Raw genomic sequence first — 481,868 nt, forward strand, 5'->3', positions numbered from 1 at the left:
CTGTGTTGTGATAATTTCTACTATTATGGTAAAGTGATTCAGTCATATTTATATATATACACATGCATGTAAGGCCCTGGTGACTCAGACGGAAAAGAGTCTGCCTACAGTGCAGGAGACCTGGGTTAGATCCCTGGGTCAGGAAGAGCCCTGGGAGAAGGAAATGGCAACCCACTCCAGTATTCTTGCCTGGAAAATTCCATGGACAGAGGAGAATGGCAGGCTACAGTTCATGGGGTAGCAAAGAGTCGGACATGACTGAGCGACTAAGATGATATGCCTATATACTTTTCCATTATGGTTTATCACGTAAATCATATGTATTTTACTGTGCTATACAGTAGGACCTTGTTGTTTATTCATTCTATATATAATAGTTTGTATCTGGCAATACCAAACTCCCACTCCATTCCTTCCCCACCCCACCTACCCTTGGCAAGCACAAGTCTGTTTTCTATGTCTGTGAGTCAGTTTCTGTTTCATAGATACATTCATTTGTGTTGTATTTTAGATTCTATTAATAAATATAAGTTATATCATATAGTATTTGCTTTTTTCTTTCTGATTGACTTCACTTAACACGATAATCTCTAGGTCCATCCATGTTGCTATAAATGGCATGATTTCATTCCTTTTATGGTTCAGCAATAGTCCATTATATATATGTATTTAGTTTTTATGCTGCCAAATTGCTTCAGTCATCTCTGACTCTTCACAACCAAAGGGCTATAGCCCACAAGGCTCCTCTGTCCATGGGATTCTTCAGGCAAGAATACTAGAGTGGGTTGCCATGCCCTCCTCCAGAGGATCTTCCTGACCCAGGGCAGGGATCGAACCCTTCTCTTACATCTCCTTCATTGGCAGGCAGGGTTTTTTTTACCACTTGCCCCACATGGGAAGCCCCATATAGTTGTCATGTGATCCTACAATCCTATTCCTGGTCATATATATGTAACTGTAAATTCAAGTACCTGCTTCTATGTCCTTGATAGATTTGTAGCAATGGGACACTTGGAAATGTCCGGAGACATCTGCAGTTGTCACAGCTAGGATCAGGGGTGCTACTGGGAACTAGTGGGTAGAAGCCAGGGATGCTGCTAAACACCCAACAGACACAGGACTGTCCCTTACAACAAAGGATTATGGGGCCCCATAGCTCTGAGGGTGAGAAATCCTGGTTAATGCTAATTTATATACGTTTTGATAATTTTTTTGAGAAGGTAGAATTCCCTACTAGAATCCTGCTGAAACAGGACCATGATAAACCTTGTATAACACAATGTGCCAAATTCTCTTCTAAGAGCTTTACATGTATTAATTCACTTAATCCTCACAAAACCTTTCTCTGTTGTCATTAACTCTGGGTTTTTTTGGCTAAGGAAACATAGACACAAGAAGCCATGTATTGCTATAGACTAAATTGTGTTCCCCCCAAATTAATTTATATGTTCTCTCCTATGGAAATTATGAACTTTTAAGAAAAGAAAGACATCTCTCTCTCCCCGACTCTGTGTGTGTGTGTGTGTGTGTGTGTGTGTGTGTGTGTCTCCTCCTACCCTGGCACTCCTATATGCACTGAGAAAAGACCATGTGAGGACACAGCATCTGTAGTCATCTGCAACCCAAGGAAAGCCCTCACCAGACACTGATGCTGATGTCTTAGAGTTTTCAACCTCCAGAACTGTAGAAATACATTTCTGAGATTCTGAAAAAATACATTCCTGTTGTTTAAGCTCCCCAATCTATGGTATTTCGTTAAGGCAGCCTGAGCTAAGACACCTGCCCAACTTTAAAACACGAGGGAATGAAAAGCAGGATGAAAATCCAGGCAGACTGGTTCCAGAATCTGTGTTTTTATCACTAGCTTATATTATCCCAGTGGGCTTTCCTGGTGGCTCAGGCAAAGAGTCCACCTGCCAATGCTGGAGAGGTGGGTTCAATCCCTGGGTCGGGAAGATTCCCTGGAGAAGGAAATGGCAACTACAGTATTCTTGCCAGGAAAATTCTATGGACAGAGGAGCCTGGCAGGCTATGGACCATGGGGTTGCAAGGAGTCGGACATGAATTAGTGACTAACACTTTTCACTTTATACTATCCTAATAGAATACCTTATTTGAACATATTTTTCTCCAAAATTGCTTTTCTAAAGTTTGTTCACACATTTCTGTTTTCAATTCTGTGAAGCCATATGCATACTTCTTGATTTATAACTGTGTTTTAGAGCGGTATATTCTGTGGTATATTGGCCAAGCCATTTCATTGTGTTCTATACCGTTTTATTATGTCCTGCATCATTTTATTGTGCCCTAACATACTGCTGTCATATCTGACCTAAATTCAAACACTCAAAAGAGGTACAAACTATTATGTATAAAATAAACCCAAAGACATATTGTACAACACAAGGAATATAGCCAATATTTTATAGTAACTGTAACTGGCGTATATAACCTTTAAAAATTGTGAATCACTATATCATACACCTGTAACATATAATATGGTATATCAACCATACTTCAATAAAAGTGAAGAAAAAGTAAATTCAAAAGTTCATATGCTGAAAAGAAAATTTATGTTTGCTTAAAAAGAGTAGGTGCTTATGACAAAATCTTTGGCTTAAAAACAGTAATATATTAAAGTGGTACATTTTTCATAAATGCTAAAATAATACTGAAGCAGGTTATTATTAATACTAGCTTTATCAGTGTTTTAAAATTTGGTTTGTTGTTTAGTCACAACCCCATGGACTGTAGCTCAACAGGCTCCTCTCTTCATGGAATTTCCCAGGCAAGAATACTGGAATGGGTTGCCATTTCTTTCTTCAGGGGATCTTCCCGACCCAAGGATTGAACACTTGTCTCCTGCGTTGCCAGGCAAATTCTTAACCACTGAGCCACAGGGCAGCCCAAAATTTGATTTTGTTGTTGTTCAGTCACTCAGTCGTGTCCGACTCTTTGCCACCCATGAAGTGATGGGACCGTATACCATGATCTTCATTTTTTGAATGCCAAGTTGTAAGCCAGCAGCACACCAGTTTTCCCTGTCCTTCACCGTCTCCTGGAGTTTGCTCATCCTCATGTCCATTGAGTTAGTGATGCCATCCAACCATCTCATCCTCTGTCATTGCCCTCTCCTCCTGCCTTCAATGTTTCCCAGCATCCAGTGAGTCAGGTCTTCGCATCAGGTGGCCAAAGTATTGGAGCTTCAGCTTTACCATCAGTCCTTCCAATGAATATTCAGGACTGATTTCCTTTAGGATTTTTTGGTTTGATCTCCTTGCAGTCCAAGAGACTCTCAAGAGTCTTCTCCAGCACCACAGTTCAAAAGCATCAATGCTTTGGCGTTCAGCCTTCTCTACGGTCCAACTTTTTCGCTCTCCTCTTTCACCTTCATCAAGAGGCTCTTTAGTTCCTCTTTGCTTTCTGCCGTAAGGGTGGTGTCATTTACATATCTGAGATTATTGATATTTCTCCCGGCAATCTTGATTCCAGCTTATACTTCATCCAGCCCGACATTTCACATGATGTACTCTGTGACAAAATACAGCCTTGATGTACTTCTTTCCCGATTTGGAACCAGTCTGTTGTTCCACGTCCAGTTCTAACTGTTGCTTCCTGACCTGCATATAGGTTTCTCAGGAGGCGGGTAAGGAGGTCTGGTATCTCATCTCTTTAAGAATTTTCCACAGTTTGTTGTGATCCACACAAACTGGTGTGGATTTAGCATAGTCAATGAAGCAGATTTTTTTTTTTTTTTTTTTGATTCTCTTGCTTTTTCTGTGATCCAGTGGATGTTGGCAATTTGATCTCTGGCTTCTCTGCCTTTTCAAAGTCCAGCTTGTACATCCGGAAGTTCTGGGGTAAATAATATGGTAAAACATGTTAAGCCCTTCTTCCCAAGTAAAAGTATAATTATGTCTCAATACTTGAAGTTCCTGGAAAACCTAGTTATATCCTTAATAAATCAGGTTTAATAAATAGATAATGGTGCATGATGTAGAGTTATGTTTGTTTGTTCTGGTATCTTTTAAACACTAGTGAACCAGCTGGCAATACATTTGGCAGCAAATGTCAGAAAACCTGAGCACAGTAGCTTTAAAAGATGGCGGTAATTGTCTCACAGTGAGAACCCCGGGGTAGGAAGCAGGGCTAGTACAATGGTTGGTGGTGCTATCAGGAGCCAGACTCTCTCCTTTCTGGCCTTGACATCTTCATCTTAAAATCTCATTCTCACTCCCTCTCCCCCATGGTCCCAGGATTGCTGCTGTTTTGCATGACTCATATGCACATTCTTGGGGAAAAGTGAGGGGGTGTAGGGGAAGGATTTTTTTTTTCCTTAAGGAGACTTGGACTTTTACTTGGGAAGGGCCACCCTTCCCACTGTCTTTAGTCTATTACTCGTTGGCTAGAATTTTGTCATACAGCCTCCTCTAAAGCAAAGGGAAAGGGAGATGAAGTTTGCCTTTCCAACTTTTACAGTAGAGGAATAAAAAAGGAAAAGTCATTGGGAACAGGTGTTGGATGAATCAACCTATATCATCTGCTACAATTCATGTTAGCAAGTAACTTAACAATTGTTTATACTTGGGGAGTTGTTGCTACATGTGAAACCATGCCCTCCATCCTCAGAAGCTGGTGACTAACAGAAATTCTTGAGCTTGTCTTATGAAACAATAAATAAGGGAACAACTTGTTAAAATCCCTCTGCTTATAACCTGCCCTTACTGGTTAAGCTTGCTTTCAGTTCAGTTCAGTTGCTCAGTTATGTCCGACACTTTGTGAACCCATGGACTGCAGCACACCAGGCTTCCCTGTTCATCACCAACTCCCAGAACTTACTCAAACTCATGTCCATCAAGTCGGTGATACCATCCAACCATCTCGTCCTCTGTCGTCCCCTTCTCCTCCTGCCTTCAATCTTTCCCATCATCAGGGTCTTTTCCAATGAGTCAGTTCTTTGCATCAGGTGGCCAAAGTAAAGCTCGCTTTAGTTGTTTTTTTTTTTTTTCTTCCTTAATTGCCTACCTCCAAGCTTCACATAGGCCTAGGTAATCTATCACAAGAGTCATAAACCACCTTTTATAGATAACACCTCTGACCTATGGCTTGCTAGTAACTGGAGCATAAGTTGTTTTTTAGGGAATTAGAGTCAGCTCTTGTCCAGTTCAAGCCAGCTAAGACTGGTTGGGACCACTGATTTTATAACTGGGCCTGGGACTTTTCCTGGTGGCCCAGTGGCTAAGGGCTCTGCGCTCCCAATGCAGGGAGCCTGGGTTCAATCCCTGGTCAGGGAGCTAGATTCCACACGCTGCAACTGAAAAAAACAAAACTGGGCCTGTATAGGTGTCCATGAATGACTTTTTTTTGATGTCAGAGAGTCAAAAACGCCACCTTTGGATCATGCTAAGCACCTCTATTTTTGACCAAGAATGTCACAAGAAGCACGATACACCTGTACAGAACACCGATTACCTCACTCTTTCCCTACCTCCAATCACCTTTCTCTACTCCTGAGACCACTCTACTCATTTATCCCGTAAATGTCTCAGGTCCCGTGCCTTCAGGAAGGCAGATCTGAGACTTGTTCTCCCATTTTCTCACTTGGCTGCCTCATCAATAAACTTTCTCTGCTGCAAACCCTTGGGATCTCAGGGTTTGGCTTGCTATGCATCAGGCAAATCAGCCTGGTTTTGTAGCACATGCACTTTCTTTTCACAGACTCCTAGAATTGGAAAGGATCTTAGAGCTCATTTTCTCTCTGAAATGACAGCTTTGTGTTTGTATTTTTTAATATGCTGACTTGGAAAGCAAAAAACTCTAATGAGCCTGGGTACATGTTCCTTATGACATGAATTTGGATAGTTCTCGAATAAAATTATATGTCTCAAAAATATAACTCTATAAAAATCATGTCATCCAGGCTATAATACCACTTTTAGATATTTTTCCTGACTAATTTTATGCAGAGATTATAGAGTCATTTGTCTTTATATTTTGAAACTTTGAACTGAAATAGTGCATGAAATCTTTCACAGATAAAATTAATTGCTTCTACAATTGTCCTGAGAAATGTAAGCTGTTTAGAAAGATACAAACCTAAAGCTCTTATCTAACTATCTTATTGCTGCTTTCACTGCCTCAAGGTCTACAAAACATTCAGCTTCTCTACTAAAGAACGTGGTCATTCAATAGAATACTGCCTGATAAGACCATATTGTCAACAAAAGCTTAATTAAAGAACTAGATGTTGGGCAAAAGAATTAAAAAGGTACTTCACAAAAGCAGATATACAAATAGACAGTCAGCATATGAAAATATGCCTAATATTCCCCATCAGAAGTGTAAGTTAAAATTGCCATGAAATGAGAATAGCTCCAGTTTAAAAGACTGATAACACCAAGTCTTGGTGAAGATGCAGAGGCTCTGGAATTCTTCTTTGCTGGTGGGAATAAAAAATGAAACAGCCATTTTGGAAAATAAAAGGCAGTATCATAAAAAGTTAAATATGCATCTACCCTATGATCCATCAATTCTATTCCTGGGTATTTGCCCAAGAAAAATGAAAGCATTTGCCCACAAAAAAGTCAATGTATCTTTAAAGGCACTTTTCATACTTAAAACACTAACCCCAAAGTGGAAACAAACCAAATGTCCATCAATAGAAGAATAACATTCTATTCATAGAATGGAATGAATAGAATAGCAGTTTAAAAAAATAAAAGGAAAAAGTGATACATGGTGCAACATGAATGAGTCTCAAAACATTTTGTTGAGCAAAAGCTTCCAGGCATAAAAGAGTATTTAACTGTATGATTCTGTTTCTACAAAGTTCAACAAAGAGCAGAACTAAACTATAGTGATGAAAATCAGAAGAATGGTAGGCTTTCAGAGGGGCTATTGACTGGAAAAGGCACAAGAAATCTTTCAGGGATGAAAGAAAAGTTCTATAAATTGACTTGGGTAATGGCTATATGAGTTTATACACTTGTCAAAATTCTTAGACTGTACACTTAAGAGCTATACATTTTAATCTATATAAAATAAACCTGCATTTAAAAACAGAAATGGATATTATTATTTAAGATCATAACCAACACCTTTTTACATTTGCTACTAAGTGGAAAATACAAGAAAATTCACTTATGGTTGTTCCATTTGTCTTATTGTCCAACTCTTCAAGAAAGCACTCAAATCAAAATAATTGTGTTTCTCATCTTGTTCTGGTCCCCTGTGGAGGTAATTTGAGAAAGCTCCTTGGAGTTCATTAGAAGGGTTACATTTTCAAGAAGTTTATCAAAATACAGAAGAAATAAGTAAAGGAAGAAGTGACTTTTTAAAAGAGCAGACATTTTATTCATTCCAACTCTCTTCTAGTATGTTTTTCAGAGTTTTAAATGTACAAAATCTTGCAGCTTCCCCCAATTATAAGATGGAGATTTTAGGGTAGCCTGAAATTCTTCACTGAACTCTAAATTGAACACACTAACACTGAATTTTTATAACAGGCTTAAATCTTCTTAACGATAAAGATATGGATGTGTATCTTTTCCAGATCTTGGGCTTAAAATAGCCCTCAACAGCCCTGAGGCTGGTAGTGTTGAGTTTCTGTCTGACTGATGGTCCAGAATTGGAGTTTTATGAGTGCACACAGATACCTCCTAAAGCTTAGGAGTGCTGAAGTCCCTCCAACTCCTCCACAGCCCTGCCATTTGGTCCTTAAGGCAGATGCAAAGTCAAGGAGCTACTCTTCAAGCCCCTTACGAAGTCCTCACTTGCAGCCTTCAAACCCATCATCTAACCATGTGAATACAGCAGGTCCTCCCAGCTTAGGTCAGACCAAACCTCTGCAAGCTCTGCCTACATAGACCAGGTGGAAGGGGCCAAGTGCTCCTCATAAGACCTCCCTCGACTCCAGCCGTGGTGGTCCGGTGGGAGCTCCAGCACTGTGTGTGCACCCCTCCCTGCCTGGAAAACTCAGGGCCTAGGTACCACCCTATGCTTTGAGACCACCCTGCCCTTGAAGAAACCCAGGCTTTCCAACTTACCTCCCATTCTCTTAACTCTAATCCCAAGTAGTCCTTTACATTCCCTTTTATTCCTTCATCTCCCACTCCTGGGGCTTCCCTGGTAGCTCAGACAGTAAAGAATCCTCCTGCAATTCAGGAGATCTGGGTTCAATCCCTGGGCCAGGAAGACTCCCTGGAGAAAGGAATGCCAACCCACTCTTTGGCCTGGAGAATTCCACGTACAGAGGAGCTTGGCTGGCTCCAGTCCATGGGGTCCCAAAGAGTCAGGCACAACTGAGCAATTAAACACACACACAGTCCAACTCCTCCTCAATTTCTGAAACTCTTCCTCTGTGATCTCTGATATTCACACTAACAAAACATCCTCTGTCTTGGAACTTCCCTGGTGGTCCAGTGGCTAAGACTCCAAGCTCCCAATGCATTGGGCTTGGGTTCCAAATCCCTCAGTTCAGTTGCTGAGTCATGTCCGACTCTTTGCAACCCCATGGACTGCAGCATGCAAGGCCTCCTTGTCCATCACCAACTCCCGGAGTTTACCCAAACTCATGTGCATTGAGTCGGTGTTGCCATCCAACCATCTCATCCTCTGTCATCCCCTTCTCCCTGCCCTCAATCTTTCTCAGCATCAGGGTCTTTTCCAATGAGTCAGCTCTTTGCATCAGGTGGCCAAAGTATTGGAGTCTCAGCTTCAACATCAGTCCTTCCAGTGAATATTCAGGACTGATTTCCTTTAGGATGGATTGGTTGGGTCTCCTTGCAGTCCAAGGGACTCTCAAGGGTCTTCTCCAACACCACAGTTCAAAAGCCTCAATTCTTTGGCACTCAGCTTTCTTTGTAGTCCGACTGTCACATCCAAACATGATTACTGGAAAAACCATAGCCTTGACTAGACAGACCTTTGTTGGCAAAGTAATGTCTCTGCTTTTTAATATGCTGTCTAGGTTGGTCATAACTTTCCTTCCAAGGAGTAAGCATCCATCCCTTGTCGGGGAACTAGATCTCACATGCCACAACTAAGAGTTTGCATGCCACAACTAAAGAGCCCACAACCCAAGATGAAGACTGACGATCCTGCGTGCCCTAAGACCCAGTACAACCGAAAAAAAAATAAATAAAATAAAACTAAATTTATTTTTAAAAGCTTCCTCCATCTTCATCCTTTTCCAGAAGTCCACTTCACTTTCTTATTCTCTCTCAAGCCTGCTTCTCCCCCTAGAACACTGCTTCCTCTCAATCCTTCTGCTCGCTAATATGGATGGGTTTGGTGATATGTGGGATGTCTTCATTTCTCTCTATTGCTGCTTCCCTCCCTAAAACCACCCAGCTTTGATGCTTATGTCATTAGACTCCATCTCTCACTAATGGCCTCATAATCACTCCCCTTTGTTGGATGAAGACTAGCTCCTGGCTCTCTGTGTATCTCCTCATCACTACTCTTTGGGTCATTCTTGCTGACTTCAACATTCACATGAATGATGCTACGAATACCTTGGTTTCTCAACACCTGACTTCTTCTCCTCCAATGATCGTGGGCTCTCCACCCCCACCTTGGACACTCACTCTAGTGGCCACACCCAAGAGCAAAACTCCTTAAAAGAAAAGTTTACACTGGGCTTCCCTGGTGGCTCAGCGGTAAAGAATCTGACTGCCAGTGCAAGAGACATGGGTTTGATCCCTGGTCTGGGAAGATCCCACATGCTGTGGAACAACTAAGCCAGTGCACCACAACTATTGAGCCTTTGCTCTAGAGCCTGGGATCCAAAACTACTGAGCCCACGTGCCACAACTACTGAAGCCTGAACACCCTAGAGCTTGAAATAAGAGACAATACGGCAATGAGAGACCCATGTACCTCAACTAGACAGTAGCCCCCATCGCCAAAACTAGAGAAAGCCTGAGCAGCAATGAAGACCCAGCCCAACCATAAATAAATAAATAATTCTTTTTTTTTTAAAAGAGAAGCTTATACTGCCTGGTTCCAACTTATCTCCTTCCATTCCCTATTAACTGAGTCTAATAAGTGTTTCCTCACATCACTCCATTGAAACTGCTCTTGCCAAGTTCCCCAGTGAACTTTAAATTGCAAATTTTTTGTTTCAGTATCTTATTAAAATAGCATACTTAATCACTGTTCATCAAAACTATGTGAACTTTGTCTTGTCTGCCACCACCCTACCCTGCCAAAATAGGCAGCATAACATAGTAGTGATGTCAATACCCTTGTTCACGGTGACCAACAGAAATAGTTCAAAGTCAAGTTTGCTATTAAAAACACCTTGGAGAAATTCTTAATTAAAAGTGTCAAGCAGAGTTCATTTATCTGCAAATAGTAAATGCTGGTGTGCCACTCATCTGAAAATACTACAATGTTGGTTGGTTGGCTTTCCTTTATACATAGCATAACCTGTCGTTTATAAGTACCCACTTTTATAAGTAAAATCAGCATTCTTCATCCCATTTGATATTCTTTTTCAGCTTCACAGGGAAGCCAATAAAACTGTCAACGACAATCAATTCTTCAATCCTTATCCTGCTTCTTGGTCTATCAGCAGCATCTGTCATTACTGTCTTCCTGGACATCCTTCCTAGGTTAGCATCCTCTGCTCTTCTCCCCTCTCTGACCTCTAGGGCTCAGTCCTTAACTTTCTCTGCTTTCACCGCACTGTGTTGCAATCCTGTCCCACAGCCTTAAATACCATTTATATGCTTGGCGACAGTGAACATGTCCAGTCCAGGCCTCTCCCCTATATTCCAGACCCACAGACCCAGCAGATGAATTAAGATCTCCATTCAGTTGCCCCACAGGCAGTTCAGATTTAATGGATGCAAGATGGAGTTCTTCATCTTCCCTGAAACCTACCCCTCTGGAGGATTTCCAGCTGCATTTACAGGAAATTCATCCATCCAGTTACTCAGACCCCAAACCCCGGAGTTGATCTTGTTCTTTTTTTTCCTGCTGAACCCCACACTCAACTCAGGAGCAAACCCTCTCACCCCCTCCACTGACCTCTCATCAGAGTTACTGCCACAGACTCCAAATTGATTTTGTTTCTGCCCTTGGCCCCTTCAGCTTGTGCTCTTGTTAAAATGTCCATCCACGCAGAGCATTCCTCTGCTGAAAACTTCCAGTGGCTTCCAGATGTCCCAGCCGAGCTCAGCCATCTGCCAGCCCACCGGTTGAATGAGGCCACTGAGTGAAGCTCGAAGAGAGTTGCCCAATGAAACACTGAATCCTGAGAAGTTATAAGTCGTGATTTTAGGCTACGATGTTTTGGGTAGTTTGTAATGCCACCATTTAATGCACTATACATTTTACTTATTTTGTTTATTGATATTCTCATCCACTAAATGTAATCTCCATAAGACAGGGGTTTTTTCCTCCTTTGTTTAGGGTTGCACACCTGGTGCCGAGAACAATATCTGACATAATATGTTTTATTTATCTATCTATTTTTTTTCAATCTATGTTTGATTTACTTGGTAGCACGGGGTCTTAGCTGTGGGCTCAGGGCTTCTGTCTAGCTGCAGTGTGTGGGCACAGTAGTTACAGTGTGCCAGCTTAATTGCCCTGTGTCGCTTGGGATTTTAGTTCCCCGACAGGGATCAAACCCTTGTTCCCTGCAAGGAAGGCAGATTCTTAACCACTGAACCACCAGGGAAACCTCCTGTCTGTCTATCTGTCTATCTACCTCTACCAGTGGGATGAATGAATACACAGAACAAACAAATGAAAAGATGTCAGGAGAATTATATAAGGATTTTAGTTGACATGCATGACTTAGTCCTCAGGTCCACCTTTACTAATCCCCTTTTTTTACATCAAGGTCATTATTGCAATGGAATATCAGATTTGAGATGCTTGAGGCTCACCAGCTGAATCATGTTGCATTGTCTTTAGGCTACCCCGTGCCAGAGTCCAGCCTTCTATTATGGCCCCTCCTGTATATGGAAGTCTTCCCAGGTAGCTCAGTGGTAAAGAATCTGCCTGCCAATGTAGGAGCCAGAGGAGACTCGGGTTCAATCCCTGGGTTGGGAAGATCCCCTGGATGAGGAAATGGCAGCCCACTCCAGTATTCTTGCCTGGAGAATTCCATGAACAGAGGAGCCTTGCTGACTACAGTCCATGGGGTCGCAGAGTCTGACAAGACTGAGCATGCATGCACTATATATGGAAATAAAGCTTTCATCTTGTGTGCTATTACCAAATGACCCCAGTGTTACCACTGTTTATCAAACTTGACAGTATTTATATACTTGAAAATATTTTTAATATAACCTCCCCTCCCCACCAGATGACCCTGAGCTGGGATCTAATGTTTAACTGGTTCACTTCTCCTTACAATTCTCTTATTTTCTCAACTCATAATTATTAATATTTTATTCTTTACTTAATATGAAAAAAGAAAATATTTCAGAAGCAGACTTACCAAGATTTGTGGCAAACACTTAACACTTCTCCATTCCATTCCACAGTATAGTCTTTCTTTTAAACTGGGACTCACTACAACTGATTTTTTTTCCATTTATTTTTATTAATTGGAGGCTAATTACTTTACAATATTGAAGTGGTTTTTGTCATACATTGACATGAATCAGCCATGGATTTACATGTGTTCCCATTATACAGAGTGAAGTAAGCCAGAAAGATAAAGTACAACTGATTTTTTAAATTGAAGTATAGTTGATGTACAATATTATAAAAGTTACGGGTGTATAATATAGTGAATCACAATTTTTTAAAGTTATGCTCTATTATAGTCATTATAAAATATTGGCCATATTCCCTGTGTTGTACAATATATTTGCTGTTGTTTGGTCACTAAATCGTGTCTGACTCTTGACTCCATGGACTGTAGCCCACCAGTCTCCTCTGTCCATGGGATTTCCCAGGCAAGAACACTGGAGTGGGCTGACATTTCCTTCTCCAGGGGATCTTCTCAATCCAGGGATCAAACCCACGTCTCCTGAATTGGCAGGCAGATTCTTTACCACTGAGCCACCAGGGAAGCCCTATGTCTGATATATCTTTGTAGCTTATCTTCAACCTGATAGTTTATACTTCCACAATAGTCTTTTATGTTCTACCAAAACCTTTGTTTCCTGGTTTTACTCTTCATCGTAACCACAAGAACTTTTTCTTGCTGTTTCTCACATTTCCCCCATATATCAAATATATAGCAATATTTAGTAGACTTTATTTTGCTTTTTCTTTGTTGACATTATATTGTTTGGTCTTCTCTAATAATCTCTTATCCTTCTTTAATAAAATATCTTACTCTCTGGAGAACTGTTTACAAATGTTTGAAGTGTCATTGTGCAAACACATACACAGTCCATTTTCTTTCGTGCATCTGTCATGATCCATTTTCAAACTGAACCTCTAACAGGAAGTATTTTCTATTTCCTCCAAATATACCAATTACTTAATTTTCTCTTTCAGCTCTTATGACTCCTTGTTTAAGAAGAATATCTTCTGTTATGGGTGTGTAGTCATTGTTAGAACAATCAGAGTCCTATTTAGAGAGGAAGATGTTTATATAATGCCAGACTATGGCTCTTAAGAATCACTATTTATGAACTTAAACAATGTCTACAGATTCTTTGGGTCATTGCAACCTCTTCTGGTCTTATTGTTGTTGTTCAGTCACTCAGTCGTGTCTGACTCTTTGCAGCTCCATGGACTGCCGCATGCCAGGCTTCCCTGTCCTTCACCATCACCTGGAGCTTGCTCAAACTCACGTCCATTGAGTCGGTGATGCAATCCAACCATCTCATCATCTGTTGCCCCCTTCTCCTCCTGCCTTCTATTTTTCCCAGCATCAAGGTCTTTTCCAATGAATCTTCTGGTCCAAGTAGCCTCAAAAGCAAAATTTCTTGGTATGGCTTTTATTTTATTTTTTGCCACACTGCATAGTATGTGGAACTTCCTCAGTCAGGGATTGAACCCATGCTCCCTGCAGTGAAAACATGGAGTCTCAACCCACTGGTCCACCAGGGAAGTCTGTTATAGCTTTTAAAGAAGGTCAAGATTCCTGCCAGTGAAAGGATTTTTCCTTCAGATGCACAGTGACTGTTTCATTATCAATTGCAATAGAGCTAAATGAAATTCTTGGTGTTATACCATAATACCCTAGAAGCCTGACAACTAGAAAGTCTGCCATTTTGATGGGAAACAAAACATCCAAATCTCAACACTTAACATTTATAGGTTTATTCTGGATATGAGATGATATTAAGGAATTGGTAACAGTGATGGGGGGATAATGGCATGATACTTATGCTGACTATCGATCTGCTTATTCTCAGATATGTCCTCTAAATTTGCCCTTCTCTGATCTACATCTCAGAGGACTCACCTCCCAGCTTTCCTTGCTGTTTCAACCTGCTAAGGCTGCTGACAAAATTCTATAGACTAAACTGGCTTTAGCAACTGAAATTTATTCTCTCACAGCTCAGGAGACCAGAGGTCCAAGATCAAGCTGTCAGCAGTTGGTTCTTTCTGAAGTCTCTAACAATATGTTCTATGCTTATCTCCTGACTTCTGGTCAGTGTCAGCAATCCTTCACCTTCCTTGGTTTCTAGGCATATTACTCCAATCTGTGTCTTGGTCTTTTTCTGTATATCTCTTCTATGTCTCTGTATTCAGATCGCTCCTTTTTAAAAAAGACACCAGTCACCAGAATTAGGACCCACCCAAATCTAGTGTGACTTCATCTTGACTTGAGTGCATCTGTGAAAATCCCTATTTTCTAACAAGGCCACCTTCACACATACTAGGGTTTAGGACTTGAATGCTTCATTCAACCTCCCACAGCCACATCACTAGGTGTCCGTGGCCCTAAGGTCTAGGAAAACACTTCCCCAGCTCCTGGATTGGGAGTAGCTTTCTGCTCAAGCTCATCTCTAAGCTGCTTCACCAAATCCTACTTCTCTGTATTGCAAAAGATGTGTAATATTTATGTACATATATGTACCCAGTATATATACATAATACAAAAGTATTTACAGATGGGATTTTATTTAAAATATTCCAGCAAAAAAAAAGGGGGGGTGGCGGAAATCCTAGTGTAAACTGTGGACTTTGTTTGATTCAGTTCCAGTCCAGTCGCTCAGTCGTGTCTGACTTTTTGCAACCCCATGGACTGCAGTACGCCAGGCCTTCCTATCCATCACCAACTCCTGCAGCTTACTCAAACTCATGTCCATTGCAACAGTGATGCCATCCAACCATCTCATCCTCTATCATCCCCTTCTCTTTCCTTCATCACCTTCAATCTTTCCCAGCATCAGGGTCTTTTCCAATGACTCAGTTCTTCACGTCAGGTGGCCAAAGTATTGGAATTTCAGCTTTACCATCAGTTATTCAATGAATATTCAGGACTGCTTTCCTTTTGGATGGACTGGTTGGATCCCTTGCAGTCCAAGGGACTCTCAAGAGTCTTCTCCAACACCTCAGTTTAAAAGCATCAATTCTTTGGTGCTCAGCTTTCTTTATAGTCCAACTCTCACATTCATACATGACTACTGGAAAAACCATAGCCTTGACTAGACAGACCTTTGTTGGCAAAGTAACATTTCTGCTTTTTAATATGCTGTCTAGGTTGGTCATAACTTTTCTTCCAAGGAGCAAGCATCTTTTAATTTCATGGCTGCAGTCACCATCTGCAGTGATTTTGGAGCCCAAAAAAATAAAATCTCTCACTGTTTCCATTGTTTCCACATCTATTTGCCATGAAGTGATGGGCCTGGATGCCATGATCTTCGTTTTCTGAATGTTGAGTTTTAAGGCAACTTTTTCACTCTCCTCTTTCACTTTCATCAAGAGGCTCTTTAGTTCTTATTCGCTTTCTGCCACAAGGGTGGTGTCATCTGCATATCTGACGTTGTTGATATCTCTCCTGGCAATCTTGATTCCAGCTTGTGCTTCATCCAGTCCAGCATGTCTCATGATGTACTCTGCATATAAGTGAAATAAGCAGGATGTATATTTACAGCCTTGACATACTCCTTTCCCGATTTGGAACCAGTCTGTTGTTCCATGTCGGGTTCTAACTGTTTCTTCTTGACCTGCATACAGGTTTCTCAGGAAACAGGTAAGGTGGCCTGGTATTCTCATCTCTTTAAGAATTTTCCACAGTTTGTTGTGATCCACACAGTCAAAGGTATGATATGTTAATGTAGATTCAAGAATTGTAAGAAAAGTCTCACTCTGTTGGGGGGATGTGGACAATGCAGGAGGCTATGTATATGTGGAAACAGGGAATATATGGAAAATCTCTGTATTTTCTTCTCACTTTTACTATGAATCTAAAGCTGCTCTAAAAAAAAATGAATATTGAAAAAAAAAATGAATATTGAGAATGCCCTGGTGGTCCAGTGATTAGGACTCCACCCATTCACAGCTAAGGGCCCTGATCAGCGAACTAAGATCCTACAAGTCTCAAGGCCAAAAACAAAAAGAAGAAAGGAAAGAATTGAGTATTCAAAACAAAACAAGGGGGATGTTAGATAAAGGTGAAAGAATATTGGGAAAATGCTGACAGTGCTGATATGGGTGTTTCTTTTACTGTTCTCACTTACTTATATGTACATTTGAGATTTTCCACAACAACAACAAAAAATCTCTAAAAATAGTGTGATAAAATGGTGATTTATCCCCTATAGGATTTTTATACTTAGTTTTATGAAAATACCTTATGTATCACTCCTTTCTTATTTCACTAATAAAATATCTATTGTCTGTAGAACTCAGCTGAAGAAAATTCAGCAGGAACACCAGTTGGTCTTACCATTCAGTATTTCAATAGAAAAGACAAAGTACTCAAAATCTAAATTTCTGAGAGAAAATTCTGTGACCACATCGAAGCAATAAAGTTTATCTAGCTCCACCTTTTTTTCCATTCAGTATCAGTGAATTTTAACCATCAAGGAATATCCTTGATTTCTTCAATTATTAAAAAGTGAAGTGTGAAAAAAAAAAAAGTGAAGTGTGGTCAGCTGCCATTGAAAGGATACAGACCCTTTTGCTTTTTCTTCCAGTAGAGGGCTGCTACTGAATGAAAAAAGCAAAAGCTTTACTCTGCAAGGATTTAAATCAGAAGTTGAAGAAGAATCTAGATTCTTTGGGTATCCTAATGCTAACATATTAGTCTTCTTCTGAACTTACACTGCTCAAAATAGCTTTTGTTTCTGAGACCACATAATATCAAGTTTAATTATTTCATAATTCTTGAACCACAAGCAGATGCACTATTGGAACTTGCAGAGAATTTTTTGTTGTCAAGGATGGTCATGGTCTTCCTAGAAACCTAGCTTTACATTTTCCTTGTCATAGAGTATATTTTCAAAATTAAAAATTCTCAGAAAGAGAAACAAACCAAGCCTACCCTATTATTAACCATAACCTAAGCTTTTAAAAATTGTTTTTTTGTGCTTCTGATGTTGTATGACATCAGAGTATTTTAAAATTTGGAAGTATACACATCATAAATAACATGATGCAAAATATACTGGAAGACCTGGGAAAAGAGCATTTTCCTTTTCTTTAGTTTACAAAATTAGACATAAAAGATACTAAAATGCTTTCATTGTTTTTTTCCTGAGCATCAAAGTTGTTTTTTCTTTCAAACTGAAATTTCTCCTCTTTTCACATGACAGAGTTTAGTCTTTTTTTAATGGCAGAATGTAGTAAATCTCTTAGTTGAAATAGTTTGCTGTTCTAAGTCTTGCACCTCACTAAATGAATCTTATCTCCCTGGCTTCCAGCTCCACAGGTCCCCACAGCTTTTCAAGGTCATGAGACCATGAGTTGGCAGCTTCACGCTAAGTGGGCATGGAACCCACCAGAACTCACCTTCTTCACATTGTCTAGATCTCTCCTATCTCCGGGCTTCCCAGGTGGTACCAGTGGTAAAGAACCCACCTGCCAATGCAGATGTAAGAGACACTGATTCAGTAAGATCCCCTAGCAGATGGCATGCAACCCACTCCAGCATTCTTGCCTAGAGAATCTCATGGAAAGAGGAGGATGGTGGGCTATGATCCATACGGTTGCAAACAGTCGGACACAACTGAAGTAACTTAGCATGCATGCAGGCTCCCATCTCCAATCTGCATATCAGAAAGCATAATTTTGGGTCAGGTTTAACTCAGATGACCATTATATCTACTACTGTGGGTAGGAATCCCTTAGAAGAAATGGAGTAGACATCACGGTCAATAAAAGAGTCCAAAATGCAGTACTTGGATGCAGTCTCAAAAATGACAGAAGGATCTCTGTTCATTTCCAAGGCAAACCATTCAATATCACGGTAATCCAAGCCTATGCCTCAACCAGTAACACTGAAAAAGCTGGAGTTGAATGGTTCTATGAAGACCTATAAGACCTTTTAGAACTAACACCCAAAAAAGATGTCCTTTTCATTATAGAGGACTGCAATGCAAAAGTAGGAAGTCAAGAAACACCTGGAGTAACAGGCAAATTTGGCCGTGGAGTATGGAATGAAGCAGTGCAAAGACTAATAGAGTTTTGCCAAGAGAACGCACTGGTCATAGCAAACACCCTCTTTCAACAACACAAGAGAAGATTCTACACATGGACATCATCAGATGGTCAACACCGAAATCAGATTGATTATATTCTTTGTAGCCAAAGATGGAGATGCTCTATACAGTCAGCAAAAATAAGACCAGGAGCTGACTGTGGCTCAGATCATGAACTCCTTAATGCCAAATTCAGACTTAAATTGAAGAAAGTAGGGGAAACCACTAGACCATTCAGGTATGACCTAAATCAAATCCCTTATGACTATACAATGGAAGTGAGAAATAGATTTAAGTGACTAGATATGATAGACAGACTGCCTGATGAACTATGGACAGAGGTTGGTGACATTGTACAGGAGACAAGGATCAAGACCATCCCCATGGAAAAGAAATGCAAAAAGGCAAAATGGCTGTCTGAGGAGGCCTTACAAATAGCTGTGAAAGAAGAGAAGTGAAAAGCAAAGGAGAAAAGGAAAGATATTCCCATTTGAATGCAGAGTTCCAAAGAATAGCCAGGAGAGGTAAGAAAGCCTTCCTCAGCGATCAATGCAAAGAAATAGAGGAAAACAACAGAATGGGAAAGACTAAAGATCTCTTTAAGAAAATCAGAGATACCAAGGGAACATTTCAAGCAAAGATGGGCTCAATAAGGAACAGAAATGGTATGGACCTAACAGAAGCAAAAGATATTAAGAAAAGGTGGCAAGAATCCACAGAAGAACTATACAAAAAAGATCTTCACGACCCAGATAACCATGTTGGTGTGATCACTCATCTAGAGCCAGACATCCTGGAATGTGAAGTCAAGTGGGCCTTAGAAAGCATCACTATGAACAGAGCTACTGGAGGTGATAGAATTCCAGTTGAGCTATTTCAAATCCTGAAAGATGATGCTGTGAAAGTGCTGCACTCAATATGCCAGCAAATTTGGAAAACTCAGCAGTGGCCACAGGACTGGAAAAGGTCCATTTTCATTCCAATCCCTAAGAAAGGCAATCCCAAAGAATGCTAAAACTACTGCATAATTACACTGATCTCACACGCTAGTAAAGTAATACTCAAAATTTTCCAAGCCAGGCTTCAGCAATACATGAACCGTGAACTTCCAGATGTTCAAGCTGGTTTTAGAAAAGGCAGAGGAACCAGAGATCAAATTGCCAATATCCATTGGATCATCAAAAAAGCAACAGGGTTCCAGAAAAGCATCTATTTCTGCTTTATTGACTATGCCAAAGCCTTCGACTGTGTGGATCACAATTAACTATGGAAAATTCTGAAAGAGATGAGAATACCAGACCACCTGACCTGCCTCTTGAGAAACCGATATGCAGGTCAAGAAACAACAGTTAGAACTGGACATGGAACAATAGATTGGTTCAAAATAGGAAAAGGAGAACATCAAGGCTGTATATTGTCACCCTGCTTATTTAACTTATATGCAAGGTAGATCATGAGAAATGCTGGGCTGGAAGAAGCACAAGTTGGAATCAAGATTGCTGAGAGAAATATCAATAACCTCAGATGTGCAGATGACACCACCCTTATGGCAGAAAGTGAAGAGGAACTAAAAATCCTCTTGATGAAAGTGAAAGAGGAGAGTGAAAAAGTTGGCTTAAAGCTCAACATTCAGAAAACTAAGATCATGGCATCTGGTCCCATCACTTCATGGGAAATAGATAGGGAAAACTGTGGAAACAGTGTCAGATTTTATTTTTGGGGGCTCCAAAATCACTGCAGATGGTGATTGCAGCCATGAAATTGAAAGACACTTGCTCCTTGGAAGGAAAGTTATGACCAACCTAGACAGCATATTAAAAAGCAGAGACATTACTTTGCCAACAAAGATCCGACTAGTCAAGGCTATGGTTTTTCCAGTGGTCATGTATGGATGTGAGAGTTGGACTCTGAAGAAAGCTGAGCACCAAAAAATTGATGTTTTTAAACTATGGTGTTGGAGAAGACTCTTGAAAGTCCCTTGGACTGCAAGGAGATCCAACCAGTCCATCCTAAAGGAAATCAGTCCTGAATATTCATTGGAAGGACTGATGGTGAAGCTGAAACTCCAATACTTTCCCACCTCATGCGAAGAGTTGACTCATTGGAAAAGATCCTGAAGCTGTGAGGGATTGGGGGCAGGAGGAGAATGGGATGACAGAGGATGAGATGGCTGGATGGCATCACCAACTCGATGGACATGAGTTTGAGTAAAGTCCGGGAGTTGGTGATGGACAGGGAGTCCCGGCGTACTGCGATTCATGGGGTCGCTAAGAGTTGGACAAGACTGAGCAAGTGAACTGAACTGAACTTTGATGATTGATAGTCATTATTTAAAAGTTAATACTTTTTAGATAAATCCACACACCTATAGACACCTTATCTTTGACAAAGGAGGCAAGAATATACAATGGAGAAAAGACAATCTCTTTAACAAGTGGTGCTGGGAAAACTGGTCAACCACCTATAGAAGAATGAAACTAGAAAACTTATTAAAACCATACACAAAAATAAACACAAAATGGATTAAAGATCTAAATTTAAGACAATAACCTATAAAACTCCTAGAGGAAAATATAGGCAAAACACTCTCTGACATAAATCACAGCAGGATCCTCTATGATCCACTTCCCAAAGTAATGGAAATAAAAGCAAAAATAAACAAATGGGACCTAATTAAACTTAAAAACTTTTGCACAATGAAGGAAGCTATAAGCAAGGTGAAAAGACAGCCTTCTGAATGGGAGAAAATAATAGCAAACGAAGCAACTTGGCAAAAAATTAATCTCAAAAGTATACAAGCAGCTCATGCAGCTCAATACTAGAAAAATAAACGACCCAATCAAAAAATGGGCCAAAGAACTAAATGGATATTTCTCCAAAGAAGACATAATATGGCTAACAAACATATGAAAAGATGGTCAACATCACTCATTATCAGAGAAATGCAAATCAAAACCACAATTAGGCACCACCTCACGCTGGTCAGAAAGGCTGCTATCCAAAAGTCTACAAGCAATAAATGCTGGAGAGGGTGTGGAGAAAAGGGAACCCTCTTACACTGTTGGTGGGAATGCAAACTAGTACAGCCACTATGGAGAACAGTGAGGAGATTCCTTAAAAAACTCGAAATAGGACTGCCATATGACCCAGCAATCCCACTTCTGGGCATACACTCTGAGGAAACCAGAAAAGAGACACATGTACCCCAATGTTCATTGCAGCACTGTTTACAATAGCTAGGACATGGGAACAACCTAGATCTCCACTGGCAGACAAATGTATAAGAAAGTTATGGTACATATACATGATGGAATATTACTCGGCCATTAAAAAGAACACATTTGAATAAGTTCTAATGAGGTAGATGAAACTGGAGCCTGTTATACAGAGTGAAGTAAGTTAGAAAGAAAAACACCAGTACAGTATATTAACCCATATATATGGAATTTAGAAAGATGGTAATGATGACCCTATATACAAGACAGCAGAAGAAACACAGATATAAAGGACAGTCTTTTGGACTCTGTGGGAGAAGGAGAGGGTGGGATGATTTGAGAGAATATCAATGAAACATGTATATTACCATATGTAAAATAGATCACCAGTACAAGTCTGATGCATGAAACAGGGCACTCGAAGTCAGTGCACTTGGACAACCCTGAGGGAGAGGATAGGGAGGGAGGTGGGAGGAGGGTTCAGGATGGGAGACACATGTACACCCATGGCTGATTCATGTCAATGTATGGCAAAAACCACTACAGTATTGAAAAGGAGCTAGCCTTCAATTAAAATAAATAAATACAAATTTTTTTTAAAAAGTTAATACTTTTTGATTACTTCTTTGTGCCAGTTCAGTACAGTTCAGTTGCTCAGTCATGTCCAACTCTTTGCGACCCCATGGACTGCAGTACACCAGGCCTCCCTGTCCATCACCAATTCCTGGAGCCTACTCAAACTCATGCCCATCATGTCAGTGATGCCATCCAACCATCTCATCCTCTGTCATCCCCTTCTCCTCCCACCTTCAATCTTTCCCAGCATCAGGGTCTTTTCCAGTGAGTCAGCTCTTCGCTTCAGGTGGCCAAAGTACTGGAGTTTCAGCTTCACCATCAGTCCTTCCAATGAATATTCAGGACTGATTTCCTTTAGGATGGACTGGTTGGATCTTCTTGCAGTCCAAGGGACTCTCAAGAGTCTTCTCCAATACCTCAGTTCAAAAGCATCAATTCTTCAGCACTCAGCTTTCTTTATAGTCCAACTCTCACATCTATACATGACTACTAGAAAAACCATAGCTTCGACTAGATGGACCTTTGTTGGCAAAGTAATGTCTCTGCTTTTTGATATGCTGTCTAGGTTGGCCATAGCTTTTCTTCCAAGGAGCAAGCCTCTTTTAATTTCATGGCTGCAGTCACCATCAGCAGTGATGTTGGAGCCCAAAAAATAAAGTCCATCACTGTTTCCATTGTTTCCCCATCTATTTCCCATGAAGTGATGGGACCAGATGCCACGATCTTTGTTTTCTGAATGCCGAGTTTTAAGGCAACTTTTTCACTCTCCTCTTTCACTTTCATCCAGAGGCTCTTTAGTTCTTCTTCATTTTCTGCCATAAAGGTGGTGTCATCTGCATATCTGAGGTTATTGATATTTCTCCCAGCAAACTTGATTGCAACTCGTGCTTCATCCAGATCAGCATTTCTCATGAGGTACTCTGCATATAAGTGAGATAAGCAGGGTGACAATATACAGCCTTGACGTTCTCCTTTCCCGATTTGGAACCAGTCTGTTGTTCCCTGTTCAACAGTTCTAACTGTTGCTTCTTGACCTGCATATAGGTTTCTCAAGAGGCAGGTCAGGAGGTCTGGTATTCCCATCTCTTTCAGAATTTTCCACAGTTTGTTGTGATCCACACAGTCAAAGGCTTTGGCGTAGTCAATAAAACAGAAGTAGATGTTTCTCTGGAACTCTCTTGCTTTTTCGATGATCCAGTGGATGTTGGCAATTTGACCTCTGGTTCTTCTGCCTTTTCTAAATCCAGCTTGAACATCTGGGAGTTCACGGTTCACGTACTGTTGAAGCCTGGCTTGGAGAATTTTGAGCATTACTTTGCTAGTGTGTGAGATGAGTGCAATTGTGCAGTAGTTTGAACATTACTTGGCATTGCCTTTCTTTGGGATTAGAATGAAAACTGACCTTTTCCACTCCTGTGGCCACTGCTGAATTTTCCAAATTTGCTGACATACTGAGTGCAGCACTTTCAGAGCATCATCTTTTAGGATTTGTAGTAGCTCAACTGGAATTCCATCACCTCCAGTAGCTTTGTTCATAGTGATGCTTCCTAAGGCCCACTTGACTTTGCATTCCAGGATGTCTGGCTCTAGTTGAGTTATCACGCCATCGTGATTATCTGAGTCGTGAAGATCTTTTTATATAGTTCTTCTGTATATTCTTGCTACCTCTTCTTAATATCTTTTGCTTCTGTTAGGTCCATACCATTTCTGGAAAAACCAAAGCTTTGATTAGATGGACCTTTATTGGCAATTTTGTGCCAGTAACTTATTTGTATTTAATTCTCTTAAGAAGTTACCCAAAAATCGACATTGATATAAATGAAGTATAACCTTTAAAAATTGTGAATCACTATATTGTATACCTGCAGCATATAATATTATATACCTACAATGTATAATTTGTATACCAACTATAATTTTTTAAAAGAATAAACATAGATCATCTCTTTTCCCCATAATTAGATTGAGACTCAGAGAAGTTAAGTAACTTGCAGAAGGTTACACAGCTAGGACTTGCTAGAACCAGGACTCAGCTCTCCCAAGCAGTGCTTATAACCATAGGGCCACATCTCCAGTCCAAGATTTCTGATGATTTTCCCAACTGGCGCAGTGTACCTTGAATGTGCCCAGCACTTGGCTCTGCTTCTAAGCTAAGGATTTAGTGCTGTTTTTTAACTGATCTACAATTACTGTTTCATCAAGTTGGGAAAAGCCCTGAATCCTAATTGTTAGTAATCACATCAAGTGTTCTATTTTAACTAGACCTCTCTTTTGTTTCAAGTGGGTAAAATTTAAAAATTAATGGTACTCTTTAAAATTGCAGGAGTTGATGTATAATCATTTTATAAATTCTAAACTTTGTACCATACTATTTAAATTCCATTCTCATCAGTCAGATCATGTTTAATTACTAAGAGAGTTTTTTTACCCAGATGGTCTATAATATTACTGATTAGAAAAAAAAAAATAGGAAAAACTTTCTCTTATTTATGAATGACAAAGCTACATGAAGAAAGTTTGTCCATACTGTCCAACTAGGTGGCCACTGGCCACATGTGGCTACTGACCATTTGAAATGTGACTGACTTGAATTGGTAAGTGTAAAATACAAAGTCAATTCTGAAAACTCAGGATACAAAAAAAGATGTAAAATATCCCATTAGCAATTTTTATATCAAATACAAGTTAAAATGATAAAGATTTGCACATATTAGGCCAAGTAAAATACCTTATTAAGGTTAATTTAACTTGTTTCTTTTTACTTTCTTCAATGTGGTGGCTAGAAAATCTGAAATTACATCTGTGGCTTTGCATTTATCTGTTGGACTGTGCAGGGTTAAGTGATCACTCAGTGATTAAAAGTAAGTATCAACGCCAGTGGAATCAAGCAGCTCATAGCAGGTATAGGCATCAGTGAAAAATATCTTTTTTTCAGTGAGAAGGTTAAATAGTGATGTGATGACAACCGTACCGTTTTCTCAAAGTTCTGCCCTGTTGGATTACCACTATGTTCATAAGAACCACAGGAAGGACTTCCCTGGTGGTCCAGTGACTAAGATCCCAAACTCCCAAAGAAGGGGATCCAAGTTTGATTCCTGCTCAGGAAACTAGATCCCACATGCCGTGACTAAGACACAACACAGACAAATAAGTAAATAAATATTTAAGATAAATAAAAGATCCTTACTCTTAAAACAAACAAACAGGAAAGTCATTTCCCACTTAGCGGAGAGTCTGAGACTGATTTTTCTCTACTCAGAAATGTGAACCTGGGCTGACCTGTCAAAGACCAAAAAAAAAAAAAAAAGTACCAACATTTTTAGTGTGGGTTGCAAAGCAGATGATGTGGTTCCGAGCAGTGGTCACTCGTGCAGATCCTCCACCTCTGCACTGGTTCGATGGTTTACAGCGCAGCAGTGCAGAGCCAAAGGGCACCCACGAGTTCATTATATAATTCTTGGTAGCGTGAGGTCAAGCGCATATCTGCTCTGGGGGCCAGGCGGCAGGCTCTGCTCAGGCCGACCACGGCCATCACAGTGATGTTTTGACAGAGAGTGTGCTAGAGGTTGTTTGTTTGGAAAAAGACCGACCAACTCTTTTTTTTCCCCTCGTCCTCCTTCCTCTCTCTCTCTTTTTCCCTTTGAAACACTCTGGCATAATACTGAATGACTTTGTTTTTAAGCTGCCTTAGCCTTGCTTTGTGAAGAAAAAGCCTGAGAATTCTCTCCCTGTAGGACACAAGTGTTATTTTTGGAGCAGAGATTCTTAGCCTGATCTCTGTCTAAACCAATTTCTGTTCTTTGTGAGGTCGTGGTCTGGGGCAACTCAGAGTCATCTCCGTGGAGGGAAGCTTCCTGGTTTCATGAGGCAGCCTGGGCCGAGGTGTCCAGGGGCCATGCCTGGAACATCCCTGCTTGGGGTCTCCACACACAACTGTTTCACCCTCAGGTCCCCCTCATTAGGCCTGTGCCCTTGGGAGGGTCTGGGCGCCACCTGCCATGAAGTGGGCGACTTCCCTGCTGATGTCATTTCATGGGATGTTCTGGGTCAAGGTGACCCTCCCCTTTTAACAGGGTAGCGTAGGTCACAGACTCCTCAGAACTAAGACAGCCATGTCTTGAGGATCTCCACAGACACTTGAGGGTGCCACCGGCCATGGGAGAGCCACAGTCCCCCCTGAGAGTCATGACCTGGGCCTCTGGGAACAATGTCCTGTGACTCGCAGCTCAGAGCATCCCCTTCTGTAACCCGCTCTGTGGCAGGCTGCTAGACCCGGGGAAGGAAAACCTCTCCAGCTTCTCACAGCTCCTCTTCCTGACCTGTCATTCCTAGGAGTTTACAGAGCTTGCACCAGCTGGGAAATGTAAAATCAGACACAGTTGAAAACACTGCTGTCAACAGCAAACAGAGCATCACCTTAGAATGAGTCTTTTCCTTTGGTGATTGGTCACTGTGGATGCAGGAAGCAGGTGTGAGGAGCATGGCCTGGGGATGAACAGGTAGACCCTGCAGGTGTTCCAGGTTGCTGGGTGATCCCTGATGCGCCCGTCCCTGGCCAGCTATACATAGCCAGCAAAGCTTCTTACCAGAGAAACCTCTTTCCTCACCCTCCACCAGTCCCACCCGTCACCCCAAAGACTTGCTGTAAATCCCCTGGAAGTTACTGTGTCTCCGATCGAAGAGCCGTCAGCTGGCCCCGGGCCTGACCGCTTTCCCACCGCCGCTGCTCTCCACCCTTCCTTGTCTGTGCCAGGGGAGCACAATCAGTGCTCAGCCATGGTCGACATGGGGGGCCTGGACAATCTGATCGCCAACACAGCCTACCTGCAGGCTCGAAAGTCCTCGGACGCTGACAGCAAGGAGCTGCAGCGCCGGCGCCGGAGCCTGATGCTGCCCGGGCCGCAGAGCTGTGAGCAGCTCCGCCAGGCCCTGGCCACCGACTTCCACAGCCTGTGCGAGCAGCAGCCTATCGGCCGCCGCCTCTTCCGGGACTTCCTGGCCACGGTGCCTGCGTACCAGGAGGCCAGGGGTTTTCTGGAGGAGGTGCAGAGCTGGGAGTTGGCCGAAGAGGGTCCCGCCAAGGGCAGCGCGCTGCAGGGGCTGGTGACCACTTGTGCTTCCGCCCCTGTCCATGGGCACCCACACCCCTTCTTCAGCCCAGCTCTGATCACCAAGTGCCAAGCGGCCACCACCGAGGACGATCGAGCATCCCTGGTGGAGCTGGCCAAGGCCGAGGTCATGGCCTTCCTGCAGGACCAGCCCTTCCGGGAGTTCCTGGCCAGCCCCTTCTATGACAAGTTTCTGCAGTGGAAAGTCTTCGAGATGCAGCCGGTGTCAGACAAGTACTTCGAAGAGTTCCGGGTGCTGGGGAAAGGTGGTTTCGGGGAGGTAAGTGTCTGCGAGGAGCCAGGTTGAAAGACGAGGTAGACGGCATAAATAGAGTTCTGTTTGTCTTCTTTTTGTCTTCTTCTTTTTAATCTCAAGGGAACTTAGAACTAATTTCAGTGCCACATGTGGAGAAAGCATTCCTAGCTTGCTCTCACCTCTTCTTTCTGGTCGCTGCATGAAATACAGTGAGAATGCCATAGGAAAAACAAACAAGATGTGGAACTGGCCAGGAATCGTGATCGTGGGGTTTCCAGGAGGCAGGAACGCTCTGAAATGCCCCTTTGGTGAATGATATCAAGATATCAATACAATGGGAGAGTTTCCTTCCCCTTTACTTGTGCTCACGGAGATAATTTGAGAAAAACTTCAGGTATCTAAGAAAACTATCATCTTGAATTAGAGCCTATAAATCTGTTTTGCACCACTGCTGTGTTCAGCTTTCTTTTTTTAAGAAGAAAAAAAAATTCTTTGAGATTAGATTTGCATAAGATTAGCCATTAACCATTTTCAGGTGTACAATTTAATAGCATTTAATACATTACAATGTTATGCAACCATCATATCTAGTTCCATTGTCAATACTCCTGTGTCCATTAACAGTTACTTCCCCACCCCAACCCCCAAGCTCCTGGCAGCCACTGGGCTACTTTCTGCCTCTATGGACTTGCCTATTCTGATGTTTCATATAGATGGAGTCATATGATATGTGAGCTTTTGTTTCTGGATTCTTTCACTGAAAAGTATACTTTTGCTGAGTAGTGCTTTGGAGGATCTTTTCACCTTGTAGCGCGGATCAATACTGCACTCCTTTTTCAGGTTGAGTAACAGTCCATTGTATGGGAATACTACATTTCATGTAGCCATTCATCTATTGATGGACAGTTGGGTTGTTTCTGCCTTTTGGCTATCGTGAATAGCGCTGCTGTAAATATTTATGCATAAGTATTTGTTTGAATACCTGCTTTCATTTCTGTTTCATATGTGCTGAGGAGTGGAGTTGCTGGGTCTTAGGGCAATTTTATGTTTAACTTTTTGGGAAATCACCAATCTCTTCATGTTTTAAGTTCCCGCCAGCAATGCATGAGGGCTTCCCTGGTGGCTCAATGGTAAAGAATCCATCTACCAATGCAGGAGACATGGGTTTGATCCCTGTGTTGGGAGGATCCCTTGGAGAAGGAAGTGGCACTCCAGTATTCTTGCCTGGAAAATCCCATGGACAGAAGAATCTGGTGAGCTACAGTCCATGGTGTCCCAAAGAGTCCCGCACAACTTAGCAACTAAACAACAAGCAATGCATCAATGTTTCAATTTCTCCACATTCTGGCCAATACTTGTTATTTCTTTTTTTTTTTAATGGCCCATTTTGTATGTGTCACATGATACCTCACTGTGGTCCAAGCTCTTTCTCCAAGAACCCTCTGACTCACAGCTTTTCTTTTCTCAGAAGCCTTGCCACCTTGATTGGTTTCTGCCCCTCCATCCTCTGGATCCACCACTCCCTTCCTCTCTCCACTGCAGTCTATTTCTACCTCTTCTCCTTTTCCTTCTCTCCTTAAGGTATGTGCTGTCCAGGTGAAAAACACTGGTAAGATGTATGCCTGTAAGAAACTGGACAAGAAGCGACTGAAGAAGAAAAATGGCGAGAAAATGGCTCTCTTGGAAAAGGAAATCTTGGAGAGGGTCAGCAGCCCATTCATTGTCTCTCTGGCATATGCCTTTGAGAGCAAGTCCCATCTCTGCCTGGTGATGAGCCTGATGAATGGTGGAGACCTCAAGTTCCACATCTACAGCGTGGGTGAACCGGGCCTGGACATGAGCAGGGTGGTCTTCTACTCGGCCCAGATGACCTGTGGTGTGCTCCACCTCCACTCCCTCGGCATCGTCTATCGGGACATGAAGCCTGAGAACGTGCTTCTGGACGACCTCGGCAACTGCAGACTGTCTGACCTGGGGCTGGCCGTGCAGATCCAGGATGGTAAACCCATCACCCAGAGGGTGAGTGAGCCTCCACTGGCCCAAAGGTGGGGCACAGGGTTAGAAAGGAAGGGAGAAGGCTGTTCTTTCCCAGGGCAGACAGAGCCTCGAACTTAATGCTTCTGATTTTCTTGTTCCTAAAGCCCTTGTGCTGTCATTTGCCTTAAGTGGAGTGGTGTAAGAGGATTAGCTTAACTGGCTCTTTGAGGTCTACTTTGCTCTCCTCTCATTGGAAGCAGAGGGCAGCCTTCTTTGTGAATTGGAGGTGGTCTGTGCCTTCACTATAGATGGCAAGAGCTGAATCCATGGCCAGGAACTAGGTATGTCCCGCCCATAACCACCTTCCTGGTGCCATGTTCCTGAGTCAATAGAGCCTTGATTTCTGCTTCGGGAAAATTTTAGGGGCTGGACGCTAAAATTCCAGGACTCTAGAAGGTAAAATTTAACAGAATAATAAATAGAAAAACCCCCAACACTTAGCAAATTAAATATCTCCTTTCCTGTTGAGTGCATAATGGAGAAATGTTTTACATTGGACAAAGGTGAAATTTTAAATGAAAAGATATATACAGGTCAACAAAGGTTTATTTTGATCAGTTTGGTCCAAAGAGACTCACAGAGAATTCTTTGATTAAAAGGGGGATTATAATAATTAATCAATTATGTTAAGTGATCAATACAAAAATCTCTCAAATTCTGACAGGTCTTTACCATTGAGTTTCTGTGCACAAAGATGGGAGAAGTCCCAGGAAGATAAAGGCTCAAGTCAGGTTCCTAAATATACACTTAAAACTGTTTTTGCACAGTTTCTAGCTTGTAAGGCAGAGAGGACAATCAGGCAAGGAAGTGAGAAAAATCATGGCAAGTTTGAGAAACTGCAGGTGATTTTATGTGGCTATAACGGGAGGAATGTTGACAACACGTGTAGGGCTCAGATCACACAAAGGCATTGAAATTCTTTTCTTGTGAGGGACGAGAAGCTATTGAACGAATCTTTAAAAAGGAATGACATGATCAGATTTGCATTTTTTTAAACACCAATTTGATGGTAGATGGGAAGCAGAGGAGCTAGTTAGGAAGCATATGCAGTGGCGCAGGAAGAAATGATGGCGCCTATGTAAGACACTAGGATTGATGAAGTGGGAGGTAAACCAGAGCTGTTGGAAAGAGACTTGTTGGGATTTCAGGACCAGCTGGGTATGAGGGTGAGGAAGGTCCCTAGCTCCAGTGACTAGAAGGAGGAGAACAGTTAGGGGAAAACTGGAAAGTTTCATTGCGAGTGTAGTGTATATAAGGCTCTTATATGACAGGCAGGTGCTATGATGAAAGGTCTGAGTTAGACATTGGAATTTGGAGTAATCATGGCTTGGGAAGCAGCAGACACCACTGGGTTGTTTGAGAAACAGTGGAGGAAGAGGACCAAGGAACAGCAACATGTAGGGGGTGTAAAGTAAAGTAAATCCTTTACACTTGCCCCACCGTGAATGCATGTTTATCACTGCACAAAAAATCAGAACTGTATTACTTCAGTATATTATTTTGAATTTGTATTGCTGATTATGCAGACAGGAAGTGTTCCTTCTGAGCGTCCTATGTGCATGCATCATGCTGACTGGTGGTACCATCTCCACTTTGCTGAAGAATGAGGAGACACATAGCTCTGTCTCTTATAAATCCCTTCTCAGTCTTCCTCCAGCTCTGTTCATGGGCCAAGAGAATATTTAAGGACAGTTCCTCCTGCATCCAGCTCTCTGACTCTTTTGGAAACTGCAGGAAGCTTTTAGCACCTCCTCAGTATTGTCCACTATAATGAAGGCAGTTGGTGGAGTTTAAGGTTTCCCAGGTGGTGCTAGTGGTAAAGAACCTGCCTTCCAGTGCAGGAGACATAAGCGATGTGGGTTCAACCCTGGGTCAGGAAGATCCCCTGGAGGAGGGCATGGAAACTCCAGTCTTCTTGCCAGGAGAATCCCATGGACAGAGGAGCCTGGCAGGTTATGATCCATAGGGTTGCACAGAATCAGACACAACTGAAGCAACTTAGCATGAGTGCACACAATGCCTAGAGGCCTCTCACCCTTTTGCCTTTTCTGAGTCCCTCTTTGTCCCAAGAGACCAGACTTCTGGGTTTAGACCTCTTGCCCCATCCAAGAAAGTTTATGCTCTGGTCCTTAGACCTGCCTCTGAAGCCCAGGGGGATTTTCAGGAAGGATGGAGGAAACAATAAAAGGGGGTAAGAGAGAAGGTTTAGAAAGCCACAGAAAGAAAGAAAGAAGAAAAGCGTTCCTCTTTCACTGTTTACCCCTCTATGTAGCCAAGTGAAGCCCCTCAGTATCCTACTTACTGCAGCTGCAGCTCCGACACAATAACTGGGCCCCCAAGGGGATTTTAAATCATTGTACTCACAACCCATTTCACAGAGGAAATAAAAAGGAACATATTTTATACAGCTTCTGTAACTAATTAATGTTTTGATGTCAAGAGACCATATAAAGAATTACTGGGTCTTCCCTGGTGGTACAGTAGCTAAGACTCTGCACTCCCAATGCAGGGGGCCCAGGTTTGATCCCTAGTCAGGGAACAAGATCCCACATGTCACAGCTGAAGATCCTGCATGCCACAATGAAGATCAATGATCCCACATGCCCCAACTAGAACCTGGTGCAGCCAAATAAAAACAAAATTTTTAAGTACAGATCTCACCATATTTCCAGAGTATGATCAGCTGAATGAAGGTAGAAGTGTAAAGAAAAGTCCTGCTAAATTTTTTGCATAAATGTAAGGAAACGCACAGGAATATTTCGACACCAATTGGATCCTATCAAAGGAAAGCATGTATCATTTTGCCTTACAGGGAAATTGCATTTGTGAGATAATTCTATAATGTGGATTAAAAAGACTTTGAACAACAGTTGTGCAGAGCTGAAGGAGCAAACTCAAATGGCGAAGCAGGCAGCGTAAGAAGTAAAGAAAGTGCCGTGGACCCCAGAACAGAGTGTGCACTTCCGTCTAAGGAGGGAAGCCACTCCTCAGGTCCAGTGGCCACACTGTGAGAACAGAGATCCGAAGCTCCTGACTCTTTTTTCTTTAATATTTATTCATTCGTTTATTTATTCTTGGCTGCACTGGGTCTTCCTGGCTGCACACAGGCTTTCTCCAGTTGCAGCGAGGGGGGCCATCTCTAGTTGCAGCGCTCAGGCTTCTCATCGCTTTGCCTTTTCTTGTAGTGAAGCAGGGGCTCTAGGCTCACAGGCTTCAGTAGTCACGGAGCACAGGTTTAGCTGCCTTGCAGCATGTGGGATCCTAGTTCCCAGGCCAGGAATCGAACCTGTGTCCCCTACATTAGCAGGTGAGTTCTCATGCACTGGGTCACCAGAGAAGTCCCCTGACTTTTTAAAAGAGAAACTGACACCTGTGAATTTTTGAGAAGTGTCTTGCTTTTAAAATGAGGACAATTCATTAAAAAAGAATGCATTTGAATCAGTTCTAATGAGGTGGCTACAACTGGAGCCTATTATACAGAGTGAAGTAAGTCAGAAATAAAAACACCAATACAGTATACTAACGCATATATATGGAATTTAGAAAGATGGTAACAATGACGCTATATGCGAGACAGCAAAAGAGACACAGATGTAAAGAACAGTCTTTTGGACTCTGTGGGAGAAGGCGAGGGTGGGATGATTTGAGAGAATAGCATTGAAACACATATTATCATATGTGAAACAGATAGCCAGGCCAGGTTTGATGCATGAGACAGGGTGCTCAGGGCTGGTGCACTGGGATGACCCTGAGGGATGGGATGGGGAGGGAGGTGGGAGAGGGGTTCAGGAACGGGACACATGTATACCCATGGCTGATTCATGTCAATGTATGGCAAAAACCACTACAATATTATCAGTAATTAGCCTCCAATTAAAATTAATTAATTAAAAAATAATAAATAAAATAAATAAAATTTATTTAAAAATAAATAAATAAATAAAATAAAAAATAAAATAAAATTAATTCAAAATGAGCCCAAACCATAAACTAACAACAATAACAAAATCCTGGTGAGATTCATCACACTAGCTGCATCTGTATTCATGGAGTTTGTTATCACATCCATGTTTGACAGTCTCTGAATATAAAGTTCAATACTTATGCTCTGAAGGCCACTATAACTTAAAGGCAAGAAAAGAATGTGATATGCACCTAGTATTGAAGATTTTTTTCAACAAGAAAATGGCATGACCAGAGTGATTCTTGTTTTTTAAAAGTTTTATTGAAGCATATTTGATTTACAATGTTGTGTTAATTTCTGCTTTATAGCAAAGATGTGTATGCGTGTGTGTGTGTGTGTGTATTCTTTTTCATATCCATTTCCAGTGTGGTTTATTACAAGATCCTGAGTATAGTTCCCTGTGCTATAGTTTATCCATCCTATATGTACTAATTTGCATCTGGTAATCACAAATTCTCAGTCCTTCTTTCCCCCACCTCACCCCCTTGGCAAACACAAGTCTATTCTCCATGACTGTGAGTCTGTTTCTGCTTTGTAGAAACATTCATTTATGTCATATTTTGAATTCCAAACATAAGTGATATCAAATGCTACAGTATCTATCTTTCTCTTTCTGACTTTTTTCACTTAACATGGTCATCTCTGGGTCCATTCATGTTGCTGGAGGTGGCCTTGTTTCATTCTTCTTTATGGCTGAGTAATATTCCATTGTGTACTTATACCACATCTTGTTTATCCATTCATCTGTCAGCGGGCATTTATGTTTCTTCCATGTCTTGGCTGTTGTGACTAGTGCTGCTGTGAACATAGGGGCATGTATCTTTTCAACGTATAGTTTTGTCTGGGTACACAGAGTGATTCTTTAAGAGGATGATTAACAGTATATATGATGGATTGCAGAAGGAGTCTGGGGTTGAGAAGAAGGGGGGAGCTGTAAGGAGTTACTGTAATAATTCCCACATGAGGTAATGAGATTGAAATATGGCCCTGGGCTCTGAACAGCCTTACTTCCAGAGCTCAGCTCTCTGGCTTCACCTAAGTTCCATCAAGACCCACATCTGTGTTTACTTCCCTTAAACCATGACTGTCCTCGGTGGAAGAGGCGGGGTTGTTGGGGAAATGGAGCCATTTCTAGAAGGTGATGCCCTTTGTCCAGTGGGTCCCCTTGGCTGCGGGTAGTTGGACGATGATTCAAGAAGGAAAGGTGAGGGTAGTTCTGCCCGAGTACGAGAAGGACTGAGGCAGAGACACAATGAGAGGCAAGGATGCTAAGGAGCACTGGCCTGGAATGCAGAAGCCCTGGCTTCCTGTTCCAGACCTATCCCTGACTCACAGAGTCAGCCAGTTCAGGCAGGCCCCAAGACATCCTTCATCTATAAGATTTCATAAATCTATGAGATAGTCTTTGGATTATTTATAGGAAAAGACTCATAAACTCAGAAGATGAACATATGGCCTACATTTTACTATGATTTACTGGGCTATCAATCAGGATTCTTAAGGAACAAAATGAAGTTACTAAGAAAATGAAGTTAATGGTTTTCATAACTGAGAAGCCTAGAAGTCTGGCCTGATCCAGGCCAAAGACTCTCAGAATCTGTCCCAGAGAGTTAATGAGCAGTGTCGCTGAAAGCTCTCCCTCTGTGTCCCAGCTCTGCCCTCCTCGGGATTGGCCTCACTCTCACTCTCCTATGTGGGGGCTCCTATGTGGAGGCCACCGGCAGCACCACGCATATCCTCGCAACCAAACAATCTCGTGGAAAGGGAACAGTTCTTTACAAAAGGTCCTTCAAATTCCCAGGGAAGACTCTCAGTGGACAGCTCAAGTTACATGCCCAATCATATTCAAGTCCACCGAACAGGACTAGGTCTCTGTTCTCAGGAGCCAGGGAGAAGTTCTGTCCTATATAAATATCGGGGACAGAGGAAAGTGTTCTCCAATAGAAAACAAGGGTGGAGGGACTTCCCTGGTGGCCCATTGGTTAAGACTCTTCGCTTCCAATGCAGGCACCTTGAGTTTGATCCCTGGTTGGGGAATGGAGATCCCACATGTTGGACAACAAGGCCAAAGGAAAACAAGAAAATAGGGATGGAAGAGAATTCAGATAGACAGAAACAGTGGATGCCCCTAATAACTGCTTGATGGTTTGACAACTTTCTGACCTCTTAATTAAGTGATGACGGCATCTAGATAGAGCCTTTACAAAAAGATGTTACAAGCTAGGGACTATTATTAGCTCCATTTTACAGATGGAGAAATTGAGACTCAGGTTAAGTTACCCATCCAAAGTCACATGTGAGATGAACCCAGGTATGCCAGATTCAAGAGCACTTACAGTTTTGACTCCACCTTGTCAAATTCACGCACAGGGCAGAATGTTCCCTCTGGTTTATATTACTGTAAAAGACCTTCCACTGAATAAAACTCAGAATGAGTGTGTGTGATGATGCATAACTTCCTGAGTCTGGTCTGACACGTACACCAATCTCAGTTCTAGTTGAACCTCTGTTGGAGTTAAGACTTTGGAAAAGGAGCCCAACATTTTACAGGGAATCATGTGACTAATATTTCAGAGTCAGCCTCCCACACCCCAACACAATATCATTAACTGTGGTCCCAGCCACAGTCAGTATTCACCTATAATAAATGTGATGAGCACTCCAGCCTGTTTTCAGCTGACATTCACATGCACACATTAAAACGAACTCTTGGCAGTTTTAGAGATACTAGGTAAATATAATAAGAAAATCAGGCAGTGGGGCTCGTGCTAGGACTTTTCAAGTGCAGTGTTCTATGTGGAGAACAGTGACCTTCAGATTTTAAGGAACATGAGTCAATCCTTAAAACTTGTTATTTTGTCAGGAATTAGAATGAAATTAGCACAGTGACCCAAAAGCTCATGACATGTTTGGTTACTTTGCCCTACCTCTGATCAGTTCTTCACACTCAGAAGGATGATGGGTGACAGAGTTCCAGCATTATATTTATTTTCTGAATATTTATTTATTTAGCTGCATTGGGTCTTAGTTGATGCATGTGGGATCTTACTGAGTCATGTGTGATCTTTTGTTCAGGCGCATGGACTCTCTAGTTGTGGCATGCAAGCTCAGTAGTTGTGGGGCATGGGCTTAGTTGCTCTGTGGCACATGGGATCTTAGTTCCCCTATCAGGGATTAAACCTGTGTCCCCTGCATTGCAAACTGGATTCATAACCACTGGACCACCAGGGAAGTCCCAGCCATCATATTTATTTTGAAGCTCTTATTGTGTTGAATAAAATGCTAGGGACACACTAAACAAGTGATTTTTAAAAGATCTCTGAGTGTGTTCATCAGAAGTTGACAACTACATATATCACAGCCCTTATGACCCTGTTTGAAGTATTTTTCTCTTTGAGAATTTACTTCTGAGAACCTCATGGGACAGGCATTCTGGTTACTTTATTGTCACATGTTGGTCTCCACCAAAACACCCTCAAAAAAATAAAATATAAAATAAGGCAAAGAGCCATGAGCAAAAAGAGACATGAGTTCTTGCCCTCATGGAGCTTACAGTCTAGTGAAGGAGACAGAACTTCATTTTACCCAATGAATGTAACAATTCAATGATGACAAGCGCTGTGAAGATGGGGCTCTTCAAGGATTTGTTAACATGTGAGACTCTGGGGCTTCCCAGGCAGCTCAGTGGTAAAGAACCTGCCTACAATGCAGGAGCCGCAGGAAACACAGTTTCGATCTCTGGGTTGGAAAGATTCTCTGGAGGAGGGCATGGCAACCCACTCCAGTATTCTTGCCTCGAGAATCCCATGGACAGAGGAGCCTGGCAGGCTATAGTACATAGGGTCACAAAGAGTCAGACCCGACTGAAGTGAGCCCACTTGCATGTGAGATTCTCAGCATCAGTCACAGGGGAAATACAACTTCCTGACATCAGAAAAAAGATAGAAATTCACTCCGCAAAGCAGTTTGAGTGGTGTCTTGGTAGGAGTCACTAGAAACTGACTCAGAATTCCAGATTTCCATGTGGAGGATTTATTTATTTATTCTCAAATTTTTATTATTTATTTATAGCAATGCTGGGTCTTCGTTGCTGTGAGCAGGCTACTCTCTAGTAGTGGTGTGTGGTCTTCTCATGGTGGTTTCTCCTGTTGCAGAGTACAGGCTCCAGGGCGCAGACTCAGTAGTTGTGGCCCACAGGCTTATTGCTCTGAGGCATGTGGAAGCATCCTAGGGCAGGAATCGAACCCGGATCCCCTGCATTGGCAGGCGGATTCTCAATCACTGGACCACTAGGGAAGTCCCTGGAAAGCCTTTGAAAGTGTTTAACCAAAGCAGGCAAAGAGTTTAGAATTCCGTTTTGGAACAAAATCACTCCATCTGAAGTGAAAGCAGATCAGAGGGGATTCATGTGGATTGTGGTTGTTTGCAATCCCAGTGAAAGATGATGGCAGCTCAACCCACGTGTGTGTGGAAGGGGGTGGAGGGGGGTGTGAGGGGTAGTCAGAGTACAGTGTTTGATCTGGAAAGAGATTCCAGAATGACCCAGCTTCAGTAATGGTTTGGATGTGAGCTAAGGGAGAGAGGGGGTCAAGGGTGATTTACTAGGTGAGGTCATGTTACAGGTACTGACTTGGCCCCAGTACAGACAAATGCCTGTCTTCATGAAGACCGGGGGAAGACACCATCAAGCCACAGGGCGGTGAGAGTACAGCGGGCAAGCTGTCCAAGTTGTGTGCTCAGGAAGGTCACCAGCCCCAGCATGGGGTCGGGAAGGGCTTCCAGGAGGAAATGACAACCAAGGGCAGACTTGCAAGGCAAACAGAAGTGAGCCAGGTGAACTGAAAGGCAAGTGGGCTTAGCACAGGGCTCAGCATAGGGTGGTGGTCTGCAACAGAGAGCAGTTTGGGCCCCCAGGGCATTTTGAAAATGTCTGGAGACCTTGTTTGTCATGATGGGGGAACTGTCACTGGCTTCTAGTGGGTAGGGTCCAGGGAGGCTGTGAACATCTTACAATGCGCAGGACATCCCCTCCCCTTCCCTGCCCAAAGAGCATCCTCCATGTCCATAGTGCTTCAGTGGACAGCCCTGATCAGAGGCCGTGAGGGGTGACAACAAGTGCAACTGGAAAATGGGCGTATGTCAGGCCCTAGAGGGCTGGAGGAGTTGGACAAGGCCATTCGAACCCAATACCAAGGGTACTGGGGAGCCATTGAAGGTTTCCATGCAGGGAAGTAACAAATCAGCCTTGGAAAGAATAGTCAGGAAGAGGGAGTTGAAGGTAAAGAATAGGGGAATGCAGTGTTCATAGTAGTACTATTTACAATAGCCAGGACACGGAAATACCTATCAATAGTCGGTTTAAGAAGTGATGTGTGTATACACACAGACACACACAAACACACACACACACACATATGTATGTATATATACACACATACATTAGAATATTACTTCTCCATACAAAAGAATGAAATCCTGCTTATATGGGGAAAGTAAAAAATAATATGGGCTTCCCCGATATCTCAGACAGTAAAGAATCTGCCTGCAATGTGGGAGACCTGGGTTTGCTCCCTGGGTTGGGAAGATACCCTGGAGAAGGGAATGGCAACCCACTCCAGTAGTCTTGCCTGGAGAATCCCATGGACAGAGGAGACTGGCAGGCTGCAGTTCATGGGATCACAAAGAGTGAGATACAGAGAATAAACTTGTAGTTACCAAAGAAGAGATGAAAGAGAATTTGCCAGTCTGCATGGCTTGGTGTATGGAGCACAGGTTGGGCCTGGGTCTTCCCTGGGGACCGGGCAGGCTGGCACATTGTCTGAGTTGTGGCTGGGAGGAGAAGGAAGAGCCATGAGGTCTACAGCCTGCAGCAGGAGGGGACTGCCTTGTGAGATGATGCAGTCCAGAGAACAACCAGTTGCTGCATCTTCTAATTTAAGGTAGACACAGGTTGGAGGTTCAGAGCATCCTTTCAGATCAAATGTGGTCCATAGGATCAACGAGATGGAAGGACAGTGAGTTTGTCAATCTGGTTCTGCCATTTACTGTGGCTGCTGATTATAGAAGCACAGGCTGACCCCACACCTGGGGCACCTGGCCGTGGGGACAGTGAGGACTGACAGCCAGCCAAGCCAGGCAGACTGCCTTCTAATTGGCCCAGACTTGCTACTTAGGCTGGTCTCAGCCCTGCACTTAACCCCAGGCAAGTCATGCTTCTTCTCTGAGCCTGGTTAATACTGCTCGCCTCTTAGGCTTGATGAGAAGATTAAGGCAGATAAATGCCTAGCAGAGATAAGCCACTTGGCAGGCACTCAAAAAATGATTGCTATGATTATTCTACAAGAAGCCCAGCACTGAACCCTCTGTCGTGATCCCCACTGTTGCAGTTTCCGCCTCACCGGAAAGGCACTGTAGCTGCTCCAGGGACCTTGGCTGCTGTGCTTTTTCTCTGAGGGATGTAAAGAGCCAGCAGGACTCCGAGGCTGCAGCAGGGCAGGCTATGGGTGAGGGCACAGCTCGCCTGGAAGCTGAGCCCAGCAGGCACACACCATCATATTGCTTCCTCACAGCCACCTGGAGCTTTGTTTGTGATTTTATTCTGAGCCTTTTAGAGGCATCATGGAAAACAGGCATCAGCCTGCCACTGGACAGATTCACAGAACAGGAACCCACCCAGGGACACACTCCAGTGGAAGAACTACTGCTATTGATCTCTGGTGATGTATCAGGCTCATCTTTCAATCTGATGGAGTCTTAGAGGCTTCTGGGTTTTTTTGTGTAGCTGCCCTGCCTACAGGACCAGCTTTGGCTTGGTTGTGGCTAACACCTCTTGAGGGCGTGACATGTGCCAGACTTTGAAAAAGCACTCAGTGTGTCTTATGGTTTTAATCTTCATCACGATCCTATGAGATTAGAGCTGTGAAGGCTGAGTAACTGGCCTAGGGGTGACCAGCTAATAATGAGTGGAGCTGGGATGTGCACGGCAGCTGACTGACGCCAGACTGTATAGGTGCAGGATTCGTTCTTGCAGGGACCCCTTTTCTGGATCCCCTCCTCCCAGGGCTGTCAGCAAGGCCCCTCTGGCGCGGCTCCCGCCCCGGCCCAGGAAGTGGCTGGCAGAAGGCAGCAAGGCAGGCGGAGAGGAACAAAAGTTAGGCCGGCGGCGATCTGGAGGCTGCAGCCGGGGGCGCTGAGCACACAGGGCGGGGCCTCGGAGCAAAGTCCCCTGGGGTCCCGGGCCGCATTCCTCCGAGGTCTGCAAAGGCCACTGCTTAAAGGCGCAGAGGAGCAGCTGGGAACGAGAACAAAGCGGCCGGGCCCCCCTCGGAGGAAGGAAGGAGCGAGCCCCAGGAAACAGCTGATAGCGCTAAGCTCAGCTTGTTTTTTTTCCTCTGCTCAACAGTTCTCCTGCCACGGCAAACAAAAGATGTACATTCTGATTCCCTCTTCTGTTTGGATTGTGCTGTCGAGTGGATCTGGTCTGTGATAAACTGGGGGGAAGAGGCATCCGCGGGCGTTTTCTTGCTCCGCTGGCCAGTTTGCTGGGCCATCGCGAGACGCGGAGATAGCTGCTTTGAGCGCCTCTCTGTCCCGCCCGGCTCAGTAAATCCAGCCCGGCCCGGCCACACCCGGGGCCCCGCGATACAGGCATTTCTTTTCATGATGGAATTGCAGATTGCCAACTTTGCAGGTTCACTGGGAACTGGCAGTGACCTTGACCTTGAAGGACCTGCACGTACACACGCCACGCATGCTCGGGGGACACACTTTTTTTTATGGACGTGTAAAACTATTAAGAGAAGAACTATGCCCTCTCAGCCCCTCTGAAAGTCCACTCCCTGTTCTCATCACCGCGGCTGAGGCCACAGTTCACTCCTGCCCAGAGTCACCCTTGGACTACTCAAGTGTGCAAATTCTGCCCAGCCTGGACCCGGTCACTTAGCTCCCGGGGGCCCAGGGGTGAGAGTGACAACAGCTGCAGGGTCAGGGGAAGCCAGCATCCAACAGCAAGAGCAAGGCAGGCAGGAGGTGTCCACACAGGTCCCCACCAGCTGGCTGGGCTCCTGGTCCTAGCCTGGGGTGTCCACCTTCCTCCAAGTCTGGATCCCTGCAGGTGACAGGTGGCCCTGATGGGACTAAGCAACCCACATGTGATGACAATGGCAGATGCACCTCCTGCTGCCTGCTTGCAGGTGGGTGGGGATTTGAACCTCCATCTGACTTCCCTGGTGGCTCAGTGGTAAGGAATCTCCCTGCCAATACAGGAGAAATGGGTTTAACCCCTGGGTGGAAAAGACCCCCTGGAGAAGGAAATGGCAACCCACTCCAGTATTCTTGCCTGGGAAATCCCAAGGACAGAAGAGCCTGATGGGCTACAGTCCATGGGGTCGCAAAAGAGTAGGACACAACTTAGCAACTCAGGAACAACAACTGGCTTCCTAAATGCCATGAGGCCTGATGCTTGACATCCTGAATGCTGGGCATACTTTGTTTTGCCTGACCAGGTGTTGACAGAGTGAACCCATCCAAGGGCACTATAAAACCAAAGCAAAACAAAACAAAATGAATCAAAAAAAGAAGTTAAACTATACACAAAAACCTCCACTGAGTTCTGTTGCTGCTGACACTTGGGTGATCCCTACAGCCCTCGGGATGGCAGTTCTGGTCACACGGACTGAAAAAGATTGTTTTGCTGCCATAGAGACTGATGTGCGGGGGCCCTTTGTAACTGCAGGAGTTAAACTGAGCTGCGAGAGGTCAGCGTGGCTGGACCCTGCCCCGTGCTGTTTGGCCCGATCTCTCCTCCCACCCCGTTCTGAGGAGGCAGTTCACATGCAGAAGACAAATGGCATAAAGGGCAGGCAATTAATTTTTTCAGCTGGAGGCTGTGATGGAATTTGGGTGCTTAGACTCTGGCGTGCACTGCTAATTCCATTCTTCTCCTCTGTGAAATACCTCCACTCTGCAAGGAGGTGGTGCCCTTCAAAATTCCATTACTGATATTTTCTGCCTTTGGGGCCAAGAGATAAATTCATTGTTGTTCAGTCACTAAGTCATGTCCGAGTCTTTGTGACCCCATGGACTGCAGCACACCAGGCTTCCCTGTCCTTCACTATCTCCTGGAGTTTGCTCAAACTCATGTCCATTGAGTCAGTGATGATATTTTCTGTCTTTAGGGTCAAGAGGTAAATTTAGTGCTGAAAATTATTTGGAATGAGTCTGAAGTTATCCTGTATACTATTAATGCTTCAAAACACCAAGAGGCTATAGTGCCAGCTGGCTGATTCTTCCCTTATTTCCTGGAGAGGGAGCAACGTGGTCCCAGCATGGTTCAAGGTCTGGTTCCCACCACCTAGCAGCCGCTGGTGTGGAACAGCCCAGCCAACCTGGTGAGCAGAGATGCAGGCAAGGAACAGAGAACTTGCTGGGAAAAGGGGAAGAGACGTAGCTTAAGCAAGAACGGACCACAGTGAAGACTTAGATGGCAGATGGGGAGAGGGAAGGAGGATATTCTAGAGGGAGAAAAAGAAATCCTGAAGGGAACTTGGAAGAGTAAGAAAAAGTTACCTCAGCCATTTCCACAGAGGCAATGTAATGTAGCAGTTCATAATGCAAGCCTGTGTGTAAATCTTGGGTGGGTGAACTTGGGCATAATTTAACCTCTGTGGTTTAGTTTTCCAACCTGCAAAATGGGTGATAAAGTAGTCTCTATCTCATAGGGTTATCATGAAGAGTAAGTAAGAAATTCACAGAAAGCATTGAAGAAAATATTTAGCATGGAATAAACGCTCAATACCTACTTCCTATTATTATTAATATTTCTGATTTTTCTCCCAGCATGTGTCTCACAATCCTTTGTTCAGGACTGGCATATGCTCTCCACTACCCTAAAGCTTCTACCAATCAACTGATGTTTATCCAGTGTCCTGATTAGTGATTTTAATCCTTCAAGTCACTTGCCTCTGAAATCTGCTCTTTGGAAGCTTGCCACACACAGAGCAAGCTCACAATAAATTCTCACAAGTAGAATTTGCCCATCAACCCCATCTGAAATGAAGTAGCATGTGGTTTATAGTCTTTTTTTATGCCTCTCCCACCCCAGCTCAAGAGATTGAACACAGAGGAGCCTGACCCAGGAACTCATACCCCAACTCAGAGCTGTAGAGGATGAAATACTACATACAGGGAGACCTTTAGCGGCTTTCCATCTCAGCACCCGTAATGAGGGCAAGCAGAATGACACCTCTCTTGTGGAGTATTAGAGGATCTCCCTCTGGAGACACTGAACAGCCTAACAAAAAAGGTCTACAGCTGGGATCCCTGCTGACGTGGCTCGGCATAATCGCCCTACACTGAAATCCATCAGTTCACAGCTTTTGTCAGCTTTTTAATGTCACACTGTTAAGCATAAACAAAGATCGTTTGTCACTTGAAAAAAATCCTCCAAAATGAAAGACAGTGCCAAAACAAACAGAAGAAAGAAACTCGTAGCAAACAGGAACAATTCAGGGAGTGAAAAAGAACATTTTTAAAAACCTACAATTTTTATCTTTGAGATTTAAGGGAAGATATTGCATCCATGAAACAAGGACAGATGCTGTAGAACAAAGGACATTCAGAGAAGAAAAAGGACATTTGGAAATAAAATATGTGTAAATATGTCTGCAGAATAGCATGGATAAATCTCAAAAAACATTCTGTTTCAAAAAAAGAGAAGTCAAACACAAGGGAGAATCTATCTTACAATTCCATCTATATGAAATGCAAGACTAATTGATGGTGACAGAAATCAGGAAGTGGTTGCCTGGGAAGCAGGGAGGAGAATGAACCAGAAGGGACACAAAGGAACTTTCTAGGTGGACGGAAATGTTCTTTATCTGGTTTGGGTTCTATTTACATGGATGTAGTCAACTATCAAAATTTACTGAACCAACAGTATAAGATCCATGCACATTATTCTGTGTTAATTATGTTAATGAAAACATATTTGCAGAAATGATAAGTCCGGTAGAAGTTTCTAGATCTAGCAATCAACTTACAGGAAACACAAAGAACAGAGGAACATGTTAAATGACATCACAGGAATGCAGTTAGCGAAGTCAGACTGTGGGAAACTCTACAGTTTAACCAATTTCTTTTTCTAATAAAAACTTGCAAGGGGGGTGAGGAGAGAGAAAAAATTACACTGTCACAGAGATTTAAGAGACATATAATCAATCACACTGTGTGAACCTTGTTTGAATCTAAATTTAAACAAACTATTTAGTGGACAAGTTTACTGAACAATAGGGAAAGTGTAACATGTCCAGATATTTGATAATATTCAAGATTTATTGCTATTTTTTAAGTGAGATAATGGTGTTTGTAGTGCTTTGGGTTTGTTTGCTTGTTTTTTTTTTAAAGGACCTTATCTGCTAAAGATTCATAGTGAAATACTTCAAGTAATGTCTGAGTTAGTGGAGTGGAGGGCAATGAGAGTGAGTAAGGACAAAGGAAACAAGATTGATCATGTGTTGATAATTGTTAAAGCTGGGAGTAGAGTACACTGGCTTTATTATTCTAGTGTTTTTTCTTTTGTGTGTGTTTGAAACTTCCCGTTAATAAAGTACTTTAAAAAAAAAAATAGAAGAGTTAGAAGGAAAACTGAGGAAGTCTCCCAGATTAAAAGAAGAAGGAAACAAAAAGACAAAGAGATGGAAAATAGAAGCAAAAGATAAGAAACACAAAGAATAAGTTCAGATTTAAAAAGAGAGAGAGCGCAGGAGAGAGAGAAGAAAGAAAATGAAAGGAAGAAAATGATCAAAGAAATAATTTGAGCAAACTTCCTGATACTGACAGCCATTAGTTTCTAGACTGAGAGGCCAGCCAGTAGCCAACACTCTGGATGAAAAGTACCCCATGCCAAAGCCCATCATAGAGAAATTTCATGAAGCTGGTGTACTGGTTCACAAACCCCACACGCTCTCTGACAGTCTTCACTGATGCCTCCTTTTCTCTCTCTCTGGGCAGTACCCTGTTGGCACCACTTGTAGGCCAAGTTGCGCCTCCACTTTTAGAACTGGATGAAACATCATACCGTGGTATGATGCGGGACCTGGTTTTCAGGGTGACTGCTAAGGGTCTGGATAACATATCTGGAAATATAGACAAGCCAGCTTCAGTGTAACTTTTTCTTTCATGCTTTAACAATTCTGTTTTTTTTATATTTAGTCATGATACAATTTCAAAATACAATTAAACAGTTACATGTCAGAGAATTCAAAATAACATTTTCATATTGAAATATAGTTGAAATTTCCCCCATGGTCCAGTAATTAAGAATCCTCCTGCCAATGCAGGGTACATGGGTTTGACCCCTGATATGGGAACTAAGATCCCACATGCCACAGAGCAGCTAAGCCCATGTGCAGAAACTACTGAGTCCCTGGGCTGCAACTAGAGTGTAGCCTCTGAGCATCACAGCTAGAGAAAGTCCACACACAGCAATGAAGACCTAGCAGAGCTTAAACTTAAATAAAATTTCTTTAAAAAATGAAATATAGTTGATGTACAACATTGTGTAACTTGTAGGTGTACAATATAATGATTTTCAATTTTTAAAGGTTATACTCCATTTATGGGCTTCCCTGATGGCAGAGATGGTAAAGAATCTACCTGCAGTGAAGTAGATCACGGTTTGATCCTGGGGTCAGGAAGATCCCCTGGAGTAGGAGACAGCAACCTACTCCAGTATTCTTGCCTGGAGAATCCCATGAACAGAGGAACCTAGTGGGATACAGTCCATAGGGTTGCAAAGAGTTGGACAAGACTAAGCAACTAACACACACACATACTTCATTTATAGTTATTACAAAATATTGGCTAAAATTCCCAGTGTTGTACAATACATCCTTGTAGCTTATTTTATATTTAATAGTTTGTACCTCTTAATCTCCTATCCCTATATTGCCCCCTGCCACTGGTAACCACTATTTTGTTCTTATATCTGTAAGTCTGCTTTTTTGTGGTTGCTATTGTTATAGCTACTGATTTGTTGTGTTTTTTTAGATGCCACGTATAAGTTATAGCATACAGGGTAACTATTGACTAATGGCAATGGGAGATAAGAGGGAGCTGGGCAGACAGATGCCCCTCTCCTGTGGTTCCTCCTTGTGACCCTTTTGGAAGAGTCTCATGTACCCATTAAACTAGCAGCCAATGTGGTAACATCTGACATCACATTCTCCTGCCCCTCTTTCCTTTTTTCCCTGTGCATTCTTTTTTTTCTACATAGTTTTATTTATTTTTGGCTGTGCTGGCTCTTCGTTGCTGTGGGGGCTTTGCTATTGTTGTGGTGAGTGGGCTACTCTTCATTGCAGTGGTTGGGCTTCTCTTGTGGTAACTTCTTTCATGGAGTGTGGGTTCTAGGACACAAGCTCAGTCGTTGTGGCACATGGCTTTAGTTGTTCCCTGGCATGTGGAATCTTCCCAGATCAGGGACTGAACCTGTGTTTCCTGCATTGGCAGGCAGATTCTTTACCACTGAGTCACCAGGGAAGCCCTCCCTGTACATTCTATTATGAAAACTTTCAAACATACAGAGAAGTTGAAAGAATTCACAATGAGCACTTGTATACCCATTACCTAGATTTTACCACAGACATTTTAAACAGCTTTCAGTTCGATCCTGGCCTGGGTTCGATCTCTGGGTTGGGAAGATCCCCTGGAGAGGGAAATGGCAACCCACTCCAGTACTCTTGTCTGGAAAATTCCGTGGACTGAGGAGCCTGGTAGGCTACAGTCCATGGGGTCGCCAAGAGTCGGACACAACTGAGCGACTTCACTTTCACTTTCACTTTAAACAGCTTTCAGTTCAGTTCAGTCACTCAGTCGTGTCTGACTGTTTGTGACCCCATGGACTGTAGCACGCCAGGCTTCCCTGTCCTTCACCAACTCCTGGAGCTTACTCAAACTCATGTCCATCAAGTCAGTGATGCTATCCAACCATATCATCCTCTGTCGTCCCCTTCTCCTCCTGCCCTCAATCTTTCCCAGCATCAGGGTCTTTTCTAATGAGTCAGTTCTTCGCATCAGGTGGCCAGAGTATTGGAGTTTCAGCTTCAGCATCAGTCCTTCCAATGAATATTCAGGACTGATTTCCTTTAGGATGGACTGGTTGGATCTCCTTGCAGTCCAAGGGACTCTCAAGAGTCTTCTCCAACACCACAGTTCAAAAGCATCAATTCTTCGGTGCTCAGCTTTCTTTATAAACAGCTTTATTGAGATATAATTTATTTTTTTAAATATTCATTTGGCTGCATTGGCTCTTAGTTGCAACATTCAGGATCTTCCGTTGTGGCACGTAGGCTCAGTAGTTGCGGCTCGTGGGCTTACTTGCTCTGTGGCATGTGCAGTCTTAGTTCCCTGACCAGGGATCAAACCCATGTCCCTGGCAGGTTCTTAACCACTGGACCAGTAGGGAAGTCCTGAGATATAATTTAAATACCATAAAATTGACCCGCATAAGGTGTACAATCCAGTGGTTTCTAGTATATTCACAGATATGTGAACATTATCACAGATTTAGAATATTCTCTTCACCCCTAAAAGAAACCACCTATCAATTAACAGTCACTCTCATTCCCCTTCTCCCAACCTTGCATGCATGCTTTCCTGACCAGTTGCTCAGTCATGTCTGACTTCTTGCAACCTTATGGACTGTAGCCTGCCAGGTTCCTCTGTCCATGGGATTCTCCAGGCAAGAATACTGGAGTGGGTTGCTACGCCCTCCTTCTTCCTGACCCAGAGATCCAGTCCTCATCTCCTGTGTCTCCAGCCTTGCAGGCAGATTCTTTGCCCGCTGAGCCACCTGGGAAACCCTCTCCCAGTCTTAAACAACCACTATTCTACTTTCTGGATCTATGGAATCACCTATTTTAGACACTGCGTATCAATGGAGTCATACAGTAAGTGGTCTTTGGTGACTTGTTTCTTTCATTTAGCATAAAGTTTTTAAGGTTTATCCATGTTGTAACATTTATCCATACTTTATTCTTTTTTATATAGTATTTCATTGTCTATTATTAACATTTTATATGTGCTTTATCACCTGTCCATACATCTATCCTTTCCTCTATGGATCCATGAATCCATCTTATATCTTTTATGTATTTCCCTTTTTTAAAGTCTTTCCACAACTCTCATTGCCTTTGCCTTGCACACTTTTCAGTACAACTCATATCACATTATCACATGGCCACCCTGGGAGCAATAGAGGCTGGGAGATGGAGTACTTAGCCTTCTGGCTCTACATAGAGGGACAAAGAGAAAAGGGAGCCTGGGAATGGATTTTTGTTACCTTGGCAGACAGCGTTTTTCAGTCTCATCCACATCTCCCCCTCCAGATTCCCCTCCCACCATTGCATCTCACAGATCTTATATTCTAGAAATCCGAAATTCCTTAAAGTTCCCTGGGCACCCCACATTTTTCTGGACTCCAACTCTTGCACTCATTCTTTACCCTGACAACCTTCTCTGTGTGACAGGTTCTCTTTCCTCATAATTCAACTCAGCTGTCACTCTTCAGTGAAATATCCCCAACACACAAACACACACACACACCCTCTGGCCTCCCTTTGTTTTCCACTCCCGTTTTGGCATTTACTCTCTTTTATTGAATTAACCTTTTGATCTGTCTCCACCAACCTGTAAATCCTCAAAGGCAGGGGCCAGGCCTTGTATATCTTGGTATCCCTAGAAATCACTGCAGGGTTGGCTCCACAAATATTTGTTGGATATTGAATGGAAAACGTCTGGTTACCATTGTTACTGTTGTTTACCTACCAAACATGTTTTAGGGCCTGCAAGAAAGGAGACTTGGGAGTAAATACCTGGTTTGATACAAAGATGAGTAAGACTGTATCCTGGGCCTCAGAGGACCTCCAGCACCCTTTTGTTCTGGGCAGATGTAACACTAGACAAGATGCCAGGACAACAGATGTAAACTGGGACTATCCCAGGCAAACCGGAACATAAGGTCACCCAAATTACATGTCCACTTCTATGACAACAGCAGTGTCATGCTGACTCATGACCAGCCTGTCAGACCGGTCACTTTCAGAATTTTCTTCCACGGGCCAATTACTCCGAATTAGTGCTTGGGTTATTTGTGTTTTTCATTGTTATTATCCAGGTAAAAAAAATCACCCATGAAATTTAATATTCCTAAGGTAGTACATACATCATGCATATAGAAGAAACATACACTTGGGCTTACCTGGTGGCCCAGTGGTTAAGAATCCGCCTTGCAAAAAAAAAAAAAAAGAATCACCCTTGCAGTGCAGGATACATGGGTTAGATACCTGGTCTGGGAAGATCCCACATGCCACAGAGCACCTAAGCCTGTGTGCCACAATGAGTGAGCCCACAGCCGCATGAGCTCCGCACACCATGGAGCTCACATTGACTGCATGTGTGTGTGTGTGTGTGTGTGTGTGTGTGTGTGTGTGTATATATATATATATATATATATATACTTACGCAACCAGACAGAAAAAAAAAATCACCCAATGAACAACAAAAACGTTTTTCAACTTTTTCTGATGTACTGAATTCACATTTACAAACAGTATGCAAAACCCATTGCATATATACACTTCTTGGTATTAACATGTGACTCTGGTCTGTTGTCTTTATTGAAAGGCATTGGGTGTTTCCAGCCTGTGGCATAATGGCTATAAACATCTTTATGTAGATTTCTTTCCCTTTCTTCTGAGTCAATTGTTTGAGCCACTTGCTCCAAGTGACCTGGTTCCGGAACAAGAACTGTAGATAAATCTCATTTTCCTATTGCTCTGTGTCTAACCGCTCTCCTGAAAATCTGAGTCAAATCTCAGGGCACATCTGTTTCTCACAGCTCTGTCAATAATTGATGTTTTCATGTTTTCTGTATTAATAGGTGCTTATTCTCATTTAGGATGTGGTTTGCATTTTTAAGTGCTGCAAAGGTTATACATTATACTTTAATCAAAAGCAGCTTAGGTTTTTGTGAAAACACATTCTAATGTAAATATATACATCATAATTACAAGATATGTTGCAGGTATTCATTAAGTACTTGTTGAATGAATGAATGAAATTATGCTCAGTTACAAAGAGACAGATGCTGTGTGATTCCACTTATATGAGGTACCTAGAATGGTCAAATTTATAGAGACAGAAAGTAGAATGGCAGTTGCCAGGGCTTGGGGTGTGGGGGCAATGGGGAGTTGTTTAATGGGTACAGAGTTTCAGCTGTTAAAGATGAAAAGAGTTTAGGAGATTCATTGCACAATGTGAATGTACTTACTGGTTGAACTGAACATTTAAAATGGTAAGATGGTAAATTGTGTGTTATGTGTAATATATATATGTGTGTGCCTGTGTATGTATGCCTTTGTGTGGGCTCAGCTGCTCAGAAATGTCCAACTCTTTGCAATCCCATAGACTGTAGCCTGCCAGGCTCCTCTGTCCATGGGATTTCTGAGACAAAAATACTGGGATGGGTTGCCTTTTCCCTCTCCAGGCGATTTTTCTGACCCAGGGATCAAACCTGCATCTCCTGCATTGGCAGGCAGATTTTTTTACCACTGAGTCACCTGAGAAGCCTGTTAAAAAAAAAAATATATATATATATATAAACCCAATGATAATTTGATATATATTGTCAGTAGCAGTGTGCCTATAATATATAGTCATTCATGTTAAATGAAGTTTCATGTGTGAAATTTTCTGGGTTAAAATATTTGTATTGGGGCGCGGGGCTGGGAACGTAAAAATAAAAAAGAAAAAAGAAATATTTGTATTAATTTTTCAGTGCAGAGACAAACAGGTGAAGATGGCTGATAATAATATCATCACATGCCAAATAGACTAAAAAACTCATAGACTAGATACTATTATGTGAGCATACAATATTATCATTAAAGAGCTCTACATTTTAAAAGGTCATGCATCTAATTTTCTATTATCTTTGAATGAAAAGCAGAAGCAGAATTTAGGGGCTCTTAGCAACAGCCATGTGAATTTTTCATCTTAAGGATGAAGTGAGGAGACTAAAAGAGTCTAGGTTTGATTTTGATCTCTTAATTTTCCCACTTCAAGAGTCACCATATATCTCTCCTTAATAATACACTGCAGCCAAGTCCTCTTCATGTCTCATTGGCTAAAATGGATTGCGTGGCTTGCCCAGAGGCTATTGAGAAAGTAGGGGAATAGAACAGGTTAGACACATGGCCACTCCAAGTAAATTAGGGTTCCCTCAATAAGGAAAGAGAAGGAGAATGGGCATTGGGAAGGCATCAGCCGTGTCTGTTACACTCATATTAGTGTTTTTGTTTTGTTTTTTGCTTGGGGCATTACAGGCTGGAACCAACGGTTATATGGCTCCTGAAATCCTAATGGAAAAAGCAAGTTATTCCTATCCTGTGGATTGGTTTGCAATGGGATGCAGTATTTATGAAATGGTTGCTGGACGAACACCATTCAGAGATTACAAGGAAAAAGTCAGTAAAGAGGATTTAAAGCAAAGGACACTGAAAGAGGAAGTCAGATTCCAACACAGTAACTTCACAGAGGAAGCAAAAGATATTTGCAGACTCTTCTTGGCTAAGACACCAGAGCAACGCTTAGGAAGCAGGTAACTATCATATAAAGACATGATTAGTGATGTCAGCTTTGCCACAGGGATTTGGAGAATACTTTGGATTGATGCTAAGGCCTTGGTATTACATAATAGTAGTATTTTCTTATTATTATTTGCATATTGTGTGGTTAAGTATTTTCAACACTTTCAAATACTATGAACACTTGATGTCCAATAGTCTCCAAAATACATTTTAAAGTGAAAAGGTGAAGTGCAAAGCAGCATAAATTAAAAAGAAGAAAAAGAATACATAATTCAAATAGTTGCATAGAATATTTCAAGCAGAGTATACAAGGAATATATAGGATTGATTGAATTTATTTTTATTTTATCTTTTGGCCGCACTGTGTGTCATCAGTTCAGTTCAGTCACTCAGTCGTGTCTGACTCTTTGCGACCCCATGGACTACAGCACACCAGGCTTCCCTGTCCATCACCAACTCCCGGAGCTTGCTTAAACTCATGTCCATCGAGTTGGTGATGCCATCCAACCATCTCCTCTGTCATCCCCTTCTCCTTCTGCCTTCAATCTTTCCCAGCATCAGGGTCTTTCCCAATGAGTCAGTTCTTTGCATCAGGTGGCCAAAGTATTGGAGTTTCAGTTTCATCATCAGTCCTTCCAATGAATATTTATGACTGATTTCTTTTAGGATGGACTGGTTGGAACTCCTTGCAGTCCAAGGGACTCTCAAGAGTCTTCTCCAACACTACAATTCAAAAGCATCAGTTCTTTGGCACTCAGTTTTCTTTATGGTCTAACTCTCACATCCATACATGACTACTGGAAAAACCATGGCTTGGACCTTTGTCAGCAAAGGAATGTCTCTGCTTTTTAATATGCTGTCTAGGTTGGTCATAGCTTTTCTTCCAAGGAATAAGCGTCTTTGAATTTCATGGCTGCAGTCACCATCTGCAGTGATTTTGGAGTCCAAGAAAATAAAGTCTTTCACTGTTTCCATTGTTTCCCCATCTATTTGCTGTGAAGTGATGGACCGGATGCCATTATCTTCCTTTTTTGAACACTGAGTTTTAAGCTAGCTTTTTCACTCTCCTCTTTCACTTTCATTAAGAGGCTGTTTAGTTCCTCTTCACTTTCTGCCATAAAGGTGTTGTCATCTGTGTATCTGAGGTTACTGATATTTCTCCGTGCAATCTTGATTTCAGCTTGTCCAGGATTTCTCATGATGCACTCTGCATATAAGTTAAATAAGCAGGGTGACAATATACAGCCTTGACTTACTCCTTTCCCAATTTGGAACCAGTCTCTTGTTCCACATCCGGTACTAACTGTTGCTTCTTGACCTGCATACAGATTTCTCAGGAGGCAAGTAAGGTGGTCTGGTATTCCCATCTCTTTCAGAATTTTCTACAGTTTGTTGTGATCCACACAGTCAAAGGCTTTGGTGCAATCAATAAAGCAGAAGTAGATGTTTTCCTGGAATTCTCTTGCTTTTTCTATGATCCAACAGATGTTGGCAATTTGATCTCTGGTTCCTCTGCCTTGTCTAAATCCAGCTTGAACATCTGGAAGTTCATGGTTCACGTACTCTTGAAGACTGGCTTGGAGAATTTTTAGCATTACTTTACTAGTGTGTGAGATGAGTGCAATTGTGCGGTAGTTTGAGCATTCTTTGGCATTGCTCTTTGGGATTGAAATGAAAACTGACCTTTTCCAGTCCTATGGCTGCTGCTGAGTTTTCCAAATTTGCTGGCATATTGAGTGCAGCGCTTTCACAGCATCATATTTTAGGATTTGAAATAGCTCAACTGGAATTCCATCACCTCCACTAGCTTTGTTCATAGTGATGCTTCCTAAGGCCCACTTGACTTCACATTCCAGGATGTCTGGCTCTAGGTGAGTGATCACATCACCATGGTTATCTGGGTCGTGAAGATCTTTTTTGTATAGTTCTTCTGTGTATTCTTGCCAACTCTTCTAAATATCTTCTGCTTCTGTTAGGTCCATACCATTTCTGTCCTTTATTGTGCCCATCTTTTGCATGAAATGTTCCCTTGCTATCTCTGATTTTCTTAAAGAGATCTCTAGTCTTTACCATTCTATTGTTTTCCTCTATTTCTTAGCGTTGGTCACCGAGGAAGACTTTCTTATCTCTCCTTGCTATTTTTTGGAACTCTGTATTCAAATGGATGTATCTTTCCTTTTCTCCTTTGCCTTTAGCTTCTCTTCTTTTCTCAGATATTTATAAAGCCTCCTCAGACAACCATTTTGCCTTTTTGTATTTCTTTTCCATGGGGATGGTCTTGATCACTGCCTCCTGTATAATGTCATGAACCTTCATCCATAGTTCTTCAGGCACTCTATCAGATTTAATCCTTTGAATCTATTTGTCACTTCCACTGTATAATCGTTAGGGATTTGATTTAGGTCATACCTGAATGGTCTAGTGGTTTTCCCTACTTCCTTCAATTTAAGTCTGAATTTGGCAATAAATAGTTCATAATCTGTGCCACTGTCAGCTCCCAGTCTTGTTTTTGCTGACTGTATAGAGCTTCTCCATCTTTGGCTGCAAAGAATATAATCTATCTGATTTCAGTGTTGACCATCTGGTGATGTCCATGTGTAGAGTTTTCTCTTGTGTTGTTGGAAGAGGGTGTTTGCTATGAGCAGTGAGTTCTCTTGGCAAAACTCTGTTAGCCTTTGCCCTGCTTCATTTCGTATTCCAAGGCCAAACTTGCCTGTTACTCCAGGTATCTCTTGACTTCCTACTTTTGAATTCCAGTCCCCTATGATGAAATGATATCTTTTTTGGGTGTTAGTTCTAGAAGATCTTGTAGGTCTTCACAGAACCGTTCAACTTCAGCTTCTTCAGCATTACTGGTCGGGGCATAGACTTGGATTACTGTGATACTGAATGGTTTGCCTTGAAAACAGACAGAGATCATTCTGTCATTTTTGAGACTGCACACAAGTACTGCATTTTGGGCTCTTTTGTTGACTATAAGGGCTACTCCATTTCTTCTAAGGGCTTCTTGCCCACAGTAGGTCATCTGAATTAAATTCACCTATCCTGGTCCATTTTAGTTCACTGATTCCTAAAATGTTGATGTTCACTCTTGCCATCTCCTGTTTGACCACTTCTAATTTACCCTGATTCATGAAACTAACATTCCAGCTTCCTATGCAATATTGCTCTTTGCAGCATTGAACTTTACTTCTATCACCAGTCACATCCACAACTGAGTGTTGTTTTCACTTTGGCTCCATCTCTTCCTTCTTTCTGGAGTTATTTCTCCACTCTTCTTCAGTAGCATATTGGGCACGCACCAACCTGGGGAGTTCATCTTTTCAGTGTCCTATCTTTTTGCCTTTTCATACTGTTCCTGCGATTCTCAAGGCAAGCATACTGAAGTGGTTTGCCATTGCCTTCTCCATGTGTCATATGGGATCTTAGTTCCTCAGCCGGGGCTCAAACCCATGCCCTCTGCAATGGAGGCACGGAGTCTTAACCACTGGATAGCCAGGGAAGTCCCAGGATTGATTGACTTTAAAAAGAGAGAAATTGAGAGAGCTGGTGACTGGGATACAAAATAACAATTTTCATTAGGTAAACTTATTAATTCTTGAATTTTAAGCTATGTGAACAAATTATCTACTCAAAAATGAGTAAAAGTAAAACTTAAAAGCCATCAGTACAGACAGCCATAGTTCTGGGAAATTCTGCCCCTTTTAAACATCTCTGTAAAATATCATCAATCAGTCAATAGACATTTAATAAGTACATATGATGTTTCCAGGTATGTTAAGTACAGTTGAAATTAATTTCGAGAAAAGTCAAGTTTTATTGCTTACAATGGAATAATAAGATCAAAATATTTTAGAAGAAAAAAATTAGAAAAGCTTACCTATGATAGCACCCTTGGCAGCAAGTAATTGTGTTTTGTAGGGGGAAAACCAAGATTTTTCAAGTCACAGAGATAGACTTACATCTCAGCTCTGCTACATATTGGTCATTTTACCCCCAGCAATTGAATTATTTTCTCTGAGTCTCAATATCCTAACATATAAAATGAGATTTTTGCGGGTATGATGGTTAATTTTATGTCTCAACTTGACTAGGCCACAGTCCTCGGATATTTGATCAAACATTATTCTAGATGTTTCTGTACAGGTATTTTTAGGTGAGATTAACATATATACACATGAGTAAAGCAGGTTATTCTTCATTATGTGAATGGGCCTCTTGGTAGCTGTTTGAAGGCCTTAATAGAAAAGAACTGGTTTCCCTGGGAGAAGAGGGAATTTGCCAGCAAACCATCTTTGAACTTGAACTGTACCTCTTCCCTGGGTCTCCAGCCACACAGCCTACCTTGCAGAATGAGAACTTGCCAAACCTCCACAGTCACCGGAGCCAGTTTTTTAAAATAACACCCCCTCCTCTTTATAATATACATATTGCTAGGAGAGAAAAGAACTTTTCTTCTACCCTCCTTAGGTTTAGGAATGGAGGCCTGAAAATTAAAATGCCAAAAGATGATTAACAAGAGAAAAGACAGGTTTTTATTTACATTCATACACGGAGTTCACAGAAAATTGTGGCTAGGAAGCAGTTAGAATTTCAGGCTTACTCACCATCCTAATAGGGAAGGTGGATGGGGAGAAGGTCACTTACCAGAAAACAATTGACTTCTTTGAAATGGTGGGGGAAGGGCGCTTATGGGAGAGCAGTTGACTTTTAGGAAAGATAAATGGCCCTTAGGAGACTAGATGGGAGATATGATATCTTTGTGACAATGTCTATTTAGGTGTGGTGCTGACTTCTCTCAGTGGTGATAAGAGTCAATCTTTCCTGATTTCAAAACTCTGAAACTCTTGGGAAGAGGATTTATGAGTTAGGTATTTTTCCAAGGCTCTGCTTATTTTAAAGGCAGACAAGGGGACTTCAAAACCTGCATCTGCTGACTCTCAAATACCTGCAGTGCAGCTCAGTTGTGTCCAATGCTTTTGACCCCGTGGTCTATACAGTCCATGGAATTCTCCAGGCCAGAATATTGAAGTGGGAACCTGGGTTGGGTAGCCTTCCCAATCCCAGGGATCGAACTCAGGTCTCCCGCATTGCAGGCAGATTCTTTACCAGCTGAGCCACAGGAAAGCGCAAGAATACTGGAGTGGGTAGCCTATCACTTCTCCAACAGATCTTCCCAACACAAGAATTGAACTGGGGTCTCCTGCATTACAGTCAGATTCTTTACCAACTGAGTTATCAGGGAAGCCCAGTTTTTATGTCACTGATGTACATTCCAGACCCCTTCAACATCCTTTTGGTTCTGTTTTTCTAAAGAATGCTAACTCACTCAGTGGGATATTTTGAGGCTTAGATATAATGTATACAAGGTTAGATTCTTTACCATCTGAGCCAACAGGGAGGTTAGATATAATGTATGTTAGGAATTATTCAATAAGTGATAGCAATTATTAAGTAGTCCTAAGAGTGATATCAGATAATGTTTTAACTCACCTATGAGCTTATGTGTCTTAAATTACTTAGATTGAATTTTCAAAATCTAAAAACATATAACAAATAGAAAATTACAACCATAAAGTAGTATGACTGATTTTTAACATTACCAAAACTTGTGGGGCGAAATTAAAATCCTCTGAGTAGTTGTCATGGAGGCTCTGGAACAAGGCTGCCTTAGCTCATAATGCTTTTGTATGGAGGCAGGCTTTTGATTTTTGACCTGATTCTTTAAAATAGTGAAACAAAATGTATTTATAATGACTTTCAAAACATTTCAAAGATAACCAAACTAACAAAGGAGTATTTTGAAATGAGATTAAACCCTACATTGATGTGAACTAAAATGTGGAAGTGATTTTCTTGTGTAGATTTCAACATGGTTGTATTAATGTGGTCAGAACAGGCCATGTTGTGATAACAGGCAAATCCCAAAGTCTCAACAGCTTTAAAGTATTATTTCTCATTCACACGAAGTCCTTTATATGTCCAGTGGTTCTCCAGCTTATTTCCTTCCAGAGCAGTGACTCAAAGCTCCAGGCTACTTCCAACTTTCAGCTCCATTGGAACTTGTGGTTTTCGGTTGCTATGGCAACACGAGTGCATGTAGAAAACCTGGGAGCTTTGTCCTGCCTCACAAGTCAGTTCAGACACACTTCTGTTAGCCAGAAAGAATCCTTGGGCCCTAAGAGCCAGGAGGCTGTCTCACATTGCCTTCTATCTGCCCAGGAAGGAGGAGAGGAGAACTGAATATGGTGACCACTGATCATCTCTACCATCTTGGATCTCATGAGGAGGGTGGGGAGGTGGGGTGGAGAGAGGATGTGTCAACAGTGGCCAAGGCAGCGGAAGAAGTGAACAGTCTCTTTAGATCACTTCCCTGAAGGGAACACAACCCACTTGTGTTTGAATAAAAATCTATCTCAATACTTTATAAGCACACTTTGAGTCTATAAAATGAAACATTGACCAACCTTTTTAGGAAAACGCCACCTTACAGCACCATATCATGGCCTGAAGCTGCTCTGTCAAGCGAAATCTTTTTAAAAAGCAGTTGTGACTGTTTTGAATAAAAACTGTTTACAACATTAGAGAGAAGGCATATAAAAACCAGCTGTTCAGTGAAAGAGAAAACCTTCCAACATTTTCGTTTCAACTCTTTGTATTTTTTAAACATTCATTCAGATGAAATAACATTTGATTAATGTCGTGGGCATCCTCCAAAGGCAGCAAATGCCTAGACAGAGTATTACACAGTGGAGAGGTCAAGTGCCCCCCTCCCTGTTGCATTCACGAGCATTTGAAAGAAATTAAAAACCCTGCTCTTTTAGACATCACTCAAGGGAATCTCCTCTTTTGCCTTTATGTGGGGTCTGTGAGTTAACTTTGCAGAGAGGCCAAAAACTTTTTTGATCATCTCACAGGGACTCCAGGTAGGGTCAACTATGGTGTTTTCCAATAAAATAAAAAGTGAAGACTTAAGTACTTTGCGGGATTTATTCTGATCAGACAGTGCAGACAAGGACAAATAACCATGTTAAGTCTCTGACTTAAGCGCTTCTCCAAGACACAATTTCGGGCCAATTCAGGTTCTTGGCAGACCAGACCGCACAGTGCAGTCCTTGTGTATGGGCAGCTGGTATCTTTTCTTCATTGACTGTTACCAAAAAATCCATTGTAATCTGTGTGGGGTTTGGTAACACAAGAGCCCCTGTCAGTGCTCTGAAATGTGTTTAATAAGAGGGAGAAGTCTCCCTGGAGCTGCTGTTCTGGCTATTAGAAAAGGTGTTGCTTTCTTCAATAGCCTCTTCTATTGGTCCAAGGGCACAGCATGATGATGCCTCAAAAGAACCCTGAACAGGGACTTCCCTAGTGGCCCAGGGGTTAAGAGTCCCACTCCCACTGCAGAGGGCCTGGGTTCAATCCCTGGGCAGGGAGCCTGGAGCTCCCATGAGACAACTAAAGATCCCATGTGCCGCAACTAAGACCCGGCGTAACCAAATAAATAAAACTTAAAAAATAAAATAAATTTTATAAAAGAGACCTAAAGAAAGCTGCCAGGGAAATGTTTAAGAGGCAACTGACCTTCACACTATTTCTAATTATACAACTGAGGCTAAACATCACTCGTGTCAAAGAATCAAGTGATCAGCCCCATGGTGGCCTTGATACAGAGGGAAAGGAGCAGAAGTTGGAGCACCTAGTCTTGTGTTGTTAGCATCAACAACCAGAGGCATTTATTGGAAAGGGGCAAAAGGCATGGGCCCTGCGCTCTAGGGGCATCTGGTGGAAGATGTTGAGGAACATGAGGAAAACCTCAATGTGGCCCATCATTTCCTTGTCTATCTGTGACTAGTTGCAAAAAAGGCAGCAGTTGGTCATTCTTAATGGACAAGCTAAGGACATCTGGGCCTAGTTGAGATGTTAGTTGAGAACTGTGCATTTTGGGGGACTTCCCTGATAGTTCAGTGGCTAAGAATTTGCCTTCCAATGCAGGGGACACAGGTTTGATCCCTGGTCAGGGAATTAAGATCTCACAACCAAGCCAGAGCACTCTAGAGCCTGTGCACTGCAACAAAGATTGCCTGTGCCACAAGCAACTAAGAACCAATACAACAAAAGTAACTAAATAAATAAATATATTTTTTAAAAAAGAGACAATCATGCATTTTTTAAAGTTCATTCTATTGATATATAGTTGATTTACAGCATGGTGTTAATTTCTGCTATATAGCAAAGTGATTCAGTTACACATATATAAATATATTCCTTTTCATATTCTTTCCCATGAAGGTTTATTACAAGATACTGAATATCGTTCCCTATGTTATCCAATAGGACCATGTTGTTTATCCATTCTATATATAACAGCTTTCATCTGCTAATCCCAAACTCCCCATCCACCCCCCACCCCTTGCAACCACAAGTCTGCTGTCTAGATTTGTGAGTTTCTTTCTGTTTCCTGCATAAGAAAACTGTACATCTTGATGTGAAGACTGGCTGGGCAAGTTCCCCATGGTTACTGAGCCCCTGGGCGCTCTCCTTTATCCAAGTTAAATCTGCTCAGAGTGACTTTAAAGGCTCTTGACCCCTGGTACAGTGCGTTCATACCTGCCAGCAGCCATCAAGGTGATCCAAGCTCCTTTCTCATGGCACCTGGTCCCATCCTAACTCCTCTGTTGTCTTCAAGGCACACAGACCTGAGGTTCATTTCTGATATACTTGAATAGAATTTTATCTCTAGTCTTGTTCTGACACATTTAAAATCTATCCGATACCAACCCCCATTCCTTGAATATACTTCGATAAAACTGACTGAACAACAACAAAAGAAAGAGAAAAAAATCATTTGAACCTGATACCGCAAAACAGCTCCCCCCCCCTTTTTTAAACATTTCTTGAAAACTTGGACTTAAGGAGAATCAAGAGGGCACTTCCCTGATGGTCCCTTCTCACTCACAATGCATAGGGCCCAGGTTCAATCCCTGGTTGCGGAACTAGATCTCACATACCATGACTAAAAAAATATATCCCATATGCCGCAAATAAATACCTTTCTTTAAAAAGAAAAAAAAAAAAAAAGAACCAAGAGAAGTGTATGGTAGACCACCCTTGACATAGTCCCCAAAGATCTCCACCTCTTGAGTAACCCCTTCCCTTAAGGATGGGCTGAGCTGACTGACTTGCTTCTAACATATAGAAGAGGGTAGAAGTAATGAGATGTCATTTCCAAGATTAGTTAATAAAAAGAAGAGGCTCACATGGTGAGGCGGGTACTTTCCAGTAACCATGTCAGTGAGCTTGGAAGCAGATTACCCCTATCACTGACCCACTAGTCAAACCTTCAGATGAGAGCGCAGCCCTGACCAATAGCTTTACTGTGATGTCACTGGAGACCTTGAGCCAGAAGTGCCCAGTTTATCCAAGCCTAGATACCTGCCCCACAGAAACTGTGAGATAATAGCAAATGTTTGTTGTTTTAAGTCACTGAATGTTGGGGCTATCTGTTACACAGCAAAAGATAAATAATAGAAAAAGTTACACAACTAGAAACACACTTTCCCCCCTAATTCTAAGGCAAATACCAGAATAATTTCTAGCATTGGGAAGAAGGGCTTGAAAACAAATAATGATAGTCTTGAGTACCAAATGTATGCTCATTTATGCTACTAAAAATTGCTAATGGGTTATTTTTAAGTCTTTAAAGATTATTGTGGCAGTTGGGGCAGGTAGGTGGGGTTCTTTGAAATTGTGTCATATCAACAGTAAGGAGATATGACTGCTATCTTTTAAAATGTAAGTGGTGATCAGGTGAGGAAAGACATGCTTAACTTCTCTGTGACCTGAAGAACAAAGCAAGAGGATGTGACTGGAGGTTGCAGGCAAGCAGGTTCTGGCCCCACTGAATTTTGCTGGTGTTTCTGTGAAACACCATGAACAAAAGCCATTCCAACTGCTTGACTCTAAAAATTCCATCTAAAGTGAAAGTGGTCTACAAACAATGAAAATGCTACTGTATGCATGTGGTAGAATTGTGGGGTGATTTTTAAAGATGTTATTTTTCTAAATTATTCTTTTTATATCATCTTTGCAATGAGAATGAAATGCAATTCTAGGAAAAGAATAACCACATGCTTTGTGTTGCTAGAAGAGCTCCTCTTTGGGTTTGTTACTATGTCTCAAGCTGACCATCTCCTTTCTTCACAGAGAAAAGTCTGATGATCCCAGGAAACACCATTTCTTCAAAACCATCAATTTTCCTCGCCTGGAAGCTGGCCTAGTTGAACCTCCATTTGTGCCAGACCCATCAGTGGTTTATGCCAAAGACATCAATGAAATTGATGATTTCTCTGAGGTTCGAGGAGTTGAATTTGATGATAAAGATAAGCAGTTCTTTCAAAGATTTGCAACAGGTGCTGTCCCCATAGCTTGGCAGGAAGAGATTATAGAAACAGGACTGTTTGCAGAATTGAATGACCCCAATAGGCCCGCAGGTTGTGGGGAGGGTTCATCCAGGTCTGGTGTATGTTTGTTATTATAAGTTGTTCTCTCTACCAGACCAGCAGCAGGAGTCTCAGCTGACAGAATCCTCGAATGTTCCTAATACATGAAAATCTGTTCGTGGAGGACTGATCAATCAGGAGGGGCACCTCAACTACAAAACAGTTCAAAAAACAAACGAACTCACCACTAGGACATATTTTCTCTCCTTCCTTCCCTCCTTTCCTCCCTTCTTCTTTTCCTGTCTACCTTACTTCTTTATTCTTTCTTTCTTCCTTCACAAAGTACTGTCTCAGTTTTCACTGAGTGCTGGGAAAAGGAGCCCTCAGATTTGTTTTGAAAAAGTAAAAGCCTGAGCCTTCGCCATCATGCCCTTGAAAATGACGTCAAGTCCTAGGAACAGAGAATGGAGCTTTGGGGTATGCTCAGAAAAATAAGCATTTGCAATTCTTAGTAAATAATCATTTTAGTTTTTCTTTGTTTATATCTTTTCTTCCTTTCATCTTTCAGTATTTCTTCTGTTTCTGTGCTTATGAAAAGGATTTTAAACCTGAAAATAAATATTTCTGATTTCCTTCTCCCCTGTTTAAAAAAAATAAAAGGAGTGTATTGTAATATTTTGGAACTATTTCAGATCACAAAATAATTTTTAATTTACAGAATGTCTCTTTTTCATATTTTTGAAATATTCTACCATTATAATGTTGAAGCATGTTAAATATAGATACACATGATGTCTGTGGATTAACGTATTCTGTAAATTGAGTTCTTTAAGTAGTATTCTACAAATTGCTTACTTGCATACTTCCATATGCCATTGCTTCCCAAATTTTGCTGAACTTTGGAATCACCCAGAAGTCTTTTAAAATACTAATGTGTAACTCCCACTGCCAGATTTTATTCGATCTGGGGTACAACCTGGGCATCTAGATTTTCATAAGCTCTCTGGGTAATACCAGTGTGCAACAAACTTTGGGATCTACGGCCATGTAGATTTAAATGTTATTATATATGGATCCTTGTTTGGGTCACTCAAAACCCCAATCTGACATTTTGATAGCAATCTTCCAAATACTAAAAAAAAAAAAATGCCTAACTTTGGCAATTGCACTTAAATGAAGTGAATATAATCTATATTCATCTTGTAGATTTTCTTGTCCAGGCACACTTTAGTTCTTCACACATATCTTGGGAAGTAGATCTCTTGACTGTTTCAAGACCTAAAGGAGAAACATGGGCCTTGAAACTAATTTGAACAAATGGTGGCCTTCAATTCAAGAGGGTGCCCAGCCAACACTCTATAAGAGAATTGTACTTAATCGCTCAGTCGTGTCTGATTCTCTGAGGTCCTGTGGACTATAGCCTGCCAGGTTTCTCTGTCCATGGAATTTTCCAGGCAAGAACACTGGAACAGGTTGCCATTTCCTTCTTTAGGGGATCTTCCTGACACAGGGATTGCGTCTCTTGTGTCTCCACCTGCATTGGCAGGTGGGTTCTTTACCAGTAGCACACCAATTAGCACTTCTCAAAAGCACAGCCAGGATTTCCCTGGTGGTCCAGTGACTAAGACACCATGATCCCAATGCCCAGGTTCGATTCCTGGTCAGGGAACTGATCCCACATGCTGCAACTAAGATTCCAATTGAGACCTGGCATAGCCAAATAACTAAATAAAACAACAACAACAAAAATTTTTTTTAAAAAGCACAGCCAAAAAATAAAATAAAACAAAATAAAATAAAAAGCACAGCCAAAGTAAGAATTTTAAGGCTGAGTTATATATATACACACACACATATAAGTATATTTATTTGACACAAATATATCTGGAGTGATTGTGTGTGTGTGTGTGTGTGTGTGTGTGTGTGTGTGTGTGTGCATAAGGCAATCTCCTTTGTCCCAAAGGTGAGAAACTTAGCTGAACTTATTTTAAAAGTTTTGTCCCTTGAGTAAGGGAGTCAAAAATTACAAAAACACTGGCAAAAATTCTTTTGGTTAATTGGAATCCACCTAACAGTAATCCTCAACTATAAGACTCAACTACAAAGTCAATCATATCAAGAACCAGGAGGGAGAAACCCCCTGGGAATTGAGTCCTGGTTAGAACACCTGCCATTCGACCTCCTGCTCATCCTCTATCCTCACTGAGCCCCCTGAAGCTCCAAACCCTACCCTGGAGACACCACAGAGTCACCCAAGCGAAATACAGGTGTGTCCACCAGATTCTTCTTCCTAAAGCAAGAAAGTAGATTACTTTGATTAATTTGATAAAATTTCTGTTTAACAAAAAACTAATCAACAGTTAACAGAAACCTAATTAACCACAGCATTCCAAGAGTAGAGATCTCAAGATTTAGCTTTATAAGCATTAAACACTTTTTTAAAGTGATGTCTACTTGCATTCATTTTTTTCATGTGAATGCCTACTTGTTTCGATTAACTTTAAAAGCAAATCTGTTTCACTTTTAAGAAGTAACTCAGGAAAATAATTGAGTAAGAATTTGCCTGCCAATACAGGAGACTCAAAAGAAGCGGGTTTGAGCCCTGGGTTGGGAAGATCCCCTGGCACCCCACTCCAGCATTCTTGTCTGGAAAATTTCATGGGCAGAGGAGCTTGGTGGGTTATAGTCCATGGGACCACAAAGAGTCGGATGCAACTGGGCACAGCAGTACATTCAGTCACCAGGTAAGTATGTGTTGAGCTCTAATTAATCTGAGCCCTATACTAGGTAGTGCTGGGGACACAGTAGAGAAATAAGACCACCATCTAAGAAAGGCCATGTGGTGTCATGTAGAATGCAGATTTCTGTGGGTATATTACTCACATTTTCAAAGAGGAAACTGATACTCATAAATGTTTTGTAGCTTTTCCAAGGTCACACAGCTCTGCAGGGTTATTGAGAAGACATGAAGTAGACATAATAGAAATAATTTATAGGAAGCACATAGCCTGTGTTGTTGTTGTTCAGTCACCCAGTTGTGTCTGACTTTTTGTGACCCCATGGACTGTAGCACGCCAGGCCTCTCTGTCCCTCACCATCTCCCAAAGTCTGCCCTAGTTCATGTCCATTAAAATGGTGATGCCATCCAGCCATCTCATTCTAATAAATTGAAGATCATGGTCAAGAAGTAGCAGCAGGTCAAATGACTCTAGGCTGAGGAACAAACTATCAAGAACCCACATCTTCATTAAAAGTTACAGAGGAGAAAAAAAAAAGAAAAAGAAGAAGAAGGAAAAAAAGTTACAGAGGAGGGAAGAGAGGCAAGAGAGCTGGTTCCTGGGGAGTGGTTGAGAAGGTAGTTCTTTACACACAACAGAAGAAAGATCTAATTGCAATAAGTGGAGACATGGAAGCCCATATTAGGCCTTCTGCCTATCATTTGCCAGGTGGGGATTCAGCTGGGCCAAGTCAGAGTGAAGGAGGCTGGCTCGTCTTTCCAAGGACAGGGCAGGAGAAGGAGAGACCTCATTTCAGAGATTAAATGTTGGAGAGAAATAAGCAAAGGCTATGCATTCTGCTCAGGTTGTGGGTGGGATTCAAAACCTAGGTAAGATGGGACTTTCCTGGTGTTCCAGTGGCTAAGATTCCATGCTTCCAGCTCCCAATGCAGGGGACCCAGGTTCAATCCTTGGTCTGGAAACTAGATCCCACATTCCACAATTAAGAGTTCCCATGCCACAACTAAAGATCAAAAATCCCAAGTGCTGCAACTAAGACCTGGCACAGCCAAATAAATAAATAAGTATTTAAAACAAAGTTAGATACATGTAACCAGATGTTTCATCAAAAGAAAGAAGTGATTTTTTTTTTTAAAAAGGGTAGTACTTGCCTATTCTTAAAAAAGTTACAATGACCTCATGTTTTTAGAGAAAAATTTTATAAACAAAATGAAACATCAGGGGAAACAAAAGCATATATGAATGAAACATTCAGGGAAAGAAGAACCAAGAAGTCATTTTTATTCTTCTAGTTTGTCAGGGATTGTTTGAAATGTTTGCTTCTTAAAGGAGATTAGGACTTGAAGGACTTGGAAGTGCCTTGCAAAGCAGAAGGTATGGATGATGTTTTCACAGAAAACAGTGATGAATGCTTGATCTTAGGTGTTATTTTTCTTTTCTTTTCTTTTTCTTTTTGGCCACACTGCACGTCATGCCAGATCTTAGTTCCTCAACCAGGGATTGAACCTATGCCCCCTGCAGTGGAAGTGCAAAGTCTTAACCACTGTACCACCAGGGAGGTTTCTGATTTTGGAATTGTAAGCCACAAAGTGTTTAAAAGTATTCTCAGAACTTCCCTGGTGGTTCAGTGAGTAAAATTCTGGCTCCTATGTAGGGGACTCCTGCTCAGGGAGCTAGATCCCTGCACACGGCAACTGTAAAATCCACATTTTTGATCTTTAGTTGTGGCATGTGAACTCTTAATTGTGGCATAAAGATCCTATATGCCACAACTAAGACCCAGCACAGTCATAAATAAATACATAAATATGTAATACATTTTTTTAAAAAGTATTCTCAGTTACTTTGAATATCAAATTTAAGATGTTTCTCATTTAGGTGACCAGGCATGAATGTGAAATAACTGAATAATTTAAGCTTTGCTTCTTGGGAATTGCTCATTTGAAATCATAGAGGAAATTCCCTGGCAGTCCAGCAGTTAGAATTCAGCACTTTCACTGCACACAGCAGTGGCTTTGGTTCAATTCCTGGTTGGGTAACTAAGATCCCACAGGCCATTGTGGTGCAGCAAAAAAACAAAAAAAAGGCAGAAAGAAAAAAGAAATCATAGAGAATTCTACATCAATTTTTAAAGATCATTATTATTATATTGTGTTTATCATTGGGGCAGTTTAATATATATTAAATTTTAGACAGTAAAACATGATGAAAATAATGAAAAATATATAATCCTTGATTCTTAAATGATTGTTCTTGGCAGTTACAAACCTTAAGGAGAAAAAAAAATCATAAAAGGAAAAAAATAGATACAAGATTTTGGGGGGTGGCAGAGGGGAGCCTGGAAGACTTACCATATTAGCCATTTTGATTATCAAAAAGTAAAAAGACTGAATTTTCTTGGATCACCTGGGAAAAATAATTGCAGTTGTATAGGCTTCTTTCTTTCAATAAATATTCTTACAACAATGTGCCAGGCCCCATTTCAGTTTGAGGAAATATTCTGGGGTTTGTCCCTTTAAAATTTTCAGATTGGAGAGTGCCTTCGTTCACTTTGTATTTCACTAAAACTTTATATCTCTCTGGGGAAAGATGAATTTTGTTTTCCTCATTTTTTCCTAAGTTTTCTGCACTGAACATTTAAACTTAAACTTGAACATTAGAACTTAAACTTAAAAGTTCCTTTTAAAAATCAAGAAAAAGTATACATTTTAAAGCAAAACATAATTGAACCTGGGTGTGAGCCCAGGCTGACTCGGGCAATAACCAACCCCCAAGGACCTCCTTTTGCAAAGGAGAAAAGGAAAGATATACCCATTTGAATGCAAAGTTCCAAAGAATAGCAAGAAGAGATAAGAAAGCCTTCCTCAGTGATCAGTGCAAAGAAATAGAGGAAAATAATAGAATGGGAAAGACTAGAGATCTCGTCAAGGAAATTAGAGATACCAAGGGAACATTTCATGCAAAGATGGGCTCAATAAAGGACAGAAACGGTATAGACCTATCAGAAGCAGAAGATATTAAGAAGAGGTAGCAAGAACACAGAAAAACTGTACAAAAAAGATTTTCATGACCCAGATAATCACAATGGCATGATCACTCACCTAGAGCCAGACATCCTGGAATGTGAAGTCAAGTGGGCCTTAGGAAGCATCACTATGAACAAAGCTAATGCAGGTGATGGAATTCCAGTTGAGCTATTTCAAATCCTGAAAGATGATACTGTGAAAGTGCTGCACTCAATATGCCAGCAAATTTGGAAAACTCAGCAGTGGCCACAGGTCTGGAAAAGGTCAGTTTTCATTTCAATCCCAAAGAAAGGCAATGCCAAAGAATGCTCAGACTACCACACAGTTGCACTTATCTCACACGCTAATAAAGTAATGCTCAAAATTCTCCAAGCCAGGCTTCAGCAATACGTGAACCATGAACTTCCAGATGTTCAAGCTGGTTTTAGGAAAGGCAAAGGAACCAGAGATCAAATTGCCAACATCTGTTGGATCATCGAAAAAGCAAGAGAGCTCCAGAAAAACATCTATTTCTGCTTTATTGACTATGCCAAAGCCTTTGACTATGTGGATCACAGTAAACTGTGGAAAATTCTTTAGGAGATGGGAATACCAGATCACCTGGCCTGCCTCTTGAGAAATCTGTATGCAGGTCAGGAAGCAACAATTAGAACTGGACATGGGACAACAGACTGGTTCCAAATAGGGAAAGGAGAACATCAATGCTGTATATTGTCACCCTGCTTATTTATCTTATATGCAGAGTATATCATGAGAAATGCTGGACTGGATGAAGCACAAGCTGGAATCAAGATTGCCGGGAGAAATATCAATAACCTCATATATGCAGATGACACCACCCTTATGGCAGAAAGTGAAGAAGAACTTAAGAGCCTCTCGATGAAAGTGAAAGAGGAGAGTGAAAAAGTTGGCTTAAAGCTCAATATTCAGAAAACTAAGTTCATGGCATCCAGTCCCATAACTTCATGGCAAATAGATGGGGAAACAGTGGCTGACTTTATTTTTGGGGGCTCAAAGTCACTGCAGATGGTGACAGCAGCCATGAAATTAAAAGATGCTTACTCCTTGGAAGGAAAGTTATGACCAACCTAGACAGCAAATTAAAAAGCAGAGATACTACTTTGTCAACAAAGGTCTATCTAGTCAAGGCTGTGGTTTTTCCAGTAGTCATGTATGGATGTGAGAGTTGGACTATTAAAGAAAGCTGAGCGCCAAAGAATTGATGCTTTTGACCTGTGTTGTTGGAGAAGACTCTTTGAGAGTCCCTTGGACTGCAAGGAGATCCAATCAGTCCATCCTAAAGGAGATCAGTCCTGAGTGTTCATTGAAAGGACTGATGCTGAAGCTGAAACTCCAATACTTTGGCCCCACCTGATGCGAAGAGCTGACTCATTTGAAAAGACCCTGATGCTGGGAAAGATTGAGGGCAGGAGGAGAATGGGACAACAGAGGATGAGATGGTTGGATGGCATCACCAACTCAGTGGACATGAGTTTAGGTAAACTCCGGGAGTTGGTGATGGACCGGGAGGCCTGGCGTGCTGCAGTCCATTGATTCTCAAAGAGTCGCACACGACTGAGAATCTGAACTGAACCTCCTTGGGGGCTTCCCCGATGGCTCAGTAGGTAAAGAATCTGCCTGCAACATAGGAGACACAGGATGTGCAGGTTCGATCCCTGGGTGGGGAAAACCCCCTGGAGAAGAAAAATGGCAACCCACTCCAATATTCTTGCCTGGAGAATCCCATGGACAGAGGAACCTGGCAGGCTACAGTCCAAAGGCTCACAAAGAGTCGGACACAGCTAACCGACTTAAGCATCCAAGGACCTCCTTCCCCACCAAAAGGCATAAATTAGCCTGGGTACCAGGATTAAGTCCAGGACTCCTGGTCTGAGCCTGGAGGGTCTTCCTCAACAGAGCCAGAAGTTAGTGCCTAAGGTTGGGCCAGATTATTGGTTCCACAATCCAGACCATGAACTGCTGCTGGTTGGTGGCAAAATTTTGACAGAACCTCAAAGAAAAAAAAAGGAGAACGTAGCAAGTTTTTCAAGCACTATGCTCTTCAAAATATCTTCTTTTATCAAGTAGCTAAAATGTCTTCTTTTATGAAGTAGTTGATATTTGACAGAAGTAAAAAATGCAGACCAGTGACCACCCCTCAAATATTTTTTGGAAATTTTACTGACACTTGAGATTTCAAAATCTGGAACCCCACTGGACTGGATGACCTTGAAGGGCATTCCAACTACAGGGAAACTATACTTCAGTGCAAAATGATGCATTGTCTAGAGGAAGATCTACAAACTTTTTCTGTAAAAGACGTGATAGTAAATATTTTAGGTTTTGTGGATGAGAACTACTTAACTCTGCCTTGTGGTGGCAAACCAGCCACAGACAAGGGGAAGGAGTGAATATGTCTGCGTGCCAATAAAGCTTTATTTACAAAAACAGGTGGTGGAACTGGATTCAACCCACAAGCTATGGTTTACTGATTGTAGTCATAAATGTCTTATTAATCTGACTAGATTATCTGATTCTAAGAGAGTTATTTTACAATTCTATAAATTATAAATAGCTAACTGTGATGTAAATTAATTCTTGATTATCTATGTTCAAATGACCCTTTCCCACTGAGTTAGTTAGGGCTATGATAACAAAGTACCATAAACTGGGTGGCTTACATGAGGGAAATTTATCTCAGTTCTGAAATCTAGAAGTCTTAGACCAAGGTGTCATTGGGGTTGGTTTCTTTGGAGGCCTCTGTCCTTGCTTGACTTGTAAATGGCCACCTTCTCCTTCTGGCTCAGGGTCTGTGTCCTAATTTCCTCTCCTTATAAGGACAACAGTCATATTGGATTAAGGCACCCTGATGACCTCATTTTAACTTGATTATCTTTTTAAAGACCTTATCTCCAAATACAGTCACAGTTCAAGGTACCTCACGTTTAGGACTTTAACATTTGGGGAGATACAATTCAGCTTATAACACCCCTGAAGCCAATTTTATGTCTATTTGCTCATTCATTTCAACATTTCTTTACCCCATATAAATCAGTGGGTTTTATTACTTCTCTGAACTGGTTTGTAAGGCCAGTTTCCTTCTTAAAGAGTTAAAGTCTAACATGTGTTCATTTTTATTTCTGTTACATCAGTCATGATTTTAACATCCCCCCTCTATTTTTTGAGGATTATCCATTAACACAATGCAGAACGTCACAATGCTATCAAGGAACCTGGGGCATATTTTGAAAATTCCACTTCCATAAGCAAAAATTCTCAACAAGAGCCCTCTCTCTTTTTGTTCTCTTATGAAACACACAGCAGAGAGCAGAGCCCCTAGACAGAGGGCTGGTGCGAGCGGTGGTGAGCCCAGAAAGCTGCTAGCATTTCCCAGGGAGACTGGTTGAGGTGCAGAGGGCCAGCCGACTATTCTATAGTTTTAAGCCTATTCTCTTCATCCTGGGTCTCCCATCTGCATGGCCAGCTGTCAGGCACATTCCTGCCGTGCCCGCTGTTCCTGCATGCAGTAGGGGAAGCTTTCAGGAAAGAGGAGTGGGGAGGAGAAAGCCAGGGGCCACAAGAATCAAAGACAGCTTCACAAGTTCACCTGCTCTTAGGGTGGGGCGCTGAGCCTGAGGCCACAGTGCAAACTTGCATTCCAGAGGCACACCCAGAGGAGGGCCGCATTTCAGAGTCCCTGGACTAAAGATTCCCCTCCGAAGTTTGCCAGTTCAAATGCAGGATGTCCTGTTACATTTGAACTTTAGTAAACAATTAATTAGTGTTTTTGCTAGTATAAGTATATCCCAAGTGTTGTGTGGGACGTACTTATACTAAAAAGTCTCAAATAAATAAATTTTTTAAGAAAGTCTCTTGTCCACAAGTGTACAGAATTGATTGAAGATAGTCATTGGCCAGGACTAAAGAAAACGCAGGAAAACTCCCAACACAGCCCCTGACACATAGGGCTCCACCTGGGTTGTTCAAACTTGTGGCTTCTCTCCTCCTACGCAGCTGCTGTGAATTTTTTTGTTTTTTGACAAGCCCACGTGTGTGCTCTTATCTCTAACTATCTCTAACTCTATCTCTAACTCACCTAAAGAGTTGGCCAGGCAGCATTGCGAGCATCGCCAATAATAACAACACAACAAAAACTCCTATGTGTTGAGCACCTGCAATGTGCCAGGCACCACACTTAGCACTTTTTGTGTATTTTTCCTAGTGCTCACAATCGCTCAGTGAAGCTGGTATTATCTGCATTGTATTGAGGAAGCAGGAAAGTTCCAGAATTTAACAGACTTATCCAAGTACACAGTAAGTGCTGAGTAAACCCAGGTCTACCTGATGGCTCTTGTCTATGTGGTCACTGGTTTCCCAGGCAGGAACTGCCTCTGTTCTACTCCCTGAAACATCTCCCATGGGGCTCAGAGCAGAATCACTGGACCAAGCCCAAGGAGGAAATAATTTTTTTAAAAGATGTATTTTATTGGTTCTAAATGGACTAAGAAGTTGGGGCGGGGGGAGAACTAGGAGTGAGGTGAGTGAGGCAGCTGGAGCACAGTATTTCGAACATTTGAACAGCACTCTCTCTCAGGATCACGCCAGTAAGTGAAGCCTGGAAACCTGCACAAAACCAAAACGAGTGCCTCCGTCACAAAATGGAAGAGAGTACCTCAGTCAATTCCATACCTCAGATCTTTCCTTCTGCTGGCCCTAACTCTGGGCCTGTGGCCTAGTCAGCTCAGGTGCAGAAACATAGAAAAAATGCTTTTGAAACATTTGTTTATTTCTTTGCATCTTCAAAAACAATCATTTACATTTATTCATACAACAAATTCTAGTTTAGGACTTACCATGTGCTAGGCCTTTTGTAGGAGACAGGAATACCACCTAGGATAGACCATACTTGTCCTGAATTTGGCTGGATATCTCCATTAAGCAATATCAATCAATAATTTTTCCTCCTCCTCTTGCCACCCTTTAATGGATGTCAAGGACCCAGAGGCACAATGCCCGGGAGGTAGGTAGTTAAGAACAGAAATTCACTTTCCCCTCTTCCTTTCCTCTTTAAAATATTTCTTGCAAGGACTTCCCTGGTGGTCCAGTGATTACAAACCCATGCTTCCACCACAGGTGGTGTGGGTTCAATTTCTAAGACGCCACAGGCTGCAGTGCATGGCCAAAAAATAAAATCTTTTTTTAAATCAACAAATTAAAAAATCTCTCCCAGGTTTATGCTTTAAAATCCTTGTTCTTACAAAGCTGTGAAATTAAGACTTGTAAACTCCTCATTACACCTCCCCTAAAGTGGAAAGTTACAGGCAGACCAAAAGACAGATCCAGATCAGATCTTGGTGAATGTTGTTTTAACAAATGCCAGCGGAATGAAGGGGCAAAGCCTGCCCTGGCACATGTCATAACTGGTAACAAGGCAGACAATGGTGAGACCACAGCTCAACCAAACAAACATGCGGATGCCCTTGTCTGCGCCTCACTTCCCAGGGAGCGGGGTGCCCTCCGGCCCTCGCCTCTGCTTGGCTGTGTTCTGGGCCAGGCTCATAAAAACAGCACAGCAGATACCACAGGGCAGAACTTGGCCCAGACATGTGGGGTTTTCATGACTGTGATTACTTTACGACTTTATCGGCCACATTTGCTGTCACGCTTGAGTGTTTAATCAATTCTAAGTCACTTAAGATTCACATGCAGTTTGTAGACTCGCTGGCCACCTTGCCGCTCCCTCCTGCAGAGCACTTTGGGGCATTTTGTCACTCACTGTGCCCTACCTTGTTGTGTGTAGGGTTGCAGAAAGGAAGAGAAATAAATCCGTTCATTTGATTTGGGAACAAGTATTTAAGAAGAGGGCCAAAACCATTCACTGGATTCTGAATTCTCTGTGACATGCTGACATACTCTATCTGCTCACATCTCCCACCCCGCTTTCTTTGATGAAAAGATAGCTCAGCTCATTCACCTCAGATGTTACATTAAGTTGGAATTTTCTCTTTTTTCAAGATCTATTTATTATGTATTTAGTTATTTATTTTTGGCTACGCTTGGGTTTTCAATGCTGTGAGTGGGCTTTCTCTAGTTGTGGCAAGAGGGGGGCTCTTCTTTGTTGCGGTCCACGGGTTTCTGATTGCAGTGGCTTCTCTTGTTGTGAAGCACTGGCTATAGGGTGCCCAGGCTTCAGTAGTTGTCACTTGCAGGCTCTAGAGCGTGAGCTCAGTAGTTGTGGCACACCAGCTTAGTTGCTACTCAGCATGTGGGATCTTAATTCCTGGACTAGGGATTGAACCCATGTCTCCTGCATTGGCCAGGCAGATTCTTAACCACTGGACCACCAGAGAAGCCCAAGTTAGTGACCATCTTGCCAGTGACTGTAAGTCACTATAAAGATGACTATAAGCCAGCATCCCTTCATGTAAGGAAGAAGGAGGGACAATGGGAAAGACTAAAAGCAAAATGCAGGACTTCCCTGCTGGTCCAGTGGTTAAGAACCCACTGGGGACAGTGGTTTGATCCATGGTTAGGGAACTAAGATCCCACCTTCTGTGGGGCAGCTAAAAACCCATGAGCCACAACTAGAGAAAGCCCAGCGCAGCAATGAAGACCCAGTACAGCCGAAAAAGCAAAATGCAATTCCAAATCAAAGTTTACTTCTAATCATACCCCTGCCTGCCCCGAATACTAAATCAGGGAGATTGTGAGTGCATGGAAGATTTCCATTGCAAAATATTCCAGAGAGAAATTGTTTGACTCTGTTTTGGAAGACATGGACTATTAAAATGTTGTGTCATGAGGCCGTGTCTGCACTGGCCCGGCAGCATGCTCACCTCTTCCCATCTCTAAGGTCTGGGTGACCTCACTTCTGTAGCTTGGATTAGATCACAGTGGGTGTGTCTGCATCACGAAAATTGGCAAATCCTACAAAGCGGATTTGTTTTTTTCTGAAGAGTGAGTTTTTAAACATTTACCAGCTCTTCACTGACTTGTCCCTGGCACATACCATGTCTAGTTAAGGTGTGACTCTGCCCGGGACCCCATAAGTTCCACCCCAAACTTTGCTTCTATCTGCAAGGGGTGGGGCAAGGCTGTAGGGGAGAAATCAGCTAGAGTCACAAGCCACTGCCCAGGGCAGATACTCACCAGGAGCTGAGAAATGGCAAGGAAAACTGGAGGTGGAGCTTTGAATATCTGAAAGATGACACTAAGAGAATGTGAAAGAAAGGAAATCACCAAAACCAAAAAGGAAAGGAAGGCAGGGAGAGGAAAATGGGCCAAGTGGTCTGTAAGTTCGCTACAAAAATTCTACAAAATGTCCTGAGGTGTCCCATGGAATCATCACTCCACATGGAGGACTCACTAAAAATGTGATGAAGCTAATGTGGGCATAAGGTTTGACAGATGTTACTTCATGTTAATGGGATCTGCCACCTCTTACATACACACTTCCATGAGTGAGTGAGCGAAGTCGCTCAGTCATGTGCAACTCTTTGCGACCCCTTGGACTGAAGCCTCCTAGGCTCCTCATCCACGGAATTTTCCAGGCAAGAGTACTGGAGTGGGTTGCCATTTCCTTTTCCAGAGGATCTTCCCGACCCAAGGATCAAACCCAGGTCTCCCACACTGTAGGTCAATGCTCTATCAACTGAGCCACCAGGGAAATCACACACTTCCATACACATGTTTAAAGCAAACATGATTCATTCATCTACAAAAATATAAAACACACAGAGTTAAAAGCATCCCGAACAGGTTCCCAATAAAGACATCCTTCTGCTAGGCATTCTGGTCCTTCAGGCACAAATCACCACCGCAAGCATTGGCCACACACCTAAGCCATAGACCCCAAAACCACAATTTTGAGCAGCTGAGCTGTCATTGAGAAAATATTAGAACTCCCTCCTGCCTATTAAGTTCCCCCTTCTGAAACATTTGAGATTGAAGGATCAGGTATTAGGGTATGTGGTAGGCTGATCAATAGCCCCCAAACATAGTCAGGTCCTAATTCCTGGTAAATGTTAACCTTATATGGCAAAAGGATCTTTGCAGGTTAATTAAGAATTAATTTAATTTAAGGTTAATTAAATTAAATTAATATTAATTTAAGAATCTCAAACGACTTCTCTGGTGGTTTAGCAGTTAAGACTTACAATGCAGGGGACTTGGGTTCAATTCCTGGTTGGGGAAGTAAGATTCCATATGCTGAGGAGCAGCTAAGACCACACATCACAACTAGAGAGTCCCTGTGCCACAGCAGAAACTTTTGCATGACGCAATGAAGATTCCACATGTCACAGCTAAGACTTGATGCAGCCAAATAAATAAATGTGTGTGTTTTCTTTTTTTTTTAAAGACTATTGAATCTGCCTGTGGCTATTGGGTTCCATTCCAGAGCTACAGTAGTTTCAGCACCACGTGAATGACTGACTGAGGGCTTTCAGTTTCAGATCTTGGAGACAAAGTGAAAGAAAAACAAAAAAATCTTGGGAAACGGAGATTATCCTTAATTAATAATCACATCCCTCCTTCTAAGATGGATGCAGAAGGAGTCAGTCAGTCAGAGGAGAAGACTGTGGGATACACAGAAGCAGATGCTGTTGGTACAGTTAACCCATGTTAAGACAGAGGAAGGGGCCATAAGCCAAGGAATACATGAAGCCACCAGAAATTGAAGAAAGCAAGGAAATGGACTCTCCTTGGATTCTCAAGAAGCAACCAGCCCAACCAACACAGTGACTTTTAGCCCAGTGAAACAGATTTTGGATTTTTGGCCTCCAGAGCTGTAAATGAATAAATTTGTGTTAAGTCACCAAGTTTGTGATAATTTGTTATAGCAGACATAGGAAACTAATACAAGGTCAGACATATTTTTTTCTGGTCTTGGAATTAGAGAATTTTTGAGGCTTTAGGAGAATTAGGAAAATACAATGGTCAATTATTCTTCAAAGAAACAACTACGAATTGTATCAATTAGCAAACCATGTGCCCTTTTCTCCAATCCTGACCTGGACCTGGCCCCAGGGGAGGGCAGAGTTGGTTTTGTTTTGTTTTGTTTTGTATTTAGGCTTTTTGGAGGAAGGACAGGAGAGGAAAAGAAAGGCAGCCTACCCAACAGCCATTTTTCCTCCTTCCTTGCACACAGATGCCAAATATTGCTCAGGGAAGCTGCATGCCTTTACCTAGAAGATGAATCTTAATTGGTCTAAGCCCAGCACCCCTTTTACCAATAATTGGTCTAGGAATGGTCATGTGATCTCTTCCTGGCCAATGAGAAGTAAGCAGATGCCTCTTGAGATTTTTTTTTTTTTTGGACAGATTTTTTGGTCCTTGTTCCAAATAAAAAGAACCACAGGAGAAAGAAACCCTTTTGTCCTCTTCTTTTCTTTTAATATTTAAGTGATGAGGAGACAAGGGTGCTTTGCCCTGAGGTGGCCATCTTGATACCATAGGGTAGGAACTTGAGGATAAGAGCTAACACATGAAGGGGCAGAGTGGCAAGATGGAAAGGCCTGGATTTTTTGGGGGGTGGGGGGTGGGGGCTGTGTTCCAGGCCCTTGGCACTAAGAGCACAGGGTCCAGACTTCTGGACCACCAGAGAATTCCCAGGGCCTGGGTTCTAGATGATACTACTGAGCTGTCAAACCTACCACCCTCAGACTTTTGAAGAATAGACCCACCCCTTAAGGTTTAGATTTGCACTGATAGTCAAGATTCTGATTACTTGCTGCCAAACATACTTAAAGAATAAAAGAAAGAAGGAAAGAAGGAGGAAGAACAGCCAGAGGGATACAGAGCATGCCTTTACAGAAGTGAGTTGTCAGAAAACAAATGCACAGAAACAGAGAACAGAGGAGTGGCAGGAGGTGGGGAGGAGGGCGAAATGGGTAAATGAGATCCACTGGACGGTGACAGATGGACACAAAATTTTTGGTGGTGAGCTCACTGTAGGCTATCCAGAAGTAGAAATATAATGTTGTACACATGAAACTTGTATAATGTGACAAACCAATGTAACATCAATAAAAATTAAATCCAAAAATTCACCATTAACTGTTCAGTTTGATGACGAAGTTTGTATCAGATATATAATTGTGTAACCACCACCACAATAAATACATTGAACTTGTGAATCACCCTTAAAGAAAAATTGGACTGTCTGTTCTATAGCTGCTGCCAGAACTTCCAAAGTGAGTCCTCAAAGTGGGCTGAAGGACACCCTGTGGGGGCCTGAGGCACCCAACACACCTTTGGCTGTAGAACTACATCTGCTCACTCTTTGCTCACCACAGATGCCTTTCCAAACCCTGGCACTAATTATCCAAGTGCAGACAAAGTGCTACCAGCACCAAAACCACGAGAAAAGCTTGCAACAGAAAAATCAGAGTCACCGCAGGAAAAGTTCTCAACTTTTATAGTTTCTTATCCTACTTCAGAATTTACTGTTTTGGATTTGGATTATATATGCTCAGAGGCACTTTTTTTTTTTTTTTTTTAATCACACCTTGTAGCTTATGGGGATTCTCTGACCAGGGATCGAACCTGGGACCCAGCATGAAAGTGCCAAGTCCTAACCACTGGATTGTCAGGGGATTTCCCAGGGGTGCAATATTTCTGATGCTCAGAATCTCAAGCAGTGGAATCACTGAGGGGTTCATTGCACTGAACCTTGAATCCTGAGTCTGTTACTCGCTAGTCATATGACCTTGGGTTTTTTTAAATTTTTTGCCTTTTTTCCCCGTCTCTAAAATAGGGTATTGATGCTAATACTAGCACCCACCTCTTAGAGTTGTTGTGAGGCTTAGATGAGTGCATATATACATAGTGTTCGGACAGTGCCTGGCACAGAACAGATACTGTATGTTTACAAGCTGTTGCTGTTATTAATATTATTGTAATATTATTGTTACAAGCTCTAACTATTTCAATATGGCCCTGGCTCTGTGCCCCCTGGTCACAGAGAGGTGACTTGAGCCAAGGACCATCCTACAGAGGCCACTCCAGTTTCTATGACTGGCAGCAGTGGGACTCCAGTTCTCATTGCTGAGAGCCTGTGTGCTGCTCTTGCTGTGACTCCGGTTAGATTAGGCCTGAGACCCTAGGGACCCTTTCCCTCAGTCTGCCCGCCTTCCCCCACCCCCACCCCTATGAGATCCACCTTCACTTGGTAGCCCTGAGTTTCTGTACTTGTACCAGAAGCTAGTCTTTACTGGGATGTTTGAGGGTAAAACACCTGGCCTAGGTCTGTGGAGAACCGCTCCTGATATGGTTAAAAATGCCATGCTCTGGACCACTATGAATTTTGAGCTAATGTCTTTGTTATTTGTCTTGTGTGCTGTGTGTGTGCTCAGTCACTCAGTCATGTTCGACTCTTTTCAACGCCATGCACTGTAGGCCTCCAGGCTCTTCTGTCCTTGGAATTTTCCAGGCAAGAGTACTGGAGCAGGTTGTCATTTCCTACTCCAAGGGATCTTCCCTGACCCTGGATTGGCAGGCAGATTCTTTACTGTGCCACCTGGGAAGCCCATTATTTGTCCTGTAGTTGGAGTGAAACGAACAGTAATTCCTCTTCTAAGATGAGAGTCTTGAAAATTTTTTCCAGTGATGTTTTTCTTTCCTATTAAAAAGTAATATGGGACTTCCCCAGCAGTCCTGTGGTTAAGACTCCACCTTCCCATGCAGGTAGTGTGGGTTCCATTCCTAGTCAAGGAACTAAGATCACACATGCCTCTTGGCTAAAACACCAAGACATAAAACAGAAGCAATATTGTCAGTAAAGACTTTAAAAAACTAAAAGTAAACAAAACTTGTTTTTAAAAAAATAATACAAGATGAAGCAAGACTGGTCATAGATTAATAATTACTGAAATTCAGTGATGGGTAGATGGTGAAGAGGATGGTTATCATAACTTTTTCTTTTTCTTTTAGTTCTACCACTTTATTGCTACCAACCCATCTCCCTCCACCCTCGTGCACACATACTCAGTCATGTAACCCCATGGACTGCAGCCCGCCAGGCTCCTCTGTCCATGGACTTTTCCAGGCAAGAATACTGGAGTGGGTTGCCATTTCCTTCTCCAATAACTTTTTCTACTTTTTGTTTATGTTTTAATTTTTCCAAAACAAAAAGTCCAGAAAAAATCACAACATATTCATTGGATAAAATTAGTTTTAAAAAAAACTAAATATAAAAAAGAAACATTATCTTAAGCTAACCATTGACTGGTTACGTATTTGGTGGATCTGGTAGACTATTTGGTGGGGAGATATATATTGGTTTTTAACTACTCTGGGGTCTTAGTATCTATGTTGAGAATGTGTCTTTCATTAAACAATGTATTATAAGCTCTCCTCATGTGGAAACATTCCTTGTTAATCATGATAACAACTGCATTTCATTTTATATGGTGTATGTACCATAATTTAACCAATCCTCTGTTTTGAGTATCAATATTTTTTCAGTTCCTTATTAGAAATAATCCTGTAATGAACATCCTTGTAGCTATCTTGCAACATCCTCAATTATTACTTATTCTTGTTCTAGGATAAACCTCGAGAAATGGGATTTAGGGGTATAATTTTGGGACTTTGGATAAGTATTGCCAGGTTGACCTCTGGAAATGTTATACCAGGTAGCACTCCCATGAACTGTGGGCCATCATCTTCTGATAAGATAATAGGAAACTATTCAACCTGATTGTTGCTAGGTTGCCTTGTATCAGTAACAGGTACTATTGTGTGTATGCCTCAGAATTTCCACTAGGAAAATGCAAAGAATGTAAATTGTAAATCAAGACCTTTAAGGTCAGTTCAGACCTTATCTGATCCAACTCCTGAATTTTACAGATGAGAAAATTTAGCCCTAAGGTCAGATAGCTAATTGAAAACTTTCTGGAATTTCTGTAACATCTGCTGAGCACTTTACTCCACGCTTTTCATGAATTCATTATTTGATCCCTCCTCGTTTTACATTTAAGTTAAGAAGACACTTGTCACAGTCACAGTAATCTAAAAACTAAACATAGATCAAACTAAAAATTATATACAGGAGGATTGGGGAAAGATGTATGCATGTGGTTTAAAGGAGCAAATAAGCAAGAGGACAAAATCTTTATCCCTTAGACAGATGTTTAATCAGAAAAAAATCATTTATAAATGATTTAGCAATATGGATATACTCAAAAAGCAGCTAGATGAAAATAGGAATAGAGGGAGAAATGGACCACAAAGCTATGTTTTTTACAAGTGACCTTGAAGAACCATTTGACTTTTAAAAATTGTGGACATGTACCACTTTAATAAAAACAAAAAATGAAGTGACAAAGAAGGAAAAAAAAAGGCACTAGGAGGTGAAATAACTAGACAAAAGACACACAGCAAATACACTCAAGATTCCAGGTTTAAATCCAGGCAAATAACACCCCCAAACTCAATTTAACCATAGATTATCAGTACATCCCCTATTTTTAATCCTGGAAGTGAAACTGAATCAATTAACTCCTTTCAGGGGATTTCCCTGGTGGTCCAGTGGCTGCGACTCTGTGCTCCAAATGAAGGGGACTGGGTTCCATCAATGGTCAGAAAGCTAGATCCCTCCTGCTGCAACTAAGACCCAGCACAACCAAATAAGCAAATGCATATTTTAAAAGTAATAATAATAATTCCTTTCAGGCCAGACTGGTCCCCACCCAGTATTCCAGGAGCACAGGTGTGACTGGAATCTTGCGGCTTTTATTCCATACCTGCACCTCTACCCACCCACCCCCACCCCACCCCCATGCTCCTGTCACTGCTCATTTCCCGTTAATGGAAGGATTTTTATGGAACTTCGTGTTTCTTAAACTTCTGATTGTTGATAGGAGCTACTATTCTTAAAGCAAACCTTCTCCTGGAATAGCCTGAGAGAACAATGTGGGTGATTTCCCCCTCCTTAATCTATATAGAGCTGGACGTCCAAACTTTCAGCTCTTCAACAGTACTGGAAATGATGACAGATACTGAGCAATTGTACCTTGTGAATGGTTACTAATTGACAGCTCTTCCTGGGGTCTTCCTGTCAAAAAGAAAAGTCCTGGCTGCTCCTGGACTATTATTTGCTGAAAACAATGAAAGAGCTCACAATAGCAGAGGAAAAAGTTACTGGACCTGGAAATCAAGTAACCCGCAAACAACCCCCAGGTTACTCTGGAGCAAACCGAGGCAGAAATTTAAAGGCTCTTTCCTTCTTGTGTCTTCCAAGGTGGCGAAACATAATGAATTACGTCACCTGGGCAGGGGCAGCCAGGATTCAGTTGTAAGAGAGGCGACAGAGTTATGTCCACAGCGCTCACAGAGAGGGAAGTCAGGGGCGAGAGACCGGATCATAATAAAAGTCCTTCGTTTCAACTTTTTCCTCTTTTCCAAACCTAACCTACACTTAGAATTCTGAAGGAGAACCTAGTCATTAAAGAACAAGACAGCCACCAGCAGATTACAATCTTATAATAATTTTTTTTTTTTTTGCCAAGAAAGGAGCACCCCACCTTATGAATCATCCAACGACTATTCTTTGTCTGGCTTCTTCTCAGCTTGTTTTCTGAGCTTTGTCAATTGCCAATTTTTTTTTTTCTTTTTTTCTAATTGAGAAAAAAATTTTCTAATTTTTTTCTAATTGGCACCTCACTGGTGCCAAAGGCGGAACAGTGGTAAAGAATCCACCTGCCAATGCAGGAGATGCAAGAGACACAGGTTCGATCCCTGGGTCAGGAAGACCCCCTGGAGAAGGAAATAACAACCCACTGCAGTGTTCTTGCCTGGGAATCCCACGGACAGAAGAACCTGACGGGTTATAGTCCATGGAGTCAGAAAGAGTTGGACATGACTGAGCATCTGAGCTCACGCACACACACACACACACAGGTGCCAAAGCCTGCCAGGAGCACAACCCAGGTAAGATATGTCTTTAATCATCTGTAGCAGTAAAGAGCCATGGTTTACAGGTTCTGTGATTTCTGGGACTGTGAGTTGGAGGACAGAGAGCCTGGACACCTTTCCCTTTCTTTAAGGCATCAGCAGAGTCAGCTCTGGACTCTGCACAGCTCATGGAGCAGTTGCCAATTCATCCACTCTGGCTGAAGCTCAGAAGGCAATTTAGAAAGGAAGGTTAGGGGGATTTCCCTGGTAGTCCAGTGGCTGAGACTCAGAGCTCACAAGCAGGGGCCCGAGTTCGATCCCTGGTCTAGGAACTAAGATCCCACATGCCACAACGAAAAATCCCATGCCACAGTGAAGGCCCAGCACACCAAAATAAATAAATAAATAAAAGTTAAAAAATAAAAAAGGTTAGAGAGTAGCCTGGGCAAGCAAACTAAATTATCTTTACCTATCCATGTGTGCTTGTAGGCTGTGCTGGCAAACCTTGATGGATATTAGTTAAACATCTTTATTTCTGTTGATGTGCACAGTGCTGTCTTCAGCATTGCATGTTACCGGGAATTGTGCCTGTTAATCGTGCTCAGATGAGACCCAAGATACTCCAACTCTGCATCATTCTCAGATTCTTCTGTCTCCACTCTCTTCTCTGCTTCACCATCATCACAGAGCTTCATTCATTCTTACCTGTTTCCCCTCTCCTTGATGGTTTCATTAGTATTTCCCAAATTTCTTGACCCCAAATTTCTCTGCCATTTGTCAGCTACAAACTGGCACTTACCATCTACTTCTACAAGGATTAAGTCATTGCTGCTATAGGCGCTGATTTTCAACACCTCCTGAAAGGAGTTCAGGGTGGAGAGCAGAAATGAGGCACTCTGTGCTCAGGGCAGGGTGGGGGTGGGGAGGACGACTGGCAGAACAGGTCTTCAGAGAGATATTTTCAGGAAGCGATTTTATGAGCCCAATTCTTGTATCTCCTCAAATCTAGAAAAGCACTGAAATCCTTCATGGTGGACTGCTCCTTATGACTTGCAGAAACCTTCATGACACTAGCAGAAAGCTTCATGAGACTAGCAGAAAAATATATATGTGCTTGATTGCATGTATTTCCCCTTCACCAAAATCATCTATATACTGACCTTCGCCTCTATCTCTTTGGAGCAGTTTCTCAGAGCTATCTGAGGTGCTGTCTCCTGGGCTGCAGTCCTCATTTTGCCCCCAAATAAATCTTAACTCACAATTCTCATGTTGTGCATTTTTTTAAGGTCAACACATTATTATACCTTTCGAAACTCTCAAAACTTTGAACAAGTAAATAAACTTTCGGAAATGCCTCTCAGAAATACTGGTGATGTTCATCTGTATTCTTTGTGTTGTATTGAATTCAAAATTGGTAATGAGTTTACCAATTGGTAATGACTTTAAGAAGTGTAGAGATTCTAGGCTGGATTTGAAAAAGATAAAGTAAATAATCAGTCCCTTCCTGTAAATGGTCACTGTTATTGATAAATTAACCAGACTGAAGATAGCGGAGGGACATGGATAAGCACGTGGACTCTAGGATCAGACCTGCCTGGGTTCAAATTCCACCTTGCCCTAGCTATGTAACCTTGGTCAGATTACCTAAGATCTCCCCATTTTACCCTGTAAAATGGAGGTGAGCAAAGTAGCATATCTTACAGGATTGTTGTGATTATTAACAATATTTTTATAATTATTAATCTAATAGTAAGAAATCACATAAAGTACTAATAAAAATATCTGACTCATAGTAAGCACAGAAGAAGTGTTAGCTATCAACAATTTGAGAGGATCACAAAATGCCAGGGAGCATGTGGATGATTTTGCTAATAATGTCAATCCTTTGTTCATAGAGTTTTCATAGAATATGAGCTCAACTTTGCCCTCTGAAATGTGCTGCCAACAGATACTAGACATCCTGGAGTTTGTGTTAATTCCATGCTTGGGACTTCCCTGGTGGTCCAGTGGCTAAGACTATGTGATCCCAATTCAGGGGTCCCGGGTTTGATTCCTGGTCAGGGAACTAGATCCTCCATGCTAAGGAGGATCTAAGAGTTCCCATACTGTAACTAAAGATCCTGAGCACTACGACTAAGACCCAAGGCAGTAAGATACTTAAATGAATAAAAATAAAATATATATATTTTAAATACAATGCTTATTAACAATAGATTCTAACTACCAACATCTGGCCTACAGATGGGGAGATCTTAGGTAACCTGACCAAGGTCATATATATATATATATACGCTATATATATATTTACTCCAGGCTTCACTGTATGTGCTAACTATCTTTCAGGAAATTTCCTTTAGCACCCCATGCTCCAGGCTTGGGAGTGGTCTCCATAGGGTAAAAGGTGAGGTCATGATTTCTGTTTTGACCCACAGACATGAGCCAAGTTTAAAATTTTCCCTGGAGTACACATGTGCATGCACACACATGAACACAGGTGTGTGCATACACAGTCTTACATTTGTGTGATTCTGAATAATTTGTAAGGAACTTTCAAATATACTCTCCTTCAATCCTTGGAATAACACTTTGAAATAAGCAGGGCAGTTATTCTTTTTTCTTTTAGCTTTTCATTTTACGTTGGATTGTTGTTGATTAACAAGGCACCTCTTCTTACCTTCATCCCCGTATGTGTAGTATTTAACACTTAGGGTAGTTCAGCAACTTAATCACCCACCGTTTCCCTGTGATTCTACAAATTGTTATGCCTCCTAGACTGATCTGTGCTCTCTCTTCTGCTTGACATATCCTTCATCTTCTTCAAGGGTCAGCTCAAAAGTCACATCCTCTGTGACAAGGCTTCCCATGTACCTGCTTCCTCCCCTGAGCTCCCAGAGGAAACTTCCATTACAACACAGCTAGAGATGGGAGAGGCTGGGGAGGTGTGTGCCTTGGGCTCCAGAAGGGAAATGCCCAGGCTTGACTCTCTAGTCCTCCTGTTGTTACTGGGTGACCTTGGGCAAGTCTCAGCCAGACCCGGGCTCTGTGTCTTCTTGAATAAAATGAGGATAATACTTCTACCGTTTGTCATCTTCATGTGTCAGGCTCTCTACCAATCAGCTCACATAGCCTTTCCCAAAGCCCTAAAAGAAGGGATTATTTTGCTGTTTTAGAGATCTCTCAGCCTTGGACAAGTTGTGACTCTGGTCTATTTGATTTCATTCCTTTCTAATAGATTATCCTCCACCTTTTACACAGGAATGATTCTTTCGTGATCCCGCTGCTCTAGTTTTTGAGAAGGTAGAAGAGGTGAGAATGTCAACAGCTTTGTGACTCAGCAGTTGGGTTGCTCTCCTTTTTCTGCTGTATCACACAGTCCTAATAGTCCTTCACCAGAGCAGTCCAACAAGTGTGGCCTCAGAGGGGTCCTTGAAATACGTCACAAAGAATGTTTGCATCAACTAGTGCCTGACCTCAGTAAATAGCAACCCATAATCTTTCTAAGTATATGCAGAAAACCAACAAACACACTTTTCAAATTGTGAAAAACAACAGATATACCTAAAAATGGGCAAAACATAGAATGCAAGCCTAAAAAATTATTATAAAGTAAAAATCCATAGAACTACCTCCCAGGTCAAGAAATAGCTTATCACCATAAATAAGCTATAAGGATATATTATCCAACAGGAAGAATATAGCCAAAGTTTTATAACAACTAAAGTGAAATGTAACCTTTAAAAATTGTGAATCACTATGTTGTATACCTGAAACATAAAGATTGTATATCAACTATACCTCAATAAAAAAAAGCATTAATAGCTCATCACGAGCACCCAGAAGCCCCTTCATGCTCCCTCCCAACCTCCCTCTGTTCTAGCAGAGGTCACTGCTATCTTGACTTTAATGAAAATCACTTATTACTTTTCTTAGTAATGTATTACCCAATAGGCATTCCTAAACACTACAGTTACATCTGGCTTATTATTTAATTTGGTATAAATGGGGTCATATGAGGTGTATTCTTCTGGATCAGACTTCTTTCACCTGGCATTATATGTTTGAGAGCCATCCATATTCTGTGTACATAGAATGTGCTCTTTTTTGTTGCTGTATAGTATTCTATTGCATGAATATACCACAGTTTATTTATCTACTCTACTGTGGATAGGTATGGGGATTCTTCCACTTTGGGGCTATTAGTGAAGAACAGTGTGAAGACTCCTAGAATATTGAGTCCTGTGGTCTTCTTCACTTATCCATAGAAGTTTTATATCTCTCTCTTATCCAGAAATTATATTTTCTTCCCAACACAAATCACCCCACTCCCACCACATTATCTCTTGTTTAGCTTGAAAATGTCAAAGCATTATAGTATAAGCTGAGAACCAAAACCTATTGAAGAAATAAGAGGTCAAAAACTTCCCAAGGCCTCCCTTCCTCCCCACTTCAGATTTGACTTCTGATAACAACAGCAGCAACAAGAAATACTTGAAAGCATGAGAAGAATTTTTATTCATTTCCTTCAGGTCTTGGGCTCTTGGGTGGTGGGGGCAGAGGGGATGGAAATAAGAAAGTGCTGAGCTTGTTCCTACTGCCAGTGAGACTGAGCCCAGTTTCATAAAAACCTCAAGCGAGGTTGGGGTTTAGGGAGGATCCACAAGGAAAGGGGAAAGGGCTGGGCTGCTTCTTCCTTGCAAGGCCTGATCCACAGCCAATTTTCAGACAGTCTGGAGGCGAAAGACAGTGAGGCCAGCAGTAAAGAGGCTCATTCTAGCCTCGAGCCAAGCAGGAAGCTGGCCAGGCTGACTAGGCGACCAGTTCACTCTATCAACTTGGTTCTAAGAAGGTGGGCCTGGGTGAACTGGAGGGACTGTCTCCTCTCCTGATAATGCCAGTTGGTGCCACAGTGGAGATGGTGTGTCTGACCAAATGGGCTTCTCACTGGGGAAATGAACCATAGAGGCTTCAAGTAGTTGATGAATGACAAGGCTGTAGTTGAGTAAGACTCCCCTACAGGGTCTGAACCAGCTGGCGAATCTCCCTCCTCAACTCAGTGTTTCCTGGGTCATCCACCAGAGAAACCATCCAGCTGCTGTCACTTATCTTGCATTTTCATTGTTTTGATTCTTTGGACAGTGCGCTGCTGGCAGAAACATAACTGCTATCATCTTTCTGCAAGGCTCTTTGGGAACAGGATCAGAAGCCTGGAAAACAAGCTTTCCCTTTGACCCTGCAATTCTACTTCTAGAAAGTGGTGTCAACTGCAAATTGGCACTTGCCATCTACCTCTACAAGGATTAGGTCGTGTGCTGCTATAGCTGTTGATTTTCAACATACCCTGAAAGGAGTTTAGGATGGAGAGCAGAAATGAGGCACTCTGTACTGATGTAGGGGTGGGGACTGGCAAAACAGGTCTTCAGATAGTTAGTTATTTTCAGGAGCTGATTTTATGAGCCCAATTCTTATATCTCTTCACATCTAGAAGAACACTAAAATCCTTCCTGGTGATGACTGCTCCTTGTGACTAGCAGAAACCTCCTGCAAAAAGCATGTGCTTGATTGCATGCACTCCATCTTCGCCAAATCACCTATATCTTGACCTTCCCCTGCTTCTTTGGAGCAGTTTCTAAGGTATCTGAGGTGCTATATCCTGGGCTGCAGTCCCCATTTTGCCTCAATAAAACTTAACTCACAACATTCACATTGTGCATTTTTTAAAGTCAAAAGAAGCCATCCTAAAGGAATAATCAGAAACAGACACAAGAATATTCATCACAATATTGTTTATAATATGGAAAAACTGGAGTCAACTCAGACAATAAGGAACCAGTTAAATAAATCTACGGACATCATTATAGGAATGTTATTAAAGAATGTTTAATAGCATGGAAAAGGAAAGGAAAGTGAAGTCGCTCAGTCATCTCCAACTCTTTGCGACTCCATGGACTGTACCATACCAGGCTCCTCCGTCCATGGGATTTTCCAGGCAAGGGTACTGGAGTAGGTTGCCATTTCCTTCTCTAGAGGATCTTCCCAACCCAGGGATCGAACCCGGGTATCCCACATTGCAGGCAGACGCTTTACCATCTGAGCCATCAGGGAAGCCTCAATTAATAGCATGGAGTGATGTTAATTCATATTATAACATGATGGCTATCAGTATCATCCCAAAGGGAGAAAAAGACTGAAAGGATATATATATCTTCATAGAAACATTTTTATGGGTTCATATGTAATTACATAATCAGTATATAATATATATAATATTTTAAAATCTTTAATTTTTATTGAAAATGTAATACATGCTTCTCCAATACATGTGGTGTCAGAGAAGACTCTTAAGAGTCCCTTGAACTGCAAGGAGATCAAACCTAAAGGAAATCAATCCTGAATATTCGTTGGAAGGACTGATGCTGAAACTCCAATACTTTGGCTACCTGATGCGAAGAGCCAACTCATTAGAAAAGACCCTGATGCTGGCAAAGATTGAAGGCAGGAAGAGAAGGGGACGACAGAGGACAAGATGGTTAGATGGCATCACTGACTCGATGAACATGAGTTTGAGCAAGCTCCAGAAGATGGTGAAGGACAGGGAAGCCTGGCGTACTGCAATCCATGGGATTGCAGAGAGTTGGACACAACTGAGCAACTCAACAACAAACAATACATGTTCACTGAAAAAAATTCAAAGATTTTTATTCACGGCCACTCATTGGAGGTTACCACTGTCAACAATTTGGTCAGACCTGTTTAAATTTTCAAGTGCTTTACAATTTACAAAGCAAACATCTCTTAATTTTTACAATAACTCCCATGGTATATAGCATTTTTATTTTTTCCTGATTTTGGTGGGGGTGGGGGGTGGGTCATGGTGCTGCACTGTGGGATTTTAGTTCCTGGACTAGGGATTGAAACCAGGCCCCCTCATTGGAAGCATGGGGTTGTAACCACTGGACCACTAACTTTTTTTCTTTTTTAAATCATTTATTTATTTATTTGGCTGCACTAGGTCTTAGTTTTAGCATGTGGGATCTAGTTCCCTGACCAGGAATTGAACTCAAGCCCCCTGCATTGGGAGTGCAGAGTCTTAGCCACTGGACTACCAGGGAAGTCCCTGGACCACTAACTTATGTATGAAATATGGATGTAACTACAGTGCACACATGTGTGCCCAGTCATATCTGACTCTTTGTGACCCCATGGAATGTAGCCCACCAGGCTCCTCTGTACATGGGATTCTCCAGGCAAGAATTCTGGAATGGGTTGCCATGCCCTCCTCCAGGGGATCTTCCCAACCCAGGGATCAAACCCGCATCTCCTGTGTCTCTAGCATTGACAGGCAAGTTCTCCACAGTTCATTTAGGGAAGTCCCATATGTTCCTGATATTTAGAGCTAAAGAAACAGACTCAAAATGATTAAATCTGGAACACCAGCACTGTTTTCTGGAATACAAAATGGACACCAGCATGAAGAGTTCTATCCTTGGTTAGTCCTAGACTTCTTTGTATTATCAGTTCTTGGGCCCTTGGGAGATTAGATTTGGAAGAGGTGCTGGCCTTCAGTCCCCTACTGAACCCCCAGTTAAGGAGCCTCCCTTTCCTTCATTTGGAGAGGTGGCTCCCAGTCACTTCTATCACACGCCCAGGGACAGAGTGAAGGACAACCTCCTTCACTTCGTGGAGCTAAAACCTACCCCCTGCAACTTGATTTCCTTGGCCAAGTCCTATGGCAAGTCCTGGCAAACCCAGCAAGTTATTTGCCCAGAGGGTTGGAGGTAGCCTTCTGGAAGAAAATGCAGTCATGGTGAAGGAAGAAGTTGCTAGACCAAAGGTTGGACCAAGGGTCAAGTTTGCAAGGCCCAGCTTCTAGACCCTAAACAGAAAATGAGTCAAGTGAATTGGGGGAGGGGGGAGGCTGAAGAAATTTCCTAAGTAAACAAACAAACAAACAAAAAATGCAGAAGTTGCCTGAGAGTTACGGCAAGCATGCTGGTATTGGACTGCATCCAACATCTAACCTTGCATAGACATTCTGGAATGACTCAGAAATTCACTTGCTTTCCCACATAAGAGCACTCCAGATATTTGCATCCACCATTCCCCCTGTCATGACTCACCTTAGTCTTCTCTTCTACTTACCCTGCAAGGATCAGATGTCCTTTCCCATAAAGTTACTATTTCTGGATAGGTGATGTATTGACTCTTGTCCTTGTTAATTTGATTTTAATTAACCATGTAAATTAGTCACTGAAAGCAAAGTCTGTCATACAATTTGTCCATTGTGGGTAGGGCCCAAGGGAGTTCAACTGAATTAATAAGGAATGGGAGGTTCCTGGGTATTTGTTGTACTATTCTTTATATTTCTGTGTTGTATTAAATAGGTCATTAAAATGGTCTCAAGCCTATATCTTGAATATACAGATGCTCTTCATGTTTATATTCAAGATATAGGCTAATAAAAAAAGATGCTAATAACAATACTATTAAAGTTATGAAACAGGAACTTCCCTGATGGCTCAGTGGTAAAGAATTAATCTGCCGATGTGGGAGACATGGGTTTAACCACTGGTCCAGGAAGATCCCACATGTTACAGAGCCGCTAAGCCCGTGCACCACGACTATAGAGCCTGTGCTCCAGAGCCTGGAAACCACAACTACTGAGCCCTGAAGCCTCAGCAACTGAAGCCTGAGCCCATGCTCCACAACAAGAGAAGCCACTGCAGTGAGAAGCCCATGCACCACAACTAGAAAGCGGCCCCTGCTCACGGCAACTAGAGAAAAGCCCGTGCAGCAATGAAGACCCAATACAGCAAATACATAATTTAAATAAAGGGCTAATATTGAAAAAATATAAAGTTATGAAACATATATTTCAAATAATTTGTTTGTTCACTCATTCAGTCCTGAAAGATAATGAGCCGGCCATGCACAGATGTAGGAAAGAGCATTCCAAGAGAGCAGAAACAGCAAAGTCAAAGGCTCCAAGTGCAGTTAAACTTGGGAGTTCATGAGAAAGCAAGAGACCACTGAAGCTGGAGTGTGGTAAGGTGAGAAGAAGAGAGGTAAGAGATAAAGTCATCAGAGTGGGCAACTGAGTATAAGTCAAGGGAGAGGTGCAGGCTGGAAATATAAATTTGGAAATGAGCAGCAAATAGATGGTACTTAAAGCCTTGATACTGTGTGTGAATATCAATTGAGTGTGGCTAGTGCTCTGGGAGATAATAACTTTGAGAGATTTGGAATGATGAGATGAGGCTAAAGAGGACTGGCCAGAAAAGTGGAAGAAGAATCAAGAGTGGAGTCTATACAGATGTTAAATGAAGAAGTGCTGCAACAAGGTGCAAGAGATCCTGTGTGTCCAACGCTGCTGAAAAGTTGAGTAAGATTGAGGACCAATAAATACCCAGTGGATTTGGGGGCATAAAGGCCCTGGGGACATTGACAAGAGCTCTTTCTATGGAGTAGAGGAGATGAACGTGTGGCTGGAGTAGATGCAGGGGAGAAGGAGAAGTGAAGACAGGAAGTGTAGACAACTCAAGAAGTGTTGCTGTTAAGGGGAGTAAAGAAACGGGGCAGTAGCTGGGGTTCAGAATGTTTCTTTAAGGTGGGAGTGTTCTTGTATATTGAGGAGAATGATCTAGAAAAGGGAAAAGCTGGTGATGATGCATAGACCCAAGAGTGAAAATGTGAGTCCCCCAGTCGTGTCTGACTCTTTACAATGTTATGGACTAGAGCTCACCAGGTCCTCTGTTCATGGAATTCTCCAGACAAGAATACTGGTGTGGGTTGCCATTCCCTTCTCCAGGGTATCTTCCCAACCCAGGGATCAAACCCAGGTATCCTGCATTGCAGACAGATTCTTTACTGTCTGAGCCACCAGGGAAGCCCATACCAAAGAGTAATGGTGCTTATAGCTACTAAAATACATGTGCAAGAATGTTTGTAACCACTTTGCTCCTAGTAGCCAGAAACAGGAAATAATCCAAATATTTGAAAGTAGTTTCCTGGTTATTAATTATTGTGCACCAAACAATTCCCAAACTTAGAGGCTTAAAATAGCAATATGTCTGTATTATTATGTCTTATGGTTCTGTGGGTCAGGATATCAGACAAGGAACAACAGAGACAGCTCATCTTTGCTCTATGATCTCTGGAGCCTCAGTGGGATGATTTGAACATGTGGGGACTGGCAAGGAAACTCTCTTTTTCTCTTTTGGCTGCCCTGGGTCTTCATTGCCTCCTGGGCTTCTCTAGTCCTGTTGTGTAGGCTTAGTTGTCCCAAGGCATGTGGGATCTTAATTCAATCCCAACCAGGGATTGAACCTGCATCCCCTGCATTGGAAGGTGGATTCTTAACCACTGGACCACCAGGAAGTCCCAGAAACTCTCTCTTTCTACTCTCAGCCACTTTACATGGGCTTTCATGAAGAATAGTGCCTTTAGAATAGTCAGTCTTCTTATATGGTGGTTCTGGGCTCCAAGAGAAAGGAAGCAGGAACTGCCAAACCTCTTAAAAGCTAGGCCTGAAACCAGCTTAATAAGCTCACCTCCACCATACTCTTGGTCAAAGCAGTCACAGACCAGCCCAGTTCAAGGGGACATAGACCCCTCCTTCTTTCAATGGGAGGAATGTCAAGGAATTTGCAGCAATCTTAAATCTGCCACAACCAGTAAAATAGGTAAATAAATTGTTGTGCACTCATAAAATGGAATATTGCACAGCAATAAAAAGATGAATTCCTGCTCCTGCAGTTAACCTCACAGGCATAAAGTTAAATGAAGTGGTCAGGCACAAAAGGTTACATTCTGTCATATTCCATTTATATGAGGTCTTATTTGCATGATCAATTTAGGGTGATAGAGGTTAGAATGGTGGATACCCTTGAGTGGGTACTTACTTGGATGAAATGTATGGGGGAGGCTTCAGGAGTGATAGACATATTCTTTATCTTGACATGAATGGTAATCAGAGAGGTATATACATATATAAAAATGCATCGAGCAGTACACTTAAGATTGGTGCTTTTTGCTATATTTTAAAATATACTGGGAACTTTCCTGGGTGGTCCAGTGGTTAAGAATCTGCCTGTCAATACAGGGGACACAGATTTGCTCCCTGGTCTGGAAATTGAGATTCCACATGCCACAGAGCAACTAAGCCCATGTGCCACAACTACTGAAGCCTGCATACCCAGGAGCCTGTGCTCCACAAGAGAAGCTACCACAATGAGAAGCCCGCACACCACAACTAGAGAGTAGCCCCCACTCACCACAGCTAGAGAAAGACTGTGTGCAGCCAAAAATAATAAATAAATAAATGATTTTTTTAAAGTATACTTGCATTTTTTTAAAATCTAAAGCAAACCAAAATGATGCAAGAAAGAGAAAATAGTTACTGGAAGTTTGTGTGAAAGGTAAGAGGGGACGGGATGCATGCATAGGCTGGCTGGGGTGTGGTTGTACAAGTGCATGGAGCAGAAATGCACACACATGTATGTGTGCATATATATATATATACACGTATTCTTTTTCAAATTCTTTTCCCTTATAGGTTATTACAAATATTGAGTGTCGTTCCCTTGCCATCCAGTAGGTCCTTGTTGGTTATCTGTTTTACATATTTTTGGTTGTTGTTTTAGTTGCTAAGTCGTGTCTGACTTTTTCGACCCCATGGACTATAGCTCACTTGGCTCCCCTGTCCAGGCAAGAATACTAGCTGCTGCTGCTGCTAAGTCGCTTCAGTTGTGTCCGACTCTGTGCGACCCCACAGATGGCAGCCCACCAGGCTCCTCTGTCCCTGGGATACTCCAGGCAAGAACACTGGAGTGCAAAAAAAAAAAAAAAAGAACACTGGAGTGGGTTGCCATTTCCTTCTCCAATGCATGCATGCTAAGTCGCTTCAGTTGTGGGTTGCTATTTCCTTCTCCAGGGGATCTTCCGACCCAGGGATCAAAACTGAGTCTCTTGCATTGACAGGTGGATTCTTTACCACTAAGCCACCAGGGAAGCATATATATTTATATTTTATGTATAGTGTATATGTTAACCCCAACCTAATTTATCCATCTCCCCTCAAATATTCTTTCAAATTTTTAAATGAATTAAACATAAATAAAACTTGGATCTTACAGCTCTTTGGACTGCTGCTGTTTTCTCACTGGAAACAGGTAGCCTGTCAGACACTGATACAGGGGAAAGGCAGCAGCTGTGCAGGGCTGAAGAGAAGAAAAATTGGGAAAGAGTAGTATAGAATGGAAATGTAAGAGGGTTTTCTAGTAGCAGTAAATGCTCTATTAAAGTATTTGGTCATTTAATTTTAAGAGAGGTACTTTGCTTCTGTGTGTCCACACTCAATGACTGCAGGAAATGAAGTAGACTTCACCCCAGTATGGTTTTGCTAGGAAAGTACAGTGGAAGAAGGCAGGGACAAGGGAGCTGAGGGTGTATACAAGGAAGTACAAGCCAGAGGATGAGGGTCCCTGGGTGAGGAGGAAAGTGGGGGGTGGAAAATTATTAGAATTTTGGTATGAGAGAAAAGGAGCTGAAAATAAAGCAAATGAGAAGAGGAGGAACATTGAAATGGCACTTAAAGAGGAGGCAGAGCTATTGGTAACACAAGATGGGGCTATTGTTGTGTATTGGTCAGACTAGCTGCTGTAACAAATAGTCCTAAATCTTAGTGGCTTGGCACACAAAGTTTGCTTCTTGCTCACACCATAGTCACATGCTTCTGGAGGAGGTGGGGGTGAAAGTTGATTCCCTAAAGTCATCTGGAGTCCTAGGCTCTTTCCATAGCAGCTCAGATTCTAGGCCCACACTTTTCAGTACTGAGCACCTGAAATGTATGTTGTGCAACAAAGAAACTGAATTAAAATCAAGGGTTTTTTTTTTTTTTATCAAATATTTTTATGGGAACTTAACATTTGAATTGATTTGTGCTAAAAGTGTAAGTTACCATTTTTGAAAGACTTAATATGAAAAAACAATGCAAAGTATCTCTAATAATTTTTATAGTGATCACATGTTGAAATGATAACGTTTTTGACATATTGGGTTAAATAAAATATATTATTAAAATCAGGGGCTTCCGTGGTGGTCTAGTGGTTAAGAATCCACCTGTCAATGCAGGGGACACAGGTTTGATCCCTGAGCCAGGAAGATCCCAAACACTGTGGGGCAGCTAAGACTGTGAACCACAACTACTGAACCCACATACCTGGAGTCCGTGCTCCCCAACAAGAAAAGCCACTGCAATGAGAAGCCCGCACACCACATTGGAGAAAGCCATGAGTCACAATGAAGACCTAGCACAGACACAAATAAATTAATTAATTTTAAAAAATTAGCTTCCCCCGTTCCTTTGTGTGTGTGTGTGTGTGTGTGTATGTATGTGTATATGTTTTAAAGCAACCACAAGAAAATTTAAAATCACATGTGATCTTTCTACTGGACAGTGCTGTTCAAGGGCCTTGGACACTCTCCACATGGCTGTAGATAATAGAGCAAGCAGAGGCCAGTTTCCATATTCCTTCACGCAGAACTCAGTCATGATGCCACATCTGACTACAGATGAGTAGGGGAAATGTCATCTGCCCAGGAAGGAGAGGAAACAGATTTGGGGAGTACAGCTGACCTCTGGCATAGGTAGGGTGAAAGAACAAAATCACTGAAGAGAGGAGGCTGAGGTGCTGGCAGACAGGGATTGGCAAAGTTGTGCATATGAGTTTTTAAATTACCATGAATTAGGAAAAAGTGACAGAGAATCTTCAAGACTCCCAGGATCCACAGTTGATTCAACAAGAAGGAATATTTAGTAAATAGAGTCTGAGAATAGGATTCAGTTTGTGACCATAAACAAGTTATTTAATCACTCTTTTTTTTTAGATATTTATTTTTATCTACTTATTTATTTGATAGTGCCAGGTCTTAGTTGCCATATGTGGGATCTAGTTCCCTGACCTATGGTCGAATCTGGGCCCCCTGCACTGGGAGTGTGGAGTCTTAGCCACTGGACCAACAGGGAAGTCCATATTTAACCGCTCTGAGGTTTCCTTATTTTAAAATAGGGATAATAATAATAATACTTATCTAAATGGGGTTGTTGTATTAAATGCTAAAATACCTGTAAAGTGTTTAGCATGTAGAAATGACTATACATAAGACAATCTACTAATGTAGCACTAAAAGCATGCTGATTTTCCTCTGTTTCTATCTTCTTCCTTTGTGTATTTGCTTTCCTCCTTGTGCACCTTCATCTGGACTTGCTCGGGGACAGATTTAAAGCAATTCATTAATCCTACCCTTGTTCTGGGACATGATTCACTAGCAAAAATCACCAGTTCCATGAATGTTCATGTTGTCATTCAGAACAAAGGATTGACTTTTACCTGATGGGAAATTGATTTAGTGGTAGACTATAACTGGAGAAAGGAGCACACATTTCTTTTATAAATAAAGGTCTCATTTTCAAAAGGAAAAAGCTTTGTGTGGGAAGAGGGAGGTTCTGAGAGGAGGGTGTGGCTCTTAATCCTTTCCTGATCACAGTTGATGAAATTGCACAAAGACTTTTTTCCCATTGCTTAATAAGGCCTTGTATATAAACGGCACAATGAGGAGACGCGTTCAGCAGTCTTTCCAGTGTTTCATTTGTTTCACACCATTTCCAGAGCAGGCCCAGAGAATCAATGGCTTCCATTAACATTGTCTATAATAAATAATCTAAGCAGAACTTTCCAGGCATAAGAATTAAGTTTGTGTTGTATATACTGTTTACTTTCCAGAGGGGACATCCCACAGGTCACTCTTCAAATCTCACACCAGAAAGTAAGGAGCTCTTTAGACAGTCCTCAAAGGGGTCCCCAACCTTTTTTGGCACCAGGGACCGATTTTGTGGAAGATAATGTTTCCATGGACAGGAAGCGAGGATGGTTTCAGGATGAATCAAACACATTACAGATGGTAAAGTGTCTGCCTGCAATGCGGGAGACCTGGGTTCAATCGCTGGGTCGTAAAGGAAATGGCAACCCACTCCAGTACTCTTGCCTGGAAAATTCTGTGGATGGAGGAGACTGGTAGGCTACAGTCCATGGGGTCGCAAAGAGTTGGACATGACTGAGTGACTTCACTTTCTTTCTTTCTCTTTATTTATATTATTATTATATCAGTGGAGGTTGGGGACCCATGAATGTGACCATGCAGGGAACAGCTACTGGTCCAGATTAAGGCTAGGAAAAGAGGTATTCTTTTCCAATAAATCACTATTCTTTGTTCCCTACAACTAGAGGAGAGCAGCAAAACCCAGCCTATCAGAAAGTTTCAACCTGTGCATAATTGAAAAAAAAGTCTCTCATACATTACTTGTTCTAGGAGAAGAGGATTCTGAACATTTGTGATGGTTTTGTGAGTTTCCATTCACCAAGTCTGGCATTCTGAGGCACTCAGTGGGTGGGTCTGCTGGGTCCGCCCTTCTCCTCTAACCGCTCTGTACCAGGAAGTCACAGGCAAGTCCTGATTTTACAAATCAGTACTGAATCCAAAACTTCCAGGCATTTCCAGAACCCGAAGCATTTCTAACTTATTTTTTCACACGTTTTATTTACATGGGGCTTTTCAGTACCTTCCTGTAAGTTCTCATCAGAGCCCTGTAAGGATGAGGGCTCTTGTCCTTACTTGTTAGTTAAGGGACTTGAATCTTGGAGAGGTTCCATCTTCCCTAAGGTCACATGGTGATAAGAGGGGAGCAGAGGCTGAGTCAAAGTGGCCCTCTGAAGAAAAGTCCTGTCCTCTTGCACAATGCCCACAGTCTCTTGTGATTAAAAACTAAACCAAACCAAAATGAAATTAAGTACTGCTTACTCATGTAGCTAATTTTATCACTGTGACCAGTGATTCAAAGTCCATGGTGCACTTTTTCTCAACGAGGTAGCAGCCACAACCAGCAGTGGCTCTTGCATACTCCAAGATATTCTGTGTCTGAAGTCTTTTATTTAAATTTAAGTACAGTTGATTTACAATGTTGTGTGAGTCTCAGGTATACAGCAAAGTGATTCATATATGTATATATATATGTGTATATATATATACACACACACATATTTATCCTTTTTTAGATTTTTTTCCATTATAGCTTGTTATAAGATACTGAATATAGTTTCTTGTACTATACAATAGTTCCTTATTGTTTATCTATTTTATATACAGTAGTGTGTATCTGTTAATCTCAAACTCCTAATTTATCCCTCCTACCGTCCTTTCCCCTTCAGTAACCATAAGTTTGTTTCCTATGTCTGTGAGTCTATTTCTGTTTTGTAAATAAGTTCATTTGTATCATTTTTTTAGATTCCACAAATAAGTGGTATCACGTGATATTTGTCTTTCTCTGTCCAGGGTACTTCACTTTAGTATGATAATCTCTAGGTCCATCCATGTTGCTCGAAATGGCATAATTTCATTCTTTTTTATGGTTGAGTAATATTCCATTATACATATAATTATATAAATTATAATGTATGTATGTGTGTATTATGATGTATGTATGTATAATGTATGTATAGTATATGTATATGTAATATACATTATATATATATATCTATCTCCATTCATCTGTCAATGGATGTCTAGCTTCTTTCCATGTTTTGACTATTTGTGTACAGTGCTGCTGGGAACACTGGAGTACACATAGCTTTTCGAGTTTTCATCTTTTCCGGATATATTCCCAGCAATGGGATTGCTGAATCATATGGTAACTATTTTTAGTTTTTGAAGGAGTGTTCGTACTTTTCTCCATAGTGGCTGCTCCAATTTACATTCCCACCAACAGTATAGGAACATTCCGTTTTCTCCATCGGTGTCTGAAATCGTAGGCACTGCAGAATCCTGCATAAAACTGTCTGCCCTCTCACAGCTGGTGCTCACAGCCTTCCCAAGACACAGCTTCTTACTGTCAACTACTTCCCAGATTTCAAAGCCTCATTCCAACCCTATCTCTTTCGGTGAAACTTCTCTGGCCTCCACAGCTACAAAGGATTCCTCTCTCTTATGAATCTCAGTTGTTGATAGTTTGATAGCTAATATTTATTGCCCCATCTTTTTACCTCATCAATAAATATTTGTTAATGGAATGAGTATTCCCAGATGGATGGTATATCACTGGAGGTGTGTGTGTAGTTCTTTATTTCACCAGAATAATGTGTCTGTTTGAAGGGGGGATGTGATTGATCTGATTTTCCCTGTGGTGTTCACAGTCTACATTCCAGAGATAAACCCATCACCCCTGACTCAAGCAAGTGGTGGTGGAAACAGTTTGGCCATTTTGGTATATCTGATAAGTGATAGTGATTCTTGGTTCTATCAAAGTGATTCTTTCTGAGAACATTCTTTGGGTTGTTATTTAGAAGAACAAATCAGATCCATCTTATTCACAGTGATGCACTGTGAACCTCTCTGAGGAAAATGGAGACCTATGTCTGTGTTCTGGCCCTCTATCACATTTTTTCCCTTTCTGACCTTTCTATTGACTTACTGAGTCCAGTGATTTGGGTCTCTTTGCTTCTGTTTTTCCATCTGAAGGATTCTACTAGGATCAATAATTTTATTAGGGATTGTATTAGAAACAATTTAAACATCAAAAAGAGGAATACAATAGTTGATTGAAACATATCAAATCTCAGAGAATCCAGAAGCCCATAATGACATGGTAAATCCAGGGAATCACTCATTTGTCACATTTGAACCAACTCTTTGCTTTGGAAGTACATAACAAAGAAGAATCAAGTGTTTGTCCCATCTTTCTAGTAGCAACTTTACTGCAGAAACCAAACGACTCCATTGAGAAGGGGAAGCTCTACTTTACAGAAGAGTCACTTTATAGGTCCAACTGAACTGATTTTTCAGGCAAGGATTATCAGCTATTGTTAAAACCTCCATGTATGGGACTTTCCTGGTGGTTCAACGGCTAAGATTTCGAACTCCCAGTGCAGGGGGCCCAGGTTCAATCCCTGGTGAGGAAACGAGATCCCACATGTGGTAACTAAGACCTGGCACAGCGAAATAAATAAATAAAAATAAATATTAAAAATATTTTTTTTAAGTTTTCATTGTTTAAAAAAAATCTCTATGGATGGATGCTAGTGGTTATTCATGTGGTATCAAAGTGGTAACATTTGGGTTATTTTCTGGTCACAAGAGATAAAAACATAACTGGTAATGGAGGGATCAGACTGCTCCCACCTTAACCTCATGTTCCTCTGTCCCATTAGATGACTGATGGTGAGCTAATTCACTGTATGTGTCTTTTGATGTGGTACAATACAAAATAGACAACATCAGGTGTATTGTGCTCTAGTCAAAAATATTTAACTCAAATCTAACCACATGTTTTTGTTATTGTTGTTGTTTAGTCATTAGGTCATGTCCGACTCTTTTTCGACCCTGTGGACTGTAGACCACCAGGTTCCTCTGTCCATGGGGTTCTCCAGGCAAGAATACTGGAGTGGGTTGCCATTTTCTTCTCCAGGGGATCTTTCTAATCATGGATAGAACCTGAGTCTCCTGCATTGGTAAGTGGATTCTTTACCACTGAGCCACCCAGGAAGCCCAACCAAATGCTTATATATCTAACTTATTTACTAAAATATGGGGGCTACAGGGAGAAGCTAAACATCAATATGGGGGAAAAGCAAATTGTAAAGATAACACATTCTTTGGGACAGCTGGCCCAGGCTCTTTAACAAATCAGTGTAATAAGAAAAAGGGACCATGGCTGATTCATGTGAATGTATGGCAAAAATCACTACAATATTGTAAAGTAATTAGCCTCCAACTAATAAAAATAAATGGAAAAAGAAAAGAAAAAGGGACTCTTTCTAGGTTAAAAGAGAGTTTAAAAACATAACACTTAATATGGAACAGGTCACTCTGGATTGGTTCCTAGTTTGTACAAACCAGCTATAAAGGACATTTTAGGCCAAATGAAGAAATTCAAATATTTTAAAATTTTTATTTATTTATTTCTATTGACTTTGCTGGCTCTTTGTCACTACTTGCAGGCTTTCTTTCTCTAGTTGCCATGAATGGGGAGCTACACTCCTCTAGTGTGATTCTTGGACTTCTCATTGTGGTGGCTTCTCTTTTTGCATAGCATGGTCTTTAAGCGCTCAGGCTTCAGTAGTAGCAGCACACAGGCTTAGTTACCCTGTCACATGTGGCATCTTTCCAGACCAGGGATCGAACTTGTGTCCCCTACATTGGCAGGCAGACTCTTAACGTTGCTGGACCACCAGAGGAGTTCTAAATATGTTTTAAGTATTGGGTAATATTAAGAAATCATCATTAATATTTTTAGATGTGAAATGTCATTTTGGCTATATAGGAAGATGTTCTTATTCTTTAGAAATTCATGCTGAAGCATTTAAGGCGGTATCAGGAGTTTAAAACAGCAAATATATATTTCTCACTCACACTACATCACTATTCCAGGTGGGTGGCCAATCCTTTATCGCCTTCAGTCTGATATGCAGGCTGAAGGAGCAGCCCTATCTAGGACTTTGCTGGTCTTTTTGTCAAAGCAAAAGATGAAGGAACCACACTCTGACGTGTAAAAGGTAGGCTTCACTTGCACTCATGCTTTATTGGCTAAAGTATTAGTTTCATGGCCAAGTCTAGCATCAATGGGATAAGGAGTTATAATTCTCCCACAGGGTGGGGGCAGTAGAATTACTTAGAAATCAGTGACAAAAGGGAACAAAGCACCTCAGCCTGAGTCATAACAAAATAGTTTCTCAGGGACCAAACTATAATGTTAAATCCAGATGTCAGAAAGCAAAAAAGGCTGAAAATAAATGAACTTAGCCTTCAACTCTAGAAACTAGAAATTTTAAAATAAACCAAAGACGATAGAAGGAAGGAATTAATAAAGATAAAGTAGATAGTATGAAATAGAACACCCAAAATAATAGCTTCAACCTCTAAGTTCTGATAAGATCAAAACATAGAAAGCCTTTGGCAAGTATGTTCCAGAAAAGAAAGAAAGCAAAAAGACTCAATAACATTCATTATGAATAAAAACAGGATGCAGAGGGTTTTTTTGTTTTTTAATTTTTAATGCTACATACAGCTTCATTCCAGTGACTTCAAAAATCTGGACCAGGTGGAATGACTTTCTAGAAAAATATAAATTAACAAACTTGACTAAATAAAGAGAAATCCTGAAATCACCAATAATAACATAAGAAAAAGTGAAAGGTCTGCCTTCAAAACAGAAAACAAGGGACTTCTATGGTGGTCCAGTGGCAAAGATTCCACCTTCCTTATGCAGGGGTCCAGGTACAATCCTTGATCAGGGAACTAGATCTCACATGCCACATCTAAAGATTCCACATGCTACACTGCAATGAAGATCCAGCACAGCTAAACAAATGAATATTTTTTAAAAAGAAAAAGTAAACAAGTCCACATGGCCCATAAGGTTGAAAACTATCACGACTTCAAGGAAATAAACCCTATGTAATAGGAAACGTTCCTCCTCATATGTGTGGTGTGCTCAATCATGTCTGACTCTTTGGGACCCCATGAACTGTAACCTGCCAGGCTCCTTTGTCCTTGGAATTTCCCAGGCAAGAATACTGAAATGGGGTGCCGTTTCTTTCTCCAGGGGATCTTCCCAACCCAGGGATCAAACCAGTGTCTCCTGAAACTTCTGCACTGGTAGGTGGATTCTTTACCACTAGGCCAACCTGCGAAGCTCATGGTCCATGGGTTAGTGAAAGGTGAAAAGCTTTCCAATAGCTGATTTTCACTTTTCAGTAAAAGGTACTGTAGAATCAATTTCTGGTCAATGAAAGAAGGGGAAAAAGAGGTATGTGCTTTGGGGGAAGGTTTTCTACTCCAATAAACAGAGTCGGATTTGTGAGAAAACCCTGCTCCCCAATCCCTTCTTGGGGATGTGTCCCTTTGGAGCAGCTACAGCCACTGTGTGACTCCAAGGGAACACTCAGCTGACCCACTGAGAAGGAGATGGGAAGAATTTGGATTCTCTATGATACTGTTGAGCACTGAACCAGCTCTGAGCCTTCCTTCATGAGAAAAATATACTCTTGTCATATAAACACTTTTATTTATTTGTTTATTGGAATGGCAGCTGAGAACACCCTAACTAAAATATATGAGCTCTGTCAAACTTTTACACAGCTCCCAGATAATATCAGTGGTTTCAGAACCCAGAAATAGTTCAAGAGGTTTGAAACTAATTTTGCATAGTCTTGCATAATCTTGTAAGTACAACCAAATACTTTCATATACCATTTCTGGAGGGAAATTTGTCTTTTAATCCTATGCAGCAGTTGGTCTATTGAACTGTTTCAATGATGAAACAGACACAGAAATCCTTTTCATTTTTATTGTTGTTGAGGTAGAGTTGATTTATAATGTGTTAATTTCTGCTATACAACAAAGTGATTCAGTTATACATATAAATGTATACATTCTTTTTCATATTCTTTTACATTATGGTTTATCACAAGATACTGAATATAGTTCGTTGTGCTATACAGCAGGATGTTGTTTGCCTGAACTGTGGTGTTGGAGAAGACTCTTGAGAGTCCCGTGGACTGCAAGGAGATCCAACCAGTCCATCCTAAAGGAGATCAGTCCTGGGTGTTTATTGGTAGGACTGATGTTGAAGCTGAGACTCCAATACTTTGGCTACCTGATGACTCATTTGAAAAGACCCTGATGCTGGGAAAGATTGAGGGCAGGAGGAGAAGGGGACGACGGAGGATGAGATGGTTGGATGGCATCACCAACTCAATGGATGTGGATTTGGGTGAACCCCGGGAGTTGGTGATGGACAGGGAGGCCTGGCATGCTGCAGTTCATGGGGTCGCAAAGAGTCGGACATGACTGAGCGACTGAACTGAACTGAACCCCAAATTCCTAGGCCATCCCTCTCCCGTCCCCCACACCCCCACCACTTGGCAACCGCAAGTCTGTTCTCTGTATCTGTGAGTCTACAGAAACCACTGTTTTTTTTTTTTTTTTGCCATATGGTAATGCAGTATTTATTCTGTCCTTTAGTAACTACTATTTGATAACATTTATAATATTAATAAAACTTCATATAAAAGAAGTTCAACCTACTTTTTTTATTTTAAACATTTCAATACTGGATATTAATCAGAAAGATAGTCTAAATTAGTATGGTCAAAACCTTTATGTCAAAAATTTATAACAAATGTTTGGTATTAGTCCACAAAGAATTAAGTTTTTGGTGTAAAGTTATTTGGCTTCAAGAAAGAACATTTGGTTTACTTCACCAAAAGGAATATCTCTCAGTGCTGGGATGGCCTCTTCTTGGTCTTTCTTGCGCTGTTGATTTTTGGCATAGTTATCTGTGATATTATGAATGGAGTCGAGTGGAGAGGTACTCATCATGTTTATTCCAAATAAGAGGACGTAACTGATGACTACGGTAATGAGGAGATACACAGGCAGAGCAACGGCCCAATACTTTTGAGGTCAATAAGTTAAGCCTAAGGAGTTTAGCCAAGATTCAGGAATAAAAGCCCACACAAGATACAGTATGAAACCAAATTGGGAGCTTAAGAAAAGAACAAAGCCATAAATTGCTCTTTCTGGCAATGGCGACGGTGAATTTTCCACCATTTCCCCCCTGGCTTTACATATTCTTGGGTCCTCCAAGAGCCGACTACCCCTGCAGCACGTTCGGCCACCTCAGGGCGGAGGCCTCGGCGCACGCGGACCAGGGGATCCGCAGGAGGGGGAGAGAGTGAAACCACTGTCTTTAAGAAAGACGCTCCAAACAAATTCTCATCTGCAAAACTGAATCACATTTCATTTTTTCCTGCCAAGATACCTTAGAGAAAACACAGGGTATACTGAATCTTTTTCCCTCCTCTTTTACCTAGTGAGGTGATTATGGAAATTGTTATGACTATGATTCTTAATTCTTAAGCCTTTGATCTCTTGTAAAGACTAAAATGGGATTTATGACCAGATGGCTGTTATTGAAATGGAGCAGGAGCCTTGCCCCACCCCACCCCCATGTCCCCAGCCTGCCTTTTGTCTGTGGGAAAATGTTAGCCAATGAATAAGTTTAGGAAGTGAGAAAATACAAAAACAAAAGAAAACAGTCAAAGGAGACCAAATAATAATAATGTAGTCATTAAGCATAGTCAAGGACCTTTAGTTCCTTCTGAAGGACAATAGATAATATTCTGAGCCATATCCTGTGAGCTGTCTTATAGATACTGAAAGGTGGAAGAAGCTAATTACACGATGACCAGACTGTAGCCATGACATAAGCTACCACAATTGGAAGAACTGGCCTCAAAGAAATGCAAACAAACTGACCCTGGAACTGAAGATTAACTGTAACTAAAACAACCAAAATGACACTGGTCAGACCATAGATGACCAATTCCAGGATGACTGTCTTTAAAGACTCTGTCTTTAAATGTTCTTGCCCACTGACTGTCAGGGGAGGGGAGTCAGTCTTTGGACAGGTGTGGTCTGTCCCCCACCCTACCTCCTACTTGTTGCCAGCATCCAAAATAAAGCAAACTTTCCTTTCCACCAACCTGGACTCGTTATTGCCTTTTAAGCGGGGAAGCACCCAGAAAACACTTTTGGTAATATTATAATTGGTTCAGATTTTATTGAAACGTTTGCACTGTTTGTTGTCTATATCACACTGATAGTTAAGCTTCCTCCTGCTTATGTTGTGAGGTGTTAGGTGATCATCCAATTTTTGGTTGGTTGTTTTTTTTTTTTTTCCTAGCCCTTCTTGTTTGTGTTCCTGTCAGCTGATGTAATTCAACACTAGCAAGTTAATGAGCTGTTTTCAGTGCGATTCAGGGCATTCAAAAAATGAAAGAGCTCTGGGACTTCCCTGGTTGTCTAGGGGTTAAGACTGCACTTCCACTGCAGGGAGCACAGGTTCAATCCCTGGTCAGGGAAATAATTTTTTTTTTTTTTTAATTAAAGCTAAGTGAAATATATGTCCCCAATTAAAAAACAAACAAACACTCTTACACCTGTGTTAGGTGAATGATTCCGTGCCAAGGAAAGGTGAAATGTATGCAGATAACTCAAGTGTAGGAGTTTAGGAGTCAAGGTCAGACAAATCTAGTTACTGGAGGGAACAGAGGGCAATTACAGAGGGCAATAACCTCCCTGTGAAACTGGGAGGGAAATGCAGTTATCAGGAACTCAGGAACAGAGCAAGGGTTAGTCAGGAACAAGCAGATGGGCATATCTTGGTTACTAGAAATCCAGAAACCAAGGTCAAGGCAGTTGCAGGAAACAGCAAGACCAATCTATTCTGAGCTAATGAATTTCCAACAAGAGCTTGAGAGTCGGAAGCTTCCCACCCATAGCATCATCCCTAGAGTGAGACGCAACCCTGAGCCTGGAGGAGGGAGGTGGGAAGAATCAGGAGTCAAGGAAGAGTTCTAAGACAAGTTCATTATATTAAACAAGTAAACTGTTCCCTCAGAACCTCAGCTGCAGTCTGAAAAGGCTGACAAACTACTTCTCTAAGAAGAGGACCTATTTACTTCCAGGATCTAAAGGGAGCTGACTCTGGGAAAAAAAAAAAAAAACTATGAAGACAATGTCTTGTGTTCAGTATGTGTAAACCCTCCTCCAACCCCCAAGTTAAGCACAGTCAAGGATCTGTAGTTCTTTCTCAAGGGCAATAGATAATATTCTGAGCCATATCCTATGAGCTGTCTTATAGATACTGAAATCCAGAAAACAAAACACATTCAGAAATCAAAACACATTCACTTCAGAAGCCTGGCCCATCCAAGAAGTCGAAAGTGCCCACGCGCTATCACCTAACTAAACCCCTCTTAGTAAGCACTTGGCCTTAACCTCCAAAGTAACTGAGAATCAGTTACTATTTGTTCATCTGGAGAACATAAAAATAAGTTAATCTCTGCTGGGATTAGCGTGAGTGAATCCATCCCTCAAGACCACAGATGACAAGTGTGTGTGTCAGCTCAGAAACTATGCTCTTGAAGGGGGATGTCCTGCAGAAGAACAACATGGGGCCAAGGTGGGTACGGAAGCTTGGATCTAGTTTCCTCCTGGTCCGTGCACATTTGTCTTAGAACTAAGATTCTATCTTTCTAGTGTTCTGTCATTTTATCTCTCAGCAACACCCACAGGACTTCCCCTAATAAATGTGTGTGTGTGTGAGTGTGTGTGTGTGTGAGTGTGTGTGTGTGTGTTTGGTTGTGCTGGGTCTTCGTTGCTGTGTGCAGGTTTTCTCTAGTTGTAATGTATGGGCTTCTTGTTGCAGTGGCTTCTCTTGTGGAGCACAGGCTCAGTAGTGGTGGCCCATGGGCCTAGTTGCTCCACAGCAGGTGGAATCTTCCCAGGCCAGGGATCGATCGCACGTCCCCCACTTTGGCAGACAGATTCTTAAGCACTGGACCACCAGGGAAGTCCCCACTAAAATATTCACTGGAGACACGGAGTCAAATCTTGGTGAGAATCAAAGGCCACCTTATTTTCTACTAGTTGGATCAGCAGGACTGCTGTTGATGTTCTCTGCTTTTCCAATTTGACTTCTCATTTTCATTTCCTCTCCCACCTTCCAAGTTTACTTTAGGTGCACCTGCTCTCAAACAAGGGTATGGAATAAATCCCAGAGTTTACACTAGGAGGATCAGAGCATCCTGTTAAACACTGAAACATGTCTTCCCCCTGGGAATGAAAATATAAATGAATCCTCAGGCACCACTGATACAGTGAGCTGAGACAGCGAGAGAGAGTGAGCTGTGCTTAACACCAGCCCATGGCCTTCCTCTTTTCATGATATCCTAGACACGTATCAGTTTCATTTGGTTATTTCACAGAGTCCTATAAACAGGGCCAGTATAGTCAGAGCAGGGTTGAAAGCATTTCAGTTGCACTTGTTTCTCATTTTCTGCATGTGTTTTCCCAAAGGCTGCTTTCTCAAAGGGAGGCTGGGGAGAGGATTTTTCTGTTTTCTCTCTTGCTGCTTCCTACAATAGTCAATGAGAACATCAGAAATATACGAACAATTTTTAGTTTTGTCCCTTCCCATTTTGCTTAGGAACTCACAAGCTAGAGAAATTGTTTTCTGATCTAACTCCACCTGGACTTGGGTGGTATTTGGGAACCTAAGTCAACCACTATAGGTTGTATCAACCCCTTCTCTCAAGTAGGTAAGGGGTGTTGCCACCCAAGAAGTGGAATGTGCTTATTTTTCCTTGGCCACTCAGAAAAGCAAAACTTTGTTTTAAATGTCACTATCAAATCACAATATCATCATAAATCTTACATATAGAGGTGGATCACTTATATATCTTGACAATCATATAGCCCAAGGGTTCTTGACCCCGGCTTGGAGGAGTCTATTAACCCTCAAAGTGTGAATATACAGGTGGAAGTTGTGCCTGGTAGGCTATGTAGACAATGAGATGGCTATTTCTCTTTCTTTCCTAGAAATCTGAAAATGTAAGGAACAAGCCCCCCAAATATGGAGGCTCTTGGGAGACCAGTTTTCTTAGACTCATAATTCTGCCTCCAGTTTGAGCTCCAATCCTTGGTGCTTTCTTTTAAAAGGGCCCTAGCGATGGAGTCAAGAAGAATGATGTCCAGACCTCACATATAGGGAGCCCTGAAGAAATGTTAAATGAATCAACGAACACAAGAATGACTCTAGGTTGAAATGTTAGTTGTTGTTTTGGGTTCTTTGCTGCTGTTGCTGTTTCCTGGGTGTTTTTTTTTTTTTTTTTTTTTTAAACCATACTGCGCAGCATCTGGGATCGCACTTCACCAACCAGGTAGTGAACCAGGCGCCACCTGCAGTGGAAGTGCAGACCCTGAACCACTGAATTTCCAGGAAATTCCCTGAAATGTCAGTTTTCTAAGGCATTTAATTAAATAGAAGTCTGCAGAATTTATCTCCCCATCCCTCTTCCTAACACTATTCCAAATTTCTGAACAATGCAATTGAGAGGGGTTGAGAGGTCAAGAATGGACCCTCCTGGGTTTCATCCAATCAGCATACTACATCTCTCTCCCTGGCCTTCACAGTTGGTTTAGGACAAACACAGTACCCAAGTCAGGGTGGTGCTGGGAGGTCAAGAAGACTACATTTATGAGTTTTATTTAAGTTTTGAGGATGCCTTTGAGGGTTCTCTCTTTTCTGCTGAGTTTATACCTGGAAATATGTAGGCCCAGAAGCTTCTGGAAACTAATCCTAAGGTAATAGAACCAATGAATGGAAAGCGAGGATTTACTGATTTTATTTGAGCCCTCGGTCAAACTTCTCAAAGTTGGACTTTACACTAAGTTCATCTGTACATTTTCCTTATTGTTTAAGTCACTTTGAACTTGCTTTCTGTTTCTTTCTGTGGAAAGATCATTAGCTGATATAAGCTTATGTGATTTGCAGGAAGTTGAAACACAATACGCATTTATGGGGATTTCCTAACTCCCAAACTGTCATTTAACCAAAAGACCATTCTCCTCATAATATCCCCAATAAGGCAGAATTATATACTTGTACACAATGCATGAGACATAATGAATTTGTGTAAAAGTAATTACCTATGGTAGCTATGGTCCCATCAGAAGTTGACTGCAACACAATAATTAAGAATCAAGGAACCTGAATGTCCATGGCCCTGGAGACATTACCAAGGCTCTTAGGAAATAGTGCTGCCTAAAGTGACATTTAAATCTTCTTTCATGTTCCTTAGTCATATTGTGACAGGCAGTTCCTGCTTAAAAGAACATAGTTGCTTCTCTGATACAATTATTTCCACTAAAAACAAAACAAGAAAGAAAAAGAGATTGTTTAAATACTAAGTCAGTGATTTATTAATGCTATCAGATAACACAATCCTGACAATTAGAAAATCAGATTCAAGCTCTGAATTGCTCCAGTTTTGCCCTAGAAGTTGTCTGGCAAACATACCAGCCTGCGGCTGATGTGAACAGAGGGAAATGGTCCTGATCACTGTTTGTGAGACATCTTTGTTCAAATAAAGATGAAATATGGAAAACTAGGCCTTACTATTCTTTTAGCTCACATTTCCTTATTCACTGAAGGATGCCGTAGACTTCAGGATATGGAAAGTATTTTGTTTACCACCATTATTTCTGACCTCTGAGGGGCAACATTTTTTTTATTTATAGAATTTCTGGAGAATCATGATTTTCCGGGTTTACAAAAGTTCATTTTTTAACTAGTTTCTTTTTAAAAAAGAATCTGGAGAATCCCATGGACAAATGAGCCTGGCATGCTGCAGTCCATGGGGTTGCAAAGAGTCGGACACGACTAAGCAACTAACACTTACTTACACTTAAAGAAAACTCTGGATATTTTTGATGGTGGATTTATGAGTTAAGCTAACATCACAATATAATACAAATAAGGTTTCACCAGGAGTGGAACGCTCTCTGATCAGTTTATATATCTTATTAACCTTCTGCATAGGCTAAATTTCCCAGTCTTTGTAGGTACCGGTTTCCTCATCTGGGAACAGATAGCTGATCTTGAGAGTCGCTTCCCTATAGATGTAGAAGTCTATAAACAATATGTTTATCCTACTATAATATCTAAAACTATAATTTGAAACTACACATCCTCTACAGCTTTAATCCTTCATAGTTCTGTTCAGTTGCTCAGTAGCGTCCAACTCTTTGCGACTCCATGAGCCACAGGACGCCAGGCTTCCTGTCCATCACCAACTCCTGGAGATCACCCAAACTCATGTCTGTTGAGTTGGTGATGGCATCCAACCATCTCATCCTCCATCGTCCCCTTCTCCTGCCCTCAATCTTTCCCAGCACCAGGGTCTTTTCAAATGAGTCAGCTCTTTGCATCAGGTGGCCAAAGTATTGGAGTCTCAGCTTCAACATCAGTCCTTCCAATGAATATTCAGGACTGATCTCCTTTCGGATGGACTGGTTGGATCTCCTTGAAGTCCAAGGAACTCTCAAGAGTCTTCTCCAACACCACAGTTCAAAAGCATCAATTCTTTGGCACTCAGCTTTCTTTTATCTTCCAACTCTCACATCCATACATGACTACTGGAAAAACCATAGCCTTGACTAGATGGACTTTGTTGGCAAAATAATGTCTCTGTTTTTTAATATGCTGTCTAGGTTTGTCAAAACTTTCCTTCCAAGGAGTAAGCGTCTTTTAATTTCATGGCTGCAGTCACCACCTGTAGTGATTTTGGAGCCCAGAAAAATAAAGTCAGCCACTGTTTGCACTGTTTCCCCATCTATTTCCCATGAAGTGATGGGACCGGATGCCATGCTCTTAGTTTTCTGAATGCTGAGCTTTAAGCCAACTTTTTAACTCTCCTCTTTCACTTTCATCAAACTCTTTACTTCTTCTTCACTTTCTGCCATAAGGGTGGTGTCATCTGCATATCTAAGGTTATTGATCTTTCTCCCGGCAATCTTGAGTCCAGTTTGTGCTTCTTCCAGCACAGCACTTCTCATGATGTACTCTGCATATAAGTTAAATAAGCAGGGTGACAATATACAGTCTTGATGAACTCCTTTTCCTATTTGGAACCAGTCTGTTGTTCCATGTTCAGTTCTAACTGTTGCTTCCTGACCTGCATACAGGTTTCTCAAGAGGCAGGTCAGGTGGTCTGGTATTCCCATCTCCTTCAGAATTTTCCACAGTTAGTTGTGATCTACACAAAGGCTTTGGCACAGTCAATAAAGCAGAAATAGATATTTTTCTGGAACTCTCTTGCTTTTTCTAAGATCCAGTGGATGTTGGCAATTTGATCTCTGGTTCCTCTGTCTTTTCTAAAACCAGCTTAAACATCTGGAAGTTCACAGTTCATGTACTGTTGAAGCCTGGCTTGGAGAATTTTGAGCATTACTTTACTGCATGTGAGATGAGTGCAATTGTGCGGTAGTTTGAGCATTCTTTGGCATTGCCTTTCTTTGGGATTGGAATGAAAACTGACCTTTTCCAGTCCTGTGGCCACTGCTGAGTTTTTCAAATTTGCTGACATATTGAGTGCAGCACTTTCAGAGAATCCTCTTTTAGGATTTGAAATAGCTCAACTGGAATTCCATCACCTCCAGTAGCTTTGTTTGTAGTGATGCTTCCTAAGGCCCACTTGACTTCACATTCCAGGATATCTGTTTCTTGGTGAGTGATCACACCATCATGATTATCTGGGTCATGAAGATCTTTTTTGTACAGTTCTGTGTATTCTTGCCACTTCTTCTTAATATCTTCTGCTTCTGTTAGGTCCATACCATTTCTGTCCTTATTGAGCCTATCTTTGTATGAAATGTTCCCTTGGTATCTCTAATTTCTTGAAGAGATCTCTAGTCTCCCATTCTGTTGTTTTCCTCTATTTCTTTGCATTGATTGCTGAGGAAGGCTTTCTTATCTCTCCTTGCTATTCTTTGGAACTCTGCATTTAGATGCTTATATCTTTCCTTTTCTCTTTTGCTTTTCACTTCTCTTCTTTTCATAGCTATTTGTAAGGCCTCCTCAGACAACCATTTTGCCTTTTTTGCATTTCTTTTTCTTGGGGATGGTCTTGCTCCCTGTCTCCTGTACAATGTCATGAACTTCCATCCATTGTTCATCAGGCACTCTATCAGATCTAGTTCCTTAAATCTATTTCTCACTTCCACTGTATAATCGTTAGGGATTTGACTTAGGTCATACCTGAATGGTCTAATGGTTTTCCCCACTTTCTTCAATTTAAGTCTGAATCTGGCAATAAGGAGTTCATGATCTGAGCCACAGTCAGCTCCCAGGCTTCTTTTTGCTGCCTGTATAGAGCAGATCTCCATCTTTGGCTGCAAAGAATGTAATCAATCTGATATCGATGTTGGCCATCTGGTAATGTCCATGTGTAGAATCTTCTCTTGTGTTGTTGAAAGAGGGTATTTGCTATGACCAGTGCGTTCTCTTGGCAAAACTCTATTAGCCTTTGCGCTGCTTCATTCTATACTCCAAGGCCAAATTTGCCTGTTACTCCAGGTGTTTCTTGACTTCCTACTTTTGCATTCCAGTCCCCTATAATGAAAAGGACATCTTTTTTAGGTGTTAGCTCTAAAAGGTCTTGTAGGTCTTCATAGACTCAATCAGAAATAAATTGTCAGGTATAGGATGACATACTCAGAAGGATGTTTGATTAGGGAATCAAACACTTCAAATTTGGTAGGAGTTTTCAGTTTTATTTAAAAAAAAAAAACTGGGCCTAAATTTTGAGTTTCAGATTATTAATAGTATCAAGGTTGACTGAAAAACAGTAAAGTATAAGACATTGTTCTTAAGTCTGCTTTGCCCTTGTACAAGGAAATTCTTTCTGGCCCCTCTTTGGTTAGAGTTCTTCATGATAGCTATAAATAGAAAAATTATAGGGTGTATTACTTTAGCATATTACATGTCCAAGGGGCCTAAATATTTAATAGATGGCTTCACGTGACATCCTTTTAGTTTCAAATTTGAGTTAAATAGTAAGTTGCTTTGTAAGAGACATATAAAACAAAAGTAAACCCAGACCCACAGGAGACTGATGGCTTACCCTTTCTATGACTAAAAACAGTTTTGTGTTTTTAAACAGAGCTCTGTGGGGTTTACATTTTTTAATTAAATTAAGTAGAAAAATCAATACAAAAAACTAAATGTATAGTATACGTGTGCTAAGTCACCTTCAGTCATGTCTGACTCTGTGAGGCCCTATGAACTGTAGCCTGCCAGGCTCCTCTGTCCATGGAATTCTCCAGGCAAGAAAACTGAATTGGGTAGCCATTCCCTTCCCCAAGGGATCCTCCCTACCCATGGATTGAACCCTGGTCTCCTGCATTACCTTGTGGCTCAACTGGTAAAGAATCTGCCTGCAATGCGGGAGATCTGGGTTCGATCCCTGGGTTGGGAAGATCCCCTGGAGAAGGGATTCCCACTCCAATATCCTGGCCTAGAGAATTCCATGGACTGTATAGTCCACGGAGTTGCAAAGAGTCAGAAACAACTGAGCGTTTTTCACTTTCACTTTCTCCTGCATTAAAGGCAGATTCTTTACTGTCTGAGCCACCTGGGAAGCCCAGAAAAAGCAAACCTATACATAAAATAGACAATCAACAAGGACCTACTCTATGGCACAGGGAACTCTACTTGAAATTCTGTAGTAACCTATATAGGAAAAGAATCTGAAAAAGAATGGATATATGAATATGTATAACTGAACCTCTTTCTGTACACCTGAAACTATCACAACATTGTAAATCAACTATACCCCATACAAAATAAAAATTAAATTAAAAAAGAAAAATTAAATCCATGTCACTAGCCCTGTGCCACTAGAAAGGATACTCAAACATTGAGATTATATAATCACATATTCAAACCCTCCAAGAGCTGCTCAAAATAATACTGTATTTTAGTTTGCTTTATATTTGGAACACAGTTTTCTGCTGGTTTTAATTGATTTCCATTTAACAAAAGAAGCACATGTCTTCACCATATGACTAAACTTGTTTAGGAACTTAATGCCAGTCTTCGTGGCCATGGAGTCTACTTTCTGCTTGAAGATATTCTCCCTTCAAAACCAGTTGCTCTCCTAGCCTGCTTACAGTTGTTATTTTAGGCCTGTTACATGTATGTATGTGTATATGTATATATACTTGTCCTTGTTATAGATACAATAGCTTCTCAAATTTACCTAAGGTTACTAATTAGAATACAAAAATATTATCTTATGTTCCCATAACTCTATTTCCCATTAGTTCAGCTTTTCAAATAAAAAAAAAAATAGTTCTTTTGAAAACATTACATCTATACCTTCTTCTGATTATTTTTCAACTAAGTGAATCAGAAAAATGTGCATCAAAAAAATTGCCTATCCTTTGCCCCCATTTAAAAAAAAAAACCCAATTTGGGTTTTTTCTATTCTGGAAACTTTCAAGGATATACAAAGTAAACAAAGTATAATGAACTTCATGTACCCATCATCCAGTTTCAATAAACATTAATATTCTGCCATTATTGTTTCACGTGCAACTTCACCTACTCCTGTTTATTTTTATAGCCAAATTATTAATTAAATAATCTTTCACATTGAGTTGGTCATTTGAATTTATATTTCATTTAGTAAATAACCCTGTTAGACCATATCATATACTCTTTTATAAGACACAGAACACCGTGTATGATAGCATTAGAAATTATTACCCAACACCCTTCCCCCACCATTTACAGAGCACTTTCTGTGCCAATGTGCTCATGGTTTACGAAAGCGCTGGTTCATTTAATTCAAGATAATCAACAATGCAAGATCTGCCCTTTAACCTGCAAAGGAAGTAGAGATGCTGTTTGTTAAAGGATTAGTAAAAGCATTCAAAATTAGAATCAGTGTGTGGAAAAGAACATTTTCTGTGAAGAGGAATATGTATTCATGACTGTGTTTCTCAGATACAATAAAATGCCAACACAATTATAGCTGTCGCTTGTGGGAAAGAAAGGACTATTTCTAGGGAAATCTTAGTATCTATTCTCTGAGGGACAATGGTCCTTCAGCAATTTAGTACCACAGTCCTAGTTACAACACCAAGTTGTAAATAAGATGCTGTTTTAAGAACTGGAATACTTTTTTCTGTATGAATGAATGAATGTGAAGTCGCTCAGTCGTGTCTGACTCTTTGCGACCCCATGGACTGTAGCCTACTAGGCTCCTCTGTCCATGGGATTTTCCAGGCAAGAGTACTGGAGTGGGTTGCCATTTCCTTCTCCAGGAGATCTTCCCGACCCAGGGATTGAAGCCGGGTCTCCCGCATTGTAGGCAGCCGCTTTACCACCTGAGCCACCAGGGAAGCCTCTTTTTCTGTATACATAATTCTAAAATTCAGAAATAAATGAAGAGTTTTAGCAAATTGAGAGCCAAAATATCTTGCTTGTGCCCACTAGAAACTAGTAAATGAATTCTGCTGACTGGAGAGCCGACTGAGCCAGTGGTCCACGACGATTTCTTCCTCATTCTGCCTCATCCAGCTTTGCGAAGATTCCCCAGAGCTTTGTCATCATTTACCCTGGAGGCAGTAACTGGGTGGTGGAAGCGAGATGGACACTGAATCACTGTTGTTGTCTGATACTTTTAAAAAAAAATCAATTTATTTATTTTGGCTGTGCTGGGTCTTCTTTGCTGTGTGGGCTTTTCTCTACTTGTAAAGAGCAGGGGTGACTCTCGAGTTGCAGTGCATATACTTCTCATTGCAGTGGCTTCTCTTCTTGTGGAGTACAGGGTCTAGGCACACAGAGTTCAACAGTTTGCAGCACGCAGGCTCATTAGCTGTGGCACACAGGCCTAGCACATGTGGATCGAACCAGTGTCCCCTGAACTGCTTGGTCGCTTAGTTGTGTCTAACTGTTTGCAACCCCATGGACTACAGCCCACCAGATTCCTCTGTCCATGGAAAATTCCAGGCAAGGATACTGGAGTGGAGTTACTACTCCAACTCGGCCATCCCGACTACCACTATACCACCAGGGAAATCCAAAATAACTTTGCTTTCACAAGGGAGACTTAAGTATAGTAAAGTCCATCTAGAAGGAATAATACTGTGATTAAATCTGATATTTCATCTGCTCATACCTGGTGGGCCAATATCCCCCAATACACTTAGTATATTCTCTTCCAAGTAATGCTCAAGAATCATGTATCAGAGAAACAAATAGTTGCCGTGTTTTGAATTAGGATGTAACCTTTTCCCCAAACTGAAATTGGTTGGATTAGTTATTACACTAAGCTAGGCATGAATTTTGAAAACACTTCCTGAGTTATATTTTTACGTACTTAATTGGAAAAGCATTATGTACAAAAAGCATATTAATGACTATTAAAAATATACAAACTTCAAAAAAAAAAACAAAAAAAAGCAAAACAAACAAAAAAAATAATAATTAAAAAAAATATATACAAACTGCAAATATCTGGCAGTGTTCAATATCTTTGAAATGCTATTTCATAATGTTCTTGTTTACCATGTTTCTGTAGTGTGCGCCAGGTTATTTCCCGAAGTGTGCTTGTTAACACACACACAAAATCAATAAAGCAGATGGCTTTATATTTTATTTCAAACAGACTGCATCTTCACTGTTGCCCAAACTAGAAAGCCTGCTACCAGCTCTACCAATATTTTAGCTGTCCTCTAATTCGTAGTTCGATTTTAAATGAGATAAAAATAGTTAACTACTTCCATTCCTCAGTTCTTTTCCAACCTTATTTAGGAATTGTAGAGATGTATTCTAGTTTGTGTGCACAATATTTTGCTCTTTCTAATACCATTTTCATGTCAAACTTTACAAAAGGCTTCTACAAATCTATTGCTGTCATTGGTTCGACAAAATAACTGGATTTGGTCATAATTATAAATTTAGGTTTCCTAAGCACAGGGGGAAATCACTTTATAATAATATATTCTTCTATCCCTTTTCAATTTGTGAAGGACATAATTCCTTGCTTAGATAAACAAAGTGAGGAAACAAGAGAAATGCCAGAGTTTTGTTATCCACTTACTCCTTTAACGCATTTGCAGGCTGTTTAAAACTCTCTGATGGACTATAATGCATCATTCCAAACAATAAGGTGTGCGCTATTCCTTCATTGATAATTTTTATTTGCTGATAAAACAGAGGCGGTGCTCCATTTCTGTTCTCTAAAAACAAAACAAAACAGACCCCCCACCTCCTGCCCAAACTCCCATTTAAATTTTTTCCTGCTGTCACCAAGTCTCAGAGGCCGGTACTCTTCAGCTCCACCTCGTGTAGGAAAATAACGACTGCACCCTCAGCTCTGACCAAAGGGAGCAACCATGCTGTGGAAAAGATGAAAAGTCAGGAACATTATTTAGGAATCAAACTAAAGAAAGAATTGATTTCCTGTAGAGCCTGAGTGAGAAAAGCAGGTCTTTTTTTTTTTTTTTTCTTTTTCTTTTTTCGAAAAGCAGGTCTTAACAGCTGACAGGAACTTCAGGAAAACATGTGTATTGGTTTCATTGATAAATTCAATTAAACCTGGAGAAAACTATACTGAACTTACTTAATACCGGCAAACTTTGGAGGAAATCCCCACTGACCTAGGATTCCTAGCTGACTCCTTCAAAAGAGCCAAGGCAGCGCGTTCTCTGAGCAGCGCTGTGTAGTACATCAAACATCTTCACGAAAAACTACAGCCGACTATCTTTTAGTCACGTCATAAAGCCCAGAGGAGAACGCCTGGAAACGGTTTGCGGAGAGAGGGGTGGGGTCCCCTTCTCGGTGAAGGCGACTTAGCTGACTGGGGTCGTTTCCGCGCTCTTCGCGTCCAGCGCCGCAGCAGGCAAGGAACCGAAGGGACCCCGGGTCCCGGTCGCCCGCAGCATCTCCCCAGAGTCCTCCTTCTGAGAAACCTGTGGGTCAGGGACGCTCATCTTCTGCTTGTCATTATAAACCTGCTTCTTATTAAGCTCTCGTGATATTTTTTTTCTTAAGTTGCTTTGCACACTTTTCGCTTCCTCCGGCCAGGGATGAGGGAGCCCAGAGCTTCCCGGAGCCCGGCCGGGTACCGCCGGGCGGGGCGGGGCAGGGGCGCGGGGCGGGGCAATGGGCGGGGCATCTGGGCCGCGTCCGGCTGCGCCCAGCCGCGGGCGGGCGGCGGCGGCGGCGGCGGCGGCGGCGGGGCCTGAACAGCGCGGGGATTGGCTGCGGAGGGCGGAGACGTCAGGCTCCCGCGGCCGGAGCTGCGGCCCCGGCGCGGCGCGGCGCAGCGCAGTCCGCTTGAGCGCTCACCGCAGCGAGAAGGTTTCCTGTGCCGTCGCGCCTTCCGCCGCCGCCGCCGCCGCCGCCGGGCTTCGCCGCTCGTGCCGGGACGCGCCTCCGCGCTCCTCGCCGCTTCCACCCCCGCGGCCGCCGCTCCTCCCGCAGTCGGCACACACACCATGACGAAAACAGACAAGAAGTCCTTCAACCAGACCCTGGCCGAGTGGAAGCTCTTCATCTACAACCGGACTACCGGAGAGTTCCTGGGGCGCACCGCCAAGAGCTGGGGTGAGCGGGCGGCGGTTGGGCACCCGGGCCGGCCGCGGTCTGGGGGGGACGCCGGGCGGGGTCGGGTGGGAAGGGGAGGCGGGAGGTGGCTCCCCGCGTGGGGGCCCCAGGAGCCACCGCCGCCCGCAGCGGTCTTCGTCTCGGTCGCGAGACTCGAACGCGAGCCGCAGCGGCGGCAGAGGAGTAGCGCGGCCCCATTCATTTCTCTCGGGGCCGACGGGCGGGCGAGGCGGCGGGGCCCGCTGGTAGCCCCCGCCGGTTCCTTCCTCCCGGCTGGGAGCGGGCGCACGTGCAGCCCGGGCCTGCGGCGCCGGAAGCCGGGGACCGCTGCCCCGAGCCCCGAGCGCGTGGGGGCCGAGTGCCCGGCCTCCTTTGTACGGAGCGCGCCGGCCCCGAGAGGCCCTGGCGGAGGCGGCCGGCTGCGCCGAGCGGTCGGGGAAGCTAGACCCTGCCCCACGCCCGGGGAGAGGAAATTTCCACTCCCGCCGCTATCTTGTGACTCGTCCACGCTGCCACCCCAGCCGGTCGGAAGAGTGTTCACTGTGTGGGCTGCACGACTGTGTTAAGCACACAAGCACACGGTATCCGAAAATGCAGTTGAATTTGTCCAGTGAAAAGACCCTTAAAAAGGTCGCTTCCTCCCTAATTCCTTTTTAGTGACACAGGTTTTCTTCCTTACCAACGTGCTTCAATAGGGGAAAGTGAATCCGTTCTGAAAGGCACGGGTTTTTGTTTGTTTGTTTTTTGCCCTATGCTTTCCAAACGTGTGATGGTTGTATTTGCTAGCAGTTTTCCTCTGCATGGGTTCTTTGTTTTAAAAGAAATATTTAAACCATCCACCAGTGTGGTGCTGCCTTCGAGTGCCTCTTTTTTTGGAACAACTGTTAACATCTGAATAAGGACTAGTGCTCCCCTCCTTTAAACTTAAGTAAACCTATTTTTTTTTCCTTTTGAAAAATATTTTGTTAGTTGGTCATGACAGACTTTTCTGCGTGAGAGTATTTCTAGACTGGAGAACTATTTGAGCACGACACTTTGAAGAGAAGCATGGAGAGTGAATTAGCTCTGACTTAGGAAATAACTGTTGCTGCTACCTGAAATCTGCTCTTCCAGAATAGAAAGGCGTCTTAAAGCCCTATCACAAGTTGCAAGGGGGCCTTGGGGGGTTTTTTTTTTTAGCCCAAACCCTGCTTCAGAGATGAGAAAAATGAGCCCCAGAGAGGTGGTGATTTTGTTCGTGTAAAATTACATATTCCACAGAGCCAAGAAAAGAACCCAGTTGTCCTTTAATCCTAGTCCAGCGGTTGTATTCTTTTACAGATGCCTTGCCTCACAGCATGATAATCACGATTTTTATTCAAATGACTGGCTGTGGGGAACCCACTGGTGTGATGAGGAAATAGATCTTGCATTTAGAATTAAATGGGGGGGGGGACTGTAAACAATTATTTTTGTTTTTAGAGTGTACTATTTGCTGAAGGAATATTTGAGTGGTGAAGAGGGATGAATTTGTGTAGACTACCTTTCTCAGTTCCAGTACTAAGTATCTTCATGTTCTGTTAGAATGACATTTCTTTTCTTTTGAATGACGTTTCTTAATGCAGGGTGTGCTCCTTAACCTTTGTATTACGTGTTGTTGGGGTAGAGATTTTATTTGGTATCAGAGAATGCAGGATTATGTAAGGGCAGTGGAAGGAGTACAAGTGAAGCTGGGATTAGATTTAGAAGAATGAAGGCAAGACTTTCTATTTTCTGAATGGAAATTGTCAGCAAAGAGTAAATTTCTGCATTTATTGTAATAATAGTAAGCCAGCACCGAATGGCGTAAATAGGTGAGAACTATCCGTAATCCTATCCCAGCGGGCGTAAGGACACTCCAAGGAGATGTGGGGGAGTGGTGCCTGTAGTCTGGAATCCAACTGTCAACGCAGTATTCCCTCAAGCATGGGGTCCACCTGGAGAAGGCTATCCTCTTGCCTTTCTTTATCAGAAAGGCAGTTTATGAGTGAGTTGCCTGATCTCATTACCCCTGTTAGACACTCAGTAGGGGCAACTCTTTGCAACCCCATGGAGTGTAGCCCATTGGGCTCCTGTCCATGGAATTCTCCAGGCAAGGATACCAGAGTGGGTAGCCATTCCCTTCTCCAGGGGTTCTTCCCAACTGGAGAAGTCCACTATGCATATATCAGTACATGTGTGGGCAGACTTAATGCATATAATGTTATTAATTTTTTTTTAACAGAGATCATACAGTAAATGTTGCTTTATAATCTTTTGAGTATATTGTGGGCCTCTTCCTATGTTATTAATAAAGATCTATATCATATTTAATAGCTATTCTATTGGATAGTTAGATGTACTTTTTTTTTTTTTTTAGTCTAACATGTATCTTACGTATACATGGGAGATACCTATGGTACTAGAAATAATAATTCCATTTTTTTAAAAATCAGTGCATATTATATGTACTGGGCCCTCCCCCCCCCCCATTCTTTAATCCTTGTGCATTTTTGTAAATTGATTTCCTTGAAATATGTTTCTACTGGTGGAATTTCTGGGTTGCGGGTAATCTATGTACCTTTTATATTCTGAAAGCATGTTATAGTTTTTTTTTTTTTTTCTTTTTAAACCTCATTTGTGCAGATGTTTTCTTTTGCTTTTGAAATTAATGAGGGAAGGGATTATTACATCTTTTTTTGACCTGGGTAGATTTGCTGGGCTGCTGGCGTGTAGAGACAACCTTTCTCTACCTCAAGGGTTCTATAAAGACATTCATTTAAGATGTTTCCTGATTTTATCTTTTACATTCAAGTCTTCAGCACATTTGTCCCAAGTGAGGTTCCTTTCCAAGTGCACTATATATTAATATTTAAGAAGCAGTCTTGCTCTTTACATTTGGGATAAAGTGAACATACCTCATGATCCATGTCATTGCCTTCTTTAAAACAGCTGTGTGAGGATTTTGACTAACTTCTTGTATATTTGGCTAATGTGTTACACTTGGTTTCAGCAGTTTCAGAATGCTTATATACATGTACTTTATTCCATTTTTACAGCTTTCTAATGCATACCATGTAGGTGATCAAAGTGTTCCTAAGAGCTGATATCCAGGCTGAAGGTAAGGGCAAGTCAGGAATAGTGAAAGTATTAGTTGCTCAGTTGTATCCAACTCTTTACTAGCCCATGGACTGTAGCCCACCAGACTCCTCTGTCCATGGAATTCTACAGGCAAGAATATTGGAGTGGGTAACCATTCCCTTCTCCAAGGGATCTTCCCCAACCAGGGATCGAATCTGGGTCTCCTGCATTACAGGCTGATTCTTCACTGGCTCAGATTCTTCTGAGCCAGTAGAGCACATCAGGAATAAGTAATCGCCACTTATGAAAATACAGGACAAAGAAAATTTAGCAGCTTGTGGCTGATGTTGCAAATATTAAACCTAAATGCATTATATACAATTAGAGTGAAAGACAGTTTAGAGATCACCTAGTGTTATTTAATTGTAAACAGTGGGCCATGTGTTGAAACTAATGTTTTAAAACATAATGAAATAGAATGGAAAAATTACCAGTTTATTCTGCCTCATGAGTTTATTCTAAGCAAAAATGTCTTTCGGTGAAACTTTACGTATTTTGTATGTTCAGATACCCTGATGTAAGATGTATTTCTTGTGGTGGCTCACAGTCAAAAAAAAAAGCTTGAAAGCCAGTAATACAGCCCTATACCCTCATTTCATAGGTGAGACAGTTGAACCTACAGATCTGATCTGTCAGAATTTACTCAGCTAGTGATAGAATCCTTGGCCTTCAGACTCCCTCCAAGACCAGAGGTTTTTTTTTAAACTATGCCGTGAAAATGTTAGTTGCTCAGTTGTGTCCAACTCTTTGTGACCCCAGGGACTGTAGCCCGCCAGATTCCTCTGCATGGGATTCTCCAGGCAAGAATACTGGGGAGGGTAGCCATTTCCTTCTCCAGTGGATCTTCCTAACCCAGGGATCGAACCTGGGTCTCCTGCATTGCAAGCAGACTCTTTACCATCTTAGCCACCAGGGAAACCCGTGACATGATGTCATTTAATGACATCTGCCTGTGGGCTTCTTTGGCCTTCATTGAGGTTATCTCTCAGTAGATGCTTTAATGTTAATCTAAAACTCAAGGTACTGATTCCAAGCAGGGTCAGGATTCTGGACTAAAACTACTAACATCTACATTTTGTTCATATGCTTCTCTTTCATTGTAGGCCCATGAATTGCAGTTTTTTTTCGATCACCTGCTCCCATTCTGGGTCATGCCTCAGTAAATGCTCTGCTTTGGAGATCAGGCTCCATCCCAGTCTTGTGTGTTTGACTGTAGGGGAGAAGGCAAGTGTGTTTATTTTCCCAGTTTTGTAAAGTATTCTTTGTCTGGTGGAATGTTGTATCAAAGAAACTTTTCGAAAACTTGCACTGTTGGAAAGTAACAGGACTTGATCACCCTGTGGGCTGACTAAATGAAGGTCACGTGGTGGGTGTGGCAGCAGCAAGAGCTGAGACTAACGGAGCCGTCACCTGGCAGGAGGCAGCACTTCCTGGGTTGATAGTGGGAGGGAGGGTAAGTGTGTGTGTTGCAGTCCAGAAACCTGTAATAATAGTGTGGTGCCTGCACAGTTGCTAAGTTGTCTGGCTCTGTGATCCCAAGGACTGTAGCCCACCAGGCTATGTGGTTATAGTAGTTTGTGCTTTACTGTGTTACAGAGCAGCCTCCCCTCGCCCCCAAAATAATTTGATTTCTTTGAAATTGACTTTTGAATTTGCAGCTTTAGAATTAGTTGTATTAAAAGCAGCTTAAAAAAACCCTCCTGTCCTTAGTAATATCTTCACTGTGGTGTATCATCATATTTAAAGACCATTTAACGCTTTTATTTTCCAAACAATTTTATTACAATGTGCCAAAGTACTTGGCAGTACAACTGTATGAAAAGGGGGAAAAAAACCATGTGTACAATAATTTTTAAAAGTGAAGGTTACTCTTGGGGGATATCTATTCCCCTTCCCCTTCCCCTCCCCCTTTATAGACTTCTAGTGTTTCCATTAGGATGAAGCCTCTACTAACCTAGCATTTTTAAAAAAGAAATTGTGTCATAAAAGAAGAACAAAATTTTACTTTGGAAGATAAATTCATTATTTTCTAATTAGGCATTCATTACATTGATTTTGAAGTAAAATCTGTCGTCTTGGACTGCATAGAATAACCATTGTTAACATTTTCCTATGTATGCAGTTTTTTCAAATATATAAATAAGTGAAAATGTACAGTTAGCTACCTGGTTTTATCACTTAAAATTTAAGGGGAGTGGTTTTTACTCCTCTACCTCTTTCTTAGAGGTTGATGTGTTGGGGGTATCCTTGGCGCTCTCCATCACCTCTTTGGCGACCATCCACACACTCTGCTAGAACTTAGGTTTCTGGTGACTTTAGGTATGGTATCTATGTTGGGACTTATAAACTGCATTTCTGGTCCCTAAGGCTTTTTGTGTTCTCATAACCTGTTGGAATCTTTAAAGATTGCCAGTCGGAAATCTTTAGTGGGCTGTTGCACAGCCACCTCTTCATGTAAATCTCTATTGTCCTCAGGCTCCTTAGCATCATGTGCAGACTATTTGCAGTCTTGGCATATTTCTCTCTTGTCATCTACTATTCTATGTAGTTCTCTCCCATCACTTTTGGGCCTGTTTCCTAGATTCTGAACCCCTCCTTCCTTCACCTTGACCTAGTTACTCAGATGTCAGCTTTGACAGCCTGATCTCTGGTGAACATTTTTGAATCATTTTTTTGCCTTGAGACTGTGTCAAGAGCTCCAGTGTATCCAGTGATACCTTTTTCTAGTAGAGCATTTATGCTTTCATAATCCATTTGTTAGGCTGAAGCTGCTTATTCACATCTTACTCCTCTGGAATTCCCTAACACCTAACCTATTGCTTGCACTTAGTGGGAATGTAGTAAAAATTGATTGAATGAATGAGCAGTATTGTGAAATATTCCCAGTCTAATATAAATGTAATGAGTCTTCTGCAACACTTTTTAGTGTGTTTGGTTTTAGTATATCATTGCATAAAGATTTACTCGATATTTGAGCATTTTCCTTTTTTTCTTCCCTACCACACTTGTTGGATTTCATAGTTTAGTGTTCAGAAAAAGTTTCCATTTAACTTTCTCATGGGAGAGTTGGCTGAGTTTGACATGCCTAGGTCGTGCAACTGATTAGAATAACAGAACCAGGGTTATTATCCGGTCTCCTGCGTCCTGTTTTATTGCTCTGTTTAGCTTCTTATGGCTCTTATGAGAACTTCCTAGAGGCTTTTTCTTTTTAAACTTATCTGCTCTCAGATTTAATGAGGGTTTATTTAATAGTGTCTTCCTCTCCCTACAGGTGCTATTTAACTAGTAATATTTTTGAAAATAATTATCTGACTTTTAACAACCTCCCCATATCTGTTTAAACTTCGTTACTGAGCCATTGGTGGAGCTGGTGCTTAGGTACAACTTACTCCTAGTATTTGCTGATGCCATGCTAAGGAATAGACCCTTGTCCACAGTGAGGTACTTTTCTTTTGGCAGTTTCTGGCCTGTTGTCAGTGTCTGGCTTGTAAAAAGTGGTCCTTACTCCTACTCCATACTTCTCTAACCAGTCTTTTTCTGATTCTCTTGTTTCCTAAAGTATGTTTCCCAGGCACTGTGTTTGGCTTTGTTTTCTTTTCATTTTCTTCATCTCAAAACAACTGCAAAAATTGCTGACAGATTTTACTTCTTGGTTAACATCTCTCAGATGCCAGTTGCTTCTTGCATATCCCACAAATCTGAGAGTGAGGCTTAGACAGCTCCACTACCTTATTAATCAACTGATAAACAGAGCTCTTTCCCCTTCTTCCATTGGAGTTCTGAGTTACTTCTGTGTTTGCAATTCTTGAAGACTGTCACTAGGCACAGTCCTACTTCCGTAACATTTTTAGAATCTCTTGGTGACCACAGCTCGTTACCACTGCTGCAGTTAATCCGGGAATGAATTTACTCTGACCTTCTCGCCACTCACTCACCTCACCCCACCCTGCAGTATCTTGTGAACACACACACATTCAGAGGAAGCCCAGGGTGCTTGTTTTTCCTGGCATTCTTAATGCTAACCACCTGTTGCAAATCGCATAGCCCTTAACATTCCCACCAACCCTGCCCCACTTTTTAAGGATCTGGTAGTGTCTTTTCTTGTAAATTCTCTGATGAAAAAAACTTGAAGGACCAGATGAATTGAAGATCTTTTGTAACTTTCTTTCAAAATTGTTCCAAGCTTAAATGGGGCCATTGGCTTTCTAACCTTTATCTGCTGCTGAAAAGGAAATGTAGTGTTGTTGACTGGGGAAGGTGGGCTCTTAACTTCTGGTGCAGTCCCAGAAAGATCCTGGGCATCAGTTGGAATTACTGTGATCTAAACTAGTACAACCGCCCTGTTTCAGATTAATTTCTAAGGCTGCAGCTTTGATCAGGGTACTCCCCATATCCCAGAAGTGTTTGGGTCCCCACTGCTTTCCGGTTTAAATCAGTTCCAGATAGCCTGGTATTCCAGGTGTATTACATGTTGGCTTAGAACTATATTTCCAACCTTAAATAATCTGTCGTTTTATACCACACACCCCACATACCACTGTGTCATAGCCAAATGGCTATATCTAAGGCCCCTGGGCCTAGAGTGCCCTGCTCATTCCCTCTCCCGTGCCATTCACTGCATCGTAGATTCTTCCCTGATTCCTGCATCTAGGGCCAGCTCTGCCACAAGCCGTCTCTGACTTGCCCAGGTGAAAAGGATACCACATTATCATCTGTGACACCTAAAAACTTTGTACCCTGGATCAGAGTTGTTTATATATGTTGCTTCTACTAACTGGATGTTCTCACGGAGCAGGACTTGCAGGTGCATGTTATAGCCCTACAGCATCTAGCACATAGTAAACACTTAAGTTTTCTTTTTTTTGATAAATTGTCATTTAGTCAGTTTCCACTTGTGATTAACCTATTTGTTGGGCTAAATGAAGTTGAGAGTATTGTGGATTAATTGACATAGCTCCATACTGTGAAAGTCTTGTTTGTGGAGAAAATTGTTCATAATTCCCCTCAGCTCACCATGATTCTTTATATGCCACTAAATTTCTAATTCATTTTGAGTTTCCAGATAGGGCATTATAGTCAAAGTGAGCCTATGGGCCATATGTATTTTTACTTGGTAAGTTTAGAAGTTTACCAGTATACTGAGATGATCAGACCTAGGACTCAGAATATAGACCTGAATTAGAATTCTACATCTCTGTCTAAGCTTAGATAAGTTGTTAAAAAAAAAAAAATCTTTTGGTCTCAGTTTCTTCTTTAAGGGAAGAGCTGCATGAGATAATTTCAGGTGTCACTTTGGAATGAAAAACAAAGCCTTATGAACTGGAGGCTGCAAACTTTTTCTTCAAAGGACCAGGTAATATTTTAGTTTCTGCCAGCCAGGCAGTGTCTGTTACAACTCCTCACTTCTGCTATTAGTAGCTTGAAATGGCCTTAAACAATATGTAAACTAGTGGCCTAACTGTGTTTCAGTATTTTATTTACAAAAACAGGGAGCAGCTGAGATTTGCTGAGCTATGCTTTAGAAGTTAGTGGTCAGTATAGGCTAATCCAAGAAAACTGAATGGGGTCTTAAATGTGTGAACTCTTGGCTTTGTTCTTTTCATATAACAAAAGTCACTTCATTATTTGAATTTTTACAGTGAGTGGTCAGTAAGTCCACTCTCATCCTCAGTTTCTTCCCTGGGTAATCACTGTTACCTATGATACTTTTTAAAAACATACGTGGCATATCCTTTGGATAAAAGTCTGACAGTTTCCTATAAAAGTAAATATACACTTACCTCATGCCCCAGCAGTTCTAGATATTTACCCAAGAGAAATGAAAGCATATGTCCACAGAAATACATAAAAATATTCATAGTAGCTTCAAACTGGAAACTGCCCAGGTGCTCAGTAGAATGGATAAACAAACCAGTGTCCACAAAGTGGAATACTACTCAACAGTCCCCCCCAAAAAAACAAACTACAGATAATGGAAATCGTGAGTGATTCCCACAATTAGGCTAAGCAGAAAATAAGCTTTACTGAAGAGAAAGTACTATATCATTTCATTTCTTTGAAATTCTAAATCAAGCAGTACTTACCTATGCTGGAAAAAAGCCCAGAACAGTGCCTGCCTCTAGGATGTCCTGGGGATTGACTGGGAAGGGGCATGAGAGAACTTTATAGGGTGATGGCAATGTTCTGTATCTTGATAACAGTTTGTATCATAGAGGTGACTGCATTTGTCAAAAACCCATGTTACAGTACTTTGGAGATTCGTATATTTCACTGAATGTAATTTTCCCCTCAGTTTTAGTTAATATGCATGTTGAAGTGTTCGGGGGTTAAGTGTACTAACATCTGCGACTTGAAATGCATAAAAAAATAGATGGTAATTATTGAATAGATAGGTAGTAAATATGTAGAATCTAGGTGAGGTTTATGCCTGTTCACTTAATTCTTCTAAAAATTGTACTTGTTTAAATAAATATTATTACAAATTTAACAATCTTTTATACACTGTTCCCGACCACTTATCCCAAAGTATATTGAATAATCAATCATCGTTTCCTCACTGATTTGAAATGCCAACTTTTTTACGTGCATTTTACATGGATCCTTTCTTGGATATTGTGTTTTGTTACTAATCTATATCTTTGTTCCTTTGTTATTATCACACTATAATATGTAAGCTCTATGTAAGCATTTGTAAAATAAAATATAATGTGTGAGACTTGTGTAACTACTGGCTGTTTAGTTTTGGTGTCTGGAGAGTGCTAGCCTTATAAAGATTTAGGTAATGCATGGAGCATCCAAAAGAGATAGCTTATGTAAAGAAAAAGAATCTATTTTTTGAAAATTGGGAGAACTAACTAAAACCATTTGGATGTGGTATCTCTTTTAGGAATAGAGAGCTCTGTTTATTGTTTTGTAAAAACTTCTGATTTGCAAATGTTTATTTTCTCACAAAATCAGATATTTCATTTATTCTCTAGTTTACTAGTTGGAAACTGGTTTTATTGATCAAATTAAATGCATTTGTTTCCATTAGCTTGTGATAGTATCTTAAATCTCTCTTACTTTCCCTTAAATTTATTTTAGTCTTGAATTTAAAACCTGACTTTTTTTTGTTAGTCTTGGGTTTTTCTTTAGTGAGTTCATATAAAGCTATGGATTTTCCCTTTTTTTTTTTTTTTTTTAACATTCGTTTATTTATTTGGCTCTGCCAGGTCTTAACTGCGGCATGTGGGAACTAGTTCCCTGACCAGGGATCAAACCCAGGACTCCTGAACTGAGAGCATGGAGTCTTTGCCACTGGGCCACCAGGGAAATCCCTGGATTTTCCTTTGTGTTCTGCTTTGGCTGCACTGTTGTTTTGTATTTTGAATATTTCATGTTTTGTTGTCTTTTTAATTCAAAGGTTATGTAGGAAGTCCACTTTGTAAATTTTTGTTATACTTTCTTTGTTGCATTGGATTAGTTTTTTCCTCAAATATTTGGTAATTATTGGTTCTCTGCACCTCTTCTTTGTATTTAGACTTTCCTGTTACAGCATTCAGGGATGAGGCAGAGGTACCCAAGAACTGGTTGAGGTATGGAGATTCCCTCCACTCCTTGAGATGTTTACCAACCCATCCAATACCTTGGCCAGTTTTTAAATCCCAGCGTGGCCCCCCCCCCCCCCCCCCCATGCTCCCTGCTCCTGTGAAAGAGTGGATGGTGCTGCTGCTGTTGGTAGCTGATGGGCACCAGGGTGGGGCGTGTGTGCGTGCGTGTGCGTGTTTAGTTGCTGGGCACCAGGGGGGGTGTGTGTGGGGGCAGGGTCGCAAAGTTAAACTCACCTGGCTGCTCTTGCTGTGGAGTCCTCTAGTCTTTGGCCCAGAGCGTCCTCCTGGTCTCCATTTTGGTGAGCCAACTTGCTTTTTTCTGGGAGTCCTTCTCTGATGAAATCCTTCCCTTCCTCTTCCTGTTAGAGACAGTTAATTCTTTCTCTTTGTTTATATGTCTGTCGCTTGTAACTGGGCTCTTGGAGAACAGGAACAGATACCTTATTCCATGTAAATTTTTGTCACCTGAAGTAACACAGAATGCTTGCATGATGCCCTTCAGAGAAAGGGAGTTTCGATTGCAAAAGATAATAGCTTGAGGCTCCCAGGGAGAGCAGACCAGGTAAAGTGCCACATACTGGTCTGGGTGTTTCTCTTATTGGTAGGTTAATCTTATTGGTAGGTTAATCTTATTGGTTAATCTTATTGGTAGGTTAATCTTAGGCAAGTTATTTAATCTTGTTTAATATTTTTTATACTGCCATATTTTTTTATAAATATATAAAATTTGAGTGTATGTGTATATACACACATGTATTTTTAATTATAGAAATAGTTTGAAGGCAAAAAGAAGATCGGGGCAGCACAGGATGAGATGGGTTAGATAGCATCACGGACTCAGTGAACATGAATTTGAGACACCTCCAGGAGACAGTGGAAGAGCCTGGTGTGCTGCAGTCCATGGGGTCCCAAAGAGTCTGACCGGACTTAGCGACTGAACAACAGCAATGTGCTAATTAGTTTAAGAAAATTCTTTCAGTTAGGAACAAATAATTTTTAAACAAGTGGTCCTGGGACAGCAGGAAATTGATATGCAAAACAATGTAATTGAATTCTTTCTTTGCTGTTATTCAGTCGCAGTGGTTTTGGAGCCCAAGAAAAGAAAATCTGTCACTGCTTCCACTGCGTGCGGCCCCCCCCCCCCCCCCCCAAGCCTATTTTATTTGCCATGAAATGGAAATGATAAGACCAGATGCCACGAACTTAGTTTTTTGAATGTTGAGTTTTAAGCCAGCTTTTCCACGCTCATCTTTCATTCTTATCAATAAGCTCTTCCATTCTTCTTCACTTCCTGCTCTTAGAGTGGTAATATCTGAGATTGATGGTATTTTCTCCTGGCAATCTTGATTCCAGCTTGTGCTTCTTCCAGCCTGGCATTTTGCATGGTGTACTCTTCATATAAGTTAAATAAACAGAGTGACAGTATACAGCTTAGATGTACTCCTTGATGTACTTCCCAGTTTGGAACCAGTCTGCAGTCTGTTGTTCCACATCCAGTTCTAACTGTTGCTTCTTGACCTGCACACAGGTTTCTCAGGAAGCAGCTAAGGTGGTCTGGTATTATCATCTCTTTAAGAATTTTCCACAGTTTGTTGTGATCCACACAGTCAAAGGCGTTAGCATAGTCAATGAAGCAGAAACCCATGTTTTTCTGGAATTCTCTTGCTTTTTCTATGATCCAACGGATATTGGCAATTTGATCTCTGGTTCCTCTGCCTTTTCTAAATCCAGCTTGAACATCTGAAAGTTCTCGGTTCCAGCTTGTACATCTGGAAGTTCTTGGTTCTCCCTTCTTCATACCATGTACAGAAATTAACACACAGTGGGTCAAAGATCCAAACTTGAGCTAAAACTAAGAATTCTTAGAAGAAAACATAGCTACAGGTCTTCTTAACTTTGGCTTAGGCAATGGTATCTTAGATATAATACCAAAAACCAAGCAACCAAGGAGAAAAGTAAATTGGACTTCCTTGTAATTAAGAACTTTTCTGCTTTGAGGGACACTCTCATGAAAGTGAACAGACAGCCCACAGAATGGGGAGAAATAGTTGTACATCGTGTATATGACAAAAGACTCATGTCTGTAATGTATGAAGAATTGTTAGAACTTTCATAAAAAGGCAATTCAGTATAAAAATGGACCAATGATCTGAATAGATAGTTCTCCAAAGAAGACACAAATGACCAATAAGCTCATGAAAAGATGCTCAACATCATTAGTCATTAGGGAAATGCAAGTTAACCCACTAGGAAGTATTGATAAGGATGTGAAGAAATTGGAATCCTGCCAGTGGGAATGTAGGATGTTAGAGCCGCTTTGGAAGACTGTCTAGTGCTTAACTCAAAATACTAACCAGGGTTACCATATGACCAAGCACTTCTACTCATAGTGAATGAAATGTGAATTATACCTCAATAAATAGCTCCTTATAAAAATTTAAACTTAATTTGTACTTTTCCATGTACTTGATTTTTTATAAAAGTTATACCTGCCTTTGCTTTAAAAAAAGGTTTTTTAAAACTGTAAGGAGGTTGCTAATTTATTTACCCAGGGTAAGTTGTTTCTTATCGAAATTCTCTGGAGATAAGACATAGTCTTTCTGGTATCTAGATAACTAGGAAGTTTGAGCAAGAAGTAGGGAGTCAGATCACACAGTCTCGAAGTGTGTTGAACGAGTGTGGATTGTCCAGGCCTTGAAGCCTGATGACTTCCATTGCTCACATTAACCAGCACTGAGGCAGGCGTGGCACATTTATTAGGTCCCCTCTGCCCTACCTATAACTGACCTGTCATGACCTAGTCTCTGTGACCCCATGGAGGGCTGTTGTGTCCATGGAGTTCTCCAGGCAAGAATACTGGAGTGGGCAGCCATACCCTTCTCTAGGGGATCTTCCCCGTCCCAGGGATCAAACCCAGGTCTCCTGCATTGCAGGCAGATTCTTTACCATCTGAGCTACCAGGGAAGCCCTCAGAACTAAAGATTAACTGTGTGTTTGCTATGTGCTCATTTGCTTGTTGCTTTTATAAATTTCATTTATATTATTTTTCCTGGAAATTGAAAATCAAAATTGAAAATGGTGTGATAAGAATACTTTTAGATGACTTTAAAGCACTGCTAAATAACTAAACTCTTAGCACTTCTGTGTTAAATTTTTCCAGTTTAGTATTGACTTCATCAGTTGACAAACTCCTGTGGCCTCAGACTGTCTGTTTTTGTTAAGTGACATTTCGTGGGAACACAGCCCCCACTCATTACATTTATGTATTTGTGCTCTGGCCTGCTGTGTAGAGGGATTTATCTGTTAGTTCCTACAAAGAGCCATATCTGAAAGAATGGTTTTTCTCCTGTATCTCATTAAACCAGCTTTTGGGCTTTTACCTCTTTCATTTTCCCTTACAGTAAACTGATCACTTCCTTTGTTTTTCTGCAGCAGGACTGCTCTGTGTAGTAGGGAAGTGCTGCTGTCTGGAGGTGAACATACTGTGCCTCTTTCCTCCTTCTGTCCTTTCGCTCCCTGTTTTGGCCTCCTGGTAATTGGGGCAGTGGGAGGATGGGGAATGCCAGTCTGAATTAAGATGAAATTGCTTTAACTGTTTTCCCCTAACAGTTTTCTGGCCTACAGGTAACAAATGAAAGTTATCTAGCTTTTGCCACAATCTGTTTGGGGTCACAGGGTCTTTTGAACATCACAAGAATGTTGTACAGCCACTCCACAGAGAAAAATGGATGTATTCAGAAATGTATTATTATAGAAGTCTTAGAAGCTCTGAAGTTCATCTTTGCTGGGAATGGGTGAAGGTAAAGGGTCCATAGATCCTAGGTTGGGAACGCCTGCTCTAGCCTTTCTTCAAGGACAAATATTAATAAACAAGTTTGTGTTAAGACTGGAAAATAAAGCTGATGTTAATTCAGCTCTGGGGAATTAAGTGTTCTTTACTGTTGCCATACCTGGGAATTAATTGAATATTTTTTGATCGGTTTTTAAATGTTTAAATGTAAATGTATGGCGTTAACAATGTATTGTAGCATATAATCTTGATGGTGACTACTTACGATGTTAGATCTTTGAATATAGACATTTGAGAAGAATAATTCTAGATGTTCACAAAAGAAATCACTGGCTTGGGATAGATTTTAGTGTTTCCAGATTGTGAAGATAAAAAGGTTAGGCCCTTTATGTTGAAACTTGTGTGTGCCAGCTCTTGCTTCGTGCTTAGCAGTGGAGTTGTCAAGTCCCACGGGTCAGAGTGCCTGTTCTGGTCTTGTCCTCTCTGCACATTTTTTGCATGAGGCTTCCACTCAGCCAGTATTTCCTAAACTTTATTCATTGATAACCATCTTCATGACTTGCCTTCTCTGCATGCTTAACTCAAATTTATGCAGATAAATTTGAAATACAGGGTTGATACGCTCATTCTTTTGCTTGTCACATCCTCATAAAGGGAGTTTATCCAACCTAAAATCATCTTCTGTCTTTCTCGAGGGCATCAAATTCATTTTGGGAAACACTGCCTTATGTGCTGGGACTTTGAAGCTCTGATCTTGAATCAGTATGATCTGTGGAAGCTGCTTGTATTTGGAAGTATCAGAGGAGAGGAGGGGATCACAGGATGGATGGGTGCTGCCTGCTGAAATACCCCTTGCTTGGGCAAATTCATAGTGTTTGGAATATGAAGATACTTGGCTGTGTGCATGGCAGAGCTTGGAATCCTAGCCTTGCGATGGTTGGTTTGCTTTTTCACCTTGGCCTCGTTACACACAGGCAAACACACACAATGCATACATCTTCAAGTTTTATGAGTTTTGTTTTCTTTTACAGGTTTGATCTTGCTCTTCTACCTAGTCTTTTATGGGTTCCTGGCTGCGCTCTTTTCATTCACGATGTGGGCCATGCTTCAGACTCTGAATGATGATGTTCCAAAATATCGTGACCAGATTCCTAGTCCAGGTAATTATGTTGTGATTATTATGGCTTCTAACAAAATTGGATTATATTTTATCTTCTCTGGAAGTCTATATTATAGAGCAGGTAGGAGATGTTAAATTTCAGAGTCAAATAATGTGAAAGTTTTAATTATGTTTAATATTTACATGCTGATATTAAGACCTTTAATATTTACATGCTGATATAAAGACCTTTAATATTTACACAGTGATACAAAAACTTGGCTGATAAATCTTGAGTCTTTTGCCAAGGGTAAGCAGAAATAAATATTGAGAGTTAAAGTAAAACCATATTGATGAATATAGTTATGAGTGATGTTTATGAGTATTGAGTAGCAGTTTCACTTTGCCCTGAGTAATTTACTTATATATTTCAGCTCTAACTTGGGTTAAAGCATTGGTCTTTTCAAATACATGCTTTATGGTTTTAATTGCTTAGTATGGAAAATTATAAGAAGTATTAAATTATCTATTAATAGAGAATAAAATGAGTGTGCACTTAATATGTTTATTCTCTGTTTATTGTCTTATGGGAAAAAAAATTCCTCTAAAATACTGGAGAATGTACTTTAGTACAGAAAAAGATCTTGACTAGAACACTTACTTAAATCACATTTTCTCCCTCCCATATTTATTCCTTTTAAAGTTTGTTTTTGAATGCCAGCTCTGCCTTCATTGTTGCGTATGGGCCTTGTCCTCACGCTGCTGGCAGTTTTTGTAGAAGTAGGTAACAATAAGGCACAGAGCCCCAGTACAGCTGATTCCCACGAATATGAACAACTTCCTGAGATTGTAGCAAAGGGATGGCTCTCCATGGAGGAGTACAGTTTGGCAGCAGGCAAAGTGGGCACACAAGTCAGGGAAGATGGGAACCTGCAGGAGGTTTCTGTCCTCACTGTTTCTGTTCCAGCTGTGATTTGCCCCCCAGGGCCATTCTGGGGATATTTTTGGTTGTCACAGCTGCAGGCGTGCTACTGGTGTTGCTGAACATCCCTGCAATGCATGAGAAAACCCCCCACAAGAAAGACTCATCCAATCCAGAATGTCATTAGGACCACGGCTGAGGAACTCTAGTCTAGATCCTTGCTAACTGCATGGACTTCTCAGCCATAGCAGCAGCGAGAATGAACCAGTTTCCCCAACCAGTTTGTTCTGACAGCTCTTTTCCTTTGTCTGTAGCTGATTTTTATCAAAATATCATGAACAACTCCGTTAGTCTTTATGACCATGTATCTAGAACCAGCTTTATGCTGATTTTTTTTTCCTCATCTCTCATTGTAGCCCTGTTTTCTTTCTCCCTACATGAATTCTAAGATAATTATTTCTTTTGCTGCCTTACTATTGATCATAAGCTGATATATTTCAGAAATATTGAACCATTTATAATTGCATGAATAATATAAGCAGTAAAGTGTGTTCAGTATACGTTTAAATATATAGTTTTAAACTGAGTTCCTTAAATATTCAGAAAACGTGAAATGAATCAGAGGTTTATAGTTTTGCCATGGGATTTTAAATTATGTTACCTCACAGGATGCAAAGATAAGTGCAGCACGTTAATACAACCACGCTGTGGGTGTGTTGTTGTTGTTCAGTCGTTAAGTTGTGTCCTGCTCTTTGCGACCCTGTGGACTGCAGCACACCAGGCTTCTGGCTGTGGGCATAACCCCCAGAATACCTGATCCCTGAAGCCCTGATTTATGTTTAAGTGTGCATAGTTAGCTCCCAAAGAGAAGCTAAAGTTGTGATCATCTAAATCCAAGTGATCTGATATGTTGAAGTAGTAACTGAATGCACAGTCTAATTGGAACTTTTTTGTGTACATATGGAATAAGACTTGCTCTGCCTTTTTGAAACATTGTTTCATCATCATTGGCTAGCATCAGATTGAGTTTAACTCAAGAGCCTTGCAAATCAACGCAGGCAAGCATTTAGGATTTGAAAGATATAGATTTGATCTAATATTAATTAGATGTCTGAGAAATTTTAATGAAAACTAAAATAGCCTTGGTTTTTGTTTATCTTCAGATTTAACATAAGACTTTTATGTATAGTAACTGATGTATGGGGAATGTTTAGTGACTAGTGAAAAGTTTAGGGTTTTTTTATTTTAAGCCTTCTGTGAAAGACTTAAAGTAGATCTCATGCTTTTAGATCGAGGCAAGCTTAAAGTTGGAAGCCTGATTGTGTTTGTTGCAGATAAACATGCTTACATTTTCTGTTAATAAACTCATGCAGACATATTCTAGAGACACAGTTGTTGATTGCTGATACGAAATTGTTGGTGGTTATATGCCAATTCAGTATGAGAGAACTACATTTTAGTTAGAGAGCAGTGTTTATTATTGAAAGAAGAATATTGAACTATAGATTTTAAATTGTATAGTCCTCTTTCGTTGAATAAGTTTCGCTTTCTTTATGAATGTTTCCATAGAGCTGTGATTTCAGTGACAAAAGTGCTCAGACTTTGATTTGCTAAAATTTTCTCCATATTAATGACAAATTGGCAAACCCTAAAAACACTGAATAGAAAATGAATGTAGAAAGTACAGAGTAAAACTTGTGTCTTTTCACTAAGGACCAGAGCAATTCTAAGATTCAGAGGTGGTTTCTAATTGACATTGTCTGAAGTGACATTGAAGACTTTGGGATTCTTTCCTTTTAGATGTCTTTTTGTAGTCAGACATAAGTGGGGAGTTCTTGGTGGTTCTCTCTATCTACCTGTGAACACAGTGTCCACATAATTTATTAAGACCTTCCTTTTTAGAGATAAGAGTGTAAGGAGAAGGAAAGAGAGAAGGGATTTGCTACAGTTAATTTCCCCCATTTTCTCTTATCTCTATAGGACTTATGGTTTTTCCAAAACCAGTGTCTGCGTTGGATTTTTCATTCAGCCTGTCTGATTCAGAATCCTATCAAGGGTACATTGATGACCTTAAGAAATTTCTAAAGCGTAAGTATGATTTTTTAGAGTAAGGTAAAAGATTTTAGTTGTTACAGAAACTAGTACCAAATTATGATTACTTTAAAAAACATTGTTCTTAGAGTTCTGCCTTTATCTCTCTTTCTGCTAAAGAGAGGACTGGGCAAGTAGAATTATGATTATTCATGAGGAATTTATGATTATTTTATATTCTAACTTCTGGAAAGCATGGAGGTCTAAACCTAATGGGTAGTTGATTTTATTTATTTATTTTTTAAATCTACCCTATATAATAAGTACATGAGTAAGTCCATTGAGGCATAACATTTATACCTGCATTAAATCAAATAGCATTTGACCAAAGAGCAAAACTATATTATAAATCTTGTCTCTTAAGTATTTGGGTCTTTGGAGCCAAAGTAGTGCTTGTGTGAGGACATGGAATGGTGTTTTATCACTAAAAAAAGTCTTACCAGTTGTGAGTTTTTCGAAGCGACTGATTTGTAAAGCTTTCGAACAGCCCAGTTTTCTCTGCATTTTGCTTCCCCTCCCCCCCCCAACTCTGTGGTATTAGCATTTGAATGAATAGGCAGCTCTTCTCAGCCACTCTCCCCTGTGGTTGCTCCTTAGAACGTGTAGGACCCCATTGCCAAGATTACTGATGAAGCTCCCTATATCACCTTCTCCTTTGCTGGTGTAACTTGCCCTATTTGTCTGCCTCTTGGGACTTCCAGTTCACCGACCCCTTTTATTTTATTCCAACCTCTCCACTCTCAGCTTCTCTGCTGGTCAAGCTTATCAGTTCCATAGTTTTTCATTTCAATTTTATAGAAGGTAGTACTCTAAAATCCTTTGCCTCTTAGTCCATTTGCAAGTCGAAGAAGCCACGTAATTCCTAGATGGAGCCCTTCCTTCCAGCCTGCCCTCTGAGAACTAAGTAACACTGAATACTTGATCACCTCCCTCAGATGGGCCCAGTCTACTGCCTGGAAGACCTGCTGAAATTCTCTGAAGGGATTATTTCTAACCTCTACTCAAAACTAGCTCCTTACCTCCCCAACCCTTTAACGCACTTTCTTCATATAATCTGGTTTCCTGATTCAAGAGAAAATAGAAATACTCAAGAGGAAACTCGCCACGTTCCTGCAGCTGTGATATTCCTCTTGCTCTGGCAAGGGAAGCTGCCCTTCCTCTTATCTCTGTCCACCTGTCCACTCTTGCTGCCTCAGAAACATTGTGCTAATTACTGATCTTTCTCGTATACATTTAGCTTCTCTGTTGGATTCCTTCAGTCAACATGCAGAAATCCTCAGCTCCCATCTTAAAAACCTTTTGAATCCTGTACCTTCTAATAGCTACCTTCCTAAATCTCTTTTCTTTGATAGTTAAATATATACTTATTATTTAAGTAGAGATGTTTTGTGAAAGTACAGTTCATGGTTTAAAAAACAAATAGTAAAGAAAGCCCTGTAATTAGAACAGTAGTCCCCTGCCCTCCTCCGTTCTAGCTGCAGTCCTGTTTGTTACTTTATTCAGCAGAGAATGTGCTTTTTTTGTGTATGTTAAGCACTCTAATTTCCATCAGTGAACAAAGGAAAATTTTCTGAGTTCTGGAGTTTTTATGACCTAGTGGTATGTTAGAAAGTAACAAGTGCTGTGAGGGAAAATAAGGCAAAGAAATGAAATAGAGTTAAGAGAATCACAATTTTAAACAGAGTGGCCTGGGAAGGCCTCACTGAAAGGGGAATGTTTGAGGGAAACTCTGAGAATGAGGGAACTAGCCATGTAACTAGCAGTAGGTGGGAAGGCCCTGAGGCTTACAAGGTCCAGTGTGTTAAAAGTTCGTCAGGGAAGCCAGAGGGGCTGGATGGAGTAAGTGGGGAGAATGTACTAGGGGGTTGAGGTCAGGGAGGCCTTGGAGGCTGTTGCTCAGTTCTTTGACTTTCACAGCGAACAAGATGGAAGTTCTTATGCAGAAAATAACATCTCATACACTCAGGATCACTCAGGCTGTATTTTGAGACTAGATTCTAGGTGAGGAACCAAGGAGGCTAGTCAAAAGCCCATTGCAGTCACCCACGTGAGTTGGAGATCATGGCTTGGAATTGGAGCATTGGAGACTGTGAAAAATTATCTGATTCTGGATATATTTTCAACAGGAAATAACTTCATGCTTTTGAACTTTTTCTTACAAAAGTTTTCTTCTTTATTTTTTTAATTTAAATTTTATTTGTTTGGCTGCATTGGGTTTTAATTGTGGCGCACCAGCTCGCTCATTGTGGCACACAGGCTTAGTTGTTCCACAGCACGTGGGATCGTAGTTCCCCAACCAGGGGTCAAAGCCGTGCCCCCTGCGCTGCAAGCTGGGTTCTTAACTTCTGGACCACCAGGGAAGTCCCCTTCTTATCTTTAAAAGTTTTATTTTCCTGCTAGTTCTTGATTTACCACTTTTATACACTGTCTTTACTTCCTTTTATGTTAGATGAGGATTTTGCTCACATGCCTCAGACGTCCCCCTATTCTCAATTCAAAAGTAATTGACCTACTAAGTTATTTTCATTATTGGTTGGCTTTTTATACTTGTCTTTACATTACAGTCTACCATCTGTAGAGACTCTTGTCTAACTTATATTTGTATATTGTCATATGAGGTATTCTCTTAAGTCCTTTTTGCTGCAAAACTACTTCCTAAGTCTTTCCCATTGCTGCAGTCTGCAGTGGTTTCTGTTCAGGCATCTACCACCCAGCCATCATTTGGGGACTTCATTTGATCACTTTTGAATTGGATTCACTGTTTCTTGGCTCCTGCTTTGTTATTCTTTATTTACTCTCTAGTTTTGGTGGCATATGTTCTCAAATAACTTTGTAAGAAAAGATACATGAATACTGTTCCATGGTATATATACCACTGTACTAGTTAGCCATAAAAAAGAATGAAATCTTGCTATTTGCAACAACGTGGGTGGACCTTGAGGACATGATACTACATGAAATAAGTCAAACAGAGACAGACACCAAATGATCTCACTTATGTGTGGAATATAAGAAACAGAACAAACAAGAAAACCAAACTCAGATCCAGAAAAGATGTGGTCGCCAGGGGCAGCAGGAGGTGGAGGAGAAATGAAAGATGGTCAGAAGGTACAGTCTTCTAGTTACACATGAATAAGCCCTGGGGATATCATATATGGGGGACATAGTGACTGCTGTTAGCAATACTGGATTGCATATTTGGAAGTTGCTAACAGAATAGATCTTAGAAGTCCTCCTCGCAAGAAAAAGAATTTGTGACTGTATGTGAGAACAAGATATTAACTAGATTGACCATGGTGATCATTTCACAATGTATACAAATAATTTAAGCATTCATTGTGTTGTACACCTAAAACTAACGTTATATGTGGATTACATCTCAACTTATATTTCAGTTAAAAAATTTTAAAGATACATGGAATTTAAGTTTTTAGTCCTTTCATTTCTGAAAATGACCTCATTTTGCTTGTATTGTTCTTAGTTTAACTCAGTATAGAATTTTATCAATAGTTCTTTTGTGTCTACATTTTTCTGTTCAGCAGTGTTTGTTTTTTGTTTCTGTGTTTAATTATATTTCCTTCGGTTCTAAAATTTTGTATTGGTGTCAGTCTCTATAATGTTTTTTTTGCTGAGAACTTGATGGGGTCTTTCAGAATAAAGACTTGGGTCCTCCAGTTGAGGAAACTGTTGTTACTTGAAAATTTCCTCACCTCACTTTTCTGGTCCTCTTTCTAGAACTCTTCTGTTAAGTTGTTGGGTATTTGCTCTCTTGTTTTCTCTCGTTTTGTATTCTTATTTTCTTATACTGGGGGGTTACTTTCAGATCTTTAATGTTCATCACCCCCCCCTTCCCTTTTTTTAAGCTTCGAATTGTCATTGTTGTTCTTAGGGATGCCTTTCTCATGTTTAGAAGATAAGAGTCTCCTGTTAAAAGGATACATTATCTTATCTGGGGTTTTTCTCCTATAAATACTAATCAGAACGTAACATTTATCTAGTTCAGATGATCCCTCTCAGGTCTTTCCCCCGCTGTTTACCTATACCTCTGTGTCTTCCTTTAGGCTTTCCTGGAAAACGTGGGGTTCTCTGGTTGCTCTCTGAGAAGGTGGCCTTTCTGTGTTCCCATCAGGCCCCGCACAGGGACGTCTTCATATGCTGACCATTTATCATCCAACTCCTTGCACTTACCTAGGTTTTGTGTAGAAGTGGAAGTTGGCATCATACACAAATGATCCCTGATGAACTGTACCAAGAGAGTATATACAGGAGAGGCCCTTGGGGGCTACTTGTGTAGGCCTTGAATATTTTCTGCAGAATTGTGCCAGAAAAATAAAAGGAGTGATAAATGTCAGTGGCTCTATATTCTGTTGTAAAAGTTTACCCCATTCCCCCTTACCCCAATACCTGAGTCATTCTTGGCTTTTAAATTGGTACATGGCCCCAGAGGTATCCTAATTTTTGGTAAATAAAAGAAGAAACCAAAAATTTTGACCTTTTTTTTTTTTTTTAAAGGGGTCAGCCACTGGTCTGGGAGCTAAGATCCCTCAAGCCTCATAGCATGACAAGCAGGCAGAACAAACAAATTTTTAATAAATAGATAAAATTAACCAACTGGGCTTCCCAGGTGGCTCAGTGGTAAAGAATCTGCCTGCCAATGCAGGAGATGCAGGTTTGATTCCTGGGTCAGGAAGATTCCCCTGGAGAAGCAAATAGCAACCCACTCTTAATATTCTTGCTTGGAAAACCTCATAGACAGAGGTGCCTGGGAGGCTACAGTCCATTGGGTTGCAAAGAGTCAGACCTGACTTAGCAACTAAACAATGACAAAACTAAATGTGTTTCCTTTGAAATCTTGGTTCCTGTTCTGGTTGAATTCATTTTAGGTGACTTTTTTCTAGTACCAGTTATACCCGCGCACTGACCGACTGTGAGGCGTTGTGCTACCTTGTCTTGACTGTTGATTAGTGAGTGTCTTGCAGTAGCCTAAGCTCATTCAGGGCAGGGACCACAGCAGACCTGCTCACTGCGGTGCCACTTTTTTGTCTAACACCGTGCCAAGTGCACAACACACATTTGAAAATACTGAGTTGTCTGCCTCTCCTTTCTTCCCCTCCTCCAAGTTGTAACCCCTCCAAGTTTGCTCCCCTGTCACTTTGAATCTGTCTCGTTACCTCCACCTCTGCTGAAAACATCATTTGGTAAGCTAACATTACCTTACATGGACCCCTTTACTGATCAGCTCTGTTGCAGGCCGTTTAGAATATGGGTTGCTGAGTATAGAATATAGCTCCGTGTATCTTTAGGCCCTTCGGTTATGATTTTATTTAGCAATGTCTAAATAAGCTAAATAAGGGCGGCTTCCATGCCTTTTTATTTCCTCACCATTTTACCTTTTGGGCATCGAAAGCATTCAGATAATGTTGTAGCCATGGCTGGTGCCCCCTAATGGTGACAAAAGAGATCCCTCTGTCATCCAGTTTGTATTGAAATTAAATAAACTGCAAAGCACTGGATAGTTGTTAGAAGTTAAAGGAACAGACTTAACATTCTTTCCCTAAAATTTCCCGGTATGTGGCATGTTGTTTTGTGTTTGAAGAATATTGTCCAAAGGGTGATATAGTTCTGGTTGTGTTTAAGGTCCTTTTTGACTGATCTGTTCACACATACATATTTCCTTTTTAGCATATGGCTTAGAAGAACAGAAGAATCTCACAAATTGTGCCAGTGGAGCCTTTTTTGATCAGAAGGGTCCAGAATACACAGCATGTCAGTTCCCTCTTGCCTTACTTGAAGCATGCAGTGGTGTGGATGATCCCACGTTTGGCTACCAAGAAGGAAGGCCTTGTATTCTTGTGAAAATGAACAGAGTATGTACAAAATTTGTTGCTGCCGCTTTTTTCTAATTTCCTATTAAGCTGACAACTGTTTATTCAGCGCTGTTTGATTTGGTGGTAGCTTATAAGGCTAGCCGTGATTTGTCCTTTTGAAAACCAGTACAGAAAAAAACCACAGTGGGTTCATAAGTTAGTCATAAATTAGGGAGTAACACAACTTCAGCTTTTCTCTTTTGGAGCTAGCTACACACACACGCTTAAGCGTAGATCAGGGCTTCGGGCATCAGGTATTCTGGGGGTCATGGCCACAGGATGGTTGTATTAATGGGCTGTGCTCCTCTTCGCATCTGGGCAGTAATGTAATTTAAAATCCCTTGGCAGATCTGTAAACTTTTGGCTCATGTAACTTTTTCTTAATAGCTTTATAGTATACGTCTATGTAATTAATAATAAAAATACAGATAAAATTGTATTAAAATGAGTGCAGCCAGCATTTTGCTATGTTGTCCAGAAGAGGTGCCTGAATTGTATAAGCACCAGCAAACCAAGAAGCTAATAATATTCTCTATGTCTAAGTAATAGTGTCTTGGGGTCATTGTGCAAAAGGAAGGTGTTTTCCTTGCATAATGAAGCGATTGCCTAACCCTTTGCCTTGCTACTGTCTAAATGTACTGCAGAGTTGTGTTCCAGTCCAGGTAACCTGTTGAGGCCTGCATGGTCTCTCCTGAAGAGTGAAATTCCTGGTACATTTATTCAGAGTATAGGCAGGTTCCTGAACAGGTGCAGACCTCTCAAGTTCTTGAGTATACACATCACTGAAGTCAGCATCCCTAATAAAGCTGAAACTGGAGTCTTCTGAAGCTGGCACTCCTAGATGAGGAGTTTCCCTTAGGGAGAGCCAGCTAGATGCTTAGGTGTCCAGGCTGTCTTCCCTCCAGTCTGTCCTTCCCTTTCCTCTGTGGACGATGACAGTTCTCTGATTATCCCTTAGCACTCTAGAGATCATTCTGAAACATTGCCTGACACATGGTAGGCACTCAATAAATGTTTTAGCTAGACTTAAGAATTAAGGTTAAAGTGGAGGTGAAACCAACGGCAAGGTAGGTGGGCAGGGAAGTGGGAACAATGTGAACAGCTATTTGAAGGGGACCCCTACTTTCCCTAGAAATGGTAGGGAGCTCATACATACCACATACTGTTAAATAAATAAAGTAGAAATGAGTTTTCATAGTCCACACAAGAAATGACCCTCATAGTCATACATAGTTGACTAAAGGGACTGATTGGTCCCATCTTTAAAGTGGACTGTCTGTGGAGAATTGATTCTAGAACTGCTGAGGACACCAAAATCTGGGACTGTGCAAGTTCCTTTTATAAAGTGGTGTAGCGTTTGTGTATAACCTGTGCACATCCTCCTGTGTACTTAACAGCATCTCTCGATTACTTACACTTAATCCAGTGTAGATGCTGTGTACAATAGTTGTCAACACACAGGAAATTGAGTGTTGCTTTTTGGAACTTTCTGGAATTTTTTTGCTCAAATATTTTTAGTGTGTGATTGGTTGAATCCACAGGTGTGGAACCCATGGATAGGAAGGGCAAACTGTAATGTGAAATAGGTGATCCAGCTTTTAAGATGGATTGAATTTATTCTCTTTAACAGGAATGCCTTTTGTAATTGCTGCCTCCTAGGAGTTTCCTCACAAAACCTAGATTAATGGAACACTTGTTCCCAATAGAAAACCAAGAGAAGAAGCTCTGGTACCTTCTCCCATGGCGCCAAACTTCCAAGTTTATTTTCTTTGCCAGTATGTCCACTGAATGAGGAGGGTCTGAGACTATAGTTGCTGATAGAGGCGGAAGTTGGCAGGCTTGACAGGAAGATATCATCAGGCAAATGGGAATCAGTACTTAGATGCTGCATAGGAGTGTGGCAGGGCATCAAATCCCTCTATAGTTTGTTCCAGAGTCATTGCAAGGGCACAGATAGTTAATGCTCTTGAAATTATTATTTAGGCTGCGACACTACTTTTCTTTGGGGGAGAGTACTTATATTTTAAGGCATTCACATTAAAATGCATATAAATTATAAACTAAAATGCATATAAATTCAAAATGTCAAAAATCCTCACAAAATACATGGATAAATATCATAACACAGTTAGTTATATCAACTACATACATGAAAGTAGCTTCATTACATAGAGCTAAATGGTCCCATCTTTAAAATGTGATTCATTCAATGTATGTGTTTTATAGATCTAAAATACAGTAGGGTTCTGTAGAAGCCTTATGGAAACATGGTCAGGTGGTGACCTAACATATTTTCATGAAGAACAGTTACTTCTTTTTTTTTTTCTTTTTTATTTATTTTTATTAGTTGGAGGCTAATTACTTTACAATATTGTAGTGGTTTTTGCCATACATTGACATGAATCAGCCATGGATTTACATGTGTTCCCCATCCTGATCCCCCCGCCTTCCGCCTTCCTCCCCAGAACAGTTACTTCTTATATTATGCCTTTGCAGTGCTTATTTGCATTAATGATGTCTTTATATAAATAATGAAATGTAAAGATTTCTATTATTTTAAGGGAAGCAAAGTACAATACTGTGTTTCGGTCAATTTTTTGATAACTGACTTAATTTTCTAAATTGCCCCAGTACTATAATGAGATAGATAATTGATAAGATTATTATATTGAAAAGTCTATTCTATTCAAAAGGCAAATGTAAAAGGTTTTAAGGCAGTGGCTTCCCTTATAGCTCAGTTGGTAAAGAATCTGCCTGCAGTGCAGGAGACCTGAGTTGATTCCTGGGTTGGGAAGATCCCCTGGAGAAAGAAGTGGCAACTCACTCTAGTATTCTTGCCTGGAGAATCCCATGGACAGAGGAGCCTGGCAGGCTACAGTCCATGGGGTCGCAAGAGTCGGACATGAGTTGTCAACTAAAAAGAGAGAATGTTCATCTCAACCCTCCCATCCCTTGTCCTCAGCAACAGAGGAGGTGGTTCTGTTGTACACTGTTGTGATGTTTCAATTAATCAATGTTTCTTTACCTTAGATAATTGGATTAAAGCCTCAAGGACAACCAAGGATAGGCTGTATTGCAAAGGTTAGTATTCAGAAAATAACTAAATTTCTGTTGAAGTTCTAGTGTATCTTAAAAATACTTTAAAAGTCTAATGAATTTAGTCATTTTTTTTCCCCTTCCCTGTCATATTTTAAAGTCGATTGTAGTGCCATTCTTAGAATAAACTCCTCCAACCTTCTGTTTGCTAATGATAATGCGAAAAGACTTACTTTCTGTGTGCACTTGATATCACACTCTTTCCCTTTATATTTACATGTACCATATTTCATTGATTGTAAGATTCAATTTCTTTTTTCTACCTGAATAACACTGAAATTGAGGCTGGCCTTATAATTGATAGAGTCTTAATAGTGTATAAAATTTTTTCTCTCTTCATAGTACATAAATTGGTGTACATCAGTGGCATCTGAGATTTAATGAATCATGATATCTTTTCCTTAAGGTAGAGGCATTATTTTGCTCTCTTATCCCTACTTTATTTTTTCCAGAGTGCTGTGCTATTTTCATTTCATAATTTCTTTTGTTTTCTCTCCATGCTGCAAAGTGCAACTAAGACAAATATGTAAATGATGGGTAAGAGTTTTCAGGAGAAACTGTTAAGTTCTAAATTTAATTTTGTTACTGTGTAATTAGAATATTAGCATTCCACCTCCAGTTAATAATGACAGAAGTGTCTTGATTGAAATGTTACATTGAAATCACTTCTGAAGTTGTTTGCCAAAGAAAACTGTAATCCCTTTTAATCATGAGTGAATTTCTTGTTTGGGCAGAAACTTGCTTGTGGTTCTCAAATCTGATCATGCCTCAGAACCACTTGGAAGATCTTTTGGGTCCCAGTTCTGCAGGTTCTAACTCAGTAGGTCTGGGGTGAGACCCCAAAGTTTGCATTTCTAACTAAGTTTCCAGCTGTTGGTGATGCTGCTGGTCTAGGACCCGTACTTTGAGAACTCCTGCTTTAGAGTATCCTTATTGATGTATTTTGAGTATGTATTCATTGTTGAGAGTAGTATAAAAAGCCAGGAATTTTTGTGCTTTCTCATCTGGGTTGAAGTATGCATGTGCATACTTCACATGTATGCATAGGTATGTCCATAGGCAACTCACTGGATCTCCTTATGCTGTAGTCAGCTCAGTAGGAAACTTGGATAAAAAATCAGAATCTCACTTAAAACCAGATTCCGCATCTGAGCTCGGTTTTTCTTGGTATACAGATCCTTCTAAAAGTACAGTGAGCCTCTACTCTGCTGTCGTCTCTTAAGACGGAAGAAAACGTTTCAGCTACGTGACAGATTTAGGAAGTGTGTAACTCTTTGACTGCCTTTGCTTGCAAGTCTTTCCAAGAGAACGTTCCTGAGGCCAGGTGTGAGCCCTCAGCCAGGTGGAAGTGCCGATTTTATGACAGTGTTGTGTTTTCAGGGGAGTTTACCTCTGACAGTGAGCAGACCGTGTAGATACACTTGAGCTAGTGAGTCTATGGAGCCAGCACCACCATGAAAGGAGAATGAACACACACACATACGCAGGCCAGAAGGGCAAAAGCTTTCCACTCCTTTCCCAAGGTTTCATTTCTGTAAGCCTATGGCCAGTATAAACAACTCTGTGTAACTCTTCCCTTAGGGTTATAAATGGGTTTTTCTCCTTGTTTATCTGTTATGTTTCTTTTGCTTCTAGAATAGTTGGGAGAAATGTTAATGAAAAATTTTGGTCTGATGACTCAGGTTTCAGTTGCTGTCCCTTTTGCTTTGAAGAGTCATGTGGAAAGTATATAAAACAATCAAAATAGAGGTTTTGTTTGTTGTGGAATATTTTTGTTTTTAGAAAAAATCACAAAATTGGAAGACATGCTTATAAAATCTTGCATTACTCATAGGCTGGTTACAAAGGAGTAACCAGGTGGCATACATAAATTTTAGAGGTGTGGCTATGTGAACAGATGGAAACATTTATTGCATATGATCATATTGCTGTTTTCCATTAGATTTGTCTATATCAAGTGTTCTTGGTGTAAATTCTTCAGTTGAATTACTTTTTATGTAATATATTTCTTTTGTCTTATATTCTTAACTTTGATCTGCTTTAATTGCTTTTATACAAGTTAAGAGTTCTGGAAACACTAAAACATGGATGATAGGACATGCTCTTAAAAGTGGCCTTTAATTTTAAAGAATGGTTCCTGCAAAAGATGTAATATTCATATTTATGTCATTAGGTTTTTTTTTATTCCCTTACAAAAATGAATTGTATTCGTTAAAGAAAATTTAGAAAAATACAGAAGGGAAAATTTTGGTAAATTTTTGCCCAGAGATAACCACTGCTTAGAACATTTGGTGTGTGTTCTTCAAATGATTTCCAAGTGATGATGATATAGAATAAACAGAATGCATTCATTTTAAATCTTTATTTTGTTTTCAGTGGGATTTAGTGACTGCTAGTAGAAAACCATGACATATAGCTTTACCCTAAAGTTTATTATTGTTCAGATATACCTTTTATTGTTTCTTAATTTCTGAGTGTTTATTTTCACTGAAGATATAAAATGCAAGTTTAAAAGTCTGCCAGCTTGATGGTTTTGATACAAACCAGTGGAGCAGTTGATTGAGCATGTGGCCATAACTCTGAGCTTCAGTTCCCCTCTCTAATTGATTGCACATACGAAAGGGTTGTTAGGCCTAAACAAGGTAAATATAAATTGAGTGTTGTATCCGGCTGAACATACACACTGAAGTGATCAATAAACTGTAACCCAAGGAAAACCTTTTACATTTTGGGGAACATCTCTGTGTTTCTAGGAATTAAGGTCATATACTAAGGTTAAACAAAAGTAAGGTACAGAAACACATTAAAGTGACTTTTTTTCTCCTATGTAAAATATTATTTTAGATTTAACGTTTTTTAAATTAAGGAGTACAGCATAAGGTGGTGTTTGAATAGTGGTTGAAAAAAGGCTTCTATACTTAGCCTTGTTACCGCCTGTTCTCTTCACAATCTTTGGTCTGGACCATTAGAACTTGCCCCCCTTTCGGAGTGTCATCGCTTTAGGCTTTGCTGTCTTGTCTGTGTTGCTTGTTCATGTGTTTCTCTCACCCCCTACACACGTGCTGCTTCACAGTGGTTCAGCGAAGTAAGCAGAGAGCAGGGGTTCCCTTAAGAGGACACTCTTAGTTTTGCTATAGTTTCATGTTTTCTTTCTAAAGTAGAAATTAGTTTATTCAAATCTACAATTCAAACATTTAGTATATTACTGCCTTGTGACCTTGCCACTGATTTTAATCATTTGGTGTCTTTGTCATCTACTCAGTATGTGTAAAGATACAGTCATTAATACTGGACCTATTTAGAATGTGTTACATGAAAATTTTTGTGAATTGGTTATTTTTCAAGAACACTAGGTTTGTGTTTTTATTGTGTATAAAAGTTTTTTTGAGGTATGGTTGATTTATAATATTACATAAGTTTTGGGTATACAACAGAATGATTCACAATTGTTAAATATTATACTTCATTTATAGTTATTGTAAAATATTGATTCTATTCTTTGTGCTATACAATGAATCTTTAAACACGTGGAATAGCAGCAGTCATATAACACCTTTAATTGACCTACATGTGCTCATAAAATAATTCAAGGAAAATGTGATATTCAAATTGCATAAGGAGTATTAGCTCAGAGTACTTTAAATTTTCCCTTCAGTTTTTTTTATCAGCTGCATGATCCGTTCCACCTCTGACTGCAGTTACCGTAGTTGTTTTGGACCTGCTGCCTCCCAGGCCCTAGTGCTACATTCTGGGTTGTGGCAGCTATTGCTTCCCAGTCTGGAAGTGCACAGTATTTTACTCATTTTAGAATTCGTTGGTCCCAGACCTGCTGATGCACTCCTGCTGTCAGTGGCTAGAGAATAGGCATTTGGTAGTTGGAACGCAGATAAGATTTTACAGACAGTGCATGAGTAGATCCAGCTATAAGTTAAAGGGACTGTCGTGGAAATAAATCAGGAAATCAGGATAATTCATGTTAGGTGGTTTAAATCAACATGAGTAAGTCTCTTTTCAGAAAATCCTCTTGTAGCAAATGCAGTTGAAACAGCATTGTAGTTTCTCCATACTGTTTTATGATCGATATTGCTTTAATAAAAACATACTTTTAAAAACTCTTTTTTGTGACCTAATAAGAGTTTCTTTTGTTTTCAACTTTAGAGTGAAAGCACAGCATTTCTAGCAACTTACCCTGCCAATGGAACGATAGATTTAAAATATTTTCCATATTATGGGAAAAAACTGCATGTGAGTATTTTAGAAATTCTTAAGTGGTTGAGACTCTTGGGGAACTGTCACATCTGTATTAAAATGCCAGTTGTCTGGGTCAGGTAGACATATGCCCTGTGTAATGCGTGCATCATCTATTCTTGTTTTTAAATACATTGATGATGGCAAATGGAGACTCCAGGTCTACAAGTGGACCACAAGACTGGAGCGGATAAGTTAAAGGATGATTATTTTCAAAATAGCATTTTCTCTTTCATGTCGTAGAGTGTCCATATTTAAAGAAGATAGAAAAGTGGTTAAGTCATTACCCAGAGATAACTATTTTTGTAGTGGAATTTCTTCCACATTTTTTCTATAAGTATATTTATATATGTGTGTATTATATATATATATATATATTTAGCATTTTATATATATAGTAGTAAACTTTTAGTTTTATTTTGAAATAATTTTAAACTTAAGTGGCTAGCACAGTACAGAGGATTCCTATTAACCTTTTGCCCAACTTGCCTGTGTTAATGTTTTACATCATTTGTCTTTATCAGTCTCCATATATATTTTTCCCATGAACCCTTTGTCATTAAGTTATGAATGGTGCTTCTTTACACTAAATGCTCTTTACATTGAATTTCCTAAAAGTAAGGACATTATCATAATAACCATCATGTACTTAACAAAGGAAATTAGCATTAAGCTGTATTAGTATCTGATCTACAGACAGTGTTGAAATGTCACCAGTTGTTCCAGTAATGTTCTTTATTGCACAGGAAAGTGTTTTCCTGGTCCAGGCTGTTACCTTCTTACAGTTGCCTGTAACTGGCAGCGGTTCCTCAGCCTGTCTGCTTCATGCCCTTTAACTCCTCAAAAATGAGGGCAGGCCTTTTGGGGCTTACTTTGTGGCTTATGTTCCTCAGTTTGAGTTTATCTGATGTTTTTCATGGTTAAATGTAGGTTGTGCATTTTTGGCATGAATGCCTCAGAAGAAATGGTATGTCCTTTTCAGAATGGCATGTCAGGAGGGACGTCGTATTGAGTCCCATTGACGGTGATGTTAACCTTGAACACTTGGTTAAGGTGGTGTCAGCCAAGTTGCTCTAATGTGAAGTTATACTTTTTTTCCTTTGTAATCAATAAGTATTATGTGGGGTGAATACTTGGAGAGTCTGTGAAACTATTGCTCCCATGATTTTAACATTTATTGATTCATTCCTGAATCAGTTACTAATAGAATTGTTCTCAAATGTTTTTTTCTAATTTCATCTTTCCTTTTCCCATTTACTAGTTGGCATTCCACTCTAAGAAAGTGCATTTTCTTCTCCACTATTTATTTATATCAATATAGTCTCATAGATTCTTACATAATTTAGGTGTTATATGTTATAATCATTTATTTTGGTGCTAAAACTCTCCCGCATTTGACCGGTGGAGACTGACTCCAGCTTCTGTGTCCTTGAGGCATATTCCCTAGATTCCTACAGCACTAACTTACTTTCTGGCACCACAAGGGCTCATCTTGTCTTTTCCCTGCCTCGGACCTGGAATTAGCCCCTAGTTCCTTTTAGTGAAGGCTTGTATTTAGCAAGCACAGTGATGACAAAACAGTTATGATTATATTTGCACCAAGTTAAACAGCAACCATAAGGATATTAGAAACCTAAGTAACATCAGTGAGGTAATCTTCCACATGTTTATCAAACATATTAATAGATAAATACATGTTCTTCTCAAACACCTGGAACTGTCACAAAAATTTATCATAAAAAAATGCATCTTCAAGTAGTCAGTTAAGGAAAAAAAGGTAGAGGATAAAAAAATACATCTAATAGATTAAAATCTTGTTTAACAGTTTGTTTTTTTAATTTTTAAAGAATAGGCAAGCTCCTAAAAAGTGTAGTTAAAGTTACTGGAGAAGTTGAATTAATGTATTTTCCTTTATTTGCCAGGGGAGCTACCTGCAGCCACTAGTTGCCGTCCAGCTCAGCTTTGGTAGTGATGGTGACGTAAAAGAAGCAGTGGTTGAGTGCAAGATTGATGGGTCACCCAACCTAAAAACCCAGAATGACCGTGACAAGTTTTTAGGACGAGTTGCGTTCAAGATCACCATGCACGCATAGTGGGAGTTAGGGTGTCTCCACGGAGTAAACGTTGTGTTGTCTGTCTTCATTTTGTATCAGCGGGACCTGCCATTCCAGAATTATGAGACCGCCTTGGAGAAAGGTGGAGTGGTGCGTGACACTGGGATAACATAATGTGCTTCCAGATGATAGTGGTCCATGTCCTTCGAAGTAACTGCCTGTTGCCTCTGCTGCCTTTTGAACCATGTACAGTCACCAGATAGGGACTGTGAACACCTGATTCTGAACATGTAGGTTGGGGGTCTTGTCCAGTTTTTATGTGGTTTAATTGCCAAGTGTCTAAAGCTTAATGTGCTGTGCTATGTAAATATTTTATAGATTTAACACTGGTTAACTGTCATATTTTGATGCCAGCAAAGTTTTAGGGGATAAAATGGTACCTGACCAACATCAAATGACTTCATAGCTGCAAGAAATTCAGTGTGTGGAAAAGTTCTGTACGTGAGGAGGAAAAGAAAATAAAAGTGGATTTGAAAGGTTGGCTTGGATGTTTTGTAAAATTATTTTTTACATGCTGAATTAGTTTGTGGATCTTTTTGACTCAGAGCACAGTCTTTTTGCTGTAAAACATGTAAAAACAAACAGAAAGATAGTGATGGGATTATTTTTAACACTGATACTAAATCTTTTAAAGTAGTTAGATTGAAGTATTTTAGACCATAGATAAAAACAGCATTTTTAGGTTGGCCATTAGGAATACACACCTAAATTTTTATGAAATTAAATTCATAAGATTTAAATTGTGCAAGAGTTTGTGGGATCTTATGACTGCTTTTATTTAGCTGACTGTTGAGTGGACTCTAATAAAATATATAAATTGTGAAATATGAAAAACTTAGAACTTATTCAGAGCTTCAAACCAAACACTAGTTTAACTTCAGCATTGTTTGATTAGTCTCATGAAACACTGCCTCCTTCAGTCTGAGGTGTTTGGTATGATTCTTTGTCATAATGTGAGCTCCTTTCTCCTCACCTGAAAAAGGTGCGCTTACCATAGGATCTGTGGTTCTTTAAAAAGCGCCCCCCCCACCTTTTTTTAATTGTTACTTTTCTCCTTAAAAACCAAAGCTAGTATTTTTGAGGCTTTGTTTGTGTTAGTGCAAGCCAGGAAGAGCAGACACTCACCCAGCGGGCTCAGGGATGGCTATCTGGAGAAAACCTGAGTGCCCTGGGTGGTCTTGACTGACCATGTGGGCCTTGATGGCCCCAGAGCAGCCTACACACTTCGGTGGTTATCACTTAGCCCCGTTGGGAGGTCTGCTTATTGCTCTGCCACTGAGATCTTAGTGATTACAGATTTTCATTGTAGAAGCCTCCTTTGCAACTGAAGAAAATGATCTTTGGAATTTGTTTTTTTAACTTTTTAAACATTTTAAGAAATACTTATTTTTGGCCTGGCTGGGTCTTCTTCATTGCTGCGCAGCTTTGCTCTAGTTGCAGAGAGTGGGGCTACTCTCTAATTGTGTTGTGCAGGCTTCTCACTGTGGGTGGCTTCTCGTTGCTGAGCACGGGCTCTAGGCACATGGGCTCAATAGTTGTGGCTCACAGGACTAGTTACTCTGTGGCATGTGGGATCTTCCTGAACCAGGGATCAAACTCATGTCCCCTGCACTGGCAGGCAGATTCTTAGCCATTGGACCACCGGGGAAGTCCCTGGAGTCGAACCTTTACTTTGATTTTCCTCTCAACCCTATCTCTTAAAAGTATAAAACAAGAGGGGGTGGGGGCAGCGGTGGTGAATGGCAGGCTGCAACTAGGATATTATTTTAGTCGGCTAAGTGTGAACAGGGCCTCAGCAGCTATCACTTAAATTTGTATTTTTGTATCTTTCAAAGTGTAGGGTGGGTAGAAATTTTGTTTTAAGAAAAAGCAAAGTACTTCTCGGAACACGTGATAATACTTGAGATATCCAAAGTAGGTTGCATGGGTTTCGGAGAGAAGAGCATACACAGGAGTCACATCTGTGCCTCCTTGGTTCAGGAGGTTGGCCATGGCTCAGCCCAACTGCCTGTGACCTTAGTTGACATACCAACTTTTCCTAGCTCTGTTTTGTGTTGAAATTAGAGGTGTTTAACAGCTTCTTCCAGAGAAGGCAATGGCACCCCACTCCAGTACTCTTGCCTGGAAAATCCCATGGATGGAGGAGCCTGGTAGGCTGCAGTCCATGGGGTTGCAAAGAGTCGGACACGACTGAGTGACTTCACTTTCACTTTTCACTTTCATGCATTGGAGAAGGAAATGGCAACCCACTCCATTGTTCTTGCCTGGAGAATCCCAGGGATGGGGGAGCCTGGTGGGCTGCCGTCTATGGGGTCACACACAGTCGGACACGACTGAAGTGACTTAGCAGCAGCAACAGCTTCTTCACAAGCCTGCTGTGGGCCAGGTAGTTTCCAGACTGAGGATAAAGAAATGAAGCAATGTGGTCTCTTGAAGATCTTAAACTGGAAGGAAGCAGGCTCTGACATGATGGCAGGTACGTGCAAGGGAGCTGGGGAGGCCTAGGTCATTCACAGGTACCCCAAGATAGTCAGTGTGGGCAGGGGCTGGGTCTGTCTGGAATGGACACAGGCTGACCAGGAGTGAATGGAGCCCTGGACATGTGTTGAGTCTGCATTTTTGCTCCATTTCAGGTTTTTCTTAGAACTTCACGTGTATCTTGTTAACATGCAGATTCTGATTCCCTAGGAGACACTCTACACTGAGCAACCTCCTCAATGATGCTTATTCACAGACCACAGTTTGACTAGCAGGGGACAAAGAACTAAAGACAGCTTTGCATCCTCAGCGGCTGAGTCTGGCACTAGGTTCATTACTGGATGGAGAAGATTAAACTGTCAGTTGACATTAACTTGTACTTAAAAATTCAACAGGTATGTTATTAATACATTTCTAGCTGAAAGAAAATTATGGGTTAAGTTTCTAAATTTCCTTAGATCTCCAAACTTGGGAATTTTGTGGGTTTTTTTTTTTTTTTTTAAATACTGCTGCTGCTAAGTTGCTTCAGTCATGTCCGACTCTGCAACCCCATAGATGGCAGCCCACCAGGCTTCTCCATCCCTGGGATTCTCCAGGCAAGAATACTGGAGTGGGTTGCCATTTCCTTCCCCAGGGGATCTTCCCAACCTAGGGATCAAACCCACATCTCCTGTGTCTCCTGCACTGGCAGGCAGGTTCTTCACCACAGCGCCCCCTGGGAAGCCCATACTGTATCATAGTGTCTCAGTACATAGTATCTTTTAGTCGGGTTTTCTGTACTTTCCCTACCCCCCATATGCATAGTTAGTCCTATAACTTAAGCGCTGTTCTCCTTTCTTAGTGGTAATTTTGCCCCCATGTGCAGCAGTGAGATAAGAAAGGTTGGTCTGCCCTCTTCATGAAACCCAACAGGACTGCCCTGTCACTAAAGGTACAGCCCTGTAAGGAGGACTTCCCAGATTCTAGATAGAATCTGATGGAAGAGAGAAATTCATGTAGAATCCACGATCCTTCATTGTGGAAGGAGGGGTAGGGGGAATTGGACTTAAATCTTGATTTGCATTTGATTGCTTGGAAATCTTTGGTGTGGTCCTTAACTCTTCTGAGCTGCAGTTCTCATTTTAACTGTAAAATGAAGCTATTGCCACCCTTCAGGGCTGTGAAGATTAAATGGGGAAATAGACCACACCAACATGTAGTGTTATTGTTCAGTCTCTCAGTGGTGTACGATTCTTTGCAAGCCCAGGGATGGTAGCCCATCAGGCTCCTCTGTCCATGGACTTTTTCAAGCAAGAATACTGGAATGGGTTGCCATTTCCTCCTCCAGGGGATCTTCCCCACCTAGGGATCAAACCTGTGTCTCCTGCATTGCAGGTGGATTCTTTACCACTGAGCCACCAAGGAAGCCCACCAACATGTAGTAATTGTTGACAGATGTTTGTTTCCAAGGACTTCCCCCTCCTTTTGAGGTTACCGGGTTTTCAGTAACTTGGGATAGTGTAACTACTGTGTTGCTCCTGCGTTGAAGGATTGTTTATTACTGAGAAGGGCATGGTAAAGAAGGAGTTGAAAGTCTTTTTTTGGCTGCCTATGATCCTGTGCAGTGGATTTGTATGAAGAGAAGGGGACACAAGTGAATTTGAAACTGTCAGTCCACGTGAATTTGAATTTCAAAGGGTTATTCTTGCTTTAATAAAGTTATCAAGTTGTCATTTAAAGAAGGCTGAATAGAATTTGCTATGTTGATATCAGTTTTCTAGCCCCCTTGATCCCGCCCTGAAGGAGCTGTGTTTCGAGCAGTGGGTCTTCATGTGCGCCTCTCTGAGATCGGCCGGAGGGTGACTCCCTCTAGGGAGGGAGAATCTGTTCTCGGAGGGCTTCCTTCACCCTGGAAGTGACACTAGGAGATCAGGGTCTTACTTCCTGAGCAAACCGGTTTCCTCCCAGTGGCTTCTTTTCAAATTAAGTCCCTATAGAACTTGTCAAGAGTGATTTTGGGATTTGTGTTCAGAAGCATAGAGCAGTCTTTGACGCCTGTCACAAGTGGCAGGATTTCTCTGTTGAGGACAAGCTTACTTTTTTTTTTTTAATTTTTATTAGTTGGAGGCTAATTACTTCACAGTATTGTAGTGGGTTTTGTCATACATTGACATGAATCAGACATGGGTTTACATGTATTCCCCATCCCGATCCCCCCTCCCACCTCCCTCTCCACCCGATTCCTCTGGGTCTTCCCAGTGCACCAGGCAGAAACAGAATTCTCTAGGGAGTCAAGACCTGTAAGAGCTGATATCTAAGAGTGAAAACCAAAGTAGAGCATGTCTCCTAACCCACTCTTTTAAGATTATTTGTGTGGTCTTGGGATAACTCAGAAGAGCCTTGATAGAATAAATCGGATCTGACTGGTGACCAAGCGGCTAGTGAGAGACTATCATTAGTTGTGGATTTGCTTGAAGACAGGCCCACTACCCACTCAGATACGAATCTGTTTGGAGTGCAGTTTTGCTGGTTACAAGAAACCCTGAGAAAACCGGAGGCAGGGCCACTGGCTCAGTGAATTTGGGGTGGTGCTGAGCTCCCAGAAGCCTTGTGCTGACACATGGAAGGGTCCCTTCTGTTCTGCAGGTCAGAGCCCCAGGTCTCTTAATGCCAGAGCCAAGGGAGAAGGGTGGGTGACATCAAGCGGCAGGCATGGTTTTTTTTTTTCTGCATTAACCCTGTTCCTTATGGTCTTCCCTCTGGGTGGCTGAGAACAGCTGGGGGATGGTGTGGAAAGGATGGATTTCTTGCAGAATTATGTGCACCCTCAGATAAGAGCTCTGCTGGGGTGGGGAAGGAGTTGATGTGTTGAGACTATACGACAGGGTGGAGGGTGGCCAGTGATAACTGGAGTGGAACTAAGGGCCAGGGAGAAAGAGCCAAATGTGGTGTGGCAGGCAGACAAGTTGACAGAGATGACTGAAAATTCAGAGGGCTTTCTGAGACCATTCATCCAGGTTGGATCTGCTGCGGATGAGATCACTGTGGTCAGTGGCATTTGGGCCCCCATGACCTCTGTCAGGACCTGTGCTCCTGTTGCATCATGTGGCAGTAAGGACGTTGCAGATGAAACTAAGGATTTACTTATCAGTTGACTTTAAAATGACATTATCCTGGATCATCCAGAGGGCTCAAGGTAAGCCTCTGCCTGAGGCAGAGGATGAGATGGTTGGATGGCATCACTCAATGGACATGAGTTTGAGTAAACTCCAGGAGCTGGTGATGGACAGGGAGGCCTGGTGTGCTGCAGTCTGTGGGGTTGCAAAGAGTCAGACACGACTGAGTGACTGAACTGAACTGAGGCAGAAGTCAGGTCCCAAGTGTAACAAGATACTGTTGCTATCCTAATGAACAGGGCTGTGTGGAAATGGGAGAAGAAATCAAACTCTGGAAGCCAAGTTTTCTCAGTCCTCCAGAGAAGAGTTCAGCCCAGCCCACATTGTGCCTGCAGCCCTGTGAGCCCCCAAGACTGCCGATCACAAAAATGGAGACAATAAATAAATGAGTGTTATCTGAAGCCACTAAATTTGTGGTCATTTGTCATAGCTAATGGAAAGCTAAGATGGTCATTTTCTCAGTGAAGTTTGTATGCTCCAACCCAGTACTTCTCAAGTCTAGGGTACATGTGATTCATCAAGGAATCCTGTTTAAGATGCATATTCTGGACTTCCCTGGTGATCCACTAGATAAGAATCTGCCTGCCAATGCAGGGGACATGGGTTTGATCCCTGGTACAGGAAGATCCGACATGCCAGTGGGCCAGCTAAGCCCATGCACTCCAGCTACTGAGCCAGCACACCCTGGAGTCCATTCTCTGTAACAAGAGAAGCCACCACAATGAGAAGCCCCACTTGCCACAACTAGAGAGAGACTGTGTAGCAACAAAGACCCTAAAAAACAAAACTATAAACTCTTCTGATGCGGCCATATCTGGGGTGGGGCCTGAGAGTCTGCATTCCTGATATGCTCCCATCTGCTGCTCCCAGGAGCACCTTTGCCCACAAGGTCTTGTGCATCCTGGTCAGTGTACAGCCTGGAATTCAGAGCCAGGGCAAAGGAGGGAAGGAGGGAGAACTGAGTGGAGAAAGGCCTAGTATACATATCATGATGCTGTGGAACAGTATTCACAGAGGTTGAAGTGGAGAGGAGCCCTGTGTTATGAGCCCCTGGCTTTTACGTCTTGAGCTTCATAGCTGTGGTCCGTGGCCTGCATGGCAGGCAGGACCTTGATAAAGGATGGGATGTTTCCATGTCCTTTGCTTTTTTCTGAGGCCTTAGAGCTGGCAGCCACTGGTGCTACCTTCCTGAGGTGGTCAGACTGATGGTGCCAGTCTGACATGTAGCAGTGTCCCTGCCAGCACCCCCTTTCTCCCAGCTGAATAGAAGGTCAGCGTCTGGAGGCCACTGGCTTGGAGATGAAGGGAACTCACCTCATCCACACACTGCAAAGTTGCTATCACTTAGAAGGAATGGTCATTCATTAAAAAAAAAACAAAACAGAATTTAGACTTCCCTGGCAGTTGAGTGATCAAGACTCTGCACTTCCAAGGTAGAGGTTTGATCCCTGGTCAGGGAACTAAAATCCCACATGCTGCAAGGCACAGCTTACAAAGTTTTAAAAAATTAAAAAATGTTTTAAATGTGTATCAGGAAGTGTACTAGGATCTTGGGACACATAGGGGATCAAAACAAGATCCCCGTCCTCACGGAGCTCACAGCCTAATAACTACAGTGAGGCTGAAGCTGCTTCTGGCAGGCTCTGTGTGGGTGGCTGTAACTGCTGCTTTTCCAGGAGGCAGTGGCCTCTGGCCAGGGTGGGCTGCTCCCCCTACTATGCTTGCCTTCTGCCTCTAGCCAGCACTCACCAGGTCTGGGGAGCCTCCTCCGAGGAGACTCATTGGAACTGACTTTAAATGGCTTTAAGTTAGGATCTACCCAGGATGGCCGTAACCACGTCTGCAGACCCAGTCTTCAGAATGCTCTCCTTTTATAAATGCTTTGAGACAAAGGATTGTGGAAGGCTCTGTCAGATCCCTAACTCCAGTGGACAAGAAGTTTAGCAGGTATAGAACATGCAGAATTCAAAAATCTGTATTAATTGGGAAAGAATAGTGTGAAATTTGTAAGTATGTTGCAAGTATAAGAAACACATGTTAGCATTTAAATGTAGTGCAAGGGCTCCGGAAAGCCTCCTCTGGTTTCTGGGGTTTCACAGAGAAGCAGCTGTTTTTAAAGAGTGTCCCAGAATCTATCCCAGAGAGTTAATGAGGCACCCCAAATAAAGTGATATCCCAGCAGACCCCAAGGATCAGCCAGATATGGGGTGCCCCAGACCTCTGTGACAGCCTTACTGGAAGCACCCCAACCAGTCAACTGTGTTGATACTGCAGATGCAAACAGCAGTGCATTTTTCTCTTTATAGTCTGGATGGGTGTCTTTTTGACCCTGAGCCTTCTGATTAGGGGTGGCCTGGGCAGAGGAGCACAGCCTGTCCTTTGGGCTGTTGCAGATATGCCTAGTTGAGTCTTTCTAGACTCTTTTCTCTTATAGATTATTACAGAATATTGAGTGCTATACAGTAGGTGTGACTGCTGTTAGAAGCAAGGTCTGATGCTGTAAAGAGCAATATTGCACAGGAACCTGGAATGTTAGGTCCATGAATCAAGGCAAATTAGAAGTGGTCAAACAGGAGATGGCAAGAGTGAATGTCGACATTCCAGGAATCAGTGAGTTAAAATGGACTGGAATGGGTGAATTTAACTCAAATGACCATTATATCTACTACTCTGGGCAGGAATCCCTTAGAAGAAATGGAGTAGCCATCATGGTCAACAAAAGAGTCCAAAATTCAGTACTTGGGTGCAATCTCAAAAACGACAGAACTAACACCCAAAAAAGATGTCCTTTTCATTATAGGGGACTGGAATGCAAAAGTAGGAAGTCAAGAAACACCTAGCAAATTTGGCCTTGGAGTATGCAATGAAGCAGGGCAAAGGCTAATAGAGTTTTGCCGAGAGAACGCACTCGTCATAGCAAACACCCTCTTCCAACAACACAAGAGAAGACTCTACACATGGACATCACCAGATGGTCAACATCGAAATCAGATTGATCATATTCTTTGCAGCCAAAGATGGAGAAGCTCTATACAGTCAGCAAAAACAAGACCGGGAGCTGACTGTGGCTCAGATCATGAACTCCTTATTGCCAAATTCAGACTTAAATTGAAGAAAGTAGGGAAAACCACTAGACCATTCAGGTATGACCTAAATCAAATCCCTTATGACTATACAGTGGAAGTGAGAGAGAGATTTAAGGGACTAGATCTGATAGACAGAGTGCCTGATGAACTATGGACAGAGGTTCATGACATTGTACAGGAGACAGGGATCAAGACCATCCCCATGGAAAAGAAATGCAAAAAGGCAAAATGGCTGGCTGAGGAGGCCTTACAAATGCTGTGAAAAGAAAGGAAGCGAAAAGGAAAAACAAAGGAGAAAAGAAAAGATATAAGCATCTAAATGCAGAGTTCCAAAGAATAGCAAGGAGAGATAAGAAAGCCTTCCTCAGAGATCAATGCAAAGAAATAGAGGAAAACAACAGAATGGGAAAGACTAGAGATCTCTTCAAGAAAATTAGAGATACCAAGGGGACACTTCATGCAAAGATGGGCTCAATAAAGGACAGAAACGGCATGGACTAACGGAAGCAGAAGATACTAAGAAGAGGTGGCATGAATACACAGAAGAACTATACAAAAAAGATCTTCATGACCCAGATAATCACAATGGTGTGATCACTCACCTAGAGCCAGACATCCTGGAATGTGAAGTCAAGTGGGCCTTAGAAAGCATCACTATGAACAAAGCTAGTGGAGGTGATGGAATTCCAGTTGAGCTGTTTCAAATCCTGAAAGATGATGCTGTGAAAGTGCTGCACTCAATATGCCAGCAGATTTGGAAAACTCAGCAGTGGCCACAGGACTGGAAAAGGTCAGTTTTCATTCCAATCCCTAAGAAAGGCAATCCCAAAGAATGCTCAAACTACTTCACAATTGCACTCCTCTCACATGCTAGTAAAGTGATGCTCAAAATTCTCCAAGCTAGGCTTCAGCAATACATGAACCATGAACTTCCAGATGTTCAAGCTGGATTTAGAAAAGGCAGAGAAATCAGAGATCAAATTGTCAACATCTGCTAGATCATCTAAAAAGCAAGAGAGTTCAAGAAAAACATCTATTTCTGCTTTATTGACTATGCCAAAGTCTTTGACTTTGTGGATCACAATAAACTGTGGAAAATTCTGAAAGAGATGGGAATACCAGACCACCTGACCTGCCTCTTGAGAAACCTGTATGCAGGTCAGGAAGCAACAAGTAGAACTGGACATGGAAAAACAGACTGGTTCCAAATAGGAAAAGGAGTTCATCAAGGCTGTATATTGTCACCCTGCTTATTTATCTTATATGCAGAGTACATCATGAGAAATGCTGGGCTGGAAGAAGCACAAGCTGGAATCAAGATTGCTGGGAGAAATATCAATAACCTTAGATATGCAGATGACACCACCCTTATGGCAGAAAGTGAAGAGGAACTAAAAAGCCTCTTGATGAAAGTGAAAGAGGAGAGTGAAAAAGTTGGCTTAAAGCTCAACATTCAGAAAACTGAGATCATGGCATCTGGTCCCATCACTTCATGGGAAATAGGGAAACAGTGTCAGACTTTATTTTTTGGGCTCCAAAATCACTGCAGATGATGATTACAGCCATGAAATTAAAAGATGCTTCCTCCTTGGAAGGAAAGTTATGACCCACCTAGATAACATATTAAAAAGCAGAGACATTACTTTGCCAACAAAGGTCCATCTAGTCAAGGCTGTGGTTTTTCCAGTGGTCATGTATGGATGTGAGAGTTGGATTGTGAAGAAAGCTGAGTGCCGAAAAATTGATGCTTTTGAACTGTGGTGTTGGAGAAGACTCTTGAGAGTCCCTTGACTGCAAGGAGTTCCAATCAGTCCATCCTAAAGGAGATCAGTCCTGGGTGTTCATTGGAAGGACTGATGCTGAAGATGAAACTCCAAGACTTTGGCCACGTGATATGAAGAGTTGACTCATTGGAAAAGACCCTGATGCTGGGAGGGATTGGGGGCAGGAGGAGAAGGGGACAACAGAGGATGACATGGCTGGATGGCATCACTGACTCAAAGGACATGAGTTTGAATAAACTCCAGGAGTTGGTGATGGACAGGCAGGCCTGGCGTGCTGCAATTCATGGGGTCAGAAAGAGTCAGACACGACTGAGAGACTGAACTGAACTGAACTGAACTGATACAGTAGGTTCTTATTGTTTACCTATTTTATACATAGTAGCAGTTCAATCTTTTTATTTTAAACATATATTTATTTAGCTTCACTGAGCCATATGAGATCTTTAGTTGTGGCATGTGAGATCTAGTTCCCTGACCTGGTATGGAACATGAGCACCCGGTACTGGGAGCTCGGAGTTTTAGCCACTGAACCACCAAGGAAGTCCCATTTGTCGTTTTGATGATGGCCTGGCACACTTCCCACTTTACTCCGTGTGTCGCCATTTTTTGTGAGTCTAGTATTCTAGGGCTTCTGAAGTAGTAGTCTCCTGAGGCTGCACTCAGTCTCTTCCTGGCCTGACTGTCCCCAGCCTGCCCAGAATGTGCCTCTGTCCACGGCAGTCCTGCCTCAGGGTCGTATGGCTCCACACTCCTGCTCTCTGTTCTCAGGCCTGTCCGGGCAGTGGCTCTTTGCTGGTCACTGCCTGTCCTATTTAGACCTGGTCATTTGTGCTGTTTCATGACGCCGAAGCATCAAGTCTGTGAAATATGTATCTTTTCCTCCCCCAGGCCAGGAACCTACCCTCTGCGCGCCTCTGGTCTCTTGCCCTCCTACCTGGGGCTGCCTGGGACATCCCACCCTCTGAGGCATCTGAAGCCCCTGCACCTATTGTGCTGACTTCTGGCCATACTCACTTTGCCCCAGTTCCTGAGGGCTGTTGCTCAGAATTTAACATTTCCTGCCCCAGGGTGAGGCACGTTCCCATCCTAGTTTCCCCTGAAGTGCCTGGGAGGCGCTGGGAGAGCACAGCGGAGGCTGCCCTCCACAGTGAGGATGAGAAAAGTCCAACCAGGGACTTGCTTTTAGTGGAGTTCCACTGGAGATCCAGGTCTTTGCTCAGACCTGCCCTCCCATACTGAAAAGCATGCCTGTTTCTCTTAAGCGCCCAGTCATCCACCACTCTGCACCTAAAACAGCGTTAATCCAGAATGCAAATGTTTCTACTTACAAGAAAGTCTCCTTCAGCAGGGCTGCTGCAGGTAAGAGGGGGTGTCCATGGTCTCTGCTTGCACTGACCCGTCTCTGCCTGGCCCCATCACAGCTCCTGGCTGTGGCCCACCTCAGGCTATGTGATCCAGGCGAAGCTGCCATACCGGCCAGTTTGCAGGGGTGAGGAGTTGCTTGAGCCGAGCTCATCTGCATGGTCTTTGCAGCCCCACGAGTTGGTGTTGGGGTAGCATGGCCCCAGGCTGGTCCAAGGAGCGTGAACCCCAAGACACAGGTCAGGAGAAGTGCTGACCTGGGCTGGAGGGCTGGGGGCAGTGAGGAGTCCAGCAGCTGCTGGGGACCATCTGGCCACCATCTGGGGAGAACTCGCCTGAGAAAGGAACCCGCGGGGTCAAGAGATGGGCAGGGAGGCAAACAGGAGACTTTTGGGTACAGCCATGCCACCTTCAGACACTGCCTGCTGGGGACCCCACTTCTAAAAGATGCTGCCCTCCCTTGGAGAGGCGGGGGCAGGAGAGAGGGGCTTTGTTTTAGGCATTAGTCTTTCTTTCCTTTGCCACTGTCCCAGCTTGCTGCACAGACCTCAAAACCGTCTTCTCATTCACAGGAAGACCCAGAGAACTGACCACCCATACCCTCACCACCAACTCTGAGCCAAGAAATGACAGACAACCCATTTGACCGGGATTTCTTGGTGTAAAACATAAGCTTACACTTACCAGAATGGAAAGGACTGCCTTGAAGGGGCCTGGACTGGCTCTCACTGATCCTTAGGAGTGCAACCTGGAGCTTGGCAGCTCACCTTCAATCCTGGCTCTGCCCCTCGCTCGAGCTGTGTGACCTTGGACAGTAACTTCTCTGTTTCTCAGCTTTGTTTGTAAACTAGAACAGTGTCTTAGAAGAATGCCTGGCCATTAGTGCCCAATGCCTTAGCTACTTAATACTGGTTTCTTTTTTTTTGGCCAGATTTCATGGTTTTAGTAACAGGCACACAGTGTGCACAGAAGCTGTCTGTTCTTTTTCTTTGGTGCGGAGCCTGGCTTGGGGATTGATGACCAGGTGGGCTGCGGTCTCCACAACAGCTTGGCAGTTCTTGGAGGAGCTGTGAGCAGTCTTGAGCACCGTGAGGTCTGTTGCCCATCAGCAGCACTTCGGGGTCTTTGATGGGCACCAAGACCTGGCCCTTGAATCTCTAACGCACCCTGTTATCTGTGCCAGTTGTGTTTCAGTTAAAAAAAATTTTTCTTTTTTAATTTATTTGGCTGCCTTGGGTCTTAATGGTGGTACACGGGCTTGGTTGCTCTGCAACACACGGGATCTCTCCAACCAGGGATGGAACCTGTGTCCCCTGCATTGCAAGGTGGATTCTTAACCACTGGACCACCAGGGAAGTCCCTCCACTTCATTTTGACTTAAGGGTCTGACTGGTGCTGGATCAGCTGCCTGGTCTCTCTTTGATGATCTAGGTCTTCACATGGGGTCTGAGGGTGGCCATGAGTCACATAGGAAACGACTGCCTCCTCTGTAGGCAGCACTGAGGAAGAGAGCTGCTACGACTAGAAAAGATTTATTATTTAGGAACAGAGGATTTCTGTCTTCAAGAGTCTCCCTGGCCGAGGCACATTGCTGCACTCTGACCACTGCGGACATTTGGAGCCCACTTTTCAGCTAGGGAGACTTGCTCGGGGCTGATCGTGGTTCCCTGGGATAGAGGAGAAGCATCTTCCCCATCCAAGACTAGTCACTAATTCAGTGTACCAATGACTAAAAGAGCGGTGCATCCTTGGCCTGTGAACCACCTATGGGTGCAGAGAACAGGAAAACAGGTTGTGTGCCTGGCCCAGGAGACATTTTTAAATGGACTTATCCCTGGGCTGGGTTCACCTTTTAAACCAGGCATCTTAAGTGACTCTTTAAACTTCCCTTATGATTATACGGTGGAAGTGACAAATAGATTCAAGGGATTAGATCTGACAGAGTGCCTGAAGAACTATGGACGGAGGTTCATGGTGACGTTGTACAGGAGGCAGACCATCCCCAAGAAAAAGAAATTCAAAAAGGCAAAATGGCTGGCTGAGGAGGCCTTACAAATAGCTGAGAAAAGAAAAGACATGAAAGGTGAAGGAGAAAAGGAAAAATATATCCATTTGAATGCACAGTTTCAAAGAATAGCAAGGAGAGATAAGAAAGCCTTCCTCAGAGATCAATGCAAAGAAATAGAGGAAAACAACAGAATGGGAAAGACTAGAGATCTCTTCAAGAAAATTAGAGGTACCAAGGGAACATTACCTGCAAAGATGGGCTCAATAAAGGACAGAAATGGTATGGACCTAACAGAAGCAGAAGATATTAAGAGGTGGCAAGAATACACAGAAGAACTATACAAAAAAGATCTTCATGACCCAGATAATCATGATGGTGTGATCACTCACCTAGAGTCAGACATCCTGGAATGCAAAGTCAAGTGGGCCTTAGTAAGCATCACTACAAACAAAGCTAGTGGAGGTGATGGAATTCCAGTTGAGCTGTTTCAAATCCTAAAAGATGATGCTGTGAAAGTGCTGCACTCAATATGCCAGCAAATTTGGAAAACTCAGCAGTGGCCACAGGACTGGAAAAGGTCAGTTTTCATTCCAATCCCAAACAAAGACAATGCCAAAGAACACTCAAACTACTGCACAATTGCACTCAACTCACACACTAGCAAAGTGATGCTCAAAATTCTCCAAGCCAGGCTTGTCAACAGTACATGAACTGTGAACTTCCAGATGTTCAAGCTGGATTTAGAAAAGGCAGAGGAACCAGAGATCAAATTGCCAACATCTGCTGGATCATCAAAAAGCCAAGAGAGTTCCAGAAAAACATCTATTTCTGCTTTATTGACTACGCCAAAGCCTTTGTGTGGATCACAATTAACTGTGGAAAATTCTGAAAGCGATGGGAATACCAGACCACCTGACCTGCCTCCTGAGAAATCTGTATGCAGGTCAAGAAGCAACAGTTAGAACTGGACATGGAAAAACAGACTGGTTCCAAATTGGGAAAGGAGTACGTCAAGGTTGTATATTGTCACCCTGCTTATTTATCTTATGTGCAGAGTACATCATGAGAAATGCTTGGCTGGAAGAAGCACAAGCTGGAATCAAGATTGCCGGGAGAAACATCAATAACCTCAGATATGCAGATGACACCACCCTTATGGCAGAAAGTGAAGAGGAACTAAAGAGCCTCTTGATGAAAGTGAAAGAGGAGAGTGAAAAAGTTGGCTTAAAGCTCAACATTCAGAAAACTAAGATCATCCAGGGCCCTCACTTCATGGCAAATAGATGGGGAAACAATGGAAACAGTGAGAGACTATTTCTTTTGGCTCCAAAATCACTGCAGATGATGATTGCAGCCATGAAATTAAAAGACACTTGCTCCTTGGAAGAAAAGCTATGACCAACATAGACAGCATGTTATTAAAAAGCAGAGACATTGCTCTGCCAACAACGGTCAATCTAGTCAAAGCTATGGTGTTTCCAGTGAGAGTTGGACTATAAAGAAAGCTGAGCACGGAAGAATTGATGCTTTTGAACTGTGGTGTTGGAGAAGACTCTTGAGAGTCCCTTGGACTGCAAGGAGATCCAACCAGTCCATCCTAAAGGAAATCAGTCCTGAATATTCATTGTAAGGACTGATGCTGAAGCTGAAACTCCAGTACTTCGGCCACCTGAAACGAAGAACTGACTCATTGGAAAAGACCCTGATGCTGGGAAAGATTGAAGGCAGGAGGAGAAGGGGACGACAGAGGATGAGATGGTTGGATGGCATCACTAACTCGATGGACATGAGTTTGAGTAAGCTCCAGGAGTTGGTGACAGACAGGGAAGCCTGGCATGCTGCAGTCCATGGGGTTGCAAAGAGTTGGACATGACTGAGCAGCTGAACTGAAAACTTAAACGTGGGGCTTGGGAGGAGTTTGGTGTTGACTCCTTCAGCATTTAAAGCTTTTCCCTCCTTGGATACAGAGATGGGGTGGAGTAAGCTCTGGCTGGAATGCTGTCTTTGCAAATGAGGTGGTCTCTTCATGACCTTGGGAGAGTTTCTTGTCTTCTTTCTCCCCCAGGCTTCTCCTGGGATGTGTTACTGATAAATTTACATGGAAAGCAGCTGGAAGTGTTCTCATCATCTGTTTTTGACTATGTAACATAACAAGCTCACACCCTCCCATGCTGGCTGACTTCTCTGGGCAAGTGTTCTCTTGTTAACAGCTGCCCACACTTAAGTAATGAAAAGTCCAGTGGCTGCCGGTTAGAACAAGTGTGTTAATGGCAGCAGCAGAAGGAATGAACTAATTGGTACTGGACTAGGGGTCGGGTGGGGAATGAAGCAGCTGTTTCTGTATTTGAAACACGGACCATGCTGACTTGAGACTTAACCCAAAGAAGTATAGCCCTCACCCTTCCATGGTGTCCCACAGGGTCTTAGAAAATAAATACTAACTTTCCCCATGAGGAGAGAAAGGGGGACAGCATGCAGGGGCCTGGGCTGGTTGGAAAAGCACAGTTGGTCAGTAGGCAAGTTGCTAGAAAAGTTTGCTCTCTCAAACCCAAGAGGGGAAGACAATGAGGCTCACCACTCCGATCTTCCTAAGAGGCAGCGTTTCCCTCCTTGTGTCAGTTTATTTGCTCCTACCACCCAGTTACTTCTGAAGCCAGGCAAACATCTCTTCTCCATCTTGTCCTCTCTTGACTCAATCTGGTAGAACATAGGGTGGTAAGAGACTGATCTTTCAGATTTACCCAGGCTTTGGCCAGATCATTCATGCTGAAGGTGACAGTACTAGTTGATTACTCAGACTAAGCAAAGGATCATTGTAGAGAGAGTGTAGCTCACCTGTTCATTCATTAGTTCAATAAAGACTTAACCTAGCATTACATACCAACTGCTGTACCAGGCCCCGAATTTACAAAGATGAAAGTCCATGTATAAGAAACAAACTCCTGATTGTAAATTACTTTCAGATAATTTTTAACTTCCGAGAAACAAAGATGTTCACATTGACAGTGAGTGACGCTCGAGCATTCCCGAGTGGGACAGGTGCCAACTGGTGATGCCAAGCCTGTGAGCTTCAGAGACTTACCTCCCTACTGTTCCACATGAGTGAGCAAGCATTCCTGCCACCAAGGTCCCTCAGACACACACACATACACACAGGAGGAAGACAGGTCAAGGTGTGCAGTGTATTCTCTACCCTCCCTTCTGACTGTGTGTCTCACTTCACTAAAAAATTTGCTGACAAAGTTAACAGACTGTCAACTGCAGTGTGTTCTAAAACTGTGTATTCAACATGACAAAAGCCTACAGAAATATTAGAATTTGATTATAAGAATATGCATCGGAATTATGGGATTTGGATACACACAAGTTTAAAGACATGTCAACTAAAATTTCTCAAGTGGCTACTCATTCAAGGTCATCAAATGAATGGATTGTGTTACTGGCTTGTCTCCTCAATCTGTCACTATGCACCCAGCAGGACTTTTTCTTTTTTTCCATCTGCTGTTTATTTGTTTGCACTGGGTCTTCGTTGCTTCCTTCTGGCTTTTCTGTAGTTGCAGTGTTCAGGCCTCTCACTGCAGTAGCTTCTTTCGCTGTGGAGCATGGGCTCTAGGATTCTTGGGCTTCAGTAGTCGTGGCACGTGGGTTTAGTTGCCCTGTGGCATGTGGGATCTTCCTAGATCAGGGATTGAACACCTGCCCTCTGCCTTAGCAGGCATATTCTTAACTGGACCACTAGGGGAAGTTCCCCAGCAGGACTTTAATAACTCAATTAGAGACTCCCAGTGCAGCAGTTGATATTTGTTGTCTTACAAACAAAAATCTAAACACAGCATACCACTGCCATGCAGGACATCATACTCCGGCTCTCCAGTTGACCACAGGCCAGGCCATCCAGCACCTCCATGGCCCATGTGGCTACTGCTATGTGGGTACTGCAGTCTTTCATTTCTGTGCTTGTTCTGCCCATGGTATTTCTCCCCGAAGTTTTTTCTTCCATCTGTTCTGTGTCTGTCTTTTATCATAATGACTGCCAGTGGTCCCAGCCTGCCCCAGCAGGCACCCGCCTCCCTGCCCTAACCCCAGCCAACCCTGCAACTTGCTGGGCTTTGGCCCTCAGGCTCCGAGAAGCCTTTCAAATGGGATTCAGGGTAGGGAGGGCATGGGGGCAAATGCTCTCTCCCAGGCACTGGTTTCTCTGGCCAGGAGGCACTGGTTTCTCTGGCCAGGCCTGTCTCTAACGTGCACCGTCAATGTAAGGGCAGGCTTCTTGGCACAGGCCCTACAGGGAGGGAATGGCTGCCCTGATACCTGCCGATCCTCAACCAAGAGGCTTTAGAAATGCCCTTTCGAGAATCTTCCCTGGAAGCCCCAGAGAAGGTGGTGTCCTTTAAAAAGCACTGTCTTTGAAGGCAGACTCCTCCAAAGGTCTCCATCCGAGTCCAAGTGAGGAGGCCACAGCTTGCAGCTCTTGAAGCTGCCTGCCTTCTCTGCTTGCTGCCAGGTCTGAATCCACCCCGAAGTGAGAGAAGCAGGCAGGCCACACCCTGCCCCAGCCTGCCTGCCTGAGGCGCTGGGAAGGTGGGTGGGGACACTAAGACCCCCAGAGAAAACATGTCTTTTCTTTCATGCCTTTAATCTGACTTTCAAGAGTGTCCACTGGATTCACATTTTGGTTTCTGTCTGGGTTGTTTTTTTTTTTGGCCTCACCGCATTTGGGATTTTAGTTCCCTGACCGGGGATCAAACCCTCAGCCCCCTGCATTGGAAGCACAGTCTTAATCACTGGATCACCAGGGAAATCCCTGGTTTTAGTTCTTAAAAATAATTTCCACAAGTCTTTTTTTTTTTTAAACCAAGAACTCAGTTTTTCATTTCATCATTTCTTGCATTTGAAGTACTCCTCTTTGACATCCTTGGCCTGAGACTCTTTGCCATAGTCCTTAACCACCACATAACTGCAACCAACCACTTTACAGGGTTTTCCCTCGCTGTCAGTTTTACAGAGGCCTACCCATTCCCCTAGTTTCTTGTTGTCATCGACCTTAATCAGGTTGATTTGGTGCTCAGCACAAAGGGCCTCCACCAACTTGATATACATAGGCTTATCACAGTTGGATGCAAGCATACAGATGGGCTTGGCGCTTGTCTAAGGCTTTGGCAGCTTCGTGAATTCCATGTGCTAGGCCATCATGGATGAGGGCGGTCTTCAGCACCTCTTGCAGAGCAGTATTAACATGCATTACACCTCCAGCAGCAATGCCTTCCTCGGCCATGGCAGTGGGTTGCGGGTGGAGCCGAATCTTCAATGCATCCGAGCCTCCACCACCCTACTCTGTGGTGGCAGGGAAAGAGGTACAAGTCTTTAAAATAAAAAATCTTGTATTTGGATTAAAGATCCAGTCTTTGTTCATTGGAGGTTCAAATACAAGTCTGCTTATTTATTAGCAGAGTCTGAAAAGAATTCCTGTGGCGATCATACCCTTCAGGACCATCATTTTCAGGCTTTAGTACATCCTCTTCTCACGACTGGGGCTTACCTGGTAGCTCAGATGGTAAAGAATCCGCCTGCCATGCAGCAGACTTGGGTTTGATCCCCGGGTCAGAAAGATCCCCTGGAGAAGGATTTGGCAACCCACTCCAGTATTCTTGCCTGGAAAATCCCTTGGACAGAGGAGACTGGCAGGCTACAGTCCACGGGGTCTCAAAGAGTTGGACTGACACACTTCTCAGGACTTCTCATTGAATTCTGGCTTTTGGGGGCCATGGCCAAGTGCTAGGGCAAGAAAACAAATCTCCTGACCACAGTACAGTAGACAGAACAGGCCCTTGGGCGAGGCAGGAGACATGCAAATGAGAAGGAAGTGGTTGGTGATGGCTGCTGTGCCCCAGTGGCGAAAATAACTTGCATGAAAGCGAGTGGTTATGACGAGTTGTTCTTTGCATTCAATGGGCTTGGCTTCATCCACCCTGATACAGGCCTGCCTTCACCACAGAGCATTTTACACTGAGATTTCCTGAAAGCAGGTTTTGGCAAGAAACTGGAAAGGCCTCTCAGGAAGAAGGCAGAGCTGGCAAGGAGCTCCCGGGCATTTGGCAATTGTCCACAGTAAGGACACACTGAGCCCTCTTCCCAGGCGAGAAAGTGGGGGAGGTTGGAGGTGTCTTCAGGCAGTCGTAAGAGGAGCTCCAGGAGTTGGTGATGGACAGGGAAGTCTGGCATGCTGCAGTCCCTGGGGTCGCAGAGTCAGACATGACTGAGCGACTGAACTGAAGAGGAGCCAGTGCTCAAAGAAATAATGTACAGAAATGGAGTGTCGAACTGCAGGTGCAGTTCATCCTCAGATGGACTAAGGTAAAAATAGCTGCTGGGAATAGGAACCAAAAAAGGCAGGTTGACTTGTCAGATGAGTTCTGCTGCCAGAGAAGACCCTTGGCTGAGGGTGTCTTCTGATGCCTTGTTACTAAAACCTCCAAGGAGCCCGGATCAAGGAGCTGTGTATGGAAGTTAACAACGCCTTGGGCTCTGTGGACACCCTCCCTGGTCAGCACCGTCGCCACTGGCTGTGTAGATGGCTACCAGTGACACTCCCAACAATCCTTCACAACATCCCCAACATGACCACAGGAGCAAGAGCACTTTCACATGATCAAATCAGTGACCGGTGTAACTCGCATGGGTCCTTGGGCATGTCTGCCAAATGGCTCTAGGAAGTGGCTAGTCATGGTCCTGAGCAGAGAGGACGTGCTACCAGTTTGGGCTTACCTGGGATGAGGGGTGGGCACTGGTTCCCCACTTCCAACACTGCATAGTCCACACTATCACTGACTTGATCTGCTGATCTCAAGGAGAGTCTTGCAGGGAAGATGCCTTTCCTCCTGGACATTAACATTCTTTTTTTTTTTGGCCATGCTGTGTGGCTTGTGGGATCTTAGTTCTTTGACCAGGGATTGAATGCATGCCCACTGCAGTGGAAGTGCAGAGTCCTAACCACTGGACAGCCAGGGAAGTCATGCTGGACATTAACATTCAAGTGAGTGCTTCCTTAACCATTTCCTAGTGTCCCTGAGACGTGGCCCCAACCTGTGATCCCCAAATTGCTCCAAACCCTTCGTTCTGACTGTCCACATGCCCACCACACACCCACCTCAGATTGTACACATTAACACAGTGTTATCAAGGCCCCTGCCTCTCCCAAGGCGGGCAGAGTTTGCTTGAGCAGGAGGTGCTGGGAGCCATGGTGATTCCTGGGGCCCGGCAGCACTCTGTACTCATCACTGTAGATCTTGTCTCTGATGCTGGGGTTTGGTTAAAGGGAAGATCAGGAAGCATCTTTGCTAAAAACAATTATATTCAGGTCAGTCATTTCTGGGACTGTAAAGACATTATTTATGCAGTTATTTTTTTTTTTGGCCACGTGGTACATGTAATCTTAGTCCCCCACCAGGAATGGAATCAGTGCCCCCTGCATTGCAAGTGCAGAGTCTTAACCACTAGACCACCAGGGAAGTCCCAGTTATTTTTTAAAGTGACCTTATAAAGATGGAGGGGCTTCCCTGGTGGTGCTAGTGGTAAAGAACCTGCCTGTCAATGGATGAGAGACACAAGTTCGATTCCTGGGTCGGGAAGATTCCCCTGGAGGAGGGCTCCAGTATTCTTGCCTGGAGAATCCCATGGATGGAGGAGCCTGGTGGGCTACAGTCCACGGGGTTGCAAAGAGTTGGAGACGACTGAAGCAACTGAGCATGCACACATGTATAAAGATGTAACATCGTAGGTCTCCAACATAGAAAACCTTTTAAATGTCTGACATTTCCATCCTAGGTGGGACAGGTGGTGGACGTGCATTGGAGTGCTCTGGGGACACGACCTGTGCGTAGTGAGGGGGGCAGGGTGGGGTAGAGGGGAGCTGAGCCATGACACAGTTGCCGGAGGAACCAACCAATTCCATGAGGCATTCTGAAGTGCAGGTGGCCCTTTGGATACCCCAACTGGGCCAAGGAGGCTGGATTTCTGTACTCCCTCATTGGCTGCATGTGGTATACCCCTGGGTGAGGCAACTCCCTTGTGAAGGCAAATCTGGGGGAGGGACTCAGCAAGGGCTGTGCATGCACCATAAGATCCACTAAATACTCCCCCCCCTCAAAATGAGACTGCCATTATTTTAAATTATTTATTTTCTCTATAGTACATCTCATTCAAATCATAGAACAGTCTGATACATTTTTTTCCTCAAGCACAACTTAAACTCATTTCAAAAGCTTATTCTTTCCTTCTTTGAATCTTTCAGGATGGACAAAGATACACTTGAATGGACACCAAAACCACTCAGAGTTTATTAAAATTACAGCTTCCCAGGCTCTGCCCCTCCCCTCCCCCCAGAGCTTTTGAGTGAGCATCTGGGGTGGGCCCTAGGAAAGCAAAATTTAAAAACTCCTCCCATCAATTCACCCCCATGTGTGGGTGGTCCTTGAACCATCCTTACAGGAGTACAGATTAGGACTTGTCCATTACCTATTGGAAGCAACTTCAGAAAACCCAGGAATAATTAAGTATACAGAAATAGCTCTTCTATAAAATTTCCATATAAAAATAATGGTATTTATTTACAAAGTCTGAGATGCTACAAAATAATACATCATATTAGGTTAGGTACTTCAATCTAATAAAGTCTACATTAGGCAGGTCAGATGTGGTGTTTGCATTTTCCCCTTATTTCTCTTGTTTAAACGCTTGAAGCCTATGGCACCATGATGACTCCTTCATGCAAAGAGAAGCAGAACTATATTTTCTGGACATAAAACCTAACAGCACATGATCAGAGTACAACATTGCCAAATGACAAGGTGAACTGGCTGGAGATTTGGGCTCGTGGCCTTTCTATTCTGGCTAACAGTCAGGGCGGGGATGGGCATACAGCCACCTAGAGGAACCACAGTCGTGAACCATGGTCCCCTCTGAGCTCTGGCTCAGCTGGTGGTTCCCCTTTTTGGGACACTGAATGGTTGAAGCCACCATGACTCTACTGGGAAGAATAGAACTGCAATGCACCCAGAGAAATCTGCTAGCAGAAAAGAATCTGGGTTCCCACAGACTCGTAGCATGACAGAAATCTGTGACCCAGTCGTGAACAAGCAGAACCACTGGGCCATCTGTTCAGTTAGTGCTCATCATGTTGAAGACGACTCAAGACAAGTGACAGAACGGTAAGTTTGAAGCGACAAATCAATGGGTTTCAAAACTCAAAACAATCTGGTGACGTTTCCTTGTTATACTGGGATAGAAATGGAGAGAAACAAGCTGACATGGGATAGAAGGGCCAGGTGACCTCCAATTTGCGTGAAGGCCTCTGCCCAGGGAGGAATGGGTTTCTTCCGAGGTTTGACTGGCTCAGCCTGGGTCTTCCAAGCCGAGAAAGGCCCAGAGATGACGCCATAGCCTCACCCTGGGCCCTCATGAGCAAAGTCCCACTCCTGCTCCTTAGCTGTTTAGCAGTTAGTGTGACAGAGGGCTGATGCTAACCCAAAGGCCCTCCGTGAGGACTGTGGTGAGGGCTGAGTGTGTAGGAGGCAATGTAGCCCAGGAGGGAGATTCTGGGTGCAGTGCGGGCCCTGGAGGCTGGGGGGCATTGGGCCAGTCAGCTTTGGGCTTGTTTCACATGCCTGAGTCGGTAGGTGGAGGAGATATTCTCCCCCACTCTGAGGCCCTTGGTGAAGGGGCCCTTTGGTGAAGTTCTGCCCCTACATTTCAGCTACACTGGCTTCTAAGGTGGCTGCAAGCAGGAAGAACTGAAGTTAAGTCCGCTGGAAGAGCAAGGGGTCAAGACAGCATGGAACTCGTGGGCCTTTGTGTAAAGCCTAGGCCTCATAAGAATGGTACAAGATTTTGTCTGAAGGAGCATTTGCACAGAAATATTTCTTAAGTGAACAAGCTTTCTCCTGTCTCAACAGCACAGTCGGTGGATACCTGCTGCCACCGAACAAAGCTTCTGTACTTGTCAGGGATTCCCAGGGCTGAATGGGAGTGAAGAAGTACATGGGAAAAAGGGATCCTAAAGGTTGTCTTTTCTGAGATCTTGGCTGATTCCTGAGAAATGTAATTTATATGGGCATTTAGCTTGAATTTTTTTAAGAAAAAGGTAAAAATCTTAACATCACTTTTTCCTTTTAGGTAGTAGTGTTTGGCTCAACTGAAGTTAAGCAAATGGACTGAGCGTTGTATGGACTGTAGATCAGAGGGTGGGGAGGCACATGTCTAGAGGGTCACTCCGGCAACATGGAGCGGGGCCCTGGCACACATGGTCAGTGCTGGGGGGCTATTGCTTTGGGTGCCTAGAAATGGGGAACCAATTTGGGAAAATGGCCCTCAGGTAGTCTTTAGTGCCACTAAAGCCAGTCATATGCAAGATAAAAGATTCTTTTATATATCTAATATAAAAAGTAGATCTTTATGTATCTAACAGCTTGTAAAACTAGAAGAAAACACCTAGAAAAGTCCTCCATTTCTAATCACTTTTCTCTTGTGTAGGTTCAGCTGGAAGGTAACAGCTCATAATGAGAACTTCATGGGTTAGAATGTTCCCTTAGTTTTATGGCTACTGCTGGTAGCTAAGTTTGGTTTTCTTTTAAAAAGTCCCTAACAGACTCCATATACTGAAAGCTGGGAACAGTGGGGCCTTTGGAATTTAGCAGAGATTCCAAGTGCACGTTGTGGGGTAGAGTGGCCTGGAAGAGACGTCTTTCAATGGTCTGATGCAGAACAAATGTCACCTTTTCAGCTCCCCACTTCCCCCGGATACTGCCAGCCATAGTAGCCTGTCCTCCCGGCCACAACCCTGTCGTTTTTTCCATAGCACGATCAGTCTGAACGTCTTCTGTTCTCACTCAAACACTTACTGAAGGATTCAGTCTTCACTGTCTAGCCTTCACCCCTCAGGGACCCCATGATAGCACAGCCTTGAAGGCCACCTCACAGATGTGCCCACAGGGAGGGGGCTGGCTCTTGAAGCAACTTGCCCATGAAGCTCAGCAGGCTTCTCCTGCGTGTGGTTCTGGTAGAAACTACTGAGGCGGTTCCCTTCCTTTGCGGACCCCGACCCACAGACACCCATCCTGACTCTGCTCTCTCACCTCCCAGGGCCCACGTTATACCCAAACTCTGCTGTCTCTGTAACAGCTGAGTTTGTGACGTCTGCATGGCTAAAGCAAGCCACTCCCTTGTGGACTGTCTCTGAATTACCTGCAGTGGCTCCTGTGTTTGGGGGTTCACCCAGGCATCATTTTTCAAGTGGGGCAGACAATGGTGACCACTGTCAATTCTGCCAACGGGGAGAGTTATCCTCTTTATCCTGGTAAAATGGCAGCACCTGCTAGTTTTCTCCCCACCACTTCTCTGAGACATGGGTCATCACTTGTAATGTTTTTTGCAGGGTGGTGGGCATGGCTGGGAGGCAAGGATCACCACCTTAGCACCTCCCTTCCTGCCCCTTCCTGAGGTCCTCCATGATCATAAGGCACAGTTTATGTCAACGCCTGCTGGAGCTGCTTCCATCATCCCATCATCACGAGAAGATGAAGCAGGTGACGGTGCACAGTGGGGAGGGAAGGAAGAGTGGGCAGGTGCCTGGGCACCGTGGACCCTCCCACATCAGGGCCAAATACAGCAGGCTGGGTGCCACCTGCGTGAATATGGAACAGATCATGAATGCACTGACTGGGGGGTATTATGCACGGCAAAGGTTACCAACTACACTGGACCTTGAGGGAACAAGGCCTCTTGAACTTCTCCCAGAGCAGAGTGTAACCAGCACTCTCTGGGAGGAGTGTCCGTGTGTGTGTGTGTATACACCTGTGTACAACTAAGCCCAAGTACTGCTCCTATAAAGAAGCTTGGATGTTGTAACCACAATTTCCTAGCATCCTTTTCTGTTTGATTTCTCGTGAAATTCTATCTGGACTTTAGAACCAGATAAATCTATGGGGAAGAAGCAGAAGAATGACAGAACTTCCCTAAATATCTCCATCTGGGTTTCTGCTCAGGTCAAGTCTTCCACCTGTGCCGTGTCCTGTGACCCCAGTGTGACCCCACTGAGCATCCTCAGCAGGAACCCAGGGCCATCACTGAGGAACAGAGGCCGGTTCTGCTAAACCCCACACAGTGCCGGCGCGGGTGGCCAGTGACGAGGCCCCGGGAATGAATGCTAAGGGTCTTGGCTGCTTTTTCTCCTAAGCCCATGTTTTATCGGTAGCAGAGAGAACAGAGAAGGGAGAGGTTCCCCACGCACTCTGGTGAGGCTGAGGCGCGCTCACCATCAGTGCACCTGTCATGAATGCGGACGGGCGGGTCTGGGGCCTGTGGCACAGTATTTCCAGGTCTGAAAAGCTAGTTGTGGCCCTGTGGCTCTCCAGGGCCCCTTTCAAGCACGGGGATGAGAAAGGTTGGGGAAGGTACAGGTGGAGGCAGCCTGAGGAGACCTGGTTCTACCTGACTGTGCAGCTGATGACCTTCCCAGTCAGAAAGTCCCCTGGAGGCCCCTGGCCACCCACCTCCTCCACACCCAGCCTCAGGATGCTCCAGAGTCATCCTGCACCTGCCTCCGCCTCTGCCTCAACACTCTGCACTATGGCTTATTCCCGACAGAATGAGTTTTATCTCAAAGGAACTTAATGCTCTACATTCTTCTGTACGAGCTGTTTGGGATAGTGAGGCCCTGCCCCTCTGGTCACTGCAGGCATTGGCCTGCATACTCCCCTGGCGGGATTTAGAAAAGAATTGGTGGGCTGAGCTCACAGACACCAGATGCATAATTTAAGGACAAATACAAAGAAGTCAAGTCGAAGGCCTAGAGTTAATTTTCCACTGTCACTTGCTCCTTTCCAAGGCCTGAATGTGCACTGAAGTTGGGGTTTGGCCATGGTGGCAGCTGTCTCCACACCCATATTCAGAGGGGCAGTGACTGAACCCAGCATGTGTGCTTCCCAGTGGCGTCTTTGGCTCTGTCATGAGAGTCTACATCCTGCTCCACTGCACGCCCAGCCGCCTGGGGTGCTCACCATTTTCTGGTGTTTCTGTGAAACCATCAGGTTAGTTTGAAATGCGTTTCACCCAGGAATCAACCCAGTGTGGTCACTTTGATTCATGAGAATGCAGAGGAGGTGACATGTACAGGAAAACACTGCTTGTTCGTATTCTTGAACTCCTTTTCAGACAAAAGCAATGGCAGTTCACTTTCACAGACTGCACGCGGGGTGAAATCATACAATTATTTGCATGGGACAGTGAGCAAGCAGTTCAGTCACAGGGATATGTTTCTTTGTCTTGTGCTAAGTGGAAAAGCTGTAGGGAACGCATAGCTCTGATTAAAACCACAGAGACAATTTCCTGCTCTGTAACACTCCAGATTTAGGATGCTGGCGAAAGGCAGTGCTGGCAAAGTATTTAATGCACGTGAAAATACTATTCTATTTTGGCTTCCAGAAGTAGCCCTAGAAAATTCTATGCACCAATGCATTGGCTAAGAGTGATAATTTCAGTTGGACTATAAATTATTCTAAATGTCACTTAAGTACTTCGGAATTCGCGCTCGCTCCTTTCTAGAAGCCGTCTAAGGCAGCTGATGCATAAAGCACCTCGACTAGACTTTCAACTAGTTCGGCGGTTCGATCTGTGCTCCTGGGGCCCCGTGGTCTCCCTCACTCACTGCACAGCTCCTCCCACCAGGAACCTCTTGTGGTCAGTCAGCCTCGGGAAAGGGCAGCCCAGGCCAGGGAACGGGACGAGGGACCCAGACCGTCAGGGGCTGTTCATGTAGCCATCTCAGTTCTAAGAGGGGGTGGGTGGATGCACGGGCCACAGTGGCCCCGCCGCACGGAAGGGATATGTGTGGCATCCATGCTGCCCGTTGCTCAGGGATGGTCCCCTCCGCCACCTCAGAGAACAGGCTTTGTTTGCCATGTGATCTACTGCTCTGTTGTTTAGAGTTTCATTCACACTACGTTAGCTTTCTTCTCAACCATCTCAGCCTTCAGGTAATTTGCTTATTGTGTTTCCCTAGTTTTCACTGAACACACAGTGCAAACAAAGGCAAAGACTGAAGCAGTCGTTTCAAAAACAAGAGCTCACACTAAAAACACACATGAGCATCAGAGAGCAGAACGCGGGTTTGCGCCTGTCTTTATTCTGGGGAGGATGAGTCCTCCTCGTCCTCTTCCTCGTCTTCATCGTTGAACGAACAGGGCGTTTCACCTCGGGACTCAGAGCAGTGAGAGGCCGCACTGCTGGACTGGTGACTGTTAGGGGCAAGGAGCTGCCCCGTTGCTAAGGCCACTTCAGCATCCAGGCACAACCCTTGGTTTACACTAGCAAACAATCGGAAACACACAGGCTCGTTAATGTGGTGTATAGGCTTTAAGCTTTGGAAAACATAAAGGACGAGAGCCCAGGAAAGGTCATGGTCACAGGTGAGCTCTGCCGGGATCCGCAGGAGTCCCAGCTGATAGCGGCACGTGGGGCTCCCCTCCAGCGAGGAGCAGGCTTGGAGGCTAACCCTTCTAACCCTGAGAAGATACATACCTTGACTGGGACAAGGTGGCACCGGTGGTCAGGTCTAAATTTGAAACGGATTGGGTAGAGTTCAAAAGCAGTCCCTGATTTAACCAAGACGGTCCTGTGGAGATGTCTACAGGAAAAAACAAAAATAGATGGAGGCCTGGTAAGTCCTGTGGCTGCTTTTGGTATGGCCTGAAGAAAGCACAGACGAATGAGGCAAGCAGCCAGTTCTAACTTACAGTCTCTTGCCCTGGGGAGAACCCAGGTTTCTTCAGCTTGGAAAAAGGAAATTTCTAGAACATAAGAGTGGAGGAACAGGGAGGATACAGGGAGACAGACTACAGCTTGGAAAGAATTCAAATTAGACCAATCCCAGACTCTTCATTCTTTTTTTCTTGCCAGAAGCCCTTGAGAGGGCATCCCACTGAATATATTGATGGTTTTACTGCTGCTGGACACCCGCTGGATGCACCACAAAAGCCTCTGACTGTGGTGTTAACAACCAGAGCAGGAGTGGATAAGCAGTCAAGTCAGAATATCTTATGTCAGAAGGACAGACACATTCTTGGCTCAACCCCCCACACCCCCACCATGTTTTCAAGTGCCCCCTGGTGAACTCAGTGCTATTACTGATCAGGATTTACTCTTTTTCCTGGTATCCTTTGCTTTAAAACTTGAACTAAACCTTATTTTAAAAGGCTATGCACAGTCACATTTTTCATGAGGGCACTGCTGTTTCAGTCTGCATAAAATATTTTGGAAATATATCTGTGCCGTCCTCTTTTCTATGCATTTACCATATTTCTCCTATCACAGCCCTGACTCGTTCTTACTGTAACTTTATTATTATTTATTGATGGCTGGGTCTTCGCTGCTGCACAGGCTTTTTTCTAGTTGTGGCAAGTGGGGGCTACTCTGTAATTGCTGTGTACAGGCTTCTCACTGTTGTGGCTTCTCTTGTCACAGAGCACAGGCTCGAGGGGACACAGGCTTAGTTGCTCCCTAGCTTGTGGGATCTTTCCGGATCAGGGATGGAACCTGTGTCTCTTGCACTGGCAGATGGGATTCTTTACCACTGGGCCACCAGGGAGGCCTTGTAACTTATTTAACCCTTGCCTCCTTATCTAGACTGTTAGCTCAGAGAAGGCAGTGACTGGGACAAATAAAATCTAAATGTTAATGAATGAGCATTGTGTATTTCAAAGGTGAGTTTACAACACAGGTGGTAGAAATATCAGAAATTCTTGAGAAAAACTTATTTGACTTAAGTTGTAAGATGAGACCAAGCATAGGCTCAGAAAAAGGTAAATTGCCAAAATGAGTTATTACATTAATCAAAATAGTTTTGTAATTACTGTGCAAAAAAGAAAAGAAACCATGTATTAGGACTGGAGGCTCTGCCCTCCCAGCACTACCTGATCAAGTGAGAGGCTTCCCACGTAGGAAAAAAGTAAACTAACCAACCACATTCATCTTAACATGGCCTGTGAGCCTTTTCTTCACGCTGACTAAAGCAGCTGCAAGGCGGGGGGTATTCTAAGAACAGCAGGCTTTAAATGGGTACAGCAAGAACAAGTCGGTACATGACGTTAAAGCCAGAATCCTATGCTAAGTATTATTAATTAGTATGTATGGAAACCTTCTGTCAGAACACAGCTCTTGACATGATACATTTTCCTTTCACAATGGCTCTGAAAAGCTGACCCACACAACAGTTCTCACAGCCCTCCTCAAGAGCCATCCTGTCCCTCTGCACGCTGGAGACACACGCTTCTGCACCAACCAGAAAGTCTATCCTAGTCTGGAAACGAGGCCACCAAGAGATCAGAACCACAGAGCCCGCCTAATCGCCCGCAGTCTTTTCACTGAGAATGAGCTAAAATAAAGTCCTGGTGACTTACACAGTAAGAGCCTTTTGCAGACCCTGCTGGAAGGCTAGGATGCCTGAGCTAAGAAAACAGCAGGTCCTCCTCTGGAAGGAGCAAGGGGAGAATTGCGGGGGGGGGGGGGGGGGGGGGGCGCGCGGGGGTGCAAATAGGGGACTGGGAGGCTGAGGAGCAAGAAGAGGGGTCAGACAGAAGTGTGTGGTGTGAATTTAAGTACTAAATGCAATAAAACCAAATCTCAATCCAGGCTCTTGTGTTGTGGCTAAAACCATAAAACACTGGCAACTGCTTACATCTGGCTTAATAATCCTTAGAGCTAATATTAAAGTGCCTTTAAGATACAGTATGAAATGGTAGGTCGTAATACTTATAAATGAAGGCAACTGGCAAAAAAGGTAGAAGAACGTTTGTGTCTATACACCCAAATTATATGTGCAGAATATACCATAATTTTAGGAACTATGATCATAAAGAAGATTTCTTAATTATTGAACATTTGAATTTTAGGACATGCAAGACGAAGTGTTTCTGTTTTCAAGTATACTGTTATAATGAAAAGACAACCCAGTTTTAAAATGGTCAAAGGATCTGAATAGACATTTCTTCAAGGAAGATTCACAAATAGTCAATTAGCATATGAGAAGATGCTCACCATCAGCAGTCATTGGGGAAATGCAAATCGAAACCACAGTGAAATACCATTTCACTTTCACTAGTGTGGTGGTAATAAAATAAGATGAACAATAACAAGTGTTGAGAAGGATATGGAGAAATCAGAACCCTCATACATTGCTGGTAGGATTGTAAAATGCTACAACTGCTTTGGGAAATAGTTTGGCACTTTCAGAATGCTAAATATAGTTACCACATGACCCAGCAATTCCACTGCTTGGTATACACCCAACAGCAGCAAAAACTTACGTTCACACGGAAGCATGCACAATGTTTACAGCAGCATAATAGCCAAAAAGTGAAAACAATACCAATATGTGAACTAATGAACAGATAAAGAAAATGTGGTATTATCCACAAAATGGGATGAAGTACTGATTCACGGATGAATTTTGAAAACATTATGCTAAACAAGTCAGTCGCCAAGGCTACATTAGTGTAAGATTCTATTTACATGAAAGGTCTGGAATGGACAACTCCACAGTGACAGGAAATGGATTAGTGGTTGCCAGATGCTGGGAAGAATGGTGGGGGTCGGGGGTGGTGGTGGGTGGGAGTGAATGCTAAACACATGCGGAATTTCTGGGGTGATAAAATCACAATTAGATAATGGTGATGACTACAAAACCTTGTGAATATGCTAAAAATCACTGAACTGTACACTTTAAAGTGGTGTATCATATAGTATGGGAATTAAATCTCAATTTAAAAAATAATGATATGAGTTCACATCCACCTGCCTGTTTTGGAAGGTGCCACCTGTTTTGGAAGACAGAACACTTCCACTCTGGGGGTAGAGTATACTACGTCAAAATCAAGTTGGAAAGCCATGGCATCATCTAGTAACGATGAAGATGGACCTGCCCTGGACCCAGCAATCTCACTCGTAGATACATGCACACAGTCACTGAGATACAGTAATGGGAATGTTCAAAGTAGCACTGTTAAAATATCAAGAGATGGGAAACAAAACTAAAGGTTTTTCAGCAGTAAAACAAACAAATAAACTGTGCTTCATCCACACGCTGGAATTCTAGGCAGCAGTAAAAATGCATCAATTACAGCTACATGAAATCATGTGGATAAATCTAAAGAACACGATGTTGAGTGAAAACAGTCAAATCACCAAAGAATATATCACTTTGGTTCCATTTCTATAAAGGTGAGAATTAGACAAAACTAAATAATAAATCGTTTCCAGCTCACTGTATTTTTTTGTGTTTGCATCTCTAAAGAAAAGCGGTGATACATAAGAAATTCAAGAGAGAGGTTACATTTCAGGGTAGGGGAACAGAATTGACAGGGGGCAGATAGCAGGCGCTAATTTTCTATGAGAGAGGTTTTAGCAAGTTAGGGTCTGACATTTAATCAAGTACCACATTGACAGCATTAGTTAACATACCTGTGATATAGCCTTCCAAAGCCTTTGGCACCAGTGATTTAGCAAGTTTCAGATCCTCCAGGGAGCATTTGCCTGACTCCAGGCCAAAGGACATCCCCATTCGCTTCAGCACTTCTATGTCATCATGAATCTCAAAGGTGTTGTCAAAATTAAAAAGATATTCAAACCTGTATCAGGAAACAGAGTTAGTGAGGGGTTTCTGTGGTGTCAGGGAGGTCTGAAGAGTGCTGTACTCTATATATTCAATGGAAGCGTGAGGACCTAAGCTCAGCTGCAGTACTAGAGATTGTTACGGTTTAGGGCAGTGAGTCATTCTGCTGGGTTCAGAAGAATGACATCTCAAATAAACCGTTTTCCCGATTAAAATAACTTTCCTGTGACGGACAACAGGAGTCCTACATTCCAGCCCTCATTAAGCTGTGGCAAACTGGAGACAGGAATTTTGGTCTAAATCCATTATTTTTCAAAGTTGTCTGTAGCTTTGTCATAAAAGGTAAAATATTAAGGAAGACTTTCCAAGTAGACTTTTTTCCAAAACAGATGTACAGATGGCCATGAGACACATGAAAAACTGCTCAACATCACTAATCATGTGGGAAATACAAATCAAAACCACAGTGAAGTATCATCTCACACCTGTCAGAATGGCTATCACCAAAAAGACAACAAATAACAAACACTGGCAAGGATGTTAAGAAAAGGCAACTCTCCTACACTTTGGCTGGGAATGTAAACAGTTGCAACCACTATGGGAAACAGTTTGGAGGCTTCCTCAAAAAAATTAAAAATAGAACTACCATATTATCCAGCAATTCCAAGTATTTACCCAAAGAAAACAAAAACACTAATTTGAAAAGGTTACACTCAGCGTTCACTGAAGTATTATTTACAATAGCCATGATAATGGAAGCAACTTTAGTGTCCATCAATAGGTGAATGAATAAAGATGTGGTATGTATACACACACACACAGACGGGGATAGTACTACTCAGCCATAAAAAAAAACTTGCCATTTGCAATGATATATATAGATCTAGAGGGCATTATGATAAATGAAATAAACCAGACTGAAAGACAAATATCACATAATCTCATTTATATGTGGAATCTAAAAAACCAAAACAAATAAAAATAGACTCATAGAGAACAAATGAGCAGTTGCCAGAGGGGAGAGGCTGAAGGCAGTAGGAGAAAGAGGTGAAGGGGATTAAAAGGTACAAACCTTCAGTTATAAAGTAAGCCCTGGGGATACATACAACATAAAGAATATGGCCAATAATATTGTAATAAGTTTGTACAGGGACAGATGGTTACTAGACTTATCATGGTGATCAGTCTGTAATGGATGCAAATGTCAAATCACTAATGCTGTATACCTGAAACTAATACAATATTGTATGTTAAGTGTATGTCAATAAAAGTAAGTAAATCAAGCAAAGAAGTCATCGGGAGAAAAAAAAAACATACACAAAGAAAGCCTTTCCAATTTAGTACCTAACTTTCCTACCATGAGTTGGCCTACTAGGGTTGAGGAAAAAGCATTTTGGATGCTTCCATCATTTTCATGAGTCAAGTGTTAGCCATATCACACTTTAGATGAGCAAAAAATGGAAGGCTTTTTACAAACTAACCAAACCCCAAACCCTGTCTTCAGGGTCTCAGGAGTAAAGATGCCCCAATCAAACATACAGTCAAGAAAAAAGTGTCACATATAACACATAGCACATTTCCAAATGTTTCTGAAAAGTGCCAAATCAAGATGCCCAGCTGCCTGGCAAAGGCTTTCAATAAAGAGGCCACTGTAAGAAGAAATGGTCCTCCTGGCTCCCAGGCTAGGCTTGGAGCAATGTCGCCAGGAGCCTCGGGGACAGAGGGTAGGTGAATGTGCTGGGACAGTGGTGGGCTTACACTGTCATGAAATTCTGAGATCTTAGATCAGAGCAAAATTTTTCATTTAAAGCAAAATGCCATACTTGCACCCCACTTTGAATATCAAGCCCCTGTAAGCAGCTCGGAGCCTCCTTTACACCAGTTGGGGGAGGGCGAGGAAAGGACAGGAGTTAATAACCACCCGAGAAGGAAGAGGATCCTTAACCCTCCTGGCCACTGGTCCCCAGACTTTGCTGCTACTCTTTAAAACTTCAAAGACTAACCAAAGTAGAGAGTTTTAGTAATGTCCTACCAAACAAGAGGCTAACCAGACAGAGTAACTAGAAATCTAACAGTTTCTTTTTCCCAAAAATACATTAACCAGTCTCGGATTTATGGGAGTATGTGACACGTCCTTGTAGACACAGGTTTCTGTCCAGACTTTAAAGTGTGTGAATACTAACATACATATCTATAACATTTACTGCCCCCCGTGCTAGTCCTTTATGACTTCTGTAAACCAGCAAGTTAATTATCAAATACTTTAGAAATCCCTGTTGTTTCTCTTCTTTTTTTGGTGCCTTTTTATTTGCTTCCCTGGTAGCTCAGACGGTAAAGTGTCTGCCTACAATGTGGGAGACCTGGTTTCAATTCCTTGGTCAGGAAGATCCCCTGGAGAAGGAAACGGCAACCCACTCCAGTGTTCTTGCCTGGAAAATCCCATGGACTGAGGAGCCTGGTAGGCTACAGTTCATGGGGTTGCAAAGAGTTGGACATGACTGAGCGACTTCACCACACCTCATGATCTCTGTACACAGTCAAGATAGGGAAGCAGTACTGCCGAGAAAAAGAGAGAAAAACCAGGGAGGGTAAACCCCACGGCAATGCGGTAGCTCCAAGGAGCCCAGAGGTTCTGGCCCCTGGGACAGTCCTGGGCTGTGCCTCTGCAGTGATGTGACTACTGAGCCCTCTTTTGGTCTCAGATGTATCCCAATTTGGATGACAAGTTACATACTGACTCCTTGGAATAGCAGCTAATATTTATAAAGCACTTTCCAGAGGTCAGATCTTTTAGAGGCATTGCCTTATTTAAAGAAATGACAGAGCCCTGGTATCATCCCCATTTGTTCTTCAGACAAAGCTTTAGAGCAGCTGCTTGGGGGAGCCACAGTCCGTATTTCCTTCTATCTCACTCTGCATCCTATGCCCTCAACTACCTCGATACTGATTCACAGCCTGAAGAGCACTACTGTTTTCATGAAGGATAAAACAAATTATAAATAAACTCTGTATTTTGAAAACTGCTATTTCTCACTTACTATGCTAATAGTAATATATTGATGTTACCATCAATCTTAGTTAAAATGAAAAACATGTTGGTGTGAATGTAAACTGGTGCACCCACTGGAAAACAGTATGGAGGCTTCTCAAAAATTAAAAAATAAAACTACCATATAATCCAGCAATCCCACTTCTGGGTGTATGTATCTGAAGGAAATCAAATAACCATCCTGAAAAGACGTCTGCACTCCCGTGTTCGCTGACCGCAGCATGGCTTGCAATAGCTGAGGTGTGGAAAAAACCTGTGTTTTTATCATCAGACGAGTGGGTTAAAAACCGTGATGTACTTAAGACAACAGACCATAAAAAAGAAGGAAGTCCTGCCATCTGCAACAACACAGATGACAGACCTTATATATGGATCTCAAAAACCCCACTCACAGACGCAGAGAATAGACTGAAGGTTGCCAGAGGTAGGGTGGGGTGGGGATTGGGGGGAGTGGTGAGTGAGATGAATAAAGGTGGTTAAAAGGTACAAACTTCAAGTTAGTACTTCAAGATAATAAGAAAGCAAGCAAGCAGAGAACACCATCTAGTACCTTTTTTTCATCTAGTACTTCTGTGCCCATTCATTATAAACAGAAGCACGCTCAACTATGATATAGCAAAAAAAAAAAAAAAAGAATTGCTTTAGTGCCACGTGCCGATCTCAACTATCTCCACCATAAACGTGACGAGGCATAGTGAACCTGGTGAACCGACCGTGTCCCAGACGCTCCCGATGCTCTACTTCACTGCAGTGACTTGCCCACTCATCTCACCTATGTGTGCAGACACGCACGCTCTAGCCTATGTGTGCATACACGCACGCTCTAGCCTATGTGTGCATACACGCACGCTCTAGCCTATGTGTGCATACACGCACGCTCTAGCCTATGTGTGCATACACGCACGTTCTAGCTTGGGCACCGCCGTGTCTTCAGCACAAGCAGCGCAGCGCCGGCCCAAGACGGGGATGTGGAGAGTGAAGAAGGAGGCAAGCACTAGAAGACGACAGCACTCTTGTCTGAAAAGTTGTTTCATGAGGCCCAAGGGAGTCAGCCTTGGAGGACTCAGGTAATACTACAAATGATAGGAATTAGGTTAAACAGAAGGCTGGTCCTGCCCGCTGCCACTGGTTCTCCACTTACTTGTCACTGGAGATGCTGCAGTCTATGACCGTTTTTCTGCTTGTGTTGATGATTATAAATGGCAACTGAATGGTGGAGTTTAGAGCTGGAGGGCCCTGGTTCTGCTGTTCATTTTGCCGATTTCTTTGTACCAGGTTTTTGAAAGCGATTTGCTGTAAGGATCAACAAAAACATACACAGACATTTAATGTGGATAAGTGAGGTGGAACTAAATGAATTAAGTACATCTAAAATATAGTTTAAAATTAGAGAATTTAAAGAGACCTTCCACCTATGAGTTAATTAAAATTAAACATCTAAGAAAAAAACATTAGAATGATCTAACTCAAGAACTACATTTCAAGGGCAAAAAATATTTATTTAAATGGTATCTAACACATCCTAATAAAAATAATGGGGCTCACAGTTTCTATCATCCATAGAAACAGGGTCTTACGAATCTGAGAGAGAGTGCTACCTGCAACTCTTCTCAGCCCGAGTGATACAGCAAAAGTGGACTTGTTTTCCATTTAACTAACAGACTCCTGAGGGTTTAGGGTTAAATACATCTCTTAGATCATCCAGCCCAGAAACATACAAACTATACAAAGCCACAGAACCCTTTCTTCAAGTGAAATCTTCTGGGACACCCACTGTTTATAAAACAGATGAGCACATCCTTGCTCTGGTTGGCTGCACGGAGGCTGAGTCCTGAGCCCTGCCAGCTCAGCCCTCATTCACCCTTTGGGCTCCTTCACAGAACTTCTAAGCATCTACAGGGCACAGTTTGGAATCTGGTCCAAGCCCCTCCCCAGCTGACATCTTTCAGGAGAGGAACCTGAGGCTTAGCACTGATTTATAAGGTATATCAAGGCCTGAATCTTGGCACTGAATCTTGCTACTACCTTTAAGCTATAACCATTACTCAAAAGTCAAAGAAAGTGACCCTGCCACCCTGCCTTTTAAATAATAAGGCAAATGTATCGCAGAATTCCACAGGTAGAAAGACCTTACACAGTGAAGTCTTTCATCTGCTTGCGGAACAGATACGGGTTAAAAGAGCTCCTAAAGTCAGAGCCTTTCATCCCTTCCATCAGCTTGTTCCCTCTGGTCACCCAGTAGTGATGGATTTCAGTTATTTTCTATGTTTTAGCAACTTTATCCTAGCAGTGTTTATTTTAGGTCCTGGGCCTTAACTGAAGTTTGATTAAAATTTATGTTGTCTTAAAACGGTTGGGTGCTAGCTCCCTGAAAAGTAAACATTTACTCCTTTAAAATGCACAAAACAGAAGGGACACCAATTTATTCTAGCCCTGACAGTGTGTCTAAAACCATCACTGTCAACACCATTCGTTACCAAACATTACTTGAGTCATACTTACTAATTTGTTATTTTCTGCTGGTAATGAACTAAGGCAATTATATTCAATGCTTAGCTCATTTAATATTGAGGAAAAATACGCTGAAACTATAAAACTCAGAAAAAGAATTATGTTTGAATACCTCCACCTGGCTATCTTACTCTTCCAGAAAACACATCCTGGAGACAGCCCATACCTGGCCTGGCTCTGCGGTCTTAGTGCCAAGGGAGGGCCTCGGTAGAGGGAGAAATACAAACAGTGGTAAGTAAAAGTTCTTACATATTTATGATTCACTGTTCTATACTGTGCACATTTGATAGCATCAAAGATTGTTCTTGGGAAAAAAGCTGTGACTATACATACAATGTTATTTTGATAGTAAAAAGAAAAAGCACCCCATTTGTTTTAAACTGATTTCCTTATTTGTTGCTGTTTGATTTATATTTAGCCTTTTGTTCTCTTCCAGGCTTATTAACATTTATTTCAGAGCCTAAACAGCTGTAGGTATATTCAGACATTCATTTTACTCTGCATTAGTAGCTCTGGAAAAGTTTAAGGGCTGGAAGGGACAATGATATAGATAAAAGCAGGACATCTGGATCATCTGTGGGTAGAATCTACTCATACCATTCCTGTCCTACATGACCAAGAGAAGAGGTAGCATGGGAGTAAAAGTGACCTGGATCATGTGATGTCAGTAGTTGTGACATTCACTAGTTAAAAAATTAAGCTTGCTTAGCCACAGAGAGGTAAATTATTGGTGTTCAGGGACGACTTGCTTAATGTACTTTCTGTGACAACTTCGTAATTTGCTGAAAGAAAGAAAAAGGAAACACTAAGAGGAAATAAGCTGTATGTCTACCAGGAGACTAGCAGTAGTTGTTTTCAGTTATATTTTGTATTTCGTTTCACAGTTCAGAGAGACCTGCTTTTATAAATGTTGACAGCTAGGTTGCGCCTGCGTTGAAACCTCCTGCAAGTATTTGGTTTGAGACAGAAGAGAAAAAGAAATTTAGGACTTAAAAAAAAAACAACGCAATGTTCATTGTAGAAAGGGGAAAAATATTCCAGGTCACCTTTTTTTTTTTTTTGGCCATACCTAGAGGCATGTGGGATCTCAGTTCCCTGACCAGGGATTGAAGATGGAACCCACACCCCCTGCAGTGGAAGCCTGAAGTCTTAGGCACTGGACCGCCAAAGAAGTCCTCTGGTCCATTCTTTGTGCTGGTCGTCTAGGGATAGGAAAGCCCACATACATGAGGGCGATCTGGCCCAGCACAAGTCTTTCTGATTAACAGATAATTACAGACATGCTGATAAACAGGTTTTCATAATAACATGCCAAAAATGGAGCCCCCAAATGTTCCATGAGAGCTCTGAGGAAGTGTAACAAGGGCCAAGCACAGGATTTTGGGGACTGTGAGTTGGGAGGGAAACTGCAGATGCTGCCGAGACAAGACCACGGATGACAGAGAGGCAGCCAGGGACGCTGCCGGGGGTGGGGGCTGGTGTGGGGGCGAAGGTCTCTCAGGAAGCAGAGCTGTCCAAGGAGGAGCACAGTAGTAAACGGTCGGCTTTGAAGGTTTTGTTTTTTAAAGCTACCGAGTGCTCTCTTCACACAAAACCTACTTTGGCAATCCAGTATGAAAAATACATGAGGCCGGCTCTGGAGGGGGCTCCTCAGGGAGGTCCCACAAGGGTCAGTATGGGACACAGACATGAAGAGCAAGAAAAAGAGAGGTGCCTGACGAGGACGGAGCGTCACCCCGGGGCTCTCTGTGCTGGGGCTCTGCTCCACCTGCGGCTGCTCCGGTCCCTGCTGGCTTCCTCCCACCCTGCCCTTCCAGACCACACACAGCTAACAGGCTGCCTCTCTGATGTGTACTCAAAGACGAAAAAACAAACAAAAAATAAGGATCAAGAAAGGAAAACCAAAAATCTGGAATATGTAGGAATACTTAACCTATTCTGTTCATGAGAGAAAGTGAGTATTTTAGGGAGGGAAAAAAAACACACAAAAAAACTGTTACAATTATTTGGTAACTTATTGTTCCCTTTATTTCTGAAAAGTGGACTATATCAACAATGAAATAGGACCTAAGGTTGCTCAAATCAAAACGGGTTTTATGATTGGCTGAAAGCTCTTCATATAAAGACATCTTGCTGATTAAAAACAAAAGTATAAAGACATGCTGGCTCATTTTAAGAAGTTTTTCTGACTGGTTTGAAAATGTCTTGCTGTACTGCTCAAAGTAAATTTCTCCACCAACTGAAATGACCAAAAGTAGGTTAAAAAAAAAAAGCCCATCTACCCTGTGATTTTACCCCGCATGATTTTCTACAAAGCCTCTATTTTTTAAATTACCCAAATTCTAGACAATTATTTTAAAAAGTATAAATACAGGGATCTCCATTACACTATAAAATTTAATTTTCCTAAATGGAAATGCATTTTAAGTTTTGGTATTGCTACAAAGCTGAATATGTCATAACGTCATCCATAGATAATAAGTATTAACAGTACAGGTGGATCCGATTATTTTACTAAAGTGGGTAGTCATTCCCTTCTCCAGGGCATCTTCCCAATCCAGGGTCTCCTGCACTGCAGGTAGATTCTTTACCATTTGAACCACCAGGGAAGCCTGTTTTAACTCAAAACACCTAAAATTTAATTAGCCTTACTCCTTTATATTCCAAATAAGGGCTAAAATAATTTCTGCTCAGAGTAGGAATAAAAGTCAAAAATAAATTGTTGAGTAATATGTTCCACATCAGAGCTGCCAAGAGACCCCAGATGATAGTGAGATGGGACCATCTTAATTAACTTTTTATTTTATATTGAAGTACAACTGATTAACAATGTTGTGATAGTTTCAGGTGGACAGAAAAGTGACTCAGCCATACACATACATGTATCCATTCTCCCCCAAACTTCCCTGAGATGGACCATCTTAAAGGCAGATTGTGTGGAGAGTCATGAGCTCGGACCTTGGGGACGATGAGCTAGTGCAGCCCCACCAGGTATTTGAAGGCACCCAAAGTAGAAAACACAGACTCAGAACAAGTCAGGGGAGAAGCAGAACACAGGCAGAGAAGGTAATGAACACATCTCAGCTTCTTTACCTGCAGGAGAAGTTCTTGAAGCTGGGCCCGCTTCTGCTTTATCCGTTCTATCCGCCTCTGCTTCTCTATCTTTAAAACACAGGTTACAAAACAGCATGAGCATATAGGGTAGAAAATGCTGCTCACTTTTAAGCTCCTAGTTCTGAGACATCAAGAATTTTCCTTAAAGATAGGCAACCTATTTAACTATTGACACCAGTAAAAGTAGATTTCACCTTCCGGGGTCAGGTAAGCAAGCAGGCAAGGCAGCAGAATTGTAGCAATCACCATCAAATGACATCCATCCCCCTAAGGAACACTTGATCTGTGGGACCAGCTCTATTTCACAAGCACCAATCAGAGTCACAGGTAACACTTGAAAAAGTGAAAGTGAAGTCACTCAGTCGTGTCTGACCCTTTGAGACCCCATGGACTGTAGTCTACCAGGCTTCTCCGTCCATGGGATTTCCAATCAGTCACAGCTAACACTTGGTGAATACCTATTCTACGCGTCAGCGATCACCTGAGTGCTAGACACACGGTCTCTTAATTCGTGTTCATAAAACCCTAGACATAAGTACGGCTGTTATCCTCTTTGCAGTAAGGAAATGGAGGCACAGAGGGTGAAGAACCTGTCCAAGATCACATCGCTGGTGGATGGCAAGAACCAGGATTTGAATCAAAGCCACCTGGTTACAGAAATCCCATTATTAATTGCTTTGCTCTATTAACCTCCCAGAATGAGATAAGATCTCACTTAAGATCTCCGTTTAACTGCTTTCTTTAGTGTGACTTGTGGGATTTTAATTCCCTGACCAGGGATCAAATTCACACTCTCTGCACTAAGAGCACGGAGTCCTAACCACTGGTCCACCAGGGAGGACAGTCCCTAGAGCAGTTTAATCTCCTCTCTTAAACAGGCACGGCTGCTAATACAGGGCTCCTATATTCAGTACGCAGTTCCTACCTGCAGTAAGAGACATGGTTATGGGACAAATTTCCTAGCCTCAGCCAACTACTGTTTTCCTCAACCTCACAACTACCTAGAAAACACAGATTAAGGTCTGGAATATCCCTGTAGATGAGTTCCTCACTGTGTTTTTGGGCAAAAGCCAGTGACATCCAGTATCATCTTTCTTGTCTACTCCAACAGCATCTTTCTTACTTGCTCCCCATCTAGTCCCCACCAGGAGTCTCTCTCATGATTCCTCTAATCACAACCACTTGAACCCCGAGACACTTAAGATCCACTGTAAGATCTGCGTGCTCTTTCACATGTGAAAAGATGCTACTGGGGTTTTCCCCAGCAACTGACACTGTTGACAGAGCAGCTCCCACCTCATGCCTTGCATCCAACCAGGCCAAGTGGTATTGATTCTGCCTCTAAAACACTTCTCCAGCCTCACTGTCATGGCCAGAACTCAGCCCCTCTCCGACCCACCCCCTCACTTTCCCTCCTAATCTTCCTGTCAGTCCGGCTTCCAACCCACTGGCAGACTGACCCTTTCGATTACACTACCTCAGCTCTCTTCTTTATAATTTTCCAGTAGCTCCTACTGTCTGTAGGATCAGGTCGCAACTGCTTAACACCCAGGAACCTACCCTCTCTTTCACCTGTACTCTGGCCACAACCAGCTATGGGCAAGCCTTCCTCAACCTGCCTCAGTCCGGGCAATGTCCCTGCCTCCCTGCCCTAAACCACTTGGCAAACTCCTCCCTCATGACTGAGCACAAGGTTTTTTTTTTCTCTTGGTAAAGCACCCCCACTCCCTCCCTTATACCCCTTTTCCAGAGAATCTGTACACACTTCTTTCATAGGAGTCATCACAATTTTGGTAAGTCCTTTTACATTTCTGCTCTCCTCAATTAGAATGAAAGCTGCTTGGGATCGGAATCTCATATACTCTTTCATTTAAGCACATGGGAGATGTTAAGAGATTTTTGCTTACTTACGATTTGATACTGGCTTAATATTACTGGTAATTAAAATAACCCTCAAATATTTCTCTATCGGGAGGAGAAAAAAAGGACATTTCCATTACAGCACATGAATGACATTATTTTATAACTTCTGATGACTGCCAGGTTTTCTCCCTCCATCCACAAGAATATTAATACCAAAATTTTTTTATTTGCTAGGGAAAAAAGGGACTAAGAAAAACATGAAATCAACAATAGTCACGTCTAAAGCTGCCTTTTGGTTATGACAGTAAAATTATGTCAAATCAATTTACAAATAATATGTCAGGGCACATGCTTATTTAGGAAAGATTTTGTATAATGATTGAAGTTCAAAGAATAAAACATGCTTTTTGCACACATCACCCCAAATTCTTGTAAGCTGCACATTCTACCCATTCTGAAGAAGATTTAAAGGAAATTCCATACCATTCTCCTGCTACTAATTCTAGAGTTGAAGGTAAAAGTTCAAACACAAGAAATAGACAGCCAACTTGAATCCATTCTTTCAGATCTATACAGCAAGTATTTCATCAAATAAGATCATTTCTAGTACACAAGTCAGTGAAAATTTATTAGTAGAGTACTCAAAATTAAATTAGAATAAAACAAAGATGTTTGCAAAAAAAAAAGAGAAAAAAAAAATCAAGTCATTTCATTTCATGTTTCATCAGGACATCAGTCAGACTAGACCTCTCAAAATCTCCTTCCAGTTCTGAAATTCTACCTAGGAGAGACTTTAAAGAAAAAAGGCATACTATGAATGAATAAATAGCTATGAATATTTAATACTATGTGACTGTATTTCCAAATTAAAACATCTATGATGTAAAATAAAGCAAAGTACTATCTGTAAACAGATTTTCTTCACTTACCTCCAGGTTTTGACATTCCTGAGCAGAATTGGTAGGCAGGCCAATCCACTTGATTTCTTTTTTTTCCTTTGAAATTATGTTCATTGCCATCAGCACATTTAAAGCATCATAAACTCTTCGCCTAATGTTCTTCTGATCATAAGCCTGCTAAAAGAAATATGTTTATTGAGTGATAAACTTTAAAGGTCATGATATAATCACAAGGTATTAAAATATTTAATAATAATTTCATAAATATCTTCGAAGTTCTGAAAGAATTCTTCACCCAGTGAAAGTATCCTTTAAAAGTAACAACAAGAAACAGATCACCAGCCCAGGTGGGATGCATGAGACAAGTGCTCGGGCCTGGTGCACTGGGAAGACCCAGAGGAATCGGGTGGAGTGGGAGGTGGGAGGGGGGATTGGGAAAAAAGAAAAAAAAAACAAAGAAAAAAAAAATAAATAAAAGTAACAACAAAAAAAAGTAAAGATTAAATAAAGATACTTTCAAGAAATCTAAAGCATAAAACAATCTTAAAAATAAGGATTATGTTCCTAATAGATCTAAATTAAATGATGCGAAAGAGCCTCTTCTAAGTAAAAGGAAAAGAATCTAAGATAGGAACTTGGAGATGATGTAGGATGACATGAAGACCAACTCAAAAGGTAAATCTCAATTAATACTGTATAAAGTATAATGTCTTGGGGAGTCTAGAAATAAAAAGAACTAATATACAGGACAGTAATACCAGACCACCTGACCTGCCTCTTGAGAAACCTGTACGCAGCTCAGGAAGCAACAGTTAGAACTGGACATGGAACAACAGACTGGTTCCAAATAGGAAAAGGAGTACGTCAAGGCTGTATATTGTCACCCTGCTTATTTAACTTATATGCAGAGTACATCATGAGAAACGCTGGGCTGGATGAACCACAAGCTGGACTCACGATTGCCAGGAGAAAGATCAATAGCCTCAGATATGCAAATGACACTACCCTTATGGCAGAAAGTGAAGAAGAACTAAAGAGCCTCTTGATGAAAGTGAAAGAGGAGAGTGAAAAAGTTGGCTTAAAGCTCAACATTCAGAAAACTAAGATCATGGCATCTAGTCCTATCACTTCATGGCAAATAAATGGGGAAACAGTGGCTGATTTTATTTTTCTGGGCTCCAAAATCACTGTGGATGGTGATTGCAGCCATGAAATTAAAAGACGCTTACTCCTTGGAAGGAAAGTTATGACCAACCTAGACAGCATATTGAAAAGCAGAGACATTACTTTATCAACAAAGGTCCATCTAATCAAGGCTATGGTTTTTCCAGTAGTCAGGTATGGATGTGAGAGTTGGACTATAAAGAAAGCTGAGCACCGAAGAATTGATGCTTTTGAACTGTGGTGTTGGAGAAGACTCTTGAGAGTCCCTTGGACTGCAAGGAGATCCAACCAGTCCATCCTAAAGGAAATCAGTCCTGAATAGTCATTGGAGGGACTGAAGCTGAAGCTCCAATACTTTGGCCACCTGATGCGAAGAGCTGACTCATCTGAAAAGACCCTGATGCTGGGAAAGATTGAGGGCAGGAGAAGGGGACGACAGAGGATGAGATGGTTGGATGGTATCACTGACTCAATGGACATGGGTTTGGGTGGACTCTGGGAGTTGGTGATGGACAGGGAGGCCTGGTGTGCTGCAGTTCATGGGGTCGCCAAGAGTTGGACATGACTGAGCGACTGAACTGAACTGAATAGTATATATAGGAGAAAGGGGTAATGGAGTTAAAGTGGGCTAAGATCCTGTAGTGTCTCTGAGGATGTCAGACTTTGAAAAGTCAAGGATGCATCCTTCAAGTTCTAGTTAGCAGTGCTTCTCAAAATGTGGTCCACGCACTAGTGCTGATCTGCAAAAAATGCAAACGGTGAACCTGCACCAAAATGTAATCATATAAATCACTAGGTACACTGTGTAGTTCAGCTGATTTTTTTTTGGTAGCAAGACTTTATAATAACAGAAACTATGTTAACTTACACTGTGGGAAAGCCCCTTATCTTTTGGTGGACAGACAGTTCGTAAGAACTGAATCCAACCAATCAAATGCCATGATAATAAAAGATGGTGGACAACAATGAACCTACTTAAATATAGAAGTAAACTTAAATAAAAGGGAGATTTTAAGTTATAGAACTGAATGTAAATATTAGAAATCCCAGTACTGTAGAAACAATGACAAAATAACAACAGATGTTAGGAGGAGGCAACAGCAAGTCTGCTGATTTCCTCTTCTTTTTTTTAGAAATAGTTCGTGCTTTTGGTTTTTGAAAGTACTTTTTGACTGTGCTGGGTCTTGGTTGCAAAACGAGGGATCTATTCATTGCGGCTTGTGGGATCTTTAGTTGAAGCATGCGAACTCTTAGTTGGAGCATGCGAGATCTAGTTCCCTGACCAGGGATTGAACCAGGGCCCCCCTGCATTGGGAGCGAGGAGTCTTAGCCACTGGACCACCAGGGAAGTACCCGATTTCCTCTTCTTTGATACTGGAAGGAATATGAATTCAAAGCAGATGAACTATTCAAAGCAAATCAACTATGCAATAATTTTAGCACAATATATTCAAAGTCATAAAAACAACTATAATTTTCTTTTAACAACGGCCACTAATACATTCAACTGAATCCTGTGGTAGAGGGGAAAGATGGGAGACGGGAATACAACAGGCATATGGATTTATTTTTTCCTCCATAATCAATCATAGTCCATAGGTGATAACTCAAGAAATGAAATACTGAAATTATAAAATACTGAAGTTATAATAAAAATAACTCTAAAGAACTACAGACCACAGAGCTTCCAAATCATGAGAAAAACAAAGTAGTGAATCAACAGAAAGAAAAATCCTTGCTTATATTCAGGAGTGGGGATGGGGGCGTGGTTATTAAAAATGTGTGTTAGATATTGAAAAGTGCTAAGAAGAAATGCTTCACTTTAGTGACATCTGAGTGAAAATTAGATGGAGAAGAGAAACTACATGGAAATCCCCAGCAAAGAACACATGTAGTGTAGTAACTGCGTGTAGTAACTGAGAGGGTGCATGGTAGGCGATGACAGGTAGCAGAGGGCCAGGTCACACAGGGTCTGCTGGACCATTCAGAGAACTCTCACTCAAATTCAGAAAGCCATATACTTTCAAGCACCCAGGGAAATTAAACAGAAATCACCATATAACGGCTCACAAGAAAAATCTCAAAGCAATCCCCCCCTAAAAGAAACAGTTTGACTCAAAATTTCTGATCACAGGTAATAAAAGTAAAAATTCATGACAATAAGCAAAAATTCCTATTACCTGGAACTGTAAGAAACTTTTCAATGCAATTCTTAAGCCAAAGTTACACAATAAAGAGTAACATACCAGAATCAATGGGGGTATGGGTAGTGTACAAGAGCAAAGTAACAGCCATAAAGACTTTCAATACAAAACAAAGAAAATAAAAGTAAATAAAGCATATAGCATAAAGAAATAATAAAAGTAACTTCAGGAAAGAGAACAGAATATTAAATACAGATAAAAATAGAAATTAACTTCAGAACCGGAGGTCTATACAAACAAATCCAAGAGATGGTTTTTTTGGGGAAATATAATTGCAAATAATTTGGAAAACATGGATGAAATGGAGAATGTTCTAAGAAAACAAAAAAACACCAAACTGACTCAAAGGGAGAAAGCAATTTTAAACAGATGGATTACCAAATAAGAAATGGAGAAAGTTATCTAACCCCCCCACCAAATCACCACAGAGTATCTCAGGTGATTTCCATCAGATTGCAGGGACCAAAACTAGACATCCCATGCCATTAAATCTGTGATGGAGTAAAGCGAAAGAGAAAGCGAAGTCCTCTAAACTCATTTTATAAAGCCAGCATGACACTACTTATCAAAACTGCAAAGATGGTACTGATTGCAAACAGGTGCCATGGAGGCTGGCAAGCAGGTCAAAAGTGGGCTCTTGAGTCTAAAAGGCATCGCAGAGCTCGGTGTGACCAAACAGGAGGAGGAACAGGACAAAGACAAGGCAAAACTTGAGGAAACGATGAGAATGAGTATAAAGAACAAGAAGGAGGGACTTCCCTGGTGGTCCAGTGATTAAGACTCCAAACTTCTAATGCAAAGGGTGTAGGTTCAAACCCTTTTCAGGAAGGTAAGCTCCCACATGCCACAGGGCATGGCCAAAAAATGAAAAGCACAAGAAGCAGTGTGGCCTGGGACAAGGGTACCCTGGCCCAGTTGGCCTTCGAGGAGATGCAGTAGAAATGGCAAACAGAGAGGATCCTGAAGAAAGCAACCAAAACTCACAAGCCAAAAGCAGAGGGCTCAAGAGGCACCTGGACACACTCACTGAGCACCGTGACAGGCCCAGAGTCCGCCGGGGGAAGCAGAGCCCCTGCCCGGGGCATGGAAGGGTGTGGAGGGTAACTGGGTCATGTTTGGTGCCCTTGGTATTTTCTAGAAACATTCTTTTACACACACCCTGTATCTTCTCCTGAGGCAGCGCTTTCCAAAGCAGTGTGCCTTCATTGTGGAATTTGATTAAAGTCAGACTAATACTCTATTTTGATTTCTCAGTAGCACATAGGCAATAAGCCATTTTAGTCTGGACTGGGGATTTTTTAGAGTTTATCCAGAGATTAAGGTTATTTCTGTGTATATGCCATGGAAACGTGTTTTCACCTCCGAGTTGCACCTAACTCTTTGAAGCCAGCCAGCTGGCTCTGCCTGGATGAACCTGACTCCGGAGGATAAGGAGTCAATGCCAGGATGGCCTGCAGCACATCGATCCCTGGGGGCCCTGCATGGGCTTCCCTGCCAGGCTCCTGATAGCTTGGGGCCTGTGCTCTTCCCTCCAGGCCCTGGGGAAGCCAGTTGAAGCTTCATGGCCTTCAGCCTGCCTTCCCAGTCAACTGGCCAATGAGACAATGCAGCCTGGGAATCAGCACAACCACCTAAGGCAAGGACGGAACATACAGCTTGTCCCTTTCTGAACCTGGTCAGTTTGCAGCCTCTTCTCCCAATATCTTCATCCCAGACATGTGTCTAGTGGGTGTTGCCATGGCAGATATCACTAATCAAGCACAGCATTCTCTGTAATAGAACCCAGGCACAGTCTGCCTCCTTATCCTTGACCCTAAGGTCCAAGTAGCTCCTGTATTTACTCAGGGTTGACACATAACATGTTTGACATTCCTGGCCTAAGGATACATCTAGGGCAACAGGACCAAAGAGGCAGAGTCCCAGCACAGAAAGACAAGGGTGCGGTCAGAAGGGAGCACCAAGGTTCCAATGCTGGAGAGCCAGGATCTATGAGGGCCTATGTGTACCCACTGGATAAGGCTCACACTATGCTATTGGGAGAAATACCTATGTGACATAGACACTGAAAGAATAACAGTCAGAAGAAAAAACCAAGTGTTGTGTTTGGGATATCATAGAATGTGAAAGCATCAGTTGCTCAGTTATGTCCAATTCTTTGTGACCCCATGGACGGTAGCCCACCAGGCTCCCCTGTTTATGTAATTTTCCAGGCAAGAATACTGGAGTAGGCTGCCAGTCCCTTCTCCAGGGATCGAATCTGCATCTCCTGCATTGCAGGCAGATTCTTTACCATCTGAGCTACTGAAACACAGAATAAAGGAAAAAATGTTATTTAAAAAATTGCAAAGATTATAAAAACAAAAGCAAATAACCCCACCAGTTTCATTCATGAATACCATTGTAAAAATCCTAAAATGTCAGGAAGCTATCTTCCTGACAGAATTGATTAAGTTCAACTCCATTTCTGATTTTTTTAAATTAAGCAAAAAGAAATGTTCATTAAGAAAAAAATCAAGTTATGGTTACTACCATCTTAAAACCTTTATCACAATTAATGCTGCAAAACTATAAATATTTCCACTAACGTTAAGAAGTGAAGATTCAATATGACTAGAGTTACTACTATTATTTAATATTGTTCTGAAATACATAAAGTATGACTACATTTAAGTAAAATGCAAACTAACTTATAAAAAGTATATCAGCAGCTGCCTGGGGCTAAAGGGCGAGGGAGGGATGGATTACAAAAGGCAGGAAGAGGCTTTGGGAATGATGGAAACATTTTGTGTCCTGATCATGGTGGTGGCTTCACACGTGCGTACAAATGTCAAAACTCACTGAATTTTACACTTGAATACATCTTATTGTATGTAAACTAGCCACAATAAATTAAAAAAAAATTTAACAGTTTAGTTGTACACTTAAGACATGTACATTCCCCTCCCTGCATGTACATTTATCTCCATTTAAAAAAAAAATGAGAATGATTTTTATGTGCTAAAAATGAGGCTCTAGATATATTACTAAGAAAATAAAATTAAGAATGAAGCATGCAAAGCACAACCATATTTATGTTTAAAATAACAAATTTTATTATATAGGTGCATAAAGAATTTCTGGAATGATACTCAAGAATCTGGTAATCGTGAACAGTTCCTTGTGGAATCAGATTAGAATCTGTGGTAGAAGAGAAAAATTTTTTGTCATACAGCCTTTGGTACAACTGAATTTCTATAAACATGTTCATGTAGTATTTTTTCAATTAAAAATAAGATAAAATTTTCTTACTGACTTAAAATACTGGAAGATTCAGATGTATCTAAAGTCATTCAAAAATAAAAAGTATACTTTTTAAAAAGTATGTTTCTTCAATAACCCCCAAAGATATTTAAAAAATAGTTGTCCACCTTTATGTTTAAATAAGTAAGAATCCTTTTCAAAACAAAACAACAAAAAAAATCAAAACAACAGAATTCCCCAATAGATAATATGAAACCCTCAGGTAAAGGAAAATTTGAGGATTCCCTAGCTTGTCTGAGTCCTCAGTTTGACAGACAATTCAGAGAGGTACCACTGCTGCATCACTTTCACAGTCAACATCAAGGGCATGATCTACCTACCGAATCAGCTGCCAAATGGTTATTTGAATTGGTGAACTCGGACACCAGCTCATCAGCTACTTCATTATATGACGTTGTACCTTTCCGCTGAACTTTCTCACACACTTTCATTGAAAAGTGTCTCAAGCCTTTTCCATTTTTATCTCCTTTTTTGCTTCGTTTGCTACAAGAGAAAATAAAATTATACTCCATTATACTTACTAGAGACTTCCTTTATAAAACTATACACTAATGTGAGAAGACAGGAATTTGATTATTTGTTCCCAGTGCTCAATTTTACATTGAATTAGAGATAAGGAAATGTTTTAAACTTAATTTTTACCTTAAAAGCCTAATAAAGTGTGCAGTAAGAGTGCCTTTTCATGCTCACTCATTTGTTGCCTAAATATTTACTGACCAGTTACTTACTATTAAGTGTCAGATGCTGTCCTACACATTGGGAAAAGACTTGTGAAAACAGCAGACAAAAACTCTGTCCATATAGAGTTTATATTCCCAATACTTATCTTTTTGCATTCTACGTATGCTATAGCTTTTTTTTTTCCCTGTGAAGAAAGCTGAGCACTGAAAAACTGATGCTCTTGAACTGTGGTGTTGGAGAAGACTCTTGTGAGTCCCTTGGACTGCAAGGAGATCCAACCAGTCCATCCTGAAGGAGATCAGTCCTGGGTGTTCATTGGAAGGACTGATGCTGAAGCTGAAACTCCAATACTTTGGCCATCTCATGTGAAGAGTTGACTCATTGGAAAAGACTCTGATGCTGGGAGGGATTGGGGGCAGGAGGAGAAGGGGACGACAGAGGATGAGATGGCTGGATGGCATCACCGACTCGATGGACATGAGTTTGAGTAAACTCCGGGAGTTGGTGATGGACAGGGAGGCCTGGCATGCTGTGATTCATGGGGTCACAGAGTTGGACACGACTGAGCAACTGCACTGAACTGAACTGAAAATTAAAACTACCGCTATGCTAGAGTTCTGTTATCTACTCAGTTTTCAATCAGAAGTCACTGGTGTTGGGTGGGGAGGGAGGTGGGAGGGGGGTTCAGGACGGGGAACACATGAACACACATGGCTGATTCATGTCAGTGTATGGCAAAACCACTACAATACTGTAAAGTAATTAGCCTCCAATTAAAATAAATAAATTAATTTTTTTAAAAAAAGAAGTCACTGGTGTTAGTAATGGACCTACATCTTCAGTTATCTGAAGTTAGGTTAATGCCTAGGCCTAACCTTTGATAGGAGAAGGCAATGACACCCCACTCCAGCACTCTTGCCTGGAAAATCCCATGGACGGAGGAGCCTGGTAGGCTGCAGTCCATGGGGTCGCAGAGAGTCAGACATGACTGAGCGACTTCACTTTCACTTTTCACTTTAATGCTTTGGAGAAGGAAATGGCAACCCACTCCAGTGTTCTTGCCTGGAGAATCCCAGGGACGGGGTCGCACAGAGTTGGACACGACTGAAGTGACTTAGCAGTAGCAGTAACCTTTGATAATTCAATCATTAAAATTTCAGAGGTCAGTTTAGTTCTACTAATATCCAAGTACCAATTATATGCTAGGAACTGTGTGTCTTAGGGGCTGGAAGTACAAAAACAGTAATTGATGCAAAATCCTTTCCCTCAGTGAGATCTAAGGCTGGAAGAGAGGCAAAACTAATATATAATGACAGATAATTCCACTATAATAAGGTAAGTGCCAAGTCAGAGTTATTCACAATGTTTTATGGGAAATGGTAAGAGGAGTATCTAGTCTAACCTAAAGGAGGAAGATTCCTGGAGTAAGAATCAATGAAAACAATCCACAGAAAGAAAATGCAATCCATAGAAAGGGAGAAAATATTTGCAAACCCTTTATGTGATACGTGGTTAATATCTGAAATATCTAAGAAACTCCCACAACTCAACAGTAAAACATGTAACACAAAAAACAGGCAAAGGACATGAATAGACATTTCTTCAAAGAAAACATATGAACGACCAGGAGTTATATGAAACGGTGTTCAACATCACTACTCATAAGAGAAACACAAATCAAAGCCACAATGACATTGTCCCTGTTCATGTTCACTGCAGCTCTATTCACCCAACCAGTCTAAAGGATGTCAGTCCTGGGTGTTCACTGGAAGGACTGATGCTGAAGCTGAAACTCCAATATTCTGGCCACCTGATGCAAAGAGCTGACTCATTTGAAAAGACCCTGATGTTGGGAAAGATTGAAGGCAGGAGGACAAGGGGATGACAGAGGATGAGATGGTTAGATGGCATCACCAACTCAATGGACATGAATTTGGGTAAACTCCAGGAGTTGGTGATGGACAGGGAGGCCTGGTGTGCCGCAGTTCATGGGGTCGCAAAGAGTCAGACACAATTGAGCGACTGAACTGAACTGAACCAAGACAAAGAAAACTCAAATATCCATAGATGGATGAGTGGATAAAGAAAATGTAGTATGTGTATACATATATGTTCACATAGACATATAGACATATTTATATATATACAATATTATTCAGCCTTAAAAAAAAATTCTGCCATATGCAACAACGTGGATGAACCTGGAGGACATCAGGATAAGTGAAATAAACCAGTCACTGAAGGACAAATGTTGCATGATTCCACTTATATGAAATATCTGAAATAGTCAAGCTTCCAAAAGCAGAGGCTGGGGGGAAAGGGGAAATGGGGAGTCTGCTGTACAGAGGAACCTAGACCTCATCATATTCCATCAGTATAATGGCATTCATTTATAAGTTATTTACATGTTCTACTGTGTTATGTCCATTAAGAAATAGATGCTAAACGTACTTTTCAAAAGAGTAAGGGAAGATATCTACTTTCTTTCCCTGCATTCCCAAAGAGTCCTCTCTCTGTATTCACTGTGGGTCACAGACTACTGAAATATTGTTATCCCACTCAGTGGTATTGAGGGGTGGAGCGGCATGGTAAAATTTTCAGTGAGGTGGAGATTTTGGCTGCAGAGTAATTTATGGAGGGCAGCAGCAGGAACAGGAAGACCCATTGACAGGTTACTGTAATAGTCCTAGCAAGCAATGCTGAGTCCTGGAATTTCAGCAACAGGTAGGACTGGATAAGAAGAGATGGATTTGCAAAAATGTTAAAGATAAAAATCAGTAGAACGAAGTCTGACTGCTGTGGATGGTAAGGAAGAGGGAAACAGGACAATAATCCTTAAAAGGAGGGGTCATTTACTGAGATCAAGGAATTTGGAACAAATTCATGAATTTCATTTTAAACCTTTTCACTTGTATTGTCTAATACTCTGGGCATATTCTACTTGTGGCTATCAAACACCTGAAATGGGACAAGTCTGAATCAAGTATGCTGTTAATTTCAAAGACCTACATGAGAAATGAAGGTATAATTTTTATATTAATTACAAATTGAAATATATTACTTCAGATATACTAGATTAAATAAAAGATGTAATATCAGTCTCACATATTCCAGTTAACTTTTTTTTTTTTAATTTTTTTTTTTTTAAATCGTTGGAGGCTAATTACTTCACAACATTTCAGTGGGTTTTGTCATACATTGATATGAATCAGCCATAGAGTTACACGTATTCCCCATCCCGGTCCCCCCTCCCACCTCCCTCTCCACCCGATTCCTCTGGGTCTTCCCAGTGCACCAGGCCGGAGCACTTGTCTCATGCATCCCACCTGGGCTGGTGATCTGTTTCACCCTAGATAATATACATGCTGTTCTTTCAAAACATCCCACACTCACCTTCTCCCACAGAGTTCAAAAGTCTGTTCTGTACTTCTGTGTCTCTTTTTCTGTTTTGCATATAGGGTTATCATTACCATCTTTCTAAATTCCATATATATGTGTTAGTATGCTGTGATAAGGAAGCTGTGGTACATATACACCATGGAATATTACTCAGCCGTTAAAAAGAATTCATTTGAATCAGTTCTAATGAGATGGATGAAACTGGAGCCCATTATACAGAGTGAAGTAAGCCAGAAAGATAAAGAACATTCCAGTTTACTTTTTATAAACTGACTGTTGGAAAATTAAAACTCACATGTGGCTTGTATTACATTCTATCGGGTAGCAATGAGGTTGAGTTTGACATGCCTATAGAATATCCAAATGGGTATATTCAGTAGACAGGAGAATAATACATAAGTCTACAGCCAGTGTGAGAGGCCACTTATAAACCCAGCAGCACCTGCACCCAGTTCTTCTCAGTCCCAGAGATTAGGCAACCCTCTCTTCCTTTTCAAATCTAACTTCCTTTTTCAAGGTAACAGCTTTACTGAAATACAATTCACACACCATAAACTTCATCTTTTCAAGTATAAAATTCAGTGGTTTTGTTCAGGAGTTATGCAACCATCACCATAACCTAATTTTTCTACCTTAAAAACAAATTCTGTCCACATGAACAGTCACTCCCCATCCCCCTGTCCTCAAGCCCTTGGCAACCACTGTTTTACTTTCTGTTTCTATGGATTTGCCTGGTTTTCAATGTCAACTTTGCAATTGGAGCTTCTCACTTCAGTGCTTCTGATCCTGTATTATTCGCTTTCCTTGACCTGTCCCATTCAGTTGTTTGTTTTTCAAGTGTACAACCTATCATGGAACCTGAATATGATCAAGACACAAGATCCACCTACCAGTTTAAAGGAAACACTGAAGACAGAAGAACATGTTAAACTATACTAAAGAGATGCTATGGGACTTCCCTGGTGGTCCAGGGGTTGAGAGTCTGCCTGCCAACGCAGGGGACATGGGTTCTATCTCTGGGAAGGGAAGATCCCACATGCCTCAGAGTGGCTGGCCCTGTGTGCCTTAACTACTGAGCCTGTGAGCTGCAACTACTGAAGCCCAGCAGCAGCCAAAAATCAATCAATTAATTTAAAAAAAGAGAGATGCAGTAAGCAAAATCTTTAGAATCCTTCTTCAGGATTAATGTGGTTTCTTCAATTAATAATTTGGAAGGGAAAAAGTGAGGAAAATACAGAGGGAAAATCTACAGATTATAAAAGACTTAACAATTTATTTAAATTCTGATTCATATAGACTGTAAACACACACACACATATACCCATACAGGAGAGTGTGGAAAGACAGCAACAGCAGCATAGTTCTCAAACTCTCCAAATCCCCATATAAAAACAGAGCAAGGAGCTATCCAAAAGTCTACAAGCAATAAATGCTGGAGAGGGTGTGGAGAAAAGGAACCCTCTTACACTGTTGGTGGGAATGCAAACTAGTACAGCCGCTATGGAGAACTGTGTGGAGATTCCTTAAGAAACTGGAAATAGAACTGCCATATGACCCAGCAATCCCACTCCTGGGCATACACACCGAGGAAACCAGATCTGAAAGAGACACGTGCACCCCAATGTTCATCGCAGCACTGTTTATAATAGCCAGGACATGGAAGCAACCTAGACGCCCATCAGCAGACGAATGGATAAGGAAGCTGTGGTACATATACACCATGGAATGTTACTCAGCCATTAAAAAGAATTCATTTGAACCAGTCCTAATGAGATGGATGAAACTGGAGCCCATCATACAGCGTGAAGTAAGCCAGAAAGATAAACACCAATACAGTATACCAATGCATATATGTGGAATTTAGAAAGATGGTAATGATAACCCTATATGTAAGACAGAAAAAGAGACACAGATGTATAGAACAGACTCCTGGACTCTATGGGAGAAGGCAAGGGTGGGATGATCTGAGAGAACAGCATTGAAACATGTATATTATCAAGTGTGAAACAGATCGCCAGTCCAGGTTGGATGCATGAGACAAGTGCTCGGGGCTGGTGCACTGGGATGACCCAGAGGGATGGGATGGGGAGGGAGGTGGGAGTGGGGATCAGGATGGGGAACATATGTAAATCCCTGGCTGATTCATGTCAATGTATGGCAAAAACCACTACAATATTGTAAAGTAATTAGCCTCCAACTAATAAAAATAAATGAAAAAAAAAAATGCTAAATGGGAAGGAAACCCAAAAAAGAGGAGATAAATGTATACACATAGCTGATTCACTTGCTGTACAGTAGGAACTAACACAACATTGTAAAGCCACTATACTTCAATAAAAATTATTTTTAAAAGGAAAAAAAAAAAAAAACAGAGCAAGTAAATAGCAAAACCTGAACCCTTGATAACATTTACAACAAAACTAGCTGACGAGGTATCTTCAACCAACCCCAGATTACAAACTGGGGCCAAAGGCTTACACAGTAGTGTCTGTGTTGGTAGAAAAATAAATACTCAATGGAGTGGCATTTAATGGAACTAACAAGAACTTGTTAGAAAGAACAGGACAATTTGAGAGCAGCAGTTGAAATGAGAAGTTTTGCCCTCTTCAATACCAGCTGAGTGCAAGAGGCTGACATAAAGACTGAGGAGGTTGCAACAATCTAGCCCATGTGACTCCCACTACTGATACTCAAGAGCAAGTGAAAAACATTGAAGGTAGGCAAAGAATATATGGACAATAAGGGTTTCTGAAGAAGGAAATCAAGGCAAGGGAACAGAATAAATACTAAGTGCTGTTAAGTCAAGAAAATATTTATGAAATAAAAGAAGAAAAGAGACTATATCAACCCAGAATGACAAAGCCCAAAAGATTCTAGTAAAGTTACTGGATTTCAAAGAAAAAAAATTATTTAGACATTTAGGGAAAAAAAAAAAAAAGAGTATCAGATTTTCCAAGAGCAAGCTGTTACACTAGAAGAAAATTAAGACATTTAAGAAACTGAAAGAAAGTATGAGCCAAAAATTTTTATGTTTAGCAAAACTGACTCAGACAGTCAAAATGATTAGAGAAACATCGACATAAAGGTCTTGTGAGAAATTTACCTATAGTTAACTGTAGAAGTTAAGATTAAGTGAGAGCTAAAAGGCATACAGTATAGTGTATAAATAGGTGTATGCTTCAAGACTGTAGGACTATTATCTATGATTATTAGAAAAATGAGAAAAGAATGGACAGAACATACACAGAAAATTTTTTAATGTTTTCAGTGCTTCACAGGTGAGTGAGTGAAAGTCACTCAGTCATGTCTGACTCTTTGTGACCCCATGGACTATACAGTCCATGTAATTCTCCAGGCCAGAATACTGGAGTGGTAGCCTTTTCCTTCTCCAAGGGATCTTCCCAATCCAGGGATCGAACCCAGGTCTCGCGCACTGCAGGCGGAGGTGGACTCTTTATCGGCTGAGCCATATGGGAAGCCCTGGTACTGGTAAAGAACCTGTCTGCCAATGCAGAAAACTTAAGAGATGAGGGTTCAAACCCTGGTCAGGAAGATACCCTGAGAATCAGGAAGATACCTTGGAGGAGGACATGGCAACCCACTCTAGTACTCTTGCCTGGAGAATCCCATGATCAGAGGAGCCTGGCAGGCTACTGTCCATATCGTTGCAAAGAGCAGGACACAAGTGAAGCAACTTAGTATGCACAATCACATTAGATTAGGTTACATTATTATTATTATTATTATTTGGGACTATTAAGCATGTAATATGAGATAAAGTCAATGAGTAATTACCACATACACTAATTCTATCGTCCTTTTCATCCTCAATGTCCTTAAAAATCAGGATTCTTGATATGGAAAAAAGAAAATTGAGATATAATAGAGAAGAAGTTTAATAAAATTTGAACTGGAAATATCAATGTGCTCCTTGGTAGGGGTCCTTATACATCACTGCTGCTGCTACTGCTAAGCCGCTTCAGTCGTGTCCGACTCTGTGCGACCCCATAGACGGCAGCCCACCAGGCTCCCCTGTCCCTGGGATTCTCCAGGCAAGAACACTGGAGTGGGTTGCCATTTCCTTCTCCAGTGCACGAAAGTGAAAAGTGAAAGTGAAAAGTGAAAGTGAAAAGTGAAAGTGAAGTCGCTCAGTCATGTCCGACTCTTAGCGACCCCATGGACTGCAGCCCACCAGGCTCCTCTGTCCATGGGATTTTCCAGGCAAGAGTACTGGAGTGGGGTGCCATTGCCTTCTCCCTTATACATCACAATACCATATTAAAAATACAACAGGGAACTCAACATGCCAATACGTAACTTCTGATCCTACTGCAGTTCTCATCTACATGAGTGACAGCATTCATCCAACTGCCTGAAACACAAACAACAGATTCATCCTAATTCTCCTTTCTATCTAATCAAATTCTATCAAATGTAATCTAACTAAGTCTTGTCTTAAAGAGCTCTTGAATTCAAGTCTTCTCTCTCTTTCCATGACCCTAGTTCAGGCTCTCATAATCTCTCACAGAATATAACTAGACATAAAAAAAAAATGAAATGATGACATCTGCAGCAACATGGATGGACCTACAGATTATCACACTAAATGAATTTCATAAGCAATACAAAACCGAAGGATACAACTCAACAGTGGCTGAACCAAGAAATGAAGCCTCATCTTTGGAAGGCTGGTGGATCATTATGCCAAAATCAATCAACATTTACATCAAATTCAACAGAATTTAGAATAGCTAATACCTGCAGTACACAGATAGGGGACTTGGTCCTACAACCAAATCTGTAAACCACTTTTTTCAAAGTTAAAGTGTACAATGCCTCCAGTAAAAGAACTTTACAAGTTAAAGGCTAGATGAAGAACTTAACAACAACAACAACAACAAACATCTCAATTCAAAATGGACAAAAGACTTGAGTAGACATTTCTTCAGAAGATATACAAATGGCCAATAAGTACATGAAGAGATGTTCAATATCACTAATCATTAGGGAAATGCAGAACAAAACCACAATGAGATATCATTCATTAGGATGACTTTAATTAAACAAAACAAACAAACAAACAGAAAACCCAGCCAATAAGCACTGGGAGGACATGGAAAAACTGGACCCTTCATGCACCACCGGTGGGAATGTAAAGTGGGACAGTCACTACAGAAAGTACTACGGTGGTTCCACAAAAATGAAGCATGTAATCACCATATGATCCAGCAATTCCACTTCAGGGTGTATATCCAAAGAAATTTCAAGTAGGAGACTCAAATAGATGTTTGTACACCCACACTCATACCAGCAACATTCACAATAGTCAAATGGTGAAAACCTAAATGTCCATCAACAGATGAATGAATAAACAGAAAATGTGGTATATGCACAGAATAGAATACTATTCAGCTTTTAGAAAAATGAAATTCTGATAGATGTTACAATATGAATAAGCTCTGAGAACATGGTAAGTGAAATAAGTCAGACACAAAGGATAAATATCATATGATTTCTTTTATATGAGCTACCTAGAATTATCAAATTTATAGAGACAGAAAGTAAAACTATGGTTATCAGAGACTGCAAGAGGAGAGAGTGAAGAGATGTTGCTTAATAGGTACGGGTTTCTAGTAGGGAATGGTGGAAAAGTTCTGGAGATGGATGGTGGTGATAGACGCACAATAATGTATTTTCTCAGTGTTTTTTTGTTTGTTTGTATGTTGTGAATTTATTAATTTATTTTCTTAGTGGTTTTTTGTTGTTTTGGTTTTGAATTTATATTTGTTGTCTTTTATGTTTGATGGCTTTTATGTATCTATAATATAAGATGCTGAAGTTTCAGCATTTTGTTAATTAATTATTTCCAAAAAGCCAAACTCAATACACAAGGGATCATGCTTCTGAGCAAAACAAACTTTCTTGTTCTTCATTCTTTAAATTACTTTCATTGTCACATCTGGCTTACTATTACTGCTACCACATTCAGAGAAGATGTGCCTTTTCTTGACAAAAATAGTTCAGGAATGCTTGATTCCCCATCACAAAATAAGGGTTAAGAACAAAATAATACAGAGTGTACTTTTAAAATTTAGCTAATAATTTAAAATAATAAACTTAAAACCAGGCTTATTTTAAAATTTTAAATGGTTGAAAAAATGTTATAAAAATAAATGTCTACATTTTCACAGATCTTCTATATGCTTTTGGGTTATATTAAACAAATAAACTTTAAAATGTCACATGCTACAAAAATTAACTCAAAATGGGTCAAAGATCTAAATGTAAGAGCAAAACCCATAAAACTGTTAAAAGAAAATACTGGCATAAGTCTTTGTGATCTTGGGATTTGGCAATTCTTAAAGTAAGATATGATACCAAAAACATAAGGACCACAAGAAAATATAAACAAGATAAACACAGTCAAATTTTTAAAGTTCTGTGCTTCCTGTGGGTGAAAAATCAATCCAGAGATCAGGAGAACTTCTTTGCAAACCATGTATCTGACAACAGTCTTGTTATCCATAACCCGGAAAGAATTCTTATGACTCAATAGCAAAACCAGCACCACCACCAACAAACCAAAATATCTCAATAGAGTTCTTCAAAGAGATATTCAGCCTTCCTTTAAGCTGGAATGCCATCTTCTAGCAATTTGCCAAAATGACCAACATAAAAGGAAAGACGAAAGGCACCTGCTCTATGTTCTCTAGGCTTTTTGGAAAACACAGCGTTGTTCCTTTGGCCACAAACATGAGAATCTACAAGAAAACATGACACTGTAGACATCAAAGGAATGGGCAGTGTTCACAAAGCGATTCCCCACAAATGCTACCATGGCAACACTGGGAAGAGTCTACAATGTCATCCAGCATGTCGTTGGCATCGTTGTAAACAAACTAACAAGTTAAGGGCAAGATGCCTGCCCAAAGAATAATTGTACACATGGAGCAAATTAAGCACTCTAAAAGTCGAGAGAGCTTCCAGAAACATGTGAAGGAAAATGATGAGAAAAAAAAAAAAAGTCAAAGAAAAAGGTACTTGGGATCAACTGACGCACCAGCCTGATCCACCCAGAAAGGCACTTTATGAAAACCAATGGGAGGGAGCCGGAGCTGCCAGAATCCACTCCCTGTGAATTCATGGCATGATTTTAAAAAACAAAAACCCACAAAAGATCTCCAGGCTCTAAAATCATTTCTCGTAACTGAGTGAAAGTGTGGTGTCCCTTCCTGCAAAGAAATACTTGAAGCAAATTTTAGTTGTCCTAATTCAGTGGGTGATGCCATTACTATTCAAATTTAGTGGGTTTTTTTTTTCTTCCTGGAAAATATGAGGAGGTTTACTGTGCAATATACTCCAGTGGTTAGAAACTGCCAGAAATTATTCATAAAATATTTGTACTAGGAAAATAAAAAGATATACAAACAGCCAATAAACACTTGAAAAAATGCTTAACAACATGAACCACTAGAAACTGCAAATTAAAACCAAAATGAGATATACTTCACATTCACAAGGATGGCTAAAATAAAAAGAGATGGATAGGAAGTGTTGGTAAGGAGCTGGAGACATTATAACTTTTGTTGGTGGGAATGTACAAAGGTATAGCCACTCTAGAAAATACTGACAGTTACTCAAAAAGCTAAAGAAAGAATTGCTATAGGTAATTTTATTCCTAGGTATATATTCAAGAGAAATGAGAACTGATTTGTTCACAAGTGTTCACAGCAGCATTTATAACAGCCAAAATAGAAAGTGAAAGTGAAGTCACTCAGTTGTGTCCAATTCTTTGCGACCCCATGGACTGTAGCCTACCAGGCTCCTCCGTCCATGGGATTTTCCAGGCAAGACTACTGGAGTGGGGTGCCATTTCCTTCTTCAGGGGATCTTCCCAACCCAAGGATCAAACCTGGGTCTCCTGCATTGTAGGCAGATGCTTTTACCGTCTGAGCCACAAGGGAAGTCAAAATGGAGAAACAACTCAAATGTCCATCATTAATGAACAAATACAGGAAAAATGTGATATATCCATACAATGTTCTATTGTATATAAAAAAGAAGGAAGTATAATTTACGCCACAACATGTAATTTCTATGTGTGGAGACGGGTGGTAGATACAGGCCATCTGGAGGACTGAGAAGGTCCCACTGGCCCAGGTGCTCCTTGGATAGGTGTCAATTCATTGCCCGCAGTCCTTCCCCCACCAATTTATTCTCACTTTTTAGACCTCTCAACTCTGGGCCTGGGACCTCACCACGTCAGTGCAAGTGAAAAAAGCTTCCATTTCCCTATCTGACTTCTCCTATGCGTATTTTGGGACATGGGTTTGTCTACTTTCACTTGTCATCTTTATAACCACACCAGCCTTCATCTCCTAATCCTTGGAGAAACCTACATCTCTATCATGTTTTACGGCAATTTAAGAGATTTCCTTTTTTTTTAATACACAAAAAATTTCAATAGGATCTTACGAAATGGAGATTAAAAATGGTTATTCAATCCATCATCTCAAACTGGAAGCTCCCTATCTAAAAATTTTTTTTTAAGTGGGCCAGTTTTATTTATTTACTTTTGGCTGTGCTGTATAGCTTTTGAGATTTTAGTTTCCAACCAAAGATCATACCTGGGCCCTTGACAGTGAGAGCACACAGCCCCAACTGCTGGGCCACCAGGGAATTCCCTCGAAATCTCAAAAAGTAGAGTTTACATATTTTCTCAAACCTGAGCTCTTTCAACCACCCAAACCCTCTTTCCAAATAACATGAAAATTTGGTCACAGGCTGTAAACACTGTCATCTCTATTAGTCTCTTAAAAAAAAAAAAAAAGAACCAGTAGGAAGCATTCCTTGTCAAATAAAACCAAATTACTAAATTTAAAATGTTTTTAATATTTAAGAAAATAAAATTACCAATCTAGCAGTCTGAAAAGCAAGTTATATTTTATTTTATTTGAAGTCTTCATAATTTCATATTCACATTTCATTTGAAGTATTTAAAAGAACTGTTTCCAAGAGTATTTATCTTTCCAGACACTTAACTAGAATCAACAATCACTGTCTTTTTATATTTTGCCACAATAATTTATATTTACAAAAGTAATGTAAAACTAAAATCTGTAGTATAACAGTATATTCCAGGTGTACACTAATAAGTGTATCCCATTTAAACAAGAGATTATATACAATACACAATAAAAACTTCCTTTCTCATTAAAGTAAGTTAACCAGAATATTTAAATCAGCAAAGTAATTTAGTAACATAATTTAGGGGAAAAAAAATCCAACCCAAATCCCATTTTCCTGTGTATTTATATCCACTGTGTGAGGGAGAGGGGAAATGGGAAAGAAATGTTTATTATTTACAGGTCTTCACTTTCTCCACCTTGCATTATGTCATCCAGGCCTGGGCTGGCCTCATCCAAGCTGAGGATGCTATTGATACACTAATTGATACTACATCACATAGAAAACTGAAAAACCGCTCAAACTTCATGTGTCCAGAACAAAACTCAATTCCTCCCCAAACCTATTCCTAACTATTCCTATTATTATTTCTAGCTATTCCTATTCCTAAACCTATTCCTAAATGCTAATGGCACCAGTATTCACCCAGTTCTTACTGCAAAAAATCAAGTCATCCTTTATTTCTCTCTTTCCTTCATTCAATCCATCAATAAATTCTGTTTCCAAATTCCAAAATTTACCCATTTTTTCCCCATCTCCATAGTCAGGTCACTGCCTCCTGCCTTCGAACTGATTTCTCCACTTTTGCTCTTATCTCCTTAGAGTCCAGATCCCTCTCAGCAGTCAGTATAAATCAGATCACATTACTTCCCTGCTTAAAATCCTGTTTAGAGTAAAAACCAAATTCTCTACCATGACCTACAAGGCCTTTCATACACTGACCTGTATCCACCTCCCCATCCTCATCTCACGTCTCTCTAACTTGCTCGTGATCTCCAAGCCACGGTGCTTCCCTGAGTGTCACGACCTGGTTCCTCACTTAGGAGCACCGCATTTGCCATTCCCTATGCCTAGAACCTCAAGCTCCTCAAGGAACTAGCCTGTCTTCCTTGTATTCAAACATCACCCCTTAGAGAGACCTTTCTAAGGTAGTCACCATCCTTCCAATTATCTACAAATCATCCTTCTTAGTTTTTTGCATACCACCTATCACAATCTAGTTATCTTACTTCTTTATTGCACCCCCTCCCCAAATACAAGCTCTCCAAGGGTAGAGACTTATCTATCTTGCTTATTATTCTCATCCATGCCTAGAACTTACCAACACTTAGCAGATATTCAAAACACTTGTTGAATAAATAGACAACTTCATAAATATCATCAAAGCAGTACAGATAGTAATTATATTGATTTTTATTATTAGCTTATTATAGTTTAGATTGTATTAGTTTATTGTAAATAAAAGTTTTAACTATATTCCAACAGAATAAAAAATATATATATGAAGAGTACATGAGCACAAAGGAAGAGAAGAACACCACTGTGCTAAATCCTATTCTTTTAAGACAGGAATAAAGTAAAACATATAGAGGCTGTTGCCGCTGCCTGTCAAACACCCAGGGCCTTTCTTCCCTCAAGGGAACTCTCAAATAGGATACCATTTGGAAGACATGCATTTGCAAGACACTACCAGACTGTCCAAACGAAAAAAGACAAAAGGGAACAAACATCTTTCAGGATCAAAACTCCAGGCGAGACCAGAAAGGGGGCTTTCAAAGCAATTTCCACAACCTCTTTGCAAAGAAGTTCAGTGGATCAGAACACAAAGAAAAAACTAACGAGAATCCCTCAATGGATCCTTTACCCACGAACAACATTTCTTCAGAAAGTGACTTGGTCTTGCAAAGGAGCTCAGCAAAGGAAGAGCTGTGTAAAACACACTTCAAGTTGTACTGCCAAGTGGTCAGATGAGGACGAAAACCTTATATAGTATACATCTATGTGGGAGTATGCATGTGTATTATGTATATAAATCTATGTCCCCAAGGAACACTAACAAAAATACTTACTATATTTAATCACTATAGAGATATTAAATCACTAGAGAGACAAGGAAGAAGTTAAGAAGATTAGTTTGTGGTTGAGAGCTGGCTTTTTGAACCTTAGCACTAGGGAAAAGGGAACCCAAGACTTTTTACAGCATTATAGAAAAACACATTAATCTGGAGGAAAAGAACATGTGTAAGAACAACAACACAAGAAGAAAACCACATGTAGTCAATCTGGTGGTTTGGTTAGGGAGGGGGAGGGGATTCAATACAGAAAAGTTATATTAAAGAATAAAAAGAGAGTGACAGAAAGCACTAGGAAGAAAGGCCAATGAAGTAAATGCAGAAAAGCAAAGTCAAGTCAATGGCTATATCAACAAACCTAATCTGGCACTTCTATATGCTATCTTTAGAGTTTTTTCTCTTATGAAGAATAAAAATAATCTTGCTTTTTTGTATTATTTGCATACACAGGTGATGTCAATCATAACAAGTGAACAGTTCCATTTAGGGCCGTACACACTGCCAAACACATGGTTAAAAAGTTGTACTGCTGCCTTTTCCCAGTATAAACATGAGGAAGAAACAGTATGAGCTGGAAAAATGAATTCCCATTGGAGAGGAAAGACCATCTCACCATACAGTTCTATGTAATACAGCAGCTTCTCAGATATGATTTTATCTGTTCAAAGGAGTTAAGATCTGAGAACAACAACAAAGGTCACCAAGGAACTAAAGCAGAACTAGTGTCATGCAAGAAAACAAACATTTTTTAATACAGCCTCAAGGTCTTCACTTGGGGCCCTTTCACTTTTATTTTAGATGGGATTCTAACGCATTTGGCCATGTAGTTTCTCAGTGTACAGCAAATCAGAGGTAGCAACTAGAAACTGGAAAAGACAGAAAACTGTGTTGAAAGCAGATGACCTAACAGGAGGAGATTAAACATCGTTGGAAAAAAGCAATTAAAAAAACTCAGAATCAATCTAGAAAGTGTTGCTGGCAAGGTTTTATCTAAATAGCTTCTGAGATTATATTTTATTTTAATGTGACATTAATATGATGCTTAGTATAGTGACTTGGGTGAAATACTGAGTTATAATGATCCTAAAGTGATAAGTTTTCAATCCTGGAGTTTCTGATTTAGTAAGCAATTATAGCTTATTCAACAGACCAAACGTGATTCTGCTGCACACCTAGAACTGGGAATCACTGTCCTAACAGTCTAAGGAAAGATTATACTACACTTGTATTATTTAAGAAACGAGATGTAATGTACAACACGGCAAATTAACACTACTGTATTTTATATGTGTGTGTGTGCATGTGCACTCAGTCGTGTCCAACTCTCAGTGATCCCATGGACTGTAGCCCACCAGGTTCTTCAATCCATGGGATTTTCCAGGTAAGAGTATTGGAGTGGGAGGCCACTTCCTCCTCCAGGGGACCTTCCTGACCCAGGGATCAAACCCTCATTTTGTGTGTCTCCTACACTGGCAGGTGGGTTCTTTACCAACTGCACCATGTGGGAAGCCCTGTATGTTATACATGAAAGTCGTTAAGAGAGTAAATCTTAAGAGTTCTTGTCACAAGAAAAGTTTTTACTTACTTCTTTTATTTTATATCTATATGAGATGGTTCACTAAACTTACTGTGATAGCTGCTTCATGATGTATGTATTAACAAATCAAATTATTGTTTAAACTTATACAGGGCTGTATGTTAATTATATCTCAACAGAACTGGAAGGTTAAAAAAAAAACAAGTGAGGATTTACCACCATCTTTAAATGTGTTCAATAAAATTTGTTTTTAAAATCTGTGTATTTTGAGGTAATCAAGAATAGTCACGTTAGCAGAACACTTCATCTCCCCAAAGGAGGGAATGCATTAAACAGCATGCTGCCAAGAGCCCGTCTACCCACAGAACAGTATCTTTTGAAACTGCATAACACATTTATGCAATGATGAGTGAAGCAGAATACTCAATGTGGAATGAAATAACAGTTGAAACTTAACAAACTTAGAGTTATATGAAGAAAAACATCTCATTATTAAGAGTCTGGGTGTTAAACCCCTCTCTATGCAGTAGAATCTCTTGAACAAATTACTTAAAACTTATACTCACCTTTCTGAAAAATCAGAGTCTATAAATTCTCTAGCCCGTTTTCTATCACTGAAAAGAAAAAAAAAAAACACATGAAAATGCATAAGGAATTTACTTCATCAATAATTTACTTTAACTTATCTAATTCCACTTTGAATATATATCCAAACACAAAACTAACAATTACAAAAGATATGTACATAAAATCAGAACTTAAATTTTGTCACTGGACCCAAGAAATCACAACAGTCATAGGTTTGAAATGAGCTCAACGAATCTCTAGGAAGAAATACTGCAGATTTATAAATGAGAAGGGCTTTCCCAGGAGACACAGGTTCAATCCCTGGGTGACGAAGATGCCCTGGAGAAGGAAATGGCAACTCACTCCAGTATTCTAGCCTGGAAAATCCCATGGACAGAGGAGCCTGGTGGGCTACAGTACTTGGGGTCACAAAGAATCAGACATGACTTGTGTGTCTGACGTGTGTGTTTACCAATGAAACAACAACAATAAATGAAAAGGCACAGAAAAGTTTTATTCACTCTGGGATGACTGATTCTTAAAAACATTAGATAATCACACTACATGCAGTATAAAGCACAGCTAGTTATTGAAAACAGCGAAACCCTGGTCATCTCCAAAGCAGGCCAGCATTACTGGCTCAGACTTGCCTTTCATTAAATTATCTTCCAAGGGTACAAAAAACTCCAGCCTAACTTGCAGATCTATATGAGGACATTGTTAAGGACTGAATGAAGGTCATGGTATTATTATTATTATGGACTTAACATGATACTGTTTCTATGTGTGTGCGCACACACACATGATGTTATGTGTTAACACATATTATTATGGACTTAACATGATATTGTTAAGGATGGAATAAACAGCCTCTTGATGAAAGTGAAAGAGGAGAGTGAAAAAGCTGGCTTAAAACTCAACACTCAAAAAACGAAGATCATGGCATCTGGTCCCATCACTTCATGGCAAATAGATGGAGAAACAATGGAAACAGTGATGGACTTTTCTTGGGAATCACTGCAGATGGTGATTGCAGCCATGAAATTCAAAGACGCTTGCTCCTTGGAAGAAAAGCTATGACTAACCTAGACAGCATATTAAAAAGCAGAGACATTACTTTGCTGACAAAGGTCCGTCTAGTCAAAGCTATGGTTTTTCCAGTAGTCATGTATGGATGTAAAAGTTGGACTATAAAGAAAGCTGAGTGCTAAAGAACTGATGCTTTTGTACTACGGTGTTGGAAAAGACTCTTGAGAGTCCCTTGGACTCCAAGGAGATCAAACCAGTCTATCCTGAAGGAAATCAGTCCTGAATATTCACTGGAAGGACTGATGCTGAAGCTGAAACTCCAATACTTGGACCACTTGATGCAAAGAACTGACTCACTGGAAAAGACCCTGATGCTGGTAAAGACTGAGGCAGGAGGAGAAGGGGACAACGGAGGATGAGATGGTTGGATGGCATCACTGACTCGATGAACATGAGTTTGAGCAAGCTTTGGGAGTTGGTGATGAACAAGGAAGCCCGGCGTGCTGCAGTCCATGGGGTTGCAAAGAGTCGGACACTACTGAGTGACTGAACTGAACTGAAAGGCCATGGAATTACAAGTGATTCTGTCACTTCATCTTACTTGATAATGGAAAAGACATTATGTATACATATGAAGCGATGTCCCAAGTGGTGCTAGGAGGAAAGAATCTGCCTGCCAATGCAGAGACGCAGTGGGTAGGGAATATCCCCTGGAGAAGGAAATGGCAACCCACTCCCGTATTCTTGAATTCTAGAGAATTCCATGGACAGAAGAGCCTGGCAGGCTACAGTCCACAGGGTCACAAAGAGTCAGACATGACTAAGCACACACACACACACACACACAAAACTCTTTTGTCTCATGTGTGTGTGTGTGTGTGTGTGTGTAACTTAAAGGACTTTGCCAGGATTGTTATTTCATTCATTTCTTTAATATCCTTGAAGCAAGGAGATTCTTATTGAACCAAGATTTACTGTCTGCTTATTAGAACTCAAAACTGTAAGTCAATGACAGAACCATCAGTGTGGTATGCCATTTTGGAAATAATTTCTAAAGGGACAAAATAAAATTTTCAGTCACTTATTTTACTATTTCCTTTTATGGAGGGATGAGATGATAAAATGATAAGGAGGGGAGAAAGGTTGAATAAGGTTATTTTACAGGTAAAGATGGAACATGCAGAGATCTGATATTAAAAGTGGCAAATGAGTAACAAAGAAGGGATACTGATTTAATAGCCTAGTGTCCAAGATAAAACTCAACGAAACTTTTAATATATTTTGGTCTCTTTTTTTTCCCTAGTTCTTTTTCTGGTTTTAAATGAAACAAAAATGCTAGTTTCAAGGGGAAAATCTAAGTGCACACACACATATACATAACTCCTTTCTTATGTTTGTTAAAACAATATAAAATGCAGTTTTTACATCTCCAAAGTGGCTAAAAGTCAAAATCATAAAAAGCAGCCTTCTTTCAGAGCTGAAGAAAGAAGTTTCAGTTATAAGTTATTGTTTTATTTTTCTGTTTAAAATGGTTGTTCCAGGGAATTCCCTGGTGGTTCAGTGGTTAAGACTCTACGCTTCCACTGTAGAGGACAAGGGTTCAATCCCTAGTTAGGGAACCAAGATCCAGAGGATATATCCTGGATGCCCATTTCATACCTAGGACATACAATGAAATAAACAGGTGATCTTAAAGGAAACACACCAGTTTTTAAAACCATAAAAAAAGAACAGAAGATAAGACAGTGAGCAAAAAAGTATCAGAACTTTAAAAAAAAAAAGTCTTTAAAAATGGTAACTTGCAGCACTCCTCTTACCCTGGGACCCAGCCAGCAGCTTCTGCTATGTGTGTCTGAGTGACCATTGCTGGTGCGGGGGTGTATGGACTCCCAATCAGAACACTTCCTGAACTGGTCAGTCTCTGCGGTGTGCTTATAATCTGCAAAGTCAAAGCAAGGATAAATATTCTTAGTTGTTAAGGTAAGCCTACAGGCAGGAAATAACTTTGTAAGGAGGGAATCTTATTATCTAAAATGTCCTTAATATCAATCGTCTAAAATCTAAGCAATACCTTTGACCCACTGTATATTCTAAGATCCTGAAGCACAACTATCAACACTGATACAAAGTACACTGTGGATTTCAGCAAGTGAACAGCAACTGGGAAGGATTAAGCTGGCGACTGACAACATTTTAAGAATCAGAAAAACGAAAACCTTTCTTTAGAATTATGGAAACTAATTTTAGTTGAACTTGAATAACTAGAACTGGGATAGCAGCAAATTAGATTTTCACAGTCCAAAACATATGCAAAGACATTACACAATTTGGATTCTTACATAGATGCAGTTTTATCTGTTTTTTTTTTTTAAAGAGCATTTCCTCATATCATTAAATATTCTTCAAACACATTTTAAAGACCATAAAACATTCTGTTATACGGATTAATTACACCCTATTATTAGATTTTTTACAAATATTCAATATTATAAATAATGCTGTGATAAACCTTTTTGCAAAATTATCTTGGCTTTAATTTCCTATGGACAGATTCCAGAAAGGGAATGAATAGAACTAAGATGAAAGACTTTTCTAAAACCCTATTTTCACACACACACACACACAAAACAGTAAATAAAATAAAGGCATGCTCCAGGGAATGGGAGTATTAGTGGGTCTGGGGAGATGTTACTACATACAAATAATTAGGAAACTATTTTAATAAATTAATTCTATAGTCAAACAAAACACAACAAATACTGACAGATAGCTGGGGAATTCTGATCCTCATAATATGCCAAGGATTATTAAACAGGGCATTCAGAAATTTGCCTCATGAGAAAAAAGGAACACTAGACAAGGCGATTGTACCTCCAAGCCTTCCACATTTTCCATACCACCATACTCCTCACCTCCATCTCAATGCAGGATCCTTAAAGGTAGAGGGTGTTTGCAGGGCCTACCACAGTGCTAGGAGACACTCATAGGAAAGAATCAGTAAACATTTACTGAACTGAGACAGAAGACCCAGCTTTTAAAATGATGAAAAAAAGTAGCTTCTTTCTTCATTGATATGCTAGAAAGGACTATATAAAATCCAGTAAGAAAATACAATATAAAGGGTGTAGTTCTCACCAATCACTGCATCATACATTCTGTTCTCTATTATGCTGACCCGGAGCATGAGTGCTTGAGAAATAAAGTCTGAGTATTTGATCAGCCCCTGGTCTACTGTATTCCTAGAACAGGAGTCTCCACAAAGCAATTCTAAGTATTCCGACTTACCCTGAAACAGAGTGCATTACTTGTGCAATCTGAAAAAAACAATGGAGTTCTTTTCTTTAGGACTCTACAGGCTCAGTTCTACCTAATTTTAAGGGCTTTGTAGGAAAAAACAAAAAGAAGAAGAAGAAGAAAGGAGGAAGGAGGAAGGGAAATAGGACACAGAGAAAAGCTGGTTATTTTGATTGAGAATGACTTTGGACTAAGTTGTTATGTTTCAGTTCACTTTTTCTTCCTCCATGTCAGGCTGTTAGCTGCTATTCTTTTCTGATCTGAGAGTGATTAGCAATACTCTGTTCCTTCCTCTTAGCAAGCAAGTCTTTAACAAACATTTCATGAACAAAGAAACTGGAAGGATGCTAGACTTGAACTGGATCCATAAATTAGAAGTTCTTGTGAGATGTAGTAAGTTCTTAAACCAGAACGGCAACAGTGAGCCTTAAACAAAACCAAACAGAAGTCAACAGAGCTTGACCAACCAATGAGCACAGGAAAATTAGTCCACGTAGGTGATAAGTCACACATGCTTTATAAAACTGAACCTTAATTTTGAAGCCCCAAATTAAAATAATATTCAGTCGATCTGATAAGGGAAATGAACATTTACATTTAGCCTATGAAAGTCATATAGCAACTGAACCTCAGTCTGAAAATTTTCTACCTTCAATCAAGATCTCTTATGTGCTACTGCCATCTACAGTAAGAAATGCCAAGAGAGCATGTATATTCTGAAAGGAAAGAATCTATAACTATAAACTATAAGGAATCTATTTAAATAGAAAGTGTTGTATTTAAGAGTTTCATTATTTCACAAAATTTTCATTGTCATTGTAAGAGACATGCAGTTTTTAACCATGTTAAAATGATCATGAGATTATCTTATATAAATATATGTGTGTCTGTGCATATGTGTGTATATATATAAAACCAGGTCCCTCTAAGAAAACAGTAAGAATCCCAGGTCACAGTTACTTCTAAACTAGTTTCTATCAACACAGAAAATAAATTTTTTCTTGAGAACTTTTGAAATTTCTCTCTAACATGAACATCTAGTTTCCAAAGAGATATGTAAAAATTTTAAGAGCAAGTATGAGGCAAACAGGTGAAGTTTTACTTAAGAATTTTCTAATAAAATTGTTTTAAAAACCGTGGATAAGAGATTGAAAATTAGGGGACAGCATACAAAAGAGACAAATAAGAAGAGAGAGAAATGGTTCTTACTGGGGCTCTACAGTATATTAAGAAGTCAAATGACAATAAACTAGGAAATTAAAAAGAAAACTCTGATTCCTGCCTGAGGACCCAGAACTGCAAAACGTACCTGAGAATCAGGGATACTGGTCTTGGGCTGGCTCTTAAGGAGAGCCCCAAACCTCCTCTCCTTCTGACCTTTGTATCACTGATTCTGAGGTCTGCAGTAATCGAGTATGTCATGTACACGAGTACGTATCACTGTCAAAACTGAAGTGTGTAAAGGCTTATATGTACTTTAGTTCAAACCGACAGTGGGAAGGAAAATCATGTTTCCAAAAGAGGAATTCAAATTTGAGCCTTAGCAGCATCACTGAAATACCAAGAGGAAACAGTCTTTCAAAACAGAGGAGTACTGTAAGGGACAGACTCATGAAAGGTCACATATGCTTGTTTAGTTCTGATGTTTATAGAATCACCTTTCAAAATACCGGCATTCAAGTCAGGTGTGTCATCTCACTTGCACCCACTGCAGTGACTGGTGAGGGCTGAATGCTTAGCAAATGTTTGAAAATATACCCTGAACTACTCAGAATTGTGGCTCCTCACCTGAGCTAAAGTTTCTATGAGCTTGGGGCTAGATGACATTCTTCACATAGTTACAGAACTGGGCAACATCTTTAGCTTGGATTCTGCAGATGATTAACAGTCCTCAAGAGATGAAGAAAAATGTTATGTCTAGTATGTCTTAAGATCTCAAAGACTTTCTGAAGCCATTCAGTATGTTAAAAGAGATTTTTATCTAAGTAATTGTGCATTTAGCATAGCCTACAGTACCATATATTATGAACAAAATTTATGCTTATGGCTCTAGAGATAAGAAGATGTAAGTACTGACAAGGAAGAATTATTGTTCAAATGTTTACTTACTTTTGCTAATGGTGGGTGAGGCCATTTAAATTAGGTATAGTTTTTATTAATACATTAGTTGGATGTGACTGTTTATAAGTAAGGCTGTCTTAAAAGCACTGTCTACTTTAAGCTCTAGCATAATTAATGGAATACCTTCAGAGAAATGGTTAAATATTTTCCGTTTAAATTCACTATTTCTACTGCTAAAGATTGACATGAGTTGGTGAGTTGTTTCTTCCTAAATGTCCTTTCATCAAAGAGTTTTTCAAATTAGTAACTCCAGATACAGATTAACTGTTGGGTCATAATCAGTTTATATTACAGTATATAGTTTAATGCAGTAAAGGTTATTTTAAAAGAAAAAGGAGAAGAACATAAGACATAACAGATTTCAAATCAACTGAAAACAAGAGAAGCCTCGCAGAGGGGCAAAAAACTTAAGAACACATTCAGAATCCAGATTCAAAAATACATGAAAATTGAACACTGATGAGCACAATGTCTTTTTCTTAAGACTAACCAATTAGACTCAGCTAAAAATAAAACTTTAAAAATTAAGTGACTGAGATAAGGTATTCACTGGAGTATTTCACCAAGTATCTTCAGTACTATCCTTTAAATTAAGATAAACTAAGCAAAGTTTCAAATCCTAAAATATGATGATTTTCTTACCATTTGGGGTCCAACATTCACATTTATTGGTCCTAAGGTTTTCGGTAAAATCTTTGTTGGTGAGTTGGTGCTGGAAACTGGAAATGCAACAAATGAAACGTTACCTGAAATGATATTAGAGCACTAGGTTAATGTTCTGCAATGTCAAGGTCACCTTCTATCAGCCTATACATCTGTGCTTTATTGTTGTTTAGTTGCTAAGTCGTTTCTCACTCTTTTGCTACCCCGTGGACTGCAGCCCACCAGGTTGCTCTGTCTACTGGATTTTTCAGGCAATACTGGAGTGGACTGTCATTTCCTTCTCCAGCGGATCTTCCCAACCCAGGGACTGAACCTGTGTCTCCCGCACTGGCAGGCGGATTCTTTACCACCGAGCCAGCTGAGAAGCCCACATTTGTGCTTAAGTAATTTATCAAGTTATGAACAAGAAGGCACATAGAAAAGTCACACTACTGCTTTGTTGTAGTGAGAATTAGCAAAATAAATTTGCAAAATACATAGTTCAGTCTATCTGATAACCACTAAACCTTCAGTTGGTTTTCTAAAGGAAAAAATATTTACGAGTACATAATGTAAATCATAGTTTATATCACAGTTGAGAATCCCAGTTAGATCTTGATTATAAATGACAGAACACAACAACAAAAAGATGACATGAGGTAAAATAAATATCTATTAAAATTTTTTATAGTATAAAACAAAATTTTAATATTAAAAGTTAACATCGTTTCAAAATGTTGAGTTAGCCACTTTTTGAAATTTTTGTTATACTGGAAAAACAAATATAATGCTACCAAATTACTGATGGTGGAAACTACTGGGATCTTTACAGTGTCTTCAAGTGATGTCAACAAACTAAATTTCAAATTAAGGTAGCAAAATGCTATCCCTCCAAAGGAAAAGCCGACCAATAATTTTCTGAATGTGTCAACTGTTAATACATAACTTTTCTGGACAAACTTCAGTTTATCAATATTTCTCTCAGAAGATAACAGTGGGATCCAACATAACAAATGAGATCACATAGGGAGTGTGTGAAAGAGGGTCAACACTGAAACTCTGGGGAAAAAAATCAACATTTAAGAGTAGGACCAGAAAGACACCATCCTCAGATGGCCCTTTGTTAGCTCCTACAAAGCCTGCCCAACTCCTGAAGCCTTGCTCTCATCTCCTAGTTCTCAGCAGATCTCCTGCAGTAAGGAGCTCAGGCCATGAGCCTGAATTACGGCTCCTCTTCCTCAGCCTGTGAGCTTACTTGCACCCTCAAATTTTTTTACTTATTTCCCTCAGAGAGGAAGAGTCTCATATAAATTACTTCTTTCATGTCTGCTCTGTACTTCCTGTCTTCTCAGGGAACTCTCGCATCAATCATTTCCTCTGTCTTCTGAGTTTTCAAGTATATTACTGGCTCCTTCCCCTCAGTTTCTTATATCATTTCCTTCAAATTCTACATTTCAAAATCAAATTCTTTAATCATATGACATCTCTTCTATGCAGAATCTAAAAAGAAACAATACCAATGAACTTATTTACAAACCAGAGTCACAGACCCAGAGAACAAACTTATGGTTGCAGGGTTTGGGGGGTTGGGGGGAGGACGGGGGGAAGGGATACCTAGGGAGTTGAAGATGGCTATGTACACACTGCTACATTTAAAATGGAGACCCAACAAGGTCCTACTGTTCCGTGCACGGGACGCTGCTCAGTGTTATGTGGCAGCCTGGAGGGGAGAGGAGTTTGGGGGAGAATAGATAAATGTATGTGTACGGCCGAGTCCCCCTGCTGTCCACCTGAAACTATCACAACATAGTTAATCGGCTGTACTCCAATACAAAAATAAAAAGCTTGAAAAAAATCAAATTCCTTACCCTTCTCATGCCCACTCAGCAAGGACCAGTACCCAAATCTGCTTCTCCTTCTTGGTATAGATCATCACGCACCAGCTACCCAAACCAGAAACCATCAACCCCCTCCTCATTCAACCAACCACCACATCCTACTTGTTATCTCCTTACCCTGGCTCCTTTATGTTGCCAGCATTTGTTTAATTTGGAACTTTATCAGATCTCATTTGAATGCAGTTACTTCTCTGATACAGAGGTTCACAGCCCTGGCTGTGCAATGGAATTATCTGGGAAGCAATAAAAAACCGCCAATGTCTGGGTCTCACCCCCAGGCAGCTGATATAATTGGAGTCAACCTGGGCATCAGACTGTTAAAGTTCTCCAGGAAGCTCCTAGGTGAAGCCAGGGTTGAGCACCACTTCCCCGACTGGATATCCTACCTCAAATGGCTTTCCTGGCGTATCTGCACATCCATGAAGAACCAGTCTTTCCACTGATGAAACTGTTGTGGACACTCCCTATTTAAGGCATTTCTGAGGTTCCACAACGTTTTCTAAATGCCTTTCACACTCCTTAACATTGGCACAAAAGCTCCCGCCTGGAGATCTCGGCCTCCCTGGGAAGCTTCGTGCTTAGCTACTCCTTCCACATGCACCTTCCACTCCAATCAGATTAAATTCCCTGCAGTTCCAGAAAGGCCCCATCCAGGTCAACCACTCCAACTCTGGGGCACACAATTCCTTCTGGTGGGAAGTCTCTTTCTGCTGAGACGACTCCTACCTTTCAGCATTTCAAAATAGCACTCCATGCTATTTTCTGAGCCATGACTATGTGCCCAAGTGTGTTCTAGAGGCTTTCCACATATACATCATCTCATTACTGCTTAAGACAAAAGTGTGAAGTATATTTTTACTGACTCCATTTTACCCATGGAGAAATTAAGACAGAGTGAGGTTAAATAATTTATACAAGGTCCTACAGGCTCTAGAGCTTCTGTTCTATGTCTCTAGCCTCTACGCTCTTCTTCTGGGTTTTCATAAACTCTATTATTTACTTGAAATTCTACTGTAAAGGAGATTGTGGTGTCAGCTGTGTATTCAAGTGCCTGGTTTAGTTCCTGGCATAAAAGAGATGCATGAAACAATAAAAATTGTTTGACTTGTACAGATAGGAGCTATTACCTCTCCTAATCTGGATGCCATACTTCCCGTAATGTAGCCTAAACTGTATTTTTTGTTACTTTTTAACAGGTGAAATAAACTTACACACCCGGTCCTTTGTTTATTGTTTTTAAAACATGACTGAGCAATTGGTATAATCAAAGTGTCCTTACTCTCTAACTGCTCAACTGATCTTTCGTGTAATATGCATATCTTATCTGTTGCTAAAGATTGAGGTTATCATCAAAACTCCCCAAATGTGGTTATTCACCTGCTTAAAAATTCACCTAACTGGCTCTCTTGAAAAAAAAAAAAAAAAAAAATTCACCTAACTGGAGAGCAGCACTAATCTGTGATTCTAGGCGGAAGAACTGTAACTGACAGACATGTGCCATGCACTCAGTCCTGGGCAGGAGAGGGACACATCACGAATCTATATAAAGATGAATCCAGCCCTGAAACTGTCTGACTCTCAGATGACTTTTTTTTTTTTTTATAATAATCTTAGGGCTGCTGAATGTTTAAGATGAGATCATCTCTGATACACTGGGTGAGGAGCAAAAAAGTAAAAAATATGCAAATAACAGTGAAGCAAGAAACATATCAACAAAAAGATGATGAATGCTAGGGAATAAATTGATCTCAATTTGAAACTTAACAGTAAAGGAAAATTAAGAATATAAAACTTAGGTCAAAAACAAAAAGAAAAATGTTAAAGCCAGATCTGTTATGCCAGTTCATATCAAAGAATTTAGCAGGAAACAAATAAATTTGATTCTAAAGAGTATCTGGAAAAGTAAATACCGAGAACAGCTGAGAAAATTTTGAAAAAAATAAAGGAATAATGGGGAAAGAGAGGAACTTTAGACCCCCAGATTTCACAATTATTAGATAGCTAACGGGATTGAATTCATGTGACATTGGCTAAGATGCAGACAAAAAAACTGACAAAACAGAAATTGAAGTCCCAAATTTGCTTCATTTATATGCGGAAATTTTATATGTGGTAAAAGTAGCATTTCAAATGAATGGAGAAAGGGCAGATTAACAAAATTTAGAAAACTTAAGTGAAAGAACTGATGTTTTTGAACTAAGGTGTTGGAGAAGACTCTTGTGAGTCCCTGGGACTGCAAGGAAATCCAACCAGTCCACCCTAAAGGAGATCAGTCCTGAGTGTTCATTGGAAGGACTGATGCTGAAGCTGAAACTCCAATACTTTGGCCACCTCATGTGAAGAGCTGACTCATTGGAAAAGACCCTGATGCTGGGAAAGATTGAGGGCAGGAGGACAAGGGGACGACAGAGGATGAGATGGCTGTATGGCATCACCGACTTAATGGACATGGAGTTTGAGTAGACTCCGGGAGTTGGTGATGGACAGGAAGCCCTGGCATGCTGTGGTCCATGCGGTTGCAAAGAGCCAGACACGACTGAGCGACTGCATTGAACTGAAGTGAAAACAGACTGACAGATACACTACCTAAAAATAAACATTTTCTAAACAGCAAAAGACCCAATATACTTAACACAAATCTCAGGCTTCGTAAACAAATTCACACAGGATAGATATGTGTAATTTTAATAACAAAAAAATTGACAATTAAAAAAGAGGAAAATATTTAATATACCTGATTGATAAAGGTTAAGAAGTGTGATAATGTCCTGAGCTAGTAAAAATGTGGCAAAACGGGTGCATTTAAAAAATATTTAGTTGGTACCTACTGTATACCAAGTATTAATGCTAATAAGCGCTACAGGTACTGAGCGCAAGTGACCTGTCTGTGGCAGTCAAGGGGGTAAATAGGTCTCCTGGAAAGCCTTCAAGGAGGGCAGTCCAACACTGTAATTAGAGAGGAGTTTTGGGACTGTGTGCAAAGGTATAAAATTTTAAGCAAGTGTTCTAATAAACAACTATACACATTTTAAAGCCTTTTCTACCTCAACAAATAATCTTTCAACTGCCCTCCGGGGCCTAAGTGATGAGCTGATACCTAGCCTCTTCAACAATGTCACAGTTAAAAATGGTCATACCTTCTGACCAGCAATTCCTCTGCTGGATTTGTAATCTAATAATCTAAGCAGACAAGAACATGTCCTAGGAGTACAGCATTGTAGATAAAAGCAAAACCCGAGAAACAACTAAAATGTTTTAATTATGGAGTACTATAAAGCCCCTTAAAAAATTACAACATTCCCATTATAAAAGCTGAGGACTTTTCTGATTGAGGACTTCCCTGGTGCTCCAGTGGTTAAGACTTAGCCTTCCTGTGCAGGGGGTGTGGGTTTGACCCCACATGCCTCAGACCCAAAATAACAAAACATAAAACAGAAGCAATATTGTAACAAATTTAATAAAGACTAAAAAGAAAAAAAGAGGATGATTAAATGGTATGATTCTGTCTATCTTAAAAACAACAGAGAACGACCCCAGGCAAGGGAGTCCTCTAAGTGCCTGAGTGGGCGGAGCTACGTTGGAAGATGGCCAAAGAGGCCTTCTGATCAACAGCTACCAGAGGCTCGAAAAAAGTCTTGATAGGGCCGTACCAGTGGCTGAAGCAGTCTGGTGCTGCCAGGGTCCCTGTGACCCAAGCAACTACGCCTTCTTCATGCTCAGCCTTCACTGGGGCAGGGCTTCCACAGGCAAAAAAAAAAAAGACTTGTGTCTATGCACATGGGGTCACCTCGGTCGTGTCCAACTCTTTGCAACCCTGTGGACTGTGGCCTGCCAGGCTTCTTTCTCAGAGGTGGGGGGGTGGGGGTGGGTTTCTCCAGGCAAGAATACTGGAGTGTATTGGCCAGTACCAGTTGCCATACCCTTCTAGAACACTTTATTTCCTGCTGCCCTAGCTGCCAACTCCCCTGAGTACCTGGTGCTGCCAGAACCCCTGTGACCCAAGCAGCTGCACCACCTCCACACCTGGACCTCCCAGGGGCAAACCCAAGCCCTCCAGGGCAGTCTCAGGAGCAAACCCCAGAGGACGAACCACATGCAGAGGTGGAGATAAAACCACAAGTGAAACCCAGGGGCAGTGCGGCTAAAGGAGAAGACCCGAAACCTTCCCACCAGCTGTACAAGCTGCAGATTAAATCCACACGATCAACTAGGCAGACTCTGTGTCTATGGAATACATCAAAGGACACTGACAGCTCCCACAAAAGAAAATGCACTGGCTCTGAGAGCTGTGGACATTGGAGGCAAGAACACACAGGAGCAGGACCAGACAGAATCTGAGCTGCCCCCACAGCAGGTCCAGAGACCAGCACAGTGTTGGAGGGCCTCCTAGGGAGGTGAGGTGGGCTGTGACCCCCAGTGAGGAAAAGGACCTGGACAGCAGTGACTCACAAAAAAAAACACTTATTATTCTTATGTTTTGACTTTTCTGTAGTTTCTCTTGGATTTTTTTTCCTTTTTTCCTCCCCCCCACCCAGACACCCCGTAGCTGCCAATTTTATTGGCATGATGAAATCTAATTAAGCTTTTGAGTTTTTTTGTTTTTCTTCAATCACACTTTTTATTGTTATAAACCTCTGCCTCTACATTGAGCTTTTGCAGTTCTCTGGCACTTTCGTTTTTTCCCCCCACTTTCCTCTTATTTTTCTTTTTTCTTTTCTTTTTAAAAAATTTTTAATTCTTTAAAACCTATTATTATTTTTTCTACATTTATTCCTTTGCTTTTCCTACCATTCTTTTCCCCTTGCAGTTAATCTTTAATGCATATAAATCTTCTTTATCTGTCTCTATTTAGCTTTGCATATCTATTCTTTCTTTTCTTTATTTCCTTTCCTCTCAATATATTTGTTAGTTTTGTTTTCATTGCTTTATTCTTCAGGTAGCACCTTGCTTTAGTTTTGCTTCCCAGTTTGTGCTTTAGTTAGTTTGTTCTTAACTGGTAGATATAATTTTTGGTTTCCTTTGTTCACCAAGTAAATCTATTGTACATTATTTTTGTTGGACTATTTTGATTTTGCTTATGGATGTATATGTATATGGGTATATTCCATTATTTTAATTATTATTCGCTTGATTTTGTAACTGCTGTATGTCTGGGGTTCATCTTGGTTTCTCACTTTTGGGTATAGGCTTTATTTAATCTCACTTAAGAAAGGCCATGCCAAAGAATGCTCAAACTACTGCACAATTGCACTCATCTCACATGCTAGTAAAGTAATGCTTAAAATTCTCCAAGCCAGGCTTCAGTAATACATGAACTGTGAACTTCCAGATGTTCAAGCTGGTTTTAGAAAAGGCAGAGAAACCAGAGATCAAATTGCCAACATCCGCTGGATCATTGAAAACACAAGAGAGTTCCAGAAAAACATCTATTTCTGCTTTCTTGACTATGCCAAAGCCTTCGACTGTGTGGGTTACAATAATCTGGGAAATTATGAAAGAGATGGGAATACCAGACCACCTGACCTGCCTCTTGAGAAATCTGTATGCAGGTCAGGAAGCAATAGTTAGAACTGAACATGGAACAACAAACCGGTTCCAAATAGGAAAAGGAGTATGTCAAGGCTGTATATTGTCACCCTGCTTATTTATCTTATATGCAGAGTACATCATGAGAAACGCTGGGCTGGAGGAAGCACAAGCTGGACTCAAGATTGCCAGGAGAAATATCAATAACCTCAGATATGCAGATGACACCACCCTTATGGCAGAATGTGAAGACGAACTAAAAAACCTCTTGATGAAAGTGAAAGAGGATGTTGGCTTAAATGTTGGCTTAAAGCTCAACATTCAGAAAACTAAGATCATGGCATCTGGTACCATCACTTCATGGCAAATAGATGGGGAAACAGTGGAAACAGTGATGGACTTTATTTTTGGGGCTCCAAAATCACTGCTGATGGTGACTGCAGCCATGAAATCAAAAGACGCTTACTCCTTGGAAGAAAAGCTATGACCAACCTAGACAGCATATTTTAAAGCAAAGACATCACTTTGCCAACAAAGGTCCGTCTAGTCAAGGCTATGGTTTTTCCAGTGGTCATGTATGGATGTGAGAGTTGGACTATAAAGAGAGCAGAGCTGAGAAGAATTGATGCTTTTGAACTGTGTTGTTGGAGAAGACTCTTGAGAGTCCCTGGGACTGCAAGGAAATCCAACCAGTCCATCCTAATGGAGATCAGTCCTGGGTGTTCATTGGAAGGACTGATGCTGAAGCTGAAACTCCAATACTCTGGCCACCTGATGCGAAGAGCTGACTCATTGGAAAAGACCCTGATGCTGGGAAAGATTGAGGGCAGGAGGACAAGGGGACGACAGAGGATGAGATGGTTGGATGGCATCACCAACTCAATGGACATGGGTTTGGGTGTATTCCGGGAGTTGGTGATGGACAGGGAGGTTCATGGGGTTGCAAAGAGTTGGACACAACTGAGTGACTGAACTGAATGCCATAACAAACCACTTGTGGAATCTTCGTTCCCAACCAGAGATCAAGCCATGAGCCTTTGGAGTGGGAGCACTGACTCTAAGATTCCAGACAACCAGAGAACTAACCCTAGGGAGTATCAAATAGTGAGAACTCCTACAGAGGAAACCACTTGAATAAAAGACCTGGCATCACCCAACCACCAGTAGCACCCTGTACATTCAAACAACAAACAAAACAAAAGAACAAACCCAATCATCAGACAGGATTATCACCTCACTCAGTCTTGCCCATCAGAGGCAAAACAAACAAACAAAAAATCTTAGCATAAATCTTACCCTATATGAAGCTTACACAAACCACTCCACCAATCTTAGTGGGGACAGAAAACAAAAGGGAGAAAGAATTCAACCTTGAAGCCTGGGGAAAGGAGACCTCAAACACAGTAAGCTTAAAAAAAAAATAATGAAAAGGCAGAGAAATACCGCACACATGAAGGAACAAACTAGAAACACAGAAATCCAAATAAATGAAGAGGAAATAGAAAAACTACCTGAAAAAGAATTCAGAATAATGATAGTACAGATGATCAAAAACCTTGAAAACAGAATGGAGAAAATGCAAAAATCAATTAACAAAGACCTAGAAGAAGTAAAGAATAAATATACAAACAACACAATTAACCGAAATTAAAAATACTCTAGAAGGCATCAATAGCAGAATATCAGAAGCAGAAGAACGAACCAGTGACGTGGAAGATAAAATGGTGGAAATAACTTCTGAAGAGCAGAATAAAGTAAAATGAAAAGAACTGAGAATAGTCTCAGAGACCTCTGGGACAATAGCAAATGCACCAAATTCGAATTATGGGGTCCCAGAAGAAGAGAGAAAAAGAAAGGGTATGAGAAAATTTTTGAAGAGATTATAGTTGAAAATTTCCCCAACATGGAAAAGGAAATAGTCAATCAAGTCCAAGAGGTGCAAAGAGTCCCATACAGGATAAACCCAAGGAGAAACACGCCAAGACATGTACTAATCAAACTAACAAAGATTAAACGCAAAGAAAGAATATTAAAAGCTGCAAGGGAAAAGCAAAAAGTAACAAACAGGGGAAACCCCACACGTTTTAATAGCTGATCTTTCTGCAGAAACTCTGCAGGCCAGAAGGGAATGGCAGAATATATTTAAAGTACTGAAAGGGGAAAAATCTACAACCAAGATTACTCTACCTGGCAAGGATCTCATTGAAAATTGATGGAGACATCAAAAGCTTTTCAGACAAGCCAAAGTTAAGAGAATTCAGTATCACCAAACCAGCTTTACAACAAATGTTAAAGGGACTTACATAGTCAAGAAACACAAGAGAAGAAAAAGATCTACAAATCAAACCCCAAACAATTAAGAAAATGACAACAGGAACATATATATCAATAATTATGGATTTTATATATCAGTATATATATATATATATATCAGCAATCTATGGATTCAATGCTATCCTATCAAATTACCAATGGCATTTTTCACAGGACTAAAAACAAATTTTCACAATTCATATGGAAACACAAAAGACCCTGAATAGCCAAAGCAGTCTTGAGAAAGAATGGAGCTGGAGCAATCAAACTTTCTGACTTCAGATTATACTACAAAGCTACAGTCATCAAGAACTTTCTGACTTCAGATTATACTGCAAAGCTACAGTCATCAAGATGGTATGATACTGGTATAAAAACAGACATATAGACCAACAGAACAAGATAGAAAGCCCAGAAATAAACCCATGCACCTATGGGTACCTTACTTTTGACAAAGGAGGCAAGAATATACAATGGGCATATTCAATAAATGGTGCTGGGAAAACTGGACAGCTACATGCAAAAGAATCAAATTAGAATACTTCCTAATACCATACATAAAAATAAACTCAAAATGGATTAAAGACCTAAATGTAAGACCAGAAACTATAAAACTCTTAGAGGAAAACATAGGCAGAACACTTCATGACATAAATCAAAGCAAGACCCTCTACAATCTACCTCCTAGAGTAATGGAAATAAAAACAGAAGTAAACAAGTGGGATCTGATTAAACCTAAAAGCTTTTGCACAGCAAAGGAAACTATAAGCAAGGTGAAGACAACCCTCAGAATGGGAGAAAATAAACAAAAATGAAACAACTGACAAAGGATTAATTTTCAAAATATACAAGCAGCTCATACAACTCAATACCAGAAGAACAAATAACCCAATCAAAAAGTGGGAAAAAGACCTAAACAGACATTTCTCCAAGGAAGACATACAGATGGCTAACAAACACATGAAAAGATGCTCAACACCGCTCATTATTACAGAAATGTAAATCAAAACTACAATGAAATATCACCTCACACCAGTCAGAATGGCCACCATCAAAAAGTCTACAAACAATAAATGCTGGGAACATGTGGAGAAATAGGAATGCTCTTGCCCTGCTGGTGGGAATGTAAATTGATACAGCCACTGTGGAAGATGGTACGGAGATTCCTTAGAAAACTAGGAATAAAACCACCATATGACCCAGCAATCCACTCCTAGGCATATACCCTGAGGAAACCAAAATTGAAAAAAAACACATGTATCCCATTGTTCACTGCAGCACTATTTACAATAGCTGGAACATGGAAGCAACCTAGATGTCCATCGACAGATGAATGGATAAAGAATTAGTGGTACATATACACAATAGAATATTACTTAGCCATAAAAAGGAATCCATTTGAGTCAGTTCTGATGAGGTGGATGAACCTAGAGCCTATTATACAGAGTGAAGTAAGTCAGAAAGAGAAAGAGAAATATCATAGTCTAATGCATATATACAGAATCTAGAAAAATGGTACTGAAGAATTTATTTACAGGGCAGCAATGGAGAAACAGACATAGAGAATAGATTTATGGACATGGGGAGAGGGGAGGAGAGGGTGAGATGTATGGAAAGAGAAACATGGAAACTTACATTATCATATGTAAAATTGATAGCCAACGGGAATTTGCTGTATGTCTCAGGAAACCCCAATCAGGGGCTCTTTATCAACCTAGAGGGGTGGGATGGGGAGGGAGATGGGAGGGAGCTTCAAAGGGAAGGGGATATGTATACCTATGGCTGATTCATGGTGAGGTCTGACAGAAAACAACAAAAGCAACTATCTGTAAATTAAATTTGTAAATTTGTAAATCTGTAAATTCTGTAAAGCAACTATCCTTCAATTAAAAAAAAAACAATCTACATATACACGTAAGTTTACAGATGCAGAAAGAGTCTGGCAAGATAACAAACTTAATAGAGGTTACCTCTGGGTGAGTTGGAGAAGGAAATGGCAACCCACTCCAGTACTCTTGCCTGGAGAATCCCATGGAAGGAGGAGCCTGGTAGGCTACAGTCCATGGGGTCGCAAAGAGTCGGACACGACTGAGCGACTTCACTTTCACTTTCTGGGTGAAGAAAAATGTTTTCCTTTGTTTTATACTTTATTATTATTAAAAAGTTTTATGAACATGCATGCACTTGTTTTATAATGTAAAAACCTATTGCTACTCTGAACCAAAAAAAAAAAAAAAACAAAAAAAACCACAGAGAGAGAGCGAATGACAGGGAGTCAGCTGGTACTGTTCATACAAGGTGAAGATCCACAAATGAAGCATCTCTGTTTTATAATTAGTAAAAACGAAATCTGTTTCAGGAGCAGTTAAAGGGACTCTACTGGGATTTCACAATTGTAATATCTAGAAATAAAAGAAATATATTTAGACATAATTTAGTTTCATAAAATCAACTAGGCTCAGCAGCAGAAATATAATTTTTTGGATTCAAAAGACATTGAAATAGGTTACAAACATCCAGCCTCCTGAAATGTCAGCTCCATTAGGAGTAAACCAAACCACGTCTACATAATTTTTCATAACTACTTGGCCTTAATTCACAGCTGCCTGGCAACAGGGTCCTGACACTGTCCTGAAGCCAATGTCTGGCACATGATGTATTTATTAAAAACAAAAATTTAAAGACCTGCCTGGATTTTGATCCTGGCAATTCCCTGAATTAACTAAAATGATATCAATCACCTAGGAAAGGGGCTCGAAAAAGAGCTAAAACTTATGCCAAATCTTGGCAGAGGCACAAAATTTTGCCTCAAATTTTATCTCAATTTCTTGAATAACTGGAATCCTTCTGTTTTCCATTAGAATTGTCCAGACACCAAAGAGTTCTTTCAGTCGTAATTCTTGGGGGGCGGGGGGGGGGGGGCAGCGTGGGCAGGGGCACAGTTATAGTTATATTTAATCACCTTTAATATGTCCAATTAAAATGAAAAATTCAAATAATTGTGGTTTGTTATGATGTCAGTGGACTTCCCAAATAGCGCTAGTGGTAAAGAACCCTCCTGCCAATGCAAGAGACATAAGAGGCATGGGTCAGAAGATTCCCCTGGAAACGGGCATGGCAACCCACCCTGGTATTCTTGCCTAGAGAATCCCCATGGATAGAGGAGCCTGTGGGCTACAGTCCACGGGGTTGCAAAGAGTCAGACATGACTAAAGTGACTAAGCACATATGATGTTAGTACAAGTTATATTTTATCTTCTGGGGAAAAAATTTTTGGCCTTGAACTAGCTTTGGGGAAAACCTCCATCCAAGCCTATCACATCCTCCTAGAAGAACCATATTAGGAACTTATTATAGGAACAAATATGCTTATTTTATGGGTTTATAAATATTTCAAATCAGAAACTGTTATACAGGGTCCAAACTTCACAGGACAAGCTAAACCTACAGCCCTAAAGAAAAGTTTAAAAATGTGGTGGTGTACATATGTGTTTGTCAAACTCGTAGAACTCTAGCCTAAAAAGGGTTAATTCTACTGCATGTAAATTGCATCTTAATTTTAAAAAATTGGAAAAAAGTGCCCTAGGCTTCTTATTGCTAAGAAGCTAATTACAGATTAAAAATCCTCTTGCGTGTCCTCTTCTGTTACCTACTTTACAAATTTATTTTTTAAACAGGTAGTTCATGGATTTGTCTAAACTACATTCTTTCAGCTACTCTCTTTTGAAAACCTCTTGCATCATCACAATCTATCCCCTTCTGCTGGATCATTCTTATCAGCATATGAACACGCATTTTTTTCTTTCATCTTAAAAACAGAACACAAAAACATAGTTAAGTTTCCTTAACTACGTACACAGCTCTCCAGCTACCAATTCATTTCTGTTGCCCTTCACAACAACAAAACTCACAAAATCTGTCAACACCTGCTCTCTCTCCTTCTCCACTCTGTTTTCTTTAACCCACTCCCGTGGCCACTCCCAAACTTCACTGAACTAGTTGTTACCAAGATCATCTCCACGTTGCTAAATCCAATGGTCAATTCTCAGTTTTCAACTTAACCTTAATCTGTCAGCCATACCTGATGCTTTTCAAAATCACATCTTCCTCTCAAACACTCTCCACTTGGCGTCCAAACCTCCATTCTCTCTGGGCTCTCCTCCGAACCACTGGCTTCTCCTCCCTCGTGGTTGCTGGATCCTCCTCTCTAGAAACATTCGAGAGCCCTTTCTATCAGTCCTCTGACTCTTCCCTGTCAACTCTTCCTCACGAGGTGGTACAACAGCTCGTGTCAGACTCATGTATACAAATATCCTTTTGCATATCTCCATTTTGATGTTTAATCATTACCTCGAACTTAACATACTCGAAACTGAACTCTTAATACTCCCAATCTCTGACTGCTCCCCATCCCACACAGAAAACTCCTTCTCCCATCTCTCTCTTCATCGCAGTAAATGTCAGTTCCATTCTTCAAGTCTTTATAGACCAGAAGAGATGACTATTGACATTGTCTTATATCCTACATACAATCCATTAACAAATCCTACTGGCCCTATCTTTAAAATGTGTTCTGACTAGAAAACAAAGTAGTGGTTACCAGTTGGGCGGAAGGGCAGACAATATAGAGGTCGGGGAGTGGGAAGCACAAATTATTGGGTGTAAGATAGGCTCAAGGAAGTATTGTTCAACATGAGAAATATAGCCAGTGTCTTACAATAACTGTTCATGGAAAGTAACCTTTGAAAAATACAGATTAAAAAAAACAAAAAAAAGCAGATGGACAATGAAAAACATAACAATGTGTACCCAAAAAACTAATTAAAAAAAACCCACCCAAACAATCTATGTACAAAGAGGTTGTGTCAGAACATTGCTGGTTTACATTTATGATGGTGGTCCTTATTTTGAATTAGTTCTTTGCTATATATCTGTATCCATACCCACAATAAAAATGACTTAATGTTTACAAAAAATAAAATAAATGTGGGACTTCCTTGGTGGTCCAGTAGCTAAAACTCTGTACTCCCAATGCAGGGGGTCTGGGTTCCATCCCTGGTCAGGGAACTAGATCCCACGTGCCACAACTAAGAGTCATAACTAAAGATCCCACACATCATGTGGCAATGAAGACCCAGCGCAGGCAAATAAATAATAATATCAAGCCCTCAATAAACTCACAGTTTAAAAAATAAAACAAAATAAAATGTATCTTGAATGCAACCATTTCTCATCCACTCTGCTGCTACCAGTCTGATCCAAGTGACCATTTCTATCTTGAATTATTGTGAAGTGTTCCTGACTCATCCACCTGTCCTGCATTAGGCCCACCTAACCCCACAACTTTACTCCCAAGCTTTCCAATACAGTAGTCATTAGACAGAAGCTATAAAGGACTTGAAACGGAGTTAGCATGACTGAGGACCTAATTTCTAAGCTTCTGTTCTTGTTGCGTAGTCGCTAAGTCCTGCTGTACCGCCAGGCTCCTGAAGCCTGGGAAATCCAGTGTGCAGGATTTCCCAGGTAAGAATACTGGAGTGAGTTGCCGTTTCCCTCTCCAAATTCCTAAACTTTTAAAATTTTAATTAACTCAAATCTACAAACTGAAGCAGTAGAAAATATTTTGCCATTAAAAACAGCATGACTAAAAAAAAAACACAGCCTATTTTGGTAGTACTGCATTTCACCTCAATTGTTGAAACTTTAACATCTAAACTGAAATGTGCTTTAAATGTAAGATAACAGATTTTGAAGGCTAAGTAACTAAAATCTATCTCACTGAAAATTTGATTATGTTGACTACATGTTCAATGATAAATGTTCTAGATACTGGGGTAAGTAAAATTTATCACTCAGATTAATTTTATCCGTTTCTTTTCATCATTTTAACCTGGCTACTAGAAAATTTAAAATTATGTGACTTACGTCGTCCTACTGAACAGCACTGCTCTATCTGTCATCACACAGCCGAGGGATCCTGCTTTGTAGAGTAATTCTCTTCCAAACTCTCCAGCCGACTGCATCTCAGTTAGCGTAAGTCCTTAAGATGGTTAATGGGGCCCAAGGTCACTTGACCCCTCCCTTCTGACATCATCACCTGTCAGATCTCTCCCCTCTCTCTCCCTTTGTTGTACTGCATTCACCCAGGACTGTAAACCATGTCCAGCAATTTTCTCCCTCATGGCCTTTGTCTCTCAAGTTCCCTCTGTTGATAACTTTCTCCCCCTAGATACCTATCTATGTGTCTTATTCCCCAGTCTCCTTCAAGACTCTGCTCAGTTGTCAGTGCGTCAGAAATGCCTGATTACCCCATGTCGGCACTTCTTCATTCACCATTTTTCACCACAGTACTTCTCTGTCTGTGCTGCAAATTTACATTTACTTGCTTGAACGATCATTATCGGCCCATAGCACACGACACATCTGTCACAAAGACACATGCACCCCGATTTTCACTGTAGCACTATTTACAATAGCCAGGACATGGGAACAACCTAAATGTCCATCAAAAGAGGAATGGATAAAGATGATGTGGTGTATGTATGCATATATATCTATGTATGTATATGTGTATGTATATACACACACACACATAGGTAAATACAATGGAATACTACTCAACCATAAAGAAGAACAAAACTGGGTCATGTGTAGAGATGTGGATGGACCTAAAGACTGTCATACAGAGTGAAGTGAGAAAAACAAGGATCACATATTAATGCATATATGTGGAATCTGAACAAACTGGTATAGACCATCAGAGACACAGCTGTAGAGAACAAATGAAATGTATGGACACCAAGGGAGGAAGGGTGGGTGTGGGATTAATGGAGGGGTTGGGATTGACATATACACGCTATTGAGACTATGTATAAAATAGGTAACTGGTGTGGCTCAGTGGCAAACAATCCACCTGTCAATGTAGGAAATACAGGAGATGCAGGTTTGATCCCTGGGTCGGGAAGATCCCCACAGGAGGAAATGGCAACCCACTCCAGTGTTTTTGCCGAGAAAAATCCTGGCATGGACAGAGGAGCCTAGCGGGCTACAGTCTACACGTTCACAAGAGAGTCGGACATGACTCAGTGACAGAGCACACACAGTGAGAACATACTATATAGCACAGGGAACTCTACTCACTGCTCCACGGTGGCCTCAATGTGAAGGAAACCCAAAAAAGAGGAGATACATGCATACTTACAGCTGATTCACTTTGCTGCACAGTAAGCAAAAACTAACACAACACTGTAAAGTAACTATACTCCAAAAAAATGTCAAAAAATATATGTCAGATGAATGAATAAATGCACAAATACATGAATGTCTGCATGGAAGCATGTGATACAAATTCAGGAGACAGACGTATTATTCAATGAAAACTGTATCTCCTCCCATCACCAATCACCACCTATCCATTCCCCCTTCCCTAGTGACAGCTACGATGCCAGTTTCTATATAACCTTTCAGAAATATTCAAGGCATATACTAACATATATGCATATATACATCCTTTTTCCCTTACACATATGGTTAAAAAAATATCAGTTTGCACATTGCTTTTTTACCACTTAACAATACTATATCTATTTTAGATGTCTTTCCCCACCTATTTACATACATATGTTATTTTGCTTCACCATTTACTTTGTTAGCTAGATAATATTTCTTTTTATAGCTCTAGCAGCTTGAGTCCCTTAACAATAGAAAGCTTTTAATGTTACAAACATTAATAGCAAAATCTTTTTATTACTACAAAGAATGCTGCAATGACTACATATATCTTTACACACATCAGTTGTACCAAATATCTGTACAAATTCACCCTCTGTTCAGAAATGTATGAATGTATCCATTTCCGCATAACCTTACCAACTCAGTTTTTTATCAAACTTTATTTCTGTCAATCTTTAGGTTAAAAATAGCATCTCATTTTGATTTTATTTTGGTTTTATTATTACGAATAAGGCTAACATGCTTTGTTTAAAAGTCATCTAAATTTTCCTTCCTGAGAATTAGGACCATCTTTCTATTGGCTGTTGGTGATTCATTGGTGGACTCTCTTTAAATACTGAAAGGGTAAGAATATTCTTTGTTATACCTGGTGAAAATATTTTTCCCAATTTGACACTTGTCTTTGGCTTTTATATATGATTTTCTCTTCACATTTGAAAAGAATGCTGTCAATCTTATACTTCTTTCCTGTTATGACTTTAATGTCATATTTAAAAGGTCTGTGAACACATAAGAGATACGGGTTAAATCTCTGAGTTAGGAAGATCCCCTGAAGGAGGGCATGGCAACCCACTCCAGTATTCTTACCTGGAAAATCTCATGGACAGAGGAGACTGTTGGGTTACAGTCCACACGGTCACAAAATAGTCGGACAAGAGTGAAGTGACTTAGCATGCACAAGTTTGGTATTTCCAGTTAGATATGCTATTCTTCAATTTAACTGTCATTCATTACATACTGAAGACTGTATTAAACATCCCCCATGTTTTCTACTTTAACACCTTCATTTTAAATTTTACACCCTTGACCATCTGGAATTTATTTAATGTGAGAAATGAATGACCCAATTTTGCCCCCTAGATGGCTACTTTAGGCTACCTATGGTAGACGGCTACCATCTAATGAGCACCCTACTCCCCTTCCCCACACTACATGAAAGTCTAGCTTACTGACTATCTTCATGCGTACCTTACTGACTGTTTGCTCCACTGATGCGCCTCATCACATGCTTCACTTCGTTCATGATTAACGTTTCCAACAAGAATAAGGAGACTCAGAAAGTGTCAAGCGTTTCCCTCCTTCCCATACTACCCTTTAATTATTTGTTAATAACAGTTTTAAAGGACTATAGATCAGTTTCAAATACAGTACTAATGAGGTCAAGTCACAGGTCAATTCTGGAAGAGGTGCGTTCATTCTGCAAAAAGGGAAGATTCCATCGTCTTCAGACTGTATTTCTAATTCTAGCCCGTCATCTAGCAAATAACATATGTCACTGAAGAGAGACTGGGGCAGGGAGAACAATATGATGGCTCAGGAGATATTTATCACCTTTATGTGAGAAATAATTCAGGCCACACAGATCAACAGCACCATCTTCATATATCAAGCACACATTAGTTTGCAAAGACAGCATATCCAACTGGAAATAGCAAATCTGTAAAGATAGTAAAATATAGCACATCCATATATAAGATGCATGTCAGGATTGGGGACTGAAGGTAAATAAACCTGCAGTCACTCTGACCTCATTTGTTAACTCTTTATTTTTTTTAAGTTTTCTATTTACAGTTTAGCTATTTACTGGGCATTACCTGTATGTGCCCCGTAACACTGCTGTGTTCTATACTGTTGCCCCTGTACTCAATCATGCTCACCAAAGTTGCTAAGATTAAATTCAACACCATTACTACACTTTGTAACGTGGGTGACCATGGTGTCACTATAATTGGTAAGGCTGAGAAATAGAAAAGTTCATAAGATCTCCAAAGTTATGGTTAAAATGACCTTAAGTGTATGTGGTTCCAAAATGGAAATCAAGCATCCTTAGAGCATAAATGAAGACAGAAGAAGTGAAATGCACATTCCTATGTATCACAGGCATGGAAGCCAGAGTCGGAATGTTTTTGCAGGTGTCAAAAAACAAGACTTCCAGGATTCCGCCCCCCCCCACCCAAAGGACCACCTATCCAGAATCTTTCCAAGGAACCAGAGAGGATCCTTGAAGTGACCATAACCCCCAACCCCAAAAAAACCAACTCTACAGACCTCAGAGCATACTCCCAATGGGCCAATAAATCTTTTATGTCAGTCCTTCCTTGCCCTGGAGGATCCAGTCTTTTCTCTCGGCTTTGATAAGCATTTTTACTTGGAGGACACCTTTTAAAACCATTAGCTAGCTCTCCCTTTTCCTGGTATCCATAACCATAAATACCCTGGATTCTTCAATCTGAAAGGAGAAAAACATTTCTTTCTCCTTCTCCTCACATGTCAGAATTTAAAGAGGGCCTACTAATTTCTTAAATGGACTGCTAATTCAAGCTCTGGTATCAGGAATATTATAATCGTTTTCGTTTAGTTCATCAAATGTCAAAGCTAAAAGATCTTAGAAATCATATCATCCATTCTCCCTGGTTTCCTTTTGTAGGACTTTTCCTTTTCAATGTCCATCCAAAAACATTCAGCTCTTCTAGAGGCTGGAACCTACTGTTTTTCAATGCCTTCTTTATCTTTAGTTAAAATATGTCCCTTTGTCCTTTTTCTGTTTACCTTGCTGAGACAAGGACAACTTTTAATTCTTGATTTCCCCTTCCACCTCCTTAATTAGGATTTCTAAGTGTTGGACATCTAATCTTCTGATTAATAATTAAGTTTACCATATGGCCTCAAACAACTCGGTTCTTCCAAGCCTTCCCAGTAACTCTCCCCACCTGGTCCTAGGACGCAAAGAGGGTGACAATTGTGGAAGAGGGTAGTGTCCCTCTTCATCAAAACAGGTTTCTGGGCTCCACTAGACACCTGAAGGATCAAAAACCAGGCGGAAATGAGTATTTTAAATAAGTACCTCAGATGTCTGAGGATCAGGCAAGACTGGGACAAACTGCCGCAAGTACCCTTTTTCTCCGTGTTCAAATTCAGGAAGTGATGCCATCTAAGTAGACTCTACTCCACTCATGTCCCGTTTCCGTCTTAGACAGAGAAAGGGCCAAGTGATCCTTATTTATTATTAATTATTATTATTTATTGTCTCTAGTTCTTACATGTTATATCCTTTCAGAGTTTAGCCTATTTTCAGCCACCACTTTTAGCACCTCACCAAAGCCAACAGACCCACCAGATGGCACAGAGATGCTGTCTGTTGTCTAGAAAAGAGAGTGACGGAAAACAGCATATTTTATCTTGGACCAGCAGCCACTGAATGGCTGGAGTAGATCGACACAGCTGGTGCAACCACAAGATCAGGCCCGCTGAGCGTCAGGACACCCAAGGGCACTTAACTGGGAATCACTCTCACGAAGAAGCCCATAACCCCTCTGAGATGCTAACTTGCCCCAGACCCTGTTACAAATAAATCAATCAGATGGTAAAGAATCTGCCTGCCACGCAGGAGACCTGGGTTCGATGTGTGGGTCAGGAAGATCCCCTGGAGAAGGGAATGGCTACTCACTCCAGTATTCTTGCCTGGAGAATTCCATGGACACAGGAGCCTGGGGAGCTATAGTCTGTGCAGCCATAAGGAGTCACACACAACTAAGCAACTAACACTTTCACATTTTCAAGAGAAGCTCTTTTTCTAATATTTACAAAAGGTACCAAAGGCTACAGACAGATTCAGTTTAAAAGTTGCATTCCTAAAACAAATTTAAAACTTTAGGAAACAAACTCAAAAAGACCAAAGACCACCCATGAATTAGAATTTCAAAGCAGTTCTTTTCCTTAGCAAATAAAAACCAGGATTATTATATTCCATATGCCACTCTGTTAACCCATTCAAAACTGCACTGTTATCAATACTCTTATTCCAATACTATGTTTCACTTGAGACTATCACTGAAGCTACATTTAAACCATACTGCCAAGAGCACAAAATCTTAGACATCAGTATCAACAAACTCTTTTCTATTAAAATCTTACCCATGAAAAGATTCTGCAAACTTTTAAAAAATAAGTTCTACTGGGTCCACTTGGCACACAGTAAGTGCTCAGTTAGAAGTCTCTTCATTTCTCTGTCAGAGAAATTGCCAAGAGAGCTGCCAAACTGTGCAACAGAGAGCCAAGTGCCAAAAACAAAGCCCCCTGCTGATGATCTCCGGCTTCAGAGTCAAGAACCAAAAGTTCACTTGAAAACTGGTTGCTTAAAACTCGGTAGAAAGAAAGAATGTTATTACACCATAGGTTCCTGTAGCCACTTGCAAAACAGCGTTAGCTCTTCAGAAGCTTAAAGCACTGCACTTGTACCTGCTCCTTAACAACCATGTAAAAAGGTTTTCTTTTCAGAAAAACATAGGCATCCGGCAAATCTTCCCTATGACTTGCACACCAGAGATGAGAGTTCTAGGTCACCATGAATGGTTTCTAATAGCATAAAAATACGCAAAGCCAAGAGAACATCTAAATCAGCCACTCTCTGGGTCTTCGGAATTGGAGAGAAATGAATAGGAAAGAGTTTACATTGAAGGCAGGAACCACAGGTATTTCACTCCAGAAGTCTTCATTCAGTATGCTATTCTTAAATTGAAGGCTTAACAGTCTTAATGACTTCTGCACTGCTGTTGCTGATGTGGTAATGTACTGTCATACCTACATTTATAATCATAAGTGACATATTTTTGATAACTATAACCCACGATGCTGTCAAAGTTATGTTATCACATGTGAGGTCAGCTTTCTTTCTTTTTTTTTCCTAGGGCTCTCTAGTCCATTAAAACTATATATATTCTTTGGTCAAAATGATAAAGATTCTTACTCTAATCAAACCTGTAACTTGGTAAATCCATTTTAAGCTCCTGTAAGTTAGTTATCTTAGAGGAAAACAATTCAACTGCTACATACTGCTATTCTTTAAACCCTTAATCTTAATTCCAAAAATGGTCTGAAAAGTTTCAAAATCTATGAATTCTGTTGTCATTACGTGAAGCAAAGAAAATCTAGGAAGCCCAGAGATCATAGCGAGGAGCAAGAGAAATTTTTAATAATCTCCTTTAACGTTGCTATCTTTCCCAGTCCTCTCCTTAGAGCAGCTAAACATTTAGAAAACCGTTTAACATTTGCTCCATATGCAAATTTGGAACTACGGTTCAGAGAATTTTCTGGCTAGCATATATTACTAGCTTCATGGTGCAGGGTGGGGGCTACATTTTAGTAAGTGTCTAATCAGAAATATCTGGTGCTCAGCACTGGTTTCCTAAGAGCTAACTTTAAGAGATGCATAAAATCGTAATATATATAAACACATACTAAATGGGAGCACAGAGCCTCTCAATGTGTTACTTGTAAAAGGAGACATTTTTACTTTACTCATTATGAACTTTACCAAGTGAAAAGCCAGTTTTTTGACTGCTTTCATTTCATGCATATCGCTTCCAAGCTCTTCTTCCTTCTTACCCTTTTCAGCAGATAAACATTCTCCTCTTTCCACGAGCTTACTTGCTCTAAGCTTACTATCCTTTTTTTTTTAAAGAGGGAAACTACAACACATCATTTCAATTAAACTCAAAATATTTCTCCCACATTTCTTATTCAAAGATCTTTAGGAATAAGTCTCATGCTTCTCACTGAAGATAAAATAATCTCTCTCCAAATGTAAATGATGTCTTACGCTGCAATTTAATTTTGAGCCTTAATACCTACTGTGCAATTACAAACTTTTGCCACCTGAGTATTCCTTATATATTTTATAATGGCTTAGTTTTTTCCATCATGTTATATATGGTTTAATGATCATTTCCTCTATCACTAACTTTCTCACATTTCCACTAATGCCACATAAATTATTTTTAATTAAAAAAAACCCCACCTCTTCAAAAAGTATGTTACTTGGAATATGTTACTCTGTACTGTTTCTCAAATCTCAATATAAAAGAATAGATTTTGAAAGACTATTTTTTCTTTATTCACTGATTAAGTCAGATTTATGACCGCCCCTCCCCATTCCAGCTACTGTGAATTTTGAATGAAACAACCTCAATTGTAACAGAAGAAACATCTGTTGCTTTTTTTCTTCATCAGTGCTTTCCAAACTGAAAGAAAGCCTCTGCCTGACCTCCTCTCCCTCTCCACCCGCCACCCCCCAACACTAAGCTCCTTCAAACTTTTTTTTAAGTAAATGTATTATTGAAAAGTATACCGTGTCCATTTAAAATGTCTTTATCTAGAAACATTCACTTTACTGAAGTTCAAAGAACAAGTAAATGTTACATATACCACAAAACCAGAGATGTGACTAGGGGAATACTCATTGTAACTGAAATGCAGGCTTCAAGAGTACACTTGAAGAGATCAAGCTGTCACACATTCTGGGCTCAGGCAGGACTGTTTATGGCTAAAATTTTCTTCACAGGATCCAGATTCATATAGGATCTTGCATGCTGTACTTCCCTTGCCAATCCAATGCTGACATAATGGCAGTCCCTACCAAGAGGCAGACACCAAATGGTGCCACCCACACTCTCACACTGTGCCTGGTAATAAACCATAAAGCAGTGGAATGCACCGGCCCCTTTATGAGCAAACAATGCCTGAGCTTCATTAGAATACAGCTGACATTTTCAAAGCACAAATACTTTTAAGAAAAATGAACTAGGAAAAGAGGGAATGAAACAGCTATAAAAGCTGAAATATTTTTCTTAAGTGTCGGGTTTATTCCAAAGATCCTGAGGAAGCGGATTTTACTCTTGACAATTTCAAAGTTTTCATAAATGAGAAAAAAAAATTGTATGGTAAGAGGCAAAGCTGATTTTATTAACCACTGGAAAGAAATGAAAGTAAAAACTCCCTTCTGAATTGCAGTCACAAGTAAGAACCACGAAGTGCCTTTAAAAGGATTTCTTTCTTTAATTGCTTCTTTGGTTCTTGAACAGAGAAAATGGAGCTCCAGAATTATTTCTACATTTTAACTGATTTATATAAGTAATTGAGTGATGAACTAAGCTTACTCTACCCCTCCCCCCTGCCCACCCCAACCCCCATACCCTGTAGTTTTCCTGTCTGCAACAAGCAAGGACGTCTTGAAATCTGCGTGCTCCTGACTATTTATCAATTTAACATTGCTGCTGTTGAAAGAACATAAAATAAAGGCTGTAAAAACGCACCCAGCAGTAAGAAACAAAATGATCTCTCTTACCTGGTCTAAAGAAGCATGCCTCTCACTGCAGTACCAACAACACTCTAGTCTTTGTTACCATTCAGAGGAAACTTGAGACTGTGTCAGACATGAGCAATCGAGCTCAGAGACGCTCAATTTAACACACTTCTCAGTAAAGCTAAAGAGATGCTCAAGAAAATTGGTTCCTGGCTTTTAAAAGAGGAGTCCTGTCTAATGCCACAGAAACACTTAAAAAGAAACAAAGTCATATTAAAGCCTTTCAGAAACAGCCTTAAAATAAAAGTGGTGAAACAACACAACGCCTGACTCGATCCTAATGCTTTTCTAAAAATCACTTGAATTTTAACTGGCCAAAAAATAGAATGGAACTTACTCATGAACTCTGCATATTTCGAATTATACATGTCAGGGTATTTGCTGGCTCCGAAGCAGTCACAAAGGAGAAGATTTTAGTGCATCTTGAAGGCAGAGCAAAAGCACCATGAGTTTGTGGGGTGGGCGGGGGGAGGAGAAACTCTTGAAAAACTGATCAGCCTTTTCAGCCTATAATAACTGTCCAGCTCCTCTGGGAGGGAAAAAAAAAAAAGTCCTGGTTCTGCCCCCTGAGATAGGAGGCTATGCTTCAATGCCAAAATGAATGACAGGCCCATTTCTGATATCAACAAAGAGCAGCTTAATAGTGCTCGTTTTTTTTTTTTCACTTTCCCACACAGTTAGAAGTTCTAATTTTTTCAGGTTAGTACCTTTATATCTAGGGTTAAGTACCTTTCACTACTTTCCCAAGAGAGAACCCAATTATGTTGTCCTAGTTTTTTAAATGATTAATTAAAAATACATACCTAATTATTTTACTGTTTTTCCCTAGGCAGGAAGCTGAACAAAAGATGACCTCTTAAATTCCTTTCCAAATCTAACCTTTGCCGTATCAGATTACCATATGACTAATTATTAATATTAATAAGGTGCTCCTGCATCCTGCCATGAGGATACCAAGAGAAACAAAAAGCAGGTACCAAATATAAAAAGGTAAAGATTATAAACTTTTCAACTAGCTAGGTGCAAAATCATTTATTAAAGTTCATGTCTCTGATTATACAAATTCAAAACAATAAAACACTTCTGATCAACAGACATATGAGCCAAGCACTATTTTGGGCTCTGGGATACAGCAGGGAACACAACAAACAAAAGTCAAATGTAATAAACCCCTGTCTCCAGTGGGTTTGCTTATATCTCAGGTCCCTGAAAGTATAACTCTTAGATGACTAAGGTACCTTTCTTCCTTTGATTAGGTATCACATAACGGGAAATATTCTCCCTTGAAAGTATAGCTTACTCCAGAGGGCAAGGATCTTCTGCTTGCTTCATTGCTATATCCCCAGTGGCTAAGACAGAGACTGTTAGACACTCAAATAAACATATACAGAATAAAAAATTCCAACAGAGCTTTTTCTTAGTCAAATTTTTCTTTATAAATGGATTATGTATGTACCACATCTCACATACAGAGATATGTAAAAAAGATACAGCACAATGTAAATTAAATTGAACTGCAAATTTCAATAGCTTAAAACTGAAAAATACACCTCTATGGGCCTGTAGCTTTTTAGATTCTAAATCTGTTTTTAGTAACAGGTATGAGGTCACTGTAATATTTGAGTAAAGGAATCAGTTAAAATTCTATACACTAAGGTTTTGTAGACCATCATTTCTCAGGGGCATTTTGAATTAAAAAAAAAAAAAAGAAAGAAACCTGAAAATTACACAGCACCCAATCAGTTTTGTGTACTAAAATCTAGTATGAATACTCCTGTTTATACACCCACATTTGAAAACAGTCTTCCTATCCCTGCTTCTCACTGTTCTTGATTGCCTTACCAGAAACAACACAATAAATAAGCACATACCTCTGACTTACGAGGTCAGCCCAAAGTGATATCTTATGTCACCCAAGGCCAGGATATTCTGGGGCTAGAAAAGGTCATACCTACTTTGTTACAGTCTTAAAGCGAAATGAAATTAAACTTTCTAGTACTCAGGTACATGGATCCTACTTCTAGGGTCCCTAGGACTAGACAGTGATTTACATGTTCAAATATTCTATCCGGAATAGTTAGTAGAATAAATTAACAGTAACTTGAGGTCAGGAAGATGCTATGATGACTGAGGTCAAGTAATCAATAAAATAACATGGAGCCAAGGCTTCCCTCGTGGTCCTGGGGTTAAGAATCTGCCTTGCAATGCAAGGGACACCGGTTCCATTCCCTTGCCAGGAAGATCCCACATGCACCTAAGAGCAACTAAGCCTGTGCAGCACAACTACTGAAGCCCGCATGCCCCTAGAGCCCATGCTCTGTAACACGAGAAGCCACCGTAATAAAAAGCCCACACACAACAGAGTAGATCCCACTCCCCGCAAGTAGAGAAAGCCCTTGCAAAGCAACAAAGACCCAGCACAGCCAAAAAATAAATAAATAAAACTTAAAAAAAAAAAAAAAAAAAAAGATGGAGGCAAAGTAGGATTCCATTGGTCCTGCAGGCGCAGCGATGCTTCTCCCTGACTACCATTCAACTTTCCTTGTATCAGGCAATGAGCTAAGTAGCAAACTGACCTACCCCCTACTGTCTGCTCCAGAGCTCTGATCTTAGGCCTGCCTCTATTCTTCCAAATTTCCTCCCCTTATCTGCCCTCCTTGCCAGTGCCTTCTTTGAACTCCCAAATCCTTCACTCACACTATCCTTCAATCCACTCCCAAGCCCTCCTAAGAAGGCAGGTTGAGCACTTCCTTCGGTATACCTTCATGAGCATGTGACACACTGCGGGGAAGTTCATGAGTCTTCCCATTTGCAGAGTAAAATGCATCCAGTGTAGGTTCTCCCAAACAGTTTCTCCTTAATCTTAGATGGAAAATCCATTTAAGGCAACTCCCTGTCAGGCCAGTGATTAGGGCTTGATTCTTGGTCAAGGAACTAAGATCCTATAAGCCACATAGCATGGGAGAAAGGAACAAGGAAGGAAGAGAGGAAGGAGGGAAGGTGAGAGGAAAGAAGGGAGGAAAGGAAGCAAAGGAAAAAAGTGAGGGAGGAAGGAGAGAGAGAAGAAAATACACTTATGCATCATATTATTTATAATACTGATTATACACACTGATTATCTAGCAAACATTAAAGGACTCGAGGCATTCTCTTCCCCAGGTTTATAAGCTAATTTACTTGGACTAAGCTCTGCTATGTTTATTGGCAACCTGACCAAAGATTAATCATATTTTACAGGTACATGTATGACTCTACAGGCAGAAACGACACTGTGATAGCACATGGGTAGTTTTTACTTGCCCCATGCCTGCTTATTACAACTCTCCACCAGATCCATATCATGAGGGATATACTTATTTGCATTTTCAAGTAAAATGTCTAATCTCTCTGATGAGGGCTATGCCTAAAGCAAAGGGTTCCTGCTATGACTTGCAAGGCTAACTGCTGGTTTCTTACAAACATCACATAGTAACTTGACTTTTGCACCTCTTCTCCCTCTTTCTACCTTTTAAATGTAAACATTTTTCAAGCCTCTGCCCTTGATGCTCCTTTATCCAAGGTTTCTATTCCCTCTTTGGAGGATATAACCCATTTCTACGGCTTTATTACCTTTAGGTATATGACTACAAACATGAACACGTCTAATCTTAGTCTCTGCTCTCAACTCTTATTTGTAGTTGCCTTTTGGACATTTCTGTCTAAATGTCCCACAATGTCAATGCACCTTCTACAGGACTGAACTCCACCTCTACTGTCCCAAAGCAGCTCACCCACCTACATTCCCCATCCTTGTTACAAGCACATGATAGAAAGTGATTTTCCATTCTTGCCTCTTCCTTACCATCCAAAGGCCCACACTCTTTCCACAGTTCTCTTTTTTATAAAACACACATCACTTCCCTGATTTAAAAACAAAGTAAATAAAAACTATATATTTTGGTGACTTCCTGATGGCTAGAGCTACACTGTTAACATTGGTAGTCTTAGCCTCATGTGTGCATGTGAGCTAAGTCGCTTTAGTTGTGTCCAGTGATATTGGAGTGGGTTACCATGCCCTCCTCCAGGGGATCTTCTCAACCCAGGGAAAAGCCCAGATCTCCCGCATTGCAGACAGATTCTTCACCACTGAGCCACCAGGGAGGCCCCAGCCTTAGCTTTGGATGGCTATTTAAATTTAAACTGACTACAGCTAAATAAAATTATAAATTCAATTTCCCAGTTGCACTAGACATATGTTAAGTCCTCAACATGTGGATAACAGCTTGCAGACACAGAACATTTCCATCATCACAGAAAGTTCTATTAAACATCTCTGGTCTAGGAATACGATAATAGCAAATGACTTAAGACTGCTGTCTAAATTTTCCTCAGTCTGGCCACAATCTATGACCTTTCTAAACTTCTACCAAAATCCTTCTGCATGCTTTAGTCACAACTGAACTAATGGAGCCCAAAGAATCAAGTGCGGGAGTTCGAGCATTCTTTGGCATTGCCTTTCTTTGTGATTGGAATGAAAACTGACCTTTTCCAGTCCTGTGGCCACTGCTGAGTTTTCCAAATTTGCTGGCATATTGAGTGCAGCACTTTCACAGCATCATCTTTCAGGATTTGAAATAGTTCAACTGGAATTCCATCACCTCCACTAGCTTTGTTCGTAGTGATGCTTTCTAAGGCCCACTTGACTTCACATTCCAGGATGTCTCGCTCTAGGTGAGTGATCACACCATCGTGATTATCTGGGTCGTGAATATCTTTTTTGTACAGTTCTTCTGTGTATTCTTGCCACCTCTTCTTAATATCTTCTGCTTCTGTTAGGTCCATAACATTTCTGTCCTTTATCGAACCCATCTTTGCATGAAATATTCCCTTGGTATCTCTAACTTTCTTGAAGAGATCTCTAGTTTTTCCCATTCTGTTGCTTTCCTCTGTTTCTTCACATTGATCACTGAGGAAGGCTTTTTTTTATCTCTCCTTGCTATTCTTTGGAACTCTGCATTCAAATGGGAATATCTTTCCTTTTCTCCTTTGCTTTTCGCTTCTCTTCTTTTCACAGCTATTTGTAAGGCCTCCTCAGACAGCCATTTTGCTTTTTTGCATTTCTTTTCCATGGGGATGGTCTTGATCCCTGTCTCCTCACAATGTCATGAACCTCTATCCATAATTCATCAGGCACTCTGTCTATCAGATCTAGTCCCTTAAATCTATTTCTCACTTCCACTGTGTAATCATAAGGGATTTGAAGCCAGGCTTCAGCAATATGTGAACCGTGAACTTCCATATGTTCAAGCTGGTTTTAGAAAAGGCAGAGGAACCAGAGATCAAATTGCCAACATCCACTGGATCACAGAAAAAGCAAGAAAGTTCCAGAAAAACATCTATTTCTGCTTTATTGACTATGCCAAAGTCTTTGACTGTTTGGATCACAATAAACTGTGGAAAATTCTGAAAGAGATGGGAATACCAGACCATCTGACCTGCCTCTTGAGAAACCTGTATGCAGGTCAGGAAGCAAGTTAGAACAGACTGGTTCCAAACAGGAAAAGGAATACGTCAAGGCTGTATATTGTCACCCTGCTTATTTAACTTATATGCAGAGTACATTATGAGAAATGCTGGGCTGGAAGAAGCACAAGCTGGACTCAAGATTGCCAGGAGAAATATCAATAACCTCAGATATGCAGATGACACCACCCTTATGGCAGAAAGTGAAGAGGAACTAAAAAGCCTCTTGATGAAAGTGAAGGAGGAGAGTAAAAAGTTGGCTTAAAGCTCAACATTCAGAAAACTAAGATCATGGCATCTGGTCCCATCACTTCATGGGAAATAGATGAGGAGACAATGGTAACAGTGTCAGACTTTATTTTGGGGGGCTCCAAAATCACTGCAGATGATGATTCAGCCATAAAATTAAAAGACTTACTCTTTGGAAGCAAAGTTATGACCAACCTAGATAGCATATTTAAAAGCAGAGACATTACACTGCCAACAAAGAGTCGGACATGACTGAGAGACTGAACTGAACTGAAAGAATAAAGGCGAAGGCTTTCCAGGATGAGGGAGGCATTTGCCAGTACCTTGGAGAAGGATCTATGGAATGGGAAGAAACCAAAGGAGTTAAAACAGACTGCGGGTGGTGTGGTGGTGGTGGGGGAAAGAGTGTGCGCTCAGTCATGTCCGACTCTCTGCGACCCCATGAACTACAGCCTGCCAAGCTCCTCTGTCCATGGGATTCTCCAAGCAAGAATATTGCAGTGCGTTGCTATTTCCATCTCCAGGGGATCCTTCCTGACCTAGGGATTGAACCTGAGTCTCTTGTGTCTCCTGCATTTGCAGGCTTCAATACTTCACTACTGCGCCACCTAGAAAGCCCACAAGTTAGGAAGGAACAGAACTTCAGACCTAAGATTTTAGCCCTAGAGAAAGAATGTGTTGCAGGGGAGAAAACATGAGCATTGGAGTCAGAATATTTCATCGAAATTCAGGTGTTAGCTGAATGACAAGATAAACTCCTTTCAAGCTAGTCTGACCTGAACCGTAACCCATTGCCTCACCTTGCTCACTGAATGCAAGAAAGAGTAACAGAATCAAACTAGGAGGGCCAAGAAAGCAGAGGGTCTCAGGAGCTCGAAGGGTGCTAGGACTGTGTCTGACCCACTCCTTTCTTTTCCCTCTGATTTTCTCTCATGTCAGCATGATTGTCTTTCACTATAGATCTGCATTCTCCAGCTGGTGGGAAACATGGCTACTGATGTATCACTAGTTTGTATCTTATAGATTCCATTAACCTTCTCTCAGTCTGAGCCCTAACATATCAGGAAGTCACTCATTGGCTGAACTCGGTCAGGTCCTTGTCTTAGCGAAATGTTGTCAAAGCAATGATGTGCTGGGATAATCAGCTGTGGTCAGAAGGACATTATCTTGTAAAGTGTAATAGTTGGGGAGATGAGGAAGAGATCAGAATCTCACAGATGACACTAAAATCTCTAGCTGAGTATGCCCCATTTTACCACTTGAATTTTGGTCAGGTGCATACATTATCAGGGCTTCCCCAGAGGCTCAGGGGTAAAGAATCTGCCCGCAGTGCAGGAAATACAGGAGATTAGGTTTCATCCCTGGGTCAGGAAGATCCCCCGGAAAAGGGAATGGCTACCCACTCCAGTATTCCTGCCTGCAAAATCCCATGGGCAGAGAAGCCTGGAAGGCTGTAGTCCATGGGGTGGCAAAGAGTTGGACATGACTAAAGCGACTGAGCACACACACACATGCATACATTATCTGTTAAGCTTTTTTTTTTTGAAGGAAAAAGTCAACATCATTATAAGTATTAGCTTAGGGCCAAGAATTTCTGGGTTTGAAAAATAAAAAAAGTTAGCATGACATTAAAAAATTTTTACGCTAGTGTCTTATTTAATTAAATTTCAATTAAAAAATAAACTAAATCTCTGAGACATTTAAATATAGGAGAATACAGAATAGAATGATAGAATATAGACTAGAATGACTTGCCACTAATCTAGCAGAAGGTAAAGTCAAGATTTAGCTCTAGATTTTCTGACTCCAATGACCGTATTCATAAATCTTCAAAAGTTGGGCAGTGCTGGGTAGAAGGTGGGGTTGGGGGTGGAGGAGGGGGTATTATCTTTACCTCTGTAAGGCCACACTGTTCACTTCACAATAGATTCTTTTCTAAGCAGCAGAAACTTTAGGTTTCAAACTTCCTTCCCCTTTCAGAAGGTTTAATTTTCTCTCTTCACCGAGTTCATCTTAACGTGTAAGATGAAGAGATCTTTCCTTTCTAACTGCTGCCAAACTAAAAGCATCCTCCTTTCCATTTGACTGAATTGTTTTTAAGTGTAGTATCTATAGCTACTATCTCACATTTTTACAAACTATTAATTATATTTCAATTCTTAAAAAATGCACCAAGTATTTCCTACGTAACAACTACTGAGCTAGGCACTAAGGATATAAAAAAGAAAGACACGGCACTTATCCTCAAAGAAACAAACCAATTTGACTTCCCTCCAGCTGCCCAAAAGAAACTGCACTATCAAGAGTAGACAAGGAGCTCTACCTTGATAAATTAATGTATGCTTATGGTCCATAACCTTGCTAATTTGACCGTGCTGATCTCACAAATCTCAACTCGTTAATACCATTAAAACTATTCTCTCTTGGGTTTTTAAAGACTATTTCTTCTGTTTCACTTCAACCAGAGGTTGGTTTCTTTGTTTTTTCTCATTACTTGTATTCTACATGGCTCAATCATGGCCCTTTGTTCTTACTATATCTTTGCTTTAGAAAGTGACTGGCCACATAATTTATTGTCCAAACTGGGTAAACCATTGAGCGTTAAAGGGGAGACACTATTAATAATTATATTGGGATACAACTTAAGCCATCTGGAAAAACAGGATCATATGGATTCCTGCTTAAACACCTTCAATGGCTCCCTTCTCCAGATCTTGATGCAAAGCACACAAAAGTCTATTTAGAACTAATTACCTCTTGTAAGTTAAATTTACACCTTTTTTATGGCCATCTCTCAAATCTACCTCAAAACCTACCTTCACTCAGTCCTTAGAGTACTATAGTCCATCTAGTGTCAAGTTTCATTTGCCTTCTTCCCCACCCAATAGAAACTTCATTACTTCCCCCCAGTCAACAGGGCCCAGAAACTATTAAGAAGCCCCATTATCCAGATGAGAAAAGGGAGGTTTACCATATCCTCTTGGGAAGGAAATGGCTACTGGCTCCAGTATTCCCGCCTAGAGAATTGCATGAAGAGGAGCCTGGTGGGCTAGAGTCCATGGGGTTGCAGAGAGTCAGCCACGACTGAGAGACTGTCACACACACCACATCAAAAACTTGAATAAATGCTACAAAGTGGTAGTACTGTGACTCTAAGCCAGTTCTTAACTCTCAAAGTCCACACATTTAATGACTATGGATATTAACTAAAGATATAAATTCAATGAGTAGATGTAATCAGAAGGCTTACTAAAATCTAGATATTGTTCTTCATGTCATATATTAAGGCCACATAAACTATTCTAAATGAGAAAAAAAATAAAATCATTTCAGTCCCCTGCCTATACATCTTTCATGGTTTCCTCATCAAACAGATCACATTAGGTCCTTAATGATGGGATCCCAAGTTGCTTTTCAAGGTCTATTTCTCAGAACTCCAGAGGCATAAATTAGTTACCATTCCCTGAACAGACCATGACCTTACTGTTAAACCCTCAATATTCTTCACCTGCTAAACCAGTACTCCTCCCCACAAACCATAAAATGCTGCCTCTTCCATTAAGATACTCCCAATCCCCTGAAGGAGATTTGGCCTTATTTTAAGTTTCCACAACACTGTGGACATACATTTATTGTACCATCTATCACATTCCTTTGTAACTTACATGTCTATCACTTCTGATAGCATGTGAATTCTTCTACGACAGGTTTTTGGCTCGCCTTCCATCTCTGCACCCTTTCTGTCCAGAAAACTATACTGCACACAGTGTGTACTCAAATAGTATCTATTAAATAAATGAGTGGACAAGTGTCCTTTACTGATCAAACACCTTCAGTAGCTTCCCATCTGTTAAAAGAACGCCACTGACAGCAGAAGAAATTTCATCTGCTATTGCCTGAATTCCAGAGTCTTGATTAGATTTCAGATGAATTTTTATGACTGATAACTCTCCAATACTAATTACCACCCACTGACTGTCTTCTGTAATGGTTTCCCAAACATGCCAGAGATACTCCTGAAGTCCTGTCCTAAACACTCATGTAGCAAAGAGGAATCTAGGGAGATGGCAGAACAGGGAGCAGCAGGAATCTCTGCTCACCTGAGTGACAAGTGCAGGGGCACAGTCTGTCTCAGGCAACTATTTTGAAACTCCGGACTAATGAAGTCTTGTGACTTCCAGGGGAAGGTCTGCAGGGTAAACTGCAGCTAATTCTGGCCCACTGAGATGGTGGTGCACGCGGAGCTCCCCCTCCCCCGTCCCAGCCACGTGGCAGGCAGCTGAGCACGTGTTCCCGAGCAGCCTGCACGCAGCATGTGGGAACCAGGGTGGGCAAAAAGGACCCGGCTTCCAAGTATCAGGCGTCTGTGTCCTGAGTGCAGACTGCTGCTTCCAGCTCACAGAGGTGCAAAGAAGTGGGTGCATCCCTGGTGCACCTCCCTCAGTTGTTCCAACTCCTCCCCCTCTGGCTGAAGTGACTTCCAGGGGATTTAAAGGACTGGTGTCCTTCCCTCCCTCCCTCCTTCATTTTTTCTCTTTTTCCCCTTCCCAGAGCTGGACATTAAAAAACGAGAGCTTCTATGGGGAAAATTAGAAAGTGACCACACACACCCAGGGAAAGGCTCAGAAAAGACCTGAGAAGACCTTAAGTCTACACCTCAGGCTCATCTTTGGTACAGTGACAGCTCACAACAATTTTTTTTTTTTTCTAATGAACAAAACAAACTGCCAACCCCGGGGAAGAGTGAAATTCTGATTTCCAGAGTTACTGCATTATTAGATCTAAACGCCCAGTTTTCAATGAACGATCACAAAACGGACAAAGAACAGGAAATTATGGCCAATTCAAGGGGGAAAAAAGTCAGCAGAAACTGTCCCTGAAAAAGTCCTGATGGTAGATAGATTAGATAGACATTAAAACAACTGTCTGAAAGATGCTCAAAGAACTAAAGGAAGATGTAGAGAAAGTCAGGAAAATGATACATGAATAAAATGAAAATATCAATAAACAGAGAGAAAAACCTAAAAAGAAATTGAAAAAAAAACTGTGGAGCTGAAAAATAAAATAAATTAAATGAAGAAAGAATCGGCAAACATGAAGACAGGACAATGGAAATTATTAAGCTTGTGGAACTGAAAGAAAAAAAAAACATGAAGAAAGATGAACAGAGCCTAACGGACCTGTGGGAAACCATGGAGCAGACCAACCATGTTCACTGTCAAATTTCCAGAAGGAGAAGACAGAAAAGGAAAAGTGAGTATTTGAAGAAACAGTGGCTGAAAAGTTTCCAAATTTAATAAAAGACATGAATATGAACATCCAAGAAGCTGAACAAGCCCCAAATAAAATGTACTTAAAAGAGATGCATCATAGTCAAACTTGATCTTTCAACAAAGAGAGGATCTTGAAAGCATCAGGTAAAAAGTGGGTTGTCACATACAAATCATACATCTCACAAGGGGTTAATATCCAGAATATATAAAGAAATCTAAAACTCAACAAGAATAAGAGGAAACAAACATTCAGATTAAAAAATGGGCAAAGGTCTTTAAAAGATGTTTCTACAAATAGCCAATATCCACATGAAAATATGTTCCACACTGCTAATCATCATGGAAATACAAATCAAAATTACAATGAGGTAAGACCTCACACTCATTAGGATGGGTCACTATTAAAACACCCCAGAAAACAAGTGTTAGTGAAAATGTAAAGAAACAGGAATGCTTGTATACTATTGATGGGAAAGTAAAATGGTGCAGCTGCTATAGATATAGCAGAATGTTGACTGTCCAAAATATGAAAAATATAATTATCATGATTCTGCTGGGTCAATTCAACTGAGAGACATACTTAATTAAAAGTAGGCTTTTAAAGAGATAAATGCACTCCTATGTTCATGGCAGCACCACCCACCATAGTTAAAAAATGAAAGCATCCCATTTGCCCACTGACAGATGAATGATAAGCAAAATGTAACATAAACATACAATGGAATAGTATTCAGCCTTAAAAAGGAAGGAAATTCTGCCATATACTATAACATGGATCAACCATGAAGGTACTAAGTGAAATAAGCCAGTTGCAAAAAGACAAATACTGTATGATTCAACTTATATAGGGACTTAAAAGTAATCAATACCATAGAGACAGAAAACAAATGGTGGTTACCAGGGACTCGAGACTTTGGAGTCTTACTTTGGACAGCAAGGAGATCCAACCAGTCCATCCTAAAGGAGATCAGTCCTGGGTGTTCATTGGAAGGACTGATGCTGAAGCTCCAATACTTTTGCCACCTGATGCAAAGAACTGACTCATTGGAAAAGACCCTGATGCTGGGCAAGACTGAAGGCAGGAGGAGAAGGGGATGACAGAGGATGAGATGGTTGGATGGCATCACCGACTCGATGGGCATTAGTTTGAGTAAACTCTGGGAGTTGGTGATGGACAGGGAGGCCTGGTGTGCTGCAGTTCATGGGGTCGCAAAGAGTCGGACACAACTGAGCAAGTGAACTGAACTGAACTGAACCAGGGACTAGGGAGAAGAAATTGGGAGGTATTGCTTAAAAGGTATAGAAGTATTGTTTAAAAGGTTCAATTTTACATGATGAAAAAGAGTTATGGGGATGTATGGAATGATGGTTGCACATTATGAATATGTTCAGTACCACTGAACTGCATACTTAACGGTTAAGACCGTGGATATTATGTGACATGTATTTTACTACAATTTTTAAAACTGGGAAAAAAAAAGAAAAAACAACATATGTACAAGTGGGAACAAAGGATATATGGGAAATAGCTGTACTGTTTGCTCAATTTTCCTGTGAACCTAAAACTTTGCTATATATATATATATATATATATATATACACACACATATATATAGTGTATTTAAAAAGTATACAAGAGTCTTGTCCAAAATGTCTTTCCTTCTTCTTCAACCTCTTCAAAGTCTATCCACTTCTGAGCAGCCGGCAATACTTCCACCTCTACTGTAAGAGCTTTTCTCCTCTCTAACTTAACTTTTCTCCTCTAAATTGCTACATGCATGCTGTGCATGCTAAGTCACTTCAGTTGTGTTCAACTCTTTGTGACCCCGTGGACTGTAGCCTGCCAGGCTCCTCTGTCCAAAGGATTCTCCAGGCAAGAATACCGGAGTGGGTTGCCATGCCCTCCTGCAGGGGATCTTCTTGACCCAGGGATCGAACAGCCATCTCTTACATGTCATCCTGTGTTGTCAGGCGGGTCCTTTACCACTAGCGCCACCTGGGAAGCCCAAATTCCTACATAAAATACATTAAACTATCAAGACCAATATAGATAAGATGAATTAAACACGCGTTATAAAAATAGCATCTGTGTAATCTAAGTTAAACTCAATTAAAGTACATGACAAATTCTTAAAGAGCTGTTTACAGCTGTAAAAATTAAGTTTCCTCATTCAACCTACACATATTTACTGTTTAAAATGTGCCAGCCTAAAAATACACTGGTGAAGGGAAAAACAATCCCCAGCCTCAGGAAGACATTGTCTGATGGAGGAAACCAGCAACACATACGAAAATATCAACTGTATTCACGGCTAGGAAAGAAGCTAGTGGGCGTTTGAGAGCGGAAGGGGTATGACAGGTATGCTCTTTCAGATAAAACAGGTGGTCAGGAAGATTTCTCTGAGGGGAGAGCTATTTAGCTGCCACCTGGAAGATGGGGAGGTGTCGACCATGGTAAAAGCAGGGAAAAGAGAAATTTATGTAGAAGAATAGAATTGTGAAAAGGTTCATATAATACCCATAACTATAAGTAAAGCCAGTAAACTGGGCTTCCCAGGTAGCTCAGTGGTAAAGGATCTACCTGCCAATGCAGGAGACAAGAGTTCAATCCCTGGTCTGGGAAGATCCCACATGCTGTGGAGCAACTAAGCCTAAGCACCACAACTACTAAGCACACACACTACAACGACTGCAGCCGTGTGCCCTGAAGCCCGTGTCCCGCAATAAGAGCAGCCGCTGCAACAAGAAATCCACAGACCTCAACTAGAGAGTAGCCCACACTCACTGCAACTAAAGAAAAGGAGGGAAGGCAGGAAGGAAGACGCAGCACGGCTAAAAATAAATATTTTTTTTAAAAATCAGCTTTTTAAAAAAAGTAAAGTCAATAAATTGAAACTGAGGAAGACAAGTAAAATACACATAAGGGAGTGTTTGCGGGGAAATTTGCTAATTTTGGTTATTTACAAGAAACAGTAGAAGGAACCCACTTCTTATTTCCTTATTTGGGGCTAAAAGCAAAGAACATGGAGAAAAAATTAGAGCCACGTGGAATCCAAAAATCAAAACAGAGAAACACAGTTAAATGAACACACACTCATAGATGCAGAGAACAAACAGGTAGTTGCCAGAAAGGAGAGGGGATGAAATAGGTGAAAGAGATTAGGAGTTACAAAACCTCTGGTTATAACATAAATAAACCACAGGGATGTAACAGACAGCACAACGTATGTGGTCACTAATATTGCAGTGACTTTGTATGGGGACAGATGGTGACTAGACTTATCATGGCGATAATTTCTTAGTATATGTAAATGTCAGATCACTAGGTAGCATACCTGAAACTAAAATAACACTGTATTAACAACTATACTTCACTGAAAAAGCTCTAACTTTAGTCACTTACTAGCCATAAGACTTGGGCATCTCACTGAATATTTTAAAGTCCCTGTTTCCTCATCTATAAAATAATACAACCATCATTAAATGTTTTTTACTCTAATATATACTAAAAAAAAAAAAAAAAAACAGGATCATGAATGCCATTCTGACCAGAAAACTAAAACAGAAAAAAGAAAGTTATCAGATCTTGATAAATATTCTCTAAAAACAATCATGAATGCATAATACTCCACTGAGTGGACGCATCATACTTTATTTCCTTATAAATGGGTATTTATACAGTCTCTTTATTTTTGCCATAATAAACTCATGAAAGAATTACCTCTACACTCAAGTCTCTTACTCTTTTCTGGTGGCAAAATGTCAGAAGGGTTTGCACTCGGTCAAGGAATGTATATTACTGCAAGGGGTTTGATAGGTATTATTACCATGGAGTCGCGAAGAGTTGGACAAAACTGAGCGGCTGAACAACATCATTACCAGTTTGCTCCCCAGAGTGCCTGTGTTAATTCACAGTCTTAGATAAAAAGATAAGAATAAATAGAATAATTTGATAGAGGAAGATGTTGTCTTTAAGCTTTTTACGTGCTTTTTCTAGTAGTCATGTATGGATGTGAGAGTTGGACCATAAAGAAGGCTAAGAGCCGAAGAACTGATGCTTTTGAACTCTGGTGCTCAAGAAGACTCTAGAGTCCCTTGGACAGCAAGGAGATTAAACCAGTTAATCCTAAAGAAAATCAACCCTGAATATTCTTGGAAGGACTGATGCTGAAGCTGAAGCTCCAGTATTTTGGCCACCTGATTTGAAGAGCTGACTCACTGGAAAGGACCTTGATGCTGGGGAAAACTGAGGACAGGAGGAGAAGGGAACGACAGGGGATGAGATGGTTGGATGGCATCACCGACTCAATGGACATGAGTTAGAGCAAACTGTGGGAGATAGTGAAGGACAGGGAAGCCTGATGTGCTGCAGTCCATGGAGTAGAAAAGTCGGACACAACTGAGTGACTGAACAACAACAATGGTATTTACTCTCCTCTTGTCTGTGGCCATTTCTCAGATCTGCCCTGTTTCTGAAGACCTTGACAGTTTTGAGGAGTACTGGTCAGGCATTTTGTAAAAAGCCACACAGTCTGGATGTTTCCGTTTTTTTTTTTTTCCCCTCTCATTGTTAGATTAGGGTTATGGGTTATTGGGAAGATCTCGTTACATCATATCAAGGGCATATGCTATCAAAATAATTTCTGACTATTAATGCTAACTTTGAGGATCACCTGGGCGAACTGCTGTTTCTAGGTTTCCCCACTGTCAATTACTGCCCCCTCCACCACATATTCACAGCAGTTACTCTCTGGAAGCACTGGAAGAAAGGGAGAAGTTGGAGGGTTTGAGCTCTACCTCCTTGAACAGGAAGTAAACTATATCATCTTTCAGAATTCTGTACAGGAGACTTGTCTCTTCTCCCCTACTTATCTATTCAGTCACTTATTTATATGAATACCTATTTGTTTGTTGTTACTTTTTAACTTCAGGTTAAAATCCAACATTACGTTATTCATTTTGCTGCTCCAGTTGCTCCAGTTTTGGCCATTGGGATCTTTTTCAGGTTGGCTCCTGTGGTGGTTTGGCATGCTCCAACTTTTCTTTTTTTTAATATTTCCTTACTTTCTCGTCCCATGAGACACTCCAGGTTCATTTTGTATATTTCCTGCCCATACGCAGATTAGCTATTTTTCCATGGAGCCCCTGAATGTTTTCACTGGAGATCAGTATTAGAAACCAAGATCTAGGTGGTGGGAGACATTACTAACTTTTTAAAACTCTAACAATATTTGATGGAAATGGCAATACATAATTTTTACTTGCTTTGGAAAGAACTGTCAACTTCAAAATACTTATTTTTTCAAGACTTGTCTTATACTAAGTTGTTTCTTAGTACACAATAAAACAATTGCTTTTCCTTTATATCACAGAAATGATAATACTTTACCTATCACTGGTATTTTCTCCACCTGCTAATGCAAAATTTCCAGACACTTCAAAGTCTCCAACAGCTCACAGAATTTCTGTGAGTCTTGACAGGAAATACTTTCAGCCTTAGCTGTACATTAGAATCAACTGGGAAACCTAAAAATCTCATGTCCAAAACACATCTCAAACCAACTCCATCAAAATCTCTGAGGGTGGGAAGTATTGTTCTAAAGGTCTCAGGTGATTACAGTTTGTATCTAAGCTACAGAAACACCAATGTAGTCTTTCACATGGCCTCACTGAGAGTTCACTGCCACTGAGAGTACTGCTGAGTGATGCCTCCTGCACCAGGCACAGATCACCTCCCGACTTCTCTGCAGAAACTCTGTGTGTCCATAAAATGCCAGAGCTTCCGGTTCTGCCTTTTTTGAAACAAGGAAAAATATTCTGCTCCCTTGCTAGATTACCTCATAAGAAATACACATAAGCAGCACTGCTTGTGACTTAGTAAGATGATTTGTTAAGTTATATTTTTAAAGATAACTGTTGTCTTCATAAAAACTTATATCCACCCTCTTCTCATAGGATTCACACATGACTTCAGAGGTCTGGCCATAAGATAAAACTCAGTAATTCCCATCATGCAATATGCAGAATCATTTCCCCTTTCCAAAGACCAAGATTTTTCTTAAAGATTCAACCTCTTTTTTCCTCTGAGGTACACTGAACATAATCATGGCAACATCAGAAGCCAAACCTAGCTCAACTCTGGACTGACTCACTAAATCCCACAAATGCCATAACAGAAGTAGAAGCGTGCCCATTTCCATGTATAAATACTATTCTTATTTCAAGCTCTACTGTTCTTCTATACAAAGCATCAGGCATTAAATTAAAATTTTAAAATATACACAAAATGGAAAAAAAACAAACCCTACTAAAAGAAATGAAGCAGCCAAGAAACACAGACTCATACATGACCTGGATGTTGAAAATATCAGAAAGGGACTTTAAAATAACTATATCCACTTTCTCTTTACTAGACTGGAAGAAATTTTTTTCCTAAGTTTAATCACTTGAAAAGATAATTGAGAGTCTAAACTAGAACACTAATAAGCTATTATAATAGGGCTTATAACATTTAAAATTAAATGCATGCTATTAATAGCACAAAAGAGGAGAAAGAAAAGGGAAGTATACAAAGTATGGCAAAAATTCTTTGAAAGCAGAGTGTAATAACTTAAAGATGTACACTATAAACCCAAGGGCAAACCACATTAACAAACCGAAAAACAAAAGTCATATGATCATCTCAACAGATGTAGAAGAAACTTCTGACAAAACTCAACAGCCATTCATGATTAAAAAAAACTCTCATCAAAGTGGGTCTGGAGGGACATACCTCAACATAATAAAGGCCATTTAAGACAAAATCACAGCAGAAATTATACTCAAAGGTGAAAAGTACTCACAGCTAAAATTATACTCAAAGGTGAAAAGCTGAAAGTTTTTCCTCTAAGATTAAGAACAAGACAAGGATACACACTCTCATAATTTTTATTTAACACAGTACTGGAAGTCCTAATCAGGGCAATCAGACAAGAAAAAAAATAAATAAAAGGAAGCTAATTAGAAAGGAAGAAGTAAAACTGTCACTGTTTGCAGATGTCATGACACTATATACAGAAAATTCTAGTCTCCAATAAAACCTCAATTCATCAATTAATTTGGTAAAGTGGCAGGATACTAAATTAATCTACAGAAAGACTTCTGTAGATTGCATTTATATACACTAACAGCACACTATCAGAAGGAGAAATTAAGGAAAAAAAATCACACTTACCACTGCATCAAAGAGAATAAAATATCTTGGAATAAACTTAACCAAGAAGGTAAAAGACCTATACTTGGGAAACTGTAAGACAGTGTAAGAGATATGCTTGTTAATGGGTTGGAAGAATTAATATTGTCTAAATAAACATACTACGCAAGGCAACCTATATATTCAATCCAACCCCATTAAAACAGTCATGGCATTTTACACAAAACTATAACAAACAGTACTAAAAGATTATGAATAACTGAAGCAATTTTGAAAAAGAAAAAATGAGCTGGTTATCATGCTCCCTGACTTCAGACAATACTACAAAGCTACAGTAAGCAAAACAGTATGTAACTGACACAAAAACAGATACACAGATCAACAGAACAGAGAGCCCAGAAATAAACTCATGTACTTATGGTCAATTAATTTACAACAAAGGAGGCAAGAATATACAAGGGGGAAAGTCAATCTCTTCAATAAGTTGTAGAGGGAAAACTGGACAGCTACATACAAAAGAATGCAATTAGAACATTTCCTTGCACTGTATACAAATATTTAAGACCTGAAACCATGAAACTCCTAGCAGAAAACATAGAACACTACGTCATAAATCACAGTAAGATCTTTTGGATCTGTTTCCTAAGTAAAGGAAACAAAAGTAAAATAAACAAATGAGACCTAATCAAGCTTAAAATCTTTTGCAGAGCAAAGGAAACCAACAACAAACAAAAAGACAATCTATTGAATGGAAGAAAATATGTGCTAATGATATGACCAATAGGAGTTATATCCAAAATATATAAGCATCTCATACAATGCAGTATCTAAAAAGCAAAAAGCCCAATCAAAAAATGGGTAGAAGACCTACATATTTTCCCAAAGAGACATACAGATGGCCAATAGGCATATGAAAAGATGCTCAACAATGCTAATCATCAGAGAAATGCACTCAAAAATCACAAGGAAGTATCACTTCATACCTGTCAGAAAGGTTATTATCAGAGAGACCACAAATAACAAACGTTGATGAGGATATAGAAAAAAAAAGGAACTCTCATGCACTGCCGGTGGGAATGTAAATTGTTACAGCCACAATGGAAAATAGTATGAAGGTTCCTCAAAACACTAAAAATAGAACTACCACATGGTCCAGCAATTCTGCTCCTAGGTACATATTCATAGAAAATAAAAACAGCATTTGAAAAAATACACGCAGCACAATATTCATAGCATTATTTACAAAACAGAAGCAAGCCCAGTGTCCATCAACAGATGAATGGATAAAGAAGTGATACGCACACACATACACTGAAATACCACTCAATTATAAAAAAGAATAAAATCTTGCTATTTGCAGCAACATGGGTGGATCAATTTCTACCAAACATTTATAGTAAAACTAACACTATACAAACCCTTCCAGAAAACAGAACAGTAGAAAACGATTTCCAACTCATTTGCTAAGGCTAGCACAACCCTGATAACAAAACTGTTAACAAAGAAATACTAAGAAGATTCCCAGTCAATATCCTTCATGAACATGGTCTCAAAAAACCTTAACAAGCCTTAGAAAGGAATGAAATTCAGATACATACTCTGACATTGATGAACTCTGACAACAATATGCCAAGTACAAAAGACAGGTACAAAAGGACAAATAATCTAAGTTTCTAATTATATAAGGTATCTAAAATCATCAAATTCAGAGACAGAAATTAGAACAATAGTTACCAGTAGCTAGAGGAAGGGAAACAGGGAACTATTATTTCATATGTATGGACTCAATAAAGGACAGAAATGGTATGGACCTAACAGAAGCAGAAGATATTAAGAAGAGGCGGCAAGAATACACAGAAGAACTGTACAAAGAAGATATTCACGACCCAGATAATCACGATGGTGTGATCACTCACACTCACCTAGAGCCAGACATCCTGGAATGTGAAGTCAAGTGGGCCTTAGGAAGCATCACTAAGAACAAAGCTAGTGGAGGTGATGGAAGTCCAGTTAAGCTATTTCAAATCCTAAAAGATGATGCTGTGAAAGTGCTGCACTCAATATGTCAGCAAATTTGGAAAACTCAGCAGTGGCTATGAACTGGAAAAGGTCAGTTTTCATTCCAATCCCTACGAAAGGCAATGCCAAAGAATGCTCAAACTACCGCACAATTGCACTCCTCTCACACGCTAGTAAAGTGATGCTCAAAATTCTCCAAGCCAGGCTTCAGCAATACATGAACCATGAACTTCCAGATGTTCAAGCTGGTTTAAGAAAAGGTAGAGAAACCAGAGATCAAATTGCCAACATCTGCTGGATCATCGAAAAAGCAAGAGTTTCAGAAAAACATCTATTTCTGCTTTATTGATTAAGCCAAAGCCTTTGACTGTGTGGATCACAACAAACTGGAAAATTCTGAAAGAGATGGGAATATCAGACCACCTGACCTGCCTCTTGAGAAATCTGTATGCAGGTCAGGAAGCAACAGTTACAACTGGACATGGGACAACAGACTGGCTCCAAACAGGAAAAGGAGTACGTCAAGGCTGTATATTGTCACCCTGCTTATTTAACTTATATGCAGAGTACATCACGAGAAACGCTGGGCTGGAGGAAGCACAAGCTGGAATCAAGATTGCTGGGAGAAATATCAATAACCTCAGATATGCAGATGACACCATCCTTATGGCAGAAAGTGAAGAAGAACCTCTTGATAAAAGTGAAAGAGGAGAGTGGAAAAGTTGGCTTAAAGCTCAACATTCAGAAAACTAAGATCATGGCATCCACTCCCATCACTTCATGGCAAATAGATGGGAAACAGGGGAAAACACTGGTTGACTTTATTTTGGGGGGCTCCAAAATCACTGCAGATGGTGACTACAGCCATGAAATTAAAAGACGCTTACTCCTTGGAAGGAAAGTTATGACCAACCTAGATAGCATATTAAAAAGCAGAGACATTACTTTGTCAACAGTCTAGTAGTCAAGGCTATAGTTTTTCCAGTAGTCATGTATGGATGTGAGAGTTGGACTATAAAGAAAGCCGAGTGCTGAAGAATTGATGCTTTAGAACTGTGGTGTTGGAGAAGACTCTTGAGAGTCCCTTGGACTGCAAGGAGATTCAACCAATCCATCCTAAAAGAGATCAGTCCTGGGTGTTCATAGGAAGGACTGATGTTGAAGCTGAAACTCCAATACTTTGGTCACCTGATGCAAAGAGCTGACTCATTTGAGAAGACCCTGATGCTGGGAAAGATTGAGGGCAGGAGGAGAAGGGGATGGCAGAGAATAAGATGGTTGGATGGCATCACCGACTCAATGGACATTGGTTTGGGTAGACTCCGGCAGTTGGTGATGGATAGGGAGGCCTGGCGTGCTGAGGCTCATGGGGTCGCAAAGAGTCGGACATGACTGAGAGACTGAACTGAACTGAAATGATGTAGAGTTTCATTTTGAGATGATGAAAAAGTTCTGGAGATGGATAGTGGTAATGGCTGCCCTATGACTGTACTTAAAGCCACCAAATTACATCTTGAAAATGCCTAAACAATAAATTTTATGTTATGAATATTATATCACCATAAAAATAATCCTTAAAATGTTAGCAAACTTAATCTAGCAATAGATAAAAAAGGATAACACATTATGAAGCAACTGGTATCTACCCAAAGAATGTTGCTTGATACAGATATTGCAAAAGAATCTACAAAGAGGCTATCAGAAGTAACAAATTTTAATAAGCTAATGAATTTATTACCAAGATAGAAGGCCCCATATATACTATATAAAAAAAATAGCAAACTTTATTGCAGATAGATTATATCTCAATAAATCTAACTTTAAAAAACAAAACAACAGAAAACTAACTAAATAATAGTGTTGCCAGCAGACCTCCTTATCTTGTTCCTGTTTTAAACAAAAATGTCTGTTTCTAATGGAAATATACTAAATATAGCATTGACTAATAACTTAATCATGTGAAATGTCAGGCTGGATGAAGCACAAGCTGGAATCAAGACTGCCTGGAGAAATATCAATAACCTCAGGTATGCAGGTGACACCACCCTTATGGCAGAAAGCGATCCTTAAAGAGCCTCTTGATAAAAGTAAAAGAGGAGAGTGAAAAAATTGGCTTAAGACTCAACATTCAGAAAACGAAGATCATGGCATCTGGTCCTATCACTTCATGGCAAATAGATGGGGAAAGAATGGACATAGTGACAGACTTTACTTTGGGGGCCTCCAAAATCACTGCAGATGATGACTGCAGCCAGGAAATTAAAAAACACTTGCTCTTTGGAAGACAAGCTATGACCAACCTAGATAGCATATTAAAAAGCAGAGACACTACTTTGCCAACAAAGGTCTGTCTAGTCAAGGCTATGGTTTTTCCAGTAGTCATGTATGGATGTTGAGAGTTGAACTATAAAGAAAGCTGAGCATGGAAGAATTGATGCTTTTGAAGTGCGGTGTTGGAGAAGACTCTTGAGAGTCCCTTGGACTGCAAGGAGATCCAACCAGTCCATCCTAAAGGAAATCAGTCCTGAATATTCATTGGAAGGACTAATGCTGAAGCTGAAACTCCAATACTTTGGCCACCTGATGGGAAGAACTGACTCATTGGAAAAGACCCTGATGCTGTGAAAGACTGAAGGCGGGAAGAGAAGGGGACAATAAAAGATGAGATGGTTGGATGGCATCACCTACTCGATGGAAATGAGTTTGAGCAAGCCCCAGGAGTTGGTGATGGACAGGGAAGCCTGGTATGCTGCAGTCCATAGGGGTCACAGAGTTGGACACAACTGACTAAACTGAACTGAATAACTTAATAAAATGTGTGTGTGTGTGTGTGTGTGTGTGTGTGTGCTGAGTCATGTCCAACTCTGCAACCTCATCCACTGTAACCCTCCAGGCTTCTCTGTCCATGGATTTCCCAGGCAAGAATACTAGAGTGGGTTGTCATTTCCTTCTCCAAGGGATCTTCCCACCCCAGGGATCAAACCCGTGTCTCTTGTGTCTCGTGGGTTGGCAGGTGGATTCTTTACCATGGCACAAACTGGGAAGCAACTTAATGATACATGTTTTAAAATATATTTTTAACTATCTTTAATCCATAGTCCATCAGCAGATTTTTTTTAAAGTGACCAAAATTTTTAAAATGTAGCCTAAAAAGTATTTCAGATAAAAATATGGTTCCTCTTTAACCAACCTATATAATTATTGATAATTTCTTAATATTAAATCAAACATCCTGAACACTTGAGACAAATTATACTTAGTTCATAGTATATAGTTCTCTTAATATAACATCAGTTTTATTTACTGATACTTAGGATTTTTGTTTCTATAGTTGTGTTGATAACTACTTGATTGATAACTTTCTGTATTGTTAAGTTTTATTTATGAGTCAAGTCAGTTTTGTTCCATGTATTAGAAGTCTTTGGTTTTATACTTTGCATGTTTTATTGCCTGGATAACCTATTCACAGAAACAGGAAAAAGTCTGCCCATAAAACCATCAGGAATAGGGTCTTTTTAAGTGATGTTTTTGTACAACATTTTCTATTTCTATTGCTATAGTAGACTTTTCAAATTTTCTACTTTTTATAAAATGAATCCTGGTAATTGATATTTCCTCCAAATTAATTTTTTATCAGCAATTTTTAAATTCTTCAATACAACTGATGCACGGTAATCTGGTAGTTTTTTAAGTTTCTATATTAAAAATCCTCTAATACTTCTAATACTCCTCTGAAGTTCCTAATGTCTCAAAATTTTGCTAAATGACTTCCTAGAGTTTATTCTGATCACTATACCTGGATCTTTCGGTTCCACCATTCATTCTACCTTCTGAGTTTGTTCAATTTTGTTTTCATTTTTATTATATGCTTCTTTTGGCTAACTTTGATAGGTGAATATCTTTTTTCTTTTATTTCACTTAAAAATATTAAATGCACATATACAACTTCTCCTGTATCCTATATATATGTGTTTATAAAAAAGTATAATTTTTTTATTTTATTGGTATTGTTATTTTTAATACCTGCAGTTTAGGTTTCTGAGGACACCTTTCATTAATTTCAAATTTTACTACACTGTAGTCAGATACAGTGGTCCATCAAATTTCTGCTTTGTAGACTCTATTGAGATTTTGCTGTTTTTCAGCATGATTACCTTCCATAAATGTTCCACAGATGCTTGAGAAGGAGTATTCTTTGTAATAGAAAAGAATTTCTTTTACACAGCGTCAGAGCTGGAGTAATGTGAGAAGGGTGTTCACTTGGGGATGGCAGAGATGAGAAACTGGTTATGTAACAGGAGAGTAACACATAAACAGAGATATAAAGGATAATGAGATTCAGAATGACTCCTTCTAGAAGACTGTTTAGCTTTGTAAGGAACTACCAAACTGTCTTCCAAAGTGCCTGCATCATTTTGCATTCCCACCAACAATGAGTGAGAGTCCCTGTTGCTTTGCATCTTTGTCAACCATTTGGAATTGTCACTTTGCAGATTGTAGTCATTCTAAAAGGTATGTACCACTGTTTCACTATTGATTTATAATCCCTTCATTATAAAAGATATGGAGTCTCTTCTTACATGCCTTTATGTCTTCTGTACACATTATTCAGTGGTGTATCTGTTCAGATCTTTTGTGCACTTCTTATTTGGGTGGTTTGTTTTCTTGTTCTTTTTATATTTTGGATACAAGTCTAGATAGTGAAGAATTTAATCTTACTCAAAGAGAGGTTTGGCTTTTCCCTCAGCTCCTGGTAGTCTCCAAACCCTTGGAAACTCTTGTCTGATAAAAGTGTCTTTGCTTAACTGGAGGCATTGGGCGGACCAGACCGTAACAATACAATTTAGGGTGGAGGCTTTGAGTCATATCAACAATGAGATTTAGGCTGGGGCATTTGGGCCATGTGGTATCAGTTTGACCTCTTGAGGGACTAGAGACTTAAATCAGACAGTGAGTGGTTGGTTGGGGTTACATGATTAAATCCCAATAAAAACTCTGGACACCAAAGCTCATGTGAGTTTCTCTGGTTGGCAATACTCCCAAATGAGCTGTCAGAAATTAATACTGGAAAGTAACACTGTCCATGATTCCATGGGGAGGACAACTGGACTCTTTCAGACTGCCCTACATGCCTTTTAACTTGGTTGATTTTAATCTGTATCCTTCAGCTATAATAAATCATAATCCTATGTATAACAGCTTTCAATGAATTCTATGAGTCTTTCCAGAGTATTAGTAAATCTAAAAGGGGGCTTTGAAGGAACGTGAATTCGCAACAGGTGCAGAAATAAGGGCAGCCTTTTATGTACTCTTCCCAAAATTTGCAATCAGTTAACTCTGCAAAGTCCTTTGTCATATATGTGTTTTGCTGTTTTATTTAAAAAATAAAAAAATAATAATAATAAAATATAAATAAAAAATAATTGCCACCCTCAACGTCACCTACATTTTCCTTTATTTTTCTTCTAGAAGTTTTATCTTTGTATGTTTACATTTAGGCCTGTGATCCACTTAGAGTTAATTTTTGTGACAGGTGTTAGGTCTGCATCTGAGCTGTTGTGTGGTTGTTCTTTTTTCCACAGGGGCTTCAATTATTCCAGCCTCAGTTATTGACAAGACTCTCCTTTTTCCATAGAACCGTCTTTCCTCTTTGTCAACCATCAGTTGATATATCTGTGATATACAGGTCTGGTTTTGGGCTCTGTATTCTGCTCCACTGATCTATGTTTCTGTTCTTTCCCTAATACTTTACCATCTTGATTATGGTTGCTTTAAAGTAAGCCTGAAAATCAGGTAGTATGACTCTTGGATATTGTTGTTTCACTCAACCTGAGTCTGTCTTTTAAACTTACATGCTAATGTATTCACTTTTATTCTAATTACCACTGAGGTTGTCTTACGTTCCGTCACTGTTACTCTTGGTGATCTTTAATATTATCTTCTTTATTTTCTATCCTTGGCTAATCATGCTGTAGACATTTTCTTTTTAATACACTATAAATATTGTTCCACTGTCTTTCACTATTTAGTAGTGAATAGATTGCTTTTTGTAGCAGTATCCTATTTACCTCTTGCTTGGATGTTTCCATTTTTTAATCCTCAAAATTTGCAGCCAGATATATCTAATATTTTCCCTGTATCAGTGAAATCCTTTGAACTGTAAACTTTGATCTTTCTCGAGCTCAAGGATGTTGTCTTTTACTTTACCTTTGAATATCACTTCTATCTATATTCTCCTTTATTCAGGAATACAACTTACCTACATACTGAGTCCTGACCCTCTGTGCCAACCATTTTTATCTTTTTGACCCTTTTCCATCGTTGCATTTTAGAAGACCTTCTCCACCTCCTCTCCACATCACTTAGTTGACTTTCACCATTCACTATCTTCTGAGTCCTTCACTGATTTTAACAGCATATTTAATCTCACTATCTTTATGAGTTTTGAGGAGTCTTCAGGAAAAATTTAAATGTAGGAAGTTAGAAAGAACTATATAAGATTCTCTGCAACCATCCTTATTTCCTCTAGTTCCAGGGCCCTGCATCAGTCTATCTGGATTCAAATAACCTCTGACTAGTTGTATAACCTCAAGGGGAAGTAATTTAACCTGTTTACTTCAATTTCCTTGAGAACAATCATTTAATTAGTTAGCTAATTCATGAAGGGTTTTACTATAGTATCTGGTACTCAGTAAATGTTTATTTATTGTTAATATGTGCGTGCTAAGTCGCTTCAGTCGTGTCCGACTCTTTGAGACCCTGTGTACTGAAGCCCAGCAGGCTCCTTTGTTCATGGGATTCTCCAGGCAAAAATACTGGAATGAGTTGCCATGCCCTCCTCCAGGGAATCATCCTGACCCAGGGATGGAACCTGCCTTTCTTATGTTTCCTGCACTGGCAGGCAGGTTCTTTACCAGTAGCACTCAGCTGGTTCCCTTCTGTGTTTATCTACTATCTTTTACATACTATTTCAGATTCAGTAGATAATTTTTCAAAAACAAACAAGTCCCACCTAATATTATCTTGTTTCCTTTATCTAAGTATGTTTTCCTATGTCCTAAATGTAATATTTCCTTCTTTTATTCTGCAGAATTTCTTAATAAGCCCAAGATGCCTTTTAAAATAAATGCTCTCAATTATTTCAAATTTGAGAAAACTATCTAGGTTTGGTACTTGCTAAGAAAAAAGTAAGGCAAATTCTAATTAGTCTCTCCCTTTTACTGTCCATCTGAACATTATCTGACTTTTAATTCTTAGTTCTTAAGTTGGAGAAAAGACTGATTTACAGAACTATTAGCCAAATTCCTAGTGTTTGGCAGTCATATTATAGCTCTCATCTATTTTCCAGATTAAGGATCTCTTTGAAGATGTCATTAAAATTATAAACTCCATCCCCAGATGATGAAGTTTTGCTTACCGACTCTGTCTTGTCATGACTTGAAATCAGTCAGTGGACTCTATTAAGAGGTAAGGATCACCTCCTTTACTATGGTTCTGATCAGCTAACGAAGGGTCTGCTGATCCTGTTGCCTTGTTATGTGACGCATATGACTAGTAATTTAATCCTGGTTACTTTGAAACAGAATATATTTCTTCCCTAGTCGAAAGTACGGCCTAACAAGGAATTCCCTGGCTGCCCAGTGGGCACGGCGCTGCACTCTCACTGCCAAGGGCCCAGGTTAATCCCTGATTGGGGAACTAAGATCCTGCATGCTGCGTGGCAAGGCCAGAGGGAAAAAAAAAGATAAAAGTAGGGCTTAACCAAGAGCTGTTTGAGCTGGTGGCTGGTACAAGGGAGTTCTTCTCACTGTTGGTAAATATTAGAAAATTTTAAAATAAAAAGCCTTATTTGTGCATTTATTTGTGTGTAGGGCCTTAAAACAATGCATGCCACCCCCCATGGCTTTTCCTCTCCCTGCCTCTTTCTACTTCACATCTGAAAATACCGCATAACCAGTCCACCTCTGCCCCCGCCCTTATAGAACTGTGGTCATTGGGGGAAGTAGAGAGCTAATGATAAGAGAGACGGGAGGGAGAAAAAGAGCCCTGGATGCTGCAGATAGCACTTGCAACAAACACCACAGGAGGTAGTTGGCAATTTTCTGGTTGGCAAAGAACCTACTTCCTTAAAATTGTAGGTATGCAGTAGAGATGGGTAGAAAATTACCTTTTTCCTGCCTATCCCTGCTATTCTGTCTTGGGGATCTGTCTTTACTTTACTGGAAGAAAATCCTCCTGATGCCTGGCATGTCTTCAATTGTATTTCTGGTTTCTGATTCTATTTGCAACTCTGCCTCCCTGTGTATTTTCACCTATTTGACCATGGGATAGCAGAGGAGATTAAGTTGGGTCCCCTTAGCTGGCTGCCAGCTACACACAAGCTTCCCACAATTAAAATCTTGAGGCTAAAATATCCTACAATAATCTGACATGTGTTCAACCCGGGAACTGCAGATAAGTGGAAGAAATAGCTTCTTATTTTCTCTTGCTTCCCTTAACTTTAAACCACAGTACAAATTTACATAAACAAATAAGTTTATTGATATTATTGAGCATACAGAATATAGAGCATAGTTAAAAGGAAAAGTGTTATTTTTCTCTCAAGAAAGCTCTAATCCAGATTATAATGTCATGAAACTGCCAATAGATGTAAGGTTTAAACCTAAGCATTATAGCAACCAATTAGACAGTCAAGTTCCTCCACAATAAAGTGTACATGATAAAACTTATGAACTACTAAGATAATAATAAATAGGCCAGTTATCAGAGACACTCTCCAAATAAATAAAAAAGGTAGTTAGCACACAAATACTACTAAAACAATTAGCATGACAAAGGGGATTGAGATTCCTTAAGAGACACAACTCTTCAAATTCCTTCTGCTCTTGTCAATAATGTGCGATGTTAATCAAAAATTTCCTGAGAGTGATATGAATGTGGAGCAATGTATTTAGAAGACCAACCTCTGATGTCAAAGACACGACCTGAACTGTCTGTACCACTTGGGAAAGTTAGTTAACTGCTCAAAGTCTCAGTTTTTCATCTCTAAAATGGATGCATTTATCTTGCAAGGAGGTCGTCAAGATTCTATGAAATAACAAACACAAATAGTTTAGCACAGTTCCTGATAAAAATATCACTCAACACAAAACAGACTTTTTGTAAGCAAATTGACTTCTTCTGTTAGAGTGTTAATCCCTTGAAAATGCTGAAATTAAACAAGGTGGCAACTAAAGTCAAATGGTACTTCAGGAAAAGAACCAAGACAAAAAGAAAACAAAAAATAAACAAAACATTAAAAGTAATTATAGATCAAATTGCTCAAAAATTCAAAACAAAATGTTGGGAAACTGAATCCAAGAATATATAAAAAGGATAATGTGCTTGTGCTTAGTCATTCAGTAGTGTCCAACTCTTTCCAACCCCGTGGACTATAGCCCAAAAGGCTCCTCCGTCCATGGGATTTTCCAGGCAAGAATCCTGGAGTGGGTGGGTTGCCATTTTCTCATCCAGGGACCTTCCCAACCCTAGGATCAAAACTGCAGGATCAAATCCTGCATTGGTAAGCGGATTCTTTACTACTGAGCCACCTGGGGAGCTCTGAAAACAATAATATATCATGCCTAATAAAGGATCCCAGGAATGCAATGCTGATTTAATATCAGAAATTCAACTGATGAAATTCACCATGTAGCAACAAAATAAAAATGAAAACTCCACTATCATCAGATACGGTATTTAACAAAATTCAACAACCATTCATGATAATAACTTTCAGCAGACAGGAATAAATGGGAAGTTCCTCAACGTGCTAAAAGGTAACAATGAAAAACCTGTAGCTAAAAATCACACTTAATGGTAAAAATGAATATTTTCCCCCTAAGATGAGGAATAAGACAATGATGTCGACTTTTACTACTTCAACAGTGAACAGTTTTAGCCAGTACAATAAATCAGGAAAAAGGAAAAAAGGCATAAAACTAAGAAAGGAATAAGTAAAAGAGACAAAATGATGGTCTATGCAGAAAATCCTAGGTAAACTAGTGAGTCTGCTGTCAGCAAGATCACAGCAACAAGATCAATATTTGAAAAGATCAACTGTATTTCTATACTTTAGCAGTTAAAAAATCAGAGATTGAAATAAAAAGATGCAATTCATAATAATACCAAACACGAACATGAAATATTTAGGAATAATTCTAACAAAATATGTGCAAGGCCTGTACAATGAAAATTATAACACTGTGCTGAGATAAATCATAGAAGATTCATATTAAGGGGCAGATAAATTATGCTTATAAATTAGAAGATTCAGCATGATTAATTTATCAAAACATTACATATTCATCTACAGATTCAATGTAATCTAAGTTAAAATCTCAACAAGCAGTTTTGTAGAAATTTACATACTGTTTTTATCACTAATATTTATATTAAAATGCCACAGGACTGGAAAAGGTCAGTTTTCATTCCAATCCCAAAGAAAGGCAATGCCAAGGAAAGCTCAAACCATCACGCAAGTGCACTCATCTCACACACTAGCACAGTTATGCTCAAAATCCTCCAAGCCAGGCTTCAACAGTACATGAACCATGAACTTCCAGATGTTCAAGCTGGATTTAGAAAAGGCAGAGGAACCAGAGATCAAATTGTCGACACCCACTGGATCATTAGAAAAGCAAAAGAGTTCCAGAAAAACATCTACTTCTGTTTTATTGACTGCGCCAAAGCCTTTGACTGTGTGGATCACAACAAACTGTGGAAAATTCAAGAGATAGGAATACCAGACCACCTGACCTGTCTCCTGAGAAATCTGTATGCAGGTCAAGAAGCAACAGTCAGAACTGGACATGGTTCCATATCAGGAAAGGAATACATCAAGGCTGTATATTGCCACCCTGATTATTTAACTTATATGCAGAGTACATCATGAGAAACGCCAGGCTGGAAGAAGCACACGCTGGAATCAAGGTTGCCAGGAGAAATATCAACATCAGATATGCAGATGACACCACCCTTATGGCAGAAAGTGAAGAACAAAAGAGCCTCTTGATGAAAGTGAAAGAGAGAGGAGAGAGAAAAAGTTGCCTTAAAACTCAACATTCAGAAAACGAAGATCATGGCATCCAGGCCCATCACTTCATGGCAAATAGATGGGGAAAGAATGGACATAGTGACAGACTTTATTTTGGGGGGCTCCAAAATCACTGTAGGTGGTGACTGCAGCCATGAAATTAAAAGACACTTGCTCCTTGGAAGACAAGCTATGACCAACCTAGACAGCTTATTAAAAAGCAGAGACATTACTTTGCCAACAAAGGTCCGTCTAGTCAAGGCTATGGTTTTTCCAGTGGTCATGTATGGATGTGAGAGTTGGACTATAAAGAAAGCTGAGCACTGAAGAATTGATGCTTTTGAAGTGCGGTGTTGGAGAAGACTCTTGAGAGTCCCTTGGACTGCAAGGAGAGCCAACCAGTCCATCCTAAAGGAAATCAGTCCTGAATATTCATTGGAAGGACTGATGCTGAAGCTGAAACTCCAATACTTTGGCCACCTGATGGGAAGAACTGACTCATTTGAAAAGACCCTGATGCTGGGAAAGTTAGAAGGCAGGAGGAGAAGGGGACGACAGAGGATAAGATGGTTGGGTGGCATCACCTACTCGATGGACATGAGTTTGAGTAAACTCCAAGAGTTGGTAATGGACAGGGAAGCCTGGGGTGCTGAAGCCCATGGGGTCGCAAAGAGTTGGACACGACTGAGTGACTGAGCTGAAATTAAAATGCAGGACTTACTATAGCCAAAACAACTTTGAAAAAGAACAAAGTTGAAGGACTAAGACTACCCAATTTCAAGACTATACAGCTTAGCAGAATTTCTCAACTTTGGCACTGGCTTTGGCTAATTCTTTGTGATGGGGAACTGTCCTGTGTACTGAAGACATTTAAGGAGCATCCAGCATCTACCGGGTGTAAATCTGCCACACTCCAAGTTTGACAACTAAAAATATCTCCAGACACTGCCAAATATTCCACAGGGAGGAAAACTGCCCCTTGAGGACCACTGAGCTACCTAAGTATAGTGTGTTACTATCATAAAGACAAATATTTAAATCAACAAAACAAAATATTAATAGACTTGAGAAACAGACCCTCAATCCTCAGTTGATATTTGAAAAAGGTACAAAGCAATTCTAACTGTTGTTTCTTTGTTAAGAAGCAACAGTTAGAAAGCTGTATGAAACTACGGACAGGTTCAGTATTGAGAAAGGAGTATAACAAGGCTTTTTATTGTCACCCTGATTATTTAACTTATACACAGAGCACATCATGAGAAATGTTGGGCTGGATGAGTTATAAGCTGAAATCAAGATTACTGGGAGAAATATCAACAACCTCAGATATGCAGATGATATTACTCTAATGGCAGAAGGCAAAGAGGAACTAAACAGCCTCTTGATGAGGGTGAAAGAGGAGAGTGAAAAAGCTGTCTTAAAATGCAACATTCCAAAAACTAAGATCGTGGCATCTGGTCCTATCACTTCATGACAAACAGAAAGGGAAAAGGTGAAAGCAGTGACAGGTTCCCTCTTCTTGGGCTCTAAAGTCAATGCAGATGGTGACTGCAGCCATGAAATTAGAAAACAATTGTTTCTTGGCAGTATGTTAACCTAGAAGTATGTTAAAAAGCAAAGACATCACTTTGCTGACAAAGGTCCGTATAGTCAAGGCTATGGTCTTTCCAGTAGTCATGTACAGAAGTGAGAGCTGGACAATAAAAGAAGTCAGAGCACTGAAGAATTGATACTTTCTTTCTTTCTTTTTTTTTTTAAGAATTGATACTTTCAAACTGTGATGCTGGAGAAGACTCTCGAGACTCCCTTGGAAAGTAAGGAGATCAAAACAGTCAATCCTAAAGGATATCAACCCTGAATACTCTTTGGAAGGACTGATGCTGAAGCTGAAGCTCCAACACTTTGGCCACCTGATGAAAACAGCTGACTCACTGGAAAAGACCCCTGATGCTGGGAAAGACTGAAGGCAGAAAAGGGTGACAGAAGATGAGATGAGTGGATGGCATCACTGATTCAATGGACATGATCTTGGACAAACTCCAGGAGATGTGAGGGACAGCGAAGTCTGGTATGCTGCTGTCTGTGTGGTCTCGAAGAGATGGACACGATTTGGTGATTGAACAACAACAAAAACCAATTCTATGGGAAAGGATAATCTTTTCAGTAAATGACATTGCAATGATCAGTTACTCGTATGTAAGAAAGATACACCTCCCTCATCACCTCACTCCATATATAAAAATTTAACTCGAAACTTACCTCAAGCTTAAATTTAAAAGTCAAAACTATGAAACTCCAAGAGAAAAATAAAAGCAAAAATTTAGTAATCTGGCTTAAACAAGATTTCTTAAATAGAATTTAAAAAACCAAACTTTTTAAAAATTGACAAACTGCACATGAAAATAGAAAAGGTAGGGAATTCCCTGGTGGTCCAGAGGCTAGGACCTAGCACTTTCACTGCCGGGGGTCTGGGTTCAATCCCTATTTGGGGATTGAGCCTATGAATCCACAGGCTCCCAATCCTCATTCAATAAAGCAACTGGAATGTACTATGTATACTGTAATGCAATCATGATACCATGATTCAAATCCCAGTGGACAACATGGTTGACTTGCAGTAAGTCATTTAATCTATATGAGATAAAAGTTTCCTTATTCATTAAACTGGGGTAAACTGGCGGAAAGACAGTGTTGAAGACTAGGGGTGGTATAACCAGCAATTCTATATGCATGTGAGGCCAGTAAGAACAGAAACCTCCTGAGAAGCAAAGGGCCAAAATTTACACTTGAACTTGATTTTTTAGAAGTACCACAGACTGAGAAAGTGGGAACTCATGAGCCTTTTTATCCTTTGGCTTTTAAGCAGAAGATATCAGAAACGTTCCCACAGGGTAGAAAATCATTCACAAGGACTTCCACTTTTGTTCCTTCAATGAGGTTTCCTTCCATCACTGGGAACAGGATTCAACAAGAACTACATAAAGGGAAAATTAGCTATTTCAGACTGATATAGAACAAGTTAATTTCACTCTACTGATGTGTTGTTGCCATAGTAATCTATCTCAATAAGAGAAATCACAGGAGTAGGTATTTTGCATATGTAAAATTCTCAGCTGAGAATTTATACTTAATAGCATTATGAATGCCTATAAATCAAAAGCCAAAGTCACTCAAGGAACCACAATACAGTGGGGCCCAAAAGCTTCATTAGGGATTTGCTGGGTAACTACCATGTGCCAAAAACATGCACAAGGTCATATGCTTACCATTTAACCTTCACAACTGCCCTTATCAGGCATCAGCTAGTTGTTTTAGAGAGGAGATTATTATTCCTGTCTTAGAGATGAGAAAATTGACATTCTGAAACAAAATTTAGTAATTTACCCTATTTTTTTTTCATTTATTTTTGTTAGTTGGAGGCTAACTGCTTTACAATATTGCAGTGGTTTTTGCATACATTGACACGAATCAGCCACGGATTTACATCTGTTCCCCATCCTGAACCCCCCTCCCACCTCCCTCCCCTGCCCTTTTTTTTAATAATATTTATTTTTATTTATTTGACCGCACCAGGTCTTAGTTGCAGCATGTGGGATCTAGTTCCCTGACCAGGGATTGAACCCTGGGGCCCCTGCACGGGGAGCATGGAACCTCAGCCACTGGACCACTAGGGAAGTCCCTAATTTGTCCTTTAGTATGCGACATTAATTTGGCAAAGATTCAAATTGAGAGCTTCTGATTCCATGTCCTCACCATTACTTAAAGCATATTACCACTATATAAAAGCCCAGCTTTCAGTTACTGAAGCTAGCACAACTCCTAGAACATAGTAGGCTTAAGAAATTTTGTTTTTCTTCTAAGGTAGACAAGAAGCAGATATGATGATCTAAGACGGGCAGGAAACTTTTTACCTCCATCTATCAGAGGGGGAAACTAAAGTTTGTATATATAGTGATAAATCAAGTTTTTGAATCCTGAATCTGTAGTCATTTCTTTGAATTAGCATTTTCTTAATATTCATCACGATAATGATAGTGAAGAAGAAAAAAAGCACACAGAATTATAAGGCCAAGTGTTTTCCCTTCTTTGAATGGTCTATGCATATTTAATAAGAACTGATAAAGGTTAAGCACAGTGCTCGGCACTGGGAGACATCAGTGAATAAAATAAACAAGACACAGCTCCTACCCAAAGAGAAGTTTCATCTAGTGGAAAGATACTGAAAACTAAACAGATAATTAAAGTATAGTGCAGATGCAGAAATAGGACAGTACAGGGTTCCACAGGAGCACAGACATGACAAATTAAACCCAGAGGGGGTAGAAGTAGGACTCCAAGTCATCCAGTTAAACGGAATTTCAAATAAACAATGAACACACTTTTAAGAATAAGTATGGCCCAAATACTGTCTTGTATTTTTATTTGTTCTATCTGACAATCCTAGGTGGGGATCATGTTTTAAAAGGTGTTAGAGGAAATGATACCTAAGATGGAAACTGAATTATTACTTATCTCCAACAAATCTGGACCCTGAAAATGTATATTAGTTGCTGGGCCATGGAGACACCAGCGCAGCAAGGATCTGAAACCCCTGACAACAGCCGGGGAGGAACTGAGGGCCCTTCCAAGAGCCACTTAAGTGAGTCATCCTGGAAGCAGATGTTCCAGCTGCAACCTAGCCCTCAGATGCGGACAGCCCTTGCCTAGGGCTTGATTACAAGAGACCCTGAGGCAGAATTACTCAGCTAAGTCACTCCTGGCCCTCAGAAAGTCTGTGGGATAATAAATGTTTGTTGTTATCTGTAAGGCTTCCCCAAGTGGGCTCAGACAGTAGAGAACCTGTCTGCAATATGGGAGACCCAGGTTCAATCCCTGAGTTGGGAAGATCCCCTACAGAAAGGAATTGCTACCCACTCCAGTCTTCTTGTCTGGGAAAATCCCATGGACAGAGGCGCCTGGCAGGCTATAGTCCATGGGGTCACAGAGTCAGACACAACTGAGTGACTAACACACAACAAAGGCTTCAGGGTAATTTGCTATGCAGCAAGGGAGATGCTGTGACCACCAGAGGAGTTCCGTACCCTGTCAGAATGGGCCCACACTAGTACCCCGTGGCGCTCATCCGTGGCTGAGGGCATCACAATTAGCCTGGGGGGCCTCAGCGAGAATGAGGTGGTGGGTCCAGAGGGGCCACAGCTGCCAGCCAGTCAGTTCCGCCTGCCTCCAGTAGATCCGCATGGGGGTATTTCCACAGCCTCCCCGGGATAACAAAGCTTATTCATGACAGCCTATCCTTTCTGAAACAAAATAATTTTAAAAGATCTTTCAAAAATTACAAAGTAAAAAATATTTTCCTGCGATCAGCTTAACTGCTTTAGGGAATTGTGTGAAAACAGAAACAAGCAAAGAGTAAAAGCTAGGAAAACTCCAAACTTGGTTCTCAGCTTGATTTCAATGTATGTTAAGAACTGACATTGCTCTGCCAACCAAGAAAATAGTTTGCTCCTGGGTGAGTTGTTTTGACTCCCCACCCAGAAAGGAATTTCTGAAACTTAAAGATAACATGCAACTGAAAAGTTGTGAACTGTGGTTAATCAACTAATCAAGAATTTCAAAGAGTACTTTGCTGAAGTAATTTGAGTGTTATGAATTTTATGATTTTTTTCATAAATGATTTTATTCCAATAGATTAAGTTTGTGATTGAATCTAATATGAAGAGAAAAATATTTCCTCCCTTTTCTAAAAATACAGGATGAGTTGTAAGGGAGTGGGTATAACTGTAGAACTAAACGCGGCTGCAGAGAGATGTTAGAAGATTGTTTTTTTTTTTTTTTAACCACAGTCCCCAGACTCAATCCCTTAGCTTTTATAATAAGGTTTTCTATCCAAACCATCTCAGAGTTCAGATGCTATTATGACACATTATTCCCCAGGCCAGTTCAACTGAGCTCAGTGTGACTTAATGTTGAAATCCTTTAAAGTTGGAATCCTTTAAAGTCAGTGTTCCAGATACATCAGATGTTACCTCTCTCTTTGTGGTTTGCAAAACAGTCACAATTATCTTAACAAGATCCCAAATTTAAATTGCAAAGAAAGTAAGATAAGGACTTTGCCTTAAAAACCTTACCTCTACCAAGTGTAAAATAAGTAGCCAGTGGGAATTTGCCATACGACTCAGGGAACTCAGACTGGGGCTCTGTAACCACCTTGTGGGGTGGGAGGGAGTGGGAAGTCAAAGGGCGGTTAAAGAGGAAAGGGACACACGCATACCTATGGCTGGCTCATGCTGACCTACGGCAGAGGCCAATGCAGTATTGTGAAGCAATTTTCCTTCAATTAAAAACAAGTAAGTTTGGGCAGGGTGGGGGGGAGGGGAGTTTATCTCTTCAGGCTAGCACAATTCACTCACCTAAATAACACCTCATTTAACCCATGTTTTCTAAACTTCTATGCAAATTAATATTAAGTAGGCTTTTAAAATTTATTTTATTGAAGTCAGTTGTTTTACAATATTATATTAGTTTCAGGTATAATAAGTCTATTTTTAAAATATCCAATTCATTTAAAAATTATCTTGGGATACCAATCCAAGACAGAATACAGCAATCAAATCAAATTTAGAATATCTTTGAATTCAAGTATCTGATATTATAGAATAAAGCAACAGTTATTTAGAAACTTTTATACAGAATTAAGTAGCAGCTTTGTATGTTTGATTTGATCAATTATATAAAATTGAAACACACATTAAACAAAGCACTGACGTTTCAGGCCTTAGCCTTATGCATTTTCCTTGGAGCCACTCTTAACACAAATGGTTAAGATTTTCCAACGACTATATCCAATGCTTCTCAACAATTGGGGTGGTTCATTGTGAGGAATAACAATCTGGAACCAAAAACCAAGGAAAGCTTTAAAAAATGGCAGCAAATAATCAACAATTTCGAGAGGATTAGCTGTTTTTTTCTAATACAGTACACTGTGAAATTCTGTGATCCAAAGTATTACAGAGTGGAGAGAAAAAACATTCAACACAAAACTCTTCATTATCTTCTGGGCTAACAGATGCTGGTCACAGTTTCACTGCTCCTGATCTCTCAGCCTCCAGCTTTCTTTCCTCATATTTAGACTTTCTTTTATTTCCTCCTCTTAAAGCATTAGTTTTCCTTAATTCTCTTTGTTCAAAAGCAGTCAGTATACATTGTAAAATTTATTTCACTGGTACATCTTAATTAACATTACAATAACATTATTTTTTCTTTTAATGGGAATTTGAATAGATTCTCCCAAAATTAGAACTATCAAAAAAAAAAATCACTAAAATGCATAATAGCTTCTGTGATTTCACAATTTTACCTTTCTCTCTCTCTTCTCTGGAGAGAAAGTTCCACTTTAAAAAATTCTACTAATAACATTTTCTGTTACTCATCCCAAATACCATTTTTAAACTAAAGATCCAAAATTGGAGGGGAAAGGACAACTGGAAAGCCCAACAAAACCTGAAAAGAAAACTGACAATGGAATTTTATCTTTGTTTCATCCATTCAATATATAGATGTTAAGTCCCTATGAGTCACTTCCTAGAACTGCACTGGATACAAGCCCTATTTTCTCTCAAAAGCCTGCCATTACAACATAATTTTAAAGTACCAAGGAGGCTAAAAAGATTATACATATATATGTATATAATTTACACATTTATATATATATATATCAATGTATCAATTGGATTTTTTTGTACATTTTTTTATTATTTTGTGCTTTCCACCTTGTTCTAAAGACTCAGCAAATAGGAAAAAGGGAATGAATTGCAGAATTAGGAATAAAGGTATTAGTGGATAAAACAAAATCAAGATGATAACATTTCAAAGTTATCACAACTCTAAAAGTAATACAAAAATTTGTGTAGTGCTTTAAAAATATTATTTTGAATCTAGCAATGTTCCAGGTTAAATAGCCAACTTATCAACTCACTCATCTGTCTTTGACAAAAAAATCATTCTACTGAAGAATATGAGAAAACTGTAGAAGTTACAAGGAAAATCAAATTCAAATACAAAAATACCCTTGACAGACTCAAACCAAATCTCATTAGATGTCATATTATAGGACATGTTAATACTTGAGCCATATTTAACACTTCAAGTATGAAGTGTATAGCATTTTTAAGATTCACATCCATGACCTTAGTTCTGGTTATACTCCCCCTTTTTTAAATTGAAGTTGATTTACAGTATTGCATTAGTTTCAGGTGTACAGCCTGTAATTTAGTTTTTTTTAAAGATAATATTCCATTATATGTTATTATAAGATACTGGGTATAATTCCTTGTGTATGCGTGCTCAGTTGTGTCCGACTCTTTGCGATCCCATGGACTGTAACCTGCCAGACTCCTCTGTCCCTGGGATTGTCCAGGCAAGAATACTGGAATGGGTTGTCATTTCCTACTCCAATAATTCCTTGTGCTATATAGTAAATCCTTGTTGCATCTCTATTTTATGTACAGTGCTTTGTGTCTGTTAATCCTATGCTCCTAATTCCCCCTCCTTCTCCCGCTATCTTTGGTAACCATAAGTTTGTTTTCTATGTCTGTGAGCCTGTTTCTGTTTTGTATATAAACTCATTTGTATTATTTTTCAGATTCTACATATAAGTGATACCATTAAGTTTTGTCTTTGTCTAACTTACTTCACTAAGCATAATATTCCCTGGATCCATGCTGCTGCAAACGGCAATATTTCATTCTTTTTTCCGACTAATATTTCACTGTGTGTGTCTCTGAATGTCTTTGAATATGTATACACACACCCATTCAAGATAATACTCCATTATATGTTATCATACAATATTGGGTATAATTGGCCTTAGAGTACGGAATGAAGCAGGGCAAACGCTAAGAGAGTTTTGCCAAGAGAACGCACTGGTCATAGCAAACACCCTCTTCCAACAACACAAGAGAAGACTCTACACATGGACATCACCAGATGGTCAACATCAAAATCAGACTGATTATATTCTTTGCAGCCAAAGATGGAGAAGTTCTATACAGTCAGCAAAAACAAGACCAGGAGCTGACTGTGGCTCAGATCATGAACTTCTTATGGCCAAATTCAGACTGAAATTGAAGAAAGTAGGAGAAACCACTAACCTAAATCATATCCCTTATGACTATACAGTGGAAGTGAGAACAAATTTAAGGGACTAGATCTGATAGACAGAGTGCCTGATGAACTACAGACAGAGGTTCGTGACATTGTACAGGAGACAGGGATCAAAACCATCTCCATGGAAAAGAAATGCAAAATGCAAAATGGTTGTCTGAGGAGGCCTTACAAATAGCTGTGAAAAGAAGAGAAGCAAAAAGCAAAGGAGAAAAGGAAAGATAGTCCCATTTGAATGCAGAGCTCCAAAGAATAGCAAGGAGAGATAAGAAAGCCTTCCTCAGGGATCACTGCAAAGAAATAGAGGAAAACAACAGAATAGGAAAGGCTAGAGACCTCTTCAAGAAAATTAGAGATACCAAGGGAATATTTCATGCAAAGATGGGCTCAATAAAGGACAGAAATGGTATGGACCTAACAGAAGCAGAAGATATTAAGAAGAGGTGGCAAGAATACACAGAAGAACAGTAAAAAAAAAAAAGATCTTCACGACCCAGATAACCACGATGGTGTGATCACTCACCTAGAGCCAGACATCCTGGAATGTGAAGTCAGGTGGGCCTTAGTAAGCATCACTACAAACAAAGCTAGTGGAGGTGATGGAATTCCAGTTGAGCTGTTTCAAATCCTGAAAGATGATGCTGTGAAAGTGTTGCACTCAATATGCCAGCAAATTTGGAAAACTCAGCAGTGGCCACAGGACTGGAAAAGGTCAGTTTTCATTCCAATCCCAAAGAAAGGCAATGCCAAAGAATGCTCAAACTACTGCACAATTGTACTCATCTCACACGCTAGTAAAGTAATGCTCAAAATTCTCCAAGCCAGGCTTTAGCAACCTGGACTTATCTTTCCATTAATTGGATCTCTGATTTCTTTCATCACAATTTGATAGTTTTCGACATACAGATCTTATACATAAGAATTGGATATAGCCTAAGTATTTCATTTTTGGTGCTAATGTAAAATGGCTTTGTATTTTTAGTTTTAAACACCAATTATTCATTGCTGGTATATAAGAAAGTAGTTGACTTTTATACATTAGCCTCGTATCTTTTAACCTTGCTATAGTCATGCATTACTTTCAGTTTTTTTAATGGTATTTTAAATTTCAATTTCCAGTTTTTCTTTGCTAGTATACACACATTGTTGGTTTTTATACTTTTTTGTAACCTGCTACCTCGTGAAACTTATTTTTAGTAACTCTTACAGATTCTTTAGGATTTTCCACACATACTGTCATGTGATCTGTAAATAAAAGTTAGTTAACTTTTCCTTTCCAATTTTTATTTCTTTTTCTTTGTTAATGTCACTGATTAGGACCTCTAGTTCAGTGTTGAGTAGAAATGGTGAGAACAGAAATTCTTGCCTTGTTCCTGCTCTTAGGATGAAATTATAAAGTCTTTTTTTGTTTTTAGTCTTTTATTATGTTAGCCAGGCTTCCCAGGTGGCTGAGTGGTGAAGAATCCACCTGCACTGCAGAAGATGTGAATTCCACTGCTGGCTTGGGAAGGTCCACTGGAGAAGGAAATGGCAACCCATACCAGTGTCCTTACCTGGGAAGTCCCATGGGCAGAGGAGCCTGGCTGGCTATAGTCTACAGGGTCACAAAAGAGTCAGACCCGACTCAACGACTAAACAACAACAACATGATGTTAGCTGTAGAGTTTTTATAGCTGCCCTGCATCTGGTTGAGTAGATTTCCCTTCTAAGTTTTCTGAGAGTTTTGATAATGGGTGGTTGTTGGATTTTGTGAAACATCTTTTTCTGCACCTATTGCAGTGACTACATGGTGGGATATTTTTAGCCTTGAATTTGGTGAATTATATTGACTTTCACCTGTCACAAAAACTTTGAATTCTCTACAGATACACCACCTAATTTTGAGGGAAGCTTATGAATTATCTATTTGGAGAATATTAGAGCCTGTATTGTACTATTTTTAATCCCTAATAATCTAGAGATGATTCTGGTTCTTGTGTAGCAGCAGGGAACCAACTGAGGTTAGAGTACATACATTTATAGAGAACCAGTTATTCAAGTTTTATGACATTTTTTGAAAAGATTTTCACAGCCTGGGAACAGAAATAAAAGAAAGCAAACTTGCGGGCAAGGCAGTAAGAACAGAAGGAATTCTGAGTTTTCCCAAAAGTGTTGTTGGAATGGCTCCTTGTAGGGACCATATGAATGCATGTCTGCCACGAAGGGAACGTGAGAACTTCATTTTCTTGATGAGCAAAACTTTAAAAGGAACTGGAAAGGTGAAAGGGTCAGGGACTGGTGTCACAGATTATTTCAGTGCTCAAAATGTTAAAGGTAGAGTAGCTTGTATATTTTGGAATTATATGGTTAATGAAAAGTGGCAAACATTTGCCACTATTTTTTTTTTTAATTTCACAAGTTTAAGTACTCATATCTAGTAAGCTTTTGTTTTATTTTGTATTACTTTGCACAGTAGGTACAAGCAACATTTGGTTGCTATTTCCATAAAAATTCTTTGGCAGGCTTCTAAATCTGAGGTCACATTAGGGTAAGTTTGGCTTCTTTTGCTGTGTGGGGCTTAGTGAGAGATTATATTTTAATAAACACAGTGAATGGCTCTGGCTTTGCCTTTTGAATCTGAGTCTGGTTTCAGGATATTTAAAAATATCTTACTGGTCTGACAATAGACAACTAACCCATTCTACAAGTAGTTGTATTGACCTGTTCAGTTCAGCAGCTTGCTTTTCCCGTGGACCAGTGCCATCTGATCTTTTTCTCTTTTGTATTTTTCCTGTTTGTCTACAAGTTTTATTTAAAGAACTGTGGTTAGTATAGGTGACTCAGACAGTGAAGAATCTGCCTACCATGCAGGAGACCAGGGTTTGATCCCTGGGTTGCGAAGATCCCTTGAAGAAGGAAATGGCACCCTCTCCAGTATTCTTGCCTGGAGAATCCCATGGACAGAGAAGCCTGGTGAGCTGCAGTCCATGGGTTCCCAAAGAATTGTACACAGCTGAGTGACTAACACTTTCCCTTTAATTTATCATACTACATAATTAACTACTAAAATAAGAATCTTTTAGAAACAAAGTTTGAGTTCCTGATTTAAAACAGAAAATAAAGGAAAAAGTAAAATGTTTAAAATAGGCTGTGCTTGCTCCATTTTTTATCTTCCTGTTAAGCTTCTTTCACAATGAATATTGTGGTTAGGTAGAATTACATAACTTTGTTCTATGTTTTGATTGCATGTTGCAGATTTATAAATAATTTTGATAACAGTATATTGTACCTGAGACCCAATAAAATGACTTTTCCCCCCATTTTAAATATAAATTTGTATTCTCTATTCCGATAGTTAATGTAGGTTGCTTTATTATAGAGCATGACATGATGATCTTATTTTTCACGTTTTGAAATACCCAGTTGCTGTTTCTTATGAAAGGATAATAAACGGACATCATTCTTTTTTGGGGAAAGAATATCTGCAGTCTTGTTTCTGAAGTATTTCAAATTCCGTCTTCAGTGAATCAGCTTGTAACTCAGCCGGCAGAGTAGAATACTGTTGATGTTAAAAGGTCTTTCTTTTTGTGATTTCTTATTTGCTTAGTTGTTGGAAAACGGAGTTGATCTAAGTGCCTGTTTTTTATTTCCTATTCCCATATGGCCCATTGTCTTCTAGAGGAAAACTGCTTCACAGTAAGCCCTGTTGCTTATTACTGGTAACAATTATTGGTACTGGTTAATTTCAAACCTACTGCACTAAGGGAAGAAGACAATTTTGCTTGACACTTGGAATTTAGTTCTAAAATCAATCTCTTAAATGCTTTCTTTCTCTGAATTTCCCCATTTAAATTTAACTTGCCTATGACCAACATAAAATTTGCATGAGTTGCGAAATCCAAGGCAAAATATCAAAAACGATGCTATAAAACCATTCAGCAGCTTAGTTGCCAACACAGTGTTTTTAAAGTTAAAACTAGCAATCGAAATCACAAATGTTATTTAGGAAAGGTTAAATTGCCATTTCGGACATTTACCCTGGCTTCTCCTCATTTTTATAAACTACATAGTAAATAAAATTGGTAGCTAATCTTTTTTAAAGCTATATGTGTCTTTAAGGAAACACTAAATAGGAAAGCTATTAATAAAAATTGCTAAAAATTTACTCACTGTGTTTCTTTAGGATTTTTTTTTTTAATTCATCCTAATGGAAACACATTGTATTTTGCTTCATGTTGCTAAGTAAGTTTAGTATATTTGAGAAGGCACAGGTTTTGGAACCACTGAAGCACAGCTTCAAATTTCAGCTTTGCTATTTACTAGGCCTACAATTGATAACACAGAAAATATACTACAACTCTTTGATTTTCACATTTGTGCTTTGGTGATCGTAATGCCTACCTCAGAGGGATTATATTTCCTCATTTGACTCCAACATGTGAAGCTTTATGCATAATACTTAGCATGTACTGGGTACTCAATCAAATATTAATTCTCTTCTTCTTCATTTCCTTCATTGTTCCTTTAATGTTTGAAACTTTCTTTATCATTTTATCAGATATGCAGAAAATATCCACCAGTTGCCAGTTAAATTATTGAAAAAGACCAGCCTGAATAAATTACAAGCTATATTTTGAAGGAAAAGGAAATTGCTACCAGGATTTACTGGTAATACAAATTGCTTCTTTCATTTTCTGCTTGTGAAACTAATTAAATCCAATATTTTGCATATCTCAGAGTAAGCTGGGAACTCTCTCATCATCCATTTCTCTGGTGACATTCCTTACACCCCCTTCGGTGAGTCCGTTTGGGACCCATTAAAGTCTGACAAGTAGCATGACTGACACGGCAGACACACAGATCACAAACATAGTGGAAGTGGAACAGAAGATGAAAACATCTAACATGAAGGCCCTCAGTCTCCCAGATGAGCAAAATAGCAATTAGAATAATAGTTTCAAAAAACTTATCTTTTTTCCATTCCCTGATTATAAATAATGATGTTTTCTTAGAACGCCTGGAGGTTTGGAGTGCTGGAGTCCAGTCATCATTACATTTTAGCAAGCAGCAGTATCACCTGGAGGACATCTTATAAAGATGGCCTCTAGCTTCTGATTCAGTAGGTCTGGGCTGGGGTCTGAGAATTCATATTTCTAACAGCTTCCTAGGTCAAGTTGCTACCCCTGTGCTGTGGGGTATAGAGAAGTCGTCCCCATTTCTTAAGCAAGAGACTGATTTTTCTGCCTGAGATTTTTCACTGAATTTAGAAAACTTTTTTTTTTTTCTTTTCAGTACTTTCTATGTGTCTAGTACTGAGATACTGGTACTGGTATGTGTCTCATGTGTCTTACACTTTCAGACCATGGATTTTTGCTTAACTAAGGGTCTCTACTGCACAATTGCACTGGTACTGGTATGTGCCTCATGTGTCTTACACTTTCAGACCATGGATTTTTGCTTAACTAAGGGTCTCTACTGCACAATTGCACTCATCTCACACGCTAGTAAAGTAATGCTCAAAATTCTCCAAGCCAGGCTTCAGCAATACATGAACCATGAACTTTCAGATGTTCAAGCTGGTTTTAGAAAAGGCAGAGGAACCAGAGATCAAATTGCAAATACCCGCTGGAACATCATAGATGTTCCAGAAAAACATCTATTTCTGCTTTATTGACTATGCCAAGCCTTTGACTTTGTCAAAGTCAAGTACTGTCTCTCCCTAAAGAGGAGAAGACTCTTGAGAGTCCCTTGGACTTCAAGGAGATCCAACCAGTCCATCCTAAAGGAGATCAGTCCTGGGTGTTCATTGGAAGGACTGAAGCTGAAGCTGAAACTCCAGTACTTTGGCCACCTGATGCGAAGAGTCGACTCACTGGAAAAGACTCTGATGCTGGGAGGGATGAGGGCAGGAGGAGAAGGGGACGACAGAGGATGAGATGGCTGGATGGCATCACCGACTCGATTGACATGAGTTTGAGTAAACTCCGGGAGTTTGTGATGGACAGGAAGGCCTGGCGTGCTGCGATTCGTGGGGTCGTAAAGAGTCGGACACGACTGAGCAACTGAACTGAACTGAAGTCCATGTTCATGAATAGAAGAATCAATATCATTAAGGTGTCAGTTATTCCCAACTTGAGGTACAGACTCAATGCAATCTCAATTAAAATCCCAGTAAGTTACCTTGTGGATATCTCAAACTGATTCTAAAGTTTACATGGAAAGGCAAAAGACCCAGAATAGTCAACACAATATTAAAGAAGAAAGCTTAGAGAACTGGAGAACCATCAGTTCTCCAGCGTGAAGCTTGGAGAACCACCCAAAACACGTATAATATAAAGACAGGGACTTGACATTTCTTATCTGGTAGTGAGAGAAACGATATCTTTCACAGAGAGGTTTTAATCTTAATGAAATCCAGCATTAAAGCCCAATTTCTTCTTTCATGGATCACGCTTTTTTGTGTTGTATCTAAAAAGTCATTACCACACTGAAGATCAGTTAGATTTTTCTTTTATTTTTATTCTAGGAGTTTTAAGGTGTACATTTAGGTCTATGATCCATTTTGAGTTAACTTAGTGATAGGTGCAAAGTCTGTGTCTGAATTCTTTTTTTTTTTCCCTCATGTGAATATCTAGTTGTTCCAATCTCATTTGTTGAAAAGACTTCTCCCTTAAATTGTCTTTGCACCTTTGTTAAAGTTTAGTTGAATATATTTGTGTAAGTCTTTTTCTGGGCTCTCTGTTCCATTCCATTGACCGATTTTCTTATTTTTGTTGATACCACACTGTTTTGATTACTGGGGATTATAAAGGAATGTCAAGTCTCTTTATATATTATTTGTGTCTACCTTTATATCATACGTGTTTATCTATTGCTTCTTTTTAAACAAATGGTTATTCAGCACATGTTCTGTACATTTCATTAATGTTTCTCTGCAGACATTGTATATTCGTACATAGCTTTCTCACTCCCCATTTTACATCTGTGTAATGTTCCTTTACATGTATTGAACATAATTTATTTAACTAGATCTTACTGAAGGATTTACACTGTTGCCAGTATTCTGCTATACACACAATATTGCAAAGATTAAGTGTTATTTCCTAAATTTACAAGCATATCAGTAGAATACATTCCTAAAAAGGGATGGGTTGCTCAAAGGAAATGTGAATGTTAAATTAATAAATAGCACGAAACTGCTTCCCATAAAAGGTTATGCTCTCACTAGCAGTATAAGATAGCAAATGATCCTACACCCTTGACAAGAGTGTTTTATCAAATTTCTGACACTCTCCAATCTTACAGAGTGAAAAATGGTACTCAGTGTAATTTTAAATTATGTATGGTTTATGAATTAGGTATAGTGCCTTTTCATGTGTTAAGAGCCCTTGATATTTTTCTGTGAACAGTTTATTCATAAATTTTGCTCATTTTCTGAAAATTGGATTCCTGTTCCTTTTGTCACAATGCATATTTCTCTTTGTTCCTTTAACAGCTTGATGCTATTAGTATATTTATTTGGTATAGTACATCTTTGCCATATTTTATTTTCAATCTTCCTTAGAATTAAGGACTTTGAATATATTTTTAGTTCCAAAACAACTTTCTCTGTGCTGGTGACTATACCCTCAATTCTCCATTCCCGTTTCTTGCTTTCTCTTACCTTTTCCACTAGTTTGGGCTCCATAGAAGGATTCTGATTATCCCGTGACAGACTAGAGATCTCTTCAAGAAAACGAGAGATACTAGGGGAACATTTCATGCAAAGATAGGCTCAATAAAGGACAGAAATGGCATGGACCTAACAGAATCAGAAGATATTGAAAAGAGGTGGCAAGAATACACAGAAGAACTGTACAAAAAATATCTTCATGACCCAGATGATCACGATGATGTGATCATTTACCTAGAGCCAGACATCCTGGAGTGCAAAGTCAAGTGGGCCTTAGGAAGCATCACTACAAACAAAGCTAGTGGAGGTGATGGAATTCCAGTTGAGCTATTCCAAATCCTAAAAGATGATGCTGTGAAAGTGCTGCACTCAATATGTCAGCAAATCTGGAAAACTCAGCAGTGGCCACAGGACTGGAAAAGGTCAGTTTTCATTCCAATCCCAAAGAAAGGCAATGCCAAAGAATGCTCAAACTACCACACTTGATTCTTTGGGCCCCATTAATTCAGTTGTGACCAAAGCATGCAGAAGGATTTTGGTAGAAGGAAATGCCAAAGAATGCTCAAACTACCGCCCAAGTACATTCACCTCACACACTAGCACAGTAATGCTCAAATCCTCCAAGCCAGGCTTCAACAGTATGTGAACCGTGAACTTCCAGAGGAACCAGAGATCAAATTGTCAACATCTGCTGGATCATAGAAAAAGCAAGAGAGATCCAGAAACACATCTACTTCTGCTTTATTGACTACACCAAAGCCTTTGACTGTGTGGATCAAAACAAACTGTGGAAAATTCTGAAAGAGATAGGAATACCAGACCACCTGACCTGCCTCCTGAGAAATATGTATGCAGGACAAGAAGCAACAGTTAGAACTGGACATGGAACAGACTGGTTCCAAATCGGGAAAAGAGCACATCAAGGCTGTATATTGTCAACCTGCTTATTTAACTTATATGCAGAGTACATCATGAGAAATGCTGGACTGGATGAAGCACAAACTGGAATCAAGACTGAATATCAATAACCTCAGATATGCAGATGACACCACCCTTATGGCAGAAAGCAAAGAAGAACTAAAGAGCCTCTTGATAAAAGTGAAAGAGGAGAGTGAAAAAGTTGGCTTAAAATTCAACACTCAGAAAACTAAGATCATGGCAACTGGTCCCATCACTTCATGGAAAATAGATGTGGAAACAATGGAAATGGTGACCAATTTTATTTTCTTGGGCTCCAAAATCACTGCAGATGGTGACTGCAGCCATGAAATTAAAAGATACTTGCTCCTTGGAAGAAAAGTTACGATGAACCTAGAGAGCATATTAAAAAGCAGAGACATTACTTTGCTGACAAAGGTCCATCTAGTCAAAGTTATGGTTTTTCCAGTACTCATGTATGGATGCGAGAGATGGACTATAAAGAAAACTGAGCACCAAAGAATAGATGCTTTTGAACTGTGGTGTTGGAGAAGACTCTTGAGAGTCCCTTGGACTGCAAGGAGATCCAACCAGTCAATCCTAAAGGAAATCAGTCCTGAATATTCATTGGAAGGACTGATGCTGAAGCTGAACCTCCAATACTCTGGCTACCTGATGCGAAGAACTGACTCACTAGAAAAGACCCTGATGCTGGGAAAGATCAAAGGTGGGAGGAGAAGGGGACAACAGAGGATGAGATGGTTGGATGGCATCACCGGCTCAATGGACGTGAGTTTGAGTAAACTCCAGGAACTGGTGATGGACAGGGAAGCCTGGCGTGCTGCATGTGACCCCATGGATTACGAAGAGTTGGACATGACTGAGCGACTGAACTGAACTGATCCCTTCCTTTGAGCTGCTGTGTTCCTTTTAATAGGTTGACATTTCGTTTAGATGGAAGCCACCATCTCTTGGATGGTATGGAACTGGCTGTCAGTAAGAGACACGCATATTTTAAATTTGATGTGTAAGCAAAGAAGGAGCTGGCAAGGGGGCACTGCTCTGCAAAGGACATAAAGGAACAAGAGGAGGATATGGGGCAGATCTCATCTATCTGCAAGTCAGCCCACAGCAGCTGCTGATCCGGCAGCTGCTGGAGGACGGCATATAGCTTATGCGCAAATATGGCCTCTTTCCCTTGTTAGAACCACTTCCAATAGCCCAAGAAACACCATGTGCCTCCCAGATAAGGGAGGAATCCCTGATCTTCCACAAAGGTGCCACTGGGCTTTCAAACATCATAGATAATGAAGCCCTGAGTTACAGTATCTTTTTCTCTCATTTTAAAAAATAACACAACTGCTTTTAAATCATCTGTTATTTGCATGGTTATGACAGAATACAATGATCTTCAGGCTTGTTCTTAACCAAAGAAGTAACTTTCAGACCTCCAACTCTTAGATAGATGCCCCAAGACAAAAAGCTCAGAAACCTTCCTCACTGAATACCTTAATGCTTTGCTTCAAAAAACACTGAAGGTTTCAGTGTTCAAAAAACACTGCTCGAAGGTTAGATAAATTAATATTTGCATTAAAAGTCTGGGAATATTACAAAACAAGCTCCTGCAGTTTATTATTTACTGAGTATACAAAGAGGAAGGGTGGGGAGGGATAAACTAGGATCTGGGATTAGCAGATAGAAACTACTATATACAAAATAAACAACAAGGTCCTACTGTATAGCATGGAGAACTATATTCAATATTTTATAATAACCTATACAACACCTTGTAAGAACCTATAAGGGAAAAAGAACATATTAAAAATAATGTATGTATAACTGAATCACTTGGATGTATACCAGAAACTAACACTGTATTTTAAATTAATTATATTTCAGTAAAAAATAATTTTAAAAATTTACTGGGTATGTATAATTGTACTAGATGCTAAGCTAGACTCTAAAGACAAAAATATGAACTCTGAGCTTAAAGAGCTCAGTCTATTAAAAGAAAAGGAGAATCATATAAAGAAATACAATATTACGTGATAAGGACAAGAATAAAATATGTGCAAGGTCCAAAGGTTAACACAAAGGAGGCACAGTGACAAGAAGGTACAGAGGAATTCACAATCAGATAGACTTTAAACAGTAAATAGGATTTTGCCCAGGGGCCAGAGGGATTACAGGTCAAAGGAAAGACATAAACCAAGTTCCAATTTGGGATAGCCACTTTGAAAAATCTATCCTAGAGAAACAATGATGACTAATAAAACCTCTCTGACTTCATGGAAGTAGGTGGGGACCAATAAATAAATCAGTAATTAATGTTCAGTGTGATAAATACTGCAATAGGGGTGAGTAGAGAGTATTAGAGGTTTAAGGGCCAAGTGGAAATAAGATCTAAATTTAGATGCTAGGAGTGAACAGAAATTAGCCAGATGGGGATGTCCCTGGTGGTCCAGTGGCTGAGAATCCACCTGCCAATGCAGGGGACAAAGGTTCAATCCCTGGTTTGGGAAGGTTCCCACATGCCAAAGAGCAACTAAGCCTGTGCGCCACAGCTACTGAGCCCACGAGCTCTAAGAGCCCATGAGTTGCAACAAGAGAAGCCACCGCAATGAGAAGCCTGCACACCACAACCAAGAGTGGCCCCCACTTGCCACAAGTAGAGAAAATCCCGCTTGCAGCAACAAGGGCCCAGTGCAGTCAAAAATAAATAAATACTGAAAAAAAAACACAAAAGAAATGAGCCGGATGAAACATGTATCTACCAAGAGGGAAGTGTAGGATGGTGTCAGAGAGGAATAATATCATAGGTACAGAGAAGAGCATACGGCAAGACAAAGAGCCAGGGATGGTGGGATAAGGGAGGAAAGGAGAAGGGATGGCAGAGCAGGGAGACAGGGATGGTCAGAAGGCAGTTCAGTGTGACAAGAGGCATAAAGGTCTGAGATAAGGCTGAAGAGGAAAGCAAGAATTGTAACGGGAAGGATCTTTTAAACTGGAGTCTGGGCATTATCTTAAGGGCAATAAGGAACAAAAAATGTATCTAACTTGGGAAGACTTGTTCAGATTTGTGTTTGAGAAAAAATAAGTAACTATAATACAATGAATGAAACAGAAAAGAAACATAGAATCTTGAAGTAAATAAAATAGCTACAGTAGTCCAGGAAATAGCTTATGGCTTCTCTGGTGGCTCAGAGGGTAAAGCGTCTGTCTGCAATGCTGGAGACCCAGGTCCGATCCCTGGGTCGGGAAGATCCCCTGGAGAAGGAAATGGCAACCCACTCCAGTACTCTTGCTTGGAAAATCCCATGGACAGAAGAGCCTGGCAGGCTACAGTCCATGGAGTCACAAAGAGTCAGATACAACTGAGCAACTTTACAAGTCTGAACTAAGATAATAGCAACAAAATAAAGAAAATGGGTGGGAAGAACTGAGATACTTGGGTAGAATCAACAAATCTTGCAAGGGATCTGATGTCATAGAGAGAGAGGAAAAAAAGGAGGCAAAGATGAAACTTCTGATTTGGGCAAAGGGTAGAAGGCTGTACTGTCAAGTAAAATAAAGAAAAGGGGAAAATGGGTTTTGAGGAGATGAAATAATCACTTTAATTACAGACAGAGTCTGAGATGTGTATAAGTTATTCAACTGAAGGTGTCCAACAAGCAGCTGAATATACAAAAACTCAAGACAAAGGTCTGGGCCAGAGATACAGATTTGAGAGTCAACCATATACAAAGTAAATGAAAACTAAAGCAATGAGAATAGATGAAATTGCCTAGGGAAAACGTACAAGGTGAAGAAAACAAAAAACCCAAGACAAAAACCCCACGGAACACTAACATTTAGAAGACAAACAGAAAAGCTAGGAGAGCAGACTGAAGGGAATGGCCAAAAAGAAAGATGAAAAAGGGGTAAGAACATAATGAATGCTTACTGTGTGTTAGGTACTGAACCAAGTGATGCATGCACCTTACCTCCTCTAATCCTTACAGGTGCTATGAGCAACTTACCATCATGACCTGCATCATTACAGGTATTTTGGGTTAGAGAGATCATTTTGCTCAGGTTTACATTTTGTTGGGTATAAGAAATGCAAGGGCTTCCCAGATAGCTCAGTGGTTCAGAATCTACCTGCCAATGCAGAAGACATGGGTTCGATCCTTGGGTCAAAAAGATGCCCTGGTTAAAGAGCTGACAACCCACTCTAGTATTCCTGCCTGGGAAATCCCATGGACAGACAAGCCTGGCGGGCTACAGTCCAGGGAGCCTCAAGAGTCAGACATGACTGAGCAACTGAAAACAACAAACAAAAATAAGAAACGCAACCAGGATTACACCCTCAACCCCCAGAACCCTTGTTCTTAGCTGCTACACTGTACTGCTTCCTATGAAGACTTAAAAAGTATGGTATCACAAACACAAAGAAAAGCAGTGATTCAAAAAGAAAGACATCATCCCAGGAACAACCGTTCACTCAGCACCAAGATCCTGATGTTCTAACAACATTTTCTATTAAAAGGAGTCAGGACTCTGGGGAAATGGTTGATCTGAGGAATGGGCAGGAAAATATGTCAAAGGGACACAGAAAAGCAACTGAATACTTCCAATGGCCATAGGTTTAATAATTTGAGCAAAAACCCAACAAACAAAAATATTGGGTTGGCCAAAAAGTTCATTTGGATTTTTCTGTAAGATGTTATGGAGAAACCTGAACGAACTTTTGGCCAATCCAACAGTACTGGACTATGAACTGGCTGCTGCTGCTAAGTCGTTTCAGTCGTGTCTGACTCTGTGCGACCCACAGACGGCAGCCCACCAAGCCCCGCAGTCCCTGGGATTCTCCAGGCAAGGACACTGGAGTGGGTTGCCATTGCCTTCTCCTGGAGTATAAACTAAATACCTGTAAGTCCATATTGGTATAAACAAACAAACAAATGAATAAGGGAGAAAAGACAAATCTAGGGTGGAAGAAATCCAAATAAATTATGTAGATTCTCACAACTCAAAGAAGTGGAGCAAACTCTCCACTCCTCAAGTGTGACTCCACATAGTGACTTCTTTCAAAGACTATGGTATGCAGAAAGGGGGAAGGAGAAGAGTGACTTTACAGCAGAGAAACACGACAGACACTATGTCAGCCAAGTAAGTGATCAAGGTTCACACCAATAATGGTAAGTCATGTTGATGCCCTTGATTATGTTGTAATGAAAATGGACTTTTATCTCTGCAGTCTTTCTCTCAAAAACCTATAACCCCAATCTAAGTGTGAGAAAATTCCCTACCGAGGAACATTCTACAAAATCTCTAACCAGTACACCTCAAAACTGTCAAGTTATCAAACACATGGAAAGTCGAAGACACTGTCACAGCCAAAGAGGTAAAGGATACATGTTCATGAAATGTAACATGGTATCCTGAATGCTCTCCTGGAACAGAAAAGGCACAAGCTACAAACTAATGAAATCTGAATAAAGGATGGACTTCCATTCATTATAATGTATCAATATTGGCTCATTAATTGCAAAATCTATACTAGATTAATGTAGGATATTAACAGTAGGGAAACTGAGTGATGGGTTTATGAGAACTCTATGCACTCTTTTTGTAATCTCTCTGTAAATCTAAAACTGTGGTAAAATTAAAAGGTTATTTTTTAGGGGCTTCCCCAGTGGCTAAGACTCTGTGCTCCCAATATAGTGGGCCTGGTTTCAATCCCTGGTCAGTGAACTAGGTCCCACATAGTGCAACTGAGGATCTCACATACCACTACTAAAAAAGGTCCTACATGCCACAACTAATACCCAGCACAGCCAAATAAATAAATAACAATTATATATATATATAGCTATTTTTAAAAAGAGGAGACACATTAACTGTGTCAAAAACTGATAACAACAACAAAAAAGACAAAACCAAGGGCAGTTTCAAAGAACTAATGGAGTCAAAAGCCAGATGACATCAGGCAGAAAAGTGAGTAAAAGCTGAGAATGGGACTATAAGTATACACAGCTTCTTCCAAGAAGTTTGATAAAGATGGGGAGAATAAATCAGAGCCAGAAGTAGAGATTAAGCTGAAGATAGTGTTTTTTGTTTTTAACCACAGCATAATTCACATACACTAAAATTCATCTTTTAAAGTGTACAATTCAGGGGAGGGGGCGGTGGAAAAAAAAAATAAATAAAGTGTACAATTCAGTGGTTTCCAGTATACACACAAGGCTGTCTAACTACAACCACTATCTCCAGAGCATTTTCAATACTTCAAAAAGAAATGATAAAATTATCCCACTACTAGGCACATACCCTGAGAAAATTGTAATTCAAAAGGACATATGTACTCCAATGTTCATTGCAACACTGTTTAAAATAATTAGGTCATGGAAGCAACCTAGATACCCACTGACAGATACATGGATAACAAAGTAGAGTTGTATGTACACACACACAAACAGTGGAATATTACTCAGCTATTAGAAGGAACAAATCTGAGTCAGTTCCAGCAAGGCAGATGAAACTAGAGCTTATTATATAGAGTGAAATAACTCACAAAGAGAAAAACAAATATGGTATATTAACATATATATATATATGGAATCCAGAAAAATAACATCAATAGACCTATTTACTCGCAGGAAAAGAGAAACAGACAAAGAACAGACTTGTGGACACAACAGAGGAAGGAGAGAGTGGGATGAATTGATAGAGTAGCACTGAAACATTTACATTACCATATGTGAAACAGTTAGCTAGTGGGAAGTTTCTGTATAATACAGGGAGCTCAGTTTGGTGGTCTGTGACAACCTAGAGGGGTGGGATAGGGTGGAGGGTTGGAGGGCGGTTCAAGAGGGAGGGGACATACGTATACTTATGGCTGATTCATTCTGTTGTATGTCAGAAACCAACATAACACTGTAAAGCAATTATCCTCCAATTAAAACAAAATTTTTAAGTAATTACTTAAATAAGTTGAATATGTTCATAAATAAGAAGATACAACACTATTATGATGTCAATAAAACCAAAATGATCCAGAGATTCAATACAATTTTTATAAAAAAAAAAAAACCTAAAAAAAAAAAGCCTTTTTCACAGAAATGGAAAATGTAAACTTCAAATTCATGGGGAATTGCAAGAGTTCCTACATAGCCAAAACAATCTCAGAGGAGGAGGACTCACACTTTTCGAATTTGAACTTACTACAAAACTACAGTAATTATAACATCATGGTACTGACATATGGACAGACATATAGACCAATGGAATAGAATAAAAAGCCCAGAAATAAATCCTCACATATATGGCCAGTTGATTTTTGACAAGGGTGTTAATAAGATCATTCAGTGGTCAAACAACAGTCTTTTCAACAAATGCTATTGGGAAAACTGGGTATCAGTTTGAGTTTATATCATATACAAAAATTAACTCAAAATGGATCAAAGACCTAAACCTAAGAGCTAAAATTATAAAATTCATAGAAGAAAACACTGGGGAAAATCTTCGTGACACTGATTTGGCAATCATTTAATAGAAATGACAAAAAGCAGAGGCAACAACAACAAAAAATAGATTAATTAGACTTCATCAAATCAAAGAACTTTTGGACATCAAAGGATACTATCAAGAAAGCAAAAAGATAACCTAATGAATGGGAGAAAATATCTGCAAATCATTTCTCTCATAAGGAATTAATATCCAGAATGTATAAAAAAATTCCTAGAACTCAACAACAAAACATAAATAATCCAGTTAAAAAATGGGCAAGTGTCTTCTTGAATAGAGATTCCTACAAAGATACATGAATAGCAACTAAGCACATGAAAAAATGCTCAATGTCACTAGTCATTAGGGAAATGCAAATCAAAACCACAGTGAGATATCACTTTACATACACGGTTGCCTCTGATAAAAAAATATATGTTTGCAAGGATGTGAAGAAACTGGAACCCTTGTACACTGTTGATGGAAAGGTAAAATGGCATAGCTTCTATGAAAACTGAAATGCCAATTCCTCAAAAAAATGAAAAATAACAGAATTAACACATGACCCAGTAACTTTGCTTCTATGAATATATCCAAAAGACCCAAATGCAGGGTCTCAAAAAGATATTTCTACCCTCATGTTTATAGCAGCATCGTTAACAACAGCTAAAATACAGAAGCAACCAACAGGTCCATCGATAGGTGAGCAGAGAAGCAAAATGTGGTACACAGTTACAGCAGAATAGTACTCAGCCTTAAAAAGGAAGGAAATCCCTTGAGGCCACTAAGCAAAGTATGCCAGTCACAAAAACACAAATATGGTGTAACTCTTCTTATACGAGCTACGCAGAGTAGTGAAAATCATAGATACAGGAAGGAGGGTGGTTCTTGCCAAAGGCTCAGAGGAGGAAGAAATAGGGAGTAGTTGTTTAATGGGTGCAGAACTGGAGTTTCGCAAGATGAATAATTACAGATATGAATGGTGATAATGGTGGCATAACATGAATGTACTTAAACACCACCAAATCATACACTTAAAAATGGCTGAGGTGTTTTTATTTTATGTTTTGTGTATCTTATCACAATTTAGAAAACTGAGGAAAAAATGAGAAGCATTCAAGGCTTCAAGTACCTCTTTCACTGTCTGCTGCTGCTGCTAAGTCGCTTCAGTTGTGTCCGACTCTGTGCGACCCCAGAGACGGCAGCCCACCAGGCTCCCCCATCCCTGGGATTCTTCAGGCAAGAACACTGGAGTGGGTTGCCATTTCCTTCCCCAGCGCATGAAAGTGAAAAGTGAAGGTGAAGTCGCTCAGTCGTGTCCAACTCCTAGCGACCCCATGGACTGCAGCCCACCAGGCTCCTCCGTCCATGGGATTTTCCAGGCAAGAGGACTGGAGTGGGGTGCCTTCGCCTTCTCTGTCACTGTTTGCTAATACATCTAAATTCTTAGAATACTTTTAGAGACCATTACAACTATCAAGCTGGACATTTTTATACTGAAATAGATTTCTTTAGCCTTCTGTCCACCTTAGACAAAGCCTTTGAGAAAGCTGATGTTTCTCTCCTAGCTATCTGCACTGTAACAGCAGACACTTTGTTTCCACCACTGCATACGTACAATGGAAAAAATTCAAACATATGCAAAGGAAGAGAGAAAAGAATAATGAAACCTCATATAGCTATCACCCAGCTTAAACAATTAACCAACTCATATCCAGCCACTCACTTCGCTCTTTTTTTCCCAGTGGATTATCTTGAAGCCAATCCCAAACATCGTATCAATTCAACCATAGAGATTTCAGTATTTCTACTTACTAAAAGATATTGTTTAAAGATACTGACAGTTTCCTGCACAAGTTCTTGTACTGGTGGGTCAGATTTCGGATATACACATTCCTCCAGTAAACCATGTATTAGAAAAAGGAATTACATATATTCATTCATTCTACTGTATTCTTTACAAGTTAAATCACTGAAAGTAGGGTCTCTCAAACACACACACACACCCCCTCTCCTGTTCTATCTCTCAGAGGTAACTGAGTTTTAAAGGATAAAAGTCATTTGGTCTATGATAACACAGTAATATTATATTATTATACACAAAGTAATTCTTCATGTAGCTGCGTATTTTATAAAACAAATGCAGTAAAACTAGCCTGATGCAGAAAATTTTTATTCAACTGTCCTTACCTTTGGTTGGACTGAGATTCTGATCTATAAATCCTCTTAGTTCTGCATTTGTGGAATTCAAACCAACCTGAATAAAATAGTTTAAAAAATTATAAATAAGATTTTAAATAATATGTGATCACTTAATAAGCCATTATTAATAACTTCCTACCAGAAGTCCATATCAAATATTATACATAGTCACATAAAGATGAGCTAATTATATCAGATATAAGAACAGGGTTAAAATGCTGCCATACTGCTTGAAATGGGAAAAATATTGCATTGTCCACATTAAGATAAAAGTTAATGAAATAGTGTTACTTGTGAGCAGAAGTGAGATCTACACATTTTACTGATGGCTTTTTTTCTTAAGCAAGTAATGTAGCAGTTGTGAAGCTGCCAAAACATATACCAAAATTCCACCCTCACTGCTGCCCACCAACATGCCTCTCCTTTTTAAGCTCTTCTACAAAAAGAAAAGAAAGGTGAAACTCTTGTTGGTGCTCTACTGTAAACAGAAAGCAAAGAAGGCAAAGGCAGCCTTTAATACATTCCATGCTTAATACAATGGAATTGTTTAATCCAAGTATTACGATAACTTCAAAAGCATCAGTTTATATCTTTTTGTTATCATACAAAAGTAACGGCAAAAACCTCAACTAAAACCACACATTCACAGTCCAGAGTTCACAGTTACTGGATTACTGTTACGTTTAAACACCTGCTCTTACTGCTCAACTTCTGCAGAGTGAAGTAGCAAATGAATTCGGAAACTTTTAAGCAGCTGTACATCTGTGCCTTTGTAACCAACAGATTATACTCTAAAAAGATAAAGGTCAATTCTAGATCAACAGTGTGTGTCATCTGGGTCTCATGGATGGAGAGGAGGTGTTTGTATTTAGAGCTTAGATAAATACTACTAAAATGTTTAAGTTCAAACTTCAAAAATATATTAATTTCTGTTTTCATAAACACAGTTTAAAGATGCAAAGAAAAAGTAGATCATTTGAGAGTAGGAAAAGTTGGCGAGGAAAGGCATTTTAAAATATTAGCTATTCTTTTCTTATTTTATGTATTTAAAAAAGACCTCTCTATATAATGTGTCACAGATCAAGAGAAGAAAAGTAAACTCATTTTACATAAAATTTTTCATCAAATAAGATCCTGGGAAAAGTTTTCTATCTGGATGTTCAAACAATGTGTTGCCTAGTATAAGCAGTCATTGTCTACTGAATAAAAAATGTCCAAAGCTTAAATGTTTGAGTCAAATGCTACTCCCTAAGAATAGCAGTGTAATTTCACTGATATTTAATGTTTCAGATAGATATAACTGAAAGAAAACAGGATTCAAAACGAGATAATCTGTGCTCAAAGTTTACCATTCATTCACAAGCAAGGTGTTCATGCAACATTGTCATGGGAATGACAATACATACACATACAACAAACTCAGGCAGCTCTTTAAACAAATTAAAAAATTATGTGAACATGTTCATTAATGCAAAGCAGTATTCAAGCCTGAGTTGTTAACTCAAAGGGCAACAGGTTTATTACTTTAACACTGACGTAGACAATTCATAAGAGAGACACAAATGACCAATGAGTATATAGATAATAATATATGTAACACCAGTTTGATCTAACTAGCAATCAGAGAAATGTAGCAAATTACATACCATTTTTTGCTGACTAGATTGACAAAGATTAAAAATAAAATAAAGGGGAACTGGCACCTTCATATACCAATGGTGAGTATACAATTGGTGGTCTTTCTGAGATTCAATTTAGTAATATGAATCAAAGGTCCCCTAAAAAGTACATGCCCTTTGGGCCAATAATTTTGTAAGATTTTTGTTTCACAGAAATAACGCAATGAATTGACAAAAATTAAAAAGTTAAAAAAGGGGAAAAAAAATGAAAATAATGGCCAATATTAGGAAACTGGTGTAAGGTCCATAGAACAGATAACAGTAAAAAGCCATTTAAAATGATGTTACAGAGTTATCAAGACAGGAGAAGATACTCATCATAGAGACTATGCTAAACAGTAAGTTACAAAACAATCTGGCCTCATTTTTATTTAAAAAAAAAAAAAAATATATATATATATATATGTAAGACTTCCCTGCTGGTCTGGTGGTTAAGACTCCACGCTTCCACTGCAGGGGACACAGGTTCAATCCCTGGTTGAGGAAGTTCTACATGTCACGTGGTACAGGCAAAAAAAATTGAAAAACTATATATAGATTTTGGTTCATATATATATATACACACACACACCAACACACACACATTTGTGTATATGATATCTAATCTCTAGTTTCTTTATCTGTATTTTCTAATTTTTTGTAATGAATATTATGGCTTACATATTTTTAAAAGATTCTTTGACAAGGCAAAAAAGTATCTTTCAAGTTCTGAATTGTACGCTAAGTGAACTTAGGAGAGAACACATCTGCATTTTTGGTCAAGAAGAGGATCAGTGGATACCTGGCTCGCTTGCTCACTGAGTTGTGTCCTATTCTTCTGCTACCCCATGAACTCCAGCCCACCAGGCTCCTCTCTCCATGGGATTTCCCAGGCAAGAATCCTGGAGTGGGTTCCCATGTCCTCCTCCAGAGGATCTTCCCAACCTAGAATCAAACCCGTGTCTCCTGCACTGGCAAGTGGATTCTTTTATCACTGAGCCACCGGGGAGGCCCCATCAGTGGATAATAGATACTACTTGATACTACTTTATTTTACCCCAGATACAAAGAATATATCGCCAGCTCTGTAGAACTTCCTTTTGCAAAGTGATCCACCCCACAATCCATGCAGTTCTGGTAGGACTGTTCATCTTAGAGCCTCCACTGTGCTGTGACGGCCTGGGTGGCCCCCCGACCCATGGTGAGGCAGCAAACCACGTATGGAACCCTACTTCCTTCTCTACAATGACTTGTCTAAGAATGTGGGCCGAGCAGGGTCAACAAAAGCTCCTCCATGGAATCTGAAACATAAAAGTTAAAAGAAAAAAAAACTTCCTCTCTTCTGAGATTGAGCATTAGGATGCCAGTGTAGGCTATTCTGCCACCAGATAGAGCCAAAAGATGGAAAAAGGAGACAGAGCTCGGACGCCCCTCATTTGATCCCCTGAAAGCAGCTTTATTTGAAGCCAGAGTACTCCAGACTTTTCAGTTGTGCCAATCAATAAATGCCACTCTCTCTTTGCCCTAAGCTATTTTGAAAAGGGTTTCTAACACCTGCAACCATAAAAGACCTAGAAAGGCACCAAGACCAAGACAAAAGTTTACTCTTCACAAGAAACTGTTCTCATAAGAGAAATGCAAAATGAGAAATAGAAAATAAGGATGTAAATATTTACACATACATTTTTTTTCACATACATTTATTAATGCTCCCATAAAACCATGGCAATCTCTTCCAGATCTAAGAGTCATTTTTCAGGGGCATATGATACGATTATCACTCCTTCCTTCTTGAAACACTTTCTTTACTTGGCTTCCACATCATCTGGGTAATGCTCTTTCCTTCCTTTCTATCCATTTCTTCTGTTCTTTGCTGCCTCTCCTTCTCCACAGTTGCTAGAGAATCCCTGTGTTCAGACCTTGGTCCTGATGGATTCTCTAGCCAAGCAAGAACTATATAATCACATGAAGTCCCCCCCCACCCCCCCACTTTAAAATAATCTAATATGAAATGACTGCAAAATTTCTATAACCAGCCCCAAGCTTTCCCTAGAGCTCCAGAGTCATTATTTATCATTATGTTAACTGGCTGGCCAATATCTCCACCTGGATGTTTTCAGGTCCCTCAACTTTAATATGTTCAAAACAATTTTTGAGTTTGCCACAAAATCCTGTACTTCCCCAAGAGATCCTCTTCTCATGAAACCGCAAAACCACATACCCAGTTACACAAGCCAAATGCTGAGAAATCTTTAACTTCTTCCCTGTCCCCATGTCCTAATTACTCAATAAGTCTTGCTGGCTGTTCCTTCTATACATCCTAGATTCAACCACTTTTCCCCATCTCCAGTATCATTACCCTAGCCGAGCTTACCATATTCTGCTGTCTGAACTACTGGGATAGGTACGAAATGAGTCCCGTGCATCTACTACGGCTTCTTCAGTCGATTCACCCAGTAGCCAGGATAAACTTAAAAATACTAAGTTAGGTCTTCAAATCATCCTCAAAAACTCCATTAGCTCCCCACTGACATTTAAAATATAACCACTCAGGACTTCCCTGGTGATCCAGTGGCTAAGAACCCACCTTCCAATGCAAGAGACACAGGTTCAATCCCTGGTCCCAGAACTAAGATCCCACATGCCATGGAGTAACAAAGCCTGTTCTCCACAGCTACTGAGCCCACAAGCCACACACAACAAAGACCCAAGCACAGTCAAACAATAAATAAATCAATTAAACTAAATAAAACACATACTGCTCATCCCCATTTTCGAGGCTCCCCATGATCTGGCACTTGCTCTCTGGCTTCACCTCCTACCACTTGTGTGGCTTAGTTACTCTGTTCCACCTTGTCAGCTGGTCATCTGCTGTTCTCTGATCAATCGCACTTTCTCCTGCCTCTACCTGGAATGCTCTTTCCCCAGATATTCACATGGCTGACTCCTTCCTCCTGGATTGAGACTAAAGAGCATCCGCCTGTCTAAATGTCGTTTCCTTAAAAAGGATGCTTCTGAATACCTTGCTGAAAGAGATCTCCACATTGCTATCGCTTTCTCTCCTCTTACTCTGTTTTATTGTTCTTCGTAACAGGTATCATGAACATTACATATTTATCACCTCCTCTCACTACACTATAAATCCCAAGAAGGTAGGAGTCTGGAGTAGTGTTGAACATATTTATTTGCTGCAGAAAGATGGGGAGCGGAGAGATGAGAATGAATTGTTCATGGTGTTGTAAACTGATATGATCCCTCTAGTGAGTAGCTCAACAAAATATATTAAAAGGCCATGAACATGTGCTTATCTATTTCAGATGGCTAGTGGGCTTTATCAGACACTCAGACTACTTCAGTTCTCTCCCCTGTGATTCCACCCAGGCTGAGGCCTGACCTCCCCAGGTCCCCAACTCCAGGGAATCAGGAGAGGGTCAGCTCATCAAACAGCCGTCTCCCCCAGTGATGCTGGAGCAGGAAGAGAAACGAACAGCATGCTCTTTGATGACGTCCAAATACACAAACAAAATAATGGGAGAATAGTTACCACTGGTTCAAATGCTTTTTTACTTTAAGGAAACAACTGTTAATACAGCAAACTGTACGTATGGCTACGAAGATTTAAAGGACCTCTTTAAGCCAAAATATGCTTGTTAGTTGAATGGTAGTCATCCTTTTTGCTCAGGATAACTTTCACATTCTCTTTTTCCTGGAGGAGAGAAAAACAAGAAAAATCCCAATACACAGACTAAAACTTTGCTTCTTCTTTCCCCCAAACAGCAACTAAACAAATAGATACAAGAGCCACAGATTAAGGCAGGTGACACCTGATAATTTATCCTAAAAAAAGTAATTATATGATAACAAAGCAAAGTCTGTATCTGCTTACAACTACTAGTGTGTGCTGAAAGCCAGATCAATAACTGGAAAGTATAAGTTAGTAACCAGAGTGGGTGTTCTTATTTTTTTGATGCTCTTCTTTACCTGTATAATGGATATTATCTAGAAATATCTGTCTGGCTCACAAGATCTTTTTCCACAATAACACTTGTCTCTCTGGTCATAACTAACCAAACTACCAGTGGGTATCAGACTAGAGCTGTGCCAGAGGTCCTCCCCAAGGAGTTTGAAGTTAGAGCTGAAATAAGCAGACAGGATCTGTCAGGATACCCGCCTCCCTTCCTTGGTACCTCTCTGTCTCTCTTTCTCTGAACAGGCTGGTACTCTAAATAGAACGAGATGCTGACTGACTGTGAACTCAGGAAGATGCTTTGCAGAGAGACACACAGTAATGAAGCTAATGCACAGAAACACACAGAGATGACACATGAAAACTAAACACTGCTTCAATTCCTGGTAGATTTCAAGTTTCTGGACCCAGATCTTTCTGAGGGTCTGCTCAATTCCTACGCTTGCATTCCTTGAGACATCCCTTTATCCTTAAAATAAATTCCCTTTTGGTTTAAGGTAGCCCAAGCTGGTTTCTGTTATCTGCAATCAAAGAGTCCAAACTAATCATCTGGGTATAGTAATTATAATAAGTTGTTTCCACATATGTTGTAGCATTTATTTTCTGGCATAATCCCTCCCCATAACTGGAAACAAACCCATTGGTATAATAACAATATAACTTGAAAGGAAGTAGATTCAGAAATGACAGTCTTAAACAAAAGAAAAAAAAAAGAATAACTTCCCCAAAACAACTGAAGTCAGAAATCACCTCAAGGAGGACAGCAGGCTGCTTCTGAACAACATTTGATTGTACACATTTTTAAGGGCAAATCCAAAAGAAAAAAACTGAGCCAAAGAAAACAGTGATTTTTCTCAATAATGCCAAGTAACTCTCCAGCAAGCACCAAAGCAAATTTATTAAGAGTACATCAAACAGGAGGAGGGTGGGAACATTTCTGGAGACAATTTGCAGCTGTTGAGTTGGAGCAACCTGGTAGCGGTTTGCAAGAAGGCTACCATGGCCGTGAGGGACGTGTAAAGTTCAGCGTTAAAGTTCAGTCTCTTTCTTCGCAGAAACAAAAACAGGTAATACACTGCTGCTGGTAAAGCGAATTTGATTAGCCAAAATGGTGAAGAAAATGTGCACAGGAAAGAGTATAACTCATTTTAAGTACTGACATTTAAAAATTCACAAATACTTACATTTTTTGCCGTCATGTCAAACTGCATTCAATTTAAAATTCTGTAAAGCCATTAAAAAACAAATAAAAAAACTTCGTCTTCAGTAATTCTTTAAAAGAATATCCTGTTAAAGGGAAAAAGAGGGAACAGTAATGTAATAGTCATCATCATCATAAGCAACATTTATGTCCTAATTACTATGTGATACTGTTTTTTAATTACCTAAATTAATCCTCATAACAACACTATGAGATGTGGACCATTCTGTCATTTTCCAGATAAAACCTGCAATTTAAAGATGTTAAATAATTCAACCAAACCAACTCAGCTAAGAAGTGACAGAGCCTGGACTTTGAAATATACTATGCTGATGTAGATAATTCACTGAAAGCAACACCAGGGATTCTGGGAGAAATAGCCAATTCCAGCAATGGGGCAGGAAATGCACAAGATAAACCTAGAACACTTTGAGTAGCTAAAGTAAGGTATGACAGAGACATATTAAAAGTATACAGGAGACAGATTAGTGAGTCCACAACATAAAGGGACAACTTAAGCCAGTTTAAAGGGGCAATTAAGCACTTAAGTACATACTAATAACAACAGACTGTAACAGATTCTAAACCCAATGAATAAAATAATAATCCAAGAGTTCACACTTATAGAAACAAATAACAAGGAAGGGAAACGTCTTCTTTGCAATACAATTCCAATTAATACATACAAAGAAATGAAGCAGTTAGAAAACCACCAATCTGTAAACACTGTGATATTAATGGATAAGCTAAGAATCATCAAAAGATGCTAAAATGATTAAATGAAATTTGGTGAGAAAAAGGATATTTATATAGTCTTGAAATATTTCCCTACAAGATACCTCTTACATCAAATTTTACAGTGAAGAAACCTGGCACATACCACTACAGCCAAGGTGATGAAAGCTACCTATGACCAATAACAGAATAAACCAACATCATGCATCTCCCCAGGTGCACTGTGATGGACACAGTATCACTTATCAGGTATTTCCTAAAACGTATAATGATGAATCAATGATGAAGCATGCAATGATGCTTATATGCAAATTGAGAGACATTCTATGAAACAATGGCCTGAGTTCTTAAAAATATTAGTTTATCATGAAAAACAGAGGAGAGCTAAAGAAACATTACAGATTTAAGACTAAAGTCATATGAAAATTACATTTAACCCATGATCCTGGACTGGACTTTGAATCACAAAAAATAACCGCTATGAAGACCATTACTGGGGCAACTGGAAAAAGTGAAACATGGTTTGCAGACTGAATAACTGTATTGTTTCATTTCCTGCTTCTGATCAGAGGATTGTGTTCTTTTTTTTTTTTAAGTGAACGGGCTTCCCTGGTGGCTCAGACAGGAAAGAATCTGCCTGTAATGCAGGAGACCCAGGTTTGACCCCTGGGTTGGGAAGATGCCCTGGAGAAGGGAATAGCTAGCTACCCACTCCAGTATTCTTGGATGGAGAACCTCATGGACAGAGGAGTCTGGAGTGCTACAGTCCATGGAGTAGCAAAGAGTCAGACACAACTAAGTGATTAACACTTTCACCTTTTCACTTTCCTCAACCTTAAAAAAAATATACCAAAATATTTACTAGTGAGAGGGTATGACAGAAAAAACATACTTTCAAATGATCAATAAATGTATATAATTTGTATATATAGAGAAAGTAGAAGTGATAAAGCATGTGTGGCCAAATGTTGACAAACTAGTGATTCTAGGTCAGAGGTATTCAAAAGATCTTTTCCTATTTCTGCAACTTTTCTCTTATTTTAAAATTATTTGGGGACTTCCCTGACGGTCCAGTGGTTAAGAATCTGCCTTGCAATGCAAAGGACATGCGTTCGATCCCTGGTCAGGGAACTAAGATCCCACATGCCACAGAGCAACTCAGCCTGTGTGCTACAACTACTGAGCCCTTGCACCGCAAAGAGAATCCGTGTGCCGTCATGAAAGATCCCCCATGACATAAGGAAGATCCCACATGCCACAGCTTAGACCCAACAAAGCCACATAATAAATAAATATTTAAAAATAAATAAACAAATAAAATTATTTCAAAATTAAATCTTTAATAGGACATTCAAAGGGAAGAATAAAACTTAACTTTAACAAGACCGTAAATAATAAGGGCTTAAAGCAATGGAGGCTCCAAACATCTGCCTCACAGGCTAGAATTTGAATCTACAAGTAAAACTGTGGGGAAGGGGGTGGTGAGGAAACGTTTTTACCTTTCACTGAAACATTGTGATTTTTCCAATGATAAAGAAAACATATGTTTAAAAGCCCAAGTAAGACCTGAAGTACACCTGTGATTTCTGCTTTCCCACTGTAGCAGCAGATTTGATCACATCTACCATGAGTAAATATGAAAATCAAGTTCCTACACTGGAACTGTTTCACATTTATCAATTATCTGTTATATACTCTTCAGTGTTACAAATATGAGATAAATGTTCCTGAAATCCCATCTCATTCACCAAACCAGCAATACGCCCAACTAAAACTACTACCTTCTGTCTCCCTCCCAGATGGGTTGGCCGTGACATAATTCTGGTCAATGAAATATAAGCAGTCACTGTTAGGCTGGGCTACCAGATTCAGCTAAATGCCCTTTCCCCCTCCTCTCCCATTTCTTCATTTTCAGAGTATGGCTGTAATGGTTACAGCTCCTTGTCTCTGAGCATCTGCTTCCTTATTATACTCAGTGTTCCAGACGGGATTATATTTCCTAAGGACTGGGTTAGTGAGTGGCACTGTCACTCATGCAAACAACAAGAAATTAACAAGGTGTTATTATTTCAACACACAGTATCAAGAGGCGACCAATAAAAACACATCTTAGCTACAGTAACTGAGTTTAATAAGACAAAACATAATTTTGTTTAGTATTCCCTTTGCATCTTCTCACCAGAGCTAAGCACAAACTGTAACTTCTAAATGTTACCTAAATGATAAATGTTTGAAATAGAGCCAAAGTACATGAGTATCTTAAGCACACTTATATTAACATCATTGTACTTCAATCTCTTCATCTACAAAATAGTAGTAGCACAATACCTCTACTTAATTAAACAAGTCAAGACGTGGAAAATAATTTGGACACTGCCTAGCAAAAGTACTCATTAATATTAAGGAAAAAATGGCTCACTGACTTCTCATGACAAATTAAGGTTTCTTCCTCCAAAACAAATAATACATAATTCACACATAGTAGAAGTGATAAAGACCACAACATAAATACAGTTTCAAAGTAGGAGAAAAAAGAAAGCATTTAATTGTGGTTAAAAAAAAAAAGCTCATCTAAAATTAACAAAGAGTCGACAATAACTTCCTTCATTAATTTATCTACCTGGCCAACATTTACTGAACATACACTATGAGCAAAATACTAACCCAGACACTAGAGAGCTCCTAATAAATGAGAGAAACAGTAAGCATAAATCTTCAAGTGTAATTTAAATTATATAAAATTACATTAAGATAAATGTTATAAAAACACATGGGACTATGACCGAGATCTTCATTCAATTAAAAATGAAGAAGTAGCATATGCTGCGCTGGCTTTGAGTGACAGCCTATAACCTTTCAATTTAAAAATACACATTTCTAAGTTATCTTTAAAGCTTTTTGTCTTGTTTCTACACTGTCTTTAATCTAAATGTTATTTGCAACATATGACTTAAACCAAAGGCCTAGAAAGTAAATAAACACAGCACGGAATGTTTCAACAAACAGCTACCTTGGCAGCACTGGCGATTGTCAAAGATTAAACCAGTCCTGTGCACTGATGCATTATGTTTCATCCAGACTCAACAATTGTACACTTCTTCCTGTCACCATGTTCTGTTGGTTAAAAAAATAAGTCGGATTTCTCCTTCCAGCTTCATGAGCACATTATGTCAAGCTCAAAAAGTCAATCTCAGTGACCTAACCATCTGCCATGATCTCTTGTCAGATTCAGACAATGCAACTCCCACAGATGGTCTCAAAACGCAAGCCCCTTTCCTTTCCAATCACAACTTAGCAGCTGTGGGCATAAAGCCTTTTAAATTGGTACAACATTAATCAAAATATAAGGAGGAAAGCAAAAATAATTATGAATACATTTACTGAACTAACGTCTCTTGAATCGAGATTTGCAGACACTGCTGAAAAGGATGTTCCTAAAAATTAAAATTTCAGCAAAATCAGCTGAAACGGAAGACAAAGCATGCTTAAATGGAAGATGGTAGTAATTTTAAATATATGCTAATGTTTCAAATTTTGGAAAATAGACACAACAATAAAACAGGTAACAATAGCAGCTATAATTCCACCTCTGAAATGCAACTACAGAGTTGCTTTTGATATAACTTTCTTCAGTATTCTCTTTTTGCACTCTAACTTTTGATAAAGAGGATTAATTAAAATATATTTTCATAGGAAGTGACAGTATGTAACTTTTTTCTTAGGTGATGAGAATATCTATCTAAGTGACTCACATATATTCTCTCATTCAATTCATACTGCAACTCTATCAGATAAATGTTAGTACTGTTCACAGTTTACAAATGACAAAACTAAGCTTTAGAAAGTTGAATTAATTTGCCCAGTTAACCAGCTGTGCAAATGGCAATGCCAGAATATCAAGTCAGGATCTCAGCCCTGCAGACATATTCTAAACCACTATGCTACGTTATAAAATACATTTCACCTTGAAAATATGACAAAATACATAATTATTATCACAATAAATCCAGGTAATAGAAGGATAACTTACTTTACCAAAATAATTCTTTTCATACAGGACAAATCATCCATCATTGGGTCAAGTTTTTCCCCTTTTTTAAAGGTTCTATTTCTAAATTTCAATATGAAAGCTACAATTCTTTATTTTTCTGATTAGGCAGTAAACTTCCTCTCTTTTACAGCTATATAATATTCCTTTACACTGTTACACTGTAACTTATACCACCAGTCCTCTACTGGTGGACAGTTAGATCTCCCACGTTTTTATACTGGTGACAGTAATTTTATACTGGTGACAAACAATGCTCAGTACTTCATCTGCTCTCTGATCATTTCATCAGCGTTGTGTTGAACCACTTTCCCACACCCTCTCTCATCTACGTCCACTGGCCTTCCTGTCTGTTCCTCAAAGACCCGCTCCTCCTGTCTCTGAGCCTCTGCCCGCTGTTCTCTCTGCCTGGAATTTTCCCCAGGCATTAGGTCTCCTTCCTCCAGATTTCTCTCAAATGTCACTTTGTCTGGGCAACTGTAATTCTCCCACTACAAAGACTAGATTAGGGGTTTCTATTTAAAAATGCTCTCCTACTTTCTCCTTTCCAAGTACACATCTGGTTGTCATTATCTATTTATTTGTGGGATAATCAGATCGTGGGCCATCTCTACAACTAAAGGGTGAATCACATGAGGGCGGGGACCCTCTGTCTTTTCATTTATCATACATCCAGTGTCTGATACCTGGTTGGAACCCAAGAAATATTGGTTTTGTGTTTGCTTTTTCAGCAATATTCTACTCAGTGCTCTGTGGTGATCTAAATGGGAAGGAAATCTAAAACAGAGGGGATATATATGTGTATGTATATGTATATATATATATATATATATATATATATGTATACACACATGCACACACACACATACCCACATACACACACACACACACACATACACACACACACACGCATACACACACACACATACCCACACACACACCCACATACACATAGACACACACACATACATACACACACACGTGCACATACACACATAGATACACACATACACATATACACACACATATATACACATACACACATACACACACATACACACACATACATATACACACATACACACACATACACATATACACACACATACACACACATAAATATACATGCACGCACACACATACACACATACACACACACACATACCCACACACATACACACACATGCACACACATACACACATACACACACACACACACACGGCTGATTCACTTTGCTGTACAGCAGAAAATAACGCAACATTGTAAAGTAACTATACACCAATAAAAATTAAAAATAAAAGAAGCATAACTTTCAAAAAAGTGATACCCATTAAACCATGTACTCAGTATTCTCACGTTTATAAAACATGGTGACCCCATCTAACGTGACTTGGCAGCAGGAAATAAGACACGAGCACTGAGCACGTTCACACATGAAAGACAGCAGAATGTTGGGTGTCGCTTTCCCATCATAAAGTGTTCTGGGGTTGGCATTATATCTGTGTTCATTAATTTCAAAAAGTGCTATGGGAAAAGTTTTCATAATAGAATATATTTAATTTCACTGATGTTGAAGGCGAAAAGAACACTAGCCAAGAGGGAAATTTAAAAAGAATTATTTACTAAAAGCTGCTCTTCTAAGGAACCACCAACATCTTACACTTAAAAAAAAAAAAAGATAATTGCTTTAATGCTCATTATTCACTTTTTACATTGGGGTATAGCTGCTTTACAATGTTGTGTTAGTCTCCTCTGCACTACAAAGTGAATCAGCTATATGTACACATACATCTTTCCCTCTTGGACCTCCCTCACAACCCGCATCACTGCTCATTTTTTTTAATTGGAAAAAAAAAAAATTCTGTCTGGGTGTACATAAGCTTTTACCCAGGACTCTCCACAATGGTAAAAACTGGTTAACACTACAAGCAATCAATAGCAACTTTTAACAGCTTCTACATATGTGCAGGGAAATACTGAACAGTGTTGTCTGAGCACTACTCATTTGGTTCACTTATTCAACAAATTCTGACAGCCTGCTGCGAGTCAAACAATAGGCTGAGCAGTAAAGATGCTCTGAGAAACAATGACAGTCTCTGCCTTCATGAAGCCTACATTTTAACTCTAAAGGCAGACATTCAGCAATAAACTCCCCAATTAACTATATAATGACATATACTATAAGCGGTGCTACAGAAACAAAGATACAAAGGAAGCATGTACAGAAAGGGGCTGGAACTCTGGTGGTTTTAGAGAAGATTCCTTTGAGGAAGCAAAGTTTGAACTAAGCTCAACAGCCAAATGGAACAAACCAATGGCAGAGAAGGGGACTCACAGCCAGAGGGTGCAAACATCATAGGAAAAACACACGGCTAGTTCCAGGAGATGAAGGCCTATGTGCCTGAAAACGAAGGGCAGGACGAAACAAGACAGAGATATGGTTGGAAGCCCAGTCATGCAGGATATTACTTTTTCTTTTCTTTTTAATTAAATGAGTGGGAAGCCAGACTTCCATGGTGGTTAAGAATTCACCTGCCAATGCAGGCTCAACCCCTGGTCTGGAGGATCCCAAATACTGCAGAGCAACTAAGCATGTGTCCGCAACAAGAGAAGCCACCGCAGTGAAAAGCCCGTGCACTGGAACTCAAGAGCAGCTCCCGCTCATAGCAGCTAGCGAAAGCCAAGCACAGCAACAAAGACCCAGTGCAGCCTGAAATAAATAAATACAACATAAATTAATGGAAGCCTTGGAAAGATTTTAAGAGCCAAACATCTGACAGGGCTATTAAGTTACATTTACTAAAGATTAAGTAAAAATTATGTGCCTTCTAATTTTTATAAACCGGCAATATCACACATGACATTCTATAATTCTTTGGAAACCGAAATACTCCTTTCTTGACTAAGCCCGGTAAGTTTATATTCATCATCCACAATTCAGTTATCTAACAAGCACCTTATTCTGCTGGAATAAAACTCAAAGTTCAGAAATAAGCAAAAAAAAAAAGTCCACAGCTCTCAAATTCGCTTTTACGAAACTAGTAACTCAAGAACATAAGCCTTTCTTCATCCGCTTGATTTTATTTAACATAAAATTCTTACAAAATTTGCTTCTCTCGATTTTCAGGCTTCAAGCCAACTATACTCTGTAAAAAGGATGCCCGTAACAGGGACAAATGGGCTAGGCCTTGTTATAGACAAGTACATTAAGTAATTGACAACTGGCAGATTAATAGTAAGGAAAAGTAGACATATTATTACATTTTGACAAGTAAATTCACTGAAATAGAATCCCTTCCTCATTCCCTGGCAAAACTGAATTAATGAAATGTTCTTATACAAGCATCCACAATAAAACCAAAGGGATACTTTTGTTTCAAATATTGTCACAGGTTAACATTTTTTATTTGCTCTTAATTACCGAAAACAAAAGTCTAAGAAAACTTATTTCCCCTGTCCAAAGAAGCAACATCAGAAAGTACCCAAATTTAGAACAACATCACATTTCAAGATCCTGCCAAGAATCTAATAGAAAGGCTCTTTAATCAAGTGGTGTACTAGCCAAATTTCAAACCATTATTCAATTTACGCACAATGACTACATGGATTAGATCCATGTTACCCATATGCTCTTTAGCAAAGCCTTGTGTCCAGATAACTGTAGCTCCAGGTAAGTAATACAACTGTTACTATGTATCCTTAACTTGATATGTCACAATATGCTACATGAGTTTATAAAACATCATTCAGGAATTCATGTAACTTACAGATACAGTATTGTACAAAAAACTACATCAGCATAAAAAGTTCAACTCACCCAAGAGACCAACAAGAAATGAAGAGTGGGGCCAAACAAAAAGAAGCAACTGGTGAAGAAAACAGCAGTTTCTAAACCTTTTTATTTTTTTAAGTTTTTCTTACATATATTTGTGCTGATTCTCCTAAAAAACACAATGTTTTTTTTCTAAATGTTCACCAACCCCATTTTACTTTATCTTGCGGCCATGACACGGCAATGTCATGAGGAGCTATGATCTTAGCTCCTCAACAGACTGGCATGAGGGTGAGCCCTAACCCAATATGACTCCTGTTCTTAAGAGAAAAAGATACAAAGACACAACAGGAAGTTGGCCAGATGAAGAGAGAGGTAAAGACTGGATGCATGCTGCCACAGTTGAGAAATGCTAGGGATACCAGAAGCTGAAGAAGGCAACGAAGGCTCCTTCCTTTGGCTTCAGAGGGAGGGTGGTCCCGCTAACACCTCAACTCAGACTTCTAGTGTGCAGAACAATGAGAGAATCGATTCCTGTTGCTATAAGCCACTCAGTGTGTGGCACTTTGTTATGGCAGCCCTAAAAAACTAATATAATAGGTTTTAGGCATTAACTGTCGTAGTCATCCCTAGAGTTTTTGTTTGGTTGGTTTTAGGGGTTTTTTTAATCTGATTTTTATTCTGGCTCTCCATATCTTCCAAGCTTTTTGTACATATGGATTCCTAGTGATTAATTTTATACCGCACGATATAACTGAATTTTCTTTTAAAAAAAGTTTTCGTTGGCTGCACCCAGCTCTTAGTTGCAGTATGTGGGATCTAGTTCCCTGACCAGAAATCAAACCCCAACCCCCTGCATTGGGAGCACAGAGGTCCCCCTGTAGACCCCCTGCATTAGCCACTGGACCACTAGGGAAGTCCCTGAATTCTCTTTTTGTCTGTAGTAGTTTTTCAGTTGACTCTTCTGGGTTTTTCAGGTATACAACCATATGAAAACAGGGACTGTTTCAAGTCTGCACAACAACAGAATAAGCCATCGCTCTCTCAAAGTACAAATCTCTCTCTCAACTTCCCACACAGATATAAAATACACAAGGAGAATAAATAAAACCGTAACAGAACCCATGCCTCAGCCTTATGATTACCAGAAGACAGAGATCACAACATTCAAATTACCTATAACTAGAGGGGAAAGAGAAATAAATTCCATAAGAAATCCAACTGCCTATCTTCTGCAAGCCTGTGGATGCAGAAAGTAAGAGGAGGTGAAAAAGAATCCATGAGAAACAGCAAACTCGACCAGGGGACTTAGACGAAGCACAAACAAAATCACCCCCAGGAAGAGTAAAATATAAAAGCAAATATGGTGAACACGAGTTAGGACTTGATGGTTTATAGCCCTAGTGATGTGAAAGTATCTAGAAACTTCTGGATCAACTGTGGGACCTCTGCGAAACCACTTCTGGAGGAATATTAGGTATATATATGCAAGAGAAGAGATGGCATCTCTTGGAGACAAGGAAATGAGTGGAAAGATGAGAATAAGAGGCGGGAAATTAAGGACCCTGTAGAAGGGAAATGGAAACAAACATACCAAGCCTTTCTCTACCTTTCTTCCTGATCAATACCACAAGTTCTTAAAAGATACTGAGAAGAAAAGGGAAGAGTGACAATAGAACTCTCAAACAAGGAACTCTATCCACAAAATGAATAGACACCACAACACAAAAAGTGCTAGAAAAAGTCAGAAAAACACTAGTGAAAGCTTTCGCTTCGATGGTTTTCTCCCTACAAATCAACTCTGAAGTTGGAAATAACCGTAACATTCATCTACTTTTGAATTCAGTTCAGTTCAGTTGAGTCACTCTGTCATGTCTGACTCTTTGCGACCCCATGGACTGCAGCATGCCAGGCTTTCCTGTCCATCACCAACTCCCAGAGCTTGCTCAAACTCATGTCCATCGAATCAGTGATGCCATCCAACCATCTCATCCTCTGTCGTCCCCTTCTCCTCCTGCCTTCAATCTTTCCCAACATCAGGGACTTTTCCAAGGAGTCACTTCTTTGCATCAGGTGGCCAAAATATTAAGAGTTTCAGCTTTAGCATCAGTCCTTCCAATGAATATTCAGAACTGATTTCCTTTAGAATGGACTGGCTGGATCTCCTTGCAGTCCAAGGGACTCTCAAGAGTCTTCTCCAGCACCACACTTCAAATCATCAATTCTTTGGTGCTCAGCTTTCTTTATAGTCCAACTCTCACATTCATACGTGACTGCTGGAAAGACCCTAGCTTTGACTAGACAGACCTTGGTCGGCAAAGTAATGTCTCTGCTTTTTTTAATATGCTGTCTAGGTTGGTCATAGCTTTTCTTTCAAGGAGCAAGCGTCTTTTAATTTCATATCTGCAGTTACTATCTGCAGTGATTTTGGAGCCCAAAAAAATAAAGTCTGTAACTGTCTTCATTGTTTCCCCATCTATCTGCCATGAAGTGATGGGACTGGATGCCATGATCTTCATTTTCTGAATGTTGAGTTTTAAGCCAGCTTTTTCACTCTCCTCTTTCCCTTTCATCAAGAGACTCTTTAGCTCTTCACTTTCTGCTGTAAGGGTGGTGTCGTCTGTGTATCTGAAGTTATTGATCAAAAAAGATTTTACAGATGTTAAAAAAAAAGCCCCTAAGTCAGAAATAAAAAAACTAAGTATCAAAATAGACAAAACCAAAGATAGGGATGTAATGAAATTCATGGAAAAGATAATTAACACTGCTGTATATTATATATGCAAGTTGTAAAGAGAGTAAATCCTAAGAGTTCTCATCACAAGGAAAAATACTTTAAAAAATTTTTTTCATATTTCATTAACATTGTATCTATATGAGATGATGGATGATTATATAAGAGTAAACTTACTGTGGTAATCATTTTGTGATGTATGTAAGTCAAACCATTGTGCTGTGTACCTTAAACTTATACAGCACTGTGTGTCAATTACATCTCAATAAAACTGGAAGAAAAAAATGGAAAAGATATTACAGTTGACTGTAGTGCAGGAAAAATCATCACATAAAATCATTGAAAAATGAAAGCTAAATTATGGCATATGGGGGGGAACAGATTTTAATGAAAACTAATAAAGGATGTTGAAGGTAAGGAGAAAAACAATAAAGAGAATGAAAATGAAATTAAGAAACAAAATAATCAGAGAGAAACTGGCTGATGAGATGACAGGCGAAAGTGGCAGAACATCACTGGTGTCCCTGGCAAAGAAACTCAAAACAATGAATCAGCACTAAAACTATGAAACAAGAAAACTTTCCAGAAATAAAAGACCTGAATCTACACGCTTAAAAGGCCTATCAGATACTTGGGAAAACCGACCCAGAATAAGCAACTATAACACATATATTTGTAATATTGTTTAAAGGAAAAAAGAAAAAATAAAACACTCTGGCGCATTCAGACAAAAAGATAAATAACTTACAAAGGCAAGGGAAGTAGACCATATCAAATGACTCAAAAATAACATATAAAGCAAGAAAACAGCATTTTCAAGAAATGTAAAGGAAAGAACATGTAAACTAAGGATATTATATCCTGTCAAACTGTACTTCAAGTTCCAGGGACATCAAAGAACAACTTTGAGGATAAGCTCCTTGATACTGGTCTTGGCAATAATTTTTTTGACCTGATACCAAAAGCAAAGGCAACAAAAGCAAAAATAAACAAGTGGGACTATATCAGACTAAAAACTTTATACAAAGCAAAGGAAATCATCATTCTGCAAATCATTTATCTGGTAAGTTAATATCTAAAATATATAAAGAACACACACAATTCAGGGACTTTCCTGGTGGTCCACTGGTTAAGAATCCACCTTGCAATGCAGAGGACACGGGTTCGATCCCTGATCAGGGAATTAAGATTCCCACATGCCTCAGAGCAACTAAGCCCAAGTGTCACAGCTAGAAAGTCTGTATGCTGCAACGAGAGCCTCATGATGCAACAAAGACCCTGAGTGCCACAACTAAGACCCCCACAGAGCCAAATTTTTAAAAATCTCATACAATAGCAAAAAAAAAAAAAAAATCCAAGTAACTAGATTAAAAAACGGGCAAAGAAGACACAAGAATGATCAAGAGGTAGACAAAAAGTTGCTCAACAATACTAGAAATCAAGGAAATGCAAATCAAAATGAAAATGAGGTATCACCTCACACCTGTTACAGCACCTACTATCTAAGTGTTGGCAAGGAGGTAGAGAAAAGAGAACCCTCATGTACTGTTGATCGGAATGTAAATTGGTGCAGTCCCTCTGGAAAACAGCATGAAAGTTCCTCAAAAAATTAAAAATAGAACTAACATATGATCCAGCAATTCCACTTCTGAGTATGTGTCTGAAGGAAGCAAAATAACTCTCTCAAAGAGATATCTGCACCCCCATGTTCACTGAAGCATTATTTATAATAACCAAGACATGGAAACACCCTAACAGTGCACTAATGGATGCATGGATAAATAAAATCTGGAACAGACACAATGGGATATCACTCAACCACAAAAAAGAAAGAAATCCCGTCATTTGCAATAACATAGATACACCATGAGGGTATTATCCTAAGCAGAATAAATCAGAGAAAGACAAATACTGTATGATTTTACTTACCTGTGGAATCTTAAAAAACTAGACTCATAGAAAAAGAGAGCAGATTAATGATTGCTGGGGGACAGTGGGAAGGGGGAGACTGGGTAAAGGTGGTCAAAGGTACAAACTTCTAGTTATAAAACAAATAAGTTCTGGGATATAATGTACCGCATAGTGACTAGAGTTAACACTGTATAGCATATCTGAAATTTGCTTAAAAGTCCTCATCACAAGAAATACATGTTTTTACTAATATAAACTGATAAGCTAAACTCATGTGTGGTCATCATTTTGAAACATAAACTTGTATACTGTGCACCTTTACACTCACACAATGTTATATGTTGATTCAGTTCAGTTCAGCTCAGTAGCTCAGTCGTGTCCAACTCTTCGTGACCCCATGGACCACAGCACACCAGGCGTCCTTGTCCGTCACAAACTCCCAGAGTCTATTCAAACTCATCTCCATTCAGTCGGTGATGCCATCCAACCATCTCATCCTCTGCCGACCCCTTCTCCTCCCACTTTCAATCTTTCCCAGCATCAGGGTCTTTTCAAATGAGTCAGCTCTTCATCAGGTGGCCAAAGTACTGGAGTTTCAGCTTCAGCATCAATCCTTCCAATAAACACTCAGGACCGATCTCCTTTAGGATGGACTGGTTGGATCTCCTTGCAGTCCAAGGGACTCTCAAGAGTCTTCTCCAACACCACAGTTCAAAAGCATCAATTCTTCAGCGTTCATCTCTCTTTATAGTCCAACTCTCACATCCATACATGACTACAGGAAAAACCATAGCCTTGACGAGACGGACCTTTGTTGGCAAAGTAGTGTCTGCTTTTTAATATACTGTCTAGGTTGGTCATAACTTTCCTTCCAAGGAGTAAGCGTCTTTTAATTTCATGGCTGCAGTCACCATATGCAGTGATTGTGGAGCCCCAAAAAATAAAGTCAGCCACTCCTTCCCCATCTATTTGCCATGAAGAGATGGGACCAGATGCCATAATCTTAGTTTTCTGAATGTTGAGCTTTAAGCCAACTTTTTCACTTTCCTCTTTCACTTTCATCAAGAGGCTTTTTAGTTCTACACTTTCTGCAATAAGGGTGGTGTCATCTGCATATCTGAGGTTATTGATATTTCTCCCAGCAATCTTGATTCCAGCTCGTGCTGCAGCCAGCCCAGCATTTCTCATGATGTACTCTGCATATAAGTTAAATAAGCAGGGTGAAGGTATACAGCCTTGACGTGCTCCTTTCCTGATCTGGAACCAGTCTGTTGTTCCATGTCCAGTTCTAACTGATGCTTCATGACCTGCACACAGATTTCTCAAGAGGCAGGTCAGATGGTCCGGTATTTTCATCTCTTTCAGAATTTTCCAGTTTGTTGTGATCCACACAGTCAAAGGCTTTGGCATAGTCAATAAAGCAAAGGTAGATTTTTTTCTGGAACTCCCTTGCTTTTTTGATGATCCAGAGGATGTTGGCAATTTGATCTCTGGTTCCTCTGCTTTTCGAAATCCAGCTTGAACATCTGGAAGTTCACAGTTTGTGTATTGCTGAAGCCTGGCTTGGAGAATTTTGAGCATTGCTTTACTAGTGTGTGAGATGAGTGCAACTGTGGTAGATTGAGCATTCTTTGGCATTTCCTTTCTTTGGTATTGGAATGAAAACTGACCTTTTCCAGTCCTGTGGCCACTGCTGAGTTTTCCAAATTTGCTGGCATACTGAGTGCAGCACTTTCACAGCATCATCTTTCAGGATTTGAAATAGCTCAACCAGAATTCCATCACCTCCATTAGCTTTGTTCGTAGTGATGCTTCCTAAGGCCCACTTGACTTCACATTCCAGGATGTCTGGCTCTAGGTGAATGATCACACCATTGTGATTATCTGGGTTGTGAAGATCTTTTTTATACAGTTGTTCTGTATATTCTTGCCACCTCTTCTTAATATCTTCTGCTTCTGTTAGGTCCATACCATTTTTGTCCTTTATCGAGCCCATCTTTGCATGAAATGTTCCCTTGGTATCTCTAATTTTCTTGAAGAGATCACTTAGTCTTTCCCATTCTATTGCTTTCCTCTATTTCTTTGCATTGAATACTGACGAAGGCTTTCTTATTTCTCTTTGCTATTTTTTGGAACTCTGCATTCAAATGGGAATATCTTTCCGTTTCTCCTTTGCTTTTCACTTCTCTTCTTTTCACAGCTTTTTGTAAGGCCTCCTCAGACAGCCATTTTGCTTTTTTGTATTTCTTTTTCTTGGGGATGGTCTTGCTCCCTGTCTCCTGGACAATGTCATGAACCTCTGTCCATAGTTCATCAGTCACTCTGTCTATCAGATCTAATCCCTTAAATCTATTTCTCACTTCCACTGTATAATCGTTAGGGATTTGATTTAGGCCATACCTGAATGGTCTAGTGGTTTTCCCCCCTTTCTTCAATTTAAGTCTGAATTTAGCAATAAGGAGTTCATGATCTGAACCACAGTCAGCTCCCAGTCTTGTTTTTGCTGACTGTATAGAGCTTCTCCATCTTTGGCTGCAAAGAATATAATCAATCTGATTTCGGTATTGACCATCTGGTGATGTCCACGTGTAGAGTCCTGTGTTGTTGGAAGAGGGTGTTTGCGATGACCAATGCGTTCTCTTGGCAAAACTCTCAATATAACTGGGAAAAAAAACAGTTTGAATGGGAATACTATCAATGTGCACCCCCTCTGAGCAAACTGTTGGAAAACGAGCTACATCCTACAAAAACATGCCTGGGTAAATTTCACAAGAAGACAAGCAGCGAACATGTTATATATTCAATTGTAGAGGTAAAACTAAAACAAGATTGAAGTCAAATGTTATCTTTTCTGCCAAAGAAGAAAGAATGCAACTAGAAACTAGGAGAGAGTTCCCTGGTGGCCTAGTGGTTAGGATTCGGGATTTCACTGCTCTGGCCTGAGTTGCTAGTCAAAGAAGTGAGATCCCTCCAGCCATGCAGAGAGCCAAAAATTTTTAAAAACACTGGCAAGTAAGAGGAGAGAAAAGGAGGAAAGTAGAATAAGATCGCTGACTGTTATATAGTTAATAGGTAGGAGTCAAATGATACCATTTAAAACTAACTAAAAAGTAAAGTAAGAGAAAAGATTAAGGGCACTATAAAAATTACTAACATAAATGATGCCATTAAAATAAAGATACATCAGTAATTTGATAGGGATCACACTGAATTTGCAGATTGTGTTTGGTAGTATAGTCATTTTCACAATATTGATTCTTCCTACCCAGGAACATGGGATACCTCTCCATCTGTTTATGTCATCTTTGATTTCTTTCATCAGTGTCTTATAATTTTCTGTGCACAGTTCTTTTTTCTCCTTAGGTGTTTATTCCGAGATATTTAATTCTGTTTGTCGCAATGGTGAATGGGATTGATTCCTTAATTTCTGTTTCTGATTTTTCATTGTTAGTATATACAAATGCAAGTGATTTCTGTGTCTTGATTTTGTATCCTGCAACTTTGCTATATTCACTAACTAGATCTAGTAACTTTCTGATACTATCTTTAGAGTTTTCTATGTACAGTATCATGTCATCCGCACACAGTGAGAGTTTTACTTCTTTTCCAATCTGGATTTCTTTTCTTTCTTTTTCTTCTCTGATTGCTGTAGTTAGGACTTCTAGAACTATGTTGAATAATAGTGGTGAAAGTGGACACCCTTGTCTTGTTCCTGATCTTAGGGGTAATGCTTTCAGTTTCTCACCCTTGAGAATAATACTTGCTGTAGGCTAATCATATATGGCCTTTACTATGTTGACGTAGGTTCCTTCTATTCCCGTTTTTCGAAGAGTTTTAATCATAAATGGGTGCTGAATTTTTTCAAAGGCTTTTTCTGCATCTACTGAGATTATCATATGGTTTTAATCTTTCAATTTGTTAATATGGTGTATCACATTGACTGATTTGTGTATATCAAAGAATCCCTCCATCCCTGGAATAAATCCAACTTGATCATGGTGTATGAGCTTTTTGATGTGTTGCTGAATTCTGTTTGCTAAAATTTTGTTAAGGATTTTTTCATCTATGTTCATCAGGGATATTATATTGGCCTGCAGTTTTCTTTTTGTGTGTTGTCTTCGTCTAGTTTTGGTATCAGGGTGATGGTGGCCCTGTAGAATGAGTTTGGAAGTGTTCCTTCCTCTGCAATTTTTGGAGAGTTTTAGAGGGATAGGCATTAGCTCTTCTCTAAATGTTTGACAGAATTCTCCTGTGAAGCCATCTGGTCCTGAGCTTTTGTTTTGGGGGAGATTTTTGATCACAACTTCAATTTCAGTGCTTGTAATTGGGTTGTTCATAATTTCTATTTCTTCCTGGTTCAGTCTTGGAAGATTGAACTTGTCTAAGAATTTGTCCATTTCTTCCAGGTTATCCATTTTACTGCCATATAGTTGTTCATAATAGTCTCTTACGATCCTCTGCATTTCTGCATTATCTGCTATAATCTCTCCTTTTTCATTTCTAATTTTGTTCATTTGATTCTTCTCTCTGTTTCACTTGATAAATCTGGCTAAAGGTTTGTCAATTTTGAAATTGTTAGTTGTGAAACAAAACACTTCACAATTCACCTGGAAACACAAAAGACCCTGAACAGCCAAAGCAGTCTTGAGAAAGAAGAATGGAGCAGGAAGAATCAACCTTCCTGACTTCAGATTATACTACAAAGCTACAGTCATCAAGATGGTATGATACTGGTACAAAAACAGAAATATAGACCAACAGAACAAGATAGAAACCCCAGACATAACCCCATGCACCTATGAGCACCTTATTTTTGACAAAGGAGGCAAGAATATACAATGGGGCAAAGACAACCTCTTCAATAAACAATGCTGGGAAAACTGAATGGCTACATGTAAAAGAATGAAATTAGAACACTTCCTAACACCATACACAGAGATACATTCAAAATGGAAAAAAAGAAAATTCAAAATGGATTAAAGACCTAAATAAATGTAAGACCAGAAACTATAAAACTCTTAGAAGAAAACATACCAGAATACTCGATGACATAAATCAAAGCAAGATCCTCTATGACCCACCTTCTACAGTAATGGAAATAAAAACAGAAGGAAACAAGTGGGACCTGATTAAACTTACAAGCTTTTGTACAGCAAAGCAAACTATAAGGAAGGTGAACAGACAACGCTCAGAATGGGAGAAAGAATAGTAAATGGAACAACTGACAAAGGATTAATTTCCAAAATATACAAGCAGCTCATACAACTCAATACCATAAAAACAAACAACCCGATCAAAAAGTGAGAAAAAGACCTAAACAGACATTTATCAAAGAAGACGTGCAGATGGCTAACAAACACATGAAAAGATGCTTGCTGAACATCGCTCATTATCAGAGAAATGCAAATCAAAACTACAATGAGCTATCACTTCACACTGGTCAGAATGGCCATCATCAAAAAGTCTACAAACAATAAATGCTGGAGAGGGTGTGGAGAAAAGGGAACACTCTTGCACTGTTGGTGGGACTGTAAATTGATACAGCCACTATGGAAGATGGTATAGAGATTCCTTAAAAAAATAGGAATAAAACCATCATATGACCCAGCAATCCCACTCCTAGGCATATACCCTGAAGAAACCAAAATTGAAAAAGACACAGGCATCCCATTGTTCACTGCAGCACTATTTACAATAGTTAGAATACGGAAGTGAACTGAATGTCTTTCGACAGATGAATGGATCAAGAAGTTGTGGTACATATACACAATAGAATATTACTCAGCCATGAAATTAAAAGACGCTTGCTCCTTGAAAGAAAAGTTATGACCAACCTAGACAACATATGAAAAAGCAGAAACATTACTTTGCTAACAAAGGTCTGTCTAGTCAAAGCTAGTTTTTCCAGTAGTCATGTATGGATGTAAGAGTTGGACTATACAGAAAGCTGAGCACCAAAGAATTGATGCTTTTGAACTGTGGTGTTGGAGAAGACTCTTGAGAGTCCCTTGGACTGCAAGGAGATCCAACCAGTCCATCCTAAAGGCAATCAGTCCTAGATATTCATTGGAAGGACTGATGCTGAAGCTGAAACTCCAAAATTTGGCCACCTGATGCGAAGAACTGACTCACTGGAAAATACCCTGATGCTGGGAAAAAGTGAAGGCAAGAGAAGAAGGGGACGACGGAGGATGAGATGGTTGGATGGCATCACCGACTGAATGGATATGAGTTTGAGAAAGCTCCAGGCACTGGTGATGGACAGGGAAGCCTGGCGTGCTGCAGTCCATGAGGTCCCAAAAGAGTCAGACACGACTGAGTGACTGACCTGAACAGCCATAAAAAGGAAAGCATTTGAGTCAGTTCTATATTTCTGTATAGTCCAACATTATCTAATAGATAAATGTCATATTCTAATGCATATATACAGAATCTAGAAAAATGGTACTGAAGAATTTATTTACAGGGCAGCAATGGAGAAATAGACAAAGAGAATAGATTTATGGACTTGGGGAGAAGGCGGGAGAGGGTGAGACGTATGGAAAGAGTTACATGGAAACTTACATTACCATATGTAAAATAGATAGCCAACGGGAATTTGCTGTACGGCTCAGGAAACTTTAACAGGGGCTCTGTATCAACCTAGAGGGGTGGGATGGGGAGGGAGGTTTAAAAGGGAGGGGATATATAAATACCTATGGCTGATTCATGTTGAGGTTTGATAGAAAACCTCAGAAAAGTTCTGTAAAGCAATTATTCTTCAATTAAAAAAATTAATTTGTAAAATAAATAAATTAATGAAATAAAGATACAAATGTTCCCAGATATCAAAAGTGCTTAAAAAACAAAGATAATATATAAATAGAGAAAGACAGTAAACACAACATAATACACGAAGTATTGACAAACAATACACAGCATTACAAGGCACAGGATATACTGCATTTACACTCTACAAAGTTGACTTAATAAAGGGTTACTTACACAATTCGCTATCCATCTGAAAGAAAATACCAAACTGTCTTAAACTCATTCCTTTGAAAAAGAGAGAGGAGGCCCAATGACTAGCATGCAGGAAGTTTCCTGGGAAGTGCTCTTAGGAGAAACACCTGGAAGTAAGTGAAGGAAGCTGAGGTGAGAATTGGGAGAAACTGGCCCAATGAGGGTGCAGTGAGGGCCTCAGGTAATGCTCATGGAGCTCCAGAGCTGGGATTGTCCCTAACAGAGTTGTCCAGAGTTCTCCCTAACAAAGGCGCGTTTGCTTGGAGCTTGTATCCCTGCCTCACCCAGTTAGCTCTCAGAGGATGTCTCTTAGATGGAGTATAATCTTGGCCAAGGGCAATTCCCAGTAAGCAATGCAGCTGTAAGCAACCAGCCTGTGTAGGTGGAGAACATGTAGCTCGTTGGGAAAGAAAAGGTCTAGCAGAATACTGTAACATCCACAACATGATATGGCAATAAAAATCCATTAACAGGCCACAATGAGGATAAACCTTGCAAATGTAGCAACAAGTTAAAAATTATATATGCAACATGATTATATTTAAGGAAGTTAAGGCATGCAAAAAAAATGCATAGTGCTTAAAAGGATAAAAATGTAAGATGCACACAGAAATTCACACACACAACACCAAATTTCTCTTCTCCGTGTAAAAGATGGAAAGCATTTAAGCTAAGAAACAAAGGTTTCAGCTACATGTCAGACTGTATAAGCAGAATTACAGGATATGAAGGGGATTCATTATATTATTCCATATAGTATTTAAATATCTCAGGTACAGCCTCCTCCCTGATGGCCCCCAATAAATATGTGAAAACAAAACAAAACAAAAAAACCCAGGTATAGCAAACATTTAAGTAAAAAACATAAGAAAGGAGTAATAATCTAACACCTGTGTCTTTTAAAACAATAATCAAATACATAGTACTTAAACAAATACACGGCATATGAAAAGATAAACAGGGAAAATTAACACCAAATCAGAGGAAATTGAAAAATCATAAGCGCTCCTTTTTAGCCTGGAAGCAGATAAGCTGAGGACCTGGACATATGAGTTACCAAAAACTATTTCCAGAAGGGATAGAAAATCTAAGCTGACAAGTTACCACAGAAAAAAATGAAGTGGTTAAAATGTTGCCCATTTATAGAACAACTGGGGAATACTCTTACAAATAAGTTATATCAATAAGAACACATTTTAATTATTATTAATAATTTTAACTATTTTATTATTAATTTTAACTATTAATGCCTTTAAAGCAAATATTAAACTATACTTTTAAAGGATATCATAAGATTTAAGATGCATTCATTATACAGCTTTGTTAAATTTTCAACACCGAATAATAGAGAAAATGATTAATACTTGAGAAGATTATATTTTATGAAGAATGCATATGGAATTTTATCACATGCCCTTTCAGCACTTATGGATATATTTCTCATTAGGTATCATTAAAGAAACTGTCTGTTTAAAGAATAAGAAGGAAGAATGTTTATTATTACCACTAACCACTATTATTTAACACTGTAGTGTAGATATCAGCCAATGCAATCACACAGAAGAATAACAGGTATATATACAGTGACTGAAGAGATGAAGTTATTATTAGTTACAGATGATCTGACTGTTTACAGAGAAGCCTCAAGAGAATCAACTGGAAAGATCTTTCAAACAAGTGATATGGCAGATTGCAAAATTCATGCTCAGAAATTAACAGCTTTCTTATGCATAAAAAATATGCCTTCTGATAACAACTAGTTAGAAGAATTAATGGTGAAAATTTCCACATTTACAGTAGCAAGGGGAAAAAAAGGGAAAAAACTCAACAAGGAAAATATAGGGATTTAAAAAAAGGAAAAAAATGCCAAGTTCTTACATAAAAAAAATGCAAAATCATAACAAATTCAGCCCAGTTGCTCAGTCCTGTCCAACTCTTTGTGAAACCTTTCCATCACACATTCCTGGAGCCTACTCAAACTCATGTCCATCGCATCAGTGATGCCATCCAACCAACTCATCCTCTGTCATCCCCTTCTCCTCCCACCTTCAACCTTTCCCAGCATCAGGGTCTTTTCCACTGAGTTAGTTCTTCGCATCAGGTGGCCAAAGAATTGGAGTTTCAGCTTCAGCACCAGTCCTTCCAATGAATATTCAGGACTGATCTCCTTTAGGATTGACAGGTTGGATCTCCTTGCAGTCCAAGGGACTCTTCAAGCGACTTCTCCAACACCACAGTTCAAAATCATCGTTTCTTCGGCACTCAGCTTTCTCTATAGTCCAACTCTCATATCCATACATGACTACTGGAAAAACCACAGCTTTGACTAGATGGACCTTTGTTGGTAATGTCTCTGCTTTTTAAAATGCTGTCTTTTTAAAATGTTGGTCATAGCTTTTCTTCCAAGGAGCAAGTGTCTTTTAATTTCATGGCTGCAGTCGCCATCTGCAGTGATTTTGGGCCAAAAAAAATAGTCTCTCATTGTTTCCATTGTTTCCTCATCTATTTGCCATGAAGTGATAGGACTGGATGCCATGATCTTAGTTTTCTGAACATTGAGTTTTAAGCTGGCTTTTTCACTCTCCTCTTCCACTTTCATCAAGAGGCTTTTTAGTTCTACACTTTCTGCCATAAGGGTGGTGTCATCTGCATATCTGAGGTTATTGATATTTATCCCAACAATCTTGATTCCAGCTTGTGCTTCATCCAGCCCAGCATTTCGCATGATGTACTCTGCATATAAGTTAAATAAGCAGGGTGACAATATACATCCTTGACATACTCCTTTCCTGATTTGGAACCAGTCTGCTGTTCCATGTCCAGCTCTAACTGTTGCTTCTTGACCTCCATACAGAGTTCTCAGGAGGCAGGTCAGGTGGTCCGGTATTCCCATCTCTTTCAGAATTTTCCACAGTTTGTTGTGATCCACACAGTCAAAGGCTTTGGCATAGTCAATAAAGCAAAGGTAGATTTTTTCTGGAACTCTCTTGCTTTTCCGATGATCCAGCGGATGTTGGCAATTCAATCTCTTTTTCCTCTGCTTTTTGAAATCCAGCTTGAATATCTGGAAGTTCACGGTTCACGTACTGTTGGAGCCTGGCTTGGAGAATTTTGAGCATTACTTTACTAGCGTGTGAGATGAGTGCCACTGTGCGGTAGTCTGAGCATTCTTCGGCATCGCCTTCCTTTGGGACTGGAATGAAAACTGACCTTTTCCAGTCCTGCGGCCACTGCTGAGTTTCCAGGTTTGCTGGCATACTGAGTGCAGCACTTTCACAGCATCATCTTTGAGGATGGAATTCCATCACCTCCACTAGCTTTGTTCGTAGTGATGCTTCCTAAGACCCACTTGACTTCGCATTCCAGGATGTCTGGCTCTAGGTGAGTGATCACACCATCGTAGTTATCTGGGTTGTGAAGATCTTTTTTATACAGTTGTTCTGTATATTCTTGCCACCTCTTCTTAATATCTTCTGCTTCTGTTAGGTCCATACCATTTCTGTCCTTTATTGTGCTCCTCTTTGCATGAAATGTTCCCTTAGTATCTCTAATTTTCTTGAAGAGATCTCTAGTCTTTCCCATTCATAACAAACTAACTTCTCCCAAATTAACCAACAGATACAATAAATCACAATAAAGTTAACAATATCTTATTTTCTAATTAGATTGAATGATTTAAAAATTAATTTGGAATATAAGACCTAAAACTGTAAAACTCTTAAAACACAGGGCAAAAGTTGTAAAATATTTCATGTGGCAATGATTTCTTGTAAATGACACCAGAGGTATAGACAACAAAAGAAAAAACAAATCATAAACATTAAAAAACTTTGTGCATCAAAAGACTCTATGCACAGAGTAAAAGAGCAACCCACAGAAGTCGGGGGTGGGGGTGGATCCTCAAATCAAAAATTTGATAGGAATTAATACCCAAAATACATAGAGAACTAAAACTCAATGACAATAAAACATACAACACAATTTGAAAACAAGCAAAGGATCTGACTGGATATTACTCCAAAGAAGATATATGAATGGCCTATAAGCACATTTAAGAGTTGTACCATAAAGAAGGCTGAGTGCTAAAGAACTGATGCTTTTGAAGTGTGGTGTTGGAGAAGACTCTTGAGAGTCCCCTGGATAGCAAGGAGATCAAAACAGTCAATCCTAGAGGAAATCAACCTGAATATTCATTGGGAGGACCGATGCTGAAGCTGAAGCTCCAGTACTTTGGCCATCTGATGCGAAGAGCCAACTCACTGAAAAAGACCTTGGTACTGGAAAAGACTGAAGACATGAGGAGAAGGGGACGACAGAGGATGAGATGGTTGGATGGCATCACCAACTCAATGGGCATGAGTTTGAGCAAGCTCCAAGAGATGGTGAAGAACAGAGAAGCCTGGCGTGCGGCAGTCCACGGGGTCTCAGTTGAACATGACTGAGTGACAACATCAATAATCATAGGGTACTAAAAATCAAAACCACAGTGAGCTACCAGCTCACACCCAAGTGGCTACTATCAAAAAAAAACAAAACAGAAAACACTGAGTGTGGTGAGGATGCTGAGAAAGTGGAATCCTTGCACTCCGCTGGCAAAATGTAAAGCAGTATATCTGCTATGGAAAATAGTATGGCAGTTCCCCCAAAACCAAAAATTAAAATTTATTATTATACAATCCAGCCATTCCACTTCTGGAATCATACCCTAAAGAACTGAAAGCAGTCTCAAAGAGGTATCTGTACATTCATGTTCACAGTAGCATCATTCACAACAGCTGAAACATGGAAGAAATCATGACCATCGAAAGAATAGGTCAACAAAATGTGGTACACATGTACATACAATGGAATATTATTCAGTCTTAAAAAGGAAGGGAATCATTAAGGGAATTCATTCATGCGACACCATGAATGAATCCCAAGGACATTATGCTAAGCAAAATAAGCCAATCAAGAAAAGACAAATACTCAATGATTCTACTTTTATGAAGTACTTAGAGTAGGCAAAATGAGAATCAGAAAATGGTGATTGCTGGGTGCTAGGGCACAGGAGACGGGAATGGGGGATTAGTATTTATTGAGTATAGAGTTTCAGTTTTACAAGATGAAAAGAGTTACGATATGGATGCTGGCGGCTGCACAAAAATATGAACTACATACTAAAAAAGAGTTTTAAGTGGTAAATTTAATGTGTACTGACCGTGGTGGCTTAGAGGGTAAAGCGTCTGCCTGCAATGCAGGACACTCGGGTTTGATCCCTGGGTCGGGAAGATCCCCTGGAGAAGGCAATGGCACCCCACTCCAGTACTCTTGCCTGGAAAATCCCATGGACGGAGGAGCCTCGTAGGCTACAGTCCATACAAAGAGTCGGACACGACTGAGCGACGACACACGTTTAACTCTAATAAATGGAGACGAAAATGGCAACCCACTCCAGTATTCTTGCCTGGAGAATCCCATGGACAGAGGAGCCTATCGGACTACAGTCCATGGGGTCACAAAGAGTCGGACACAACTAAGTGACTAACACACACCATAATAAAAAAATAATTCTTCAATGGACAGAAAATAAAGTATGGGATAAGCAAAAATAAAAAACTTAATATGGAAAAATAAGCAAAACAACAACACAAATTCTGGAAATAAAGAGTAAGGATTAGCCCCATCTAATTATTAAACCAATTATAAAATTGCAATAATTAAAATGTACACTGTAAATGAAAAAGCATATAGGTCGATGGATCAGAAAAACAAGTGCAAGTATAGACCTAAATCTACAAAGAAACTTAGTATACATTAATGTTGATACTTCAAATTAGTAAAGTATAAATGGTTTAGGTAGATTATTCAATAAATAGCAATGGGATATGTGACAATTGAGTAATCAACTGAAAAAAATGAATTGGAGCCATAATCTGTACCTCATTCAAAATAAATTTCAGATGCATCAAAAAATCCAATGCAATGTTTTGGTATTAGAAAAAAAATGCAAGCTAGATTTTTTTAATGTCTATGTAGAAAAATTCTTTTAAAATATGAACTCAAACCAGGAGTCATCAAGGGAAGAAAACTGATATAACTACTTTTTTTTTTTTTAACATTTAAAGAAAACACAATAAAGAAGCACCTAAGAAAATAAACTGGAAAAAAGTATCTGCAATTCACATTGCAGAAAAAGAACTACTTTCTAGCCTATGAAAACTCTTATAAATAAATAGAACAACAAGAGCCTAAAGAAAATGGGCAAAGGATACATGACAGAAAACAGATTTTAAACATTGAAAAAAATATTCTATATATAAAATAGATAACTGATAAGAACCTATCATATAGCACAAGGAATTCCACTCAATACTCTGTAATGAGGCATATGGGAACAGAATCTAAAAAAAGAGTAGATCTATGTATATATATAAATGATTCAGTTTGCTGTGTAACTAAATCATTTATATATATACATAGATCTACTCTTTTTTTAGATACATACATATATATACACACTTAACCTCTCTTATAAGAGAAACACAAAATAATGTTGTAATATACAAGATGAAAAATATTGATACCAGTATCTGTACAGAGAAAGAAGACTACCTCCGAGGAAAGGAACTGTCTGGATATACAACAAAGAGTGGGAAAAACACCTTTTTCTTTTCTTTGATCAAATAATAAGATGAGCTACTTACATCTTTTATACATTCTATATTTTTATCATTAACACGAAGTATCTACATAACACCAACTTGACTTTTGATTCTGTATTTTCTTTCACAGAGAAATAATACTTCTATTTTCAAATAAGTAGAAATAATCATCCGAGGTACACAGCATCAGGATATGGTTTTTGTAGTATTGTAGACAGAATCCTTACTTAAGGAACTTGAAAAACTATAATTATTGCAAGCAAATTCTACCTAATGAAAAGTCTTTTTCTACAATAAGGCAGAGAACTAAACAAGACCAAATTCACCAAATCTGACACATGATACAATGTGTCACGATACAACAGGTGGGACTCCAAGATAAAATTATAGGAACATGGATTTTCAGACACCAGAAGATGGCGGTATTACCTCATTAATGCCTTACTGGTACCTACATCTAAGCACGCAACTTCTGTTATCAAGAGATCCATTTTTCCTTTTCTCTCTGTCTCTCTTCCACTGTCCTTCTGCACTCCCGCATATATCATATATCGACCTATCCTACGCTTCACCCAAGATATGAAACTGAAATAAACAATAGAGGAAAAGGAAGACCGAAGAAATTTCTGAATTTATAAGAACACTATTTTTAAGTGAATATAATATATTTAAAATGTATAAGGTTCTTTTTGTTTTAAAATCAAAGTATAAATGATTGGAAAATTCTGAAAGAGATGGGCATACCAGACCACCTGACCTGCCTCTTGAGAAACCTGTATGCAGGTCAGGAAGCAACAGTTTGAACTGGACATGGAACAACACACTGGTTCCAAATAGGAAAAGGAGTACGTCAAGGCTGTATATTGTCACCCTGATTATTTAACTTATATGCAGAGTACATCATGAGAAACGCTGGGCTGGTGGAAGCACAAGCTGGAATCAAGATTTCTGGGAGAAATATCAATAACCTCAGATATGCAGATGACGCCACCCTTATGGCAGAAAGTGAAGAAGAACTAAAGAGCCTCTTGATGAAAGTGAAAGAGGAGAGTGAAAAAGTTGGATTAAAGCTCAACATTCAGAAAACTAAGATTACGGCATCCGGTCCCATCACTTCATGGCAAATAGATGGGGAAAGAGTGTCAGACTTTATTTTTCTGGGCTCCACAATCACTGCATATGGTGACTGCAGCCATGAAACTAAAGGACGCTTACTCCTTGGAAGAAAAGTTATGACCAACCTAGACAGCATATTACAAAGCAGAGACACTACTTTGCCAGCAAAGGTCCATCTGGTCAAGGCTATGGTTTTTCCAGTGGTCATGTATGGATGTGAGAATTGGACTATAAAGAAAGCTGAGCACTGAAGAATTGATGCTTTTGAACTGTGGTGTTGGAGAAGACTTTTGAGAGTCCCTTGGACTGCAGGAGATCTAACCAGTCCATCCTAAAAGAGATCAGTCCTGGGTGTTCACTGGAAGGACTGATGTTGAAGCTGAAACTTCAATACTTTGACCACCTAATACAAAGAGGTGACTCATTGGAAAAGACCCTGATGCTGGGAAAGATTGAGGGCAGACGGAGGGGACGACAGAGGGTGAGATGGTTGGATGGCATCACCAACTCGATGGACACGGGTTTGGGTGGACTCCAGGAGTTGGTGATGGACAGGGAAGCCTGGCATGCTACAGTTCACGGGGTCCCAAAGAGTCGGACACAACTGAGTGACTGAACTGAACTGAACTGATATGCTTAGATGTACAATATGATGATTCACAATTTTTAAAGACTATACTCCATTTGTAGCTATTATAAAATACTGGCTTTATTCCTATGTTGTACAATATATTCTTGTAGCTTATTTATTTTACACCTAGTAGTTGGCACCTCTTAATCTTCTAATCCTATTTTACCCCTCTCTTCCCTCTCCCTAGAGGTAACGACTAGTTCGTTCTCTATGTCTGAGTCTGTTTCTTTTTATTATATTCACTAGTTTAACAATATTATTCATCACTAGTTAGATTCCACATGTAAATAATAACATACAGTAATTATTTTTCTCTACTTATTTCACTAAGTATAACATGCCCCTAGCTATCCATGTTGCTGCAAATGGAAATCTTTCATTCTTTTTTCTGGTTGAGGAGTATCTCACAGAAGAGAGAATAGTCTTAAACGGTCTAGATTACGTATACCACGTCTTCTTTACCCACTCATCTGGTGATGGACACTTAGATTGCTTCCATATCTCAGCTATTGTAACAATACTCCTATTAAAACTGGGGTGCGTGCATCTTTTCTAATTAGTGGTTTCCATTTTCTTTGGATGTACACACAGGAATCGAATTGCTGGTAACTCTATTTTAGTTTTCTGGAGAACCTCTATACTGTTTTCTCTAGTGGCTGCACCAATTCACATTTCCACTAACTTTTCTCCACATCTTCACCAACATTTGCTATTTGTGGTCTTTTTGATGATACCATTTATGACAAGTGTGAGATGATACCTCATTGTGGTTTTAATTTGCACTTCTCTGACAATTAGCAATGCTGAACATCTTTTGTGCCTACTAACCATCTCTATGTCTTCTTTGGAAAAAAATGTCTATTAGGATCATCTGCCTATTTTTTTTTAAATATTTATGTGTATGAGCTGTTTATATATTTTTGGTATTACCTATCACATCATTTGCAAATATTTTCTCCCATTTACTAGGCTTTTTCTTTTGTTGATGGTTTCATTTGCTCTGCAAAAGCTTTTTAAGTTTAATTAGGTCCTTTTATTTTTACTTCTGTTTCCTTTGCCTTAGGAGACAGATTCAAAAAAAATGTTGCTACAATTTATGTCAAAGAGTGTTCTGCCTGTTTTCTTCTAGGAGTTTTATGGTTTCCAGGTTTACATTTAGGTCTTTAATCCATTTTTAAGTTTGTGTATATGCCGTGAAAAAATGTTCTAAAGTCATTCTTTTACTGTACATGTAGTTACCCATAAGATTCATTTGCTAAATATGAAAACAAAAGTTTACATCCATTCTCTTCTGAATCTACACTAAAATGAAGCTAAAGTACTAAAAGAAGATAAACCCATCAAAACACAAATTCATTTGTATCATGAAAGGAGACATTACCTGATGAGGGACATACATAAAGCTCACTGAAGCTAGTCAGCAGAAAGGTGAAGCTGGCTTGGTAAAATAGAATAAGCCAAACGTATGCATGTGAGCATGGATGAGGGTATGAAACCATTAAGCTGAAAACACAACAGAAAAGCCTGAAAAAAAGATATCTGAAGGCAGAGGTCTGGCTCATGGCTGAAAACAGAAACACTGGTTGAAAGGTTGAATAAAAACAGTTTTCAGGGGACTTCCCTGGTGGTCCAGTGCCTAAGACTCCATGCTCCTAATGCAGGGTGCCAGGGGTTCAATCCCTGGTCAGGGAAACAGATCTCACATGCCACAACTAAAGATCCCATGTGTTGCAACTAAGATCCAGCACAGCCAAATAAATACATTTTTTAAAAAAGACAACAGTTATCACTCAGAAGCCTGACCAGGTATGTAGCCAAGAAACTGCCTCTCCTCACCCCAGCAAGAGACAAGTGATTTACCTTAAGACAGTAAACCAGACAGGATGTAGAAATCAGGTACACACAGGGGTGGTATGTCACAGCATACCACAAAGAGAATAAAGATTTGTTAGACCCCAACCCAAATCAGCTTCCAGAACACAAGCCAATCAATCAAGAGAATAGGAGATTTCTCCACAGGGAACCTGACCCAAAAGAAAAGACCTTCAATCACTCAGTCACCCTTTGTTAAGACTTGCAGTTAATAACTCCCTTCAAACCGAGTTTTTACTGCTTCACTCTTTAATCTGAACAGATGGCCAAAGTTTACTGAACAACTGAGGAAAGTCTAACATGAAATCAAGGGACCAAATTAACAAAACAGAAGAAATGAAAGAAAGATGAGAGAAAGGAAAGGAAGGGGAGAAGGAGGAAAAGTAATGAAACGGTAGGAAATTTCCCACAAACTAGGACAAAAAGCTTTTCAACTTGGAGAAGAAAAAAATCAGAGCACCAATCTAGAATGTCCAACTAAAAGGGAATTTCAGAAAAGAAAAGAGGAAAGAAATTATACTCCCCAAATGACATACTTGTTTCTGCCAATGTAGTGAGCTATAAATTGCACCTTCACAAACATCTAGAAATGCTGACTAAATTAAAACAAATGTTCCCTCAAATGCTGAGCTCACAAAAAAAAGCAAAGTTTTCAGCTGCCATGGAGGATTTTTATCAACACAAATAATCAAAACTTTTGACTTTCAATGGTGTTAAAATTAAGGTGACAAGAGACAAGTCCTTGGGAATCACATGAAGTGAAGAGTTGGAATACCAAAGGCACATGCAGCAAAAGAAAAAAGACACATAGAACTTCACGAAAAAACTTTAAATTTTGTGCATCAAAAGAGACAATCCACAAAGTAAAAAGGCACTCTCACAGAAGAGGAGCAAATATCTGCAAATCGCACATACAACAAGGGATCAACATCCAAAATATACAAAATACTGCACAAAATTTAACATAATTCAACAATCAAAAGAAATCCAAGCAACACTATTCCAAAGTGGGCAAAGACTTGAATAGATTTTCCTCTGAGATGTACAAATGGCCAACAAGCACACGAAAACATACTCAACGTCACAAATCAATAGAAAAAGGCAAAATAAAAGCATAGTGAGGTTCTACCTCACATCCATTAGAATGGCTTCTCTCAAAGCGAGAAGTGTTGACAAGAATGTACAAAAATTGAGACTCTTGCGCACTGCCCGTGGGAATATAAAATGGTACAACTACTGAGGCATTTAAACAGTATGGAAGCTCCTGAAAAAAGCCAAAGTAGAATTACCATGTGATCCAGTAAATTCCACTTCTGGGTATATACTCAAAAAACTGAAAGCAGGGTCCAGCTTTTTATTTCTGTACAAGAGGTATTTGTATAGTCACGTTCACAGCAGCCTTATTTACAACAGCTAAAATTTGGAAGTAACCCAAGTATCTATCAACAGATGAATGGGATAAGGAAAATACGATGCGTGCATACATACAGTGGGATACTAAACAATTTGGAGAAGAAGAAAATTATGACACTATAAAATGGATGAATCTTGAGGACACTATACTAAGTAAAATAAGCCAATCACACAAATACTGTATGATCCTACTTCTATGATTTATACAACTACTTACAGTAATCAAATCAGAGAGACAGAAAGCAGATGTGGTTGTCAGGGGCTAGGGAAGGGGAGGTATTATTTAATGGGTACAGAGTTTCAGATTTTAAGATGAAGACTGCTGTAGAAAGAAGCGAAGACACTTAATAACAGTGAACTGTATACTTTAAAATGGTTAAGATAGCAAACTTGATGTGTATTTTGCCACAATTTTTTTAAATGGGGGGGAAATGCACGCACAGACAAAAGTGGATTATTTACAAACAAATGACAATCAGACTGCAGTAAACAGTCACTAGCAGTAAAAGTAAAAACATCATGAAGTAATGTCCTCAAGGTGTTAAGGGAAAATGATAGAGAATAGAACAGGGTCCTAAACTATTTTTCAAAAATAGGGGTGAAATAAAAAACATTTTCAGTGAGTTTATTTTCAATAGACATTCAATAAAGAGACATCCAAAAGATATATGTCAGGAAAATGGAAATGAAACTGAGAATGCAAAGGAAATTCAAGACAAATAAAAAAATAAGAAAGGTATGAAAAATAAAAATATATATATATATAAGAATATCTCCAGAGAAAGTAACGGAATTAAAAAAAGACAATGTGACTCTATAAATAGACAAATGATCTTTATAATAATAGCATTACAGAGAATTAAAAGGATATAATGATTAAAGGTTCTTTTCAGCAGGAAGACACAAAACTTCTAAATTTGGATGTATTTTATAACACAGCTCACAAATATATAAGGCAAAAAAAGGGGGCAAATTTACAAGGGGAAACTGAGAAATCTACAATTACAAAAGAGATTTTTTAACATATACCTCTCAGTAATGATGAGCTAAATAGATAAAACAAGAAAGTCAGGGATCGGGATGGGGAATACGTGTAAATCTATTGCTGATTCATGTCAATGTATGACAAAACCCACTGAAAAAATAAAAAATAGAAAAAAAAAAAGATTAAAAAAAAAAAGAAAGTCAGTGAGAGGATACACAAAACTTCATCAACACAATTAGGAAGTGTGCTCTAAGAGATATATATATTGCAAACTGCCCCCAAAATGGAAGAATACCCATTGTCTTCCAAAGAATTCTCTTCAAAACCTCATTTGATGAGGTCAGTATAACCTTTACACCAAAGCCAGACAAAAGGACCCATGTGTTAAACTATAGTAGAGTTTAACTTATGCATAGCAACAAAATTAATACAGAAAAACCACAAAGGTCAATAAATACTAGGAGAATTATAATGGTAACATAGTCCAATAGCAGGAAAAATTAAATACTTAACAATAAACTGTAAGAAACGTATTAACGTATAAAACTTGTATGAGGGAACTGAAAACATGTCTACACAGAAGCCCACACATGAATGATCACAGCAACATTATAATAGCCAAAACCTGAAAAAAAAAAGCAAACACAAAATGTCCACCAACTGATGAATGGATAAATAAAATGGCTTTTATCTATACAATAGAATGTATATTGTTTGGCAATAAAGTGGAAATGAAGTATTGATACAAGTTACAGCATGTATAAACCTAGAAAATACTACCCTAAGTGAAAGAAGGCAGTTCACGAAAAGCTACATTTTATATGACTTCATCTATGTGAGATACTCACAGTGGGCAAATCCAAGAAACATAAAGTGAATTAGCAGTTGCCAAGGGCTAGAATGAACTGTACTGAACTGAACTGAACTGAAGGGCTAGAAGGGAGAAGGGAATGAGGAGCGATTACTAATGGGTCGTTTCTCTTTGGGAGGATGGAAATATTCTGGAATTAGGTGACGGTGATAGTTGCTCGTATCTGTGAATATACCAAAAACCACTGAATCATATACTTTAAAAGGTGAATTTTATGGTGTATGAATCATAGTGCAATAAAGCTTTTTAAAAAAAATTTAGGAAATTTTTCAATACTCCTAAAGAAGACCAGAACAGCAGAAAGACATATCCTATTCTTGAATAAGACAACTGAACATTATAGATATAAATTCTCCCTAATTTACAAATTCAACGTAATCCCAATAAAAATACTAACTAGCCATTTTACAGAGTTAGACAAGTTGACAGGCAAGAATAACTAGGAAAGGACTGGAAAAGAAAAACTATGAAGGGAAAACAACCTTACCAGACATTAAAATACACTATAAAGCTTCTATAATTAAAACATTGTGGAACAAATGTACAAACAGGCCAGAGGACCAGTGGACAAAGTCCAGAATTAGATCTAAATACATATGAAATATTAGTGTATGACAAAGGTGGCATGTCCAATCATTGGGTAAAGATGAACTTTTTTCAGATTTTTTAAAAACTGTGGTTAAAATACACATAACCTAAAATTTACTATCCTAACCACTTTTCAATTTAGAGTTCAGTAGCATCAAGTACATTCACATTGCTGTGCCAATCTCTAGACCGCTTTTCATCTTGAAAAACTGAAACTACGTAATCATTATCTCCACTTTAACATAAACAATAACTAAACATGCACCCTTCCCCCATCCCTTGACAAATACCATTCTACTTTGTCTCTATGATTTTGATTACTCTAAGTGCCTCACATAAGTGGAATCAAACAGTATTTGTCTTTTTGTGACTGGCTTATTTCACTTAGTACAATGTCCTCAGTCCATCCATGTTGTAGCACGTGTCAGAATTTTCTTCCCTTTCAAGGCTAAACAATATTCCACTGTATGTATATGCCACATTTTTCTAATCCTCTCATTCATCAATGGACACGTGGGTAGCCTCCATCTTCTATGAACATGGGTGTGAACACGAGGGTACAAATATCGCTCTGAGACTCGGCTTTAAATTCTTTTGAGTATATACCCAGAAGTGGAATTATTGGATCACATAGTAATTCTACTCTGAACTTCTGTGGAACTTCCATACTGTTTTCCACACTGCGTGTACCATTTTACATCACCAACGGTGCAAGAGTTTCAATTTCTCCACCAACCAAGGTTCCAATCTTCACCAATATTTGTTACTTCCTGTTTTTTATTTTTTTGATAGGTGTTCATCCTAATGGGCGTAAGGTGTCTCTTGCTGTGGTTTTGATTTGCATTTCCCTAATGATGAGTGGATGTTCAATATTTTTTCATGTGCTTTTTGGCCATCTGCATATTTTATTTGGAGAAATGCCTTTTAAGTCCTTTGCACATTTCTGAATCAGGTTGTTTGGGTTCTGGTAGAAGTATTTGACATGTTCTAGATATTAATCCCTTTTGAGATACATGATTTGCAAATGTTTTCTCCCATTCCACAGGCTGCCTTCCACTCTATTAATGGTGTCTTTTGATGCACAGTTTTTAATTCTGATGTAGTACAGTTTATCTATTTTTACTTTTGTTACCTGTGCTTTTGTTACAATGTCCAAGAAATCAATCCCAAGTCATAAAGATTCCTACCTATGTTTTCTTCTAGGAGTTTAATAGTTTTAGGTCTCAAGTTTAGGTATTTGATTCATTTTTAGTCAATTTTCATATATGAAATAAAGGCCCAATTTTATTCTTTTTCATGTGATACCCAGTTTCCCCAACATCATTTGCTGAAAAGACTGCTCTTTCCCCACTGAATGGTCTTGGCATCCATGTCAGAATCTGCCTGTATATGCAAAGGTTTATTCTGGGCTATTATATTTCACTGATTTATATGTCTGCCTTTATGCTAGTATCATATTGCTTGATTACTGTAGTTTTGTAATAAGTATTGAAATTGGGAAGTGTGAGTCCTCTAGCTTTGTTCCCTTTTAGGATTACTTTGGCTATTTGAGGTCCTTTAAGATTTTATATGAATTTTAGGATAAGGACTTCCTTGGTAGTCCAGTGGCTAAGACTCTGTGAAGGACAGAAAAACACATCATTTTTTGTGGTATTTTCAGTAAAAATGCATAACCATTTAGTAAAAAAGGCAAATCCAATCAGCAACACTGGACAAGATAAAATAAAGGCCAGTCTGAAAAATATCTGATCAGTACTCTTCAAAAAGTATCAAGATCATGTAACAAAGAAAAACTGAAGGCTCGTTAGAGAATACTAAGAAGAAACAACTAATTGCAATGTGGGATACTGAAAAGGATCCTGGAACAGAAAAACGTTATTACTGAAAAAAATGATGAAATTAAAATTAAGATCTGTAGTTTAGTTAATAATATTGTTGCTTGTTGCTATTTAGTCACTAAGTCGCATCCAACTGTTTCTGACCCCATGGGTTGTAGCCCACCAGGCTCCCGTGTCCATGACTTATGTTAATTTCTTGCTCCTGAATATTATACTATGGTTATGAAAATGTTAAGATTAGGAAACTGCATTTTTCCTGTAAGCCTAGAATTAGTTCAAAGTAAAAAGACCTTTAAGAAAAAGTACTGCAATTATTACACCATTAAGTGTGATAACCATCAAAAGAACTAAAAGCAGCTATGGCCAAAGGTAGTCTTACCAATTCATGCTGTGAGAAGTCAGTACAGTACAGTTCCCTTGGGGAGGAGGTGTTCACGAATGGAACGGGCCAGCAGGGTGCTGGCAATGGTCTGGTTCTGGATCTATGGTGCTAGTTACACAGAGGTGTTATTTAATCAGTGAAAATTTGTCCTATTTTAGAAACCTATCACCTTTCAGTAAAAACTTTAAAGAAAAAAAGTGGCTTCACCCCTGGAGAATGGGACTAAAAAGAAGACTTTTCTTGCAGAAAATTCTTGAATTGATAACTTCCAAATATATATGAATACAAGAAGTCAGAAAGGCAAATCTGCGGCCCTAGGCCCAAAAGAATCCAGAAAACACAACTGGTCTTTTTTATTTCTGCATCCTCAGCAACTGATCTCTCACACTCCTTTTGAGAAAAAATGGGATTTGTACAAGATAACAAGAACTACGACTAAGAGCAGAGATAACAGGGAGTATCTCCAAGGGAACTACCAGAGCAGTAAGATTCACACACAGCAAGCACTAGAAAATGTAAACTGTGAGAGAGTTTCTGACTTTTGCCAAACACACAGTGGTTACTTTAGGCGTAGTTTCAATGTGAAAAATTCAAAGATGCTATTAGTCACAATATGAAAAAATGCTTCATATTGTTACAGAAAGCCTAAAAAAATAACTAGATGGTAAACTGAGAATTACTCTAACCTGGAGGTACTTTAGATGATAAAAACAGTCAGAAAAAGTTTTACACAAATTACTAAGTCAAATGAATGTAATTGTTTCCCCGTTTCCACTCAAGGCCAATCTGAGTCAAAGTGTTTCTTTCCAGGGTGAGATACTGGAATGAATTCTACACACAGAGGTAGTAAACAAGTCAGAGGCTTCTGACACTAAGACAGATACCTAATTAGATAGACAGAGAGACAGTCAGTCTGAGCTCTGTGGTGCAGTTGGTCAGAATGCTTCAAGAGGAAAACAAATCCTTCTGTACAATATTTTTAACTTTGGTGAAAAGATACGTACTATCCCTTTAAAAACACATCTCCTTGCCGTCTGTGCAATTCACCAGACACATCCACACTCCCCGTTGATAACAGCATCATTACCCACCGCTTCTCTGACTATGAAACACACGTGCTCTCGTTCCAAGATTAACAATAAACACTGCCCCTATTATCTGTTATTATAGGAGTATTCTTCTTACTTTTCAGAACACTTTTAGCTTTTTTCTCTTCTTTCATTGCAACTTTAAGATTTTACATCATTTCCTAACACCCAAATTTTTTCTTTTGGCCCACACATATTTAATTTTCTACATGTCAAAAGGACATGTAGCAGACAGCATAAGCATTAAGATAAATTAAAAATTTGTGTTACAAAGGAGCTAGCTTAATGTCTTATCTAAGCACGTACTTGTTTCTACGCACAATAAATCAGTCACTATAAAAGATTCACACAGCTCATAATCAATATTTAACCAATTAACTGAAATACAGCTGAATTAAAGAAATCACATACATATGATACAGAAATGGTCTATTTTTAAATTAACTAGTGACACTTAAGAAAGGATGATCAATCAAAACTGGTGATTAATTTTCAAATCACCCACTTATATTTGGATAATTCACAATACTTTTAGGAAAAATAGCACACTGGAAAGGGCCAATTAAAAAGAAGCTATAAAGATATCTGGATGAATGCTGAAGTAAGTATTTTACTTTTTTATTTTTCACTATTTTACAGTCAGAGCTTTTCTTTCTTAATTCATTCTGGCGGGTGATCAGAGGGACTGTTTAAAAAATGGATGTGTAGCTGACTTATAAAGTTGTGCTAAGCTCTGCTGTGCAGTAAAGTGTGGAAGCAAAGACCTAAGTATTTCAGCAAGGCAACAGAGAGGAGTGGTTACACTACAGTCAGACAGATTCATGCTCTGGCCCCAGCTCTGCCATCTCTATCTTTCTGGTTCCAGTAAAGCAAATTATGGCCTCACCTATAAAATGAAAAGCACCGAAGAATTGATGCTTTTGAACTGTGGTGTTGGAGAAGACTCTTGAGAGTCCCTTGGACTGCAAGGAGATCCAACCAGTCCATCCTAAAGGAGATCAGTCCTGAGTGTTCATTGGAAGGACTGATGCTGAAACTGAAACTCCAATACTTTGGCCACCTGATGCAAACAGCTGACTCATCTGAAAAGACCCTGATGCTGGGAAAGATTGAAGGTGGGAGGAGAAAGGGACATCAGAGGATGACATGGCTGGATGGCATCACCGACTCAAAGGACATGGGTTTGGGTGAACTCCAGGAGTTGGTGATGGACAGGGAGGCCTGGCGTGCTGTGGTTCATGGGGTCGCAAACAGTCGGACACGACTGAGTGACTGAACTGATAAAATGAAAAACAAACTTCTCTCTCACACTTCTGGGCAGGATTACATGAGGGCCTGATCACACTGTAGGTGTTTGGTAAAGTAAGCCATTAAAATTCATAATGAATACAAAGCTTTCAGATTATGGATCACTGTTTTCTTACTTAATCCTAAAAATATCTTGTGGTCTTTTACATTTTATAAGTTATGAAAGAACAGCCTTGTAAACAGGGTTTCACTTTTTTCAATGAGCTGCTTATATCAACAGAATCTCTTATTTTCTTTACTATGATCTCTCTCATTTCTCTTGAAATTTCTTTCTGTCATACGGAAGGGCTTCAAAGGTAGTTAGTGACCCCCTTATAAAAGTGAAAAGCGATCAGTTGTGTCCAACTCTTTTCGACCCCATGGACTATACAGTCGATGGAATTCTCCAGGCCAGAATACTGGAGTGGGTTACCTTGCCCTTCTCCAGGGGATCTTCCCAACCCAGGAATCGAACCAGGTCTCCAGCATTGCAGGCAGATTCTTTTACCAACTGAACCACAAGGGAAGCCCAACCCCTTTCTAAAGTCTCTTCCTTATCATTAGCCTTACATGCTTTCGCTTAGGATTTCCGTTTCTTGAAATTTATTCTTATTTTATGTCACTTACATCAAGATCGAAAATTCAGTTGCCTTAAACTTTTTCCCCAGAGTGTAACTTCAATTAGCCTATGGAAATGTATAGCTTAGAACAGATCTTAAGAGTTGCAGTATCTGATAGTCCAGATTATTACAAGAATACTATTGGATTTGATATAAAAACAATAAAAGAAAATAATCTGACTTGGGAAGAGATAATTAAGTTTTTTCAGAAAGAACTCATTTATAAAAAATACTGGAACTTCTTTGGTGTTCCAGTGGCTAAAACCCCTCGCTCCCAATGCAGGGAGTTTAAGTTCAATCCCCGGTCAGGGAACTAGATCCCATATGCTGCAACTATAGCTCCCGTGTGCCAAAACTAAGGTCTGACGCAGCCACAAATATAAATATTTTCAAAATACTTAGCTGCTTTTACACTGTAATTAACTAGTTTACCAACTAAATTATCAAGTCTTTGCTCAAATTTTAAGGTCAATGGAAGAGGGTAGTACTACTGATAGACCTAAAATCATTCTGAAATGAATTAGAAAAGGAGCTAGCATCTGCTAACACCTAAATAAAAATACCTAAAAAAAACCTCGTAACAGAAATGTACACTATAGCATTTTCCAGGTTTAAAATAACTAATTGATAGTACTACTGAACTAATTTCAGCACTGAACTCGTCTTTGACAATGTTTTTGCATTACCTCTTTTCACATAAATCCTGCTCATTCCCAGTTGCTTTGCTTAGTCCCAGTTTTGAAAAGTTGCAAGAAGCCAAACACAGAAACTACGCACTTCTATCTGAAAACAAAACAACTGCATCTACTAGTTTTTCCTGAGCTTCACTGAATTTTTCATGCTTTATTTTTAACTTTTTGGCCACACCCCATAGCATGAAGGATCTTAGTTCCCTGACCAGGGATCGAACCCATACACACTGCAGTCAATGAGCAGAGTCTTAAGCACCGACCACCAGTGAATTCCCTCCAATCTTTTAAAAAGGACAAAAACCGCTAAGTAATGATTAGCATTTTGGTACCTGGATTAAAATCAGATAATTCTGTTTGTCTTTGGCTTTTTCATTTGAAAAATAAGCTTATCTTAATTGTCTGAAACATTATTGGTCTGAAGTTCTTATTATGATTACAAAGATTTCAAGAGAACAAGGCTCAAGATTCTTTTTCCATATAATAATCAAGGAATTCATATAATTGTCTTTTTTAGATAAGAATTAAAATGGCCCTCATCCACCTCTTTTCCAACCAAAATGATTCTCTAATGAAAATCTACTTCAAAAACTACCTATTTAAAAAGCTTTTCAAAATGCTTTCAATATCAAAATAGTCAAGTCCTCTTGGAAAACCTTTCTAAAATAACTTTTCTGACTATTGTTAATCTCCCACAAATTATTTTCCTTAAAAGATCTATGGTTAGTAATTACTTTTTACAGCAACTGTGATACAATATAGTCTTGAACAGTATAATTTTAATGGCAAAACTGTAGGCAGAGTTTAACATCAGTACATATTCTATTGCTTTTCATGTGTAATTATGGCATTTTCACACAGATTTCCAGGGCATGTTTCTTAGAATGCCTACACAGGTGATATATTTTGTTACCTTTGAACACTGATCTGCTCAACTTAAAAATACATAATCACTATGCTCACAAAATGTTCTTATCTGTGAAGACTTTATAGCTTAAAAGGTATTAATTACTGTGGAATCATTATCTAACAGTTTTACCAAACTTTCATTAGCCTAGAAATCATTTTATTGACTGCTATTCATTAGTTACCTTTTTTTTCTTCCAGGTTTATTGAGACATAATTGTCAAAAAAATACTGTATACATTTCAGGTGGACAGCATAATGATTTACCTACATACATCATGAAAACATCAAGTGAATATCCATCATCTCATATAGACAAAAAATGAAAGAAACAGAAAAAAAAATTTGTGATGAGAGCTCTTAGGATTTACTCGCTTAACAACTTTCATATGCAACATACAATGTGTATGTGGGTGTGTGTTCAGTCATGTCTGATTCTTTGCAACCCCATGGAGTATAGCCCGCCAGGCTCCTCTGTCCATGGGGATTCTCCAGGCAAGAATACTGGAGTGGGTTGCCGTGCCCTCCTCCAGGCGATCTTCCCAACCCAGGGATCCACGTCTCCTGCATTACAGATTCTGTACCACTGGGCCACCTGGGAAGCCCCATGACATACACTAGTGTTAGTCACATTTATCATGTTGTATATTACATCCTAGTTCCTTTTTTAGTCTTTCCTAGGGGATCTGCACTGTGCTGCATGTGGGATCCTGGTTTTTTTAAACTTTTTGGTGCACCTCCAATCACGTGGGATCTTAGATCCCTGGATGGAATGGAACCTGGGCCTCCTGCAGTGGAAGGGCGGGCAGAGTCTTAACTGCTGGCCGGCCAGGAAGTCCACATCCCTGGTTCTAATAGCATCCATCTTCTCCTTGCTCGCTTTTCCGTCTCTCCCATCCCCCTCACTCCTTGAATACCATGTCATAAATCATTCTTTTTTTTTTTAAATCGTTCTCTTTTATAGGCAGTTTTATATCACCACCACTATTTCAAAGATGCTGTGAAGAAAAACTTAGTAGGTTGATTTTTCTAACTGTTCCCTCTCGAGTAGTCTGTAAAAGAGAAGTTAATGCTTCCAGTTTTGATTAAGTATTTTATTTAGGCAGTTTTGAAATATATACTGTTCTTCCACATGTACAGATTGGTGATTTTATAATTTATTTAACTTAAATAGAACTGAATTGGTCACTTAAACAAAATCATTTTCGGTTGTTTTTTGGACACGGAGGACGCAGGATCTTAGTTCCTAACAAGGTCATTCTTTAACAACATAGTAGTACTTGACTCTTTTCAAAGTAAAATGGAATCTGTTACATAAACTTATTATGCTTTTGAGTATTAAAAAAAAACAAAAGAAAAGGATTTATTTAAATACTTTCTTCTATTCTATTTTTTCCTGCACTTAGAATTCTTCAACGACTGAGGCTATGTCATGCTCCTTTGTCAATTCAGAGCTTCATGCGGTGGCTGTAACTTCATAAGTGCTTCTGTGACTGTCAGCTGAGTCACACACATGCTGACCAGCTGGTGGGGAACCACCATGTCTCCATCATCTCTAAGAATAAGAAAGGTTTTTTTAAAAAAAAAAAAAGTGGGGAACTTAAATTTAAAAGGATAATAAACAGAAAACAGAATAAGGGAGCTGCAAAATATTCAATAATAAAAATCTAATTATATCAGTATAGATTTTTCCAGTAGGGAAGAAAAGACTTTGAAAGAAAGACTGGGGTTGGTGGGGAGGGATAAATGAGTTTGGGATTAACAGATACATGCTCCTATATATAAAATAAACAACAAGGACCTACTACATAACACAGGGAACTATATTCAATATCTTGTAAAACCTATAAAGGAAAACATCTACACACACACACACACACACAGATACAACTGAATCACCTTGCTCTACACCTGACACGAAACACTATAAATCAACTATACCTCAATTTAAAAAAAAACATTTTTTTAAAAAAAGCAACGTGGACTCTGACTGCAATGATTAAAGACTAGAGTCAGGGAAAGAGGAAGGTCAAAAGGAAGCTACTATTGCAGAGAAAAGAAGGACTGGAGGCCAGAGCATGGTCACAACAGTGATAAAGGAGAGAAATAAACATGGATTACCTTTTTGCTTTAGGTATCTCTTATCAGGAAAAATTCTTGGACTTCCTTGGTGGCCCAGTGGATAAGAATCTGCCTGCCAATGCAGCAGACATAGTTCAATCCCTGGTCCAGGAAGATTCCACAGGCTGAGAGCAACTAAGCCCGGGAACCACAACAACTGAGCCTGTGTGCTGCAACTCCTGAAGCCTGTACACCCTAGAGCATGCTCCACAACGAGAAGCCGCCTCAAGGAGAAACCCAAGCAATGCACCTAGACAGCAGCCCTGTTCACCTGCATGCAGCTCCCAACACAGCCAAAGAAGTTAAATTAATGTATTAAATTAAAAGGAAAATCCTCTTCAGATTGGATGGGTTTAAACAAGCATTGGCATCTTGCACAAAATGGGCACTTAATAAATTTAATCAATGAATTAATGGAAACCAAAGCTCAATATACATAAGATTAAACAAAGTTGGGCTTCCTTGGCAGCTCAGCTGGTAAAGAATCCGCCTGCAATGCAGGAGACCCCAGTTCGATTCCCAGGTCAGGAAGATCCCCTGGAGAAGGGATAGGCTACCCACTCTAGCATTCATGGGCTTCCCTGGTGGCTCAGATGGTCAAGAATCCACCTGCAATGTGGGAGACCTGGTTCGATCCCTGGGTTGGGAAGATCCCCCTGGAGGAGGGCAAGGCAACTCATTCCAGTATTCTTGCCTGGAGAATCCTATGGACAGAGGAGCCTGGTGGGCTACAGTCCATGGGGTTGCAAAGAGTTAGACACGACTGAGCGACTAAGCACACAGCACATCTGCTCTAAGTAAACCATCAACAAGGTACAACATATCACTCCAGTTACAAAGTCCATCCAGCTGCAAGGGAAAGAGGATCCTGTCAACTACTGATCACTGAAGTTAAATGTAACTCTAGACAAGATTACCACTGAGATTAAATGTAACTCTAGGCAAGATTTCAGAGTCATGTCTGATAGAAGTCTATGAACACAGAAAAAGCAGCAACCAATCTAGGTGACTGGAAACCATTATAGTTTCATTAAGAACAAGCAATGTCAGATTAGTATGCTTTTTTTTTTCCCTGACATTTATTGAAAAGATAGGATTTTTAAAGATGAAGGATATGAAATTATTTGAGTTTTAGGAAGGCAAGTGTTAAAGTTCCTTATAAATTCCTTGTGAAAACCTAGAAATATCTGAGATAGATAATGATAAATTAGCTTCATTTCTAATTGGCTGAACAACTTGAACCAAAGAACTAATTTTTTTCAAATCAACCCTCAGGTCTCTAGCAGGACAAGAATGCTCTTAGGCCCACCTCATCAACACTTTAAAAAAATTTGTATGAAGACTGTACCAGCATTATCAAACTTATAATTTATCAAATGTATGGAAAAACAATAAGCTTTTTTACTGAATGATCAAATTAAGATTTTTTTTTTTTTTTTAAAGAGTAAACATACTGGAACCAATCTGACAAGATAAAATTTAACTGGGATAGATGTGAAGTCCTACTGAAACATATTCTATTAAAGAACTTGGAGAGCAAGGACAAAATTCAAATTTCCGCTGACTACAAAATCAAGAATGGGTAACGCACACAGCACTGAGATGGCAGGGACCATTCTAAATGCTTAACACATATATACTCATTTATTCTTTAAAACAACCCTATGAGACAGGTACCATCATAAACTCCACTTTACAAATGAGAAAACTGAGGCCCTGGATGTTTACATAATTTACTCTCAAGGTTACCCAGCTGATATAGAGCCAGGACTTAAACCCAGGCAGGCTAGCTCCAGAATTCATTTCCTTAGACAGGACATTATCATTAATTAACAGTGCAATGTGGTTGCCAAAAGAAGCAAGACTACTCTTAAAGTATGTGCTTTAAAATCAGAGTGGTGACTTCTGGTTCTCTCCACAGGCAATATCTAATTACAGGTATTACACTGCTAAGAAGGGTATGGACGAACTGACACAAATCCACAAATAAGCCATCAGTATTGTGAAGAGGTGCAAATCAAAACAACAAATCCACTAGAGGAAGTTAAAGACTTGAGAATATTTTGTCCAGAGAAGAAAAGAATCAGGAAAACATAAGGAAGTGTCTTCGAATATTTGAAAACTCATAGAAGAGATAGAACTAGAACCACTGAAGAGGTAACTTTAGTTCAATAAAAGAAATAATTTCTTAGAAGTTAAAGTCCAAATATCTCTACCTCAGAACCTATGAACCTTCTCTCCAGAAAATATCCAAATACATATAATTTTGTATAAAGTTTTCAAGGGTCCACACATCTACCTTTAAATCTATTTATGTCCTACCCCTAGAATCATATACCTCAGATTAAAATGGGAAGGATTCAAGTATGAAGAGGTGAATATATTTAATCTAGAAAATTCATCACAACTTAAAATTCTAGGATTGAAAAAAACTCTGAACTCTATGCTTTCTAGTTTCTTCTAAGATACATTAAGATACACATTGCAATAAGAGCTTAAAATATGATGCTGAGTTCAGAAAAAAGTGAAATCAAGTTTGCCAAGTGACAATGTAAACTGACTACAAGATCTGACTATCAGTTATAATGGCTTATTATTTAATCTTTTAAAGAAACATATCTAAGTTTAAAGATAAAAAATAAGATGCTAAGTTACTACTCAATATTTAATATTTAATGCCCAAATTAGAAAGTGCCTCCTTCTACTTTCAAGCCTTAATCTTTTCATCTTTCAGTCCCAGTTAACTGTTAAGGTTGACAAACTAAGAAAACAGGCTAGAAGTTAAAATACCAGGTTCTAACCTATGCCATGAACTTAATTTTGGCTTAATCTGTTTCTTATCAAACTCTAAAAACTTTCATGTATCTAAATGGGCTTTAAAAATGGTAAAGTGCAGATGTAAATATAAACAACTCATGTATTATGCATAAAACATAAAAATGTCAACAACAACAAAACAAAAAACAGTTTTTCTATCATGCTAAAAAAAAAAAAAAAGCAAAGGTATATGCACATTACAATTCCTAATTCCAAAAAGCAATCTTTGAACCCTTCAGGTTGTGTTTCAGTGAATAATTTTAATCCACAAACACTTTCCATATTAAGGATAAATCTATCTGTACATCCAATTTCAAGCTGCAAAGAGAGAACATAGCTCAGACAGTTAAGAATTTTGGCTGCAAGGGAAAAACTTGAAAGTGCCAGTTGGACGTCACCATTTCCAAGAGTTGGTGGGAAAGGTACATGATCACAAAATGGTAACATTAAGTATGACACACTTGAAAATTCTGTTTTCTCTCCTAATTAACCAACCACACATAATGGAACTCAAAAACAAGAGTTTAATAAGTCATGGGCCTTTATTAAAATATAAGCACCACACTGCTGAAACTGCAACTGTACTGCCAGAACAGGGCTACAAACACCATGTCTGCCATGAGACTAGACTCTAGTTCCAGGCACAAGATGTTCTAATAAATAACAAATGCATCAAGCGCCAGCATACAAGTGTGATAGAATCTGGTGTCTAGACATTTGATTTTTCTCCCGGTGCTACTTGAGAATGGCCACTGCCATTAAAGATTTAGTACAGTAACAGGATAGTGATAAAACTTCAGCTAAACTGCAGGCCAACCAATGAAATGGAAAAGCAACACGCAATAACAGATCAACGAAATTAATTTCTATTTAATTTTGTACAGTAGGCTCATGATTACGCTGTATAAAGAACAGATGAATAACCTAAACTATATCTATTAGGTAAAAATGATTTCAAGCCATTAAGAGAAAAGTGGCCCAGAAAAAAATCAGGCTATAGAACTCGAGTGGAAAAAACACACTAAGATTTGGGAGACAAAGGGGAAGTAAGGGAATGAGTTACTGACTTACTAAAAAGAGAGCAAAGAAATGGGACAGGGAGTCTGAGCCCTCTGAGACAGAATGAGGAAGAAAAAGAATTCAAAGGCTCAAAGGGAGCTTTAGCAGTGAATACGGAAAGGGATGAAACTGTTAACTGTCTCAACAGAAAAACCAAAAACAATAGGGGGAACTTTTCTAAACCATCATGCAGGGTGGTCAATTCAATGCCTAACTCATGCAGGGCAGGGCACTTCGTAGGACGCGAACTTCGTTCCAAATAGGTCCACCGATTAGTCCATTTCCTCCTGACCACCCCCAATAGGGTGTTACTACTGCAGACGAAGGAACTGAGACCAAACAAGCTGGTACCAGAGACTGGGCGCTCATCTTAGCTGCACTCCCCTGCAAGATCCTACAAAACTCTTACACTTTTCTATGGAAAGGAACCTTAAATCTCTGGAATTTCTCAGAGTCAGGGCCCAAAAGTGATCCCCTACTTTAGAGAAAAGTTCCCTGCGGAGGTTGCAAGGCTCTTCCAAGCGCACGAGGCTTTGGAACTCTGAAATACACCTGGTAGAGACAGATGAAGGCATGTGGGTCACGAAAGGAGAAAAAGTCGGAAAAGTCAGACTTAGAAGCCATTCTTCTAAAGATACCGAAAAAAAGTAGAAAGCAGCCCTTCCTCTCTTCCAGCAGGCGTGCCTCAGGGACGGTGCCTCCCCGCAATTTGCTCTGCGTGTGCTGGGGGTGGAGGGTAGTCTCGGGTTTCCCACTCCCTTCCCCAGGCACTCAAGGGTTACTGGGCCAGGCCTGGAAGAACGCGTGGGAATAAACAGATGGGACCCAGAGTGGCCAGGGGGCCCGGAGACGCAGGGAGGGAAACCTGCCCAGGATCACGCCGGGCGGGGTCCAGAGGCCCTCCGCACAGAGCCCGCGCCCGCGCCCCGGACCTTACCGCCGCTCGGCTGCAGGGGACAAGGCGGCCGCGCAGGGCTGTTCTTCGAGCTTGGAGCGCGTTTTCAGGCGCCTTGGCTACAGGGGCGCCCGCCTGGCGGCGCCCGGATGCCGGCGGACTCACACTCGCGGAAGGGTGGGCGACCCGCGGCCTGCCTAGTCGAGGCCCTGGAGTCCTAAGCCCCGGGACGCCGACCGCGCGCGCGCGCCTTCGAGCCTGCCCAGAGAGGAAGGGTCAGGGCGCGCCTGGAGAACCGAGCAGCGCCAGCGGCTGCCGCCGAATTCTCCGGCAGCTCCGTCCGCCCTCGCCCGGCCCAGCCACGGCCCCGCTTCCCCCGCGCAAGCTTTGGCGGCGGAGCAGCACGGTGAGCGCCGATTGGCCCTCTGGATGAATGACGTACGGCGCCTCTCCCCACGGATTGGCCAGGCTGGCGGTGCGTGCACGGAGTAAACAAACCCCGCCCCCAGGCTTCCCAAAGGTTGGAGGGGGCAGCGAAGGGGAGGAGCGGGGTCTTGAGCACCCTGTGGGGTATCTGGGTAATCCACCGGAGGTTCTCAGTGGATCGCCTGCGACGATCCTGCCGCGTGCTTCCCAGCCGCCTCCGGAGCCGGCTACAGGCCTGAGGCCTAAAATTATAGCCACACCCTCTCCCCCTTCCCCCGGCCTGGGTGGGAATCCTGACTTTTCCATCCGCCCCCATCCCCCCGGCCCCTTACAATAAAACCCCGATCTTTCTTAGAAAAAGGGAAACGGGTGTCCCTAGTTCCCAGGGACATCTCGGTTCCCAGTCACTTGATCAGTCACCTCCGGGGGAGCAGCCTAGAGGGGACTAGTGATGAGGCCACGTGCGGGGCCAAGTTTGCAGTACCTTGTAAATTATGCAGACAGTGGGTTTAAAGACTGCTAGGGTGTGAGGTCTTCAACAAACCGGCAAATAAGATCCAAACCCGGACAGGTCACCATGTCACATGGACGCTGAAGAGAAAATCGCAGCTCCCACCCCCAAATACCTATTTAGTTCAATGTTAATAATACATTCTGTGCCTATCTGAAAAATCATGTGTGAGTTTACATTTTAGTGGGCTTCCCTTGTGGCTCGGTTGGTAAAGAATCCGCCTGCAACGCGGGAGACCTGGATTCGATCCCTGGGTTGGGAAGATCCCCTGGAGAAGAGAAAAGCTACCCACACCAGTATTCTGGCCTGGAGAACTCCAGGGACTGTGTAATCGATAGGGTCGCAAAGAGGCGGACGGGACCGAGAGACTTTCATTTCACTTCACTTACATTTTAGTGCGGTGGTAAAGATAATATGCAAAAGAAATAAGCAAAATATAAGCTATGTTACATGCTGGGACACACTGTGGGGGAAAAATCTGGCAGACCAGGGATGGCTTTAAGGGATGGCCTGTTTTAGAGTGCCCAGTCAAGGAGACAGGAACGTGCCATTTAAATAAATACCTAAAGGGAGTGGAGGCGGAGAGAACGCGCCTTTGGACCTCTCTCGGGTGGAGTGGAGAGATGATTTTTGCATAACTGTACATAGATAAATCCTAGGCGGTCAAGAAAGCCCAATGCAGTCTCCTTGGACTGATTCTAAAATGCAAAAGCCCCAAAGGAGTCATTACCTTGCGTTTTTCAGTAATGGATCAATAGATGTAGTTTCCACAGAAATTTTGTTGAGATTTCAACTTAAATACTTTTCAAACACTCTAGGGACAAAGATACAAAAATGAGCAAAACAGATGAAACCTCCATCCTCAAGAGGCTCAGTCTAGCAGGAGAGCTGGATTGTAAACCACCTCGGTATAATGTATAAATAATCCAAGAAGTATTGATAGAGGCATGGCTGTGCTTGGGCTAATGGTGGGGGGAGAGTGGTGGATATTAATTTAGGAAGAGTACCTTGGAATCTTTTTTTAATTGAATAAAACTGCTTTATTATATTATATAATGAAGTATAATATACTGGACATTATGTTTGAAATCTTTTTATCTATGAAGACAACTCTGCTAAATATTGGAGTAAGGCTATGGATTTCAGTGATTCTCTGACTTCTGTAAATTTTTAAGGTGAAAGTCTGAAAATGATATTAAGTTAAACCATATAAAATAGTTAATATTTGGCAATTTTCATGTTTCCTGTAGAGTTAATATGAGGATTTTGCTATGTAATACATATAGTAAGTGTTCAATAAACAATGATTATGATCATTTGATAATAGTGCTTTTGAAAAAAAAATGCTTTAAAAGTCAGTGTTTCATAACAGCTTCCAATACCATGAAGTAAAGTGGGCATGCAGGTTCAAATTTTCCATATACTGGTTTGATCTAGCTGTGAATTTCCATGACCTAATCAGGGTATGCTGTAAAAGACACTAAATGCTAGTTTCACAGCAGGCCAAGAAATTCAGAATAAGGAACAGCTTGATTTTGAAGCCAAAAACTGAAAATTCTCCAGCACAGAATAAATTGTCAAGTTGCTTCAGGGAGAAAAATTCATGTAAATCAATTTTTCATTCCCACTCACAGCTTCAATTTAGCAATTTGCACAACAGTCAGCTTTCTCTCTTCCTTCTCATTTCCCCATTAAAAGATCTGATTTCCTTTGAAAAGGTAAATAAAGCTTCCACTGTCTCCAAGGAAGGAGAGTAGAAGTTTGAAACATGGCAGAACACTTACTGATTCCGCAAACACTTACTAAGCACTTATTATACACCAACAGTGCAAGGTACTGGAAACACACACATAGATGTCCAAAGAACTTCCTTTGTTCATAGGTGTTCCTGTGTGCAGAATAATCCCCCAGTTCACCCACACCTCATCTACACATGCTTTCTCATCTAAGCTAAAACAACATTCTCTAGAAAAGCTTCCTCTGACTCCAGCTCTTTGCCCATAAAATTGTCTTTCTAACATTCATGAAACTTGCAATTACTCATTTAGTACCTGTATCCTGTATCATTTAGTACCAGGGAAGCCCTTGTTAGACTGCAAGTTCCTTGCAATTTGGAGTTCTATCATCCTATTCACTGGGCTTCTCTGGTGGCTGGCTCAGTGGTAAAGAATCTGCCTGCAACGCAGGAGACACAGGTTCTATCCCTGAGTCAGGAAGATCCCCTGGAGAAGGGAATGTCAGCCCACTCCAATATTCTTGCCTGGGAGATCCCATGGACGGGGGAGCCTGGTGGGCTACAGTCCATGGGGCCGCAAAGAGTCGGACACGACTTAAAGCGACTAAACACACACACACACATCTTATTCACTACAATATCCTCGGTGCCTTAGGGAAGCTCAGTAAGTTTTTATTGAATGGATAAGAGCGCCACAGCCTAGCACATTTGGAAAAGAAGAGACAAACATAAATAAAAATTCTACTTGTAAATTTGTGGGCCAACAAGCCACCGGCCATGAAAGAGATCTGTTAAGAGTTAAACCTGAGGATACTGTCTGTGCTGCCTCTCTCCTGGGGCTGGGCACTACTTTCAGTAGGTGGAGCGCTATTGCTCCTGGACCAGTGTCTCTCACACTTTAATGTGCCCAGGAATCACTTAGAGGTCTTATTAAAATTCAGACTCTAGATCGGCAGGTCTGAGGTGGGGTGTAGAATCTGTATTTCCAACAAATTTCCAACTGCTTCATCAGACGCTACACTCTGAGTGACAAAGTCTTTCCTGATCCCTTTTTGCCATGTGCAAAGATCCATAGTTGTCTAGACTTTTGCAGTTGCAGATATGACTTTTTTTTTTAAACACGCTGTTTTCACATCTAATCCATCCAGTGACAAAAGAAATAACTCTTAAGAGAACATCAAGGCCTTGTCTTCCAGAGACAGTCCTATTATATGCCCTTTAGTCACATTAAAAGGGCAGAGTGGAATCAAAGCCCTGGAATTTCTTTAGTGAGGGACACAACTTTCTCCTTATTACATTTCTGGAATGACTTGGTTTGTTCAGTGGGAACATTTCACAGTCATCATTAGTAAAAGTAACCTCTTCTTAATATCAAAACCAAAATTATTTTTAGGATAAAATTTCACTTGTCCTAGAAACATAGAGTATATATGAGGTATAAGAAATAATGATAATATGATCCAGCAGTCCCACTCCTGGGCATATATCTGGATAGAACTATAACTCAAAAAGATACATGCACCTCTATGTTCATAGCGGCACTATTTACAATAACTAAGACATGGAAGCAAACTAAATGTCCATCAACAGAAGAATGGATAAAGAAAATGTGGTACCTGTCTACAATGGTATATTACTCAGCCAAAAAAAAAAACACAACGAAATAATACCATTTGCAGTAACATGGGTGGACCTATTAAGTGAAGTGAGAGAAAAACAAATATCATGTGACATCACTTATATGTGGAATCTAAAACACGACACAAATGAACTTATCTATGAAAAAAGAAATAGATTCACAGCTATAGAGAACAGATTTGTGGTTTCTATGGGGAATAGGGTAGGGGAGGGATGCAGTGGGAGGTTGGGATTAGCAGATGCAAACTATTATATCTGCTAACTAATAGAGAGAGGTACATTTATACACTGGCTCCTGTCCCCATTGTTTACACATTATCATATGGTAGCAACTCTCTAGCATTCCAGACTTAACCAGGGGTGAAAAATGACAGAATGAGTTTCAATGAGTATTCCAAGCTGGGAGGCAGAGAAATCCCAGCTCAGAAAACCAGAGATATGGTAAAGTGAGATGTTTTCATGTTACACTTGGGTAGCAGATTGCTACAACTGGAATAAAAATGTGGCCGAAGAGGATGTGGAATGGGGCAAGAGGTGACCAATAATGATATAAATAATTGAATAATAAGTGGAGAATAGGCAACAGCTTTCCCTTGTAGAATTTCCAACAGTAGAATTCCAATGAATTAAATGTAAAGAAATAATGAAGTGGAAATAGAAAATTCCCAATAATAGGCAAATAGTACAAGAATCATTGTTGCAGAGAAGCAGCATCCATGGATGTTAAAACTAGTAAGTGAAACTGTGATGGGAAACAGAAAATTGACATGGTCTAAAAGTATCTCCTCACAAGATTCTTAAAAAAAAAAAAAATATATATATATATATATATATTTATTTATTTATTTGACTGTGATGGGTCTTAGTAGTGGCATGAGAACTTTCGGTTGCAGCATGTGGGATCTAGTTCCCTGATCAGGGATTGAACCCAGGCCCCCTGCAATGGGAGCATGAAGTCTTAGCACTAGACCACCAGGGAAGTCCCTCCTAACAAGACTCTTAACTGCAAAGGAGAAAATAGTAAACTTATGATGGAAAAACCTGGCAGTCATCCTCTTCACCAAAGGATCAAGGTTAACAACAATAATAAGACATACTGATGTCTTCCTGATAGGACGCACTGAGGCCATTGACATCACTTCTGCAGGATTCTAACAAAAATTCAGAACCTTAACCTAATCAGAAAAAAATATCAGGCCAACCTAAATGGAGGGCCATCTTATAAAATAACTACCAGTGTTCTTAAAAAATGTGAAGTTCATGAAAGAAAGACTAGGTGGTCACAGACTGCAGGAGATTAAGAAGACATGAAAATTAAATGAAACGTGGGATCCTGGATTGAATCCTGGGCCAGAACAAGGACAATAGTTTGGAAACCAACAAAATTCAGGTAAGGTTTGTAGATTACTTTATACTACCATATCAATGTGAATTTCCCATTTTGAGCAATTACAGTTATGTAAGATGTAAATTAGGAGAAGCTGGGGGACGGAACTCTGTGTACTATTAATACTTATAGAACTTTCCTGTAAGTCTACAACTATTTCAAAATAAAAGTTAGAAAACCAAATACTAGAAATCAACTATACTTCAATTTTTTTAAAAAAATTCTAAATACTAGGGAATTTTAGATTTTAAACAGATTCTGTTCCAGTAGATCTGGAGTGAGGCCTGCAATGCAGTTTTTGTGAAAAGCACTCTGGTGACCCAGAGGCTGTTAGTCTCAATAACATATCAGAGTAGCAAGACTTTTCCCCTTCTGCTGTATTAAGGTGAAACTGACATGCAATAAACTATGCATCAAGTCAGTAGTCTGATGATCTTAGACATGTGTATCCACTGAACCCACCTGGTTTGCCCTTCCTTTCTCTGTCAATCCTAAAGGAAATCAACCCTGAATATTCCCTGGAAGGACTGATGCAGAAGCCGAAGCTCTAGTACTTTGGCCACCTTATACGAAGAGGTGGCCACTCATTGGAAAAGACCTGATGTTGGGAAAGTTTGAAGGCAAAACGGGAAGGGGGCAACAGAGGAAGAGATGGTTAGATAGCATTACAGACTGAATGCACATGAATTTGAGCAAACTCTGAGAGATAGTGAAGGATGGAGGAGACTGGCATGCTGCAATCAAAGAGTCAGACACAATTTAGTGACTGAACAACAACCACCTAGGTGGCACAGTGGTAAAGAATCCGCCTGCCAATTCGGGAGATACAGGTTCGACCCCTGGGTCAGGAAGATCCCCTGGAGGAGAAAAATGGCAACTTGCTCCAGTACTCTTCCTGGGAAAATCCATGGACAGAGGAGCCTGGTGGGCTACAGTCCATGGGGTCCCAAAGAGTCAGACACTAATGAGCAACTCTCTAACACACACACATGATAATTGCCTTATATTTTCCACCTCTTAATGGGTTGTTTCTAAATAGAAAAAAAACTCACTATTACTCCCTATCATTTTCATTAAATTTTTCCTACAATTTCCTATACGATCATATTCTTTAAAAATAATTTTATATTATTCAGTGTAATTTATAGTCACATGAATTTCAGAAAAGTCAGCTCCACGTATCTCCCCCTTCCTTGTCCTCTTTATCAAACTAATATGACTTGAATAACAAAAAACAAACCCCTTCCTTTCTTCTAATAACTGAATGTTTATCATCCTTCAAAATTCCTACTGCAGAATGAACCATGGTTCCACTTCCATCAGGGAATAGAATCTAGATTTGTCTGATGAATCCTCTACCACCATCATCGGGATATCAGTATTTATGTGTACATATGTGAAGCAACAGAGAAACATTAAATAAAAATGGCTTTAATACACAATATGTTCAGATCATCACTCACTGTTTTATTGTAACTTTTGGAATAATCTTAAAATTTTCACAATGGATTTTTAAGAGCTGCTAGGTTAATTCCATCATATTAGCCTTTGAAATTATTTCCTCCAGTAATTTAAAAACTTCCTAAACATTTAGGTATACAGTATATTTTCACAAGAGACTGTATCATCTTTTTCCCACTACAAAAAAATTACATCTCTTCTCTAGCAATTTCCTTTGTGCAAGAAAGCAGAATATAGAGTAAGTCTAAACAGTATCTAAAGATACTGAGTTACAGAAAACCTTTCTTCTTTAACCATATTAAGCCCCATTTTTTCTTCTAGTTAAAAGGAAAACACGAGCCCAAACTTACCTTGAGTCACAACTGAAGTTAACACATGCTTATTCTTCTGTGACATACTTAATGTTCAGAAACCAAAACAGGAAATAATATTAAATAAGAATTTCCAGGTAAAATTTTTAAATGAATCCAAAGTTAAAAACAGACAAAAAGTTAAGGGGAAAACTCACATATATATGAAAAAGATTCCTTTTATTCTGCATTCTCAATTTCATCTACAGATCTTAACAATGATTTGTGAGGTTTTCAATGACTATTTAATAAAACTACGAAGTTCATAAAGAACATCAGAAAAATAAAATGATAAATTTACTGATGCAGATGAATTGGGGTATTACAATAACTGTCTTGCACAAATAGGAAAGTTCTAATTAATTTTCCACAAAATCATTCTGAAACATTTACACAAGTCAGCTTATTTAAAATAAAGACTATTTTAGCATTATGATAGCTATGTTCAAGACATGTATTTGTATACTTAACATTCTAACTGAAGGTATCTTTAAAACTATTTTGCTATTATACAGTATTAGTATCACATTGTATAATGAGTATGAAAAGAATATGAAAGTTCTTCTGCTCAGTACATTACAAAATCCTGTTCAAATACTATGTACATTTTTGCCCAGGAGAATTTGAAAATGCTACTTAGTGACTTCTTAAGTCACTGGACTGATTTTTTCCTTTTTTTGATTTTTAAAAAAGATATTCCTTTAAAGATATGGCTCATTTAGCAAACAACCCAATTAGCAAATGGACAAAAGATATGGACAGACATTTCACTGGCGCATAAACAGATGGCAAAAGAGCACATAAAAAGATATTCAATATTATTATTAATTAGGGAAATGCAAATTCAATCCACACTGAGTAAACCACATCCTCATCAAAGCGGCTAAAGTAAAAAATGGTGACAACATCAAATGCTGGTGAGTAGAGAGAGTTGATCACTCATACATTTCTGGTGGGAGTATAAAATGGTACAGCTACTCTGGAAAAGAGTTTGGCAGTTTCTTATAAAGATATGGCTCATTTAAATTGGAAATCTTATCATGTATTTCCTTAACAATAGAGATATTTGTACAGACACAGCCATTTTAATAAACCAAATGTAAAGTGGGGAGTGAAAATAGAATAATAGCAAATTTTAGAAACATCTTATTTGGCAGGTTCCTGACTCTATCATTTCCATTCCCATGATCATCCTGCATCCCTCTAGGGGTAAGTGTCCCATGGGAGTATGGTGACAAAATGGCTAGTGACTCACAATAGATGCTGGTGCCAAACTACAGCTATGAGGATCCACAACTTTAAAAAACAACATGATTCTCGATGGCCTGTTTGGCTTCTTTGAGGCTATCCCTTTAGGTTGGTTTCAACCAGATGACCTGGGTATGCAGGATGAGGACTATGGGACCAAATAGGTCCAGGGTATGTTTCAGGCTTTTAATTCTAATTGAGAAACATGATATAAATTTCCCAAAGGGATTTGGAATCCTCCAGGGTAGATTCAAGCCTTCTAAGCTGTCTCTGAGATTACTTAAAATCACTTAAAGTTGAGGAACCCCAGGGTTCTGGTATGGCCCCCCTCAAAGAGTTTTAAAATTACTGCCAAACTCTTGGACTAAATTATTTTTAATTAAGGACTGGTCCCCAGTATAAATGCCTGGCAAAAGGGACTATTTCTGAAGTTTCTTCCCTCTAACATGAGAGTGTTTGGCATTCCTCAGATTCTGTGCGTTAGTCATCTGCAGTTAAATACACAAAACCTGTAAATATAAAGACTTCAGTTAAAAAAAAAAAAGGCTTCAGTTGTACCTTAGAAAGTTAATGTGTATTTATGGATGTGTATCCCTACACAAATAGATATGCAAAAGTATAAACATAAGAAGAATTTTAAAATAAACAGTATGAAGATTCTAGTAATAGCTCTCATAATAAAGTAGTCCTTCTTAATTCAAAAAAACATAGTTTACTGTAACAAACAGAAGTTGCTCCCTGTCAATACACATATGTAACATCAAGGATAAAATGTATAGGTAAAAAAAAGTTGCACTTACAAACACAAGTAAAAATTCACCCCAGGAATAGGAAGGCACAGAGTTAAGTTCTGTGGAAGCAGACATGGGTTCTGCTTGCAGGGATCTTCTAGTTTGGTAGAGGCTTGCACAAAGGCAGATAAAAGAGAATTCATCCCCTTTGTTCAGAGATGAAAAGGAAACAAAAAGGCAGATCTAATCAAAGATGATCTGGCGACTACATTAATTCTATACTGAAGTCATCAACACACTCATTAAGACCATGGAGAATACAGACATGGGGGTGATGGGGGTCCTGCTGCTGCTAAGCTGCTTCAGTTGTGTCTGACTCTGTGCAACCCCACAGATGGCAGCCACCAGGGTCCCCCGTCCCTGGGATTCTTCAGGCAAGAATACTGGAGTGGGTTGCCATGTCCTTCTCCAATGCATGAAAGTGAAAAGTGAAAGGGAAGTTGCTCAGTTGTGTCCAACTCCCAGCAACTCCATGGACTGCAGCCTACCAGGCCCCTCTGTCCATGGGATTTTCCAGGCAAGAGTACTGGAGTGGGGTGCCATTGCCTTCTCCGGGGGGGTGAGGGTAGCTGGGTAAAAACAGCAGAAAACGACTACAACATGACATTTTCCCCCACCTTATTAACCAGCAAAGAAGAACCACTGTTTATTTTAAAATAGTATCACTTCTTTTTGCTAACAACTGTTTCCTAAGGTAACAATGAAGCAGAGAGAAAAGGAGTAGGACAGACACTCTGAATTCACTGAGTCTTCAATTTTCTTCCAACAGCCTACCTCGAAGCTTCTCAGCTGGGGTCATCTGTCTCCCAGGCACATTTGGCAATGCTGGAGACATATTGCCATAGCAAGAAGAGAGATGCTAGAGGGTGAAGCTCAGGGATCTGCTACTAAACATCATATAATACACAGCACCCCAAAACAAAGAATTATCTGCCCTCAAATGTCAATGATGCTGAGGCTGAGAAGCCAAGGCGTGGTTGGATATTAAAAAATTTAAAAATCAGTAAGTCTAGATTATAAAAGCATTTAGAACCACTTTAAGAAGGACTGTACAGTAAGATTCTCCTTCTTGACAAGATAGCTAGATCCTCCTTGACTAGATCCAAGATATGGATCTAGTAGATCCATAGTGAGGAAATAAAACATGCTGAGAAATATTAACACAGAAATAGTTTTAACTTCAATTATCAGCATACACATGAAAAATAAACTAGAAAGATAGGACAATATTTTTGCTCAATTGATTTTGATAATCAACAGTTTCTACAACCACAGAAACCAACGTGGTCACGTTTGTGATTTAGATCAAATCTGACAAAAAATTAAATAACTCCGTTCCTAAGAAAAAAGCCAGAAATACTAAAAATAAAATATTATCTTCTAAACTAACAGAAGAAAAAACTTCGTGATTTTTGAGGAGATGCTCAACTCCGTCAAAGATATTCAAAATTATTTTCCTGTACCCATTATTAAAATATATTTCTCCTTTATTTTGTGATTTTATGATAAGAAAGAATAATGTGGAAAATGAATAAACTAACAAACACTTAGGTGTTAATAATATTACAATGCATTATATCCTAATACAAAAAGAATGATTTCCTATGGAAATCATACCCTCTGAGAAGCAGTCAATAAGGAATAGCAAAACAACAGAGCAGCTTTCAAACGACTTCTATAAGAAAGCTTGTAATTGGTCACTAAGTTTGAAAAAAAAAAAAAAAAAAGGATGTGAGAAACTGAAAGAATGAAAATATTATCTACATAAGGGAGCTGATTTATTATTGTAAACAAAACACCTTCGTTTAACAAAAATATTCCCAAATCCAATATCTGTGATCTTATCTGTCTCTGACTCTGACTATTTTGGGCTTCCCTCGTGGCTTAGCTGCAAAAGAATCCTCCTATGATGCAGGACACCTGGGTTTGATCCCTGAATTGGGAAGTTTCCCTGGAGAAGGGAAAAGCTACCCACTGCAGTATTCTGGCCTGGAGAATTCCATGGACTGTATAGTCCATGGAGTCGCAAAGAGTCGGACACGACCGAGCAACTTTGACTTCACTGTCTGTCTCTGAGATGGACATATGTGATAGCAACAGCAAAATTCTCTAAGAAAGTCACTTCTTCATTACCATATGGAAAACAAACAGCCAATGGGAATTTGCTGCACAATTTGGAACTCAAACTGGGGCTCTGTATCAACCTAGAGGGGTGGGATGGGGAGGGAGGTGGGAGGGGACATATGTACACCTATGGTTGATCCATGTTGATGTCTGGCAGAAACCAACACAATTCTGTAAAGCAATTATGCTTTAATTAAAAAATAAATGAATTTAAAATTTTAAAAAGAAAGAAAAATAGATTCACTTCTTTGATTACATTATCTAGCAGCTAGCTCTGTAACTGTAGGACTTTATGGGATAAAGTCTGACTAAGAGGGAAATACATTATTGCTACAAACCTAAAAGGAACTCGGGATGGGGTGAGAAAGGAGGGAGGTCAAAGAGGAAGGGGATATATGTATATATGTATACAGACGGCTGATTCACTTCATTGTACAGCAGAAACTAACAACACTGTAAATCAATCATACGCCAATTAAAAAAAAACGGAACCCAGTCCACAAGTAGGGAGGGGCAAATAACACGAGAAGATGCTGGAAGGTGATCAACTTGTCTTAGGACGACTTTACACCTGGCCTGAAGCTTCTCACAACTCTCACCTCTCTACCCTGTTTCTATAAAGAGAGTTTGACAGTGGAGACCTCTCCCTGGCTCCTCCCTGTGACCTCTGGCTCAGTGTGTGAGGGGCACTCACTAGCACAACTGCATTCCCATCCCCTGTCAGCAGGGATCTTGGTGAGATGAGTAGACTGGACTAAAATAAGACACCAACACACAAGTAAAATACCCCAGTGAAGGCAATTCTTGAGTCGCCAATCAATTAGGGCACTGTCTTCAAAGGAAGCTCTGTCAACCAGGCACTTAATAAAAACAAAAGATTTTTACACTAGCATCTCAACAAATAAGGAACAGGAGAAGAAAGGCAAGATTTGTATCTACTACCTGCATTTTATAAAAAATGAGATGTTATACTTCAGGCAGAAATTTTTGAAAGAAATGCTATCTGAGAAGTATTGCGCTGGCCAAAAAGTTCATTCAGGTTTTTCCATAAAATGTTATGGAAACTTTTGGCCAACCTAGTACTTTCTTGGTCCTTATGAATCGATAACCTTTTTGGTTGTATTAACTAAAATTCTTTTTTTCAGAGTTTCTCAATATATAAAAAAAGCTCAGATTTTAGTTAAACAAGGGAAAATTAAGGCAGTGCCTTTAAGCTCAATAAAGGAAACAACTGGCCATCAAGTAAGCCTATCTGAGAGAGACATATTGAGTTAATATTGGATACAACATTGAACAATTATGGCTTTCAACAAAAAATATTGATGTTTCAAAATTCCATGTTTCCTCAGCCATTTTCTTTCTTTCTATCTATATGGACTTTGAGTACCTCACTCAATTTTAAAGAATTAAGGGAACACTTTCCACATCATTTTGGAACAAACCTGGAATCATGAACTCAGACAATAAACAATTACTTTCATTGTAATTAAAAGGAGGCCCAGTATAAAAAGGAGGCCCAGTACAAAAAGGAGGAGGGCCCGTGAGAGTCAAAACATAGTTGGAAATGGCTAATGTCCTTTGGAATTTGGTACAAAATGAAGATTTAGAAATTCTGAGGTATTGTTGCCTTACAATCTCTCAGCAAGGTTTAGATTTTTTTTTTTTTAATGGGTATTTTGTTTTGTTTTACAAAAAGCAGGGCTTTTTCTCTGGGGTTGCAAAGCTCAGTTTAAGCCTCCTCTCGGTCACGGTCGGTCTCGTTGTTATTCCTGAGTTTTGGCTCAGCTGCACATCACGACGATCAGCCCTCCGTGGTTTCAGCCATTCCACCAGTGTTACGTCTTATACCAATTCATGGAGCGTTTCACGGCTTTGACCCAGTTCCCCATATTCATTTCATATTCTTGCCATTTCTTCTGGGGCTTGAAAACCATTTCACTTTGCCTCAGTTTCTTTAGCTCCTCCTTGTCACTCCAAAACCCTATAGATGAAAAAATTTATTCTCAAGTTTGAAGGCAAATAATGAGCCCAAAAAGTTTACCTACAAACCTATGTGAACTGGTGCAAAGGTAAACAGTCACTACTTTAAAACACAATTCAAAATTTTTGTTGCTTTGAACTTTGTTAGACTGACCATCCCTGGGAATAATATACACTAGGATTTAATAAAAATCTTTTGGTTTCTAACTAGCAGAGTAATTTCTGTATAGAAAGGCACCAAATCATTTCTAGAACAACCATATCTTGCCATCATTTAATTTCATGACTAGCTATTAAGAAAGAAAAAAAAACCCTAGTAAGAAATAGTATACTTTCTTTTTATACAATTCTTAAAAAAAGATAAAATAAGATTTTTTTCGGCCATGCTGCGCAACTTGCACAGGACCTTAATTCCTTGACCAGGGATTGAATCGGGGCCCATGGCAATGAAAGCACTGAATACTAACCTCTCGACCACCAGGGAATTCCCTAAACTAAGATTTCTATCATTTATCTTGGAAGTAAGAAGCAATTCCCTAGGATAAGCACAAAATTCAAAATTGGGAATTAATATAATAAATAGTTTCTTTTTAAAACTATCACATTTCATGCAAGGCTTTTAAATTTCAGTTCAAGGAAATCTTGTAGCTCTGGCATATGCTGTTCTTTACAAAGAGGGACATGTGATTTATAATAAAAAACGCATGCCTATGATCATTCCTAGTCTTAAAAGGTAGGGATCTCTTGTTAATAAACTTGATACATCTCACCTACTCTGAAGTATTAACATAGTTGACAAGTCTCCAAAAGTATATTTTTCTTTTACCAATGAAGCTGACATATAAAATTCTTTCTTCTAACGTTTTCTGTCAGGTCACATTCTTCCTATTTACAAAGTCAGCATTTTAGATTGTATTTAAAGATATTAATTTATAGAAGTTATTAGAAGACTAGAAATAGTTTTTATTAGTATACTACACAATTAGATAAATCTAATCATGGAAATAAATATGTTCTTAAAATTCTTATTTTCAGAATTTATTATTTACACTTAAAGGCATATATATTTTTATGAGTTATTTTATTAAATATGTATTGAACACACCCAGTTTCTGGATGAATTTTGAAAATATAGAGAATCTACATAGCCTTCATGTCTCAGTTTTCTGAGAGAGAAATAATCCAATCAGAAATTCCAGATTTTCTAGGACTTATCTGGTGGTCCAGTGGCTAACACTCTGCCCTCCCAATGCAGCGGGCCTGCATTTGATCCCTGGTCAGGGAACTAGATCCTGTATGCAGCAACTCAGAGTTCACATGCCACAATTAAGACCTGACACAGCCAAATAAATATAAAATAATCATTATTTTAAAAAAAGAAAAAAAGAAATTTCAGATTTTCCAAGAAGGTAAAACTGCTCCTTATAGCTAGTAAAGTATCTTTGTTTTGAAATTAAATACAGATGAAGTAAATACAATTCAAGCCACTATGTTATGTGTGAAAATAATTTGCCTGTGTTTTTTATTTAGTGGTAGTGTGTGCTCAGTCATGTCCAACTCTTTGCTATACCACAGATTGTAGCCTGCTTCAAGAGAGTCTGACATACTTAGTTCCATATGGTGATAAGTGTAGAACAATTTGATTAACCTTATAAACAATACTGGAATGCTTATGAGCATTTGACCTACTGTAATGATAAGCTTAATTTATCCAATTTTCAAGAGTTGTTTACATACTTAGAACATTTTTCTTATTATAGTTCTACGTTTGCTCAGTTAGGCATGTGAAATTATTAAAAGCAACATCAACTATATTAAACTTAAGAGTTGAAATATACAGAGGAACTTAAATTTTTGAATGAGAATAACAATTTAAGGGAAAGTTATTTTCTTCAACTTGAATTAGTCAAACATCAATGAGCAAATGAAAGTGACTATTTCAATTTTATTCCAAGATAACAGATTTTTAGTAGAATAAAGATTAAGATGAACTTAATTTGATTTGATGCTTTTTGGGTCCATAACTTTAATTAATAAATAGCCTAAACTTTTAAGTGTAAGATATCTTGTTTTGTACAAACACTCCTCCCTTCCATATAGGAACACACGAAAAAACACTCCCAGAGTCTCAAGCATCATCCTGCTCTCTACGGAACCCTCTAATTGGTCTCCCAACTAATTAGTGAAAACACTAATTGCCAAAGCGATCTGTTCAAATGTAGATCTATCCATATCCTTCTGCTTAAAATTCTTCAGTGGCTCGCCATGCATTCAAGATCAATTCCAAACTCCTCTTTATGAAGAGGCACCGTGCCTGGACATATCTAACCTCCCCACTGTCCCCTCTGGCTCTCGTTCTATCAGCACCAGAATGGGCCAGGACCCTTGCACCAGCTGCCTTCACTACTGGACCTTCACCCTCTGTTCTCTCCTCACCTGGCTGTCTGCTAACCCCTTCAAAACTGAACTATACATTGTCTCCTCTGGGAAGACCTGCACCTATTGCCTCATACTACGGCTGTTCACTGGGTTTATCACATAATGATGGGTTGGTTTGCCTGAGTGCTCCCAATGGAGACTCCCATAACTGGGACTATGTAATTTAAACTTTAGTCCCAGCAGTGACTGTGGTAGCAGGAACTAGACAAATGTTCAACAAGTAGAAGAATAAAGTGGTTTCTAATACCAAAGATGGCTTCCCTGGTGGCTCAGTGGTAAAGAACCTGCCTGCTAATGCAGGAGACCCAAGTTTAATCCCTGCGTCAGGAAGACCCCCTTGAGAAGGAAACTGCAACCCACTCCAGTATTCTTGCTGGGGAAATTCCACGGATAGAGGAGCTGGTAGGCTACAGTCCATGGGGTTGCAAAAGAATTGGATAGGACTTAGCAGCTAAATATTATCTAGTCAGAAAGTTTACCCAGAGAGACTCCCATGCTAAAGACCAGAGCAGCTGAGAATTAATTTTCCTGGCCTCATACTTCTCACTGAGAGCAGCAAGAATGGAAGAGGTGCAGCTAGACCCACCATAGAAGAGTATGGGTCACAGGAGTATTTTATGAGTGAAGGGCATGCATGTATGGAGTATATGGCTGCCAAGGCTTTCCAGATCTTTGGTGTAATTTTGTGCTTTGAGAGAAGAAATGCTATCTGCAAGAAATGGTTTTGCAAGACAGTTCTCATTTTCATAAAACCCACACATACCAACAGCAAGGCCAGCTAGAGAAGCTGCACCTAAGCATGACATATCAACATGAACGGGTCTGTCTATAGTCTCATTAATCAGGTCTGAAGTCATCTGCATCACAAAACTGTTCTTACAAACTCCTCCATCTGCCCTGTGGGGAGCAAGATACTGGAGATAAATTACTGTAACAAAAGCATAAAAACATTATTCCTTTTTAAAAAGATCCACACATTTTTGTTTAGATCCTTGATTTTATTTTTAAAGTTTAACTTTTTAATTCCAAAATTATATCACTTAGCATTGACCTGAAGATCACAATTTTTAAACATTTCCCTTGTCCCTACCATCAGTTTTCCCACCTGCCTGGCTTGACCTGGGACTAGTGGCCAAGTGAATTAAGCTAACATAAAAATTCATTTGGACATTCCGGCAAAAAATACATGAAGCTTCCATGATAAAAGGATACCCACACACTCAAAAAAGAAACATTAAAGATTTTTATAAAATACATATAGGTGCTAAGAGCCTCTCAAATTCCATATTGGTCTATATTTTCCTTAAATCCAAAATTAGCTTTCCATCCTCTCCAATTCCTATGACCAAGAATTTCATTGCAAAGAAAGTAAGCATAAGTTCTTTTTGAAATCCTGAATAACCATAATGATGAATATACCAATAGCAGCTAGCACTGATTTCTAATTTCTAATGAAATCTCTTAGAAACAAAGTGTACATACCGAATTTTTCTTACAGGAATATGGATCTCTTTCTGCATCATCTCATATAACTGTTTGTTTCTAGTTAAAAAACAAAGAAACTACTTAGAGGCAATTCATATCATAATAACTTTTTATTTTTTCCAATCTAGAATAGTAGAAACTGTGGTTTTATTTACATGATATTTATAAAATATGCAAAAGAAAACACTATATTATGCTAACTGGACATCAAGAACTGATGCTCAAATAAGCAAGAGATTCAGGGCCTTCTGTTTTTCACTCTGATACAAGAGAACATACTTTTTCTTTCAGAACTGAATTTAATCTATTACCATTCTTGCAAATACAAATGTAAAGCAAGTATCCATTTAATAGGTATGGATGACACATCATAAATGGAATTTTTAAAAAATCATAAAATATAAAAAATAATGATTTTATAATCAGAGAAACTGTAAACATTACAAGTGTTCCATTAGATCCATTCAAGACAGTTGCATTCTTAATTTTAATAAGCTACACCTGACCCATAACAAAAAGACCAAAGGGAATATACAGAAAGAATAATCTTGGTGAGTCAATCTTTGAGTATCACAGCAGCATTGTTAGAATTCTCCTTCATGAATGAGAAAACAAAAACTTTTCAAAGTTCAAATTTTGAATTTTTTATTCATAATAAATTTTATTTTTAAAAATCATTCAATTTTCAGATATCAAATCTAAAGTGGTAGTGGTACTATTAATTGTGGGAAAAAAGAGATGCAAAAAAATAGCAAATAGCAATAAGAACAGATTATATCATATAGTATGAACTAAGAGTCTCATGCTCTAATGACTGAGCTAGCTGGGCCATATAGAGTATGAATGAAAACTAAAGGTATAAAGAGTTAAAATTAAGAAAAAAATTTAATTTAGTTTAGTAGAAATTAATAAAAGGAAACAGCAGTACTGTATGAGGAGGGGGTAGTTTAGGGCAGGCTCCAGTACCTGAAAGCTATAGACTCCAAGATTGCTCGGACAAGGTGGTATTTATTGGTGGAAGGCTTCAAACCCATAAAAGAGGCACATGCACAGGGGTCACTTAATGGAGCCTAAGGTAAGAGACAATAAAAGTATGTAATTATTGCTATAAATTATAGCTATAGACGTGAAAGCATATCATAGTAAAATAATAAAAATATAGCCACTTTAGGAAAAAAAGAATGCTTATTTAGAGACAGTTTTAACATAAATGACAGCCCCCAAATTATGCCAATTATTCAAATAACTTTTTGATAGGACTTAAGCAAAGTTGAGTCACAGATATTAGATTTGTGAGTCAGATCTTCTGTTTGTGCCTGTACAAAGAAAAGGGTTTGAAGCCCAGAGTAATAAATTATGAAATGCTTAGCTAGATACATGAGGAAAATGAAAAGCAATGCTAGTATTTCCCCTTTTCTCCAACTGCAAAGTGTTTACACTGAAATTGTCTACTAAGTAGAAAGGCTTTTTGAAGATACTAAGTTAAGACTTCAAGAAAACTACAAGGCAAAAAATGTGTTTTTCAGTGTCATAATTTATATCCAATATAGTGTCAGGCTTTCAAACTAAACTCTATTTTTTAGTTTACATAGTATTATTGACTAACATCAGAAATGACTCAACCTAACATGTGCCTTGAAAAGGCCATAATCTTGAGCTGGAATTATGCATTCATCAGATGAAGTTTGTATTCATCTTTGCATCGCCAGAAATGCAAGACAATTCTGAGACAGGAAACTGAAACAGAAAGTTCTCAGTCAGAGCTTGCCATTTCGGAAGGAAACAGGCAGAACAGTTCCAACACACCTACACAAGGTCATAATGGAGGGATAGGCTGAGGCTGTCAGGAAATAATGGTGCCCAGAAGCACCTTCTAACTTCAGGGCCTGACACACCTTTACCTGGAAAACTTTCTACCACACCTTCTACTAGTTAATCCTACTCCTCTTCCATAATTTGGCTCAGCTTTCTCTGGGAAAACTTCTCATCTCAGAGACTAGATCAGGTGCCCCACTATCCATTTTTTATGGGATCCTGTAACTCCTCATCATATCACGTGCCACAGTTTATCATCACATGTATCTGTGTTTGTTGAAACTGCATCTTCCCCGCCACACTGTTAGCATCACAGGCAGAAACTCATCTGATGTGTTCACGTGTATCTCTGGGGCCTGGTACTGCACCTGGCCCCCAACAAGGGATCAACACACATCTGCTGAATCCACGCGCAAACAATACTTTCCCCAATGTCTCAATTGAAGAAATTCTGCTTTACGTCTTATCTTTACCATGACCTAGCTGTTCTTCCTCCTGTGATTTTATTTTGATAATTTTCCACAATGATTAATACCTGTTGGTGATTTACACAGTAAGAGCTGACATACAGTAAAGCTGGTCTATATACCAAATGACAGGATACAGTAAAACAAAGATGGGTCAGACTCAACCAGTTCAATTAGTCCCTAGTAGTATGCTAGGGCTTTCCTGGTGGCTCAGATGGTAAAAAAATCCGCCTTCAATGTGGGAGACCTGGGCTCGATCCCCGGGTTGGGAAGACCCCCTAGAGGAGGACATGGCAACCCACTCCAGTATTCTTGCCTGGAGAATCCCCATGGACAGAAGAGCCTGGTGGGCTACAGTCCATGGGGTCGCAAAGAGTTGAACATGACTGAGCGACCAAGTACAGCACAGTATGCTATTTTTTTATTTTTATTTTTTGGGCACACCACGTGGCTTGTGGGATTTCAGCTCCTCCATCAGGGATTGAACCTGCCCCCTGACAGTGAAATTTCCCTGGACTGTGAGGGAATTCCTTTGCTATGGTTTTTTTCCTGCATAAAAATGACTTCTTCCAATATACCACATAAAATCTTGATAGAACTGGCCTGAAATCACTTTTGTACAAATAGCTATGAACATATTTTACCATTAGTAATAAGCCAACTTGAGGGGTTATAAATTCCATAGAAACCTAAAAATTTCTTTATAGGTTACAATGTCCCTACATTTGTTAATCCAAGTAAATCTCTCTTTGGGAGGATAAAACAGGAAAAACAATGTCCTTTTAAAAGGCCTGGTCACATCTTGCCAGGGCAGACAGCCTCCAGCCACACCTTCAATCTATCACTGCCAAGCCCATCAAGGGAGCTCTCCAGAACCATCAACAGACCAGAAACAACAGGACTCAGCAAATTTCTGTGTGGTTCCCTGAGCAAAACCAGCAGACTCCTGCCTGGGGCACAGACTACCTGCCCCAGCAGGCCCTTGTCCCCAGCGGAACTTCAGCCTAATTTCCTGGGGGCTTGCAGGATGGTTCATGCCACCATGCCTCTTACCCTTGTCAATCTAGACCATAAAAGTAAGTTCCTCTGGCTCTAGTTGTCTTAGCATTTTAAGAATATTTTATGCTACACCAGGAGACAGCCTGGCAGAGTGGTGAAGAACCTGGACTTCAGAGTCCTAAAAGCTAGCTGTGTCACTCACTGGCTGTGTGAGGCTGCCGGTCTGGGACTTGAAACACGGCTGCTTTAGACAAGGATTCTTGTCCAAAGAATCTTTGTCTGCCAAGTGACAGAACAGCTCCAAATCTCAGTTTCCCCAGTTTCAGAATGGAATGATGCAAGTATTTTCTACCTTATTGAGTTACTGAGCATTAAATAAGACAACACATGTGAAGAATTTATGACAGTGCCCGAGACACAGTACATATTCACAGGTTAGCTGCCACTACAATTTTGTTTAAGATTTTTTTTTTGATGAGGACCATTTTTAAAGTCTTTATTGATGTGTTACAATATTGCTTCTAATATTTATGTCTTGGTTTTTTTATGGCCAGTGAGGCATGTAGCATCTTAGTTCCCTGACCAGGGTTCAAACCCACATACTCTGCACAGGAAGGTGAAGTCCAAATCCCTGGAGCACCAGGGAAGTCCTCTCACAATTTGAATTTTAGTTGTCATTTCTTATTCAAACCCTTCCCACTACTACTCAATTTCTTCATAACTCTTTCATTATGCTTTCTCAAGATTTCCTTCCATTGTAAATCAACTCCCCTAACCCTTAAGTAACTCTGAGATGTGTCTTCCACTGATTTTGTGGTTGGTTGCTCTAACAAGCCTGGCTCTGGGCTGGACAAATGGCATTCAGTGGCAGGTCCTCAGGCTTCCACACTCCAGGACCAGGAGGACACTGTTCTAGTCTCCCATGACCACCATCAGCCACTGTACCTCTGCGTCAGGGTTTGCTAAGGTCTGTATCAACATCATGCTTTATCTCCCTTTACCTTTCTGTGGCTCAGACATCCCAGTCATCATAGAACTAGAGGGGGAGTTCACAGCCTCTGCTGGCCACAGGGAGAGGAGGTCTCAGCAAACCACCTGAATCCTTGTCTAAAGCAGCCGTGTTTCAAGCCCCAATCCCACTGCCGGCACCACAACAGCAGGGCGTGAACACAACTGACTCAACGTATACCAAGGCTTGAAAACACAAGCTAGCCCAGTCAGAGTCCTCCCCTGGAAATGTGAATGAGGAAACTCTTCAGAGGAAGCTGATGGGGAAAGGATGCACAAGGCGGAAGAAGGCTGTATTTATTTCCAAGCCGTGAAAAGGCAGAAAGTTGAAGGATATGAATGACAATAAACAGAAGCTATGAGGAAGAAATGGTACAGAGCAAAGCTGGTAAGGAGAAGAAAAAAGCAGAACCACAGAGAGGCAGAAACCACAGAGAAGAACACTGAGAATTACCAAGTTAGCTGCTAACTCCTCTCCATTCCCAATGCTCAGGAGTGTGTGGATAGACAGCTCCTCTTGGGGGCGTGGAGGTAAGCAAGCCCGTTCCTTGCAAATCTAAGAACCCTCACTGGAGCGTGCCTACTCATCTGCTGAAAACTGGCACTTAGCTCAAGGTCCTGCCCACCATGCTACGTACGGCCAATGTCACAGTAACTTCAGCATCAAGTAGATGATGACTGATGCTTGCCTCTGATACCTGTGAGGGGTGCTCTAGTTCAGCATGCCCCTCCCTAGACAAAGCCACAGTGGCTGCACCAATCGATGCCATCCAGTGTACAACCCCAAGCTCTAGCCCTCCTGGCCCGTTCCCTACTGTGGCTGTCCCACAGGTTCATCTGTCCGCGAAGTTCCTCCAATGCCCCTTTCTCAGCTGACACCCCTGAGGTTATTAGGAGCCTTTAATATCCTGCCTTCCACTATCTGCAGCTGTAACAGTTTTCTAAAATCAAAGGCAGTATCACAGATACATGACCCTTCCTTCCTTCCATTCTCCTAGCCCGCATTTTCTCTAGTTGTTGATGCTAGCAGCTTATAAGTCATCTCCCCGCTATTTTCCGAACAGCTTAGTATCAACGCACTATTGTTGCTTGAATTAACTTTCAGTTTCCAATTGAGAGTTTCATTTTACATTAGGAAATAACTGTCCTGTGGTCCTCCCCCACCCCACCTCAACACATGGCCAGGTTACACGCATGCCAGGACAGGGATACTCTGTGAGCAACACAAAATTAAAAACCATATGAGTGATAGTGTCGTCTAATCTTTAGGACTCTAGCATTACCTTGGGGTTTTTAATTATATATTTCATATTATTTTTACAGGGATATGAGTTGGTAGAGAAGTTAAAGACAGAGCTACCAAGACAGAGTCACAGCGAGGTCCCACAGCACGTTTTTCAAAAAGGGAAGGATCCACAGTCAACTAATTAAACCCTCCCTTGGAGAAGGCAATGGCAACCCACTCCAGTACTCTCGCCTGGAAAATCCCATGGACGGAGGAGCCTGGTAGGCTGCAGTCCATGGGGTTGCTATGAGTCGGACACGACTGAGCGACTTCAATTTGCTGATGACAACTCTTCATCTCATCTTCCCCCTCAAACCTCAATCAGACAAATATTCTGCGTTCCCTGTCCTAGCATGGATGATCGTCAGGTGCCTCGCATTGCTCTGAAGAAGATGCAATGCAGTCTCTATATGTAGTCTATAACCTCTTAGTGTTTTAGGATAAAGTATACAGAAGGAAATTATCATAGATATTAAAATAATGCTTGTTTAAAACTATAGTTTGAAAATATGGTATTTTTAGGGATTTAAAACTACCCTGACCTAATTCTATCTAATTCTTTTTCACGAGGTTCTACATTATATTATCCAAACTTTTATCTTGTTTTTGTTATGTTTTCCGGGCTATGATGCATGGTATGCAGGATATTAGTTTCCCAGTCAGGGACTGAACCTATGCCCCTCACATTGAAAGTGGGGAGTCGTAACCACTGGACTGCCAAGGGAGTCCCCATCCAAACTTTTAAATTTGGGGTTTCTTGTAACTGATTGTTTGAGTATAGAATAGACTAGAAGGAGAAGAAATTTTTATTTTTAGAAAGAGGAAATATTTAGTGGAGAGATTTTGAGGAATATTAACAGAACTAACTCCACCTCCCCACCCCCAAAAGGAATTTTGTTTATATAATACTACACCTGGAAACAGTTTTTAAAAGTCTTTGAAACAATATACTAAAATTAGAGACAGTATCACAGATCTTTCAATTAAATACAAAATTAAATATTATAAAATCAAGCCTTTTACTGAGTTCACTTTTTAGTTAGGCAAAGTAAACACCATCCCACACTACAATTAACCAAAAGAAATTCTGATTTTTTTTTTAAAGTTAATGAAACTTATAAACAACTGAAAAATATTGGTGTAGTATATACCTTAACATTACTTTTCTAATTCTCAGTGGTATACCTCATCTAAGTAAAGAATGCCAATTTACTGATCTATTTTCCCTCACTGAGAAATGGCTATTTTTAGTCATGATAAAGTAACCATGGATCTTACGTAAAATTCTATAATAAACCTGCCAACTTTTAGTTTCCACAGAGATGGAGTTCTGAGCAGAAGCCAGGAGAATTTGCTCTTCCCTCTTGTGGAATTCATGCCAGATCAAAACACAACTTCTGGGATTTCCTTGATGGTCCAGTGGTGTAGACTGTGCTCCCAGTGCAGGGGACAGAGGTTCAACCCTGGTTGGGCAACTAAGATCCTGCATGCAACATGGTGCAGCCAAAAATAAAAATGAAATAAAACACTGTTTAAAAAAAAACACACACTGTAACAAACTTAAAGCTTGATAATCATTAAAGAAAAAACACAACTTCTCAGCCTGAGAAAGTACCTTTTCCCCCTTAGTTCTGTTCAGTGCTTACAGTTTCAGATAAGGGAATAGCAGTTATATAATATTAAGTGTGATTAAGAAGAGGGAAGGGGCTTCCCAGGTGGCTCAGCAATAAAGAATATGCCTGCAATGCAGCAAACATTGATACATGAGTTCAATCCCCGGGGTGGGAAGATCCCATGGGGGAGGAAATGGCAACCCACTCCAGTATTCTTGCCAAGATAATCCCATGGACTGAGGAGCCTAATGGGCTACAGTCCATGGGCTACAAAAGAGTCAGACATGAATGAGCAACTAGACAGCAAAACAACAAGAAAAGGGAAATGTTTGTAATTGCAATTAACTTTTAAAAAAATACCTGCAATCCACTAAAAGATGGAACAAAATAAACTCCTTCAGAATCTTCCAAGCTTTTGGCCATTTTTTCAGTTTCAGCAGCATCTGTGAACAGATCTGCAAAAACAAAAACAAACAACAACCAAAAAAAAAAAAAAACCCTAAAACAAACCGAAGAGGTTGGGGAGGGACAAACAGAATTATACTACATGACTAGTGTTCACCTGCATCAACATTTATTACAAATATTATGTGAAAGGTTGCTCACTTAGAAGGGTCAACAAAAAGGCAAGCAGCTCTAGTGTTATGTGGGTTCTCCCACGGCAAAGGTTTACAGCCCATGGAAGGAGTAAGAGAAACAGAGAACCCTCATAGATGGGCTTGGTATGAGCCGGCCTTAGTTTTTCACTTAAATATATTTGGGCTGATCAAAAATCAATTCTATGCGTTTTTTGGCATTAAAAAAAAATTCTCCTAAAGATGACACTCATTCTAGTTTTCTGATGAAAAGGTCAGCTACTATACCAACTAGAACAGTCAACCATATTAACCTATAACAACTAAGACAGTCAACTGATAAACTATCCTAATGAGTTCTATAAAGGGCTGGTAATACATATACTAAAAGTCAATCTTTATAAAACAAACAAAAATAAATCAAGATCCAATTTAGTATATTTTTTTTACTGAAGTATATAATATAGGAAGATGAACACAGGAAGACAAACAGGTTCTAAGTATAAAGCTGGAAGAATTTTCAGTGTGGATACACTCAGGAAGCCAACACCAAGATCAAGATACCAATTGCTTTTGTTCAACAACACGCTTTTGAGCTTCCTTCACTTTGTTACAAGCAGCTGTACTTCACTCATTCTCATAGCTATATCATATTCCATTCTCACCAAACACAATTCATTCAACTGTTCTACAGCTGATATATATGTAGGTAGTTTCCAGTTTTTGGCTAATATAAACAGGCCACTTTAAATACACATGTATCTTCCTTTTCATAAGTATATGTACATATTTCTGGTTGTTACATATCAAGGGATGGAATTGCGAGTCCTAGGATTTTCACATTTACACTAGCTTTAGCAGACATTGCCAAATCATTTTCTAAAGTGGGTTTTTTTTTTTTTAAACCAATTTAAGGCTCCTGTCAGCCATATGAGAGTTCCAGTTACTCTATATTCTTACTAACAATTGATACTGTCTATGGTTTTCATTTTCACTATTAGTTGGAATTGCACAATAACTTGATTTCTTACTTCTCTGTTAACTAACAAAATTGACATACTTTTCACTGGCCATTCAGATACATTTGTTTGTAAAGTGACTCCTGAATAAGCATGTGAGAATGACAGCGGAGATCATGTGACAAGGATCAACACTTGGTCATAATAAATATTGTTGGCCTTACACTGTAATAATGAAAGATTTATTAAAGACAAGAAGACTATGGAACATTTATGATAAAACTACAATGCAGGAGATGCCAGAGATGCGTGTTTAATCCCTGGGTTGAGAAGATCCCCGGAGAAGGAAATGGCAACCCACACCAGTATTTTTGACTAGGAAAACCCATGCACAGAGGACCCTGGTGGGCTCTGGTGCTTGGGGCCGCAAAGAGTTGGACATGACTGAGCATTCATGCATGTGTGATAAAACTAACATTAATATGGACTTCTCAATAATTATTGCAAATTTTACTCAAAATGACAGTTATTTAGATCCATAAGTTACATTCATTTGTTCAAAATGTCCAGATAACACTTCAAAAACTAACATATTAAGAAGAAAATACTGCTCTTAAAATCTATATATTTAAGAAATCATGTCCAAATGTCTAACTTTTAAAATCAAGATGTGGAAACTATACTAAATGGCAGGTTTGAGGAAAGATTTTGGTAACAGACAAGGAAACAGGGGGGAAAAAAATCTAGTTTGTTCACATTCTTTACTGGTTATTCTGTTCTTGCTTGAGGAATTTCTCTAAATAATCTTCTACTTAAACTGTTCTCATATGTGCTTCTTGACAGCAAGTCTTTAGGAGTAAACAGACTTCACTCAGTCTCTCCCACTGAATGCAACTAAGAAGCCTGGATGCAATCCTGGATGGGTTACAGCAGAGCTATCCAAGGACACAAAAGAATAAGCAGGCAGTCCAACCAGGGAACTGTGACTACCACCAAGCCGGCAGTGAATTTCCTCTTCTTTATTTTCTCTGATATCTCCTGTCCTAGAACCAGGGACAGTGTGAAACCTGAAACTGGGGTCTGCACACTGGGAGTAATCATGAGGAGCTTCTGAGGAAGCCCTTTCTTTCTGATTTGAGGAGGAGGAGTCAGGGGTCTCCTACAGAACAGAGAGTGGAGAAATAATCCCCTTGTTCTTGATTTTTGAAGATTTTTCATTCTACCTGAATAAGAGAGAAAAAACTTTGTATTTTCATGTTTTTGCAAAAACAAAGAGGAGAGATAAACCAAAAACCAATGAAGTGACTCTCTACAAGGGGAAGGAAGACAGGATGAAGGGACAGGAGAGGGAGTCAACTGTTCCTTTTACGAATTTTACTTAGAAATCATATTAAAATTCCACACTAAAAAAAAGGTGCTCAAAAAGGATGCAGCAGGGAAAACTAAAAATGAATGATAACAAAAACAAATAAACCCAATTCTTTTCAAATTAATGAACTCAGTGAAGGGAGAAGAAAAAGAATTAATCTAAGTAAATTTGAATAGCATGGTTTGACCGTATACACTTACTATAAAGAAAAAAGAAAAAACTCTGCAAACAATCTTTAATGCTGTTTGTTGCAGTGGTATAGGTCTAGTAATTCAAATTCTTTGGTGTATATTTAAAGATTGAGCAAATGAGTATATAATATTGTGTTGGAAGCTAGGGTTCTCAGTGTGGAAAGAGGGAGATAAAAATATAAAACAGGGACCCTTCTCTCGTACACACACACACACATTTCTACATTTCTAGCTCAAGTCATTGTTCTTATATATTTAAATTTTTTTTTAATTTATGAAATTATACACTTTATTTATTTATTTTGGGGGGCTGCACCCCATGGCATGTGGGATCTTAGTTTCCCAACCATGGATTGAACCCAGGTCCTCCCAGTAAAAGTGTGTCCTAACCACCGGACCACTAGAGAATTCCCCCAGTCATTGGTTTTAAATACCATTTCCCCCTAAAAGGAGGCAGGGTTCACTGGAAAACTTAATGGCAAGTACGAAAAACAGAAGATGAATTTATCATGTTGTGCCAGAAATTAAGCAAATGCTAAAAAAAAGAATACAGATAGACATTTCTAAGACATGGAAGCCAGTCTAAGGAGATTTTCACCGACCAAATCTGGGACTACTGAGAATTAAAACACAAAAGTAAGAACTAGAACTTATAACCTGCTGAATAAAATAAGAAACCATTAGTTTATATCAACAATAACAGAGGAAATGGAGGGCTCTTCCTAATATAACAACAGAATGTTAACTAATAAACAGAATGGAAAAATGGAACCAGAAAATACCATTTTTTGAGCCATCCCAGTAAAGACTGATTCAGGTATGAAACATCAATGAAACCTGAATTTAGGGGGTGGGGGAAGTTTGGTGAAAAAAGGGATATCACCTAATTGCAAATTATCTACCAACATATTACTTATGACAAAAAAATAGTAATTATACAACAGAGAAATCAGAAAATATCTTATGCATGTGAACAAAATTAACAGAACCAAAACAGGAATAAGGAACATTCTGCATCTCCAGGTATGTATTCTGAGAAAGACACATTATCACTTATTTATAATTTCAACCCAAATACATTACCTAGATCTAGACATAAAAGGGCTTTCCAGGTGGCATTAGGGGTAAAGAATCTGCCAGCCAATGCAGGAGACACAAGAGACATGGGTTTCAGGAGACGGGGTCAGGAAGATCCCCTGGAGGAAGGCATGGTAACCCACTCCAGTATTCTTACCTGGAGAGTCCCCATGGACAAACAAGCCTGGCGGGCTACAGTCCATGGGGTCGTAGAGACATGAAAAACCCAAACTGAGAGACATTCTAGAAAATAACTGATATTCATCAAAAATATCAGTGGCATGAAAAACAAAGCAAAGCTGAGGAAACTATTCTAGATTATAGGAACTTATAAGCAATCATGGGCTCCCCTGGCGGCTCAGACACTAAAGAATCTGCCTGCAGTGCAGGAGATGCATGTTCGATCCCTGGGTCAGGAAGAGCCCCTGGGGAATGGAATGGCTACCCCTTCCACTATTCTTGCCTGGAAAATCTCATAGACAAAGGAGCCTGGAGGGCTACAGTCCATGGAGTCACAAAGAATCAGACACAACTGAGTGACTAACACACACACATGCATAAGCAATCCTGGACTGGATTCTGTAGTGGAAAAAAATTGCCATGAACGACAGGATTGGGACATATGACAAAATTGGAATGTAGACTGTAAATCTGATGAAAGTACTGGACCCAATGTTAAATTTTCTGAAGTTAATAATCTCACTTGAGGGATTCTTGTTCTTAGGAAGATGATATTCCTAAGAATATTAGGAAGAGGAGAATATTAGTAAGAGGATATTCTTGTTCTTAGGAAATAACACAGTGAAATACTACAGGAAAAGGAGTAAGATACATGCAATCTATTACCAAAGAGCTGAGAAAATTATATAGATATTTATCTATTTTACAGCATATTGGGGGTTTCGCTGGTGGCTCAGTGGTAAAAAATGCGCCTGCCAATACTGGGTATGATGATTTGATCCCTGGGTCAGAAAAGCCCCTGGAGAAGGAAATGGAAACCCACTCCATTATTCTTGCCTGGAGAATTTCAAGGACAAAGGAGCATGGCGGGCTACAGTCCATGGAGTCACAAAGACTCAGACATGACTGAGCAACTAAACAACAACAACAAGAGCATACTGGATGGAAAGATGAATGGGTGGATAATAGATAGATATAGTAGTCACGGCAAGATGTTGAAACATGGCAAATCTGGGATAAAGGGTTTATAAGAATTTTTGCACTATTTTTACAATTTTGAAATTATTTCAAAACAAAAAGTTGAAACAGTTCTCATTGTCTCTTCCTTTCCTCTCTGTCTCTCCATATACATATTTATACACTGGGTAACTTCAGTTCAGTTCAGTCGCTCAGTCGTGTCTGACTCTTTGCGACCCCATGACTTGCAGCATGCCAGGACAGGACTCCCTGTCCATCACCAACTCCCGGAGTTTATGCAAACTCATGCCCATCGAGTCGGTGATGCCATCCAGTCATCTCATCTTCTGTCGTCCCCTTCTCCTCCTGCCCCCAAACCCTCCCAGCAGCAGGGATTTTTCCAATGAGTCAACTCTTCGCATGAGGTGGCCAAAGTACTGGAGTTTCAGCTTCAGCATCAGTCCTTCCAATGAACACTCGGGACTTATCTCCTTTAGGATGGACTGGTTGGATTTCCTTGCAGTCCAAGGGACTCTCAAGAGTCTTCTCCAACACCACAGTTTAAAAGCATCAATTTTTTGGCACTCAGCTTTCTTCACAGTCCAACTCTCACATCCATACATGACCACTGGAAAAACCACAGCCTTGACTAGACGGACCTTTGTTGGCAAAGTAATGTCTCTGCTTTTTGATATGCTGTCTAGGTTGGTCATAACTTTCCTTCCAAGGAGTAAGCGTCTTTTAATTTCATGGCTGTAATCACCATCTACAGTGATTTTGGAGCCCAAAAAAATAAAGTCTGACACTGTTTCCACTGTCTCCCCATCTATTTCCCATGAGGTGATAGGACCAGATGCCATGATCTTAGTTTTCTGAATGTTAAGCTTTAAGCCAACTTTTTCACTCTCCTCTTTCACTTTCATCAAGAGGCATTTTAGTTCCTCTTCACTTTCTGCCATAAGGGTGGTGTCATCTGCATATCTGAGGTTATTGATATTTCTCCCGGCAATCTTGATTACAGCTTGTGCTTCCTCCAGCCCAGCATTTCTCATGATGTACTCTGCATATAAGTTAAACAAGCACGGTGACAATATACAGCCTTGACAGACTCCTTTTCCTATTTAGACTCAGTCTGTTGTTCCACGTCCAGTTCTACTTGTTGCTTCCTGACCTGCATACAGGTTTCTCAAGAGGCAGGTCAGGTGGTCTGGTATGCCCATCTCTTTCAGAATTTTCCACAGTTTATTGTGATCCACATAGTCAAAGGCTTTGGCATAGTCAGTAAAGCAGAAATAGATGTTTTTCTGGAACCCTCTTGCTTTTTCGATGATCCAGCGGATATTGGCAATTTAATCTCTGGTTCCTCTGCCTTTTCTAAAACCAGCTTGAACATCTGGAAGTTCTCGGTTCACATATTGCTGAAGCCTGGCTTGGAGAATTTTGAGTATTACTTTACTAGCGTGTGAGATGAGTGCAATTGTGCAGTAGTTTGAGCGTTCTTTGGGATTTCCTTTCTTTGGAATTGGAATGAAAATTGACCTTTTCCAGTCCTGTGACCACTGCTGAGTTTTCCAAATTTGCTGGCATATTGGGTGCAGCACTTTCACAGCATCATCTTTCAAGATTTGAAACAGCTCAACTGGAATTCCATCACCTCCACTAGCTTTGTTCGTAGTGATGCTTTCTAAGGCCCACTTGACTTCACATTCCAGGATGTCTGGCTCTAGGTGAGTGATCACACCACTGTGATTTTCTGGGTCGTGAAGATCTTTTTTGTACAGTTCTTCTGTGTATTCTTGCCACCTCTTCTTAATATCTTCTGCTTCTGTTAGGTCCAAACCATTTCTGTCCTTTACTGAGCCCATTTTTGCATGAAATATTCCCTTGGTGTCTCTAATTTTCTTGAAGAGATCTCTAGTCTTTCCCATTCTGTTGTTTTCCTCTCTTTCTTTGCACTGATCACTGAGGAAGGCTTTCTTATCTCTCCTGGCTATTCCTTGGGACTCTGCACTCAAATGGGAATATCTTTCCTTTTCTCCTTTGCTTTTCGCTTCTCTTCGTTTCATAGCTATTTGTAAGGCCTCCTCAGACAACCATTTTGCCTTTTTGCATTTCTTTTCCATGGGGATGGTCTTGATCCCTGTCTCCTGTACAATGTCACGAACCTCCGTCCATAGTTCATCAGGCTCTCTATCAGATCTAGTCTTGTAAATCTATTTCTCACTTCCACTGTATAGTCATAAGGGATTTGATTTAGGTCATACCTGAATGGTCTAGTGGTTATCCCTATAGCTTAGAGATGTTTAAAAGAAAAAATAAAAGAGATCAGTTTACCAATTTACTTTTTATTATTCTCTCTCAATTTCATGATTTGCATAGCTTTGTCATTTTTGGCTTAGAAATTTAAAATGCTTCTCTTTATTTGCTTCTTAATAAGCACTCATCATTTTCCTCCAAGTATCATTTTTAATTTTCTTTTTTATAGAATTACAGTCATTTTCTTTACTTTCTACTATTAAATTGTGTTTCCAATGCTTTCCTTGGCCCTATGCTACCTTAGAAAAGATATCAAATTTCCAAGTGGCTAAGTACCATTTAAATACTGTTTTTACTGTTCCTTTTACTATTCTAACTGTATTACATAATACTGTATTCTAACTGTATTACTTAACAAGCTGCAATGTTCCACTCTTGCTTTTCCAAGTATGGCACTGAGAAAAGGGTTTGGTGGTGGTGGTGGTTGTGTGTGTCTGTGTGTGTGTGTGAGAGAGAAAAGGGATTTACACAGACTTGAAACAAAAATATAAATGAAACAGAAAGAAGAACGAAAAACAGAAAACATGTACACTTTGTTGTCTATACTTGATCAACAATTTGCCCCACAAATGACACATCACAGAATTAAAAGCATTCATCAGTTCAGTTCAGTTCAGTCGCTCAGTCGTGTCCGACTCTGTGACCCCATGAACTGCAGCACACCAGGCCTCCCTGTCCATCTCCAACTCCCAGAGTTCACCCAAACCCATGTCCATTGAGTCAGTGATGCCATCCAACCATCTCATCCTTTGTTGTCCCCTTCTCCTCCTGCCCTCCATCTTTCCCAGCAACAGGGTCTTTTCAAATGAGTCAGCTCTTCACATGGGAAGGAAGAAAAAAAGAATACCATTTTGAAGCATCCAACAAAAATACTACTTTCTTTTGTAGACCAAGCATGAACACACATGAAATCTTAAAGCCTAGCTTAATTACAGGCTCTTGGTATTAAGATCAATTCAGTCTCCTAAAAGGATATCCAAATGTTCTTAATGTTCTTAATGTATGCAAACAATGTGTTTACATTACAGTAAGAAAACTTAAGTCAGTTTGGTATAAGAGCAGCTCAAATAAAATAGAACAAAGAGAAGTCTGGCCTGCTACCAGGAAAAAATATATTTTTATTTGGAATCACTTTATTTGCATCCTTTGCTTTCTCCATTTTGAGATTTTCTGTTCTAGTTCTTTTGAGTAATTTCTTCAGACAGAACTACTACAAGGCCAAGACATGTGCCTTCTGTACTTAATCTGAATGTCTTAGTCAGACCCTGGAAAACTAGCTAACTATTTTTTTCTCTGTAACGTGTAGATGTAGTTCCACTTTCCAAACTTTACAACTAACTTACATGCTGATCTGATTCTCTCCTCTTTATAAACAAACTATTCTTTCTATCTTGACTCTTTTCTTTATTCTTGAGATTCAGACAATTCATCTACCTATGACTGTCTTAGTTTGTACCCTTTTAAACTTGGTAAAGCCACTTCACTCTGAAAACTTAGGTCTTTTTTCAGCTCAGGAAAGTTTATTTTCAATTCTCTCTTCAATTTTTACATTTTCCTAATTCTGTTTCCATAATTCCATTTTCATACTCCAGAAAAGAGACTATTGTTGGTCACATATTTTTTTCCCCTGATCTTTCCTCTATCAATATGTATCTCAAAAAAAAAAAAAAATATGTATCTCACATTTAGTTTGTTGTAGTTTATCGAACTTGGTCACCATCCTTCAAGGGTCTGTGTATCCTCAAATATTTTGTGCTCTCTTTCAGGTTAGGCTTATTGGGGCTAGCAGGCAGTGAAAGGTAAGGGAATGAACACCCTTGGCTCTGGGGTTTCTCAAACTATGAGAAAGGTGAGACCTCTCCCTTCAGCCTGGAGGAGATGTAATCAGACAAATAAGTACTGGTGTCCATTTCTGTCAGGCTCTCCTAGGGTGATCAGGCCCAGCTCTTGCTTCTCTACAGCTGAGGGGATCTGCTCTTGACTCGGCCGGCTCAATCCATGGTGAACATCTATAGCGTCCTCAACAGCCTCTAGTATATTCACCAGTAACATTCTGTTGGTGTCCTCTACAGGCCCTTTGTCTGCAGAGCCTCCTTGATAGCTCAAGGCTTCATTTATGGCTGGGCAGGCTCCACTCCAGCTGCAGCCATATTTATCTTACTGTTTGTCATCCCAGCAGGAAGCAAGAGGGATGCCAGACCATGAACAAAGACACTAGTCACTAGGAATAACATACAACCATTCACCACCACCTAATTAGTTCCTAGAGGACAGAATGTTTATCTCATCTTCTCTAATGAGAGAGGCTATTATCTCTCTTGGGAAGATACCCAGAGAGAAGAAATCAGTTTTACTTTATTTCTAGTAAACAAGAGTCCTGGGTAACTTTCAATGTATGCTCAGAGTCTGATGGGGATTTCCTGGAGCATGCAGATGTGACATGTAGCAATTAAAAATGAAACTGCTAGGGAAAAGATGTCTCCTGAACCACATCACTGGAGGACAACAGAGATGTGAACTGTCTCAGTTGTAGAAAAGAAATAGTGCATTCTTTCAGTTCCTTAAATGGCCCATGCTCCTCTCTCCTCAGGGCCTTCTTCACTGGTCTTCTCTGCTTGGGCTGCTCCTTGACCAGCTGCCTCCCTCATCTGTCCAATCACTCTTGTTCCTCCTTCAGGGCTCAGCTGAAATATCACTTCTTTAAAGAAGACTTCTGAGTCCCCATACCAGGCAAAGCCCTCCGTTTAGAAAAGGATCATTGATTCTATTTATACTTCTCCTTCCTGGTATTTTTTTTTTCTCTGACACATTGTCTTATTTTATTCAAATAGCAGTCTGCTCACACATGGTCCAAGAACACTTGAATAATAAAGCAAATATAATCACATGTTAAAAATTGGTCTTCAAACATCATAGCCAATGATGCCACGCTTGCCTATGATCTCGCCAACATAAAACCACATCCACACCTCAGTGGCCACCAAACCATTCAGTTAGAGCTTCCTTAACAGTGGGCTGTTTGAAGCTACCGGTTTTAGCACTGTTGATAATTTTTTTCAAGCTCTGAATTGCTGTAGGGATCTCAGCAGGGGTTGGAGGAACCAGCTCAACCTTGGCATAGTACCAAAACATGGCCAATTGAGGCTTCGAGTAAGTCACAGCAGCGTTGACCAGCGCTGGGGCCCTCTCCGCGAGGTTACGGACAAACTGGGCCATGGGACTAGGACGGAGAGCCCATCGCCCCGACTGGCTGGGTGAATGTCACCCCCCCCGAAGGTATACTTCTCCTTCCTGGTATTGAACACTATTTTTTTGGTTGTTTTTTTTTCCCAAATTATTCATTTAATATACATCTTTCCTAGACTTTCCTAGACTATGACCTTCATGAAGGCAAGAAGTATCTGTCTTACTCCTAGGTGTCTCCTAGCATGGAGTTCTGGGCTTGTACTTAGCACTCAATTACTTGTTAAGTGAATAAAAGCAGGAAGACATAAACATATTTCTAAGATTGATATACCAAAATAGAACAAAGAGTGATGGGGAGCAGAGATGGACCAGAGGAGAAGGAAAAAGAGATGATCCCACAGACTCAAATGGGGCAGTGAACAAAAGGAGTAAGGGGGGAAAGTGAGAGAGAACTGGCCTGTGTAAAAAGATTAAGAAAATAAATCTAAAAAATGAAGATGGAACTGGCTTAGAAGAGCTTTTACACCTAAGCCTGAGTGTTCAACCCAGAAAAGGGGTAGAAGGAAGCCACCATTCAGAGTGGAACAAATCCAGAACATCACACAGAGACATAAAGGCTCAGAATACACATCTCCAAGGAAATGACCAGGTTATTTAGGCTCTGATACACTGCATTTCTCCTGAACATAATTCAGTTATTTTTTTTAATGTTACAGTGAATTCTCAGAATAGAAAGAGATACATTAAAATAAAGGTCAACTTTTTGCATGAATTTCAGACAGGTATATACCAGTAATTTAATAAATACCACTGAGTAGCTCTGTCAATGATAAAACTTTTAAAGTAAATAATTCAACTCTGAATTCTCTCTCTCTTCAATCAGACCAAAGGTTTCTTGTTTCCTGCCAGAGATGGGACTGGCCTTTGGGGGGCTCCTTATGCCTCCACTGAAAACACATCACTTTTCTAGGTCAGGGCCATTTTGCTCCATCTCCCAGAAAATAGTCTTCATCATTTGAGAGTCACAGTGACTGAGCCTCAAGCCAGCAAAGCAGCAGAAATGATTTCCACTGGCAACGTGTACATGCTGTCATAAGAAACTAGGGAATGATTTTTTTAAAATGAGGAATGTGAAATTATCCTGCTTTTCCATTGCATCTTTTAGGAAGGAGCAAAATTAATAAAAGGAACAACTAAAAAAGAAAAAATATTGATATGTAACCTATACTTTCTATTTATTTTTTGCTTGTTTTTTTTTGGTTGCACTGTGCAGCTTGTGGGATCTTAGTTCTCTAACCAAGAAGTGAACCCTCACCCTTGGCAGTGCAAGTGCAGAGGCTTACCTACTGGACCTCCAGAGAATTTCCCATATTTTCTATTTCTGATAAGTCTGAGTTGACTTAAAAACACTTAAAATTTGAAAGTAGTACATTTAAAGAAGAGATTTTAAGTGATAAAAACTTTTCAAGTAAACATTTGTTTTTTGGTAGCAAATATCTTAAGCTTATAACACAGGTTCAGGTTTACAGAGAAAGAGAAAGAAAGAAAGGAAGAAGCAGAGATTGGTATTTTCCTCCAGATTGTTTGTTTTCTGCCAACAGAACTACTTTTGTCTTTAAACAAAATCAGCTTAGTTCAAATCAACAAAGTAAAAAGCCAGATCCTCTCAAAATCTAATTTTTAAAATTTTATAAAATTTAATATAATAAAACGTAATATTCAGGCTGTTCATGGTTCACAATAGCCAAAAAGTAGAAACAACCCAGATGCCCATCAACTGATGAGTGGATAAACTGTGGCACATGCATATAATGGAAAATTAATCAGCAATAAAAAGAAATGAAGTAATGATACATGCTAAAATATGGGTGAGTAAAAGATGCCAGTTATAACAGACCACATATTGTTTGATTCCATCCATATGAAATTTCCAGAATACACAAATCTATTGAGACAGAAAGTAGATTAACAGTAGCTTAGGGCTGGGGGGCAGGGTGTGAAATGGGGAATCACCACCAATGGGTATGGAGGTTTCTTTCAGGGAGAACAAAGAAGTTCTAAATTTAGATTGTGGTGCAGATATAAAGATCAGACTTGTGGTTGCCAAGAGGGAGCAGGGGAAAAGAGAGAGAGGGCTGGGAATTTGGAGTTGGTAGATGTAAACTATGACATTTAGAATGGATAAACAACAAAGTCGTACTGTATAACACAGGGAACTAGATCCAGTCTCCTGAGATAAATCATAATGAAAAAGAATGTTAAAAGAAAGAATGTACATATGTGTAAAAAGAAGTCACTTTGCTGTGCTAGCCCAGAGACTGGCACAACAATGTAAATCAACTATACTTCAATCCCACCAGGCTCCTCTGTCCATGGAATTATCCAGGTAAGAATACTGGAATAGGCTGCCATTTCAATCTTCTCCAGGGGATTTTTCCAACCCAGGGATCGAACCTACATCTCCTGCATTGGCAGGGGGGTTCTTTACCACTGAATCACCTGTATACTCCAATATAAAGTAAAAACTAAAACAAACAAAAAAACAAGAGGCTGATGGAACCAGGGCCATATTCTTATCCATGACACTGCATAGCTCCTCCACAGTAGGTCATGACACTATTCACGACACTGAGAATATTATAAAGGCAACTTAAACTATTCTAAACAAAGAAATCAAAGACTTCTGAGCAGCCAGGGAAAAACAGGAGCATATTTTAAGTGGATAGAAGGAGAATAAGAGGAGGGCTCTCCAGGGAAAGCCAGGACAGGTCACAACTAGAAGGGAGAGGAGGTTTCTAGAGATCACTGCAATCCAACTTTGCAGACTCAGAATTTTGATTAGACACAGTCACAGACTAACTAGACAGTGAAGAACAAAGATAACAGATAACAAATGCATCACAAAATAGTGGCTCTATCCATGGAATTCTCCAGGCAAGAATATCACAGTGGGTAGCCATTTCCTTCTCCAGGGGATCTTCCCAACCCCGGGATCAAACCCGGGTCTCCGGCATTGCAGGCACATTCTTTACCGTTTGAGCCATCAGAGAGGCCCATATTTTCTTCTAGCATGTGTAATTTTATTTTGAGTTTCATTCAAACAATCCATTCATTCCCTGCTGATTAGATCATGTGGTTGTCTTGAATTAGGACTGGCCTATCTATGAAAGCCATTTAGAAGACAACTTACCTAACTGTTGAGCCCACGCTATGGCAGTGCCTGTGTCTCCCGCATTGCCTTCAGCTAAGCACACCACTTCTTGTCCAATCTTCCACCCAATTAATGGATAAAAGCCTTAAAAACAAATAAACAATATATGTCACATAATAAAGAGTGAATTCATCACAGAGGTGTCTGCAGTGGAGCAACCTGATTATCTCAAAAACTAGCACCATGCCTGTGGAGACAGACTGCCTGAGTTCAAATCCCAGCCCTGTCTCATTTTCTAGGTGTGGTTTTACAAGTTTCTAACTTCTTAGCTTCAGTTTCCTTGACTATAAAACAGCCTACCTCGGAGAGCTCCTGTGAGAATAAACGTAGTTAATACAGAAAAAGAATTAGTGCCTGGCATAGAATATGAACAATAAATATTAGCTTTTATTAGCTACAAGCATATCTATGTCTCTAGAAACACAGAAACAATATTTCAATTGAGAAAGTAATGGTTATTACAAGATTTGTTTGTTAGAGAACCATTTTATTGCATTTATCTGCAGTTTCTAAATAGAAACAATGATCATTTTCCTTTTTTATTTCACTTAATTTTTATAAAGATCATTTTTCTAGCTTTCATTTTCCCAATTAAGGGAAAATGAAGAACAGTAGGGAGGATGAAAGACAGGAAAAAGATTTTAAAATTCACCTCTAAGTAACCATGTTAGAGGACCAGGGCTCAGACTAAAAGCCCCAAGTGCTCCCAAGCGTAGTTACACAATCTATATTTCTTGGATTCTGCATTCCAGGATTTCTTCGATTAGGGAGAACAAATTTTTAGCAGTTGTTATTAAAACCCTAAATATACAGGAGTTTCCACTCCTGTATTCTTGCCTAAAGAATTCCATGGACAGAAGAGCCTAGCGGGCTCCAGTCCATATAGTCACAAAGAGTAGGACATGACTGAGTGACTAACACACTCCCCGGTAGTTCAGTGGTTAAGACTCCATGCTTTCACCACAGGGGCTAGGGGGTTCCATCCCTGGTCAGGGAGCTATTAATAAGATCCCGCATGCCACACAGTGAGCCAAAAAACAGATTAGAATGAAACCCTGAATACACATGCATCACTAGTTGAGAAGTATCGACCCCAAAAATATTCAAGAAAAGAATAAATCCCAACACATGAAAGAAACTTTAGAGACCTAGAAAGATGATTTAAATAAATATAAAAAGTGTTAAAGGTAAATCTTTGAAAAACTGACCAAAATATCCTAATCTTTCTGAATTTTTCCATAAAATCCTTGTTATTTTTTAGTGCTTTTAATTAATAGAAAAAAAGCAAATTTGGTATTGACTATCTCGAAGAAGAATAATGAAAAATATCAGAGAATATCTTTAATATAAAATAGGAAAGTAGTGTCACAAAAGTTGAGTGGAAAAAAAGTGATATTTCATTAACAAATAAGATAAATTCTAACTCCTTACTTCCAACACTCTGTTGAGGCTTATTTCCAGTATTAATATCCAAAAATGTCCCAGTTCCCATGGTTAACTTCACATCTCCTGTCTGAAAGCAGCATTCTCCAAACATGGCTGATTGCTGGTCAGCGACCTGCCAAAGACAAAGATAAGATCTTTTTGCCTTTAGCAGTGTTCCATTTCACTGTATTCTACTGTCTTACTCACTACAGTCTCATGGTTCAATATTTTCTTTCCTTTTTTTTCTTTTTCCTTTAAACAAACTCCCTGGTGAGAACATAGCAACAACTATATAACAGGAGTCTCCCTAGCACTATAACATTATGTGCAAAACTAACATGTCTCTGGAATTTTTAGTGGGCAATCTACTTGACCACTTTGAAGGATCATAAGAATAATCTTAATAACAAAAGTCAGAATAAAATATGTGCAGAAAAAACAGCTAAGGTTGGTTATTTGCAACTTGCAAGCACCTTCATTCATTAGTCAAAATAACAGACCACACAAATTTCCCTTTTAAGAAGGAGCATAGGTGAATAAGTAGATGTAGGTTAAAACCATATATTTCCCAACCATACATTTTTGTTAAAAAGAAAAATTATAACTTTTTTTTTTGGTCACAACACATGGCTTGTGGGATCTCAGTCCCCTAATCAGGAATTGAACTCCAGCCATGACAGTGAAAGTGTCAAATCCTAACTACCAGGTCACCAGGGAACTCCCTATAACATTTTGCTAATGTAACTACATGTAGATATATTTAATATATATACACAGCAATATTTTAAGAACTAAAACTCAGATGAAGAATGCTTTCTCACTAATCAATAAGTTTTCTAGCCATACCTTAATCTAAACCTGAGCCTACTCGGAGTTGAATAAGACTGATCTTCTCCAAGGAACTTGTACTTTGAGAATTAAATTCCCCTCCCCTCACTTGACTCCTCCACCTACTGGAGTGATTGTCTATCTAGGGTCAGATGTTCTATACCTCCTTCTTAAACTGTTACAGGAAATTAAAAGCAAGGCCTGAGTCTCTATAGTCAAGAAAGAAACCTCAGGGACTTTACTGGTGGCCCAGTGGCTACGACTATGCTCGCAATGCAGTCGGCCTGGGTTTGATCCCTAATCAGGAAACTAGATCCCACATGTTACAACTAAGAGTTCACATGCCACAACTAAAGATCCCGCATGTATCAGCTAAGATCTGGCACAGCCAGATTAATTAATTAATTGCTAAAAAGAAACAAAGAAACCTCAAAAACCAGAAACAGCTAATTTTTCACTCATCCACAGATTCTTTACTGTCTCAGTAGACGAAGGGTTTTATAAAATGTAAATACACTTTAAAAAATAATAAAAAATAAAATGCAAATATTTGTCTTCTTTATTCTAATTGCCCTCTCACAGTTTCTCATTATATTGAATATAAACTAAGCATTGGCCCTATCACTGCTTTCTATCTCAGAATATCAAATATAAACCACATGTTACTCAGAATACATTTTCTAAAAATTTAACATAGTACTTTTCTGAAAAATGACATATATAGAAGTCAGGAAAAGTTATAAAGAATTTCCATGATAGAACACTAGCCCATCGGTCCCCTTTGCAGAAAACAGAATCCTTCTGATTATATTCAGGGCCCTTTAACTTAAAAAGAAAAAAGACACTCTCTTACGCAAGGATGTTTGTGTTTCTTAAACTAAACCCAACTATTCACAGATATTTATTTAGTTTATACTATACAAGGAAAAACCTCAAGTTTTCTACTTACCAAGGCCACTATTGGTATAGGCACACCAAATATCTCTTCATCTACTGATCCAAAATTGTGGCTTCAAATAAAATGGATTAAAAAGTAAGTTACAGCTCTAGAAATATTAATTCTAAAATTAAGCATAGCCCAAAAGTTACATAATGAACGTACAAGCACCTTGGAGGTGTAATAATGATAAAATGCTTTTCCCCACAAAGGCAAGGTGAATTCAGGGACAATTTTGCTGGTTTCTATATCTGATTTTCATTATTACCTCGTATCCTTCACAGGAGGCAGGAGAGAGAGCGGGATTGAAAGCAGGGAGGTAATGATCTTGCTCCAACACATCTGGGCATAAAAATATGTCATCAGAATTCTAGCTAAATTACACAAAAATCGGTGATTCAAAAAGAAGGGGAAAAAATTTCACCTCATATGGATCAAAAAGTCCAGTTGTGCTGGCATTTGAAAAATCCGTGGCAAATTCAGAACCTAAATTTACATTGGAAATGATCTATTTATTATCAGGTAATGTCAATCTACACCCATATCCTTAGCAGTCTCCACCTTGCCTGCTCTCAAATTCATTTCAAATGCACATTTCCAGTGCAAAGTCTCCAAAGCAATTTCCTGTTTAACGCCTTTAGGCACATTGTCAGATCATGATTCCTAGTTTAAAGATGAGGAAAGGGGCTCAGAGAAGCAATGTGATTACCTACAGCTATATATACTCTAGGTATAGTTGCAAAGAAGCAGATTCGGTATTGAACTCAAGTCTTACCAGGGTTCTCAGTCTTATGTTTGAGGTGTCATCACAATTTAAAAATCACTCTTCTCTTAGAAAATATCTGAAATTAATCTAGCTTTACTGTAACAGGAAGTTACTAGGGTCCCAAAAGAAAACAGGATGTCTGGGATATGGGGGAAAAAGTTTAAAACTTTCACTTCTTTAAGATGAATGATTTCTATCGGTCAAATTCCAGTTTCTTGAGCAGATCTATCAAATCACCTTTACCTTTTGTGAGCTTATGTAACAGCCAGGTATCAACAGTCCCAAAGCAGCAATTTTCTTCTTCCACTGCCTTTCGCACCTTGAAAACACAACAGCACATGATCAGTTCTGTTAGGTAGTTAGAATAGGAAACAGGGGTCCAAAATGGCAGTGCCTAAAAGACAAGGAAGGGAAAAGCCTGCGAAAATAGAACAGAGGAAGGTCAAAGGAAGGTCGGAGGACCGGAGTGAGGACTTCAGGTAGACCAAACAGCACTCCTGGGTAGCCCAATTTGCATAGGGTAGGCCCAGGGGGAGGGAAAAACATATAAAAAGAGGAACCAAAGGGCTCTCCCGCCGCCCCCCCCCACATGCGTGCGCTCTCTCTCTCTCCCCCACGCACTGGTGTGCTCCCCCACTCTCTTCTCTTCACGTCTTTGGGTTGGCATGCCCTTATGCTTCGAGGATGGATTCTCCTGCTATCTTCTAAATAAAATAGAGCTGTAATACTGCTTTGTCTAAAAGCTGTAACACATTTGTCCAAGACCCGAGAGCTGTGACGTGCTAAGGGCTTTAATGTCCGTCGCTCCAAATCTTTGTTGTGACGAGACAGAACCGAGGAGCATACACTCACCTGACAGTTCAAAAAGGATAAATTATTAAGTGCATGATCAAGTGCCAATCACTAAACACAGTATCATCCCATTTTTTATAAAAATTGATATATAGAGAAATAATTTCTAGAATTGACCCTCAACAATTCTAAGCAATTACTATAGAGTACAAAAGGCTTTAGTTTTACACTAAGTATGCTTACTTTTGTGATGAAGGAAAAGTGTATCTATTTTTTAGTTTACATATACAAATATGTCTAAATATAGAAAGTCTAAAATGGGATATAGCACAATAAAGCTCACATGTCAAATCAAACCAGTTGCCTGTTTCTGTATCACAAGTTAAGAATGCTTTTATAATTTTATAATGGTTAAAAAAACAGAAAGAATACTTTGTGACACATAAAACATGAAATTCAACTTTTCATTTCCTTAAAGTTTTACCAGACACAGAACACAGCCACACTCCTTTCTTTATATATTATTTATGGCTACTTTCATGCTAGAGTGGTGGACTAGTTGTGAGGGAATCCTCATGATCTCTGAAAGTCTAAAATATTACTTACTTGGCACATCACAGAAGAAATCTGCCAAAGCAAAAAAAGAATCAAAACCTCCTTAAACTAGCTAACAGAGAAACTGCCATGCTTGTAAAGATATCGTTAACTTACTGGAAAACAATTCCCCAAATCCTACTTGATTATCTCTCCAACTCTTATTTGTCCTTCAAGACTAGCATTTCCTGGATGTGCCCAACCCAGCATTCAAGGACATCTTCCATACAGTCATTATCTCACAACACCATCCATTCCCTAAGCTCCTTAAGAGCAGGAACTAGATTACATTTATAACTCCAACACCTAGGAACATCCATTTCAAATAACAGATGTTTAAAAAAAAAAAAAAAAAAACTTGCTAAATAAATGAGGTAAAAAAACAACAAATGAACACATTTAAGAATGAATTGTACTTTAATAGTAGAAGGGATCAATAAAAGAAGATGAATGGCATAAGTTTTAAAAAGAGAAGTCATCTGTAGATTCCTTATAGCAAGTATTTTGAAGAGTCAGGTATAATACCACTTAAATATGGAGTGTGTACATGCTAAGCTGCTTCAGTCGTGTCCAACTCTTTGCAACCCCTTAGACTGTAGCCCCCCGGGTTCTTCTGTCCATGGGATTCTCCAGGCAAGAACATGGAGTGGGTTGCCATGCCCTCCCCCAGGGGATCTTCCAGACTCAGTGACTGAACCTGTATCTCCTGTGACTCCTACCCTGCAGGCGGATTCTCTACCGCTGAGCCACCCGGGAAACCCTAAATATGGAGTACTTAAAGTAAAATAATGATATTTGAAACTTTAAATCTAGAAATTGTGATTCTATAATTTGTTTCGAATTAGATGAAGGTTCACCTGCATCTTTCTTTTTTGCCATGCCATGTGTCATGATCCCAGTTCCCTGACCAGGGACTGAATCTGTGCCCCCGGCACTGGGAGTGCAGTCCTAACCACTAGACCAACAGGCAAGTCTCCAAAGGTTAGTCTGCATTTCAGCGAGTAGCAACAATGCCCACCAGGTAGTAAACTCACTTGTTCATTTAAAAACTACTTCAGGGCCAGCCCCTCTGATAGGCAGTAGGTCCTCATGAGGTTACCGAGGGACAGAGTGGTATCAGGGCTTCCTAAAGCAGGAGGACCAAGAGCAATCCTCTTTACATTGGGTTAAGACTCCAAATGACTCTACTCTAGGAGTAGGGGTAAACTAAAAGTTTCTTATAGGAACTCCATCTCAGCTTTGAATCATTTCAATCAAGCTGGATTTAGAAAAGGCGAGGAACCAGAGATCAAATTGCCAACATCCTCTGGATCACAGAAAAAGCAAGAGCATTCCAGAAAAATATCTACTTATGCTTCATTGACTAAGCTAAAGCCTTTGACTGTGTGGATCACAACAAACTGTGGAAAATTCTTAGAGATGAGAATACCAGACTACCTTATCTGCTTTCTGAGAAACCTGTGTGCAGGTCAAGAAGCAACAGTTAGAACCAGACATGAAACAATGGACTGCTTTAAAATTGAGAAAGGAAAAAAAAATAAAATAAAATTGAGAAAGGAGTACGTCAAGGCTGTATATTGTCACCCTGCAATCAAACCAGTCAATCCTAAAGGAAATCAACCCTGATATTTATTAGAAGGACTGATGCTGAAGCTAAAGCTCCAATACTTTGGCCACCTGATGCAAAGAGCTGATTCATTGGAAAAGACTCTGTTGCTGGGAAAGACTGAAAGCAGGAGGAAAAGGGGCAACAGAGGCTGAGATAGTTGGACAGCATCACCTACTCAATGGACATGAGTTTGAGCAAATCTGGGAGATGGTGAAGGACAGGGAAGCCTGGTATACTGCAACCCATGGCATCACAAGGAGTCAGACATGACTTAGTGACTGAATAATAACAAAGTAATCAGGCATATGAGGAAACAATAGAACATTACCGCAGGGGTAGCTGGTGAGGGTGGGAAGGAGAAAGAAACAAACCATAGGAGTTACAGATACTAGCCACGGACTTTTAAAATACCATGCTGATTTGGGGCATGAGGGTGGAAAGAAATCCTAAAACTAGAAAACTAAGAACTTAAGGGTTGGGTTTTAATAATAGTGTATTAGAAACAAAGACATAATAAAAGAGTTGGAAGACAGGTTAGATGAAAATACCCAAAATAAGGCCCATAGAGACCAAAGAATGGAAAATATGTAATAAAGAGTAGGAGTCAAAAAGGATTTAGTCAAAAGATCTAACATACATGTAAGCAGACTTTTAGAAGGAGAATGGAGCAGAAATTTACACTTGAAGATAACAGTTGATAAGTTTTCCAAATCAACAAGATATCAAGCAATGAATTTGAAACATCATACAAGGCCCAAGCTTCCCAGGTGGCACTAGTGGTAAAGGACCCGCCTGCCAATGCAGGCGATGTAAGAGACATGAGTTCCAGCCCTGGGTTGGGAAGATCCCCTGGAGAAGGGAATGGTAACCCACTTCAGTATTCTTGCCTGGAGAATCCCATGAACAGAGGAGCCTGGTGGGCTATAGTCCATGGGGTCAAACATGGTCGAATACGACTGAAGCAACTCAGCACACATGCATGCATGAGGCCCAAGCAGGTTCTGTGCTGAGATAAGTGCAGAAAATGTGTTTGATAAAGTCAGCATCCACACATAACAAAACATCTTAGCACAGAGGAAAAGGAGAGTATTTCCTTAGATTTGATAAAAAATATCTAAAGAAAACCTATCATGGATTCATACTAAATGGTGAAATGTTGAAAGCTTTTGTTTCAAGATCAGGATGAGAAAAGGATCTTTGCAGTCATCCTTTCTAGTCAATATATCCTGCAGGTCCTTATCAACATAAAGAATAAGAAATAAAAGTAGAGTCATATTTCTGTATCACATGTTACCAGGAAATTGTAAATTAAACCAGTGAGATACTACTTCACGACTATTGTGTGTTAGTCACTCAGTCATGTCCAACTCTTTGCAACCCCATGAACTGTGAAAGTGAAAGTGAATCCCTCAGTCGTGTCTGACTCTTTGACTCTTTGCTACCCCATGGACTGTAGCCTACCAGGCTCCTCCATCCATGGAATTCTCCAGGCAAGAATACTGGAGTGGGTTGCCATTTCCTTCTCCAGGGGATCTTTCCAACCCAGGGATTGAACCCAGGTCTCCCGCATTGCAGGCAGACACTTTACCATCTGAGCCACCAGGGAAGCCCATGGACTGTAGCCCACCAGATTCCTCTGTCATGGGATTCTCTAGGCAAGAACAGTGGAGTGGGTTGCCATTTCCTTCTCCACTTCACAAACTCACAACTATTAGAATAGCTAAAATCCAAAGTACTGACATCAAACGTTAGCAAGGATATGAAGCAACTCCCATTCATCATAGGGATGAATGCAAAATGGTAGAACCACTTTGGAAGACAATCTGGCAGTTTCTTAACAAATTTAAAACATACTCTTACCTTATCATCCAGCAATTGCATACCTAGGTATTTACCCAAATGAGGTGAAAATTTATGTTCATATAAAATCTGCACAGTGAAACCACTGTGAATGATACTGTAATTGTAGATATATCACAATAATACTTTATAATAATGTGTCACTATTAATTAATCAATTGTAACATGCAGCATATGAATGCAAAATGTTAATAATAGGAAAACTATATTGGGGGAATATAGAAACTCTGTACTTTCTGCTCAAGGTTTCTGTAAACCTAAAACTCCTCTGAAATTAAAATGTATTAATTTCTTAAAGGACAAATGATTTATTCAGCTTGCACATATCTTCTTGAATCAGTCTGGGTAGTTTGTGCATTTCTAGGAAATTTCCCCTTTTATTCAAGTTATCTAATTTGCTGGCATACACTTGTTCATAGTATTGTCTAATGCTTTTCACTTCAGTGAAGCTGGAATTAATATTAACTTTTTCATTCATAATTTTAGTTATCTGGATCTTCTTTTTTGTTTTTTTTTTCTTTGTCAGTCTAGCTAATCTTTTCAAACCAACTTTTGATTCTGTTGATTTTTTTCAACTGTTTTTCTATTCTTTATTTGAACAGCTTTCACTCTAGTCTTTATATTACTTTCCTTCTGCTTGTTTGAGTTTAGTTTGCTCATTTTTTTTTTCAGTGTCTTAAGATAGAATATTAGATTTGTTTTAATGCAGTCTCTCTATGTAATATAGTCTTAATCAATATTTCCCTGTAAACACTATTCTTGCTACGTCACATTTTGGTATACTATGTTTTCATTCATTTTCATTCATCTCAAAATATTTTCTAATTTCTCTTGGGATTTCTTTTTTTAACCGATTATTTAAATTGCTTTGTTTAATTTCCACATAGTTTTGAACTTCCCAACTTCCTATTATTTATTTCAAATTTCATTCCTTTGTAGTCATAGAAATACTTTGTATAATTTCTGTACTGAGACTGTATTATGGTGTAGAATATAGTCTATCCTAGAGAAGCTTCCATACACACGTAAGAAGAATGTATATCCTGTTGTTATTAGTTTTCTATAAAAGTCTATTAGGTCTAGTTAGCTTATGCTATTGTTCAAGTTTTCTGTTTCTTTATTGATCTTCTCTCCAGCTGTTCTACCAATTATTGAAGTGGGGCACTGACATCTCCAACTACCACTGATGGGAATTGTTTATTTTCACTTTTGGTTCTGCCAGTTTTTGTTCCTGTATTTCAGAACACTGTTATTAGGTGCATACAAGTTTGTAACTGTTGTATATTTCCGATGGATTGACTTATTATTATAAAATGCTCTTCTTTATCTTTAGTAAAATTTTTGTTTGTTTTTAAAGTCTGTTTTATCTAATATTAGCATAGTCACTTAGCTTATGGCTGCTGTTTACATGGACATCTTTTCTATCCATTGACTTTAAAAAAATACTTCACTGAGGTATAGCTGATTCACATTGTTGTATAAATTTCTGCTATATAGCAGAATGATTCAATTATATATATGTATATATACTTTTTCATATTTTTTCCATTATAGTTTATCACAGAATATTGATTGTAGCTCTGTGTGCTACAGAGTAAGTCCTTGTCATCCTATATATTCATCAGCTAATCTCAGACTCTCAATTTGCATCAGCTAATCTCAGACTCTCAATCTTTCCCTCAACAACTCCCTCTGCCCCTTGGTAATCATAAGTCTGTCTTCTATATGTCTGTGAGTCTGTTCTGCATAGTAGATTCCGTCCATTTACTCTTTTATTTAAGCATCATTTTGACTCATTTATTAGACTTTTGCATTTTCTTTTTTTGGGAGGGGCATGCTGATCAGGGACTGAATCTGGACCCCAGAAGTGAAAGCCTAGAACTCTAACTCCCTCTAGACCACAAGGGAACTCCCCATTTAATCTTAACTGATTTTTTGGTCTGAAGTATGTCTCCTGTAACATAGCACACAGTTTGATTTCATTTTTTTAATCTAGTCTAAAACCACAATGAAATATCACCACCCCACCCACCAAAATGGCTAAAATTAAAGACTGATAATATCAATTATGATGGTAAATGAAATTATAAACTCTCTCATTCACTGCTCAGGGGTGTGTAAACTGACAAAAAGTGGAAAAACGTTTCATATTATCCACTAAAGGTGAAAATATATATACACCTTTATGCCCTAAAAAATTCCATTCCCATGTATAGATGCAATAGAAATACATTTACAGCAATAGAAATACACAGCATTATTCATAATGGCCCCAGACTGGAAATAACACAAATGTAGGTGAACAGAATGGATACCTACACCATGGTAAAATCATATGCTGAACACTAAACAGCAATGAGAATATAAGAAAATTAATTTACACACAATGTGGGTATATTTCACAAATATAACGCTAAGCAAAAGGAGTCAGACACAAAAGAATAAACACTGTATGAATCCATTTACAAAGTTCGAAAATATCCCAGCAAAGAAAGCTAAGTGTAGTGCCGAGGAATAAACACGTAAGTTACAAAAATGGAAAGAAAATGTAACACACAGTGCCACAGTGTTCTATTTCTTGATTCAAGTAGTGTTAAACAGATGTTTGCTCCACAAAATATCACTGAGTGGTAGGTACATTTTAGTTCATTTACTTTTCTATATGTGACATGACTCACCATAAAAATGGTTTACAGAAATATTGAGTAAAGATTCCTTGTCTTCCATCCCAATGTGGTAGACACAATTTTCCCTCAAATAATCAAATTAATATCCTTATTCTTTCCATTTTTTTCATCCCTCACACACACACACACACACACACACACACACACACACAATCTTTCCTTACCTCAGTCAGGTTCTGCAAAATCCAGGCCAATCTCAAAGAAACATGCTGAGTTGTGAAAGTGAACAAACTGGCTGCTAGAAATTGTTTACTTCTAGTGAAAAAGTGCAGTACTCGGCAGGAACTGTGTATGAGCTATTTTTTTAAAAAAAGATATTTTAGAAAAATGTGTTTAGTGGCGTTTGATGTTTCTATATCAATTCTATACACATGCAAACAAACTCAACAGCAAACAACTTCTTTAACTCTTTCTATAGTGTCCTCAGCACATAGGAAATCAAGCAAAGCACCCTGAGAGGACAATTTGCAGTCTAAAATATGAAAAGTGACACACCATGAATATCTTTAAAACATTAGAGGCTCAAGTACTTACAAAAACCTTTTAAAAAATAGTTTAAAAAATAGTTATTTTTTACCTCTTTACCTATTTTTTAACTATGGAAGTAAAGCAAGAGAGTCAAGGGAAAAGGCTATTTTTCTATTAGAAATATATTTTTAATCAACTTAGTATTAACCCAGAAGGGACGTTTCCCTACACACTGTGTTTAAAATTTGGGATGAATTATTTTATTTAAATATACTATTTCTATTTCTCTAATGATTGAAGATGAAATATACAGTTTTACTTTACTTCTTAGTATGCAAAATCTTTAATTGGAAAAAAAAAAAGCCTTATACAAAAAACTAGCATCGAGTTTTAAGGTTTGTAAGACATACTAAAAAACCCCCCAAAACAACAAAATAAACACGTATCCTGCTACCTAATGACAAGGATGCAGATGGACGACTCAACTTCTGAAACTGATGTTTTGCAAAAAATTCAATTATAGAGAATTTATCTACTTGCATATTTTCCTCTGTCATTCCTACTCCTCCCCAAAAGACATTGAAAGATTTTGGTTTATTTAAAATAGAAATACAAATTTATTTTTCTTTCATTTTTAACATAAGACATCAATCAATAAACATGTAGACTCAGTTCTCTCATTACAGTTTTATTCTTCATTTTTTTTGAACAAGTAGACGTCAATTTTTTTCACCTTTTCTTGCTTTTTGATGAGAGCATTTAAGTTCTACTCCCTTAGCAAATTTCAGTTATACAATATAGAATTATTAACTATAGTCATCACATTACACGTTAGACTCCCAGACCTTATTCATCTTATAACTAGAAGTTGTACCCTCCTTTTCACCCTGTTCAGTACTCCAACCTTCCGCACTCTGACCTTCTGCGCTTTACATTACTTATTAAATATAAGAGTTTTTTTAAAAGTATTTAATAATCCTCTTTCTGATGTGTTATATGTTAAGAAATGCTTCAAATTGAAGTAAGTTCTTCCTCTACAAGCAACTAGATTTTTCTCTATAAAAACTTAGATTTGGGATCCTTCAGGGATCTTCTGTTAAAATGTAGATACTTTGGTGGGGGCACACCAAAAATATTAAGACTTCTAACACCTGCACTTTTAATCAACATACAAACAATGAACACTTTTGTTCATATGAAAGTGAAAGTGAAGTTGCTCCGTCCTGTCCGACTCTTTCCGATCCCATGGACTGTAGCCTACCAGGCTCCTCCATCCATGGGATTTTCCAGGCAAGAGTACTGGAGTGGGTTGCTATTTCCTTTGTTCATATACTTAACAACTATTTATTGAGTGCCTTCCAAGTCCCAAGAACAGTGCTAAGGCCCTGAGAAAATAGACCAAAAAACAGGCAGAATCCCCGTCTTCTTGAAATTTACATTCTAGCAGGAAGAGACAGGTAAATAAGTAATCAAATCAATAAATGAGATCATCCAAGAATATGATGGTTCTATAATGAGCCCCTATTTAATGTACTACTAAATAAGAAAAAATGCTGTAAGTTACATTATGACATAATGCTAAGATATAATTCATGGTTAAAATGACAAAAAAAAATCCCTGATGATTAAAAATGCATCCTGTTTAAAAATCATCAGGCTTCCCTGATAGCTCAGTTGGTAAAGAATCCGCCTGCAATTCAGGAGACCCCGGTTCAATTCCTGGGTTGGGAAGATCCCTTGAAGAAGGGATAGGCTACCCATTCCAGTATTCTTGGGCTTCCCTTGAGGTTCAGCTGGTAAAGAATCCACCCGCAATGTGTGAGACCTGGATTTAATCCCTGGGTTGGGAAGATCCCCTGGAGAAGGGAAAGGCTACCCACTCCAGTATTCTGGTCTGGAGAATTTCATGGACTGTATAGTCCGTGGGGTAGCAAAGAGTCAGACACGACTGGGCAACTTTCATTTTAAAAGTCATTCTTTTCAAAATTAGAAAGAATACACATCTTACAACTCATACACTGCTGGTGGAAATGTAAATGGTACAACCACTCTGAAAAAAAAGTACAGCACTTATTTTCTTATAAACAAAACACACAATTACCCTATATTCTAGCAGTCATCCCCTTGGGGTACTTATCTCAGAGAAACGAAAACTTATGCTCGCAGAAAACCCCATAAGCAAATGTTCATAACAGCTTTATCGGAGAGCCCCAAACTGAATCTAGCACAGATGTCCCTCAACAGGTGGCACATGAATAAATCTCGGCAATAAAGAGAGAGGAGCTACTGATACATGTAACAACTTGTGTTCTCCAGGGAATCATACTAAGCGAAAAATGACCCAGATTCAAAAAGGTTATGAGGCATGATGCCACATGTCTCACATTTTTGAAACGAGAAAAATTTGTAATGAAGGACAGGTTAGTGGTTGCAATGAGCTAGGGACAGGAGAGGGTGGGGAGGAACGCAAGAGAGAGGCAGATGTGGTTATAAAAAAGCAGCATGAGTGATCCTTGTAGTGATGGAAGTATTCAGTGCCTTGACTGTGGTGTCAGGTAAATGAAGGTACAGTAAAAACTATGGAAACTAAAACACATACACCTATAAACAGAAATGAGCACAAGTAAAACTGGGGAAATCTGAATAAGATCTATGGAATATATTAATGTCAATATTCTGGTTTAATATTATGCTATAGTTTTGTGAAATGTTACCACTTAAGAGACACTGTGAAACATATAAGGGATCTCTGTATTATTTCTTACAACTGCACGTGAATCTACAATTGTCTCAATTAAGACTTCAGTTAAGAAATGTGTGTTAGATCTTTGAAGTTTGATGACTATTGTGAAAGAAAGTACAGTAATAAACATTGGACTGGAGGCGGGGGATGCTGTTATAAATAAGATGGCAGAGAAGGGCGCCCACAGAGGAGGGACGGTGAGCCGAGCCCTGAAGGATGAGAAGAGTCCAGCCATGATGGTGGAGGGAGTCCCTTGCAGGTATGAGGGCTTTAGGGTGAGAAAGGGCTCGAGGGCCGGCAAAGCTGGAGCCTAACCCTTAGCAGCTTCAGGGAGAGCGGGGTCTGGAAAGAGGTCAGGGTCAAACTATGATAAGAAGTGAGGATTTTATGCTAAAAGCAAAGAAAAGCCTTAGCAGCCATGAGGCAAGAATCAGGACCACAGTGAGAAGAAGCACGGGTGTCTGGAGGAAAATGGCCAGGAGATGGCCACCACGCCTCAGTGACTTCATCACTTTGCCTGGGGGCAGTGGTGGCTAATGGTGCCAGCTCTGGCATATTCTCCCTAAACGTTTCCAAGAACTTCCATCTCTGCTGTCACCAGAAGCATCTGGAAAAGGACAATCACAGGGTAGGGTTCCTTCAGCAGGACCAGCTCTGCAATTTTGTGTGCTAAACTCTTAAGAATCTGTTTGTATGCATTTCTCTGCTAGGAGAGGCCGAAAGTTACATCATAGACATGTTCAGTATCAAGCAGCTAAAGTCCTTTAAATGTTCAGTTTTGTGCTTGATGCCAATTTTATGTCACGACTTGAGATTTGGGGCTTATTCTACAGAAATAAATGTTTTCACAATTTATTTTCAAAGGCATAAACATTTTTAAACACTTCAGTGACCAACTTAAGGAATGTCTAATGAATTTACTGATTAAAAACTAAAATTATATGTTAAAGTATAACACTGCACATTATAAACAGTACAATTTTAAATTATACCAAAGTTCACAACATTTTCTTCTAACCACTTTCAACACCCTTGCTCTGTCTTTCTGTAAACAGCATCTCTGATATTCAGCTTCACAAGCTATTAAGGGCAAATACATTTTTATATATTAAACTAACAAAAAAAAAATCAGTGTGGGTGAGATTACGGCAGATATGCTTCATTCATGTATTACTGCCATATTTATAATATGTTGGGTTGGCCAAAAAGTTGGTTTGGTTTTCCCACATGATGTTATGAAAAAGCCAAACAAACTTTTTGGCCAACCCAATATTTGGACTTGCTTTTCATATAAAATTAATGTCTTCAAACACCTATCAAGGAAACCTGATGTTCCAGACACTCCCCTATACGTCACCTGGTAAGAGCAGCCTAGCTGAGAAAGCATTTAACTGTGTGGTATTAGAAGCATTAAAATAATCAATATTGCATAGTTAGTCTTATAATTAATATTTGGTATAATATAATATAATAATATTTGGTCTTGGTTATTAGACCAAATATTGCAGGTATCACCACATTTGAGGAGCTGAAAAACTGCCTTCCTCTTTAACTCAGAAACCTCACACTTCTGAGGGATATATCACAAGTGCTGCCACAGTCATTACCAGAGTTCTCCTTGCCTTACCACATGCCAGGCATCATGCTGAAAGGTTGCAGCAGTCAGGCAGTCAGCTAGTTATCTACCTCAATATCCATTCTCCACTTTTATAACTATGTCCAGATGATAAAATCTGGACATGGTCTGTACCTATTTCTGGACACGGTCTGTATTTTTTCTATTTCTCCAGGAATAAAAATGAATTCTCAATAACTTGTGAACCTCTGGCCCACCCCAAACCTCCTCAGGACTTCATGAAGAGCAGCTGTTAAGCACTTCAACCCACCACACGTACTTCTGGGCAACTTCTATTAAATTTCACTAGTATGGGAGTGTGCATGTGTGTATTCTCTTCTTTTTTTTTTTTTTTTTTTTTTTGTATTCTCTTCTTAATGTCCTAAAACATCATCAGTAGATTATATAATTCAGCATACAGCTAAAGAATATATACAGGAAAAACAGTAACATCCAAATCACAGAACATAAGGAAAAGATTACCTTCATTAAAAGAGAATTATTCCAAGATTTTACAAGTTCAATAGCTCTTAGGTCTTGCCAACTAATGAAGTTGTGGAAATGCTTTCCTGTTTTCCTAAGAAAGATGGAAACAGTATTTTGAGACTCATTATAAATCAGTGACTACATTATATAAAAGATCTGCCGCCATAAGAGAAAACAAATTTAGAGGCCAAACTGTAATTTCAACATATGATTTAAGTAGGTGGGGCTCTCTGAATGTCTCTTCTTTTTGATTTGACAAATTGAGCACACTTTGTAACAATTATGTGATATATAGCAAAAAATTTTCAATCAGATTCTATCCAAAAAGCTATCCTTTTTGAAGCACGACAATGTGGGCACTTCCAAAAACAAAGCAAAACTGATGAAACATCTTTAAAGATGCTGATACAACTTTAAAAACAAGAAAAAGAAGCCAATGCTTTTTCCTTTCATTGTACTTATCTTGATGTACACAATCAGATAAAAACTGTACCTACAGGAGATCAGTCCTGGGTGTTCACTGGAAGGGCTGATATTGAAGCTGAAACTCCAATACTTTGACTACCTGATGAGAAGAGCTGACTCATCTGAAAAGACCCTGATGCTGGGAAAGACTGAGAGCAGGAGGAGAAGGGGACGACAGAGGATGAGATGGTTGGATGGTATCACCGACTCAATGGACATGGGTTTGGGTGGACTCTGGGAGTTGGTGATGGACAGAGAGGCCTGGCGTGCTGCAGTTCATGGGATCGCAAAGAGTCGGACACGACTGAGTGACTGAACGGAACTGAACAGGAGTGCTGAAATGTAGCTTTATCCTACTTTACGCTTCTCAACTTTAGGACTGGTTAGTCACTGCACTGGCAACCTACCAGGCTTCCCAAAATTTGTCAAAAAAAAAAAAATAAATCCAACAAACTGGGTCAACACTACAATGAAAGTATAGCTCTAAGAAATATAGTAGAAATAAATACTTTTTCCTTTGAGGCTCCTGCAAATCAATCACTGTCATCCACTCAGCTCCAGCACCCAGCCCTGGCTGGCTTGCTGCCTTTCCTCCGGGAGGAAACATTACCCCTGCGTGACCATGAAAGTGAAAAAAGTCAGTGTCAGTCCTTCAGTCAAGTCCAGCTCTTTGTGACCCCGTGGACTGTAGCCCATCAGGCTCCTCTGTCCATCGAATTCTCGAGGAGGTTACCATTTGCTTCTCCAGGGGATCTTCCTGACCCAGGGACTGAACCCAGGTCTCCCGCACTGCAGGCAGACTCTTTGCCGTCTGGGCCACCAGACCACATTCAATTCCCAAGACTGTCATTTCCAACGCTTCTTTAGCAGTCCTCACCCAGGGTCACATCCTCAACTTTACCACCTGGAAACATTCTACCACTGGTATTCTACCACTTTGTTGTAAACCTGAAACATTGTAAATCAAGTATACTTCAACTGAAAATACAAAGTAGCTTAATGAGAGGAAAATTCTCACAGTATAATATTAAAGGGAAAAAATCAGGATTAAAAACTTTACATACATTTCAATTCCAACTTGTTAAAAAAAAAATAAGGTAAATTAACAACAACAACAAAAAAAAAAAACCTCAAAACTTAACTTTGTAATATATCAGTAGGCACGTCTTGCTACTGGATTGGCCAAAATGTTTGTTTGGGTTTTTCTGTACCACTTTATGGAAAAACCTGAATGAACTTTTTGGCCAACTCAATATTATTTCAGTTCTCTTAATCTTACCCCCTAAATACCTTCCATTCCTTTAATCCCTCAAACATTCCCTTTTCTTCCTGAGAACCCCACCTAGGTTTACTTTCCTACTAGGCTTATTTACATGTTCTTCCACTTTAATGGGGGCTTCCCAGGTGACTCAGTGGTAAAGAAACCCCCTGCCAACGCAGGAGACACAGGAGATGCAGTTCGATCCCTGGGTCGGGAAGATCCCTAGAGGAGGAAATGGCGACCCACTCCAGTACTCTTGCCTGGAAAATTCCAAGGACAGAGGAGCCTGGTGGCTACAGTCCATAGCATCACAGAGAGTTGGAAAGAAAAGAGTTAGACACAACTTAGCTGCTGAACAACAACAAATCACTTTAACAACTTGCCTTCACATGCTCTCTATCAATTCTTTTTTTAATTGTGGTAAAATATACATAACATAAAGTTTACCATTTTAACCATTTTTAAGTGCACAATACAGTGGCATTAATGTTGTGTTAACATAGCCACTATCTCCAAACATTTGGGCTGTTTCTACCTTCTTGCTACTATGAATAATGCTGCTATGAACACTGCTGTAAAGTATCTGTTTGAGTCCCTGTTTTCAATTCCTTTGTGTATATACTGAGGATTAGAATTGCTGGGTCATATGGTAATTCTATGTTTACTTTCTGAGGAACTGCCGGACAGTTTTCCACAGTGGCTGCACCATTTGACATTTCAACAACCAGTATATAAGAGTTCCAATTTTTCCATATTCTTACCAACACTTGTTATTTTACATTTAAAAACTTATTAAAGTCATCCTGGGAGGTGTGAAGTGGTACCTCATTGTGGTTTTGATTTGCATTTCCCCAACAAGAATTTTTCATGTGCTTATTGACCATTTGAATATTATTCAAGCCTTCGACCATTCATAAATTCATAACTGGGTCTAGGTTTTGGTGGTATGGTTGAGCTATAGGAGTTATTTATATATTCTTGATATTAATCCTTTATCAAATGTACAATTTGCAATATTTTCTATCATTTTGTGAGTTTTCACTCAAAGTGTCCTTTTTTTTTTTTTTTTTCTGGTTTTCACTTTTATTAATGGATCACGGCATTCACCTACATCATGAAGAGAGTACTTCTTTTTCCTTGAATGATCACCATTATTAATGGGGATCACCAGAGATGGTCACCATTATTACTACTACCAATCAGAGAAGTGATTCTCCGTTTGTTTTAGTCCTCAGTCTTAAATGAAATTAGAAGCCAAACACAGCAAGACACACATCTTCCATATTACATGCTTCAGTTAGTTTTCAGAAATCAAATTTAAGATATCAATGGCCATAAACTTTTTCAGACACATTTTTAAATTGCAAATTATACATTATGCCAAAATAATTTAAACACAACTTTATTTCTTATTATTTTGGATTAAATTAGGGTAATTCTGTTTCTATTTTGGAGAATTCTAATAGTTAAGAAAATTTTTTTAAATTACTCATCATAAATAGATAAAAACATATTAATAGCATTCTTTGATGCACAAAAGTTTTCAATTTTCATGAAGTTCAACTTATCTATTTTTTTCATTTGTTAGCTGCACTTTGGATGTCATTTCAGAAATCATAATAAATCCACAGTGGTGAAGATTTCCTCTACATTTTCTTGTAAGAGTTTTCTAGATTTGTATTTTAAATTTATTCATTGATCCATTTTTAGTTACCTTTTCTTTAATAAATTTTCATCTTTTAAAATTTTTTGGCTGCATGGCATGCGGGATTCCAGTTCCCAACCAGAGACTGAATTTGTGCCCCCCAGAGTGGGAGTGCAAAGTCCCAACCACAGGACCACCAGGGAAGTCCCCTGACTTAATTTTTATATTTGGTATATGGTAAGGGTCTTACTTCATTCTTTTGCATGTCGATGTCCAGTTTTCTCAGTATCCTTTGTTAAAAAGACTCTTCTTTCCCCATTGCCTAGTCATGGCTCCCTAGTTTCTACGGATTGCCATAACAAAGTATCACAAACTGGGTGGCTAAAAGAACAGCAATTTATTGTCTCCCAGTTCTGGAGGCTAGAAGTCCAAAATTATGGTGTTGGGTAGGGTCATGCTCCCTCTGGAACCGTAAGAGAATCTGCCCTCATCTATCCCTAGTTTCGTAGTGTGTATTAGTCACTTGGTCATGGTCGACTCTTTCCAACCCCATGGACTGTAGACCACCAGGATCCTCTGTGCATGGAATTTTCCAGGTCAGAATACTGGAGTGGGTAGCCATTCCCTTCTCCAGGGGACCTTCCCAACCCAGGGATCTGGGGGTGTGCAGCAATCTCTGGCATCCCCTGGCTTATAGACACATCACTCCTATCCTCCTTCTTCAGATGGTGTTGTCCCTGTGTCTGTCTTCTCATGAGGAAATCAGTCATATTTGATGAAGAGTTCACCCTACTGCATTATGACCTCATCCTAATTAAAAAACTACATTTGCAATGACCCTATTTCCAAAAGTGACTGCCAAGGCACTACTGTTGCTTTTATTGGGCTATTCCCCCAAACCTCCCCTACTTTTAAGAGTGAGATTACTGAATCAAAGAGTAAGACAATTTTCCAGCTCCTTAAATGTGGCAAAACTTGCTATATTTGATCTTGTAATCAGTTCTGCATAATGACTGTTCTAATGCCACACAGTCAAATACCTTCTCAGTTAGGGTGTCCCTACCAGGTGGTACATGGAGAAGTGTAGAACATCAGTTTTCCTTGATAAGTGTTTGGAGGTGTCAATTTGATATAAAGCAAGCATGAATATATTATAGAATATGACAGCAATGCGTGAGTGAAACAAATTTGCCATATAATCTCACCCACACTGATTTTTTTGTTAGTTTAATACATAAAAACACATCTTGCTTTAATAACTTGTGAGGCTGAATACAGAGGGGCTGTTTACAGGAAAGGCAGGGCAATTAAGGGAGTTCAAAGTGGTTTTAAGAAAAGGCATGAATTCTGAACTGTATGGTTTTATACTGTTTGTAATGTGTAATTTTATACCTTCATATATAATTTCAGTTTGTAAAAGATAAATCTATCAAACATTCCTTACATCAACTAGTTTTTAACTCAGGTCAGTGAGATTCTTCTCTTTTTATATTTTTTTGAGTTTATTTATTTACGTAGGTATGTATTTGGCTGTGTTGGTCTTAGTTGCAGCGTGAGGGGTCTTCACTGCATCATACAGATCTTTCCTTGCAGCATGTGGGCTCAGTAGTTGTGACACTCGGGCTTAGCTGCCCCGAGGCATGTGGGATCTTAATTCCCCAACTAGAGCCAGAATCCACATCCCCTGCACTGGCAGGCGGATTCTTAACTACCGAACCACCAGGGAGGTCCCTCAGTGAGATACTGTAAATTTTCCTTCTTTTGAAAATAAACGTGGTAGCTCTGGAAATCTGTTCTTCCCACTCCTCGGTTATTGCCAATTCTTCCTTGCTGAGAGCTGCAGCTATCAGTTTCTGACTTTTCCAAACTGGTTTTGCATCCTGTGTATTCCTTGTTACGTGTGGCCACTGATGTTTCTGAAGCTTGTTATCTTTCCTATGTGATCAGCTAGTGATCTGACACACATTTTCTAAAACGTGTGACCCCCAAATCCCCAAAAAAGGTACTGGCCCTTTAAAGCTTCCAAGAGATGTGCCAAAGGAAGCCACCGTAGCTGGGAGGGCCAGAGCCTAGGTAAGCATCTGTGCCAGTTCTGCAGGGCACTGCAAAATCCACCGGAGTATATAGGCCCAATTTTTTTAAGTTCAGTTTTAACTGGAGGATAATTGCTTTACGTTGTGTTGGTTTCTGCTGTACAATGTGAATGAGCTGTAAGTATACATGTATCTCCCCTCTCTTGAGCCTCCCCCCCGCCGAGCCCCCCATCCCAGCCCTCTAGGTTGTCACAAAGCACTGATCTGAGCTCCCTGAGCTACACAGCAGCTTCCCACTAGCTATTTCACACGTGGTAGTATACATACTGGAGAAGGAAATTCTCCAGTGTTCTCGCCTAGAGAATCCCAGGGCCAGAGGCGCCTGGCGGGCTGCCGTCTATGGGGTCGCACAGAGTCGGACACGGCTGAAGCGACTTAGCAGCAGCAGCAGTGTACATATAAGCCAATGCTACCCTCTCAATTTGTCCCACCTTCCCCTTCCCCCACTGTGTCCACATGTCTGTTCTCTACATCTGCGTCTCTATTCCTGCCCTGCAAATGGGTTCATCAGTACCATTTTTCTAGATTCCATACGTAGGCATTGATATATTTGTTTTTCTCTTTCTGACTTACTTCACTCTGTTCAATAGGTTCTGCATGTGTGCATGCTAAGTCTCTTCAGTCATGTCCGACTCTTTGTGACCGTATGGACTGTAGCCCACCAGGCTACTCTGTCCATGGGATTTTCCAGGCAAGAATACTGGAGTGGGTTGCCAAGCCCTCCTCCAGGGGATCTTCCTGACCCAGGGATTGAACCTGTGTCTCTTATGTCTGCTGCAATGGCAGGCAGGTTCTTTACCACTAGAGCCACTAGGGGCCCCAAATCTTTGTGGGACAAGATTCCCATGACCTGCCCTGGCACCTGCCCTCAGTCCTGGAAGGTGGGCTCCCTTCCCCAAATATGCAGTAGGGCTGAAGAATGGAGCTGGTGACACATGCTGTCTCTTCCCCAAGGAGAGGGGTCTCTACCTTCATCCAGCAGTCCATGAGTTAATGTCAGGACAGGTCAGGTTCCAGAGTTTTGAAAGAGCTTGTTCCAATCTTTCCCAATCAGCAGTTGCTGTGGTAGAGGAACCAATCTCTACAGCTTCCCACTCCACTATTGTGGTGATGTCACTCTCTAGACTTTCAAGTTACCTACCTACCTTTTCAATGCCTAACCTGGGATCACTCTTTCCTCTGGGTTCACTTTCAATGTCAGAACCACTGAGAGAAGCTGGAAGAAAGTCATATAGCCTTGTTAATTGGTAGCAGCCCCTACTTATGAGATATAAGCTCATCTCCTCCCTCAGAGTCACTAAAACTGATGAATGTCTTTCTCCTATCACTAATCAGTTTCCTCTCCATTCCCCATCAAGGGCTCATCTAAGTGTTCACCAGATTTCTCCAGACCTAGGCCACCACTGGCTTCTTGTTTCTCAAAGGAAGTCAGGACACAGGGAATGACCTTCTTCCACTCACCACTCCTCCACCAGCTACACCTTCAGCCACTGTGGGTCTCTCTCTTTGTCCAGAGGAGAAGCTTTCTTTCTCCAAGTCTAAGGCTGGCACCTCCACTTGGACTCTCGGTATCCATGCCTTCCTCTCTTCTACTACTTTATTTCACAAACACTACTTCAGCTGTCTTCTGTACATATGCTTAAGTCTCCCCATCTTTGACCAAAACCAAAATTCCTGATACACCCAGCTAAGCCCTCTCAGTGTTTCCTCATCACCTCCCACTATCTCAACTACATACAATTCGAATGCAGTGTAGATTCCCAATCATTCATGAAATTTATATTCACCATGGCCACCAATATATTCCTTTCTATTTTTCTGGCAGCATGGCTTGTGGGATCTTAGTTCCCCAACCAGGGATTAAACCCACACCCTTGGCAGTGAAAGTACAGAGTCCTAATCACTGGACCACCAGGAAATTAACCCTAATGTATTTCTAATTCACTGCACCACAGTTCACTCAGTAACTGGCTCATTGAAAGTAAAGCATTGTGCTGACTCCTGAATTGAACATAAAAATGAATCAGAACAGCAGCACTCTAGGAATTTATATTCTGGTGATACAAGTATTGCAATTGCTCTGTGTTCCTCCAGTACCACATACATCTTTTATTGTGGCACTTGCTACTTATGTTAATGTCTCTCACTAATTATTTATGATACAAAATATATTTAGAGCCGCAGAATGGTATACTGTGTTAGAGAGGTCTCGGGCAATTCGTTTACAATATTGCCTTTTCTGCTTTCCCTCCTTTTCTCCACAGATAGAGTGAAAGCAAACCTAAGTCACTGCTAAGTGAATGTCGAAACATGAGGCTGTTCCATTACAGGAGGCCTGGGTTCGATCCCTGATCCTAGAACTAATATCCAGCATGCCACTCAATGTATCCAAAAATAAATTAAAAAATCAGTTGGGGGGTTGGGAAGGGGGAAGAAACTCATTGTACAAATCCTCAGCCGTCTTCTCTTCTATCCATATAATCTCTACCAGAGAACACACGTTAATTCTTCACACTTCTTCTACATCAGTGGTTCTCAACTGGGAGTTCTCTGTCTCCCAGGCACATGTGGTAATATGTGGAGACATTTTTAGTTGTGAAACTTAGGAAGCGGGGTGCTAATGGTATCTAATGGGTAGAGGCCAGGGAGGCTTCTAAACACACTACAATGCCCAGGATGTCCCCCAAGAACAAAGAATTATCTGGCCTAAAATGGCAACAGTGCCACTGGTTAGAAACACTGAGCCCCACAGAAGACTTTAATTCACTTACTCCTTCATCTGACTAATGTACTACTTTGTGTCCAAGACATTAGGTGGAGAGTCGGGGTGAGGAGGAGGTTATGGGGCAACTGCAGATGCAGGCATCAACCTGTAATTCAGATTATGCTCTTAAAGAAAGAGTATCTATCTGGAGGAAATGAACCACCTATCTGGGGAAAATTCACATCCCAAATCAAACACTTTATCGTGTTTCCTTCCACTCACCCTCATCACCACCTAACTCATTCCTTCTCTTATATTCTCTATAATTTCTATCATGTCCTCCCAAAGATCAAAAACAGTAATACTGGGAAATTTTTAAAATTAAACAATTTTTTCCTGAAGTATATGTGACTTGCAATATTGTATTAGTTTCAGGTGGATAACACATTAATTCAATATTTTTATAGAATAAAATCCATAGAAAGATATTATCAAATATGGTCTCTATACCCTGTGCTGCACATAACATCCTTGTAACTTGGTATTTTTTTAACTGGCACTTTGTAACTTAATCGCCTTCACCTATTTTTGACTGAACCCTCACACCTCTCCCCTCTGGTAACCACTCGTTTATTCTCTGTATTGGTGAGCCTGTTTCTGTCTTGTTATATTTATTCATTTGTTTGCATATTTGATTGATTTGTTCTGCATATTAAGTGAAATATGTCTTTCTCTAACTTTATTTCACCAAGCATAATACATAATATTGCATAATTTTATGCAAACAGTTCTCTATGTATATTTGCTGATGTTCAGTCACTAAGCTGTGTCCACCTCTTTGCGGCCCCATGGAGTGCAGCATGCCAGGCCCTCTGTCCCCCACTCTCTCCTGGAGTTTGCTCAAATTCATGTTTATTGAGTCAGCATTACCTAGCCATCTCATCCTCTGCCGCCCCCTTCTCCTTTTGCCTTTAATCTTTCTCAGCATCAGAATCTTTTCCAATGAGGCAGCATTTCACATCAAATGACCAAAGTACTGGCGCTTAACTCTGGAATTAGTCCTTCCAATAAATATTAAAAGTTGATTTATATATTATAACTTATTTATCCTTTCATCTGTTAACGGACATTTAGGGTGCTTCCATGTCTTGGCCACCATAAATAATGCTGCCATAAGCACTGAGGTGACTATCTTTTCAAATCAGTGTTTTCATTAGATAAATAAATACCCAGAAGTGGGACTGCTGAACCATATTCATTGCTGTTGTTGTTCCATTGCTAAGTTGTGTCCAACTCTCTGTGACCCCATGGACTGTCGCCCACCAGGCTTCTCCATCCATGGGAAATCCTAAGCAAGAATATATTGGTGACTTCAGACTATACTACAAAGCCACAGTCATCAAGACAGTATGGTACTGGCACAAAGACAGAAATATAGATCAATGGAACAGAATAGAAAGCCCAGAGATAAATCCACGAACCTATGGACACCTTATCTTCGACAAAGGAGGCAAGGATACACAATGGAAAAAAGACAACCTCTTTAACAAGTGGTGCTGGGAAAACTGGTCAACCACTTGTAAAAGAATGAAACTAGAACACTTTCTAACACCATACACAAAAATAAACTCAAAATGGATTAAAGATCTAAATCTAAGACCAGAAACTATAAAACTCCTAGAGGAGAACATAGGCAAAACACCCTCCGACATAAATCACAGCAAGATCCTCTATGACCCACCTCCCAGAATATTGGAAATAAAAGCAAAAATAAACAAATGGGACCTAATGAAACTTAAAAGCTTTTGCACAACAAAGGAAACTATAAGCAAGGTGAAAAGACAGCTCTCAGAATGGGAGAAAATAATAGCAAACGAAGCAACAGACAAAGGATTAATCTCAAAAATATACAAGCAACTCCTGCAGCTCAATTCCAGAAAAATAAATGACCCAATCAAAAAATGGGCCAAAGAACTACACAGATATTTCTCCAAAGAAGACATACAGATGGCTAACAAACACGTGAAAAGATGCTCAACATCACTCATTATCAGAGAAATGCAAATGAAAACCACAATGAGGTACCATTACACGCCAGTCAGGATGGCTGCTATCCAAAAGTCTACAAGCAATAAATGCTGGAGAGGGTGTGGAGAAAAGGGAACCCTCTTACACTGTTGGTGGGAATGCAAACTAGTACAGCCACTATGGAGAACAGTGTGGAGATTCCTTAAAAAACTGGAAATAGAACTGCCATATGACCCAGCAATCCCACTCCTGGGCATACACACTGAGGAAACCAGATCTGAAAGAGACACGTGCACCCCAATGTTCATCGCAGCACTGTTTATAATAGCCAGGACATGGAAGCAACCTAGATGCCCATCAGCAGATGAATGCTTAAGGAAGCTGTGGTACATATACACCATGGAATATTACTCAGCCATGAGAAAGAATTCATTTGAATCAGTTCTAATGAGATGGATGAAGCTGGAGCCCATTATACAGAGTGAAGTAAGCCAGAAAGATAAAGAACATTACAGCATACTAACACATATATATGGAATTTAGAAAGATGGTAATGATAACCCTATACGCAAAACAGAAAAAGAGACACAGATGTACAGAACAGACTTTTGGACTCTGTGGGAGAAGGCAAGGGTGGGATGTTTCGAGAGAACAGCATCGAAACGTGTATATTATTTAGGGTGAAACAGATCACCAGCCCAGGTTGGATGCATGAAACAAGTGCTTGGGCCTGGTGCACTGGGAAGACACAGAGGGATCAGGTAGAGAGGGAGGTGGGAGGGGGGATTGGGATGGGGAATACATGTAAATCCATGGCTGATTCATGTCAATGTATGACAAAAACCACTACAATATTGTAAAGTAATTAGCCTCCAACTAATAAAGATAAATGAAAAAAAAAAAAAAAGAATATATTGGAAGTGGTTGCCATTTCCTTCTCCAGGGGATATTCCCAACCCAGGGATTGAACCCACATCTCCTGCTTGGCAGGTGGATTCTTTACCACTGTACTATCTGGGAAGTCCGCTGAATCATATGGTAGTTCTTAATTTTTTTTAGTTCTTAATTTTTAAAGAACTTTCATACTGATTTTCATAGTGGCTACACCAATTTACATTCTCACCAACAGTACACAAGGGTTCCCTTTTCTCCACATCATTGCCAACAATTGTTACTTTTTATGTTTTTGATAACAATCATTCTAATACATGTGAAGTGACATCTTGTGATTCTGAATTGCATTTCCCTGATAAGTGATGTTGAGCATCTTTTCACCTGTATGTTGGACATGTCTTCTTTAAAAAAAATGTCTGTTAAGATTTTCTGCCCATTTTTAAATTGGATTGGCTATTTTTTTCATATTTTGGTGTACGAAGTGAAATGAAAACTACTCAGTCGTGTCAGACTCTTTGCGACCCTATGGACACAGAATTCCCCAGGCAAGAATATACTGGAGTGGGTAGCCATACCTTCTCCAGGGGATCCTCCCAAGCGAGGGATCAAACCCACATCTCCCACATTGCAGGTGGATTCTTTACCGTCTGAACCACCAGCAAATATATTGTGTTGTATGAGTCCTTTTTACATTTTGGATATTAAACCCTTACCAGACTATCATTTGCAACTATCTTCTCCCATTTGGTGGGTTCCTTGTTTCGTGATGGTTTCCTTCACTGTGCAGAAGCTTTTGAGTTTGATTAGCTCCCATTTATTTTTCCTTTTTTTTCCCCTTGCCTGAAGAAACAGAACCAAAGAAACAAAGCCTTAGCCAGTGTCAAAGAGTGAACTGCCTGTGTTTTCTTCCAGTTTTATGATTTTAGGCCTTTCATTTAGGTCTTTAATTCATTTTGAGTTAATTTTTGTAAATGAGGTGAGAAAATGTTCTAATTTCATTCTTTTATGTGTATCTGTCTAGTTTTCCCAATAGCACTTATTGAAGAGTCTTTTTAAAAAAAATTATATATTTTTGCCTCCTTTACTATAGATTAATTGAGCATGTGTGCATGGGTTTATTTCTGGGCTCTTTATTCTATGTGTCTGTTTTTGTGCTGGTACCACATTGCTTTGATTACTTTAGCCTTGTAGTATAGTCTGAGGTCAGAGACCATGACCCGCAACTTTGTTCTTTATGCTGAAGACTGCTTTACTATTCAGGGTCTTTTTGGTTTCAGACAAATTTTAGGATTATTCGTTTTAGTTCTGTGAAAAATGTCATAAGTATTTTGATAGGGACTGCATTAGATCTGTAGACTGTTTTGGGTAGTATGGATATTTTAATAGTATTAATTCTTCTAACTCAGAAACATGAGATATTTTTCCATTTATTTATATTGTCTTCAATTTCCTTCATCAATGTCTTATAGGTTTCAGAATACAGGTCTTTCACTTCCTTCATTAAATTTATTTCTAGATATTTTATTCTTTTTGATTTGATTATAAATTGAATTGTTTTCTTATTAGTGTATAGAAATGCAACAAATTTCTGTACATTAATCTGGTATTCTGAAACTTTACTGAATTCATTTATTAGTCAAACAGGTTTTTTTTTTTTTTGGTGGAGTCCAAGATTTTCCTTTATATAGTATTATATCATCTGCAAACAGTGGTAGTTTTACTTCTTTCCTTCCAATCTAAATGCCTTTTCTTTTTCTGGTATGATTGCTGTGGCTAGGACTTCCAATACTATATTAAATAGAAATGGCAAGAGTGGGCATCCTCATCTGTTCCTGATCTTAGAGGAAACACTTCCAGCTTTTCACCATTGAGTATGAGGCCAGGTGTTGATAGGTCATAGGGCCTTTATTATGTTGATGTTTGTTCCTTTTATACCAACTTTGTTCAGAGTTTTTATCATGAATGCACATTGAGTTTTGCCAAATGCTTTTTCTGAATCTATTGAGATGATCATGTGATTTTTTTTTGATCATGTGATTTTTATCCTTGATTTTGTTAATCATGTTAATTGATCTGCAGATATTAAACCACCTTTGCATTCCTAAAATAAATACCACTTGATCATGATGTATGATTTTTTTAATATATTGCTGATTTGGTTTGCTCATATTTTGTTGTGTATTCTTGCATCTACTTCATCAGAGATATAGGCCTGTAACTTTTTTTATAGTATCTTTATCTGATTTTGGTATCAGGGTAATGCTGGCCTCATAGGATGAGGTGGGAAGTGTTCTCTCCTCATTAATTTTTTGAAACTGTTTGTTTGAGAAGGCTATTGATAATAACTCTTCTTAAAATTTTGGTAGAATTGCCCTGTGAAGTCATCTAGTCCCAGACTTTTGTTTGTTGGGAGTCCTTTGATTGCAGATTCAATACTAATAAACAATCTATTCAGATTTTCTATTTATTCCTGATGTTGTCTTGGAAAACTGTGTTTCTAGTAATTTATTCACTTACTCTAGGTTATCCAGTTTGTTGGCATATTACTGTTTGCTGTATTCTCTTATGATTGTATTTCTGTGATGTTAGTTCCAATTTCTTTCTCATTTCTTATTTTCTTTACATTTGAGCACTCGTTTGATTTATAAGTCTGACTAAAGTTTATCAATTTTGTTTATCTTTTCAAAAACTACAGCTCTTGGTTTATCTTTTCTATTTTTTTTTTTTTTGGTCTCTATTCTATTTCCATTCTGATCTTTATTATTTTCTTCTTTCTACTGATTTTGTGCTGTTCTTTTTGTGTGTGTTGCTTTAGATGGAAAGTTAGGTTATTAATTTGAGATTTTTCTTGTTTCTTGAGGGAGGCTTCTATCACTATAAATTTCCCTCTTAGAATCATTTTTGCTGTGTCCTGTAGATTTTAGAAGGTTGTATTTCTACATTTTTCATTCATCCCAAGGTATTTTTTTAATTTCTTTCTTTATTGACCCAATGGCTTTTGGGTAGCATGTTTTCAGTCTCCACTTGTTTGTGTTTTTGCCAGTTTTATTCATGCAATTGATTTCTAGTTTCTTATTGTTGTGGTCAGAAAAGAGGCTGGACTTAATTTCAACCTTCTTAAATTTACTGAGATTTTTCTTGTGGCCTAGCATGTGATCTATCCTGGAGAATGTTCCATATGTCCTTAAGAAGAATGGGTATTGTGCTGTTTTTGAATGGAATGTTCTATAGATATTTATTAACTCCATCTGGCCTAATATGTCATTTAAGCCCATTTTTCCTTATTGGTTTTTCGCCTGATCTATTCATTAATGTGACTGGGGTATTCAAGTTCTCTATTATTATTTTATTACTGTCAATTTCTCCCTTTATGTCTGATAATATTTACTCTATATATTTAGGTGCTCCTGTGTTGGGTGTATAAATATTAACAAGTCTAATATCCTCCTCTTAGATTGAGGATCCTCCCTTTATCATTATTTAATGCCCTAAATAATGTCTTGGTATATATTTTGTTTTAAAGTCCATATGAGTCTGTCTGATATGAGTACTGTTACCCAGGCTTCCCATTTCCACTTGCATGAAATATCTTTTTCTAATCTCTTCACTCTCAGTGTGTGTTTTAAGCTCTGAAGTAAGTCTTGTGTAGGTTGCATATACATGGACCTTGTTTTTTCATCCAGTCAGGTACCCTATGTCTTTTGATTGGAGTATTTAGTCTATTTACATTAGAAGTGATAATTAATAGGCACATACCTTTTGCCATTTCATTACATGTCTTCTGGCTGTTTTGTAGTTCTTTGTCCTTATATTCTTTTTCTAATCTCTTCTCTTTTGGTTTGATAATTTTTTAAAATTATGTTTGGGTTCCTTTGTCTTTGTTTTTGTGTATCTATTGGAGAACTTTGATCTGCAGTTACTACAAGGTTTATATATATATATCAATCTGTAAATATATCTGCTTATTTTAGAATGACTTCCCTGGTGGCTCAGATGGTAAAGCATTTGCTTACAATGCAGGAGACCCAGGTTCAATCCCTGGGTTGGGAAGATCCACTGGAGAAGGAAATGGCAACCCACTCCAGTACTCTTGCCTGGAAAATCCCATGGACGGAGGAACCTAGTAGGCTACAGTCCATGGGGTCGCAAAGAGTCGGACACAACTGAGTGACTTCACTTTTCACTTTCTTTAGAATGATAGTCATTTAAGTTCAAACACATTCTAAAAGCTCTACTTTTTAAACTAACCAGCCCACAACATTTTATGTTTTGGTGTTATATTTTATATTTTCATGAATATCCATTAACTGTTCCCTGGTGGCTCAGATGGTAAAGAATCGGCCTGCAATGCAGAAGAACTGCGTTTGATCCCTGGGTCAGGAAGATCCCCTGGAGAAGAGAATGGCTACTCACTCCATGGACAGAGAAGCCTGGTGGGCTACAGTACATGGGGTCACAAAGAGTTGGACACTGCTGAGTGACTAACATTTTCACATTAACTGTTCATTGCAGTTATAGTTGATTAATAGTTAACTTTGCAATTTTGTTTTTTAACCTTCATTGCTGCTTATTTAAGTGGTTCATCAACTGCCTTTACAGTATATTTACATATGTCAGTGAGATTTTTTTCCCTTCAAATATATTTTCTTATTTCTTGTTATAGGCTTTTCTTTTTCACCTAAAGATCCTTTAACATTTCTTGTAAGGCCAGTTTAGTGGTGATTAACTTAAGTTTTTGCTTGTCTGGGAAACTGTTTTTCCTTCCTTTCTGAACGATAACATTGCTGGGTGGAGTATCTTAGGTTGCAGATTTTTCCCTTTCAGCATTTTAAGTATAGCATGCCACTTCATTTTGGCTTACAAAGTTTCTGGTGAAAAAATCAGCAGATAGCTCTATGGGGGTTCCTTTGTATGTGATTTTGCTTTTCTTTTGCTGCCTTTAGAATTCTCTTTAATGTCTGCCATTTCAATTATGATATGTCTTCATGTGAGTCTCTTTGGGTTTATCTTGTTTGGGACTCTCTGTGCTTCCTAGATCTGGGTATCTGTTTCCTTCTTCAAGTTAGGGAAATTTTCAGCCATAATTTCATCAAATATGTGATGAAATATTTTTATCTCTATCTCCTTCCAAGAGCTCTATAACCTGAATGTTAGTATGCTTGATGTTATCTTACAAATCCCTTAAAGTTTCCTTTAAAAATTGCTTTTTCTTTTTGTTGTTTTGATTGGGTGGTTTCCAATATTTTGTCTTCCAAGTAGCTTATGCAATCTTCTGTATTACTTAATCTGCTGGAAATTCTTTCTAGTGAAATTTTCATTTCAATTATTGTATTCTTCAGCTCTGACTGGTTTTTATATTTTCCAGTTCTTTGCTGAAGTTCTTACTTGGTTCCTCTATTCTTTTCCTGAGTTTGTGAGCATTTTTATTATTGTTGTTTTAAACTCTTTATCAAGTAAATTACTATCTCTGTTTCATTAGAGGTACTTTTGTTTGTGGGGAAGTTATTCTTTCATTTGGAATATAGTCATTTGTCTTCTCACTTTTTGTTTCTATTGAGTTATGTGAAACAGTTACCTATCCCAGTCTTAAAGGCATGTCCTTGTGTGGGAGCATCCCTGTGCAATCTGCATGTACCCAGTTTTTGGTGAGAGACCTGGACCTGAAGTAAGCAGTAACTGTGTCTTCATTTGGGGTGCATGGGAAGCTGTCACCTTAGCAGGGCATAGAGTTGGAATAGGAATGGTTAGAAGTGGAGCCAGATGTGAGCTGGGGCCTCTCCCAGGGTTAGGGCAGGCCCATAAGCAAAGGGGTTAGAGCTGTAAATCTGGGCCAGCGCCTCTTCTCTCCAGTGTGATGGTGGTCACTCCTTTGGCCAGAGGCATGGCTGAGGCCCAAGGGGCTGGAACCTTAAATCTGAGCTAACTCAACTTCTCCCTGGTACACTGGTTATTTGTACTTGGTTGGGAGCAGTGCTGGAGCAGGCAAGGCTGGAGCAGCAACCCAGTGCAGGGTGGGACGTGTGCTGGAGCAGTCCTGGAAAGGCAACCCCAGACCATGAGGTGTTTTCAATCCGATCCTTCTGCGCTGAAACTGGGGGCAGGTGAGTCTGTGGCATGCTCTTCAAGTCTGGAGTCTCGGTTTCTACAGCTCTCTGATAAGCTCTACTGGTTTTCAAACCAAGCAGGCTTGTATTCTTGGTGCTGGATTTCAGGGTTAGGGTGCCCAATATGGGACTAAACCCCTTGTTTCTTAGGGACGATGCACAAGCCTGTATCCCCCTCCTCTTCTGGGTCACCCACTAGGGGTGTAGATCCTGATTAGATTGCTTATCTTTCCTTCCTCCCAGACTCCACATGGTCCCTCCTTTAATAACCTTGGTTGTAGAAGAGCCTTTCTAATAGTCTTCAGACTGCTCTCAGAAAGTACTCAATAAGTAGTTGTAGTTTTGATATGTTTGTTAGGGAAGTTCAAGGTCTACCTATTTCAACATCTTAATCCCATACAATCAAATATTTAAAAATTTAAACTTCTTTCTCTTTCCTAACACTGAATTAAAGGTAAAGTTCTTGTGAATTCAGCTTGATTATAGTTCTTAGACTTACCCTTACCCCTTACATCCACCACTTTTCAGCCCCACTGCCCCAACCTCAAGATGCCCTTTGGAGCCTAGAGCTCTGTAACAAAGAAATATTTCATAGTGATTTTGTTGTTTTTCTTAAAAAAACAAGAAATACATGTTGAAGGAAATATAGGAGTTGTGGAAAGAGTATATTTTCTGGAACCAAAAAGATAATTTCGAATTTTGGCTTGATTTATTAATGAGTGACTGTGAATAACATAGTTATTTCTCTGAGCTTCAGTTTCTTTCTTTGTAAAATAGATGTAACAACTAACAGGTTTGTTTCTAAGGATACTGAAACCTGAAGAAAATATCACAAGTATTCACTGTATGGTATCCATTATACTATTATAATTGTGTTTAATTCATACATACCTCATATGCTGTAAGTATTTAAAATTAAATTTGAAATAGACTAAAATATAAATATATCATAGTCTTGTGTATCCAAAATTTGTCAGGTTCTCCTGAATCTTTTTAGATATAAGCTAATTTTTTAGAACTTCAATCCACGCTTTATCTGAATTGTATTGAAAGCAATAGTCTTTTTACTACTATTACTTTATATAAGTTAAGCCCAGGTGACATGCAGGGAGCTTGTATAATAAGCCAGAAAGTAGACGCAATTTCTTCTCTCTTAATCAAGCAATACTGTTCTTTCTTCACAAACTTTAAAACTCCCCAAACAGGTTTCAAAGCAATCTGTTCACCATGGCATGAACTTAGCAAAAGAGTTCTTATCACACAATGCACTTACTTGTCCCATGTGATAAAAGTTGCTCTCTGTGTTGAAATGCCAAGACCAACAATTTGTTTCATTTCTATTCCTGCAGCTAAAAATGAAGATAGATAAAACACATTTAAAAGCCAAGGAAGTTTTTCTCTATAATAGTATCATATGGAAAAGAAATTACTTAATATAATCTATGAGAAAAGCAACTGGGTTCAGCATTTTAAATAACACAATTGGAGCTAATAAATAAAACATTACTGGGATGATTTTGTAGTATTTTTTTTTTTACTTAAAGGGAAAAGAAGTTATAATCTAATAATAATAAAATGGACTTTTTGCTTGAAAGATTAGAAAGAAAACAAACAGTGCTTAAAGTAAGTTAGATGCTATTTTCTTCTTGATAACACTAAAAAATAGGATCTTCATTTAAGCAACGATCAACTATAACAGAAGCTGGTTGATGGCAACAAAGGAAACCTTCATGGAAAGTAGCATAAATACTGAAGCACAGATCTTATTTACTACACAAACTCATGCTAGGATGCAAATAAAAACATGGATTTTGCAAAGTCCAAATTTCTTGAAATACAGCAGCTCACATTTCACATTTCTGTGACATTCTTTTAAAAAAGCAATTTGTCCCACTGAACAAATTAGGGACAGCTTCAATTTGAGCTGTGTTCAATTTAAGGATGACATACCACCTCCTCTATAGTACTCCTTCCTAGCCTGAAAATAGGAAATAACCAGACAATCCCCAGATGCAGGATAGTCTATTAAACTGATCTGTACTTTGGAAAATTGTCAGTGTCATGAGGCATGTGATCTATACGAAAGGAGACTAGACTGACTACTAAAGGCAATGCCTCATCTTTGTTAGATTCTGGATTGAAAAAAAAATTATTCAATACTGAGATAAGAGGGGAATACTGAGGATCAAGTATTAGAAAATATCACTGGGTTAATGTTAAATTTCCTGTGTGATGATTACATCATGTTTACGCAAGGGAATACTCCTTATCTTTGGAGATAATCCTTAAGTATTTGAGGATGACAAGTTATTATATGATAACCAACTCTCACCTCGGGCAGCTAATGTGAGCCTAGGAGAAAGCACACAAGTATTCTTCCGACTTTTTAAAAAAGGGTTTGAAATACTTCAAACCAGAAAAGTTACGAGAAGCAATTCAGTCAGAGAAATGAAGTGAAAGACCTGTTTGAAATTACAAGTCCTCTTTCGCCATGTTTTTAAAGAAGGCTGTACTGAGACTGTTCTTAAAGAGCTAAGATTCCAGACCCTGGCTGCAGCCAAGAGAACACTTGCCCTAAGAGGCTGCAGAGGAAAAAAATAAAACAAAAACTTATTTTACAAGAAAGACAACTCAAATGTAAACTCCTGAGAGCAGGAACTGAGCATTGTAATTTTGTTTACAACTCTCTGGTATTTTGTACGAAACAGGAAATGGAATGGGCACTGGCTACAACCTGGAATAAACAGTAACGTGAGCCTTTAACACTGCAGCTCAAAAAGACTTCAAGCAGAGGAGTTGCTGCTACCTTCCCTTGACAAAGTGGGTTCACTATAAACCACAAATGTCCTTCCTCCCCAAACTACTGGGAAACTGCGACTCCAATAAAATATGTATGTATAATTTAGGAAACCCACAAAATTATATACAAAATACACATTACCATCTCTACTTTTATAAATCCAATTACCTTTGACAGATTCTTTTATTACAGCAACAAACTGAAGCCAGAGAACATCAGGATCAATTTCAACCCAGCCAGCCTGAGGATAAAGACTTTCTACCTATTAAGGAAAAGAGAACATTTAGTAAAAACAAATTAGAACAAGTCAATAGCATCCAGGCTGTAAGGGTACCAGTTAAAATAATTAAAAACAAGATTTTATTTATTACCTAATTCACTTTTATTGTTAAGATGGAAAAAAATATGAAATAAAAAAGGATGATACACCAAAAGAGCAGTTTTATTCAGTTCATGAATTTACAGAAAATTTATCTTTATTTCCCAGGCTTTCTACAATGAAAATGCATTATTTCTGTAATAAAAAAAAAATGTCAAACTTAAAAAAAAAAAAAAAAAAACCTGGACAGGATGCATGGAGCAGCTATTTGTAACCTCCAAAACGTATATAGTGGCAGGCAGGGAAAGAAGATAAGAGTTAGAGTACCACCAAAGTGGTAGGGAGTTTCCCATTTTTCTTCTAGTATCACCTGGCCTAGACTCAAGGCAGCCTGAAAACCCAGAAGCAGGTACCAAGGTGCACTGGAAAAGCCAGGAGAACGTTGGTTACCACTCAGAGAGGAATAGAACAAATCTCTCACTTTTCTTTTTTATCCACCATCTTCATCCTTTTATATGCTGGCTGTCTCACAGTGGCAGCTACAGCAGTATCCACAAGCACCCCAAATACTGAGGGAGGTAAAACTTCCTCTCTCAGAATAGGTGCTGGAGACCCACCAGGCTAAGGTGAACCCCCCATGGCTTTTTCCTCTTTGTGTCCTCCTGATGCCTAGCCTTGGATGTGGGCATAGGAAGTGCCCTGCAGAATGGGATAGTGAAAGCTCCAGCTTCAGGTAAGAGGACCCAAATGAGGAGGCTCAGGGAACCAAAAAGTCCCAGGAAGATCTCAGAGAGGGAAGAGCTTGGAAAAGCTACTCCAGAAAGACGTGGATGAACTCCCAGGCTCTCCCGGAAGCTGCACATGTATGAATACACTCCTAGACGGCATTTTGTTGTTGTTTAAGTCGCTAAGTGTCCAATTCTTTTGCAACCCCATGGGCTTGTAGCCCAGGGCTTCCCAGGTGGCGCTAGGGGTAAAGAACCTGCCTGTCAACGCAGGAGACTTAAGAGATGCAGTTTCAATCCCTGAGTCGGGAAGATCCCCAGAGGAGGAAATGACAACCCACCCCGGTGTTCCTGCCTGGGAAATCCCATGGACAGAGAAGCCCAGCCGGCTACAGTCCACAGGGTTGCAAGAGTCAGAGATGACTGAAGCAACGTAGCACACGTGGACTGTAGCCGGCCGGGCTCCTCTGTCCAAGGGATTTCCCAGGCAGGAACACCGGGGTGGGTTGTCATTTCTTTCTCCAGGATCTTCCCGACCCAGAGTTCAAACCTGCGTCTCCTGCATTGGAAGGCAGATTCTTTACCACTGAGCCACCAGGGAAGCCCTCCTAGATAGCATAGCAAAGATGCTAAAAGCAGAACTTAAAACAAAAAAAGAAAAAAACAGATCACTGCCCAAGTCCTGGGGCTTCCTAGATGGTGCAGCTGGTAAAGAATCTGTCTGCCAACGCAGGAGACACAAGAGACACAGGTTTGATCCCTGGGTGGGGAAGATGGCAACCCACTCCAGTATTCTTGCTTGGAGAATCCCATGGACAGAGGAGCCTGGTGGGCTGCAATCCATGGTGTTGCAAAGTCAGACACAACTGAGCACGCATGCACTCCCAGGGCCCAGACTGACCTCTAGGTGGCACAGGACATATGTAAATAGCACTTCCAAGATCTTAAAAACAGAATTAACATTGAAATCAAAATCCAAGGAAGGCTGGTCAGACTGTGTAGCTCGAACACAACTGCATTAACTGCTTATTAAAGAAAAGTATCAACATTTGTCATAGGCCTTATATAAGACTCAGAGGTTTATAACATGATATTCACAATGTCCAGGATACAATCCAAAATTACAAGGTACATTAAGAATCAGAAAATTTTCAGCTCATATAGCAAAAGATAATAGATACCAGTATCAACATAACAGATAATTTTGACCAAAAAAAAAAAAACTGGAGAAAGAAATGGCAACTCACTCCAGTATTCTTGCCTGGAGAATCCCATGGACAGAGGGCCCTGGCGGGCTACAGTCCATGGGATCACAAAGAGTCGGACACGACTGAGTGACTAAACTCAACTCAACTTATTATAAAAATGCTCCAAGAAGTAAGGGTGAATTCTTTTGAAACAAACAGGAACATAGAAAGTTTTAGCAAAGAAATAAAAGACATAAGGAAAAACAAAAATCTCACCATTTTGAAATTAAAAATACAATCATTAAGTGGGGGAAATGGAGAGATGCTGGTCAAAGGATACAAACTTTCAGTTATAAGATGAATAAGATCTAGGGACTTAATGTTCAGTATGGTAACTAGAGTTAATAATAATGTATTATACACTCAAAATTTGCAAAGAGATCAGTTAAGTGTTCTCAACACACACACACACACACACACAGATACAAATGATAACCCTGTGAGATGAAGTGGTTTAATTAACATTAATTATTTCATTAACAATGTGTCTGTATGCCAAAAGATCAATTTGCACACCTTAAATACATACAACTTTTGTCAACTGTACCTTAATAAAACTGGAAAAATTTAATTAGAAAAAGAAAATGATTAAAACACATACTTGATCAGCTCGATGGTAGAATGGAGATAACCAAAGAAAGTCAATAAACTTAAAGATAGATCAATAGAAATTCTCTAATCTGAACAACAGAAAAAAAAAAAAGAAGAAGAAAACCTCAGGGATCTGTGGGACAGAGAAAATGGTCTAATATTCATTTCAGCAGAGGCCTCAAAGCAGAAAAGAAAGACTTCAGTGCCTAAACAAATTACTTAAGGGAAGTAATAGTGCTGAGAATTCCCAAGCCCAGTAAAAGACTTAAAATCTATATATTCAGGAAGCTTAGAAAACCCCCACCAGGATAAGTCCAAAGCAGTTCACAGCCAGGTCCAACATAATTCAAATGCTAAAAACTGAAAGCAAAACAAAACAAAACTGAAAGCAACCAGACAGAATAAATACACAGAATAATAATTCAAATGACTGTGGACTTCTCATCAAAATGAAGGCTAGGAGGAAGCGGCTCGACATTTTTAGAGTGCAAAAAACTTTGATCTACAATTCCATATCAAAATCCTAGGATTTTTAATAGATATAGATATGATCATTCTAAAATTTACATGGAAAGGTGAAAGAACTAAAATAGCCAAAACAATACTGAAAAAGAATAAAATTGGAGGACTCACACTACACAATTTGAAGACTTACTCTAAAGCTACAGTAATCAAAATAGTGTAATTATAAAAACAGACAAATAGATCATGGAGCACAAGAGAATCCAGAAGTAGACCAACATGAATATGGCTAGTTGATTTCTGACAAATACACAAGGCAATTCAATGGAGAAAAATAGCTTTTTCAACAGAGTTGGAATAATTTGACATCCATATGCAAAAAAATTAACCTCAATCTTAAAACCCCTCACTTCTTACACAAAAAACTAACTCATAATAGATCCCAGATGTAAATGTAAAACTGTAAAATGCTTATAGGAAATCACAGCAAAAAATCTTTGTGACTTAGGATAAGGTGAAGAGTTCTTAGACATGACACCAAAAGCATGATTAATAAAACAATAAAAATTGATAAAGTGAGTATCATCAGAATTAAAAATGTGTGCTCTGCAAATGACATTGTTAAGAAAATGAAAAAGCCAAGTACAGACTAGTTGAAAACACCTGAAAATCATGTATTCAACACAGGATTTATATCCAGAATATATTTTTAAAAATCGCAAAACAACAGTTAGAAAACAATTCAATTAAAAAATGGCCAAATAACTTGAACTAGCACTTTATCAAAGAGTACATATGGATAGAAAATATGCACATGGAAATATTCAACATCATTAGGTAAATGCAAATCAAAACCACAGTGAGATAACACTACATCTAAAATTAAAAAAAATACTAACAATATCAAGTGTTGATGAAAAACAGAATTCATAGACATTGCTGGTGGGAATGCAAAATGATAAGAGTCACTCTGGAAAAGTTTGGCAATTTTTTGTTAAGTTAAATATTCACCTACCATGTGACACAACAATCCCACTCCTACATATTTATCCCAGAGAAATGAAAATTTACATTCACATTAAAATCTGTACACAAATGTTTACAGCTGTTCTCTGCAAGATCACCAGAAACTGAAAACAATGCAAATATACTTCAACAGGTGAATGAATGTGGTATATTCATATAATGGATTACTACTCAGAAATAAAAAGGAATGAATTACTGACACACATAATATATATGACTCTCAAAGGCATTATGTTGGAAAAAAGTCAGTCTCCATAGGTTACTTACTGTATTTTTCCACTTATAAGATATTTTCAGAAGGACAGAAAAAAAAAAAAAAACCATAGTCATGCAAAACAGATCAGTGGTTTTCAGAGATTAGGTGTGGGAGGAAAGTGACTATAAACGGCTTGCACAAGGGTTTTTCGGTTACTTCCACACATGTGCTAAAACTCACAGAACTTATTAACCAAAGAAATCTCATCTTACTCTGCTAATTTAAAAAATAAGATAAAAAAGAATCTTTGGCTGCAGGTTAAAACAATGGCTTGAACCTAAGTGTTTTATTTCCAATTCCTCTCAAGACTCCCATCAAACTAAAAACATGAAAAAGGTTTATGCAGAAAGACCAGAAGAGAGCAAGGAAGCTCAGACCAGGTTTTAACAAATGTCTTTAACACTATCAGTGAGTGGGTAGGTGGTACAGAGCTAAGTACAGAGGAGACAACTGAATACCTCACTACCCACTCAGATTATATATCTCTGCTCAACCCCCGGCAGAATCTCAGGTAGAACTCTGAAAATTAGAGATACCTCAGAAGACTGGGATGCCATATGCTGCTGAACAGAGGAGTGATTCAATCTTTACAAGGACGCTCAAACTCCTTGTCCAGTCAGATCCACTGTCCCTCCCTAACACAGCAGAAGGTACGAGATTTACTCTCTGGAGAAGCTAAACCAGAGACATTCTTTACTTGCAAATACTAGAGAAAAGTAAGACATGGTACTGAAAATATGAATGGATAAACAACCAAAGATCTTCATTTAAGGAAAACCTCTAACACATAAGAAAAGGCCAAAATAAACAGAAAAAAGGGAACTGTGAGAAAACACTGACAATGTGGGGAGCGTGAGGGTGACACAGAGATGATACGAAAAAAGAATCTATATTATCAATCAATCAATATTATTCCTCAGTGAGCCCACTGGAAGTAAACAGATTTTACAAAATCTATTCCCATTCTTTAGGTACTTCCCCAGTGGCAAGTCAATCCTAAAGGAAATCAACCCTGAATATTCATTAGAAGGACTGATGCTGAAGGTGATGCTCCAATACTTTGGCCATCTGATGCAAAGAGCCGACTCATTGGAAAAGACCCTGATGCTGGGAAAGATTGAAGGCAGGAGGAGAAGAAGACGACAGATGAGATGGTTGGATGGCATCACTGACTTAATGGACATGAGTTTGCGCAAGCTCCGGGAGATGGTGAAGGACAGGGAAGTCTGACACACTGCAGTCAATGAAGCTGCCGAATCAGACATGACTTAGTGACTGAACAACAATTCCCCTTCTATCAAATAACATTTCTCTTCTTTCCATGCAAAACTTTCATGACCACAGACTGTATGTAATGACTCAACTGTAATAAATACTTCCGCATCCTAAAAAATTCAATATGGCCATCATCGTGTCAAGTCAACAACTTAAACTTGGCAGTGGCACTCCAGGGTCACGTCCCCCCACTTCACCAACCCAGACAGCTCACCATCACCAAACATGTCACAACAGTTTAGAAGATCAAACTGAAATACAAGATCAAGAATATATTCAAAGCTAAAAAGAAAACGTGTTCTGTTGATTAAAAACAAAAGACAACAACTAGTTCTTTTCAAGAATGTACAGAGGGAACACAGTATTGGAAAGTCCAGTGTTCTTCGGAGTGGTCTTTCTGTCCTGTTCTTCCAACCAAAATCTTATTATCTTTTACAGTTTCTCACGATGGCATGATGTTCCAATGGGGAACATGATGAACTTTCTTTACTTTGAAAAACTAAAAATATCAAACATTCACATGTAGGATTCCCAAAACTCTGAACACTACTCTCGTATATAACACCAATATTTAAGAGTTCACAGAAAGATTTTTTTAACTTATGAGGACTTTCTTAGTGGTCCAGTAGCTAAGACTCTGTGCTCCCAATGCAGGGGGCCCAGGTTCGATCTTAGGTCAGGGAACTAGATCCCACATGCTACACCTAAGAGTTCACATGTTGCAACTTAAAAAAAAAATATCCCACATGTTGCAAGGAAGAGTGAGGATCCTCAGTGCTGCAGCTAAGAACAGTAGAGTCAAATGAATAAATAAAAATAAATATTAAAAAAGAAAGAAAAAAATACAACTTATAGAAAAAGGCTACAAATGTGGGTGTCTGCTATTAAAAAATGAATACCATAAGAGATAAAATTAAAGTCTTCTGAGAGGCCTTAGTACTAGCCTTCTCAAGTAAAAGTTCCTGTTTGGGATTTCCATTTTAATGAAAAGACCAATAAAGCCTATTTTGTTCATATCTCTAAAGAGTGATTTCTTCAGTTTTTCTTTCTCAAGCTATTTATTTGGCAGTACCAATCAAATCCTATGCTAAGTGTGGGTTTCTATTATATATTCTTTCCAACATAATTTAGCAGAGGTGTGATTTTCATTTGAGAAAACAAATACAAGTTCTGTGTCTAATCATGAAGGAAACTGATTTCCTAATATTTTCCTAATATGACTAAATATAATTCAATTATTTATTTTGTACCCAAGAAATAATAAACTAGGTGCTAAGAAGCTGGATTTAGAAAAGGCCGAGGAGTGCTCGCTTCGGCAGCGCATATACCAAAATTAGAAAAGGCCAAGGAACCAGAGATCAAATTGCCAACATCTGTTGGATCATAGAAAAAGCAAGAGAATTCCAGAAAAACACCTACTTTTGCTTCACTGACTACACCAAAGCCTTTGACTGTGTGGGTCACAACAAACCGTGGGAAATTCTGAAAGAGATGGGAATACCAGACCACCTGACCTGCCTCCTGAGAAATCTGTATGGAAGTCAAGAAGCAACAGTTAGAACCAGGCATGGAACAACAGACTGGTTCCTAGTTGGGAAAGGAGTACATCAAGGCTGTATATTGTCATCCTGCTTATTTAAGTTATATGCAGAGTACATCATGCGAAATGCCAGGCTGGATGAAGCACAAGCTGGAATCAAGATTGCTGGGAGAAATATCCATAACCTCAGACACCCAGATAATAACACCTCTATGGCAGAAAATGAAGAGGACCTAAAGAGTCTCTTAAGGAAAGTGAAAGAGGAGAGTGAAAAAGCTGGCTTAAAACTCAACATTCAGAAAACGAAGATCATGGCATCTGGTCCCATCACTTCATGGCAAATAGATGGGGCAACAATGGAAATGGTGAGACACTTTCTTTTCTTGGGCTCCAAAATCACTGCAAACGGTGACTGCAGCCATGAAATTAAAAGATGCTTGCTCCTTGGAAGAAAAGCTATGACCAACCTAGACAGCATACTAAAAAGCAGAGACATTACTTTGTCGACAAAGGTCTGTCTAGTTAAAGCTATGGTTTTTCCAGCAGTCATGTATGGATGTGACAGTTGGACCATAAAGAAAACTGAGCACTGAAGAATTGATGCTTTTGAACTGTGGTGTTGGATAAGACTCAAGAGTCCCTTGGACTGCATGGAGATCAAACCAGTCAATCTTAAAGGAAATCAGTCCTGAATATTCACTGGGAGGACTGATGCTGAAGCTGAAATTCCAATACTTCCGGCCACCTGATGTGAAGAACTGAGTCACTGGAAAAGACCCTGATGCTAGGAAAGATTGAAGGCAGGAGAAGAAGGGGACAGCAGAGGATGAGATGGTTGGATGGCGTCACTGACTCAATGGACATGAGTTTGAGCAAGCTCCCGTAGTGTGTGATGGGCGGGGAAGCCTAGCGTGCAGCAGTCCATTGTGTGCAAAGAATTGGACATGACTGAGCAACTGAACTGAACTGAAGAAGCAATGGAGGCCAAGAAGACCATTTTTCCCAAAGAAATCAAGATATCTGAAGCAAAGGACCAGTTGCTGTTGGGTTTTTTTCTGATTTCTAATTCATTGTAGACCAACATTTTTTAAGACATAATTAAAACAACTTTCTAGGGAAAAAATGACATACAAAGTAAAATCCCAAATGTTTTATTACTATGGTCAACAAATATAAAATGACTTTGCTAAACTGCTACACAAATTTCTCAATCTTAGTTTCTCTCTTGCAACCCCCACAGCCTGCAAACCAGGCTTTCAAGAAGCACTGCTGTAAACTAGTATCAGTTTGAGAGGCATTGCTTTCAACTCCTTAATTTAAGATACAATGCTTCACCCTTGAAGGGCAAGGAATTTTTGTATTTTTATTTACTTACATACCTTTCCAGACACCAGTTTCAAGTCTGGGCAAACCATTCTAGTCTCCTGCTACTTAACAGCAATCTTGATTCATCTTTGAGATTCTTACCTCATTTCTAAAAAAAAAATAATGATTTCTCCCAAATTATACAGCAACTATGAAATTTGTTATCTTCTTACAATTTCTGTATCCCTTTGGTTCTATACACTTCAACTTCTTTAAAAAAAAATCACTGCTTAAAACAAAAGTACTTTGTGTCTAGAATTATAAGGGAGACTATGAAAAGTATCATTGTGTTCTGATGAAGACTCATAAAGAGATAAGGAGCACACAGTGGCTGAAGGAGAAAATCCACCTTTCATCTGTCCTTTCAGGTGGGGTTAGGGGTGGGGTATGGGGTGGGGTATGTGGTGGAGAGGTGGGCAGTGTTCATGCACAGGGGAACAGGTCTCTGTTCTGGTCCTAAAACCAGAATGAGGAAGTCCTCAAACAAACAAACAAAAATGCTCAAAGCATTCTTTTGGCTGGACCTGCTCCTGGGCAACGCCTGCGGCTGAAAAACACTTCTAAGAGGATGGGAAGAGGGGTAGAAACCAAGCAAATGAGGGAGTCCAGTGCTGCTGGGAATGGATTAGGTAACTAACAGCTTCTGTACCCCTGAAATTACTAACATAAATATGTTGAGGGTCTTCCCTGGTGGGCCAGTGGTTAAGAGTCAACACTCCCAATGCTAGGGGCCTGGTTGGGGAACTAGATATTGCATGCTGCCACTAAGACCTGGCATAGCCAAATAAGCTTTTTTTTTTTTTTTTTTTTAAGATGTTGGTGTTGGAAAGAGTAAATAAAAACATCATATGGAATTCACATTATTGTTTACTGGCAACTGTCAGAAATCAACACTTCATGGAAACAAGATCAGACGAATATCAATCTGTTAGTTGCCTTACTAGTAACAACTAATGACTTGGCAGGTTTCTCAAACCAGAAAAAGTTTTTTTCATGAACTGTCAAAGACGGAAAGGAGAAAGGTAATGACAACACAACCTTCAAAATGTGTGCAATACTTATATTCCTGGAATCAGTTGCTCTGCACTTTGAGAAGCAGTTCATGATGACAACTGAATGACAAACATAAAGTTAAATTCCATTAAGTCCTGAAAATCGCAAATGTAAATAAAGACAGGGTTGGAGGTCTATCAGGGAAGTACAGGAAAAACCAAGCAAATCAAAAAGCATCCTCTCTGGCTGGATACGCGTAGCCAGCCCTGCCCTGCCCTGTCACTCACCGCAGTGCCACCGAGGTAAGGCCAGAAAGCCGAATCCTCAGGTGAGCGGAAGCCAGTGAGTGATCCGAGGTCACAATCCGAGCCCCTAATGTTTTCAGCCAGGACCGAAAGAGCGCGCAGGTTTAAGGCTGGCCCGGGGAGGGAAGGCGGAGATCTGGCCGGTCCAGGCTCGCCGCTCAGGACCGAGGGCCCGCGGTGCCGCAGGTGGCCGCGTCCAGGCCAGATAGGCGGTCCAGCCCTCTCGCCCCGCCAGCGACCAGATCCCGGGTGCCCTGCGCGACCTAGACCCGCTGCCCCGACGCCCGCTCCCCGGTCACCTTCTGCGCGCTGGAGCCGCAGATCCGAGCCGCGCGGTCATAGACGTGGCAGCGAATCACCGAGCTGCCTACGTCCATCCCCAGCACGAAGCCTGCGCGCCGCGAGTCCGGCGCGCTCTGCTCCGGGATCGTAGGCTGTTCTGACATCCCGACCCGCACGCCTCTCTGCCGTAGCCGCCAGCTAAGCCGACGCGCTCTTAAATCCCGCACCTCAGGGGCCGAGGGCGCCCCGCCGGGCCACCGCCCCCGGTCCGCCCCTCCGCAAGATCCGGCAGCGGCCCCGCCCCTGCCGCGGGCCCCGCCCCGACGCCGTGACGTCACGGCTGCGCAATGACTCTTTGCGGGAGAGCCCGCGGGCGAGGCGGCCTCGAGGGGAGTGTGGAGGTGACCGGGAATGTGGTGGGTCCCCGGAGTCCAGGCCACCCGGCTCCGCCCCATCTTCCAAACACTAGCCTCTCTCAAAGTTACCTTGGCCCGTAATTTTAATGAGTTCCCTCCTAACTCTAAGCGCCCTGCGACAGTGCCCGCATTTCTTTTAACTGGTTACATATTATGAATCTATTAAGAAAAATAGTAACCTGAAAAGAAAAAAATTCGGCCGAGGGTATTTATTCATAAACTGAAAGTTTCTCCCCAGGACTTATCCCCCAGAAAACCTGGTCAGGTTTGCTAAATGAAATAACACTCTAGAACTTCCCCAGCCCTCTGGTGGGGCAAAAGGGACAAAGTGCTGGGTGGCTGTTTTTACCATCAACCTCCACCCCCAATGACTGCTTTTTCAGGAGTCTGAAGGTCCCTCGGGGGGTCCTTTACCTTTCACTCGGGCTTTAAGTGCTTGGGCTCTTCCACGCATGGGGCAGGAAGGAGGCCTGTGGGAATTTCGAGTTTCCTGCAGCTCTGGTCACCAGCCTGGAGCCCAGAGGGGTAACCATGTGGCGGTCCAGCTCCCAGTTACTTATCTGTGGACAGTGAGGCAGTGTTCATGTCTTCTTCAGCTACTTTTCCACCAGCACTACAAAAAACCCAGTGCCTGAACATATTCAATATCTTTTAATAAAATTATGAAAGTAATATGGATATGTGCTCTTGGTGAAAAAGTTTTAACAGTGTAGAGTGGTATATTAATTAAAAAGCAAAAGATACTTGTTTTGAACCAAACAGTTCTTTTGACCAACTTGTCACGTTAACCCACTTGCTTTCAGCCCATTTGACCAAATTGGGGTCTTTGGCCATATTACCTGAAACTTGGAACAAGCACCTGGAACAGTATGGTTTGGGTTTTTGTCTTTGTATCTTGTTCTTGTCTCGAAAGGAGAAAGCTTAGTCGCTCAATCGTGTCCGACCCGTTGCAACCCATGGACTGTAGCCCACCAGGCTCCTCTGTTCATGGGATTTTCCAGGCGAGAATACCTAAGTGGGTTGCCATTTCCTCTTCCAGGAACCCTGTTCCTGCCTAATAGTACTAATTTGTTCCAAATGGTCCCCTGTCTGCTTTCACCAGTGCTGGCCATTTGGTGAGTCATCTACTATGTTAATCCCCATATTGTAATTTGAAATAAATGACTAATGGGTCATGGAGTCTGGCCAGAGTTCTATTAGAAAGAGAACTAATAGGATAAAGATTGAGAAAAAGATTGAGACATATTTTAAGGAACTGGCTCACATGCTTCTGAGGACTGGCAAGTCCTGGAACTCTTTAGGGTAGGCTGAAAGTCTAGAACTTCAGATAAGAGTTGATTTTACAATTTGAGTCTAACGTCTGCTGACAGTAGGCTGGAAACTCAGGTGGTTTTCCTACCTTGCAGTTTTAAGGATAATTCTTCTTTGGGAATGCTCAATCTTTGCTCTTAAGGCCTTCAACTAATTGGGTGAGACTAACCAACATCATGAAGGGTCATTTGCTTTACTCAAAGTTTATTGATTTATTTTTTTAACTTATATTTATTTTTGACTGTGCTGAGTCTTCATTGCCATGCGGTCTTTTCTCTAGTAGCAGCGAGCAGGGTCTACTCTAGTTGCAGTGCGTGGACTTCTCATTGCAGTGGCTTCTTTTGTTGTGGATCACAGGGCTTCCCTGGTGGCTCAGACAGTGAAGAATCTGTCTGCAATGTGGGAGACCTGGATTCGATCCCTGGCTTGGGAAGATCCCCTGGAGAAGGAAATGGCTACCCACTCCAGTTTTCTAGCCTGGAGATTTCCATGGACAGAGGAGCCTGGCAGGCTACCGTCCGTGGGGTGGCAGAGTGGGACATGACTGAGTGATCTTTCACTCACTTCAGGGGCCCTAGGGGCTGCAGGCTTCAGTAGTCGAGGTTCCTAGACTCTAGAGCTCAGGCTCAATAGTTGTGCTGCACAGGCTTAGTTGCTCCACAGCATGTAGGATCTTCCCAGACTAGGGGCCGAAGCCATGCCTCCTGCATTGGCAGGTAGATTCTTTATCACCCAGCCACCAGGGAGGCCCTCAGAATTCATTGATTTAAATGTTAATCACATCTAGAAAATATCTGACATCTAGGTTGATGCTTGTCCAAACAATTGGGCACCCACACAGTGTGCCCAGTAGCCTGGTCTAGTTGACATATGAAGTTAACCATCACAGATACCCTTTTACAAGAGAAAGCTGTTTTGTATTCCCTGATATGAATATTTAGTATATTTCTCAAAGTGATAATTCTTGGGCTTCTTGGACACCTGCACTTTACTGTGTGATCATTTTTATACATTCACATCAAATATCTTGAGTATTATCAAAGAATCACAGACTATGAAAATAGGGGGATGCACGCGTGCTCTCAGAAACATGGTTTCTGGGAAGCTACTGCTTTTCTAAGAAGCCGTGGTGGTGGGGTGTGATGCACAAGAGGGAGGAGAAAGGAACTAGAAGTCCCAAGTCCGTTTGCTGATCTGGCCTAGGGAGAAGAGAGAGCTCGGCTTCCTTCAAAAGGAACGAACTTACCTTGAGAAGATGACAGTAGTGAAGAGCGCATTTACCTTCCACGTGGCAAGGACTCCTCTGTCTATGAGTTTAAAGGCCACGGGGTCTGCAGTGAGGCCTGCTGTGCTAGTAGTGGTCGCTGGGATGGTCCTTTACGCCTGGACGAGGAACACTGAAAGATCATGCCCTAAGAGGTCCTAGGTTGACCGCAGGTAAAAATGAACAAGAACCCTAAAATGTATTGAAAGAAATCCTCTCCTAGCCCCTGCAGATTGGAGAGTCCACCTTCCTGGGGTCAGGAATTCTTTGAAGCAACATTTTATCTTTGGGGTTTGAACAAAATCAACTTGTGGGCAAAAAAATAAATTCGTTGAAAACACACACACACACATACACAAAATAGGGGGCTTAGAAACCACTTAGTCTTATGTTTCTTAGTCTGTTTCTGATCTTGAACAACTTAAAAAAATTTTTTTAAATATTTATTTAGCTGCACTGGATCTTAGTTGCAGCATGAGGATCTTTAGTTGTTTCATGAGGAATCTACTTCCCCAACCAGGAACTGAACCTGGGCCCCCTGCATTGGGAGCTTGAAATCTTAGCCACTGGACCACCAGGGAAGTCCCTTGAACAACTTCAAGACCCTGGTGAATGCTGTCTTCTCAAGAACTTGCTTATGTACACAATATTTGGCATGTGGTTTCAAGCAGGTGTGGGATAAACGAAATGTGAAGATCTCAGATTAAAAATCCAGAGCCAGTTCCCTAATCTGGACAGACCATTGCGTAGGAGAGGCCTAGGGGGACAAAGGGTTGCTGTATTCCTTCCAAGTTCCTTGTTCTCTGCTGTCTGTTCTAACCCTGCTCTGTCCTCAGGAAAAGGAGCAAGTGGCTACAGGGCTCAGAAACTCTGAAAGTCCCTTTGCTAGTGGATTGGTTTATTGTTCTTCATTAACTGCACGGAGTGGCATATGGAATCTTAGTTCCCTGACCAGGGATGAAACCCATCCCCCTGCATTGGGAGCTTGGAATCTTAGCCACTGGACTTCCAGGGAAGCCACTCGGTTCATTGTTCTTGATTCAGAGAATTGCTCTGAACTCTGTCACATGGTGGTGTGCATCTGACTTGGTTGCTGCTTCCCCTCCATTCTGGGCTCAGGCCCCAGAGGTGGCCACTAAGGCTTTCTTCCAGGCTCATTCCCAGCCACTGTCTCTCCTTACACTTTCTCGTCTGGAGGCAGGTCCAGAATTAAAACTTGTAGCAGCCTCCCACACTCTTGGGAAACGTGGATTCATTCCTCAGGGCTGGACCAGAAAGTCTATGAGGCCACCATTCCCTGCCACTCCCTGAAGGGAAATGAATGGGGCTTTAGGGCTGAGCCCAGGGACACCACCCTGCCTACCCTCCACCACCACCTGATGCCCTCCTCCCTCCAAGGAAACTTGTCACTGTCCCTCCCTGCTAGGGTGACCAACTGTCCCTATTTGCCTGGTCTGAGAGGTTTCTTGAAACACGGGACTTTTGATGCTAAAACCAGAACAGTTTTCCTCACTACTCAGAGACTCTTGGGGTCCACAGGTGACTTCCTTTGGGATCCTGGTTACTTCGTGCTTAGGTGTCAGCCACTGCTTTTAGACAGTGAGCACCCTGAGCACAGAAACGGGTCCTTAGTCTTTTCCCCTCCAAGATGCACAAAGTAACTGCTGAGTGAATAAGTGAACAAGTTAATATTTGCAAGTCCTTATCAGACCTTACCTTCTGCCTGATGTGGTCACAAGACGCAGAGGGCAGTGCGACCTTCCTAACGTCTGCACTTCATCTGGGCATGTTGTCATCTGACCACAGATGCAGCCCTTCTCATGTGGAGAGGGACTCTGGAGCTGCCAGCCCTGAGCCTGGCATCTGGAACACCAGGACTGAGCTCCAGAACCCCACCTGAGCCTCCATTCTCTTCACTCTTGTTCATGAACTCAGTCTAACTTGGGTTGGGCTCCTACCTCAGTACCTCTGCTCATGACTGTGTCTGCAGTCCTGGCCGCAACACCTCTATCAGACACGGGTGGACTTGGGTGGTATGGCTTCATGTCCCCCACTTTGCAGAGGCCCCTGCCAAGGCCCTGAGCAGAGCCCTAGCAGACAGTTCAGTGTCCTGTGCTAAGTTATGGCATATGCAAAAGTGGATTCTTTTTGTATTGTTTTCTTAATCGATGCCCTCCAAATTGTACAGGCTTCAATTCCCAGAGAACCATAATCCTCCCACCAGGGGGAACAAGGGGGAAGGGAGAGATAAATTGGGAGATTGAGACTAACATATACACACTGCTATATATACAATAGATAGCTAATAAGGACCTACTGTACAGCAGAGGGAACTCTACCCAATACTCTGTAATGACCTACATATGGCAAAAGAATCCAAAAAAGAGTGGATATATGTATATGCGTACCTGAGTCACATTACTATACACTCAAAACTAACACAATCTTGTAAAACAACTATTCTCCAATAAAAACTGTAAAAAATGCCATAATCCTCCGCATCTTTACAGAGCCCTCAAAGCCTGGACACCCTCATCTGGACCCCCAGGTAGTCTGGAAAGCTGCCTGCACACATTCTGACTACCACAGTCCCCAATTCACCATTCGGAAATCCCTGAATACTGACATCAGCAAGGATGAAGGCTGTCCACCCTATACAGACTGCTCAGAACTGGCTTCCGCCATCTGGGCCAATTTAATATCCAGCCCCTGACAATTCTCCCCATTGTTCTGCTGAGGTCCTTGCTTGCCTGCTTGTTAAGCCCATTCACTCCCCAAAGCAGTCAAACTGGAAAGGTGGGAGGTGGGGAATCCAGAAATTCAAGTTCTCAGGCTAGAAGTCCATCAAGACCTGAAAATAAAAGAGGACTTTGGGTCAGACCAAAATCTAGGGGAGAATTGGAAACTGAAATTGAAAAACTATACCAAAAAACACAGGCTAAAGGAAGTTAATTTTTTAATAAATAAAGGAAAGCTTAGTTCCTTGCTTCCTAGCAAACAAAGCATAAAGGAAAACACGAATTTCATATCTGTGCAGAGAGAAAGAAGTCATGTGAGCAACAGTTGTGCCAATCGCTATGACCTTACATGCACAATCCTGAACTAATTCTCTCCAGAACCCAGGGAGGCACACTGTGCTGTTACTCTGGGGAAAAAACCACCCCCTCAAGGCTGCACGGCTTGTTCGTAAAGAAAGCAGGCTTCTTCCCCTGTATAGCAGGCCTTCAGAGAGCCTGAAATATCAACTTGTTTCCAGAAGTAAACAACAAGAACATATCCTGCCACCTGATAGGTCTGTACAAACTCCACGGCATAGTTGCCACCGTGTGAAAGGTGTCTCCTATCCTTAGCTGAGAGGGAGCTGAAAAGGTCCATGTCATGTCTAGACCTTGCGGGGGTCCTGGTGAAAACAGTGGCCTCTACATGACTGAGCTGCTGGGAGCCTCAGAAAATATTGCCATCTAATCTCTGGGAAACCAGAGCCACAGCTGCCACACCTGCCCAGGTATCTGCCCAATTCCATGCCCTTCTGAGGCATTCAGTGTAAGAAACATGAGCTGACCCATTTGTCCATTCTTCTTATATTCTTTTTTTTTTTTTTTTTCATTCTTCTTATGTTCTTATATTCTTCCTCCTGAAGGGGATTAAGTGCCAGGAAACCTTTTCATTCACTCACCTGTCTGTATACCTTGTGGGAGGGAAAGGAGCCTTCTGTGACCAGGTTTCTATTTTTTTTTTTTTCCTGTTTTAAAAAGTGGTTTGTTAATTTATTTATTTTTTCATTTATTTTTATTAGTTGGAGGCTAATTACTTTACAATATTGTAGTGGTTTTTGCCATACATTGACATGAATCAGCCATTGCAACAAAAAGAATAAAATACTTAGGAGTATATCTACCTAAAGAAACAAAAGACCTATACATAGAAAACTATAAAACACTGATGAAAGAAATCAAAGAGGACACAAATAAATGGAGAAATATACCGTGTTCATGGATTGGAAGAACCAATATTATGAAAATGAGTATACTACCCACAGCAATCTATAGAGTCAATGCAATCCCTATCAACTACCAATGGTATTCTGCACAGAACTAGAACAAATAATTTCACAATTTGTATGGAAATGCAAAAAACCTCAAATAGCCAAAGCAATATTGAGAAAGAAGAATGGAACTGGAGGAATCAACCTGCCTGACTTCAGGCTCTACTACAAAGCCACAGTCATCAAGACAGTATCGTACTGGCACAAAGACAGAAATATAGATCAATGGAACAGAATAGAAAGCCCAGAGATAAATCCACGTACCTATGGACACCTTATCTTCAACAAAGGAGGCAAGAATATACAATGGAAAAAAGACAACCTCTTTAACAAGTGGTGCTGGGAAAACTGGTCAACCACTTGTAAAAGAATGAAACTAGAACATTTTGTAACACCATACACAAAAATAAACTCAAAATGGATTAAAGATCTAAATGTAAGACCAGAAACTATAAAACTCCTAGAGGAGAACATAGGCAAAAGACTCTCTAACATAAATCACAGCAAGATCCTGTATGACCAACCTCCCAGTGTATTGGGGGAAAAAAGGCAAAATAAGCAAATAGGACCTAATTAAACTTAAAAGCTTTTGCACAACAAAGGAAATTATAAGCAAGGTGTGACAAGGTTTTTAAACACAACTTTCATGTTTGTGAACACCCAGAGGCCGGAAAATTCTGAAGCAAGGCCACTGCTTTAAAAGGAGCATTCTGCCTCCCTTCTTCACCGAAGTCATCCTGTTTCACTCATGGTCAGAATCCTTTATTCAATGAGTTGTTGTTGTTTAGTCATTCAGTCACGTCTGACTCTTTGCGACCCCGTGGACTGTAGCATGCCAGGCTCCTCAGTCCATGAGATTTTTGAAGCAAGAACACTGGAGTGGGTTGCCATTTCTTTTTCCAGGAGATCTGCCCAACCCAGGGAACGAACCTGGTTCTCTGAATCTCCTGCCTTGGTGGACAGATTCTTTACTGCTGAGCCACTGCAGAAGCCCTTCTTCAACTAGGGACATTATAAAATATCAGATAAATGAGTTCTGTGAGTTAAGATTTAAACCACATTCAAGAATGGCTGAAAACTCTTGGATACAAATAAAACTTTGTTTTTTGAGGAAAATTTTGAATTTTTGGTAGAAGGCAATTTTAATTCCAAAATAAAGGATGGTACTGTGGAAGAAAATGTGGAAAACAAGCTGTTACTAGATTTAAGGTAAGTTTTCAAAAATAAAACTATCTTAGCCTTTTGACTAAGAATAAGCCAAACTAAAGAAGGAAACTCCTCTCTACATACTGCTTAGCTTCTGTTGGCATTATTTTCTTCCCAAATTCCACAGGATTCTTTTTTTTGAAGTCATATTTATTGAGGTGTACAGTTCAATGAATTTTGACAAATGTATGCAGCCACTTAACCACAACCACCACCATTAAGATAGAAAACGTCTCCATCACCCTAAATAGTCCCTTTTGCACACAGTACTCCAAATCCTTTACCATAAGGTGACGTCATCTACATATATAACTCAGAACTCTTTAATTTAGCTGATTGATCTCAGTCATTTTAGATGCACCCCATCCCAAAAAGAAGTTGCCAGTTCTTAAGAGCCAGATGTTTGAACCTAGGGGTTTTGGAGCTTCCTAGGTTGCTGTAGAGGTAAAGAAACTGCCTGACAATGCAGGAGACATAAGAGACACCAGTTCGATCCCTGGGTGGGGAAGATCCCCTGGAGGAGGACCTGGCCATCCACTCCAGTATTCTTGCCTGGAGAATCCCATGGACAGAGGAGGCTGGCGGGCTACAGTCCTTGGGGTTACACAGAGTTGGACATGACTGAAGCAACTTCGCACAGGCACGGATTTTTTTTTTTTTTCAGACACAGATTTTTACCAAATGAAATGTTTATGTAAAATTAAACATAATAGCTTGAAAATTCCTGATTAATTCCTATGACTTGAGTGAATCCACACTGCTTGATATGATTCTTGGCAATGAACATTCAGTAGGCATGCTTACACTTTATCCTGTCAAGGAAGGAAAAGCCCTCTTTTGTAAACTCTAGATATTATGCTTTAATAAACTATTATGCTTGAATATTAAGATAGATCCTTTAACTACAAAGGGGATGAATCTCAGAATAAAATCTAATTAATTCAGAACACAAAGTAAAGAAGGTAGAAATAAAACATCATAAAGAGTAAACAGTAGATGCTAGGTTAACTGAAAAAGAGTTATAGTAGACTCTCATAATTTGCAGTAGTTATGTCCTATAAAGTTATGACCAACACTGAATTGGCCAATACTGAATCATTTCTCCCAGAGGAAATACAGGGTTAGGCTCCTGCATTTTCTGGTCACATTTGCAATGGCTTGTCAATATGGGACCTTGTTCAATGTGTGTTTCCATTTGTGTGTGTGTGCTCAGCTGCTCGGTTTTTAAAGACATGTTATTTAATATTGTCAATTCATTACCATTGAACTTAGAGACAACAACACTATAATTGATGCCTGAGTGAAGTTTATCTAACACAAGTATTCTCCCTGCAGGGCGTATTGTGGCCTGTCTGGGCTGAAGAGAACTTCAGAGCATTTCAGTACTATACTTGGGGCCATTTTAAACATAAAATCACCAACAAAAAGCACAAGCATGTGAAAAAATGTGGCACTGAATAGACTATAGAAAGGACATCTGTTTACAGTATGAAGGCTGAAACAAGAAGGCAGAATGTCTTATTTGAGCTCAGCTAGAATGTGCACTCACTGTCTCTAAGTCTCTCCATATTTAGATTTAGTAACACATTTATTGGGCTTCCCTGGTGGCTCAGATTGTAAAAAATCTGCCTGTAGTCTGATCCTTAGTTCGGGAAGATCCCCTGAAGAAAGGCATGGCAACCCACTCCAATATTCTTGTCTGGAGAGTTTCATGGACAGAGGAACCTGGCAGGCTACAGTCCGTGGAGTCACAAAGAGCTGGACATAACTGAGCAACTAACACTTTCACTATCTTATTTTCCCAGTAATGCTTTTCATATCTCAGTCAATTTTCATCTTTCTAGGCCAGTTTCCTTTTTCTCAGATTAGACCAGTAAGTAGTGTCATGGTCCATGAGCAGCTTGGAAAAGAATTTCCAGATATGAGACAGAATGAGAAGAGAATAAAGTTTATTAGAGAGGGAGACATGGTTTAGAACAGCAGGCTGGCTCAAGGGAGAGCTGAACCTTTTTGCACACTAGTAGCCAATTGTTATAGCCTCAAGACAGAGAAAATTCCTACTAGAATGCTGGCATCAGGTGATTGATTAGGATGCTATAGGCCTTGGACTACAAAGAGATCCAACCAGTCCATCCTAAAGGAGATCAGTCCTGGGTGTTCATTGGAAGGACTGATGGTGAAGCTGAAACTCCAATACTTTGGCCACCTGATGTGAAGAGCTGACTCATTTGAAAAGACCCTGATGCTGGGAAAGATTGAGGGCAGGAGGACAAGGGGATGACAGAGGATGAGATGGTTGGATGATATCACCGATCAATGGACATGAGTTTGGGTAGGCTCTGGGAGTTGGTGATTGACAGGGAGGCCTGGCGTGCTACAGTTCATGGGGTTGCAAAGAGTCGGACATGACTGAACTACTGAACTGAATTGAACTGAACTGAACAGGGTGGGTAATAAGTGAGTGCTAGTAGCTCAGTCATATCTGACTCTTTGGGACCCCATTAACTGAAACCTGCCAGGTTCCTCTGTCCATGGAATTCTTCAGACAAGAATCCTGGAGTGAGTTGCTGTTCTTTCTCCAGGGGATCTTCCTGACCCAGGTCTTCTGCATTGCAGGTAGATTGTTTACTATCTGAGCCACCAGGGAAGCCCAGGGTGGGTAATAGGGTGGGTATTTTACTTAAAATGGAGTCAGGGAACTTGCTGGTTTAGATCTGGCTCATGGCCACAGTTGTTATGGGGCTTGATCAATTCCAGAAATTTTTATCCTGTGGCCCTGTTGCGGGGCTCCACACCTGTGACCTTGATATAGGGCTCAACAAGTAGTTCTTTCAGTGAGGATCTTAGAGGAATAACCCACATTAGTTTCTGAATATCTAAATATATATCTTCACTCTTAAAAGATAGTTTGACATAGTAGAGAATACTAGTTTCACACTGTTGACACTCTGAAAATATTGTTTAATTGGCTTCTAGCTGTAATTACTAATGAGAAGTCTGCTGCCAGTTTAATTCTCATTCTTTTGTGGGGACTCCATCTTTTCTCTCTGGGGGCCTTTAAGATTTTTTATTAAAACTCAATGTTCTGGTCTTCTTATGTGTGGTCTTCTTAGGTGTGACCCTTCAGATTGAGGCCCCAGCCTTTAGTTCTGGAAAATGTACTACTGCTTTGTACATGTTGCCTCCTCTTATTCTCCCTAGTTTTTCCTATTTGAGATTTGATTTTAAAAATTATTTTGACACAGCTTCAGACTTACAGAAAAGTTACAAGATAGCACAAAGAATTCCCATATACCCTCTACCCAGATTTCTGAAACATTAACATTTTACCATATTAAACTTATCTTTTTCTATTTATCTATTTACCCATATTTTTTTCTGAACTATTTGAAAGTAAGTTGCTGGCATGATGCCCACTTGTGTCAGACCTTCCTAAAAACAAGTATATTCTCTTGCATAATCATCGTACACAAAGCCATTAGCTAATCTAGTGTTCTTATTCAGATTTCACCAATTGTCACAACAGTGTCCCTCACGGAAAATGAAAATCCCACATTGTGTGTTGCATTCAGTGTCATATTTTTTAGTCTCCTTTCGCTTGGGACGATTGCTATGCTTTTGTCTTTAGAGATACTGACATATTTGAAAAGTATAAGGCAGTCATTTTGTAGATAGTCCTTCATTTAAAAAATAATTTTAAAATTTTATTTATAATATTTATTTGGCAGCCCCTGGTCTTAATTGTGGCATGTAAAATCTGTTCCCTGACCAGGGGATCAAACAGGAGTATGTGAATGTGTATGTTAGTCACTCAGTCGTGTCCAACTCTTTACGACCCCATGGATTGTAGCCCACCATACTCCTCTGTCCATGGAATTCTCCAGGCAAGAATACTGGAGTGGGTTGCCATTCCCTTCTTCAGGGGATCTTCCTGACCTAGGGATAGAACCTGGGTCTCCTGCATTACAGGCAGATTCGTTACTGTCTGAGCCACCAGGGAAGCCTGGATCAAACCAGGGCCTCCTGCATTCAGAGCGCAGAGTCTTAGCCAGTGAACCACCAGGGAAGTCCCAAAAGTCCTTCATTTTGAGTTCATCTGATGTTTCTTTGTGATTTGATTCGGGTTATGCACTTTGGGCCAGAGCAGCACAAAAGCAACTTCTCTTCTTAAACAGGGCTGGGACTTGGATAAAGCAGAGGAGGTACCCAGTGCATAACATTTAAGGAGATATTCTTTCTTAGCTACATGCAAATACAAGGTCAGCCCTAAATGCCTCATTTCTCCCACCTGAGTCCAATCCTGCTTGCCAGTACATCATCTTAAGAAGTATGTGGAAAAAAAAAAAAAAAAGAAGTATGTGATATCTATTAGTCTAATATGATGTTTGTTGGTCTTTTGATAATGTGGTGCCAGATTTCTTCATTATACAGAAATCTGAAATTAATAAATGTCTTTTGCAGTTAATAAACATCTGATAGGGAGATATTTTGAGACTATATCCTATCACTCTTCAAACTTTCACCCAGTAAGTTTAACATCCATTGATGATCCTTGCTTTAATCAGTGAAAAAAAAAGTGAAAGTGTTTGTCACTCAGTCGTGTTCAACTCTTCGTAACCCTGTAGCCTTTCAGGCTCCTTTGTCCATGGTATTTGCCAGGCAAGAATACTGGAGTGGGTTGCCTTGCCCTCCTCCAGGGGATCTTCCCAACCCAGGGATCAAACTTGGGTTTCCTGAGTTGCAGGCAGATTCTTTACTGTTTGAGCCTCCAGGGAAGCTCTAATAAATTATTAACATGGTTGTCAAATGGTGATATTTTAAAATTCCATCATTCTTTCTGCATTTATTGATTGACATTTTTATTTATTTTGTGTGTGTGTAATAAAGTTTTATTAAAGTATAAAGGAGATAGAAAAAGCTTCTGATATAGACATCAGAAGGTGCAGAAAGAGTACCTGCTTGCTAGTGTTAGCAATGGAGTTATATACTCTCCAATGAATCCAAAGAATGTCTGGAGGTTGTAAAGACCTCACCAGACCTACTCACATGATTTACTTTTTAAGATAACAGGATTAGCCAGAAGGTTTAATCCAGAGACTGTGCTCAGGCAGGATACATTATTGTTATACAATCCTAAGGAATGTAGGGGGGGAAAAGTTTGTCCTTTCTTCCTCCTTGAGAATTCCAGACCCTCCTCTCCTTGGGGACCCCTAGACTTCTTATCAACCTACCTAGGAAATGACTCTCTCATTTCCCCCTTTTCTTTTAGGAGAATTATGTTGCCAAGGGAAAGGGGTGTCGTTTTCATTCCGTAACTACTTCCTGCTGTTTAGGGGCTTGGTCCCTAAATGGTTGAGGCAACATATTCTCCTAACCCTCATATTGAGGGTCTCTGATCCAGGGGCCCCAAGTAATAGTTGAAGGAGGCTGTGGCACTCGTAGGAGCTTGGACAACCTTTTGTAACTTAAAAGCTTTTAGACGGTTAGAAAACCCCATTATACAGTTACAAACGTAAGGCAAAATAGTCATTAAGCCAAGTAAAAATCAAAATGAAAAGTCACATTATGTCCATAGTTACATCAGTCCATCTTAGGGCTGTTAGATGTCATCAGTTTAAGAAGAGGCATCATATGCGATTGTTGTCGAAGGTGTTTGCAGATTTGAAGAAAGTCTTTTCCTTGAAGTGGAGATGTCCACCATGGGAAGCCTTTCACTGACGAAGAGGGGAGTGCTCCGCAGACCCAGCAGTTAGACTGATTATGAAATGCAGCATAGGAGTGAGCCCAGGACAGGAAGGCGTTGTCTTGAGGATCAAACAGCAGACTCAGGATTTTTGGAGTCAGCAGAAGTAGGCTCATATAGATTATCTGGCCCATCTTTTGACTCATCCAGACAGTCCCATTACGGACGTGGATCAGGAAGAAAGTGGGCCAGGGGCTTCAGTAAGCACGGAGTAAGTTGCCCCAGTGTCTAAAAGGAAATCGACGGATTGGTCCCCACAGTTATTAATACCTGTGGTTCCTCAGGTGTAATTAGGATGGGAGCTTGTGTGGGGACCCCCAGGAAACTTCAGTCCTGATTGTCTTGAGAGTCCAACCCCTGAAACCTACGCCTCTGGGGGCAGTCTCTCTTCCAGTGTGGTCCTTTGCAGGCCGGACATGGAGCTGGGGGCGGCTTAGATGCCTGAAGGCAATCCCGCTTGAGGTGCCCCTCCTTTCCATAGTAATAGCAAGCCCATCATTTTCACCTGGGTCCCTCTGGGTATTCTTCTCAGGCTGTTTAAGAACCGGTTTTCAAAGCCATTGCGAGGGCTTCCGCCTGTTCCTTTGTCTTTTCCTGCCTTTCTTTCTTTTCCTCATATTCCCTACCATAGTAGACTGTCTGAGCCAGTGGTAACAGATTATCTAAAGACTGATTTGGTCCATATGCCCGTTTTAATAGCTTGTGAGGGGCTTCTCTGAGTCTATCTAGGAATTTACCAGGAGCTTCCTTCTCCTCCTGTTCTATGTTTGCCAATTTGCCTTAGTTAAAAGGCTTAGCATGCGCCTGCCTGAGTCCTTCAAAAATACATCTGACAAAAAGACTCTGATACCATCGTCCTTTAGCTGTGTTGTAGTCCCAGTCTGGTTCTGTAATTGGGACCGCCTGATTCCCAGTGGGGAGGGTGGTTATCTTTTCCTCCCTCTTCCCTACTGATTCATTACCAAGTCATTCATCTCCATAAGCAACCGCTTTTCCCAAAACTTGGGTTTTTGAGTTGGGAGTCAGCGTTTGTCCCAAGATATACACCACATCCTTCCAAGTAAGGTCATAAAGCAGAGTAACACCCTTAAAAGCTCTAATATATTTTTCTGGATCCTCTAAATAGTCTCCCAGATCCTCCTTGATTCTTTGTATTTCTTGATAAGAAAAAGGCTTATTAACTCTCATAGACTGATTATTTCTCCCGGTGGGTGCTTCGTGAAGAGGCAATAACCTGTGTGGCTGTTCCTCAGTCTCCCTGGCTGCTCTGCGCATATGATCCCAGGGATAGATTGGAGAAACCTGCTTTTCTTTATCTCTTTGTCTTCTGTCTTCCATCTCATCTAGCAAAGTAGGAGGACAGGAGGGAGCTGAAGGAGTCACACCCAAATCTATACCCTTAGGACCTAAGTCTGGCATATTTCACAGAGAGAAAAAGAGCAACACATTCTACCCATTTCCCTTGTTCTCTACAGAACCGGTCTAATTGTAAAACAGTTATTATACTTCAGAGACCCTCCAACTGGCCACCGTTTGCCATCCTCCAGTGGGGTACTGTGGCCATGTAGTATCACATAGGAAGACCAGGTGTGTCTTCTTTAAGCCCTGGGGATCAAATCTATCCCAGTTTTTCAGGATACAGTTCAAAGGAGTGAGGCTGGAATTGTTAGCTCCCATCTTGTCCTGAAGAATCCCAGATGAGCCTCCAAGATGAAAGGTTGTTGCTTAACCTCGAAAAGACGCCGGGATTCTTGGCCTCTGGAGGAGAAGAATTCAATCTGGGGCCAGAGATGAGGCTTGATTGCTCAGAACCTTTGTGTAATAAAGTTTTATTAAAGTATAAAGGAGATAGAGAAAGCTTCTGACATAGACATCAGAAGGGGGCAGAAAGAGTACCCCTGGTTGACATTTTTATAATGGAAAAATTTGGGTTCATCAAACAACCTATATGTCACAATGAACTTCCTCTCCCAGACTGAATACCAAAATGTCAAATGAAACATGTGAGATTGAAAGAGGAGTCCATTCTTTCTTGCCCTGTTTCTCATCTGTAAGGTAGATATCCAGATAAATTTTCCTTAAGATCAAGGGAACTTTTTTAAAAAAGAGATATTGATATAAAGCCTAGTTGCACTCATGTTTCTAGACTAAATAAATTTTATCCTTGTTTATATGTTTTGTGGCCACTTATTTAGCACTTGAAAGTTCAAAGTCTATTCGACTGCTCTGCCCAGTTTTCCCACTTTGAGAAACTGTGGTTCCTAAATGGGTTGAATTCAATTGGTACTTACTAGAAGTTAGTTTTTGTGTGTTCCCTGATGCTTGGGTGTTTGCAATTTGATATATATGTGAAAATTAAATCCCTCAGTTGGTCATGTTGGCTGTGATTTTCCTGGTTATGATACAGTTTGTCTGATGCAGGCAAAAAAACTGACTAGAATTATAGTGGCAAAGGCCTGTTTTTGATTAATTTTTATACTATTAAAATTTAGCATTTATTGCTACAGCTTGATGGGCTTTTGCCCACATTTAAAATATGATTTGGAGGATTAATGAGGTTTAATTGAGGAGACTCATCATTTTCTCCATTGTATTTAGCATCTCTGGTTACAAGAACAATGTTGTTGCTACCTGTTTTGATAATAAGATAAGATTTGAATTTCAGTTTAATGTAATGCCTCCTAATCAGGATATTCAGTTCTTTTTCTGAAAACTAGAATAATGTCATCTGAAAAGTTGATCCTTTTATGTAAACAAGGCACACATTTTGTTTAAGCATGTTTTAAAAAATACCACATGTTGGAGTAAGCAAACCTTAATCTTTTATTAAGTTAGAATTACAAATGCAGGCAGGCTTCCTTTATAGTTTATACTTTGCAGAAATTGCATTTTGTACAAACTGAAGGTTTGTGGCAGCCTCATTTGACCATATATAACAGCATCATTTTCCCAATAGCATTACTTTTAAATTAAGGTATGTACATTGTTTTTTTAGCCATAATGCTATTGCACACTGAAGAGTCTACAATATAGTGCAAACATAACCTGTATATGCACTGAGAAACCATGAATTGATATAACTCACTTTGTTGTGATACTTGCTTTATTGTGGTAGCCTGGAACTGAACCTGCAATACTGTTCTTATCTCCGAGGCATGCTTGTATTGAAAATAAGAGGAAATTATTTGGGGGAAAAAGTTGCTTAATGGAGTTAAGAGAGACAAACAACCCAGTTTAGTAATGGGCAAAGGAGTTGAACTGACAACTCTCCAAAGAAAGTATGCAGATGGCTAACAAGCACAGGAAAAGTGCTCACCATTATCAGTCATTAGGGAGATGCAAATCAAAACTGCAGAGAGGTACCACTTCACACCCACTAGGACTGTCATACTTAAAAAATGGAAAACAATAAGTGTTTGTGAGGATGTAGGGGAATTCGAAACTTTGTGCATTTCTGGTAGAAATGTAAAATCATGTAGCTTCTGGGAAGAACAGTTTAGAGATTCCTCAGTATTCTACCTACCACCCAGAAATTCCACTCTTACAATTATACTCTAAAGAATTGAACATAAGTATTTATTTATTTTTTTGAACGTAAGTATTTAAACAAAAACTTGTATGTGAATGTTCATAGCAGCACTCTTCATAATAGCCAAAAGATGGAAACAATCCAAAAATCCATTACACAAATGACGGAATAAAAAATATATGGTATATCTATACAATGGAATCATATTCAGTCATAGCAAAGAATGAAGTAGTGACACATGCCACAACGTGGATGAGGCTTGAAAACACTGTACTAAATGAAAGAAGCCTGACACAAAAAGTTGCTGTACTATATTTCACAAGTGTCTTGACCCAGTTTGAAGTCATGGTGAAAATTCTCATTTCCTCTTCGTGGGCAATTTGCTAAGCCTCCACCCTAACTGCTTCCTTCTGAGCCTCTGACACTCCTGGGGTATATATGCACATTCCCCGTTGCCAGAGGTCCCCAGATACCCAACAGCGGTGACCTCTTAGACCTACGTGATTTTTCAAAATTCCCAATTCCCAGGAAGCCCATAAAATCAAGTTAATCTCACCCTGCTTGTTATATGTGAGCTGCTTCCTACAGCTTCAGCCTCTTCCTACCCTGTCTCGGGTGCAAAACTAGTTTGGTCCTTCAAGGAAGCCTTCTCTCATTTAGAGCAGTAAGTAACGAAGTGTTCTGCCTTTCCTCTACCCAGAATGTCTTTGTGTTGTGTCCTGTCATCCAAAGAATCTATAGTTATACTTAATATCTTGTAATTATTATCCTATTTTTATGAAATATCCAGAATAGGAAAATCCATAGAGATGAAAATCAACGTTGTGGCTGCCAGGGGCCTTGAGGAAGGAGAAGGGAGAGTGGCAAGTAGGGTTTCCATTTGGGCTGATGGAAAAGTTGTGCAGCTACACAGAGGAGCGGAGGCCCAGCATCATACATGTACTTAATACCCCTGTGTTGTAAACTTTAAAATTGTTAAAACGGTAAGTGTTGTTGTGTGTGTGTGTGCGCTTAGTGTATTTTACCACGATTTAAAAAACTACAAGACAAAAATTAAGACCAAGTCAAAAAAAAAAGAGATAGGCTAAAGGTACATATTTTAAAGTATGTCAGTTCCGGTGAGTGCAAGAAAAAAAAGTCTTAACTTCTTTGAGGGTATACTTTTGTTCTAAAACTAGATTGACTCTGGGAATTCCCTGGCAGTTCACTGATTGACTTTGCCTTAAATGCAGGGACTGTGGGTTCAATCCCTGGTCAGGTAACTAAGATCTTACACTTCACAGGGTCAAAAAAAAAAAAAAGAAAGACTGACTTTAATGGCAATGCATTTATCAAAGAATAAATAATACTCCACATTCCAACAGGATGGCTAATATTAAAGATGAATAAAACAAAGTTTGGTGGACATGTGGGATAAATTGAATTCTCACCCATGGATGGTGAGATGGTATGACTACTTTGAAAAAAGTCTTACAGTTCCTTATGCTACTAAACATATGCATATCGTATAACCCACAAATTCCATTCTTAGGTATTTACCCAAGATAAATGAAAACAAATGTCAACAAAAAGACTTGTACAAAGACATTCATAATAGCTTTATTCATAAGAGCCCCAAACTGGAAACAGATCAGCTGTTTATCAGTTGGAGAATAAATCTCAAACTATGTTCTTCTCACAATGGACTACTATTGGGAAATAAAGAAAATCAAATTACTGATACACACAATAAGATGAATAAATCCTAAAACATTGAGTAAAAGAAACCTAGCATAAAGTGTGTATACTCTATATTGAATCCCTATTTTTATACACCTGAAACTAATAATATTGTTTATACTTCAATTTTTCAAACTCTACTTCAGTTTTTTTTTTAAAGAAAACATACTGTATTTTTCTGTTGACATAAAGTTCTAGAGCTGACACAGTTAATTTTTGGTGAAAAAATTTCAGAATAATGGGTGCCTCTGGGTACTTGGGAATTTATTGGGAAAGGATACAAGGGAATTTTCTGTGTATGATGTTCCTGTTCTGTATCTTGGTGATGATTTACATTGCACATGTGTTTACTGTTTATCAGACCTCACAGCCCACTTAAGATCTGTACATTTCATGGAAATTTTACCTGTAGAGAAACAAAAATGAACCATAAAATATTGAATTCTAGTTAGTGATATACACACTGAAGTGTTTGGGGGAAACAAACTAACGTCTGCAACTTACGTTGAAATGCCTACAACAATAAGATGGATTAGTAAATGGAAAGAGAGATGAACTGATGCATAGGTAATAACATAACAATAGTAAAATATTAATGGTAGAATTAGGTGATGTGTATATGAATGTTCAGAAGTTGTTTAATTTTTTAACTTTTATGTATGTTTGGAAGCTTTTTATAGTAAGATATAGGAGGGACTTCCCTGGTGGCACAGTGGCTAAGACTGCACTTTCCCAATGCAGAGGGCCTAGGTTCCATCCCTGGTCACGGAACTAGATCCCACATGCTGTAACTAAAACATCCTGCATGCGGCAACTAAGACCCAGTGCACCAAATAAGGAAATAAATAAACTTAACAAAACAAAGATATTGGAGAAAATAATAAAATTTACATTGTCAAATCCATCCTTATTGTCTGGAGTCTGAAAATGTCACAAGAAAATTGGACAAATATTCTTTAAAACTAGCCAAGTACCCCAAATTCTAAGAACTGTTTCTCTTTGTCTAAAAATCTCAGTGATCACCAAGAGCTGTTACAAAGCTTCTTTGTCTATCTGGACTGCACGGATTTTTGACAGCTGGGACAAATGTTCAGAGTCAAGCTTCTTCGAATCAATTATTAAGCTTTAATGGCCAATTACATTGTGAACTGATGAAACCCTGATGAAATTTGGTGGAATGGATCCTTTACTGCCTAAGGGTAACTACTCTTCATTGTCAGTCTCCATTTCCCTACCAGCCAATATCCAACTGTGGTCTCTGCAGCCTCCTGGCTTTTCCTCTTCCTCCCCTTTCACATCTGTTGCTGTCATCTTTCCTGAGAAAGCGCAGAGATTACTGCTGAGTTGAGTGCTCTCTATGCAGTAATACTATACAATAGAAGATGACCGATTCATGATACGTAAAGGAAAGGTTCCTGTACCAGATGTGTGGTGATCCTAGACCTGGCCCTGCTGCTTCGTAGGTGTGTGACCTTGGGCAAGTCACTCAACTCCTCTGAGCCTCACTTTATCAATCTCTGCAATGGATGAAGCAGGCTGAGAGGTTCTCCAGGCAAGTTTTAGCCCTAAAACTCACCTGCAATTCTTTTCTTGGCCAAACTTTAGCGCAGTTCAGTCACTCAGTCATGTCCAATTCTGTGACCCCATGGACTGCAGGACACCAGGCTTCCCTGTCCATCACACACTCCCAGAGCTTGCTCAAACTCATGTCCATCCAGTTGGTGATGCCATCCAACCATCTTATCCTCTGTCGTACCCTTCTCCTCCTGCTTTCAATCTCTCCCAGCATCAGGGTTTTTTCTAGTGAATCAGTTCTTCGCATCAGGTAGCCAAAGTATTGAAGTTTCAGCTTCAGCATCAGTCCTTCCAATGAATATTCAGGACTGATTTCCTTTAAGATTAACCGGTTTGATATCCTTCCAGTCCAAGAGACTCTCAAGCATCTTATCCAACACCACAGTACAAAAGCATCAATTCTTCAGCGCTCAGCTTTCTTTATGGTCCAACTGTCACATCCATACATGACTACTGGAAAAACCATAACTTTGACTAGACGGACCTTTGTTGACAAAGTAATGTCTCTGCTTTTTAGTATGCTGGCTAGGTTGGTCATAGCTTTTCATCCTAGGAGCAAGCATCTTTTAATTTCGTGACTGCAGTCACCATCAGCAGTGATTTTGGAGCCCAAGAAAAGAAAGTGTCTCACCGTTTCCATTGTTGCCCCACCTATTTGCCATGAAGTGATGTGACGGATGCCATGATCTTCGTTTTCTGAATATTGAGTTTTAAGCCAGCTCTTTCACTCTCCTCTTTCACTTTCCTTAAGAGACTCTTTAGGTCCTCTTCATTTTCTGCCATAGGGGTGGTGTCCTCTGGGTGTCTGAGGTTATTGATATTTCTCCCAGCAATCTTGATTCCAGCTTGTGCTTCATCCAGCCTGGCATTTCGCAGGATGTACTCTGCATATAAATTAAATAATCAGGGTGATAATATACAGCCTTGATGTACCGCTTTCTTGATTTGTTACCTGTCCATTGTTCCATGTTTGGTTCTAACTGTTGCTTCTTGACTTCCATACAGATTTCTCAGGAGGCAGGTCAGGTGGTCTGGTATTCCCATTTCTTTCAGAATTTTCCACAGTTTGTGGTGATCCACACAGTCAAAGGCTTTGACGTAGTCAATAAAGCAGAAGTAGACGTTTGTCTGGAATTCTCTTGCTTTCTCTATGATCCATCGGATATTCGCAATTTCATCTCTTGTTCCTCTGCCTTTTCTAAATCCAGCTTGAACATATGGAATTTCATGGTTCACGTATTGTTGAAGCCTGGCTTGGAGAATGCTTTTGAGCATTACTTTACTAGCATGTGAAATGAGTGCAATTGTGTGGTTGAACATTCTTTGGCATTGCCCTTCTTTGGAATTGGAACGAAAACTGACCTTTTCCAGTCCTGTGGCCAGGACTGGAGTTCTCAAAATTTGCTGGCATATTGAGTGCAGCACTTTAACAGCATCATCTTTTGGTCAAACTTAAAAAGTACTAATTTCCAAATGATATTTCCCAAAATTGTAATGTTTCTCCTGTTGACTTTGACCAATTTTATTTTATTACTTTTCCTCAAGGTTTAACATGTAGTGTGTAGATAGAGTTCATTCTCAACAAGGCTTGTTTATGAAACAGCAGCCCACTCATCCTCACATTTGTCCCTCCTCAGAAGTACTTACATTTTTTCTTTTGAATCTGCAGAAGAGTTGAAAGAATAGTAGTCAGCATTCACACCTGAATAGTCCTCATCTAAAGGGCTCTTGCTGACATTTGACCATGCTCCATCTTTTTCTACACTTCTTTTATGCCAGACTATTTGAAAGTGGGAGGCACATATATGACATTTCACCCCTAAATACAACAGCGTGCGACTTCCAAGATTATGAACATCTCCTACATAACTGCAGCATCATTGTTGTACCTGAAAAAACTGACCCTAATTCAATGGGGTCAGGTCAATAACATCACTCATTTTCAAAGATACCCATTGTTTCATAAACTGCCTTAGAAATGTTAATTTTTCCTAACCTGGGTCCAGTCAAAGCTCACACATTGCATCTGCTTGTTGGTTTTCTTTCAGCTCTCCCTGTCCTCCCCGCCCCTGAAGAGAACAGGCCAGCTACCTGGCCTGGATAGATGCCATAAAGTTTCCCTCTACTAGAGTCAGGACAAGCATTTTTGGCAAGAATACCACATTGAAAATGCTTTGTCCTCCCCTGACATCATGTCAAGAAGCACGGAAGGTCAGTCCTTTTCTACTATTTTTGCAACTATTGCCACTCTCAACTACGTGCTTCAAAAATAGTGCCTGCCACTGTGAAGGTACATACTCCCCTTTGGACTTAATAAGTCATCTGTGGAATGATATTTTTGAGACTGTGAGAACATCTAATTCAGGATTTTTAAATGACTAATTGTTCCTGAGGTGGTGGTTTCACTTGTCAAATGCAGAATTTTCCACCTATGGGCCATGAGAATAATAATAATAATAATAATGTGTTAGGGCTGAGAAAGATGTGAAAGATCTTCCCAGTTGATTTCTTTATTGTTCTATTTCATTTTCTCATAGGCATTCATACTAAATCTTTCATATTTCCTTCCATTAGTGACATATTTGATCAGTTTTGGGGCATGATTCTTTCACCATGGAAGAATATACACATATTTCTATCCACCACCACATATGTGTACTCTTCCCATCTTCCTAATTCAGTTATAAGATGATGTTGTTTAGATCATTAATTGGCTTCCATTATTACACCATATGTTACAATACGGTTATTATAACCATAATCCACAGTTGACCCAGTGTATCAACACTATGTTCTATCTCTTCTGTTTACTTTTCTAGACTCACTCTTCATCCTTCTCCATTCCACTGTGTCTTCAAGGTTGACAGGCATGAACTCCACCAAAGGGATCCCTTGCCCCAGAGTTACTCAGTTGGTTTTGACCAACAGAAAGCACCAATTGGACACTGGAGAGAGAAACAATGAGGTCACAGTAGTTCTTCCCCAGATCCTGCATTGCTAGGTTGGCGTGCATTAGCTGCTTAGTTCTACAAAAGTCACAGCTCGTGTCAGGCAACACCCTCTGCATGATAGTCTCCTTGGAGTTGAGTGATGGCATATTCTTTTTGCCTTTTTTGTCCTGGAGTGGTAACATTCCTTAGGATTCCCAGGTGGCACAATGGTAAAGAATTCACCTGCCAGCACAGGAGACACAGGAGACTTGGGTTCAGTCCCTGGGTCAGGAAGATCCCTTGGAGTAGGAAATGGCAGTCACTCCAGTATTCTTGCCTGGAAAAGTCCATGGACAGAGGAGACCAGCAAACTACAGACCATGGGGTTGCAAAGAGTTGGACACAACTGAGCATGCACATACAATAACAATTCTTATGTTGTTATTAGTCTTTTTAGTTTTCTTAATCTACCTACACCTTTACAAGTTTTCAGTGTCTTTATTAAAGTCTCCTGAATTGCACTATTTTCTGCTGTACCTAAGCTATGATTATTTTCCTTTCCTGGAAAAGTTTTCTGTTTTCTTTGGAGTTAATATTTAATCTGATTTTTCTGTTTTTCTACAAGCTTATTATTAATTCAACCCAAATATCTTTTGTAATTTTCTACATCTCCTCTTAAGATGGTCAGAAACATCAGGAATTTTGATTCAACTTCTTAAAGCCATCTATCTCTTTTGGAGCTCTCTAACTTTTTCCAATTTGTACCAGTCAACTTCTAGACCTGATGGACAGCTTTCATACTGGGATCTCACTTTGTTATCATTGAGGAATTTTTCTTGTGTAAATTAGAATTTCTCTTTCCATCTAGTTTAAATCTTTAGTCTTGGCTTGCAGTTTCATGTTGTTAGTGCATATCCTCTAGTAGTTTCTTCAGAAAGGACACTTAAAAGTTACACTATTTGAGGTTTTTATGTTAGAAAATTTCTTTCTTATATCCTAACATTTTCTTGATAATTCAGCTAAGTATAGAATTCTATGTTAGAAATTATTTCCTTTCAGAATGTGGAAGAGATTGCTCCACTATTCTCTAGCATCTGGCACTGTCTTCCAGATGTGTGTATGAGTGTGTGTGTTAGTCACTCAGTCATGTCCGACTCTTTGTGACCCGATGGACTATAACCCACCAGGCTCCTCTGTTCATGGAATTCTCCGGGTAAGGATTCTGCAGTGGGTAGCCATTCTCTTCTCCAGGGGATCTTCCCAACTCAGGGACTGAAACCAGGTCTCCTGCATTGCAGGCGGATTCTTTACCATCTGAGCCACGAGGGAAGCCCACCTTTGAGATGTCTTTGAATCATTATTATTCCTAATTGTTTGTATGTGATTTTTTTTTTCTTGAGGCTTTCAAGAGCTTCTTTGTCTCAATGCCATTGTGATAGACCTTAGCATATGTTCATTCATCGCCGGTAGTTGAGGAAAACTTTGATCTGAAGAAATCTCAGAAAAAACTTCTATCTGAGGTGGTTGAAAGGAGGAGTGACTAGAGAATTACTAATTAATGAACATACAGTTTTAGTTAAGTTCTACATGAATTCAGCTTAGAGGAATAAGATCTAGAGTTCTGCTGTACAATACTGCATCGATAGTCAACAATGTCATGTTGTACATTTAAAATCTTGTAAAGACAGTAGATCTCATGTTGTATTTTTACTGTAACAAAAGAAAAAGCTGGGAGAGGAGCTAAGATGGCGGAGGAATAGCACGGGGAGACCACTTTCTCCCCAACAAATTCGTCAAAAGAACATTTGAACGCTGAGCAAACTCCACAAAACAACTTCTGATCACTAGCAGAGGATATCAGGCGCCCAGAAAAGTCTTCGAAAGGAGGTAGGACAAAATATAAAAGATAAAAAGAGAGACAAAAGAGTTAGGGACGGAGACCCGTCCTGGGAAGGGAGTCTTAATAGAGGAAGTTTCCAAACACCAGGAAACCCTCGCACTGGCGGGTCTGGGGAAAGTTTTTGAATCTCAGAGGGCAACCTAACTGAGAGGAAAAATAAATAAAACCCACAGATTACATGCCTAAAAGCAACTCCCAGCAGAAAAGTACCCCAGATGCTCGCATCCACCACCAGCAAGTGGGGGCTGAACGGAGAGGAGTGGGTGACATTGCTTAGGGTAAGGACCGGGCCTGAGTGCCCTGAGGGCAATCGGAGGGAGCTAACGAGAGATAGCAACTGAAACTGTGGGATAGCAAGAGAGAGAGAGACAATTAACCGGCGAAAAGTGCGCTAATGCTAACCGAACACACTGCGGCCCGTTCGCAGAACAAAGGAAGGACTGAGTAGTTCCAGAGAAGAGCTAGCAGGTGGCGGACGGGTCCATCCCCCTGCTGGAGGCAGGAGGCAGGGGGGAGGGGAAAGGGGCAAACTCGGCCCCAGAGACGGCATCCCCTACCAAACTGCAAACAGGCTCCCAGTTTCTAACCGAAGACTTCCTGAGATTCTGGATGGTTGACATCCACCGGGAGGATCACGGCTAGAGACCAGCTTCCCAGAACAGACACAAGGCGCCCCAGACCTGCGCGCTGAATCTGAGGCCAGGACCGCGGAGGGGAGAAGGCGCACCGCACCCGGGGAGAGTGCGCCCGTCAAGCTCCCGGCTGCCTGAGCTGCTCGGGCGGGGAAGGCACAAACGCAAGCCCAACCGAGTGTGCGCTTTTGTGGAGAACCCGAAAACTGTAACTGCCTGCAACTCAGGGCCCGCTCCCTGTAGAGCAGCCTGGAGCCTGAGCAGTGTGGACGGGGAAAGCACACACGCTGCGACCGGGGGCAAACCCAGTGTGGCCGGACACTGCGAGTGCTCCCCACACGGGCCAGTGACTTTTGTCTGCAGCGCCCCGCCCTCCCCGCAGCACGACTGGACGAGCGAACCTAAACAAGAGACCACCTCCGCCCGCCGGTGTCAGGGCGGAAATCAGACACTGAAGAGCCCTGCAAACAGAAGCCAAATAAACAAAGGGAACCGCTTCAGAAGGGACCGGTGCAACAGATTAAAATCTCTGGAGTTAACACCGACTACACCAGAAGGGGCCTATAGATATCGAGAAATGTAAGCTGGAACAAGGAGCTATCTGAAACTGAACCGAACCCACACTGCCCGCAACAGCTCCAGAGAAATTCCTAGATATATTTTTACTATTTTTTTTTTTAATTAAAAAAAATTTTTTTTTTCTTTTTTTCCTATTTTTAAAAGTCCTCTAGGGACTTCCCTGGTGGTCCAGTGGCTAAGACTCCAAGCTCCCAATGAAGGGCCAGGGTTCAGTCCCTGGTCAGGGAACTAGATCCCATGTGCCACAACTAAGACCAGTGCAGCCAAAATCATAAATAAATAAAATTATTTAAAAAAGTCCTCTATTACTCCTCTATTACTGTTTAATTTTCATTTTCATAACCCACTATAACCTTGCAAAAAAAAAAAAGACCCTATTTTAAAGCGAACTTCATATATATTTCTTAAATTTTTTGTTTTTGTTTTTAATATTGTATTTTTAAGAGTCTAACCTCTACTCTAGATTTTTAATCTTTGCTTTTCAGTATTTGATATCAATTTGGGACATTTAAGAATCCAGTATTCAGTACCCATTTTTACTCCAGAGCGTGATGATTACTCTCTCCCCCTTTTGACTCGCCTTTTTCTCCCCCAGATTACCTCTATTTCCTCCCTCCCCCTTCTCTTCTCAGTCCAATTCTGTGAATCTCTGTGGGTGTCTGGGCTACGGAGAACACTTAGGGAACAGAGTACTGAGTAGATCTGTCTCTCTCGTCTTGAGTCCCCCTTTTTCTCCTCCTGCTCATCTCGATCTCCCTCCTCCCTCTCCTCTTCATGTAACTCTGTGAACCTCTCTGGGTGTCCCTCACGGGGGAGAATCTTTTCACCATTAACCTAGAAGTTTTATTATCAGTGCTGTATAGTTGGAGAAGTCTTGAGGCTACTGGAAGAATAAGACTGAAATCCAGAGGCAGGAGACTTAAGCCCAAAACCTGAGAACACCAGAGAACTCCTGACTACAGGGAACATTAAGTAACAAGAGATCATCCAAAAGCCTCCATACCTACACTGAAACCAGGAGCCAATAAGTTCCAGAGCAAGACATACCATGCAAATTCTCCAGCAAGTCAAGAACATAGACCTGAGCGTCAACATACAGGCTGCCCAAAGTCACACCAAAGACCCCACACACATAGACCCATCTCAAAACTCACTACTGGACACTCCATTGCACTCCAGAGACAAGAAATCCAGCTCCACGCACCAGAACACCGACACAAGCTTCCCTAACCAGGAAACCTTGACAAGCCAATCGTCCAACCCCACCCACTGGGAGAAACCTCCACAATAAAAAGGAACCACAGACCACCAGAATACAGAAAGGCCACCCCAAACACAGCAATCTAAACAAGATGAAAAGGCAGAGAAATACCCAGCAGGTAAAGGAAGATGAAAAATGCCCACCAAGCCAAACAAAAAAGA

The 481,868-nt window shown here is 40.0% G+C and overlaps 5 protein-coding genes, 1 non-coding gene and 3 pseudogenes across 26 annotated transcripts; 4 read left to right on the forward strand and 5 right to left on the reverse strand.

Moving 5' to 3' along the window:
• Positions 1 to 27,136: 27,136 nt before the first annotated feature.
• On the forward strand, positions 27,137 to 62,903 carry GRK7 (G protein-coupled receptor kinase 7). The gene is made up of 4 exons (XM_061168010.1): positions 27,137 to 27,748; positions 29,306 to 29,743; positions 52,106 to 52,380; positions 62,570 to 62,903. The coding sequence occupies exons 1-4, from the start codon at positions 27,137 to 27,139 to the stop codon at positions 62,901 to 62,903; spliced, it is 1,659 nt and encodes a 552-aa protein (XP_061023993.1).
• A 42,767-nt stretch (positions 62,904 to 105,670) lies between these two features.
• LOC133074123 (phosphatidylinositol N-acetylglucosaminyltransferase subunit P-like) lies at positions 105,671 to 106,128 on the reverse strand (annotated as a pseudogene).
• Positions 106,129 to 120,316: 14,188 nt separating this feature from the next.
• ATP1B3 (ATPase Na+/K+ transporting subunit beta 3) lies at positions 120,317 to 154,970 on the forward strand. Its single transcript, XM_061167766.1, has 7 exons — positions 120,317 to 120,536; positions 136,085 to 136,213; positions 139,055 to 139,162; positions 144,848 to 145,032; positions 148,063 to 148,113; positions 152,287 to 152,373; positions 154,299 to 154,970. Exons 1-7 carry the CDS (start codon positions 120,428 to 120,430, stop codon positions 154,467 to 154,469), a joined length of 840 nt encoding a protein of 279 aa, XP_061023749.1. The 5' UTR covers positions 120,317 to 120,427; the 3' UTR covers positions 154,470 to 154,970.
• A 130-nt stretch (positions 154,971 to 155,100) lies between these two features.
• LOC133073784 (uncharacterized) lies at positions 155,101 to 171,227 on the forward strand. Of its 9 annotated transcripts, none has more exons than XM_061167757.1 (4): positions 155,101 to 156,966; positions 157,179 to 157,363; positions 160,363 to 166,594; positions 166,928 to 171,227. In XM_061167757.1, exon 4 carries the CDS (start codon positions 168,081 to 168,083, stop codon positions 169,071 to 169,073), a length of 993 nt encoding a protein of 330 aa, XP_061023740.1. In that variant the 5' UTR covers positions 155,101 to 156,966; positions 157,179 to 157,363; positions 160,363 to 166,594; positions 166,928 to 168,080; the 3' UTR covers positions 169,074 to 171,227. The 9 variants fall into 9 exon arrangements, with proteins under 9 accessions (XP_061023740.1, XP_061023744.1, XP_061023747.1 ...); XM_061167761.1 differs by having other exon boundaries at positions 160,363 to 166,352; XM_061167764.1 differs by having other exon boundaries at positions 166,256 to 166,352.
• A 187-nt stretch (positions 171,228 to 171,414) lies between these two features.
• On the reverse strand, positions 171,415 to 173,662 carry LOC133073786 (small ribosomal subunit protein eS12-like; annotated as a pseudogene).
• A 2,860-nt stretch (positions 173,663 to 176,522) lies between these two features.
• TFDP2 (transcription factor Dp-2) lies at positions 176,523 to 368,008 on the reverse strand. 11 transcript variants are annotated; one of them, XM_061167750.1, is made up of 14 exons: positions 367,667 to 368,008; positions 319,583 to 319,685; positions 312,762 to 312,828; positions 248,235 to 248,340; positions 229,435 to 229,511; positions 225,195 to 225,316; positions 222,348 to 222,395; positions 205,446 to 205,608; positions 198,488 to 198,634; positions 195,675 to 195,743; positions 191,212 to 191,363; positions 186,871 to 187,037; positions 182,935 to 183,040; positions 176,523 to 182,720 (listed from the first exon to the last, which is right to left on the reverse strand). In XM_061167750.1, the coding sequence occupies exons 4-14, from the start codon at positions 248,317 to 248,319 to the stop codon at positions 182,537 to 182,539; spliced, it is 1,320 nt and encodes a 439-aa protein (XP_061023733.1). In that variant the 5' UTR covers positions 248,320 to 248,340; positions 312,762 to 312,828; positions 319,583 to 319,685; positions 367,667 to 368,008; the 3' UTR covers positions 176,523 to 182,536. The 11 variants fall into 11 exon arrangements, with proteins under 11 accessions (XP_061023733.1, XP_061023730.1, XP_061023732.1 ...); XM_061167747.1 differs by having other exon boundaries at positions 229,435 to 229,538; XM_061167749.1 differs by lacking the exon at positions 248,235 to 248,340.
• Positions 368,009 to 374,767: 6,759 nt separating this feature from the next.
• On the reverse strand, positions 374,768 to 453,881 carry GK5 (glycerol kinase 5). Of its 3 annotated transcripts, XM_061167768.1 has the most exons (16): positions 453,615 to 453,881; positions 443,380 to 443,473; positions 441,685 to 441,760; positions 423,215 to 423,308; positions 418,070 to 418,201; positions 410,607 to 410,682; positions 410,022 to 410,083; positions 409,866 to 409,939; positions 409,610 to 409,670; positions 407,839 to 407,965; positions 406,387 to 406,491; positions 392,747 to 392,841; positions 386,166 to 386,269; positions 385,197 to 385,256; positions 384,478 to 384,611; positions 374,768 to 381,276 (listed from the first exon to the last, which is right to left on the reverse strand). In XM_061167768.1, the coding sequence occupies exons 1-16, from the start codon at positions 453,759 to 453,761 to the stop codon at positions 381,131 to 381,133; spliced, it is 1,587 nt and encodes a 528-aa protein (XP_061023751.1). In that variant the 5' UTR covers positions 453,762 to 453,881; the 3' UTR covers positions 374,768 to 381,130. The 3 variants fall into 3 exon arrangements, with proteins under 3 accessions (XP_061023751.1, XP_061023753.1, XP_061023752.1); XM_061167770.1 differs by lacking the exons at positions 441,685 to 441,760; positions 443,380 to 443,473; positions 453,615 to 453,881 and adding an exon at positions 435,021 to 435,147; XM_061167769.1 differs by lacking the exons at positions 374,768 to 381,276; positions 384,478 to 384,611; positions 385,197 to 385,256; positions 386,166 to 386,269 and adding an exon at positions 390,013 to 392,256.
• Positions 402,797 to 403,240, reverse strand: LOC133074044 (ATP synthase subunit g, mitochondrial-like; annotated as a pseudogene).
• Positions 438,286 to 438,357, forward strand: TRNAC-ACA (transfer RNA cysteine (anticodon ACA)). Its single transcript has one exon. It is a non-coding gene; the product is annotated as a tRNA-Cys (tRNA).
• Positions 453,882 to 481,868: the final 27,987 nt, after the last annotated feature.

Source organism: Dama dama, chromosome 19 (assembly GCF_033118175.1).
Source record: "Dama dama isolate Ldn47 chromosome 19, ASM3311817v1, whole genome shotgun sequence".
Taxonomy (NCBI): domain Eukaryota; kingdom Metazoa; phylum Chordata; class Mammalia; order Artiodactyla; family Cervidae; genus Dama; species Dama dama.

Excerpts from the sequence above, each read along its gene's own strand:
- GRK7 (XM_061168010.1), top strand. The coding sequence starts at position 27,137 with ATGGTCGACATGGGGGGCCTGGACAATCTGATCGCCAACACAGCCTAC. Across the intron at positions 27,749-29,305 it reads GGAAAGGTGGTTTCGGGGAG|GTATGTGCTGTCCAGGTGAA; the intron begins GTAAGTGTCTGC and ends TCTCTCCTTAAG. Across the intron at positions 29,744-52,105 it reads GTAAACCCATCACCCAGAGG|GCTGGAACCAACGGTTATAT; the intron begins GTGAGTGAGCCT and ends GGGGCATTACAG.
- ATP1B3 (XM_061167766.1), top strand. The coding sequence starts at position 120,428 with ATGACGAAAACAGACAAGAAGTCCTTCAACCAGACCCTGGCCGAGTGG. Across the intron at positions 120,537-136,084 it reads GCGCACCGCCAAGAGCTGGG|GTTTGATCTTGCTCTTCTAC; the intron begins GTGAGCGGGCGG and ends TTTCTTTTACAG. Across the intron at positions 152,374-154,298 it reads ATTATGGGAAAAAACTGCAT|GGGAGCTACCTGCAGCCACT; the intron begins GTGAGTATTTTA and ends TTTATTTGCCAG.
- LOC133073784 (XM_061167759.1), top strand. The coding sequence starts at position 168,081 with ATGACTAAAAGAGCGGTGCATCCTTGGCCTGTGAACCACCTATGGGTG.
- TFDP2 (XM_061167745.1), bottom strand. The coding sequence starts at position 319,609 with ATGCAGTTTGACATGACGGCAAAAAAT. Across the intron at positions 205,609-222,347 it reads GACTCTGATTTTTCAGAAAG|CAAACGAAGCAAAAAAGGAG; the intron begins GTGAGTATAAGT and ends TTTCTCTTGTAG. Across the intron at positions 195,744-198,487 it reads AGGAATGTCAAAACCTGGAG|ATAGAGAAGCAGAGGCGGAT; the intron begins GTAAGTGAAGAA and ends TGTGTTTTAAAG.
- GK5 (XM_061167768.1), bottom strand. The coding sequence starts at position 453,761 with ATGTCAGAACAGCCTACGATCCCGGAGCAGAGCGCGCCGGACTCGCGG. Across the intron at positions 423,309-441,684 it reads ACTTTTATCACATGGGACAA|GAAAACAGGAAAGCATTTCC; the intron begins GTAAGTGCATTG and ends CATCTTTCTTAG. Across the intron at positions 410,683-418,069 it reads TTTTGCAGAACCTGACTGAG|GTGCGAAAGGCAGTGGAAGA; the intron begins GTAAGGAAAGAT and ends TGTGTTTTCAAG.